The sequence below is a fragment of the Panthera tigris genome, chromosome A1 (genome assembly GCF_018350195.1).
Source record: "Panthera tigris isolate Pti1 chromosome A1, P.tigris_Pti1_mat1.1, whole genome shotgun sequence".
In the NCBI taxonomy this organism is placed as follows: domain Eukaryota; kingdom Metazoa; phylum Chordata; class Mammalia; order Carnivora; family Felidae; genus Panthera; species Panthera tigris.
Window position 1 is genome coordinate 94,121,735 of NC_056660.1, and position 514,229 is coordinate 94,635,963.

The following is a 514,229-nucleotide window of genomic DNA, read 5'->3' on the forward strand; positions in this document are numbered from 1 at the left end:
AGCACTAGTTACAGGAACTCTTGGTTCCAAAGAGCAGTGACTCCTTTTGACATGACCATGGCCTTCAACATCAGCTCCATTGAAAAATAGCTTTCTGGGGGCTCCCGGGTGGCTCAGTCAGTTAAGCGTCCAACTTTGGCTCAGGTCATGATCTCTCAGTTTGGGGGTTCGAGCCCCGCCTTGGGCTCTGTGCTGACAGCTCAGAGCCTGGACCCTGCTTCAGATTCTGCGTCTCCTCTCTCTGCTCCTCCCCTGTTCATTCTCTGTCTCTCTCTCTCTCTTTCTCAAAAATAAATAAACATTAAAAAAAATTAAAAAAAAAAAAGAAAAATAGCTTTCTGTTTCTGGCTCTTCCATCCTGGGCAGGAGGGACTTAGGGAGAAGTAGTAGAGATTCCAGAAGAGGCTAGATTCCTGGCCCACAACAGCTGGTTTTCATTAATTTTGTTTTAGATTTTCTTTTTCCATTCTGCTTTATTTTCTTCTTGTATTAAGGACTTACCTGTTGTATGTCTCACTATCTTCAAACTCATAATATTAGAGGAATGGATATTTTATCAAAGCACCTGCCTGTGGATTCAATTTGTGATTTAGTTCTCTCTTACCCAGAGAGAAAAGTGCCAGAACATCAATCCAGTCACGAGGGTAGCTTATGTGTGGCATTTGGGGATCAAGCAGGGTGGCATCCTATAGACTTGAGGTATAGCTCCTTGGAGTAACTGCCTGTGCTGGAGAGTGGAGAGTCCTTTGGTGAACGTCAGGGCATTCTTTCAGAAACCCCTGGAAGGAAACTCCTCGATCTTAGGGCTGAATTAACCCTTGAGGAGAAGCTGTTTTCGATCTGGCCTGCCAAAGCCTAAAAACGAGCATCAGCGGCACCAAGCTGCGAGTTAACTGTCTGCCAGAACAAAGTCACAGCTCTCTGCAAGTCTGGATCTTCCCTGAGGCCGACACCGAATGCCAAGATGAGATTAAACGTGCAAGGATTTTACGAGGGGAAATGCCTGTGGGGAAGGAAATAGGCAGAAAGCCAGGCAAGAACGGAGTGTCATCAGACCTCAGTGTAAATCTAACCCCAAGTAAAGAGAGAGGGGGAGACATTGGATGGAAGCGCTCTGACCTGCCCTGAAGTTTATGGCAAGGTTGACAAAGCTGCTGGGGAGTCCTTGAGCCCAGAGATTTCCACCAGAGAGTTCTGTGTCTCCCTGCCTCGCTCAGCGGGGATCAACCCATAGGAGGCATGGCCACCTTTCGGTGATGGCTTTGTAAGCACAGCAGCTGGGGCCCTCCTTCAATTGTATGCCCCGAAGTTCAGCGAGGTGCCTTCTCATGGCTTCCAAAGACCCCCTGTGCAGATCTACTGTTCCACATTGTTTTGGGGAGCAGCCCCTGTCGTGGGCACCCAGGGCATTTTCCTCACCCCCTCCACAGGCTCTGAGCCATGTATCAGGTAGTCTTCCTGTGGTGTCTGCACCTGTTCCCTCTGAGAGCTTCTGAGACCATTGCTTTGCAATGCCAGTGGGCGCTTTCATTAGTATGGTTAGGAGCTGGAAGTCTGGCTCACACGTACCCATCCCAATATTTCTATAATCAGGGGCTTTTGGATTCCTTCCACTGCAGCAATGGTTCTCAACACGAGGACCCACCTGAGGACTTTTAAAAACACAAATGCTTGGGTCCCACCTCAGACTAATTACAAAAATATCTGTGGGCATGCGGGCCTCAGAGTCATTTTTAGTTTGAAAACGTTGAGGTGATTCTTTTTTTAAAACGTTTTTTTTTTTTTCAACGTTTTTAATTTATTTTTGGGACAGAGAGAGACAGAGCATGAACGGGGGAGGGGCAGAGAGAGAGGGAGACACAGGATCCGAAGCAAACTCCAGGCTCTGAGCTGTCAGCACAGAGCCTGACGCGGGGCTCACACTCATGAACTGTGAGATCATGACCTGAGCTGAAGTCGGACACTTAACCAGCTAGCCACCCAGGCGCCCAACTTTGAGGTGATTCTAATGCACACCCAGGGTTGGAACCACTGCTCTAATTCTGGCACATCAGGCTCACTGACTGTAGGTTAGTCAGTGAGTTAAACGGCTGAGTATAGGATCCAATTAATTCCAGTCCAGATCTCCAAGCTAACATATTAAATATGGAGTCTTCAATGAGTTCACCAATATCAAGAAATTTGACCTGATTCAATCTTATGCAGTAAAACCTTGGTTTGTGCTTATAATTTGTTCTGGAAACACGCTTGTAATCCAAAGCACTTGTATATCAAAGGGAATTTCCTCATAAGAAATAATGGGAACTCAGATAAGTGGTTCCACAACCCCAAAATATTCATATAAAAAGGATTACAATACTGTAATATAATACAAAATAATAAAGTATTGTATGCTGTAATAAAATACAAGATATAAAGAAAAATAAACAGATTAACCTGCACTTACCTTTGAAAACCTTCGTGGCTGGTGTGAGAAAGACAAAAGAGACAAGGGTTATTATGTAGAATGACTTTCACTATCACTAACGGATGTCGACTACAGTACAGTATTAATAGACTCTTGTCATCTACTGTATTTAATGTAACTGGCAGTAAGACAGAAAAGGAAAGGGTCTATATCTGCAGGCAGCCTGACTTATACGGAAGCAAAGCATTCCTAAACTTACTCTTATAGGGAAAAGCAAAGAACTGTCCATAGGTGCTTTGAAGTGACAAAAAATACATTAGTTCCAGTTGTGGGCACCTTGCAACGTTCTGAAAAATCGCTGATTTCTGCCAACCACTGTGGCCTGCGACCAAGCATCCAAACATGAGAGACCATCACCCACAATCCCACAGAAATAGAGAGAGAGAGAGAGAGAGAGAGAGAGAGAGAGAGAGAGAAGAACCATTGGGTCAGATGTGATCATGTAATGTTAGGCATCACGTACTACTCATATTGCAAGACATTGCTCGTTTATCAAGTTAAAATGTATTAGAAATGTTTGTTCATCTTGCAGAACACTTGCAGAACAAGTTACTTGCAATCCAAGGTTTTACTGTGTTTGGTGTAACACCCTTAGAATCTATTCCCATATATGCTCCCCAAGCTTCTGGGGGAATTGGAAGAACCCAGATGTGCAGGCTCTCTTCCTGGAGAAGGAATAGAGCACTTCTTCTTCTGGGCTATTTTAGGGTCTCATTTTAAGCCTTAGGGCAATGAGAAGTGAGTGAGTGAAGCCTGAGAATAAGTATCTCTTTATAAGGCACCTGCTCCAGATGAGGCACAAAGGTATTTCTGCAAGAAGACACTGTTTCCTCAGACAGAGTGGAGGGTTGCTTCCCCTGGTAAAGAAGGGTCTGAGGGAACTGATGGCTTGAAATTCTCAGCTTTGTTTTTGTCCAAATATCCTCATGCCCCTTCTCAGCCTCCTACTCTTTTCCAAACGGTGCCCTTACCTTAGCATTTATAGACCTGGTGGGGTTGCCCATTTAACTGATGTAGCAACCAGGGCCCTAATCCAAACTATGCTGGTCTCCCATATGACCATAAGATGGTCACAGGATATGAGATGAGATAAGGGACTTCTTTAAAGTAACTGTAGAAGTTTTCTGAATGTTCACTTATACCTTGGAATGGGAATTTAAAGCCTTATACTTATCTTTCACTTTTTGGCTCTCCCTGGGGCATTCAGAAGAAGCCATAATAATCCATAACCCTCATAATCACCAGCTCAGTCAACAGCTCAGTCCTACAGCCTCTCCATCTCTCAATGCCTTGCTTTCTCCCTGTAACCCATCCTGTGCTGCCATTGGTGAAGATCTGGGTAAGCACCATCCCATAAAGGAGGATATTCATGTGCTCTTGAAATATGTGAGCTGCCCAATCCCATAGTCACATTTCGAGAGTCTGTTTCCTGGGACGTATATTCCTGATTAGATGATTGTATCAGGTCCCAACAGAAAACACATTGCACAATCCAAGGATTTAACTGGAGGGAATTTAGCAAAGCGGCTGTTTCTGGAGTTGCGGACATGATAAAGGGAAGCAAAAAGGAATCATCACACACCCAGGGATTAGCAACCGCGAGAAGTCGTTACCACACTTGGACCCCAAGTGGCAAGAGGAAATGGTTGTACCAGTCCCTGGAGAGAGCTGGATTGTGCAAGAGAACCCCTCCACAGGAGCTGAGACTACAGACAGGCTCAGCGCCTGCCAGAATCATAGAGCTGAGTGAGGTCCAGAAGGAGTCAGGGGGAAGAAGTACCTCAACCTCTCTCTGCCTTTTGATCTCTTGATGACACCTCCCACTGGTCAAACTCATCTGGACTCAGAGGTCAAGAGAGGCTGGCTGATGCAGTTAGCAAAGATCAGCCTCCTACAGCAGAGCACAAGGCAAAAATTGAATTAGGTGATGGGAAACTGAGAATAATTTTCCCGAGATACCAATCTGTGTCCAAAAAGCTGCTGCAGGAGCGAAACAGATCATTTTGAAATCTCTGCTGATCGTAGCCTTTGCTACCTATGAATTTATCTTTGGCCACCGATGAGATGCTTCCAGGATATGGGAATTAAAATAAATATTTTATCATTCTTGATCTTATTTTGATACTGTCCCTCCACGGAGAAGCTTCTTAGTGAGGTCGTAATAGAACCAGGAAGGAAAATGAGATGATCTAACTCTTAGCCTACTGTTCGGTTCTCTATCTTAACTCCAGAACATTCCCTGTCTTGCTTTTGTATGGTGAACCTGACTGACACAAATGCTGAAGCTTCACTTGATGCTGGCTAAGAGCCTTCTGGCCTCTGAGCAGGCTGAGTGAGATGCCGATTATAGGGCAGGGCTCAGTAAAACTCTCGCCTTCTCAGGGTATAGGAAATGGGGTGGAGTGGTGGTGATTTCAGACAGAACCCTGGAGAAGTGAAGATGTAGTTGGCAGCTCTGAGCCTCATTTTGGGGGTAAACTTCGTTGCTTTCCTATGGCTCATAAACTGTGTGACAAACGATAACCACACTGTGAGTGATTTCTGTGCATTCTTAGATAAAAATAACGTTTGGCATTACATAGCATTTTTTCTGAAGTTTAGCTTCGTGGCAGCTTCCTCTTTGTAAGCATTTTATGTAAATCCTGAGGCAAGAATGACCGCACTAAACTGTTTTTTTTTTTCCCAAGCATGGCAAAACAGCTAATTGTCTTCAATATCTGTTTGTTCCTTCTTTTAATAATATAAATCTTTCCATAGGATTATAGAGACAAATCTCGTTTTCCTTAGAGCTAGATAGATACAGCCATATGATTTCCTAATCGTTGGAATATGAACAAAAAAGACATGTGCAACCCATCTGTGTCCTAAAAGAAAACACTAGCCCTCCACTTTCTCTCTCTTCCCTCCATGGGGCTGGGTTGCAGCTGTATCGGTGGGCCGGTGCTGAGCGCGTGCACAAGGACGACCCGCTTGGGGGACAGGTGATGTCATGGCCAAGAGCCACCTGCTCATCTTGGATCCTCCACTTAGCTCTGGACGATCCGGTGAAAAAGTAAACTTCTGTTTTGCTGGAGCCACTACTCTTTTGTGATCCCTTTGTTACAGCAGCTTAGCCGAACCCTTAACTAACGCTTCAGGCTCGTCTGGAAATAACAGATGACAACTGGCCATTTTGCGCAAACGTGTCTGAGAAGTTCTCCTGTGATCCTTGACTTCCCATCTCAGTAAACAGGTGTCCAAACACAGTATTTTATTGAAAAGCACCTTTATTGGATTTTATGTAATTAAATGGCTAGCTGGAAGAAAGGAAAAGAATTGAGCAGAAATTAAAAAAAAATATTTTTTTTAATGTTTATTTACTTTTGAGGAAGAGAGAGACAGACCGAGTGTGAGTGGGGGAGGAGCAGAGACAGGGTGAGACAGAATCTGAAGCAGGCTCCAGGCTCCAGACTGTCAGCACAGAACCTGAAGGGGGGCTCGAACTCATGAACCATGAGATAATGACCTGAGCCAAAGTCAGGTGCCCCTACTGAGCCACCCAGGTGCCCCTGAGCACAAGTTTGAATGTATATTTTTTAACAGATTGGTTTTCTCCTTCATGTGTTTTTCTTCCTCTCCTTTTTTTTTCTAGTGACAGTTTTCCCTACTTCTAGTTCCCACGCCAGACTGTGTTCAAGATACTCCACAGAAAAAAACATTCATGACATCATTTTTCTCTTCTTTACAGTTCGTTCTCAATTATTATATATGAACTGCCAAAGTCAGGCAGCATATTTTCCCATTTAGGAGAGAGGGTTGATTTACACAGTCGATCTTTATTTTAAATACATTAACTTAGTGAAAGTACCAAAGATATATACCATATGACAGAGTAAGAGAACTTAACTCTTTGGGTAACTAACTGTTTGGGTCCCATCGTTCATTCCACAAACATTTATTGAACATATTAGGCTGTGAGGGTGCTGTGCTCAGTGTTTCATTAACACTCAGTTCGTGCCTTCTGTGCCAAACGCCTTTCGCGGATGGTAGGGAAGAGAACTATTTGCACGTGTGTCTAGTGTAAGACTGCTAAGTGATGGGGGGAGAGGCCCTCTGTAAAACAGCCTTTCAAGAGAGCACCTGGTACACCCTTCCCGGCTTGCCACTACAATACCCAATCAGCTAGAACTCCACTATCCACTCCTTAGATCAGACACAGTGGTGCCGGTGGTAGTGGGGCAGAGAGTGGAGACTATTTCGAGCTCGAGGAACACAGCCCTGACTGAGAGCCACCGTCACCATCTGTAAGTGTGTGAGACTCTTGATTTCACTCTCTACTTGGTCAAATATCTTTCTGAATACAAAGCCTGGATACTGTCCTTACCTGAGTCTCGATACTGAGTAGATTTTGTCTTTTTGTGCAGCTGTGCTGTGGGAAGAAAACACTTGATGAAGTCTCCAAGAAATACAGAGAAAAATGACTTAAGAAAAAAATAAGGAGGGGGGCTCCTGGGTGGCTCAGTCGGTTAAGGGTGTGACTTTTGATTTCTGCTCAGGTCATGATATCATGATGAGATCCAGCCAGCCATGGGCCCTGTGCTGACAGCTGGGAGCCTGCTTGGGATTCTCCCTCTGCCTCCTTTCTCTGCCCCTCCCCCACTCGTGCCTACGCGCACATGCACGCTCTCAAAATAAAGACACAGTTTTTGGGGTACCTGGGTCGCTCAGCTGGTTGGGCCTCTGACTTCAGCTCAGGTCATGATCTCACAGTTGGTGAGTTCCAGCCCCACGTCAGGCTCTGTGCTGACAGCTGGGAGCCTGGGGCCTGCTTTGGATGCTCTGTCTCCCTCTCTCTGCCCTTCCCCAGCTCGCACTCTCTCTCTTTGTCTTTCAAAAGTCAATAAACATTAAAAAAATTTAAAAACAAATAAACATTTTGAAAAAAATCAATGAAAGAGTCTTGCTCTTAAAACACAATGGCAATAATTTTTGAATTATGAAGATAAAAAAATTCTGTGTATATACTGACCAACGTGTGACAGAATTTTATGTATTTATTTAATTTACTTATTTTTAAAAATGGAACGCTTCACGAATTTGCTCACCGTCCTTGCTGCAGGGGCCATGCTAATTTTAGTATATGTGGTTGCCGAAGCGAGCACATGTCACAGAATTTTAAACAGGACTTGTTCTATCGTGTGCTAGTGTGGGTGGTCCAAGAAGCTCCAAGATGGGATTAGATGTGGAAAGGATTTGCTGGGGGAACTAAGTGCGAGGGAAAGGTCATGGAGCCAGGGCAGGTGGGTCAGCCTTCGGGCTGTGATGCTGTTGTGACTTTCTCCGTTGGAGGGAGGGAAGAGGAGGGCTGGATAAGAAGCATCTCAGACTATAGCGCTGGGTTAAGAAAGTTTCTGGCAGACCAACGGGAAGTTTTTCAGCTAAACTTGTCCATCAGCCGAGAGTCCTTCCTAGGGCCTTCATTAACATCCCTGCTAGGCTCAGTCATTCATTGGCCCGGAGGAGCCCAAGGAGGCGTGGCCTCAGCATAGACAGGAAATGGCGGAGGGGGGTGGGGTTCACAGCAGCAGCTGGAACTGTCAATCAATTGCATTTTCTCTCCAGCCTGAAGGATACACTTTCATGGTCACCGCATGCAATCAGCCAAAATCCTAAACCTGAGGACCATAGATGGTAAATATTGACTCCTTTACAGTTTAGACACACGTAAGCAGGACTTGGTAACTGACAGCGGAAGTAGTCTAGAGACTGGTACCCCAACCAAGCTCTATAAGGAAAGGCTACAATTTGGAATTTCCAAAGAAAATAGTTGAAAGGAAATTTCTCTCTTCCTGGAAGGCTACTATTCTCTCTTCAGTTATCTCTATCCTGCTTTAATATCAGGTATGTGACATATATATCCAGCAAAGGACTCATATCAAAAAAATATGTAGTCAATAAGAAAAAGACCACCGATGGAAGAACATGCAACACCCTTGAATAAGTCCTCCACAAATGAGGAACTCCAAAGACCTAATGATTATGTGAAAAAGTCCTTAGCTTCACTGTAAATCAAAGAGGTGAAAACTGAAACCACACACCAAAGCAGCTAAAAATCACAAGATGGGTAATATTACATATTAGCAAAGTTATGGAAGACTGGGAACTCTTCCACACAGCTGCTGAGAGTGTGCCTTAGTACCACCAGTAGCTTTGCAACCTCTACTTAAGTTGAAGGTACACACATATTGTATAGTTTAATAATTTCATGCCTAGATATATACTCAACAAAAATACATACCAGAATACATATATACAAGAGTACTTATAGCATCATTTTTCATAATAGGTCCTTATTAAAAATAACTCAAATATCTATCGACAATAGAATGGACAAATCATGGAATATACATACAATGGAATACTGTAAACTCCATTAAAAATTAAGAATAAATCAAAAGTTGGGGCACCTGGGTGGCTCAGTCAGTTAAGCACCAGACTTCAGCTCAGGTCATGATCTCACGGTCTGTGGGTTGGAGTCCCACCTCAGGCTCTGTGCTGACAGCTCAGAGCCTGGAGTCTGCTTCAGATTCTGTGTCTCCCTCTCCCTCTGTCCCTCCCTTTCTTGCACTCTGTCTCTCTCTCCCAAAAATGAATAAACACTAAAAAAAAAAAAAAAAAAAAAAAAGAGGAACTCAAAAGTTAAATGCATTATCATGCGTAAATCTGACAAACATAATGTTGAACCAAAAAAGCCAGACATCAAAGAGTAATATTAATGTTCTTTTCTATATAAAGTCTAAAAATAGTAAAAACTAATAATATATAAGGGTTAGAGATGCACATATAGATGGTAAGATAACACAGAAAACAAAGTGACTATTGTAAAACTAAGAAGACAGGAGTTTTAGGGGGAAGGGGGATTTACCATCAGGAGGGAATTGTAACAAGGTTTCTAGGGGATGCTGGTAATGTTTTCTTTCTTTTTTCTTTTAATTTTTAATGTTTATTTATTTTTGAGAGAGAGAGTGCGAGTGGGGAAAGAGCAGGGAGACACACAATCTGAAGCAGGCTCTAGTCTCTCAGCTGTTAGCACAGAACCCGATGTGGGGCTCAAACTCACAGACCGCGAGATCATGATCTGAGCTAAAGTCGGACACTTAACCAACTGAGCCACCCAGGTACCCCACTTTCTTTTTTCGTATTTCTTCTGGTCTTTTTTTTTTTTTTAATGTTTATTTATTTTGAGAGAGAGAGAGAGGGAACGCAACTGGAAGAGGGGCAGAGAGAGAGGGAGACAGAGAATCCCAAGCAGGCTCTGCACTGTCAGCGGCCATGTGGGGTTCGATCTCACAAACCATGAGATCATGACCCGAGCCACAATCATTTGGGGAGCCTGGGTGGCTCAGTCGGTTAAGCATCCGATTTCAGCTCAGGTCATGATCTCACAATTCGGTTCATGCTTGGGTTCAAGCCCCGCATTGGTCTTTGTACTGACAGCTCAGAGCCTGGAGCCTGCTTCGGATTCTGTGTCTTCTTCTCTCTCTGTCCCTCCCCTGCTTGCTCTCTCTCTCTCTCTCTCTCTCCCTCTCTCTCTCTCAAAAATAAATAAGCATTAAAAGAAAACCTTAAAAAAAAAAGAGTTGGATGGCTAACCGACTGAGCTACCCAGGTGCCCCTGGTCCTTTTTTTTTTTTTAATTTTTTTTTGAGAGAGATAGAGAGAGAGGCACTGAGTGGGGGAGGGGGCAGAGGGAAAGAGAGAGAATCTTAAGCAGGCTACACGCTCAACTCAGAGCCTGACTTGGGGCTTGATCCTATGACCCTAGGATCATGACCTGAGCCAATATTAAGAATTGGGCCCTCAACTGACTGAGCCACTCAGGCACCCCTCTTCTAATCTTTTATTCCAACATAGTATTTATTTTTTCCAAAAAGATTCTTATTTTTTCCCCTAGAAGCTCAACTGTTACATTTCCAAAGCAACACATACAATTGTAAACAAGCATTCATGGACTAAAACACCCAGACAGTGACAACAACTCTTAACCTAATGCTGTCTGCATATTCTTGAATTTTATTGAGTAATAGATCTTGATCACTATTAATAATAAAATCTTACTATTATGCTTAGATTTACAGTCTGTTTTTAATGGTATATATATATAATGTATATATATCATATATATGTGTGTACATGATATATATATCATATATATCTATCTCTATATATATCATAAGCTTTACCATTTTAACCATTTCTCAGTGTATAATTCAATGGCATTAAATACATTCACACTGTTGTGTAAACATTACCACTATCTATACCTGAAGCTTTTTCATCAATCCCAACAAAAACTTTTTACCCATTAAACAATAATTTTCCCTTTCCCCTCCCCCCAGGTCCTGGTAACCTCTAACCTGCCTTCTGTCTCTGTGTGTTTGCCTCTTCCAGGTAACATCATATAACCTCACACGATCACACAATATTTACTTTTCTGTGTCAGCTTACTTTCCTAAGCATGCTTTCAAATCCCATCCATGTAGCATAAATCAACCTTTCAATCCTTTTCATGGCAGAATAATATTCCATTGTATGTATATACCACATTGTGTTTATACACTCATCTGTTGCTGGACATTTGGGTTTCCACCTTTTGGGTGTTGTGAGAAATGTTGCTATGAATGTTGGTATACAAATGTCTTTTTGATTCCCTGTTTTCAATTATTATGGATATATATACATAGGAGTAGGATATGCTTGGTCATATGGAAGTTCTGTGTTTAATCTTTTGAGAAACCACCAAACTGTTTTCCACAGAGGCTGCATCATTTTACGTTCCCACCAGCAATGCATGATAGTTTTTCCACATCCTTGCCAATACTTAGTTTACTTTTTTTTTTTTAATTGTAGCAATCCTAATGGGTATGAGATTGTATCTCACTGTGGTTTTAATTTGCATTCCCTAATAAGTAATGATGTGAGGCATCTTTTTATGTGCTTATTTGACTGCTTGCCTGTCTTCTCTGGAGAATTGTCGATTCAAGTCATTTTCCCATTTTTGAATTGGGTTGTTTGTTTTTTGTTGTTGAATTGTAGGAGTTGTTTCTATATTAACAAAATAACATATTAGTATTATTGTAGTATATCAATATTATATTAATTAATAATTACATTATAATATAACTATTAATATATAACATAATTATATTAACGTTAATTACTATGCTCATATTCATAAATATAATTATTAATATATACTATATTATATTACATATAAGGTATGTTAATACCTTATCAGATATATAATATACAAATATTCTCATTCTTTAGGTTCTTTTGTTTTCTTGATAGTATCTTTTGAAGCACAAAAGTACTTAATTTTGATAATGTCCAACTTAAGTTTCTTTTACTCTCTGTGTCTTTGATGTCACATTCATGAAGTCATCACCAAATCCCATGTCATAAATACTTTCTCCAATGTTTTCTTCTACAAGTTTTAGGTTTTTAGCTTTTACGTTTAGGTCTTTGATCCACTTTGAGTTTATTATTTTTAGATGGTGTGAAGTAAGGTTCCAGTTTCATTCTTTTGTGTATGGATATCCAGTTTTCCTAGCACCATCTGTTGAAAAGACTGTCCTTCCCCCATTGAACAGTCTCAGCATACTTGTGAAAAGTCAACTGACCAGGAGCACATGGGTAGCTCAGTTGGTTAAGCATCTGACTCTTGATTTCGGCTCAGGTCATGATCTCACGGTTGTGAGATGGAGCCCCACGTCAGGTTCTGCTCTGGGTGTGGAGCCTGCTTAAGAATCTCTCTCTTCCTCTCCTTCTGCCCCTCCCCAACGTTCTCTATCTCTCTCTAAAGAAATACAATTGTAATCAACTGACCATATACAAAACTTTATTTCTGGGCTATTTTATTCTGTTGATCTATATATTTATCCCCATGCCAGTGCCACACTGTTTTAATTACTTTAGCTTTATATTGAATTTCAAAGTCAAGAAGTGTCTGTCCATCAACTTTCTAAAGATTACATTGGCTATTTGGGGCCATTGTAAATCATATGAATTTGAGTACTGGCTTTTCTATTTCAGTGAAATAGGCTGTTGGGATTTTGATAGGGATTGTGTTGAATCTGTATGTCATTTTGTGTGACATTAACATCTTAACAATGTTAAGTTTTCCTATTGATGAATATGGGATATGTTTCCATTTATTTAGATTTTCTTTAAATCATTTCAGCAATGTTTTATCATTTTCATCATATAAGTCTTTCACTTTCTTGTTTCGATTTATTCCTAAGTATTTGATTCTTTTAGATGCTATTTTAAACAGAATTGCTTTCCCAATTTCACTTTCAGACTGTTCATTGCTGGCATATAGAAACAGAACTGATTTTTGTGTGTTGATCTTATATCCTGCATCTTTGCTGAGTTCATTTTTTAGCTACAATACCTTTCATGTGAATTCTTTGGGATTTTCTGTACATAGGATCATGTCTTCTGCAAACAGAGGTAATTTTATCTCTTTCTTTCCAATTTGGGTTGCTTTTATTTATTTTTTTCTTGTCTAATAGCTCTGGCTAGAACTTGCAGTACAATGTTGAATAGCAGCAATAAAGGCAAACATGCTTGTCTTGTTCCTGATCTTGGGGGGGGGGGGTAGTATTCAGTCTTTCACTGTTGAATATGTTATCAGTTGTGGGCTTTTCATAAATATTCTTTATCATGTTGAGTAACTTTCCTTCTATTCCTAGTGTCTGAGAAGTTTTATCAATATAAGTTTTTATAAATAAAAGGTTGTATTCTGTGAAATGCTTTTTTTCTGTATCAATTGAGATGATCATGCTCTATTAATGTGTTGATGCATTTTCTTGTGTTGAACCACCCTTCCATTTGAGGTACAAATTCCACTTGGTCATGATGAATAATCCTTTTAACTCTCCTGGATTTTATTTGCTAATATTTTCTGAGAATTTTGCAACTATATTCATAAAGATTTTTCTTTAATGTTTATGTGTTTATTTTGAAAGAGAGGACAGAGTATAAGCAGGAGAGGGGCAGAGAGAGAGGGAGACACAGAATCTGAAGTGGGCTCCAGGCTCTGAGCTGTCAGCATAGATGCAGGGCTTGAACTCACGGACCATGAGATCATGTCCTGAACCAAAGTTGGAAGCTTAACTGACTGAGCCACCCCGGAGCCCCTCAATTTCTTTACTTGTTGTAGTCTGTTGAGATTTTTGATCTCTTTTTGAGTCAGCTTAAGTAATTTGTGTATTTCAGAAAATTTGTCCATTTCTTTGAGTTAACTAATTTGCTGGCATATAATTGCTTATATTTTCTGTCATATTCCTCTTGATCTCTGTAAAGCTGATAGTAATGTCTCCACTTTAATTTCTGATTTCATTTTTTTATGTCTTCTGTCTTTTTTTTTCTGTCAGTCTAACCAATGGTTTGTCAATTTTGTTGATCTTCTCCGGGAACCATATTTATTTCCATTGATTTTCTCTATTATTTTTCTATTCTCTATTTTCTTTGTCTCCACTCTAGTCTTTATTATTTCCTATTTTCAACTTTAGTTTGCTAAATTTAGGTTACTGATTTGAGATCTTTATTCTTTTTTAATGTAGACATTTATACATTTATAGCTATCAACTTCCCTCTGAGCATTGACCCATTAGTTGTTTGAGATTTGTGTTGTTTAATTTCCACATATTTGTGAATTTTTCAATTTTCTTTCTGTTATTTATTTCTGACTTCATCTTGCTATGTTCAGAAAAGATGCTTTGAATAATGTCTTTCTTTTAAATTAATTGAGAATTGTTTTCTGGCCTAACATATGGCCTATCCATGGAGAAATCTCAGGTGTGCTTGAAAAGAATGGGTATTCTGCTGTTGTTTGGGTGGAATGTTGTGTATAGACTGTTAGGCCTAGGTGGTTTCTTGTATTGTTCAAGTCTTCTAATTCCTTACTTATTACCCAGCTGATTGATCTATCCATTATTGAAAGTGGGATGCTGAAGTCTCCAACTATTATTGTAGAATATTATTGTGGAACTGTCTAGTTCTCCCTTAGACTTTGTTCATTTTTGCTTTATGTATTTTGAGGATATGTTATAGATGTGTATAAATGTTTATAATTCTTACATCTTACTGTATTGAACCTCTTACTGGTATGTAATATCCTTTTTCTTTTGTAACATTTTTTGATTAAAAGTCTATTTTGTCTGATATTAGTATAGCCAGCTCAGTTCTCTTTTGGTCACTATAAGCATGGAATATTGTTTTCCCTTCTTTCACATTGAACACATGTCTTTGGATCTAAAATGAGTCTCTTGTAGACAACAGATAACTAAGTCATGTTTAGAAAAAAATCATTCTGCCAATCTCTGTCTTTTGGTTGCAGAGTTTAATTCATTTACATTTAAAGAAAATTACTATGAGGAGGGATTTAGTTCTGCCATTTTGCTATACGTTTCCTATATGTCTTGTAATTTTTTTCCATTTCCCCCATTAGTGCCTTCTTTTGTGTTTAGTTGATATTTGATTGAAATATTTTGATTCCTTTCTTATTTCATTATGTATATAATCTAAAGATCTTCTTTGTAATTTCCAGGGGGATTATATTTAACATTCTAAAGTCATACCAACCTAATTTGAATTTATACAAACTAACTTCAGTAACATACAAAGACTCTGCTCCCATACAGTTCAATCCCCCCTTCCGGTTAATGATGGCACAGACTACATCTTTATACATCGTGTGTTCAATAACATAAATTAATATTTGTCTTTATGCCTTTGTCTTTTTTTAAAAATGTTTATTTATTTTTGAGAGAGATGGAGTACTAGCGGAGGAGAGGCAGTGAGAGGTGGCCAGAGGATCTGAAGCAGGCTCTGTGCTGACAGCAGCGAGCCCACTGTGGGGCTTGAACTCAAGAACTCTGAGATCATGACCTGAACCGGAGTCAAATGCTCAACTGATTGAGCCACCCAGGCACCTCTATGCCTTGTCTTTTAAATCACATAGAGAATTAAAAAATGGACTTACAAACCAAAAATTACAATACTACTAGCTTTTATAATTGCCGATCTGTTTACCTTTCTCAGAGATCTTTATTTCTTCTTTGAGTGGTTCCAAACACCTTCAGCTTTTGTTTATCTGGGAATGTCTTATGTCTCCCTCATTTTTGAAGAACAGTTTTGCTGGATATAGAATTATCAGTTGATAGGGATTTTTTTTCTGGCACTTTGAACAGATCAACCTTCTCATCTCCAAGATTTCTGATGAACAGTCAGCTGGTAGTCTTAATGGGAGTCTCTTGTATGTGAAAAATCACATCTGCCTTGCTGCTTGCAGGATTCTCTCTTTGTCCTTGGCTGTCGACAGTTTGAGTATAATGTGTCTTGGTATGCATTTCTTTGAATTTATCCTACTTGCAATTTGTTGAGCTTTGTTAGATTTGTAGATTTGATTCTTGCAAAAAATTGGGGGAATTTTTGGACATTATTTCTTCAAGTCATGTGTCTGCTCCCTTCTCTTGCTATTTTCCTTCTGGAACTTCTACAATCTGTACACTAGTCAGCTTGATGGTATCCCACAGTTCTGTTAAGCCCTCTTCATTTTTCTTTGTTCTTTTTTCCTTTATGTTACTCAGACTGAATAATCTCATTTAGCCTATCTTCAATCTCATTGATTATTTCTCCTTTCCGATAAAAAACAAACAAACAAACAAAAAAAAAACCAAAAAAAAAACTGCTGTTAAGGCCCTTTAGTGATTTTTAAATTTTCAGTTAATGCACTTTCAGCTCTAGAATTTCTATTTGATTCATTTTCTTAGGTCTTAATCTTTTTATTGATATTTTTCATTTGATGAGATATTATTCCCCTACTTCCCTTTAGCTCTTTAGACATGGTTTCTTTTGGTTCATTCAACCTTATTTAAAATAGCTAATTCAAAGTCTTTGTCTAATAAACCCAATCCAATGTTTGAAAGTCCTTAGGGACACTTTCTATTGATGACTTTTCTCTGTGTATGGGCATACATTTGTGTTTCCTTGTATGTCTCATAATTTTTTGTTGCTGTGGGAAACACAATATGTTAAATAATTTGACAAGTCTAAGATCTCTTGCCCTTTCAGGACTTGTTGTTGCTGATTATGGTTGTAGTTATTTGTATGCTTAGAGGCTTTTCTGAACGAATTCAGTAAAGTCTGTATTCTTTGTTTTGGTGGCTACTTATGTCTTTGCTCATTAGCTTAGAGGTCAGCTAATGGTGAGACAGAGAGTCCCCTGAATACCTGGAACCAGTAAATCTCCCATTTTTTAAGATTTTTAAAAATGTTTTTATTTATTTTTGAGAGAGAGAGAGAGAGAGTGTGAGCAGGAGGGGCACAGAGAGAGTGGGGGACAGAGGATCTGAAGCGGGCTCTGCACTGACAACAGAGAGCCCAATGTGGGGCTTGAACCCATGAACTGTGAAATCATGACCTGAGCTGAAGTCAGACACTCAACCCGCTGAGCCACCCAGGCCCCCTAAATCTCCCAGGTTTTGCCAAGGGGCTCTGTGTAGGTGTTGAGGTATCCCTTCAACATTCAACCAGGCAGTCGAACTCTGTCTTAGGCTTGACATCCAGTTTGAGCAATGCCTCAAGATAAGCTGGATGTGCTTAGGGCTTTCTTGGGTCTTTTCCAAGCATGTGGGTAGCCTTAGTCGTGTGCACGGCCCATAGCAGGCATATGGCCTTTTAGTTTTTCAGGAATCTGTTGGAGCTTTTCAAAGCCCCCTCTAGATATATAATTCCTGAACGTTTCCTTTTAAACTTTCTGACAAGCTTAATGTTTGCTTCAATTGTTTGCCCGCCTCAGGCAGTTGCAAAATTAAACAATTGCCTATGGTTATTTTCAACCAGTGCCCCTTAGGAAAGGCTGTTCACACAGACTGAACTGTGAATCAGGTCAAATAAAGATAACCTTGAGAGCAGTCTTCCAGGGAACCCCCCGGTAGTTCAAATATGACAATTCTCTGAGAATGAGGCTTTCAAGGGTCTTTAAAGGGACTATATGCTCCTTCCAGTGGTGGCCAGGCTACTGATTTGCACCATGATAGCAGGCTGTTGATTTTTAAGGCTACTGCAGAGCTGAGAAGAAGGAAATGAGAATAAAGCAAGTTAGAATGTTATAAAGCTCAGGTTTGTTTCTTTTTAACTGAGATTGGGCTGTTTGTTTATTTTTGAACAAACACTCTCCAGATTGCTCCAAGATTTTGGCTATTTCCCAGAGTTCTGAAATAGTTAATTCAGACCATTTTTTTCCAGCATTCACCTTGCTTTCACGGAGGAGAGGATTTTCAATGCTCCTTCCTCTGCCTTAATTCTGGTTATTTGGTTTCTGACTCTTGATCAATTTATTATGTGTTGACTCAGGTCTGAAATTCTCCCTGGAGACCCCTAGTGTTAGTTTTGTTACTGGTAGTTTGCAGTTGGATTTATGGGTCTGATATACCTGGCTTGATTATTTAAAAGGGGTTCTCTAAGAGTTTCTCCTTTGAGCTTTCTGTAAACAAGGTTCCTCTCACAGACCTTGGTGGACTGAGCTGGTGACACAGCAGGGACCGTTTATGCAAATAAGGGCCCTTGGGGAGCTGGCACTGGTGATGTCTCTCTGACCTCCTATACTTGTCTGTAATCTCTGTTGCTGCACTGTATCCTTTGCCTTTGTTTTCCAGAGAGAGAGAGACAGAGAGAGGAGCGTGAGTGGGGAGGGGCAGAGAGAGAGACACAGAACCAGAAGCAGGCTCCAGGCTCTGAGCTGTCAGCACAGAGTATGACGCATTGCTCGAACCCACGGACCGTGAGATCATGACCTAAGCTGAAGTCGGACGCTTAAACGACTGAGCCACCCAGGCGCCCCTCCTGTGCCTTTAAATACAAGCCTATGTGAAGATACTCTGTGGAGTCTGGTGAATCCTTCCAAATAACCAAACTAGGAAAATCTCTGCAATAGTATAGCCATACAATGCAGCTGTAGAAATGAATGTGAAAGATATCTGTGGAGTGATATGGAAAGATCCCCAGAATATAATGTTAAATGAAAATGCAAGGTGCAGAGTGCACTTTACTACACTATTTCTTATGTAAGAAAGGGGAGAGATACAAGAGTATGCAATTGTATAAGGAAACACAGAGAAGATACACATAAAAACTATGGAAGCAGTGGAAGCAACATATCTCAACATAACTGTCCATACTGTTTTGATTGTTGAGCCTTATGACTATATTACCCATTCAAAAAAATCAGATTTTCAAAGTAAATGAAGAAAAATGAAAAGAAAAATTGAGTCATATGGCCCAAGGGAAATAATAAAGTATCACAGAAGTTCATAATAAGTACCAAGATATAAAGATGGAAGAATAGGGGCACCCGGGTGGCTCAGTCGGTTAAGCTTTGGACTCTTGGTTTCAGCTCAGGTCAGGATCTCGCTGTTCATGAGTTTGACCCCTGCGATGGGCTGATAATGTAGAGCCTGCCTGGGATTCTCTCTCTCTCCCTCTCTGTCTGTCCCTCCCCCGTGTGTGCTCTCTCAATAAATAAATAAAGCTTTTAAAATTTTTTTTAAAGATGCAAGAATAATAGACATGTCAAAGCATAAGCATAAACAAAAGTAAATAGGTACAAAGATGCAAAGGTGAAGTCCCATTTGGACAGTATATAAAAGCCTGGACCTCTACCCACTAGATGCCAATAGAACTCGCTCCCCCAATCCCCCACCCCCGCCCACCCTTCAAAGCTGTGACAATCGAAAGTCTCCAAAAATTGTCAAATGTCCAGGAGAGAGTCAGCAAAAGCACCTCCAGTTGAGAATCACTGCTTTTAGCTGGTCTGAATAGTGAGTGGATTTTCTGAGCATCTCCTTAAGTTATTTGTTTGTTTTTAGGGGCACCTCGGTGGTTCGGTCTGTTAAGCATGGGTCTCTTGATCTCAGCTCAGGTCCTGATCTCAGGGTCATGAATTCAAGCCCCGCCTTGGGGCTTGGTGCTGGTCGTGACGCCTACTTGAAAAAAAAAAAAAAAAAAAAGAATTTTGTTAAAATTTTTAGTGAATGTATTCCTGGCAAATGGTCTATTTCCCAGAACTATTCTTTCCCTGAAGTGTCAGAAATTTCATGTAATAATATTCTCCAGTTTTTAAGTAATTGACATAAGCATGACTCAGCTAGTGTGTTATTTAGCAACTTTTGAGTGACATGAACGATTTCTCAGAATCATTTGGTGCCATTTTATTACTTTGAGTCTGTGTGGTGGCCAATTTCTATTTGTTTAATGACAAACTGAGGGGAGGAACACCTCTAATATGAATTTGAAGTAACTCAGTTAATGACTCCTTTTATCTCTTTAACATTTCCTTGGGAGTCTGGAATCCTTCAAGAAATTGTCCTGTGGGTGGTGAGGACAATTATTAGCTCTACATCTGGGACACCCCACTAGCTCAGTAGCGCACAGTTCCAACAGAAGGAGCTGTTTCTCCCTCAGCTCTACCCAGGACCTTCTGGAAGGTGGCCACCCCACCATTATTTTCAAATATGATCGTTTAGGGGCGCCTGGGTGGCTCAGTCAGTTAAGTGTCCGACTTCGGCTCAGGTCATGAGCTCACAGTCTGTGAGTTAGAGCCCCGCCTCCGGCTCTGTGCTGACCGCTCAGAGCCTGGAGCCTGTTTCAGATTCTGTGTCTCCCTCTCTCTGACCCTCCCCCATTCATGCTCTGTCTCTCTCTCTCTCAAAAATAAATAAACGTTAAAAAAAATAAAAAAAAATATGATCATTTCATTGCTGAAGAAAGCAGGTCAAACCTGTAATCAGGACACGGGTCTGTCTACAGATTACAGCACAACCATCTGTGTGAGCTTGGTGTCGAAGTTTCCTTCTTCCGCCCTGTCCAGTTCCGGAAGTTTATTTTTAACGTGATTAATCATTGGGAAGGTCAATTTGCCAGGGGAATCACCTTGGTTTACCCCACCTCTGAACTCAGGTGGAGGGGTTTCCTCCTTGGATGGGACCTAGCAGGAGCGTGAAGACTGTTTTCTGGCAGAGATGGAAAATTTCTCTGAGTTCTGAAAGTCTGAAGATGGGATGCGCTCAAGTAAATCTTCAGCCAGCAAGAGAATTTTTAACCACCCTCTCGCCTCCCCCAGTGCCTCCGGAGTACGCGCAACCCCATTCGCAATGCACGCGAGCGCGTGCTTGCAGACTCGGAGCTCCGCTCCCAGGCCGGGGAACTCTCCCTGCAGCACGGGCTAAATAGCAAACAGATGCCCAGCAAGCCAAAGATCTCACCGACTGGGGCACCGCCTGGGACACGGGTCCCGCCCCGGCAGTTTCCGAGTGGAAAGGCTGGCCGCACTACTATGGCTTGAAACGGACCGGTTTGGAAATCAGAACATCCCCTTTCCCATGGACGACCCCTCTCCACCTCGCAGCCCCGGAGGAACTCCCCTTGCCTTTCGGTCGGCCCCTCCTCCAGCCCCGCCTCGCCAGCTCGGAAAGGCTCGGGGACTCCTGGCCTTGTCTCCATCTTCGCACTCTCTGCCTGGGCTGCGTGAGTCCGGAGCGTATTCAGGAGGCGAATGTAGGGCCAACGGTTTGGCTCCGGGAGTTAGTTCTGATGGCGTGGATGTCCTTCTGAGGGTCATTTCAGAGTGCGTCTCTAAAAGTTCTGATCCTTAAGCCCCTCACCCAACCCCTAGCCCTCGCTTCCCCAGCTGGTGGCCAGCAGGTGTGCTGTCCGCAGACCGTCCGGCAGTCAAGGAGCAGCGTGGGCCCTGCACTTGTCTCTTTTCCGACAACACCTGAGACCGCACTGGGGCGCATCTAACAAATCCCATGAATCCAAACATCCTCGTCGGAAGTGTCTAAGTTCGAGTGTGGTCCGACCGTCCCTTTCGCGCGTCGACTCTGGAAGCCTCTTGTGCGAGGTCTTTTCCTTTGGACCCAAAGGGGCGCGTGCTGCGGTGCGCGGGATCCGCCTCTTCCCCAGGCTCCGGCGGGGCGGGGGTGGGTGGGCAGGGACCTGGATCTGATTAGCTGGGAGGGGGAAGCCGTGGTCCCAACCGTTCGCTCCTGTCTCCTCAGCTCCTCGCGGAGGAGGAGGCGGGACGGTACAGAGAAGAAGAGCGAAGGGGGTCCCATCACTGAGCACCCGGGCCACGATTTGAGCCGCCGAGGTCTCCCGGCTGTCGCCCGGCCCTCGCCCCGGCCCCAGCCATGGGGCCCCCTTCCAGCTCTGGCTTCTACGTGAGCCGCGCGGTAGCCCTGCTGCTGGCCGCGCTGGCCGCCGCGCTCCTGCTGGCGCTGGCGGTGCTCGCCGCCCTGTACGGCCGCTGCGCGCGCGTCCAGCCGTCCGACCTCCATCACAGCGGGGTCCCGGACGCCGCGTCCTCGCCGCGCGGCACGCAGGAGGAGCAGCTGCCCACCTGGCCGCCCCGCCCCACTCGTGAACCGGCGGGTACGGCCACCCCGGGCCACTGGCGACCCCCGGGCCCCTGGGACCAGCTGCGCCTGCCGCCCTGGCTCGTGCCGCTGCACTATGAGCTGGAGCTGTGGCCCCGGCTGCGTCCGAACGAGTTCCAGTCTCCGACGTTGAGCTTCACCGGCCGCGTGAACATCACCGTGCGCTGCACCGCGGCCACCGCGCGGCTGCTGCTGCACAGCCTCTTCCTGGACTGCGAGAGCGCCGAGGTGCGGGGTCCTCTGTCCTCTGGCCCCCGAGACGGCGCGGTGGGTCGCGTGCCCGTGGACGACGTGTGGTTCGCTTTCGACATGCAGTATATGGTCCTGGAGCTCGGCGCGACCCTGCAGCCCGGGAGCCGGTATGAGCTGCAGCTCAGTTTCTCGGGCCTGGTGTACCGGGACCTCAGGGAGGGGCTCTTCTTCAGCATCTACACGGACCAAGGCGAGCGCAGGTAAGGACAGGCGGGCCCCGGTCCCCCGCTCTAGCTGGGAGTCCCGCTGCTACCTGCGTCCCAGTGCGCGTCTCCTGCGCTTCCCCGCAAAGCCCCCACCCCTCGCGACGCTTGCTTGCAGAGCCAAAAGGCGAGCGCCTCCACCCCCCGCTGCCCTGCAGAGACCCTGCTTGTCATAAAGCCTCTCGGACCGTGGTCCTGCCTCTGGCCAGTTTTCAGCCCCATCCCTGCCCGTCCAGTTTGTTTCTGTCCTTGCTTTTCTAAGGTCGCTACTACCCTAGAGGTTGATCGAAGGCTTCAGAAAGCCCCGCTTCTGCTCTAACCCCGGAGGGCTTGTTTCACCACAGGGGGCAAATAAATCCCTTGCTATTCAGTTTGGTCCGCGGGCCGGCGGTCGCTGTAATATCTGGGAGCTCGTCCGAAATGCAGATCTCCCCCCGCCCCACCTCGATCAAAGGGATCAGACTCTGCGTTTTAACGAGACCACCGGGGGGATTTCTGGGGGTTAGAGGTGGAGAAGCCTGGGGCTGCCGCACCCACACGCTCGCCGAAGTTCCCTCCCCCAGCGCCCCTCCGCGCTCAGCTCCCTGCTCTGCCTTTCCCCTGGGCGCTCCGTAGATGCTACTCTTGCAACAGGCAGACTCACGTCGGTGCTCTTCTCATTTTTTATTTCTTTTGCTGAGGGTTCTCCCAAATTTAAGAATCCCCTTTAATTCATCCCCCCCCACCCCCTGCCTGGGGAAGGCGCCTTGTTTTGGGGATGAGCAGCAGCACCCCCACCCCTCCCAAGCTTTTTGAACAGCTCTCGGGACGCTGCTTCCGCTGGGCGTGGGGGTGGGGGTGGGGGTGGGGGGAGTACTAACAGCGGTGACAAGAGACCTCCCCTCTGAGTTTGCAAGCTCACGCCGCTTACATGTGTTCTCTTTACACTCATTTGGGATAATGTCTTCCACACGGAATGTTTCCAGCGCAAGAATTGCCTCTTCCACGCCCTGAGATCACGCTACTGAACTCAGGAGAGCGCTGGGGAAATCGTTTCTGCGGAAGACACCAGAAAGGTCTTTCTCTAGGCTGGCGAGCTTCTTCACTCACGCACTGGTGGGGCATTTGCGGTTTACACAACTGCATGTACTTTGCCTTTTATTATTAGAGAAAATGTTCTCAGATGTTCTCTGGGGGAGAGGAACCTAGTAAATTACCCCCTAAATCATCTCCTGCCCTGTTTTCAAAACGCCAGGGGTTTTAAAATAAGTTTAATAAGCTGCCTTAGCGGATGTGTAATCTGTAACTTTTGTTTTTAAGGACTGTATGCTTGGTTTGTTTGTTTGTTTGTTTTCTTTCAAAAATGCACCAGTGCTTGAAAAAGAGTTTTGGAAACTTTCTCATTGGGATGATGTGTCACAGGACTTACGGACACCAGAAACCTTTTAAAGTGACTGTATGTGTATTTCAGAATGCAAGATTTTTAGAGGAAACACACACACACACACAAGGGACCACTGCACATACACCTGACAGTATTTTCTGCTGTCAGCCAGTAAATCTTCATCTGCTAACCCATCTTTTCCTTTTTCCTAATAAGGCCACGGCCTGGATGAACTGCCCTAGAAATATGGGAAACGAAAGGCCCCTTTCCATCTTTCCATCGTGTGGCCAACTTGAGTGGTAACTAGAAACCATATTTTGAGAACATGAAAATTCAAACAAGCAGAAATCCTAATCAAGTCCCACAGATGTTCGTAGACCGATGTAGAGTTCCAAAACTGTGGCATCTTGAAGGGGCTGTTGCTCAGGAGTTGTTCTCCTGGGTCTCTGCTTTGCAAACCGCAAGGGAAAGCAAACGGCCAGTGGAGCAGTAAGCCAAGGTCGCAAAGAACTTGGACAAAATGATGACTTATGGTGAAGCAGATTTTGGAAGCCCGGCAGGCCCGAGTCTGAGCTGTGTGCCTTGAGTCGGTCTCTTCATGTCTCTGAGCTCATTGCCTCATTCACGGAATGGAGCTGAGTGTCAGCTTTTAGGGCGTTGTGAGAATGAGAGAGAGGTCGGTGCCAGGCACACAGTCCATGCAGTGGCAGCTACTGTCGTTAGCTCACAGTGTAACTGTTAGGGGCAGCTTCTTGTCACCTAAGCTAGAAACCTGCCACGTTCTGGGTAGATCTGAGTCGAAGAAGAAGAGGGCCCCCACCTGGGGCACAAACTGCCTAATCCCAGCTGGGGTTTCTAATCCCAGCTGCCAGTGGTTGAACATGTTTGCCTCTCTTGTTTGGTGACCCCGTATCACAGTCTGGACAGGCTGAAGCCTTTAAATAATTTTACTACTCAACACTAAGGGAAGAGAAAAAGAAAACCCTTCCAGAAAGTGCAAAGAGCATCGCCGTCTCACACTTCTAAGGCTTGGGTGAAGATTTTCTGGCTTAAGAGGTTGCTGGGGAAGCTTCTCTGCCTTTCTGCACGTGGCAGGTGCCATCCCATGTCTGCATGTAGGAGCCATCCACCGAGTGCCTTAGATGTGTGCTTCTGTGTGTGAGTGTGTGGTGCTCTCCTCATTCCATGTGCCAAAAGTTGAGAGCAAACTCCAAATGTTAATGTTCCTTGAAGCGGTGTTTCCCAGACTTGATTCTCTGGCATGTCGCTACCCAAGGTTTTGCCCTATTCACACACCTCTGGCCATATTTTTTTACTTAAAAAAATCGCTCAGTTTAAACAAAAATAATAAGTAGATTCATTAAAAAGCAACGCTACATTATTATCATAAGTCAGAAACCATTTGGAATTTATAGTCATGCAACTGACCAATACAATGAAAAACAATGTCACTGAGTTCTCCCTGCTTTTATTGTCTGCTGAAGAATCCGATGCCTCTGAATCCACGGGCTGCTCTCTCTTTCTTAAAAAGGGAAATTGGAACTAGGTGTTCAAGAGAAATAATACCAAACCAAGGTTTTTCTTTTGATCTTACCAGAATGATTCATAAAATTTGAAAAAGACTGACGTTCTCGTGTGTGAGTCAGATCTCTATAATAGTGTGTGAGGGTTACCCCAAATCCTTGCCCATCTACACGTGAGGAAATCCTGAATTAGAGCAGTGGTTCACAAACTTTTAAAGTATATTAGAGGGGCGCCCAGGTGGCTCAGTTGGTTGAGTGTTGGACTTTGGCTCAGGTCATGATCTCGAAGTTCATGAATTCAAGCCCCGCGTTGGGCTCTGTGCTGACAGCTCAGAGCCTGGAGCCTGCTTCCGATTCTGTGTCTCCCTGTCTCTCTGCCTCATCCCCCTCTTGTACTCTGTCTCTCTCTCAAAATAAATAAACATTAAAAAAAAAATAAAAAAAAATTATAAGAATAAAGCATATTTAAAAAATAAATAAAGTATATTAGAGTCACCAGAGGAGTTTATGAAACAGAGTCCTGGGGCACACCTTCAGAAATTCCAGATCCGTACACATGTTCAGAGCAACATTAGTCAAAACGGCCACCAGGTGGAAGCAATGCATGCCCATCAATGGATGGATGGATGAACAAAAGGCGGTATATACGTAAAAGGGAGTATTATTCCACCTTAAAAAGGAAGGAGATTCTGACCTATGCTACAGCATAGATGAACCTTGAGGGCATTGTATAAGTGCCTAGAGTAGTTAAATTCAGAGACGGAAAGTAGAATGTAGGTTGCTAGGAGCTGGCAGGGGCAGGGAGAAGTTGTTACATGGGGACATTTTGGTTGTTTCCAGGTTTGCCTATTACAAACAAAGCTTCCATGAGCAATTTTGTATACGTTTTTGGACAAACACAAGTTTTCATCTTTCTGGAATCAACACCCAGATTCCGCGATTGGTGGGTCATACTGTTGTTTCACATGTAGTTTTCAAGAAACTGCTAACTTGCTTCCCACAGTGTACCATTTACATTCCCACCAACAATGTATGAATGATAGTTTCTCTGCCGCTTAGCCACCATTTGCTTTTACCACTGTTTTTATTTTTTATTTTTTATTTTAGCTGTCATGATGAGTATGTAGTGATACCTCATTGTGGTTTTAATTTGCATTTCCCCAACGGCTCATGATATTCAGCTTTTTCTCATGCTTACTTGGCATCTGTATATCACCTTTGATGAAATGTCTCCTCATGTCTTTTGCCCATTTTCTAATTGAATTGTTTGTTTGTTTACTTTTGAGTTCTGAGAGTTCTTTATACATTCTAGATCTGAGTCTGTTGTGAGATATGTGGTTTACAAATGGGTTCTCCTGGTCTGTAGCTTGTTTTTTTCATCTTAATAAGGTCTTCCAGGAACACCTGGCTGGCTCAGTTATAAAAGGATGCAACTCTTTGTTTATTCTTGAGAGAGAGAGCACTCGAGCAGAGGAGGAGCAGACGGAGGGGAACACAGGATCCGAAGTAGGCTCTGTGCTGACAGCAGAGAACTCATGAACTGTGAGATCATGACCTGGGCCCAAGTCAAACACTTAGTCAACTGAGCCACCTACGTGCCCCTAAAAAAGGATGCAACTCTTAATCTCGGGGCCGTGAGCCCCATGTTGGATGTAGAGATTACTTAAATAAATAAAACTTTAAAATAATAGTAATGATAATAATCATCTCCAGGGAGCAAAAATTTTTCATTAAATGAAGTCCGATTTATCAGTTATTTCTTTATTTCTTTATTATTATTTTTTTCCGATTTATCAATTGTTTAAATAGACCAGGCTTTTGTATCATGGCTAAGGATGCTTTCTTAAAAAGGCTTTTGTTTTAGAGCAATTTTAGGTTTACAACAAAATTGGAGGTACGGAGATTTCCCATATAGCCCCTGCACCTACACCTACATGGCCTCCCCCATTATCAATACCACCCACCAGAATGATATATTTTTTTTAACCAAAGGTGAAGCTATATTGGCATACCATAATCACCCAGAGTCCATAGTTTACCGTAGGGTTCACTCTTGCTGTCATGCATTTATCTGTTTGGACAAGTGTGTAATGACATATATCGTTATAATATCATACAGAGTACTTTAACTGACCTAAAAATTCTCTGTTATCTGCCTGTTCATCCCTTGCTCCCATCACTGATCTTCTTGTCTTCATCATATTGCCTTTTCTAGAATGTCTTATATTTGGAATCATATTATGCAATATGCATTTGAGATTCCTTCATGTCTCTTCATGTCTTGATAGTTCATTTCTTTTCAGCACTGAATAATATTCTATTGTCTGGGTATACCATTGTTTATTTATGCATTCACCTACTGAAAACTATCTTCGTTGCTTCAGGTTTTGGTGATTCTGAAAAAGTTGCTCTCAACTCTTTGTGCAGATTCTTGTGTAGACAAAAACTTTCGGGTGATTTTCTTTAGTTAAATACCAATGAGCATAATTGCTGAGTCATATGATAAGACTGTGCTTAGTTGTACAAGAAGCCACGAAACTGTCTTTCAAAGTGGCTGCACCGTTTTATGTTCCCACCAACAATGGATGAGAGTGCTTGTTACTCCATATCCTCACCAGCATTTGGTGGTGTCAGCGTTCTGGATTTTGGCCATTCTAATAAGTCGATAGTGGTATCTCGTTGTTGTTTTAATTTGCATTTCCCTGATGACGTATGATGTGGAGCACCTTTTAATGTGCTTATTTGTCATGTGTATAATTTCTTCGGTGAGTTGTTTGTTGGGGTTTTGGCCCATTTTTAAATTGAGTTGTTTGTTTTCTTATTGTGTGTTGTAAGAGTTCTTTGCATATTTTAGGTAACCATCCTTTATCAGATATGTCTTTTGCAAATATATTCTCCTGGTCTGTGGCTTGTCTTCTCATTCTCTTTATATGTCTTTTGCAGAGCAGAAGTTTTTAATTAAAATTTTTTATTATGTTTATTTATTTATTTTGAGAGAGAGAGAGAGAGAGAACCCAAGTGGGGGAGGGCCGAGAGAAGGAAAGACAAAATCCCAGGCAGACACTGCACCACCAGTGCAGAGCCTGATGCAGGGCTCAAACCCACAAACCGTGAGATCGTGACCTGAGCAGAGATCAAGAGCTTAACTGACTGTGTTACCTGGGCACCCCAGAAGTCTTTAATTTTAAAGAAATCCCCCTTATCCATTATTTCTGTCATGGATCATGTCTTTAGTGTAGTATCTAAAAAGACATCAGCATACTCAAGGTCATATAGGTTTTCTCCTGTGTTACCTTGTAGGAGTTTTGTGTTTTTGCATTTACATTTTAAAGTGGCCCATTGTGAGTTAATTTGACCCTTTATGAGCTTAATTTTTGTGAAGGGTGTAAGGTTTTGTGTCTACATTCAATTTTTTTGCATGTGAATGTCTAGTATTCCAGAAACATTTGTTGAAGAGACTGTCACTGCTCCATTGCATTGCCTTTGCTCCTTTGTCAAAGATCAGTTGGCTGTATTTGGGTTTATTTCTGGGCTATTCTGTTCATTGATCCATTTGTCTGTTCTTTCAGCAATATCACACTCTAGATTACCGTAGCTTTCTGGTAAGTCTTAAAGTCAGATAGTGTCAATCTTCCAACATTGTTCTTCTCCTTCAATATTGTGTTGGCTATTCCGGGTCTTTTACCTCTCCATATACATTTTAGAATTGGCTTATTGATATTCACAAGTTTAGCTTGCTAGGATTTTCGTTGTGATTGCATTGAATCTATAGACTAATTTGGTAAGAACTGACATCTTGATAATATGAGTCATCCTATCTATGAACATGGAATCTTTCCCCATTTATTTAGTTCTTTTTAAAATTTCATTCTTCAAAGCTTTCTATTTTTCCTTGTATAGATCTTGCATATATTTTGTTAGATACCTAAGTATTTCATTTTTTGGGGGAGTACTAATATAAATGGCATTCTGTTTTTAATTTCAAATTTCACTTAATTGTTGGCAGGTAGGAAAGCAATTGGCTTTTGTGTATTAGTCTTGTATACTGCAACCTTGCTATAATTGCTTATGAGTTTCAGGAGTTTCTTTGTCAATTCTTTTGGAGTTTCTACATAGACAGTCATGTCATCTATGACTAAAGACTGTTTTGTTTCTTCCCTCCCAATCTATATACCATTTATTTCCTTTTCCCAACTTACTGCATTAGTAAGGACTTCCAGCACAATGATGAAGAATGGTGAGAGGGCACATCCTTGCCTTGTACTTGACCTGAATGGGAAAGCCTTCAGCTCTCACCAGTAAGTGTGAAGTTAGCTGTAGATTTTTTGCAATCTTTAATTCAGGATGAGTAAGTTCCCTTCTGTTCCCATTTTACTGAGAGTGTTTTTTTTTTAAACCATGAATGGATGTTGGATTTTGGCAAATGCTTGTCCTGCATCTATTAATCAGATCATGTGATTTTTTTTTCTTATTTACTCTCTTGATATGATAGATTACATTAATTATTTTTCAAATGTTGAACCAGTCTTGTATACCTGAGATAAATCCCACTTGGTTGTGGTATACAATTCTTTTTATACATTGTTGTATTCAATTTGCTAATATTTTGTTAAGAATTTTTGCATCTGTGTTCATGAGAGATGTTGGTCAATAATTTTCATTTTTTGTAATGTGTTTGTTTTGATATTGGGGTAATGCTGTCCTCACAGGATGTGTTAGGAAGTATTTGCTTCTATCCTCTGAAAGAAATTGTAGAGAATTGTTATCATTTCTTCCTTAAATATTTGGTAGAATTCACCAGTGAACCCATCTGGGCCTGGTGCTTTCTTTTTTGGAAGGTTATTAATTATTGATTCAATTTTTAAAATAGATATAGGCTTATTCAGATTGTGTCTTCCTATGTGTTTTGGAAGATTATGTCTTTTAGGGAATTGGTCCATTTCATCTAGGTTACCAAATCTATGAACATAGAGCTGTTCATAGTACTTATTATCCTTTTAGTGTTCATGGGATCTGTACGGATGTCTCCCTTTTCATTTCTGATCTTGCTTTTTTTTTAATGTTTACTTATTTTTGAGAGAGAGAGACAGAGTGTGAGCAGGGGAGGAGCAGGGTGGGGGGGGGGGAGACACAAAATCCAAAGCAAACTCCAGGCTCTGAGGTGTCAGCACAACACAGGGCTCAAACCACGAACCATGAGATCATGGCCTGAGCCAAAGTTGGATGTTTAATGGACTGAGCCACCCAGGCACCACTCTGATTTTGGTATTAATATAGTTGAATTAATATTTATCATGTGCATTATTGTTTTTTTTAATTGCCATTGCTCTTTGCTCCTATTTTTGTCTTCTACTCCTATTCTCCCTTTCTTTACTATGTTCAATCTGCCAGTCCATGAACATAGTATGTATGTACATTGTTTAGATCTTTGATTTATTTCATAAGCATTTTATTGTTTTCACCATACAAGTCCCATACTCTACCCATGGGTAGAGTGCTTTGGGTTTCCTAATCCAAGGTCAAATTGGGCAATTCAAACCGTATCTAACCCCTAAGCACTTAATTTTATTTGAACAATTGTAAATGGTATTGTATTTTTAATTTGAGTCTTCATATGATTGTTGCTACTCTCTAGAAATACTGAATTTTGTATGTTTGTTTTGATATCCTATGACTTGCTCATCTCACTTACTAGGTCTAGGAATTTTTTTTTGTAGATTCCTTGGGCTATTATACACAAAGATTTGAGAAGTATTCATGTATCAGTCTGTGTATGAATTCTTTGTGTGAATTCCTTTTTTTTTTTTCAGTAAATAACTAGTGGAGTGGATGACTGGAAAATACAGTAGGTAGGTGTTTAATTTCTTAAAAAATTATAAAATTATTTTCCAAATATTTTTACTATTTTACATTTTCATCAATACTATAGGAGAATTCTAGTTGTTTATCTTCATCAACACTTGGTATTGCCAGCAGACTTTCTCATTTTAGCCATTCGAATAGGTGACTCTCACTGCAGTTTTAATTTGTATTTCCCTAATAACTAATAATGTGCATCATTTCCTGTACTTATTTGTCATCCACGTATCTTAGCAAAATGTCTGTTAAAATCTTTTGTCCATTTTTGTTGTTTTGTTATTGTTGAATTTTTAAAGGGTCTTTTCTCAAACATATAATTTGCAAATATTTTCTCAGTCTGTGGTTTGTGTTTTTATTTTCTTAATAGCATCTTTGAAAGCAAAAGTTTTCCATCTTGATAAAGTCCAATTTATCATTTTTTTCTTTTATGTATCAGCCTTTTAGCATTGTATCTAAAAAAGCATTGTCTACACAAAGTTCACAAAAAATTTCTCCTATGCCTTTTATTACAAGTTGCATAGTTTTAGGTTTTGTAGGTACACCTATGATCCATTTTGAGGTAATTTTTAAAAATGTTTATTTTTGAGAGAGAGAGAGAGAGAGAGAGAGCACAAGTGGAGGCCAGAAAGAGAGAGGGGAACAGAGGGTCTGAAGTGGACTCTGTGCTGACAGCAAGAGGGCCAATGCAGGGCTTGAACCCACGAGCCATGAGATCATGACCTGAGCCAGAGTTGGACACTTAACTGACTGAGCACTCAGGCACCCCTGAGTTAGTTTTGGTATATGATATGAGATATGGATTGAAGGTCATTTTTAAATTTTTTGCATACAGATATTGAATGGTTTTGATACGATTTGCCGAAGAGTCTACTGTTTCTTCTTTGAATTGTCTCTATACCTTGTAAAACATCAATTGTCCATATGTAGGAGGGTGTATTTTTGAATTTCCTCTTCTACTTCATTGGTTTATTTGTATATCTTTATGCCAATTCCACAGTGTCTTGATTGCTAAAGCTTTATAATAAATCTTGAAACCTGATAATATTTATCACCAACTTTGTTTTCTTTTTAAAAGTTGTTTAGGCTATTCTAGATCCTTTGTGTTTTCATATGAATTTTAGAATTAGCTTGTCATTTTCTACCAACAAAAACATCTGCTGAAATCTTGGTTGAGATTGTGCTGAATCTATAAAGCAATGGGGGAGAATTCAAATTTTAAAATATTGAGTCTTCTAACCCATGAATATGATATATCTCCCTATTTATTTGTGGTCCTCTTCAATGTCCCTTGGCAAGGTTTTATAGCTTTAACTGTACATATCTCGCACATGCCTTATCAAATTTTCCCTATTTTATATTTTAAACATATTATAAATGGTATTTAAAAAAATTCCAATTTCCAATTGTTTGTTGTTAGTTAATTTTTGTGTATTGATTTTCTATGCTGTCACCTTACTAAACTCACTTCTTAGCTTTAGCAGCTTTTTTGTTAATTCCTGTTTTGACTTTGTTAAATTAACATGTTACATAGCCTTGGGGTGTTAGATAGTGAGCCAAGGTTCAACGAAAGACCGCAAAGGAATTGAAATGGAGAAGTTTATTATTCCTAGGCTCTGGAGGAAGTACTTGGCACACCATGAGGGGTCACATGGGGAGATCAAGGCAAGGTATAGGTAGAACAACAGGAGCTGGGGCACCTGCCTTTATTAGGGTTCATGGCCAGAGTGCTTTGGGGTTCTTAGTCCATGGCCAGATTGTGTAATTCAACTGAAAAAGAGTGAGGTTTTGTTAAGCTTTGCAGGGATGGCCCTGCAGGTGGGGAAGGCTTTATCACAAGGTATATCAGGAGTCACATCAGGAGCTTGTATTTACCTGTGACTCTGCAGGCTGTTGTCTAGAGCATGTACTTGTATGAGGCTAATGTCAGGTTAAGGCCCCTAAAGGCTGCTTGGCCAAACAATATGGATGCCAAAGCAACAATACCATGGAGTAGCTTAGCTAAACTGAGAATTCCATTAAATTTTCTGTATCAGTGATTATATAGTCTTGAATAAAGAGAGTTTTACTTTTTGGTTACTTTAAGTGCCTTTTATGTCTTTCCCTTGCTTTACTTCCATGGTTAGAGCCTCAATACAATGTTGGATAAAAGTAGTTAAGTACAGATATCCTTGTTTTGTTCCTTATCATAAGCTGAAAGCATTCAGTCTTGCACTGCTAAGTATGAATTTTTCCTGTAGTTTTTCTTCTTTCTCTTCTTCTTCCACCTCCTCTTCCCCTTCTCCTTCTCCTCTTCCTTCTTCATCGTGTTCTCTTTATAGATTCCCTATATCAGATTGAGGAAGTTCCCTTCTGTTTCTAGTTTTCTGAGAGTTTTTATCAGATTGGGTGCCAGGTTTTGTCAAATGCTTTATCTGCATCTATTGAGATGATCATATGGTTCTTCTTTTTTTAGCCTGTTAATATGGCAAATTACATTACTTGATTTTCTAATGATAAATTAACATTGCATTTGCAAGGTATATACTACTTGGTTGTGATGTATTATCCTTTTTATATTTTGTTGCATTTGATTTACTAAAATTTTGGTTTTAATTTTTGCATCCCTGTTCATGGGGTTTCTTTTTCTTTGCCTTGTTTTGGTATCAGAGTAACGCTGCCTTCAAAGAATACATTTAGAAGTTTCTTTGATTTTGGGGGAAGAATTTATATGGAATTGGCATTGATTATTGCTTAAATTTTTGGTTGAATTTCACTAATGAAGCCACCTGGGCCTCAAGGGTTTTTTTGTTTGTTTGTTTTTGTGGGATGGTTTTAAACTACAAATTAAATTTTTTTAATGAATAGAGGGCTATTCAGGTTATCTATTTCCTCATAAGCAAGCTTTGGTGGTTTGGGTCTTTCAAGGAATTTGCCCATTTAGTCAAAGTTGTCAAATTTAAGTATAATTAATGTTCAAAATATTCCCTTATTATTTTAATATCTGTAGAATCTGTAGTGATGTCACTTCTCTCACCCCTGACATTGGTCATTTGTGTCTTCTCTCTTTTGGGAGCTGGTTGTGAAATCACCTCTGCTACTTACTAGTTGTCTAACCAGTGGCATATACTACGGGGTGTTCAGCTTTTTGTAAGGTAAAAGTCTCTTCCACTTCCAATGTCTCTTCCACTTTTGACAGACAATAAGTTTGATCAGTGTGCCTTGAGATTTATCTACTTTGTTAATCTGTTTCAATGATTTTCTCTACTGTTTTTTTGTTTTTCACTGCAATGCTTTATGTATTATTCTTTATTATTTCCTTTCTTCTTCTTACTTTGGGCTTCCTTTCCTTTTCTTTTTCTATTTTCTTAAGGTGGGTGCAAGGTAAGTGATTTAAGGTATTTTTTTCTTCTCTAACATAAATATTTAGTGCTATAAAATTTCTAGTAACTACTGCATTAGTGGCATGCCACAAATATTGTCATGTTGCTTTTAAAATTTTCATCCAGTTCCACATACTTTGCAATTTCCCTTTTGATTTCTTCTTTGAACCATGGGTTATGTAGAACTGTGCTATTTAGTTTCCAAATATTTGGGCATTTTCTCATTTTTTATTGCGTGCCTGACATTTCAAAGTTTATGTTGCTCAATGCCACATTTTGTTACATTGCTTTAATGAATGCTGGTCTTTTTTGGATAGGTGTACAAGTTATTTGGTGACCTTGATCCTTGTTTGATCCCCCATGTCTTGTGTTTAAGTTCTTTGAGAATGGATCTAAAGTCATCTAAAGTCACTAAAGGGGCACATAGGTGGATCAGTTGGTTAAGCATCTGACTCTTGATTTTGGCTCAGGTCATGATCTCATGGCTTGTGGGTTCAAGCCCCATGTTGGGGTCCATGCTGGCAGTTGGAGCCTGCTTGGGATTCTCTCTCTCCCTCTCTCTCTCTCTCTGCTCCTCCCCGACTTTCACTCCCCCCCCCACCAAGATAAATAAATAAATTAAAAAAAATTAAAGTTGCTTTTACTCCAAGGCTACTTTAGTTCACTGCTCAGGCATTACCTTCCTGGTCTCTGTTGAAAATCCATTTATTCTAGCAATTTCTGTACTCTGGCTTGTGGGAATTGGAACAATTCCTAGCATTGTGTGAGCTCCAGGAATTGTTCACCTTTCCTCTCCATGGTAGCTGTTCTTTCTTTGCTTGACCTCTTAAAGTACAGGTTAATATTTGACCAAAGGCTCGGGGTGAGGAGGGGTTATGTGGACTCTGTGCAGATTTCTGGATTTCTGCCCTGAAGATTCTAGCTATCTAGGTCTCCCTGAGCATCAGTCATAGCCTCCTCAATTCAACGAGACCACTGCACTCTGTTTTTGTTCCCTTTCCTTGTGCTGCAGTTGAGAAATTACATCCAGGTAGGCGAGGTGATTATGGAGTTCACATCTTTTGTTTCTCTTCTCTTGGAAATCACAGTCCAGTGCTTCCTGTTACCTAATGTCTGAAAACAGTTGTTTCATATATTTCATCAGAATTTTTAGTTGTTTTCAGCAGAAGGCTAATTCTAGCCTGTGGTACTACAGAAGTCTCATCATCTCTAGATTTGGTAATGTTATTAAGTATAAAGTTAATCCTCAGTTCTTCCTCATGATATCTTGGTCTGCTCATAGTTTCTATTACATGGTGTTCTACGAAGCACCTAAAAGGATCCCAGGAGAGGGAGCTAGCTGGAAAGGACCCCAGGTTGGGAAGCTGGAGCCTTCGTTCCGGTACTACCCCCGACCCCTGCCACTTACTAGTTGTCTAACCAGTTATATAAATTCCCCGGGGTGCCAGCTTCCACATCTATAAATCGAGATGGGACTTTCCAAGGTCTCTTTCACTTTGGAAATTCCGTGAAAGAAAGAATTTGTAATCCCATTGTTGTTCAAAGTGTCCTTTAAGAATACTCGTTGCATTTCCAATCATGCCATGTCCTGTATAAATATAAGGCAGAACAGGGAGGTATTCAGGGGAATGAGAGTAGGAAAATTAAGAGATGAGGGCAGCTCACTAGTGTGAAATGGCTGGAGAAAATTAGGATTTTTATCTGGGACCTGTTAAGGGGAGAACCGCGTGATTAAAATCCATCAGCATGTGCAGGTGTAGAAAGAATGAACAGAGAACTGGAAAAGACGTCCTTCCAGTTGCTGTTTATGCTAGGAAATCTGGCACCAGCCTCAGAGAATGACACACAAGAGAGAAATTTGAGCAATATTAGGAAAGAATTTAGAAGTATCCAAACAAGGTCAGTGAACTCAAATACCGAGCACATGATCTCACTGGTGTCACAGATAAAAGAGGTCATTTCGTTATCCTATAGAGGTGTTGAGCCCACATGTCTCACGAGGCCCAGCTGTCTTCTCTGGGAGATGGTTTTGCTCATCCAAGATTCAGATCCTGTATCTTTTGCAAGCAAGTGTAACCAGCCTATCGAAAAGGCACACCTCCCAGTTCAGCAACTGTGTTTCTCCCACTGTGCTTTTACAATTTAGTCTCAGAGATCATCTTTCCTGCTCCTGCTTAAATACTCTAACAGCCCCATAATTTACTGTTCATTCTTAGGTGACAGATGAGCTACATTCCCTAAGTCACAAACACTGTCCAGATACAAAAATTTGAGCATCCAATCCTGTGTCAAAGCTTTTGAAAGCTTTGAACTGAGTTAGCTGTTAAATCTCCCTTTCTCTCCCTCCACCCTCCCTCCCTCAAGCTTGGGTGGGCTTTCGGGTTAGAAGCCTGCAGTCGGTCAGGGGTAGTGGTGCTTCCTTCCCTTTCTCCACCTCAGGGTTCTAGCCCCCCCCCCCCACCCGCCTTTATCTTGAGAGCTGCTTCTACACCCCGACCAGATCCGGTGGGTCTGGGGGAGACATGGAGAGGTGACACGTAGGGCAGTTCTCACCTGAGCCAGCACTCTTGCTGTTTGTCCTGACTCTGGCCTAGCATATACCTTTTTCCCTTGAGATGTCATTTTCTCACTGTTTCCCTTTCTACTACAATGTTCTTGACCCTGCAGAATGCTGCCTCTAGTTCTCCATTCTGGTGGTCACTAGTGACCCCTTCCTCAGCCCCTAGACACGGAGGAGTGCATCTCCAAGCTCTTCTAGTTTCATGCAGGTGGGCCCTGTTGGACAGAACCCAAGTCAGTCCCCGTCCTGGCTCAGTCCGAGTCTCAGGGCCCACAGCTGTTCCAAGGAACACTCCTAATCCCTGGCTTGGGGCTCACGTGGGTCCCAAGGCAAGAGTATTCTTCTGGTTCCACCTCCAACGCCTTTCCTTTTGCCTTTTACATTCCCACTGGTGGGAGTTCAACTCCGACCGGGGTCAGTTTCGGCTTTCCCAGCAGTAAGCTGGGTACCAGGCTCTGAGTCTCTCTGCTTCTGCTCTCTGAGGGATCTTCTCCCCCATGGCTCACCCCAGTTAGGGGGTTTCCTTCCTCCCAGAACCCTGAGATCAAGAAGCTTGGCTAACCCGCACCACCTCCTCCCCCCCACCTAGAAATCTCTCCTCTCATCTCTGGCCTCCGTTGCCTGACCTTCCTTCCATGTGTTTTTGGTGGAGCCCAGAGGCCCCAGAAGGGCCCCAGGTCCTCAAGGCCGTCTACTCCGAAAACTTTCATAAGGTGGTTTGGCACCTGTCTCTGGGATTGCACGTCTATTGTGTTTTGTTGCCTGGTGGAAACTTCAGCTTTAAGATCCTATGACACAAGTAATAAACAAACATGATTCATGGGCCAATCCTTGAACCACAGTCCAGTGGTGTAATATGCGTCTTTACTAAAACATTTTGATTTCTGAGGGTGTTGTTGTGTAAAAACAACTTGGGGAGACGAGCTTTCCGGTCTTATTTAACCCTTGACCAGTTATGTCATGTAGCACTTGTTAGCTAGAGCTGTAGGCAGAGTTCATACAATGACTTGGAATGAATGAGTGGATATTTTTTATATGGCAGTAGATGGATCCCAAAGGATATCATGTGGTCTTGACCCCTAAGCCCTCTTCTAGCACAAGAAAGTGGTGAGCCCATGATTCCCTGGCCACACAAGAGGGCAGGAGAGTGGCTTTGCAATACTGAGCTGCTACGGGACAAATTGTCCCAAATTAACTCCCTCACCAACTGACCGCGCTAAACCCAGACTTGTCAGGCACCATAATAGCATGTTTCGGCGAGGTTTGAAGGGAGCAGAGGGTGGATGGTTCTATTTTCTGAGGTCAAGATATCTTTACAGGGTTGCTTGAATCCAAAGCAGAGAGAGAGAGAGAGAAGGGAAATAAATACCAGTGTTGAGTTCCCAGATGTGGCATAACCAGATCGTGTGTGTTGCTGGCTGGCCCTGACCTTTGCAGTTAGGACTGCGAGCCAGAAGGGCTGTGTGTTGTAGGGACTTTTTTCCCTTTTTGTTTGTTTGTATAAAACCAGGGAGGGAAATAGTTGAGTAAAATCCAAGAGTCTCTTCTATTTCACCTCTCAAGAGGCCTGAATCATGGAATAGGAAGGCACTTGCTTGCTATTTGCTTAAAGTGGTGACTCTCTGAGCTGATGTCTCTTAGCCTTTTTGAACCTGTAGCCCCCTTTGAGAAGGTTAAAACTTTCCCACTTCCTTGAAGAGTCTGATTTTCTCTCTTGACCTTGCAGCTTCCTTGAGAGGCCTATGATTTGTGAGGTCATGGCAGTGGAGATGTTACCAAGCTTTATGTTTTATAGTTTCTATTACAAAAACAATAGGCATGTGGTGGCTTTCCAGATGGATAAGCATGTTTTATAAAATTGGCTGTGCTTTTTCACTCTACATTATACTTTTTCAGGCTAATTTATTACCATTAGTACAAAATGGCCTACAATTCCAGGGGGGTCACAGGCCTCATGGAGGCCAGGCATGAACTTCCAAGGGGGCTGTTTCTCCCAACCCTAGATGACTCAGTCATGGTCACCTCAGGGGCTCCTTTTTCAATTCTGTTGGATGTCTTTATCCCTGTTAGAATCCATTTTGGGGGGCACCTCAGTAGCTTAGTTTGTTAGGTGTCCCAGCTCTTGGTTTCTGCTCAGGTCATGATCTCATGGTTCGTGAGATCAAGCACGATATCAGGCTCTGCACTGACAGCGTGGATTCTCTCTCTCTGACCCTACACCACTCATGCTCGCTCTCTCTCTCAAAATAAATTAATTAATATTAAAATTTTTTTAATGTTTATTTTTGAGAGTGAGCTCAAGTGAGAGAAGGGCAGAGAGAGAGGGAAACACAGAATCTGAAGCAGGCTCCGGACTCTGAGCTGTCAGCACAGAGCCCCATGGGGAGCCCGAATTCACGAACCACAAGATCATAACCTGAGCTGAAGTCAGACGCTTAACCGACTGAGCCACCCAGGCGCCCCATCTCCTTGAATTCTATAGTTCATCTACGTGGAGAGCAGTTTGTGAGGTTGCAAGGAATATAGCAGAATTCAGAGGTGGTTTGTTGATACATTCAGCTAGTAATAATGTGAAAGCTCAAACAGCAATAAAAGGTTGGTAGTGCCATTGCTTTCTGGATGGGGAAACTGAGGCTCGGCAGGAATGTGGGATCTGTCCAGGATTACTCAGCTAGCAGGAGATGGAACAGAGTCCTGCAGACAAAGTGGCTGGTATCAGAGTTCACAGGCCACCTTCCAGTCCATGCAAGCAAGAGCAACATACAGTGGGAAGCTGCAAGTAGGGAAGGCTTGTTGAAAATTACACTTTGGTCACGGTGAGGTGATGAACACATCCAGTTAGCTGACTGTGGGTGGCTTTTGAACGTGCTGATCGTTGCCTGTGAATTTTCATGTGAGTAGAGGCCTTATCGTGGTAGAGGAGGGATCCCAGAGGTGGGTGGTGGTGATGGAGGGACCATACTCTCTTGTGGCACCCTGTTGAATTCCCCTGTTACTTATCTAAGAGCTGGGCCTGAAGTAAGAGTAAATGCTTCAGGGACACTAAGTCTCAGGGTCTTAGGAGAAAAAAAAAGAATTAGCATCCACAGTTGTCCTCCCAAAACAGGTTCCCAAGTCTCTAAGTCTGTCTGTCTTTCTTTCAGAAAGAGAGAGAGAAAGTGAGCTAGGAGGGGAGGGGCAGGGAGAGAGGGAGACAGAGGATCTGAAGAGGGCTCCATGCTGACAGCAGAGAGACCAGTGTGGGTCTCGAACTTGTGCACTGTGAGATCATGACCTAAGCCAAAGGCAGACGCTTAATTGAATGAGCCGCTCAGGAACCCCCCACCCCCACCCCAAACCCCACCCCCACCCCAGGTGACTGAGTCTTAGTGATTCCACAGGTTTATTCTGAGGAGAGTTGTTAGCTAGGCCCCATGTCCTGTCAGACTTAGGCCCCATTGACACAGAATGAACCTGACCATCTCCTCATTTGCTCAGGACACTCTTGACCCTAAACTATTCTCCATAAATCACCAGTGCACTGTGAGATAATGCCACTTTTTAAAAAATTTTCCATGGAGATGGGGGGAAGGAGCAGAAGGGATTTGATAAATCTACCCACCTGGAAACAAAAATTATCTTTTCCACTTGACACGCACCTGTATTGTTTACCCCCAAGGGGCTGCAAAATAAAACATTTTCTAAGTTTTCAACCCAGAAGAACAGGTGAGCAAAAGATAAAAATGTGGACATTCTTGGGGTGCCTGGGTGGCTCAGTCACTTAAGCATCTGACTTCAGCTCAGGTCATGGTCTCACGGTTCGTGAATTTGAGCCCCACATCAGGCTCTGCACTCACAGCGTGGAGCCTGCCTGGGATTCTCTCTCCTTCTCTCTCTCTCTCTCTCTCTCTCTCTCTGCCCTTCCCCAATTTGCGCTTTCTCTCTCTCTCTTAAAATAAATAAATAAACTTTAAGAAAATGTTTAAAAAAATGCATTCTTCAGCACACACTGCTTACACTTTGGTGGAAGATGAAAGGAATAGTCCGTTCCCCAAAAAGAAATCCTAGCTTAAAAAAATACTTGGTTCTCAAAAGCCTGCCATTGCACATTTGCTATATTTGTTCCTATTTTGTTCGCAGAAGGTTTTAAAGGCATATGATGTAATGAAGTAAATAGTATTTTGTGGTTGAAAATTAAATAGGTCTTTTGTATTTTAGGTCTTACAAGAATTGCAAGGTGCGGTGAGCCTCGGGAGTGTGTGTGTTTTAACTGGAAGGCAGTGCGGAAGATGAGGGGAAATGTTCTAGCTCCTTCCTGAATATAATTACAAGCCATCATCCCTCAATATTTTTGTGTGTGTGTCCACTAACTTGAAATAAAAATAAATAGGGTTTTTCCCCCCCAAATGTGTTACAGGGCCCTGTTAGCATCTCAGATGGAGCCAACATTTGCCAGGAGTGTTTTTCCTTGTTTTGATGAGCCAGCTCTAAAGGCAACCTTTAATATTACAATTATTCATCATCCAAGCTATGGGGCCCTTTCCAATATGCCAAAGCTAGGTAAGTAAGATTTCCTGTCATGATATGTGTGAATATGTTAATTACAATAGTGTGCGTATATATGGACCTACAGATATATGTGTATACTCGCACATACATATATATTTAACTCTTTAATAGCTTTTATAGCAATGGCTTTTCTAGGCTGTGTGTTGGTAGCGTATTATAATTAGGGAGAGCAGTCACATGGGGTACGTATCAGCACCCACATTTTAGAGATGGCAAGTCCTGATTCTTTTTGCACAGGAATCTGGGACACCATTTCGTTCTACTTTGGTAGCCTGTCTGCCCACTAGTTTGGGCTTCAACATTGATCGTTAGTGATAAGCTCGTGGACTTAGGCTGAATCTGGTACACAGATGTGTTTCATTTGGCTTGCGTGATTTTTTTTTCCTTCTGATTGAACTTTTAAAAATCCAGAGATTTCTCATAAACATCAAGATTTTTACTCCCTTGTAAACTTAGAAGATCTAACAACGCAGGGCCTGCAGCTCCTTTGTGACAGCAATAGTTACAGCTCACGAGAGACTGTCCCCTGCAGACGCCTCCCCCCCAGACTTGCCATGGTCCCCACCACTGCCCTGTTAATGTTTGCCAGCCCGATTCACATCAAATACCTGCCCTCGGCTTGGAAGGCCCAGCTTGCCTCTACTGAAGATCTTGCTGAAACCTAGCAATGGCAAAATTATCCTTCTATGACCTGTCATAGGCTCTAGATTAAGCATCATGAGAGGTGGCCTGGTCAATGAAACAGTAGAAGTAGATGGAAAAGATGAGAGATGGGTGGTGGGCGTCACTTGAGGTGCCCATGGATTAGGTCCTCAGTCAAGACCGTGTTATTTAAGATACTGATTCGGAGCAAAGAGGCTGTCCTTAGACCTTCCTAATGCGGTTTGTTTTTAAATGTCTATTTATTTATTTTGAGAGAGAGAGAGACAGAGAGCACAAGTGGGGCAAGGGCAGAGAGAGAGAGAAGAGAATCCCAAGCAGGCTCCACCCAATCAGCGCAGAGCCAGATGTAGTGCTCAATCTCACTAACCATGAGATCGTGACTTGAGATGAAATCCAGAGTCAGATGCTTAACCTACTGAGCCACCCAGGTGCCCGTTGTTTGTTTGTTTTTAATTGAAGTACAGTTGACGTACAAGATTACATTGGTTGCAAGTGTATACCATAGTGATTCAACAATTATGTATTATGCAATGCTCACCATACAAAGTTAGGACTTTTATTTTTTTAATCTTTATTTTTGAGAGAGAGAGAGAGAGAGAGAGAAACACACATTCAGGGGAGGGGTGGGGAGGGGTGGGGGAGACACAGAATCTAAAGCAGGCTCCAGGCTCTGAGCTGTCAGCACAGAGCCCGACGCAGGGCTTGAACTCACAGACCGCGAGATCATGACCTGAGCCCAAGTCGGACGCTCAACTGACTGAGCCACCCAGGCGCCCCTAAAGTTAGGACTGTTAATGACAGACTTCTCTATGCTGTACATTCTTTCCCCGTGGAATTGGTTTTATAACCTAGAAGTTTGTAGCTCTTAATCTCCTTTACCCATTTTGCTCATCTCCCTAGCCCCCTCCCCATTGGCAACCACCATTTTATTCTCTGTATTCTGAGTCTGTGCTTTTTTGTTGTTGTTGTTCATGTGTTTTACCTTTTAAATTTCACATGTCAGTGAAATTGTATGGTGTTTGTCTTTCCCTGACTTATTTCACTTAATATGGTTTTGACAGGCTTAGGGGTGCAGAAATCCACACTGCTAGACTATGGGTGACAGTCAACTCCACACATTGTTTCAAAGGTAGCTATTACTGCTTAGGTTTAACAGTGATTTGGACTAAAACCAATTTCCGTAGGTCAGTCTGAAAAAAGAGACGTGAATGGAAGCGTGTGGACTGTTACCACCTTTTCCACCACTCCCCACATGCCAACTTATTTAGTCGCGTTGGCCATATGTGACTATGACCACGTCAGCAGAACTGAAAGGGGCCAAGAGGTGAGTGAGGAAGATTCTGCAGGTAAGGGTGCCTTCATACTGGCCACAGGTGGTTCATCCATTCTCTCTGCATCCAGGGGTTATGCCTACATTTCCCATCGTCACCTCCTGGTGGCCCCTCTGACTTTTTCCAAGCCCTGTTGAAACCCTTAGGGTGGCTTTGCAGATGGGACGCCACCATTCTCCCTTTTGGCTCTGTGGAAAGGCTGCACTCAAGGTAGGTTCTGGGCCCCCTCTTCCTGGGCTGTTGGCACCTTTCAGAACACAGGGGAGCTGCCAAACTAGCACCTCGAAGCTCAGGTTTACCTGTTGTGTAGCCGATGCCATTCATGAAGTGGGGGTGATAATCCAAGTGTCTGGCAGTCTGGGCACCAACCGACCAGAAGGGACACCAGCTGGGAACAACTGTAATGGCAGACAGAGTGCCTGCAGGGTGGATACCTGTAGGTAGGTATGGCCCCATCGAGAAGGAGCCCCGCTGGATTCCTCAACTCTGAGACACCCGGCACCTCCCCACAGTTGTACGAAGTGGGCGCTTTGTCCTGAAATACCCAGTCTTCACCCAGTTACAGCCTCATCACATAATAATCCTCTCGGAATGGGGCACCTGGGTGGCTCAGTCGGGTACACGTCTGACTCTTGATCTCAGCCCAGGTCGCGATCTCACGGTTCACGTGTTCGAGCCCCACGCTGGGCTCCGTGCTGGCAGCACAGAGCCTGCTTGGGATCCTCTCTCTCTCTCCCCCCCCCACCGCCTCTCTCTGCCCCCCCCCCCAACATAAATAAATAAATAAACTTCAAAAAATAATAATTCTTTAGGAAAATGTCAGGGCTGCTGTGACAAGTACTTTACATGCTGGTTCACTGCCCCTTCTGCAGTGTGGAGGGAAGGCCGATTCCGTAGGCTGGGGTCTTGCTTGCCAGATGGACTTCACAGAGCTGAGGAAAATCAGGCCCCCACAGTCCCATCTGAGACTCTCTCCTGGGCCCGCCCCAGATCTCCCAGGCTTGTCCCGCTGACTTGTGGAGATAACGAAGCTGTGCATGAGCCAAGTCTGTCGCCAGGGGGAGAATCACCCAGAGCTGCTCCTCTGGAGGACGCATTAATAACAACGTGTTAGACGGAGACCACAGCTTATCTTCCTCAACTGTTGGCTCCAGCCTGAAGAATCACTGGTAGATCCTTGATATCCACAGATGGAACACAGGCCACGCCGAACACAGCCAGAAATTGTGGGCACGACTTAGTGTGTTAATCTCTCTTAATGTTTATTTTTTAAAAAAAAAAGTTTTTTTTTAACGTTTATTTATTTTTGAGACAGAGAGAGGCAGAGCATGAACGGGGGAGGGTCAGAGAGAGGGAGACACAGAATCTGAAACAGACTCCGGGGTCTGAGCTGTCAGCACAGAGCCTGACGCGGGGCTTGAACTCACGGACCGCGAGATCGTGACCTGAGCCGAAGTCGGATGCTTAACCGACCGAGCCACCCAGGCGCCCCAATGTTTATTTATTTTTGAGAGAGAGAGAGACAGACAGACAGACAGACAGTGTGAGCAGGGGAGGAGTAGAGAGAGACAGAGACACAGAATTCGAAACAGGCTCCAGGCTCTGAGCTGTCAGCACAGAGCCCGACGCGGGGCTCGAACTCACAGACCGCGAGATCATGACCTGAGCCGAAGTCGGCCGCTTAACCGACTGAGCCACCCAGGCGCCCCTGTTGTTGTTTTTTGAGAGAGAGAGAGAGAGAGAGAGAGAGAGAGAGAGAGAGAGAGAGAGAGGCAGAGTGTGAGTGGGGGAGGGTCAGAGAGAGAGGGAGACACAGAATCCGAAACAGGCTCCAGGCTCTGAGCTGTCAGCACGGAGCCTGACGCGGGGCTTGAACTCACAGACCGCAAGATCGTGACCTGAGCCGAAGTCGGACGCTTAACCGACCAAGCCACCCAGGCGCCCCAATGTTTATTTATTTTTGAGAGAGAGAGAGAGAGAGAGACAGACAGACAGACAGACAGACAGTGTGAGCAGGGGAGGAGTAGAGAGAGACAGAGACACAGAATCTGAAACAGGCTCCAGGCTCTGAGCTGTCAGCACAGAGCCCGACACGGGGCTCAAACTCACAAACCGTGAGATTGTGACCTGAGCCGAAGTCGGACGCCTAACCAAGAGAGCCACCCAGGAGCCCCCTTGGGCACTATTTAGAAGCGCGTGCTTTGTGCCTGGCATGAAGGAGCCGAGCCCCGGAGCTCACGAGTGACCCGAGGTGGTGTGTCAGTATCCATATCTCAAGTGGCTTGCCCATCTCAATGCTGCCATACTGCAACCACGTCTTACAAAAGGGACAGGTCTGTTTCTTGGTGAAGGACAGCCCTGAAAAGAAAACCAGCTGCCGTTGGAAGCAGAGAGGAAATGGAACATGCCTGAGGAGGTCATGTTCTTAGCCAGAAAATTGAAATTTGGGATGAATTTATCAGCGGAATGCTGCATTTGGCGATGGCTCAGCTCTGCAAAGGGAAGGAGTCCACCATAGTCTACAGGGGAGCCAGAATGTACTCTTGGAATAGTGTCCAGAGTATATGAAGAGTTGCTTATTAAGTAAGAGATAAAAATTTAGTAAAACTGAAAATGCAGTTAAATCCTTGTTGACATCAGGATAAACGTGGAAACGTAACTAAGGATGGAAATCATATATATATATATATATATATATATATATATATGTATATTATATATATTAAGTTTATGTATTTTTGAGAGAGACAGAGAGAGAGAGAGAGGAGGATGAGTGGGGGAGGGACAGAGAGAGAGGGAAACACAGAATCTGAAGCAGGCTCCAGGCTCTGAGCTGTCAGCACACAGCCCACGCAGGGCTTGAACCCACGAACCGTGAGATCATGACCTGAGCTGAAGTCAGATGCCCAACAGACTGAGCCACCTGAAAATCACATACTTTGAACAGAGCTTAGCACACACGGGCATGTGTAAAGGTACTCCTCTCTCAGGCGGTAAGGTCCACTGTGTTCATGGAGAACCACAAGAATACACTGGTGGACTAGCCGTGGTGTTGAAAGAACTTTGTGGCTGCATCTCCAAAGTGTTCCTCACTATTTTGTGTTCCTGGCGGCCCTGCTGGGGGCTCCCTGCCCCTTCCCACACAGCTTGAAATCTCCATCCTTTGCCTCCCCTTTGGCTTATAAAATGGTAGTTTATGAGAGGGGCTTTGGAAACGTTGAGTTAAATATACAAAGGCTTGATTATTTTCCCATAGGTTACAGTGGAAATGCACACATCTTGAATGTGGGGAGTGGGGACTATTCTTTCCACTCAGTAGCTTAGGCTTTGGTTCAGCAATCTTCCCCTTGCCTCTGGAGTTAGAAATGAGGGGGGCGGGGGGAAGGTGGGTAGGTGTAGCACAGGGGCAGGGCTGAATCCTGGGGCCTCCTTCCGAGATAAGGAGACCTCTGCAGCACGGGGGAGGCCGAGGAGAACGAGGTAGGAGGCCTCAAAAACAGGTGGTTGCATTTTGTGAAAGGGGAACATTCCTGAAGACCTCACGTAATGCAATGTTCACATAATTCAAGACAAATTTTCCAGCAGAAATAAAAGTGAAGTTAAGGTGGATGTGTTCTTGGGCTGCAGCCATCTGCAAATATCGTTGCCCTGCTTCTCATTTTCCTAGCATTCTCTCTAATGTTTTGCAGAGAACCCTTTCTCAAAGCGACTGTGTTCACATCAGGACAATTGCCCTCATGCCCTCATTGCTAACTTTTGTAACAAGGTTACTGAGTTTCACACATGTTCTGCGGCATGAATGTTAGTGACTCCATTAAAAAGTGCTCCGATGGTGGTGGTGTGGGATAGAAAGTGATTTCATATTAAAATAATAATGAACAGTATAACAAGAGCAAATTAGCCACTGAGTCACGCAAATAAATTCCCGAGTCCCCAAACAACAACACAGTTACATTGAACTAACAAAACGTGGCAAGGCTTTCTCTTTACCTGCTACAGAGGAAGGGGTCATAAACAGAATAGAATTCCCTTGTTCAACAACTGTAAAATCATAAGACTTGTGATGCACTTCTTTAAATTAGGGGAATTAACCTTATTGAAAAACTTTGAAAACAAGATCACACTGTTAATGATCTTAGCTTGAAAACATTAACAAACCGTTTTAAATTTGCACAACTCAGGTGTGTTTCATAATGTACCATATTGTGTGAGCCCTGCTAACTGCACAGTTCTGTTTTGGAACATTGGAAACATGTCCTAAAAAGGGAAGCAGGGGTCTGAGATAACTTCTTACTCTAAGATAGAGTCTACATTTTCTGTAGGGGTAGATACCATCCCAGAGATTATTTCTGAATTCCAAAAGTTACACATGTTATTGTGAAAAACAAAACAAAACAAAACACGACTAAATAACACCCTTTCCAGAGAATCACAGCTCACATCTTAGTGACTAGCCTTCTGGACTTTCTCCAGAGCATGTACACATTTACAGCTGACCTTGAAGAACACAAATTTGAACTGAGTGGGTCCGTGTACACACAGATTTAAAAAAAAAATTTTTTTTTAGCACTTTATTTTTGACAAAGCGCAAGCGGGGGAGGGGCAGAGAGAAAGACATACACAGAATCCGAATCAGGCTCCAGGCTCCGAGTTGTCAGCACAGAGCCCAACATGGGCCTTGAACTCACGAACTGTGAGATCATGACCTTAGCCGAAGTTGGATGTTTAACCAACTGAGCCACCCAGGCACCCCAACTTCCTCATGATTTTTGAAAATAACATTTGCTTTTTCTTTTTACTACCTTTATTGTAAGTTTACAATATATGATACATATATAAAATATGCATTAATCTACTGTTTACATTATCGGTAAAGGCTTCCCGTCAACAGTAGGCTGTTAGCAGTTAGGTTTTTGGGGAGTCACAAGTTACAGTTATATGCAGATTTTTGACTGCACGGGGTCAGCACTCTTAACCTCCATGCTGTTCAGGATTCGTCAACTATCAACATTTCGTCGTGTAGCTTCTTCTGGAAAGGTAAGTCTTTGACTCGAGAGCATCAGAAAATTGGCCCATGCAGGCTGCCTCTTTCCAAAGTTCACTACCGCTTTCCCTAATCACTGCTTAATTGTTTTTGATTTAGATACGCATCTGGGCCCGGAAAGATGCCATCGCAAATGGAAACGCAGCCTTTGCTTTGAACATCACAGGTCCTATCTTCTCTTTTCTGGAAGATTTGTTTAATATTAGTTACCCTCTTCCTAAAACAGGTGAGCCATCTTCTGTTCCAATGCCATTGGTTTCCTATTGTTGGGGCCCTGGGTTAAGGTCAAGGGCACACAGACGAGCCTCCCCTGACCCATTGTTACCACTTAGCCTCTGTCAGAGGCAGCCCTGCGGACGTCCCATCCGTAAGTGTGACACCTTCCCAAACACAGAGAGGCCTATCGGCTATTTCTCCATACACTGCCCAGTGCCCGCAGGTGTTCTCAGCATTTAGATTCCTCCTGGGTGTTCGATGCCAGCCTCTCCCCCTACAGAGGCTGCCGTCCCTCCTGCATTCTGTCCTTTCCTCTCCTAGTGCGTGTGTGTGACAACACAGTTCTGGGTCCTTTTAGCAAGCCTATGTGAGTTACTCCATGTCCCATGAATAAGGTTGGTGGTGGTTTATGGGGGGTAGCGTTTGTATGTCTGTTTGTTTTTTAATATTCTTTAGCTGTGAGTCATTGGATTAGGACGTGGGGGTCCTTTTCTGTCATACAAACTTGGAATCACGTGTGAACCCTATACGGTCCTTGAGGAAATATAGAGACATTTTGTTACTCCTAGATCTGTACAGTATGCCCTTAAAATTGTGTTGAGCCCCTCCGCTCAGAAAGCTGTCCGGCGTTTTCTCTGTCTCTGGTATCGTGTCAATGTATCTTGTTCCTCTGACCTGTTCTGCAAAGTCTTGGAAAAAGTGTGCTCTGCCTTTTTCACCATTAGCTCGGCTGATGGTGGAAGAGGGTAGGAAGTAATTGTCCAGGAGCTCAAGCCTCCTGAACACCGGCGAGCCAGGGGTCTAGGCAGCTTGAGCCTTCTGGCTGGGGAGGAACGGGGAGCAAACCAGGCTTGGCCCATTCAGGGATTCCGGAAGTGATACCTCTCCTTCTGGGAGTTGGAGGCATCAGAAGCCTGGGCTTGGAGACATCTGTGACTGGAGGCTGTCACGGTGACACTTGTCTAGGCAAGGAAAGTTCCATTTGTCTTTATTTACATAAACAATGGTCCAGAGTCACCCTCCGTTCCCTGTTCCGTAAAGCACCTCCTCCCTCCGGTTAGTCTCCTCATTATTGTCCCCACCCCTTCCCTGCTGGCCCCCTCGAGCCCGTCTTGCAACACTGAGGCACGGGGGATCTTTCCACAGCAAAACGTGACAACCATGTTACTGTAATATTACATATTGCTGTCCTCTTTAAAACCTCTCTGTGGCTTCCTGTTGCCCTGAGGATAAAGTCCAAACCCTGTGCCCTGTCTTTACAACAGTGCATCTCTGGCCAAACTCTCAGGGCTTTTGGCAACTCCTCAGAGTTGGAAGGATGCCCTAGCATCCGCTCTGTCCCCTCTCTACCTTCCTCTTCTCCTCTCCCTCAGGCTCTTGCACATGGACTTTGTACATCCTGCAATGCAGTCTCTCCAGCTTGTTACTTTGTATGTTTCTGAACCCAGTGCCTCCTCCTCCAGGAAGCTTTCCCTGATTCCCTTTTCCTCATGCTTCCACAGCATCCTATGCACCCCTCCATTTGAGCTCTTGACTTAACTACAACTTAATTGTTTCTCTTATTAGATCAAGAGTAACTTGGGTTCAGGATCCGGCTTGTCTTTTTCTTTGTGCACACAGAGCCTACTGAGACTTCTTCTTCTAGAATGGTAGACAGTAACTTTTTTTTTCTTTTTTAATGTTTATTTTGGGGGGGGGGAGAGAGAGAGAGAGAGAGAGAGAGAGAGAATGAATGAGAATCCAAAGCAGGCTCCAGGCTGTGAGCTGTCAGCACGGAGCCCAACGCGGGGCTCAAATCCACAAACCATGAGATCATGACCTGAGCCCAAGTTGGATGCTTAAGCGACTGAGCCACCTAGGCGCCTCTGCGTTGTTAGAAGATTTGAAAGAAGTGGCATGATGCTTTTAAGAATAAATGTGGACATTTAAAGATTTATAGAGTTTTAGAATAGCAACTTCTCTTCTAAGTTTTAATTGTGCTTTTAACTTAAAAAAATTTTTTTTGACGTTTATTCATTTTTGAGACAGAGAGAGACAGAGCACGAATGGGGGAAGGTCAGAGAGAGAGGGAGACACAGAATCTGAAAAGGCTCCAGACTCCGAGCTGTCAGCACAGAGCCTGACGTGGGGCTCGAACTCACGGATCGCGAGATCGTGACCTGAGCCGAAGTCGGACGCCCAACCGACTGAGCCACCCAGGCGCCCCTGTGCTTTTAACTTTAAATAACAGAGTCCAAACTATATATACTACACATCCACACATGATTTGTATTTTTTGTAGCAATGAAACTCAGGTACAATATAAATCATAAAACAGTGAAATAATGACCATAATCAGTGAGAATCTATGGAGCAAATACTGGTTACCTATTACTTTTCTAGGTGCTTTTTTTTTAAAGATTTTTTTTGGAATGTTTCTATTTATTTTTAAGGAGAGAGAGAGAGACAGCATGAGTGGGAGAGGAACAGAGAGAGAGAGGGAGACACAGAATTCGAAGCAGGCTCCAGGCTCTAGCTGTCAGCACAGAGCCTGATGTGGGGCTCGAACCCACAAAGTGTGAGATCATGACCTGATCCGAAGTCGGACGCTTAACTGACTGAGCCACTCAGGCTCCCCTCTAGGTGCTTTTTGAACACAAAAGAAGTAAGTGGCTGGGGCTCTCTGTTTAAGTAGCTGAGTTGGGGTGATACTTTCAATATGTAGAAACAAAAGCAACAGATCACCAAGTAAGGGATAATGTACTGGCTTAAGTAAAAGTCTTAAAAGAAAGAGGGTTAAGAAGTGGTAATGGGAGTAGCCTACATATATAAAGAACACCTACAAATAAATAAGAAAATACAGTAGAAAAAAATAAAAGATACCTGGATAGATGTTACAAAGAAAAAGGAACACATGTAGCTAATACACTTATGAAGGGATATTGAACCTCATTAGTAACTGAGAAACGAATGTCCAAGGCCATGGTGAGGCCCCATTTTATACCTACTCACTTATCAAAAAGGAGGCATGTGACAAACGCCAAATGTTAGAAAATGGAAGGGAGTATCAATTGCTACAACACCTTTGAAACATATTTATCATCTTGCAGTGTTGATCATTAGAATACCTTAAGACCCAGGGGCGCCTGGGTGGCTCAGTCGGTTAAGTGTCCGACTTCAGCTCAGGTGATGATCTTGTGGTTTTTGAGTTCGAGCTCTGCATCAGGCTCTGTGCTGACAGCTCAGTGTCTGGAGCCTGCTTTGGATTCTTTGTCCCCCTCTCTCTGCGCCTCCCCTGCTCACACTCTGTCTTTCTCTCTCTGTCTCAAAAATAAGTAAATGTTAAAAAATATTTTTTAGTTAAAAAAAGAATATCTTAAAACCCAATAATTCCATTTCTAAATAGATCTCCAAGAGGAATTTGATCACTTGTGTACCAGAAGACAAGTGCAAGAATGTTCATAGCTACAGTTCTTATAATAGCCCCAGACTGAAGGCAACCAAAATGGTCATTGACAGGCAAATGGATAGATAAATTACAGTTCATTCACACAATGAAAAACTCTGTAGCATTGAAAGTGAAACACTTTTTCTAAAGTTAAAAAAAAATGAACTTGCTGATAGTAATTTAACTTCTGGAAGAATACACTGAAGGGTGAGTTGAGAGGCAGCACAAAGAAAGATGTAAGTCAGTGGTTCTCAAACTTTAGCATGCATTGGAACCACCTGAAAGCCTTGTTAAAACACAGATTGTTGCTGCTGTCCCAAGAATTTCTGATTCATTAGGTCTGCAGTTGGTCCCAGAATTTCCATTTCTAGTAAGTTCCCAGATGGTGCTGATGATGTTGGTCTGGGGGGAGTGGATCACAGTATGAGTTATTACTAATATTCTCCATTAGGAGTTGGCAAACTATCAAATATGGCCCACTGCCTTTTTCTCTACGGCCCACGAATTAAGAGTGGTCTTTACATTTTTAAATGAGTTTAAAAAATCAAAAGAAGACTATTTTGTTGACACATGACAGTTAAATGAAATTCCAATTCTAAGGTCTGTAAGTAAAGAGCCAAAGTTGGGTGCTTAACCAACTGAACCGCCAAGGTGCCCCTGCTTGTTTATTTTTAATGGAAATGGAACCATAGTTTGAGACTGTTCTTTGACTTTTTTTTTTGGTTTGTTTTAAAAGGTTGTTACTGTATGTAGCAACATGGTCCAGGTAGCTATTCTTTTGTATCGTCATTTTTATTTTATTTTTTGAGAGAGAGAGAGTGTGTGTGTGTGTGTGTGTGTGTGTGCGCGCACATGCACACGAGTAGGGGAGAGGGACCAAGGAAGAGGGAGAGAGAGAATCTTAAGCAGGCTCCGTGCTCAGCACAGAGCCCAAGGTAGGGCTCGGACTGGGGAACTCTGAGATCCTGACCTGAGCCTAGGAGTCAGACACTTAACCTACTGAGCCACCCAGGTGCCCCTCTATTGTCATTTTAAACACAGAGAATGCTTACACATTGATTTGACAAAATAACTTATTTAATCCTCTGTGGTTGAACATTTGGACTAATTCTACACCTCCCCTCCCCCACCCATTTTGGGCCAGTTTAGAAACACTAAAGAGGGGCGCCTGGGTGGCTCAGTCAGTTGAGCATCCGACTTCGGCTCAGGTCATGATCTCACGGTTTGTGAGTTCGAGCCCCGGATGAGAGCCTGGAGCCTGCTTCGGATTCTGTGTCTTCCTCTCTCTCTCTGCCCCTCCCCCACTCATGCTCTGTCTCTGTCTCAGAAATAAATAGACATTAAAAAAAAAAATTAAAAAAAAAAAGAAACACTAAAGAAAACATAAGGAGTGTATACAAATATCCGTGCTGTTTGCCCTAAATTCCAAAAGTTAAATGACTTAGCCAAAGCGTAGGAACATTTTTAAAAATTATAAAGCATTTTGCTGGATTGTCCTGGAAAGATTGTAGCAGTTCACACCCTTATCAACAGGCATTATGTCAGTTCTCCTTTACCTAATTATTAATACTAATACAGTACTAATTATTAATCTTCTCACACCTTTGAAAGATTAAGTTATATCATTGTTTTAATTTTTGTTTCTGATAATTAATGAAGTTGAATGTTTCAGGTAAGATTTTTGACTATTTTAATTGTTTAGTGAACTGTTCACATTTTTTAAAATTTTAATTTGTTAGGTTTTTTTTTTAATATTGAAAAAAAACACTGTCTAGTTGTTTGTGCTATATGCTGCAAATATTTTTCCCAGTTTGTGGCTTGCCTTTCATATTTGTTTATGGTGTCTTTTGGTGAACTAAAATATTTCATTGTAACTAGACTATTTTTTAGAGCAGTTGCAGGTTTATCGGAAAATTACACACAAAGCATAGGGTTTTCTCATTTACCTCCTCTCCTCCCCCCGTCCCCAGTTTATCCTACTGTAAATATCTTCCATTAGAGTGGCACATTTGTTACAATTGATGAACCAATATTGATACGATATCATTAATTAAAGCCCGTAGTTTACATTAGGTTTCACTCTTGGTGCTGGACATTCTATGAGTTTTGACAAATGTATATTGACACGTGTCCAAAATTACAGTATCCTACAGAATAGTTTCACTGTCATAAAAATCCCCTGTGCTCTACATATGCATCCCCCACTTCTGCCCAGAGTCCTGATAACCACACATCTTTTTCCTGTCTCTCTGGTTTTACCTTTTCTGTAAGTAAAACCTTGGATTGCGAGTAACTTGTTCCAGAGTTCCAGAGGATGAGCAAACATTTCTAATAAATTTTAACTTGATCAACGAGCAGTGTTCTGTAATATGAGTAGTACGTGATGCTGAACGTCACATGGTCACTACTGAGCCAATGGTTCCTGAAATTCACTTGGATGCACGAGTGCTTTGGATTACAAATGTGTTTCTGGAATGAATTATGCTCGCAAACCAAGGTTTTGCTGTAGTTGGAATGGTACCATTGTATAGCTTTTCCCAGCTAGCGTCTTTTGCTTAGCAATCTGTGTGTAAATTTCCTCTGTGATCTCTCATAGCTGGATAGCTCATTTCTTTTTACTGATGAATGATGCTCTATGGTATGGATGGATATACTGAAGTTTGTTTATACGTTCGCCTTTTGAAATCCATCTTGGTTGCTTCTGATTTTTCCCAGTTACCAATAAATCTGCTGTAAACATTCATTTGCTATTTTTTTGTGGACTTAAGTCTTCAACTCACGTGGGTGAAGGACTTTGGAGCTCAATTGCTAGACTATATGGTCAGCTTTTATTTAGTTTTATAAGAAACGACCGAACTGTCTTCCAAAGCGTCTATGCCATTTTGCCTTCCCGCCAGCAATGAGGGAGAGTTCTGTTGTTCCGTATCTTCTCCAGCATTTGTTGGTGTGTTTTGGATTTAAACCATCCTAATAGTTGTGTCGTAGTATCCCGTTGTTTTAATTTGTAATTTTCTGATGACCTATGATGTTGGGCATCTTTTAATATGCCTATTTCCTTTTTGCCTATCTTATGTCATAAAGTGTCTCTTCAGATGGGTTGTTTCCCAAGTTTGAAAAGTTTATTTTTTATAGTTATGTTTTGAGAGTTCTCTGTGCAGATTCCTTATCAAAAGTATGTGATTTTCAGATAATCAAAGCAATTTGTTTTCTGGATTCTGTCTTTGGTATTAGTCTTCTCTCCCCTCAGATGAAAAATACTCACTTGCATTTTCTTTCAGTAATTTTATGATTTCATTTTGACATACTTATATCTGGAAATCTCAGACTTTTTGGAAGAGATGATTTCATTTTTCCCTCCATTTAAATCCACTTAGATATAATTGCCTTGCCTACTTTTGACAACAGTGCAATGGAAAACTGGGGACTATTGATATTCGATGAGTCATTATTGTTGATGCAACCAAATGATCAAGTAACAGACAAAAAGGCTGTGATCTCCTTCATTCTCTCCCACGAGATTGGACATCAGGCATGTGGTAAAATGTTCTTTCTTATTTCACATGAAGATATTCTCCAGCTGCTCTACCAAGGATAGCAAAAACCAAACCAAAACAAAACAAAAAACTGTATGGTACACCAGATTACTTTAATTCATTCATTCATTCATTTAATGTTTATTTATTTTGAGAGGGAGGGAGAGAGAGAAAGCAGGGGAGGGGCAGAGAGAGAGAGAGAGAGAGAGAGAGAGAGAGAGAATCCCAAGCAGGCTCCATGCTGTCAGCTCAGAGCCAGATGCAGGGCTGGAACCAACAAACCCTGAGATCATGACCTGAGCTGAAATCAACAGTTGGATGCTCAACGTACTGAGCCACCCAGGTGCCCCTATGGTACACCAGATTTTAAAAAATCATTCAAAAAGTGGGACAGTGAAGGAAGGATCTGTGTAATCAGATCTTGTGTGGATTTGAACTATTGGTGATGGATCATAGAGATGAGACCTTACAGGCCATTCAGAGGTCAACTATTCATATCCAAAGGTAGACTTTGCTCCACAGAGCCCTGTTCAAGGGAAGTAAGTCAACCAGAGGGATGATAATTTGTTTTCATTCCATCTTAAAATAAGGGATATTCAAAAAGGTCACTGAAAGATATCCACATTTCTTTCATCAGTACATCATTATAGACTTTGTTTTGTTTTGTTTTTTGAAGAGAGGTTCAAGGGGTGTCAGCAATGTTAATGTCAGTGGGATGAGTAGTTATCAATCCTCAAGCTGCATACCCAAAATCAGTGTAAACAAGGAGTTAGTTCTTTAGATCTGTGCCTTCACGCCGTGATTTTAGAAGCTTTGCTGTGTGTTTAATGGAGGTTCTCACACCTGCTTTTTGACCTCCACTCCATTCATACCAGTTTGTCAAGAAAGAAATGATCTAAGCTATGAAATTGTTATCTTCTTGCTATGTGGATCTATAAGAAGTTTTGGGAAAGAGTGATTTACTAGGATAGAATAACCCCTTGTTGAGTAGTCAAAACAAACCTTGACAAGTTTTGATCAGTCCCCCCCAAAATGACATTTTTTTATGATTGCTCAAGCGACACATTGTTTTGGAAGACAGGCTGATGACTATTAGTATAACACAGCTGTTATAAGAACTTGACTAAATACTAGGGTATGGATTAGTTGGTTTTAGAAATTATTCTGTTCTTCTTTCCTGATTCTATGCATTGTCCATTTGGCACTTTCTTTCTGTTAAGGTCAAATAGACAATAATTACAGCTGGACCACTTTGTAGAACATATGAGCGATTTGTCTATGGCACAGCTCAAAACATGTTCTTGAAACATAATTGCTTCCAGAAAAATCCTGATGTAGTCTATTTGTAGGATGCTATAATTAGTAGGTGTTAAGTGAACATTCCAAACTTCTGCTTTATTTAACTTAATGTAACTTTTGGGGAAGTGGACAGTTTAGGAAATGATACTCTAGCTTACCTCATCTTTGAACATGACAGTTTTTTTTTTTAATGTTTATTTACTTTTGAGAGAGAGCGAGCGTGAACGAGGGAGGGGCTGAGAGAGAGGGAGACACAGAATCTGAGGCAGGTTCCAGGCTCTGAGCTGTCAGCACAGAGCCTGACATGGGGCTCGAACTTGGGAACCATGAGATCACGACCTGAGCCGCAGTCGAACACTTAACCGACTGAGCATCTAGGTGCCCCTGAACTTGACAGTTTTAAAACAAATTGCTTTCAGTCATTTGGATGTGAAGTAATTATTTCAGAGAAATGCACGACTGCCATCTCTTCATGTTAAAGAAACAACCTGCTTTTTGGAGTCCTATTTTCAAGTTTGATTATTGAAGGCAAATAAAGTTTAATTGTGTCTTTGACCTTACATTTATTTAACATGCAATTACAGTAAATATTACTTAAGTCAAATTTAAGAAAGCTCTTTTTTCTCCCATCTCCAAAAGTGGTTTGGAAATCTGGTTACCATGAATTGGTGGAATGATATCTGGCTCAAAGAAGGTTTTGCATCTTATTTTGAATTTGGAGTCATTAACTACTTCAATCCTAAATTCCGAAGAGTAAGTGTGTCTGTTAAATTTACTTATATTTTTTCCTCCTAATTATAAAAGTAATGCATTTCATTGTTTCGAGTGTGTGAAATACAGAAAAGTATAGGGAATGTTAAATTATCTGTAATACCAGAGGTGATCAGTGTTCTCTTTTTTGTGATTTCTTTTTCCAGGATTTTACTCATTATAAATATTCGTAAAAGTGGGAATTACTTTTTTTACACAGAAACATGTAATGCCTTCTGTACTACCTATTGTATCAAGAGAGTTTCCACAAATCATTATATCATTTTTGAAAACAGGAATTTTTTAAATATGGAATTTATTGTCAAATTGGTTTCCATACAGCACCCAGTGCTCATCCCAACAGGTGCCCTCCTCAATGCCCATCACCCACTTTCCCCTCCCTCCCACCCCCCATCAACCCTCCGTGAAAACAGGATTTTTAAGGGTTGCCTAATATTTTATTATGTCACCTTATGAGATATATACATATTTTATTCCCCTACTCTCAGATTTTAGGTCATTTTCACTTATTCCTACCTAGACTAAATTCTAAAGCCGCTGTAATTAGTAGTCTCTGACTTTAATGGTAAGTAATATCATTAAATAAAATAGAATAATATGGATAATATAATATTTTATAGTATTTATAAAATATATATGTAATATATAATATGTAATGTTACAATATTTATAATATTATATTATTGTGAAATTATATATCAGCTATGTTGCTGATAGCATATGGAATAGTATGGATAATATAATATTTTATGGTATTTATAAAATATATATAATATATAATATGTAATGTTATATTTATAATATGTTATTATATTATTAAATTATATATCAGCTGTGTTGCTGATAGCATATATGTTATAGTTGATAGTATTTTGACATTTTCAATGAATAGTAGTATGAAAATATAACTTCATGAATATGCAAATCTGGTGATTTCAACTATAAGTTGTACTTCTGGTCGTTTAAGTAGATTAATTAGGTACTGCTTTTAGAATGTCATGATAAAGCCGAATTGATTTTACTTGACTTTGATCTTTAAATGTTTAGATGTAATATCATCCTTTGCCATGTCCCTCATTTTTTTATAGCAGCCTGGGGTCCTTGCTTCCCCTCTATCCCTGCCTCCCTTTATCTTTGTTTCTTTCTTTTCATTTTTTAAAATGTTTATTTACTTTTGAGAGAGAGTGCGTGAGTGGGGGGGGGAGGGGAGGAGCAAAGAGAGAGGGGGACAGAGGATCCCAACGGGGCTCTATGGGGACAGCAGCAAACCTGACGTGGGGCTCAAACTCACGAACCCATAAGATCATGACCTGAGCCAAAGTCTGCTGCTCAACCAACCGAGCCACCCAGGCACCCCTGCCTTTACCTTTCAGATGCTCAGGGTTGCTTATCCCGCTGCTCTTTGCTGTCCTGTCCCTCATCCCTTCCCCCCAGTGTTTCCAAGCTTGGTTTTTGGCCTCTTTTCTTCTTTCCCCATCCTCACTCAGTATACTGATATTTGAAAGGCTGATTAATCTCCACTGGCCAGGTCATTATTACAGGCTAAATGTACTCACTTTGAAGGAGATTCTAAGCTTATGTTTTTCCTATTACATTGGCAATAAAATTTCTCTTTTTTTAATGAGAGGATGGAGACGGTAGGTAGATGATATTCTGGTTTTTTTTGCTGATAATTTGGCAGAATAAAACATTGGAAAACCTAACTTGGCCCCATGGAAACTTTATTTAACCCCCCCCCCTTTTTTTTAACCTATTCATGAATTCAGTTTGTGGGAAGCACTGATGTAGCAGCCTCTTTTTTTTTTAAAGTTTATTTATTTATTTTGAGAGGGAGAGAGTGAGCATGGGGGAGGGGCAGGCGGAGATGGAGAGAGAGAATCCCAAGCAGGCTCCACGCCATCAGCACAGAGCCCAACGCGGGGTTCCATCCCACAAACCGTGAGACAATGACCCAAGACGAAATTAAGAGTCGGATGCCCAACTGACTGAGCCACCCAGGCACCCCGCAATACCCTGGTTCCATGCAACCCACCGTATGCTTTGTGGACTTCCTATAAATCGCCCACCACCCCGCAGTCCAGCTGCCCTGAGGTGCCCCTGCCCCCCTTCCCCTGGGTTGGACATCATTATGTAGATAAGGAAACTAAAATACTGGATGGTCAAGTGACTTGCCCAAGTCATTTGCATGATTGAGACAGAAGTGTGATTATAACCCAGTTGTCTGGGCCCAGTCTGATGACGAAGGTGATGACAATAATAATGGCAATAATACTGCGTTTCCTATACACCAAGCGCTTAGGACTTATGTCCCAGGTAGTGTGAGTTTCGTACGTGCCTCATCTTACTCAGTTCTCAAAACGATCATAGGAGTCTAGTTGTCATTTTGTCCATTTTCCAGTAGAGGGAAGTGGCTTGGGAGCATTAAGTAAGTTGTTCAAGGTCTCATGGCTACTAGATGTCAGAGATGAGGTTCAGTCCCAGGTTTCTCTGACTCCGAGCCCATGCCTTCACCCCACTGTGCTCTGCAGAGAAAATTCAGAGTGTTCTTGTCCTCTAAGAGCTAATGGGATGTGTGTGTGTGAGAGAGTTCATTATATGACTCTTTCCATTTAGATAAACTTTATATATGTAAACATCAGTTGTCTTCAAAAGTCCTTTCAATATACTCTATACCTACAAAATTGTTTATATCTCTCTTTGAGAAGCTAGAATCTATGCATGGTTTATGTCATCCATAAACGTTTATGAAAGCATTTGGTTGTATCCCAAATTAACCCTGCTTGGATTCAATAAGAAAAGAAGTTCCATTCCTGCGAAACAATTAGATTCATCCTTTATTTTCTTAGCTGAATGGAATATATCATTGCCATCAATCAATTACCCCTTAATGCAATTGAAATGGCTAAGGTATTATCATATCTGGGAAAATTTGATGAAAATATATTACTGGTGTTTTTGAAGCAAATATGATAAGATTAGCTTCTTTTTGTAGCATTTAGTTACTTGTTTTAATCGTTGCTTTAAAATTTTTTTTTAATGTTTATTTATTTTTGAGAGAGACAGAGTGTGAGTGGGGGAGGGACAGAGAGAAAGGAAGACAGAATCTGGAGCAGGCTTCAGGCTCTGAGCAAGCTGTCAGCACAGAGCCTGACACAGGGCCTGAACCAACAAACTGCGAGATCATGACCTGAGCCAAAGTCAGGCACTAAACCAACTGAGCCACCCAGGTGCCTCAGAAAAATTTTTAAATGTTTACTTATTTTTGAAGGAGAGAGTGAGCATGAGTGGGGGAGGGACAGAGAGAGAGGGAGACATAGACTCTGAAACAGGCTCTAGGCTCCGAGCTGTCAGCACAGAGCCTGATCGCAGGGCTCGAACTCAAGAGCTGTGAGACCATGACCTGAGCTGAAGTCAGACACTCAACCAACTGAGCCACCCAGGCGCCCCATAAGCCTTGCTTTCTTAATACCTCTTTTCTGAATCTACATTTCTCAGTGTTTGTGAAGCTGACTGAATATAACTCTGGGCAAAAGAGCGTGAGATCCTGGCGCTTGAGGAATCTCCCGTGAGCTTTGCGTTTTAAAAGCTTAAAGCCTTATTTCAATGATCTTTGAGAGATCAAGAACTTTGGCCTCCTTTTAATCTGGTCATTAAATTGACATTGGGGAAGAGAATCACAGAACCATATGCCGAATCAGATTCCCGTTTTTTTCTTTCTTGGTCTCATTTCAGCTGAAAGCCATTAAAACATGTTATGAATGGGTCATGGTCCCAGATTCAGAAAACATCAGGCACCGGTTGGTTTCTTGGTCCCTGAAGCCCCAGCTCTGATGCTGCCACCCACTGACTTTTCTGTCTCTCTTTCTCTGGCTTAAGGAAGCAACAGACTTGGCGGAGGGAAAGGAACATAGGAGCCTTGCAGACAGTCACGTCTTAACTCTGTTTTTACAATCATTGTAAGCTGCCCACCTCTAAGCTTTAGTTCCTCATTGGTAAAGTAAGTTTCATGCAGTCACACAACAAATTATTGAGGATCTACGAGGCAGCATCGTGACAACTACCGTTTATGGAGTGTCGTATCCATTATCTGACTCAGTCCTCAGCGAACTCTACAGAAATCATAATAGTGACAATTTTGATAAGTAATTGTGAGTGAGTAACCCTCACTGAGCATGTTCTGTTTGCCAGGCACTGTGCTACGAACTTTATGTAAATTGATTTAGTCCTGATAATAATCCCATGAGGACAGTTTTCTTCCCTCCATTTCTAGATGGAGAAACCAGAGTTTCAGAGAGATAAAGTTGGTTGCCTTTTATGAGTAACACAGTTCCAAAGAGGGTAAGGTAGGATTCACACCCAGGCAGCTCAATTCCAAATCCTGTTTTTCTTTTTTTCTTTTTTTCTTTTTTTCAGTTTATTTTTGTATTTTGAGAGACAGAGAGAATGAATGGGATGGGGCAAAGAGAGAGGGGGGAGAGAGAGAATCCCAAGAAACTCTGTGCTGCCAGCACAGAGCCCGACTCAAGGCTCGAACCCACCAACCATGAGATCATGACCTGAGCTGAAATCAAGAGTTGGATGCTTAACCGACTGAGCTATCCAGGTGCCCCCAAAGCCTGTGCTTTTAACCACAGTGATAGTCCATGCAAATTGATTATAATAAATACTGTTGTGTTTCTTAGGATAAAAATAGATTTAATAGTAGTAGATCTTTTTCTCTATAATCTCACAGCTACCAGAAGAAAGTAATGGTGAGTATACACACTCCCTGTCTCCAGTCACTGTATGTAGTGGCTAGATATGAATTTCTAAAAGTCTAACATTTTTGTCAAGTGTTTTCCTCCAGCAGACTGGAACAGGCTGGAACAAGCATTAATTTGTGGGAGGCCCAGAGGAGAATCGACCTCAAGGATATTGAGGAAGAGGTGTTTGCCCCATTCATCACAGTTAACTTGTATGATTATAATGACACCTAGAAGATGATATAAGATCTTACACCAGGCAGGCAGAAGAGACAATCCATTCGGGGGTCAAGGGTGGGGTTCACAAAATCTGGAAAAGTCTATGTATAAAGGTGTTGTTAAAACATTGTTCATAACAACAGAAAGCTGGAAGCAACTTCGATGCCTAATAGGAAAACGATGAAGTCAGTTATGGTTCATTCATCGACTCAACAATGGGCCATTCTGCAACTCTGCATTTATTTATTTATTTTTATTATTATTTTTTTAATGTTTAGTTTTGAGAGAGAGAGAGAGACACAGAGCATGAGCACGGGAGGGGCAGAGAGAAAGGGAGACACAGAATCCGAAGCAGGCTCCAGGCTCCGAGCTGTCAGCACAGAGCTCGATGTGGGGCTGAAACCCACAAACCCCGAAATCATGACCTGAGCAAAAGTTGGACGCTTAACCGACTGAGCCACCCAGGTGCCCCTGAATTCACACATGTTTGATTGTGATCAGATCCACAAGGCATCCTTATTCACATTAAAGTTTGAGATGCACTGGTCTAAATGACAGGCTTTCTCATTTCTAGCAGAGCAGAATTTGATAATCACAGAATCAGTGGTGTTAGTAAATGAAAAAGGAGAGAGTTGGTTAGAACATTGGCTAATGGAAGCAGGCAGAAATTGAAGGAGTCAGCTTGGGGACCCCAGAGATAGCCGTTGGGGAGTTGAGGCTTCTTGTGGATTACTAGGGGGCTCGCCCAGCTCTGTGGGGTCTGAGCCAGCTGTCTCTGTCTCTTCTTAACCACTATCCTTTCTTCAGCTTTGCTGTCCCACGCACCTTTCTGGCTGTACCTTGGTTTTCCTTTTATTTTTCCTTCCAAAAAGAAATGCCCTTTGTCATGTGTCTGAGAGAAGTCTATTTGTTTTTAATAAAATTATTTAAGTTTATTTATTTTAAGAGAAAGAGAGTGTGGAGGAAGGGCAGAGAGAGAGGCAGAGAGAGAGTCCCAGGCAGGCTCCATGTTATTAGCATGGAGCGTGATGCGGGGCTCAAACAAACGAACTGCGAGATCATGACCTGAGCTGAAACCAAGAGTCGGATGCTTAACTGACTGAACCACTCAGGCGCCCCTATTTTTTTTTTTTTTTTTTGCAGAGTTCTGTACTTCTCATTAAAATATAATAAGTTGTCGTCTCATAATGCATGATCTGTAAGCCGTACTCTCCAGTCTGTGGATTTATTTCCAATTACAAATTCTGACATCATCGTTGGATTTGTAAATCTGGCCTGGTTTTGGTTTGCAAATGTTCATATAAGAGAGGTTGATCCATTTTAAGGGGTTACTAATAAAATAACCAATAAAATTCTAGAGAATTAAAACCACCTAAAGATGCTATTCTCTGGTAGGTCCTGTCTGTATGGCCAGGGATCTGCTTTGGGGGAATGTAGATAAGCTCTCTTGGAAAACACATCAACTTTGTAATGGGTTTGGTGTTTGTTTGTTTGTTTGTTTTCATTGAAATAAAAAGGGCTATTCAAGGGGAAGGAAAGTAGCTTAGAATTTTGTTATTCAAGGATTCCTAACTTATTTGGCATACGACAGCTCATAGAGCACATCGGAATGATTTTTGTCCCCTCTTCTGTGTCAGTTTTTGAAAGTATTTTTTGTAAGTATTTTGAAAGCATTTGGATTTTGTGTTTCTGTGAAACCTGAGAAGTTAATGCTGCTCACTCTTTTCCTTTTAGAATGAAGTCTTTTTTTCTAACATTTTACATCATGTCCTCAGTGAAGATCACGCCCTGGTGTCTAGAGCTGTGTCCTTGAAGGTGGAAAATTTCACAGAAACCAGTGAAATAAATGAACTCTTTGACTTATTTACTTACAACAAGGTAAAATTAGTTACATATTTTCTTTTGTTTTGCACTCTCGCATGAAGGTGCATAAAGTGGATTCTAAGAATAATAGATTAATAGGATACTAGAAAACTTTTGATACAAATAACTGTGATTTTATTCAGTGGGTGCATTTCAGAAGAGGTGGATAAATCAATTCTCATCTAGCAAACATTAATCAAGCCCATTTTAGGTGCTCAGTACCATCCATCATTATAAAAACACTGAGACAACTTGCTGCTTTTAAGGAGAACCCTTCTGTTTGGTGGAAATTTATTCTTACCATGTAAATATCTCAGCTTAAAACATGTTGTGTATCCTGAATTCTTTTTTTAAAATTTTTTTAATCTTTATGTATTTTTGAGAGAGAGAGAGAAAGAGGGAATGAGCAGGGGAGGGGCAGAGAGGGAGGGAGACACAGGATCCAAAGCAGGCTCCAGGCTCCAAGCTGTCAGCACAGAGCCCGCCATGGGGCTCGAACTCACAAACCGTAGATCATAACCTGAACCGACGTCGGGTGCTTAGCCAACTGAGCCACCCAGATGCCCCCTGAATTCCTTATATGTAGGACATTTGTTCACTTTTTACCTAGTAATTAATGACAGTCTACTATTTTATCAGCAATTTGGGCATAACCCAAACATTCAACTCAAGTCCACAAAGCAATGAGGAGAAAAGCCCAGAATATTGCTCATCAGAATGGCATGTGTTGGCTTTATATATTGAATTTGTTCAAATGATGGACTGTTTCTTATGTCTTAGGGAGCATCTTTGGCCCGAATGCTTTCTAGCTTTCTGAATGAGAATGTATTTATCAGTGCACTCAAGGTGAGTTTGCAAAATTGTTGTTACTTGGCAGGAAGTAGACTTACATGGTTTAGGCATGTTATTTATTTTAACCTTCGCTTTTCCATTCTTCTATTTTTTAGTCATATTTGAAGACATTTTCTTACTCAAATGCTGAGCAAGATGATTTATGGAGGCATTTTCAAATGGTAATTGTCCTACTTCCTGACTCATGTTGAATGAATGAATGAATGAATGAATGAATACACTAAGGATTCATTCACATATAGAGTTCAATAGGGTTCTGAATTTGGCCCCGAAGATCACCCACTGGGAATCACTGCATAGATGAGGAACAGAATAGCCAGGTAGTTTCTTTTAGGCAGAAGATTTTGATGGTAAATATCTGCTCTTGTGATGATTTTCTAAAACAGGTCGTAGACGACCAGAGTAAAATTCTTTTGCCAGCACCAGTAAAAAGCATAATGGACCGTTGGACACACCAGAGTGGTTTTCCAGTCATCACCTTAAATGTATCTACTGGTGCCATGAAACAGGAACCATTTTATCTTGGAAAGGTTAAAAATCAGACTCTCCTAACCCACAAGTAGGTACATTTGCTTCTCTGTACTCACCTTCCTTGGGGGTAGAGCTCTCTGATCAAATGGAAAGCAGCCTGTGGGTGAGGAAGCATATAATTCCAGCTGGGTACACACTCTTCTGCAGAGAGGCTCTGGGATGGCAACTTCATGGTCCATGCAGGGTGTTGTTCCTGGGGTGCTGGGATGAGGCAGAGCCCCTGATGTCCTAAGCAAGGCCAGAGACCTGCACTGAAGGGTTCAAGGCAGTGCCCCTCCCCTGGCATTTAGGATGACACCAGCAGCCAGTGCTTTGGGGGTTATGCATTTTATTCGTCCTTCAGACAGAAGGAATGCATTTACTCAGGATTCTGGGTGAGAGACAAGAAAGTAGAACCATGCATGGCCTCATGTTAGTTGAGAGAAAAGAGGATCCTGCAGCACAGCTGTCTTCTTTTCCCTAGAAACAGAATCGAACGGTCACTGTATCCTTGAGAAATCATTCTGTGCATGTCCGCACGTACACGTACGTGTGTATTTATCGCCATGCCTATAATATTAGAATGAGGGCCTTTAGATTCCCTGACACCTGGGTTTATATATCAACTTCCCCGAAATTCAAACCTTAGGTAAGTCTAATTTTAAAAATCTCTTGAGTTGCGGTTGCCTTAGCTATAAAGTAAATGTGACAGCGTATATCCCAGGGGACTGTTGTTAAAATGAAATGAAAAAATGAGTATAAGGCAGCCTAGCGCCCATCTCTTCCCCTATTTCCCTTCCCTTCCCTCTCTTAACTTGTTAGAGAATGTTCCAGGGTGTTTGATAAAGTTCTGATATTCACTTCTCACTGTGGTGAGTTAGGGGTACACACGAGGGAGTAATTTTCAAACAGCATCACTGTGGTATGCAGGCCATCGTCTTCTTCCTCTAAAACCCCAGGAGAAAGAAAGAGGAGAACTGAAGTTCCCTCACCATGCTGCTATTCTGTGACTTGCTTTTTTTTTTTTAAGCTTTTATTTTAATTCCACTTTGTTAACGTCCCGTGTTGTATTAGTTGTGAACCTACAATACAGTGATTTCAACACTCCCATCCATCACCCTGTGCTCATCAAGGCTCCGTGACTTTTGAGAAGATGTGTGCCTTAGCAATTAGATCAACAACACACCCTCGTTCGAAGTCTTTTGAGAAACCAGGCTTGTGAGCGTTTGAGCCAGATGGCAAGTCTTGCCCAAACTCCGAGGAGTGTGACTCTTCAAATGACTAATGTCCTCCTCGTGGTCATCAGCTTCCTCCAGGTCACGTCTACCAATGTGGGAAGAATGTCGGCATTCAGTAAATATGAATAATCTGGCTGATCCGTGCTGAACACTTTTCAGATGGGGAGAAAGCTTGAGGCAGAAAAGCATTTTGAAATGTTTGTCAAGCTTTTTCTTCTTAAATTACTCTTGGCCTCTCTTGGCACGGATGAATTTGGGTCTGTCTACAGCATTTGGACAACCCCCCCAGTGAGGCCAAGTAGCTGTAATTTAATATAAACAGGCCTTGAGAGTTTCAGATACAAAAAAAAAAAGAAAGTTTCAGATACAAGATAGTCTTAGTAGCTACTTTAAGTTGTAAGAAAAAGTAAAGAAGAAATAAAAGAGTAAACAGATGGTCAAAGCAAAACTGGCTTATAAAAACAACATTGAATGGGGTCGCCTGGGTAGCCTAGTCGTTTAAGCGTCCAGCTTCGGCTCAGGTCATGATCTCACAGTTCAGGGGTTCCAACCCCGAGTCGGGCTCTGTGCTGACAGCTGGGAGCCTGGAGCCTGCTTGGGATTCTATGTCTCCTCTCTCTGCCCCTCCCCTGCTCGTGTGCTCACGCTGTCTGTCTGTCTCTCTCTCTCTCTCTCTCTCTCTCTCTCTCTCTCTCTCAGAAATAAATGAGCATTGAAACAAAAATTAAATAAATAATTAAATTAAATAAAAACCACATTGAATAATCCTAAGAGCAAACCCTTGCAGATCCAGAGAAAATGACCAAAGAATTCGGGTTCTGTCTGTTATTTTATGATCTCATTTAATATTGGCTCAGAGTTTATATCTTATCTGTGAGAATAAACTGAAATTTTTTTTCTTTTTCCAAATAAGCGACACATGGATTGTACCTATTCTCTGGATAAAAAATGGAATCACACAGTCTCTAGTTTGGCTAGATAAAAGCAGCAGTAAGTAACACATTTTTAAAATATTTTCACATACATGCATGAATATATATCACCCACACACACATATATCAAGGAAGGGAATAAAATGTTGAAGCATATAGCTTTTGAAAAGCTGTCTTGCTTTAAAGTAAAATGTTATATCATTCTGGTTGAACACAGAGCCATAAAGAAAAGTTTTAAATCAAAGCCATTACTTGTGAAAAAATACATATGGTAAGATCAGTATATGTTTTAGAATTCCTTTCTCTTTTTTTTGTTGGATTTACTGGGTTTACTATTTAGGATTAAGAGGATATAGTATAAACAATTACGGGAATATTTTTTAGATGGACCATTTCATACTTTTCCCATATTCCTTTGTAGAAATATTCCCTGAAATGCAAGTTTCAGATTCTGATCACGACTGGGTGATTCTAAATTTGAATATGACTGGATATTACAGAGTTAACTATGATAACGTAGGTTGGAAAAAGCTAAAACAACAGCTTGAAAAAGATCCTAAGGTAAGATTATTTTATGCCTGTTATTAAATAACATTAATATTGCACTCTGGAGTCTTCTTTTTTTTTTTTTTTCTTTAAAGTTATCTATTTTGAGAGACAGAGAGAAAGCATGGGAAGGGCAGAGAGACAGGGAGAGAGAGAGAATCTCTCTGCAGTGACAGTACAGAGCCTGACCTGGGGCTCAAACTCACAAACCATGAGATCGTGACCTGAGCTGAAATCAAGAGTCAGAGGCTTAACCGACTGAGCCCCTCGGACGCCCCTAGAGTTAAGCGTTCATAAACCTGTCTGGTGGGAGGAACTCTACCCTCGCTGCCACCTCTCACACCATGCCATACAGGACTTTTTCTCCCTCATTCTTAGAAAGGGGAGGTTTGGGTTGAACGTATTATTTTTGAACATTAATATCATTTTTCTACAACAATTTTACGTTTCTAGGTGAAAATCAGAATACATTTTCCTATTAACTATTAGTTTTGTGATCTTAGACAAGTTACTTAAATGCTCCGTTTCCATATCTTCACTTTAAAATAGGAATAACAGGGGCACCTGGCTGGCTCCATCGGGAGAGCATGTAACTCTTGATCTCAGGGTTGTGAGTTCAAGACATACATTGGGTGTAGAGACTCCTTAAAAAAAAAATTGAAAAAAATAAAATGGGAACAATATATTTCTGTTATTTATCACAAGGATTAGAGACAACGTAGGTAAACATATGTTTAAAAATTTTAAGCCCTTAATGGGTACTCAGTATATGCTAGAAAGTGTTAATTCTTAAAAAATTATATTCCTGGGGTGCCTGGATGGCCCAGCTGGTTAAGCATCTGACTCTTGGTTTCAACTCAGGTCATGATCTCATGGTTCGTGAGATCCATGGGCTCTGCGCTGACAGCACGGAGCCTGCTTGGGATTCTCTCTCTCTTTCTCTCTCTCTCTCTGCCCCTCCCCTGCTTGCTCGCTCTCTCTCTCTCTCAAAATAAATAAACTTAAAAAAATGTGTGTGTGTGTGTATGTATATGTATGTGTGTGTATGTATATGTGTGTGTGTGTGTGTGTGTGTGTATATATATATATATATATATATATATATATATATATATATTCCTACTCTCCCTCAGGGAAGTTAATTCACAAAATATCAATAGAATCTAACACCACTTTATCACAAAATAGAAGTCATTATGGAATATATAAATATTAAAACGTTGGCTAGGTCTAATCAGTCAGATTTTAATTGGTTCCATGAAACCAAATCTCCATTGGTGCAGATGGATGCCGCCGTAGGGGTCTGCGGAGTTGGCTCTGCTGTGAAACCGTGGGCGGTTCGTTGAGATGGCCTTGTTCAAGCTAGAGTGTTGACTGGAAGATATCTTTGGTGTCTCTGTCTTCGAAAGCTCTCTGAGACACAGAGCAGAAGACAAAGTACAGTATATTGGTGGGGGTTCTGCATCAGGTAGACTGTGTTCATCGATCACCAGATGTGCAACCTTGGGCTTTCTTATCTGGCGAGTCATGCCTCAGTTTTCCCATCTGTATTATGACGTTTGAATAGACCAACCTTAAAGGGTTGGGAAGATCAGATAAGGTGATATATGCATTATGTTTAACAGAGGCCAGACACAAGCCAGGCCTTCAGAACATAGTAAGTTTTAAAAATTATTATAGGGCTTTTGAATAAGACCACACAATCCACTCATAAGAAAATTTTACTTTTTTAAAATTTGTTTTAACATTTATTTATTTTTGAGAGAGAGAAAGAATGATTGCGAGCAGGGTGGACGAGCAGAGAGAGAGGGAGACACAGAATCTGAAGCAGGCTCCAGGCTCCGAGCTGTCAGCACAGAGCTGGATGTTGGGCTCGAACTCACAACCACGAGATCATGACCTGAGCCGAAGTTGGAGGCTTAACCGACTGAGCCACCCAGGCGCCCCATAAAATTTTATTTTTAAATCGTTTTCAAGGGTGCCTAGTTAGCTCCATGGTCTATGTGTTTGACTCTTGATTTCAGCTCAGGTCATGATCTCTCAGGCGTGGGATCGAGCCCCATGTCGGATTCCACGATGGGTGTGGAACCTGCTTAAGATTCTCATTCTCTCTCCCTCTCTCTCTCTCCCTCCCTCCGCCCCTCCCCCGCTAATTCTCTCTTCCCACCCCACTCCTCCTCCACTCATTCCCCCCCCTCAAAAAAAATCTTCCAGAGTAGCTACATCCTTATTGATTTCTAAGGGCACTTTAAGCTACGGAGACAAGGTCATCCCAGTCTAGCAATGATTTCTTGAAACCATTGTAGGCTTACTTTTTGAAAAACTGAGGTCAGTTATTTCTACTCTGTAATTGGGGACCAAATGAAACAGCATGTCTGCCATTAATATTAATTTAGAAAACTGAAGTGTTGTTACTGCCAGAAAAGAAATGAGAGTGCTACCAGGGAAAGATTGAAGTCTGGCTTGCTAAGAAGTTCAAAGATATGTTGTAAAGATTGATTTTTCTGGGACCAAACTTGTGAAAATGTGCGAGGTGTGGAAGGAATTCTATAGGAGGCTTTGGGCCCCCTCAGGCCACTCAAGCTGTGACAGAGTCCTGTGGCCGGGCAATGCCACGGAGCTCAAACAGAAGCCTAAGCAGTTAGATTGGCAGTCGACCCTGCCTTTTCTGATTCAAAGGGCTCTGTTGGTGGATTGGGTCAAATTAGGAAAATCTTGAGAAGACAGGATCTTGCTTACCAGATACTGTATTCGATACTGTATTATCAACATGATGCTAAATAATATTTGCGTAAGGCTTCCTGTGCCTAAAAGCTTCCTGGCAACAACTTGGACATTATAATACAATTTAATGTACACTTTCTGTTTTGGAGAGCCTTTTAAACATGGCCTCCTGTTTAATTTTCTAACATGCCGTTTTTCGGGGAGTATTTTGGCAAAACGCTCGACCAGCTGAAAGCCTGATGATTGATGTCCAGAGGGATCATTTAGCAAAACCAGATGCATAATAAATAAATCATGGGGACTATCCTTAGTAATTAGCATTTCTCGGCACACGAGCCAATTCACGTGAAAGTGCTTTGTAAGCAACGCTGATTCTGAAATGCTGTTACTATTTTGGAAATTATTTTGGTACTAAAAACATGTTCTCATCTCTTTCTGCACATATTTGGGTCTCATTTGCAGGCCATCCCTGTTATTCACAGACTGCAGATGATCGATGATGCCTTTTCCTTGTCAAAGTGAGTATATTCTCTTCACTCGTGGTTTTGTTTTGTTTTGTTTTAACATTTATTTATTGTTGAGAGACGGAGAGAGAGACAGAGCACAAGCAGGGGAGGGGCAGAGAGAGAGGGAGACACAGAATCCGAAGCAGGCTCCAGGCTCTGAGCCATCAGCCCAGAGCCCGACGCAGGGCTCAGACTCGTGAACCACGGGATCATGACCTGAGCTGAAGTCGGACGCTTAACCCACTGAGCCTCTCAGTCACCCCTCTTCACTCATGGTTTTAAAAGTGTACCTTGAGAACTTTATAAAAATAAACAAATAACCAGATCAGTATGACATGAACTTGGTTCTTCACTGTATACAGGGCCCAGCTTATTAGGATTAGGATCAAATTCCATGGATACAGTGGAATTTTATAACATAAAAGTTGCTGGGGTATGCAACAGCGTGGATGTACTTTGAGGCCATCGTGCTAATGAAATAAGCCAGTCACAGAAAGGCAAGCAGCTTGTGATTCCATTTATAGGAGCTACTTAAAGTAGTTAGAAGCATAGAGACAGAAAAGGGGAGGGTAGTTTCCCTGGGGGCCACGGGGAGGAAGAATGAAGAGTTGGTGTTTAATGAGGAAGGAGTTTCGTTTCTACAAGATGAAGTGCAACTTGCCATTAAAAAATTTTTTTTTAGTGTTTATTTGAGAGAGAGAGTGAGAGAGAAAGAAAGAGAGTGAGAGAGGGGCAGAGAGAAAGGAAGACACAGCATCTGAAGCAGGCTCCAGGCTATGAGCTGTCGGCACAGACCTGGACATGGGGCTCCAACTCACAAGCCATGAGATCATGACCTGAGCCGAAGTTGGACGCCTAACTGACTGGACTACCCAGGCGCCCGTAATTCAACATTTTAAAATGAACCCCTTAAAGGAGAAATTTTAGAAGGATGCAGTAGAGAAGATAGAAATTGAAAAGGTCACAGAATTTAAATATTTATCATAAATATTTATAGGATTATCACAAAAAGTGTAAGAATCATTATTTTTTAAATTTCCAGTAAGAATAGAATCTCAGGTAAAAATACAAGTGATTCAGGCTTAGCACTTGTAAAGGCCATTAAATATTAAAACGGATAAATGTAGGAAGAGCGTAGATGCATTGGTATTTTTCTGTGATACTGTAAATTGAGGAAATAGCTAACATACCCCCCCAAAAAAAGAATTGCCTGAAATAAATACACAATCAACTGAGATTTTGAAATGAGTTTTGTTGCCCTAGGCTGATGGCCATAGGTATAATTTTAATGAGATATGGCCTATATTTTAGTATCTTACAGAATTACATTTTACCTTTATCGCATTTATTCAATATAAGATGTGCTAAGTATTTCAACAGGTAGATTAATATGTGCTCAGAATTTAAATTTTCAGACAATAAAATTAAGGAGTATACATGATAAGTTATCCAGTGTGTTCTCTCTTTCTTTGGCCTGTCCTATTGCTTAAATGGATATCTATTTATTTTGTCCTTCATGCCTTTACCACTTTCCCCTCTGACCTATGGCACATGCCCTTGCCCGCTGCCTCGCCGACACCTCTCTCTGGGACATCCGTGACTTTGAGACTTTTGACCACATCCTCTGGGAAACTTCTCTTTTGTCTTCCCGAGACTGGGATATGCAAACCCGGTTCTCCTCCTATAGCTCACGTTTCTCCTGCTGCCATGAGCATCCTTAAGACCAATCACAGTTATGGGACACCTGGGTGGCTCAGTCAGTTAAGCGTCCGACTCTTGATTTTGGCTCAGGTCATGATCTCAGGTTTGTGAGTTTGAGCCCCGCATCAGGCTCTGTGCTGACAGCACGAAGCCTGCTTGGGATTCTCTCTCTCCTTCTCTCTCTGCCCCTCCCCCGCTCTCTCCCTCTCTTCTCTCCCTCTCTTCCTCTCTCTCTTTCTCTCTCAATCAATAAACTTAAAAAAAAAGACCAATCATGGTTCTTTTCTCTCACCTTTCTCTTCTGGTTTCCATGATCGTTTTTATTCTGTGCACGTCCAGTGCCCAGCAGATACAAGGTGATCAGGAAAGCCTTGTGAAAGGATCACGACTCCGCCTGTCCCCTCCTGTTTTCTGTTTATCCTGTGGTCATTTACACTCAGGATTTCGGCCGCTGCACTTTATTTCTGTTTCTGAGTTGCTCCTGTTACCAATTTCTCTCTGTCGAAGTACCACTCTACTTCCCATGGCCCAAACTTGAAGAATCAGAGATATCCCGGACTCCTCTCTCTCTCTCTCTCTCTCTCCCTCTCTCTCCATCTGCCATCTAGCCACCCTGTCTTATCTGTTTGTTCCTGAGGATGTCTTCTGGATTCTCCCCTGACTTACCAGCTCCACTGCTTCCATGCTAAGCCAAGTACACGTCTTCTTTCACTTAGCCGGTTACGTGAGCCTTAGCCTTCATTCAGTTCCTTTCAATACCATTCTGTCTCCTTCGGCACCGTAGCAATAAAGTTTGTCGGCAACAACTTCCTGATGTTACCCCAATTGTTGAAACACCTTCTCGCCACACGTAAACTCTTGGTCCTGACATTCAAGGTTCCCTGCAGCTTTCATCCACCTGGTATACTAGCCCTCCCCCTCTTGACTCCCCACAAAAGAAATTCTGTGTCTCAGTTGTGTGGTCTGCCCATCACACCAATTCCTGCTTTATCTTCTTTGTCATATGCTGCCTTCCTCTTTCTCTCCAACCATTTCCATCCTATCCATCCTTCATTGCCCGTCTCAAGTTCCTCTCCAGGAAGCCTTCCTTGACTTTTCCATCACATGCCTGTGTTTTCCTCCTCTGCTACTTGATTCTGGGACTCATTAACAGCTTCTTCTGCAAAAGTCTCAGCTAGCTCTTGACTGAAATAGTAAGTTCCCCACTGGTAGACAGTTGTGTCCTACATACCAGTTTGTGTTCCCACAAGTAGCTGGCAGAGCATTAGAGAATGACTTCTAATTAATACTTGCTGAATGAAAATTATACTCTCGTAAGAACGCATACTAAATGCGCAAGTATTCTTTTGCCCGATGAGCCGTCCAACATTTGGCCTGGATTTTCCCATAGCCTCCTAGAATTTGGGCACTTGAATGTACCAAATTGCAGTGGAGGGCCTGTCGGCATGGGTTGGCTTCCATTTATCAGTGAGATGGACCCTCGACCCTCTAACTTCTTCATCTCACATACCTTGTTGAAATCAGGCATCGAAGCGTGGAACAAATGTGGAAAGTGTGCACATTATTTAGCAAGTGGAGGTTTTTTTGAGTGTGTATCTTTTTGAACCAAACAGAAACAATTATGTTGAGATTGAAACAGCCCTTGATTTAACCAAGTACCTTGCTGAAGAAGATGAAATCATAGTATGGTATGCAGTCTTGGTGAACCTGGTAACCAAGGATCTTGTTTTTGATGTGAACAACTATGATATGTACCCATTATTAAAGGTAATTTCCTTCTTTGTTATGGGGTTTGGAAAAAAATCCTCTCTTCCTCTTTCTGTATCTAGACAGCATCTGTGAAACACATCTTTCTGGAAGTAATAGTCTATTCGTTCCATATATACGTTGGTTTTCTTAGGGACGGCTGGTTATTCTTAGAAGAAAACACTTTAGTCATAGACCTGATCTAGGAGTTGAATGTGAGAGAACTTTGGAAAGGCCTTTAATTCTTGGTGAAGTAAAAGGTGCCCTAAGAATCCAGGAGTGGATGGATATGGTATGCCTTTTCTCTTACAACAACTATCTTCCCAAAAGATTGTTAGTCAAACAGAAAGGCTTTTTCCTTAATGTTTATTTTTGAGAGAGAGAGAGCACATGCATGTGAGTGGGGGAGGGGCAGAGGCAGAGGGGGACAGAGGATCCAAAGTAGGCTCCCCAGTGACAGCAGAGAACCCAATGCAGGGCTCAAACTGGCGAACCAAACTCACGAACCATGAGGTCATGGCCTAAGCCAAGGTCAGAAGCTCCACCGACTGAGCCATCCATGCGCCCCTAAACAGAAAGACTTCAAAAGCCCCATACTCATAATTGAAATACTCTGATTTACAGGACTAGCACTTAACCAGAGAGGTATGTTCCAGAAAAAAAAAAGTGCAGGTTTTGAAGCTGCTTTTGATGTTGGCAAGCGAGAGAGGGAAATTGGAATTAATGAGGCAATGACACAACATCATAACTGAAACAATATAAAAGGAGGAAAGTTCCATTATTAGATCTTAAACAGTGATCAGAAGAAAGATGGCCCAGGGAAGACCAAAGCAACAGTTGGGGAGCAACCGTTTGGAGAGGTAGGGACCAGAAACAAACCAGAAAGTTGCCACGTGATAATGCCAAGCGAGCTTCTGGGGGAGGCTGAGGGCAAGATCACAAATACCTCAGGGGCCCAGGCTTTGCTTCTTCTGCTGTCCAAAGTGCTGGTGGGAAGGTCCTTGAATGTGGGCATGGTGACCAAGGAAAGAAGTCACTTAACTGTTCATGGCATCAAAGTGGCTTGTTGATAATATCTGATGCCTGGTTCTGGGTAAAGAAGTAAAAATTAGTATTTGTTTTTAAAAAATTTCAGTGAATAACATCTACTTTGTTCTTAGGGATGTCTTATAAGTGGGTAACTTTTTTTAATGTTTATCTTATTTTTTGAGAGAGAGAGAGAGACTGAGCATGAGCAGGGGAGATGCAGAGAGAGAGGAAGACACAGAATCCGAAGCAGGCTCCAGGCTCTGAGCTGTCAGCACAGAGCCCAACATGGGGCTCAAACTCACATGTGAGATAACGACCTGAGCCAAAGTCGGATGCTTAACTGACTGAGCCACCCAGGCTCCCTCAATGGATAACTTTTATAATCTTATTATTCATCAGCTGATAGAGCAGTTGAAGAAACTTTATTTCAGACTCAGGGCTTAAAATGGTCCAAACCATAAATCAGTTCTTATTTTCTTGGAGGTATAAATACTAAGCATGGAGATGTTAAGGTAGAAAGTTTAGTAGCTTAATATTTTTTACATTTCTTTCTCTATGTTCCAGGTGATATTAAGTGGTAATAATACCTAACATTTATTGAGTTCCTACGTGCCAGGCAATGCATTCACATACGTAATATTGTTTTGTCGTCCCAAAACTGTGCTATTGGTATTCTTGTCAATTCCATTTTCCCAATCAGGAAACTGATGTAGAGAGGTTACAAAATAAACCAGTTATACGTATAGTAACAAATAAAGATAACTTCTGAAGACATATCTGTCACTTCTCTACTAATGTCTTTTCGGACAAAGAGAAATATGATGCAAATCCAGTGTTGCAAGCCAAAATTAATAGTAGGTTTTTCCTTATTGTTTATAGAAGTATCTGTTAAAGAGACTTGTCTCAATATGGAATATGTATTCAACTGTAATTCGTGAAAACGTGGCAGCATTACAAGATGACTATTTAGCCCTGTAAGTATTTTTGGAGCAGTGATAATTCAATAACAAGATTTGTATGAATAGATAGGCTCCCAGATTCATATTAAAAAGATCTGGACACCTATGATTTCACTGAGAGATTGTGTATGCAATTTGAGAACAGTAGCTCTGGGACTGGTGAGCTACATGTATCCTAATAGGAAATAATAGTTTGGGATCTTAATTTATTTGCAAAGCACATGCATGTAGACACAGAAATTTATAGCTCTAGACTCTCAATTCTGAGGCTGCTGAAATATCCAAGCCATTTACTTGTGAACATGTGTAAGTATTGCAAATGGTTTTCCTATCATTGGTGTGGTGAGAGGAGTAAGCAGGTTGTCCTGATGGTCTGAGAAGGAGGAGTGAAAGAAAAAATAGGGCTGTGGTACCCCCGGCCTCCCTGTGACCCAAGGTTTGTAGGGGAGTTAGGGGCTTCTAGATTTAGAGAGGGAATTTGTTATCTACAGTGGTACAGGAATTGTGTTTACAGCTCTGGTCAACACCAAGCTGAAATCAATGAGGCCAAGTAAGTAATACAAAATACACAAAATGTGATTACTCACTCTCAGGAGTATCCTTCTGAGAGGGGAGACATTTCAGTGCTGGGGCATGTGACTGGAAGGACATGGGGTTGACCAAACATGTAAAGGGAAGATGGCGAGGACTAGCTGGGATAGTTAAGTGGGCAGGCCAGTTGGGTGAATGAAGAGGAAGGCAAAAGTGTGTTCACACAGGCAGCACAGACCTTAACGCGCCATAACCTTGGTTCTCCTCAACTAGACAGAAGTGACCATCCAGGGCCAGTTGTCTTCAGAGTGACTTGGGGAGTTGGTGTACTTGTAGGGAATTCTGTCTTTTGGCAGCCAACTTGGGATGGGTAGGGAGATGGTGTGAGTGTGTAAACGAATGCTCAGAACCATCACTCCGAGGTCCTTCAGCCTTGGACATTCTTCTTGTCAGAAAGTCAGGCCAGGCTGGGTTGAAACAGGAGGGTGAAGCAACCAGATTTGGCCCTTGCATTTTCTGTAAATTTATGGCCACTTGGTGTTCCGTTACCTCTGACTCCAAGTCAGAGAGTAGGGAGTATAGAGAGACGTACCTCAAAGGCATTGCTTATCTGGATTTATGATTACCCTTCGCCATATTCTTTTGAACTATTTTTGTTTTGAACCATAATGTGTGGTCCTGCTCAGCTATCAAAACAAAACAAAACAAGATTCTCTGGTCTTTTTCTGGATGCGAACATAATAGCCAAACAGAGTAGAGGACAAAACAGAAATTCAAGCAAGGGAAAGCATATTGTCCAAAGGGAGAAAGAAACCATTCCCTCTCCTTTCCGTGTAGAGAGAAAAAAACTTTATTTTTAAGGTATTAGATCAAATACTCCAAAGCCTTCTTTTTTTTTTTTTCTATCCATAAGGCAAATTATTGTAAAAGGGAGGAAAAAATAAATTGATAACAGATGTGGAGTGTGTACTCCCACGTATGTTTGCGGGAGGTGAGAGATGGCAATAATTTATTCCCAACTTTCAAAAAATACCAATCTTGGGAGTTTATTTGGTGCCTGAAAGCCTCTCAGCAAATATTTCTCTGAGCCCTAAATAAGTTTGCCATCCACAAAAGCTATTTTTTTTTTTAACAAACCTGGTATTATTGGAAGGATATTTTAAAATACCCATCCATTTATGAAACACACATAGTTGGAGGCAGGGAGAAAAAATGAATATAGTAAACGGAGCAAAATAAAATGTTTTTCTTTGTGCTTTCTTTTAAGCGTGGCCCTGGAAAAACTTTTTGAAACTGCGTGTTGGTTGGGACTGGAAGACTGTCTTCAGCTGTCAAGAGAACTCTTCAAACACTGGACAAACCATCCAGGGAATGAGTAAGAGTAGTATCAGATTGCCCTTGTTTTCGTCCTGTTTCAACACCAATAATGTCTCTCCCTTTTTGATGTTTTCTTTCTGGGAGTGATTGTTTTATTTTTGTTTGGGTAGTCTGTGTCTCCTATTTTTTTCAAGTATCTTTTGTTTTTGTTTTTGTTTTTTTTCCCCCTGTCGATTTGCCTTAGGGTTATGAGTTCGAGCCCCACGTTGGGTGTGGAGATTACTAAAAAAAAAAAAAAAAAAAAAAAAAAAAAAAAAAAGATATGAGCCCAAGCTCAATTATCAGCATATGTTGATTGAACTATTATAATTTCCTTCTTTCTTAAACCTCTTTAGTTTCTAAGCTAATCTGATGATTTCTTCTCAGTTAACTTTCTAGATCCCTGCTTTTGATCTTTATATCTGAGATCTCCATGTTTTTTTCTAGGTACATCCTTCTAAATATATAACAGCATAGATTCCACATATGGATGAAATCATATGATATTTGTCTTTCTCTGACTTATTTTGCTTAGCGTAATACCCTCTAGCTCCATCCACATTGTTGCAAAGGGCTAGATTTCATTCTTTCTGATCGCTCAGTAATATTCCATTGTATATATATACCACAACGTCTCTATCCATTCATCAGTCGATGGACACTGGCTTCTCTCCATAATTTGGCTATTGTTGATAGTGCTGCTATACACACTGGGGTGCATATGCCCCTTCAGATCAGCATTTTTGTGTCCTTTGGATACATTGGCTATTGTTGATAAAGGAACAAAACAGATGAATGTAGGAGAAGGGAAGGAAAAATAAAGTAAGAAAAAACAGGGAGGCAAGCTATAAGAGACTCCTTTTTTTATGTTTATTTATTTTTGAGAGAGCAAGTGAGTGGGGGAGGGTCAGAGAGAGAGAGAAAGACAGAGGATCTGAAGCGGGCTCCGCACTGACAGCAGCGAGCCCAATGTGGGGCTCGAACTTACGAACCATGAGATCATGACCTGAACTGAAGTCAGGCACTCAACCTACTGAGCCACCCAGGCTCCTAAGAGACTCTTAGCAACAGAGAACAAACTGAGGGTTGCTGGAGGAGAGGTGGGTGGAAGATGGGCCAGACGGATGATGGGCATTAAGGAGGACACTTGTTGGGATGAGCACTGGGTATCGTATGGAAGTGATGAGTCACTGAATTCTACTCCTGAAACCAATACTACACTACATATTAACTAACTTGAATTTAAATTTTTTTTAACGTTTATTTATTTTTGAAACAGAGAGAGAGCATAAATGGGGGAGGGTCAGAGAGAGAGGGAGACACAGAATCTGAAACAGGCTCCAGGCTCTGAGCTGTCAGCACAGAGCCCGACATGGGGCTCGAACTCACAGACTGCAAGACCATGACCTGAGCCGAAGTTGGGCGCTCAACTGACTGAGCCACCCAGGCGCCCTGCTAACTAACTTGAATTTAAAGTGAAACATACATATGTATGTGTGTGTGTGTGTGTGTGTGTGTGTGTGTATGTGTGTGTGTGTGTGTGTATTTAACAACCTAAATAAACATATAAATTGACTATTATGAGAAATAGCATTGCACCTTCTACCTTACAGAATACCTTATCCGATTAAAAGTGTAGTTTTATGTTATGGCGTTGCCTTTGGAAGTGATGAAGAATGGGACTTTTTGTTAAATATGTACTCTAATAAAACAAAGGAAGAAGAAAGGATTCAACTCACTTATGCGATGAGCTGCAGTAAAGACCCATGGATACTTCACAGGTAATCTGGCCAAAGTTCTCAGCAGAAAGGGCGGGGTGGGTGGCTGGGTGGCCACTGGGTGGCTCAGTCAGTTAAGCATCTCACTTCGGCTCAGGTCATGATCTCGTGGCTCATGAGTTCGAGGCCTGCATCGGGCTTTCTGTTGTCAGCATGGAGCCTGCTTCGGATCCTCTGTCCTCTTCTCTCGGCCCCTCTCCTGTTCTCTCTCTGTTTCAAAAATAAACAAACATTAAAAATATTTAAAAAATAAAAAGATCCTAGCAGAAGAATGCAATTCATAAACCAAGGGGAGAGAAATAGACCATGTGCTCATATAGGAGTTAAAATAATACCTATTTGTGTGCTGACTCAGAACCCTAAGGGATCTTATGTCCATTTGTTGAAATCCACTCTTTATATTGGATAATGTTTGCATATTTCTTTTCTGCACATGCATTTTTGCAGATATCTGGAGTATGCCGTCACGGCAGCTCCATTCACTTTTAACGAAACAAATATAATGGAAGTTGTGGCGGAATCTGAAGTAGGCCGGTACATTGTGAAGGACTTTTTAATCAACAATTGGCAAGCTGTGAGTGAAAGGTAAGGAGCTAATAGGCAACCTCTCTTTCATACAGGTCACTGGTTTGGGGCTAGAAGCTCAGCTTTAGCCCGTCGAGGTCCCAAAAGTCCTTTGCCTGGATCAGGAAAGTGATGATTTTGCTTGCATTCAGTCTCACTTGTGGAAGAGAAGGTCGCTTATCCCCAGTGTTGGCTTTCTATGTGAAAATGGATTTGCATAGGATACTTACCTACCTCAGTTTCCCCACTGTGCCCACTAAGAAGATTGTCATCAGAGACACAGAGTAGAGCAGGTCATGTGCTTTGGTTTGAGTGCACACCACCCATTCATTTATTTTGTGAAGCAGACCGCTACATTTCAAGAAACACCAACGCTCATCGCTTCCTCGCGTCTTATTTGTTATAATATTCCCTTTACATATCTGGGCTCCGTATTCTTGAATTTTTCATATTTCTCACCTTTTGAGATGAAATCTGCTTGCTTCATAGCCCCCTGTTGGGTGAAGTAAATGCTGATGGGCAAAAATAAGACAGCATGCTGGGGTACCTGGGTGGCTCAGTCGGTTGAGTATCTGACTTTGGCTCAGGTCATAATCTCATGGTTTGTGGGTTTGAGCCCCACATGGGGATCTGTGCTGACAATTTGGAGCCTGCTTCAGATTCTTCCCCTCTCTCTCTCTGCCTCTCCCCTGCTCATGCTCTGTCTCTCTCTCTCAAAAATAAATAAATGTTAAAAAATTAAAAAAAGAAATCAGCATGCCCTTGATGGCTGGTCTTTCTAGAACATTACTTAATCATATCTGATTAATCACATCACTGAAAGCCTAGAATAATGTCTTACAAGTGCTCACATACTCTAGAGTTAGCAAATACAAAGTGGCCAGCAGTCCAGGTCCAAACACCTGTAAAGGTGGAAGATGCTTTTTTGCGAATAAATTTATCCTTGTTGGACAGAAAGTATATTTAGAATATAAATGTTTAAAGAATGTGAATATAGCTCTCTTAAGGAACAAAATCATGGAAAGTTTTTCTTTTGTAAACACTTATTGAATTCCTTTACAATACCAAAATATTGTGCTTTTAAATGGGAAATTTGCAACACACAGGGGCGGCTGGGTGGCTCAGTCGGTTGAGCATCCGACTTTGGGTTCGTGGGTTCAAGCCTCACATTGGGCTCTGTGCTGACAGTGTGAAGCCTACTTCAGATCTTCTGTCTCCCTCTCTCTCTGCACCCCTCCAAATAAATAAACATTAAAAAACAGAAGTTTACAACATGGAGGTAGAGACTTATTTGCACAGCATTTTTCTGGTCATCAGTGGAATGCATTTAGCATAGTCACATACTAAGAAAATTGACCTTACATCCAGTTTTATATTTTCTAAGTTCATTGCTTTGGAGGGTCTTTGGAATTCCTTAAATTTTCTCAGATTCCTAAGACTTTGGCAGTAAAGGGTATCCTTCCCTTCTTGCTTCAGTCATTAAAAATAATACCCTCCTTCCTAGGCCCTACTGGGAATTTGGGAGTTAGGATATAAATCAGAATTATTGACATTGGTCCCCTTGTTCCCTGAGATTTCAGAGATCCCAGCCTCACAGGGGTGTTTCTTCGTTTCTGTTCTCTCTCCCTGGAGTTTGTAACAACAGTGCTGTCTCCACTTGGCTTTGCCTGGCCTGGGAGGTCACCTGTCCTCTTGCTGCTGTGGGGCACTCGCTTTGGCTACAGCCCTTGACTGTTTTCTTCCCACGCTTCCTACCAAACAGTATAGTAGCAGTTTGGGCATGAAAATGTTGAGAGAGCAGCTCCTTTAAGAAATATGTTTTGATTCACCAGAGGTCCCAACTTGTCATCACCACTGGCTGTTGATTCCTCCGATCCTTCCCGTGCACTTTTGGGTCCCGAGGAAGACAGAGGTTCACAGTTATGAACCAGGCTTAGTATTTAGCTGTGCCTGGCACCTAGTATGTCCTTGCAAGTGCTGAGGATTGAATTTATTATCATTGTGGCTCATAGTGACATGGTGCCTGGCGTTCAGGCAGGTGATCCCAGCCACAAGGTTGGAAATCGCCTATAGTAGCTAAGGAACCTAAAGACCTCAAGCCCACCCACCCATCCCCCCTTCAAAATCAAAATCTTCCCGGCGCCTGAGTAGTTCAGTCGGTTAAGTGTCTGACTTTGGCTCAGGTCATGATGTCATGGTTCATGAGTTCGAGCCCTGTGTCGTGCTCTCTGCTGTCAGCACGGAGCCTAGAGCCCACTTCGGATCCTCTGTCCCCCTCTCTCCCTGCTCCTTGCCCCCTCTCAAAAATAAACATTAAAAAAAAATGAAAATAAATAAGTAAAATCAGAATCTGCCAAAACAGGGCAGAAATCTGCACCTTTCACTAGCTCCCCGGGCAACTCTGGTATAGTTTAACCTGGAACCATTTGGCACCTGAGCAAAATATTATCTGAGGCTGCATTGCTCAATATGATAGCCACTAGCTAACATATAGATATTTGAATTTACATTTGAACTGATAAGTAATGAAATAAAATTTGAAATTCGGTTCTGTAGTTGCACTGGCCCTGTTCTAAGAGTGTGATATGGCCAAGCAGCCGTCACGTTGGACAGCTCCGATGTAGAACATTGTCCTCACCACAGAGAGTTCGGCTGGAAAGCACTGCTCCTGGGGGTAATGAGCCCCTCAATTCATTTTTTCCTCTCTTCTTCATGCAGGGCACATGTGCCAACCAAGCCCCCAAAATGCCTTTGACCAACCCGTGGGGAAGACTCCTCTCAATTTAAGTGACTTGAAGTGTATTTTAACTTTTATTCCTCAGAAGAACCCTTTTTCTGTAGTTAGAGAATGAGAACATGTTGGTAACACTCTCTGAAAAGTCCACCGTGTAGCAATTTATTTAAGTGATGTGCATAACAATATTAAATGGAGAGAATGCCTCCCCTTTCTTTTTAACTCTAAATGGGTCTTATTAACCTCAAGGAGCTCCTAGAATTATAAATGTATAAACTTTTTTTTAAGTTTATTTATCTTTTGAGGGAGGGAGGGAGGGAGGGAGGGAGAGAGAGAGAGAGAGAGAGAGCACGCGCATGAGTGGGGTAAGGGCAGAAAGAGGGAGAGAGAATCCCAAGCAGGCTCCACACTGTCAGCACAGAGCCCCATGTGGCACTCGAACTCATGGCCCTTAAGATCATGACCTGAGCCGAGATCAAGAGTCGGACGCTTAACTAACTGAGCCACCCAGGTGCCCGTAAATGTATGAACTTTTAATCCATGGCTTGAATATTTTTATCTCTTATCGACAAAATGTCATGCCCATAAAACAGATACCTATTTACAATAAATTCATCTCAGCCCCCTCCTCTCATAGAGTCTGCTACACAATGTCTTTCAGACTCAAATAAGTTTGCTTTCTACATCAAGTACATTTATTTTTATTTATTTTTTCTTTATTTCATATTAATTGTAATGTTCATCAGTCTTGCTGGATTTTGCCAATAATTTGGTTTCAATAAACGGTGATAACATTTATGGATTCGTAGAAGGAAGTAAAGTTCAAATTAATAATTAAACTATCATAAACACTAAACATGAAACAAGAATGCTTACTCAATTCTTTGTACATCAGAGCAATTAATCATCACGTATTTCAACAGTTACATTTCAAGGGCGTCTGGGTTGCTCAGTCAGTTAAGCGGCCAACTTCACCTCAGGTCATGATCTCATGGTTTGTGGGTTCAAGCCCCGCGTCGGGCTCTGTGCTGACAGCTCGGAGCCTGGAGCCTGCTTCGGATTCTGTGTCTCCCTCTCTCTCTGCCCTTCCCCTGCTCGCACTCTGTCTCTCTCTCTCTCTCAAAAATAAATAAACATTTAAAAAAAAATTAAGAGTTATATTTGACAAGAAGACTAGCATGTTACCTGTCTCCATACAATGATAAAGACAGCACGAAAGGATAAATAAAAAAAATGCCTCTGACAAATTAAATTTTACCTTAATTATGTGAGAAAGACTTATTCTGAGTTTGCTGAAACGTGACTGATGACTAGCAAGTTAGCTTTGAAATCAGTGTTTCTCCAGTATGTTCCACCGAGCATTGTTCATGGAAGACGTTGCTCAGACTTCTGTGAGCAAGAAAGACCGTCAGTTTGGGAACTGTCTGTTCGAATCTCTGCTTTTTGCAAATTCACAGTCTATGCTAGCATTATAAAGACCCCAAGAAGCCCCACGGAAGGAAATCTCGAGTTTTCCACACCCTTTTTCCTGCATCTTATAGCCATAACTGTATATGTAATGTTCATAGAGTGTCATTTTGCCAGGAGAGAAGTTCTGGGAGAGAAACAGATAACAACAAACTGAGTTCTCTGACCCTCTCCTCTGGAGCTGTAACTAAAACAACAACTGTTTATTGTTTACTTGTTAACATTTCAGCCTTGGTTTCCTCTTACATAGAACGAAAGGTATTTGATCGATTCCAAGGTTCCTTCTCGTAGTGAGAAAGTTCTAGTTTCTCAGGGCACAGTTAGTTTAAGCTCTTGTCAGGAATACGAGGTGACGAGGACATGGTATCTGACAAATGCTGGAGAGGAGAGCTGCGGAAGGTTTGGGGGAACCCAAAGAGAAGAATGGCATTTGTGTGGGATTTGAACAAGCAGTTGGGAAAAATTACCTTCTGCACGGAGGAGAGGACACCAGAAAATGCCTCAGGGCAGGACTGAGTGTCTGACTTGGGACCTGTCACAGTAAGTGGGCCAGGAAGCCTCCTCTGAAACTGTATTTTGGAATATTTGTACGAAGGAAAAGAGCTTTGGTTTGGTCCTGCCCCTCCCTCCCATGTTTAGGGCACTGGTCTGGTTGCTGCAGGGTATTTGAGTTCATTGTTGGGCCGGAGATGATCTTTTGAGTCCTGATGGCAATGAGGGAGCCTCCACTGACCACAAAGACATCTTGCAGGCTGCAGAAAAATGCTCTCGGGCCATTAGCTACAGATAGATCTTATGGAAGAACGTGTGGATATAGACATGAGGCAGTAGTGTTTGTAGGCATTATTCCTGGAGGCGGTAGAAACCCTCTCTGTGCCCTGGCATCCTGGTCAAGTGCTTCTGGCTTTCTTACAACGATGTAGACCTTGCAGCCTCTGTGAAAACCCTAGCTTTGCATGAATACAGAACGCAGGGTGTGATCAGTTTCAAATTCAACTGATCCCAAAGGAAATCTTACTCCGTTCTTCACCTAGCACTCGACTTCTTCTTCAAATACTGTTGTTACATGGGCTGAAGTCCTCAGCGTGAAAGCTGGTACACGTTCCTACTCTGTCTCTGTTGTGTTTCATCATGGGGAGTACGGAGCTGAAGAGAGAAATGGAGAACAAGCAAATGGAGATAAGTTAGGCGTTATGGAGTGGGGCACCCGAGCTCTGAACAGCCTATTCCCACTGCCAGTCATTGGATCAGGCTGGATGCCTTGGTGCCCCCATGCTTGTCCAGTGGCCACGCTTGCCTCAGGAAATCAGACATGGCAGGGGAAGGTTGAGGAGGGAGAATTCGAAAGGAGAGAGACAGGAGGCGATCCAGACGAGAGGGGCCCAAATCCCTGTGCACACCCTACCACAGAATGTTACCAATTTTTTTATTTTTCAGTTTATTTATTTTTGAGAGGAGTGGGGGTGGGCAGACAGAGAGGAAGGGAGAGAGAATCCCAAGCAGGCTCAATGCTGTCAGCGCAGAGCCCCTAACATGGGGCTCGAACACACAAACTGAGATGGTGACCTGAGCTGAAATCAAGGGTCAGATGCTCAGCTCAACAGACAGAGCCACCCAGGCTCCCTTGAATGTTACCAGTTTTTTAAAACGGTAACTAAACTGACACACATCGGCTCTGGTCGTTCCGTTCATGAGCACGTTCCGTTCATGAGCACGTATCGGACAACTGGCAGGATAAACTATTTGTAATGTTTATAGTTTTGCTCAGTAAGGTTTCAGAGATGGCTCTCTCAACAAGAGGGACAGATCATCTGTGGCAGAAAGACCTCCTCTTGGAATTTGCAAGAATAGTAAGGGATAAAACGTGCCGGGTACTCTGATGGGTGCTTCAATACATAGCATCTCATTTCATCTCTAGAACAATGCTTCGAACTACATGTCAGTCCCCATCTTTTTTAAGTTATAAACTGCTCAAGATAATTTCAAACCTAGCCCTGCCTCTCAGGGTAGTCTTCTTCCTCTGGTAGAAAATCACACTGGTAGGGCCCTAGGTAGCTTTCCCCCTTTTTTTTTTTTTTTTAAGTTTGGAACTCAGGTTTGTTTTGGCTTTTTTTGTTTGTTTTTTTTTGTTGTTGTTGTTTTTGCAAATATTGCCAAATTTCTTGAGTTGTTTTACAAGCTTTTAATACTTGACCAATAAAAATGGAGAACTAAGGGGTCGCCTGAGTGGCTTAGTCAGTTGAGCATCTGACTTCGGCTCAGGCCATGATCTCATAGTTGGTGAGTTCAAGACCCGCCTCGGGCTCCGTGCTGACAGCTCGGAGCCCGGAGCCTTTTTTGGATTCTGTGTCTCCCTCTCTCTCTGCCCCTCCCTGACTGGTGCTCTGTCTCTCGTTCTCTCTCAAAAATAAATAAACATTTAAAAAATTAAAAAAAAAAATGGAAAACTAAGAAGCGTGTCCTCTTTTCCTATAGAAACAAATTTGTTTATATGTAGACTATGTCTCCTTCGCTTTCGTCAGGAAGACACAGCTTAAGTTACAGCTGAAAACTTAAAAAAGAATGAAAGCATTGTTTTCTCTCACTGTTGTTTGGATATTATGCCAACGTGAAGTCTTGCAATTTTTAGTGTCAAGTATACATTTTTGAAGTAAGTCAGTCGTGTGTATTAACCGTCAACTATCAATAAAACAGTGTCACTGCAACCCTCTTTTGTTCAGTCCAAAGCATTAACCCTATTTTAATTTTCTTTCTTCTTTAATGCATCCAAAAGTCTTTATTTACCTTTTAAACTTCAGCAAGGCTTTGGGCAGGTATGTATCTGCTGTATTTCCATAACAATGTTTCCTGGGGTTTTATTGCAGAAGATCCCTGTTGGCTACTCAAGGACACTAAACTAGAGGGGAAGTTACAGTCACTGTGCCTCTTTGAGGGAACAGAAGTACTTAGCCCTTCTGCGATCACCAACATCTTGAGAATCTCCAAAGACATGGATCATTTCTCCAAAAACAATATACAAATTCAAAATTTTAAATAAGCTTTCAGGGTAGTTTAGCCAGAGTTTCCGAAAGTGATCCCATATTAATAACTGTTTGTTAAGGGGCATAATTTTGCATATTTACTTACCCCCTTATAGATTATGTTAATTTGAAGTGTGTGACCACTATTCTAACCACTTCATTTAAAAAGATAAAAACAGTTGTTGTTTTTAGGAGCTTTTTATATGTAACTAAAAGTTTTAGAACTACGTGTACACAAATCGATATTTAACTGTAATGTTTCCTTAGTGCTGATAAAATTCTCTATATAATAGATTCCCTCTTAAATGATGACCCTAACCTTATTCATACATGATTTTGCTTAGATTCAGGAGATAGGAATCAATAGGGGCTGTACGCTTAGCATTTACCTGCTATATAAAGTATAGCTTTATCTTGCAAAACATTTTCCACGTCTGATTAGCATCTTGTTGCTTTGTAGGTATGGAACACAATCGCTGGTTAATCTAATGTACATAATAGGGAGAACCATAAGCACAGATTTACAGATCACAGAGGTAAGTACTTTAGATATTGTGAATTGTAACAATAATTCAGGAGCCATTTTTAACGTAATTTGGAATTGCTAAAATTAAAAACCACAGGCTTGGGGCGCCTGAGTGGCTCAGTGGGTTAAGCATCCGACTTCAGTTCAGGTGGTGCTCACGGTTTGTGAGTTTAAGACCTGCGTCAGGTTCTGTGCTGACAGCTCAGAGCCTGGCGCCTGTGTTGGATTCTGTATCCCCTTCTCTCTCTGCCCCTCCCCTGCTCACACTCTGTCTATTTCAAAAGAATAAATAAACATTAAAAATAGATTAAAAACAACAGGCTTATTTGAATTATTATATTCCCTGCTCCTACCGGTGTTATTTTCACTGTATGCAGGAAATTACTTTTAATTCTCTCTTGCTGCTGAAATAGAGACCATTCGTGTTCGCAGAGGACTGGACTCCATCCTTCCTCACCTAACTTACTGCAGGGGACTCTGGCCAGGGCCCTGTACCCCAGGCTGGTCTTCCGTGCCTCCTAGCCCTCATGCTGCTGCCACACCTTGCCCAGCTGTCAAAGCTTCAGTAGCTCATTGCAGCTCTAGAAGAGATTTTTTTTTCATCTTTTAATTAGCATCCTTTATAACCTGGCCCCCATCTGCCTCTCTGGCTTCATTTTTGCCCACCTCACCGCCGAGCATCGGGGAACAAGAGAGACAGACACTTCCAAATATTTTCCCTCTAGTTGGACTGTACCACATACAGGTTTTCTTAAATTTGCATGTTGTTCCACATTTTCCAGATTTTGGAAACACTCTGCCTTCTGATCTGGGTGACTTCCCCATGCCTGGCCTTGGCTGGATAAATCTCGTTACCCTTTAAGACCCTGCTCCAAACACCTGTTCCAGGAATTTTTCCATGAACTGATTTATACCTTCTCCTCAATCATCCTATGAATATCTGTACCCTGGCTGTGACTACATTATACTGTAATTGGGGTGTAAATATGTCTACTCCCTGAGGCTATAATGAGCTCCCTGAGGACAGAGACCACATTTTAGTCCTATCTGTATTCTAGAAACTAACAATGGGGCTTGTCATTTCCAGGCTCTGCTTTCTCCTGGGCTGATTTTCTTCTTAGGCAGGCTTTCTCTACGTGGAGGCAAACATAGCTCCAGGCTTATGTCAGCCCTAGCACTGTCACTTGCAGGAAAAGAGGTCCTTGCTCACCTAATGTCAAGTTCCAGCCCCATAGAATGACCCTGCTTGGTCCTACGTGGGTCGCATGCACCAATCACTGTGTCCGGTGGGGCGGGGGCGGGGGGGCAGTGAAATACTCCAATGGCCTCGCCTGGGTCATGTGCCCACCTTTGGAGCCAGCCTCACTCAAACCTCAGGCCCTGGGATAGGAGAGGAATAGTTCTAGAAAGAAAATGGGATCCTTTAACCAGAAAGTAAACTAAGGGGCCAAAGCAAATAACTATTAAAAAAAGAAATCACACACACACACACTGTAAAACAAGGGTAATATATAAATACAACCTCCACACACCCAGTAGCATAGGTAAAATTAGAAAGATTTATAATACCACATACTGACAGAGAAGTGAAGCAACCAGAACTCTCTTTTTCTGCTGGTGAGAATGGAACATGGTACAACTATTTGGGAAAATAGTTTGGAAAATAGGCAGTATTTTATTTTATTGAAAAAAATTTTAATGTTTACTCATTTTTGAGAGAGAGAGAGAGAGAGAGAGAGAGTGTGTGTGTGTGTGTGTGAGTAGGGGAGGGGCAGAGAGAGAGGGAGACACAGAAATAGAAGCAGGCTCCAGGCTCCGAGCTGTCAGCACAGAGCCCGACGCTGGGCTTGAACCCACAGCCGTAAGATCATGACCTGAGCTGAAGTTGGACGCTTCACCCAGGCTCCCCAAGGCAGTATTTTAAAATGTCACTAGACACAGAGTGACCTATTTATTCCACTTTTAGGTTTTTTTACTCAAGAGACATTAAAGCCTACATCCACACAGTCTTCTACATGAATATTCATAGCAGCTTCATTCTCATTAGCCGAAAAATGGAAACCATCCAAACATCCATCGATAGGTGAATTGATAAAGAAAATGTAATATATCCACACCAGGGAATACTACCCTGCAATTAAAAAAAAAAAAGAAAGAAAGAATAGGTTTGTGTAATGGCCTGGATAGATCTCAAGATGATGGTGCTGAGTTTAAAACACACACGCACATTCTAAAAAACGCAAATATAATCTCTAGTGATAAAAGGCAGATCAATGGCTGCCTGGGACAGAGGGAGGGTTGCAAAGTGCCTGAAGGAATTTGTGGGTATTGGAAATGTACTGTGTTTTGAACGTGTCTATGTGTTTCACGGGTGTATATAGTCATCACAACTCATTTGTATGCTTTAGTGAGTATAATTTATTGTCCATTGATTTCATTTCAATAGACTTAATTTTTTTTTTTTTAATGCCTGAGTACAAATTAAACACCATGGCCTGGGACCATATTCCTAAGAACAGAAGGGGCCTGTGTAAATAAGAAAGGAAACTCAATCGCCTCTTGGCCTTTTGGCTCAGATCAAGCGTAGTATCTGTTCTTATCAGTTTTATAACTGATACATCCTCTCTCCGAGGGCAATATATTAAATGGATTTGGGGAGCAGGGAGATGGCCTAGGAGCTTGGTCCGTCCCCTCCATGCATCGAGCTGGTTAAAAAAACGAGAAGAAAGAAAAAATCAACCTCTCTGCCCCAGCAAATACACCAATACACATGTAAGTCATAAAGGCCTGAGGTTTGATCGTGAGACAAAAAAAAAAAAAAAGAGAGAGAGAGAAGAGAGAGAGAGAAGCAGTGAGCTGTGTAGTTGTTAAGAGAGAGGAAGAACACTAATTCCTGAAGGAATGATCTCTGTTTGCATTTGGCCTGCCTGAGACTGAGCTGTCAGGACGTGATTTACCAGGGACTCCCTGGACAAGAGAGTGAAGGGCACACCCAGAAATGCTGGAAGGAGTGCTCCCACAGTGATGGCGCGTTTGTGCGAGTATCTTCCTTTTTTTTTTTTTTTTTTTAATGTTTATTTATTTTTGAGAGAGAGTGCAAACGCAAGCAGGGGAGGGGCAGACAGAGAGGGAGACCCAGAATCTGAAGCAGGCTCCAGGCTGTGAGCTGTCAGCACAGAGCCCGACTCGGGGCTGGACCCTGTCTATGAGATATAGTTAGACACTCAACCGGCTGAGCCACCCAGGAGCCCCAGTGTGCTGGTATCGTCTAAAGGGCATCAGTTCATCTTTGTGTCTACAGAACCCAGCAAAGATTTTTTGTTGTTTAATGAATGAAGTGTGTATAAATTTAGCTGTCCTCAAAGTTCCAAAACTGTACTCACTGATAGTTGATTTTTATTAATGCAAAAGTATGTTTCGCAGGGGTTCAATTCTTGCAGTTTTGAAAACAAGTTAAATTAGCTACTACGAATAGCCTTGCCAAAAAGTAGTCATCTCCAAGGGTCCTGCCGTAATCTATCTGTTCACAGGATCATATGGAGAATAATGACAAGAATAAAAGTGAAAAGTCGCACGAGTCTCTTCTCCCTCTAGCGTAGCACAGGTTCTATACACTCTCCACTATTTCTTGCTCAGGGCTTCATACTGCACCCTCCAGAGCCTGGCCTCATGCTCTCCAGCACACATGAAGCCCACCTACAGTCCCACAGACCCCCCCCCCCACCCGCCACGCACTACAGGTTCCCACAGCAGGCAGGTGGCTCCCACTGTGGCTCCCATGGCAGGCAGGTGTGGGAGAGGCCGGGAGGTCTGTTCCTGGTTCCTTCACCTGCTCTTTCCTCCAAACTGACTTTTCTTTGACCTTGTAATTAGGCTTGATGGCCTATTTCTGCTCAATTTCAAGTACATTAGTGTTTAAGTGACATTTTGTGAGCGGGGGATGGGTACACAGTCATCTGGGATGTTCTAAATTCTAATCCAGTGACACAGAAATAGACTTTTGGAATATAACTTATTAGTTCATTGGGGTCTGGCTGATGCCGAATATTGAGGTAGATGTTTCCATAAATAAATGCCCCAGCTGACCCAGTGAAGGAATCTAGCCAGTGGACAAAGCTACTATCTCAATATTTTTTTTTAATGTTTGTTTATTTTTGAGAGACAGTGCAAGCAGGGGAAGGATAGCGATAGGGGGACAGAGGATTTGAAGCAGGCTGTGTGCTGACAGCAATGAGCCTGATGTGGCACTCGAACTCACAAACTGTGGGATCATGACCTGAGCCAAAGTTGGACGCTCAACCAACTGAACCACCCAGGTGGCCCGTTTCAATATTCTTTTTTAAAATAACTTAAAAAGTTTTTTTTAAGTATTTATTTATTTTTGAGAGAGAGACAGACAGAGGGTGAGTAGGGAGGGGCAGAGAGAGAGAGAGAGAGAGAGAGGGAGACACAGAATCCAAAGCAGGCTCCAGGCTCTAACCTGTCTGCCTAGAGCCTGATGTGGGACTCAAATTCAGGAACCATGAAATCATGACCTGAGCTGAAGTTGGACGCCTAACCTACTGAGCCACCCAGGCCCCCCCGCCCCCGCCACCATCTCAGTATTCTTAAATAAAGGATACACTTGTAAAGGCACAGATGTAAGGTGCCAGCTTTGAGCTTGAGGAGTTGCAAAGTTTCTTTTGAGATAAGAGAAGATCTCACTGTATCTCTGCCCACACATTTTGTATAATCCCCGATACGCATTCAGTAGGTCATTATCAAGCACCTACTGTGTGCCCCCGGGGGAATAGAGCAGTGAACAAAATAGATGAAGTTCCCATTCCACAGATGGAATCCGCACCTGATTCTTCAGGGTAGGTGTGCGGTCTCCCCAGGAGCACGCCATCTAGAGGCCGGCCTTCCCACCCGCCCCTGCCCACACCGGCCATTTGCAAGCCTGTTGTTACTGAGCATGAACTTGGCCTTCTTCTGGCTAAACGAGACCTGAGTTTGCACTGACCGGCCTTCCCTTTGTCCTTCAAGCTGCAGCAGTTTTTCGGCAACATGTTGGAAGAGCACCAGAAGCTCACAGTTCGTGCCAAATTACAGACAATAAAGAACAAAAATGTGGAAAACAAAAAGCGCAATGCCAGGATGACAGCGTGGCTACGGAAAAACACGTAACTGAGCGGCGGCCACTTCCGGCACCCCTCTAGGCCCGTCATAATGTACTTTGTGCAGAGTTTTGTCCTCCAATACTTTGTGAGTCTGGAAAACCTCATGTTCTGTCATTCGTGTGTCCGTCACATTTGCTCCTGGGAGTCCTTCCCTTCCTTCCCATATTGTCACGTTCGGCCCTCAGGCTCAGTGATGGCTGAGGGTTTTGCCAGTGCTGCTCCGTTCCGGGGGGAGATTTCATGTTGGGCTACAAAACCACAGAATTTACTTTAACTGCCTTGTGAAAACAAATTCACCTTAGAAGAGTCTTGCTTGTTCTGTTGTGAAAGTCAGTGGGATGTTAAATCCTTGGCCAACAGCGCACATTCTTTTCTGAGGGAAATACGGATTTGCAATACTCTGGGGTTTATTTAGTGCAGTATTTAAAAGTGTAATGAGCAAATAACACAGCAGTGTAAAGGAACAGAAACCAGAAAAACTAATAGTCCCTAGAACGCAGAAAAGCCAAGGAAAGCAAATTTTAAAAAGAAGAAATAGGTCATTTTATGAGCCATGTTAAGTGCCCTAAAGGCAAGCGATGTGTCTGCCTGTTTCTCTCTCCCCACAGTGCCCGTTGCCTGTGTCACAGTTTACAGGCTACCGAGCCTTTATTGTGTCACGAAAACAGCCAGGATCGAAGGATCCACAAAGTGCCCTTGGGATTGCTGTCGTGGAGGCCGGAATGAGAGGAAGGCTTTGCTCTGAAGCTGGAGACTGCGTACCCACCTGTGGGCCAGACGCTCATTTGGCCAAAGTCTCTGTGCAAAAATAATGCTGTCAACAGACAGTAGCAATTAGGGGCAGATCTTCAGCCCCAGGGAAGTGGCCAAATACAGAGAAATAGAGCTAAAAGGCCAACATGCTAACCAGAGCATAATCTTTACAGCCAAGCCCTCAGGGGACTAAGTTTGAAACGCGGTTTCATCTGGCCAAATCGAACCTGTTTGTAGTTTGGAGAACTTTAAAGGCGTTCATCAGTTACGTTGTATGGAATTAGCTTAGTTTCATTACACAGGATTAAATCGGGACCGCTAAAGCAAGGCATCCTGCTCTAGACTTTGTGTGATTTAATTCTGTGTTTTCACGCTGATTTTGTTTTTGTTGAATGGGGGTAAAACCACAGATCTCTGATCTACCTCAGAGTGATGTAAACATTAAGAAATATGCCAGTTAAATGCCTTAAAGATGTTGTATAAACTCAAGGCAACGTGATCTCAAGTTTTCCCCTCTTGCTGGAGTAAGTCAATGTAGTCGCAAGTGAAGAAGCAGAACCAAAGTTTGGTTTTGTATTTGTCTCACACAAAGAGGCTCCCTGAGTGAGTGGATGTGGCCATGAAAACCAACCAAAGCACCACCCACCCCCCAGACTTGACCATGGGTCATAGGTCAGAGTCGTCTTCTCCAAATTTACAAATTTAAAACGGGGGTGCCTGGGTGGCTCAGTTGGTTAAGTGTCCGACTTTGCCTCGGGTCGTGATCTCACGGTCCCTGGTTTCGAGCCGTGTGTTGGGCTCTGTGCTGACAGCTCAGAGCCTGGAGCCTGCTTCAGATCCGGTGTCTCCCCCTCTCTCTGCCCCTTCTCCACTCATGCTCTGTCTCTCTCTCTCAAAAATAAAGATGAAAAAAAATTAAAAGAAAAAGAAATTTTAAATGTAAGCAATAGAATATCACCGTGCATCCAAGTCATTATGTGTGAGATATCTCCCGGTATTTTCTAGACCATCCGTTCTCTATTTCCTATATTTCCTCTGATGACGGTCCCCATTTCCAATAACCATGTCACCTGTGTCTTTTCTTCCACGTTCCTCTTCCTCCTCTTCCTCTCCCTCCTTATCCCTCTTGGGCTCCCTTCTCCCTTTCCAGCAACCTCTGCCTGCCTTCTGCCTGGCTGTCTGCACCTCCTGTGACCTTGGTCTTGCTACCCCGCTGTGCTCTCCATCCAAGTGTGCTGGATGTCAGGCTCTGACACTGGTCACCAGGTGTGGGTGACACCGCCGAGGACTGCCTGATCCCACCAGAGGAGTGCCCAAGTGCCACTCTCTAGCTATCTGTTGAAAGTCAAAATCCAGTTACATCTTAGCTTTTGTAGTAAATAAAAAGCACTTGAAGAGCTTATGGGGCACCTGGGTGGCTCAGTCGGTTAAGTGTCCGACTTCGGCTCAGGTCATGATCTCACTCACGGTTTGTGGGTTTGAGCCCCGCATCAGGGTCTGTGCTGACAGCTCAGAGCTTGGAGCCTGCTTCAGATTCTGTGTCTCCCTCTGTCTCTGCCCCTCCCCTGCTCACACTCTGTCTCTCTCAAAAATAAATAAACACTAAATTTTTTTTTTTAAAAAGAGCTTATCAAATGCCCACCTGATTGGTTAATAGTCCTTCCTCTGAATATGAAAAAGAATTCTGAGTAATATACATTTGTCTTACCTGGATGAAGACAGTTATTCCAGATAGGCATTGCATTTTATTATATTGTACTTACCCTCGGTATAAAGTGAAGTAATTATTGAGTCACTACTGAGATAGCAAGAAGTCAGGGAGGGATACTGATGTAGATTTGTGTAAAGGGCATAAATACTCCATTCACCAATAACCCAGCTTACCTATTAGTGCCCCACCTATAAAACACTTCTCCAAGCCATCCAGTTTACCCAGTTTGCTCTGTACTGTTCACCTTATAAAAAAAAAAATTTATAAGATGTACAATGTGGTCGTGACTGTTTTCCATTTGGTAACTAGAAATGAAAAGTTTTCCTTACAATCTTCTGCTTCTTTCCTGATCAACCCACTCAGTGACTTCCCATCGCTGACTTTAAAGGAAACAACAGATGCCTTGGTCTTGAGGACTGGAGATCATCTGTAATTTAGAGCTCTGGGGTCAAGCTGTACTGCAGTTTATTCTGAGGAATGAATGAAGGAGAGAAATGAGCTTTATTTTGTTTTTAATTTTTTTAGTGTTTATTTATTTTTGAGAGAGAGAGACACAGAGCATGAGCAGGGGAGGAGCAGAGAGAGGCAGACACAGAATCTGAAGCAGGCTCCTGGCTCCGAGCTGTCAGCACAGAGCCCGATGCGTGGCTCGAATTCACAAACTGCAAGATCATGACCTGAGCCAAAGTCAGAGGCTTAACCAACTGAGCCACCAGGCTCCCTGAGATGAGCTTTAAAAGGGAAGCCTGCTCGATTGCTTTTTCTGTTTGCTTCAACAAATGCTATCTTTTTTCCATCCAAACTCTAGCAGGATTAACATGGCCAGAGCAAAGCCTTAATGGGGTTCACAGTAAGTAGAACTGCCTCCCTCACGTGGAGGAGCAGGAATCAGCATTCGAGACCATGTAAATATTGCTTTTGGCCCGCTCTTCTCTGGAATCCAACAACATTCAGCAAAGATATTCCTTACAACACACATATCTAAGAGTCATGTGGACTTTTCCTCTTCTCCTCCTTCATAAACAGGTTGGTCCTTAAGGTGAGGCAGAGCAAGGCAGGCCTCTTTATGAGGGGGAGTCAGGGGTGGGGCCGGGGAGACCCATGACCTGGAGTGGGTGGGGGAGTTTGGGTGGGCGATGGGGGAGTCTGTACAGTGGGGAGCAGCTTGGTACAGGATGGCAGAGCCCAGGAAGGTGAGTAGGACATGCACACGGGGCAGGGAGGGGGCTTACAACATGGAGAGTCCGAGCCAAAGAGGGTAAGGTGGACATCTAGCAGGGGTCCACCTAGCATGGGCAGTCGGAGCCCAAACAGGGTGAGAATGGGGAGTCCAAGCCCTAGTGGAGTGAAGGGGACTTTCAGAGCCAGGGCAGTGACTCAGCATGAGGTAAGGGAGCCTGAGGATGGTGAGGAGGGCATCACGTGGGGTGGGGGGAGGACAGTGATGGGAGCTTGGTGACCACAGATGAGTGAATCATATCCAAAGATACATAAATGATAATAGGACCCAGGTTTCTCACGGTTGGAGAAGAGCATAGCAAACATTCAAAAAGGGAAACCTAGAAGGGACCTTTTGTCGTTGGATTGGAGTTGGAGGTATGGATGTGAACAGTCCTCACAGTTTTCAGTATATGGATACAGTCCTGCATAGACATGTAAATGTGTGTAGACGCATCTTGCCCCTTCTGTAGATGAACAGATGTGTAGGTACAGATATGTATACAGATACGGATATAGATATACATGTCAACATCAATCCTACCTTCTCAGCAGAGAGGGCCTGGGAGCAGCCACACCCTACCAACAACAAACACAGCTAGTGCCCAGATCTTGGCTTCTAAACACCATGGTCTACTATGCAAACCAGGGCTCCACAGAGAAATGGCTGATTTCAGGGCTTTCATGGGAAAGGGACAATTTGAGACGGAACGTCTTTTTGTACCGAAAGACAAGGAAGTGTTCAAAGAATGATGGGAACATTGATACTTAAGCCAGCTTGAAGCACCTCCCTTTTCGTCCAATCTGGGAAAATTTGAGCATCATAATAAAGACAGCAAGTAACCAAATAGGGACTCATGAATCTATAGTTCTCTGTCTAATGAATAATTGAAATGTTGATGAGGAAAAGGATATATACACAATTTCAAGGTGACTTACCATAAAACACGAATAAATTACAAAGGGAAAGTGAGTAATTTACAATTATCACCTGGCAGACAACCCCTCACTCCACCCGTGAATGTGAACATCATCCCAGTGGAATTAATTTAAAAAAAAATTGCTCCGTTTAAAAAGCCGAGATGACACTTTTGTTATATCCTTGACAAACCTCCATGACATGAATCTAACCATGAGGAAACATCGGACAAACCCAAATTAAGGTACATGCCAGAAAGCAGTCTTCAAAAGCCTCAAGGTCACAGAAGTAAAGGAAAGACAGAAGATAGAGGACCATCTTAGACTGAAGGGAATTAAAGATACATGACAACAAAGTGTAATGTGATTCTGAACTGGATCCTTTTGCTATGAAGAACATTACTGGGACAACTGGAAATATTTGAATGGAGTCTGAGGATTAGATACTAGAAATGTATCCACATTAATTTTCTGACTCTGACAGGTGTGTTGTATTAGGTAGAAAATATCCCTGGTTGTAGGAAATACACATCAAGGGGTGAATGGGGCATCCAGTGACAACTTACTCTTAACGATTCAGGAAAAAATATTTTTGTATTGTAATTCTAATTTTTCTATAAATGTGTGATTAAATTTAAAAATAAATGTTATTTTTTAGTAAAACTGTAATATATTTTTCTTTCAAACCATTTTTGTCTTTCAGGCGTGGTAACAGCCACTCACAGTCCTCAAGTTTATCTGTTAAACATTTCAGTTAACACAAAGGAAAAACTTAAGTTGTCCCAAGAAACCTAATGTCTTGTTTCAGCCAATATTTTCCTAGAGGAAATTTTAGTCCTAGAGGGACTAAAAACTTAAAATAAAAAATTATTGGGCACCAGTGTGACTCAGTTGGTTGGGTGTCTGACTCTTAGTTTCAGGTCAGTGTGATCCCAGGGTCTTGGGATCAAGCCCTGTGTCGGGCTCGGTGATGAGCATGGAGCCTGCTTGGATTCTCTCTCTCTCTCTCTCTCTCTCTCTCTCTCTCTCTCTCTCTCTCTCCGTCTCTCTCCCCCTCCCTCTTTCTGAAAAAGTGTTATTCAAGGGGTGCCTGGGTCATTCAGTTGGTTAAGCATCTGACTTTGGCTCAGGTCATGATCTCACGGTTCATTGAGCCCCGCATTGGGCTAGGTGCTGTCAGCATGGAACCTGCTTCAGATCCTCTGTCCCCTCCTCTCTTTGTCCTTCCCTCTCTCTCTCTCTCTCTCTCTCAAAAATAAACATTACAAAAAAAAAAAAAAAAAAAGAATGGCCCCTCAACACTAGCATCTCTTACATGGGATCAACACAGTCTGATAATTTCACCAATTCATGCGAACCAGTCCTTAGTGAGGCCGTGGGTCTGAGGCCTCATTTAGGAGATTGTCCTAAGAATGCCCCGTGACAGAGGATAGGTATGGTTTCTTCCAGAAGGCGTTTCTTGGACTTCCAACAGTGAGCAGAAGGCTTTCCGAATCACCAGTGCCAGATGGTGGCTTCAGTCTTAGGAGCTTCCGTGAAAGCTAGGCGGGGGGGGGGGGGGGGGGGGGGACAGATTTCTTCCATAAGGTTGGTGTTCTCCCTGCCCCCGCACCAACACACCCCCTGATTTTACAGAAAATACACTCTTTTTATAAATAGGTACAGAGTGGGGCGCCTGGGTGGCTCAGGCAGTTAAGCATCCGACTTCGGTTCAGGTCATGATCTCACAGTCCGTGAGTTCGAGCCCCGAGTCGGGCTCCATGCTGACAGCTCAGAGCCTAGAGCCTGCTTCTGATTCTGTGTCTCCCTCTCTTGCCCCTTCCCCATTCATGCTCTGGTTTTCTCTGTCTCTCAAAAATGAGTAAACATTAAAAAGTGAAAAAATAAAAACACTTAAAAATTTTTTTAATTAAAAAAAAAGAGCTTATTTTAGAACTCCCTTTGAAGATCTCTGGTTCAATGACTAGGACTTGAGCTGGTCATTTGCTTCCTGTAAGTGCCCAGCACACTCACAAATGGCCATGTTGTCCCACCTCCTCCCGGTGACAGTGGCTAAACAGCAGCCGCTGGGGCCTTGAAGGTGCTTGTTCGCTAAGTACCCCCTTGTAATTAACCTGATCGCAGGGCGGTGTCAGCGCTGCGTCCAAGGCCAGGGGCGTGATCAGAATCCCACCTTGAGAGTCTATTTTCTGGGAGTCTGCTGCCGTCCCTCAGGCCTCAGTCAGGAAAACAGAAACCAGATCTGCTTTTTTTGGACTGAGAGAACTTACCATAAAAAAAAAAAATAAATAAAATGGTATAGAGGAGCCCGGGGGGGGGGGGGGGGGGGCTCAGTTGGTGAGTGTCTCACTTTTGATTTTGGCTCAGGTCATGGTCCCAGAGTCATGGGATCCGTTCTCTGAAGAGAATTGCTTTCTCTTTTTCTTCATTTTTTTAAACGTTTATTCATTTTTGAAAGACAGAGGGGTGAGTGGGGGAGGGGCAGAGAGAGAGGGAGACACAGAATCCGAAGCAGGCTCCAGGCTCTGAGCTGTCAGCACAGAGTCTGATATGGGGCTTGAACCCACCAACCGTGAGATCATGACCTGGTCGGAAGTGGGACGCTTAACCGGCTGAGCCACCCAGGTGCCCCTCCGAAGAGAATTTCTTAAGAGATTAAGATCCTCTCTCTCTCTCCCCATGCCCCTCTCCCCTTCTCATGCTGTCCCTCGCCCTAAAATAAAAAATAAACTGGTGCATCTGGGTGGCCCAGTCGGTTGGGCGTTTGACTTCAACTCAGGTCATGATCTCAAGGTTCGTGAGTTCGAGCCCCACGTGGGGCTGTCTGCTGACAGCGCAGAGCCGGCTTCAGATCCTGTCCCCTCCCCCACTGGTGCATGCGTGTTCACTCTCTCTCAAAAATAAATCTTTAAAAATAAAATAGTAAATCAATAAATAGTATATAAGAAACTGAAGGGTTAAAAGAGTAACAATGAGATAACCTCAAGGGAGGTGAAAAAACCTGCAAGAAACGGCTAGCACGTCCCGGGCAGGAGTAACAAGGGGAAGAGGTGAGCTTATGCAGAACCTAGAGGCAGGTGCTGCTGCCTCAGAAGCTCAGAGAAAGGGCAGGCAGGGCGGGGACCCAGACCTTGAGGATGGGGCCTCTGGCACTCTGAGGCGACACACCAGGCTCGGTCTAGGAGACCAGGGGGAATATCCCAGGAACTGGAATCCAACAACCACCCTCAGGAGAAAGGGTCATTGCTGGGGTGATGATGGCAGAGCCGGAAGCAAAGAGGAAGGAGCAAGCCCCTTCGCCCCACCCCAGCTTTTCCGTGAGCCTCAGCGCCCCCTGCTGGCAGGGCTGGCACAGCCCAGATTCGGTTTGCAGAGCCGGGTCCTGCCCTCGCTACAGCAGAGAACAAGGTGGATTTGGGACTGAGAGACGGTGGCCTCCTTACCAACTCAGGTCAGTGTAATTGTTCCAATTTCAACACACGGGGCAACAGACGCAGAAGCCAGAATTTAACACATGCTGTGTACTGCCAAACCTCATTTACTGTGGCATTTTCTTTGATCTATCAATTCAGGACACGGTGAAGATGCTCTTATAGGAATCACACACACTTACTATGGGCCAGAACTAGAGAGTGGGCCAGCTTTTTTTTTTTTTTCAAGTTTATTTATTTTGAGAGAGACACAGACAGCACAGTGTGGGAGGGGCAGAGAGAGAGAGAGAGAGAGAGAGACAGAGAATCCCAAGCAGGCTCCAGGCTCTGAGCTGTCAGCGCAGAGCCGATGCAGGGTTCGAACTTACCAACAGCAAGATCATGCATGACCCGAGCTGAAACCAGGAGTCAGATGGTTAACCGAGGCATCCAGCTGCCCCTCAAGTAAGCAGCTCTTGGAAAAACAGGCAATGCTTCATGCAGGCACAGCCTTCAGAACAAAAGAAAACTTTCTAAGAATGATTTGTATAAGAACATTAGATTTGGACCTGTATTGAAAAGAAACTTTAGGGTAAATGCATTTAAAGAGGTTATTGGATCTACTTTGCAAACACTATTTACATAGATTTTTAAGGAATGGCCAAAGTTCTAAAATAACTAGCTTCACGTTGTCAAATCATTAATTGCTATGGTTTATAATTACATTTAAAACCTATGGATTATATAGAAAGTATAGCCTAAGGATACTTTATTGATAGAAATAAACTTTATTCATGTAAATGTGACTCACAGATATGCTTATGCTACTCCTGAAAGCTAGCTTTAGTGGTAACACTCCATTCCTACTGGTTTCATAAACCACATATGGCCATAAAAAGGATTTAAGTGAGGGACGCCTGGGTGGCTCAGTCGGTTAAGCGTCCGACTTCGGCTCAGGTCATGATGCTCAGGTCATGATCTCATGGCTCGTGGGTTTGACCCGCGTCGGGCTCTGTGCTGACAGCTCGGAGCCTGGAGCCTGCTTCAGATTCTGTGTCTGCCTCTCCCCTGCTTGCACTCTCTCTCTCAAAAATACATAAATGTTAAAAAAATTTTTTTAAAGGCTTTAAGTGACTTCAAAGTTAAAAATCCCAGAAATTTAATTTAATATGAATTCCAAATGCAGATGTCAAATTTGTGAAAAAGTGCTGAATTTATTGGTGCATTTTGACTGTCCTTAGTGATTTTTTCCTTTGAAAGCAATTAATGATTTTCATCTTTTTATGTATTTTTTTCCATTTGAAATTGGAAACTCTCTTCCTCTGAGCAATCCTTTTCCTTGGTAACTTGAAAGTAATGCAAAGTGCATTATTGATTTTCTCTAGCATTTCTTGGAAGTATGCTATGGATTCTATAGATGTTGATTAAGCACCTCCAATTCCTTGATTATGTCGGCCACCAATGGGGGGCAGGGGAGGACTCAGGCAAAGGGAAGCCCAAAAGGATTCTTGTTCCCAAACTCCATTTCACTTGAGATACCTCTGGTTTTGTGGGTTTCACGCGTTGGGGTTGATTTAGAGGAAAATCTAAAAAATGACGTTTGAAAACTGATGGACTCCGTGATCTCCAAAGCCCTTTCCAGGTGCGACATCACATAGACATCTAGCTTGTTTGCTCCTCAAGAAACTTCTAGACAAATCATGTTGTTCTGCAGCCTCTGTAGGTCCCACACATGCCCTGCTCAGACGCCCGTCGCTTACCTCTGACATAACTCACCTATGGCTGTAGAAGAGGTCAAACAAATGATATTTGGTGGGCATGAAAATTCTGGAGCAGCAGTCCATTTACTGATGCTTGGCCGGTAAGAAACGTGCCCTCCACATGGCGTTCCTGAAGATTTTCTCTCTGGATTGAGGTTTTGCGCCATCTGCTGGGCATATTTATTTTGCACATACTCTGAGAAATTGCGTTTATTCTCAGACCTAGGTTTCAAAATATTTATTACTAATTTTAAAAACTGTAAAATAGATGGTTAGTCTAGGAAACATGTAAGTGTAGGGGATAATGAAGGGTAAAACAAAAATACAAAGATACCTACTATTCTTAATGACAGTTCCTTGTACATGCACACAGGAATATGTTGTCTTTTGGTTTTGGCTTGTGTTTTTTTAATTTTAATTTTAATTTAGAGAGGGAGAGAGAAAGAAAGAGAGAGAGAGACCAGGGTAAAGGGGCAGAGGAGGAGAGTGAGAGAATCCTAAGGAGGAATCCCCAGCCCTGGGATCGTGACCTGAGTCGAAATCGAGAGTGGGACCCTCAACTGACTGAGCCACCCAGGCGCCCCTTGTGGTTTTTTTTAAACACAAATTTGAGATCAACACTGCATTAGTTTAGGTTGTGTCAGTAGTAAAAGGAGAAGACACATTGCAGATCTAAGATTCATGGGGAGGGACGGTTGTGTAATTTACTTTTGCTACGCAAGGCAGGAATCTTATGTTCCAATTTAACAGGCAGGCAGGATAGAGGTAGGGTTAGGGGACTGGGTGAGATCCTAGAAGAGTGCCCTACAGTGCTCAGAATCACAGGAAACAGATCCCCAAGTTACTATTTCCAGTGGTAAATGTGGCATCCCGCTTTTCTCTTAGTGGATATGTCGTGAGCCCCAATGTGCTAGTCACTGAGACACGTGTTCTAGAACCAGGAGGCCTTATAGATGCTGCTTTGAAGTGAGAGAAGGCCAGGAGGGGACGTAAGTGTGTACAGAAGCAACTATAAATACAGACTTGGAAACACGGAAGCAGGGAGCTTATCCTAATTGGGCAAAGGGACTGTGTGGAACACATAAGTGGGTCCTGAAGGTGGGAACGTTCCTTGCATTTAGGAATGGCTAATGGAAGTCAGGTTTGAGGGAAGGCTGCGGTGACAGTGAGCTGGGAAAGTAGATGTAGGTCATGTCACGGATGGCCTGAAATACGGGCCAAGGATCACACAGCATCACTAAGGTGTTGGAAGGGGAAAACGACACAATGGAATCCATTTTAGGAGAATGTCACTGTGGTCGTGATGTGTGAGGACGTGAAGGACTGAAGGCAGAGACACCAGGTTCGAGTCAGAAGATGGCTTTGTAGGTATGGGAGGTATTAAACAGACATGAAAAATCACTATTCGGCGGACCTAGGAACAGAGCGCGGTCAGAAAACCACAGTCCACGAATAATGACTGCTAAATAAAGCAAAATTTGGACCCAGTTGTGAAAGAAATCGGACAGCAAACTTGGCCCTGTGGATCTTTAACGATATGCAGCCTTCCAATTTACATCATGCACGCTGACGGAAACCGGAAATCCTTGAAACTGCAAGCCTCAGGCTTCCAGAGCAACCCTGGGGCCTGAGAGACATCCTGGAAAGACAGAAAATGGAACAGAATGGGGACATGCACAGACAAGCCACCTTGCTACTGGAGTGGTAGGGGGTGGGGGTGGGGCAGCCAGCCCTGCACGTCCTGGCCTCCATCAGTGAAAGGACCAGAGGGCCTTCCAGGCTTGATTGTAAGCCAAGAGCACATGTGGAGGCTTACACCCAGAGCAGGGGGTTGGTGGGAAACTTTCCAAGTCAACATATCTCTGCTCTCCCCGGTTCACCTCCCCAGTCCCTTTTCCCATTATCTGTCATCAAATAGCTGTCCCAGAAAGCCTGGCCTCCATGCATGGTCTCCAGACAATCAGAGAAAATCAGCCTGGAACCTTTCCAAAGGCACTGGGGTAAACATCACAAATAACTGATAAAGAATGCATAAGAAAACAAATATACCAGAAAGCAGAAGAAAATACCAAGAAACTTCTCCATGGAATAAAATATTAGGAAAATATTTCTTCTTTGAAACAAGAGTTCAAATTGTAGATAGGACTCAAATATGGTAAAAGGAGACAAGTAAATCGAGCAGACAGAAGCAGACCTAATGAGATTTATATCCACAAATGCTCATATTAGAAGAAAAAAAGGAATAGGGGTGTCTGGTGGCTTAGTCATTTAAGTGTCCAACTTCAGCTCAGGTCATGATCCCACAGTTCACGGGTTCAAGCCCCGCATTGGGCTCTGTGCTGACGGGTCAGAGCTTTGAGCCTGTTTCAGATTTTGTGTCTTTCTTTCTCTCTGCCCACCCCCTCAAAAATAAATAAACATTAAAAAATGTTTTTTAAAAGAAAAAAAAAGGAATAAAAACTAATGAGCTGAGCATTCATCTTAAGACAAAAGAAAAATAACACGAAAAGAGACCCAAATATATGAAATGGAAAAAAAAAAATATATATATAGATAAGAATGAATGAATGAATGGAAGGAAGAGAAAGAAAGAAAGAAAAAGAAAGAAAGAAAGAGGGAATGGAAGAAAGAAAGAAAGAAAGAAAGAAAGAAAGAAAGAAAAAGAGCTTTTTTTGATAGGATGAGAAATGTCTAAGAGAGAAGGCACAGATAGCATTAGGAATAAAAAGGGAAACATAACTACAGATACTTCTGACAGAAAACATAATGATGTTTTGAACAAATTTATGTCAATAACATTGAAAACTTGGAAAAAATGGTTAAGCTCCTAGAAAAATGTGATTTACCAAAATACCTCTAGGGGAAAAAAATACACCCTGTAGATTCTCATCTGAAATGTTCTTTCTTTCTTTTCTTTCTTTCTTTCTTTCTTTCTTTCTTTCTTTCTTTCTTTCTTTCTCTTTCTGTCTTTCTGTCTTTCTTTTTAATGTTTATTTATTTATTTAGAAAGAGAGAGAGAGAGAGAGAGAGACTGTGTGTGTGCACAGGAGTGGGGAAGGGCAGAGGAAGAGAAATAGAATCTTAAGCAGGCTTCATGTGCAGTGTGGAGCCGGACGCGGGGCTCCATCCCATGACTGTCAGATTATGTGAGATCGTGAACTGATCCGAAATCAAGAGTCAGCCGCTAACCCCCTGAGTCACCCAGGCGCCCCTGGAATGTGCTTTCTTAACATTCAAGTATGTATATATTTCTTCCTGTTAACAAATACATTTCCACAGCATCATTTTAAGGGCTACATTGTATTACATAATTTTGTTTAATAAAGAAGTCGTTAAATTTTTGCTCTCCCAACTTAGCAACTCTATAATCTAGCAATTAAAACAAGATGCTAAATTTTTGCAAAGGGCTTTATCTTTCCTTAGAAGAAGTCCCTCAGAGTTAATTGCTGGGTCAAAGATGCCTCTTTAAAGATTTTTTACACACCACCTGTCTATAGTTTTTTTAAGGCATGATGGGAAGTCACTTCTAGAAGACAGAACAACAGAAACAAATTGAGGTACAGCAAATACAAAACGTGTCCTGAGATTGGGAAGTAGTTCATGAAGAAACAAATGTTACTATGACATTAGTAACTGAAAATAGCACAGCAATATTTACTTAATAGTTATGCTAATAGCAATAGTAAATATACAGTAATAATAATCAGTGTCATAGTAATAATAGTAAAACAATTCAATCTTTTTTAAAAAAATTTTTAACGTTTATTAATTTTTGAGAGACAGCAACAGAGCACGAGTGGGGGAGGGGCAGAGAGAGAGAGACACGCACACACAGAATCCGAAGCAGGCTGCAGGCTCTGAGCTGTCAGCACAGAGCTCGACGCGGGGCTCGAACCCACAAACCAGGAGATCGTGGGCTGAGTAGAAGTCAGATGCTGAACTAAGCCACCCAGGCGCCCCAAACAATTCAGTCTTTTTCAAAAGAAAGCAGTTTGCCTGCACACCATAGAAACTTTTACTGATCTTTGTTCAGGTTACAAATTGTGTGAAATCAGTTTGACTAGTTTTCCAGAACAGAGATGCTGGAGCTCTCAAAACTACATACCTCTGCTGACGCTCTTCTCCCTTGCCTCATTCATGTCATCTGCCAGCAGCCACTCTATTGTTGTCTGGGAAAGGCATTTAGTAGAGTCTATAAATACACAGATGCTATCTCCATGCACTTGTGGCTCAGCCTTACCGTAGCCTGGACCACGCCTCCACCTGCCAGCAGACCCTTCTGAAAGATGTAGACTTCCCCTACCTATAGCTCTTGCTTAGAGCAGCTCCATCCACCTGGAATGCCCTTCCCACTGTCTCTCTACCTAGTTTCTCCGTTCTTTTTTCAAAATGAACTCAACTGGCACCTCTTCTCGGGAGCCCTCCTTGATATCCCTTTCCAGGGAAAGCCACTAGTCTCTCTACCCCATCCCCTGGCCCTGGCAGTGTCCTGAGCAATTATGATGCATATGTTGTATCTGTTTGATTTACATATCGCCTTCTAGACTTAGGAGCTCTTTAGAGAGAGAACCATGTGTTACTTGTCTTGTTATCTTTCACACAGTTCCTGGAAGGTAACAGGTATGTAATCAATGCCTGCTGAGTGAATGGTTGGAAAAGCAGATGCCCCTGGACGCCTCTGGAGCTGGAGCCACGGCTCCTGGCTCGGGTTATCAGCTCCATGCACCATCGGACTTCCATGGAGATTCCCCGCTAGGAAGCCTGCCTTTTCAAAAGTACAACTCATTACAGTTTCATAGTGTAAAAGCACCTTAATCAAACACTAGCCACAGTGAACCCACAGCAATAGTGCCCAGACAATGAAGATTATTCTCAGTTGGATTCTTTCATTAGACTGTTAATAAGCCCAGCGCGAGCTTGTCCAGTAGCTGACGAGGACGCTAACACATTTAGGAAGATAAAACTAGAAACTTACCTACCACAGATTTCCTCCCTAGATGCTTACCGCTCTCGGAGCCAGTGACTTTTTGATTATTTCATAAGCAACACCTTACACCATACTGAATTTATTGAAATTGTTTGACTACAAGTAACAGATTGTCTCAGATCTCTTTCTTCCTTTTTTTTTTTATTGTTTATTTATTTATTTTGAGAGAGAGAAAGAGAGTGGGGGGGGGGCGGGGGGGGGGGCAGAGAGAAAAAGGAAGAGAGAATCCCAAGCAGGTACAGTGCTGTCAGCACAGAACCCAACACAGGGCTTGAACTCATGAAACCGTGAGATCATGACCTGAGCTGAAATCAAGAGCCAGTCACCTAGGCACCCCACAGATCCCTTTCTTTCCTACATGAAGGGTAGTAATACTTCCTTACCCGGAGAGTAGATATTCTATCACACTCTGTTATTTTCATTAAATAATACAGTCTATAGATCACTCTGTATCGCATCATAGGGATCTTTCCTACTCTCTTCTCATGTTTATGGTACACATGGATATACCATACTTTATTCAACCACTTGCCCATATATGGGCATTCCAATATTTTGCAATAATAAGTGTTATCACGATAAATAAGCTTATAGAGCCATGTTCCCTGTATCGTCCAGTGTATATTACACATTAATATTCAACTAGCTACAAACTGATAAAATAAGTTAATACAGCTCTCCAACACAAAGATTTTTACTCTCCAGGAATTAGTAAGTGAACCGAAGAGTGTTTTAGTACGTGAATCCTTCATTTGAAAAAGCAACCAATTTTAAATATTGTCCAGAAAACCTGAAGACATCTGAAGATGAAAGAAATCATAGTTTCTTAGCAAAAGCTATGTAGAAAATGCAATACATTTGCATTTTCCATTCCATTCCAAATATTCCATTCCAAAAAATGGAATAGCAAATTTAGTGAGGTATTATTAATTTTTATTCCATCTTTTAAGATTATATTTTAATCTTTGTGAAAACATGATGTAAAACTCTTCTGAAGATTTGCCAGTTAAACCATGAGTTTGAACAGCTAATAGATTTTGCTTGAGAAAATTGGAAATAGTACAGGATAATTATTTTGTATGATTTATTTTCTTTTTTCAATTGAAGCAATAAGAGGAAGTAATAATCTTCAATCCCCTGGCACACTGTTCTTTCTTAGCACTTTAATTTTTTTTTTTTTTTTTTTAAGTTTTCAGTTGGAACTTTTGGTTGGTGAAAATCCTCATTCTTTAGACGGCTTTCCTCCATCTGGTTTTAAGAGGATTCCTGTCCTTGCGTTTGGCCCTTGATGTGATCATACCTTCTGTGTTCATCTTGTGTGGTAAAATCAGGGACGAGTACCTTTTCCTGTGGAATGTGTAAGAACAGAGCCAAATGCTGGCCAAAGAATGTATATTTGTAAGATGTGATTGTGGGAAAGCCTGGTGGGATTTTTAGCTGCTTTGAGGTTTTTGGATCTTTCATCAGCGAGATGGGATTGGCAATCCTTAAATGGCAAGATGGCAACATTTTTATATGCAAAATTTCCTGTGTGATCTCAAAAATATAGCAGTTGCTTAGCGGATATAAAGTTTAGATCAAATATACTTAATTCTGGCACCACCGTAAAGTATTGTATCATTGCCAGATGGATTGCAAGCTCTTATAACTGAAGATTTTGTTTCTTTTCCCTTGTTCTTTGTAGCAAAAGTAATTAGGAATAAAATGGTGGTTTTTTACCCTCTAATTCACAAATGAACGGGGTGGGTATGAACCTGCCAGTGAAGCGGTTTTAATGACTCACAGCACAATATCAGAGTCCTGGTGGCAGAGGACAATCGTTAGAGGGCTGTAATTTAGAGATTAATATATACCTTAGGCACGACTTGTAAACATGACCTGGCTTTCTCTTGGGACCACACAATTTTTTCCCTAAATGGTTTTTAGCTTAAATGTATATATGTTTAAATTTTGATATGCAAGGTTTACTGTGTAATCTGAAAGATACAGCAGTTTGCTTAAAGGATGTAAAGTTTAAATCAAATGTACTTAATCCTGGCACAACCTTAAGGTTTTGTAGCATTGCCAGATGGGTTATAACCTTTTCTAAGTGAAGATTTTGTTTCCTCTCCTGTTCTTCTTAAGAACACTATATATATACTTTATATATATATATATATATATATATATATATATATACTGTACTATGTATACTGTAATATATACTATATAAATAACAATGTATAGATAATATATAATATATACAAATTATACATAATATGAATAATATATAAAATATGATTATCATATTATAAGATATTATAATACATGAATATATGAATCATAATATATCACATAATGTAAATAATGCAAATAATAAAAATAAGAATATATAAATAATATATAATTTTACAGTGGTAATATAATACTATAATATTAATGTAGTTATACATTACATAATATAATTATAAATTGTATGATAAAATAATTAAATTATATAATAATATAGTTATAAATTACATAATAATACAATATAAACTATACTTTATAGATACTATATATGTGTGTGTGTGTGTATATAAAGTATCTCTACTTTAGAGATACTATGTGGGGGTGTGTATGCTGTTTACACTGAAATATAAATACAGCCTGGGAGCAACTGGGGTTAACATTTGTTGAACATTTGCAGTCAACATAGGAGACTCAATAGTAAAGTCAAAACTTAAGCTTGAGACTCACTGCTTCGGGGCGATGGGAGATGGTGAGCAGATTTGCCTTCATTCCCTGATGTCGTATGATTTTAGAACAGGGTCTCGGTGGAAGAGAAAGTCAAGGATCACTCTCCACCCCTGACACCCACCCCCCTTCCCATTTGCCACCTCTGCTCCTCTCCACCATTATTAAAAAAGCGTTCAACTGTAGGAGGACCTTAGAGGCCTTGTGTCTTTTTCCCTGGAGGGCTCTACGGTTTCTCAGCAAAACAAAGGAAACAAGGAAGAACATTTTCTCTTGTTTCCACTATTCCTTCCTTCTTTTTCATCCAACTGAAAGGTATGTGCTCTTTCTCTTTACCCCCCATCGCTGGGCTTGATGCGTCGACTCTCCTTAGGAAGGAGAGAGCGAGGGAGAGTGGGAGGTCAGTCATTTCAAGGATGCTCCTTTTCTGAGGATGCACATAAACTTGATTCCCTCTGAGGCTGGTAGAGAGAGACAAGGCTAAAGCAGGCCACCAGATATTGACTCTGAATAAATATTGCGATACTAATGTGTTGTCGTTAAGAGTGGAAGAAAATTGGGGTCCTGTTGTTACAGTGTGGACTGAAATAAAAACGGCAGCAAAGAAATGCATAGAAAAGAAACTTACGGGGGTCTGGAGTGAAGAACCTCCATCCCTAAAAGGTGGGATGAGTAGTTGGAAGTATATCTGTCAGGACAATGCTGTGGTAGGGAGGAAGAATTTCCTCTGCCCTTCAAGATTTTTCTCACTGGACTTAGAATCAAATTGACAGGAGACAGATTAACAGGAGAAAATCAGATTGAATAGTGTACATACGGGGAATCTACATGGACATGGACATTTCAAAGACAGTAAGGCAACAGGACACTTACGCGAACTAAGAAGGGGCTAGGGGTCTGAAGATAGGAACAGGAGGAAAACTCAGCAGGAAGGTGAAAGGGGATGTTTGAAAAACAGAGGTGCCCTCTTATGTAGATACATTTCTTAGGTAAAGGGGAGTCTCTGTTATTGGCTCTCATCCTGGTGCAAGCAGGCAGTTGAGGGGGGAGTGTGTGTAAAGAGCTTTTCCTGAGTCTGCTGGGTTTTGATTGCGTTTCACTTGCAATAATGTTCATGCCAAAGGTCCCCCTACAGCGGAAAATGGCCTAATCTTCTGGCATCATTAAAGAGTTGTCTTCCTTCTTTCCTTTCCATTGATGGGGCAGGCTAAACACACAGCTTTCTGTTTTTTGTAGTCTTTGAAATTGCAAGGAAGAATGAAAATGTGTAATTCAGGAGATCCAGGTTATAACTAAGGTGTGACTGGAGAGGCCCTTGTGGCTGCGGATCTTTAAGTGACCCAGATATGCTTTTCAGGAGGTTTAGTTACAGAGTGATGCCCGGTTACCACATTCTGGCAATGGCATTAACACCCCTGTGGTCACATTGTCAATTTCTGGTGACCGTCCCTTCAAATTACTTTAAAAGCATGATGTTTGTTTTCACATTATTTTATATTGAGCCACAGAAGGGTGTGTGTATGTGTGTGTGATGTATATTTTATATTATTTATATATCTTTATAAAATATATATATTATAGTATATATATAGTTATATACTATATATTTATAAAAATATATATATTTACAGCAATATATATATAAGATATATATAACTAGGATACATACTTATATTTTGTAAATAAAGTTGTTTCTAAAGTGTCCACATTGTTTATCTAAAAAACACCCCCAAAGGCTTGGATCCAAGTTACTATGAATACTTTTGGACAAATGGCAGTCGAGGTTTTGTTAGAGGTTATTGTGCAGTTTTGTGGCTTTGAAACCAGCTGACTCAGCTGGGAGGGAGCAGCAGGGGAATGGCTTAATTGATCACCAGCACAGTGTTTCTCTTTACCAGGGTGTCCCTGGTGGGATCTGCGTCACCTGTCAATTACCTCAGTGACTTATCATTTTAGCAGGTATGGGAAACTAAGGCTGGAGACAGAATGAGATCAAAATAGCTCGAATCTCTACTGTGAGTCGCAGCTTTTAATGAAAACCTTTCGATCCATTCACTACCACACTATGCATTTGAATGTTCTCTATGGATGTCTATGTGTGTGTCTTTTCTAAATATTTTCTGAGGAGTGTCTTCCAGATAGTTCTCAGATTACACAGCTTTATCAGCTCCTGAATAAAAGCAGAGGTCAACTTTTGGGCTAGAGTATAAACTGAACATTTTTCTTGCTTTGCTAATTTGCTAGTGTCATTCGGGATGAAAAGTAGGAAAAATAGGGGCACCTGAGTGGCTCCGTTGGTTGAGCATCTGACTTTAGCTCAGGTCATGATGTCGCAGTTTGTGAGTTCGAGCCCCACATGGGATTCTCTGCGGTCAGCGTAGAGTGTGTTTCAGATCCTCTGTTCCCCTCTTTCTGCCCCTTCCCCCACACTCAAAAATAAATAAACATTGAAAGAAAAAAAGAAAAAAATGTACTTCTTCCACCTTATGCAAGATATAATTAGCCCTTGGGGCACCTGAGTGGCTCAGTCAGTAACCACCTGACTCTTGATCTCAGCTCAGGTCTTGATCTTAGGGTCGTGAGTTCAAGCCCTGTGTTAGCCTCCTCGCTAGGCATGAAGCCTATTTAAAAAACAAAACACAAAAGGATATAATAAGCCCTCAAAAATTCAACTCTATGGTGCTGGGGGCATCCTAAAAATAAGTGTGAATGATTCAAGTGTGAGCCATTTTCCTGCATTCCCCTCTATGACCAGTGCCCCAGAGTGACCAGGAAGATGATCTGGACCTGGGCTGCTTCTAGGGTGACATAGTTCCCAAGGCCTCCATAGAGCCAGCAACTTGCCAGGTGATATGATTCTGAGGTTTCAAGGTAAACAATTTATCCATGGTGGCTCCTATCCTAAGCCAACTACTTCATTTGATGTTCAATAGAAGAAACAATGATTTATCCTGATGCTGGTGAAATGTCTGGCTGTATAAAGCTATTCTCTATGTAGCATTTTCTGAAGGCGTTTTCAAGGTAACTTTGCCTACACATGACTTTCTTCTTTTTTCTAAGTAATCTGTGCCCCCAACATGGGGCTTGAACCCACGACCCTGAGACCAAGAGTTATAGGCTCTACTATCTAAGCCAGCCTGGCACCCCACTGGCTTTCTTCTTTTATGCTGACTTCTGAATCCCATCCTGAAATCAGATGTGGCTCATGTGCCTCAGGTGGAAGTCTTTTCCCAGCACACCCTTTGAGATGTGAGGGCAAACTTGAGGTTATCTAAAGTGCATCCTCCCTCAGTCCTTCTCCATACCTTCTTTTGAAAAGGACAACAATATCCCCTCCCTCTGCAATGTCCTGTGTAGAAATGGTGGTCATCATTAAAACAAATACATATTTTTAAGTTTATTTATTTATTTTGAGAGAGAGAGAGAGAAAGTGTGCGTGAGTAGAGGAGGGGCAGAGAAAGAGCATCCCAAGCAGGTTCCACGCTGTCAGCATGGAACCCAACAAGAGGCTTGATCTTGAGGTTCTCGAGATCATGCCCCGAGCCAAAATCAAGAGTCAGAGGCTTGACCAACCGAGCCACCCAGGTGCCCATAAAACAAATCTTAAAGCTGTGTAACATCCTGAGAAAAGCTTAGTTTTGGGGGCCAAAGAGATCTGGGTTTCAGACTCATGTAGCCTACTTGTACCTGTGGGGCCAAAAGGATCTTTCTGGGCCTCAGTTTGGTCATCTGAAAGATAGACATAACATCTAGTTCACAGTCGTGGAATTGAATGAAGTAGTCTAAGTGCCTGGCGCTTAGTAGGTCTCTAATAATTGGCATCCACTAGCCTAATATTCAGGGGGTACGTATCGAGCAGTAGGCACTAGGTAAAGAAAGGTGTAAGACCACTTCCAGAGCTGAAGACCCAGTAGAACTCCAGTTTTCTCCAGGTCCTCAATCACAGTGAATTAGAGCTTATGCCAGCATGTCTATCAGTGAACTGCCTTCTCCAGGAAGACCGTCTTGCTATGAAGAAAAATGTCCGCTAAACTACCCAGTGTTCTGGGGGCGCACCTGGGTGGCTCGGTCGGTTCAGCATCCAACTCTTGATTTTAGCTTGGGTCATGATCTCACAGTTCGTGAGTTCGAACCTTGCATCGGACTCTGCACTCGTGGACTGTGCAGAGCCTGCTTGGGATTTTCTGTCTCCCTCTCTCTCTCATTTAAAAATTAAAAATAAATTGAGTCAGTTGATTTCCATTCGGGCTCAAAGCCCCATCCTCGGCCACACCTGGAGGACCCCTGCTCTGGGAGTCTCTGCTCCCTTGGGAGCCTCTTCTTTTTGGGCTAGATCATATTTTGGGTCTTTCATATGCAAGCTGATGTAATGTGAGGACTGAACACAGAGTTTGTTAAATCGATGTTCTCTTTGCGTTCCATTAAGTGTGATAGCCTAGGACATACCACATTGCTTCCATCCCAGACTCTTCTACAGCCTGGAGCTGTTGTTTTTCAACTCCAGGATCAGCAGAGGTGGTGGCAGTGGGTCTTCCTGCCTCTGTGCAAGGGTTTTAAATCTGACTTTTGTGTCCTAGACCCCTTTCGGCCAACAGGGTTAGATCTATGGACAATTTCCCAGAATGTTCGTTTGTTTAGGATGAATTTTTATGTTTTTTTTAAATTATATTTAAAAATTTTGTTGTTGTTGTTATTTACATAATCTCAACATCCAGCGTGGTGCTCGAACTCACAACCCCAAGATCAAGAGTACCATGTTCCTCTGAGCCAGCCAGGTGCCCCTAGAATGATGTTTTTAATCATATGAAATAAGATCTGTGAGGTTACAAAGGAAAGCAATTACACTGAAAGACACTTATCCAAATGTTAAAAACAATTTGTGATAGCAGTATATGTGTTTCATTATTCACCTATCAAATACATTCTAGCAGTGGGCCAAGAACTACCATCATTTTAAAGAAGGGGTAAGTGTAAATAACATTTGGACGGGTCGACAGCAATTTTAACGGGTGATGAAAACATCTGTGTTTTCAGTGGCAAGAAAGTCACAAGTACTGCTAACACTATTATTATTTGTTGGTTGCCTTGTAATAGAAGGAAATGCCAGAATTTCAGTTAGAGGTTAGTGGGAATAAATATGTACTGTATTCTTTACTCATGCAAGGTCAAGAGCCCCTGCCCTGGGAAAACCAAGCAGGGGGGAAAAAAAGGGGGAATTCTGAACACTTTTATTACTTTTCCTGGGACAGATATTTTGGGCTTATAATAGAATCCAATTAAACTTCAGTCCCCAGGGATATTGTATCATAATTTCCTTTTGCTTTATTTGTAATATGAAGAAGCAAGTCCCCCTACCCCCACCCCCAATCTATTTGTGGAAAAGTGTATTTCACAAAGCACTTAAATAAAAGGCTCTCAGGCAGAGGATTTACATAAGATACTCATTTCTCTCATTGCGGTTACACGGATGCCTTTTCAGGAAAAATTCTAGCTTGCAAGGATAATCATGAGCTCGTATTTATTCCCATGAGGAGGAAAACTTGTTACATGAAGAGGGTAGAGGGTTTAGGGTCCCTTGGTGGGGGGTGGGGGGTTTGGGGAGGAGAGATTTTCTTCAGGAAGCACCAAAGAGATCCCAAGCCTGCAGGGACTAGAGAGATCAGGGGAGGTTTCTGGAGCCTTCTTGGAGCAGAGACCAGAGTTCAAAGGTCAAGTGCCGAGTTAGGTGGGAGGTGAGAGGTGTGTTTGTTACTGGGAATGGTGAGATCAGGCAGGCTCAGCCCTGAATGGGGGTGTGCGGGGAGTCGAGTGTAGACATGGGTGAGTTGGGGGTAGTTGGGACCGACCTTCTCTGCTATGGTGGGCTTGTGGGGTGTTATTGTGGGAACTCATCAAAGTCTTATAATAGGAATGAGATAAAGAAATATCAGATTTAGGAAAATATTATCACAACCACAATGGTTTGGATGAATTGAGGGTGGGAAGAAAATACAGACAGTAGTTTTAGGATCAGATGGCAAGACTGGTTGGAGAAAACTAACACCTACTTGTTGTTGTTTAAGGGGAGTTTAAGGGGAAGATTCACCTGCAGGGCTCATTAATGATACAGATTACCAGGATTCTGCTTTGCAAATTGCAAGCCCAGTAGGTCTGGAATTTGAAAGTGTAACTGGGGGCCAGGGGTGCAAGAGCCAAACAGATGAGGTTCTGCTGCTCACAGTTCACAAAATCCAATGGCAGAGAGAGGAGGGATGGTGAAACAGGAAAGGAATTTATTTCAGCAAGGCCAACACCAGAAAGATCTCAAAGATTGTCTCCAAAATGCTAGAAATACTTGTAGGTTTATATAAGGGAAATGTGGGACAGAGGTGGGTGGGTCTCCACAGGTGGGCAGTGCAGGTCAGGTGTATCTTTGTCTTGGGATCAGTCACTTGGGGTCTTGCTGGCTCAGGCCAGTCCTAATTGCTTGAGCCGGTAGTTGGGTTCCCGTAGGGTCTGCTTTGCTCTCAGGGTCTTTTGCCAGAGTTAAGAGGTAAGCTGGAGATTTCACTCACATGTGGAATTTAAGAAATAAAACAGATGAACATAAGGGAGGGAAAAAAGAAGAGAGAGAGAGAGAGAGAGAGAGAGAGAGAGAAGCAAACCGTAAGAGAGTCTTAACTATACAGAACAAACTGAGGGTTGATGGAGGAACGGGGGGGGGGAGGGGGGGGGATGGGCTAAATGGGTGACGGCCACTAAGGACAATACTTGTTGGGATGAGCACTGGGTGTTATATGTAAGTGATGAATCACTAAATTCTACTCCTGAAACCAATACTACACCATATGCTAACGAACTGGAGTTTAAACAAAAATTTCAGAGGTGCCTGGTGGCTTCGTTGGCTAAGGGTCCAACTTCGGCTCAGGTCATGATCTCACAGTTTGTGAGTTTAAGCCTGGTGTCGGGCTCTGTGCCAACAGCTCGGAGCCTGGAGCCTGCTTCAGATGCTGTGACTCCCTGTCTCCTCTGTCTCTCCCTTGTTTGTGCACTCTCTCTCTCTCTCTCTCTCAAAAATAAATACACATTAAAACAATTTTTTTAAATAAACAAAACTTTGCGAAAAAAGATAAGCTGGAAAGATCTTAATTAGGAAGTAGAGATGGAGGTCAGAATGGAAGTAGTTCTAAGTCCTCCTTCTTCAGGAAATTTACAATTTTTAAAATAGCTCCGTGTGATTTTATCTTCAGATGAATTGGAAAATACTCTGCGAGTGTTTGGCTGATCACAAGTGACACTGCATGTGAGACTGTCAAAGGAAAAATTGCACGGGACACAGGTAAACAGGCAAGACTTGGTTCAAGACCGTGATGACAGGGGAGAGAAGCCAGAACTCAGTGTGAACTCAGCGTGACCCAAAAGGCAGAAGGAAACAACTGGAGGGCTTGACAGAGGCTGATCCAGGAGATGTGTCGAGCATGTTGAGTTTGCAAATGGTTTTCTCCGTGATTAAGCCACCTGTGTTTGCTAATTGGCACCCACCAATTAGCAAGTTAGGCTCTACCTTCCCACAGAGACTGGCAAACGCAAACACAGGTGCCATCTTCCTGGCTGATTACATTTCAAAGGGATGCCTCCTAATCTTTGAGCAAGACATTCCTGGGTTGTAAAACTGGCTGGAGGCTCCGAGAAGATTTACATGTCAATGGGACAGAGAAAGAATTTATAACGATGAGTTTTCTGAAGTAAAAACTCTGGGAAAAAGGAGGTCAGTTTCAAGAGTCAGGAAGAAGCCTGGGCTGGGGTTTCGTCAAGCTGACGCAAACGTTAAAGCTGTCCTGATCAAAGGTAAGTACCATTAATACTAAGGCCGCTATCTGTAGGGTGGATTCCACCTGATAGAGAATGAAAAGGAAAATCAATTGTTAGGGAAAGAAAACTCAACTTCCTGACCTACTATGGGGAACTGGAGAGTGCGGGATACAGAAGAGTGGACGGTCTATGACTTAGACCTGGGAGAATGCAAATACGCGGATAGATCCAGCTGGCAAGCAGCAAGCCTGTGGTGCCAAACGCCCCAGGGACCTTGGTAAAGCATAAGTCAGGCTTCTTCGGTAGAAACAGCACCCTTGTAGACAGTCCCAGCAGTGGATGAGAGGTAAGACAACCCGCAGGGCTGTGGGAGTCGCCTCTGGAGCTTGGTCCTTTCTGAGAGAGAACACTGCAGAGCAGCCTGGGATATGCAATTTGCGATTAGCATCCCGTGTTGACCTCACCTGAGTCACGCATCCATAAACGGCACCCTGTGTATACAACCAAGTATTTCAGAGCAAATTGCAGGCATGTTAGCAGCTGGGTTTTATGGACACCGGATGCCTTCCCTTTTGCCCATGTTGTACTAGAAATGTGTCAGAAAACTTGAGTGAGGAAGCCAGGGCTTTTAGAGCACCCTGAGGAACTATCTGCACAAAGAGGTGACACTGAACCCACAAGAGCGGATGGGATTTTCACAATGTTACTGAGGACATATGACATTCACGTGTCTTACTTTTTGTCAAGGGATTATGTGTAATGGGGGAACAATGGGGGTCTAAGAATGCAGACTCTTAAAGAGAAGTGGGGTGCCTAGGTGGCTCACTGGGTTTAGCGTCCGACTCTTGGTTTTGGCTCAGGTCATGATCTCACGGTTCCTGAGTTCGAGCCCCACATCAGGCTCTGTGCTGACAGCAAGGAGCCTGCTTAAGATTCTCTCTCCCTCTCTCCTTCTCTCTCTCTGCCCCTCCTCTGCTCACGCTCTCTTGCTCACTCTCAAAAATAAAATAAACATTTAAAAAGAGAGTGAGAGAGAGAGAAGTGGATGGTCCCAGGGTGGTCTGCTCCAGCAAAGTCTGTGATGCTAAGAATGGTTAGAAGTTAGGTGTGATTTGTTCATGGAACTCCCGGCAGATAAAAGCATTGGTCAGGTGGTCTGGGGGGAGGCAGATATGGGATTTTGGAGTGAGGGGTAAAAAAAGAAGCCAGGAGAGTAGATGGCTTTTGCAGGAAACCTGGCTTTGAAAGAAAGAAGGATGTAGTGAGAGAGCCAGAAAGTCCCAGGATTAGGTTACCGGAGATATATCATACTAATGTGTTCTCTTTCAGTCCCAGTTCCTTCGTTTAGTGATTGGAAATGAATGAACAATCAGAGAAGAGTGTCATGCAAGAGGGACACACAGGTCAAAGCTCTCCTGAGAAAGACTGTCAGATCGGACAAAAGCAGCTGGTATGGCAAGTGGATATTAGGGTTTCATGGTATTTGGAGAGGTCTCAGCTCGGGGATCTCGGAGGTGAGCCTGGTCTTGGGTGGAAGGTGGGTCCCATCAGGATTTCACAGGAAGGTTCTCTGCTCCTCCATATGGGTGGGGCTTTTCCCCCATTTCTTTCTGCTCTCTGAGGGGCTGGTCTCACTTCACGTACCTCCTCTCTGCCACTCACCTCCCTTGATTTACAACCCAATGTTCTGTGCAATAAAATCCTGCCCCTTGGAGAAAAATATTTGCAGAGACTATAGTCCAGTGTTTTTATTTAACAAGCCCTAAGGTTTTTTTTTTGCCCCCTATTACCTGCTGGTCATGATTCTAAAACTTGGTACATATTAATTCATCAAACTTGTATCACAGGGTACTATCGTGACCCCGTTTTGCAAAGGGAATCAGTGAGGCTTAGAGAAGTGGGAGCTTGTTCAGTGCACACCCCTGACAAGTGGCCAAGGTTTGAACTTGCGTCTCGTGTCTGTGTTCTTACACTTTTGTCATGGAACTGACAATGACAGTAAACGATATGAAGTTGTCTTTATTTCACAGCCATACCTAAATACAGAATTGTTTCATACAGTCTAGTTTGTAAAACAAACCCATACACACACACCAAAATGAAAATTTAAAGAAACATGGGGCACCTGGGTGGCTCAGTGGGTTAAGCATCCAACTTTGGCTCAGGTCATGATCTCGTGGTTTGTGTATTCAAGCCCTATGGCAGGCTGTGCACTGACCGTGTTGTGTCTGCTTGGGATTCTCTCTCTCTCTCTCTCTCTCTCTCTCTCTCTCTCTACCTCTCCCTTTCCCTCTCCCTCTCCCTCTCCCTCTTTCTCTGCTCTTCCCCTGCTTGTGCTCTCTCCTTTCTCTCAAAGTAGTAAATAAATAAACTTAAAAAATAACCCAGAAAATTTAAAGGAACATATTTATATTATTTTAGACAAACTGGACTATTATTATAAGCTAAATCAACTGCAGACAAGGCTGAAGTTGTTACTGACTTGTTACGTTGAAATCCACACTTTGAAAGTTTCCCTTTTGTTTCCAGGTGTGGTATTTCATCTCTGTATGACAGCCTGTGTGTTTTGGGGCCAATGAGATTATATTCTTCTGAAATCCTTCAGAATAGCATTCCCTTCCCTAGTGACCTATGTGCCACATTTTTGAAATAAGGTGTCAGGATTTATTGAAGAAGCATCTTTGTTCCTTGTCTTTCTCAATTGGGCTCCATTTCTTTTCCATCTGTAAATGTCCCCAGATGGAGTCTTTTGAAAATCTCCACTAACACTCTAGAAAGCCATGCGAGGAAGATTTTCTTCCTTAAATCTGGCTCTTACTGAGAGTGGATCCTTCAGGTGGGTGCACACTGCCTTGAAGTGATCCAACAACATGATTGTTGTGAAACATATTCCAGAACACGGGGTGGGGGGAGGGGAGGATGGGGCTGTGTGCACTTTGGGGTCCCATTGTGGTTTGAGACCCTTCACCTTGAGTTTCTGCAGCCAAGAGTTGCAGAAGGGCTCTCTTCCCTTTTTCTCTCCCTCCATAAAATGCTAATTCTGACTTTCATCCCCATCAGATTTGAGAAGCCAACTGGTATTTTCCAGGTGTAAAAGGAATTCTGTTCCTGCTGGGTTGTTTTCTATGGTTTTCCTTTTTTAATTATATGAGTTTTTTACTGTGGATTTCTTCATTCAGAAAGAATGACCTAACGTGAGGAAATTTACACGTGAGGACATTTATATCATCTTTAGAGACTGAATCAAATAAAACTGTTTCTTTCTCTAGGTAAAACATCTGTGCTTTCATGATATTATGGCGGAAGTTTATTTTGATACAACATAAAACAACTCTCAAATTCTTACTACTAATACATTTTATTTGTTTCGTAGCAACAGATAGAGCGGCAGTTAAAATGCTTGGCATTTCAAAACCCTGGACCACAGGTAGCGGACTTTAATCCTGAAACAAGGCAGCAGAAAAAGAAAGCTCGGATGTCAAAGATGAATGAGTATTTTTCTGTAAAATACAAGTAAGATCATGATTTATTGTATTTGATTTGCAGGATTGTAACATGCCTGAATTCTCCCGGACAAAGCAAAGATTGCCTCTTCTTTATGTTTTAAAAATATCTTTTCTTGGGGCGCCTGGGTGGCTCAGTCGGTTGAGCATCCGACTTCAGCTCAGGTCACGATCTCACGGTCCGTGAGTTCGAGCCCCGCGTCAGGCTCTGGGCTGATGGCTCAGAGCCTGGAGCCTGCTTCTGATTCTGTGTCTCCCTCTCTCTCTGCCCCTCCCCCATTCATGCTCTGTCTCTCTCTCTGTCTCAAAAATAAATAAACATTAAAAAAAATTAAAAAAAATATCTTTTCTCAAGTGCAGTATTGCCCCACGTATTTGGAAGTTAGCAACTTCAAGAAATAGACAATAATCCCAGACTAGTAATCAGTTTTTTAAAGGTACCAGAAACCCTTGGATTAGAGTAATAGCTTTAGTAAGAAAGATGATTAAAAGTAAGAAAGATGTAGGGTCCAGCTTTGGCTCAGGTCATGGTCTCACGGTTGGGGGGTTCAAGCCCCGTGTCAGGCCTTGTGCTGACGGATCGGAGCCTGGAGCCTGCTTCGGATTCTGTGTCTCCCTCTCCCTCTCTCTCAAAAATAAACATTAAAAATTTTTTGAAAACTTAAAAATTTATGCCCATTAAAATACGCCTTAAAAATAGTGAAAGACAAACCACAGGATAGGAGAAGTTATTTATACTTTGGAAGGTCAGTATCCAGAGTTTATATAAGTCAATAAGAAAAAGATAAACATCTAAAGAGAGAAATGAACCAAACAATGAAGAAAAGGCTAATGAACATTCAGGATACAGAACCTCATCAGTATAGCAGAGAGGTTCCAGAGAGAGGCAGCATTTAGTCTGACAATACCAATGTTGATGAATTTTGTTTTTTTATGTTAAATCTTTTTTAACATTTATTTATGTTTGAGAGATAGAGCACGAGTGCGGGAGGGGCAGAGAGAGAAGGAAACACGGAATCCTAAGGAGGCTCTAGGCTCTGAGTGCTGGGCTCGAACCCACAAACCGTGAAATCATGACCTGAGCTGAAGTCGGACGCTTAACCAACTGAGCCACCCAGGGCCCCTTAATTTTTTTTAATGTTTATTTATTTTTGAGAGAGAGAGACAGAGAGTGATCGGGGAAGGGGCAGAGAGAGAGAGAGAGAGAGAGAGAGGGAATCTGAAGCAGGTTCCAGACTCTGAGCTGTCAGCACGGAGCCCAACATGGGGGTCAAACTCACGAGCCACGAGATCAGGACCAGAGCCGAAGTCGGACACCAAAGCGACTGAGCCACCCAGGCGCCCCAGATGCCCAATGTGGGGCTTGAAGTCACGACCCCAAGATCAAGAATTGCATACTGTACCGACTGAGCCAACTCAAGACCCCAAGGGATTGTTATTACTTAAAGCTGTGGTTCCTCTTGGAGGGCCGGGTTGAGGGATGCTGTGGGCGGGCCATGGAGAAGACCTCAGTGCCATAATACTCTTTTATCAAGCTGGGCAGTGGGCAAGTGGAGATTTGGTTTATTCTTCTTCTTTACCTGTGCATTTATGTTTTGCACACTTTATTTTTTAAGTTCATTTATTTATTTAAAAGTAATCCCATTGGGCGCCTGGGTGGCTCAGTCAGTTAAGCATCCGAGTTTTGATTTTAGCTCAGGTCATGATCTCACGGTTCGTGCAATCAAGCCCCACGTCAGACTCTGTGCTGAGTGTGGAGCCTTCTTGAGATTCTCTTTCTCCCTGTCTCTCTCTGTCCTGCCCTGGCTCGCGCATGTGCTTGCGTGCTCTCAAAAAATAAATATATAAACATTTAAAATAATCTTTGCCACCCAACATGGTGCTCAAACTCATGACCCCAAGATCAAGAGCTCTTCTAACTGAGCCAGCCTGGCACCCCTGTTTTGCACACTTTTGTATGTCTGATATTTGAGAGTTTTATAAAAGAAAGCATCAGATGAACAGGAAACTATAAAATCTGTGTGTTGGTATCAGAGTTAAGGCAAAGGAATATTTTTGGGTTAAGGCAAGGTGACAAGGACAAGATCTGGTATGTGCTCTCTGGTGGCTTCATGACCACGGTTTCCATATTGGATTTTTTTTTATTAATTTATTTTTTAATGTTTAGTTTTGAAAGAGAGAGAGAGAGAGAGAGAGAGAGCATGAGTAGGGGAGGGGCAAAGAGAGAAGGGAGACACAGAATCTGAAGCAGGCTCCAGGCTCTGAGCTATTAGCACAGAGCTCAATATGGGACTTGAACCCACGGACCGTGAGATCATGACCTGAGCCAAAGTCAGACTCTTAACTGACTGAGCCACCCAGGCGCCCCCATATTAGATTTTAAATCTCCTGGTCTGCTGGCACCTGAATTTCCTGGTGGACATGGGAGGGGGTGGTCTGTGCATCCCACAGACAAAGCACTCCAGATGTAAATCCTCTTTGGAAGGTATTCCCGATAAAGTGAGAAAACCGGGCAGCAAGTTTCCATAGTGATCCCCAGCCTCCCCTGCTTTGTTAGGAGAGGGAGGAAGAAGAAACAGCGTTACTCAGCTGAACCGGAAGAGAGGAGATTCTGTGCCTGTTTCAGGATAAAGGGAGCAGAAAAGTGGACAGTCTCACCACACCAGCTTAGGGCCAGCCCTTGTTAATTTTTTACTTCCAATTGTTAATAAGGGATACAAGCTATATAGAGGCACTTTTGTCACACTGAGGCTTTCACGCGGCTCACTTTTGAAGGGTTTATTTCAGAAGGGCTCTGTTTGGAGAGGGTGGCAGAATTCTTGTGGAAGCTTTTGCCTCCTGGACGTGTTGCAGGGGCTGACAGAGAAAGTGTGGGCACTTAGAGCAGGGTGTGGGCTCCGCTGCTTGCCTCGGGTACAGAACTAATTGCCTTCACTTAGCTCATGATGGATCCTACCACCTTGATCACCTGCTCTCTCTCCTTCCACTGGGTAAGAAACAAAATCAGAAAGGAAGGGAAGCAAGGGTACCTGGAGACTGTTAGGTAGCAAAGGACTGTTAGTGCGTGTGTGTGTCTTTCTTCTTAATGATGATGGCGTAGTAATGCACAGTTCTAATATTTATCTCGAGTTATTAAAAATATAACTGTATTCACTGTAGTGCTTTAAAAAAAAGTTTATATATTTTGACAGAGAGTGCATGTGCATGCACAAGTGGGAGAGGGGCAGGCAGAGAGAGGGGGAGACAGAGAGAGAATCCCACGCAGGCTCTACGCTGTCAACCCAGAGCCCGACGCGGGGCTCGAACTCACCAACTGTGAGATCATGGCCTGAGCAGAAACCAAGAGTCAGATGCTCAACCGACTGAGCCACCCAGGTGCCCCTCCCTCTAGTGTTTTTGTTTTTTTTTTTTTATAGAAAGAAAAAAAGAGTGCAATTTTTCAGGGAAAACTTCATCAAGGATGATTACAGTTTTGAAGAAAAATTGGGGGCATTCATAGGAAGAAGCTTTTATTCAGCTGTTCTTTCTCATTTGCTTCGGTGGAATATTCTGTTCCCCGGCATGCTGGGAAAACAAAGTGACTAGCCTGGCCGTGTTGGGAATCCGTGGCATGTTGGCTGAATTTCCCCAAACACCACTGCCATATCACATTCTGGAGCGTGGCTGGGTAATCTTGAGGATGACATTTGCTCAGAATAGACGGGCTGTATTTATGAAGTGAGCTGCATAGTCCTTCATTCTCCGTGCTGAGGAAACCGGGACTGTCGTCTGCTTTCTCGGCAGGGTCAGGAAGAAGTACGACAAAAGTGGCCGGCTGATCTGTAACGACGCCGATCTGTGTGATTGCCTGGAGAAGAATTGTCTGGGCTGCTTCTACCCTTGTCCCAAGTGCAACTCCAACAAGTGTGGGCCCGAGTGCCGGTGCAACCGTCGGTGGGTCTATGATGCCATTGTCACCGAATCTGGGGAGGTGGTCAGCACACTGCCATACCCCGTTCCTGACTAGGAGCTGTTCCCTGGGAACAGCTTTGTTTCTTCTTTCTGTTTCTTCTTGACAGTGAAGCCAACCTCTTTCTCATGGGTGGATTTTAGGGCTTGGGGGAAATGCTGAGAGAAGATGCTGAAGGTTCATGTTCTCTGAAACTGTAGAACAATGTAGAATGGGCAGTCGCTCCAATGCCTTCACTCGTGACCAAAGGGTGACAGTGCATGGTCTCAGCATCGCCTCCCCCGAACACCTCCGTCTCTGCCCTCAAGTCAAAAATGTCTTTCGTCTTTACTGGTACCTGAGAAGATGTAGTTTTAAGATGTTCAGAACTCTGTAGCTGAGAGCTCTCCTTACAGAGAACATACAATCATAAGTTTGTAAGAGCTAGCTACCCTTGCAACCTTACACACCACAAGTTCCAAGTCCGACTCACTTCTTGAATTAAAAATACACCCCCACACTCTGTGACTTTGCACTGTATTGTCTTGTTTTTTATATGTTGATAACATTAAAATTAAATTTGGTAATACCTGGCAGTATTTTTATGAAAAATTTGTATTTTATTTGCAAACTTGAGAAATTGGGATGACGGTATCCTACACGCCAGTGGTTGACTTTTTCTTTGCAATTCAGGATCAGTATTTCAAGATTCTTTTCAAAAGGAGGAAACAAGTTATGTAAAAGTGTGTTGTTGTAGGTTAGTTGACTAAGTAGACGTGATTTTTTTCAATTCTGATACATTGTAGAAGGTTATACAGACCTTTGAGCTGAGCCTTCTTTGGATTTGCTTTTATTTTTTTAATTAATTCCTTTTTATTTGGGAGAAAGAGCATGGGTGGGGGAGGGGCAGAGGGAAAAAGAGAAAAAGAGGAAGAGAGAGAATCTCAAGCAGGTTCCAAGCTCAGCATGGAGCCCAAGGCGGGGCTCCATCCCGTGAACCATGAGATCATGACCTGAACTGAAATCAAGAGTCAGATGCTTAACTGACTGAGCCACCCAGGCGCCCCTGGGTCTGCTTTTGTAACAGAATCCTCTGCTTTTGTAACAGAATCCTGTTTACCCTAAGTCAGGGGTCTCATACTTCAGAGTGCAACAGAACCACTTGGAAGACATTTACATCATTGATTTTGCTGTCCCCCACCAAGAGTTTTGGATGCCTTAGGTCTGGGGCAGGGCTCAAGAATTCGCATTTCCAAGGTGATGCTGCTAGTGTGTGCATTTCACCTGTAGAACCATTAATTCAAGTTATATGAACAATATAATATATGGAAGCCTTTAAATAGAGTAATGTATAATTTTTTAAAAAAAGATTTAGTATCGGGGCGCCTGGGTGGCTCAGTCGGTTGTGTCCAACTTCAGCTCAGGTCATGATCTCGCGGTCTGTGAGTTTGAGCCCCGCATCGGGCTCTGTGCTGACAGCTCGGAGCCTGGAGCCTGCTTCAGATTCTGTGTCTCCCTCTCTCTCTGCCCCTCTCCCACTCACACTCTGTCTCTATCTCTCAAAAATAAATAAATGTAAAAAAAAATTAGTATTTGATTTTAGAATAAACTTGAAATGTTATAAACAAGAGTTTTCAGGGTTTATTTTTCCTTCTTTATCAGTGTCCCAAGCACATGTGCCAGGGAAGGTTCCGAATGATTCTCGACTTGTTACTTGACAGTATGTTTTGGGACTAAATTAACAAAAATCCTAAAAGTTATGCTATGACTATGGTATTCCTGTGTACGTGGCCTGAGAACTTACTCTGTTTTCCACATAATTTCCTGGGTTTTCCAGATTCAACTCCCTTTTACTGAGCCTCTACTTAACATTTGTGAGCCACACGTGATGCTAAGTGCATCCACTTCATCACCTTGAACCGTCACCATCCTGTGAAGAAGGCGTGAAACCCAGTGACCCAGGTCTGATCCTTTGAAATGCTCACCAGCCACCTGCCAGTCAAAGGAGTGGGGGGAGCTGTTTTGTCTGTTTATATTTTGTTTTGTTTTGAGAATATTGTTTTGCAAATGGCTGACCAAATGGATTATTTTATTATTGATTTTAGAATCATATGGTTTTAAATTTGAAAAGGAATCTTCTATGTTGTCCAGCTAGTGAATTGTTCAACAAATAACCAAGAGGTTGTCCTGTGCTGGGGAACTGGGCTAGGCAGAGATCCAGCTGTGAGCATAGGCCAGTGGGTTCCCGTCTTCAAGGGGATTTTGGACTAAAACCTGTCTTGCTGTTGTTTTATTTTTACGAGCGAGGAAATTTAGCCCCAATGAGATCAAATGACTCAGTTAAGGACACACAGAAGACCTGGCCACTCTTGGTATTTTTGAACCCCAGTAGTAGGTCAGTCTTCTTTCCATGAAACCAAGCATTTCCCTGGTTTGCCTGATCATGAAATTCCTTCAAATGCTTTTAATAATACTCATTCTGAGCCCTACCCTAAACCTCAGGAATCAGAGCCTCCAAGGAGGGGGCCTGGAAATCCATACTTTTTTTTCCTCCAGCACCCCAGGTAAGTCTTAATGATCAAGTAAGTTTGAGAAACACTGCCGTATTGCTAGCTGTCCTATTTTCATGTTAATAAATAAATAAATAAATAAGGCAGGGAAGCTGGGTAGCTCAGTTGGTTAAGCATCTTTGGCTCATGTCATGATCTCATGGTTTGTGGGTTCAAGCCCTGCTTTGGGCTCTCTGCTGTCAGCACAGAGCCTGCTTCAGATCCTCTGTCCCTCTCTCTCCCTATGCCCACCTCGCTGTCTCTCTCTTTCTCCCCCAAAAATAAACATTAAAAATAAAATAAGGCAAATTAACCTTAAAGTGTCTTTACCTTTGGTCTCTTCTTATCATTGAGTCTTAAACATTAGATGAGATAATCTGATTTAACTGGTTTGGGGGCGCCTGGGTGGCTCAGTCAGTTGAGCATCCGATTTCTGCTCAGGTCATGATCTGATGGCTCCTGAGTTCGAGCCCCACATCGGGTTCTGTGCTGACAACTCAGATCCTGGAGCCTGCTTCAGATTCTGTGTCTCCCTCTGTCTCTCTCTGCCATTCCCTGCCTTGTGCTCTGTCTCTCTCTCTCTCTCTCAAAAATAAATAAACATTAAACAAAAATTTTTTAATTAAAATAAAATGTATTGATTTAAAAAGTATGTTGGTAAATCATGTTGGTAAGTTCTCCAAGTAAAGCAAAAAATAAAGTAAAGAATTTGAATGATTACTAAGCAGACCCTTCCTACTGCTTTTATAGAAACCTAGCGAAACATTTGATGAAGTGCTTTTTTAGAAACCACATTATTTCATCTTGATCTAATGCCATTTCTATGCATTTTTTAAAAGGCTCCTGCACTAAATGATTATGGCAAAAATAAATCTAGGGGAATTGTCAGAAATTTATTTTGCAAGTGTCTAATTTTTATCACAAAATGAACAAAGCTCTTTAGTGATCTGAACTAAATTCAGATTAGCCAAGAAATGTAGCTGTCCTGTCTGATGACACGAACCAAGGAAATTGTCTTGTCATTGTAACAGGATTTTCCTCTTTCTTGCTTGGCTATCTTTCAATTCTGGCATATGTCTTCATGAATATGTATAGAAGTTGTAGATATCACAGATCGTTCTTCCATAATGCCTTGGAAACTGAAACGTATGAGTGGGTCTGCGGTGCTTGGCCATAGAGGTTATTTGCTGCATGCACCCAGGGGATTCCTTTCCCATAGTCTACACTGCCAACCACACCTCCTACAGTTAGTTGTTCAGCAAAGTGGCCCTGTAGGCAGGTGCCATTGGATATGTGGATTTCTCTATCTCTCTTTTTTAAGTTTATTTATTTTGAGAGAGAGACAGAGCGCCTGCAGGGGAAGGGCAGAGAGAGGGGGACAGAGGATCTGAAGCAGGCTCTGTACTGTCAGCACAGAGCCCTATGTGGGGCTCAAACTCACAAACTTATGAGATTATGACCTGAGCAGAAGTTGGACACTTAACTGGTTGAGCCATCCAGGCACCCCTGATGTGTGGATTTCTCAATTGCTTGCATTTATTGACACTTTTAATATGTGCCAGGCATTGAGTGCTTTAGCTTACCCCGTAGATAAAATCCTTTTATCTTATTTCTTTTCCTTCCTTCTTCCTGGTGTCTACAACAGAAGTCAGTTTTCAGGAGCATTCAGGAGAGTGGCCCATATTTATGATCCAGGCTAAGCAGTTTTACTCTGTGTTTCTTTTTCAGAATCTCTATATTTTAATCCTGTATTTGGAATATTCTTTTTCCAATTGACAGATTTCCTAAAATTCTGCCTATTTCTATGGTACTTTTCCTTCATCCTATAGAAGGCAATGGGCTTATCATCACTAGTCATGCCTAACAAACAGTGGATTTTGTGTTTACAGTTTGTAGTTTTAGCTGTTTTACACTTTATATGATTGTGTTCTTGGTTTTTTTTTTTTAATGTTTATTTATTTTTAAGAGAGAGACAGAGCACGAGCAGGGAAGGGAAGAGAGAGGGGGACACAGGATCTGAAGTAGGCTCCAGGCTCTGAGCTGTCAGCACAGAGCCCGATGCAGGGGTCAAACCCATGAACCATGAGATTATGACCTGAGCTGAAGTAGAATGCCCAACTGACCTAACCACCCAGGCACCCCTGTCTGTGTTCTTTTTAAATTCGCCAATGTTTAGGTCATATATAATAAATTCAAAGAGATCAAGGACTGGGTTTAAATGGTTTTCTTCAATAGTGCTTTCAACAGCCCTTCATGCTTAATAGATCCATTCATTCATTTATTTATTTGTTCATTAACCAAGCACCTCTTACTTGCCAGACACTTTATTAAGCACTAGGGATACAAGGTGTAAGAAAGAAAGAAAAAACCCTAGGCTATATGAAGTAAAAAGGAACCCCCATCATCATTCCTCCTGTCTGAGGCCCCTATCCACCTGCCTGCTTATCTCCTGCTTTCAGAGACATCTTATGTTTGTTGTATATGTAATGTCCAGCCTTTTTAGCTGTACTTAGAGGAATAGAAAAAGTGTATCCACCCCAACTTTCTATAAGCTGAAGTTCCTTGTTTGGGTTTTGATATCAAGGTAATGCTGGCTTCACATAAGAAGTGGGAACTCCTTGGAACACCTGGGTAGCTCAGTTGGTTAAGTGTCCGACTTCGGCTCAGGTCATGATCTCACGGTTCGTGGGTTCGAGTCCCACATTGGGCTCTGTGCTGACAGCTCAGAGCCTGGAGCCTGCTTCGGATTCTGTGTCTCCCTCTCTCTCTGTCCCTCCCCTACTCAAGCTCTGTCTCTCTTTGTCTCTCAAAAATAAACATTGAAAAAAAAAAAAAGAAGTGGGAACTCCTTTCTTCTATGGAAGGCTTTGTTTCAGATAACATTTTTCTTCCTCAAATACTTGCTGGAATTTGGCAGTAAAGCCATTTGGGCCTCAAGGTTTGTTTTTTAACCCATTTTATTTAAATTTTCAAATTTGTGAACATTACATCACACAAAATAAACTCATCATTTTACCTATAAAATATTTTCTGCTAATTTTAACTGTAAACTACGAAAAGGAGAGTACAAACCAGTATCCTTTTAATAAATTCCTTTCCCCTCTTAAATTAGCCCGAATTGGGTTCTGTTGTTTATAAACCAAACACCCTAACTAGTGGAGGTACCACCCAGAAAATGGAGAGACATTTATAACTGCAGCAAATTCCTTTTCAACAAAGTTTTTTTGAGATTCGTGTTCCTTTTCTTTTTTAAGGTATACCTAAGGCCTGATTTAGGAGGTCTGAGTTAGAGGCTCTCCAGGTTCTTTTCAACACATCTGTTTCCAGTATGAACCGGTATGCTCCTGCAATGGCAATTGAAAACGTGTTGTTATACAACTCACAGAATGTGTCAGCTGAAATAGAATACAAATTACCTACTTTTCAGGAGTTATTGCAAGCAAGTCCCAGAGACAGAAGAGAGAAAGAGAGAGAGGAAGGAAGGAGGGTGGGGGAATGCTTCTCTTTAGAACTGCTTGAGATTCAGAATCTCCTTCCAGCTTTAAAATTTTCTATAGAGCACTTGGCAGCAGAGTAGCATTAAATTATATGATTTCTATGATTTTTGCATATATTTTTGGAAAATGAGGCTCATTTGCATTTTGCAGTTTTTAATAACCCATTTTCCTAAAAGGTTTGTAGAGAAGAAAAAAAATTACATGTATGGTTTTGGCTCCCTCTGCTGGCCATTCTTGGGCACTTTAAGTCTACACAAGAGACTCCATCGCTGAAATAGATTTGGGATTCTTTTCCCCTGAAAGTTCAATTCAACATTTAGTTTAACGTCTCCAAATTTATGACAGCTCTTTAGGTTTGGTAAATATATTTTTATTTTGCTACTCTTTTTTCTTTTTGCTTCAGAACTATCCCTGAAAACAGGAGGCATTTAGCAGAAAAATAGTTTAGAAAATATTTCAGATAAAATGCGTAACTCACATGTCTCTCAAGCTGTCGGTGGTGAAGGTACCCAATGGACTGATATGTGTTTTGTTTTGTTTTTTTAACTTTCTTTGTTGTTTTTCCACGATCAGCATGTAGGCATGTTTATGACAGTTGGGGTTTTGCAACTACAAAGAGCTGGGGCTAATTGAAGCCGAAAAAGGGTCCATCCCATGTAAGGAAATGTACAAGAGCTGGCCTTGGGAAGAACAGATGCCCAGGCAGCTCTGTGGGGCTGGGTAGCATTGTCCTCCAGGACCAATTGCCAGGTGAGCTGGGGGAGAGGCAGGTTGTTAGGTGTCCCAGTAGCTAATTAATGCAACAAACAAGCCAAAGAGGAAGACGTAAGGTTTTGTTTTTTTTTTTTTTAATTTTTTTTAAATGTTTATTTCTGAGACAGAGAGAGACAGAGCATGAGTGGGGGAGGGACAGAGAGAGAGGGAGACACAGAATCAGAAGCAGGTTCCAGGCTCTGAGCCATCAGCACAGAGCTTGATGCGGGGCTTGAGCTCACGAACGGCGAGATCATGACCTTGAGCTCAGGAACCTTGAGATCATGACCTGAGCCGAAGTCCGATGCTCAACCGACTGAGCCACCCAGGCACCCCAGAAGACGTAAGCTTTTAATCACTGCCTCCCTTTAGAGGGAGACTGAAACCAGACAAAGCATGACTCCCCCTGTTCCATTTTCCTAATGGTTGAGTTCAGGTGGATCTGGGCAATTGCTGCCAACGAGCCCTGAACAAAGGCTTCTGCAGTTTCACACACCCTGTGTTGGGGTCAATAAGCTGGGGGGGGGGGGAGGTCAGGTCTAGGATAATGGCTACTGTAGTCAGTAATGGCTGGAAAAGTAATGGCTACTGTAGTCAGAGGGGGGAAAGGTGTCTTTCAGATTCCCTTCTCCTCTCTGTAAGGAGCCCCTTCCCGAAGTGCCTAAAGAAGATGTGTGTGTACCCAAAGCCTCAGACATAGAGACCAAGGAGTGAAGACACTTGGCCAGAAATTGAGATGTGCCAAGAACATGTGCCAAAGGCGCCCAAGTCCTCGACTGTGACTCCCTCAAATTCAATGCACTGGCTGCACACCCTGCTGCCATGGGGCGGGCAACCTCCCTCCCGAAGTCTGCCAGGGAAAGCTTTTGAAATTGCCTGTGGTCAGGCTGAAAGATCACACATAGGTTTTTAAGTAGGAGCCGGATTCCTCCTCATTGTTGGGGTGAATCGGCTCCTGGGGTCAATCACTGGAGTTTTAGAGTCCCTGGAGAAAGTCGTTGAGTGGTCCCGAGGCGGATCAGAACCTACCCTTCACAGACTAAAGATCCCAAGAAGACAGCATGGAGAGGGAAAAGGGGATTTACCCAAATAAGATCGGGAGCTGTTGCAAAACTGAGAAACGAAAAGTTAGGTGGGTCAGCTCACTGCCCATGTACAACCCCTGCTCTGGTCTCTCCATTCTTAGAAAAAGCAAAGCAAAACCAGTTGTAGAAAAGATATCTCTTGAGGCGCCTGGGTGGCTCAGTGGGTTAAGCATCCGACTTTAGCTCAGGTCATGATCTTGAGGTTTGTGGGTTCGAGCCCCGCATCAGGCCCTGCGCTACTAACTCAGAGCCTGGACCCTGCTTTGGATTCTGTGTTTCCCCTTTCTCTGCCCCTCCCCTGCTTGCACTCTGTCTCCCTCTCAACAATAAATAAACATAAAAAAAAACAAAATATTAAAATAAAAGGTCTCTCTTTAAGTTGATGTCTATTGCTGACCCCTCCCTTTATCTGAACAGCCAGGCTTCTAGAAATAATATTCAAACATTGCCGTATCCATCTTTTTTTTTTTTTTTTTTTTAGCTTTTAAGTAAATTCTACCCACAACGTGGGGCTCGGACCCACAACTCTGAGATCAAGAGTAACATGCTCTACCAACTAAGCCAGCCAGGCGCCCTTCAGTGTATCCACTTCTCTGTCACTTATTTCTTCATTTGTCAACTCACTATGTTCTTTGCATTGCCGCCCCTGCCCCACCTCTCCCACTCCAGTCCTCCACCCCATGCAACCCAAACTTCCCTTGCCAAGATCCCCAACGACCCCACTGTGGTTAAAGCCCAAGAACCTTTACATCATTGTGTTGGTTGACCTCCTCTTGGTGTTTGATGCTGCTGGCCACACTCTTTGTTTTTGAAACCATCTCAACCCTTGATTGTACCTCTCTCTTCCCTGACGGTTCCTTCTCAGCCTTTCCTGTTATGCATTCATCACAACGTTTCTGTCGTGAGTCCTTGTGAAAGTAAAGCTCCTTGATACCCTCAGCCTTTCTGGATCTCTCAGCAGGACAGTGGCTGAGAGCCAGGTCTTGAGTTAGCACAAGGTGTTCAGGTCCTGGCTCTACCCACCACCGACGAGTGAGTGACTGTGGGAAAGTTATGCAAATCCTCTAAGGTTTGTGAATTTCCTTACCCACTCCAGTGGACCTGCCCACAGGACTGTCATGACGTACAATGAAATAATGTTCTTCAAACAATGCTGGGCACAAGCATAGCTTGATAAAGTGTGGCTCTCATAGTGTATTCAGAGCATCCACAGTGGCCTGTGTTCACCTCAATCACGACACTTTTTTCCGCCTTATATCTTTTTTTTTTTAATTTCTTTTTAAAAAAAATTTTTTTAATGTTTATTTTTGAGAGAGACAGAGACAAAGTGTGAGCAGGAGAGGGGCAGGGAGAGAGGGAGACACAGAATCCGAAGAAGGTTTGAGGCTCCAAGCTGTCAGCACAGAGCCTGACACGGGGCTCAAACTCACGAGCTGGGAGATCATGACCTGAGCTGAAGTCGAACGCTCAACTGACTGAGCCACCCAGGCAGGCGCCCCTTTAATTTCATATTGGTTTGTAAATTCCTTGAGTGGGCGGACTGTGTTTTTAAAATCTCAGATCTTAATCTGGAGTATTTTTTACAATTACTAAACCTATACTGATACATCACTATTAACTCAAATGCGTACTTTATTCGGGTTTATTAGCTTTTGCTGATGTCCTTTTTCTGTTTGAGACTGTATCACAAAGGAGAAACTTCTCCAGTGTAGACAGAGAACCAAGGATGGGTTGTTAGAACAATGAGGTTGGGTGACATGTCACACAAATTCTGTGAATGACCTGGGGCTCTCTTGAGACCAGTTAGGACCTCTCTGGCTATTTGACTTGTTAGAAGGATCACTTTATCTTCAGTGATGCGGCACTGACTGGTTCTGAAGAAAACTAACTATGCCCCTCTCATCAATTTAGGAACATAAACAGACGCTAAAGGGAAAACCTCTTAAAATCCTGTGTAAACAAAAGAAAAGCAGTTATACCGAAGAGAGAAATGATCAGCATTCTTTTTAAATGCAATAGTCTTCATAATTTATTGTGAGCTTTCCTTTCCCCATACACACACACAAAAACCATCCTTAAGTGAATTTTGATGATGATTGATGAATTAAAATTATTTACAAATTACCCTGAGAAATAATGTTAGTATTTGGGTCACTCAAAGTAATGTTATTGATATGTAACCTCTTTTAGTACCTAATGTACCTAATGTAAAAAAAAAAACCTGGGCACACAGTAATTCATTTATTTTCATTATGTTTTGAATCAAGACTTTACTGTTACTGTAAAAATAACACATCCTCATTATCAGAAAGTTCAGCAATACAAAGAAGTACACAGTAAACGGTGAAAAATTATAGAAAATATTTTTATCTTTATTTTAAGTTTTTTAGCTTTATTTATTTTGAGAGAGAGAGAAAGAGAGAGCACAAGCCAGGGAGGAGCAGAGAATGAAGAAGAGAGAGGATTCCAAGCAGGTTCCGCCCTGTCAGCTCAGAGTCCAGTGCAGGGCTCGAACTCATGAACCGTGAACTCATGACCTGAGCCAAAATCAGATGTCAGATGCTTAACCGACTGAGCCACCCATGCGCCCCCCAAATTATAGAAAATCTTACCCACCAGAAATATTGTGAACATTTGCCAAAGTGAATTCCAGTAATCTCTGTACGCATATTTATATCTAAATCTCAGTTTATATAGGATACATGCAATCTACATATAGACAAATAGAAATGATTTTATTCAAGTGGATAAGAGAAGGAAAAGAAACTGAAGAAATTATTTTAGGTAGTTGTTTCTTCAACAAAGAAAGGTTTGTGTGTTCCTAAAATACTCCTCTAAAGCAGGGGTCTCAAACTCAAGTGGCTTTGGGCATAGACTATAAGTCACAAAGCAAGCTATAATTGTTAAATTGCTTAGTATTGTTTTCAAAATAAAAATCTCTCGGATTACATTGCCTATGTCCTCACTGAGTTGGTCACACAAATTGAGCAAAATACCTCCACAGTCCGTGGCCCAGTATCTAGATTGTTACCCTTGCGACAATTAAGAATAGACTAAGAAGTCCTAGTCAATTTATTGCCTGAGTGATGTATTACATCCCATTTCATATGGGGTGTCTGGGTGGCTCAGTCCACTGAGCGTCTGACTTTGGCTCAGGTCATAATCTCACAGCCCTTGTGAGTTCAAGCCCCACGTCGGGCTCTCTGCTGACGGCTCAGAGCCTGGAGCCTGCTTCGGATTGTGTCTCCCTCGCTCTCTGCCCCTCCCCCACCCATGCTCTGTCTCTCGTTGTCTCTCGAAAATGAATAAACGTCAAAAAAAAAAATTTTAAGATAGGGTGAAGTATGTAGAGAGTTTAATTAAACCTTAGTTCTACAATGGATTTAACATTCACTACATGCCAAAGGACCCCCATTCCTGACTCGTTTGTTTTCATTAATCTCTTGGTTGGCTTGTTTTTAACTCTCAGTTTCCCCAGAAGGAACATGTAAAAATTACAAATGCAATCCCGTTTGAGCATATGGGAACTTTGGTTAATAATTGCATAGCATATTGGCTGGATTTAGGCATTTTTCTCAAAACTTTGTTGCCAGTGAAGAAGTCTGAGGCTGGTTGATTCTTTTTCCTCTATTTTTTTTTTTTTTTTCATTTGGATACCCAAAGAATTGTCTCTTTATCCTTGGAGGTTGAGAACTTGACCAGAATTTGCCCCAGCCTCACCATTTTATATCAGGCTCTTCAGAACACAATATGTTCTTCCATCAAATGACATATACAGGGTTTCCAATGTTATAGAGAAAGTGTCTTCTGGTGTATGTGTGTTGTGATCTTCCCATAGGCATGAGGCAGCCTCACCCACCCCCAGCTGGAACTGGGTTTGGTGCAGAGCCTGATGAAGGTACACGCATGCCAATAAGGTGTGAAACGGTTAATTACTCACATAATGAGGCTTTCTTTTATATGTATATGTATATTTTTAAATGTTTTATTTATTTATTTTTGAGAGAGGGGGCTGGGTAGGGACAGAGAGAGAGAGACAGAGGGTCAGAAGCAGGCTCCAGGCTCTGAGCTGTCAGCACAGAGCCTGATGCAGGGCTGGAGCTCATGAACTGTGAGATCCTGACCTGAGTTGAACTCGGATGCTTAACCGGCTGAGCCACCCACTGACAGTGAGGAGCCTAAGTGGGATGTCTCCCCCTCTCTACTGTCCCAACTCACTCTCATTCTCTCTCTCAAAATAAAAATAAATAAATAAATAAAACCTAAAAAAATATGGGGCACCTGGGTGGCTCAGTCGGTTAAGCATCTGACTTCGGCTCAGGTCATAATCTTGTGGTCCGTGAGCTCGAGCTGTGCTGACAGCTCAGAGCCTGGAGTCTGCTTCAGATTCTGTGTCTCCCTCTCTCTGTGTTAAAAATAAATGAATATTAAAAAAAAAAAAAACTTAAAAGAAAACTTAAAAAAATAAAAGAAATCGAATTTGCAATTGTGTTTAGTCTGTTTGTCTCAGTGTCTAATTTACGTATTAGTTAGGAAATGGCATACTTTTGGTCCTCGGTCTCTTTCTTTTGTTTCACAATGCCTTCTATGCCGATTTGGATGTTTTCTCAAGTTGTCTCTTAGTTTTCGTTCCATCAAGTTTATTTCCTTATTAAGTTCTATCTTGAACATTCACATGGGATTTGCTGCTGCCTCTTTGGTCATTATTTTATTCCAGATTCCATTATTTTATTCCATTATTTTATTTTCATCTGCTTTTTTTTTTTTTTTTTTTTTTTTTTTTTGCATACAGTGCGCCTCTTTTTCGTATATTTCTTTCTGTAGGATGATCGCGTTCTTGCCGCATCCCTTTTTCTCATCCAATTTGTGTGGGTCATGGACAGCTCTGCCCAGACCTCTGATGTGGTGCCAGAATTTTCCAGTGCCTGTGCCTGCCACTGTGAGATCTGTTTGTTTTTCCATTCAGGATGCCAGCTTGATGGCTCAGTGTTGCCTTCTGTTTGTCTACAAAAAGCTTAAGGGGAAGTTGGGGCCGAGGGTAACAGTTTTTTGTTTTTTTGTTTCTTTTTTCTTTTTTTTTTTTTTTGGTGGGTGTGACTTTCAGTTTCTCAACTTGGAGATTTTATTCACTGTCCTGTAGCAGGATTCACTCCACTTTTATTTTTTAAGTTTATTTATTTATTTTGAGAGAGAGAGCACAAACAGAGGAGGGGCAGAGAGAGAGGGAGAGAGAGAATCTCAAGCAGGCTCTGCTATGTCAGCTCGGACCCTGATGTGGGGCTCGAACTCACGACCTCATGAGACCATGACCTGAGCAGAAATCAAGAGTCAGATGCTTAACTGATACCCAGGCATCCCAGATTCACTCCACTTTTAGGGGGCAAGTTCAGTCCCTGAGCAGGGACTAAAATTAAAATTTTTTTATGTTTATTTATTTTTGAGACAGAGAGATACAGAGCATGAACAGGGGGAGGGCAGAGAAAGAGGGAGACACAGAATCCACAGCAGGCTCCAGGCTCTGAGCTGTCAGCACAGAGCCCAACGTGGGGCTTGAACTTGCGAACTGTGAGATCATGACCTGAGCTGAAGTTGGGGGCTTAACTGACTGAGCCATCCAGGCGCACCTGGGATGCCCCAGGCTTTAGATCAGCCCTTCATTAACTGTGGCACCCCAGACCCTCTGATCCCTCCTGAGCCCTGACGTTCACTTTTTTCATTCTTTCATTTCCCCTTCCTGTAGTGGAAGGACTGGGGTGCCTGTGGGCTTCAGCCAGTGTTAACAGTGGGGGAAGGGAAGGCTATTTTCACTGCAGCTGCAATGTAACCTCCCCCTGGCTTTTGTCTATGGGTATCTTTGCTTCTTGTTTTCTCTTTTCAGATTTCCAACTCCTTCATCACTTGGGGAGTTAGATATAGTTTTGTTTTTTTCTGCCTTACCGCTCTATGCTCTTCTTTCCCCTTGGCCCAGAGGCAATAAACATGTGACTCCTGGAGGCTCCTCCCCTGAGTGCTGGATCAGCCCTCAGACGCTTAAAGCCTCCACAGATCTCCCAAGCCTTCCCCTTGGCTGTCTATTTCTCTCCCATTCTGCTCCCTTCTAAACCGGGGAATACATACATTGGTGAATTCTCATGGCTTTGTGGACACCTTTCTTCAGCACTGTTTCAGCAGGTGGGGGATCACCTTTCAAGTCCATCTTGACAGGGGCAGATGCTTTGTTTCTTTTCCTGGCAGACACTTCTTCAAGTGTGTTATTAAGTCAGGCTTCTTTGCTCGTTTGCTGTTGGGTGGGGTTTTCTTTTCCTGTTGCGTGTTTGAGGTGTCTACTGCCTTTATTTCCTTTACTAGTCACTGGGTCAAAGGGATGTGTACCAGCACCACACGCAATATGTCTATGGGGGAACTGCCATCAGCTTCTCTTCCTACTGGGTTCGCTGGTGGAAATTACTGAAGAATCCATTAAATCTTTCACATGTCCTGTGTGTAAATATCAGTCCTGTTAATGACATAGGCCTCTGGGAAGTAGAATGGAGAAAAGCAAGTGCCAATTAAAACAGAGGGGTGGGGGCGCCTGGGCAGCTCAGTGGGTTGAGCACCAGACTTCAGCTCAGGTGATGATCTCATGGTTCCTGAGTTTGAGCCCTGTGTTGGGCTCTGTGCTGACAGCATGGAGCCCGATATGGATCATCTGTTTCCCTCTCTCTCTGCCCCTCCCATGCTTTCTGTATCTCAAAAATAAATAAACATCAAAAGAAATTTAAAAATGGATTAGAAAGGGATCTGTTCCTGTATCACAAAGTATATTTTTTGTTACATTTTAATAGACATTTCCCTCTCATACCATCCCCCACCCTCCATTTGGTTAATACTGTGTTTTGTTTTGTTTTGTTTTCTGGGCAAATGTGGCCTGCAACTTTGATGCTATTCCTTTTCTCTTTTCTTTTCTTCTCTTTTTTTTTCTTTTTTTCCCCTAAGCTTCTTTCTTCCTTTTCACATCACAGCCTGGCATGCAAATAAATACTCAGAGAATAGATTATGTTCCTGCGTTCCTTGTTCCTGATGGATCTCACCTCAATCAGGCACATTCACATAACCACCTCATAAATAAAAATATCCAATTTTGAAACTCCATTCCCCGGAGAATCTCTGGAGAAGCTGTGGAACAGACTGTTGCATGTTTCCCGTCTAGAAGGCGTTCTTCAGTTCTACTCCTATTGATCCACTCACAGTCATAAAGCAAGTGCTGACTACTGAGCTAAAAACGGGGCTAGCAACTGTGACCGCGTGGTGGTGTGGAGAGGGGGTGGTGTGTTCCTTGTGGTGCTGAGGAGGAGGAAAACTGGGCCAATGGCTTCTGCAAGCAAATGCAGCTGAATATGAATTTTGTATTTGATAGGACATGAGTGGCAGGTAGTTTTAGCCCTCTGCCTATGTGATTCTAAGCTACCTTTGAAAGTTCACCCGAGACATTCAACATGAATTGTAGGACCACAGACACTCACAGGGTTAAGGACCTGGGCCAGATGCTTAGCTAACCCACTGCCAGAATAATCTGGGTGTGTAATAAAATGCCCATACCCCCAATCTGACCATATATATCAAGAGCTTCCTTGCAAGGTTGTTTCAGCTGAACTCGGTTCCTGGGGCTCAGATACTAGTCTGTTGGGTGAGTAGGTGTTACCTTTCCTCCAAAGATAACCATTTGCATTGGTAGCTGGAATACTGAGGTGTGGATTTGGGCTGGGCTTGTAGGTGTACCCAGGGTTTACTTAAGGGTTGGAGGAGACTTTTGGAGGGGAGGGAAAGGCTCAGAACCATTGAGTGCCAAAGATATAAATCATGCCTAGCAGGTAGAGAGTGGGTGTAGACTATATTGCAGGAAATGGCCATGGGGCCCGGGAGATGGAACTCACCCAGAGGGTGGGACTTCAAACCGGACAAAGGTCACACCCAGAAGGAAGTGTTAGCTCTCAGGACACAGAGGACCTTGCTCCAACCTGTGCTGTTATAGACTTTGGTAAAACAACTAGGCATATGTGAAATAAAAAGGCTGCATCACCAAAGAGCTAAAACATTCAAGGCTTAAGCAACTCTTGTGTTGAAATTCCACTCAAGGAGTTAAATGGTCTCTGAGTTATGCACCCCCCTCACCCCCAGATATGCTCAACCTTACTGCATCCCAGGCTTCAGTGTATTGTTCAACTTCCCTGACAAAGTGGCTGCTGGGAACTCTGAACTGTTCCCATGGTCTTAAAGCCCTTGCCATTTGCTGCCACCCTTGGCAGGGTAGGGGGTGGGAGAGGACACATCTGGATTAGGTATGGGCATGAGCTCACTTCTTTTACAGTTTTTGGGACTTGGATCGTACTCTACCAAACTCATGGAGGCTCTGGATTTTCCAATGATGCCTAAAGGCAACAGGTGACATACCTCGGGAGGACAGGGGAGGTATGAGCCATGGCACAAATTGTGACCAGCAAGAGACAGAAGATTGGAAAGAGTCTGCAGACAAATTTGTTTTCCCCTCACTCCCACCTCCTGGCGGTTCTAAGACACAGTAACTCAAAATAGTGTGTCTGGAAATATCCCACAGTACCGAGAAATAAACTGGGTTTTAAATCTATTGTAATGCCCCCGATTTCGAATCTGAGAGACCACCAAGGAGCGGATACCGATGCAAACGCACGAGGGTTTATTTGCAAGCTCGAGCTTGGGCCCAAGTATACCCAACACAGCGGAGCAGAGACTTGGACCCCTAGGTTAAGAGGCATAGCAGTTTTATAGGGGCCAGTGGCCAATGAGATTGTAACACACACAGAAAGTTGCATAGTCATGTCAGTCCACACGCAGGTGGCCAATTGAATTACAATTTACCCTATAGTAACTGTTTGAACTAGCCTATCACTCTGGTCAGAATTGGTGCGCAAGTTTGGCAGGCAAAAAGCGGGGTTTAAGAATTGGCACGCAAGTTTGGGGGGCAAAAGGCGGGGTTTCCATTCTTTGGCGGTTAGGGGTTCCGAATTCCTATATGAGCCGGTTTCCAGTAAGGGTGTGCTCAGTGGCTTGACTAGGGTGGGGGAGTGTCTTAAGGAATAAGTAGGTCATGTGGGGGTTATACATGAGATGGTGGGTGTAGCACAAAATGGAGTTAGTCTTGCTCTGCTTGTCCAGGGGTAGGGGATTTTTGTTAAATTCCTTGGGTCCCACACTATAACCAACTGGATAACATGCCACCTTGTATAACATACATACACACACACACACACACACACACACAATGTTAGATTTGGTGAAAGTTACAGTGAAGACAACGATATGGAAGAAATAAAATTGGGGGCATTCAGCATGTTTAGTAGTCACAACAGATCAAGGGCAGCCATTCTGGGCTCCGGATCCATCATAAAGTTGGGATGACACGTTCGAGGGTTAGGGGTAAAGTGTGGTCATGGAACTGTGTCTCCAGAAGGTACATATCCTGTTCTCTAGCAGGTGGTAACAGGTAGCCAAGTATAAGGGCTTTTTCATGGAAATATATATGTCTACACTCTAGAGACCACAGAAACATTTTGGGTGAGAGTTTCATGTAAGAGGTGAAATTATTTTCTGCATCAAGCCTTTATAGCAATGAGTGCCAATAAGAAGTGATCACCCCGTCAGTGAAAATGATGAGAATTACCAGAGATTTTTTTGGTACAACCTTAGAAGTCTGTGCTTTGTGTTATAAAGGAGGGGAGAATGCTTCTTGCACATATACATCACATTGTTAAATTCTTATCACAGCTCAGGGGAGCAGACATTATTCTCATCCCCATTTTACAGATCAGAAATAAGAAATTTAAGTGAGGAAAAGTGCTCTGTTCCAAGTTACATGGATTCAGGGCTCAAACCACCCTGATGCCCTTTTGCTCAAAATCCCAGCTATGGTTTTGAAGGAAACAGGGAGGTAAACTTCACTAGAGAGTCAAAAATGCTGGTTAATGGCTCTACTTTAGGTAATGAATGGAGACAAAAGGGAAATTATTCAGAAGTCGAGGGAATTGGGACCCTTCTAAAATTATGCCAGGTAAAGTAATCTGTGTTTGTATCAGAGACCTATAATTTATGTAAATCCACATACCTCTTTTTCAGATACTGCATAAATTGGGGAGCGTGTGGCGTGTTGTGGAATTAAATGTATTTGTATGTGTTCGACACACTGTATAATTGACTCAATTATCCATGTGGGGATTATTCACTTTTAATTTGCAATCTGGCTTCTCCCTTCAGTTAGGATGTTTTTGGGCTGCTCTAGGAATGCCAACTAATTTAAATAATAATTTAAGTAAAACATAATTAGGTAAGAAAATTACATTCAATCTTTTGCCAGCTCCTGAAGATTCTACAGCTGAAATGGAACTCTAATTCACTCCCTGCTTTTTTTTTTTTTTCCATTCTCCAATGCTATTTTACTACCACAGGATTTTAATGCTTTCCATAGATTATTGCAATAGTTCCCTGTTTGACTTTCCTGCTTACCTCTTTCCAATCCAATCACCATTCTGCTGACAGTAATCTTCAAAAGACGAAAAACAACACACAGGCACGCACACACACACACACACGTAATCAATAGCATCTCTCATCACAAAAATTTCTTTACTGGAAAACATTAATGACTCCCTATTTCTCACTAGCTCAAGCGCACACACCATAATCTATCATTCAAGACTTCATGCCACCTGCAACAGGAAGTTTTCCTCATCCTAATGCTCTACCTCCCATGCTTTATCATTCTTCCCACCTCTGAATCCCTTTAACACACCACGTGTTTTTCTCTAAGGCGACAAAGGTAATCACGAACCCATGTTGTATCCCTGCTCTACTGTGAGATTCTAAAGAGCAGCCTCTGCGGGGATGCGTCTCTCCTATTAAGCAGTACCTAGCTCAGTGCGGCACCCCAAAGGGGCACAATAAAACTTGTCCCTTTGAATTGCTGGCAAGCCTTGAGGGCAGGGATTTTGGTCTTTTGCATCCCAAGTGCCTAGCATAGTGCCTGCTTACAGGGTCTGGTGCTCAGTAACTACTACGGTACATACTACATACGAAGGTACATACTACAAGCTCTGTGGGGTGCCCTACAGAGTTCCAGGCAGGCAGATACTGGAAGGGCTGATCGCACAGTACCTAGGCTGGTGGCGCAGACTTCTACTGCGGGATGTTGTGTGACACCCCCCACTGGTTTGGGGAAGAGTGTTCCCCTTCCTGCCCCCACGCAGCACAGGCCAGACACTGGCTGGGATGGGGTGCTCACTCTTCGTTAAAAAAACCGTGTATGTACATGTACACACACCTAAATATATGTTTATACACACCTACTCCATAAAAATACACATGCATATCCAAATTTGAACTGTGCATGCCTACTCATACTTGGATTCTTTTGATAAGCATAGTACAGTGCCATAATGTATTTTCCTAGTAACATTTTCATTTCTCTAGCTTGCTTTAGCTTATTTTATTGTAATAACGCAGTACGTAAAAAATATACAAAATACAAGCAAGGACTATGTTACCAGTAAGGCATCTGGCCAACAGTAGACTATTAGTACTGAAGTTTTGGGGACATCAAAAGTTATACGTGGAATTTTGACTTTTGGGGGAGAGGCACCCTTAACCTCCAGGTGTTCAAGGGTCAAATGTGCATATATAACAAGTAAATAGATAAATATAAATAAGTTAATATGCGAACAGGGTTAAGGCAGAACACTGCCGGTTGGGAGGGTGGCTGCGACCCTCCCTTGGCCTGGAGGACCGCAGGAGAAGACACAGACCTCGAACCTGAGGGGCTTGGGCCTTCCGGCGTTCCGTAGACCCGCCGCCATTGGCTGAGCTGGAGACAGCTGACAGGCGGCGGCTGGGCGTGGGAGCTTGAAACATGGCGGCCACCACGGCGCTGATCCTGCCCGAGAGCCCCAGGTAGTCGCCAGAGGTGGCATGGATGGGACCGACGCAGGGACTCCCTTGTTAGCTGTCGCCTTTGGCTCCGAAGCGGGGCGGGCCCTGGGCTGGAGATACCGCGGTGCGGTCCTGCAGGAGTGCGGGGGACTGTGGGTGTCTCGCCTTCTCGGTGGTTCACTTACGTGGGGTTACAATGCGCCTGGCAGTTGGGGTCAGTAGGACAGTGTGTGATGTGTGTCACCGTTCCCAGAGTGTGGGATCAGAAGTACCCAAGTCTGCCTGGAGTAGTGCTGAAGCACGTGGAGAGCTAAACAGTTTCTGTTTTCAACTCTCCTTCAGGCCTGATTACGAGAAAGGTTCCCATTAGTGCTGGAAGGTCTTTAATCCCTAACACGTGCCATTACCCCTTTTCAATCAAGATGGACTAGGCCTCGTTTTGGGCTAGTAAGGTGCCTAAGCAGAATTTGGTAACATTGCTTTTGATTTCATTTTAAAATTTATTTTTAGCTCATTTCTACTTATGGTAGGGAAGCTCGGTTGTCCAGGGTGGTGATATAAAGTTCTGTCTTAATATACAATTATTGAAGTAGAAATGACTCCCATTTCATGAAAAACAAGTAATAGTGCAGGTAGTGATGCGGAAAAAGTTGGACAGTAACAATTTCCTTGCGCCTGAATTGGGCAGGAATCTTGACGAAGAGAGTTGTCATTTTAAAGTTTTTTCCCTTCTTCCCGGATTCCTTGAGTTCTGACAGCCAGTTGTTCTCCTCATATCAGTGTCCTGCTTAAGAGCCGCCACGTCACTAAGCCATATCCAGTATGATGCAGAATTGTTCTTATCACATAATTTAAAGTTGATGATTACAGGAGAAGTAGGGTTTTAAAACAACTGTGTGTTGTTACCCTAAATGATTTCATATGTCATATATACGTTGTTTTATCGCATTATCTGCCATGCAGTATTCTTTGCTTTGTATTTTGGTGTAACTGCCACTTTGCTCCTTCTCTTTCCATAGTTCCATTGTGGGTTAAGTGGATATTAAATATTTACTGCTGAGTGATTAATGGCATTCCCCACAGAGTGCAAGCTTCCCCTAGTTGTCTGCCTTGCCCAAAAGAAAGAGAAACTTTTCCAAATGGACTTTTTCAACACAAATACTTTTTGGGAGGCATCTGTTTGGAAATGTCCTGCCTCTTTTGCTGGCCATCATCTGTTTTTCTTTATAGCAATCAGAGTTGTTGAAATGGAAACTTAAAGACAACTGCAGTTGTAGACAAGCATGCTTATAGCAAGTACAGTTCCACCTGGAAAACTCATTTTAAAATTTTGTTTTACACTTATTTAGCATGAAAAAAGCAGTGTCGCTGATAAATGCAATAGACATAGGAAGATTTCCACGATTGCTCACCCGAATTCTTCAAAAACTTCATCTGAAGGTTTGTATTTTTGCATTTCTGTAGTTTATAGTACTTTTCTTGTGATTGCACTGAAACTCTTTTGTTTGTATTTGAAAAACTTTTTGTGACGTATAGTGTTCTCCAGTGTGTCCTAGGGAACACAGGCTCTGTACAAAATTTTGTAATGTCCCAAAAGTTTGGGAAACTCTGTCTTCATTAAAGTTAATCTTTTTTTATTATGTAAATTTTCAGAGTGTATATATATATATATATTTTTTTTTTCAGAGTATATTTTATGATAGTGTTTACAGTAAATATTTAAGGGTGAATATGATGTGCAAAACTTTTCAAACAAGTTTGACCTTGCAACTGATGTCTCATGGTATATATTTTGGGACTCAGGTTCCGTGTAACATGCTTTGGGAATATTCTGATTTCATTCTTCCTCTTAAAAATAATGCTTTTGGGGCTCCTGGGTGGCTAAGTTGGTTAAGCATCCAACTTCAGAGCTCAGGTCATGATCTCACGGTTCATGAGTTCGAGCCCCGTCAGGCTCTGTGTTGACAGCTCAGAGCCTGGAGCCTGCTTCAGATTCTGTGTCTCCCTCTCTCTCTGCTCCAACCCCTCTCATGCTCTCTCTGTCTGTCAAAAAATAAATAAACATTAAAAATTTTTTAAAAAATGCTGTAGTTTTCTTATCACCCCAGTATTTAATCTTTCCTTTAATCTTTCCCTTTCACTTATTTCAAGGGTGTGGTTATTTTGGACACATTAATGTTTAGTGATTCACTGCTTGGTCACCAACATAAGTTAACTTCTTTTTCAGGTTATAAAAATTTAATTCCATCCAACACATGTTTATGGAGCATCTAGTAACTGCTCTTCCTGGTGGTACATGGCATCACCATTAAATGAGAATTAAATGGACTTTTTTTTTTAAATTAGTTTTTATTTTATTTTTATTTTTATTTTTTTAAATTTTTTTAAATGTTTATTTATTTTTGACAGAGAGAGAGAGAGAGAGAGAGAGAGAGACAGAGCATGAGTGGAGGAGGGGCAGAGAGAGAGACACACACAGAATCCGAAGCAGGCTCCATCCAGGCTCTGAGCTGTCAGCACAGAGCGTGACACGGGGCTCGAACTCACAGACCATGAGATCATGACCTGAGCCAAAGTCAGACGCTCAACCCCAAATTAGTTTTTATTTTAAATTCCAGTTAACATACAGTGCGATACTAGTTTTAGGTGTAGAATATAGTGATACAGCACTTCCATACTTCACCTGGAGAACCTGGACCCTCTTCTCTTATTTTTCCTCAGAAGCCAGCTCACTTCTGAGTCCCTTCTCCCTCTTAAGTGTCTCTCAAATCCAAGTTCTCTTCATAGTCTTAGTTCAGATCCTTATTATCCCTGCCTTAGACTGCAGTAACTGCCTCCAAACTGATACCTCTACCTGAAGTCTACTCCCTCCTATCACTTCTTCATAATGCTAGTCCATTTATCTCTACAAATATTTTTTTCTAAAAAAAAAAAAAAAAAAAAAAAGAATTCAGTGTATCTTTACAGTGTTTGAAGCCGTCATTGACTTCCCATTGCCTCATGGAAAAAAGTTCAAAATCTTTAGAATTGTATTGTAATCACGTTATAACAACATTATAATATGGCCACAGGCTTTATTTTCCCATTTTGCAAGTGCTCCAGTCACACCGGGCTGTGCACTTTTACCGGAATATGCCATGAACTTTTCCAACTCTGTTTCCATGCATATACTCTTTCCCTTACCTGCAATGTCTTTTTTTCCCCCTTTTTTTTGAGTAGACTGGATGTCTCAAGGATCTTGCTGTCTCACTCTCAGCACTTTGTTTTCTGTGCTTCTAAAACACTTGGTTCATTGTCATCTCATTTTAGTCCTGCAGTGTAAGTATTTGTTTTATGGTGCCAGGGTCTTTCGCTGACCTTGAAGATCTTGAGCATCATGTCTTACTTATCTTTATATTTTCCATGCCTAATACACTTATATGGTCTGCGTTCAGTAGCTGTTCTTGCAGTTAATTCTTATCCTTGCATGGGAAACACAAAGCAAATGCAGGTCCTCTAAATTCCGGGCTATAAGGAATTTGTGATGTAGATGGAGAGACAAGAGGAGCCAGCAGAGTAATATAATAGCAGCCACATTCTGAAGTATTTGTGATTCAGTTATGTTCCTCCCTCTGGTAGTGTTCTAATGACTTTGTGGTGTTAATTCATCTGATCCTTACAGCAACTTTAGGAAGTAGGTACTATTGTCACCCTTATTTCATCCAAGAAGAAACTGAGATAGACACCAGTTAAATAATTTGTGCACGGACACACACCTAGCTAGTAAGCTCCCTGGTTCCAGAATCCATCCCTTCAATCCATCCCTGTTTATTACAATCAACCTCAGGAAAGAGTACAAAACAGTATATAAGTTAGTACAAAAGTGAATGATGTAAGCAATCAGTCCAGAAGTTCTGCTGTGATTTCCCGAGCTGGTAGCTGTCTTCTCAAACTTACAAAACAGTGTGGGACAAAAAACTCTCAAACGAATCTTTTGTTCTTTATGATGAGGGAGGATAGGAAATTTGTAGGAAAACGGTGATATGTAGTTTGTCTTTGATCCTCTCAGTCATTTCTGGGGTTGTGAATAAGTTAGCGTCTATCTTAGAGTAAGTGGGTGGCCAGAGCATTCTATAGAGATGCTTGGATGCTATGCCATCAGTGGCAGGGGAGTGAACATGAGGAGGTCTGGTCATTGACAGCTGAAGCAGTTGAGAACAGAAACATATGCAGGTGATAACTTTGCCAGCTAAGATAGAAAGCAAAGGTGCATTTTTTTTTTTTTTTTTTTTTTTTCCTGGACAGTTTCAGGCAGTGTTCTTCTAGAGGGGTTCCTATTGTGATAAGAGTTTGTAGCAAGTAAAGTTTGCAGTGACATTCAGGATCTGCCAGATTTCTTTTTGTGTTCTTGGTCTGTTAAGTTGGACTTTGCCTTGAGACAAGCAGAGCTCTTAGAACAGTGAAACCTGATGCGGGTGCATAGGTGAAGAATTTTAGGGATTGGGTTGCTCTTCTAAATGTCATCAGCTTCACACTCATTTTTTTATGGGCTTTGTCCAGACTGGTTCCTTGGAATCCCTAGTTGGAATAAACATAGGGAGAAGCCTTAAGCATGGAATATGGGTGTGCTTAAGCATGGGTTTGGGAGTCCTCTTTGAACTGGTCATCTTTCTGGCTCATCCTAGCATATAGAAATACATGGGAAGTTTTGGGGGGTTATTACTAATGCCCGGGAACTAAATGTATTGTGCAGAATGGTCCCACAAGGTTTGTCCCATCCAGCATGCTAATGGAGTCTGCATTGGGAAACACTGATAGAAGTCAGATTAGGGACTTAGAAAGAACAATTTATGGCCTCTGAGTTTAAAAGAAAAAAAAAATAGCTGTCACAACTCATGTAATTAAAAAAGCTCACATACTTTGCTCCACTGGAGAGACTTGTAGGCCATCACACAAAGCCTGTTGGTCCAGCTATGCTGTATGTCTAATTCTGAGAGATCAGTTCTTTGGATACCTGGCTGTGGCAAACTAGAAACAGCAAACTGGGGGGTGAAGATGCTGCTGTGATGGGCGTGGAGGCAGTTTCAAGAATTGACTTATAAAAATCAGACACAAGAAATGTAAATGTCCAGAAATCTGAGGGTTGGTTATTTACTTACTTACTTACTTACTTATTTATTTATTTATTTATTTTTTCCTGAAGTGAAAAATCATTAGTGTATCTTAGGAGTTCCTTGCAATACTGTTCATAGAATTCTGATGCTCATCATTGTGACGGACTCATCATAAGAAATTAGTTTAAACCAATATACTTTGTTTACAAAAGTCTAGAATGGGTGTGATACATTTTAGAAAGATTGCTTTCATAAGTTGGAAAAAGAATTCTTGTATTTGATAGATTCACTTGTGGAACCTCTGTATTTCCTCATTATGACAGATAGAGAAGTCTCAGTATGTTAACATAAAGGACAATCACAAATGTGAATCTCAGCCTATAGAAATGCCTAAGAATTTTTCTTGGCTATTATAACGTATGGAGGGTGCCACTAGCATTTAATGCCTGGGACTTTAAGGGTCCTGTGTGCAGGAGAGGCCTGCGCAAAGGAGAATTGGCCCCACTGATCTAGATAAAAAAGAAAAGGGCAGTTCATCTCTGAAAATACATTTATTTTGTAGTTAATATAAGATGGTATAAGTTAATATAGGATGTGTAAGGTCTTCTTACACATGGGTTTATTGGGTAAGAATGATATATATACACTTTGAATTATAATATTTGGAAAATAGTAGTACTGTGTGTTCTTCCATTGAGGTTTTGTGCGTAAGACAGTGAATGTGAGTCAGAGCTTGGGCTCTGGACAGCAGGCCTCTCTGTTTCTGAATCCATACTCTGAGGTTGTTTTTGTTTTTGAGAGTGAGCGAGCACATGAGCAGAGGATAGGGGCAGAGAGGGAGAGAGACAATCTCAGGCAGGCTCCATGCTCAGCACAGAGCCTGACCAGGGGCTCTGTGTCATGACCATGAGATCATTGACCTGACCCAAAATCGAGAGTCGGACACTTAACCGCCTGGGTCACCCAGATGTCCCCCCCATGCTCTGAGTATTTAAAGCCTAATTGCTTTCATAATTATTTACCTAATATACTATCTTCATAGAGTAGAAGACATATTTAATTTTTTAAGGAATGTGACCTGATTGCAACTACTGAGGTTACTCACCATGCATGTTAAGAGAATGAATTCTTCAAAAAAGATAAAAAAGAAAAAGACAATTCGGAAAAATGGATTTTTTTTTTTTTTGCTTTTTTTGTGGCTTTCTAGTTCAAAATTCTTAGAGTGCTTAAATTAAGCATCTTGATAACAAATTTTAGATTTCACAAATAGTTTATGAGTAAGTTTTTGTGTTAAGAAATTTACATAGTGTGGACAACCTGAAATGCCCCCTTGGTTAACTCTGCCTCTCCTTTCATCTTCGTTCTCTCCTTTATTTATTGTTGAATTACAAATTACCCCCAAACTTAGCACCTTAAAACAAGAGTAAACATTTATTATACTCGCAGTTCGTGTATGTCAAGAATGTAGGAGAGGCTTGACTGCTTGTTTCTGGCTTGGCTGCGTGGTTCTGGCTTGGGGTTCTCATGAAGTTGCTGCCAGATGTTGTTGGGGCTGCTGTTAATCTGAAGGTTTGGCCGAGGTTGGAGGATTTCCTTCCAATATGATTACCTGGTGGGAGGCCTCATTTCCTTGCTGCACAGGCCTTTCCTCCCAACATGGAGGTTGGCTTCTTCCAGAACCAGTGACCCAAGAGAGGGAGGTGCTGTCCTTTTTGTGACCTCGCATTTGATGTCACAGAGCTTCACTTTTACTATATTATCCTTGTTAGAAGTAAGTCATTCTGTCTGGATCACATTCAAGGGAAAGAAACGAGGCTCCATCCTTTGAAGGGAAGAGTGCTAAAGAATTTTGAGATATAATAAAACCACCACACCTCCCCAGAGGTAGCCTTGTTACCAATTTGGTTTTTATTCTAGATTCTTCATGTGTTAATACAGACGTGCATACACATGTGCATACACATACACATAGAAATGTGCAGTTTGTGTTTTTACGCAAGTGGCATTGTACTGTATATATTGCCCTGTTGTTTACCTTTTCTTGCTTGCCACTTTTTTAAGAGACCTTTCCACATCACTTCATATAGCACTGCCTTATATTCTTCATGTGTTGTTTTTCCTTTCTGCTTGTGTATGTGTATTTATGGCATATGTTCTTTAAATATATAGAAAAAATTAATACCCACTTTCCATTCTATTTATTAAAAAAACTTTTTTTAATGTTTATTTTTGAGAGACAGAGACAGAGCGTAAACAGGGGAGGGGCAGAGAGAGAGGGAGACACAGAATCCGAAGCAGGCGCCAGGCTCTGAGCTGTCAGCACAGGGCCCGACATGGGCTTTGAACTCATGAGCTGTGAGATCCTGACTTGGGCCAAGGTCAGACGCTTAACTGACTGAGCCACCCAGGCACCCTGTCACTTTCCATCTTAAAATTTAAGTTTCGGGGCACCTGGGTGGCTCAGTCGGTTAAGCGGCCGACTTTGGCCCAGGTCATGATCTTGCGGTCCATGAGTTCGAGCCCTGCATCGGGCTCTGTGCTGACAGCTCAGAGCCTGGAGCCTGTTTCAGATTCTGTGTCTCCCTCTCTCTGACCCTCCCCCGTTCATGCTCTGTCTCTCTCTGTCTCAAAAATAAATAAACGTTACAAAAAAATTAAAAAAAAAAATTTAAGTTTCTTGGACATTTGTTCTCTAATTTTATAAACCTAGGCCTTAATTTTTTCCCATTGAGAGGATAAAAAAGAATGTATCTTGTTTACCTTCTCTTTTACTCCTAGATATGTGTGGGTTGCTTTTGGTAGACAGAAATAAGTTAAATTGCTGCTTTTTGGGAGCAAATAGAGGTACTTCATGCTTAATATTTATTTGACCCAAGGTTGCTTTTGGAGCAGGGTATTGAATATGTGTTTGGAACTTTTTTTAAAGCTGTATTCTCTATTTGCTCCCATATTTTAGACTCCATCTTATTTTAAGGTTGCATTCCTGATGTACCTGTGGATGGGGGAAAGTAAATATTCCCTTAGCCCCCTTCACTCCAAACCACTTTATTTTTTTAAATATTTATTTATTTGTTTTAAACATTTCTTTAAAAAAAATTTTTTTTTTTAAGAGAGAGAGCTAGTATGTGAGTGGGGGAGAGGGGCAGAGAGAGAGAGAGAGAGAGAGAGAGAGAGAGAAAGAATCCTAAGCAGGCTTCCATACTCAGCATGGAGCCTGACACAGTGCTTGGTCCCCTGACCCTGGGATCATGACCTAAGCTGAAATCAAGAGTTGGGTGCTCAACTGACTGAGCCAACCAGGCATTCCTTATTTTTTTTTTAAGTTTACTTACTTGTTTTGAGAGAGGGAGAGAGAATGAGTCAGGAGCAGAGAGAGAGTCAGAGAGAGAATCCCAAGCAGACTCTGTGCTGTCAGTATGGAGCCTGACACGGGGGCTTGATCTTACAAACTGTAAGATCACGGCCTGAGCCAAAATCCAGAGTCGGATGCTCAACCAATTGAACTACCCAGGTGCCCCCCCAAACCACTTTATTTAAAAAAAAAATTTTTTTTTGCATCTTTATTTTTAAGAGAGAGAGAGCGCGTGCGCAAGAGCGGGGGAGGGGTAGAGAGAGAGGAAGATACAGAATCTGAGGCAGGCTCTAAGCTCTGAGTTGTCAGCACAGATCCCGACGAGGGGCTCGAACTCACAGATTGTGAGATCATGACATGAGCAGAAGTCACACGCCCAACCAGCTGAGCCATCCAGGTGCCCCTCCCCAAACCACTTTATTAATATAATGCCCTTGGAAATCTTGAGAATGTCTCTCTCTCTCTCTCTCTCTCTCTTTTTTTTTGTTTGCTGTATTTTTTAAACAAATTTCCCTTCCTTGTACATATTGGGGACACTGAAAGTTTATTTTTGTACCTCCTCAATCACTATTATTATTTTGTGAAAACAGCTTATTTAGCATGTGTTCCAAGGCATCAGATTGACTGACTTGGTTAAATTATAAGTATCCATTGAATTTATTTGTTATTTATTTATTTATTTTTTTAATGTTTTATTTTATTTTTGAGAGAGAGAGACAGAATGAGTGGGGTAGGAGCAGAGAGAGGGGGAGACACAGAATCCGAAGCAGGCTCCAGGCTCCGAGCTGTCAGCACAGAGCCCATCGCGGGGCTCGAACCCACATACTGTAAGATCATGACCTGAGTCGAAGTTGGACGCTTAACCGACTGAGCCACCCAAGCGCCCCAATATCCACTGAATTTAATACAACATGTGGTTCTGATTATATACATGTAATACCATTACCTTCCTCACATTGATGAAATCTGGTACTCTAGGTCATTATTTCAAGAAGACATATGGTAGTCACAGAAATTCTGAAACTTTTAAGTCAAAGTGTTGCTCTTGAGGTAAGTAATTGGCATTTTGGCTAAATTTGGCTCATGATTTTCTCAGTCATAAAACAGGTAGTAGAGACTGGAAGTTCTGGTGAGTAGCCTCCAAAAGTACGCTAGCTTAAAGCTCTAATGCAGCTTTGGTTGAACAGCCAGGTAGGTGTACGTCATCGTAAGCTGTCAAGGGAGGGCTTGTGAACTTCTGAATTTTCTCCCTATTGCTGTTCAGGAGAGGCAGCCATAGGGAGAGTTGTTTTTAGTATATGTGGATAATATAGGTTATTTATTTTATTTTATATCTTATATTATTTTCTTTTAATTCATTTATTTTTAAAGGAGTTCTTTTTATTTTAAAGTTGTTCAAGTGGTACACATTTTTCCTACATAATAAACTAATGTCTTTAGATCAAGGAGATTATTTTGGATACAAAAGAAAGAAGACTTCTCAGAGGTTCTATTCAGATGGCTGTCTTCTTTCACGTATTGGTCATAAAATTAATGTGTATAATGTGTGAGTTTTGGAAAATATGTATGAAAATGATAAAAAAGACTTAATTTCTTGCTTTATGTATGCTCTTATAATAACTCACATTTTTGCAGACCTCATCAAAATGAAAATTACATGAATGAGTATTTGTATTTGTATGTCTAACTAGAGTACCGTATACTTGAGGACATGAACTGCCTTTCTCTGTAGCACATAATAGATACTCAGTAAATATATTTGAATGAGGAAGGTGGACATTACTGTCAATTATTATTAACATTTTGGGGTTTTACCTTCTAGTATTGTTTTTTCTAAACATCCATTGCTTTTGGTAAATACTGGTAGTTTCCACCTCCTATAAATCATAGAACTTAAAGTAATGTTTTTTTTTAATTTATTTAAAATGAGCTTCATTTGGCATGATCCAGATAATGAATTGTACTATGATTTTGAGTTGTTGAAATTTACAAACACAGCAGATTCTTCCGCTTTTTCTTAACATTTCTCACCCATGTGTGAATAAAGGAATCTTCAGATACTCTTCTGTGGAGTATCTAAGTTTTGAATACCTGCATGTGTGCTAATAGCTTGCTTTTTGTGTTGTAGGCTGAGAACAGTTTCAGTGAGGAAGAAGAAGAAAAGCTTCAGGCTGCATTTTCTCTAGAGAAACAAGATCTTCACCTAGTTCTTGAAACAATATCATTCATTTTAGAACAGGTATTTTTATTGCCCCAAACCTCCTAAACATGCTTTCTTTACTGCATATCTGTATTGCTATGATAGCTATCAATTTTTTTTATTTACGTACTTTTTAATTAAAAAAAATTTTTTTAAGTTTATATTGAGAGAGAAAGCACACGCATGATTGCGAGCTAGGGGGAGGGGTAGAGAGAGCCTTTGCAGGCTGTCAGCACAAAGCCCGATGTGGGGCTCAAACCCATGAACCGTGAGATCATGACCTGGGCTTAAATCAAGAGTTGGACACTTAACCCACTGAGCCACCCAGGGGCGCCTATCGCTTTTTATTTTTTCAAAAAAAGTATACGGTTGGAAGCTGTGAATATATTGTACTTGAGAATTTGAAGGTAGTAAAAATATTTGAATGTATGATTTTTTCCTACGGTATTGCAGTCTACAAAACAATCTAAATGTTAAGTAGCATGAGTAAAGTATTTAACAACGTGAATCAGGGCTTCATTGACTTGAGACAGGTATAAAACATTTTAATTCATTGTTACTGGGTTTATAATTTGGAGAAGTGAGCGCATTTTATTTAAGAAATTTAAGAAATGATTTCAGGGGGATTTATTTGACTAGGATGATAAAACATTTAGAAAAGACATAGTTGTCAAAGGACTTTTTGTCATACAACTTCTTCCTATTAAACTGCCCTTTTGCATCCCTTTTTCAGCCATTAAATGTGGTTCAAGTCCCATCTCCTCTCACTGTAGCTTTGACCCCTTGCACTTGGCAGTTTTGCCCTAATTTGGATTCCTTTTATCCTTGGCTCATCCGAGTGGAGCACATTGTTAGTCTTTGATTATTTCATGTGTGTCAGCCTTCATTAGGTTTTGAATTTGTGAGGGACCTGTCATATTTTTAATTCACCTTCTATAAACCTAGCACATTGCTGGACTTAAAATAGATTTCAATAAATTCCTGTTGGGTGACTTCATAGAATACTTGTGAAATAAAGTTTAAATAGTACTGTAGCTTCATAGGCATTTTAGTGAACAGATATGGTTAGGAAGACAAGTACCCAGGCGTCTACTACACACAGCCTTATGCAGATTACAGGTCAGAAACAGGACTATGGCTCTGAACCCTGGTGAACCTCCAGTAGAAGGAGGGATAATCAAGGAGGACCCAGCAACATGGACTTCATGAGAAAGTCGTTCCAGAATAATGTTAAGAACTAGAACAGATATTATTAAAAATGTTTTATTCTCACATGTTTACAATATTTTATTATTGTAAACTATTATTGTATGTTTACAATATTTATTACGTATGTTTACAATGTTTTATTATGTATTACCTAGGAAGTTGGGTAGACGAAGGTGGTTTTGAGAAAGCGCTTCCTGGAAAAAGTTTGTTTGTTGGGAAATGAGACCGTTGTACGTTTCTTTGAAATAGTTCAGTGAAATGAGGAAATGATAGCTTATTTTATTTGCTTACATTATTTATTTATTTAAGTAATCTCTACACCCAGTGTGGGGCTCACGGTCATGACCCTGAGGTCAAAAGTTGCAGGCTCCTCCGACTCACCCAGCCAGGCACCCCAGAAATGATACTTTAAATAGAGTATCACTTACATAGCTAACGTAAAGAAGACATTTTTCCGTTAAGTGGATTTAGGATTACTTAAGACACAGGCAAAAGTGGGAAAATGTAGCCTGAATAGTTTAAATTAGGCCATTTAACCCTGTGTCTCCCTGTTGTGTATATTATTATTGGTAAATAGATATAAAACACTTACGGGATGCCTGGGTGACTCAGTCGGTTAAGTGTCCGACTTCAACCCAGGTCATGATCTCGCGGTTTGTGGGTTCGAGCCCTGCATCGGGCTCTGTGCCAACAGCTCAGAGCCTGGAGCCTGCTTTGGATTCTGTGTTTCCCCTCTCTCTGCCCCTCCCCTGCTCATGCTCGCTCTCTCAGTCTCTCTCAAAGAATAAACATTAAAAAAAAATACATAAAACATTTCTGATAGAAATAGGAAATTTTTTGTTGATTTAAATCATTTAAAAATAATTTTGTATTTGAGTATAATTCAAGGGATCTGAGTATCAGGGACAGAGGTAATGTTTGCCCTCTCGTAACTAGGCGGTGTATCACAGCGTGAAGCCAGCGGCTCTGCAGCAGCAGTTAGAGAGCCTTCATCTCAGACAAGACAAAGCGGAAGCGTTCGGCAATGCTTGGTCTTCTATGGGTCAAGAAACAGTTGAAAAATTCAGACAGAGGATTCTTGCTCCCCACAAGGTATAGGGTTATACTACCCCATGATATTTTCCAGTAAGAATGGCAAAAATGGTTGTACTGGAAGGGTTTTCAAGGTGATCATGTTTGTACAGAGGCAGTCTGGCAAAAGAAAGAATATATACACTAGGCCTTAAGGTTATTTCCATACGTATTGGACACCACGATGTGATTTAATTTTACTTACGGTTTAAAATATGTCTTCAGAATAGGAATGAGTCAGTCTGTTTTCCCTTTTTTTTTTTTTTTTTTTATCTTGGGCAGAGTGGGCTATTCTTGTTAACGGTGTACCTGTGTATAAGTCTTACGATATGTTTACTGAATCACGTAATTGTGTGTGTCTGTATTAGTGCCTAGCAGAATGTACTTGGTATGTGTGGAATAGCAAATAGCGAAAAAGGGAGCACTTTGGGACAAATACAAAATAACAGCAGTGTTTCAAAACTGCTGGGGGACCTTTAGTCACTGTTAATAGAGGTTAAGTTGATCATACAGATTTTGACCTTTTTTCTAATAGTAGGTTGTATTACATCACTGATTTTCAGATTTACAGCCCGCTGTATTCCTGGGATCAGTCTCATGGGTTGTTGTGTATCATGCTTTTTATATGTTGCTGTTTGATTTGCTTATGTTTTGTTAAAAAATTTTCCATCTGTGTTCATGAGGGCTCTTGGTCTATATAGGTTTCTCGTGATGTCTTTGGTGGTATCAGAGTGCAACTGACATTGGAAAGTGAGCTGGGAAGTGTTCTCACCTCCTCTTCCATTTTCTGTAAGAATTTGTGAAGGATTGGTATCATTTTACACTTTGCCAGCATTATATGAGAGTTCTAGTACCTTGTCAGCACTTGGTATTGTCACTTTTTTAAAAAAATATTTTTTAAAAAATATTTTTGAGAGAGACAGAGAGAGAACGAGTGGGGGAGGAGCAGAGAGAGAGGGAGAGACAAAATCTGAAGCAGGCTTCAGGCTCTGAGCTGTCAGCACAGAGCCCAATGCGGGGCTTGAACTCATGAACCGTGAGATCATGACCTGAGTCAAAGTCAGACGTATAACCGACTGAGCCACCCAGGTGCCTCACATTTTTTTTTTTTTTTTTTTTAATGTTTATTTCTTAGGGAGAAAGGGAGAGTACAAGCAGGGGAGGGGCTGAGGAGGAGGGGAACAGAGAATTGGAAGCAGGCTCCGTGCTAATAGCAGAAAGCCCGATGCTGGGCTTGAATTCACGAGCTGTGAGCCCATGGGCTGAGCTGAAGTCAGACACTCAACCAACTGAGCCACCCAGGCGCTCCATTGTCACTTGTTTTTATCAAAACTATTCTGTTAGGTTTCTTGTGGTGTTTTGTATTTTTAATTTGCGTTTTCCTAATAACAAATTATATGATCTCTTTATTTGCTTACTTGTCTCCATATATCTTCATTGATAGAATATTTGTTCACATCTTTTGCCTAATTGTATTTCCACATTGTGAAAGATAAGGAAGTTCCATTATAGGAATTTAAAGGACAGTCTCAGGAGTAAATCCCAGCATATGGAAATGCACGGGAATTTTTTTGTTCTGGGTTTTTCAAATGTGTGGAGGGTGTTTGTTTTCTTTCAGCTTTTGTGAGGTTTTTATATATTATTCTAGGCGTGTGTCCTTTCTCACCTATGATTTACGGGAAAGCTTTTTATTCTAATGAAGTTTGATTTATCAGTTATTTTCTTTTATCGATCCTTTTGGTTTTGTATCTAAGAATTTGTGGGCTAATGCAGTATCACAAAGATTTTATTTTCTTCTGTTTTATAGGTTTATTTTTTCCATTTAGCTCTAAAATCTATTTTGAGTTAATTTGGTATAAGGCTCAGATTAAATTTCCTTTTTTCTGCGTATAGATGTTCATTTTAGATGTTCATTTATACACGTCCAGCATAACTTACTGATAACATCTTTTTGTCCCTGAAGTGCCTCACCCTTTTGTCAAAAATCATTTGACATGTTTGTGTGGGTCTTTCTCTGGACTCTCTGTTTAGACCATTGATCTTTCTATCTTTATGCTAATATGATACCTTAATTTCTGTAGCTTTGTAGTAAACTTTAAAAGTCAAGTATTGTGAGTCTGCTAACTTTGCGGGTTTTTTTTTCCCCATAATTGTTTTGGATATTCTAACTTCTTTGACTTTTTATATAAATTTAAAAACCAGCTTTGCTAGTTTTAAAAATCCTGCTGGGATTTTTGATTATGTTTAACTTACAGATCACTTAATAGAGAAATGACTTCTTAGCAGTACTGAGTATACCTCTCTATTTAGGTCCTCTTTGATTTCTTATGTCACTTTTGTTCATTTTTCAGCCTACACATCCTTCATATGTTTTGTTAGATTTATGCCTGAGTATTTTGTGTTTTTGGAGTTGTTGTAATGGTACTGTTTTTGAAATTTTGGTTTTTAGTTGTTTCTTGCTAGTATATAGAGTTGATTTTTGTATATCGACCTTGTATTCTGTGACCTTGGTAAATTCCTTAATTAGTTACAGCAGTTTTTTTGTGTGGATTTTTTGTGATTTTCTTTATGGATAGTTACATTGTCCATGAATAGAGACTGTTTTGTTTCTTCTTTTCCAGTCTGTTCAGCTTTTATTTTTTTTCTTGCCCTATTGCACTGAGTTGGACTTTTTTTTTTTAACGTTTATTTATTATTGAGAGACACAGAGAGACAGAGCATGAGCATGGGAGGGGCAGAGAGAGAAGGAGACACAGAATCTGAAGCAGGCTCCAGGCTCTGAGCTGTTAACACAGAGCCTAACGTGGGGCTCGAACTCACAAACTGCGAGATCATGACCTGAGCTGAAGTTGGACGCTTAACTGACTGAGCCACCCAGGTGTCCCTGAGTAGGACTTTTAATATGATTTTTTTTTTTTATTTTTATTTTTATTTTTTATTTTTTTTTTAAATTTTTTTTTTTCAACGTTTCTTATTTATTTTTGGGACAGAGAGAGACAGAACATGAACGGGGGAGGGGCAGAGAGAGAGGGAGACACAGAATCGGAAACAGGCTCCAGGCTCCGAGCCATCAGCCCAGAGCCTGACGCGGGGCTCGAACTCAGCCCAGAGCCTGACGCGGGGCTCGAACTCACGGACCGCGAGATCGTGACCTGGCTGAAGTCGGACGCTCAACCGACTGCGCCACCCAGGCGCCCCTAATATGATTTAAATAGGACTCAGAAGTCCAAACATCCTGCCTGCTTCCAATTTTATCTATCTATCTTTTTAAGATGTTTATTTTTAAGCCATTTCTGTGCTCACCCTAGGGCTCAAACTCACAACCCCGAGATCCAGAGTTGCATGCTCCACCAACACACCAGGCGCCCTGCTAATACATTATTTTAATACCTTAAACAATTAATACAGTGGTAGCAAACTTCCTTTTTTGTGCAAGTATAGTTGACACACAATGTTATATTAACTTCAGATGTACAACATGGTGACTCTCCAAGTCTGTATGTTATGCTATGCTTACTACAAGTATAGCCCCATTTTGTCATTATACACTGCTGCTACATTACCACTGACTTTATTTCCTGTGCTTGTATGCCCATAACTTATTCCATAACTGGAAGTCTGCATCTCCCACCCCCCTTCACTCATTTTGCCCATCCCCTATCCCTGTTTCTCTCTGGCAGCCATCTGTGTAGCCTCTGTATTTATGGGTCTGTTTCTGCTTTTTGTTTGTTTATTCATTCTTTTGCTTTTTAGATTCTACATGTAAGTGAAATCCTATGGTAATCGTCTTCTGTTGGAGTTATTGGACTTGGTATAATACTCTCTAGGTCTATTCGTGTTGTTGAAAATGGTAACATCTCATTCTTTTTAATGCTCGGTACTATCCCATTGTGTATATATAGCACATGTGTCTCGATTCATCTATCGATGGACACTTGGGTTCTTCCATATCTTGGCTGTTGTAAATAGTGCCACAATAGACATAGGGGTGCGTATATATTTTCAAATTAGTGTTTTCATTTTCGTTGGGTAATTATCCAAAGAATTACTGAATCACATGGTATTTCTACTTAAAAAAATTTTTTTGAAGAAGCTCTACACCCAATGCAGGGCTTGAACTCATGACCCTGAGATCAAGAGTCACTTGCTCTACCAACTGAGCCAGCCAGGTTCCCCTCTGTTATTAAGTGTTGGAGGAACCTCCATGCTCTTTTCCACAGTGGCTGCACCAATTTACATCCCCACCAGTAGTGCACAAGCATTCCTTTTTCTCCACATCCTCGCCCTGTTCCTGTCTCCTTGATTCTCACCATTTTGACAGGTATAAGGTGATATCTCATGGTGGTTTTGATTTGCATTTCCCTGAGGATGAGTCACATTGAACATCTTCTCATGTATCTGTTGGCCACATGTATGTCTTCTTTGGAAAAAGATCTGTTCAGTTGACCAGTTTTTAATCAGATTGTGTTTTTGGAGTTGAGTTTTATAAGTTCTTTATTTTGGATATTTACCCCTTATCCGATACATCATTTGTGAATATCTTCTCCCATTCGGTCGGTTGTCTTTTCGTTTTGTTCATTGTTTCCTTTGCTGTGCAAAAACATTTTCTTTTGGTGTGGTCCCGGTAGTTTATTTTTGCTTTTGTTTCCCTTGCCTGAGGTGACATATCTAAAAAAATGTTGTGATGGTCCATGTCATATTTGCTGCCTATGTTTTCTTCCAGAAGTTTTATGGTTTCATGTTTCACCTTTAGGTCTTTAATGCATGTTGGGTCATTTGTATGTGTGGTGTTAGAAAGCGGTCCGGTTTCTTTATTTTGCATGAAGGTGTGCAGTTTGCTTAGTACTGTTTATTGAAGACACTATTTCCCATTGCATATTCTTGCCTCCTTTGTCTCAGATTAATTGACCATATAAGCACGGGTTTATTTCTGGGCTCTATTCTGTCCCATTGATCTCTGTGTCTGTTATTGTGCCCGTACCATACTGTTTTGGTTACCACGGCTTGGTAATATATCTTGAAATCTGGAATTGGGATACCTCCAGCTTTGTTCTTCTTTCTTGAGATCATAGCAAGCATTTCTTGTGTTTATTGAGGGCCACATACTCTGCTGGGTGCTTTGTATCTTGTAAAACCTGCTTATAGTTATAGCTTATATTTAAAATACAACTGAGGTTTAGAAGGATTAAATAATTGGTTCAGGGTCGTGTAGCTGAGTAAGTTTGACACAGTAGTCACCCTTGTAAGCCATTATACTATACTTCTACCTAGGTGTTACCTACACAGTTTTTCCGTGAAGAGTGGTTGACATAGTTTTGTGTGTAAGTAGGATATCTTTGGAAAGGAAGAAAATAAAACCTCATACATAAAGTGTAAGTTTATCACCCCAATCAGTTGGTCTTTTGGTAAAACTGTCCTGAGAATCAGATGTATTTTTTAAGCCTTGTTTTTCATTTTTTTAAAATATTTATTTAATGGGGCATGTGAGTGGCTCAGTCGGTTGAGCATCTGCCTTCAGCTCATGTCATGATCTCACGGTTCGTGAGTTTGAGCTCCGCGTGGGGCTCTGTGCTCACAGCTCAGGGCCTGGAGCCTGCTTTAGATTCTCATTCTCTCTGTCTCTCTCTTTCTCTCTCTCCCTGTCTCCGTCTCTCTCTCTGCCCCTCCCCCACTCACACTCTGTGTCTCTCTCTCTCTCCCCTTCAAAAATAAATAAATGTTAAAAAAAATTTAAATACTTATTTTTGAGACAGGGTGTGGAAGCAGGGGTGTGGGCAGAAAGAGAGGGAGAGAGAGAATCCCATGCAGGCTCTGCGTTGTCATCGCAGAGCCTGATGTGGGGCTCGATCTCACCAACCATGAGGTCATGACCTGAGCTGAAATCAAGAGTTGGATGTTTAACTGACTGAGCCACCCAGGTGCCCCTTAAGCCTTGCTCCTTTTAAGTCATGCTACCTCTGGCAGCGATAATGCTGTCTTCCTTTTTGGCTCTGATATTTATTTCGGCTATGTGTGAAAATAGATCCTGTCCATGGCAGAGACTTGTTATGTAATGAACAAAAGGTATATTTACAGTGCTGCTTTTGGTAATTTAGGGGCTCACGTGCATAAACTCTCTGTGCAGTGCTGGCAGAACATCTGTGGGTAATAATTCTAAGTTCAAAGAGTCAGGTTCCATTAAATAATAAGTTGTAAAATCGAAGGTGCTTATTTTTGATTTAATTTTTTAAAACACCTCCTTTTGTCTTATATTATTTAGATCCAATAAGAGAGAGGGAGATTGAAAATTAATCTTAATGGTAGCCTTTTGCTGGATATGATTGAACAGATTTTTAAATTTTATCCTATTTCACTTTTTTTTTTTAATATGCTTTATTTTAATCTTTTCGGAGACTTGAGACTGAAATGTCACCATGACTTATTTGAATTTCGTATTCTTCCCTCTTTTATCACCATTGCCTCTGTCAGCATTGTCCTCCTAACAGGGTCTTCTCTCGATTTTTGTTACAATGCCTGTGCTACAACATGTATTAAATTGCGAATTTCCTTTCAGACAGAACTTGAATGCTATACTTCATTTTACTCCTTAAAGTCTGCTAGGAGTTCCCGTACATATATTCCTACTATATAAATGTAAAAACTTATATGTCAGATGCTATTGACTTGTCTATTTTCTGAGACCTGAAAGTGGCAAAATGGGGATTTATTACAGGGAATCACACTCGTAAGCCATTATGCTGTATTACCGTAACCTAGATGTTAGCTGCACAATTGATACTAGAGAATATAAAGGCTATTTTTCTAAAATAATTTTACATTCCAAATTAACTTTGCTCCTCAGTTAGTAACAGATGTGATGATGAGAAATATATGTAAGGCATATTTTAAGCACTCTGAGTAGCCAGCTCCTTTTCTTAAAATGCACTTATATGTTAGGGAATTCTTAAATACATATTTGACACTTAACGTTTGTTTCCAATGTTTGAAGTAGGTTTATTTATTTACGTTTTTAATATATATATTTTTAATGTTTATTTATTTTTGAGAGAGACAGAATGTGAGCAGGGGAGGGGCAAAGAGATATAAGGAGACCCAGAATCTGAAGCAGGCTCCAGGCTCTGAGCTGTCAGCACAGAGCCCAACGTGGGGCTCAAACCCACAGACTGTGAGATCATGACCTGAGCCAAAATCGGACGCTTCACCAACTGAGCCACCCAGGTGACCCTGTTTGAAATAGGTTTAATGGGAATTTCTCTCACTGAGAATGTTCTTTACCAATTACTTGGCGAATTTATTCATAGTATTTACTCACTGCATTGTACTCTAGTGAAATTTCATCCTATCTTGCAGGTTCTTGAGAAGTCTCTGTTTAAAGTTGGATAGCCACTGTTTCTGAGGTTGTAGTGTTCCTATAACATTCTTACAAATGTATCCCCTTTTAGCCTTTAGAGTACAATTTACTTTATCGTTAAGTGCAACAGCTAATTGTTTGAATTACTATTAAAAATACCTGTTTTTTATATGGAGTGTAAGAAATTAGACATTTGGACTTGATACTTGCAAAATTTACTGTATTATTTTGCTTTAGTATTTTCTTTGACATCCTTGTTTCATTTCTTTTGGAATCCTAAGGATGGATAAATAGCTTTATATAAAGAGGGCAGAAAGAGCACACTTCATGCAGCTAAATCTTGAGATTTTTAAGAGTTCAGTCTGATGAGTTTCAGAAATTATACACACCCATTTAATCATTATCCATAACAAAATAAAGAATTTCATCACCTGGAAAATGCCTAATGTTGGTTCCTCCGTTCCCACCTTTGCTTTCCATCACCAGCGATTGGTTCTGTCTGTTCTTGGATATAACGTAAATGGACTCAGAAAAATGTGTCTGACTAATTTCTCTCAACGTGATATATTTTTTGGATTCATTTATGTTGTTACTTGGATCAGTCATTTTTCTATTGCAGAGTAGTATTTCATAGTATAAAAATACCACCTTTTGTCTCTCCATCCCCATGTTGATGGACATTTAGGTTGTCTCTAGTTTCTAGCTATTATGAATTAAGACTGTTGTGAACATTTGTGTACAAGTCTTTTTGTGGACATATATTTTAATTTTTCTGGGATCCATACTGAGGAAGGGTTTGCTGGCCCCCTGGAGCGAGATCTGAGAGTTTCTATTTAAGTTTGAGCCAGCCTGTGCTGGGTGGTTTGGGGAAACTCATATAAATGTGAATCTATCACCTTGTGTGGTTCCCGTCTTAAATGAGTTGAATTCCATTAACTTCTACCTGCTTTTAGCCATTCTCCAATGCCTTCAAATCATTGTTTGGAAGATATTTTGTATAGTGGTTATAATTTTATTTGTAAAGAGGGTAATGTAATATAAACTGTTTCCTACCATTACCAGATTAGGAGCTCTAAAAGTGATTTTTTTGGGGGGTCTGGGTGGCTCAGTCGGTTGAGCATCCGACTTCAGCTCAGGTATGATCTTACAGTTTGTGGGTTTGAGCCCCGCTTCGGGCTCTGTGCTGACAGCTCAGAGCCTGGAACCTGCTTTGGGTTCTGTGTCTCCCCTTTTCTCTGCTCCTCCCCTGCTCACATTCTGTCTCTCTCACTCTCAAAAATAAATAAAACATTAAAAAAAATTTGTTTAAAAAGTGATTTTTTAAAATTCTAAGTCTTATTCTATCTCTCCTTTACTCCAAATCCACCAAAGACTTTCAATGTTTCTTATAATAGAAGTCAAATTTCTTAGGATTCCCCATGATCTATAACCTCCTTAGTCCGCTACCTTATCTTGTTGACCTTCTCCTTTTAACATCCTTCACCTGGCTGACTTTGGTCACCTCTGATCTCTTTACTTCAAAAGCCCTTCTCCTGGAGATTCATATGACTGGCTTCCTTTTTCGACTCTTTTGTTCTAATGCATCTTTGTCATTGAATCTTGCCCTGATCATCATCATGAAAAGTGGCCACATTTCTGTGGTACTTTTTTACTTCATTTTTTTTTTAACATAACATTTAGTCTTATCCAGCACATTATATATTTCACTTGTTTATTTTTAAAATTCTCTGTCTCTGTTACTAAACTGTGAGTCCACAAGGGTATTTGTTCACTATTGTATTTCCATTGCCCTAGCCCTTGGAAGATAGTGGGTTGTCAATAAATAATTGTTGGATGAATAAATGCACAATATCTCTGCTTTACAAGTTGTACTATTTTGAAGTGCAGTCTTTTAGGTTTTCTTTTTTTTTTATTAAAAAAATTTTTTTTGGTAACATTTATTATTGAGAGACAGAGAGAGACAGAGCATGAGTATGGTGGGGGGGCCAGCAGAGAGAGGAGGAGACACAGAATCCAAAACAGGCTCCAGGCTCTGAGCTGTTAGCACAGAGCCCAACACGGGGCTCGCACCCACAAACCGCGAGATAATGACCTGAGCCGAAGTTGGACGCTTAACCTACTGAACCACCCAGGCGCCCCATTAGATTTTCTTACAAAGAAGGGTATTTGTACTGATTAGTGGAGAAAGACCAAATAAGAAGGGGGTATGGATATATTTTTTATTTCCTAGTATTCTTTTTTTTTTTTTTTAAGTTTATTTATTTATTTTAAGTGATCTTTACACCCAACATGGGGCTCTAACTCACCACTCTGAGATCAAGAGTCACACGCTCTTCTGACTGAGCCAGCCAGGCGCCTCTCTCCTAGTATTCTTCTGTTTTTATTTTGGTTGTACTTCAAACCTTTTGTGGTTCATTTATTTCATGACTCTTGAGGTTTGCTGGAATACTTGATTCAACCATTTACATTTTTTCCTTTTTAAAACTGGAAATATAGAAAGAATTGCTGTAGCTTGAAACCGAAATTCTCCCAGAAAACAAGGTGATGTCATTAGCTGTATTGCAGCAATCAATTAAAAGAGCTGTAGATCTAAGAGCTCCTTAATCAGTCTTATTTGAAACAGAAATGTGTTCTCTGCTTTATAAATAATTGCACAAAACCAGAACCATTAACAAATTAAATAAAGATTTTACTAATGCCAAAAATTGTGCTGTTAGCAAAATTACTCTTATGTGCCTAGCATTCAGAAATTGCTAAATAGAGTTGATGTACTTTTTGAGAGTGTTGCCAATTGTGAGAGCATTAGTTGAATGACATTTCAGTGTCCTCAACCTTGTGCTATCTTTTTCATAAATTCTTGGTATGCAGACGTGGCAAACAGTTTGAAGGATGGTTCATTGGTGTTTTCCCTCCTTTTCAGCTTGGATGTAAAGACCATGATTAGGTGTTTTGGCCAAGTCTGTGAGTCAAGGAGTATAATTAAGTTCCATGCCATCCTAGCGGTGAGACTAGGTTGGCTTTTGTGACATCTAAACTTAAGGATATAGATTAGGGAGTATCCCTAAGTTGTGATACTTACAGTAAAGCATTTGTACCTCTTATTATGATTTGGTGTGGCAGCAGCATTAACGAAGGGCATTGGCTTAGTCACTTTGGGAGTTTTGATGTTGTCTGGAGATTGCCTAATGTGTAGCCTTTATGATTTATGTAGTATGTTTTATGGAGGTTGGCAGTCATCTGGGTGGAGGATAGAGCCAGTATTAATTCAAGAAGTTTATCTGTTTGCATCTTTGTGATATATGCTAATATACTCACATCAGTGTAATATGGATGTCATATTACATAGCAGTCGTTTCCAAGATCCTGACATTGATTATACCTAACAGATGTCACAATGGAGGATTCTTTCTCTAGGATGCAAGCAGTAGTGAGTGTGGCTTGGTCCTTGGAAACTTATTGCCTCCTGTTCTTGCCCATGATTAGAGGGTGGCAGAGAGGGTGATGGGAGTGGGTGGCTGAAGATGTTCTCCCATTTGCAGCTGTCATTCTTCTGTTAAAACCTTTAGTGTGTTGTTTTTTGTGTTTTTTTTTAAAGTTTATTTATTTTTGAGAGAGAGAGAGAGAGAGTGAGCTTGGGCGGGGCAGAGAGAGAGAACTGTGAGATCATGACCTGAGCCAGAATCAGGAGTCAGACGCTTTACTGCTTCATCGAGCCACGCAGGTGTCCTGGTGTATTGTATCTTTAAATTTTTTTTTTAAATTTTTTTAATGTTTATTTATTTTTTTACACAGAGAGAGACAGAGCATGAGCAGGGGAGGGGCAGAGAGAGAGAGAGAGAGAGAGAGAGAGAAAGAGAGAGAGGGAGACACAGAATCCAAAGCAGGCTCCAGGCTCTGAGCTGTCAGCACAGAACCCGCAGGGCTCAAACCCACAGACTGCAAGATCATGGCCTGAGCTGAAGTTGGACACCTAACCAGCTGAGCCACCCAGGCGCCTCCAGTATATTGTATCTTTTAAAAAACAATGTTAGTTGAGTTATAATTTACATAGTGTAAACTGTATCCTTTTAAATTGTACAGTTTGATGAATTTTGGTGCATGTACACCCATGAGATCACTACTGCAATCAACACACAGAGCATTTTCGTCACCTTCAAAAGTTGCCTCATGCCCCTTGGAAGTCCCTTTTCCCCCTAATCTTGGCCCTAGGAAACCACTGATACACTTTCTGTCACTGTAAACTGCATAGCAGTGTATGAATAGAATTAATACAGATGTTCTTTTTTCCTGTCCGCCTTCTTCATCTGAGTCAGATTTTGATGTTCATCCATAGTGTTGTGTGTATTAGTAGTTTGTGCTTTCTTACTGCAGCGTAGTGTTCTGTCTTGTGGATATATCAGTTTGTCCAGCCACCTGCTCATGCATGGGTCTTTGGGCCATTTCTGGTTTTGGGCTATTTTAAATAAATCTGTCAATATTCATATATACATCTTTGTTTGGACATATATTTTCATTTCTCTTGGATAAATACTCAGGAGTGGATTGATTGGTTAAGTGTTAATATCAAACGGTTTTCCAAAGTGGTTCTCCTATTTTATATTCCAGCCAGTAATTTTTTTTCACATAGTGGTCAACACCTGGTATTGCCAATCTTTAAAAAAAAAATTGTTAAGTTTATTTATTTTGAGAGAGCGAGAGTACATGCATGTGAGTTGGGGAGGGGCGGAGGGAAAGAGAGAGTCCCAAGCAGGCTCCGTGCTGTCAGCATAGAGCTGGATACAGGGCCCCATCCCACAAACCATGAGATCAGGACCTGAGCCGCAATCAAGAGTCATACGCTTCACTGATGGAGCCACCCAGGTGCCTCCTAAATTTTAGTCCTTCTAGTAGCTGCAAGGATAGTGAACCTAAAGATGTTGAGCACCTTTTATGTGTTTTTTGGCCATTTGTGTGTCTTCTGTGAATTATCTGTTCACATCTTTGCCCATTTTTGTATAGACTTGTCTGTTTATTCCTGAGTGGTAAGAATCCTATTTGATCAGTCTGTGGCTTGCCTTTCCTTTTTCTTAATGGTGACATTTGAAGAACAGAAGTTTTGGAGCACCTGGGTGACTCTGCTGGTTGAGCGTCCAACTTTAGCTCAGGTCATGATCTCACAGCCCATGAGTTCACGCCCCCCTGTCGGGCTCTGTGCTGACAGCTCAGAGCCTGGGGCCTGCTTCAGATTCTGTGTCTCCATCTCTGTCTGCCCCTCCCCCACTCGAACTCTGTCACACTCTCTCTCAAAAACAAATAAACATTAAAAATAAATAAATGAAGAACAGAAGTTTTAATTTTGATGAAGTCCAGTTTATAATTTTTTTCTTTTATGGTTAATGCTTTTAATGTTCTACCTAAAACCTCTTTGCCTATCCCAAGATAACAAAGGTTTTCTTTTGTGTTTTCTTCCAGAGGTTTGATGGTTATAGCACTTACATTTAGCTCTCTGATCCATTTTGAGTTCATTTTTGTGTTGGGTGTTAAGTAGGGGTTGTTGTTCATTTCCTTCCTGTGTAGATACCTAGTTATTCTGGCATCATTTGCCCTGGCATCTTGGTCGGAAGTCAGCTAATGTGTCTATATTTCTATTCTTTTGCCAGTGGCACATTGTCTTTATTGCTGTGGCTTTGGATTAAGTCCTTTTTTAAAAAACGTTGTTATTTTTTTTCAAGTTTAGTTATTTATTTTGACAGCGGGAGCATGAAGGAGGGGGAGGAGAGGAGGACAACAGGAGAGAGAGAGAGAGCGAGAGAGCAAAAATGAATGAATCTCAAGCAGGCTTGGCATTGTCAGTGTGGAGCCCGATACAGGGCTTGAACTCACCAACCATGAGATCATGACCTGAGCCGAAATAAGAGTGAGACATTAACTGACTGAGCCACCCAGACACCCCTATACTAAGTCGTAAAGTTAGGTAGTGTAGTTCTTCCAAATTAAAACACACAGACACACACAGACACACACACACACACACACACACCAAACTGCTTTGGCTCTTTCAGATCATTTCCATTCCATTTAAATTTTATCTATCTATCTATCTGTCTACCTATTTATTTATTTATTTATTTATTTATTTATTTATTTATTTAAGAGAGCGTGAGTGGAGGAGAGGGCAGAAGGAAAGAGAGAGAGAGAAACTTAAGCAGGCTCCACACTTAGCGCAGAGCCAGACACGGGGCTTGGTCTCACCACTGTGAGATCATGACCTGAGGCGAAATCAAGAGTTGGATGCTCAGCTGACTGAGCCACCCAGGCGCCCCTCCATTCCATTTAAATTTTAAAATCAGCTTGTCAGTTTCTATGAAAAAGTACCTGCTGGGAATTTAATTGGATTGTTCTCAATCCGTAGATCCCTTTTGGAAGAATTGACCTTCTAACAATGTTAAACTTTTAAATTCATGAACATGGTGTATCTCTACCGATACCTTCTTTAATTTATTCCAGTAATGTGTGTAGATTTTCAAGGATCAGGATATACACAGATTTTGTTAAAGTTATCCCTATGCTGTTGACTGAATGTGTCTTCCCAAAATTCTTATGTTCAAACTTAACCTTCACGGTGATGATAGGAGGTGGGGTCTTTGGGAGGTGATTAGTTCATGGGGGCACAACCCTAATGAATGGGAATAATGCCCTCATAAAAGAGGCCAGAGAGAACTGCGTTACCCCATCTGCCTTGTGAGAACACAAAGAGAAGTCGCAGCCTGGAAGGGGGCCCTCACCCAACCATGCTGGCACTCTGATCTTGAACTTCCAGCCTCCAGAACTGTGAGAAATGTTTACTATTAAGCCACAGTCTGTTGTATTTTGTTATAGCAGCCCAAACTGACTAAGGCACTATGTATTTTCATGGTTTGGGTTGCTAGTATAAATGGGATTGCATTTTTTTATATTCCCTATTTGTTTCTACTGTCTTGAACTAATACTGATTTTTCACATTAATCTTGTGTGCCATAGCTTTCCTAAAATCACCCACTAGTTTTAGTAGCTTTTTAGCAGATAACTTGAAAGTTTCTGCATATATGATGATATGTTACATCATAATTGTTTTTGTATAGTTTGTCTTCATCACTAGACTGAGAGCTTTGGGGACAGATTGTAAATTTATACGTTTTTATGCCACCAGCACCTACGATGGTATAAAAGTCAGATCCACACTCCCTTGGTTTTTCCCCTTTCTGGCTGCCTTTTTGGTCATGTTTCCTGCTTTCGTGGCCGTGACTCATTTCCACACTTTTGCATATAGCTAGGACTCAGTCCCTGGTTCTCTTCTATTTTCTTTTGTCCCTTCCCTGGCAATTTCACGTAGGCCTCGGGGTTTAAATGCTATTTTATAATTTTTTTTTCCTCTAGCCTGCGCTCGCCTACTTGATAAATTTATTGGATGTCTAATAAGCATCTCAAACTGAACATTAAAAAAAAACAAACAAAAAACTGATCCTTGGAACATTCCTCTTGGAATTGTTCCTGTAGTTTTCCATTTCAGCTAATGGTAATTTTGTTATTTTTGTTTTTGTTTTTCTCCATTTGTACAAGCCGGTCTTTATATCATTTTTTGCTAAAAATGAATAGAAAACTAGGATGAAAGTCTGATTCTCTTGGTAAGAAGTGTGGGTTTCATAAACTTAATGGAATTTACATAAAGATAGGAATCATTAGTACCCTGAAAGTACCAAGCTTTTCTCAGATTGGATACTTGGGTTTGGGCTGATATTTGTGTATAGAATACTTAGGAAAGCCACATGTATATAAAATGCTGGAAATTGAAGATTTGTCTTAATCTAAGGTATTACTTATTTTTAGCCATTGGGTGAAGGGGCTTTGTTATATTTTGTCCTAACTGCTCTGGTTAGGACAAAAGTAGACCCACTTGCGTTTCTTGTGTTGAACTACTTGGGAATTACTTGGTAACTTAGTCACCATTTATAATAGTATTCTCTTTGCAAATTTGTTCTGTGTTCCTAATGAGACGTTTTAGAATGCAACTTTGTAAGTAGGGCACAAACAGCTTAAAAGTGGGGGGGGGGGGGGTAAAATTTGGGATCTCCTGGAGGGCCTCCAAAGGACAGACTGTTTAAAATGTTTGCTGATTTGATTAATGGATCTATTTGAGCTGATGATACGTCCGTTATTCATAGTCTCTATTATTTTCTTTCCAAAGAAAAGGTCAAAATTTGAGGAATAATCATCTGTACTCTTACTGGTATATAGAATGTTTCCAGTCAAATGTACTTCTAAATTGGTGGTGTTGTCTTGTGTCCTTGGGCAAATTCTGTACCTGTTTTGCCTGAGGAAATGTCTCCCTACATTATAATGGAAATACTGGAAACTTTTCTGTTTTAGACGAATGTAAAATTACTCTGACTCTATCATTTTAAACAAAGATTAATTGCATACACATACATACAGTCATGCTATTATTGAGAGATTGTAAGTATGACCTTTTAAATATTCAGAAATTGATTTTCCCAGCAGGTATTGCTTTCTTGGTGATACATGTTTATAATGAGAAATACTTCAAGGAGCTAACCTTATTAAACAGATTACATGGAATTGAAAAATTCCCTTCTCTGTGTGGAAGATGTAGAAGTTCTTACCTCATGCTTCATTTTTATACATCTAATTTTTGGAAACAAAGAATATGGAACAGCCAATTAGAATTATAGGGACCTTGTTGAGCAGTAGGTTTGCTTTAAGTGCTATAATCATATACCTAAGAATGAGGTGTAAAGATGAATTTGGCAAAATTTCTGTGATTATTTACATTTATTAATCTTTCTCCTCTTCTTCATGCCATTCCTCTTTTAAGTGAATTAGCCTTTTGATAATGATACATACACATGCAGTGGTAGGAAGTAATACAGAGAGATCCCTTATACCCATCCCCCAGTTTCCCCTAGTGATAACATCTTGCATAACTCTAGTACAATATCTCAGCCAGGACATTAGCATTCATCCAGTCAAGATACAGAACGTTGCCATCACCACAAGGTTCTTTTATGACCCTTTATGGCCTGATGATTCTCTTCCCATTCATGCCTGCCGTGCCATACCCTTCAGGCAGCCACCAATTTCTTCTATAATTTCTATGTAGAACTTCTTCTGTAAAATCTGTATTTTACAGAAAAACTTCTGTGATTTCAAGAAGTATAATGTAAATGGAATCATACAGGATGTAACGTTCTGGGATTGACTTTTTTTCCCACTTGCCATAATTCTCTGGATATCCGTTCTGGTTTAACAACCAGAATTGGTTGTTATAATTAATACCTAATGAGGTATTAATAGTCCATTCCTTTTTATTGCTATATAGTATTCCATGGTATGTATATAAAACAGATTGCTTAAGCATTTAGCTTTTGGAAGATATCTACATTGCTTTCAGTTTTTGTCTGTTATAGCTGAAGTTGTCATAGACATTTGTGTATAGGTTTTTACATCAGCATAAATATTTATTTCTCTAGAATAAATACTCATAAGTGAAGTTGCTGGGTGGTAGGATAGTTATAGATTTAGTGTTTTATTTTTTAAGGACTTTATTTTTTATTTTTTTAATGTTTATTCTTGAGAGAGAGAGAGACAGAGCATAAGCAGGGGAGAAGCAGAGAGAGAGGGAGAGACAGAATTCAAAGCAGGCTCCAGGCTCCGTGCTGTCAGCACAGAGCCCATCACGGGGCTGGAACCCAGGAACCATGGGGATAATGACCTGAGCCAAAGTTGGACGCTGAACCGACTGAGCCATCCAGGTGTCCCAATTTAGTTTTTTTCTAGCTTTTTTTTTTTAAGTTATTTATTTTGGGAGAGGGAGAGAGAGAGCTCAGGCATGCATGCATGAGCAGGGGAAGGGCAGAGAGAGGCAGAGAGAATCCCAAGCAGACCAGCATGGAGCCTGACATGGGGCTTGATCTTACAAACTGAGATCACGACCTGAGCCAAAAGCAAGAGTCGCTTAGCCAACTGAGCTGCCCAGGCACTCCTGTATATTTAGTTTTGTAAGAATCTCTCAAACCATTTCCCAGAGTAGTTAAATCATTTCGTATTCTCATCAGCAATGTATGAGGGATCCACGTTCTCTGCATCCTTGCCAGCATTTGGAGTTGTCACCATTTTTTATTGTAATTGTTCTGATAGGTATGCAGTGATACCTCATTGTGGCTTTTATTTGCATTTCTTGGATAACTAATGATGTCGAACAGTTTTTCTTGTATTTATTTGCCATCTGTAGATCCTCTTCAGTGAAATGTCTCTTTATGCCTTTTGCACATTTTCTAATTGGATTACTTCTTTTTAAAAAAAAAAAAAAACTATTAAGTTTTGAGAGTTATTTGTGTATTTTAGATACTAATCCTTTCAAGTACATGGTTTGCAGATGCTGTCTTCCAGTCTGTGCTTTGACTTCTCATCCTCTTAATTAGGATCCTTTGGAGAGCAAAAATTTTTCATTTTGTTGAAGACCAATTAATCAGTTTTTCTTATAATGGATTTTGCTTTTGGTGTCATGTCTCAACTGTTTCCCTTACCCTAGACCATTTAAGCACTCGTGGCTTAGTTTTGTTTTTATTTCCCTAAAAATTTGTGGTTTTGAATTTTTTATTTATGCCCATGGACATTTTTGAATTAATTTGTGTATAAGATACATGAGTTGGTTGAGGTTAACTTTTTTGCCTGTGGTTCTTGAGATTCTTAGGTCATTGATGTGAGATTTTTCTTCTTTTCAAATGTAAGTATTTGGTAGTTTTTTTTAATTTTATTTTTTAATGTTTACTTATTTTGAGAAAGGACAGAGTGCACGTGGGGGAGGGGCAGAGAGAGAGGGAGATACAGAATCTGAAGCAGGTTCCAGGCTCTGAGCTGTCAGCACAGAGCCCAACGCAGGGCTTGAACTCACGAGCTGTGAGATCATGACCTGAGCTGAAGGCAGGTGCTCAATTGACTGAGCCACCTAGGCGTCTGGAAGTATTTGGTACTTTTAAATTTTCTCCTCAGCATTGCCTTAGCTATATCCCACAAATTTTGATATTTTATGTTTTTTATTTTTAAGTTGTTCACTGTGTATTTTGATTTTTCTTGAGACTCATGGATTATTTAAAATTATGTTGTTGAGTTTCCAGATTTTCCTCTTTCTGTTACTGATTTCTAGTTTAGTGCCATTGTGGTGAGAAAACACATTCTGTATGATTTCAGCTCTTTTTATTTGTTAAGGCATATGTTTTATGGCCCGGAATATGGTCTGTCTTGGTGTATGTTTTGTAGGTGTTTGCAAAGAATGTTTATTCTGCTGTTGTTGAGTGAAGCGTTCTATAAATATCAATTAGATTCTTTTGGTTGATGTTGAATTCATATATAGTCTGGCTGATGTTCTGTCCAGCTACTCTATCAGTTGTTGAGAAACAAGTGTTGAAGTCTAACTATACGTGTGGATTTATCTAGTTCTTTTAGTTCCATCCATTTTTACTTGACATATATTGCAGTTCTAAGACCTTTAGTATTGTTTTCATACTTTTATTGTTATTTAATGTCCTCCTCTGTCTCAGATAATTTTATAGCCTTCCCTGCTTTGTTTTGATCAATGTTTGCATGATATATCTTTTTCCACCATTTAACTTTCAAACTGCCTATGTCATTATATTACAAGTGTTTTTCTCTAGTCTGCATGTACTTGTCTCATTTTAAAAAAGGGAGATGTAATTGGCTTATAACATTATATCTGTTTCAGGGGTATGTGATGCAGTATTTGTGTGCATTGTGAAGTAATCACTATAGTAACTCTACTTAACATCCATCACCATGCACAGCGATTGTGTGTGTGTGTGTGTGTGTGTGTGTGTGTGTGTGTGTGTGATGAGAACTTTTAAGATTTACTCTCTCAGCAACTTTCAAACACACGACACAGTAGTATTGACGACAGTCACCATTCTGTACCTTATACCTCCAGCAAATATATATATATATATATATATATATATATATATATATATATATATATTTGCTTTTGTTACATTTGCTTTTGATGTCAGATCCAAAAAGTCATCACCAAGAGTGATGCCAAGGAGCTTACCATCCATGTTTTTTTCTAGGAGTTTTAGGTTCCAGTCTCTAATTTATTTTGAGTTAGTTTTTGTGTATGGAACAAGATCGTGGTCCAGTTTCATTGTTTTGAATGTGGCTGTTCAGTTTTCCCAACACCATTTATTGAAGAGATTGTCCTTTCCCCATTGGTATTTTTGGCTTCTTTGTTGTAGATTAATTGACCACACATGTGTGGGCTTATTTCTGGGCTTTCTATTGTGTTCCACTGATGTATGTATGTGTTTGTTTCTATGCCAGTGTCATGTTTTTTATTTCTACAGCTTTGTACTGTAGTTTGAAATCAGGAAGCATGATGCCTGCAGCTTTGTTCTATCTCAAGATAGTTTTGGCTATTAGGGATCTTTTGTAGTGCCATACAAATTTTAGGATTGTTTGCTCTATTTCTGTGAAGAATACCATTGGCATTCTGATAGGAAATGCACTGAATTTGTAGATTGCTTTGGGTAGTATGGACATTTTAGCAATACTGATTCTTCCAATCTATGAGCATGGGATATTTTTCCATATATCTGTGTCTTCATTTGCTTTCATTAGTCTCTTGTGACTTTCAGTGTACAGGTCTTTCACCTCCTTGGTTAAATTTATTCCTAGGTATTTTATTCTTTTGACACAATTGTAAATGGGATTGTCTTCTTAACTTCTTTCTGATAGTTTATTATTAGTGTAGAAAAATGTAGTAAATATGTTGATTTTTGTATCACACAGCTTTACTGACCTCATTTATTAAAATTTCAAGAGTTATTTGGTGGCTTCACTAGGATTTTGTATATATAAAATCTTGTCATATTGAGGAGGGCACCTTTTGGGATGAGCACTGGGTGTTGTATGGAAACCAATTTGACAATGCATTTCATATATTGAAAATAAATAAATAAATAAATGAACATTAAAAAATAAAAAAAATAAAATCTTGTCATCAGAGTGACACATTTACATGTTTCTGTTGGATTTGGATGCCTTTTATTTATTTATTTTTTTTCTTGCTGAATTGCTTTGGCTAAGGCTTTGAATATTTTGTTGAAGAAAAGTGGGAAGAGTGGCCATCCTTGTCTTGTTCTTGATCTTAGAGGAAAAACATTAAACTTTTCACCATTTAGTATGATGCTAGCTGTGGGCTTGTCATATCTGTCCTTTATTATGTTGAGGTATGTTCCCTCTGTACCCAGTCCTTGGGGAGTTTTTTTTTTTGCTTCTTTTTTTTTTTTTTTTAAATCATAAATGGATGCTTAATTTTGTCAAATGCTTTTTCTGCATCTGTTGAAATGATCGTATGATTTTTATCTTTCATTTTGTTAATGCAGTGTAGCACATTGATTCATTTGTGGGTATTGAACTATCCTTGCATCCCTGGAAAAATCCCACTTGATCATGGCATATGGTTCTTTTAATGTATGGCTGAATTTGGTTTGCTAATACTTTGTTGAGGACTTTTGCACCAATGTTTATCAAGATATTGGCCTGATTTTTTTTTTTTTTTTCTTGTGGCACCCTTGTCTGGTTTTCATGGTGATAATGCTGGCCTTATAAAATGAGTTTGGAAGTGTTCTCATCTTTTATTTTTGGAAGACTTAGAGAAGGATTGATATTAATTCTTCTTTAAATATTTGGTAGATTTCACCAGTGAACCCATCTGGTCCTGGACTTTTGTTTGTTTGGAATTTTTTTTTTTTTTTTTAACGTTTTTATTTATTTTTGAGACAGAGAGAGACAGAGCATGAATGGGGGAGGGGCAGAGAGAGAGGGAGACACAGAATCGGAAGCAGGCTCCAGGCTCTGAGCCATCAGCCCAGAGCCCGATGCGGGGCTCGAACTCACGGACTGTGAGATCGTGACCTGAGCTGAAGTCGGACGCTTAACCGACTGAGCCACCCAGGCGCCCCTGTTTGGAATTTTTTGATTAGTGATTCAGTCACCTTATGAGGAATTGGTCTATTAAAAAAAAATCGAATTGGTGTGTTCAGATTTTCTCTGTTTTTTTTTTTTTTTTTTTTTTTTTTTTTTTTTAATGTCTAATTCAGTCTTGGTAGGTTGTATGTTCCTAGGGATTTATACATTTCTTGTAGGTTACAATATGTTGACATTTAATTTGTTCATAGTATTCTTTTATGGTCTTTTGCATTTCTGTGGTATCAGTTGTAATGTTTCTCTTTAATTTCTGATATTATTTATTTGATTCTTACCCCCAGCCCTTTTTTGGTGAGTCTTGCTAAAGGTTTGTCAATTTTGGTTTATCTTTAAAAAAAAAAAATCTAGCTCTTAGGGGGTGCCTGGGTAGGTCAGTAAGTTAAGGGTCTGACTTCTGCTCAGGTCATGATCTCATGGTCCACGGTTCGAGTCCCGTGTCAGGCTGTGTGCTGACATTCAGTGCCTGGAACCTGCTTCAGATTCTGTATCTCCCTCTCTCTCTGCCCCTCCCCGGCTTTTGCCACTCTCTCTTTCTCTCAAAAATGAGTAAACATTAAAAAAAAATAATAATAAAAGACAAGAAATTGTAAAAAAAAATAACTAGCTCTTAGTTTGATCTTTCTTTTTAATGTTTTATTTTATTTTGAGAGAGCACAAGCAGGGGAAGGGCAAAGAGAGAGGGATAGAGATCTGAAGCAGGCTCTGTGCTGACAGCAGTGAGCCTGATGTGGGGCTTGAACTCTCGAACTGTTAGGTTATGACCCAAGCTGAAGTTCGACACTAAACCAACTGAGTCACCCAGGTGCCCCTGATTGATCTTTTTTTAAGTTGTCTTTTTAGTTTCTATCTCATTTATTTATTATTTAAAAAAAATTTTTTTTTTAATGCTTATTTGTTATTTAGAGACAGAACGTGAGCAGGGGAGGGGCAGAGAGAGAGGGAGACACAGAATGGGAAGCAGGCTCCAGGCTCTGAGCTGTCAGCACAGAGCCCGACGCGGGGCTCGAACTCACAAACTGTGAGATCATGACCTGAGCCGAAGTCGGTTGCTTAACCGACTGAGCCACCCCAGGTGCCCCTCATTTATTTCTAATATTCATTTTTTCCATCTTTTTACTTTGAGTTTTGTTTATTCTTTTTCTAGTGTAAAGTTCTTTGAGGTAAGTTTTGTTCATTCTTTTTCTAGTGTAAAGTTCTTTGAGGTGTAAAGGTAGGTTGTTTATTTGAGATCTTTTTTGTTTCTTGATGTAAGTAAGCATTTGATACGAACTTTTCTTTTCAAACTGGTTTTGTGGCATCCCATAAATTTTGTTATGTTGTATTTTCAATTTGTCTCAAAGTAGTTTTTTTATTTCTCTTTGATTTCTTCTTTGACCCATGTGTGCTAACATTGTATTATGTTTTGGTTCTCTAAAGTCTATGTGCTTTTGTTCCTTATAGAGCCCTTAGAGAGTTGTTCTTTGTATTTTGTTGAGAGTTTGTAGGTGTTGTTCATGGAAAGATTGTTTTTATTTTCTTTTTTTTAGATGCACAGCCCTTGATACCAGAAGTCACTGTTTCTTAAATTGGGAGCTTCATAGAATTAATCAGATTTAGAGAGGAAAAAAAAATCATTGAAGTCAGAAGTGGTTAAGAAAAAATTTGTAGAGCAGGCATTTAGCTAAGCTTTACAAATAGGTTTATGTTCTTAAATTAAGCATTGAGTCAACTTCCTAATTTTTGTATTTTCATTAGAGTAAATAGAGGTATATAGTTTCTGTAATGAGCCATACATAAATGAAATTTCTGCTTATGGTATTTTCTAGTTATAAAATAAATGGTGGATTGTAGCAACAGAATATAGATAGTGTTTTCTATTTTAGCAGTTACAGCTCTAATTGTATGTATTTTCATGATTTATTATGATAAATAATAAAATGTTTCATGAATACCTATGCACATAGTTCCTGAAACTCATTCAGGGTTTCTGAGCAGTATTTTCCTAGCTATAGATAGCCTGAAATATTAGGGTTTATTGGGTAATGAAATCAATTTAGAGGGTTTTCAAATAGCATTTTCAAAATGAAACGTAATAAAGCTTATTAAAGAACTCGGCTCTGGGTAAAAATTGTTCTGTGTAACTTTAGTATATCGGTTTGCACCGTAAAAGTATTTCTTACTGTGTTGTATGGTTCAAACAGTGGCTTCTGTTTTAGAGTGCCCCAGTAGTTAAAATCTGGTATAAAACTTTACCTTTTCTTTTTTGCCACTTAAAAGGGTTAATATAATCACAATTTTGGCTGAGTTTTGTGTGTGTTTGGAATGGTGGTTTAGAAAGCAATTATGAGAATTTAAGTTTATCTTGAGGTTGTTAAATTAGAGAATAAAGTCGTTTTATACACACACACACGTGTATGTATTTGTTTTTGAAGTTATTATACTTTGGACTGACATCTTAGTAACATTGTCAGGTAAGAAGTAATGTTAGTGAGATGTGTAAGAACTACCATTTAAACAGTTTAGCTTGTGTTGAAAAACATTAAAAGTATCAGTGGCTTGGGGTGCCTGGGTGACTCAGTCCGTCCATTAAGCATCCAACTCTTGGTCTGAGCTCAGGTCTTGATCTCAGTGTTGTGAGTTCAAGCCCCGTGTTGGGTTCTGTGCTAGATGTGAAGCCTACTTAAAAAAAAAAAAGAAAGAAAGAAAGAAATCAGTGGCTTATTTTTCTTGTGTTTTATGTTATTTTGATGATGCTTAAATTTAGGATGTTGAGGGGGCCTGGGTGGCCCAGTCACTGGAGTGTCCGACTTCGGCTCAGATCACCATCTCACGGAATGTGAATATGAGCCCACATCTGACTCGCTGCTGTCAGTGCAGAGCCTGCTTGGGATCCTTGGTCCCCCTCTCACTCTACCTCTCTCTCACTAGTGCTCTCTCTCTCTCAAAAATAAGTAAAACATTAAAAAAAAATCTAGGATGTTGATTAAGGCCTAAGGACCCTCGGATGTAAATCTGAGCATAAAATTAAAAAACAAATGTTAAAATATTTCCTGGTATTTTAATATACAGATTCTGCTGTACACAAGGCAGAGTTTTATTTTAAATAGAAGCAAATGTAGTTGAGCTCATGTAAGTCAAAATCCTTCACTAGATTTTCTTGTTTTATATGTAATTAAAATATTGATGACTGTTGTATTTGTTTCTTAGTTATGAGTCTCAAAGGAATAATTCAGTACAATACTATATGATTTTCACCTACGCAAAGGGATTTTACTTTTTCTTATTTATATTACTGCTGCCTATTAGAGACATGGCAAATAATATAATAATATGTTGTAAGCAGTGTAAGGAATTGCTTCTTTCTTGGCTTTTCTTTGTTTTTTTAGGACATTTATGTTTCTGAAGTGTATGTTTCACTTATTTTTCATGATGTTCCTTCATTTTATTTTTCTTTTGTTTCTTCATAATCAAATTGAGGTTATGATTTTTTTTTTTTTTTTTTTTTTTTTTGTCTAGAAAGCTACATAAATAATGTGGTCTTTGCAGGGTTTCGCACCTAGGGCTACATGATGGGTTTTTTTTGCCACTTTTTGATGATGTTAATTTTGTTCTTTGGTTAAGATCTTTGTTTTCTTCACCGCACAATTGCTTGTTTTCTTCTGTAGCTAACCAGCAGTTGTGGGTGGAAACTTTGTGACTTTGCATTCCAAATTAAACTTTCCCCTCCTAGATTTAGTATCCATTGATGATTCTTAGTTGAATCGATTTCTTATAACTTGTGATTTTGATTTTTATGTAATTTGAAACTTAGTGAAAAGAAGAATTGAAATAATAACATAAGGACGTTTACATACTCTTTGCTACAGTTCACCAGTTATTTACATTATATATATTTAATTTGTAAAAAGGGTGTAATAAGAGTCCTTATCTCAAGTAGTATTGATTTTCATTGCCTCTGAGTTTCACTGAAAAGTGTGTTTTCTTGTTACTATTCTGTGTAATTGTAAAGTATTCTTTTATAATTCTCCTTATTCTTTCTATATTCCCTCTCCATTTTAAGGCTTCTGAATACTGGTCATTTTCTACGAAATTTTACGTGTAGTTGTGTGATGTGCATATACATAATATGAACTTAGCAATTCTTTGTACTTTTTAAATTACTCTTTAACGTGGGTGTGGGACAAATATTTTCACATCACAAAGTTCTGTAGATAAGGTTCAGGAATTTAAGAAAGGCAACCTATCAACTCTTTTAGTCATGACTCTTAAACATTACCTTTCCTAGCAAAGGGCACCTGGATGGCTCTGTTGGTTAAGCATTCATTTAGCTCAGATCATGATCCCGGGGTCATGGTATTGAGCCCCACATTGGGCTTCATGCTGAGCATAGAGCCCACTTAAGATTCTCTCTCTCCCTCTGCCTCTCTCCCTCGCTAGTGCTCTCTCTTTCTCCCTCTTAAAAAAAATTACCTTCCCTTGGGAGTATTCTTTGACTCATTTCAGTTCAATACAACAGATAGATATAGAGTGCCTACAGTATTTAAAAGATAGTGTAGAAGAAACCAGGTAATCGAAATGCCTTATATTTACAATGTTTTGCAGTTTTCAAAACACCTTTGAATATGCATTTTCTTTAAAAAAAATTTTTTTTTAACGTTTTATTTATTTTTGAGAGAGAGAGAGAAAGAGTGAGTGAGTGAGCAAGCAGGGGAGGGGCAGAGAGAGAGGGAGGCAGAGAATCCCAAGCAGGCTCCAGGCTCTGAGCTGTCAGCACAGAGCCCGACCTGGGGCTAGAGCTCACAAACTGTGAGATCATGACCTGAGCCAAAGTTGGATGCTTAACTGACTGAGCCACCCTCTGAGTATGCATTTTCTTAATTGTCATTACCATAACTCAGCAAAGTAGATAGTTCAGATAGATTTATTCTCATTGTATATGAAGAAACTGAAGTCTTGAAAGATTGTGACTTAACCAGGGTCCCATAGCTAGGGAGTGACAGCTTAAGCATGAACCAAAGCATAAGCTCAGTGCTCTTTTAAATTCTCCTTCACCACCTGTATATAGTGACTGTATATTTATAGTGACTATAAATTAACATATTAATTTATTATGCAAATTTACTGACCACAACAGAGGTATTTTTTAATTTTTTCACTTAATATTTATCTTAAGTGCTTCAAGGGCAGGGATAGGATCAGTAAAATAAGATCAAGACAGTGTCTTGTAAGTTAATATGAGTACCTTCCAGATACTTTCAACTAAGACAGTGATGTGTAATCAGCTCAATTGGTTAAGCATTTGACTCTTGGTTTCAACTGAGGTCATGATTTCACACTTGGTGAGTTGGAGTCCTGGGTCAGGCTCTGTGCTGACAATGTGGAGCCTTCTTGGGATTCTCTGTCTCTTTCTCTCCCTGCCCCTCTCTTGCCTGTGCGCTCTCACTCTCTCAAAACAAATAAGTAAACATTTAAAAAAAAAGATAGTGATGTGTATCAGAATGCTTGGATATATGAGAGTGGTTATGACATGCTTTTTCTTGTTTTGCTGGTGGGTCTGTTGAATGTGACTATTAAAAATAGTGGTGGGCAGGTAAAGGAAACAAAAGCAAAAGTGAACTATCAGAACTTCATCAAAATAAAAAGCTCCCCTCTGGGACACAGCAAAGGCGGTCATAAGAGGAAAATATATAGCAATCGAGGCCTTCCTAAAGAAGGAAGAAAGGTCTCAGATACACAAGCTAACCGTACACCTTATAGAGCTGGAAAAAGAACAGAAAAGAAAACCCCAAACCAGCAGGAGACAGGAGATAATAAAGATTAGAGCAGAAATCAATGCTATCGAAACCAAAAAAACAGCAGAACAAATCAATGAAACCAGAAGCTGGTTCTTGAAAGAATTAACAAAATTGATAAACCACTAGCCAGTTTGATCAAAAAGAAAAAGGAAAGGACCCAACTAAATAAAATCAAGAATGAAAGAGGAGAGATCACAACCAACACAGCTGAAATAAAAACTGCCAGAGTCCAGCTCCAGCAGGTCCAGGGGTTCCCAAAAGATGGACAGCATCGGTGAAAATAAAACCAAACTAAAATAAAAAACTAAAACTAAAATAAAAATGGACACAGACAACAACAGTGTGTTGAACTGGCCGATTTATTGTAGCAAATGTGGCATTATATTTGTTAGTGATTTTTTTGTAGTATATGTCATCTATGGTTTTCTAACATTACCTAATCTTGAAAATGTTCCTATGTGTAATCAACCTTTAAGAAATAACATGGCGATTTTCTTGTAATGTTCCCTCATACCCTTTGATTATTGATTAATTTCCTACATTATTTCATTATGCATCTGTGTTTATCTATAATCTATAAAGCATTTGCTTTGCTGTTCTCATGAAAGGCCCCTTATCTCTTAACACCTCAAGTCCCAGGTGCCAGGAAGGGGCCGAAAGGACCTTAGAAACCCATGCCTCACACATTCTCAGAAAGACAATGCACCTAGGAATTAATGAACCATTCTGTACCTTAACCGACTAGGTTCAGTCATCATCTGGAATGCCTTTTGGGGGCCGGGTAGGCCTAGGGGTTGAAGTCACCTGTGCTCATAGATACACTCCTTAGTTGCCGGAGTGGGGCTCTCAAATCCATATGTCTCTCCTTTGTCGGCCTCCTTAGCTGGCAAGTGTATGAGGCTATCCTTCCTGTAAGTAGAGGAGTCTCCATAGGGGATGGCAAGGGCTAGATGTAAGGCCGCACAGTTTCTTGCGGAAACTTATTTTCTTTCCTAATGGTTCTTTTCCCAGGGGGCCTGTCGAGGGCAATTCCCCAATCGACTGAGACAATACCCTAGGTAGTCTTACGGCCAAATTACCTAAAAGCGGGAGTCCAAGAAGCTTCACTTTCGGTGGGTCGCCTTGCAGTCACCAATCCGTCCGCAGCCCGGGCCTTGCCATCAGGCTGGGATAGCTCGGCTTCCAGCAAAAAACAATAATAAGAGAATATTATGAGCGATTATATACCAATAAAATGGGCAATCTGGAAGAAATGGAAAAATTCCTAGAAGCATATACACTACTGAAACTGAAACAGGAAGAAATAGAAAATTTGAACAGACCCATAACCAGTAAAGAAATTGAATTAGTAATCAAAAATCTCCCAAAAAACAAGACTCCAGGGCCAGATGGCTTTCCAGGGGAATTCTACCAGACATTTATGGAAGAGTTAACACCTATTCTCTTGATGCTGTTCCAAAAAATAGAAATGGAAGGAAAACTTCCAAACTCTTTCTATGAGGCCAGCATTACGTTGATTCCAAAACCAGACAGAGACCCTACTAAAAAGGAGAACTATAGACCAATTTCCTTGATGAACATGGATGCAGAACTCCTCAACAAGATATTAGCCAACCAGATCCTACAATACATTAAAAAAATTATTCACCATGACCAAGTGGTATTTATACCTGGGATGCAGGGTTGGTTCAGTATCTGCAAAACAACTTGATTCATCGCATCAATAAAAGAAAGGACAAGAACCATATGATCCTCTCAATAGATGCAGAGAAAGCACTTGACAAAATACAGCATCTTTCTTGATAAAAACCTTCAAGAAAGTAGAGATAGAAGGAGCATACCTCAAGATAATAAAAGCCATATATGAATGACCCAATGCTAATATCATCCTCAATGGGGAAAAACTGAGAGCTTTCCCCCTAAGGTCAGGAACAAGACAGGGATGTCCACTCTTGCCACTGTTATTCAACCTAGTATTGGAAGTCTTAGCCTCTGCAATCAGTCAACACAAAGAAATAAAAGGCATCCAAGTCGTCCAGGAGGAGGTCAAACTTTCACTCTTCGCAGATGACATGATACTCTATATGGAAAACCTAAAAGATTCCATCAGAAAACTGCTAGAACTGATTCATGAATTCAGCAAAGTTGCGAGATATAAAATCAATGCACAGAAATCGGTTGCATTCCTATTCACTAACAATGAAGCAACAGAAAGAGAAGGAATCAATCCCATTTACAATTGCACCAAAAACCATACAATACCTAGGAATAAATCTAACTAAAGAAGTTAAAATTTTATACACTGAAAACTATGGAAAGCTTATGAAAGAAATTGAAGAAGACACAAAAAAATGGTAAAAGATTCCATGCTCTTAGATAGAAGTGAAAAATATTGTTAAAATATTGATACTACTCAAGGCAATCTACATATTCAATGCAATCTCTATCAAAATAACACCAACGTTCTTCACAGAGCTAGAACAAATAATCCGAAAATTTGTATGGAACCAGAAAAGACCCTGAATAGCCAAAGCAATCTTGAAAAAGAAAACCAAAGCAGGAGGCATCACAATCTCGGACTTCAAGCTATACTACAAAGCTGTAATCAGCAAGACAGTATGGTACTGGCACAACAACAGACACTCAGATCAATGGAACAGAATAGAGAACCCAGAAACGGACCCACAAATGTATGGGCAACTAATCTTTGACAAAGCAAGAAAGAATATCCAATGGAATAAAGACAGTCACTTCAGCAAGTGGTGCTGGGAAAACTGGACAGCAACATGCAGAAGAATGAACCTGGACCACTTTCTTACCCCATACACAAAACTAAACTCAAAATGGATGAAAGTCCTCAAAGTAAGCCATAAAAGGAAGCCATAAAAATCCTTGAGGAGAAAGCAGTCAAAAACCTCTTTGATCTTGGCCGCAGCAACTTCTTACTCAACATGTCTCCAGAGGGAAGGAAACAAAAGCAAAAATGAACTACTGGGACCTCATCAAAATAAAAAGCTTCTGCACAGCGAAGGAAACAGTTAGCAAAACTAAAAGGCAACCAACAGAATAGGAGAAGATATTTGCAAATGGCACATCAGATAAAGAGTATCCAAAATCTGTAAAGAACTTTTCTTTTTTTTTTTTAAGTTTTTTTTTTTTAATGTTTATTTATTTTTGAGACAGAGCCAGCATGAATGGGGGAGGGGCAGAGAGAGAGGGAGACACAGGATCGGAAGCAGGCTCCAGGCTCTGAGCCATCAGCCCAGAGCCCGACGCGGGGCTCGAACTCACGAACCATGAGATCGTGACCTGAGCTGAAGTCGGACACTCAACCGACTGAGCCACCCAGGCGCCCCTATAAAGAACTTTTCAAACTCAACACCCAAAAAGCAAATAATCCAGTGTAGAAATGGGCAAAAGGCATGAATAGACACTTCTCCAAAGAAGACATCCAGATGGCCAACCGACACATAAAAAATGCTCCACATCACTCATCATCAGGGAAATACAAATCAAAACCACAATGAGATACCACCTTACTCCTGTCAGAATGGCTAAAACTAACAACTCAGGCAACAACAGATGTTGGTGAGGATGCGGAGAAAGAGGATCTCTTTTGCATTGTTGGTGGGAATGCAAGCTGGTGCAGCCACTCTGGAAAACAGTATGGAGGTTCCTCAAAAAAATTAAAAACAGAACTACCCTACGACCCAGCAATTTCATTACTAGGTATTTATCCAAGGGATACAGGTGTGCTGTTTCGAAGGGACACATGCACCCCAATGTTTATAGCAGCACTAGCCACAATAGCCCAAAGTAGGGAGCCTAAATATCTATTGACTAATGAATGGATAAAGAAGATGTGGTATATATTACACGATGAAATATTACTCAGCCATCAAAAAGAGTGAAATCTTTCCATTTGCCACAATATGGATGGAGCTAGAGTATTAAGCTAAGTGAAGTAAATAGAGAAAGACAAATATCATAGGATTTCACTCATGTAATTTAAGAAACAAAACAGATGAACATATGGGAGGTGGGGGAAAAGAGGCAAACAAACCGCAAGAGGCTTTTAATGATGGAGAACAAATTGGGGGGTATTGATGGAGGGAGGAGAGTGGGGATGGGTTAGATGGGTGATGGGTCTTCAGGAGGGTACTTGTGATGAGCACTGAGTGTTGTGTTGTATTTAAGTGATGAATTTCTGAATTCTGCTCCTGAAACCAAATGCCCTGTGTGCAAAACCAAACTAACTGGAGTCTAAATAAAAATTTGAAAAAAAAATTGTGGTGGGCTGGTATTAGAGACTACACTTACTAAGGTCACTGTTCAAGATCAGTATGTTAAAGATCCTTAACACACACCATTACACTGATTTTTTTATTTAGGTGTTGTGGATTATGTCCGTGTGACATCTTCCCTCTTTTTACCCATAACCTCTCAAAGGTTCAGTGCCAGAAAGAACAGAAATACATCTTTATTTTCTCATCGCATCCTCTCTTGAATAGATAATACTTCCATTGCTCTCTTTCCAATTTGGCTTCGAGTCACTGCTGTGATTCTGCTGTTGAACAGTCTTTTAAGTCAGAAGTTAGTATTCTGGTTAAGTAAAAAAAAAAAAAAAAAAAAATTGTGAGACTGCCCATCTTACCAGTGTAGCTAAGGTAGTTTTTACTAAATCAGTTATTAGGGCCATGTTGTGAGAGGCATGTGACAATTGCATTTCACACATCTTTCCTAAATAGTGTTTCTCGAATTTATTGGAAATTTAATACTCCTGGTACTGAGGTTCTGAGGTTAGCGAAACCAATCATGTCTCAAGTTCAGTAAAACCACATTTGTGCTATTTAATATTTTAAAAGAAAACTTAAACAGTTTTAGTCTGTCTTTACTATTTTTGCCTTACCTGATTGAATTTTGCTCTTGTGTTAATTAATAAGTTCATAGGAAATGTTCTAATTAGTTTCTGTCATAACTGGGAACCATAATAAGTTAGAGTACTTTGGAAAGCATGATAACACCTGCTCACTAGTAAATATCAATTCTTGGTCTGGCTCTTTTCCAGTCTCGCTAACTGTGTCTAAATGTGTGAACCTCTTACCATCTGCGTGCTTCAATTTTCCTCTAAATTAAAAAAAAAAAAAAGTCTTACCTGTATTCTATGCAGTTCAGAGTTTTGAAAGACAACGAGAGGTCATTAAAGTGTAAAATCCCTAACTGTTGAGAAAACCATTGGCTTTAAAATATACTGTTGTGAAATAGTAATATGCTATTTAAAGACCATGGACTCTTTTACTGTACTTTGTTGCTTAGTCTAAGACCTCTATTTTCAAAATGCAGTGTATTTGAAGACGAGTTTTACTGTTGAATTTGACAGGCCTGGCACAAGGCCAATCTCATGAGCCCAAAGGGAGAGTTTGCAGAAAACGCAGGTTGAAGGAGCCATAGAATTGACTTTCCATGAAGTCTAGGCTTATCCATGTTCATTCCTACGGGTGGGAGATTTGCTGAAAGTTGACTGTTTTCTTCCTTCCATACCATCTGATTCCAATCTGTACTTGTCTTTTATAGCTAGAGACGGTCGGATGGCAGCTTAACCTTCAGATGGCTCACTCTGCCCAAGCGAAACTAAAATCTCCTCAAGCCGTGTTACAGCTGGGAGTGAGTGGTGAAGATTCAAAGGTAAGAAATGGTACCTCAGTGAAATGCTGCATTTTGTTTACCAGGTAGGTCTTGTAGTTTATTGTGAGCAGAGTCTCTGCCCCCTGGATTGAAATTTTAAACACAATTAAATTAAAATTCAACAAGGATTAACAAATGGCTAGATCTTTGTGACAGGTTTTGAGAATCAGAGTTACTTATCCCTTTGTTATTCATTTGAAGAAATGTCTTGCACGAGCATTTCATAACCTCTTCTTTTAAATTCTGCAGTGGGAAAACTTGGTAACAGCCATATAAAATTAAGATTTTAATGATTTAGATATTTGTGGATATTTGTAGGTGTTTTGTGTTTTAAGATGCTTACATATAGTAGAAGGAATTTTGTTGTCTAGCCAATGCCTGCATTACCAAGATGATGTGAATTGTGTTTGTGTGTGTGTAACATTAGCGTGCATGAGTTTAAATCCCAGCTGTTGCAAAATGGAATTTTGGATTCGTTTATACTGCGCGATGATTTCTTTTTTAGCGTTAATTTCAGGAAGCTTGATTTGGAATTTTTTTTTTTTTTTTTTACTGTAGCGTATAGAGAAATATATATTTAAGATAGCAGTGAAAGATATTTGTTATCTTTTTATTGTAATCGATTATCTTTTTAAGATGGATAAAGGGGAGTGACTTTTTCCCCCTAAATAAAGGAGACTGCTTCTTTTTAACACAGAGAGGTGAAAATCAGGTAGGAAGATCTGAGGAAAGAGAGGTAACTATGACTGGATGTAATCAGAGAATAATTGGAGAAATGTTATTGTTTATAATGGGCATTGAAGGATGAGAGCAGTATTACTTCTTTGTTAGAACTTTCATCATGTGTTATATATCATGCGCATTTTTATCTTCCATGGTAATGGGGACCAGTACGTAGCCCAGGTTAACAAGTCTATAAAATTTTAGGCAATTGAGTTGGGACTCACTGTATATAATTTATTAATTCATTCAGTGTTTCAAAAGTATTGCATTTCACACATTTTAAGTTGGTGAATACAGTATAAATAACAATAATTTATAAAATAATATAAGTTTAGTAGTTAAGAGTTGAAGTGACTGGTATATTATATATGCTCTACAATTTAGAAGTGGTGTAGCTTTGGGCAAGTCACTTCATCTTTATGAGTATCAGCTTCTTCATCTGTAAACCGGGGATAACATTACCTGTTGCACGGGGTTACCCAGTGTATGGAGTGCTTATTTAGTCCGATGCCTAGTGTTAGGTAAATGCTTAAAAAAAGCAGGCTGCTGCCATTTTCATCATCGTCGGCAATAAAACTTATTTTTGGCTAATGAATAAATAAATGCCTTTGTTTTAAACCAAAGCTGACAGTGAATTTATTTCCTGATGAAATTAATCATTTCCTTTTCCTTGCCCCCTTCCGCCTTGTTAGTTCTCGATCTTCTTTTTCATATCTGTGCTTACTGAGACCTCGGGAGGGGAAGGGCAGCCTGGAAAGCCTGATGTTTTCTTACAGTGAACTAGGGAAGGCATTCCTTTAGGTTTGGGATAACAGTCTGGAACTCACTAGTTCCAGTGTAGACTGGAACTATTCTGAGTGAAGACACACACGCGTACGTATGTACAGATGTACGTACACACATTCGTATGTTCTCCAAGTGTCTGTACACCTTCACTGTTGTATTTCTCTAGACTGTCATATGTTAAGTCTGAACAGGTAAATGGAATTGATAGGCTGGAAGGAAACTGTTGTGACCGTATATGGGGTGTACTTTGAGCATCATTGTGTAGGCAGTGGTGGACCTTGGGATGCCTGAGTCCTCCCGGCTCCTTTATCATGTCTTCAAAATACGTTTATGTCAGTTCTATGTTGAGACAGTAGGAATGAATGAGTAATACTTCTAGTAAAAGAGTCATGTTTTTAATCCATGTTACTCAGAAAATCTCTACAGATGTGAAATCCAGCTCACTGGGAGATAGAACCTGGAGTACATTTGTATCTCCCTGTGTGTTGCTATTTTGAAGTTTTGAACGAGCGTTTGGTTATCCATGTAACTTGTAGAGCTGGAGAACCATTTGCATCGACAAACAGACGATGCAAAGAAGAGCAGCGGCCTACAAAGGAAAAGGATATTTTCTTTTTTTTTTTTTTAAGTTTATTTATTTTGAGAGAGAGAGACAGAGCATGAGCAGGGGAAGGGCAGAGAGGGGGGAGACACAGAATCCCAAGCAGGCTCTGGGATCTGACCTGTCGGCACACAGCACGATGCAGGGCTCAAACCCATGAGCCGTGAGATCATGACCTGAGCCAAGATCAAGAGTCGGATGCCCAACCAGCTGAGCCACCCGAGCACCCTGATACTTTCATTTTGGTGCAGACTTAAGTGCACCTCTTTCCCTTGTATTGCCTCTCTTGCCTATGGCATTGTGTGGATTTGACCTGTTTCTCATATCTGCTAAAGAAGACACACGTAATGGAGCGTATCACAGCTGTCAGCCTGGACAGACACCTGCCATCTCCAAGTGCTGTGTGTCCCAGCTCCAAGGAGCAGTTAACCACCACACCTCTGTTCTCTCAGTGAACTGCTGTTGGGAAGATTTACTTTTTCTTCTTTTCATATTCTCCCTCTCTCTTTTTGTGATCTGGTACTTTGTTCTTTGTACTCGTGTGAGACTTTGGGAATTCTTGACAGGTGGGAATATTAGATGAAAGGAACAGGAATATGGAACATGTTTTAAAAACCATGTTTGTTAAAAGAAAGGAGAACTTTTTCTAAAAAATTTTTAAGTTTGTTTATTTGAGAGAGAGAGAGAGAGAGAGAGAAAGCAGGGGAGGGGCAGAGAGAAAATCCCAAGCAGGCTCTGTGCTGATAGTACAGAGTCTGATGTGGGGCTCGAACTCACAAACTGTGAGATCATAACCTGAGGCGAAACCAAGAGTCAGACGCTTAACCAACTGAGCCACCCAGGCGCCCAAGAAGGGAGAAGTTTTATTGAAAATGATGACAAGTTATCACTGGTTAGTGTATGATGGAAAGTATCATAGAATGCAGAGTTGCCATATTATGAAATTGGCATTTGTTTAAAAAGCAGAAAGCATGAAATAAAATTCTTTTAAGTGTGTATGTTAAAGGGTATTTTTCCTGAAAGTATTCATGTATTAAAATAATTCTGAGAGGGGTACCTGGGTGGCTCAGTCAGTTCAACATTTGACTCTTGATTTTGGCTCAGGTCATGATCTCACGGTTTGTGAGATCGAGCCCCATGTTGGGCTCTGTGCTGACAGAGTGGAGCCTGCTTGGGGTTCTCTGTCTCTTCTTTCTCTCTTCCTACCCTGCTCTCTCTCTCAAAATAAATAAACTTAAAAAAAATTCTGAGAGGGTTAGTCAGTGAACATTATGAGAGACTCTTTTGATGGTGTTTACTTTTGAGCTGCTGAGCCGAAAACTTCCTGCAGTTCATCAAAGTGTGTGGTTTCTAAAAGTCTTTCTTCTCATTCACTTCCAACATACACATGAAAAGCGTAGCCTGCAGTGAAGTTCTAATTGCTATCACATTAGATAGCACTGTTGCACTCGTGTCCTTTCTCTTGGAACGTTCCTGTCTCATGGCTTTCCTGTTTTGCTACTAATTTTATCATGAAAACTGGGCGATTGTAGCTTCTCTTGCAGTATTTTGATTTATATATTCTAGTTGTTTGCAATTAATTGTCTTAGTGTTTGTCTACTGCATTTAGCAAAGTAAGATTATTTTCCTGTTCTGAGATACATCAAAAAGAGGGTTTTTTGTTTTTTGTTTTTGGTTTATTTCATTAGAGGGCAGTAGAGCTCTGCTTACCTAACCTCTGGCACTTACAGTGTTATTTGAAATAACATTCAAAATAATTTGTGAAGTCAGTAGTTGTGGGAAATGCTAAGTGTTCACATTTCTAATCTGTATATAACAATAGAGTTCTTTTGTTTCCATCAACAAAATTAATGCCTATTAATCAGATATGTACAGAACAAATAAATGAAATCATCATGATTTCATTGTTTGTTAGTTTCTCTGTGATTATTTGCCAAAATGAAGTTTATTAAAAAGCCTTCAACACTATTGACTATTTTTGTAACATTCTGTCGCTTGTATTAATTTCTTTGTGAGAAAAGAGAACACAGTAATCCCAAGATAGTTGAATGGCTCTAGTATAACTACTTCCAGGCTAATCATAGTTGGCATTTCTTTATTTATAGAGAATAGCAATTTCATACTTAACAAATGTTGGTAATTTTGAATATTCCAAGCACCTTAACTTTAAATATCCTAAAAACACTAAAATACTTAAATTTTGCTCTTGGTTGTGCATTATTATGTTTTCCCCAGTAACTTTGCACTTCTGAGACAATCACGTTTTGTTAGTACAGTGACTCTAAAATTTTTTGGTACATCTTTTAAGAAAGAATCTTGGTATTTCATTCGTTTCTTCTTTTGAAACAACTGGGATAAAATCGCCGTGGGAGGGAACTGTCATTTACCTTAAGGTTAAGTTGGATTATGCTCAGGTTGCACAAGGTACTTTGTGGTGGGTAATTACAATTTCAAGTGAATTTAGGACTTTAAGTACTAATTTGTTGAGTTAGAGATCTTCATTCTTATTTCCAAAATGGGTGACAAATTCTATTTAGAGTGACGAAAAAGGAGGGAAAGCCCTGTTTTAGTGCTTATTCTGTGCTAGACATGGTATCTCCTCCTTTACTTCTGGGGTGCCTGGGTGGCTCAGTCAGTGTAGCTCAGGTCATGGTCTCACGGTCCGAGTGAGTTCGAGCCCTGCGTGGGCTCTGTGCTGACAGCTCGGAGCCTGGAGCCTGCTTCAGAGTCTGTGTCTCCCTCTCTCTCTGCCTCTCTCCTGCTCACACTCTGTTTCTTTCTGTCTCTCAAAAATAAATAAACATTAAAAAAAATTTTTTTTTTTTAGATAAAATACTTCTTTCACGGTTACCTGGGTGGCTCAGTTGGCTAAACATCCAACCTAGGTCATGATCTCACGGTTCGTGGGTTTGAGCCCCACATCATGCTCTGCACTGACAGCATGGAGCCCTCTTGGGATTCTCTCTTCTTTTCTCTCTGATCCATCCCCGCACCTGCATGCACTTTCTCTCTCACATGCTCTCTCGCTCTCTCAAAATAAATAAATAAACTTAAAAAAAAAAAATAAAGCTGTCATCATATTGAAAAAATGAAAATAAAAGATTTCTTTCTTTTATGAATGAATTGTTATTGTTATTATACTGTTATTGTCATTATCTTGTTATTATCCCTATTTTATAGGAAGATGGAGAAATGGAAACACATAGAGATTAACCCCGAGGTTATACAACCAAAAACAAGTAGAACTAGGATTTGAAACCAGACAGTTTAACTTCAGAGCACTGTACTTTATTCATTGCTGAGATACTGCCTCTTTTTGCTTGTTTAATGACTTAGCAGTTGATCCCGTAATGTATGTATGTTTGAAGTTGCTGAACGTGTTCTAATACGCACTGTTGTATCTTGTTGGTTGTTGTTCTCCATACAGTGATAGGCATATGGATTCTCAATTTCCTTTTGCTTTTCTCTGATTAAGTTGAAATAATTTTACACCTAAAGTCAATGAGAGACACTAATAAATACTTTTACATAGTAAATAAAGTTTTATGTTTTGATGTTACCTCAGTTAGTTCACTAAAGACTGTGTTTATTGACACACTTTACTATAACAGCTATATGGCATCATGGATGTTGATACCTTATGAACAAAGAAATAGGCTATATCATTGAAAAGAAAACATCCTTAGATCTGTTTATGACAGATTCCTTAGTAAGAGAAAAATACGTCTTTGTTCAAATTATGAACTCTTGTATTAGAAATGTGAAGTATTCTGATCTCCCTAAAAGTGATGGTTGTAATGACTGATTTTGAAGGGCCTTCAGATTTCTCGAGCTGCTCTCACAAGCAGGTCTGAATTTTACAAATACTGTATTTTTACTAATCTAATCTGTATAAATAAATATATTTCAGTATATTTCCCTTGATAATTTAAGTTTATTTTTCTCTTTAACAAAAATTTTTTTTAAATGTTTATATTTGAGAGAGAGAGAGAGAGGGACAGAATGCAAGTGGGTGAGGGGCAGAGAAGGAGGGAGGCATAGAATCTGAAGCAGGCTCCAGGCTCCCAAGCTGTTATGATAGTACAGAGCCCACAAGGGGCTTGAACTCACAGATCACGAGATCATGACCTGAGTTGAAGTCAGATGCTTAACCGACTGAGCCACCCATGCGCCCCTATTTTTCTCTTTTTTAAAAGTTGTGCATCTATTATGGACATTTTTAAAAATATAGGAAAAAAAAGACAAAACCGTACCCACAACACTGTTATGTTTTGCTATAGGACTTTCTAGTTGTTTTTTACTTTGCATCTCTTAACTTGTAAATGATTAAAAAAAAATAATGATGTTTGCATTTGGTTTAGGAAAAAATTGAGATTTTATTATTACTGTTCAGTACTTGATATGGTTATGAGAAGATAATCTCATTCATTAACCAGAATTTTTTTCCATTTTGATAAGTAGCAATTACTGCTTTTTCTAGAACGTGGTCTCCTGTGATCTGAAGAAACATTCAGTAAAGTCTTGGGCTTTTTACTCACTGATTTTGATGAGAAATTTTATAAAATGAGCTTTGCTTCCAGCAGTTCTGTATTAAGATACTAATTTTCATTTGTGCCATTTGGGATGGTTATTTAGGGTTCAGAAAATTTTGAAGACAGGTCAGTGGTTTTTCTTCTCAAATGAAATGATTGATAAGTATCGTCTTTTTAAAAATTGTGGTTCTTGGGGCACCTGGGTGGTTCAGTCGGTTGAGTGCCTTTGTTTTTTTTCTTTAAAGTTTATTTATTATTTTGAGAGAGAGAGAGATACAGTGTGAGTGGGGTAGAGGCACAGACAGAGGGGAGAGAGAGAATCCAAAGCAGGCTCCATGCTGTCCGTACAGAGCTTCACGTGGGGCTCGAACTCATGAGTCGTGAGATCATGACCTGAGCCGAAATCAAGAGTCAAATGTGTAACCAACCTAACCACCCAGGCAACCTGAGTGTCTGAGTCTTGATTTTAGCTCAGGTCATGATCTCACTGTTGTGAGATCAAGCACCATGTCAGGCTCTGTGATGGGTGTGGAGCCTCCTTCAGATTCCCTTTCCCTATCCCTTTGCCCCTTCCTTGTGCAGATGCGCTCTCTCGCGCACGCGCTCTCTCTCTCTCTCTCTCTCTCTCTCAAAAAACAGGAAGTAAATAATTATGGTTTTTTTCATTAGTTAGGTTATGTATGTTTATTGTAGAAAACTTGTAGAAAATTATAGAAATTGTAGAAAATTCCAGAGATATAAAGAAAATCTCAGAGGTTTACCCCCAAGATGCAGCCAATCTATTTGACCTATTTTATTTCCGTGTTTATTCTACGGATACTTTCTTCTGAGAGTGTGATTCTATGACGTTTTTGATTTTATGTTCTGCTTTTGTCCTGTAACTCTGTAAAACTTTTTCCATATTGCTTCCAACTCACCATGCGTGTATTTTAAATGACTGTATTGTACTTTGGCTACGAAATACTATGGTTTTCTCCCAGTTCCTCCATTGTCAAATAATGGGTTTGTTTCCAGTATTTTCCTGTTATATTGTGACAAACATATTTGTGTATATATACATAGTAGGTGCTTAATAAACATGTACTGACTGACTGACTGACTGAATAAAGCCTCCTTAGTATATAGGATTATTCCCCGGGAGTATAATTAGTGGGTAAAAGGGTATAAACTAAAAAGAGGTCTTGCTATAGTTTGGTAAATGGCTTTCCGTAATTATTTTGGAAACATGCTCAGAAACTCAAGGGGTGCATTCAGAGGATTTAAGAGCTTCTGGAGAAAGGTGTGACATTACTATCTCACATATAGGCTCTTTCGTAACTGGTTAATTAAGTACTTTGGATAATTGTAGGAGATCAGTTAAAAGCTCAAATACTTTTGTGATATTAGAGAATCGTCCATTTTATAATTTCTTTATTCCATTAGTGTACGTATAAGCTTTCATTATGTGTGTTTTGGTTTATTATAGAACGTGCAGAAGCAATCTGATCAAATACTCTGGCAGTTATAGAAAATAGAAATAGCCCTTATTTGTGAGATAATTGCCCAGATACTCTGAGAACAAAGCCTGGTCCTTTGCAATCTAATTTATTTAAGTATTCCTAAGGCTGTGTGGCTCTAGTTTTCTTGTTTTTAACTTTGTTTTGTATCCTTTTTCAGTGTGATCAGTTTCTCAATGACTTTGTCCTTCAAGGGGTCATGTTTTCTACATAAGAACAATACAAAATGTTTTTCCTCAATTTAGTGCGTATTTTGGTTTTGTAATCAATTTGACTTTCTAAAAGCCCTTATGTATTCAAGTCATATGTGTACATTTTCATGATATCACAGTGAATCTCTTGGTCTCTGTGTGAGAGCGTATGTGTGTGTGCAAGCTTTTTTCAAATTTCAGGCTCCCTAATGGAAACTCTGCATTTAACCATAAGAAGACTTTATAAGCTTAAAAAAAAAAAAATACTGTTTGGATACTATCTTTGAGGAGTAAAAACAAACAGAATATTAATACACAATTAGAGTGTGATAGTATTTAGTATTCATGTGGGGAAAGTGATAGAAGAGTCTTGGAGAAGAAAATCCTTTCTAAAAATAATCCAGAAAGTTCATGCATTTCAGACTTAAAATATCATCTTTTCACTAACATTCTTTTAAAAAATTCTGTGGGATTCCAAAGTAGGTAAACAAACAGTATCACCCTTAGTTGTCTTTCCTAGCTTGGAGCCTTTTTAACTTTTTATATCCAGAGGCAATTGATAATTGTGGAATTCCCCAGACATAATAGAATATATTTAGAAGTACCTCTAAATTTTGTTTGATGTATTTTTATGGATTAGAAATGACATTAATGTAAACCAGTGGTTTAAGTATTTTGATATGAAAGTGTTTACACTGCATTAGACAACTGAACAAATAAAATGCTGTTTCAGAAATTAAATAAGCAGTAACTTTTTGAATAGCTCAGATTCTGTTCAAGAAGTACTTATTAAGGGGCACCTGGTGGCTCAGTCGGTTAGGCGTCTGACTTCGGCTCAGGTCATGATCTCACGGTTCGTGAGTTCGAGCCCCACGTCGGGTTCTGTGCTGACAGCTCGGAGCCTGGAGGCTGCTTCAGATTCTGTGTCTCCCCCTCTCTCTCTGCCCCTCCCCTGTTTGTGCTTTGCCTCTCAAAAATGAATAAATGTTAAAAAAAAATTGAAAAAAAAGTATTTATTAAACATTTTGTATGTAAGAGACACTAGGCAAAATGTTAATGATATGAGAAGGTCTTATTTTCTATCATGGAGTTTACGGTCTAGCAAGCCAGTAAATATAAGTTTAGTGACTGTTACAAAAGAGGGAATATATGGAGCCCCAGAGACTGACAGCAAGTAGTTAGAGACTGTGACAGGCAGGGGAGTTTCTGGTGAGAGAAAGAGCACATGAAAAAGGATGGAGGCTTGTCTCTTGAGCCTGTTGAGTATGAGGTAGCTGTAATATCCAAGTGGAGATTGGTTGGCAATCTGGGGCTTGAGAGAAAATTATAGACTAGAAACTGAGATTTGGAAATCATCGAGGGTTAGATTGTAGTTTCAGTCATGAGAATGGTGGAGATCAGTCACTTAGGGAGAAAATATAGAAATTTATGAGCTCAGGATACTGGGAGGTGGGGGGGAGCTCAGTTGATTTAGCATCCGACTTCAGCTCGGGTCAGGATCTCGTGGTTTGTGAGTTTGAGCCATGCGTCAGGCACACTGCTGTCAACACAGAGCCTGCTTCAGATTCTCTTTGCCCATCTCTCTCTTCCCCTCCCCTGCTCATGCTCTCTCTCTCCTATGAGCTCCTAAATTTAAAAGGCAAGTAGAGTTGGAGGAGCTTATGACAGCGAATAGGAAGGAGCAGTCTGAGATGAAAGGAAGAACATTTCTTGGAAAGTGAATTATGTCACACATTCCTAAGAGGTAATAGAGAAGAAAAAAGTAAATTAACTAATTTAATCCTCAGAGCTGTGAATTAGGTCCTGATATTTTCCCTGGTTTGCTCAGTGGTTAAATATCAGTGCCTAGATTGAGTACTAGAAAGTGAGAGAGTCAAGATTTGAATCCAGGTCCGTGTGACTCAACAGCCTCAACCTCTAATCACTATACAGGGATAAAAAAGTGAATTCAGTGACATGGAGATCACTGGTGATCATTGTCTAGGGGCAGGAGGAGCTGTTTTAAGATGGCGGGTAGTACTGAATGCTGTTGAGAGGTCAGGAAAGAGAATAGGCATGTGAGTGTTGTATTTGGTTAGATGGACCTCTCTGATAACCTTGACAGTGGTCATCTCGGTTACAACTGAGAGGAAAAAGAAACCTGCTTGGATTAAACTGAGGAGAGAATGTGAGGGCACAAAGTGGAAGCCACCAGATAAGTTAACTCTTTCAAGAAGCCTGGAGGTAGGATGGTCCCTGTAGGGAGTGTGGATTTAATGACTGCAGATGTTAGAGGAGGCTTGTATGCCGATGCCCCAGATCCATGGAGAGAGAAATTGATAACGCAGCACAGAGAGGGATATAATTTTCTTGAGAAAGTGAGAAGTTGCAAGATCCAGAGTGCAAATGGAAGGGTTGGACTGTGAAAGAAGTGAGAACATGGCATTTGTTGTAATAGGAAATAAGAGTATGGGGTTAGGTATGTAGTTTTGAGTGTTGGAAGAGAAATTTGTGTCTGATTCCTGCTTTTTTCTCCAGGCAGCTGAGGGAGTGGGTAGGTTTAAGAGGTTTGAGAAACAGAGGAGAAAGTATGAAATAGTATTTTGTATACTGGGAAAATGAACAAACTCGGGATTTTAGTCTGCTTCACTGTGTTGAACAGTGCTGATTGCCCATTTGCAATTTGTGGCCATAAATTTAAAATGGGAACTGTTGGAAGGTTGTACATTTTTCTTGATCCATTTTTAGCTGCAGAGGTAGAGCAGGTGGGTAATTGGATTTAATCAGGGTTTCATCTTTGCCTGGGGTATCAGATGAAGGGAGAAAGGGAGAAAGGATGGCCTGTGTGTAAAAGGGAGCGATTCTAAATTGAGTCAGGTAGAGAGACAGCATAATGTGTGTTGGGGGTAGGTTGTTGGAGAAGAAATGGCTGGAGACAGAAATGGAACCCCGAGCCACAGCCTCCCTAGAGTAGGTTGTGGTGTAGAGGGCCCTCAGATAGGTCCAGGATCACTTGGGGAGTTTTTAATTTGAATCTTCAGACTTCTTTGGCTTGGTCTGGTGTATGGCAAGCATGTCCTTTAAGAGAGAGAAGTAGATAAAAGTAAAACCTATCGTCTGATCTTGTCGGAACGTTTAGCCCTGCATCAGCTTGGAAACTGAAGTGGTCCAGATATATGAAGATCGGTTCCATATCTAAGAGCTCTTAACGTGTGGCCACTGGCTACGCCTTGGTCTGTTGCTTCCTTGGCTGACGATATACCCAACAGCTGCTGGAAAATACTGGAGTAGTTCACAATGAGCCCTCTGTATTAACGATACTACAGCCAGAAATCAGTTAAAATGTGTAAAATGTAAATGTTTTATGTCTCAACTGAATTTATTAACTTTTGAACACCATTGGTGATTTTCTGAATTGCTTTTCTAAATCTAGTACTCTAATTTGGGAATAGTACTATAAATTTTAGATTCAAGAAACAGTAAAGTTGGCTAGGCTAAGTTTTCTCGCAAGTAAATTGCAGTGTTGAATATTGAATCAGTTCTGATAATTTTGGCAAAAAAAAAAAAATTGACAAATTTCTCTCCTGGCCTAATTTATGTGAGATTTTAAGCATTTTTGCTGTTATGTCACCATGTGAGTGCTTAAATGTATCTTTAATAGATTATGTAAATTGTGTTTCTTTAAAATTTTTTCATTCCTTTTTCTGAGAAGCATTTGGAGAAAATTAAACTTATATGAAGAAGACTCACTTTGTTATATAATATATTTCTCTCCTCAGAACAAATTTTTGGGCACTTTTGACTGTATTTATGGTATTGGGGAAAGTAAAGATTTTTCTTTATATTGGTGTTTTTGGTTGTTTGTTTTTGTTGTTGTTTTAACTTTTCTACTATCCTTAATACTTATCCCGAATTATGTAATCTTTAAAAAACATCTCATGTCTGTATATAAAGCGCTTTAATGATTTTAATCAGATCCTCAAGTCTTGGGTCACCTGCCCTCTTATCTGGAAGTGTGGCCGTCCCAAGATTCCTGGTCATTGCGAGTCTGTGGCCGTTTACATGTTTGTGTGTAGCATCTGCTCAGTGTCACAGGTTCTGTGTTTCCGGTCTGTATTTGGGTGACATGTCTGAGGGTCTGAAGGCAGCTGTTCAGTTAGTGCACAGACTGTAGTCACTTTCAGTCACCTTATGCAATGGGGAGTGGAATTCACACGCAGTGGGAACATACCACAGCGAGGGCTTTTAGATGAAATAAGGGGTAGCAAGTCGGGCCGGTGGAGCAATGCTGTCCTTGTCTTACCACTTACCCCACCTCTTGCTACTAGCAGAAACAAGAGACAGAATAGAATCTCATTTTTGCACATCTTGGTAACTTGTTTCAGAAAAGTTTTGATCCTAATTAATGAAGTGACCGACTATATACCATTTTTACAATGTCATATTTTGTTTTTAAAACTTGTTTTGTGGGGCGACTGGGTGGCTTAGTCAGTTAAGCGTTGGACTCCTGATATCCGCTCAGGTCATGATCTCACGGTTCATGAGTTCGAGCTCTGCGCTGGGGTAGATAGAGCCTGCTTAAGATTCTTTCTCTCTTTGCCCCTCCTCCCCCCCTTCAAAATAAATAAACTTAAAAAAAATAAATTGTTATTTTTTGGAGTTTATATACATAAAATTTGCTGATACTCAGTAAATATCATAACATCAGTGAAATGCTATATGTTTGTTGTAGTGGTTGTGGTTAGTTAACAAAAAAAACATAGCTGACAAATTATTCAGGGTGAAGATAAAATGTAATAATAAGTGAATGTGTAAAAAGAGGTTCCTTTTTTTTTTTTTAATTTAGTTTGAGAGAGTGTGCATATTCACATTTGAGCAGGGCACGGGCAGAGAGAGAGAGAAAGAGAGAATCCTAAGCAGACTCTGCACTGTCAGCACAGAGCTCTATCTACTTGGGGTTCAATCTCACGAACCATGAGATCATGACCTGAATGAAAATCATGAGTCAGACGCTTAACCAGCTGAGCCACCTAGGCATCCCATGATAATAATTTTGAATGAGATATTTTAATTGATATATGGCTTTCTGAGTATATGTATTATAAACTAGTTGTTTCCCACCATAGAGCATTACATTGTAAATACCTTTCAACCTTTCAATGTCAATAAATGAAATTTTAACCAGCAATATCACTTTAAATGGCTGCAGAGTATTGTGTTGTTTATATATTCCATCTTCTTTTTCTTTTCTTTTTCTTTGGGGGGGGTAAACATGGTTTATTTTTCAAGTAATCCTTCAGCAATGCCTTTCCTTTTGAAGCCATATTTAAGCCTTTTGGTAGACACGAACATTATTGCCAGTTAAAATAAGGGAAGTAGATCTTAGAAATGATTCCATGTGTTAGAATTCTAGTAACTGCCAGAGTAATGAGTTTTTATTGCAGGGTAAGCTGTCTTTCCACGGTTTATCATGTTTGGACATTTAGTCCAGAACATCCTTTTTTTTTTTTTTTTTATTATACTTATTTTTTATTTTATTTTTTAAGTTTTCATTTAAATTCAACTTAATGTACAGCGTAATATTAGTTCCAGGCGTACAATATAGTGATTCACCTCTTCCATACATCACCCAGTGCTCATCACAGCAAGTGCCCTCCTTAGTCCCCATCACCTATTTCACCCATCCCCCACTCCCCTCCCCTCTGGTAACCGTCAGGTTGTTCTCTAGAGTTGAGTCTGTTTCTTGGTTTGCCTCTCTCCTTTTTCTCTCAATGATTGTGTGTTTTGTTTCTTAAATTCCACATCTGAGTGAATTATATGGTATTTGTCTTTCTCCCACTGACTTATTTTACTTAGCATAATACTGTCTAGCTCCATCCACGTTGTTGCAAATGGCAAGATTGCTTTTTTTTTTGATGGGTAATATTCCATTGTGTGTGTATATATACATATATACATATATATGTGTATATATACCTGTGTGTGCATGTGTGTATATATATATGTATATATACACATATATATATGTATATATACACATACACAAATTGCATCTTTTTTATCCATTCATCAGTTGATGGACATGTGAGCTATTTCCATGATTTGGCTATAGTATATAATGCTGCTGTAAACATGGAGGTGCATGTTGGAATGGCTTTTAAATTTGTATGTGTGTGTTCATTAATTCATGAGGTTCTCAAACAGTGTTTGCTTCCTTCTTTCGTCTCTTCCTCCCTTTCTCTTCCCCCCTTCTTCCTTTCTTCTTTATAATGGAGGAGAAAGCAGTTTCTTTCAGAGCTATCCCATTTTATCTCCAGGAATTCCAGCCCGACCATCTTATTAACAGGGTAATTTTATCCATGCTTAAAATCCTGCCACTTCCTTGATAAGGACAATGTAATAAATACTCCAAAATAACCCAGCAGTAAAACAAAGAGAGTTACTCAGGTACAACTTTATTTATGAAATGAGCAAAAGCTTATGGAATACACCAGCAAAAAGAGATCTTAGATGGATATGGCAATGAATTCTTAGGGTAGATATCAAAAACACAAACAGCAAAGGAAAGAAGATAAATTAGACTTCCTTGAAATGAAAAACTTTTGTGCATTGAAGGACTGTGAAGAAAATGAAAAGATGACCTAAAGAATGGAAGAAAATGTTTGCACATTATATATCTGCTAAGGGATTTGTTTCTCATATATTTGACGAACTCCTGCAACTCAACAATAAAAACAACTCCACTAAAAAATGGGCAAAGGACTTGGATAGACATTTCTCCAAAGAAGATGTACAAATGGCCAAAAAGCCCGTGAAAAGATAATGCATCATTAGGCATTAGGGGAATGCAAATCAAAACTACAAGGAGATATCACTTCACACTCATTGGGGTGGCTATAATTACAAAGAGAGAGGAAGGAAGGAAGGAGGGAAGGAAGGAAGAAAGAAAAAGACAGTAAATAGGTGTTGGTAAGGATGGGGAGATATTAGGACCCTTGTAATTGCTGTAGGGAATATAAAATTGGTGAGCCCCAATACTTTGTCAGTTCCTCAGAAATTCAAACATAGTATTATCATATGACTCTGCAGCCCCACTGCTAGAAATATATCAGGAAGGACTCAAGTCAGTAAATGTACATGTGTGTGGAGAGCAGTATTAGTCACAGTAGCCAGAAGGTCCCAGATGTCCCATCAGTGGATGCATGGAGAAACAATGTCTGTAAATACATACAAAGGAATATTATTGAACCATAAGAAGGAATGAAGTACGATACATGCCTCAGTGTGGATGAACCTCAGAAACATTCGCTTAGTGAGTGAAACCAGACCCAAAAGGTCACATATTGTGTGATTCCCTTTGTGTAAAATATCCAGGTTAGGCAAATCCATAGAAGCAGCAATCAGATCAGAAGCTGCCAGAGCCTGGGGGAGGGAAGGAAGGTAGAGGAGTGACAGCTTAAAGGTTAGGAGTTTCTTTTTGAGGTGAGGGAATGTTCTGGAATCAGAGAGTGGTAATATATTGTGAATGTATCAGGAACCACTGAATTGTATACTTTAAAGTGATTAAAATGGTAAATTTGATAGACACCAGGAAAGAGAATAAGGGAAACTGACTTTAGGAATAATTCAAACTTCTTCCTAAGTTTATTGATGAGGAAAGTCAGGCCCAGTGAGATTAAATGATTTGTCAGTTATTTTTTGCACAGCCGGATGAGATCCTTGTCTGACAGAATGGAGGGGACCGTGGATTTAAAGTGACAAAACTGGGGCGCCTCAGTGGCTCGGTTAAGCATCCGACCCTTGACTTCAGCTCAGGCCATGATCTCACGATTCATAGGATCACGCCCTGTGTTGGGCTCTGTGCTGACAGCCCGGAGCCTGCTTGGGATTCTCTCTCTCCCTCTGCCCCGTCCCCTTCTCATGCTCTTTCTTTTCTCAAAATAAATAAACATTTTTTTTTAAAGGTAAAATGATAAAACTGAGTTTAAATTCTTAGAATGTGGGCAAGAATCTGAATTTACAGCAAACTTCCCTTTTTGAAAATGTGTCTAGTAATACCTCTCTTAGGATTATTGTTGATAGAACTCATTGAGATAATGTCAGCAAAATGCCTATTAGAGGGAGTCCCACATAGTAGGTACTTGATGTTAATTGGATCTGAATTTGCAATGCTGTAGTCTAACCTTGTGTTAGGAACATAAGTTTTTCTGGAAAATTTTTTTAGGAATATATTATCTTGGAAGTACTTGAGTGCTGGCTTCATAGCTTATATGATAGTTTGCTCTTTAAAAAATACTGTGCAGCATTACAGTATTCTAGCTTCTAAGCAGGCTCTTAGAATTGAGATTGAATTGTCTGTAGCCATCGTTTTTAACAAATCACTGTTGCATTTCTCTTATTTAGTAGAAAGGATTCCCAAATGAATATGGAGGAAGGATACTACTTCCTTAATTGCTAATACTGCATTGTAGGCTACTTGAACTCGCTGTGGGACCTTTTTTTTTTTTTTTTTTAACCCGCAGTGACCTTTCATAGAGTGTGTGCTCTGAGAGACCAAATTGGCATGGCAGTGTGCCAATTATAAGTGTAATTTTCTGTGATATTAAATCATCTTTGCTTTTATTTGATCATTCTCAATGACAGTACTTTCTATTTACTTAGTAGCTTTCAGCAGGGCTCAAAACTCTGCAAATATTGAGCCTCAAAACACTCCTTTGAAGCAGGCATACTGTAATCATCCATATTTGTTAGGAGAGGAGGAGGATGTTACCACTTCATTGTTAATACTGTAATAAGAGAAGAAATAGTCTATTAAAAATCGGTTGCTAATTAGAGGATGGTTTTCTTTGAAAATGAGAACCAAGGGTGCCTGGATGGCTCAGTCGGTTAAGTGTCTGACGTTGGCTCAGGTAACGATCTCACTGTTTATGGGTTCAAGTCCCGCATTGGGCTTTCTGCTGTTGCCATGGAGTCCACTTTAGATCCTCTGTCTCTCTCACTCTCTGCCCCTTCCCTGCTCATGCTCTCCCTTTCTCAAAAATCAACAAACATTTAAATGAATAATAAATAAATAAAGTAAAATAAAATAAAAAAGAAAATGGAAACCAAGTTTTTCTGCCTCATGTAGATGATGCTCAGGATTTCCATCCTCATTTTAATTTGCCTATTTTCTCTACTTTTCAACCGATTGTAATGTGTATTGACTTCTTCAGATTCTCAAGGACAAGAAGAAAGTTGCAAGCGTGTACCTAAAGTAGTGTAACTGAATTATATCAGTTGTCAAGTCTTTTTGTTCTAGACAGATCAGTAGAGTAATTTATATATTTTTTTAGCTTTGAGGGTGAGTACTGTGTAGTCAGTTGTAAGTTACATGACAGTCACCTCCTCAGGTATTTTAGGTTGGCATGGCAATGACTAATAATACCACTGGCATGTGCTTCTCATTGATGGTATGCATTTTATGAATAAAGTACTGCCTAATCCAGTATCTTTTGGCTGTTTGTTTCTTGAGCGTTGATCTTTGGAGATGGGGAGATATCCTATAGGTTAAGATACAGAACAAGCTTAAAAATGCGGTTTAAAATGGGGCCTACTTAATGATAATTCCCGAAAAAAGAGAAAACATTTCTTGTAAGGAAATTTAGTTTGTTGTTTTTGTTTGTTTTTTAAAAATTTTTTAGTTAACATACAGTGTAATTTTGGTTTCAGGAGAATTCAGTGATTTATCACTTACATACAACACCCAGTGCTCATCACAAGTGTCCTCAATACCCATCACCTATCTAGCCCATCCCCCACCAACCACCCTACATCAACCCTCAGTTCTCTGTTGTTAAGTGTCTCTTGTGGTTTGTTTCCCTCTCTTCTCTTCCCCCCCCTTCTCGCATGTTCGTCTGTTTTGTTTGTTAAATTCCACATATGAGTGAAATCATAGGGTGTTTGTCTTTTTCTGATGGACTTACTTTGCATAGCATGGTATGTTCTAGCTCCATCCACATCACTGCAAATGGCAAGATTTCATTCTTTTTGATGGCTGAGTAATATTCCATTTTACATTTATATATAACACATCTTCTTTATTCATTCATCAGTCATTGGACATTTGGACTCTCTCCATAGTTTGGCTATTGTTGGTAATGCTTCTGTAAACATTGGGGTGCATGTACCCCTTCAAATATGTGTTTTTGTATCTTTCGGGTAAATACCTAGTAGTGGAGTTGCTGGGATGTAGGGTAGTTCCGTTTTTAGTTTTTTGAGGAACCTCCACACTGCTTTCCAGAGTGGCTGCGCTGGTTTGCATTCCCACAAGCAGTGCAAAAGAGTTCCCCTTTCTCCGCATCCTCGCCAGCATCTGTTGTTTCTTGTGTTGCTAATTTAATGTTAGCCATTCTGACAGGTGTGAGGTGGTATCTCATCGTGGTTTTGATTTGTATTTCCCAAATGATGAGTGACGTTGAGCATCTTGTCACGTGTCTGTTAGCCGTCTGGATGTCTTCTTTGGAAAAGTGTCTTTTCGTGTCTTCTGCCCAGGGAATTTGGTTTATGCTAAGAAGCAAATCCATAAGTTGCCTTGCGGTCGGTTAATATGGGCCAGGGCCCGTTTGGAGGTTGAAGGGACGTCTCATTTCTTCTTCATACTATATACAATTTGCAGTTGTCTGAGATATCTCGTTGTCTCCACTTCTCTCCTGCTGAACTCTGGCCAGCCTGGGTGGGTGGGGCGGGTTGAAGCTGAATCTTAGCAGCTGCAGTGCAGACAGTAACTGCTATACAGATTCTACCACATTCCAGCAAGCAGGAGGATAACGGTAATTTTATTGACCACTTAATATATGCCAGGTATTCTTTGTGCTTTGATGCTTTGTCTCATTGGACCCTTGGACTTAATAAACAGTGAGTCACTTTTTATTATTTGCCCAGGAGGACTGAAAATAATTTACAATTTAATAAAGTAGCCACCGTTCTAACATAATGATTACTTTGCCTCCTGCTTTTAGTGTGGTTCATGGTTAGTGCCTATTCTCACAGTCTATATTTTTGTTTTTTAACGTTTACTTATTTTTGAGAGAAACAGAGCGTGAGTAGGGGAGGGGCAGAGAGAGAGGGAGACACAGAATCCGAAGCAGGCTCCGGGCTCCGAGCTGTCAGTACAGAGCCCCATGCGGGGCTCGAACCCACAAACCGTGAGATCATGACCTGACCCAAAGTGAGATTCTTAACCGACTGAGCCGCACAGGCACCCCTAGCAGTCTTTATGGTTTTATCGTTGCTCTTAAACATTTTGTTTTGATGGCCATGAAAATCTCCTGAGGGTAGGTGATTTATTTCCATTTGCCAAGTATGAGGAGTCAAAGACTGACCTTGATAGAGATGAGGCTGAGAATTGTTCCTGTTCTTTTTGGCAGGGCTGTCTGGGTGATCAAGTACTTATAGTACTAGGGCATCAGAGAATTTCTGGTAGGAAAATAGTCTGCACTGAATTTTTCTCAAGCATATCTCCACAGCTGTAGAGCAAGTAGGGAATAGGTCAGCTGAGATACCGACTGAGCCTTTGAGCCCTCGGGCAGCCAGGCAGGGTCTCCCGGCACTGGTGTTTTCCGATCACCCAGCCGCTAGCTGACTTGTGGACTAAACACACTGTAAAGTACAAACATTATCATTTGCTGTCAGTGCCAGGATGGGAGTTAGGCTGAGGAAACAGAATTTCCCTCAAAAATGGTAGGAAGTAGAAATTGTAAAATATTTTGTCTTTTTTTAAAAAACCGAATTCACTGTCTCATCTTCTGTTTAATTACTGGGAGGATATTGTATTCAGAGCTTGAAATCTACAGTTAGCAGTTTATTGTTAGTGATCTCAGAAGTTAGCAGTAGTGATTTGCAGAAAAATATAAGCATTTCCTGAATGCTGTGTCTACTGGCTGATGGTGTGGATTGACTGAGGGCAAATTTGACCTGTTTTCTGAGGATGCCTTTCACCCCCATTATTCTCTTGGGGGAAGTTTGGTTTACTAGCAGTTTTAGGTAATTTTTGAAGCTCTGACATAAAAATTCTTTTAGATAGTGAAGATGAGCTACTTCATCACTGATTGACAAACAGCAAGTTGACCCAAATCAGTTTTGAAGTGGATTCACAGACCACCTTAATTATTGCCACATTCTCATTTCTGCCAGCCTCTCCCACAAACCCTCATAGTTTTGTTTTTGCACCTTAATGTTAAAAAGCATCATGATCTCTTTTTTTCTTTTACGTACAGTGTCACCTCATCTAATGGGGAAACAGGTTTTAGAGTCTAAGGTCATGCAGGTGATGATGATCTCATGGAGAACACACTTTTTTTTTTTTTAATGTTTACTTATTTATGGGAGACAGAGAGAGACAGTGTGAGTGGGAGAGGGGCAGAGAGAGAGGGAGACCCAGAATCCAAAGCAGGCTCCAGGCTCTGAGCTGTCAGCACAGAGCCTGACACAGGTCGAACCCACGAACAGTGATATCATGACCTGAGCCGAAGTCGGATGCTTAACCAGCTGAGCCCCCCAGGCGCCCCTTAGGCAGAGGGAATCCCTTACGAGCACATGGCATTGGACCCCAGCATCACATTCCTGTAAGGACATGTCAGCCATTTTACTGTCCTTTGGCAGTTTGTTTGAACAGTTCAGTGTTTCTTTAGTTGAACATTTAGAGAGCACGTATGTCCTTTAGCACTGGAATCGCTGTTCGCCCACATGAGACCTCAGCTTGCATTGACTGGTGATACTGAGGGTGGACATTTTCCACCTCACTCCAGGACTTAAACTCGTTCAGGCGAATGGTGGGCCTAACTGCCTGCATTATTTGATTCTGTCTTTGTTTGCAAAGGGTATACTTGAGGTCATATCAGGGAATCATAGTTGAATTCACAGATTCAGTATCTTGTCACTCCATTGTGTCACCTGATACTTGTTCTGTACGTGCTTTGTCCCTCATATGTTTCACTTATTTATGCCTTCAGGTTCTTATTTCTGAGAATTTAAAAGTACTTACTGTGTTCATTAAGAAAGTCCCCTGCCTGTTACCAATCTCCTACTGATGTATAGGATTAGAGCCTGTTAGGAGAGAGAAAAGGCTTTAAATATAAGCTCACTGGAATTCTGTATTTGTTGTCTAAATATATTCTTTAAAAACCTTGCACATAAACATTCTGTGTGCCCAGTGAAAAGAGGAAGGGATAAGATAGTGAAGGTGATAGTTGCTAATTTTTAAATTGACAGGGCAGAGTGTATCTTGACCTAATTAGTGCCAGTTTGAAGAATACTAACTCTGATATGATTCTCTGTTTTCCTCCAAATATATTGAGCTGGGTTCTAATTGCTACCCACCAAGCAATTTTAATTGGATTTAGATTCAGATATGGCTGTCTCCCATGGTTTCCACTCTTGTAGACTCGACTTAGGCCGCTTTATACAGTAGGGGTTTGCCTTTATTTATATTAATAACATTAAACACCTATTTTTCTTCATTCTAGGCCATTAAAACCTATCACAGTCTTTAGTGTAAGAAGAATTCTAAAAGTCAATTATCGTAACATTAAGACCTGAAAATTTTGAGAGCTGTAACATTTAATTTATTATATTTTAAAAGGTTTGGTTGAAGATTACTATTTGTGGGTTTTTTTGTTTTTTTTCCACATTAGTATTGTTGCAGAGAGGGTTTAGACTCTATTACTAAATAGCTGTGTGTCCTGAGACAAAGCATTTGATGCTTTGCCTCTCTGATCTTGGTGCTATCCTATCCAAAATAAAGGGCTCAGATTAAGTGATTTCTCCCATCCAGCTCATAAATAAGTCCGTATTAGATTTTGACAGACAATGGAGAGTGAGGTTGATGAATTTCAAGCTGGCGTTGGCGTTGGCATTCAGTGAAAACAACACAGGCTTCAGAAGCACACAGTTAGCCTCTTAGGAAGAATCTCAAGCGGGTTACGTATCTGCTTTGGGCTCAAATTCTAATCTGAAAATTTGGATAATAAGAGCTACCCAACAAGATTTGTCTGAGAACTAAATATGATAGGAAACGCAAAAGTGTCTATTACAGTACAGTTTAGTTCATGGATATCTTTATCCCTTAAAGATAAGGTGAGGACAAGGCAAATTGAAATGCCTCACCCTTTATAAGGCTGTTACCGAGTTTTGCCAAAAGTGGAACTGGCTGTTAAAGTAGAGGCATAAAGAAGACAATTCTTTGAATCTTTAAATATTCTCTCTAATATCTTTAGGATAAATTACTTTTGATAGCAGTTGGAAGAACATATTTAAGGGAAGTTTAGGTCTGTCACAAGACGTTACTGAATTTTCTTCTTTAGCACTAGTAACCTTCTTTTCTTTTCCTGGAGCATTGGAACTTAAATCAGAAATGAATACTAAGTAAACTTTCAGGCAAAAAGCTGGGCCCAGTTCTGTTGCTTTTATAGTGACTTTGGACTCATCACTTAACAGCTATGTACCTCTTTAGAGATAATGCCAATTTTAGGGATACTAGAATATACGCACTATCTTGAATATTTAAAGGAAACTAGCAAGTATCAAAGAATATGGACCATCAGAATATTTTGGAGGAATGGCCTCCAAGGAGGCCTATACAAGGAGTAAGTAAAAGCCTATAAATTTGTCAGTGTTTTCTGTTAGTACCTCATTGGTAAGAAATCTTAATGCGGTAGACTCTGTTTTGAATTTGTGGCTCTTGGGGCACCTGGATGGCCCAGTCAGTTAAGCGACTGGCTTCAACTCAGGTCATGATCTCATGGTTCGTGAGTTCAGGCCCCACATTGGGCTTTGTGCTGACAGCTCAGTGCCTGGAGCCTGTTTCAGATTTTGTGTCTCCCTCTGTCTGTCCCTCCCCCACTCAGGCTTAGTTTCTCTCTGTCTCTCAGAAAAAAATACACATTAACATTTTTTTTTTTTTGAATTTGTGGCTCTATAGTTGGTATCTTTTAAAAATTACTGGATATTTAATTATAATCTAGTTGGCATGTAGCCTTGAACTGAGTGTATGGGGTAATGATAGTGTACCTTTACGCACTGATTTGTTAAATAAATTATTGATAGACCAGGTGTGGTAGTGGTATTTGTTTGAACTTAGGCTTTGGTTTGTTATTTTCTGTTAGGATTGCAAAATCTTAACTTTTATCACTGGAGTTGGGCTAACCATTTGGGCTTATTGTGTTAGCTGTTTGAATCAACTGGAAAAAGCCACTAAGAATCTACCTTGATATTTGACTATACAAAAAGCTGTATGCTTAAGGGAAACCCTATCCCTTTGCTTACAACACATGAGAGAGCATAACTTTGAATGTTTGATGAATGGCAGGAGCTAGGACTATATCTGCTCAATTTTAAAATAAAAGAAGTTAGAAGTAGGTAAGAGTATAACTTATTATGGAAAAATGTATAGAAGATAAAAATTAGGGAAATTATCAGCATTCCAATTTCACATTTGTGATGAAGATCTCAGAAGTTAAATGGAGTGTCTTAAATTTTGAATTTCTAGCCAGAGAAAAGTCATTTTTTATGAATACTTTAAAAAAAATTTTTTTTTAAATGTTTTTGTTTATTATTGAAAGGGAGAAAGACAGAGCATGAGTGGGGGAGGAGCAGAGAGAGAGGGAGACACAGAATTTGAAGCAGGCTCCAGGCTCTAAGCTGTCAGCACAGAGCCCGATGCGAGCTCGAGCCCACCAACAGTGAGATCATGACCTGAGCCGAAGTCGGTTGCTTAACCAACTGAGCCACCCAGGCGCCCCATGAAAACTTCTTTACAAAAAATAGCCACTGACTTGGTTCTTAAATATTTAGACTAAGTCCTGTAGAAATTTCATCTGAAATGGATCTAGCAGCATGCAGTATTCATAATTATAAAATCAGCATGCTGTTTGGATCTTCTAAAACTGGTTCAGGAAATTTACTTAGTACAGTTTTACCCAAATGTGTAAGCGACCTTGAGATTTTTTTTTTCTTTTTTCTTTTAAATTTTTATTTTAATTCTAATTAGTTAACATACATTGTTACATTAGTTTCAGATGTACAGTATAGTGATGCCACATACATCATCACCCTGTGCTCATCGTGACTAGTGCGCTCCTTAATCCCCAGGAATTTTTTTTATGTTTCGTTTTTTTATAATTTTTTTAATGTTTATTTATTTTGAGAGAGAGAGAGAGTGAGAGAGACAGATTGTAAGTGGGGGAGGGACAGAGAGGGAGACACAGAATCCGAAGCAGGCTCCAGGCACCCAGCTGGCAGCACAGAGCCCAGTGTGGGGCTCCAACTCACTAACTGTGAGATCATGACCTGAGCCAAAGTCAGACCTTAACCGAGCCACCCACCTGCCTCTGGAGCTTTTTCTTTTCTTTCTTTCTTTTTTTTTTTTTTAACAATACCATTCACAGTGGTGTCCTGTCAACGAAGCTTCAGTGAAACTGAAGCAAAAAAATTTTTTTAATGTTTGTTAGTTTTTGAGAGAAAGAAAGACAGCATGAGTGGGGGAGAGGCAGAGAGGGAGACACAGAATCCGAAACAGGCCACAGCCTTGAGCTGTCAGCACAGAGCCTGACGTGGGGCTCGAACTCATGAACCGTGAGATCATGACCTGAGCTGAAGTTGGCACTTAACCAACCGAACCATTCAGGCACCCCTGAAGCTAATTTAAAATTCCTTAAGATTGGCGCTTGGTCAAGAGAAACTCTTTCACCTACCATTTCCCTCCATTGAAAATAACATAAGCAGAGAAGTAGATTTAAAAAAAAATATTATGGGTGAGTTTGTTTTCATTAAAGCCAGGAAAGTAAACTTATAACAAATTCCATTGTTGATATAAACAAAATATTTACATCTAAAATGTTAGGAGTCTCAGCTTTTCAGTTAATGTTCTGGAAAAATATTAACCATTAAAATATACATTCAAATAATGTGAATGGAACACACAATTTTTTGCCTCAGGTTCCAAGCACTTTATCAAATAACGAATAGAACTTTATAGTAGCATTACTACTGTTTCTCCTCTCCTAGCCTTTTGCTGCTGCTGCCATGCATTTTTCTTACATATGTTTTAAACCTCACACTATATGACGGTATTGGTTTAAACAGATCAATTATCTTTTAAATAAATTTAATTAAAGATCCAAGTCAGTTGACCTAAGGGAGATTATCAGGATGGGCCTGACTCGTCTGACTCATTATTTTTATTTATTTTTTTAAAATATGTTTTAGGGACGCCTGGGTGGCTCATTCGGTTAAGCATCTGACTTCGGCTCAGGTCATGATCTCACTGTTGGTGGGCTCGAGCTCGCATCGGGCTCTGTGCTGACAGCTCAGAGCCTGGAGCCTGCTTCGGATTCTGTGTCTCCCTCTCTCTCTGCCCCACCCCCACTCGTGCTCTGTCTCTCACTCTTGCTCTCTCTCTCTCTCTCTCTCTCTCTCTCAGCATGTGTGAGCAGGGGAGGGACAGGCAGAGAGGGGGAAAGAGGATCCCCAGAAAAGGACTCAGTACTGCCAGCACAGAGCCCAATGCAGGGCTCGAACTCAGGAACCGTGAAGTCATGACCTGAGCTAAAGTCGGACGTTCAGCCGACTGAGCCACCCAGGTGCCCCCAGGTATACTGTTTAAAAGCACAAGGTTTGGGGGTGCCTGGGTAGCTCAGTTGGTTGAGCGTCCGACTTTGGCTCAGGTCATGATCTCATGGTTCGTGAGTTTGAGCCCTGCATTGGGCTCTGTGCTGACAGCTTGGAGCCGGGAGTCTGCTTCGATTTCTGTGTCTCCCTCTCTCTCTGCCCCTCCCCCGCTCATGCTCGCTCTCGCTCTCTCTCTCTCTCTCTCTCTCTCTGTCAAAAATAAATAAACATTTAAAACATTAAAAAAAAAAACCGCAAAGTTTTCACTGGCTAGTAGCAGAAGAGGAAGTCAGGAAGCTTCACAGCAAGAGACTCCACGTGTTGCCAGTTTGAAGATGGAGAAATTAGTGAGACAGAATGAGGGCAGCCCCTAGGAGAAGAGAGTGTTCTCTGGTTGATGGCAAGGAAGTGGAGAACACAGACCATTAGCTGCAGGAACTAGATTCTGATTCTAGCTGCATCAATCTGAGTAAGCTTGGAAGCAGTTGCTTCCCCAGAACCCCAGATAGGAGCCCAGCGTGAGTGACACCTGATTACATACCCTCATGAGAAACACAGAGGAGACGCCAGCCAAGCCTGACTGAAATTCTTACCTACGGAAATGTGAGCTACTCATTGGACGTTGCCTTAAACCACTAAGTTTCTGGTAGATAACAGTAAAAAACCAATATACCTTTGTAAGACTTTTTAGCAGTCTGAACGTTTCTAGGAGGCTCTGTTAGATCTTTCTGAAGTCTTCACATAGGACCTTCCAGTCCCACTCTAGATTTGACCTTTGCCTGGAAGCTGTTTCCTTCTTTGAGAATCATCTTATCAGCTGGAGGTGCTTGTTACCTCAGGGTTGTATTGTTAAATCCCGCATGTCCCTGCCCCTCCAGAGTTAACAGTGTATTCTTTAGCTCATCTCTTTTTCTTTTCATATGTCATCATCATAGACAGTGAGAAGAAGCCCAGTGGGCACATTCAGTCATTGACTTCATTAGGAACATGTCCTATTTTCAAGTGTTCTGCCAACAACAGTATTTCTAAACTTCCTTCCAAAATAAAACCAGCATCCCTGCGACCTTTGCCAGGTCTTTTAAGCTTCCACTAACACTCTCTTCACTCCCTTTTAGGCTTTAATATTCTCCACCTGGTTTCAATGCCAGTAGCAGCTAAATTCCACACGCTAGTGGCCTAAGGCAGAAGTGCATGGCCTTTTTATGACCCAGCCCCAGAAGTCCCATAGCATAATTTCTTTTTATTTTATTTTATTTTTTTAACATTTATTCATTTTTGAGAGACAGCATAAGCAGGGGAGGGGCAGAGAGGGAGACACAGAATCTGAAGCAGGCTCCAGGCTTGGAGCTGTCAGCACAGATCGTGACGCAGGGCTGGAACCACCAACCGTGACATCATCACCTGAGCCTAAGTCAGACGCTTAACTGACTGAGGCACCCAGGCTCTCCCTCCCCCCATAGGATAATTTCTATGTGACTCTTGGTTGAAGCAATCACAAAGGTCTACCAAGTTCAAGGAGGAGAGATATTGACCCTACCTATCTATGGGACAAGTCTTAAAGTCATATTGTAAGAGAAGGATAAGAGATATTGTGTCTATATTTGGAGAATTAAATTGACCACAGATCTCAAAATGTTAGCTTGTATTTTAAAATTGCATATTGTCTGCTTTGTAGTGCTCTTTCAAAATAAAACGGTACTAATCTTCTAGCCCATTTCACAATTACAGATTCATCGGAAAATGAGTTTTATTTATAATAGTGTTACAGCATATCCCGTACTAACATCAGCCAACTGGTACATTCTGAAAATTTAATTAAAGGTATTAGGTGCCAGTTCAAGCAGATTTTTTTTTTCTTTTTTCTTGTTTAATGAGTTTATATTTTTTATTTGAGAGAGAGAGAGGGAGAATGACTGGGGGCAGGGGCAGGGGGTAGGAGGGATAGAGAGAGAGAGATAGTGGAGCTTGATCTCACCACCGAGAGACCATGACCTGAGTTGATAATCAAGAATCAGATGCTCAACTGCCTGAGCAGTTGCCGAGGTGCCCCAGTCTTTGTTTGTTTGTTTGTTTGTTTTTTAAAGAAAAGTATTCTCTGAAGTCAATCCGTCTGTAACTCTTTTATACTTGGGTTACAGATTTCAAAAATTATTCAACAGTAGAATATGAATTGGGCAGATAGGAGTTAATGTGTGTTTTTTTCAGTATGTTTTTGTGTATATTTGTTTTATAGTGGTTAAGAGAAAGTTCTAATTGAAGGTAGGTAGTTTAGTATATTATTGTTTTGTACCATACATGTCTCTTATCACACAGGTCAAGTTGATACACAACTGGGATACGGTTTTGAAGCCTTGAGTGGGGTCTTACCTTGTGGGGTCTGCCATCTCTGGTCTTTGCCTGGCACAAAGGTCTTGTGTTTTCAGCTGTCAGGGCACAAGGAGGGAATTCTGCTCAAGTGTTTCTCCTCAAGTAAAATTTCACAAGAACTTCTGTAGAGCAACTAGATAAATGACGGAAGAAGCCATTTTATAACTATCAGGAATTTCTGAATTGCTATAGAACAGAGATCTCAATAAAGTATTATTGAAAGCAAATGGTGCTTCTGATGAGACACAGTGACCGGTTCCCCTCGTAATACGGTACCTGCTAGATTTTATCATGATGGAGCAAACACCGGGAATCCTTTCTACCCCTTTATTCTTAAGCAGGCTGACAGAATATATCACTGTTGTTTTGATTACATGTATTAAATAAAATCTCAGCAAAGCATCTCATTTTAGGAAATGGCTGTGTTCTGTGGTGCTCGCCAACCTAGACATGTTCTTAGTTCTCTTACTACCTGAGTCTGACCTGTAGCATCACTTATTCACATCTCTTACACATGCCAAATTATATGTATACAGAAAAATGCATAAAACATAGATGTCCAGTTATTCACAAGGGTAACATCTGTGTAACTACCACCCAGATCAAGGTCTAAAATAGTGCCAGCATGCCAGAAGTCTTGGCTTCTTCCAAATAAATTCCCCCCATGCAAATCTACCTTCTATGATACTATTTCTTGTTTTTCTTTATGCTTTTATCCCCTAATCATGTATCTCTAAACACTACAGTTTAGCTTTGATGGTTTCATTTTTGACCTTATCTAACACAAATTATATTGACTATGCTCTTTTGTTTCTGGATTCTTCAGTGTTATGTTTGTGGTATTCATCCATGTAATATACAGCTGTAGTTTGTTCATTTGCTGTGTTGTATGGTGTTTTATGATATGAGTCAGCCATGTTTTACTTAGGCATTTGGGTTGTTTCTGTGTTTTTTTTTTTTTATTTAAACTTAAAAAAAATAAGTTCTTTTATTTTGAGGGAGACAGTGAGCACAAGTAGGGGAGGGGCAGAGAGAGAACGTGAGAGAGAATCCCAAGCAGGCTCCACACTGTCAGCGCAGAGCCTAACGCGGGGTTCGGACACATGAACTGTGACATCATGACCTGAGTGGAAATCAAGGGTCGGAGGCTTAACTGACTGAGCCACCCAGGTGCCCCTGGTTGTTTCCAGTTTTTAACTAATATATATACTGCTGCTGTCAGCATTCTTGTACGTGTGCCTCCTGTTACATGTGATCACCCATTTCTGTTTGGGTAGATGCCTGTGAGTGGAATTGCTGGGTTTTATGATAGGCCCAAAGCCATACTTTAAGTTCTTTCGGAGACATGCCTCTTCCAGTAGACTTACTTTGGGGGCATTCGCCTGCTGTGAGGCAACTCCTTTAAGCCTAGAAAGCTTAGCTGAGAGGGTCTGGTAGACCCCTCCATAATTCTTTTAGGTTAACAAAGGGTTTTATGTCTGGTCCCTTGATTTGGATCTACAGCCCTTGATGGTATTGTATTTGGTGAATGTTAGCCAGCTGAGAGACTGGAGATGAGAAACCGTCTTATTTTCCAGCCCAGCAAGGCTTGGCCCCTCTTTACGCCTCCTAAATTTTCCTTATAAAGCGATCACTTTTTTCTTTAGGTTGTGTCTTTCTTGCCATCATTAGCTTATCTTGCACGGCCAGGGACAATGAGCCGACTTTGAACATTTGCCTAGAGATCTCCGGCAAATCCAGATGTCCATCGAGTAACTTCTTCATCTTCTGAGTATTCTCGGTGACACGATTTTGCCACTTGTTTTGTTACTACAGGCACAGGCTCCTAAAATTTACAGCCTCCAGTGCAAGCTGTGTTCCCCTTTTCCAGCTTTTGCTAACAGTTTGCTCTCCATTTTTCAAGGCTTGTTAGGCCACTGTTCAGTTCCAAAGCCAGTATTACATATATAATACACATATATAATCATATATATCATCATGGCTGTAATTCACTTTGGGTACCGTTAGCTCTTGCTGTATCACAAACTACTTCAAGATTCAGTGGTTGAAAACACTCACCGTTTATTATTGGTCACGAGTGTGCGAGTGGGCGGCGTAGTTTGCTCTCTGGGCTTGCCTGAGCCCAGTTGGCATCGCTCATGTGCCGGCAGTTGGCTGGGGGCGGGCGAGTTTTGGATGGCTTTACTTGCCGCGGTGACTGGGGTGCTCGGGCTTCAGGTCTTTCATCACTGAGCAGCTTAGCCTGGGCTTGTTCACCAGGTTCAGAGGGGAAACACGAAACGACACCAGGCTTCCTGAGGCCTCAGTGCGGAACACGCGCACTGTTGTTTTCGTCACATTCTGTTGGCCAGAGTAAGTCACAAAGTAGGGAAATCGATTCTAATTAGTTCTCAGAGGTGCTGCAGAATCACATTTCAGAGGTAATGTCTTGTAGCAAAGGGTGAAGAATTGGGGTTGTTCTTACAATCTGCTCAAGGATGTGTGTGTTTAATTTGGAAGTAGTTTCACGGAATACACTCACACGGGCAGTGTGTAAGAACGTGTGATTGTTTGACATTGTTCCCAGAACTTGGCAGTAAGTCTTTTTAGTTTGTAGCCTTTTTGGTGAATGTGGTTTTTACTATCATGGTTTTAATATTTATTTTGTAAATTGCTGATCAGATGGATTGCCTTTACCACCCTCCCTGCTTTTTTTAATTGGTCATTTGAATGTCTGCTTCTCTTAAGGAGGAAGGGAGGAGTGCCCCCAAAGAATGAGTTTACATCCCTGGGACACCCCAGGATCCTGAACTATAAATCGTCCCTTGGTTGTTGGCTCTCTAGTGCCTTCAAGGAAATGTTTCTTTAATTTTTGCTTTCAATTCTTTTTTGTCAAGTTTTTCTACTTAATCCTTAGGGGGAGAGCTGGGCTTGGTCTCCCATTCCTGGAAGTAGATAATTCATTCCTGTCTTTGTAGTTTGGCTTTCATGAATCTGGCAGATTTGGGCATGTGCGTCTAAAGCTTTAAGGATTAATCTACGTTATGGAAAAACCTTTGTAAATGAAGTGTCATTTGCCTTGCAAACAATTATTATTTCTCCCCCCCAGGTCTGACTAATTTGTTGGCAAACAGTTTTGTCGTGCTTTGACATGGAACAGGTGCTAACATCTTTTGCAGTCTTGTCGCCGGAATAGAGGTCACCATGTTCATTAATTAAGTCCAGGAAATTTTATTTTCTCCTGTGGCTAATCATTTATATTTGACAAGAATCTGTCATCTGTGCTTCTAGTCTCCCTGCTTCTACCTTTGTTCTCTGTAGCTTATTTTTCACACAGCAGTCGTAATTTTCAAACATAGTTCAGATTATGTCATTTCTCTGCTCACTGTACGCTTTGTCCTTCCCCTTATAACTGAGATTAAAACCCAAAGGCCTTAGCATTGCCTGTAAGGTCCTCCATGAGATGATTTCATGCTGTCTGTTTAACTTCATCTCTTACCTTTTTCCCTCCCTGTCTTCTAACCTGTTTTTTCCAGAGCACTTCCAACATGCGTCTGCCTCAGGGCCTTTGCACTCTCTGTATCCTCTTCTAGAATGCTTCTTCCCTTGACAGCCACATGGATTGCTGTTTCCCTTCTGCTAGGTCTCTGCTCAAATATCTTCCAGAGAGAAGCCTTCCCTGAACACTTTATATATAGTTACTCTCTGTTCCTCTTACTCTACTTTTCTTCATGGAACTGTCATCCCCTGACATACTATTACTTAGTATGTTTATTTGTGTATTTGCTGTTCCCCTATCCTAGAAAGTAAACTTCCTGAGAGCAGGAACATGCCTAAAACAGTGCCTGGCACGTGAGCTCTTCAGTTATTACTGTATTTTTAAAGAATGAATGTGTGGCTATTGCAGTATTTTTATTTCACACTTACAGACTGTTCTAAAAGGCTGAGCTCGATAGTTAAGTTGAACAACAGTAAAACCAATAGAGACCTTTCTGACCTAGTAGAAGAGCAGCTTTGAGCCCTGAGCACATCTGACCATGGTGATAATGTTAGCTGTCTCTTCATGCAGTGACAGGGATGACAAGGGCATTCATTGCCTTTCTGATTTTATAAACTAATAAACCCTAGGGGCTTATTTGGGTTGGCTGGATGGCTCAGTTGGTTGAGCGTCTGACTTCGACTCAGGTCATAATCTCACGGTCCGTGTATTTGAGCCCTGCGTTGGCCTCTGTGCTGACAGCTCAAAGCCTGGATCTTGCTTCAGATTCTGTGTCTCCCTCTCTCTCTGCTCCTCCCCAACTTGTGCTCTGTCTTTCTCTTTCTCTCTGTCTCTGTCTCAAAAATAAGCATTAAAATATTAAAAAAACTAATAAACCCTGAATTAGGAATTGGTTATAAAGTGAAATACTTTTTCTACATCTTAATCTGTAGGAGAATTTAAAATCAATATAATTATTTTAATTAAGCATGTATTACTAAGGAAGCTGGCTATATTGACAAATATTTTGTTGAATAAAGTATATCTATTTTATTCTATTTAAGTTTGTTTATTTACCTAGAGATAGAAAGACAGAGCAGGAGGGGCGGAGAGAGGGAGAGAGAAAGAATCCCGAGCAGACTCAGCAATGGCAGCGCAGAACCCGACCCAGGCTCGAACTCACGAACTGTGAGATCATGACCTGAGCCAAAATCAAGAGTCTGACGCTTAACCGACTGAGCCACCCAGGAGCCCTTGAAATATGTCTATTGTAATGGCAAATAGGGAACTCAGATTTGGCCTTTTAACATTTTGTTAATAAATGGATTTGGGTATGGACTTAAAAAGTTTAATAAAGTTAAAATTTTAAAATAGTGATTTCAACTGTGATTTCAAAGTCATCAGGGGATAGTTTTCTAGCTTTGTGCCTATACCTACCTTCTCTTGTCCTTCCACCAATGAAAACTCTTTCAGGATAGTCACACAAGTATTTGTTGTGTTCTTTGTTAGATACACTTGTTTGAGTACCACTGGTCTAAGCTAAGACTGTAATAATCATGGCTGGAATAAGGCTAAGTCTGTGTCACATGGACAACAGTGCCCACGTACTGGGTGTTTAGTATGTGCCAGTGCTTCAAATTTATTATTTAATTTACTCTTCTCAATGGTTCTGTCAAACATAGACTATTATCTCTATTCTAGAAAAGAAGAAACAAAGCAGAATCATACAGCTAGTAAATAACTGAGTTGAGATCTGAATACAGGTCTGCCTCACTCTGACGTAATAAAGCATGCAGCGAATAAGTCTTCTGATTTAGAGACCAAGTTATTTCAACAGTTGTTTTTGTGTGGGAAAAGGGGAAAAGATGTTGGGAGTGAGGATGTGACGTGTGGAAAACATACTGATGATGTTAAGCAATTATTTATGTCAATTTGAACTAGAGAAGAAAATCAAGAATCAAATTTTGCTTTAGAATAAAAAAACTTGAAGATGGTGATAAAATTCTAGCTTATATTTTAGGTGAACACACAAGTGTATATTTCTCTTAATAAAATGCATAGTGTTAATAAAGTATCGAAATTCATTCAAAACCTCTTAGGTGCCATGCTCTGTGATAGGTACTGCATGGCTAAAAATGGGTGTGAAGTTTTTTCCTCTAGACAGACTCTCATTGATGTGAGAAAGGCTCAGAAACAGTGCAGTTAAGTGGGAAATATGTTAAGCACCTAAAATAGTGCCTGACATACGAGATGCTTATAAATGGCAATGAATTATGGAGGTTTATTCAAAGTGCAGTGTGAGCACATATATGTGTGGGCTTGATCTTTTCTAGATCCATAGGGAAGACTCCACAGAGGAGCGAGCGCACATTTGAATTAGGCCTTCAAAAGTGAGTGATCAAAGGAATGGACAGCATATAGAATGAATAATGAAATTCAGTAAGATTGAATCCTAAATATGTAGCCCAGAAAAATGCTTAATTCACCCTCCTTGTAGTTTTTTTTTTTAATTAAGCAGTTAGAAAGCATTTTATTTTCAATATTGAGTAGATTGTTCTGATAACATCATATTATGACTTTAAGGGTGTCAGTGACAAAATCAACAATATTCATTTTATTATTTAATCTTTGGGCAGTGTCAGTACATAACCTAACTGCACCATGTGAAACGTAGGGCATCAGGATACTGTTTCATCCTTAAAAGAGAGAATTTGCCAATTACGTTGGCCTTATAAGAAGTATTTCATAAAAGCAGGAACTTTATTTCAAAGTGACCATTTAGAAGCTTTAGGCATCCAGTCTCCATTCTGAAGACTTTTGAAAATCAATCGGGATGGAATAGTAGAGCGGCAGGCGCCTATGAGGTACCTCGTGTGGTGCCCGATACACTAGATGTTTATAAATAGTCATGAATTGGAGAGGTCAGTTCCAAGTTCAGTTGCAGCAAACAGCAGGTGATTTTCTGTCTGTGTGCCTCCCTTCCTAGACCCTTGATCCCATCCTTTGCCTGGCAAGTCAGTGAAATTACAAATAAATATAGTGCTTGAAAAAAGGTAAATATTTAGGTTTCCTTTTAGAAAATGCTATCAAAACATGAGTATTTATAATTTGTTGTGAGATGCTTGTATTAGTGACAAAGATATAAATTAAGGGGCTTAATCAAATAATTAGGCAAATTATTTTTTTCATTGGTTAAGTATTAAGTGAGAAATGTTATAGAAACACATTTATCTGCTTTTTGAATAATATCACACATATATAGTGATTTTCCTTCTACCTTCGTAAACACTCTTAAGGTTGGTAGTATTCCTATCAGAATACAGTGTCAGCCATTCCATGACATGTGGAACTTTAAGGGAATAATTAGTAAGAGTGAGTTGTTCAGACTGCTGAGATATCCAGAAATGTCCAGAGTTCTCATGCCAGCGGAGAAGCATTGGAATACAATCTGAAATTCCCTGTGTTTATAGTTTAAATATGGAAGAGACTGTAGTGACTATTTATTTGATGCATGCACTCAGAATTGATGTCTTTTGCTAGTGGTCACTGTCTTGAGGACAGACTGTGATTTTTTTTTTAATTTTTTTTAAGTTTATTCATTTTTGAGAGAGAGAGGCAGAGTGTGAGTGGGGGAGAGGCGGAGGGAGAGGGAGATACAGAATGGGAAGCAGGCTCCAGGCCCTGAGCAGTCAGCACAGAGCCGGACGCGGGGCTTGAACTCACAAACCTGAGATCATGACCTGGGCCGAAGTTGGACGCTTAACCAACTGAGCCACCCAGGTGCCCCAGACTATGAAATTTTTTAAATATAAATTTATTCTGAAAATTTAGCTCAAATTCACTTATTATTTGCATCTTTTTCTGGCTTGGCAGTGAGATAATAAATTCATTGTATACCCATCCTCAAAGAATAACAGCATTCTAATGTCAGATGCTGCATCAAAACATGAGAAAGACACAGCCCTGGCTCTTTTTAATTAAATGTGATAGGTAAGGCTGAGAAGACAGGAGAGCAGCTGCAGATGGATGGGTCTCTCAGGTACAAGGTAATAGATTTAGTCTTTTTAACTGCTCTTTTGATTGCATCAGGTGCAGAGATTTGATTTGAAGGAAAAACCTCAGGAAGCCCCGCTCTCTGTAACAGTACTGAAAATGTTCACTTACTGGTATCAGGAGCTTCTTTACCTTCTTTTTAAGCCTCTGATGATTTTCTTTGTCCGCAGAACCTTGGCACATCTAACTTTGAAAGAGCCCGTGGCTTTAGTCAACGCAACATGCATTCTTTATGTTTATTTATTTTTGAGAGACACAGAGACAGAGTGCAAGTGGGGAGGGGCAGAGAGAGGGAGACCCGGAATCCGAAGCAGCTTCCAGGCTCTGAGCCATCAGCACAGAGCCCGACACAGGGCTTGAACCCACAAACCCCGAGATCATGACCTGAGCCGAAGTTGGATGCTTAACCGACTGAGCCACCCGGGCACCCCAGCGCAACACACATTCTTACCACCACTATACTGAAAATAGGAAGAGTCTGTAGGACAATGTTTTAGCTTCTGTGTTTTACTCCTCTTGTACTTGTTCTCATCCTGCAGTTGGAGGCCCTGTGCTGTTCTGTGGTAAAAATTGCAAAACAAAAAATCAAAAACAAAAACAAAACACAAATAAAAACAAGCCTTCCAAAGAACGAGCAGTTGACAACCTTTTTATATGGTTGTTTTATAAGGCTGTCAAACTTGTTTCTTATTTTGAGATTGTCTTTCTGTTCTGTTTCATCACATTATCCTTTTGTTTTAGGAAGTAATGGTGATAGTAGATAGGAGGACTTGTAAAAATATATGTTATTTCTTAGAAAATAAAATGTTGCCAGTGTTGTGAGGTCCACCAGTATTGTGTGTGTGTGTGTGTGTGTGTGTGTGTGTGTGTATTGTACTGGCCTGTGAGATACAATTATGGGAACAAATGTAACATCCTGTGTTACCTACATTCAAATAAAGTAACACGGAATGGAATGGAATGGAAACTGCTGATGTAATGGAAAGATCCTAGGCTTTTGATTCAGCATATATGTAGTTTCAATGCTTTCTCTGATGTGGTGCTCATCTTTCTCATCTCTAAAATGTATGTGAATACTTGTCTCCTGGGGTTGTTGTGAGGATTGACCGAGATGATGTAGGTATGATGGCACAGTGCCAAGTGCATGAGGGGTGTGGAATAATTTTAGTTTGTTCTCTTCTTTCTTCTTAGCAGTAGCTGGGGGTGGAGGGAATTCAGGTAAAGTTACCATCCAAATGGAATGTAAACCCAAGAGGAAAAAAAATGAAGAAAGCAAAGGGCCTTGGCAGTCCACAGTTTGATGAACGTCTTAATAAAGGCACATGGATGGCATAGTGCCTTGTACATACTCAGAACTGTATTGATTTTAAATTATTTGAAAATGTTGGATAAGGGAGTTAATGATTGAACTACAAAACAAAGAAAAATACATCAAATTTAGAGAAACATTGAGGTTTGACATTTTATTATTATAGTAAAAGAAATCTGGCAATGAACAAAATACCATTTTTACACTGATAAGTCATTTTAGTAAAGTATTAAAAGTACATTTTTCCAATCTTATTATTTATACTTATAGCTATAATTTGTAACAATCCAAATATGTATTCTTTATTTTTCTGAAATATTTTTACACATTATGTCCTTAATGCTTCTATGTATGTACTGTGCGTATCAATATTAATAATAAATGAAAAAAGGCTGAAGGCAAGATGGTTAAGTGACTAGTATAGTTGTCATGGTTAGTCAGTGATAATCAGAACCAGATCCTTTTTTAAAAAAAATTTTTTTTTAAATGTTTATTTTAATAATGAGAGAGAGGGAGACAGAGCAGGAGTGGGGGAGGGGCAGAACGAGGGAGGCACAGAATCTGAAGCAGGTTGCAGCCTCTGAGTTGCCACCACAGAGCCTGATGTGGGGCTCGAACCCATGAACTGTGAGATCATGTCCTGAGTAGAAGTCAGGCGCTTAACCAACTGAGCCACCCAGACACCCCTCCTTTTTTTTTTTTTTTTTTTTTAAAAGTTTATTTATTTTGAGAGAGAGGGAGAGTGCTTGCAAACACAACTGGGGAAGGGACAGAGAGAGAGGGAGAGAGAGAATCTGAGGCAGGTTTTCCACTATCAGTGCAGAGCCTAATGTGGGACTTGAACTCACAAACCATGAGATCATGACCTGAGCCAAAGTCAGAAGCTTAACCGAGCCACGCAGGTGCCCCCAGAACCAGATCTTAAAGTTATCTTTGTTTCTGTTGCTTTTGTTTATGACAGAGATAACTTTATTAGGACCTGGTGCATTTTCAGCTTTTTACTTTTCTCTTGTGTTTCCGATGAATCATTTTAATCCTTATTCTTATAAATTGACAGTTTTATAAAGAGAATGATTTCCCCAAGGTCACATTATCGATCTTATAATTCTGAAACAGAATAGATCTGTCTAATCACTAAACTCCTCTGCTTGCCCTGATCTACAGTGGCAACAATCGTTGCCATGACAATTGAATAAAAACAGCCAAAGAAAATCTTTCTTGGTGTAGACATTTGGAATAGATGTCCCAGATACTTTTTCCATGTTTATGAGCTACTGAAGTTTTAGGGTTTACATATTTTAGAGAAACTTTTTCAAACTGCTTTAAACGTCCAAAGGTTTCCATGTAAAGCAAATTCAATTGTACCAAACATATACAAGTCAACTCTCACTTAGTGAAATATATATATACATATATATATAATGTATATATGGTGTCATCTATATCCTATATATGATATGTGGGTGGGGGGGGGGTTAAAATTTTACCTGGTCACAGGCTATAACCTTTGGTAGCTATTGTCTCTGTAATTAGGTTCCCAGATATCAGGCTAGGCTGTGATCTAACCAAGTAGTTTTTGGTAAATTTCTTTGCTGTAAGAAAGAATGTATGTTTTAGAGCTGAAAGGTCACCAAGCCCCACACCAGCTGGGTGGATGATGTATATTCATCATTTTAGATAATCGAACTTGGTTAATTTCGAGCTAATTGTGGTTGAAGACTTTAAAGTGGGGATAGCCCCACAATACAATGTGCACCCTGTTGCGAATGAACAGAGTGTGTACTGTCTTTGTGACAGAGTGTGACAACTTTGTGAGATGAAGTTGAGAAACAGAAGTCTTTTGGAAGAGAAACTGGTACATGTCCCCATCACTGTTTGGTTATCACACAGAGACACCTTGTAGGGTCTACTTTGGAGCAATAATTTTGTAGCTATTTTAGGTATAGGACTTTGCCTTCAAATAGATAAGATATTCAAATTGGTATTCAGACCCTCCCCCAACTCTTTATGTGTGTATGTTTGACAAAAATGGAGCAAGTCTTGTTAAGTGAGCTGGAGTGAGGGAACCAGGCATTGTTAGAAATTTGGCCAACTCACACTTCCCCCTCAATTCCTGGAAATCTTTCTACCACCTTGAGGGCTCCTTACCACTTTCTTAGAGATTTAAATAAGAAAAGAGGAATCTTTCAACTTAAAGAATAAGCTAAAGGGAAATAATTATTTACCTTAGTGGAAATGTTTACCTCGATTAAATAGATATATGTGAATATTTACAGTATCAAAATATAAAACACATTTGTTAGTATCTTTTATATGGGTGCACTTAGATCTTTTAAGGCATTTTACTAAAATTTATTTATTTATTTTATTTTCTTAATTTTTTTTTAAATGTTTACTTATTTTTGAGACAGAGGAAGACAGAGCGCAAGTGGGGGAGGGGCAGGGAGAGAGGGAGACACACAGAATTTGAAACAGGCTCCAGGCTCTGAGCTGTCAGCACAGAGCCTTATGTGGGGCTCGAACCCACGAACCGTGAGATCATGACCTGAGCCGAAGTCAGATGCCCAACCGAATGAGCCACCCAGGCACCCCCTAAAATTTATTTTTAAAATGGTATTGACTTTTTCTTCTTGAAAAGATCTTAAAATTATAATTTTAAAAACTCAAAAACCTACATGAGGAAGGTATTTTGGTTATTTTGTGAATGGCTTATAGTTTATGGTTGGATTTATTTTGTGGAATTAAATTCTTGAATTAGTATGAGATTGCTTTTTTGTTGTTATAATATAAAGTATTGATATTTTAAATAGTATTGATATTTAAGTATTGATATTTAAAATATCAAGTAGTGATATTTTACTTTTACTCTTTTTAGTATAGAACACTGTTGTATTGGGGCACCTGGGTGGCTCAGTCAGTTGGGCATCCGACTTTGGTTCAGGTCATGATCTCACAGTTCGTGAGTTCTAGACCCCGCATCAGTCTCTTTGCTGGCAGCTCAGAGCCTGGAGCCTGCTTTGGATTCTGTGTCTCCCTCTGTCTCTGCCCCTCCCCCACTAACACTCTGTCTCTCAAAAATGAATAAATGTTAAAAAAAAATATTTTTAAAGAAGACTGTTGTGTTAAAAGATAGATGTTGCATCTATTTTAATTTAAAAATTAAATGATGTGCAAAGAAAACCCAAATTCCATTCGAATGAAATTTATAAGTTTTTGGTTTTGCCTTGCATATGAGTAAGCAAACATAGTTTCTTCCTTCCTTTGTTGAAATTACTAATTTATAGCTACATGGGATTACTTTATATTTTTATATATTGGTTTATAACGACATTAAGATTAGTTTGTGTAGCTATTTTCCCCACCCAATAGACACTAACTCTGGATTAGTCTCTAATTTGAATTACTGGTTAACTTTCCCCGATTTCAGTGTAAGTGTGGATAACTGATGGTTGTTTGTACAAAGCTTTGGATAGATCTGTGGTGAAATGTTCCTTAGTTTGGAATAAGTCCTCCAAGTGAGCATGTCTTTGTTTTCAAATCTTCATGCTATTACTGCTAATGAAATAAAAATGTTAAGCTAAAATAGAACCTGTCTAGCTTTTGAAACATGAACTATAAAAGCTAGCTGTCATGTTTTGCAAATAACTGCATATATCTCTTTATTTATAGTATAGTATAGTAATTTTTTAAAGTAGGTTCCATGCCCAGCATGGAGCCCAGCACAGGGCTTGAACTCACAACCCTGAGATTCAGAGCTGAGCTGAGAGCAAGAGTTGGACGCTTAACCGACTGAGCCACCCAGACACTCCATTTTTTTAGTTTATTTTTTTATTGAGATTTAATTGACATACAAAATTATGTTTAGTTTTGGGTGTATATTGTAATGATTCAACATTTGTATAACTGGGAAATGAGTATAATGAGTCTAGTCACCATTTGTCAGCATAAAAGTTACAAAATACATGTGTATGTATATATTTTATAGCTTCATAGCTTTCAGTATATGAACATTAGCTTATATAATGTTCGTATACTGAAAGCTATGAAGCTATAAAATATGTACATACATATATATATGTGTATATATATATATATTGTGTTTGTGAGAGCACATGAGCAAATGAGTGAGCTTTCAGTATCTGCTCTCCCAGCAGCTTAAACTATGCACCACAGTCCCATTGTCACCATGACCTATTCATCTTACAGCTGGAAGTGTGTACCCCCTCATCCCCTTCACCCATTTTGCCCATCTTCCCAATCTCCTCTCTGGCACTAACCACTCTATTCTCTGTATCCATGAGTTTTGTTTTGTTCGTTCGTTGATTTGTTTGTTTTTCCATGTATAAGTTAGATCCTGTGGTATTTGTCTTCCTTTGTCTGACTTGTTTCTCTTAGTAAAAACTTTCAGGGTCTTTCCATAATTGCTGCAAATAGCAAGATTTCTTTCTTTTTTTTTTTTTTTTTTTTAAGGCTGAGTATATCCCATTGTGTGTGTGTATCAATATCTATCTATACATATTCTCACACACACACACACACACACACACACACGCACACACACACACACTGCGTCTTCTTTATTCATTCATCCATCAGTGGGCACTTAGGTTTTTTTCCCTATCTTGGCTATATGAATACTGCTGTAATGAAATGAACATAGGGGTGCATATATCTTTTCACTTGGTGTTTTCATTTTCTTTGGATAAATACCCAGAAGTGGAACTGCTAGGATCATATGGAAGTTATATTTTAAATATTTTGAGCAGCTTCCATACTGTTTTCATTGTGGCTGTACCAATTTATATTCCCAACAGTGCACAAGTGTTCCCTTTTCTCCACATCTTGCTCAGCAGCTGTTGTTTCTTATCTTTTTCATAATGCCATTCTAACAGGCATGAAGTGATATCTACAGTAAGACTACAATAGGATTTGATTTGCATTTCCCTGGTGATTTACTAATGTGGAACCTGTTTAGTGTACCTGTTGGCCATCTGTATGTTGTCTTTGGAAAAATGTCTGTTCAGATCCTCTGCCCATTTTTTAATCATATTGTGTTTTTGTTTTTGTTTTTTTTGCTGTTTAGTTGTATGAGTTTTTTTATGTATTTTGGATGTTAACCCCTTATTGGATATATGATGTGTACATATTTTCTCCAATGCAAGAGGTTCTCTTTTCATTTTGTTGATAGGTTCCTTCCCTGTGCAGAGGCTTTTTAGTTTGGAATAGTCTCACTTGTTTATTTTTGCTTTTGTTGCCTTTGCTTTTGGAGTCATATCTCCAAGACCTCTCCAAGACTGATGTCAAGGAGTTTACTACCTGTTTTCTTCTATGAGTCTTATGGTTTCAGGTTTTACATTCAAGTGTTTAATCCATTTTAAGTTAATTTTTGTGTATGGTATAAGATAGTAGTCTAGTTTCATTCTTTTGCACATGGCTGTTCAGTTTTTCCAGCACCATTTATTAAAGAGTCCTTTCCCCATTTTATATTCTTACCCTCTTTGTCTGACTGTATATATGTGGGTTTATTTCTGGACTCTTGCCTGTTTTATCTGTGTTTCTGTTTTTATGCCCATACTATACTATTTTGATTACTATAGCTTTGAAATTAGTGAACCTGAAACCTGTATCCTTGTTCTCCTTTCTCAAGATTGCTTTGGCTATTTGGGACCTTTTTTTGTTCCATACAAATTGCAGGATTGTTCTTTTTCTGAGAAAAAAGTGATGGGATTTTGATGAGAATTACATTGAATCTGTAGATTGCTTTGGGTAATATGGACAATTTTAGCAATATTAGTTCTTCCCATCTGTGAGCACAGATACCAGTTTGTGTCTGTCTCAGTTTCTTTTATGAGTATCTTTTTTTTTTAACATTTATTTTTTTTGAGAGAGAGAGAGAGAGAGTAAATGCAAGTGAGGGAGGGGCAGAGAGAGAGAGGGAAAGAGAGAATCCCAAGCGGGGCTCAAACTCACAAAACTCAAGATCATTACCTGAGCCAAAATCAAGAGTTGGACACTTAACCAACTGATCCACTCAGATGCTCCTCTTTCAGGAGTGTCTTACAGTTTTTAGTGTAAGGTCTTTCACTTCCTCAGTTAAAGGTATTCCTAGGTATTTTTAATGCAATTATGAATGGGATTATTTTCTTAATTTCTCTTTCTGAGAGTCCATTGTTACTGTATAGAAATCCATTGTTACTGTATGTTTTTGTACTCTGAAACTTATTGAAATGGTTTGTTAGGTCTTACAGTTTTTTTGTAGAGTTTCTAGGGTTTTCTGTATATAAAACCATGTTATTCTCCAATAGTGACAATTTTACTTACTTCTTTCTGATTTGGATGCCTTTTCTTTTTCTTGTCTGATTACTGTGGCTAGGATTTCCAGTACTATGTTGAATAAAAGTGGGCATCCTTGTCTCTCCTGATCTTAGGGGAAAAGCTTATAGCTTTTCACCAATGAGTAAGGTGTCAGCTGTAGGTCAGTTGTAAATGTCCTTATTTATATTGAGGTACATTAACCCTTTATCCACTCTTTTGAAAGTTTTTATCATAACGGATGTTGAATTTTGTCAAATGCTTTTTCTTCTTTTGTTGAGATGATCATATGATTTTAATTCTTTTTGTAATGTGGTATACCACATTGAGTTTGATGTTTATCGAACCATCCATGAAACCTTGGAATAAATTATGTGATCATGGTGTATTTTAATGTATTGTTGAATTTGGTTTGTGGAGGATTTTTGTGGAGGATTTTTGCATCAATGTTCCTCAGGGGTATTGTCCTATAATTTTCTTTTTTTGTCTCTGCTTTCGGTATCAAGGTAATGCTGACCTCATAAAATGATTCTGGAAGCATTCCTTCTTCAATTTTTTGAAAAGGATAGATATTCAATTTTCTTTAAATGTTTATTAGTTATTAGTAAATTCAACAATTTAGCCATCTAGTCCTGAATTTTTGTTTGTTAGGCAATTTTTATTACTGATTTAATCTCTTTATCAGTAATTGATTTATTCAGATTTTCTATTTCTTTATATTTCATTCTTGGAAGATTGTACATTTCTAGGAACCTGTCCATTGGTCAGTTTGTTGGCATATAATTGTACATGCTAGTCTCTTATGATCCTTTATATTTGTATGGTATCACTTAAAACTTTTAGTCATTCATTTCTGATTTTATTTATTTGACCTGTCTCTTTTTCTTGATGAGGCTAGATAAACATTTGTCAATTTTGTTTATCTTTTCAAAGAACCAGCTCTTAGTTTCATTGATCTTTTCTTTTGTCTTTTTAGTGTATATTTCATTTATTTTTGTTCTGGTCTTTCTTTCTTTCTTTCTACTAATTTTGGTTTTTGTTTGTTCTTTTTCTAGTTTCTTAAGGTATAACTTTGTGTTGTTAGAGATCTTATATTGAGGTAGGCGTATGTTACTATGAACTGCCTTCTGAGACCTGCTTTTGCTGTGTTACAGAGATTTTGGTAAGCTGTAATACTGTTTTCATTTGTCTCAAGGTGTTTATTATTTTTCTTTTCTTTGTTGACCATTGATTGTTCAGTAGCATGTTGTTTAGCTTCCTTGTATCTGTATTTTCTCCAGTTTCTGTCTTATAATTTTTTATAGTTTCATACCATTGTGGTCAGAAAAGATGTCTGCTCTAATTTCAGTCTTCTTAAGTTTATTGAGATTTGTTTTGTGGGCAAACACATGATCTATCCTGGAGAATGTTCTATACATGTGAAAAGAATTTGTATTCTGCTGCTTTTGGATGGCATGTTCTGTAAATATCTATTAAGTCCATTGGGTCTAATGTGTCATTTAAGGTCAATGTTTCCATATTGATTTTCTGTCTGAATGATTTATTCATTGATCTAAGTTTGATATTAAAGTCCTCTATTATTATTGCTATCTTTTTCTCCCTTTAGGTCTTTAATTTTTGCTTTATCTATTTAGGTGCTCCTAAATTGGGTATGTACATATTTACAAATGTTATATCCTCTTGTTAGATTGACCCCTGTATCATTATGTAATGCCCTTCTTTGTCTCTTGTTACACTCTTAAAATTTTATTTTAGAGAGAGTATGAATGGGGGAGAGGGGCAGAGGGAGAGAGAGAGAGAATCTTAAGCATACCCATGTTCAGGACAGAGCCTGACACAGGGCTTGAGCCCATGACCCTGCGATCATGACTTGAACTGAAATCGAGTTTGGATGCTCACCTGACTGAGCCACCCAAGCGTTCCTACACTCTTTGTTTTAAAGTCTATTTTGCCTGATACAAATAATGCTACCTCACCTTTCTTTTGGTTTCCATTTGCATGAAATACTTTTTTCATACCTTTACTTTCAGTTTGTTGGGTCCTTCTTACATCCAACTGCCTCTTATAGGCAGTGTATAAATAAATGGGTCATTTAATTGGAGAATAATTCAGTCCGTTTACATTTAAAGTAATTATTGTTAGGTGTTGCTTTGTTAATTGTTTTCTGTTTTGTAGTTCTTTTGTTTCTTTGTTTTGTTCTTTTACTTGGGGTTTGATGACTTTCTTTATGCTTAGATTTCTTTGTTATTAATTTTTTGTATATCTCCTGTAGGTTTTTGCTTTGTAGTTACCATGAAGCTCATATGTAACAGCCTGTATATAAAACCGTCTATTTTAAGTGATAACAACTTATGTTTGAACACCTTCCTCTATATTTTTATCCCAACCCACATTTTATGTTTTTAATGCACATTTTACATCTTTTTATTTTGTGTATCCCTTAAGTGATGTTGTTATAGTTATCTTTGGTACTTCTGTTTTTTAACTTTCATACTAGCTTTATAAGTGATTAATCCACTACCTCTACTATATATTTACCTTTCCCAGTGATATTTATGTTTTCATATATTTTCTTGTTACTAATTAACACTTTTTCTTTCCAGTTTAAAGAAGTCCCTTTAACATTTCTTGTGAGGCTAGTTTAGTGGTAATGAACTCTTTTAGCTTTTGCTTGTTTGAAACATTCCTTATCTCTACTTCAGTTCTGAGTGATAATTTTGCCAGGTGAAGTATTCTTGGTTGGAAGTTTTTTCCATTCAGCACTTGGAATATATTTTGCCACTCCCTTCTGGCCTGCAATGTTTTGCTGAAAAATCTGCTTATAGTCTTATAGGGGTTTCCATGTATGTAACAAGTTGTTCTTTTTTTGCTCTTCTAAGATTCTTTCTGTATCTTTAGCTTTTGACATTTTTCCAAAATTTATTTATTTTTGAGAGAGAGAGGGTGTGGGGAGGGGCAAAGACAGAGGGAGACAGAGGATCTGAAGCAGGCTCTGTGCTGACAGCAGAGAGCCCAATGTGGGGCTCAAACTCATGAACCATGAGATCATGACCTGAGCTGAAGTTGGACATGTAACTGACTGAGCCACCCAGTTGCCCCTAACTTTTTACATTTTAATTATAATGTACTTTTGGTACTTTTGGGTTCATCTTTTTTGAAACTCTCTGGGCTTCCTTGATCTAGATGTCTGTTTCTGTTGCCAGGTTATGGAAGTTTTCAGCCATTATTTTATGTTATGTTATGTTATGTTGTTTTGTTTTTTATTTTTTTAAATTTATTTATCTTTGAGAGAGACAGAGATAGAGCATGAGCGCAAGAGTGGCAGAGAGAGAGGGAGACACAGAATCTGAAGCAGGCTCCAGGCTCCAAGCTGTCAGCACAGAGCCTGACACTGGGCCTGAACCCACGAACTGTGAGATCATGACCTGAGCCAAAGTCAGATGCTTAATGGACTGAGCCACTCAGGTGCTCCAGTTTTCAGCCATTATTACTTCAAATTAGTTTTCTGCCTCTTTTTCTTCCCCTTCTTCTTCTGGGACCCCTAATATATGAATGTTACTCTGCTTGATTTGCAGTTGGTCCTTTAAGCTATCTTCAGTTTTTCAAATTCATTTTTCTTTGTGCTACAGTTTGGTTGAGTTCTACTACCCTGTCTACCAGATTACTGATCCTTTCTTCTGCTTCATCTACTCTGCTGTTGCATCTCTTTATATTTCTCATCTCATTTATTGTATTCTTCAGCTCTGACTTCTGTTTGATATTTTCTTATATTTTATTTCTCTTTGTTGGAGTTCTCACTGTGGTCATCCCTTCTTGCCCCAATTTTGGTGAGTGTCTTTATGACTATTTGAACACTCTAGCAGGTAAATTGCTTATCTCTGTTTCTTTAAAATTTTTGTCTGAAGTTTTATGTTGTTCTTTGGTTTGGAGCATATTCTTTTTTCTCATTTTGCTTGACTCTTTTTTTTTTTTTTCCTATGTATGGGGTGAAACTGCTACTTCTCCAAGTCTTGAAGAAGGGGCCTTACATAGGAAGTGAGCCTTATCTTTCAACCTTGCCCTAGCTCTCTCACCTTAGGCTAAGTGGGCTGATTCATTCTTGATAGGTCCAGTTGTTGAGTGTGTGCCAAGATCTGTCATTGTTCCAAAGTAAGGGATTTAAGTCAGCACCTAGTTTTAGGCTGATTAGAAGCCAGACCCTGAGGCAATTGCTTTTAAAGTATGCAAATATATATAATCTTGTGGGACTGCAGGTGTAATCTCTGCTGGTCTCCAGATCAGGCAATCTGGAAATGTCCTCTAGGTGACAGTTGCAAAAAACTGGGGCTTTAGATGAACATATGTGCTCCTTTTGAGGAAGTATGGAAGCTGTAGCAAGTTCAAGGAAGAGCACAAAGATGGTGTTCCCTGTCCTACATTCCCTAAAATCACCTTTGTAGCCTCTAGATGTGTGGCAAACCTGAAATCTGCCCCTCAGGCCGGATAAATAAATAGGCCTTTTTCATGGGAAGAGTGGGGGTGTGATAGCCTGCCTAGAATGGTCTCTGATTGGTACAGTCCCTTGGTGCCCAGGAATATAATCTGTCCTGCCACCAGAGCCAGGTGATCAAAGAGCATCCCTTGTGTGGACTGCTTGCTCCCACTGGCTTTACTGAGTCAGTGAGAGAGTGCAGGGCCAGGGTGTGCCCTCCATCGTTTGTGGGGCAGCAGTACATAGGGCCACGGTACAGCTATAAGCTTTAGAGTGGACTGTGTGGGAGAACGAGGCTGGGGTGTGCCCCCAGTGCTATCAGGGGAGAGAGAGAGAGCACAAAAATGGCATCTGCTAGCACCTCCATACCTGGAGAAAGTCCCAACAGGCCCCTGCCCCTCAAGCAGATGCTTTAAGGTTAGCAAATGAACCTCCCTATATAGTCAAGGTACTTTTCAAACTGCTGCTTTTGTGCTGGTCCCTAAGGTGAGTGAGTCTGTGTGTGAGCCCCGGTTCCCTATAATCCTTTGGGTCTTCTAGATGTAACCCTATTGGTTTTCAAAGCCGGATGTTTTGGGGGCTCATTTCTCCATTGTAGGTCCCAAGGGTTTGAGTTGCCTAATGTGGGGCATGAACCCCTCACTCCTCAGGGAAAAGCTCCAGAATTGTGAGATCCGTGCTGATTTTGGGTCAGCATTTCAGGGGTGGGATTTTTGGCAAGACTCAGTCTCTGCCTCTCCTACCTGTCTCAGTGTGGCCCTTTTATTGTTTTTTTCATGAAAAACCAGTTCGGCTAGTTGAGATTTTTCAGAGAGAATTGTTCCATATGTACTTGTAGATTTGGTGTGTTTGTGAGAGGAGGTGAGTTTAGGATTATCCTGTGCTGCCATCTTGGACCGCCCCCTCCACATATATCTTTATTACAAAGAAATTTATGAGTTACTTCATTCATTCACTCATTTATTTTAATGTATATTTTTGAGAGAGAGAGTGCACATAAGCAGGGGAAAGGCTTATGTGAGAGAGGGAGACAGAGGATGTGTCCTCTAGGTGACAGTGGGCTCTTTGCTGACAGCAGAAAGCCTGATGCCAGGCTTGAACCCATGAACTGTGAAATCATTACCTGAGCTGAAGTCGGACAGATAACTGACTGAGCCACCCAGACTCCCTATGGGTTACTTCATTTATATACTCATAATATATAAAGTAGTAAAAAGAAGATTGTGATTCTGGGCTGTACTGCTTGCTAAGACTCACTTCCATAATTTTGGGGGGAAAATGTTTAGATCTTTCTCAGGAGAGATTTTGTTGTACTGATCAAATAGGGTATTTTACACACAGCCCCTTAATAAGCTGTAATGTGCTCTTGGCAAAATAGAACAAACGGTGGTTATAGGTCTGAACCTTGGAATCTGTTTAAAGTCCTTAGAGTGTAGTAAAGCACACCTAAAGACTTGGAAATGAAGAAAACACTTCACCCTGTGAGAGTTGTCTTGTCCATACACGCAATGAATCATGGCCAAGATAGGAAAAGTCGCTGATACAGTCAGTATTTATCTCAGTCAATAGCTTATAGCTTTTCCAATTTATTAACATATGCAAAGAAAGTGTGCGGCCCTTTGAAGTTGCTAAGGTGGCCTTGTGCTGTTGAAGGCCAAAGAGAGCCTCTGAGACAAGGACCATAATTGGCAGGGCGTAAAGAAAGGAAATTTAACTCAGAAAAGTCTGAATGATCAGGTTCTCTTGTTGAGGGCATACCTTTGTGAGAAGGATATTTCAAGCCGTGAAAACATCATACCCTTTAAACTTCCCTGGTTTTGCCTCTCGGCTCCAAGTACAGTTCTATTCAGGAATGCAGGTGACCGTGTTCTATTTTTAGTAATTGTACTTTCTTATCATAAAGTCATAATTTAGCCATTCTTCTAGCTCCTGCATCCATAGTGTATTATTAGTCTGCTCTGGCTGCCATAACAAAATACTACCAACTGGGTGCCTTAAACAACAAACATGTATCCTCACAGTTCAGAAGCTGGGCAGTTCAGGATCAAGGTGTCAGCACATTGTTGGTGAGGTGAGGGCTCTCTTCCTGGTTTGTAGATGACTGCTTTCCCACTGTGTCCTTGTTTGACCTTTCCTCAGTGTTTGCACTCAGAGAGAGCAAGTGAGTTGTCTGTTATCTCTTCTTAGAAGGACACTGATTGTATCATAGTAGCCTCATTGTGTTGTGTTGCGTGTTGTGGCCTCATTTGACCTTAATTACTTCCTTAGAGGCCCTATTCAAATAACAGCCCCGTGTGAATTTGGGGGAGCACACATTGTGTATGTGCCCCTGCCAGATGCCCCCCACCCCGGCCCACTTTTTTGATCAAATGAGGTCTGGGGGACTTGCATTACCATGAGTATACTGACTGCAATAGCGTATTCTCTAAGCTTGTTCTTTGCTCTTTGGGAGCTATTTTTCATCCCTTCATCTACAGATAGCTCTGTGGACTTGAGTCTGTTTCTCTCTCTAAAATAGTGGTAAGCATTGTTCCACAGAGTGGTTACTGGTCATGATTCTTGAAGGGAAAATATTTTAAGAACTGGAAAGTCAGAAGCAAAGAGGAGTTATTTTCATCAAGGCGTTCAGTGTTCCTTTATTCGCAAAGCTTAACGAGTTGAACCCAAATCGTCTAATTCCAAGTTTAGGATTCTGTGCGTGGCCAGACATGCTCATTTTCCCAGGATTATTGTAATTCTGTACGGGCAGGTACTCTGGGGAAAGTCCCACAAAGTTTACTGGCACCACCTTGTGCAGTACACCCAAATACTGTGGTTTGCTTTGTGAATTAGCACGTCTAAACTCAGCTGCTGGTGGCTGGTGCCCCAAATAAAAGATTTTGCTTTGTGATATGTCTAGAGCTTATAGAAGAATAACCCAAGACTGGAAAAATACTTCTCTTAGCCCAGCCACTTTGCATATTACATATTGATAAGTTTGAAAATGTTAAGGAAACATCCTGTATTGCCTTACCAACTGGTATTTTTATAGAGAGAAAAATCTGATTTAAGTTAATATCTAAGGCTCAAGGGAGGTGGGGAGAAAAGGAGAGAAAAGCTTTGGATCATTACAGGACTGGGAAGGGTATAAATTCTCCCTCCTTGGAGCTACCAAGGGGGTAAGGAGAGGGAGAAAGAGAAAGAAAAAACTCTATGGTGATGCTAATTGTATTCTTTTCCCCCCTCTATATTTGCTACCCCAGATTAAGAGGCACCTTTAGTTTTGATTCCACAAAAGATTTTCCTCAGACTTGGAGCATTTGTTCAGACTAGCTATTGCTGTATGCTATCTATCCTAGGTAGGAGATATTTAAGGGCTTTTTCTTTACTCCTACAGAATTTTAATCTCCTACCATAAGAAACAGAGCTGAGTTCCCAACTGGAGAAAGGAATTTACTTAAAGTGTTCTGTTACGAAGCCATCCTGCCACTAGGGTGTCTCCTTCTGTAGCCACAGCCCTGGGCCTGGCTAGAAACCATGGAGCACAGGGCTACCGGGACCAGTGCCCTGGAGTCCTGACTATGCATGTATGTAGATTGAAGTTAAAAATACTAACTTATGCCATCCATTTGAATACATGAGGTTTTGGGGCTTGAACTCTCTGTGCTTTTAACTTTTTGAAAGCATGTTTAATGTTTCAGTGTTGTTAGGCTTGTAAAACTTTGCGTAATACACAGATGAATTAGTATGAGAAGACATCTTTAATAATTTTATTAATATTATCAAACCTTTGTATTCGGCTCTTGTAAAATTTGTAAGATTTAAATTGCCTAAAATTATGTCCGTATTGCAGTCTTCATTAGTGTTTATAATAATGGAGATTATTACATACAACTTTCTGTTTTGTATTCCTGTTTTCTTTTAATATAAAATGAAAATATTTAGGAAATCAATGAGTTAAGGTCAAGACAAAGCCATATAATCTTAATTCATCTAACAGCTGTCTCTTGTTCCCTGTTTTTTTGGTCATTTTTAAAGTAGTTTACAAATGAGAAAAGCTTTGGCATTAAATTTTCTTTCTTAGAAATGAATTTTTAAGTGATACTTCCTTCAGCAACCATATTTCAACATTACTTCTGTGAGTGTAGTAATTTTCAATTTTCCTGTTGTATATACCTTTCAAATGCTACATGAGGCTAGTTAAGGAAGTTAATATCAGAGTAGGAGAATAAACTTTAGAATTTCCTGACTTTTAAAATTGTAACTTTTTCCTTTGATGGGCTGGATCATGCAATTTAATTTATATAGTAAGTATAGATGTATTTTCTTTTCAATATATGAAATTTATTGTCAAATTGTTTTCCATACAACACCCAGTGCTCATCCCAAAAGGTGCCCTCCTCAATACTCATCACCCACCCTCCCCTCCCTCCCACCCCCCCATCAGCCCTCAGTTTGTTCTCAGTTTTTAAGAGTCTCTTAGGCTTTGGCTCTCTCCCACAGTATAGATGTATTTATATTCAAAGAGGTAGTGGTTATTTTCAGCCATCGCACTGTGAATAGCTTTTAAAAAAAAGACTAATTTGCATTGTAGATAATGAAGTACTTGGTGTTTGCCCTTCACTTTTGATAGCTTTCAGTTTTCACCTCTCTGGCTATGACCAGAAGTCATTCCAAAAGTTGCAGTCAGATTTTTTGTAGAGGAGTTACAGTTGAATAATTACCCACCTTCTGTACGTATATTTGTACAAATACCAATAGAATTGTATGTGCTATCTGAAGAAGCCAATGCAGTGGGTATTTATTTCCTTGTTGAAGTATTTTTCAACTGTTCCTCTTCCCAATAAGGATAGTCAGATTGCTAGTAAGAGGGATTCATTCATTCATTTATTCATTCAACAAACATGTGTTGAAAGCCTACCATGTGCCAAGCACTTCCAGGTATTGAGGATATATTAGCAATCAAAGCAAAGTCCCTGTCCTCTTAGATATTTCATTCCAGTGGGTAGAGAAAGAACATACAGGGATTGGATAAGTGTATACTCTGTGAGGTAGTTATAAATGCTGTGATGAAAGTCTATGTAGAATAGGGAGATATGGAGTAATAATGGGGTGCTGTTTGGGGTACGGTGGTCAGGGAAGGCCATGCTCTCTGATAAGATAATATCTAACTGGAGACCCATAAGAGGTATGTGTATCTCAAGGAAGAACAATCTAGTAGGTAGGAACAAGTGCAAGTGCAAAGGCCCTGTGATGGACGTGTGCTTGCAGTAAGTATTCCCAGGATAGTAAAATGACTGTGGCAGGGGTAGAATGTGTGGGGGAAAAAGAGTTTCAGTTGTTTGGTGAGGGTAAAAATAGGGGTCAGAGGACATGGAATCCCGTAATGACTTATATAGGCCCTGGTAAAAACTTTTTCTCCCAGTGGAGGATATGGAGCCAAAGAGAGGCAGGATCTGAATGAAAGTCCACAAGGATCGCTGTGGTAGAGCAGAATGACTGATTGGTAGGTTAGTGCAATAATTCAGTCAAGAGATGATAGTGGTTTATGGGGCCCCTGGGTGGCTCAGTTGACTGAGCATCCAGCTCTTGATTTTGGCTCAGGTCGTGATCTCACAGTTCCTGGGATTAAGCCCCCGAGCCCAGCTCTGTGCTGGGTGTGGAGCCTGCTTGAGATTTTCTCTCCCTCTCCCCAGCTCATGGACATGCACGCGCACGCTCTCTCTCTCTCTCTCTTTAAAAAACAAAAAACAAAAAAAGGTGATCGTGGTTTAGACCAGAATGAAAGTGCTACAGGAGGTGGAAGGGGGATTCTGGAATACTTAGAAGGTAAAGGTGGTAGGATTTGTTGGTTAGAGATAATGTGTGAGAGAAAGTGAGTGATTAAGAACGACTCCAGAATTTACCTGGAAAATTTACATCTCTCTCACTTGCCTCTTGCTACCTTTACTATGTTTACAGAAACCTTTTCTTCCTCATTCTGGTGATCCCCCACCTTGTAGCCCCTGTGTCTTAATGTTTATCAAAACTAGCAACCTTCCTGTAAGTCTGTTGATGTGGCCCATCTTAACTTTTCTGTAAGAAAATGGCCAAATTCTGAATGTTCACCAGATCTTTGGAATTCTTTTAAGCCATTTAAAATAGAAGGTTAACTTCTTTCTTTGAAATAATTGTATTTTATGGCAGATAGGATAAAATAGAGCCTGCTGATTAGAAGCTGTGGGGAACTAGTTTGCTGGGGAGCAAGTCTCTTTTGCTCTTTCGGCCTCTAAGAGCAATGTCTCCTCCTTCAGCATTCTCCTCACGTGGCACCATTCAGAGAGGACTTCTCTCACCACTCCACTTAAAGCGCTGCCCCTGGGGTACCCAGGTGGCTCAGTCAGTTAAGCATCCGGCTCTTGATTTCAGCTCAAGACTCTTGGGTTCCGGCTCAGGTCACGATCTCACAGTTTGCGGGATCAAGCCCCACGTCGGGCTCTGTGCTGACAGCATGGAGCCTGCTTGGGATTCTCTCTCTCTCTCTCTCTCTCTCTCTCTCTCTCTCTCTCTCTCTCTCTCCCCCCCCCCCTTCTGTCTGCCTCTTCTCTGCTCACATGTGCGTTCTTTCTCTCTCACTCTCTGTCAACATAAATAAACTTTAAAAAAAAATAAAGCACTCCTCCCTTTCTTTCTATCGCCTTACCTTGTTTTGTTTGTCTCTCCTGGATTTATCATCATCTGTCATTGTTCCTTGTTTTTGTCTCTGTGTCACCCCACTGAAATATAAACTCCATAAGGGTAGTGGCATTGCTTTTTCTTCTGTTGTAGTGCCAGAGTCTAACACGGTACTTAACATGTAGTAGTTACTCAGTAAGTGACTGCACATGAATCGAATGAATGAATAGTTTTAAGCATATGTCCTTATGTGAAAGTATAGCACAGGATGGCACAGAATTGGTGTTTATTAAGTGGCCACATGCGAAGAAAAACAGATACTCTTGTGCATTGCCAGGGAGAATATAAAATGGCACAGCTGCTGTGGAAAATGATATCGCGATGCCTCAAAAATTAAACATAGAATTACCCTACGGTCCAGCAATTCCCCTTCTATGTATGTGTTCAGAAGAAGTGAAAGGAGGAGCACAAACATGTTTGTTCACCCATGTTCATATCAGCATTATTCATGGTAGCTAAAAGGTGGAAGCAGCCCACATTCTCACTGACAGATGAATGGATAAAAATACAGGAATGCCTAGGTGGCTCAGTAGGTTAAGCGTCCGACTTCGAATCAGGTCATGATCTCATGGTTTGTGGGTTCGAGCTCCGTGTCGGGCTCTGTGCTGACAGCTCGGAGCCTGGAGCCTGCTTCAGATTCTGTGTCTCCCTCTCTCTCTACCCCTCTCCTGCTTACGCTCTGTCTCTCAAAAATAAATAAATGTTAAAATTTTTTAAAAATATGGTAAATATATATAAAATGGGATTTTATTCTGCCTTAAAAAGGAATGAAATTCTGATATGTGCTACAACATGAAGACGTTTTGCTAACTAAAATAAGCCAGTCACAAAAGGACAAATACTTTATGATGCCACCTATATGAGGTACCTAGAGTAGCGAAATTCATAGGGACAGAAAGCAGAAGGGTGGTTGCTAGGGATTGGGGGGAGGGGAGAATGGGAAATTAGTGTTCGTGGGTACAGAGTTTCCAAGTTGGAGAAGATGAAGAAGTTCTGGAGATGGATGGTGGTGATGGTTACGTAATTATGCGAATGTACTTAATGCCACTTAATGGACACTTCAGTATGTTTAAGATGGTACCTTTTATGCTATGTCTATTGTACTACAATTTAAAAAAGAAAAAACAGAAAAATGGACCTGAAAGCAGGGTATTCTGAGTTTGAATTTCACCTTAGCCTTCTCAGTTTTCTGGGCTTTTTCATGGTTCCGCTTTAGGCTTTAACAAACAGAACCTGAAGTATTTACTAACATTCACTGTGTTGGGATCTTACCAGTACTCTTGTGAGGACTTTAATTTTGTATTTCCTCATTTCTAGGTACTTAAACTCAATTTTATTGTGGTTCTTTTCTGTAATTTTAAACATGTTTTTATGTATCTCAAATTCTTATTCTAAAGCCTTAAATCCTGTTTCCTGATGTTTAAGTCCTATCAGGTTGTACCCTTAATAGATGGTTTACTTTCATTTTCTCATTTTATTATTTATGAAAAAAAGATTTCCTAGTTATTAGTTCTCATGTTCTTCCTTCCCAAGTAGTAAGTTACTTTTTACTGTTGCTGTCAGAGCTTTCTATGTCTAATCAGGAAACAGAAACCACACAGTGATTTTATTTTAATTTTTTAAATGTTTATTTATTATTGAGAGAAAGAGAGAGAGCGCACAAGTGGGGGAAGGGCAGAGAGAGAAGGAGACACAGAATCCAAAGCAGGCTCCAGGCTCTGAGCTGTCAGCACAGAGCCCAATGCGGGTTTCGAACCCACGGGCTGTGGGATCATCACCTGAGCTGGAGTTGGACACTTAACCAACAGAGCCACCCAGGTGCCCCAGAAACTACACAGTGATTTAAACAGGAGAAGCTTAATATAGAGCTATTAGGCTACAATAGGCGAATAACTGTAAGATGTAAAAGAGAATGGTAATAGACACCCTAGGGCTGGAGGAGAGTGTTCAAGGAAGGAACACCTCCAAACAGGGGATCCGTATCCAGAGCTGGAGTTCAGACCTTTCTGGAGAAGATGTGATTGTAGCCTCTCGGGCGGTGGAGAAGTTTGCTGCGTTGCTGGGGCCAGTGTTGGTCCCTGGGCACTAGGCAAGCAGGAAACAACCCTGTGGGGCATAGTCGAGCTGAGGCTGCTGGGTGGTCATGCTGGGCGCCACTGATTGGGAGCATGGGGCCCGGAGTGCAGGCTACAGCAAGGGGGTCAGGGATCGTACGCATAGAGCACTGATGGAGACAGAGAATCTGGAAGGGGCTGATGGCATTGGGTGTAGCAGAAAGAAGCTGGCATGTTTGGAATGGTGTGTGAGAAAGGACAGGAGGAGATTCAAGAGAAAGCTTTTTTGTTTTTTTCCCTCCTCTAATCCTCATGTGTTTAAAATGCATACCAGTAGCGTAAATGCTGCTTCTATTAATATATTCCTCTCAACCTCATTGCTTTAGCTTAGGCTTTCATCATCCCCATCCCAGGGGGCTACATTAATCTCCCAGTTTGTCTTTCTGCCCTCGGAATCTTTCTCTTTCATCTAGTATTAAAAATAAAGGGGCACTTGTGGGGGCTCAGCTGGCTAAGCATCCAACTCTTGATATTGGCTCAGGTAGTGATCTCATGGTTATAGATTGAGCCCCATGTCAGGCTCCATGCTGGATGTAGAGCCTGCCTGGGGTTCTCTCTCTGTCTCTGTCTCTGTCTCTGTCTCTCTGTCCCTCTCCCTCTTTCGCTCCCTCCATCCCTCCCTCTCAAAAAATAAAAAAATAAAGATCTGACATGACATTTTGCTACTTAAAATTCTATCGTGACCCTCACCTCCACCCCCCACTGCTGAGTAACTCCAAGCTCCTCTGGTGGCATACAAGGCCCTGTAGGTTGGACGTCTGCCTTCCACCAGCCACCTTAGACACTTTCTGTATTGAATTTCTCTAAGATCCGCAGACATGATTTTCCTCCCTGCATATTTTGTCCCCTCCGGTGTCCCTTACTTACCTTGACATCTGGAAAATACCTTCTCATCCTTTAAGTCTTCAATGTCACCTATTCTATCCCTGTTTGCCCAAGTCTTCCTCAGTGCCAGGTGACCACGTTACTTTCAGCCTGTTTCTGTTTGTTGATGTATGTCTCATCCCACAGTGGAACTGAGTTGTTGTTGTTGTTGTTGTTTTTACATTATGTCTTAGTCTGTTCCGGCTGCTATAACAAAACTACAGACCGATGGCTTATAAACAGCAGAACTGTATTGCTCGTAGTCTGGAGGCTGAAGCAAGATTAGGGTGCCAGCACGATGGGGTGAAGGCTGTCTTCTGACTCTCAGACTTCTCATTGCACCCTCACATGGTGGAAATGGCTAGGGATCTCTCTGGATCTTCTTTGGTCAAGGCATTAATCCCACTGATGAGGCTTCCATCCTTGTGAATTAAGTACCTTCCAAAGACCCCATCTACTAATACCGTCACATTCAGGGCTGAGGATTTCAGCATGTGAATTCGGTGGGGGAGGAGGGACACACACTTTCAGGCCATGGCACCCTATTCATCTTTTCACCTTGGTACTTAATGTACCACACGGCCTGTAGTAGGGCTCAGATGTTTGTTACGTGAATGAATGAAGCACATCCACGCATACTTCGCTTCAAATAGTTTTTCACTCACGTAACATGGTCATCTGCCGTAACTTGAAAAAATAGACTTCAGAAGGATAAACGCTATGTTTGAGAATTATTGGGATTCTGTGTGTTTATACCTGTGTAAGAAATAATACTCTAATTTCTATACTGCTGTTTTCCTAATCCTTCAATATATATTGCCGTGGGATTGGTAGAGCAAGTTAGAGCTAAAAAAAGCAAGGTAAAAGTGAGCCCAAATCAAGGAGACAGATACTTAAGAGCCCCTTATACGTACCATAGTATTACATCTGTGACTCTGGGTACTCTTTCACATCTCAGATTCTGTGATTACTTTGTAAGATTTAGGCTTTACACAAAAGTTATTTAAATGTTTTCCTAAAGTGGGTGGTTATGTTAAATATTTAAATATAAAGTTGTTGTAAAATTGTCACATTACATAAAATACAATAAGGCTGTATAATATACAGTGAACACTATGCTGTACTCCTTGACGATACCAAAAAATGCATCTTTTTATATGTCTGCACGTGCACACTTTTACTCACAAAAACGTATGTGTGCCTATTTATAATTTCTAAAATCGGCACATAAATTTATAATTTGAAAAATTGGTACATGAATATAATATTGGTGGTGATGTCCCTTTTTTGAGTTCCGGTATCTGAAAAAACTACCATTCTAATTCCTAAAAAGCACGTAAAATTTTAGTGCCAGGAAATACATCCTCTTTGGCAAACTTTGTTTTCTAGCCTATGTAAGGCCTTTTGAGGTTGGTTCTGCTTTTCCTAGTAGCCTTAAGGAAAATTGATTTGATAAGATTTTAACAAAAGATTTGATGCCCTGACATATCCTCAAGAGTGGTTACCTGTGAAAACAGCTGCTAGAATATATTCATAGAAACTGTCTTCCATTCCTAAGAGTTAGAAAAATATAATAAGGTATGCCTTAATTATCCAGTTGCATTAGGTTTGGTTATTCTATAATGCACCTGGACCAGGGACATATGGATTCCAGACACTTTTTGTTAAAGGGATACAAAGTAAGCATGGCTTTGTTTTTGTTTTTGTTTTTAAGTAGGCTCCACACCCAAAGTGGGGCTTGAACTCATGACCCTGAGATCAAGATTTGCACACTCTACTGACCACGCACAGGGCCAGCCAGGTGCCTCCAAAGTAAACATGTTTTAAACCTAATTCGTAAACGTAATTCTGGGCCCATATTTATCCAAGTAATTTTATGATCCCATAACCAAAATAAAATAGCTGAAAGGGAACTAGTATGAAAAGAACAGTATTTTACTGTAGAGGTTGCCAAACGAGCTCTGCTAGAGTTTGCCACTCTTGCCACAGAATAATTTTCTGAAATACTGATTATAACTATTAGCAAATACATACTATGGCTTTCCTAAAAAAGAAATTCTCACTTTATCATTTGCTACTTATGTTAATTGAAGAAAACAAAAGGAAGGGAAGATTTAAAAAGCGAAACAAGTTGCCCCCCCATATCCTAATTTCATGATTTTGAAAATCATGACATTATTTTAAGGTTTTATTATTTAAAAGGGTATTTCTTTATCTTGCTTGATATAAACAGAGGAGTTGTCACAGTTAATCAGTCACAGATATTTATTAAGGATCCTCATATCAAACAGTGTGCTATGTCTTGTTGAGTTTGCAGAAACATATAATACATAACTTTTATCCTCAGGAAGTTTATAACCTAGTAAAGAAGATTAAACATAGATAAAACATTTTATGTACGATTAAGTGTTGAATGAAATATTAAGGCACTAAATATGGTAGGAGTTAAAGAATTTTCAAACCAAAGGAGATTTTAGAGATAATCTCATTCCGTTTCTCGTTATACTGATGAGGAAGCAGAAGTCTGGAGGAGATGTTACCTCAGAAATCTGCCCAGAGTCCCACTGGATAATGTCAGAACCAGAGGTAGAACCCAGGCTTCTTGACTGTAGCCTTTTTGTAGTACTTTCTGTTTATAAGCACCTATGAACATGTATGGGTGGGCTTGATTCAAGACCCAAGGAAGAAGTGAGTTCTTGAAGGGTAGGGTTAGATTCTGGGGAGAAGAGCTGCTGTTTCCTGATGGAGAGAGGTCAGAAGGCTTGGGGAAGAATGGAGGGAATAGCCTAATGAGGGTAGAAGGCACATAGTAGGGACTGTTACTAACCTGGGGTTGGATAAGGAGCCCTTGCAAGCCAGGTAGATTTTTATGTTCTTGGTACTGGGGTGCTTTTATAGATCTCTCAAATGGACTCACTTGATAAAAATTATGTTTTGGGAAGATCAGTCTGTGATGGTGACCTTGAAAGATGGAAGTAAGATCACTCAAGGGCAAGGTGGGTTGGGTTATCAGGTTGTTGTAGTAGGAATAAAGTAGAAAATTAAAACCCACAAGGCATTTCTAGGAGAGGAAAACAATAGCCACAGATTGTAGTTTTATAAAGAGAATGAAGGGTAGAAGAGTGTAGAAGAATGGTATTTCCATGGACAGAAATAAAATAACTTGGATGAAGACCAACGTGTATTGAGTATTTTTGTGAAAACTTAAAATCAAGTTGTAAATGAAGGATTTTGGAAATCATCTGTGCTGAGTTGGGGGATAAATACTATATCATACAACTAAATGTATCCATTGGGGATTTGGAAACATAACAGTGAAGTGAAAGGGCCAAAATAGAGATTTTAGAATCTTGTCGATATGACTGTGTTGGAATTGTCAGGAGATACGAGTGCACTAAAGAAACGGGCGCAAGAGAGGAGATGGTCTTGGCAATGTTACCTACAACTGTAGGGGAGAGGGTGAAGAAGAGGAGCTAAAAGAGGAGACAGAAAAGAATGAATTAAAAATGTCAGAGTGCTGAGCACTAGTTAAGAGCACCATGGGCCTCAGGCCCACACAGACCTACAGTGAAGGTCATCGTCTGTCTCCACTTTGCTTTGTTACAGTCATCTTCTTTTAAGACTCGATTTTCCTCCTATGTGAAAGGCAATAGTAATAGTACCCCCATTTTAGGTAGGGGTTACTGCAAGCATTGAATAAAGCCAGGAAAAGTGCTTAGCTAGCTCAGGGCTTGCCACACAGATACAGTCAGTAAATCTTAGAAGATAAATAGGGCCATGGAAGAGGTCATTTTCATGACAGTGCCTCTGAAAAGCAGAAAGAGAAACTAACATCTGAAAGGTGGGTTTTGGGCAAAGCATCGTTGGAATAGAGTCATGATGCCGTAATTTGGCGCATATTCATGTGCTGGTTGTACGGTGGCGAGTCAGCTTTGAAGTAGAATCATATACATTCCCATTCTAAGAATGAGAACTGAGAAAGCTTTTCCTGTTGGTCTTGATGTTAAAAGAATTACTACTGAGTGCTAATGAAGACTTACTGTAAATGTATTAACATGTTTTTTTAATGTTCTTTTTTATTTTTGAGAGAGAGAGAGAGACAGAGCACCAGCAGGAGAGGGGCAGAGAGAGAGGGAGACACAGAATCCGAGGCAGGCTCCAGGCTCTGAGCTGTCAGCACAGAGCCTGATGAGGTGATCGAACCCATGAACCGTGAGATCATGACCTGAGCCGAAGTCGGACGCTCAACCGACTGAGCCACCCAATTGCCCCTAAATGTATTAACATTTAACCTAAAATAGGATTTAGGTTTTAATTGAAGTTTCCCATATCTTTGGATAGTCAATAATGAGATGTGTGCATTTTAATTTAGAGTTAATAATCAGTTGTACCTGTTGTGTACACTTGGAGACTGTTAGGTTATCTCTGCATTTTTCGTTTATACATATAAACAGCTTTGAATGGAAGGCTACTTACATTCAAGTTTATAAAAACCACTATGGATATGGTTTAAATCGAACAGCAGTAATATAGCTGAATCTGTAGTTGTCACTGCTTCTTTGTTTAGCATGCATTGTTAACACATTCACCAGTTCCCTTTTCTAGTAAAGTTATCCATTTACCTTTTGTTTAGATCCTAGGCCACCGGGATAGAGGAAAATATAAGAAAAGGGCATTTTTTCCAGTTCAATTTTTTTCCTATATTATTCTTTGAATAATGGATTTACTTTTTCATATAAGATGCTAGTGGTGCCTCACATCGTTAATAATACTTTCCTAAGTGAAAGTAAAGCTTATTGTAATATTTCCTTCCTTCCTTCCTTCTCTTTCTTCCTTCTCCTTTTTACCTTTCTTTCTTTCTTTCTTTCTTTCTTTCTTTCTTTCTTTCCTTCCTTCCCTCTCTCTGTCTTTCTTTCTTTTGAGGCAGGGGGAAGGTAGGGGCAGAGAGAGAGAGAGAGAGAGAGAGAGAGAGAGAGAGAGAGAGAAAATCTTAAGCAGTGTCCACACCCAGCACAGAGCCCCACTGGGGGCTTGATCTCATGACCATGAGATCATGACCTGAGCCCAAGTCAAGAGTCAGATGCTTAACCGACTGAGCCACCCAGGTACCCATTGAATTTTCTATTAGCAATTCTTTCATAAATTTTTGAGAAATCATTAGCTTTTATGTTTGTGGCCTCAATCTTAAAGTTCATTTGAAAAATGTAGTCAAACTAAAATTTAAAAAAGAGAACAATTTTCCGGGTTAAAAAAATGAGTTTTTAAAGCTGTTTTCATAAAATCAGTTCTTTTAACTCAGGGACATTTAGGGAGATTTTGTATATTGTAGTATCCTGTCACCCCATGACTACATTTTTATACTTGTCATATTAAAAACTTTTTTTGTTATCATTTTGAGGAGAAAATGGAGAGATATTTGTTGATAAATCTTTATTATTCTTGTCATGCATCTATTTTAATCACAAATTATTTTACTTTTACTATATTTCTCTGTTGGATATATTGAGATCTTTGGAAATGTAGTAGTATGTGGATGTATGGTGTATGGATATTCAGTATGTGACTTCTAAAGCTGATTTTTATGCTATGAGATGTTTGTTTATCAGTGTCCTTATTATAGACCATGATTATGCTTTCTATATGCCATCTTCTGCAATTGTGTGAAATAGCAATATAAAGTAAATTAAAAGTAAGCTAGTGATTTGTAACTAATTTGTAAGATATTAGAAGTCAGAGTAGTTTAACCTCCGTACAGGCTGTATTATTTCTGAGTCACAGATTTAAAAAGCATAAAGCATAGTTAATCATGAAACTCCACATAAAGTAATAGGAAAATGATAAGAGGGAGTCTGTTCAGTTGAAGTCAACATTGTTAGAGGACCGCCATTTTGAAAGAGCACTGTGGTCCTGGTACTGCTGGTCCAAGGTAGACCTACCTGAAGGCATCAAGATGAGAATGAAAAGGAAGATTTTCTTTCTTTTTTATTTTTTTTTAATGTTTAATTATTTTTGAGAGAGAGAGAGAGAGAGAGAGAGAGAGAGAGAGAGAGAATATGAGCGGGGGAGGGGCAGAGAGGGAGACACAGAATCGGAAGCAGGCTCCAGGCTCTGAGCTCTAAGCACAGAGCCCGATGCGGGGCTGGAACCCACAAGCCGTGAGATCATGACCTGAGCCTAAATTGGACGCATAACCGACTGAGCCACCCAGGCGCCCCAAGAAGGAAGATTTTCTAATGTAAGAAAGTTATTTTTAACTTCTGGCTTCCCTGGTCTTGTCTACCACAGTTGTATGTATTATAAAACTGACCAGCATCTCAGCATTTCTTTATCTAAACTTGCCGATGTATTTATTCAGTTTTTCAATAAATATTTACTAAACATTTAATATGTGCCAGGCATGTTTTGAGCAGGGGAGAAAGAATAAGACCGATGTAGCTCCTACCCTCATGGAGGTCACATTCTCCTGGGGGGCACATAGGGGCAAAAACAGGTAAATAGGCAAATGATGTATTTGCTGGGTGAAGTATGTCATATGAAGGACACACACAAGGGGAAGAAGATTGAGAAGATCGGAGAGTAAACTGTGTCAGCTGTGGCGGAAGAGATGCCATGAAGTTGAAACCCTAAAGAGAAGGAACTAGGTCTTTTAGGAGGGAGGAACAGGGGCCGGCGCCTGGGTGGCTCGGTCGGTTGGGTGTTGTTGGACTTCCTCTTAGGTCATGATCTTGTGGTTCATGGGTTCGAGCCCCGAGTCAGGCTCTGTGCTGCCAGCTCACAGCTTAGAGCCTGCTTTGGATTCTGTGTCTCCTTCTCTGTCTGCCTCTCCCCTGCTGGTGATCTGTCTCTGTCTCTCAAAAATAAATAAACATTAAAAAAATAATAATAAAAAACCTTAAAAAAGGACAGAGGAACATTACTTCAATAGGGATAATTAAATGGCCATAGACCCTGAGGCAAGATTAAAATTCTTTATTCTTATAACTGGAAGTGGGCTAGCTTGCTTATAAATTTGGGGTTGGGAGCCCCGAGGGAGGTGAGGGAAAAGGAGAGAAATTAAGGGCAATCCTTAGGTTTCTAGCTTATGTAAATGGATGAATGGCAGCATTGTTTATGGGAATGGGGAAGGGTTGTGTGTTTAGGATCAAGTGGGGCTCAGCTTTGTTTTGAGAATTTGGTCCAAGAAGTGGTCAGTTGAGGGGATTAAAATTGTTACTATATTAAGGTAAAATTGTATAGAGAAGAAACTTTAATTATCGCTGAGAAACTTAGGAGATCCCTCAAATGTTAATAAAATTTAGGAAGCCAAAGCAGTATTCTAGGGAAGCACCAAGGCTATCAAAGGATTTAGCAAAAAGCAATCTGTTTGGGGGGATTTGATGTACTTTGACCCCCCAGAAAGATTAAAAAGTTAGAAACTCAAGTAAAAAAGTGTTAAAGTGGAAAAAGGTAGATTGTCCAGAAGGCACATGAAAATGATAAATTAAAATACATAATCATCAAGAGGTTGTTGGTGAGAGAGGCCATTGGCTCATCAGATAATACAGAAAATAATTACGATAGACACAGAACATCTAACGCTATGGTTGAAATACGAGATGTTAATGTTCATGGGATATACTAAAGAGATGATGCCAGAATTGAAAGAAAAAGAAATTTCTAGAGGATCTAAAACCTAAAGATTTTAGCAAACTCCTTGAGAATAAACTTTCAATGCCTGAGTAGTTTTTAAAACTCCAGGTTTAGCTAGCTCATGGCTGAGAATTTCAATGACTACTTAGAATATGAACTCATTAAAATGAAAGTCAGTCTTGTTTTTATTTTTAATGTGATATTTCCCAGTTCTTTAAGTCCTTATTTAGAAGGACTTAAATGATTCATATCCTTACAAAAGTGAATGATAGGCCTTCTTGAAATTAATAAGGGTGAAGACTTGCTGAGTAGCATTCAGTTTAAACTTGGGACTTTCTTGCGAAAGAAAGCTTTGTTCTGAGAGAACCCTACTCTACGTCAGAAAGAAACAGACCATTTCTGTTTTGTTTCCCAATACGTGTGCTCACCATACTGGACACAGTGCTGGACGCATAGTAAGCTTTTAGTAAATACTTGTTGGATGAATATGAATTTTACAGTTTGGGGTTTTGTGGGAAGCTGATACCCTACAAAGCAGTTCAGTTGCGGTGCCTGAGGCGAAGTCTCTCCTATTACCGCATTCAGGTATTATGCTGTAGCAAGGCTGTCACGGAAATAGTGCTGATGGTCAGAAATGGGGTAGGACATTTTTAAGATGATGTGTTCCCATGCATCACAGAGAATACTGGTTATTTTAAGCCACCATAAATTCCTCTTAGAATTTTTGTGGATTGTAATTATTTTGATCAGTATCTTCTTTAAAGTTAATAATTTATGGTTGACTGTGTTGTTCCTAAATTCCAAGTAGTAAAAGATTGAGTTCATGGTGCTTTTGAGAACAAATACTATCAATGACTATTGAAAGAAGTTTTATGGATGATAGATGACCTATCCCAGGACCTCATTTTACTTGGATTCATTTCTAAAAGTCCAGTAGATATGCTTATTACTGTAGTCACATGTGGAAAAATGACACACATCTCTGCTCCATAGTTCTCTGTATTTTTTTTTCTAGCAGATCATTTCTTTTGTATTCACTCCCTAATTTTGGATCCATACTTTATTTATGCTAATTATGTGTCTGACCTTCCTTCTTCCTCTTTCTTTCTTTCTTCTTTCTTTCTTTCTTTCTTTCTTTCTCTCTGTTTCTTCTTTCCCTCTCTCTCTTTCTTTGTTTCTTCTTTCTTTCCCTTTCTTTCTTTCTTTCTTTCTTTCTTTCTTTCTTTTCTCTCTCTCTCCCCCTCCCTCCCTCCCTGTCTCCCTTCTTCCCTTTCTCCCCTTCCCTTCCCTTCCCTTCCCTTCCCTTCCCTTCCCTTCCCTTCCCTTCCCTTCCCTTCCCTTCCCTTCCTTTCCCTTCCCTTCCCTCCTCCTCTTCTTTTTTCTTGACTACAATAAACTTTCTTCTAGAATAATATGAATTGACTTGGGCTCCCTTTGTCATGCTCCTGTAATTCAGTGTTTATATTCTCAAATATTTGTCTCCACAACCTCTGTTCCTTTTATGTAGACACATTTTAGTGGTTGCAGACTCTTCTCCACCAGCCTTTCTGGATCACAGTAGTGGTTTACCCTGACCACAAGGATGGAACCTCATCAATCATGGAGATACAGAATTAGGTCATAGTGAACATTAAAGAAGCAACATCACCTTTTACTCTGGCACCCGTGGGGAGGATCATTATTTACCAAAAGAAAACAGATTGAGCGGAGGTCTATTAGAGTGACTATGTTATGTGCCATTACTGAAAAACAGTTATGCAATAAATTCTCAAGGGTTGAGCTGTTTTCAATGTTATGTATGAGAGCACACTTTATGGGCTTATAGCTGGGAATTTTATATATACGTGGTGATAGAGGAACAGTGTAACATTTATAAACTTGGAGGCAAGGTAATGTGATGGCTTTGGGGTCTTTGGGATGAAATGCTTCGAATCCTGACCCTCTTCACTTACTAGCTTTATAACTGTGTGGAGGTTACTTTGACCTCTCCGGCCTCAGCCTCCTATTGTGCAAAATGGAAATAATATGATTTCCTGGCAAGAATTTTGTGAGAATCGAATGCAGTTACACACAGAAAATGCCAAATGAAACGTTTGGCACATGTAGATTTTTCCCCCAAAGAAAAATAGATTCTGCTGCTAAATATAGAAGGGGAGAGATAAAAAAAAAAAAAAAAGTTTCTGCATGATTCGCTAGAGCTTTGTGCCCATAAACCTCTAGACTGTCTCAGCCTTAAGGGGTCCACTATGATCTTAGCATGGATGTGTGTTTGAGAAAGGCATGGAATTTTTTTATGTTTTTGTTTGCCTTGAACAAAAGGTCCACTTGTGCTCTGAGGTTGTAGGTGGCTGCTGGATAGAAGGATACGTATGGGAAGGAGGAGGTCGTGCAAGGGCAATTTAACAGGCCCCAGTCTACCTTCTGGCAGAGCAGCTCTTACCTCTCCATTTTACCTTTTGTATTTTCATGGAAGGCATTGAATGAACAAAAGGGTCTGTGTTTTTCAGAAAAGTTTGCACAACCCAAAGCAGGCTCAGGTACCCCATTCCTGGACTTCCCTTTCCCTCAGGTCTCACTCTGCTTTTCCCTCAGCCTTTTAAAGTTTGTGGGAAAGGGTGGGGCAGGGAAGGATGTCCACTTCCAGGCTGTGTTATTGGTGGAGTTCTCAGCCAACAAAGCATGGAAAGGCAAGTGTCCTGTGCACAGAGGAGGGCATTCCTGGTGGAAACGTTCCTTGGCCTCTTTACCTCTATAGTTGATCACTCACACAGAGCCACCTTTTGAGCCGTTATCAGAAATTTTGATTTAACTTTGAAGTAACAGCTACTGATGACTTCTTCTCTGCCTTTAGTTGACCCTTCTGGATTTTCCTTCTTTATCCATCTTGGACTCTTGTGTTCTCCAGCTCTTTCCCTACTACCCTTCCCTGCATCCGCCCATGAGAACTCTGACTCTGGGTGAATCTGTCTGTGTGTGCTCTGCCATCCAGCGCTGTTGGAGAAGATAACACACACATTGGGTGCATTCATTGCTTGTAGTTTTCTGAGCTCTGGCTTCTGTCTCTTCCAGTTCTCTGAGTGGCCCCTCTGCCTTCTGTGCTCAGTGTCTTCTTCTCTGTTGGCCTCTCACTGACAACATGTAAATAAGCATGCTCAAAGGAGCCCAAGCATCACATGAAAATAACAGATGAGCCCATCCACTGCTTGAGGTACAGCCCTCTCTTGCCTCACAGACTTTTAATGTTTATTTGTTTTTGAGACACACACACACACACACACACACACACACACACAGTACAGTGGGGGAGGGGCAGAGAGAGACAGAATCTGAAGCAGACTCCAGGCTCGGAGCTGTCAGCACAGAGCCCAATGTGGGGCTCGAACCCACGAACTGGGAGATCATGACCTGGGCTGAAGTCGGATGCTTAACCGACTGAGCCACCCAGTCGCCCCATCATGAATTTTTATTTAAAATCCATTGTTTATTTTCATGGTCCACGCAGTTTCTCCTCCTATAATCCAAACTGCTTGTGTAAATGTGTTTCACTTGCCTGCTTACTAATGTCCAGCAGCTTGTGTTCCCGCAGGAGGGAGTCTCATATGTGCTGCCTTATGTTCACGCCCTTCTGCTCCTCCTTTCCGCTCAGGCACACTGCCTTCATTTCCTCATGTATACTTACTTTTTTACTTATACTAGGTTTTTACAGATTCTATTCCTTCTTCCTGGAAAACAATAATCAGACTTTCTGTTAGGTCATCTCCTGAGAGAAGTTTTTCCCTGACCCGACCTGGCCAGGCTTGGTCCTCCTGCTTTATAACCCCCTCTTCATATCACTTGTCACATTTGTGGCTATCCTTTTACTGCCTTTCTTCCTATGTCTTTCAATGTGGCTTCTAGAGAATTGGCATCTCGTTGGTCATGAGAGCTGGTACTCGTAAGGAGTCCAAGGAATATATGTTTAAGAAATGACTGAGTAGGGGTGCCTGGGTGGCTCAGTCAGTTGAGTGTCTGACTGTTGATTTCGGCTCAGGTCATGATCCCAGGGTCATGAGATCGAGTCCAGCGTCAGACTCCACACTGAACGTGGAGCCTGCTCGAGATTCTTTCTCTGTCTCTCTCTCCCTCCCCTGCTCGCATGCACTCTTGCTCTCTAAGATTAAAAAAAAGAAAGAAACGACTGATTAAAGGAACAGCTTTATCTCTCCCTAGCTCTGTGTCTTTGGCCTTGGGAGAACTTCTTTTTCCTTGGTAGAGTAAAAAGTTTTAAGTGGAGGTGAAACTGTTAGTTTCTCTACTGGAGTTTATGACTACAGTGTAGTCAATTGTACATAATAGCTGCAGAGTATACATACTTTTTCCTTATGGGTTTCTGCTTTTTGCTCTTTTAAAAAAACTAGAGGGGCACCTGGGTGGCTCGGTTGGTTGAGCCTCTAAGTCAGGCTCAGCTCTGGTCTTGATCTCAGGGTCTTGAGTTCAAGCTCCATGTCAGGCTCTGCACCAACGGTGCGGATCCTGCTTGGAATTCTCTCTCTCCCTCTCTCTGCCCCACCCCTTCTCAAAAAAAAATAAACATTAAAAAATTAGAAGACAAAAGTAACCTTTATATTATTTGCACAGCTACTTTATTGGTGTAAAAAAAAAAAAATCCCCTGTCAACCTATCTACGTATGAATATGACAAAGAACCGTGACACTATTTGGGCTCTACTATAAAGTAGATTACATGATCTCTTAATTACTTCATGTATTCACATTTACATGTAAATATGTTCCTAGCGTATTTCAATTCAAACTCACAACATAAATGGAGAAATGACTGTAGTTTATATTTAACTGAGCTGAGAAAACATATTGTGGTAATTAAACTTTTTTTTTTTTTAAACAAAAGCTTTTTTTATAAATAAAATAGCTGGCTTCCAAGTACTTGTACTTTAATGAAAACAACTGTATGTTGTAAGCCAAATTTTCCTCTTAAATACTTCCTTTATATCTTATGCTGTATTTTCTCTAAATTATAGTTCTGTGTTTGGGGTTGAATTCTAAGAGAGTAATAATGGACTCTACCCTGCAGCCACAAAAGCAGTTTGGTAATACAGGAGCCAGGTGACACCTTTTCCCCTCCAAGTGTGTAGATCCGTGGTGTGGACGGGGATCTGCAATTATTCTGTCAGTGGACAGCAGAGTAGTGACCCCGTTCATTTCCACTGGCCATAATGGAAAGCGGCTTAGATGCACACTGGTACTGACCGCTTGACCAGTTACACTCAAGGTGGAGAAGGAAATAACCTGTACGTGACCTGCCATAACCCACCTCAGAAGCCAAACTCTGATTGCATTCCAGGTCTATCAATTGCATGGTTAAGCCCACCTGACTTAAGTAAAGCATGTTGTACTGGCAGGGTAAATTAGGGAAGGGGGCAGGAAATGGGAGTTTATAGAATTCTTTCTGTTGGAATTAGAGCTAAATAGTTGATTCAGAATAATCCGTGTGCTTACTTTCTACCAATAATTGTGTGATTTGGGAAATTACCTTTGTTGTGTTCCTTTTTAATGACGATCTATCAATCATATGGTGCCGCATAATTACTTAAATTCTGCTTTTAGGAGAATAATAAATTACATTTATTCAAGGCTCATTGTAAGTTAGGATTTATTCTAGTTGCTGTGGTCCTGCCTCCCACTGAGTGGAGGCACTGATGCCAGCAGTGATGGCTCTAGCACTTTCAGCAGGTGCTTCCTAGTGTGACCCGTCCTTCGCATGATTTTGGTCACAGCTCTGGCTTCCTGGTGCCCCTTAGTTCCAGCTTGTTTCCCACTTCTGTTTCTTCACCATCATCCTTTTGTGTCCCTTTCTGCTTAAGTTCTCTGCAACCAAGAACTCTAACTGGTACAATGATTTTTGGCAAAAATCAATCTCTATTTGGAAATCTATCCCCCTTTTTAATTTTTTTTGGCAGCCATAGCTGTCAAAACCTTGTATTTCAGGTAACATAGTACAAGGGAATTTGAAGGGTAGAAAATAGAAGTTTAAATGCTTTGAGTCGTGGTATCAGAAGGAAACAGTAATGAAAGTCTAATAATGAATTACAATTTTCAAAGAAGTATTCCTAGTTTTCAGCACACTAGAAAACTTACAGAATTTTTTTGTAGATGTTATTGTCTGTTCACGTAATTTTTTTAAATGTTTATTTTGAGAGAGAGGGAGAGAGAATCCCAAGCAGGCCTCCTGTGAGCACAGAGCCCAACACGGGGCTCGAACTCATGAACCGTGACATCATGACCTGAGCCAAAATCAAAGAGTCCTAACACTTAACCGACTAAGCCATCCAGGTGCCCCTGTTCACATAATTTTTATTATGAAAAGATGTAATTTGTAATAGGCATGTATTCTTGATATCCTGAAAAACATCCTTTCAGTTTTCCTTTGAAGAATCCACCCTTTCCCTGCTCTTGGGGTCAGGTCACACTGACCAACCATCTCAGAGATGGTGTATGTGACTGATGTTAATCAGCAGCAAGCACCTTGCACCTCCTTGGACACATTAATTGGTCCAGGTTGAGTAAGTATAGTATATATCAGTATGCAGCGCCTTCAAGGTCTACTATAGACTCACATATCACAGGGAGCCTGAGGAGGAGACCAACATCTCAGGAAGTAGAACTAAGAGAATGGAGAGAGAGAAACTGAGTCCTGATTATATATTTTGAAGCCTAAATCCATTATTTCTGAAGCTATCCCTATTCCTCCACTTTTTAAAAAAATTTTCTTATTTATTTATTTTGAATAAAAATAATATTCAAGAGGGAGGGAGGGAAGGAGGGAGGAAGGGAGAGAGAGAGAGAAAGAAAGAGAAAGCACACACACAAACAGGGGAGAGGCAGAGAAGGAGACACAGAATCCCAAGCAGGCTCCATGCCATCAGTGCAGAGCCCAGTGTGGGACTTGAACTCATGAACTGTGAGATGGTAACCTGAGCCAAGATCAAGAGTTGGATGCTTAACTGACTGAGCCACCCAGGCGCCCCTCCTACGCTTTTAATCCTGTGAGACAACGTTACTACCTTTTTGCTTTTGCCAGTTGGGTTAGGTTTTTTGCCACTGGCAATCAAGAGTTCTAGTTCCTTTGGAATGTGAATGCTGCATCATCTTGAGTTTTTTCATGATACATTGCAACAACATTTAAGACTAACTTTTAATTTATATCTTAATTACATACTGTTTTCATATATGAAATATTAATAAGGAAAAGCAGCTAAGACTTGAAGGTGACGTATGAATCCAGAAAGAGATGAGCAGGAAAATTCAAACCTTCAATTCTGTAAACACTTTGAAGTAGCTGCATTTTTACTTTCTATATGATTTAAATCTCTGAAACATGAATTTGGGAAATGCAAACTTAAAAAGAATAGGTAGGTCATGTAAAATGTGTATTTAAAAGAATAAAATTAAAACAAACATATTACAGACAGTTGCTGGATTATTTACAGACATCTGATCTGTAATAAGCGTTTCCCTACATTTTATACTGTCTTGTTGCCTTATTATATAACTGTCTATGGTTTGACATTGTACCATTGTGATTTTCTATCAGACATCATCACGGAAAATAGGACTTCATGAAACAGAGTCATACTACTTTCAGATTTTGTACATAGATAGATATCCTAAGTAGGGACGCCTGAGTAGCTCTGTCAGTTAAGCGTCTGACTTTGGCTCGGGTCACAATCTCACAGTTCATGAGTTTGAGCCTAGCCTCAGGCTCTGCACTTACAGCGCAGAACCTGCTTCGAATCTCCCCCACTCACACATGTGCACAAAATAAATAAACATTAAAATTATCTATAAATATTGCCCTTAACTGCCCCAAACTCATTCTAGATCCCTGTATTTTCACCCTTCACTAGTCATCTTGAGCTGAAATTGAAACTGCTTTTCTTCATTTACCTTCTTGGTTCCCACATCCTCGGGCACTGGAGTGGAGGAAGAAAAGAACTAATAAATGAAGGCATTCCCCAGGGAGGATGACCTCAAGAGCAAACCCTCAGAAGCCTGTTAGTAAGGATTCTTTTGGGTGCTAGCATCCTGTTGTGAGCTAACTTACGTGAAGTTAGTCACCGGGTCAGGTAGCAGCTCTGAAACACGAAGACGCGAATCTCTAACCTCAGTCATGGCAGGATTCAGGGGCTCAGGCAGTGTCATCACAGCTTTGGGTCTGCATCCTTCAGCACTGCCTTCTTCTTGTCGGCTTTGTCTCCGGCAGGTACCGTCCACGGACGGCACGCACCCAGATGTATATCATTCTCACAGTCCCAGATTTCAGATAAGTGTGAATGACTGTTGTTTTTCCAAGTGGCAATTAAAAATCTCTAGGAAAAAAAAAAAGGCACTGACCCTCCTTGGTCCTTGTCACCAGGATTGGGGGGAGGCCACAGGATTGATAGTATCGCACTGAACTGGCCTAGTGATATTTCCAAAAAAGCAACAATGCCAGTGAGGAAAGTACACGTGTCCTCTTCAAGAGGGCCAATCTCCTTCTCACAGCAAGCTGTTCTCTTACTTTTGCTTCACTATCTACTGTACCGTTCTTGACTTCAGTGAAGTTGCCTCCTTTTTAAAAGATGAAAATTCTGCTCCTGGTAGGATTTAGTTTAGTTATGCTCAGTGTCAATTAGATCAGAATACTTTCTTCTGATTTATGGCCGGAATCACCTGTGTTGAAGGACTGGGGATTTGGGCCGTGGAAAGTAAAGTATGTATTTTGAAGCACAGCCACGTGGCCAAGGGGTAGACAAAGTGGACCTTGGAAGCCATGTGGACCTGGGTATGACTTTTCCACTCCCCAGCTGTATGACTTGAGGCAGGTCACGTCATTCTTCAAAGCTTGATTTTTTTTTTAACCTGTAAGATAAAAACGATACCTATCTCATACAGTGAAAATATGAAAATTAGTGGTAAACTACGTAAGGCGTTTGTCGCAATGCCTAGCACATAATGGATGACCAGTAAGGGATTGCTGACACTACTCCGCCTACCGACAACAGTAATAATCAACGTTTGTCCACTGCCATCCCTGTTTCTAGACAGTCCCCAACTACCTAGAATCAAGAGTTCACAATGGTTCCGTAGTTCAGCCCTGGTAAGGTCCACGTTGAATTTTACCAGAATCTGGAAGCCTAAGTGCTGTTCATGACATTGGGTCCATGGAGATATTTTTCTTCCACATGAAGAAAATATATTTTTGTAGTAGAACTCCTTCTTGAGTGGAGTTAGCCTCCATTTGCTGTGTCTTTAAATTGTATCCCATTGTACTTTTATGAGGGGCAGGCAGTCCAACGAATAAGCGTCAGAATCTGTTTAATGAATGCATAAAGTATATTCACGGAGGCTTTTGACTGCTGTATAAGAACTTGTATCGTGATCGTGTGGCTTGCTTTGGGGGCTGCTTAACTGGGAGGCTTGATCGAGCTACACGTGAAATTTCAAGGTTTTTCATTTTGTCTGTGTATTCAGATGTTTAGCATTTCACGTTAAAAGTCCTGTCAAAACTTGTGGCCCTTTATAGTAGTGGGCTGGTGGACTCAGTATGAGGAAGTGTGGTTATGGTAAGCAGGCAAGGAATTCTCCTGGAGACTCTCTTATCGTTGTGAACCCGGATCTCTATGAAAGCTGCACAGATATGCCAGGATACATGTACACAGCCAAATAGCAGGTGGTCGAGTGAATCTGTTGTCCCTGGTTTTATCAATAATATACAGTGCAGATGGATATTTTTTAAGGGTTTAAATAAAATAACTTTAAATTTTTTTAAAGTTAGCTAACATACAGGGTGTACAGTGTGCTCTTGGCTTCAGGAGTAGATTCCCATGATTCAGATGGATATTTTTAAAGGCTATTTGTATTCAGAGAATTTAGAGTAATTGTACTTATGCATATCTGCAAAAGTTATTTTCCACTTTCAACTGCTTTGTTGTCAGTGAGAGAAAAATCGTGGATGAATAATCTTACACACACAGAGCCATAAGGGTGACTTTCTAGTATAAAAATCTTAATAGCCAAATCTGTTAATACTCCCTATGCCTGTGCTGGTTAATGTAGGTGATTATCCCATGAGGTTAAGGTGTCAGAGTTACAAAATTGATATTGTACTGGTTTCATTTAAGAAATAAAGTTAAGGGCGCCTGGGTGGCTCAGTTGGTTGAGCATCCAACTCTTGGTTTCAGCTCAGGTCATGATTTCACAATTCGTGAGTTCGAGCCCCGTGTCAGGCTCTGTGCTAACAGTGCAGAGCCTACTTGGGGTTCTCTCTCTCTCTCTCCCTCTCTCTTCCCCTCCCATGCTTTCTCTTTCTCTCTCAAATTAAATAAACTTAAAAAAAAGAAAGTACACTGTTTATGGCTATAAATTGTGTACAGCGTGCTGTTTTCAAACATCCCTCATGCTGTTATTAGTCACAGAAATATGTATGTGTATATGAATGGCTCATTCTAGTCTAATGTAATGATTGGGGAAATAGCTAATACGGTATATTCTGAATTATGTGCCTGGGTAGCATATTATTAATTTTCAAATTTACCAAGAAGGCACTAAAAACCTAACAAATAATGGATATTGGTTTTGTGTGACAGATGATTTTCTAAATAAAGCTTAGAAGCGTTGCTATACCTGTATTCCTGTCTTCCAATATGTACATGAGTAACATCTTGATGTTGAGTGTTTTCCCTTTATAGATTGTTAGTAAATTTGTATCAGAAGTATATAATCAAGAAAGGGTAATTGTTTCTGCCAAATATCTATCTTTTTTTATCTTTTCTGCAGTAAACACTTCTGGCATTTTTTAATGTGAGGATGTCTTTCACATTTCACATAATGTAGTTTACAATGATAGGATCTTCATCATGTTCAGTTTTGGAAGAGACCATAAAGGTCATTTCATTCATTCCCCCGTCCATTTGATGGTAATGTGCTTTGTAGGTTTACTATGAAATTAACACCTTGGGTAACATTTTTTTTATACTTTCTCTAATGTCCTTGACTTTTCTTGTAAACAGTTTTGTTTTTTCCCTTTCTTGCCAATGAGAATTATAAGTACAGCCGAGGACAGAATTTTATTTTTATAGAAATAGAGCATCTGTGGAAGAATTCCGCTACTTTAGCTACCTTTATGAAAGTGCAGTGAAGTCTCAGTTACCATATCGGCCCCCATGGAGGTGGCCAGTTACCGTTTGAGCAGAATTCATTTCAGATATGGAAGCATGGGGAGCATGTTGCACGACCTGCCTACGTTAAGTGTGGAGCTAGAGGTAGAGGTAGACTTGAAGCCTACTAGCCCGGTTCTCAAGTCAGTTCAGAGCCAGAGCGATAGGTGCTTTCTTTCCTCGTGGTTATCATGTGGAAGGCTTGAAACCAAAGATGTAAAGCGAGTTGCCCCACATCGTGTCCCCCTCCCCTCACAGACATAGTCTCGGTGAATTTTGGTCATTTTTTTCCCACTGCATATGTACACACCCCACACGCAGTTTTGATTAGCTCTAGAAAAACTTGAGCCTTAAGGCAAGTTATCTTCAGAAATGTCCATTGCTCCCCTTGAAGGGAAAGACTTCAATTATTAGTTACAGTTGGAGAAAGAAGAGGAAACCTAGAGGGGGCACTTTAATTGTCAAGTACAATTTGATTTCATCCTTGCTATATATTGGAGATGTGTGCTTTCCAGTAGATGTTCACCTGTGATTGCCAGTGTCTTGCCTTTACCTGATGCTATAAAGGATTCCTAATACTATACTGACATTGGTTTGGTTGCTGTGGAAATCATTGTAATGTCATAAGCTGATACCCTGACAATACTGTAGCATTAAAGGAAGGGAATAAGAAGTTGCTGTTTGGTTTGGAGTCTATAAAGCAGATTCCTGGAAGGTCTTTGATTTATCAAAGTTATATAGCCTGTGAATGCCAGAAGAGGGACTAGAACCTAAATTTTTGCACTCTCAATCCAATTTTCTTTCTCCCGTGCTAAACTCTGCTTTTCTGAAAAGGAATATGCGGGGTGCCTGGGTGGCTCAGTCGGTTGAACATCCAATTCTTGGTTTCGGCTCGGGTCATGATCTTCGCGGTTTGTTGAGATCGAGCCCTGCATCTTGCTCTGTGATGACAGTGCCTGTTTGGGATTCTCTGCCTCTCTCTATTTCTGCCCCTCCCCTGCTCGTGCACTCCCTCTCTTTCTTTCTCAAAAATAAATAATACACTTAAAAAAAAATAAAAGGAATACAAACTGGTTCATATAGGGAAATGTTACACTGAGGCTTAAGTTAGTGTTTCTGATCCTATACTCATTTAGGTGTTTTCTGTTCTTCTCCTCTTCTCTGTACCTTCTTCTTTGATTTTCCTTTTGAACCTGTTTCCTCTGCTGAATAGTTACATATAAATGGCAAGTATTTGTACTGTTTTGAGGAAAAAATAATGTCTAATAATGTAACCCTTTCTTATATCATAGGCAGAAGGAGAACTGGAACACAAATCTGTCTTTCCTTTTGCTCACTGGAATTTACAGAATACATGAAAATCAATTGTAATATGCAAACAAAAGCATCATGCAGTCACAGCTTATATGCTTAATAAGAATTCAGCAAGATAATTAAATTGCAAAGTTTAGCATCATTGTACTTCGTTTTCCCATGAATATTTGAACTTACTTATAACGGATATCTGCGTGTGAACTTGTTATTTACTGTGGAGGTCGGAATATAGGATACTAAAGAAGACATTCAAGTAGAACTTGATTTGCCTTATGAGCTCCCAGATTCCCACAGCAATTTTAGGCAACACATGCTGCTTTACTGGAAGAGTAACTAGAGGATAGAGTCTGATCACTCTCTACCTCCCCTGGTAAGCCTTCTGTTTGTTTTGTGAATTTAGTAGCTAAAGGTGCATGATAAAACTTACCATCTCTGTTGGATGCTGCTAAATCAGACAGTAATAAAATGGCTCCCAGGCTCCAGCAGCTCTTCTTTTTATTCCATTAAACATCGATTTCCTAGATGGTCATACATATGGTTGTCTAAAACCTTACTCGGAAAGTGCTAAAATCCACGACGTCCATTTTAAACTCCAAGTGCAAGGGAGGAGGGAGCTTCCTCATTAAGTGTACACGTTCTTCCAACAAATGCAAGAAAACAGTATTTTTGGTAGAAATTTATCATTACTTTTCTGACCATCATATGATTTGCCTGGCGATATAAAACAATTCCCTGCAGTCCCTCCCATTTAATTGCTGGAGCAGAAAAGTACATTAAATCTTAATTAGCCATACTACCTATGGTAGCATCTGGTGTTATTGAGTTTTCGCCGGCATCTAGAAGCGGCACGGTAATCATTCCTTACCTGGAGGAAGATTCCACCATTCTGTTTCATTTGGTAGTTTTTCTCGTCTTTCTTTCATTACATGATTTGTTGAACAAAAAGTGTATATTCAGGTACATGATTCATTACAAAGATATACACATGCATGCATACACATGTGCATACATACAGACATGTTCACAACATATATGTTGTGTTGTGTGTGTGTATATATATATATGTGTGTGTGTGTGTGTGTGTGTATTGTATATATATGCATATGTGTTTGTGTGTGTGTGTGTGTGTGTGTGTGTGTGTTCCTGTCTAAATAGTATAGCATTGTATACCTTGGTAAAACATAAAATAACAACCAAAAAATAAGGTTGTGATGGCTTCTTTTAAAGAAACCTAAGACATGACATCAGTTTCTTGAGCACCTTCACAACACAGATGTTAGGAAAAGTTGAGGATTATTAATATGGTTTAGACATTTTGGTTTTTCCTTTTCTTTCTGCATCCTCTCAGTTACATATTTGCTTCCTGTTATTCGCAGTGTTCCTTATTTGTCTGAAACACTTTGCATTCCACCTCCACTGCTTCTTTTCTCTCCTTTGTTAGTTTGCATGCATTACTGACATGCTAGAATCTGAAAGTGAAAAGGAAATTCAGAAACAAAGCTGAATAAAATCTCATCATTCTTAATTCTGAAGATGGTTGCCTGAAATTATTAGCTCATTGCTGACTTGTCTTCAAGTCAAGCATTCAGCATATCAGCTCCTAGGTGGTTCAAAATTAGTTGATAGTCGCAGTATATGCCTGTGTATTGTGCACTATTCCTGAAGGAGATTTCCGCAGTTGATCGTGAATTTTGGGCCAGCTGAACTTTTAAACTTGCTAATCCATTTGTTCCACTGAGTAGTCTTAGAGTTGAAATAGCAGTTTCCACTTCACTTATGCGTAGGTGAACCTGTGCACACATTTATCATTGATTTCCAGCCCTGAAACTATGTAGAAGTTAGAAGAGTTTGCTTGCTTATATTTAAAGGAGACCATTTTGAGGGTGTTTTCCTGAAAATATGATTGGTGAAATAAAAATTAAAATTCATATTTACTTTATGGGAAATAAACTATCAGACACAAACCTCTGTTGCCGATACTTGAGTTAGATACATTCCAACCAAGGCAGGTTCTTCTTCTGTCTGACTTTCCTTTGAGAAGCAGGGACACTCCATGATGTTGGGCTGACAGGCATGAGGAAGCAATCAGCGCTCCCCTTCTTTCTTCCTTCCAAAATATTATGAATGGAAATGTTGTGTTCAGATAACTGCAACACTATGATATAGCTTTTTTCTTCCCCTATTTTAGTGAACCTTTTTAATTTTTTAAGAATTAAGGTGAGTGGGGACCCCTGGGTGGCTCAGTTGGTTGAGTGTCCAACTTTGGCTCAAGTCATCATCTCACAGTTCGTGAGTTTGAGCCCCACATGGGGCTCACTGCTATCTGCATAGAGCCTGCTTTGGATGTTCCGTCCCCCTCTCTCTTCCTCCCCCGTCTCTCTCAAAAATAAATAAGCTTTAAAAAGAAAGAATTAAGGTTAGTGAACTTGAAGAGACCATCTGAAGTACTTTTTATTTTATTGAATTGAATTGAATTGAATTGGGTAGATTTCTCTGTTAATAAAATTGTTGCCTTACTATGTGCATTGCATTATATGTTAAAATCTGGAATACTTTTGGTCCTTTTACTCCTATAATGTTGAAATAATAATTTAATTTCTAGGTATTATAAATGTCTAATAGCTGTGTTTTGAATTGATATGAATTACATTATGTTTTCTTACTAATAGTTGAGATGAATCTATATAACCAAGTCTGGGCCCACTGAAATGAGTAATCTCCAGTATAGTAGTAGGAGTAGAGATTTCTTGAACGGCTGGATTCTTCTTGTTGGTCCTTCAAGAGATTGCATAAAGATAAGACAGGTGCTCCATCTCACTCGTCAGATTTTCTGAATGAATTTCAGAACATTGCCTTATCAGAGAGGGGTGAAAATCTCTCTCTCTTTCTCTCTCTCTTTTTTTTTATATCACACTCACCACCTCCGGTATTGTTTTTCATTCTTTCTTTTGGCCTGGCTAATGAGCCAGGCATTGTTCAAAGCTCTACCAATAAGTGACCATAATAGTTCTTCATGAAGTTGCGATTTAGTAGATATGGTATGTAAGAATGTAGATTCCAAAGTCACACTACCTTGGTTTTACTCTTGGTTGCACCACTAGTGATCGGACGGGTCACCTAACCATCTGTGTCAGGTTCCTCCCTTCTACAATGAATATCACAACTCTGTATTAAATGAGATAAAGCAGAGCTTAAATGAGATAACACCGATCACACTGAAGTTAGGAAAGGGAACATCTGGGCTCCTATCTTTAACTCACAAAAGTGAGTCGACCAGCCTTATTCAATTTATAATCATTTTATTTCACTTTGGGAGCCTTTTCCCAGCTCTCCTGTAATGTTGGGAGTATACTCTGTTCACCTTTCCTTGTTTATTTCAAAAGCTCCTTATTTAACGTCTCCTGGCTGGACATTGCCATACATGTAACACCCAGGACTCCCTGTTACACACACTGTGTAGTCATGGGCAGTTACTCCTTCCTTGTACATGTTGCTAATGGGGATTATTCATTTATTTACTTGAGTGAGACTGTATGGTGTCTTTTCAGTTGTGTATTATTTGTCTCTTATTGTAAGCCCTTAGAAGGGAAGAGACCATAGCAGTCTACACGGTAGGCATTTAATAATGGAAATAAGTAAAAACAATTTCCATTTTCAATAGAAGTGAGCATAAGCTTTTTCTCACCAGGCCGTTTATGTGGTTAAGAACAAACAGGGCTGTCAGAACTGTCCTATTATCTTACGCTTTAGATTCAGAGGCATACCTGTTTCTATTGAACCTTGTGTAGAAGGAGTTGCCTTTTTTTCCCCCTTAAAGCGTTTACAGTTCTCACTGTATTTGTGGGATGCACGTGCAATTTCTCCATTGTAGCTCATTTGTTAGATTAAACATTGGGAGTGTCTGTTTTATTGTGAGTGGGAAGTTTCTAGATTTTTACTTTTGTTTTGCTTTTTTATTTTTCTGCGAGATTCTTACTCTCTTTTCACAATTATTAGCATACACACATTTGATTCCTTTCCCATAGCCATTCACTTTTTCCCGTCTTGCTCTAATGCCTTTCACAGCTATACAAGTAGATTAATAAATATTCTTCTTTCTTCTTCTAATTTTATGTGGAATGTTTCATTTTTCTTTTGTAATCTTCCTTTCTTTACAGAAACAAGAATCAACTGTAACACTTCCTGGATAAGTACATACCAAGGCTTTGTAAACCTGGCATTTGAAATTTTTATTGTTCGAGAGAAAAGGTTGTGTGAACTGACCACCAACCACATAGGCTGCCATTTTGGTGCAACAAATCTGTCTGGATTTCCAGATAGTATTTCTTGGCATAATAAAAGCAAAGCTACAGACTACTCTGTATGATTTTTAGTTCTAAAGAAGTAACGTGAAAGTATTGCTGTTCTTATCTTGTAGCGCAAAAGTAAGCTAGAAGAGTTAGACTTGTTATTTGTCTATTCATATTGTTAGGTTAGTGGTACTGGCTCGCATGTGGTGGTATCACTAAACTTAAACCAAATTACCTGCCTCCTTGTTGAATTACCGTAAGTCAAAATCAAAACACTAAGGAAAAAGTCAACACTAAAAATAGAATAGTAATTGGTAGTAGTGACCTAAAAGGCGATAATCAGATTATGTATGTATATACACACACAAACACACGTATATACAGACATATTCGTGTGTTTATTTGTTTCACTTATAAATCTTTTTCTCCAGGAAGAATAATAATTCTTTGTTTACAAAGTAACTATCGACTGATTGTTGGGATGACAACAGAGGAAGATTTGAAATACAGTCTAAGTATTATTATAGAGAACATACTCTGTACTCTGAGGACTGCCTAATAAATTAGTGTGCATCTGTTGACAGGTAATAGATCATTCTACAAACTTGTTAGTAGATATTGTTATTCATCCAGTCAAACATTCACGAATAGTCTGTCATAATCAGTGTATTCACACCCCACATCCAGTCCATCACAAATCATGTTGTCTCCACTTTCAGAATATGTATATGTTAAATGTCACTGCTCCCTACCTTTATCACTACTTCCTTCCTTTGGAACCTTATTTCACCTTTTTAGAGACACCTTCCCTGTGCATTTTATCTAAAATAAGACCCCATTCCCCACTTCCACATTCTTCCTCTTTATCCTGTTTAATTGTTTTCCATAGCATTTCTACTTTTTGATATTCTTTTTGTTTTTTAGCTTACATATTAGCTTTGTTTAATTGTTGGTCTTCCCATTAGAATGTAGGTACCATGAGGGTGAGGGATTTGTCCTTGTTATTAATCTGATGGTCTCCAAATGTACAACAATGCCTGGCCTACCGTAGGTATTCAGGAAAGTGAATATAGGAGGAGTGATTGCTGCAGAGATCCAGGAACGTGGTGCTGGCCGTTTTCACCAGCATCAAGCACAGTGCCTTCACACATTTTCATTTTTAAAAATCAGAGAATGAGTGAATGAATGCAGAAATTAGACTTTGGTATTCCACTTTGGGAACTATTTGGGAACTATTTGTTATTGTTGTCTAAAATGGAACATACATATGCCATGTATCCTGGAAATCCCACTTCTAGGTGTATCCCAACTGAAGTACAGAACTGATCACCAAGAGACATGAACGGTGTTGCTCATGGCAATACTCTTCATGAGGGCCGCAATGTAGAAACTACCCAAATGCCCATGAACAGTAGAATGGATAGATTGTGGTATGGTGATACAATGAAATACTATACACCAATTACAGTATAAATACTATGGCTATATTTAACACCATGGGTAAATCACCCAACTACAATGTTGAGTGAAAGAAGCCAAAGGCAAAAGAATATGTATTCTATAATTTTACTTCTTTGAAGTTCAAATCTGTGTTGTTAGATGTCAGGATAGTATTTACCTTAGAAGGCATAGCACTGGAAGGGGACATGAAGAGAAATTTTCGGGTTCTCCAATGTTTTATACCTTAAAAATACGTTTTGTATTTAAAGACATTACCACACAACAATCCTAGCCTTAGAAGAACTAACTTAATGAAAGAGCAACAAACCAACATTGGGCTGAGTAAAATAAGTGATGTATAAAATGCTTTCAGTAAGCAGAAGCTGGAATCATTAATTTTATTGAGGTATGTGTAAAAAGATGACATTATAAGGACTTTTAATGTCTTTAATATTGCCCTTTGTTGTAAGTGCCAAACGTTTATATAGTATAAAACTTAAAAGTACTTTTCTTTTTAATTAATAGAATCCTCAAAACCAGGTAAGTTTGTGATGAATACACCAAGCACTTTTTAACAGATATTGTGCCTAAGTAAAGGCAGAACTAGAACACTTTATAAGAGGGAGAAATTAGATTTCCAGACTTAAAAGTTCAATTTTTAAATCTTTTAAATGACAGCACTCCAAAATGACTGTGGAAATATGTAAACACCATCACAATGCATTGTCAGCACTAAGAAAAATAAAATTTTATATCAGCAATGAATTTCACCGATGAGGCAGTGGAGTGATAAACCAAACACGGATGAGATAGCATTTGACATACCCATCAAATTGGCAAAAATGCGGAGGCCTGGTATTGCCAGATATTTATATAGGGAAATGAGAATTCTTTATACATTTCTGGTGGCAAAGGAAATTGGTGTAGGCACTTAATTTTTTTTACGTTTATTTATTTTTGAGAGAGAAAGTGAGTGAGAGTGAGCATGAGTGGGAGAGGGGCAGAGAGAGAGGGAGACACAGAATCCGAAGCAGGCTCCAGGCTCTAAGCTGTCAGCACAGAGCCACATGCGGGGCTTAAACCCATGAGCTGTGAGATCGTGACGTGAGCCAAAGTTGGATGCTTAACTGACTGAGCCACCCAGGCACCCTGGTGTAAGCACTTTAAAAAGCAGTTACCTAGGAGTTTTGGAGTTGCACAAACCCTATCAGCCTGAAGTTCACAACTCCGTGTGTCAATACCAGAAAGCATTGTACATGTATAGGATGATCATTACATCTGTAATAGTGACAAAGTGAAACAATGTGAACGCCTATTCTAAGCTGATAATTAAAGAGGTCTCTGTACCGTGAGATAGAACAAAGTGGAAGAATTCGACTTCTGTGTTACCTTCAGAGATAAATTTCAACAAACAGTGCTGATTTTTTTTTAAGCAAGTTGCAAGATGAAGTGTACGGTTTGGCAACAATTTTGTCAAATTTTAAAACAGAACAACAGTATTCTTTTTTAAATATGGTGAAAGTAGCAAGTCTGAAACACTCTCATCGCTCAGTAGTATCCCTACAGAGAATATGGTATGGTTCCTTTCTTCTGCAAGGATTTGACTAGAGATTTAGGGGAAGAAAAGTAAAGCATATAAGTTAATGTTATTTGAAATTGCAGTCAGCAGAATTTCAGTTTGTTACCTGATATATTACCATGAGATCATGTTAAATAAAAGAATTTGGTAATTATTTAGCTTGCTGTCTTTACTCATTAGTAAGTCACATTAATTTGTTGAAATTATTTTCATGTTTATTTTTGAGAGAGACAGAGACAGAGACAGGGACAGGGACAGAGTGCGAGCAGGGGCGGAGGGAGTGGGCAGAGAGAGAGGGAGACACAGAAGCCGAAGCAGGCTCCAGGCTCCCAGCTGTCTGCACATAGCCCGACGCAGGGCTTGAACTCACAGATGGAGAGATCATGACCTGAGCTGACCTCAGACACTTAACCAGCTGAGCCACCCAGGCGTCCCGACTCGTGGAATTTCTAGTAAGGTCCAAATCGCATATATAGACATTTTTATTTTTCAATTACTTCTTCAAATATATGCAGAATTTTAAATACATGGATTTTGAAGAGCAAAAAAAGTTTAATACATCTCTGTTTTAAACTACATTTTGGGGGCACCTGGGTGGCTCAGTCAGTTAAGCGTCCAACTCCTGATTTGGGCTCGGATCATGATCTCACAGTTGGTGAGTTCAAGCCCTACGTCGCGTTCCGCGCTGACACTGTGGAGCCAGCTTAGGATTCTCTCCCTCTCTCTCTGCCCCTCCTGGGCTTTTCCTCTCACTCTCTCACAAAATAAGTGAAATCAACTTTAAAAATAAATAAATTACATTTTACCCATACATACACTCAACAACTCACAAAATAATTATACAGTGATATTAAAGATTATATTATACAGTGATGTTTAAAACTTGAAATATACATAAGAGACAACAATGTGGAGCAGCTAAGAGAACAGACATGGATCAGGAAGAACTGCCTTTGAATTCCAGCCCTGTCAAGTTAACTGAACTTCCTCTGGTTTTCTCACACCTTGGTAAATTGAGATACCTCCTGCTTCATTGTGTTGATTAAACGAGAATCTATGTAAACAGCTAAGGTCAGGGCCTCATACCTAGCATACTTAGTAAACCATCAGTATATTAATTCTAACTTCTTTCTCCTGAAAAGCAATCTGAGAAATATCATTTGGATTTCCATCCCAGCCCTCAAAAGTTGACTTGATCCATCATTTAACTCAGAGTAATGTAAACAGTACCTAGAGTGAAGCAACCATCTGTAGCAGTGGTTTGATGAGAAAATACAGTCAGAGTTCCTATTTGAAAAACCAGAAACACTCTCTCCTATAAAGTTCTAGGAATAGAAGCAGTAATCGTCTTTACAGGCACCCTTACATCTTTTAATAAATCCACATATCTAAGCCAGTGGTGGTGGCTCTGGTTGCCTGGGGCTGGAGCTTTTTGTGGGGGCACTAGAAGGGAATTGAAGGTTGGAAGTGAGGTTCCCGGGGCTCCCGGGTGGCTCAGTTGGCTGAGCGTCCAACTTCAGCGCAGGTCATGATCTCACAGTTCGTGAGTTTGAGCCCCACTTCAGACTCTGTGCTGACGGCTCAGAGCCTAGAGCCTGCTTCGGATTCTGTGTCTCCCTCTCTCTCTGCCCCTCCCACACTCACATTCTGTTTCTCTCTCTCTGTCTCTCAAAAATAAATAAAACATTAAAAAAAAAAAGGAAAGAAATGAGGTTCCATTAAGAGACGCTGAAACACCATGCACGTGTGGGGTGAAAGCATGTTGGCTGGGGAGATGGGTAAAGGAGGGTGTCAAGTGTAGGCCAGGGTGATAGATGAAACAGAACTTCTGATCAGACAAACAAACATGCCAACTATACACTATTTCAAGAAATTATCTTGGCATTTCATTGAAATCAGATAATGAATCCATCATATTTTATGATCCCAACCTTGTTTATTTTAAGAAAACTAACCGGATGTCTCATGGTTTGTCTTCATATGACGTAAGTTAGTGCAGACATTGAAGGAGATTATCAGCAAACCCATGTTAGAACTTTAATGGTTCTAGGAATTGGAGAACATAGTAAATGTATCTGTCACTTCTAACTACTTGTTTTAGGGTGTCCATAGTAAAACTTTAGCCATGTGGTTCTTTGTGGTCAATATTTTTAGAAATAAACATAGTGGATAATATTGAATGCTCATAGAAGATTGAGTAGGTTTTTGTTTTTTTGGTTTTTTTTACGTCTCTAAACTGCACAATGACTAGGAAGGATCTTGCACAAAATAGGGATTTAATAAATATGTTAATGAATGACTGTCTATGGAGATAATATACTTTTATTTATTTATTTTTATTGGTTATCTTTTATAAGCCTGCTTTCATTTAGAGAATCATTGTGTTGTAACTGTCGAGGCGCCTTAGGATATGAAAGCACAGGTACTCTTTTTATTATGAGAAATTCAAAGACCTTCAGAAGATATTAATGACTGCCACTAAAACACCTCTTGATAATGATTCTACTAATGATGAGTCATAAAGCTGCCAGAGTCAAACTGAGATGTGAATGCCAGCCTCCCCCCAACTAGCTGGGGGCTTCCTCCTTCACATCGGTCTCTGAACTTTGTTTTAGTGTAATTCAAATGTGTGCTCCAGCAAAATGACAAATTATCGCAGGACCTGGACCTTTGGGTTGCCATGAAAATGGTCATTGAGTATCAAGAGTCTGTGTAAGGGTACGGGTTCTATGTTCAGAAGGTCTGTGAAGCTCCTAAAATTATCTGCTACGTTTTGTGTCTATTTGCATACCCTTATACCCTTTTTTTTGTTTGTTTTTCTGAGAAGAGGCCTGTAGCATTTACAAGGACTATCAAGTCTGTAAATCCAGAAAGGGTAAGGACCAATGCGTTCCTCACCTCTTCAGAGGTCTTTTACATTGAATAAACATTTGCCATCTCATTTCCTTGATAGGCAGCATATACATCTGGAGAAATGAAGATACCGTGTGAGTTTATTTATCAGTGTCATTTTCATTTTACATTTTGTGGCCTTTTCATAATTTACTGGTATTTCTTTTTTATGTGAATTCATATCTAATGCAAATGCAATGTCAATGAATGTGATGGATAAAATGTGAATGATGTTTTATGTAGTTTTATTATGTGTGGTCAGCATTGTCTTACAAAGATGTAAGTATATAAAGAAAGTTTACTTACATTAAAGAGAGTACCTCAGAATATTTTAAGCACTATAGCTAGCTAGCATTGATGCATTATGGTCAAGTTCATTTCATTGAGAGGAATACAATAGAAATAATATTGAGCCAAGCCTTGTTATATCTAACTTTTATAAAATGGGGCAATTAAAAAGATGTTGGTGACGGTTTTATTCAGTGTTTTGCTTATGTATATAGTATTTAGTTTAAATATAAATGGCTTTTGCCCTTATTCTCATCTGTTTATCTTTGATATCTTAATATTGCCTAATTATTTGTAGATGAATGCAGAGCTTTTTATTTTTTCCTTGAAGATTTCCTTTGTGAGGAAAATTTGGGTATAAATATCGGGGGATATACTGAGTGCCGTGAAGAAAAACGTTTTTTTTTTACTTCTTCCTATCAGGGTTAAAATGGAAAAGCTCCTGTTGAGGTTGCTGTCCTGTGGGAAAGGAAAAGCCTTATCATTTACAGAATTTAATATCAAGGGACAGTTGTTCTGAAGTAAGACATCCCAGACCATTACAGCACTGATACTTCTTTTCTCCAGTTAGATTAGAAGTTTAATCCTAAAAGAACACATTGTCCAATATTTTTGGATTCGGTGTTTTTGCAGACAAAAGAAGCACTTTAACGTTAAGGAAATCTTTTTTCCTTTGATATGTATTTTTAACCATGACCTACAGTTTTTGTTATTGGAAAAAGACTAGGTAGCAAACTGATCGGAAGATTTCACATTCGGGAGAAAATTTGAATTTCTCCAGAGGTTTTATTTGTAATATTTCCTATTGTGTTTCTGTTAATTCAGATTATTTTACTCACTGCTCAATTGTCTGCATTACAAAGATGAGATTAAAGCTGATCACCCAGATTACGTACAGTGTGTATATGTGTACAACCTTTACATGAACCAGAAAGGTTTTTTTGTGCTTTTAGTGGAAACATAAGACAAATCTGATATTCTCATAGAAACAATTTTTAGAGCATTCAGTTATATTTTTGAAGAAGACCCATATTTTCACCACAATTACTATAAGCAACACAGTTAATCAGCAGTAAATTTTATCACGTTTAGCACGGAACTTTCAAAACTGGGTATAAATTAAACATACCAGCATGGAATTATAATTTTGTTCAAGTTTCTATTATCTTTTTTAATTCCTGCACTACCAACACAAAGGTGAAAACTTTTAAATTAGGATTGTAGGATTCACAAAGATTTAGGGAGGAAGAGGTTTTAATAGAGTGTTTTAAAGATACTTTTGAGTAAACACATTGATTAAATAGCCATTAAGAAACAATGACATATATTTTTACAAAAGACATTTTTTATTAATTCTGAAAATAATAGATGACCATTATAGAAGATTTAGAAAATACAGAGAGTATAAAGAAGGAAGAAAATTCCCCCCCGGTTCCACCACCCCTAATCAACCACTCTTAACGGTAAACTTCTTACAAATATTCCCTACTGTGTAGATGGGGGTTGTTTATAAGTTTACACAATAGAAACAGGTTTGCCTTGCATAGTTTCTGAGGATACATACTAATGAAAACAGAACACAATTTTCTAAATAAGCTGACCCAACTTAGTAAACATAATTAACAGGTCTTTATTTGGACCTTTAGGAACAGTACATGGGCTGGCTGTAGGAGTTTCCCTGATCCAGGTCTGGCATAAATTTGGGGGAAGCAGGAAAAGTGGAGCCAAATACCTAGGAAGCAGTCTCTTATAAGACAGGGTAGAAAAAAAAGGGAGAACCCTTTAGGGCCCGTCGTGGGTGGTAGAGTAATAAAGAGCTCAAAAAAACCTTGCACTTAGTTTTTTATCATTGGAATGTTTTTTTTTTTAATGTTTATTTATTTTTGAGAGAGAAAAAGAGACCGAGCACAAGCAGGGGAGGGGCAGAGAGAGAGGGAGACACAGAATCCGAAGCAGGCTCCAGGCTCTGAGCTGTCAGCACAGAGACCCACATGGGCCTCAGTCTCATGAACCATGAGATCGTGACCTGAGCCGAAGTCGGACGCTTAAGTGGCTGAGTCACCCAGGTGCCCCTATCATTAGAACATTTTAACTAGCCTTGACTGGGGCTTTGACTCCTCCCCCACATGAACCTTCTTTAGAGAGTGTTATGGACTCCCGTTATTTCCCCAAAATTCATATGTTGAAGCCGTAGCCCCTAATGCAATTGTATTTGGAGATAGGTCCTTTAAAGAGGTAATTAAGGTTAATTGAGGTCATAAGCGTGGGTTCCTGATCCAGTATGACTAGTGTCCTTTTAAGAAGAGGAAGAGAGATCAGGGATACATGTGCACAGAAGAGGCCTTGTGAAGACAAAGCGAGAAGGCGGCGACCTGCAAGCCAAGGAAAAGAGGCCTCAGGAGAAACCCACCCTGCTGGTATCTGATCTTCAATTTCTTCCAGAACTGTGAAAGTAAATTTCTGTTGTTTAAGCCACCCAGTCTGTGGTATTTGGTATGGCAGCTCTAGCAAACTAATATTTGAGAAAAACGTTTTGTGTTTGTTTGTTTTTTTAAAGGAAAAGTGTGGTAGGTAGAATAATGTCTCCCCCAAAATATCAGGTATTAATCCCTGGACCTTGTGCATATTATCTAATAAGGAAAAGCATCTCTGCAGATTTGATGAAGTTAAGGATCTTGAGATGGAGAGATTATTCTGGAGTATCCGGGTAGGCTCTAAACGTAATCACAGATTCCTTTTGAGAGGCAGAGGGAGATTTGACAGACGTACATAGGAGAAGTTGATGGGATCCCTAGGGTAGAGACTGGAGTGACATGGCCTCAAGTCAAGAAATACTGAAGGAGATTCCCAGAGGGTACAGTCCTGTGACAACTAAGGGTTTGGCCCAGTGCATCTGTTTGCAGACTTTGTGAGTGAATACATTTGTGTTGTTTCAGCCATCAAGTTTGTGGTCGTTTGCTACCGCAGCTGTAGCACACTAAACACAATCTACCGACTAAATCTACCAAGTCCTGTTGGGCATCTATCCATGCCGTCTTAGGGTTTTGTATCCTACGCTGTTGGCTTTTGTTTTATGAAATGATGAATTATATTGATGATTTTTCTATCATTGAACCATCATGTTATTCTTGTAAAAGCTCTGCTTAATTTTGGTATTTTAATTTGTTCTTAATACCCCAGTGGATTTGATAATAATTTGATCATGGTTTCGCATTTTTTTTTTTTCTTACCGTATGAAGGAATGAAATTGGTCTCTAGTTTTCCTTATTTATACTGTCTTTGTCAGGGTTTGGTCATAAGGTTATGTCAGATTTGTTTACCTATGTAGCCGGAGCCCAGATTACGCCAACTTTGAAAACCGGTCATCAAAGCTGAACCTTCCTATGATAGACATTTGGGAGCTGTTGTTGGTTATTCTTTTATATGTATATAGTTTATTTTGAGAGACAGAGAGAGAGAGAGAGAATGAGCGCAGAAGGGGGAGAGAGAGAGAGAAAATCCCAAATAGGCTGTGGGCTATCAGCGCACAGCCCAATGTGGGGCTCAATCTCATGAACCGTGAGATCATGACCTGATCTGAAATTAAGAGTCAAATGCATAACCAACCAAGCCACCCAGCACCCCTTGTTGGTTCTTAAGCAGTAGAGAGACCTCATAAAAAGGGCAGGAGTTAGATACTAAGCCATAAGAGTGCATCCAGCGTCATCTATAATTACCTATAGAGCATTATCAGGTATTATAGTATCAGGTAACAAGTCCAGGTATTGAATTTCTCAGACATACTGCACTCCATCCATGTTCTTGAGGAGCGAAGACTTATGTGCATTATGGGGCATTCAGTCAGAAAGCAAACTCTAAGGCACTGGAAAATGTCCTAGTGGGTGATGAAGAGTTGACCATACTTATCTTTGCCTCGTGATCCTTTCATTCCATTCTGTTCTTGCCTGGATGAGGTAGGCATCATAGAATCATAAACTTCGGGAAAGTTGGGGGATGATAAGGAAGGATTGGTATAGATCACAGTTTCTCAGCTGATGGCCTTAGACTCTGTTGAGAGAAGGAAGAAGAGGGTTATTGCTAAGGATCCACTGACATATATGTAACCCAAGCAGTATCTGAGCACTGAAAAATAAAACGGCACACATTTGTTACTTCAGATTTTCACGTATACTCATTTATTTCATAACCCGTCTTAATCACCAAATGAACAATTAGGTTTTTGAATTTGTGGAACATCTAGTCGTTCATGTTTTTAAGCAACAAGTAATAAGAGCTTATACTTCTTGTCCCATGGGAATATGTCAAGTGTCTTGTTTTTGTGTTTTTAAAGCGACCGTCTTCTAAATAAACACCAGTCCCTTCATCTTACTGCTGAGGATATTCATGGTGATACAGTCCCTCGTGTTCACACTCCCAGTCAGTCACAGACTCCTGGTAGGAGCCTGTGTTCTCCAGATCCCTTAGAAAGGCTATGAAAAAGACTTCTGAGATTTACAGTACAAATTACTGATGTTTAACTTTGAAAAAGTATAGATACCTGCATCTCTAGACATACGTATACGCAGCACAGGCTACGTATAGATCGAAATGTATACTGTCACTTTTTGAAAGTTACAGGACAGCTTCTGTTTTTATAAAATTATTCTTAAATAAAAACTTTTTTTTTTTTTGTACTTTCAATTTAGTGAGCTATGTGCGAGGTGGCTCTCCCGGTTGTTTTGGACATTAGGTTTCAGTTTCAGCCACTGTTCTTTGTTTAAATGGGTTGTAAGTCAAGAAGGAAGTAGAGGTTGATTTTTGGAGTCCTTTATCTTCTGAGATTTTTTTTCTTTCCAGAGGAAGAATAACTAGATAGATAAATAGATAGATGGGAGGACAGACAGACAGTTCAACCAGGAAACAAAAACAAATAAACCTGCACAGCAGGTTTGTGAGAAGATGTACTGAGTCCCTTCATACGCGTATGTCCTTCGGTGAGCGCACGGGTGTAGGGATACCTAGTACACCAGCCAGCATTGCTAAGTATGTGAATATATTGCAACTAGACATGGGATCGAGGGTGGAAAACTTATGAATGCTCCCTGGGGTGTTAAGGAGTTGGGGAGGACACAGAATACAATCAAGAAGAAATTGTGATGTCTTACTGTCTAGGGATAATTGAGCTCCATTTAAGCCTGCTACTGTGTTTTCATGAAAATGTTCCCCAAGTTGAAAAGAATAAATAGTAAGGCAGTTTACGTGGATCTTAAGAAAAGTAGGTTTTGACTGTTGGAATTAAATTTTAATTAAAGTTTAATTTGGAAATCCACTTATCCTGAAATCTCTCTTGGTGAAAACATGGAAACTTGTACTTTGGATTAGAATTATTAGAAAACATGGAAACTTGTAATATGGTTAACAATTATGGTTTCTGTACCTATTAGACTATCAAACTCTTATATTCCAAAGGGTTTTACATTGACTCATTGACTCATCTAGTTAAATGGGAATGTGGTTTTAAAAGTAGAACAGAATCTCCTTGTAATCGTAAATTGACACAGCGTTTTATGAGCAATTTTAACATTCTTTTCAGAAACATGAGGTTGGACAGAAAGATAACCTTACAAGAAATTACCTCAGTTATTCATTTGGCCTTTTTGTTCACAAAAGAAACTAGAATTCAAAAGAAAACAACATTTAGACTTTCTTTTAATGTTATGGTTATTTTAATTGATTGGTGTTTACAGACTGCTATTAAGTAGACTATATAAAATATTTAATAGTATTTTGTGTTATTTTAGTTTTCTTTGTCCGTGCTTGTTATTTCTTTCAAGTTGACGTCTTTTACTGTATTTTTGCTGTCCACCTGTAAATTATATACTGAACGTCTTTACAGGAGTCAGATATATTCTATATTAAATGATTTTTTTCTTTATTTAAAAAAAACAAGAGAAAGGGTGAAGAAGTGAAATCTAGGAGCTACTTTGGAAATGTCACTGTATTTCTACTTATTCACTAATGGCGAATGTAAAATAAGTTAAATTTATATACCAGGGGAAAAGGTTTTTACTACAAGATAATATGTGAAGTGAGAAATGATGAATATGGTTATTCATATTTTGTCTGAATGCCATTTATTTATTTATTTATTTATTTATTTATTTATTTATATTTTAGAGAGAGAGTGCGTGAGCAGGGGAAGGGGGACTGGGGCAGAGGGAGAAAGAGTAAGAATCCTAAGCAGGCTCCATGCCCAGCCCCGAGCCCAACTCGGGACTCGATCCCATGACCCTGGGATCATGACCTGAGCCGTAATCAAGAGTCAGTCTTAACCGACTGAGCCACCCAGGCTCTTGATTTCAGCTCAGGTCATGATCTGATGGTTCATGAGATCAAGCCCTACAATCAGGTTCTGTGCTGACAGCATGGAACCTGCTTGGGATCCTCTCTCTCCTTCTCTCTGCCCCTTCCCTGTTTGTACTCTCTCTCTCTCAAAATAAAAAAACTTAAAGTTTTTTTTCTATATTTTCTTCCTGAAATTTTATAGTTTTATAGAGGAAAGGATAGTCTTTCAACAAGGGGTGTTGGGACAATTAGATAGCTGTATGGTCTATTCTTTATTTCATATAATTCCCTGGTGGTACCTTTGTCTAAAATCAGTTCATCATAAATGGAAGGGTTTATTTCTGGACTCTCTGTTACGCTGCATTGATTTAAATGTTCATCTTTAGACCAATACCACATCATCTTGATTGCTGTAGCTTTATAGCAGGTTTTTGAAATTGCATTAAATAATTCCTTCTTCCTTTCTCAAAATTATTTTGCCTACTTTACATTCTTTGCATTTCCATATGTATATTAAGATCAGTTTGGTAGCTTTCAGTGAATAGATGTTATGCTTTTGTTGCTAAATTTATTGCGAAGGATTTTATTTTCTTAGAAGCTCTTATGAGTTGAATTATTTTCTCAATTTCACTTTTGAATTGTTGCTGGTACACAGAGATACAATTTACACGGGCCTTGTAACCCATGACTTTCCTCAATGGTTTCTCAGTTCGAGTAGTTTTTGGAGGGGGCAAATCTCTCAGGTTTTTCTACATACAAGGGTCATGTTATCTGAGAATACAAACACTTTACTTGTTTTCAAATGTGTTTGCTTTCCATTTTTCTCTCTTCGGTATTTCACATTCCAAAACTACCTGTACATTGTTGAGTAAAAGTGATGGCAGCGTCTTTATGTAGTTTGTTTGCATTTTAATCTAGTGTTTTATCACTGCTGTCTCTGGCATTTTGTGTGACCACTTCAGTCATGACCAGAACGTGAACTTAATTGATTTTAATAGTGCATATTAGAAAAAGAAAAGAAAAGAAAGAAAGAAACCTCCAAATGTTCAGTCAGATTTAAGTGAAGTTTTTTGATTAACTTAACCTCAGCTCTTCCATTTCCATGTTGATAGTTAATACCTTTTTTTTTTTTTAAGGGCTAGCATATTTCTATTTTAGCTGATGGGCTCTCCGCAGCTTCTATCAGTTTGTGTGTTTGTGCATTTAATAGTACAGCTAAAGCCTCTATTGACTCCTCACCACTGTCAGATTTCTAGGCATTTGGGTGGAAAATAGTTTGGCATTGGTCGTGGTGGTTATTGGAGAACTGAGAATTAAAAGGCAAGGCAAATATTTTTATTCTCAAAGGAAAATTTTCGGTCCTGCTGTGTTGTTGAACACTTTGTTCTCTTGTAAACTAACCCATTTTTAGGTTTTCTGCGATGACTAGCATTGTAACCATGAATTTACATGGCCAGAATTTATTGACTGTTCCCAGGTTAAATCAGTAAACAGTAATGTTATGTTATTGTCCTTTGATGTGGGAGTGTTTTCTCTAAGAAGAGCCAGACTTTTGTTTCTCCAGCTTTTCCAACATATTACCTCTATTGTTAGTTATTTTGATATAGTTCCATGAACTTACTGAGTTTCACAGCTGGAAGGAGAGAACAAATGATTAGAACTGCAATCTGCTTACTTAATTGATGAAAAAAACTCAAGTGCAACCAGTTAAAATACTTCAAGTGGGTTAATACTAATGGGCAGTGTCAGAACTAGCTCTTGAACCTTGCTTCCCCACCTGTTCTGGTATACCTAAGTTGACTTCCTCCTCAGAAAACTTAGAATGGTGTGACTTCCAAGAAGCTTTCATGTCCTGGGGCACCTGGGTGGCTCAGTCAGTTAAGCGTCCGACTCTTGCTTTCGGCTCAGGTCACAATCTCATGGTTGCATGAGTTCAAGCTCCGTGTCAGGCTCTGCGCTGACATCACAGAGTCTGCTTGGGATACTCTCTCCTCCCCCCCCCCCCCCCCCCCCCCGCTCTCTCTCTCTTGCCCTCCCCACATTCATGCTGTCTCTCTTTCAGAAATAAATAAATAAATAACCTTAAAAAAAAAAAGCTTTCGTGTCTCTTTCAAGAAACCATCCCGCCTCAAAATCATACAGTTTTCTTTCTATATCTATATTTGATTAGCACATACAGCTTCTTTTGTTTCTTCAGTTATCAGAGTCTCCATAAGCTGCAAAATACATATTTTTAAAATTTACTTGGAATGAAACATCAGTAAGTATGTGGTTGTGATTTTTTTCTAAAAACTGTAGAAGAAATTTGTTCCAACCTGAAACTAATTTTAATTTCATTTTAATTATAGAGCATGCTTGTTTTATGCACATTATCTACTAAATGGAAAAGAGATCTGGAGATGGGCAGATCAACAAAAAGAATCAGCCTGGGCACATTGTATAATACCCTGTCTAGTGTTGTAACATAAGGTTGGGATATTGGAATGTCTCGAATAACGGCAGAGATTCCTGCTGTCTCTCTCTCTTTCCCTTCCTACTTCCCTCCCTCCCTTCCTTCTTTCTTTAACTAGTCCTGTCCTAAATCATAGCTCTTTTTTTAAAAGGCCCTTTGAGTACACTGGGACTTGGATGTTTGGTGTACTGTTACCTTAAGTTTACTCAAGGCGGAAACTTAGGACTCAGTCCTCAATTCCTCTCTTGCGTTCCCCCTATCCGTGTTTCAGCCATATTGCTTATCTCTTCAAATTATATCTTGAATCCACTTTTCCTCCCATATATCTGTTGCCACCTATTCCAAAGTGTCATTGTTCTTTGACTTTCCAGATTCCCACTTTCCTCTCTAATCCATTGTTACACAGTTTACAGTTGACCTTCTTAAAATGTTATTTGGATAACCTCACTCCCTGCGTAAACCACTTTCCAGTAACTCTCCATTGTACTTAGTATAACATCTAGACTCTTTTTTGCTTATGATACCTTTTCCAGTGGGCCCAACTCTCTTGCTCTCCCACCTAATCTCGTTCATTGACCAATCATACTGATATCCTTGTAGTTCCTTACATGCTGGTATTTTTCTGCTGCACTTGAATCACAATGCTTTTTCATCTGCCCAGAACTCTTTTTCCAGCTTAGCACACAGCTAACTCGTTCCCTCTGCTTTCTTAACTCAAATAGATGTCCTTAGAAAGGTGTACCATGAACACCATACCCATCCTGGTCCATTGTTACCTTCATTTTTACCTGTTATTATGGCTTGCAGTTCTTTTTGCCTGTTTCCTTGTATTTTCGTTTTTCTAAAATTTAAACTTCATGAGGGTAGGAGATCCTAAACACACTGTCTGGTCCATAGTAAGCATTCAGTTTTTACCAACTGCTTGAATGAAAGTTAGAGTGTTTTTGGACAAGTAGCTCAGCTTAAGCTAAAATGTCTGTAGGGGGGAAGAAAAGAACCTGTAAAATGTAATTGATTTTATCTAATCTTGCATTTTAAATGTGGCCATAAATTTATTTTGTGACTGTTAAATACAGCATTCAGTATGTAACATTAGACTGTAAATGTGTCTTAAAAATTTAAGTGCCACTGTTCCAGACTATTTATCAACTGAAATTATGTCCTGCTTAAAGATTTATCATTTTTAAATGATTGTACATAAAATAGCATGACCATTTTGTATTCAGTCTTCTCATTTGTGACATTTCCTGTCATGTATGCTTACCATTTATTGCTTATTTTGAGGAATTTATATAGTTTGTTTCCTGTGGAGCGCATACCAAGAGTTTTATAATTCGAGTGGTAAACATTTTCTGACTTTCACTTTTTATAAATTTTTTTTTTTTCAACGTTTTTAATTTATTTTTGGGACAGAGAGAGACAGAGCATGAACGGGGGAGGGGCAGAGAGAGAGGGAGACACAGAATCAGAAACAGGCTCCAGGCTCTGAGCCATCAGCCCAGAGCCTGACGCGGGGCTCGAACTCACGGACCGCGAGATCGTGACCTGGCTGAAGTCGGACGCTTAACCGACTGCGCCACCCAGGCGCCCCTGACTTTCACTTTTTAGAAGCCAAGCGGTAGTTGGGTCCGAAGTGGAGCACAGAGAGTTGGGCATATTCACATGGTTAGGTTGTGGGGAAGATCCAAGTTGTAGGACCCACATTCCCATTTGTGAGCTGCAGAAGGCTGAGTTCCTAAGGTTCGAGGGGAAACTGGAGATCAGCCTGACAAGATTTCAGTCACCTTCATTCTTAGCCTCACTGCAAGCTCCTTGAGTTGGAGGAAATTCATCTTCTGCCCTTATCCTAAGGAGCAGTGATTTCTCGGTATGGATGAAACACCTGGAGAATTCCGGCATATTGGAGAAACACTTTAAGTACTACACAGCCCTACTCAGAATACTTAAACTCTACCCCTCTCCTGGTCACCTTCAACGGGGAGACTGGGATCATGGTTCACGGCCGTGGCCATGTTGCTGCTTCTAGCCTTAGGTAATGATACTCCCAGAGTTCCACTCTGTGGACTCTCAGTCAGGCCACCAAACAGAATATGCTTCTGGAGCAGAGGTCTTACCAAAACATCCCTCAGCTCCTATCACCCCTTACCTTCCACGGAACCTCGGACAAATTCTAAGCTCAGTTCCATTATCAAGCGAGGTTAAATCATAGCATCACCTTCCTCCTAACATCATTGTGAGAATTCAGTGAGTTAATGCATAGTAAAGTGTTTTTCACGGCAGCTGGCACTAGGTAGATATCATTGGTTGTGGCTGTCATCATCGTGGTTAAGGAAATCCACCACCACCCACCCCCCACCCCCCCCCGCCACAACAGCACCATTAGAGATCCTATAAAGAGTGTCAGGGGGAAGACTACTTTTTTAAGTATTCTAGAATTAGAAGTCTGTTCTGGGGTATGTACTCTTACCCTGACCTCCACTCTTTGCAAAATGATTCCCTCTCCCTCATGACATCTGTCAGAATAGAACATTTTCAGAGGCTCCAGGCACACCATTCTGGGAGTCAGTGTCCAGTCACATTAATGGGAATAGCCCTGTGATCTTTGTTCATGTCCTACCTGTCACCTACCCCAGATTTTTCTGGTAGCCCCCCAGGACGGTGTCACTAGTGCACACAGGCTCCACATGTTCCCCTACTCTTGTCTTGTCATGGATTTGCAGGAGCATAGACCCTTGCCACCACCTCTGTAATGCCTGCCCTGGGGGGCTCTTCCTCATTAAGATGCTGTCTGTTAATGTCTATTGGAGCTTCCAAAATGGCATTGCGTTCACTTTAATAAATGCCGCTGTGCTTGGACTCCAGGTCTCACAGAATCCTTCCTGAAAACAACTTTTGTCTATAGGCCTAGCCCTAGTTTTTCCTCCCTTACCTGTCCTCGTCTGCCACCAGGTGTTGTTAGGCTTCCGCTCTGTGTGCGGGGCAGGCCGTACGTCCACTTGGGGATGTCCCTATTCTCCCATCCCATCCCACCACGGACATCCAGATACCTCTGGGTCCCAGCATGACTTCAGCCACACTGAAATTCCATACTTATTCATCAAAATTGCAGTGATGATTTATTATACCATACCCCTCATATACTATTAGGAGTTTATCATATAGGCAAGTTGCTAATCTTGACAGTTGAAGACATGAAACACTTGTCAGACTTCATCTAACTTCTCTTTGATTTTGCACAAATTCACGTTATTTCTGTGTTCAAAGCCCAAGGTGTTGGGAAATGTGCCTCTTCTGCTCACTCTGCCTGACTCTGTCTCACTCTCTTTGGCCTTTCTACTTTATGAGGCTGGTAAGCAGCACCCATTTCTATCAGTACGACAGGTTCACCCTTCTTGACATAAGTCAGAGTTGATCGTTTAAAATGAATTCTGGGGCACCTGGGTGGCACAGTCAGTTAAGCGTTCGACTCTTGGTTTTGGTTCAGGTCATGATCTCATGGTTCATGAGTTCAAACCCCACATCGGGCTCTGCACTGATGTTGCAGAGCCTGCTTGGGATTCTGTGTCGACTTCTCTCTGACCCTCCCCCACTTGTGCTCTCTCTCCCTCTTTCTCAAAATAAATAAACTTAAAAAAAAATTTTTTTTTTAAATAATCCTTACTTTAATACTAGATTCAGGCCGCAGACACATTCTTTTCTCTTACCTAGCTAGCTTCCCCCTTGACGGAGCCTCGCATTTGCCATCAACAAGGCTTGGGTTTCTTGGAGCAGACAGTATTATTCCCACCAGTAATTCTAATACCTTTGTGGTAAATTGGTTGCAGTTACCCCTCCTCTGCCTTTTCCTTCCATCAGTTCCTTTGAGGACCTCTTCCACTTTGCTTTCTCTATCTTTCACGGTATCTTTGAACGACTCCTTGATTTTACATCTGTAACGTGGTGCTACCCGCAGAGGCTTTTTACATGTATACTTCCTAATCATTTAACCTAGAATAGTACTGTCCTTGAAATTCCACATTTATGCCCTGTCTCAGATGCCTCCCAGCGCCAGTCCGCTGTTACCTGCGGGGAACAGGGAAGACGGCCAGAAATCCTAAGCCCACCCACTTAGGTGATTTCATTCTTCTTATCTTCATTTCCCAAGGTATTGGCTTCAGGATTTTTTTTTTTTTTTTTAGCTAGTGTTATTACAGGGCTTAGTTTTCTGACTTGATTGATGATACCAAGCGTTCACAGCTTTTCAGTTTCTCCATTTAGAAGCAAGGAATTTAAAAAAGTCACTATCGATGCCTTTTATCATGAAAAAGACAAGTAGAAGGAATTAGTCTCTCTCACCCAGGGATGTCAGTGTGTGTATACCACTGGGAACCAGACAGCATGTCTAGGTAAAATCACTTATCACAGTGCAGCTACTTTTTCACTATGGTAATTTCAGCTGAACCGGGTCATGTTAGAAATGTCAACAAGGCAAGAGAGGGAATAAAATGTCATCGGAATAATGCACATATGCTTACGTTTCAGTAGAGCTTAACATCTTTTATAGGAATCAGGATTAGAAGGGTGTTTTGTTTTCTCATTGTGGTGATAAATGTGAATACAGTCACTGTCACTGTGACTCCTAGGTGTTCATTTTGGCCTTGTTCCTGCTTTCCTTAAATTAGAAGAAAAAAAAAATCTCAATTTTTCCAGTGGAAGTTGGTGCAGATAGGAGTTTTTCAGCTAAATAGGTAATAGTCATTGTACTGGCTTGATTTAAAAACACACTTTCCATTCACCTTTAAAAAGTGGGTTAGGAGAAATAAAACAGCGTAGTGTGAGCCCCAAAACCACCATTTTGATACTAACATCATTTATATTCTAGGCCAGAGTTTTAAAATTGGAAAAATAAAATACAATTTTTTTCATTATTGTTGATTTTGCATGACACAAACTAGAGGTTAATTTTAATTTAAATCACTTTAGGCAAAGTAATTAATGTAAGGAAATAACACACGTATCATGTTCATATATAGTCATTTCTTATTTCAAGTAAGAGAATTAGAGATAAAAAGGTATAATAAAATAGATTTGTCAAAAAGCCTTAAATAGGCTACTGGGGTTTTTTTTCCTTCAAATTTTCAATTAAATCTGAAGAGATGATATAATCCTGCTCTGACTTTAAATGAATGTTTTCATGGCTGCATAAATTTGTCATGAGTTGTAGGATTGTAAATGACAATTAAGCCTGGATTCTGATCCTTTTCCTTTCGAGCTTATTAAAATAGGACCTTTTGGGACCATTGCGACTATTTCCTTGATAGTTTCATGTTCTAATTTAACCCTGATTATAAACAAGTTTTAACTACTTCGTAGTTCAGTTTAATCTTTCTGCATTGGCAAAGAAAAATTTCTTCACCGTAAGTAAATAAGCATTGAAACATGGGCTTCTATTTGGAACATTAACTTACTATGAGAATCGTATTTTTTATTTTGACTCCCAGCTTATGATAGGATTAAGGTCAATTATTTTATCTCTCTCTTTTTTAAAGTTTATTTACTTATCTTGAGGGAGACAGAAAGTGCACAAGTGTGCAAGGGTGGGGCAGAAAGAGAGAAAGAGAGAGAGAGAATCTCAAGCAGGCTCCACACTGTCAGCACAGGGCTCTAACTCAAGAACAGTGAGATCATGAGCTGAGCCGAAATCAAGAGTCAGATGCTTCCCTGGCTGAGCCACCCAGGAACCCTGATGATTTTATTTCTTTATAAAATAGTGTAAAGTAAATATCTGCCTATAGACATTATAATTCATATTACCTTCACATTTGGTCATACACATGCCTGTACATAGAGAACACTTACAATTTATCTACTTTAAAAATAATTATTTCCCTTTGTACTGTTTTTTAATTCCCACTTAGAGAATGAAAGATACAGGCAGTGGTTGTATATTTAAGACTGATCATTTGTGTTGAGACAGGTGCAGGCTTAATAATGACTAAGTCTGGTAAAGATATTTTGGGTTCAATCTCTAGGTGACAAGGTACTCTCGTGTAATAAAACTCACCACTTGAACTGGCATTGATTGTCATTGTTGTGGATAATCCTGGCAGGAGCAGCATTGATTGAATAAATGTAAAGATTGAAGTTGCCTTCTTCTCTAACGGCGGTCACAGAAGCAGGACGAAGTATAAAAGCTGACAGCACCACAGCATTAAATCCATTCAGCTGTACTTCAGAGAACAGAAATGACAGCGATTAAGGGCGCTGTTCGCTTCAACAGGCAGTTACTGAGTAGTCCTGTGGCCCAACACTGTGTTAGCTGCTAACAGATAAAGAAAGGAGAAGACAGTGTGATTTTTCTCTAAAGAAGTTGATCATCTAATTTGGGAGACAGACCATCCATATATGAAACAGCTGGAGAACAAAGTACAACAATATATATACTCTAGTGTAGCTTTGTGCCACAAAGGATGTGCCACTTGCCATCCGTCTGGCAAGTGAGAAGATATTTTTGTATCATGTGAAATTCTGTGTGGTGCCACGGAGTCACACAGCCCGGGTTATTTGAGACTTTCGATTACTTAAAAAGTCATTTAAAAGATGTTTATTTGAAATACATTTAGCTCAACCTAAACACCAGTTAGATACATGATCACTTCATACGTGAGACAGTCAATAAATTCAAGAATCTTTTACTCCCTTTTAATGGCTCAGTCTATTGAATATAAACTTTATTAGGTTTTATCCAGGATTCTCTCTTTTCCTGTGATATCCTAAAGTTTCATTTAGTTTTTTCATTTCAGTAAGTCTTCAGTGTATTCTAAACATAGTTTATTTTTCCAGTGGCCAGGTATTCTGAAGGGTTTATTAGAAAGTAAGCCTCAAAGAGGACAGTCACCTGCTTGGCTTTGTGTAAGGAGGCCATGCGGTCAAGCATCCTGACTACCTTCTGTTTTTCTTATTGTTTTCTCCATTGCTTCTAAATGGTAATGGTGTAGGAGATTTTGATTGTTTTATTATTATTATTATTAGAAGAACAATTAACATGAGATCTACTCTCAACAAATTTTGAGTTATAATCCAATTTTGTTAACTGTAAATAGGCACAGTGTTGTACAGCAGACCTTTAGAACTTAATTGTGTTACATAACAAAACTTTATGCTTATTGTTTAGCAGCTTTCTCTCTGTTTCCGTGTGTGTTTTAGAGACTCATCTAAGTGGAATCATGCAGTATCTGTTCTTCTGTGACTGGCTTACTTCACTCGGCATAATGTCCTCAAAGTTCACCTGTGTTGTTGCATTTGAGAGCATTGCCTCTTTTTTTCTTTTTTTCCTTTTATAAGGCTGAAAAATATTCCATTCCAGTCCACATATACCACATTTTCATTATCCATTCTTCTGTTGATGGACATTTGAGGTTGTTCTGACATCTTGGCTTTTGTGAGTAATGCTTCAGTGAACATTAATGCAGATATATCTCTTCAAGATCCGATTTCAGTTCTTCTGGGTAAATACCCACAAGTGCAATATGGTATTTCCATTTGTCTTTTAATTTTTGAGGAACGTCCATACTGTTTTCCATAGAAGTGGCATCATTTTACATTCCCACCAGTGGGGTACAAGAGTTCCAGTTTGCATTTCCCTGATGACTGGTGATGTTGAACATCTTTTCATATACCTGTTGGCCATTTGTATGTCTTTTGTGGATAACTTTTCAGTTCCTTTGCCTATTTTAAAAAATATTTGGTTTTTTGCTATTGAGTTGGAAATGTACCTTTTGTATTTTGGCTATTAACCCTTTATCACATATATGTTTTTGCACGTATTTCCTCCCATTCCATAAGCTCGTAGCTTGGAGTGGTTCAAATCTAAAATAAACACTCTCGAAATGGTTTTGCCAACTCTTAGAGTCTCTCAGAAATTCTACAATTAAGTCGAGCTGATGCCACAAGCTACTGGTGGTTGGTATTAGTGCTGTCATTTTGGCTAAATGTCATTGACATGAAATACAGTCATTAATCTGGTTAACAACTCACTAATTATTCACCTGGAATTTTTGGTGTCACAGTTTTTCATAGAGCTTTTTAATGTCAGCTAGTTTATTTTTGGCTATTATACTAAAGTGCTTAAACACCAGGATGTTGGGAGACTAACACTGTCGGGCAAATAGGAAGTCTTATATTTTAGTATGATCTGTTTTCTTCAGAGTCATGATTTCCTTAATCAAGGTATCTCAGTTTTCACTTCTGTGGGTGATATTTCCTGGCCATGAATAATACAAGAAATTCTCCAGTTCAACAGAGTGAAATTTGAAGGTTTTGTTTTTGGTAACCAGGCTTTCCCTGAAAACCTGTTTCAAATGCAGATTGAGACAGTGTGGTTTCGGCCTTCTTCTGACTGTAGTGTGGTGGTGTTAAAAGCACTGAGGTCACATCTAGGACATTACATGTTACAGAATGTAGTAACCACAACTGCACTTTTCTCTATTCATGGTGTGGTCAGTATTTATCATAATTTAAAAATATGACCATTTTTTTCTTTTTATCCGTTAGTAGTCCTTCTTGGATGTCACTGGCACTTCAGGTAATGGCCTTAATTTCTGTCCAGAGCATTATTTTATAAACATAAGGGAGGAGATTCATGGAAACATTTTTAAAAAACAAACATTTTCATTAGCATTTGAAAAGTCAAATGATTTTATTAATGCAACACCAGACAAGTTCCTTCACCTCAATCGGAATTTGATCTGTTTGTCCAAGTTCACCTCAAATGTACTTCCTTTTTTAAGCCTCTCCATTCTTTTCTCTCTGCTCCATTCTGTTTTCTCTTTGGCCTCCTGAGTTTTACTTTCTCTTCCTGTATTCCTTTCTCCATTTGTCCACCTTTTCCCGTGTTAACCTCTTCCGTTTCCTCTCCCGTGTTGCTTGCATTTTGCATTCACGTGTATTCACTTCCTTTCTCATAGTTAATGTGCCTCCTTCATGTGCCATTGTGTCTTCTCCTCATTGAGTTTAATAAAGGATACACTCTGTCATTCTCTTCTCTGCCTGGCTTTGCTTATGTTCATTTTTCTGTGACAAAGTTGAAGGGTGGATGGAAGAGTTTGGATGGGGTGAAATAGAGGTTCATTGAAAAAAAATATTTGTTATAGGGGCACCTGGGTGGCTCAGTCAGTTAGCGTCCACTTTGGCTCAGGTCATGATCTCACCATTGGGGAGTTTGAGCCCCGCCTCAGGCCCTGTGCTGACAGCTTGGAGCCTGGAGCCTGCTTCAGATTCTGTGTCTCCCCATCTCTCCGCCCCTCCCCTGTGTGCTCGCTCTCTCTCTGTCTCTCTTTAAGTTGCACTAAACCAAAAAATATAAACATTAAAAAACAAAGTTAAAATATTTGTTGTTAACTTTAATTAACAAATATTGTGACAGTTGTTAGTTAACTAGGAGTGGGTAAATAACACGATGATCCTTGAGTGAAAAGTTAAGTTAGTATAGCAGTTGTGGTTGAAAGCCATGACTTAAACTGAGTAAAGATTCGTGACTGACGTTAGAAGTAAGCTTTACTGTTCCCATTCCTTTAATTAAGGAGACAGTAGTTAAGAACACTGATCTCTTTAGTGGAAGATATTTATTTTTTAAAAATCAACTTGTTGATGCAATATGTTACTAGAGGGTGCCTTGAACTACTCTAAGTTTGAAACAAAGCCAAAAAAACAAAAACTTGGACAGCTAAATGCCAAGGCTTCAAAGCACTTTGGGATCCTCCAAATGGTGGGTCCAAACAAGGGAAGGCATTCAACAGATCCGTATTTGAAAATGACCTTTGTGATTACTGCTTTAAGTATGACCCAGTGGTACTTTGTCAGAGCTAAGTTAAATCTCCATCACGGTCTTGGTCCTGTGCTTTGTTGGGCCCTTTTCCTGGGAATTTGTTACATATAAGGGGTATGGGTCTGGGTTTTCGTATTGTTGCCCATAGAAATGGGTTTCTATACCTTAAGTAGAATTGATATTACTTGCTTCACTGTGAACTCCTGGAGAACCTACACATGAAAAAAAGATTCTTACCAACTGTTAGATTAATGTTGAAATACACTACTAATCCTGTTACAGCATAGAGGGTACTTGCTTATGAGGTTCTTGGCACAGAACCTTGAGGTTTGTTAAATAAAACTTCATGGGAATATAGCCTGGTTTCTAACCATTAACAGATGTAACATTTAGGGAAACATTTTTAAATTGCAGTAAACCAGTTAAAAGTGGTCAGGACAATCATCAAAGATGTGAAAGTTGCCCAGTCTAGATTCATTGAAAACTCCTGCCTTTTAGCCTATTAATCATGAAAATGTTCTGTTCTTAATTATCATGTGCTCCAGAAAATTTGGGCAGTTTTTCTGTGTCACCAATGCTGTGAACAACCAGGCTGACGATTTCCTGATAATGTTTTATTATGGTGGTCGCAAGCCATTCTGGAAATAGCATTTGAAGAAATGTCTTGCTCAGAAGCATCATTTCTTCCAGGAAATAGCCTTTCATATTGGCCTAAAAAAGTTCAAGGATATGGCTTCCTGTTGGAGCTCTGGGGCGTTACCATTTTCAGACCTGGTTTGTATGCAACTGTGAGCCTTATTGATTTCCAGATAATATGAATTTATTCAAAACAGGAGATTGTAACATTGTACAACCAGATTGTTTTTAGTTTTATTAAAATTACTTGGATTATAACTAAGAAAATTGCTTTGAAACAACAGTGATATTATCTTCTGGCCCCTGAGCTTTGCTGTCATTGACTACCGAAAAGTCCACCATTGGCCTAACTCTAATTGATAGTACAGATCAGGAAACGTAAGATTTAACAACAGTGTTGACTTTGGAGGAAATGCAGGATGTATTTATTGCATTTAAAAAAATAAATATAACCAACTGAACTTTGCTAAGTAATAATTTGGCCACTTAATAAAAAGCCCATTAGAGACGATGATTACTTATGATGGAAATCTTTTCAAAGAGTACTTCAGCTTACAGATCTTGCATATAATTTTGTTTGTTTGTTTGTTTGTTTGTTTGTTTTGGCATCCCTCAATTTAGAATAAAGGCATGGTGTGGTACAGTTCTTTTTCAAAATTTCCGGGCTATGATAGAAATAAGTTAAATATAAATCACATAATTTTTATAACTGGAACACTAAATCTGTTTTAATAATAATACTAATGAAAGAGGAAATGTGCCATTTATTTTAAGTGTGTTTTGTTTTGTTTTGGAGGGAGAGAGTACTCACATGGGAGGGACAGAGATGGAGGTTGAGAGAGAATCCCAAGCAGGCTCCATGCTGTCAGCGCAGAGCCCGAAGCGGGGGGCCCAACTGCATGAATTGTGAGATCATGACCTGAGCTGAAATCAAGTCAGTTGCTAATTAAGCGACCCGTGTGTCTCAGGAAATGTGTGATATAACCACACGTTTTACCCTACAAAGACTTGCCATTCATTCAAACTGAGAAGTCTCTATGTTAGCCTACAAAATCCTAAATGATATGGTCCGCTCAAGGTTTCCTCTCTGATCTTATTATCCAGTCTTCTCTCTCCGTCACTCAGTTCCCTGCAGCCACACTAACCCTCTTACTGCTCCTCACACATGCCAGGGACTTCCTGCTTTATGGTCTATCACTTTCTAACCTACTGTATAATATTTTTACTTTTTAAGAACATAATGTGTGAAATAAAACACCGAAGGCTGTTCAAAGATCATGGATGGGCACAAATAATGTATGTGCACTACAGAAAGGAAGTTAAGGGAATAATAATAATAAAAAAAAATCACAAGACCTGAAGGTAGCTATTAATTTTCAGATGGAAGGGCTAAACAAGTATTAAGCAGAATAAATGAATTAAAATACTGCCATGTAAATACATACTCTTGGAGTTTCAACATGCCAAAGATAAAGAAGAAAATCCTAAGAGATACCAAAGAAGAAAAAAAAAAAGTTACCAACAAAAGAACAGGAATCAAACTGTTAAACTCATCAGCAACCCTAAATTCCAAGGCGCAATGGAGAAAAGGTCATTAGGGCTCTATACGAGACTGGTTTTGTTTTTAATATTTGTTTTTGAGAGACAGAGTGTGAGCCGGGAAGGGGCAGAGAGAAAGGGAGACAGAATCCGAAGCAGGCTCCAGGCTCTGAGCTGTCAGCACAGAGCCCGACACGGGGCTCGGGCTCATGAACCTCAAGATCATGACCTGAGCCAAAGTCTGTTGCTTAACCGACCGAGCCACCCAGGCGTCCCAATATACGAGGCTGGTTTTGAAGCTAGAAACATATATGCACAGCCACACTATCCATGAAATGTGAACACAAATAAAGATAATTCCAACAGGCAAAAACTCTGAAAGTGCATCTCCAATAAAATGACAGGAGGTGAAGAGATGAGAGCTGAGTAACAGGGATTCTAGCCTCAGGAGTGTAATAGGAAAGTCAGATGCCCGAGATACTTACGTGGCAGCTTCGCAGCTATCGGAGAAGGCAACCGACTCAAATTGGGACTCAACCTCTGACAAACACACAACAGTCCCACAATTAACAGCCAAAGGGAATTACAGTGTTTATAATTCTGAATCCAGAAGGACCACAGAGACTCCTCAAAGGAATTAAAAAGTATTTACTCTCTCCATTTAATGTATATTTTTAAATGAGCTTATTGTTAGCCCACACTCTCTCTTCTTAATTGTGTCTGTGTTTTTGTTTGTTTGTTTGTTTGTTTAACAGAAAAAGTAAATGAGTAGATTCTGGCACATTCACAACTGGAAAAAATAAAGGGTGAAATAATGTATAAAAAGCACAGCTCTGAAATCATATCACACAAGTGATTGATTTCTGTGTCCTGTTACAAATGGTACCTTCAAGGTTGAAGTTCATTGGTAGGGTATAGACAGTTGGATAGACAGGGTGAGGGTTTTCTAGCAAGATGAAAAGTCTCAGACCCCACACAGACTGCTGTGACCCAGACTCTTTTCTGGGTGGCTGATTAGTAGAGCTGTTACCCTTTTCCCCTTTTCCCCCAGCCGCCACTCCCGCCCCTGGCTCCTTGTCAGCTCCTTCCTGTGCTCCATCAGCCATTTATACTTTAAGGGATCTCTGCACAAAAGGGACTCTGAGACCCTTTTAAAATCAGCTCTTTTAACCTTACAGATGAAATTATCCTATTGGGTGTGTTTTTAGAACTCATACTATTTTTTTAGCCAGTTCATAACTCGATCTGTGTTTAAATTATTTACAGATGAGTACAGTTCCAGCCAAATTGCCCTATTTAAATGCATCATTACTGGACACTTCAATAGTTTGTCCATTGAACACTTGATATTTTTTTTACCTCATTCCAACTGTGTTTGCCTAAGCAGTCTCTGTCATTCTCTATTCACCCCTATTGCTGTATGAAAGAAACAGTTTTACCCATCTTCAAGGCCATATGCATTAGATTATTGCCACCATGAGAATTTCTATGTGAAGTATTTCCCTGCTTTGATGACCCTGTTTTAATGGTTGTTGCAGAATTGAAGTTGTTTCCTTTTCAATGCTACCCATTCCTTTGTTTCTAGAACAGTCTTTCAAATGCCTTGAGAGTGTCTGTTGGTAAGCAGAGCTGTCCAGATGACATTCTCTGTGTTTCCCTGGCAGTATTTCTCTGAGGGATTCACTGTGTGCTGCTGCCTGTGCCTTTTCTGGTTACTCCTGCCTCCACTGTCACACTGGCATCCTCAGCAGATTTCAGACCCATCTTCCCAACCCCAGTGCCAGGGGAAGCTGTGGCCTCGCCTCACGTCCTTCCTTACTGCCCGTAGGGATCCTGACCGGTCAGCCTTGTTAACTTCACTCCATCGTCCTATTTTCGTTTATTACTCTTCACCTGTTGTGTTAATGTGAAACCTCCATTTTCTAGTTGCCCAGGATTCTTTTCAGTTTTTTTTCTTTTTAATTTATTTATTTGAGAGAAACAGAGACAGCGTGAGTGGAGGAAGGGCAGAGAGAGAGAGAGAGAGTGAGAGAGAGAGAGAGAGAGAGAGAGAGAATCCCAAGCAGGCTCCGCGCTGTCAGTGCAGAGCCGGAAGCGGGGCTTGAACTCACAAAACTGCTGTGTCATGACATGAGCAGAAACCAAGAGCCGGCTGCTTAATGGACTGAGCCACCAGGCACCCTGCTGAGGATTCTTTTATAACCCTTAAAACCCAAAATATTTTGAATTTTGGATTTCTGTACAAATCCCTCAATTGGCTTCCCATCTAAAAATAGCCAAAATCCTAACAGTGGAATCCTAACAATGTCTCTTCCCGAATCCTCGAATGATTTCTCTCTTGGTTACTGTGTCCCAGTCATAATGTCTCCTTGTTGTTTCTTAAAAAGAATTTTTTATTTATTTGTGAAGAGAGAGAGAGAGAGACAGAGCATGAGCGGGGGAGGGGCAGAGGCAGAGAGGGAGACACAGAATCTGAAACAGGCTCCAGGCTCTGGGCTGTTGGCACAGAGCTTGATGCAGGGCTCGAACTCAGGAAGGGTGAGATCGTGACCTGAACCGAAGTCAGAGGATTAACCGATTAACCGACTGAGCCACCCAGGTGCCCCTCCTTGTTCTTTCTTAAAAGGCATCATGTACACTTTCTCCTCAGGGACTTTAGTAGTTGGCTGATTTCTTTGTCTGGAATGTTCTATTCCCAGATAAGCTCATGGTGCATTCCTCTGCTTCTGTGTCAAGTCTTTACTCAAATGTCACCTTACCAGTGAAGCCTTCCCTGTCTCCTGTAGGAACTAATAATTCATCATATTTTCAGGGGTTTTTTGATGTTTCTTAAGTTTTTGAGACAACGTGAGTGGGGGAGGGGCAGAGAGAAAGGGAGACATAATCTGAAGCAGGCTCCACGCTGTCTGAGCAGAGCCCTGGGCGGGGCTCGAACTCACGAACTGTGAGATCATGAATGACCTGAGTCAAAATCAAGAGTTGGAAACTTAAATGATTGAACCACCAGGCACCCCCATCATATTTTTAGCATACCTCCTACCTCACGGCTTCAGAGAAGCTATATATTTTACTTATTTAAGTAAACTATATTTTACTTGTTTGTTTATTGTCTGTTAGCCTCCCCTGGAATGCGTAGTTCACCAGAGCAGGGAACTTTAGTTTTATAAACTTTTCTGAGCACCTAGAATAGTGCCTGACACATCATAAATAAATATTTGTTGAATTAATGAATATAATAAATGCTACGATGCTCCATATTTTACACGGGCATACATTTTGGCTAGAATTGACCAGTCTCTTGCAGTATGAGCATGGAATTAGAATCACATTACTGGAGTTTAAATAGGCTTCATGTGACTTTGCATACATGTACTTAGTTTGCATCTGTGTCTCAGGCCTCAGAGGTTGCCTGAGGATTAAATGAGTTAATATATAGCAATTTTAATAGTGTCTGGCACATATAAGTGCTTTATAATTTTATGCCTAAGAAAATATTCAACCTCATCACATTTGGTTTTGTCATTTTTTTTTTTTTTTTGTAGGTGATTAAGCATTGTTATTTCTGAGTATTTATGCTAAGGTACTTTTGAGCAGAGTACTGGTCCTGATACCATGGATTGAATTTTATTCTAACTCATTTGTTCATCTTTTTTTCCTTAGGATGACTTTGATACTTCAGCATAAAAAACTTTATTTAGGGGCACCTGGGTGTCTCAGTCCCGCGTTGGGCTCTGTGCTGACAGCTCAGAGCCTGGAAACTGCTTGGGATTCTGTCTCCTTGTATCTCTGCCCCTTCCCCACTCGTGCTCTTTGTCTTTCTGTCTCTTGAAAATAATAAGTAAAAATGTTAAAAAAAATTTTTTTAATTAAAAAACTAAAAAAAAAACCCTTTCTTTAGGACAGAGATATTTAACTTGTATGTCCCAACAATGTCACATCAACCCACTTCTAGCCCCCCCCACCCCCGGCCCCCGGCCTTGTAACATCTTTAAAGCCTTCCGTCTCCAATGAGAGCTGCCACTTTGGTTCAGCCCAGTTTGGTTCAAAGCATTATGCCAATGGATGCCTCACAAAAGGCAGCGTATATGCTGTGGGTAACAAAACAAATATGCAAATATAACTCCGACTTCCTAAACAGATACAGTATGCAATCCTGGCTTGCTCTTAGGGGCAAACCCTTGAGAATGTACAAGTGAAGTTTGTGGCTCTCCAGCAACTAGAAAAAATTCACCTCAGTATGAAGTGGCTCTTGAGCTTGACACAGTGGAGTACAACTAATTCAGATAACTTCTCGGCCTTGGAGGGAGCGTGAAGTACTGTTGTTCCCTTCAGAAGTAGTTGTTTTCATACGGATCTTAAATAGTTCTTTGCAACTTGACTTTGATGTTAAACACATTTCATTTTTATCCCTCTTCATCTGTTCGTTTCTGGATTAGATTGAAGGAATTGCTCAGGTCTTCGTGTTCAACTGTTACTTCCCTGTTGGTTTCTTTGAAGACTTGTAAGTTTCCGGTGACAAGTTCTACAAAAATTAAAATAAGAAAATACACTTGCTCCTGGTGATTTTTTTTTTTTTTTTTAATGAGAACATTTTAGCTGTTATGCTGAAATAGCTTCCTCTTTCCCTCTCATCAGGATTTTGTGAAAAGTCAGAAGAACAATTGGCCCATTGTTTAAGAAAATAATAAGTTCATCTTCAGACTAAAGTTCTAAAGTTAGCCTTTGGTGTTCCTGTGTCTTAATGAAGTATAACACCTGTAGCTCTGTGAGTTACTAGAAAATGAATATGCCTGTGTAACCACCACGCATTGAAGAAAGAAAACATTACCTGCATCTTCCAGAAGCCCTCTTACCGATTCCTAACCACTCTCCCTCCTTTCCTCCCTGAAGTTAACCCCTCTCCCTACTATTCTAATATGCTGGATTAGTTTTGTTTGTTTTACAAACTTCTTATAAACTGAATCAGTTGGAATGTACTGTTTTGCCTCTAGGTCCTTTTGCGTAACTTTGTATGTATGAGCTTTCTCCATATTTTGTGTGGCCCTACTTTATGTCCCTGGCTGCATAGTATTTCATGTAGTATGACCACAGCATATTCAACCATTTTTCATATTGATGCAAATCTCAGTTCGTACTGTGTTTGAAACACACATGCGTGCCTTTCTGTTGAGTCTATACTTAGATATAAAGCGTAGGATCAGGGGCGCCTGGGTGGCTCAGTGGGTTGAGCGTCCGACTTCGGCTCAGGTCATGATCTCACGGTCCGTGAGTTCGAGCCCCATGTTGGGCTCTGTGCTGACAGCGCAGAGCCTGGAGCCTGCTTCAGATTCTATCTCCCTCTCTCTCTGCCCCTCCCCCACTCATGGTCTGTCTCTCTCTCTCTCTCTCTCTCTCTCTGTCAAAAATAAACAAACATTGGGGCGCCTGGGTGGCGCAGTCGGTTAAGCGTCCGACTTCAGCCAGGTCACGATCTCGCGGTCCGTGAGTTCGAGCCCCGCATCAGGCTCTGGGCTGATGGCTCGGAGCCTGCAGCCTGTTTCCGATTCTGTGTCTCCCTCTCTCTCTGCCCCTCCCCCGTTCATGCTCTGTCTCTCTCTGTCCCAAAAATAAATTTAAAAAAAAAAAAAAAAAAAAAAAAAAAAAGAAAAATAAACAAACATTAAAAAAATAAAATGAAAAATAAAGTATTGGATCAGAGGCTCAATTTTGGTGGATAATCAAGTTTCCCAGAGTGGCTCTACCAATTCGCTTCCCACCAGCTGTGTAGAGCTGTGATTGCTACATATCTTTAAATCTCGGTATTGTTGTGTTTTTAATTTCTGGTGAGTTTGTAGACAGGTGTCACACTGGACTTGTAGTTTTCATTTCCTTGATTATTAGTGAGTTGAACATTTTTGACATGTGTATTGACTATTTAGATATTCACTGATATAGAGTACCTTCTCAAATCTCTTGTCCATTTATCTACCAGGTTGTCTTGTTTTTCATATTGAGTTGTTGATATTTTAGATACAAGCCCTTTGTTAATTGTATATATTGAAATTTTCTTTTTCCACTCCATGCCTTGCTTTTAAACTGTCTTAAGGTATCTTTTGAAGAAAGGAAATTTTAAATTTTGCTGTGGTACAACTTATCTCATTTATTTCTCAACATTTTCTTTTATGGTTTCTACTTTCTGTGTCCTATGTAAGAAATGATTCTATTCTAATGTCATGAAATTTTCTTCAATGTTATTGGAGGAATTTTTTTTTTTTTTTTTACTCCAGCCTTCCCCGATTGTATGCCCTGTCAACAAAAATGTAGGAATATGCATAGTGTATATACATATCATTTATTTATATGTATCATATATATACTATGTATACGGTATACCCATTTTTACATAAAATTTAAAAAGCTAGAAAATAAGAAAATAATTAAATATAGATATGTCTTTTTTCCCACACCCTGATATTATATTAAATATTTCCTGATTTATACAGAACACACTTTATGTCAGTCTTTTTAGAATCAAATAATATTGTCAAGTAAGTTATTTAAACTGTCACGTAGGAGGGGGTCCCCCTCTACTTGCTAGATGGAATACTGCCCAATTCATGAATCACTTAAGAAAGCCAACTGGATCTTCTAAATAAATAAGTAAGTAAGTAAGTAGTGTCATGTAGGAAACCTCACTCATTGAAAGTCCAGGCAGAAAGTTTTATTTGGAAATCTGCTTGATAACATTTTGAAGAAATAGTCTATAAGACAAGTTATTCCCCAGATTTTTACAAATTCTAATTTGGGAAGGGACATGGTCTTAAGTTATTTAGGCCTAGGATAGCCACTCAGCAAATACTTGATTTTTTTTCCCAAAATGTAGTTTTAATCATTTTATTTCCCTACTTTGAATCCTCAAATGATTCACCATACAGGTCCTTGCATCATACATTTGTCTGAAGGTTTTCTTATGTTTATGAGATTTGCTCGGAAAGACTAAAGACTTGAACTAACCATGAAATGTTAAGAAAAAAACATGGCAGTTTTCTTTTCCCTTTTTTAAATAGCTGAGCTGAGACTTTTGTATTTTAAAGAATGTTTCTATTTTCCAATATGTAAATTTGTGGTTTATGATGACTTGAGTCACTAAGCACAATAAATGTCATCTGGTTCTTTCTCTCCTTTTCACAAAGCTTCTTATGTGGGATCAGTAGTCCCAAAGTTAGACCTTTTACAAATGGTGCTTTGGGATAAAAGCACATTTAGATTATCTGTTTTGTGCAGGAATTGACATAGTTTAAAAGAAATCTTCTCTGAGCTCAAAACAAACTCAGATTTGTCTGTTTATTTGACCTTCTAATCTATTCATATCTTGGGCAACTTATTTTGGAATCTTTACCCAAAAAAATGTAGAAAATAGAGGTTATTTCTGGCTCTTAAGTTATTATCGTTTTAGTGTTAAGAGTATTCCCTTGTATCAAAAATAAAATCCTCTTTTTCTTTAATCTGTATGTGAGGGTAAGGTCAAAAGAAAAACAATTTAAAGAATATTTTAGTATTAGTTAGGTTTCAAAACAATCAAGAAGGAAATAGGTTTCCTGGAATTATTTAAGCATCTGGTTTTCCAATAACCTCCACTATGTAGCCATTAGTTTTTAGAGGTGATTACATAATTATCAGAAAATTTGAATTCCAATGAAATGGAGTTTTAATGCATTTGGACTAGAGTAAAACGTTTTAGATATGGATATAAGGAGTGAAAAACAAAGGCGCAAGTCTGCTGTTGGCGGAACTCATTGTACTTAGAGCAACTGCTAAAGTGTATGTATTCCAGTGACATGTGTACATAGTCTGAAGGTTGATAAATTATGTATGTTAGCATCATAGGATCAGAGTTAGTATTATGATATTCATAGGAGCTTACCAATTGCAGAATAAGAAATTAGAAATCACTAAGATAAAATAAAAGCTGTTGCAAAAACATTATAAATGTTTCCCAGAATATCAGAGATTAGAGGAAACAAATTTCAAACCAGACCTCAATGCGTCTAACCATTTCTAGGCCACATAATCTGTTTAAATCCAAAAGAGAGGTACCATGCAAGGCCACTACATTAGATTCCCCTATCATGACTGATGAAAACTCTCTTAGCACTCCGAGATGCTTTTGACCAAAAGATTATCAAAGTTTTTTCCTTCAGATTGCTGAGTTCCAAACCTATCTTGGGGTACCCAGTGAACTCTGCCAGGTGTAAACTGAGATATCATTATCCACTACTTGTCACCATAAACTCGTGCTCTTTGTCATGTATTATGTTTCTTAACTGAATAAAGAATCAAACACTGAGTATTTTTCCTTAGACTCTGCTGCCGTGTGCTCACATCAGAATATTCATTAAATAGTCATCCCTCTGTGACCTTGAATTCCCCTTAAATAAAAGTTTAGACTCTCTCTAAAAAATAAATAAACATTAAAAAAAGATTGGGGGTGCCTGGGTGGCGCATTGTTTGAGGGTCCAACTTTGGCTCAGGCCGTGATCTCACAGTTTGTGAGTTGGAGTCCCACGTCGGGCTCTGTGCTGACAGCTCAGAGCCTGGAGCCTGCTTCAGACTCTGTGTCTCCCTCTCTCTCTGCCCTTCCCCCACTCACACTCTGTCTCTGTCTCTCTTTAAAAAAATAAACATTAAAAAAAAAGTTTAGAGTGCATAGGTTGACTTCAGTGTAGCTTTTGGGCAACCCTGAAGTTTCACTTCTGATGAACTACAGGGCAACCCTGTAAAGGAATAATCAGAGAAAGTACAATGTGAAAGTTAGAAAAAGTGATGGGGATTAAGGAGTACACTTGTTGTGATGATGGTGACGTATGGAAGTTAGTGTTGAGTCACCATATTGAATACCTGAAACTAACACACACTGTGTGTGTGTTAACTATACTGGAATTACAGTAAACTTAAAAATCGAAAGCAAGTTAGGAAACGTAAACTGGATGACAGAGGAAGAGTAAGATTTTTGCACTGAAGACTTGGAAAGGTCGAGGAAAACGTGAGAGAGTAAAGCTGGTCTGTGCCAGGCGTTCCAGATCCTACACAGGCATCAGAACAATTGTGTTTCGGTTGATGTAATTTTTTATTTTGTTTGTTTTAATGCATCTATCTTGGCCTAAAGATTTACAGAGTCTTTGGGAGTGGCCCTGAGCAAAGAAAATAGTCTTCCCTGTTGGTTCTGTTAGAACCCGAGCTGAAAAGCACTGTGGCCTGGCTGTGCAGATAATCTTTTATTCTTTACTTTCCCACCAGTCTTTAAAAATAACACTAAAGTAGGGGCGCTTGGATGGGCTCAGTCAGTTGAGCTTCTGGCTCTTGATTTTAGCTCAGGTCGTGATCTCATGGTTATTGAGTTTGAGCCCCGTGTCAGGCTCTTCGCTGGCAGTGCAGGACCTGCTTGACATTCTTCTCCCCCACCCCCACTCTCTCTCTGTACGTTATTAGAGTTTTATGCTGTGTTACATGTTAGTGATCCTGTCTTTAGCAGTTTTTATTGTTTTTAGTGTAAGAAAACACATTTATTGAACTATGTTGTCAGTTCACTTCAAAGCATGGTTAGCAGCGTATTCTTCCTTTAAAGTCAAAATTTGTATCACATGCTGTCTTTACCTTGGTCTGTTCAGGACTGTTAGGGTTTGGGCTACTTCAAACATATAAATGATTACAAGTAGATATTTCCTTTTTATTGAAATATCTTTTACTTTATAACAGTAGTTAGGTAAGTTCCCAAACATTATTCTAGTGATTGTTGCAAATCAGCATTGAGATCTTTCATCTGTAAGACACGTGAGTAAAGTAAATACGCCACAGCAGACCACACCGTGCTTTTTCTGGTGCTTATTTGTCTTCATGTAGGATCTTTATTCCAAACACATTTGTCTTGGGGCACCTGGGTGGCTCATTCGGCTGAGCATTAAACTCTTGATTTCAACTCAAATCATGATCTCAAGGTTCATGGGATCGAGCCCCTCATTGGGCTCTGTGCCAGGCGTGGATCCTGTTTAAGATTCTCTCTCTCCCTCTAAAATAAAAAAAATTAAAAACAAATTTTTTAAAGTAATTTTTCTTTCTAATGGTACTAAAGCGTTAATAAATAAAGGACTGAGATTGTGAAACCAAGTAGTGAATTTAGCACCAAGAAGACATTGTGGCGGTCAGTATATTCCCTTTTCCCACCGCCACCTTGGCCCTCCTCTTCCACTACATTAAATTTGAATTCTGAAAGATTAAGAGATAATGCCAGCATGGCAGAGATGTTCTGTGGGTTTATATCACATAAAACTACACTGTTTGGTAATTTTTCAGAATGTTTTTCTACAGCTTATTAAAATCTTAAAACTAGCATATAATATGGTGCAGACTTTAAGCTGCCTTTATAGGGCTTGTGCTTCTTGTTATCCTTCTGTTTCGCTGGGAATTCTTGGCCAGAGATCAGTTCCGCATCTGCTTTTATGAACCAGCAATGAGACAATGGCAGTAATGTCATAAATCAACATAATGATTCAATTAATTGTGATTCACATAAGTCACTTAACAATCATATTTGTTATTCAGTGGTGTGTTTGTCATAAAATTAGTGTCTGTTTCTAGAATTTTTAAGGATTATGTTATTGCTATTTTTTCTAATTTGGTTTTATGAATAATGGTAAACTCTATTCCCCCAGACTTTCATTATTATTGTCATTGATCCTTTTGACTCATTGCCTTCTTTTGGGGAAAAAACAAGATTTTTATTTTCGTTATCTTGCAACTAATTGATAATCATTCATTTGCTGAGATAATTGGAAAAAATATATTTTATCTTTTAGTTTGTAAAGACACCCTTGAACTTGAAGCAGAAGCTGAATCTTCTTGAGATTCACTGGAGGGATTGGGTTTTCTTCAGTAAGCATTGGGTGTAGCAAGAGTAATTTGTTATCATTCAGGTATGAAAATAACTGCTGATTTCCCATCAATTTATGTTAAATTGAAATGCTGTAGAGTTTTAAAATGTGTTTAGAACTGAGAAAGGTTAGCCGTGCTACAAGTTAGCAGATAAGATTTTTATACACAGTTCTAGGCACTAGATGGAAGTAGGCTGGTTAAAATTTTTGAAAAGTAGGGGCACCTCGATGACTCAGTTGATTAAGCACCCAACTCTTGATTTCTTCTCAGGTCACGATCTCACGGTCCATGAGATCGAGCCCCACATTGTGCTGACAGCTTGAAGCCTGCTTGGCTTTCTTTCTCCCTCTCTCTCTGCCCCTCCCCTGCTCGCTCTCTCTCTCTCTCTCTCTCTCTCTCTCTCTCCCTCTCTCTCCCTCTCAAAATAAATAGCAAAAAAAAATTTTTTGACAAGTAGTCCCAGCCAGTGTGGGATAGAGGCCTGAGCAGAAGGGTGGACTTCTTGCCCCTTCTGAGACTTCACGAAAATAGACACACACAGAGGCACATAAAGGAGTAGATCCATGCAGCAAAGAAAACCAGAGAGGCTCACTAGTGCTTGCAGCTTTTCAAATAGTGAGAGAAGAGAGGAATGAGCTGATGACTGAAACAAGCCATGAGGGGCCGCAGAGACGAGAAGAAACCCCACCCTCCGGCCGAACCCAAAGGAGCCTCAGCACTGACAGTCTGTGGGTATGAGGAAGGGCAGGAGGACGATGTAGAGCTGAAAACAGGAGGATTCATGGCAGGTCTGTCCAGGAAACCAGGACAGTCAGCGCCCCTACCCACGTCCACATCCCCAGGCCGAAGCCAGAGCCTCGTCCCAGGAGAAAGGGAGCAAACCAGGTGGGAAGGGGAAAGGTTTCTTTTGTGCACCTTGGCACTGCACAGATAGGCCTGCATTATTCCGGCCTTTGAGGGCTTGGAGCCTGGCAGGCGGCTTCCTATCTGCTGTCCACGGCTCCTGCCTAACATGGAGCTTGCCTGCGTCCGGGTGCACCTGTGCGCACAGAGCTCCTACTCACCGCCACCAATCAGGCCGAACGACAGAGGAAACTTATTTTCATTATCATGCGGGTCTGTTGTTTCCGAAGCCATCATATTACTACAAGTGCTGGCTTTTGTGTTCTGTTATCTTAATTTCTATCGTTCGTTGAGTTTTTCTTCCCAGTCGTACAGATTGTTCACACATTGCAGCAGACTCTCTTTTCAAGAGTAATTTCACTTTTGGTGGCCCAGCCTTAGGGCCAGAGACTACTTTTCTACCAGAAACTACTTTTCCCCTCTGAAGACGTTTTTATTTGCTCATCTATTGATGGGAATCGATCTAGGAACAGTTAGTCTTTACATTTCATAATCTTAGTTTGAATTTAATGATGGCATGAGTTGGCACTGATATTTAATAGTGTATGTATATGCTAACTGCAAATTCACATTTATTTAGACTCTTGGGTTGTATTCTTTTTTTGCCTGTAAGAGATATAAAATGCTTTATTAAAACATTGAGAAATGTTGATCTCATTAAGTGGCAGAGAAGAACATATTTCTTGTCTTTAAAACATTTACTAATGCGAATTGAGTTGCAATGTTCAGAAACGCTGCAGTTAGACCCAATCTTAATTTTTCTCATTTTCCTAAATTTTCATGGATATGCATATGGAGCTATTTTTGTCTTCATTCTCAGCTAAATAAATTAGCCCAAATATGCATGACTGAAATTACCTTCTATAAAAATGTTCAAAAGCATCTGAAAAATATCCCAAGGGTGGCAAGTCCATAATATTTTCCTGTATTAACATGCTGTGCCTGGCTTCTGGATGGATATTTGATCAGAAGAAAAGAATCTTTGAAAGTTAACCGTAGTGCTGTAAAGTCCAAGATGATCTTGTATCACTGAATGAGACTGAACTGAGAAGCTGGGGGAAAATTCACATGGTAGTTTCCAACTTCTCTTCATTTTGGAGTTACTGTATATGAAGAACACTGTTATATCTGTTCCTAAAGGTCAGTAAGTATGGACAAGATGATGCTGAAGTATAATTTGAGTATGGGTTTTAATCTGTAATAGACTTTTATGTTTCTTATTCTGAGCGCTACAGAAATTACTAGTTCCATGTGTGTATATGACAGTTGAGATCCAAAGAGCCTTGATTAATGATCCTTGGATTTGTGTTTCAAGAAGCCAGAGGATGGGGATCATCTCCCCTCTGTGTCATATTGACATTCAAAACAAGATACAAACAAGTCTTCCAAATCTTATAAAGACCCTTTCTAGATATTTTAAGTATATAGCTTATTGTTTACTGAGTAGTGTTTAAAAAAACTTTTTTAACTGAGTAAATTTTGAAGACTTTATTAGTTTTCTTCCTCGTCATTCGTGAATCAGGCAGCATCTCATCTAACAGAAACGAGCTCCAAAGAGCTGCACAAAGATTTTTATAGGTGGGAGGAGCCAGGACAAGAAAGTTACTAGCAAGAAGTCTGTTGTTTCTGGTTAACTTCCTATAGGGGATGACGGGGGTCCGTCAGGCAGATGATCTCACTAGTACTCACCAATAGTTGCAGATTGACTGGTTTAGGATTCCACTTCTGAGAGAGGTTGAAACTAATTAAGTTAGGTGTTACCTCTAGTTTTCCTGACATGAACTTAGCACAAGTGACTCCATTTTGAACCTGTTGTCTGTCTGTCTCTCTCTCTCTCTCTCTCTCTCTCTCTCAACAATAAGAAGTTAGACTTCTTTTGTTTTTCTTCTATTTTATATTTTAAACCTATATTACCCATATCCAGATGCCCTGTGCTATAGAAACATTTATTTACTTTCATCTGAGATTTATGAAAGGAGATTGTGCAGAAGGCATTTTAGTACAACAATGAAGATGAAACAGCTTTTGACACTGGTTTGCTCTAAATGAGAACATTGTACATTGAAGGCTCATTTAGACCCTCAAAATTAACTTCCATGAGCATTCTTAGCAGAGGGCCCTCTCTCTGAAATCATGGTGCTAGTTTAGGACTTGCTATTCTTTTTAGTAAATACCTGTTATTTTCAAAATTATGTATATTTCTCAGAAATAAAAATAAGATGTTAAACTTGTTTACTGAACAAAAGAAGGCTGTTATGGTGGGTTCAGGTCAATTTTAATTAGAATGTAAGCATTACATAATTTGGATATTCTCATGTCTGGACTGCTTTTATACAGTGTAACTCCAAAATCAAGATTTTGTGGTCAAGAGAGGAAGACCACAATGGAGTAGGTGGACCCTACACTCACCTCATCCCGCAAACACAACTAGATAACTATCAAATCATCTTAACTACCCCAGGAATCAACCTGAAGACTGACAGAAGAAACTCCACAACTGAAGACAGAGAAGAGGCCACACTGAAGAAAGAGTAAGAGATACAACTGGCCTTTCTAACACAGAGAAGAATGCAGACACTTAGACAAAATGCCAAGACAGAATAATTGATCCCAATCAACATAAGGCCATGGCCTTAGATCTAAGAAAAACATATGCCAGTAACATGCCTGGTGGAGAATTTAAAGCAACAATCATAAGGCTACTCACTGGGCATGAGATAAGAATAGAAGACATCAGTGAAACCCTTACCACAGAGATAAAAAAGGTTAAAAAAAAAGTCAGGAATGAAGAGTGCAATAGACAAGATTGGAAACAGGATTGATGCAATGAACAGCAGGCTAGAAGAAGCAGAAGAATGAAGTAGTGACCCAGAAGTCAAAATAATGGAAAATAATGAAGCTGAACCAAAGAGAAGAATTATGCAGCACAAGAATAGACTTGGGAACTAAGTGATTCCATCAAAAGTAATAACATTTGTATCATAGAAATCCCAGAAGAAGAAGAGAGAGAAAAGGGGGCAGAAAATTTATTTGAAGAAATAATAGCTAAAACTTCCCTCATCTGGGGAAGGAAACAGACACCCAGATCCAGGAGGCACAGACAACTCCCATCAAAATCAATAAAAGCAGACAACACCAAGACATACTGTAATTAAATTTATAAAATATAGTGATAAAGAAAAAATATTAAAAGCAGACTAGGGTGCCTAGGTAGCTCAGTTGGTTAAGTGTCCAACTCTTGATCTCAGCTCAGGTCATGATCTCAGAGTTCATGGGATCAAACCCCACATTGGGCTCTATGCTGCAAGCGTGGAGCCTGGTTGGGATTCTCTCTCCCTTGTCTCTGTCTCTCTGCCCCTCCCACACTCATGTGCATATTCTCTCTCTCTCTCTCTCTCTCTCTCTCTCTCTCTCTCTCTCTCAAAATAAGTAAATAAACTTAAGTAAATAAATAAAAGCAGAAAAACCAAAGAAGTCCTTAACTTACAAGGGAAAACCCATAAGGTCTAACTGCAGACTTCTCAACAGAAACTTTGCAGGCCAAAAGGGAATGGCATGATATATTTAAAGTGCTGAATGGGAAGAATCTGCAGCAAGAATGCTTTATCCAGCAAGGCTATCATTCAGAATAGAAAGAGAGATATTTCCCCAGACAACAAAAGCTAAGGAGCTCATGACCACTAAACCAGCCCTGCAAGGAATATTAAAGGGGATTCTTTGAGTGGAAAGGAGACACCCAAAGTGACAAAGACAGGAAAGCATCAGAGAAAATCTCCAGAAATGACAAAACAAGTAATAAAATGGCAATAAATACATATCTGTCATTTATTACTTTGAATGTAAATGCACTAAATGCTCCAATCAAAAGACATAACGGTGTCAGAATGGATGGAAAAAGGAGACCCCATCTATATGCTGCCTATAAGAGATTCATTTTAGACCTAAAGACACCTGCAGATTGAAAGTAAGGGGATGGAAAAACATTTATCATGCAAATAGATGTCAAGAGAAGTAAGAGTAGCAATACCTATATCAAACAAACTAGACTTTAAAACAAAGAATGTAACAAGAGACCAAGGAGGGCACTATATAATCCTAAAATGGACAATCCAATAAGAAGATCAAAAAATTATAAATATTTATGCACCTATGGGATCACCCAAATATATAAAACAATAACAAACATAAAGGAACTAATTAATAATAATACAGTAATAGTAGAGGACTGTAACACCCTGCTTACATCAATGGACAGATTGTCTAAACAGAAAATGAACAAGGAAATAGTGGCTTTGCATGATACACTGGAAAAGATGGACTTAGCAAATATATTCAGAACATTCCATTCTAAAACAGAGTGCACATTCTTTACAAGTGCACAGGGAACATTCCCTAGAAAGATCACAATACTAGGTCACAAAATAGGCCTCGACAAATCCAGCAAGATTAAAGTCATACCACACATCTTTTCTGAACACAGTGCCTTGAAACTGGAAATCAACCACAAGAAAAAATCTGGTAAGACCACAGATACATAGAGGTTAAACAAGATGCTACTAAAGAATGAATGGGTCAATCAGGAAACTAGAGAAGAAATTAAAAAAAAAAAAAAAAAAGCAAACAAATGAAAATGGAAACACAACAAACAGTCCAAAACCTTTGGGATGCAGCAAAAGTGGTCCTAAGAGGGAAGTTTATAGCAATACTGGCCAACCTCAGGAAGCAAGAAAAATCTCAAACTAATCATACACGTAATGGAGCTATAATAAGAAACATCAAATGAAGCCTAAAGCCTGCATAAGGAAGGAAATAATAATGATTAGAGCAGAAATAAATGATAAACTGAAAAAAAAAAAAAAAACCAATAGAGTAGACAAATGAAACCGGAAGGTGATTCCTTGCAAAAATTAATAAAACTAATGAAAATCTAGCCAGACTTATCAAAAAGAAAAGAGGGGTGTCTGGGTGGCTCAGTCAGTTGGGTATCTGACTCCAGCTCGGTCATGATCTCGGGGTTTGTGAGTTCGAGCCCCATGTCAGACTCTGTGCTGACAGCTCAAAACCTGGAGCCTGCTTTAGATTCTGTGTTTCCATCTTTCTCTGCCCCTTCCCTGCTCACACACTGTCTCCTTCTGTCTCAAAAATAAAAATAAACGTTAAAAAATGTAAAAAGAGAGAGAAAAGAGAAAGTACCCAAATAAATAAAATCACAAATGGGAGAGGAGAAATAACAACTAACACCACAGAAATATAGTTATAAGAGAATATTTTGAAAACCTATTTGCCAACAAATTGGACAAACTAGAAGAAATGGATAAGTTTTTCAAAACATATCAACTACCAAAACTGAAACAAGAAGAAATAGAATACTTGAACAGACCAATAACCAGCAAAGAAATTTAATCAGTTATCAATAAACTCCCAAAAAACAGAAGTCCAGGACTAAATGGCTGCACAGCTGAATTCTATCAAACATCTCAAGAAGAGTTAATATCTATTCTCTCAAAATATTCCAAAAAATAGAAATGGAAGGAAAACTTGCAATTCATGCTGTGGGGCCAGCATTAATTACCCTGATACCAAAGCCAGATAAAGAGACCACTGAAAAAGAGAACTACAGGCCAATATCCCTGATAAACAACAGATATAAAAATTCTCAATAGAATACTAGCAAACCGAATCCAACAATACATTAAAAAAGCCATTCACCAGGGGCACATGTGTGGCTCCGTCCGTTAAACGTTCGACTTCAGCTCAGGTTATGATCTCGCAGTCCGTGGGTTCGAGCCCCGTGTTGGGCTCTGTGCTGACAGCTCAGAGCCTGGAGCCTGCTTCAGATTCTGTGTCTCCCTCTCTCTGCTCCTCCTCTGTCGCGCTCTCTCTCTCTCTCTCTCTCTCTCTCTCTCTCTCTTTCTCAGTCTCAAAAATAAACATTAAAAACTTAAAAAAAAATCATTCACCACGATGTATTTATTCCTGGGTTGCAAGGGTGTTTCAGTATTCACAGATCAGTCAACATGATACGCCACATTAATAAAAGAAAGGATAAGAACCATATGATTATTTCAATAGATGCAGGAAAAGAGTTTGACAGAGTACAACATCTATTCATGATAAAAACCCTCAACAAAGTAGGTTTACAGGGGGACATACATCAGCATAATAAAGTTCACATATTAAAAAAAAAAAAAAAAAGCCCACAGCTAATATCATCCTAAATGGGGAAAAACTGAGAGCTTTTCCTCTACAGTCAGGAACAAGACAAGGATATCCACTCTTACCACTGTTGTTCAACATAGTACTCAAAGCCCTCGCCACGGTAATCAGAAAACAAGAATACAAGTTATCGAAATTGGCAAGGAAGAAGTAAAACTCACTCTTTGCAGATGTCATGATACTCTGTATAGGAAACGCAAAAGACTCCACCAAAACTGCCAGAACTGATAGAAGAATTCAGTAAAGCTGAAGGATAATCAAGGTACAGAAATCTGCTGCGTTTCTATGTGCAAATTTTGAAGCAGCAGAAAGAGAAATCAAGGAATCGATCCTATTTACAATTTCACAAAAACTGTCAGATACCTGGTAATAAACCTAACCAAAGAGGTGAAAGTCCTGTATCCTGAAAACTATAAAACACTGATGAAAGCAATTGAAGAAGACACAAAGAAATGGAAAGACATTCCATGCTCATGGATTGGAAAAACAAATATTGTTAAAATGCATATAGTACCCAAAGCAGTCTACACATTTAATGTAATCCCTATCAAAATAGCAACAGCATTTTTCACAGAGCTAAAACAAACAATCCAAAAATTTGTATGGAACCACAAAAGACCCTGAATAGCTAAAGCAATCTTGGAAAAGCAAAGCAAAGCTGGAGGCATCACAATTCTGTGCTTCAAGTTACGTTACAAAGCTGTAGTAATAAAAACAAATAGTACTGGCACAAAAATAGACACAAAGATCAATGGAACAGAATAGAAAACATAGAAATGAACCTGTAACTATATGGTCAGTTAATTTTTGAAAAGCAGGAGAGAATATCCAGTGGGAAAAAGTCTCTTCAGTGAATGGTGTTGGTAAAACTGGAAAGCAACAGGCGAAAGAATGAAACAGGACTGCTTTTTTACACCATACACAAAAATAAATTCAAAATTATTAAAGATCTAAATGTGAGACCTAAAACCATAAAAACCCTAGAGGAGAACACAGGCAACAACTTCTTTGACATCAACCACAGTGGCTTCTTTCTAGATACATTTTTAGAGGCAAGGAAAACAAAAGCAAAAATAAACTATTGGGATGTCATCAAAATAAAAAACAAAGGAAATGATCGGCAAAACTGAAAGGCAACCTACAGAATGAGAAAAGATGTTTGCAAGTGACATATCTGATAAAGTGTTAGTATCCAAAATCGATAAAGAACTTATCAAACTCAACACCCAAAAAACAAATAATCCAATTTAAAAATGGGCAGAAGACATGCATAGACATTTTTTCCAAAGACCTACAGATGACCAGTATACACACGAAAAGATGTTCAACATCATTCATCATCAAACAAATACAAATCAAAACTACAATCAGCTATCACCTCACACCTGCCAGAATGGTTAAAAGCAACAACACAAGAATCAACAGGTTTTGGTGAGGATATGGAGAAAGGGGAACTCTCTTGCACTGTCGGTGGGAATGCAAACTGATACAGCCAGTCTGGAAAACAGTATGGAGAATCCTAAATAAGTTAAAAATAGGCCTATGCTACAGTCCAGCAATTGTGATACTAGATATTTGCCCAAGAATGCAAAAATACTAATTCAAGAGGTTACGTGCACCCTGATGTTTATAGCAGCATTACATACAATAGTCAAATTATGGAAACATCTCAAGTGTCCATTGACTGATGAATGGATAAGCAAGATGTGTACACACACACACACACACACACACACACACACAGAGACAATGGAATATTACTCCGCCATAAAAAAGAATGACATCTTGCCATTTGTAGTGAAATGGATGGAGCTAGACATTTTTATGCTAAGCAAAATGTCAGAGAAAAATAAATACCATATGATTTAACTCACATATGGAATTTAAGAAATGAAACAAAGGGGGAAAAAAAAGAGACAGAAGCAAACCAAGAAACAGACTCTTAACTATAGAGAACAAACTGATTGTTACCAAACTGGAGGAAGGTGGAGGGATGTGTTAAATAGGTGATGGGGATTAGGGAGTGCACTTGTTGTGATGAGCACAGGGTGTTGTTTGGATGTGTTGAATTACTCTATTGTATAACTGAAACTTATATTGCACTGTATGTTAACTAACTGGAATTTAAATAAAAACTTAAAAAAAATAAAATGTATGAAACCTAAAAAAAAAAAAAAGTTTCTGTGGTCATCTGAACTTTGGGGGAAGTATATTCCAAGAATTAATACTGAACCATTCCAAATCACAATTCCATACATCTGATCATTGTTTGGTTCCACTCCATACATTCAGTGCCATATATTATCATTTTTGTCTAATTAGTTTTAAAGAGGGCTCAGTAGCTCCAGGAACAGTATAATGGTGATGTTTACGTACCAGTAAGGATGTATTGCTGCTTACATATGGGTATATCTGGAGTTAAGCAAACTCATTTTAACTATAAAAGCACAGAAATTGAATCTTTTTTTTCGTTGTTTGGCATTTCTTTGTATAACTGCTTAAAAGGGATATTTTGAGGCTATCCAAAAGCTTTTCTCTTACTGAATGTTGGTGTTCTTTTAGAATAGTATCTAGACTTTTTCGTATAGATTATTTCCTCCCTGGTTTCATTAAAGTACTTTTGTACTTTAATTTTAGATTGTTATTTCTTTTTAACTTTATCAATAATTATTTAAATTTAGTTTCATTGCTTTTGGACGTTACATTTTTATTTTACATCTTCCTCATTGATTTTGTTTTGTTTTGCTTTGTTTTACTAGAATTGACCACTTAGTAATTCTTTTATTTTTATTTTTTTATTTTAAGTTTATTTATTTAAAAAATTTTTTTTGATGTTTATTTATTTTTAAGAGAGAGACAGAGTGCAAGTGGGGGAGGGGCAGAGAGAGAGGGAGACACAGAACCCACAGCAGGCTCCAGACTCTGAGCTGTCTGTCAGCACAGAGCCCGACGGGGCTCTAACCCATGAACCATGAGATCATGACCTGAGCCGAAGTCAGATGTTTAAGAAACTGAGCCACCCAGGTGCTCCTATTTATTTATTTTTGAGAGAGAGAAAGGGAGAGAGAGAATCCCAAAAAGTTCCATGCCGTCAACTCAGAGCCTGATGTGGGGCTTGAACTCACAAACCGTAAGATCATGACCTGAGCCAAAATCAAGAGTCAGATGCTTAACTGACTGAGCCACCCAGGTGGCCCAGCAATTCTTTAGATTATATCTGAAGGTGTAAGCTAGCCTGAGTTTTTGCATGACTTTAAGTGTGCATTTATTTAATCTCTCACTTGACTGCTTACTAGACTTAACAATTCTGCACTGAAGAATTGTGAAGACATTGCTGTAGTGACTTTCATTATCTGATTTTGTTAAAAAGAATTCTGATATCCATACAATTTTCATACCTTTGTAAATAACCTGTTGCCCTCTCTTTCTGTCTCTTCCCCTCCTCGCTACCCTCCCCCCCCATAAGATTTTGCAATCTGTGTCCAGAGTTCTGCTGTTACACAAACATGTGATTAAGTATCAGTTTTTATTATTAGCATTCTCCTTTAGGTGACTCCACCCACTCTTGTCTGAAAGCCCAAATCTATTCTTAGCCAAGTGAAAATTTTTTTTCTTTTATTTCTGTGATTACTTTTTCATCCACTTCTTTCTCTCTTATCCTTCCGTTAGGTGGCTACTGGAGCTTCTAAATCTGCCTTCCATTTCTCTTATGTTTTTCTCATTTTGCAATGGATTGTGGAGACTCTGTTGTCCTCGTCTAAACTCAAAAATTTGATCTTTAGATGGGTCCTTTACATTTTCAGTCCCTTTTTTAGGCTTTGTTTTGTCATTTTATCATGTTTTTAGCTGAGTGGGACTTTTTCAAAAGAGTCTTTTTTATTGAAGCATAGTTGACATTCAGTGTTCTTTCTGTTAGTTGCATGTGCACAACATTGTGTTTCAACAATTCCATACATTGTGCAGTGCTTACCACAGTGAGTGTAGCTGTCATCTGTCACCATACAAAGTTATTACAATATTATTAACGGTATTCCTTATGGGTTATAGGATAAAAAGAACAATTTTTTATCCCTATGACTTATTCTGTACCTGGAAGTTTGTATCTCTCTCTCTTTTTTTTAATGTTTTATTTATTTATTTTGAGGGAATGGGGGAGGAACAGAGAGAGAGGGAGAGACAATCTCAAGCAAGCTCCACGCTGTCAGCACAGACCCCAACATGGGGCTCGATCCCACAAACCTTGAGATCGTGACCTGAGCTGACTGACATCAAGAATTGGACGCTTAACCGACTGAGCCACCAAGGCGCCCCGGAAGTTGGTACCTCTTACTCCCTTTCACCTAATTCAACAATACATTTAAAGGATTATTCAGCAACATCAAGTGGGATTTATTCCAGGAATACAAGAATGATCCAGGATCTGTAACTCGGTTCACATGGTACACCACATTAACAAAATGAAGGGCAAAACTCATATGATCATCTCAGTAGATGCAGAAGCATTTGACAAACTTCAACATCTGTTCAATGATTAAAAACTGTCAACAGAGTGGATGTAGAAAGAATGTCCTCAACATAATAAAGGACTTACATAGCAGACTCACTGCTAACATCATACTCAATGGGGAAAAACTGAAAGCTATTCCTACAAAATAAACATGCCCCTCTTACCACTTTTATTCTAGTACTAGAAGTCCTAGCCACAGCAGTCAGACAAGGAAAAGAAATATAAACATCCAAATAGGTAAGAAAGAAGTAAAAGTACCACTATTTGGAGATGGCATGAAACTATATATATAGAAGACCCTAACGACCACCTTGAAAACTATTAGAACCAATAAATGAATTCAGTAAAGTTGCAGGATGCAAAACTAAAATACATTACATTTCTGCCTTGTACTTCTGTACAGTAATAATAAAGTAGAAGTAAGAGAAATTAAGAAAACAATCCCATTGGCAGTTGCATCAACAAGAATAAAATACCTAGGAGTAAATTTAACTGAGGAGGTGGCAGACCTGTACTCTGAAAACTGTAAGGTATTGATGAAAGAACTTGAAGATCACTCACACACACACACACACACACACACACACACACACACACACACAAATGCAAAGATTTACCATGCTCACAGATTGGAAGAATTAATATTGTTAAAATGTCTATAGATTACTTTGGATTAGATTTAACATAGATTTAATGAGATCCTATCAAAATACCAAGAGCTTGTCCCTTTTTTTTTTGTCATTGATGTGTTTTCATTTCACTTAAGAATGTCTCTTTTTTTTTTTTTTTTTTTATAATTTTGTAGAGAGTCATGAGCAGGGGAGAGGGGTAGGGGTAGGAAGAGAGAGAGAGAGAGAAGGAGAGGGAGAGAGAGAGAGATGAGCCTGGGGTCATGACTCAGAGCCAATATCAAGAAGTCAGACGCTCAACCAACTGAGCCATCCAGGTGCCCCTATTTCTTTAGTTTCAATGTGATGACTTTCTTGCTAATTTCTCCTCAAGTGATTGTGATTCTTGGTTGCTTGTATGTCTAGTTGAAACTCAAGGTAGAACAGTTTTGGTGGTTGTAGGGTATTTACTCCTCAGTCCAAATGGGAATCTGTTCCTCTTCATTTTGGGGGATAAGAAGATTCTTACTACAGAAGCCTTCAGCCAGTGACTTACAGGGCTGGGTGTGCCTTGTTGCAGGAATATGGCATCTGGGCTTGAGACTTCCTTCCCATAAGTGACCTGACACCTTGCTCTGGTCTTCTAATCCCGCTTTGCATTCTGGAACTCTGCACGGTCACGAAGCACATGTGAGACATTATGCTCCTCCTTTTATTATTTACTGATCAGGAGCTTTGTTTTTGTGAGCTTCTGTAATGGCTTCTCCTTTGCCTATTTTTATTCCAGTTTTCTCTGATTTGGTGTTTTTCCCTTTAATCAAATCTCCTCTGCTTTTTAGCTTATAGAACTTCCTCTCATTTTCTGTTCTGCAATGGTATGCTTTCTTGTTTTCCTAAACTATTAATGTTTATTTTTTAATACATTCTGTGTGGAATTTCAGGGAAACTGAAAGAGGTAAATGTGTCCTCATTTGCCATCGTGATTCATTTTCTCTCAAAAATAAAATGTAAAAAAGTACAGACTTTGAAATTAAGAGAAACTGGGAAAATGATGAAACCATTTAATGGAGGCTTATCAACATATTTTAAAGGGAGGAAAATGTTAGGAATGTTTATAGTACGTAATGAATCTATAAAAGCTATTTAATGAATCTATAAAAGCTATTTATTTAGCATTAACCTTCTTCGTGAGTTCATTCCCCGCCACCCCCCACCCCGCCCCTGGAAAGCAGATTTAAAGTCGACTTCTGAGATTTGAGTCATTTCTTGGGCATTATTATTAGTCATCCTATTTAAGAAAAAGTTGTTTAAGTGGGTTTTTTTTTTAATGTTTTATTTATTTCAAGAGAGAACGTGTGTGAAGGAGGGGCAGAGAGAGAGAGAGGGAGTCCCAAGCAGGTCCCACACTGCCAATCCGGAGTCTGATGCAGGTCTCGATCCCACAAACCATGAGATCATGACCTGAGCCGAAATTAAGAGTGAGTTGCCCAACCACCTGAGCCACCCAGATGCCCCAATTAAGTGGTATTTTTAGTCCAAGGTAACATGGGTTATTTTGATATATTCAGTATTCTCTGTTGACCCAATTTATTAAGTAGGCATGCAATTTTCAAAAGTAGCATGGTGTATCAACATTTTGATCAGTACATTTTAACTATCAACATTAAGAGAAGTAAACACATACTTTAGTGGGCATTATAAAAGAATTTCACTGTCTTTTTCTAGACACAATTCAGTAGAAAGAGAAAGTCAGGGATTATATTAATAGTCATGCAAAGCAGCGGCTGATCTGTGCAAGTAAATTAATTATCTGCTAAAACGGACAGATTGATTTCTTTATAACCTCATTGTAATTAATTACATTTCTGGAAAAATGAATGCAATTTAATATTAGACCCCAGGCTTGAATTTGTCATATTTTTCATAATTGTTTTCTGAAATAAAGTTTGCTAATAAGTGTTTAGAGGAGAAAAAGTAAAGAGTTTAGTTTACACTGTACAGTACTGATTTATTTATGGTATAAGTATTATATACTTTCCCATGAAACTCTTCAGAGATAGGAGAACATGAAACAACATGAAAGTTAGGAATTATTAACAAATCAGTCCGAGTGGTTTTGTATATGAATGGCCTCATGGAGACTTACAAAATTTGATTTCATTTTTCTTTTACTTTTTCTACCAAAACCAATTTCTGCTTTAGAGACCTCAGTCGCCCATGGAAATTTGTTGCTTTTCTTTTAAAAGTGCACCTGCATCCAAAACTGATTAAAAACATATTTAAAAAGAAAACTGCCATAATGAATTACATTTCTCAGTACTACCTAATTTGCCAATATGACTAGTTTTGATTAAAAAGAAGTTGATTATAATGTTCAAAACTGTTTATTGAACAGAAAATCTGGATGCAATCAGAAATCAGAGATGTACCCGTGGAGATACCGAATCTGAAAAATCTTGATGTGACAATTGCTATTTCCTTTTTAAGTTTGGCTAATCTTGCCATGGTAATACTAAGTAGTTCTACAAGTATTTGGAGGATTTTCTTGGTTTTGGGGAGAGTGGGGGGGGGCAGTGTGGAGGGAGGTGATGTTTCTTAGTTTTTAGTAAAGTTAGAGTGATGTTAATATGTACTCTTCTTATATCTTAGTAAAATTCTTTTATCAAGTTGATTAGTACAGCCTGCAGCTGGGTCCTTTCAAAGATATGTTACCATGAAAAAAAAAATTATCTTACTATGTATAGTTTTCATTTCAGTGCATTTATTTGACATCTTTGTGGTTTTTATTGACCAAAACACCTGACTGTTGCCTCTTCTTTATTTTCATCCCTTTTTTAATTTTTATTTTGCAGCCTTTTGCATACGTACAGATCTGTGGCTTTTTCATTCCTGTCAACCTGCACTGAGTTTTAGATTCCCTTCATTTTATCTTCACTTATCAATTCTAGTTGTTCTGGTTTAAGATTTACCAGCAGATTCCATGTGCCTGTTCTGTGTCTTCCAGATCTCTCGTCAACCCCTGGTATTACTAGCCAGCCATTTGTAGAGTTTGGGCGTCAGAAATATTGTTTCCCTTAGTTTTTAATAATATTAACGAATACTTATTGAGCACTTACTTTGTGTCATTTGCTCTTCCAAGACCTTAAATGACATAAGATCTTCACTACAGTCCTCAGCTAAGTTAATTACAGATAAGGAGTGTGAGGCACGGAGAGATGAATTACTTTCTGTGAAGTTTCACCACCCAGTAACTGGAGGACCCAGGATTCAGACACAGGCAGTCTGACCCCAGAGCCAGTGCTTTTAACTTCTCAGAGCTCTGCTGCTTTTTAAATCAGTGTTTCCTCTCATCATTTTCTGTTTGAGTCTACGTTTTTACATTTTTCGTTTGACCCACACTTACCTGTCATGTTAAAAATTTCTACATCCCTCAAAACTGTCCAAATATCGGGTAGTGTAATTTGCAACAGAGTGGAAGCTTGAGGACATGTTATGGACGAATTTCTTTTTGTTGCCCCTTGGAATGAAATTTAAAGGAGAACAATCATCACAGTGTTCAGAGTTAGACCTAAGAGGATTTATAGGTGGCGTACATATGCGTTTTTATTTTATCCATAAATCTTTATTTCTTAATTGCCAATACTGTAACAAGACGTTATAATGCCTGGATTTTATCGTTCGCGATTAAGGTATGATTTTCTTAGAGTTGAAGAGTGAATCCAGGCCCAGTTTTTTCATTGTTCATTATATGGAAATGTATGATTCTATTCATTAGAAACAGATTACTGCCTAAGTATTGGTTGTGAGGTCCAAATGTATGCGTTCCCAAGTCTTTCATTCTAAAGTGAGTCAAAGATAAAAATGCTTCTGCATTTGGTTCTTTGCATTTTGTACCCGCACAACAAAAACAATTTTTCAGAACTTTGTTCCTCATTTCCAAAACAATCTGAGGTGTAAGTTGGGCCCATTTGGACAATATTTGGCAATATTTCTATGTCAAATATTTTACAGTCTTGCACTTAAAGCAGCCAGTGTATTATAAGGCATGTTACTACCTTTTTAAAAACGAATATAAGGCCCACATGGGTGGCTCAAGTCAGTCAAGCGTCCAACTCTTGATCTCAGCTCAGGTCTTAATCTCAGTGTCATGAGTTCAAACCCTATGTTGGGTTCCATGCTGGGCGTGACGCTTACTTAAAAAAAAAAAAAGAAAGTATAAAATTCAAAAATGGTGCTCTGGAAATTGTCTCTTTAGTCTCTGTAATAGAAACAGTTAATGTAGCAAAGAAAAAAAAACTTGAATTTTGATATCTGGTTGTCATGACTGAAAATTTCTATGGTTTTACGGTTTTTCACAGATAAACTTTTATTTAGACACACATGCATTTTAGAAAATGCATAGTTCATACTGTGCTCTTCGAGGACTTTCCTTGAACATGTGTTAAATGCTCAAATGTATTTGAATTGCAGCAAACCATACTTACCGGAAAGATTAAGAACTAAAGAGAGCTGGACGTGATCCAGAGTGTGAACCTGGTTTTTCAAATGCCAGCACTTAAGAGCCTTTCACTACTAGTGTGGCCCCTAAATCAGGCCAGACTGTTCCAGGCTCTGCCTGCCTCTTGCCAGATCGGCTGCATCTGGCTGTACTTTCTTGGGTGTACGTTTCCCCCGGTGATTACAATGCAGGACATGGTGCTGTGGGGATGAAACAAATCTTGCAGATTTGTTCAGTAGTAATTCAGGTCAAATTGTGAATGTATGAAGGAAGCCATAATACTGTTTAATATTCTAGTTCATCCCCTTCAGTAGTTAGAAAATGTACTGCGTGGTGCAGGTTCAGCTACTCAAGATATCCCTTCACCAAAATCTAACTGCCATTTTGCAACACTTCACAGCACCTACCGCCACCCGTACCCCCACCACAGTGCTCAGCATGTGAAGGCTGGATTTTCGACAAGTCTTAGTTTCTTCTCTTATCAGAAGAGAAAAGTGCATCAACCACAGTGTCACATAAAACACAAACCTAAATTGAAAATAGAAGCATCCAGTTTCAAGACCTACTTGTTGACATAACAGACACAGCATTGTGAGCTCCATTATGACCCTGCATTGTATTGCTGATTTCTCGCTTGCCTGTCTTAGCATGTATTTTTCCTAATTAGGAGCGTGATGGGGAGAAATCCCATTTCTGTCAGGTTTTGCAAAACACCTTGAACTCTTTGAAAGGTAGGTGTCATCTCCATGAAAAATATGGTCAGTTCTTTCAGTCTGAGACATCATTTGATTTATCTGCCTTGCCATCAAGAATAATACAGTACTTGTTTAAAACAAGTCTATGTTTGTTTCAAGTACAAGTCTGTCCTGGAGTACAAGTCTGTACCGTATGGCTGTATAGTACTTACCACGAGTAAGTTCAAGTAAGATGTCTCGGATACTGACTATATTTGGAATAGTTGGCATTTCATTTTGCTTGCACGTTATTCATGAAAAAGAGCAGTGAAAATGTTTCTGATACCGATATTATGGCTTCCCCTCTGGATTAGGTCACCGGTGGAAATGAACTCCATAGACTCAGCCTATTGAAGTCATTTTTGTCTACTTCACAAAACAGTAACCTAGTTCTGCATTGTTTGGTGGTCTGTGTTCAAGAGACATTACATATAAAAATAGCTGGAAGTTGCAATTAAAATTTAAAAAAATTTTTTTAATGTTTATATACTTTTGAGAGAGACAGACATGAGCTGGGGAGGGGCACACAGAATCCAAAACAGGGTCCGAGCTGTGAGCACAGAGCCCAATTCAGGGCTCGAACTCACAGACTGCAAGATCATGACCTGTGCTGAAGTCGGACACTTAACTGACTGAGCCACCTAGGCATCCCCGGAAGTTGCAATTTTAATAAGAAGTAGTGTCATGTGGGAAAGGAAGCCTTCACTCCCCATGTTCTCTGCCTAGATCGGTATTCTACATACTGGCTTTTTTTCATTCTTTGCCCAAAGCCAGGATTTTTTGTGCAGTTCTGATAATGCCGTTGAAACCGGTGACCTTCATTTTACATGTAAAGGGTCTCTCAGACCACATGTAGGTATGAAAATAGCTTTCAGAATTGTAACCATATTTAGATTATGTCCAAGCAGTGATTTTACACCCTTTCCAAAAAGTAATATATTTGGACAACATTTATATAACTATGTGTGTTTAATTATTTATTTACTGCTTATTTAAAATGTTACATTGGAGGGAGATTTTGTTTTTTACTTTCCCTACTCAGTATTTTACACATGGCTTTATTTTCCATTCGATTTAAGAAGCTAAAAAAAAAAATTCTATTCAACTTAGCAAGCATATATGAAACGTCTGTTACATTCAAGGCTCTGGGCTGAGTACACGTGGAGCATAAAATATGCCGATGACTTACGAAGACTGGTTTAAAACACAAGCAGTTTGACACAGGAGGCCACACTCTTAACCACTGTGCCATACTAAAATGAAGACAAGACCCTACCCAACAGAAGCTTTCATCCTGCTAGAAAGGGGATGATATATTCGGGGGGAAAAAAAATCAGTACTGGGTAGAATTTTTCTGGTGCTACATTACTACCTCAAGTATGGAAGATATTGGAGCTCAGAGGGAGAGATGCATTCCTTTTGGGAGGTGGGGGAAGGCCTCATAGATGAGGTGTTTGGGCTAACCCTTGAAGAATGGCAGGACTTTGCCATACGGTAGTTAGAGGAGTATATTCTCATTGAAGGAGGCACTGGGAACAAAGGCATTGTTTGGAGAAAACGCAAGTGTTCATGGGTAGTAATTAGCAAGTTTGTATAATAACATCCTTGGGGAAGTAAGAGGAAGAAGATAATTCAACCTGAGTTGTGGAAGGACTGAAGTGGTAACCTGAGGAATCTGGACTTCTGCCCATAATGGAGAATCTTCACAAGACCTAAACCCTAGAGAAAGAAGTCCGTGGTCAGAGTTAGATGAAATGAAGTGGGAAGAGGAGAGTGGCCCAGGAACTTTTTAAAACTTGGGCAGAGAGCATAGATAGAAATTGCATCACATACTTAAAATATATTTTACTCTGTAACTAAATGAAAACGAGAGTGGCCAAAGTTAGTTTGAATATATAGAATAGGAAAATCTTTGTGCTCAACAGATCCTTGAATATAACACACATGTTTTTATTTAAAATTGGAAACTTTACATCATTTTGGAGGTGTTAGAAAATTATAGATCCAAATTGTAGATTATCTTAAAATTGAATCGCTACATTTTTCTTCTTTAACTGTAGGAGAATTGTTCAATGGAAGAGAATTATCCAAACTAGAATCTCACCACGGTGCTACACATTAACATCACTTTCCTGTAAAGATATTATAAAATATTTTATATATTTTAATGTTTTATGTCTAATTTTAAAAGACACTGTCTGTAGCTGAGCTAATAGGTTTGGTGTTAATGCAACAAAAATAAACCTACCTTCTAAAGAACTACTCTTGGGGTGCCTGGATGGCTCAGTTAGCCTCTGACTCTTGATATCGGCTCAGGTCATGATCTCGACTCATGAGATCAAGCCCCACATGATTCTCTTTCCCTCTGTCTCTGCCCCTCCCCTATTTGCATTCTTTTTCTCTCTCAAAAAAAAAAAAAAAAAAAAAAATAGTAGTAGTAGTAAAGAATTACTCTCAGTATACTTTTTACTTTAAATCTCTTCCTGTAACTTGCTGATATTTAAAGTATAACATTAAAGAGACTACTCGTATTACAAGCCATCATCCATTTATCAAATTAAAATTTATTAGAAATGTTTGCCCATCTTGTGGAACACTTGCAGAACAAGTTACTCTCAATCCAAGGTTTTGCTGTATTTTGGTTCTACAGCTTGCAAGTCATCTTGGTTTGCACATATATAGGTTTTTTTTTTTCCCTTTAATGTTTATTTTTGTGAGAGACAGAACATGAGTGGAAGAGGGGTGGAGAGAGAGGGAGACACAGAATCTCAAGCAGGCTCCAGGCTCCAAGCTGTCGATGCAGGGCTCAAACTCACAAACTGTGAGATCATGACCTGTGCCGAAGTCAGACACTTAACCATATCAGAGCCACCCAGGTGCCCCACACACATATAGGTTTTTATTTTTATTTTTTCAAAATTTTTTTAAGTTTATTTATTTTTGACAGAGAGAGAGGCAGAGAATGAGCAGGGGAGAGGCAGAGAGAGATGGAGACACAGACTCGGAAGCAGGCTCCAGGCTCTGAGTTGTCAGCACAGAGCCTGACGCGGGGCTCAAACTCACAAACTGCGAGGTCATGACCTGAGCTGAAGTCAGATGCTCAACCAACTGAGCCACCCAGGTGCCCCACATATAGGTTTTTAAAGAAAATTAACTTCTAACCACTTCTGATCTATGCCTTGCCAGTCTTCATTTTCTACATTTTGTTAGAAGAATAAGGGGTAGAAGAGGGAGAATTCCTGAGCATTTTTAACCCTATTTCTGAATATTCAAATCCCATCCTGAAACACGAAGTCTGACTTCACCTTTTGTGCAAATTTGAAATGAAGGTAAAAAGAGATATTAACTGCCGTTTTGTTGTTTCCTTCTTATTTTCAACTTTTCAATCTAAGACTAATAAATGGATACCATTTTAAAAGAAGAATTCTTGGGGTGTCTGGGTGGCCTAGTCAGTTGGGCGTCCAACTTTGGCTCAGGTCATGATCTCACGGTCTGTGAGTTTGAGCCCCGCATCGGGCTCTGTGCTGACAGCTCGGAGCCTGCTTCGGATTCTGTGTCCCACTCTTTCTCTGCCCCTCCCTCACTCCTGTTCTGTCTCTCAATCTCTCTCTCAACAATAAAGAATTTTTTTTAAATTAAAAAAAAAGAATTCTTATCTTAGTGTAGTTAATAATTATATTTTTACATTTTTAAGTCTTTTGTTCATTGTCTCCTATTTCCTACTTTATATCTTAATCTCCAGTAAATCTTCATCCTACTAAAGGGAAAGAAATCTGATGGATGGTGTCAGACTTTAACTGTATATTTACTCTTTCGACAGGCAAAATAGTAAATATGAGATAAATATGAGTGTTGGGAATACATGAATATCTGCCAAATCAGTCCCTATAATTTTAATATTTTAAATATTTTGTAATTTAAAAGGAAAAGATAGACTAGGACCAGTTTATGGAAAGTTTGGAGCTCTAAGGCAAAAGAGGTAGAACTTTGACGTTAACGGTGGCGATACTGACCATTGTTAGTTGAAGAGCAGTCTATTGAAGTGGCACGTAGAAAACTGGATTTGGCCTCAGTATTTAGAATGATCTAGAGAATGATGAAACTGGAGAGATGGATTTTTTTTTTTTTTTTAATTCTAGAGAGAGCATTCGCATGTGGGGCAGAGGGGCAGAGGGAGAGAGAGAATCCCAAGCAGGCTCCATGCTCGGCACAGAGCCCGACACAGAGCTCAATCCCCCTGGGATCACGACCTGAGCTGAAGTCAAGAGTGGGACACTCAACCGACTGACTGAGCCACCTAGGTGCCCCCTGAAGAGATGGAAGTTAAGAAAATTCAGCATTCTGGGTTTTGTTAAATAAGTTCTTAGACCAGGTGGTGGCATAGAGAATAGAGAGGAAAGGGGAAGGAATGCTCCTTCTATTTTTGGTAAGCGTTCTGGAATGAATGTTCGAGTATATTACCAATTCTGCTTAATGCATTTTGTATACTGCCTCTCTCAGATCTGGCTATTAATGCTTTGAATATAAGCCCTCTCCGTGAACTGGGTTAACATTTCCAAACCAAGACCAGGCCAAGATCATGACCAGTAATATGGTCATCCATGTGGAAGATGATCTTCTAAGAACATCAGTTAGCTCTGTTACCAGCAATACAGATTTCAAATTAAGTCTGGCCCGTCTGCATGGAGCCTGTCTATTTGGCAGAGCTCTGATTTGCAACACAGTCTTTGGCTGCTTCTACAGGTTTCTGCAGACTTTTGCTTAAGCCAGTCTCTTTATAAATGTCTAAAAGAGAAATCTTTATTTCACCCCACCTTAAGTACCCATTGCTTCACACAAACATTCTATATTTTTACAAAATCACTGACTTTTTCCAGTTCTGTGCCACAAATGAGTAATTGTTTCACAGCTATTTGGGTAAATCCCACCAACCTTATCAATTTTCCATTTATTAACTCAGATCTGATTTGAAAGTAAAAATTACTTGTAATCGCTTTGGGGTTAAACAGACCTAACCTCTTCCAATACTGTATTCCAGTCATCTGTGGAATAATGTACATCTAAATTCCCTCTTCCATTAATCTGTGATTTTGAAGCAGCCCTATGTGACCTGTAATCAAAAAGTGGTATTTGATAGATGCTCTTACCATTCTGTCATTTTTTTCCCCCATCAGGATAGGAAATGCCTTTGAAACCCTTGTTTATTTTCCAGCACTATAAAAAAAAAAATCCGTAAAGTAATTTCAACTTTAAAATTATTGAGAACTTCTTAATTGGATATTTAAAGTTTTATTTTTATTAACTTGGCCTAGGTCACAAAACTCATTAATATTAATGACTAAACTAGCGAGGCATTAAGGCTCTCTAATCATCAACAGATACAAAGCATTAAACCAAATTGTGTAGCTTTATTATGTTATGAGTCATTCCAGGCAGAGACCACATAGGACAAGCAAAAGCTGAACAATTCCGTTTTAATGCTTCTGACCCAAACCTTTGGTTTCTTACTTCTATTTGTAGACACACTGGAGCTTTAGCACTGAAACACTTGAACGAAGTTCTTATGGACTTCATATGAGTACACGGCTCGTTAAAATAAAACACTTGGAACTAATCATTCAAAAAAGCATTTGTGAGTAGTAAACTTTAGAAAAGAGATAAAACGAGCCAGCATTTACTTTTTAAAGAGTATCAATTTGTAAATTACATTTGTGTTCTCTTAAGGAAGTGTGCATGAGATCAGATTTTACTCATGTTTGAGAAATTACATAAATAGGAGCCACTAAGGGATGTAGCCTACATATTTGGAAGGTGTGATCTAACAGCCTCTGCACCTGTCACCAGCCTTTGCTGTAAAACAGCAATACATCGGATTGTGGTAAAGAGAGTCGGACGTTGTCAGCCTTGAGATGAGTAGAGATTACTCTGTTTTCAGTACAGCTGAATTGTCCCCTTGCCTATAAACAACCAGGCCTTTAAAACTGGCAGCAGTGACTGTACCATGGAATGTGGATGATGATTGGGTCATTTTTGGTTAATAGAACTAATGATTTGAGACATTTGTCTACAAGGGGTTGGCAGACTTTGTTCTGCAAAGGGCCAAATAGTAAATATTTTAGGCTTGTAACCCAAAAGCAGCCGTAGACAGTACCGAAACAAGTGAGCGGAGCTGTGTTCCAATAAACCTTTATTTATAAAAACTGATGGCAAGCCAGATTTGGCCTGTGGACTAGAGTTTATCAAGCCCTGGTGTCACTAACCTTCTCTTTGTCATTTAATCTGAAATAAAAAGTTACCAATACTTGTGTCACTTGGTTCTTGGGAGCCTTTGACATTTGAATTATTCTTTCCTTCTTAAAACTCTTTCCTTAGGGTCCATGATAACACTTTCTAGGTTGTTTTTTATTCTTTTTTTTTTTTTATCCTACCTCTCAAGGCATTCCTCATTTCTTTTGTGTTTACAAAGTTCCACTTGCTTATACCATTGCTTAAATATTGGTGTGCATGAGGGATCTGTTTAAAATTTATATCATTTCCAGAATAGGCAAATATACAGGCACAGAGAGCAGATTGCTTGTTGCCTAGGACTAGGGTTAGGAGGGTGGGTGGATAATATCTAAAGGGTATGGGGTTTCTTTGGAGGTGGTGAAAATGCTTTAAAATTAATTGTGCTTATAGTTGTACAACTCTGTGAATACTCTCAAAACCACCAAATTACACACTTTACAGGGACAAGTTGTGTGGTATATTAATATCTCCATAAAGTTAAAAAAATATTAAATTCTTCAATGTTATTATTTTCCCTAGATTGAAAATAAAACCCATGTTCCACCTTTTCCTCAAGTACCATAGCACAGAGTGAACTGTCTGCCAGAATTCTCTGTGTTGAGCTCATAGTAGCTAAGGCCAGACACAGTAGTATGCCCCATTAATGTGTAGTAATTATAGTGTCTACATTTGCCCATATCAGTGCCTCACTTAAACACACTATTTTGGGGGCGCCGGGGTGGCTCAGTCAGTTGAGCGTCTGACTTCAGCTCAGGTCATGATCTCACAATTCATGAATTCGAGCCCTGCGTCCAACTCCATGCTGACAGCTCAGAGCCTAGAGCCTGCTTTGGATTTTGTGTCTCCCTCTCTCTTTGCGCCTCCCCTGCTCGTGCTCTCTCTCTCCCTCTCTCTCTCTCTCTCTCTCTAAAATAAACATTAAAAAAAAGTTTTGTAAATACAGTTTTTACTGGCTATGTAATGTTCCATCGAATGGCAATGAATTTCTTTGAAATTAATCTTCTTTCAACCTTCCTGTTTCTTAGAGTAGATTTCTTGGAAGAGTATTTACTGGATCAAAGAGCATCAGCTTTTAAATTTTTTTTTTAATGTTTATTTTTGAGAGGAGACACAGACAGAGTGAGAGCAGAGGAGGGGCAGAGAGAGAGGGAGACATAGAATCCGAAGCAGGCTCCATGATCTGAGCTGTCAGCACAGAGCCCGACGTGGGGCTCGAACCCATGAACCATGAGATCATGACCTGAGCCAAAGTCGGATGCTCAACAGACTGAGCCAGCCAGGCGTCCCGAGCATGAACTTTTTAAAAAAAACTAATCTGTACAAACAGATACTGCACCCTTATTCACAAGCTCCGGATATACTCAGGATTATATAAAAGTAATAACTCATTAGGACCATTTCATTTTTGGACTGTGCATTGTTAGTTAATTTCATGATTCCAAGAGGATTCTGCAAATCGTAATCAGGTAATTAGGTTAGCAGGGAACTAATGTGGGTGGAAAAATGAGCTCAGTCTTCATCTGTCACCATTACAAGTTAAAAATTTGTAATGGAACATGATTACAAGATAACAGTTTCTAATAGACAGTTACTGCCTTAACTCCACGATGAAATTTGTTATTGTTCCCCGCCAGTCTCTAGGACTTAGGATCCCTAAGGGTTGAGAATAGAATCCGGGGTGTCCTCTGATTATGCTGCAGATTTGCAAACGGTGCCTTTCTGGGTGCCCGTTACATGATACATTCAGCGCCCTTCAGAACATGAAGCAAATGCTGAATTTACCCTTGTGTTTATTTTCCAGAAACAGAGCCTCCAGGTAGCCAATAAGAAGTATAAATTGTAACTAAATTGTGAAATTAATACTCATTTAGATGCACATAGTGGTCTTCTTTTCCTTGAAGACTGATGTGATGGCACAAGACAGAAAAAAATGAAACCAACATATGTTTTTAATTACCTTTTTCTTAACACTGTGAATTATATTAGGTTATTTAATTTAGGATGCAGAATGCATGGTAGCTCTTGAAAGTACACACACATCATCCAAATTTCTGTCTCTGAATACAATAAAGTGATTTTATGAACAAAGGAGAAACCCCAATTTGGGCATTGAGCTTATAGTCTTTAGAAACCACGCACTGGGAACATGATTTCAATTTAGTGTCTAGTTTACCCGGAATCCCTCAACTGGGGTACTAACACATGTTTTGAGAAGTTAAGTAATGCAGCCATTCTAAATCTGTAATGATAATGCTTCAGTAATCAGATAAGTGCTTATAATTAGAATAAAGAGTAATTTCCAGAAAAAGATAGCATCACCTATAATATTTATTACAGAGAAATGCTCCATTTTTTTTTTTTTTTTAGCTGTCAGTGCTCTTAACATAATTTCTCACTACATTTAAGGAGCTTCTTGTAATCATATTCAAAACCTCTTATCTTGCTGATTATATTCAGCAACCATAGCTAAATATTTCAGTACCAGAGCTGAAAATCATAATGACATATCAGCATACACATAATAAATTACAGTTAATGAATGCTCTAAGAGGTGCATTGTGATTGGCTCCAAGTTTGTGATCTGCTCATGCATAGCACATTGTAATTTTTTTTAATGTTTATTTTTTAAAAGAGACAGAGTGCAAGGGGGGAGAGGGGCAGAGAGACAGAGACAGAATCCGAAGCAGGCTCTAGGCTCTGAGCTATTAGCCCAGAGCTGAATATGGGGCTTGAACCCATGAACTGTGAGATCATGACCTGAGCCAAAGTCAGATGCTTAACCATCTGAGCCACCCAGGAGCCCAGAATGTTGTAATTTTTCAGGGGATAGAAAATATGGTCATGAGATGACTGCCATGCACACTGTTTGTCTACACAAGAATGAAGTAATATTTTAGCCAGAATGCAAAGGGCCCATACAGAAAACAGGTTAAATGTCCTCACAGCTGAAATAGTTACCTCTGATTAAACATTTTGTGACAATATGGCATGGACACTTTGACACCACTTATCTCTTAAATAAAGGTTTCTGGTTAAAAATGGTTTATTGTTCTCTTGACAGCCAAAATTTGTGGTTTTAGCTAAATATGTGCAAAACCTCATATCTTCTGATTTCACCAGCTCAGGCAGGACCCTTCAAGTGTGAAAAGCCATTTTTCAAGCTAACTAGGAAATCAGTAGCAAAATTACTGTACTTTGTAGCACACATACATGCTGAATAAACAAGACTTAGGAGACCAACAAGACTACTGTCATCACTAGGGCAAATATTATAGTATAATTGGAAAATATTGTCATCATTTAGGCAAAATCCAATTATTTTGATACTCTCTATATAGTATTTTCCCCCATGGGGGAAAAAGTAAATTTAAATTTACCAGCTACCTGGGTGCCTGGGTGGCTCAGTCGGTTAAGCATCCAACTTCAGCTCTAGTCATGATCCCGCAGGTTGTGAGTTCAAGCCCTGTGTCAGGCTCTGTGCTGACAGCTTGGAGCCTGAAGCCTGCTTCGGATTCTGTGTCTCCCTCTCTGTCTCTGTCTCTGTCCCTATCCCACTCATGCTCTGTATCTCTGTCTCTCTCTCTCAAAAATAAAGAATAATTTTTTTTTTTTTTTTTTTAATGTACCAGCTACCTTTTCTTAAAATTGAGCTCAAGGGGCGCCTGGGTGGCTCAGTCGGTTAAGCATCCGACTTCAGCTCAGGTCACGGTCTCACTGTCCGTGAGTTCGAGCCCCGCATCGGGCTCTGTGCTTACTGCTCAGAACCTGGAGCCTGTTTCAGATTCTGTGTCTCCCTCTCTCTCTGACCCTCCCCCGTTCATGCTCTGTCTCTCCCTGTCTCAAAAATAAATAAAACGTTAAAAAAAAAAAATTAAAAAAAAAAAATTGAGCTCAATAAACATCTGTGGTACCGGGTACTGGTGATCAATCCCAAGCTAGGCTATTGGTCTACAATAAAGAAAGCATAGCCCTGCCCTTGAAGTTCCTCCCATCTATAGTACAAAGGTAGGCAATTCCATACAGTGTATTAGGGAAGGGCAGTGACTGACATATGCACAAGGAGCTATTAGGTCAACTGAATTGAGAGTTAAAGGATCTGGAGGTGCCTGAGTGGCTCAATCAGTTAAGTGTCCAGCTCTTGATTTTTGGCTCAGGTCACGATCCCATGGTTTGTGAGTTCGATCTCCACATCTGAGCACAGAGCCTGCTTGGGATTCTCTGTTTCCCTCTCTCTCAGCCCTCCCTCATTCTCTGTCTCTGTCTCTGTCTCTGTCTCTCTCTCAAAATAAATAAACTTAAAAAAAAAAAGGACTCAAAGATCTAGACAAATGCATGTGTGTGCTCTGTGCATGCACAAGAGCTGTGGAGAGTGCTGCTGAGAGAACGCAGGGAACAGCATGAACAGAGACTCAAAGGGCATTGTGGAAAGCCTGCTAGGACTGCAGGTGTGCACAGTGCACTCAGAGGGTGCTAGAACTCGAGGCTGTAGGCAGCGTTGGGGGCAAGATTTTGGAAGTCTTGACTGCCACGCTGACAAGCATGAAATTTGCTTTTGTTGTGTATGTACTGACTGTATTCTTAAATGGACAAGTGTCTTTGTCAAGCTGCATTTTTTCAAAGACGGCAAAAAGGAAAGTTCAAATTTGGTTGACTTAACCCCAGGAAATAAATGCCTTTTGTAACTTGTGTTCCATCTCTTTGCTGAAGTTGTCCTTTTATGACTTTTATCAAACCTTGATCAAAGCTCAGGGTTTCCACTTTGCCTACTACCCTCCTCCAGCAACAGGACCATCCATGCCCAGGAGGTGTCGGGGGCCTACTGGACTGGGCAGTAGTTTTCATGAAGAGCCTTTGGAATCACAGGGGTCAGTGGAGCAACAGGAATCAGGGAATCAGCTCCATATTCAGGTGCAAGTGATTATTTGTCTTCCTCTGTCTCTGAGTCATGTACTTTATCCATTGGGCTGACATATTTTTGTGTGTTTGGAATTAGAATTTTGAGCACGGTGGAGTGCTGTGTTAACTTCTATGAAATACTTCCAGTGTTTTTTTTTTTAAGTTTATTTTATTTTTTTTTAATGTTTTTATTTATTTTTGAGACAGAGAGAGACAGAACATGAGCGGGGAAGGGGCAGAGAGAGAGGGAGACACAGAATCTGAAGCAGGCTGCAGGCTCTGAGCTGTCAGCACAGAGCCGGACTCGGGGCTCGAACTCACGGACTGTGGGATCATGACCTGAGCCGAAGTCGGCCGCTTAACCAACTGAGCCACCCAGGCGCCCCTTAAGTTTATTTTTGAGAGAGAGAGAGAGACACAGAATCTGAAGCAGGCTCCAGGCTCTGAGCTGTCAGTGCAGAGCCCGATGCAGGGCTCGAACTCAGGAACTGTGAGATCATGACCTGAGCCCAAGTGGGATGCTTAACTGACTGAGCCACCCAGGCGCTCCTCTTTTTTTTTTCTTCTTCTTTTAATTAATTTAACCAAGACAAACATTACCTTATGTAGCCATATTTATCAAAATATGTACTCTCAGAACAGCTTTTATGTATTTCTGTGTAGAATTAGACAGGGGACATAAATGTGCAAATTCATGGAGAGAAATGTTTTCTTTAAATTAGCTTGAAGGTGCAGTTTTATCTTGAGTTATCATAATAGTAAAGCAGAAAGAACAGCGATTGGTCTCACCATAATATACTGCGTATTAGTTCATCTTTGTGGGACCTGCTGCCTCATTTCGTGAACAAAAGGGTTGAGCTAGGTTATTGCCAAAGCTCTTTCTTACTACCATTTTCTGATTCTCAGTTCACTAGCTTAATTTGCTTATGTCGGGTACACCTTCCAACATCGTCAAGCCATAGAACTGAAAAGAACCTTGGGAGGTCCCATAGTCAAGCTGCTTCAAAGAAGAGTAGAAATTTGCTCTCCCTCCACCTACAGCAAGCTTTTGCTTGCCCCTTCTGAAGCTGGCACCCTCTGAATCAGAGCCCATTGTAACATCTGTTACCCCCTTTGGTTGCCAGGATTGATTTCACGGATCTGACAGATGGGCAGAGGATCCCCTTCTCCCTTCTCTCCTATATACCTTCTTCCTGTAGTTGGGAGCTTAGCTGTAAAGGGCAACCAGCCTGCTTAGAGAACGACCTTTCTTTGGTTAAGGGTATACACGTTCCTGTTTACCTTTGTATTGGCACTCTCTAATGTTTATTGAATGATGGAATATTACAGGTGACGGAAATGGCTAATGCCTGTATGTATCGGTAGAATTTCATGGGTTTTTTTTTTCTTTTGGTGGTGAGAGCTTAAATTACACCCCAGGGTTTTTTGAACAATAATAGTGAAGTTAGTCAACAAGTAATAATAGAGATACTAGAATATATTCACAATTAACATATTGTATATTGTTATGTAGAACATAAACTGTAGATATATTTGTTAAATAAATGGTGTCTAATGATTTATGTGCTATAAACCCATTGAGCATTCAGTAGAACTTGAAATACTTATATATTATCTTTGCCCTTCATTTCTGTAACTGAAAAGGAGAAAACTTCCTCTTGAAATACCTAGAAAAGTATTTTTAGATCAGTCAGAACATGAGATTAGTAGTTTTTCTTTTCCTGGCATTCCTTATTCCTGATTTTCTAGGTGAAAAGCTAATTGTATCATTTCTAATTCTGATATCCAACTTAAGTATAAAAGCTAAGCACTGTAAATGTGGTTTAACTCTTATCCAGTTTATATCTGTATTATTTAGAGGCTATTTTTACTTGGGTAATTTGTACAGAGGCTAATGCACTTCTCTCTTGGAAAATGTATAGGTGTTCCTAATTCCTAACTAATGGGAAGGCAGAGGATATTTTTACTGTCAGCTTTCATCAAGTTAGACCTCTCTGAAGGCCTCGCTACATTTTATTTCCATGGGAATTTTGCTAATGGGTATGTGCAACGTTACCCAGGTACTTGTAGACAGGATTACAAATTAAAAATGAAAAGGAATGGGCAAACAAATACATTTTTCTTCTCTTTTAAGAAATTGGCAGAATTTTAATCTTTGCACTTCAATTTTCACTTTGCGGTGTTTTTCAGATAGGACGCAGAAAGTCTAAGTTTGGTTTTAATGCAGGAGACCAGCTTAGGCAACATAAGTAATGAATTTCCTAAGTGGGTGCTTGGCTGTAATCTTATATGTATAAGGCGGAAGAAAGAGAGTAAATCTTCTAGTCTGTGTGTGTTTACTTAACAATATTAGTGACTTTAATGGGTTTTACTGGAAAATGCAATATTGAAGGCATATTTAAAAAAAAAGCTATCCAGTTTTATTGCCTGTATACTAACTCACTAAATTATTTTGATCCACATAATAATCCATGTAATAATAAATGTATGCCCACCATACATTTCCACATACCACGCAAAACACATTTGTGGACCTGTTGGTACTTACTGTTTCTGGAACATCCACCTACCCTAAATGTTGCAATTCCATAGATTTCAGCCCCAGGCTTGCCTCTCTTCTCATACAGCATTCTTATCTTGGGCGGTCACATCTACTCTTGCTGGGGTTTTTTGTTTTGTTTTTTAAGTAGGCTTCATGCCCAGCATAGGGCTTGAAGTCACAACCCTGAGATCCAGAGTCACACGCTTTACCAACTGAGCCAGCTGGGCATCCTGCAGTCTTGCAGTTTTAAATATCAATATATAATATGGAAATATCAAATGTACGTCTCTTACCTAAGTCTCTTTTTTGGCTTCGTAGACTTATTTCATTTATTTTCAGGGAAGTCTCACAGACATATCAAGCTAATTGTGTCCTAAACTGCCCCTTTGATGCTCTCCTTCTTCAGATCTTCTCTAGAGTTTCCTTATCTCCACCGCCTCTGTCCACTTTCTCTTGCCAGAAACCTGAGAGTCATTCTGACTATTGTTCCTTCACACACACACCTCCGTTCAAATCTGTCACCAAGTACTGTCTCTTCTACCTCTAATCCACATCTCAAGTTTTTCTACTTTTCTTTATCACCATTGCCATCACATTAGGTCAAATTACTGTCTTTTGCCGGGACTAATGCAGTAGCCTCCTCATTGGTTTCTCACATCCAGTTTGGCCATCTGCATTTAGAAATAAAAGCCATGGAGCGCCTGAGTGACTCAGTCAGTTAAGCGTCCAACTCTTGTTTTTGGCTCAGGTCATGGTCCCACAGCTTGTGAGTTCGAGCCCCGCATTGGGTTCTGCACTGACAGTGTAGAGCCTACTTGGGATTCTCTTTCTCTCTATCTCCTTCTTCAGATCTTCTCGCTGCCTCCCCCCCCCCCTTATAGATAAACAAACAAACTTTAAAAAATGAAAAAAGAAAAGAAAAGCCAAGGCAGGGGAGTGAGGGGAATAGAAGTCAAGGGCACTTGTTAATATGTAGATGTAATCATATAATTTTTATACTTAAAACTCTCCAGTGGCTTTCCATTGTTCTTAGAGGACAGATCTTCTCTTCTGTCCATCCCCAAAGAGGTGTTGGGGCTTATCTTAGTTTGGTAGGACCTCCATAACAGAGTACATCTGACTGGGTAGCTTAAAAAACAAATTTATGTACTCACAGCCTGGAGATGAGAAGTTTTGAGATCACCATGTCATTAGGATTGGTTTCTTCTAAGGCCCGTATCTTTGGCTGGTAGGTGGCATCTTCCCCCAGTGTCTTCACATGGTTGTCCCTCTGTGTGTGTGTCTGGGTCCTAATTTCCTGCTCTTACAAGGATACCAGTCGTGTTGGACTGGGCTCCCATCCACATGACCTCATTTTACCTTAATTACCTCTGTAAGACGCTAACACTATACACAATTACATTTTGAGGTACTGGGGGTTAGGATTTCAATGTGAATTGGGGTGAGACACAATTCAGCCCACAACAGGGCCTAAACTGATGGTCAATGGAGGAGTAAACATGTACAGAATGTACTACTCTGAGTAATGTCTCTATGTTCCTTATGGTCTTACCTCCACTCCTATCTTTTCATCGAAATCTTAACTGTCATTAGGTCAACATATTACCTTAAAATACTGTTGAAAAGATACCAGAAACATTGGTGCACAAGTATCTGTTTGAGTTCCTCTTTTCATTCCTTTCAGGTGGATGCCCAGGAGTGGAATTGCTGGGTCATATGGAAATTCTTTCTTTTAACTTTTTCAGGAATGGCCAGTGCTTTCCACAGCTGCTGCACCATTCTGTATTCTCACTAGCAATGTATGTGGATTCCAATTTCCCTATGTCCTCACCAACACTTGTTCTCCACCCCCCCTCCCCATTTAAAAAAAAATAACAGTAAAACCTTGGTTTGCGAGCACAGTGCATTTCGGAAACATGGTTGTAATCCATAGTGCTCATATCAAAGCGAATTTCAAAAACCGTTGGCTCAGCTGTGATCATGTGACATTCAGCATCACATACTACTTGTATTGTGAGACGTCAGTCATTTATCAAATTAAAAAATTTATCAGAAATGTTTGCTCGTCTTGTGGAACACTCGCAGGACAAGTTACTCCCAATCCAAGGTTTTACCGTATATCCTCCTTACTAAGTGTGAAGAGCTGTCTCATTGCAGTTCTGATTTGCATTTCCCTAATGACTTAGGATGTTGAATATCTTTTCATGTGCTTACTTAACCATTTGCATATCTTTTTTGAAGAAATGTCTGTTCCAGTCCTTTGCCTTTTTAAAATTGGGCTTGGGGCGCCTGGGTCACTCAGTCAATTAAGCATCCGACTTCAGCTCAGGTCATGATCTCTGGGTTTGTGGGTTTGAGCCCCACGTCAGGCTCTGTGCTGAGAGCTTAGAGCCTGGAATCTGCTTCAGATTCTGTCTCTCCCTCTCTCTCTGCCCCTCTCCCACTTGCACTCTGTCTCTGTCTCTCTCTCAAAAATAAACAAACATTAAAAAAAATTTAATTGGGCTTGTCTTTTTGTTGAATTATAAGAGCTCTTTATATATTCTTGGTATTAGACTCTTATTAGTGATTTGCGGTATTATCTTCCATTCTGTGAATTGTCTTTTTTCTTCCTCACTTCTTTTAAATCTTAACTCAGATGTCACCATTTCAGTGAGACCTTTTCCGACCACCTACCACTGAATCTCCTCCTACCTCCAAACACACATTCTCTATCCTTGCTTTTTCTTCCTAGCACTTAACACCAACAGACATTTCTACATGTATGTATATGGATTGTTACCGTTATTTTTATCACAAATCTTGTTTGTTTTCTGTCTTCATCAACTAGAAAGTGGGACATTTTTGTCTCTGTCGCTCAATATGTAAATGTATATGTAGTGCCTAGAACAACCCTTGTAGGCTTTTAATTCGTATTTGTTGAGTAAGAATGAATGAATGAATTTTACACCTAGCAATGCCATTTTTTTTTTAACTGGGAAAATATAGCACACATACAGAAAAAGAGTACAGTGATTTGTCATAAGAAAAAAAAAGCACCTTTTACCCACCACCAAGATTGAGAAATATATACATTATTGCCATTATGTCAGAATGGCCTCCCCTCAATTATGACCTCCTTTCTCCAGTCACCCAGAGGTGATCACTATTCAGATACTTCTGGTAACATCTTTGTTGCTTTGTTACTTTATAGCTTGGATGGTTGTACCACCCAATCGTTTGTCTCTGAAACCTTTTTTACTATTGTTTTTTAAATCCCCACATAAATGAAACCAATCAATGTGTCTTCTGTGCCTTCCTCTGACTTTTAACATTATGTTTGAGAGTCATGCATGCTGTCGTATTTAGCTCTAGTTTATTTTCATGTCTGCATTGTTGCTGTACTACAGTTGATTTATACATTCTTCTGTTGAAAGAAACTCGTTATTTCCATTTTTTGGTTCTTTTGAATATTGGTGTTATCAGTGTTCTCATACCTGTTTCATGGTGTCCAAATGTGCACATTTCTATTGAGCACAACACTCATACTTAGGTGTAAATTTGGATGTAATGGGGCATGAGTATACTCAGCTTTAGTAAATTATACCAAAGAAGTTTTCACAATAATTATACAGATTTCCACTCCTTCCAGCAGTATGGTTACTAATATGTGTTACTGTGGTTTTGGCTCTTTGGACCTCAGCTTTTGCGAAGTGACTGATCAAGTCTCTTGTCTTTTTTTTTCTTCTTTCTTTTTTCTTGTCTTCTTTTGTTTTTGTTGTTGTTTTTTTTAAATCAGAGCAAGACTGTCAAGCCAGGGCACTCTTGAGCAGCCTGGAGGTACCCCTCTCTGCAGGGAAACTTCCGGGAAACCTACCAAGAGGAGGACTGTCTGTAATTGTTAGTTTCTTTCCCACTTGTATTCCCCCCCAGAGCCAGGTTTCCAGGGCAGCACATTAGCTGGAGTCCCTTTTAAGAATCTCATCTGGCATCATGATAGTTTGTCTCTGTGGCTCATTATGTAAATGTATATGTAGTGCCTAGAACTGATAGTTTCTTTCTTCACTGCAGCCTAACACTGCCACCCAGGTGGCTTTCTTTTTTGCCTTAATGAGGTATAATTGACACAACTCTGTGTTAGTTTTGGATGTACAACGCAATGATTGGGTACATGTTCTTGTCCACTTTTCAATGGTGTTTTGCCTCTTTTTTCATTAATTTGTAGTAATTTTTGTATATTCTTGATAGAGTCTCTGTGGCTTACATTTTAGTCTTTTGATGTGTCCTGATGAATGGAAGTTTCAGATTTTAATATATTTTCATTTATTAGTCATTTTCTTTAGAGTTGGTATATCTGCTCACAGCTTACTTGTGAACTAACACATATCTTCATGTCTTTTTAAAGGAGTCTCTATATATGCCAAGATTATGGAGAAGTTTGCATGTATTTTCTTTTAGCTTTTTTGTCTTGACTTACCATTTAGAAGTACAGTCCATCTGGAAGGAGGAGACCACATGAATAAAAACCGGCAGGAAAGTGTAGGATATTGGGGAGAGAATGAGTACAATAGTTTGGTTAGAGCACAGAGGTCTTTTGGTGGGCAGGGGTGGAGGGTGGTGGCGAGAGGGCCTTGTGGGAAATAAAACCAGAAAGGTGGATCCGAGGGGTGCTTGGGTGGCTCAGTCAGTTAAGTGTCTGACTCTTGATTTTGGCTCAGGTCATGATCTTATGGTCATGAGATCGAGCCCTTTATCAGGCTCTGGGCTGGCAGTGCGGAGCCTGCTTGGGATTCTCTCTCCCCCTCTCTCTCTGCCTTTCCACCACTGATGCATGCACGTGCTGCCTCTCAAAATAAATAAACATTAAAAAAAAAAGATCTAGGAGGATTGTGTAGAATAAGAAAAACGTTATTCTGCTTTTTTGTCACATGAGCAAGTATCATTTATAATAGCCTGCAAAGGGGGCGCCTGGGTGGCTGAGCCTGGGTGGCTGAGTTCGAGACCCTCATCGGGCTCTGTGTTGACAGCTCAGAGCCTGGAGCCTACTTCTGCTTCTGTGTCTCCCTCTCTCTCTGCCCCTAACCCACTCACATTCTGTCTTTGTCTCTCTCAAAAATAAGTAAACATTAAAAAAAATTTTTTTACAATAGCCTGCAAAACATCTTGAGTACTGGTACTTTTGTCTCAAAAAAGGGACCATTCAGTAGTGTGGATGACTCCGTACAAATCACCCACCCTCTCTCCTCCCAACCAAACAGTAGCAACAAAGCAAACTAACACACACACACACACACACACACACACACACACACACACACCTATCTTATTTACCGACTTCACTTTTATGTTTGAAAAATTCTTCATTTATGTGGAAGGGAATGTATAATAATATCTTCACCTAGTTGGCTATCATAAATTACTTCCCTTTTTTTCCTCGTGACATTTACCTATTGATACTGTTCTCTGTATTTTGTGTCACATTAAGAAACAGTCCTGAATAGGCCTTAATTTCCAGCTCTGACTCTTCTAGTTCATTGCCCATTGTTACATGGTTGTTTTCCTTAGGTGGCTTTCTTACCACAGTGTGCCTCTGTGCCCTCATCTGTTAAAGGGTCATATTGTATGACATGCCCACCTCCTTGGACTGTTTTAAAGTTAATGCGAGGTAATGTAGGTGAAAGTGTTTTGAAATGTTACCAGTGTCAAGACTTTGAGAATGTATATAACCACATGAGTCTGTTCTTTATTTGTGTGAGAAAAACAACTACAATGCTTTCAATTTAAAATCACATTTATGGGGCGTCTGGGTGGCTCAGTCAGTTGAGCATCCAACTCTTGGTTTTGGCTTGGGTCTTGATCCCAGGGTCGTGGAATTGAGCCCAGTGTCAAGCCACACTGAGTATGGAGCCTGCTTGGAATTTTCTCTCTCCCTCTGCACCTCTCCCCTGCTCATGTGTACTCTTTCTGTCTGTCTCTCTCTCCCTCAAATTAATTAATTAATTAAATAAATAAATAAATAAATAAAATCACATTTATGGAATTAAGTGTTATCCATATTAACAGGAAAAGGGAATGATATAAAAACATACAACCAAACAATTTTTGTGGGACGTATGTGGTCCATCTCTATGAAGAGTTTTCCTGGGAGTTACCCATTACAGCTAAAGCCCTAGGGTGAATTTTCTTTTTCTTTTCTTTTTCTTAAAATATAGTTGATGTGCAATACTATATTATAGTTAACCCTTGAACAATATGAGTTTGAACTGTGCCGGTCCACTTATGTACAGATTTTTCTTCTTAAATATAGTATAGCACTGTAAATGTGTTTTCTCTTCCTTGTGATTTCCTTAACGTTTCCTTTTTTGTAGCTTACTTTATGGCACATACATATAGTATATAAAGTAAAAGCAGTATATAGCTCATGTAACTTACAGAATATACATTAATGAACTTCCGGTCAACAGTGGGCTATTAGTAGTTAAGTTTTGACAGAGTCAAATGTTACATATGGATTTTCCACTACATGGGGGGCCAGCACCCCTAACCCCCATGTTGATCAAGGGTCAACTATAGTTTCAGTTATGCAACATTAGTGATCCCCTTTTTGTACATTACAAAGTGATCACCATGATAAATCGAGCTACCATCTGTCACCATACATAATTAGTACATATTATTAACTATATTCCCTATGCTGTACATAGTATTCCTGTGTCTTACTTATTTTATAAATGAAAGTTTTTTGTACCTTTTAATCCCCTTTCCCTGTTTCACCTACCCCTCCCCGCTCTGCCCACTGGCGATCACCAGATTGTCCTCTGTATCTATGAGTCTCTTTCTGTTCTGTTTGTTCGTTTGTTTTAGTTTTTGTATTCCACTTATAAGTGAAATTACATGCTATTTGTCTTTCTGTTCTTTCTGTCTTATTTCACTTACCATAATACCCTCTAGGCCCATCCATGTTTTCAAAAAAGGCAAGATTTCATTGTTTTTTATGAGTAATATTCCCTGGTGAATATATATACACCATATCTTCTCCATTCATCTGTTGATGGATATTTAGGTTGCTTCCATATCTTGGCTATTATAAATAATGTTCAGTGAACATAGGTGTGAATGTATCTCTTCAGATTGGTGATTTGTTTTTTGTTGGGTTGTTTTTTTTGTGTGTGTGTGTGTTTTTTTTTTTTTTTTTCCGTAAACATCCAGAATTGGATTTACTAGACCATAGCAAATGGTGGGTCTATTTTTAATTTTTTGAGGAAACTTCATACTGTTTTCTGTTGTGGCTGCACCAATTTATATTTCCACCAACAGTGCATGAGGGTTGCCTTTCCTCCTCATCCTCACCAACACTTGTTGTTTCTTGTCTTTTTGTTAATGGCCATTCTGACAAGTCGTGAGGTGGTATTTCATTGTGGTTTTGATTTGCATTTCCCTAATGACTAGTGATGTTGAGCATCTTTTCATGCATCTGTAGGCCATCTGGAGAAATGTCTATTCTGTTCCTCTGCCCATTTTTTAATCATAATGTTTGGGGTTTTGCTGGTGGTTGTGTGAGTTTTTTTATATGTTTTGGTTATTAACCCATTGTCAGTTATATCATTTGCAGTATCTCCTCTCACTCAGTAGCTTGCTTTTTGTTGTTGTTGTTGATGGTTTCCCTGACCATACAAAATCTTTGTAGTTTGATGTGGTCCCATTTGCCTACTTTTGCTCTTCCTGCCCTTGCATGGGGAGACAGAGCCAAAATAATAATGCTCAGACTGATTTCTAAGAGCTTACTGCCTGTGTTTTCTCCTGGTAGTTTTATGATTTTCAGCCTTAATATTTAAGTCTTTAGTCTGTTTGGAGTTTATTTTTGTATATGGTGTAGGAAGGTGGTCCAGTTTTATTCTTTAACATGAAGTTGTCCTGGTTCCCCAACACCATTTATTGAAGAGACTGTCTTTCCTCTGTTGTGTGCCCTTGACTCCTTTTTTGAAGACTAATTGACTGTACAAGCATAGTATTTCTGGCCTCTCCGTTCTGTTCTGTTTATGTATGTGTCTGCTTACGTGCCACTGCCATGCTGGGTTGATGACTACAGCTTTGTACTATATCTTGATATCTGGGATTGTGATACCTCTAGTTCCATTCTTCTTATTCAAGATTGCTTTAAGTTATTTGGGGTCTTTTTTGGTTCCATACAAACTTTAGGATTGTTTGTTCTGTTTCTGTGAAAGGTGCCATTGATATTTTGATAGGAATTGCATTGAACCTGCAGATTTCAATGATGTTATTTCTTCCAATCCATGAGCAAGAACAGCTTTACATTTATTTGTGTCATTTCCAATTTCTTTCATCAATGTGTTGTAGTTCTTAGAGTACAGGTCTTTTACCTCCTTGATTAGATTTATTACTAGGTATTTTATTCCTTTTGAAGCAATTGTGAATAGTATTGTTTTTTAAATTTCTCTTTCTGTTATTTTGTTGTATTATTTTTTTTTATTACTATTTATTGTTGAGAGTGATAGAGCACAAGCAGGGGAGGGGCAGAGAGAGAGAGAGAGCCATAGAATCTGAAGTAGGTCCCAGGCTCTGAGCTGTCAGCACAGAGCCCAATGCAGGGCTTGAACTCACAAACTGTGAGATCATGTCCTGTGCCAAAGTTGGATGCTTAACCAACTGAGCCACCCAGGTGCCCCTCTGATATTTTGTTGTAATTGTATAGATTACAATTTATATATATTACGTAAGTTATACAATTACATTTATGTATATTGTATATACAGACTTATATATGTTAATTTTGTATCCTTCAACTTTATTGAATTTATTACCTCTAATAGTTTTTTGGTGGAGTCTTTTATTAAGGTTCTATATATTTAGTATCATGTCATCTGCTAATAGTGACAGTTTTACGTCTTCTTTTTCAATTTGGATGCTTTTTATTCCTTTTTCTTGTACAAATACTTTGGCTAGAACTTCTAATGCTGTGTTGAATAAAAGTGGCTAGAGTGGCATCCTTGGCTTTTACTGATCTTAAGAGGAAAAGCTATCAGCTTTTCACCACTGAGTAAGATGTTTACTGTGGGTCTATCATAGGTACATTCCCTCTGTATCCACTCTGTTGGGACTTTTTATCATACATATATGTTGAATTTTATCTAATACATCTCCTGTACCTATTGAGATGATCATATGATTTTTATCCTTCTTTGTTAGTGTGGTGTACCACACTGATTAATTGGTGATGTTCAACCATCTTTGCATTCTGGGAATAAGTTCTACCTGACCATGGTGTGTGACCCTTTTAATGTATGGTTAAAATCAGTTGCTAATATGTTGTTGAGGATTTTTGTATCAATGTTCCTCAGGGATAATGGCCTGTAGTGTTCTTTTTTTATGGTGGCTTTGTCTGATTTTAGTATGTGGGTAATGCTGGCCTCACAGAAGCATTATCTGGAAGCATTCCTTCTTCCTTTTCTTGGAATAGTTTGAGAAGGGTAGGTATTAACTCTTCTTTAAATATTTGGTAGAATTCACCTGTGAAGCTATCAGGTCCTGGACTTTTGTTTCTAGGGAGGTTTTTTTGTTTTGTTTGTTTTTTTACTGATTGAATTTCAATACTAGTCATGAGTCAACATTTTCTATTTCTTCTGGACTGAGTCTTGGAAGATTGTATGTTTCTAGGAATTTACCCATTTGTTCTAGGTTATCCCATTTTTTGGCGTATAATTGTTTGTAGTAGTGTCTTATGTATTTCTGCAGAATTGGTTGTAATTTCTCCCCTTTCCTTTCTGATTTTATTTGGGCCCTCTCTTTTTTTTTTTTTTCTTGAGGAGTCTGGCTAAAAGTTTAACAATTTTGCTTGTCTTTTCAAAGAACTAGCTCTTAGTTTCATTGATTTTTTTTTTGTCTCTATTTCATGTATTTCCACTTTGATATTTATTATTTTCTTCCTTCTACTAACTTTGGGTTTTGCTTGTTCTCTTTCTAGTTCCTTTAGGTGTAAGGTTAGATTGTTTGTCTTAAATTTTTTCTTGTTTCTTAGGATGGGTATGTATTGCCATAAACTTCCCTCTTAAAGTACTTTTCCTGTGTCCCATAGATTTTGAACTGTTGTGTTCCCATCTTTATTTGTCTCATGGTATTTATTTATTCTTTCTCTGTTGTCTCATTGTTTGTTTATTATCATGTTGTTTAGCCACCACATGTTTGTGGTTTTTCCAGTTCTCTTCTTGTCATTGATTTTATTTTCATACCATTATGGTAGGAAGAGATGCTTGATATGATTTCAGTCTTCTTAAATTTATTAAGACTTGTTTTGTGACCTAATATGTAACCTTTCCTACAGCATGTTCCATGTGCACTTCAGAAGAATATGTATTCTGTTTTTGGGTAGAATGTTTTATATGTCATTTAAGTCCATCTGATGTAATGTGTTGTTTAAGGCCAGTGTTTCTTATTGATTTTCTGTCTAGATGATCTATCCATCGAAGTAAGTGGGTTGCTAAAGTCCCCTACTATTATTGTATTACTGTCATTTTCTTCCTTTATGTCTGAATTTACTTCTTTTTTTTTTTTTCCACCAAATCTAGTAAATGTTACCCATGAGCTATCCTGGATAATAGCAGTATCCATTGATAGGCCTGTTAAACACACAAGCAATGAAAAGCCCTTCCAGAAATAATTTGTAGTACTTACCTAGTTATTATATTCCTCTGGAAGACAGTATAAACTGTTAGAATTAGAATAATTTAAAAAAATGATAACTTAAAATATAGTTTGCCTTATATGTAAATATCTTTTGTATCTAATTACTGGAAGAGTGGGGATATAATGTTCTCATAAACTTTTTCCTAAACATTTGACTATGTAAAAAGTGAGGCACAGTACTATCTAAAGATGTGTGTATATATATGCACACATATGAAAAATACACATGTGTGATTTAGAGGTATGTAGTTCAAGTTTAAAATACTTACCGTATATGATTGACAAGATGACAGTGCATTGTGATTATTTGCCACTGTAGTTTTATGTCACAAAGATATTTCTCTTCTTATTTACTATGACATAACAGGCTACTTTTTATTATCCAGACTATCTTTCTGACTCTTTAGGGGGAAAAAAATAGGACCAAATAGTCAAGTCTCATTATCTATTGACAGTGATAGACAGGAAGCACATGGATATTTAAACCCATTGTCAAATACAGCCTATAAAACTACGGTAGCCAGGATTTTCTACATAGTCCTTCTGAAAGCCTGTTGTTAGAGTTGCTACTGTTAGCTGAGATGGCGTGTTTGAATTTCAGTTTCATTTTCTCTTCTTGCCTTAACAAAGATATTAATGAACCATGAGTTGAGTCAAAGTCTTGGAGTGTTTACAGAACTAGACAATCCAAGCACAAGCACCCCTGAAATACCAATAATTGGACTGACATTTAACTTAATGCATTTCTTACATTTTTGTTGGGTCTGGACTGCCACTGATTTGTGACTGGACATGAAACTAAAGAGAAGTTGTTTGAAAACATGCTTCCTTAGTGAAAAGAATCTTCCATACATTCTCTGCAGAATGAGCAGTGCAGGTAGAGAGTTGATTGTGGTTTGATAAAGCACATTTGTGACTTTCTAATTATATTCTCAAATAAAGCTCAGAGAGTGTGTTTTCCTCTGAAAAAATGTCACGGTCCAAGGAAAGATTTGACCACTCCTGTTCCTAATATGTGCGGGACCTAAAGCATGAGTAAAAATGGAGGCCATGGGCCATATACCGAAATTTCATGTCGTAAATAAAGCTCTCAAACTATTAAATAGATGCGACCTATGCTCTTTTTGTGATAATATACCTTCAGTAATGTCCCAGAAGGAAAGATTTGAATTTAGAATTCTTGGACTCCATGAAGTTCATGTCAGAGCATGACATTATGGAATTGAGTTTTCGCCAGCCCCCCTTTCCTTTTTGTCCTACACAACTAAATTCCATCATGCTCCCCCTAAAACAACTGCCCTTGGCCACCCCTTGGGTAAACATAGCTTCTCAAATTCTAAGGATAATCTCTATACACATAGATATGCAACACTTAAAACCATTCCTATATTCTCCAGAATTCTCCTGGTCTTCCCTAAATCATTGCAGGTTGAATGGGAAATGATAATGATAATGGCTACCAGTGATTATACCTACCAGACATCAGTATAAGTTCTTTGCATATTTTATCTCAGGTATCAGCATTTTCCCTTCTTGGGGCTAAGTATTTCAATAATATACATATCTCCCCGAATGTATACATATATGTATACATACATACACATACTCACGTGTGTGTGTGTGTGTATGTACACACATTATTTTATCTATTGTTATTTCAAGAAGTATGTTTCCAAAGTTGCCTTCCTTCCCTTTCCTCAGTGTAACATTTTAGAAAAACACTACCTTGAAATAAAGCAAAATTCAGGAAACAAGAACCTAGCTTGACCACTACCTGTAAGTATCCATACAGCAAATCACTTGTTCACATACTGATTCAGTCTTCAGTCCCTCCTAACATTTGGATTGTGGAGAGAGGAATGACTTGCCTTGATTTTCCATAGGGTAAACTGAGGCCTGCCCTCTCCCTTTAACTGCTGGAAAGAAATACAGCACTGCTAGATAATGCTGATCTCAACCTTTGGGGTTTAGTGATGTGTGGCAGTTAGCCTACTACTTTTTTTTTTTTTTTTTTTTTAATCATCTAAAGGATGAGGCTTTAAAGCAGCTTTGTGTCCTTATTCATTTTAAAGTTTAACTATTTTAGTAGGTGTTACAAGAGAAAAGGAAGAAGTGTGGAATTTGATCCTCTGTGCCTTGGCTTTTTTTTTTTTAATTTTTTTTTTTTAACATTTATTTATTTTGAGACAGAGACAGAGCATGAACGGGGGAGGGGCAGAGAGAGAGGGAGACACAGAATCGGAAGCAGGCTCCAGGCTCTGAGCCATCAGCCCAGAGCCTGACACGGGGCTCAAACTCATGGACCGAGAGATCGTGACCTGAGCTGAAGTCGGACGCTCAACCGACTGAGCCACCCAGGTGCCTTGGTGCCTTGGCTTTTTTGAAAAAGAAAATGCCGTATCTGAAGATAGCCCCATCGACTCTCCTGGGGTGTGCTGGAGTGAACTTGTTTTGAAAATGCTGGCTTTGTCAACAGAAATGGAAATCCTTAAAACCGGGATGCCTCGGTGGCTCACTCGGTTGAGCCTCTGACTCTTGGTTTTGGCTCAGATCATGGTCTCATGCTTTGCGAGCTTGAGCCCTGCATCAGGTTCTGCGCTGGCAGCACAGAGCCTGCTTGGGATTCTCTTTCTCTCCTTCTCTCTGCCCCTACCCTGCTTGCGCTGTCTCTGTCTCTTTCAAAATAAATAAATAAGTAAATAAACTTAAAAAAAGAAATCAGGAAAAAAAAAACCAACAGATAAAACAAAGGGAAAAAAAGTAGCCATAGAAACGGAGAAGTAGAATTAAGAGAATGTTGGAAATGATCACAAGCGATTAAGTACATGAATTAATGTCGTTTTCAACATTTGTCCAGTTCTTCAGTTCCTGGTGCCTGTTTTTGGTTGTTTTTTTTTTTTAATGTTATTTGTTTTTGAGAGAGAGAGAGAGAGAAAGAGCACAAGCAGGGAGGGGCAGAGAGAGAGGGAGACATAGAATCTGAAGCAGGCTCCAAGCTGTCAGCATAGAGCCCGACACGGGGCTCGAACCCTTGAACAGTGAGATCAAGACCTGAGCTGAAGTCAGTCACTTAGCTAACTGAGCCACCCAGGTGCCTTCCCTGGTGCCAGTCTGGTCAGAGCGGGTAGCACGTTCTTGGCTTTCTCTCCTTATTAACTTTCACTTCCCAAAGGCACCTTGAGTAAAGAGACAAATCATAAGAGACTCTTAAGTACAGAGAACAAAATAAGCGTTGTTGCAGAGGAGGTGGGGGATGAGCTAAATGCGTGATGGGCATTAAACGGGCACTTTTTGCAATGAGCACGGGGTGTCATATGTAAGAGAGGAATCACTGGGTTCTGCTCCTGAAACCAAGACTACACTGTTTGTTAACTAACTTGAATTTAAATTAAAAACAAATAAAAATAAAGACATGTTTAGCCAATCTTCAGAAACCACTCAAAGTGATGCCTCAGTTTACAAAATGAACCAAAAGTAGGTTGGGGTGGGCTGGATTACCGCTGCGCTTTGCTGTACCATCACACGTACGTGCACAGTATTCCTTGGTGCCCACAGCACCCAGGAAGGTTCCCCATCACGTCTGGAGCAAAAGGAAGGAGCGTGTTTCAGTCTCTGCTTTGAAGCTGTCATGTTAATTGTGAACTTTTGCTGAGTCCGTACATTAGGAAAGGTAACCATCTCAGCATGATAAGATCATAACTGCTAGATTAATGCGTAGAGGCAGCAGCTGTGCTGACGGGAGGCATTAATGCCTTAGATGAGTTCAATCAGACGTGCCGCCTCCAATGTCTTTGTGTGATGGTATTTACTCGATTTCAAATGGACTGCTGAGAAAAATGAAATGCAATCTCCATGTATCTCGGTCTAGAAAAAAAAAAAAGATAATGAAATTGTTCTCTTGCCGGCTTATATTTTATTAACCTCTGTGGAGTCAACTTTAAAGAACAGATGTCCCTCTAGAGTTGAAACCTTTTGCTAAAAGTGGAGCATTATTAAGTGCAGCTGTGAGTTCTAGGAACAGTGGGGTTGAGTAGAGCAGGTGAGTGTTTTGTTTTGTTTTTTTTTAAACCACTCAGAGAATAATAGGGCATCTTCTGGGGCCAGCCAGAGAGAGAAAGAAAAAAGAATGCAATGCAAATTGCGTACAACTGAATTCTTTCTTCTTTCTTGTTCTTCCTTGCAGAGCGTGGAGAAAGTTCTTGTGGAATTCAGTCACCAGGAGTTGTTTGATTTCTATAACAAGGTCTGTATTTTTCAAATAATTTCTGCTGTGTGGGGTTTTGCATAATGTTTCCTTCATTTTTATGAATCCTTATTTTTAAATGCCCTATTATGGCGCTAAGTTCTTTAAACATCCCTTGTAAACACCTTATGTTTCACAGCAGGAAGCTTTGCAGAGATGGAGAGAATCTGACAGCCTAAATCAGGAAGAAAGTGGAAATGGTTTTAATTAAAGCAATAGGATTATTACTTTAACGTAAAGCATTAAGGAATGAACTATGTGGTACCTAGCCACACTGGCACTTTATAATTTAACATTAAATATTTTAATTCTGGGCCCAAGGAAAAAGGGAGGTGCCAAGCCTGTAAAGATTTAACTTTGAGTGCATGTTATGTTTCTTTACAAATATTGACTTTGTAATCCAGGGAAATGTACTCCCCCTCCTCCTCTTCCCTACCTTCAAAAATCTTATGTAGTGATCACTTAAATTAAAACAGCTGAGTATATTTAAAACTGTATTTAGCCCTTTTTTTTTAGTGTATTTTTTTTATTTTTGAGAGAGAGAGAGAGAGAGAGAACGAGTGGAGGGGCAAAGAGAGAGAGGGAGACACAGAATCTGAAGCAGTCTCCAGGCTCCGAGCCATCAGCACAGAGCCTTATGTGGGGCTCAAACTCATGAACTGTGGGATCATGACCTGAGCCAAGTTGGATGCTCAACAGACTGAGCCACCCAGGTGCCCCAGGTTTTTTTTTTTTTAATGTCTAGTTATTTTTGAGAGAAAGAGCGAGCACGCACAAATGGGGGCAGAGAGAGAGGAAGACACAGAATCTGAAGCGGGCTCCAGGCTCCAAGCCATCAGCCCAGAGCCTGACGCGGGGCTCAAACTCACAAACTGTGAGGCCATGACCTGAGCCAAGTCGGATGCTTAACTGACTAAGCCACCCAGACACCCCAAACCATGTTTAGAAATCCTCCTTTACAAATTTGCAAACTTAAATTGCAGGCGTGAATTGTAATATCTTCACATAAGAAGAAAACTTTTCTGCGTGCTTCATCTGTTGCTGTGTAAATGGATTTAATATGCACGGTTGCCACTGCCATTCTTTCCCTTCTATTTGCAAGTTTCTGAACAAACCTTCATAGCATTTCTCTGCTTTCAGCAACTTGTTCTCTTGTTTTATCTTTATAAATAGCTGGAGACCATACAAGCACAGCTGGATTCCCTGACGTGATGTTCTCGAAGACTGGTTACCCCATCACACTCTTGCCACCTCATCATTCCGCCCTGAAGATAGACTGCCAGGTTGTGTTTTCAGAAGGATTCAGTAGCTTTCTTCTTGTAAATTACCCGGCTTATCACTTCTGAGAGAAATAACCGCCAAGGGAGATCACTGTTTCCAGAGCTTCTAGGACACATCCCCTCGTTCTTTGAACCAGCAGCAAACAGTTGTTAAGAATACTTTTGCTTTAAAGGAAACAGCAATAGGGGTGCTTGGGTGGCTCATTTGGTTAAGCCTCCGATTTCTGCTCAGGTCATGATCTCACAGTTTGGGAGTTCGAGCCCTGCGTCGGGCTCTCTGCTGACAGCTCAGAGCCTGGAGCCTGCTTTGGGATTCTGTGTTTCCCTCTCTCTCTGCCACTCCCCTGCTCATGCTCTGTCCGTCTCTCTCAAAAATAAATAAAAACATTTTTTAAATTTTAAGGGAAAAAAAATAAAGGAAACAGCAGTAAATACCATACTGTTTTTATTGTCTTGTTTTTGCTTTATTGCCTGACCTGTTTATTTTTTACATTTTTGATGACACCTTTATGTATCAAGGAGGGTTCGTGGATAGTCCATGGATGCAAAGTATAATGTGTACCTCGGAATACAGAACGCGGCTATTTATATTAACAAAAGCAAGAACAGAACCAAATGCAATCAGATACTTCCTTTTTCCTTGAATATAATGAGTATGTTTGGTTGGGAAGTAACATAGGAAAGAAATTTAAACTAGAGCTGGTAGTGGTACATCAGTTGATTCCAGTGTGAGCTTCTCTGTGCACTTTAACTTTTTCTCTGAGTGTAATGATTTAATAATAGTCTAGGTTTTTGTGCTCTTTTCTTTGTACTGCAAGTTAATAATGATTCACTTCATAGTATGGAAGACAGATTCAGATCGTAAGTAAAAATAATTGTAGTGAGTGTGAAATATGGGTATCCTTAAAATTTTGAAACAGATACCTTTGACACTTTATTTCTGTAAATATGTTAATTAATTTTAGTCAATAAAATTTTTATGTTTTAGAATTAGTTGAAGTCCACAGTGTTTTATGCTTTGACTATATATAAATGTGAGTATGGTTGCCTATAAAAGCAATACTATCAGTTGGATTTTTTATGAAATGAAATATCTGTTCTGTGTTGTTTCCAGAGAGACAGACAGAGGGAGAGGAGGAGAGGAGAAAATGATAGAGACTTAGAGATATTTGAGTCAAGCATGACTTTCTGTATAATTATTTTTTTAAGTTTATTTATTTATTTTGAGAGAGAGCATGAGCGGGGGAGGGGCAGAGAGAAAGGGAGAGAGAGAATCCCAAGCAGGCTCCATGCTGTCAGCTTGGAACTCGTTGTGGGACTCAAACTCACGAACCATGAGATCATGACCTGAGCCGAAGTCAAGAGCCGGACATTTAACTGACTGAGCCACCCAAGTGCCCGTAAGCACAACTTTGTTCATATGAAGGAATTTGATTTCAGAAATGTCCTGTGGCTAAACAAACAGAGCCATCAGGATTAAATGCATCTGCATAATACAAGTGTTAAAGGTCTTTCAAATAAATGTTCAGTATATGGAATTTATGCCTTTATTTATGTGTGCTATAATGTTGCTTAGAATTGGGAGTTTGGATTATGTCAGAAAGTAATTTATAGTTGCTGTCCATAGTTGATTAATTTGAAAAGTTTTTTTAACTTTAACTTCCATTGATAAGATATCAGGAAGACATATTTATAATATAATGGCCTTTATTTCCGTATCCAGCTTATGGGAGCCGCCTTATTTTTTTATGCTGTGTTCTGCTACTTCCAGAGGGAACTACCTGACTGCTTAAACATTTTGGTAAATATTCTTTCAGACTTCTTATATGCAACAAAACATACATCATCTCAAGTTAAATTTGTTAGGCCTTCCTGACAGTGACCATATGGCTAGGTAGAAGTTTTCATTGGTTTAATGGCCAATTTAACTCCCAGTCTAGGTACCTAAATTAAATGTGACATTCCAAAATGAAATTCTCGATTAGTAGCTCATTTTACGCTCCCTAAAAGACCTGCTTTTATGCTCTCTAAAGAGTATATCTAAACCTGTACAAAAATGTGGTATGTAGTTTTCTCTCCATGAGTCTTGTACAAGAAAGTCTGACCAAAGGCATTGAAGAAAGGACACGTAGAAGGTGTAATTCCAACTGAGAAGATAATTTCTTCCTGAAATATATTTTCAAAATAATTTTTAACGTTTATTTATTTGAGAGAGAGAGAAAGAGAGAGACAGAATCTGAAGCAGGCTCCAGGCTCCAAGCTGTCAGCACACAACCCAGTATGGGGCTCGAACCCACGAACTGCGAGATATGACCTGAGCCGAAGTCAGATGCTTCACCGACTGAACTACCCAGGCGCCCCTTCCTGAAATGTATTTAATTGCGGATCCTTTCATTCCTTAAGGTACCACCATCGTTACGATACACAGGTCAAAGAAAATATCATTCCCAAGCAATATTAAATACATGCTACCCAAATAAGATGGGTGTAAGGACAAATGGGAACTGAAACCTCTTAGCATTCTTGTGTGAGTGCTTGGCATGAGTATTGAATACAAATAGAAAGGAACCAATTGCTAGAAAGGAACCAACGTGATATTTTTACACCTACTGCAAATAATATCTGAAGTTCTCCAGTCATAATTTGTGATTATTTTGAATTAGGAAAAACCAAAAATAATAAAGAGGTAACATAAAATTATAGAATCTTATCATCCAGAATGGCTGTTAAAATGACATTTTGGTAGATTTTATTGAAATGAGTTTTTTTCCTACCCTTATATCTTTCTCGTTCCTTTTTTCTCTTTTTTCTTCCTTTCCTAATACATTGGAATAATGCCATAAATACCATTTCGTACTTTGCTTTGCTTATGTAACATTCTACAAGAGCATTTTTCCTGTCCTTTATCTAAAACATAATTTTAATGTATATTAAATAGCCCACCATGTGCATGAGCTATACTTTCTCTAGTTAGCCAATCTGTTGTTGGACATTTAGACTATTTCCAGTTTTTTAACATACTAAAGAACTCATTGGTGCATATTTTTATATCTGTAACCCCAACACTACATCTGTCATTATATTAGCATAGGTTACTAGGGGTGGGATTATGTAAAAAGTATATAGATATATTTTCCAGTTTTATTATAAAATTATATATTATTATAAAAATAGTAATTTCCCATAGTCAGTGTATTATGGGATGGGTCTGGAATCTGAATTTTTTATTTTTCTGGGACTCTCTTTCCACAAAGCCCTTCTGGCTCTGACCAGTCTTTTGCTCTGACTCTATTCTATGAATTTCTCCCTCTTACCTTAAAGAACGTCTTCTACACCTTATTCACTATTCCAGGGCTCAACAAACTATGTTCCACCCACCACTTGTTTTTATCAAGTTTTATTGGAACAAAGCTCTAGTGGACAGGCTCCCAGTGACCCCTGCCTTTTGGTATTCACATTTCACTATAATCCTCTGTCCTTGAGTGTGAACACCACCTGTTACAGGCTCCTAACCACTCAAATATGGCAAAGAAATGGTATGTCACCCCCAGGATGGTTATGTTATGTAAAATTCTGTCATGCTACCAAACTCACTGTAGAGATTTTCTCCTTTCTCGGCTTTGAAGAAACAAGCTGCCGTGTTGTGAGAGGGGCTGTCGACAGAGCCACGTGGCAGGGAACTGTGGGTGACCTCTAGGAGCTGACCAGTAGCCAACAAGAAGTCAAGGCCCAAGGCCCTCAGCCCTACAGCTGCAAGGAAATAAATCTACAGACAACCTGAGTGCACTAGGAAGTGGATTCTTCCCCAGTCAAGCCTGTGGATGAGAACACAGTCCTAACTGACCGTGGTTGCAGCCTTGTGAGAGTCTACACGAAGGACCCAGAGTCCTGACCCATGATAATTGTGAGGTAATAAATGTGTGTTTATTTAAACTTCTAACTGTAGGGGACGCCTGGATGGCTCAGTCAGTTAAGCATCTGACTTTAGCTCAGGTCATGATCTCACGGTTCATGAGTTCGAGCCCCACATCAGGCTCTGTGCTGACAGCTTGGAGCCGGGAACCTGTTTTGGATTCTGTCTCCCTCTCTCTCTGCCCCTCCACCGCCCTCTCAAAACTAAATAAACATTAAAAATTTTTTAATTAGGGGTGCCTGGGTGGCTCAGTTGGTTAAGTGTCTGACTTCAGCTCAGGTCATGATGTGACAGTCTGTGAGTTCGAGCCCCGTGTCAGGTTCTGTGCTGATGGCTCAGAGGCTGGAGCCAGCTTCGGATTCTGTGTCTCCCTCTCTCTCTGCCCCTCCCCTGCTCATGCTCTGTCTCTCTCTGTCTCAAAAATAAATAAAAACATTATTAAAAAAAAAAACAAGATTTAAAAAAAAAATTTAATTAATCTATAAATAAATGAATAAACATCTAACTGTATAGTAATTTGTTAGAGTGTATTGGATGGCTAAAACAACAGCCGTGCTCTTTTGTTTACATGGAATCGTGTCATCTCTGACTGCTTTTGCACTATAGAAGCAGAGATGAGCAGTCACAAAAGACTACCTGACCCAGAAAGCCTAAAACATTTACTACACAGCTCTTTGTAGGAAAAATTTGCAGACTCGTGCCTTCTGCCGTGCTTCCCCGGTGCATCCCTAGAGGAATACAGCAGTTGCCATGGGCTACGTAAATCTCTAAGGTGGATCTGGTGTATGGTTTCGTAGCATCACTGTAATTTTTGTCAGCCACGTGGCCATCAATTGGAAATTACATTTTCCATCCTCTGCAGCTACTGTAGCCATGTGACTAGGTCTCACCAATGAAATGTGAGTGGAAATGACACTTGTCTCCAGTTTTCTTTGCCCTTTCTAGGGCTAAAAACATAGATTTGCAGCTGGGTCAGCTTTGGCTGAGCAGACGAGGATAATGCCGTCAGGAGTAGGGAACAACAAGGTAGAAAGAAGCTGGGCCCCTCAATGTCCTGTCGAGCACTGCTGCTGATACGCCCTTGACAAGCTGCCATCTGTATACCGTCACATGAGAAGTTAAACATCTTTGTTTGAGCCACTGTGTTGGGGAACTTTTTAATACAGCCGCTTAACCTCGAGCCTAACTAATATGGGGGTAACCTGATTTTAATTAGCCAGTTATATAGAGAATTTTTTAAAAGATTTATTTTTTTTAATGTGAAATTTATTGTCAAATTGGTTTCCATACAACACCCAGTGCTCATCCCGACAGGTGCCCTCGTCAATACCCATCACCCACTTTCCCCTGCCTCCCACCCCCCATCAACCCTCAGTTTGTTCTCAGTTTTTAAGAGTCTCTTATGGTTTGGCTCCCTCCCTCTCTAACTTTTCTTTTCCCCTCCTGCTCCCCCATGGTCTTCTGTTAAGTTTCTCAGGATCCACATAAGAGCAAAAACATATGGTATCTGTCTTTCTCTGTATGACTTATTTCACTTAGCATAACACTCTTCAGTTCCATCCACGTTGCTACAAAAGGCCATATAGTTCATTCTTTCTCATTGCCAAGTAGTATTCCATTGTAGATATAAGCCACAATTTCTTTATCCATTCATCAGTTGATGGACATTTAAGCTCTTTCCATAATTTGGCTATTGTTGAAAGTGCTGTTATAAACATTGGAGTACAAGGGCCCCTATGCATCAGCACTCCTATATCCCTTGGGTAAATTTCTAGCAGTGCTATTGCTGGGTCATAGGACGCACAAAAGTATGGCCAACTAATGTTTGACAAAGCAGGAAAGAATATCCAATGGAAAAAATGCAGTCTTTTTAACAAATGGTGCTGGGAGAACTGGACAGCAACATGCAGAAGAATGAAACTAGACCACTTTCTTACACATTCACAAAAATAAACTCAAAATGGATAAAGGACTTGAATGTGAGACAGGAAACCATCAAAACCCTAGAGGAGAAAGCAGGAAAAAACCTCTCTGACCTCAGCCGCAGCAATTTCTTACTTGACACATCTCCAAAGGCAAGGAAATTAAAAGCAAAAATGAACTCTTGGGACCTCATGAAGATAAAAAGCTTCTGCACTGCAAAGGAAACAGTCAACAAAACTAAAAGGCAATTGACGAAATGGGAAAAGGTATTTGCAAATGACATATCGGACAAAGGGCTAGTATCCAAAATCTATAAAGAACTCACCAAACTCCACACCCGAAAAACAAATAATCCAGTGAAGAAATGGGCAGAAAACATGAATAGACACTTCTCTCAAGAAGACATCCAGATGGCCAACAGGCACATGAAAAGATGCTCAACGTCGCTCCTCATCAGGGAAATACAAATCAAAACCACACTGAGATACCACCTCACACCGGTCAGAGTGGCTAAAATGAACAAATCAGGAGACTGTAGATACTGGAGAGGATGTGGACTAATGGGAACCCTCTTGCACTGTTGGTGGGAATGCAAACTGGTGCAGCCGCTCTGGAAAACAGTGCGGAGGTTGCTCAAAAAAGATTTATTTATTTTTGAGAGAACGCAAGCAGGTTAGGGGCAGAGAGAGAGGGAGACAGAGGATCTGAAGCAGGCTCTACGCTGACAGCAGCGAGCCCAGTGCAGGGGCTCGAACTCACGAACCGTGAAACCGTGGCCTGAGCCGAAGTCAGATGCTCAACTGACTGAGCCACCCAGGCACCCTGACAACATTTATATTTTTAAAGAGACATGAATATTTTGTGGCATATAGTTGAGAATACATATACATGTTAAGGAGAAAATGAGAAGCTTTAAAAATATTTGTGCTGGCAGTCTACAGGCTAAACACATGAGGCTACTGAGAAGATATATTCACCCCCCTCCCCCAGTGTGGCTCCTTGGGGGAAAAGTTTGAGAAGCCTATGGATATGTATTGTAAATTTCCCCCAAAGCCTTCCCATAATCCTTTTTTCCCTGTTGAAGAAGAGGGCCAGGACAATTCTGACTTGTTCTGGCTCATTAGTCAGAAGCTGCTCAGGAATTAGAATGTGAGTTTCAGATGAGTCCATTTTGCTTCTCTGAAACTTTGGTTTTTGTCATCATTATGCAAATAGTTCTACTCGATACAACAGCCCCGTTGAATGCTAAAATTAGGAACACATTAATTTGAAGGATTTTATAGTAAAGCTTAATGGCATTTATAATTTTAGAGAATTTCAAGGATTTGATCACTGCTCCCTCCCTGCCTCCCCGCCGCCAAACATGTACTTTTGAGGCTTTTAATAGTCCTCTGCTTTTCTCTGAGGTGTGAGGTTGTGCTCGGTGATCGAAGGCCTATGATTTAAATCCAAGCAATGGCAGTTTTCACAGCCTGCTTTGTTTATTTGAAATGGAAAGTTTTTTCTTTCAAAAGAAATAGCCGGCAAAGAGAGGACAGTTGAAGCAGGTCCGTCTAAAAATCTAGAAGATGCCACAGGATTAGTGAAACTGGCAGGAAAAATAATGAATACGTAATCAGGTTCCCTTAGTAAAAACCCAGAGTTCAGTCATTTTTAGCATCTTTTAATGAGAATCTGAGAATCTCATTTTCTAAATGACTTGGGTTTTTTAAAGTATTTTTTCTTCCGAGGAATGTAGGTAAAGGACAGAAGGGGAAAGAAAGACATTAATAGTACATTTACCAGTTGCATTTATTTCTGGAACTGAGTTTTGAAGAACACAATACATCCCACCTGAACTGTTTAAGGAAAAGTCAATAACAAGGTTTTTCTCGTCTGTAATAAATGTAGATTCGCCCAGAGGCACAGAGCTGCGTGGTTTCTCAAGGTCTTTCCCCATGCCGCCTTGCTCCCGATGATGCCAGATTTCCTTTTCTGCTGTCTCTAGTCTGCGTTTCACATTCTTCCTACAGGTTCACTTCACACTCTTCTTCCAGGCTACTCACGGACAAAGCTGTCCCCAGAACCAGGTGGCTGTATCACTGCCACCTTGGATGCCTCAGCATCCCTCCCCACCCACAAATGGGGCTATGCTCTGGCAGCAGAACACAGTAATTTTCCAAGCGATCGGAGAGAGTGGTGACTCATCCATCCCAGGCCATGTGCTCTACTTTGCAAGTCCAGCCTCTCACCCTGTTAACACACTGATGTAAGTAATCCTGTGGACATCAGGGTCCTTAAGAAGTATTGGCTGAGGGGGTTAACAGAGTACATAGTTTTCCTCCCCACGCCTCTCTTATTTTCACAGTACCATCTGAATTCTTTAAAACAAACAAAACCAGGGCACCTGCGTAGCTCAGTCAAGTGTCCGACTTCTGCTTGGGTCGTGATCTCTTGGTTCATGGGTTCAACCCCCGCATCAGGCTCTGTGCTGACAGCTCAGAGCCTGGAGCCTGCTTCAGATTCTGTGTCTCCCTCTCTCTCTGCCCCTCTCCTGCTCACACTCTCTCTCTCTCTCTCTCTCTTTCTCTCAAAAATAAATAAAAAAAGATTTTAAACAAAACCATCATAACTCTCAGATTTACAAGAGTACCTTTCAAACTGATTTGGCAATATGTTAGTCATCCCACCAGGGAATGGCCACATCTCTTCTGGGGAGGATCTCTGGAAAGTCACTGAGCCTTCATTCATCGAGCAGAAAATGTACCTGCACAGAGTAACAGCCAGCTAACCTGCTAGACACCCAGCTTTCTCCCATCCAGAGTGTTAAAATAAAGCAAGATCTCCCACTGCTCTGAGATATGTGATAGTCATGAAGTTGACCCAGACAGGTTTTTGGTGCCGATGTCCTGAAGACTGGAAAACAATTACATTCCTACCAAATTCAGAGATGATTTATGTAGCAGGGTCAAATGAGGTGCTCCGGAAAGACATCAGCAACCCTCTTACATAGAGGTGTATGTAAAGTATATATAGACTTTGTGAGCTCATCATCCAGATTTTAATTTCCTGTCAAAGAGTCTACCTTGATTAATGACACACACATACACATACTGCCTACAAAGAGGCTTTCCTCACTGGTGTGGGGCGATTCAGTGACAAGGTTTTAGAAAGAGGTCTCCACTTACATGGCACAGATTGTTTCAGGTCATCCCAAATACACAGGCGGGGCAAAAATTCGAAAATGTTCACCTAGATAAGGCAGGACGCAAACAAGGTGCAGAGAACCATGAAGAAAGCTGTTTAGTAACATTTAAAAAAATTTTTTTTATATTTATTTACTTTTGAGAGAGAGAGTGTGTGTGTGTGTGTGTGTGTGAGCAGGGGAGGAGCAGAGAGAGAGGGAGACACAGAATCCAAAGCAGGCTCCAGGCTCCGAGATGGTCAGTACAGAGCCTGACGTGAGGCTCAAACTCACAAACCATGAGATCATGACCTGAGCCAAAGTCAGACGCATAACTGACTGAGCCACCCAGGTGCCCCTGTTCAGTAACATTTTAATTAAAAATCTCCCTATGCAGCCAACTGTGTTTTTAGATGTAGAGTCCAGGGTGAGGGATGATTTTCTTCTTGAGTGATGATTTATAACATCCAGCTTTTCTACCTCATGGCCAAAAGTCCTCTCACTGTCCAAGTTTCGGTGTTTCTTACTGCGTCATATGTTCTGCACTGCATGTGGTCTCAAGTGATTAGAGTAGTAATAAAAAGCAAGTTTGGATGCATCAACCTTCTGGACTTGCAGATTACCCAGAGCATGTGTGCCTCATTCAGCAGGCTCGGAGAACTTTGGGAACAGTTGCCTTCACTAGGAATGCTCTTAACCTCCCTTTGTGTGTTTGGGTCAGTGACCTTACTAAGTTCTGCCTGGCAGGCTTAGATGTGTTGATAGGTGCCCTGAGCTGTTGGACCAGGAGAGTGTAACCACCATCTGTAGGGTTATTCCTTCAGGCACTCTCTGAGAATCTGCCCAAGTGTGCTGATCTTAGAGTGCTATGATTCTCCTCTACTGGCTTCCAGGAACCACTCTCCCATTCCTGATTTTCCTGGGTCATTTTCCTGGGGTTCATGGTATTCCCTTAAATGCATTTATACTTTTGGATCCCTTTTCTAGGTTACACTTTCAGTTAAATTTACAATCTGGATAATCTCAAAGACATTTTAAAATTACTTCCTTTTTTTTTTTAACAAAAATCCTCACTAGAGTTTCTATGGTTTTAATTTTTTTTTAATGTTTATTTTTGAGAGAGAGAACACAAGCTGGGGAGGGGTAAAGAAAGAGAGAGAGAGGGAATCAGAGAGGGAATCACAAGTAGGCTCTGTGCTGCCAGCAGAGAGCGCTATGCAGGGCTTGAACTCAAGAACCATGAGATCATGACCTGAGCCGAAGTCGGACACTTAACCAACTGAGCCACCCAGGCATCCCAATAGTATTTCTATTAAAAAGTTCAAATATTCTTAAATGCTAATAAGCGTCATTCTACTTTAGCCCTATTTCTGCCTTCTCATTCTGCACAATTTTATATGTCTGTCTGTATTTTTTTAATTCCAGTATGGTTAGCATACAGTGCTATATCTGTTTGAAGTATACACTATAGTTATTCAATACTTCCATACATCACTCGGTGCTCATCGCAGCAAGTAAGCTTCTTAATCCCCATCACCTATTTCCCCCGCTCCCCACCCCCTTCCCTCTGGTAACCATCAGTTTGTTCTCTATAGTTAAGAGTCTGTTTCTTGGTTTGTCTCTCTCTGTCTTTTTTTTTCCTTTGCTCATCTGTTTTGTTTCTTAAATTCCACTTATGCATGAAATCATACGGTATTTATCTTTCTCTGACTGCATCATACTTCCTAGCTCCATCCATGTCATGGCAAATGGCAAGATCTCATTCTTTTCATGGCTGAATAATATTTGTGTGTGTGTGTGTGTATACTACACCTTTATCCATTTATCTATTGATGGACCCTTGGGATGTTCCATAATTTGGCTATTGTAAATAATGCTGCAATAAACATAGGAGTGCATGTGTCCCTTTGACTTAGTGTTTTTGTATTTAATTTCGGGGTAAGTACCTAGTATTTATCTAGTTGTACAATTACTGGGTTGTAGGGTAGTTCTATTTTTAACTTTTTGAGGAACCTCCATACTGTTTTCCAGACTGGCTGTACAAGTTTGCATTCCGACCAACAGTGCAAGAGTGTTCCTTTTGCCTCCACATCCTTGCCGATACTTGTTATTTCTTACGTTTTTGACTTTAGCCATTCTGACAGGTGTGAGATTATATCTCTTTGTAGTTCTGACTTGCATTTCCCTGATGATGAGTGATATTGAGCATCTTTTCATGCATCTGTTGGCCATCTGTATGTCTTCTTTGAAGAAATGTCTTTTCATGTTTCCTGCCCATTTTTAATTGGATTATTTGTTGTGGGGGGTGTTGAGTTGTATTCTTTATATATTTTGGATACTAACCCTTTATCAGATATGTCATTTGCAAATATCTTCTCCCATTCCATAAGTTGCCTTTTAGTTTTATTAGTTGTTCCATTCATTTGCACAAGTTTATTTTAATGTAGTCCCAGTGGTTATATTTACTTTTTTTTCCCTTGTCTTGGGAGACCTATCTAGAAAAATGTTGCTATGACTGATGCCAGAGACCTTACTGCCTATGCTCTCTTGTAGGATTTTTATGGTTTCAGATCTCATATTTAGATCTTTAGTCCATTTTGAGTTTATTGTTGTGTATAGCATAAGAAAGTGGTCCAGTTTCATTCTTTTGCAATCTGCTGTCCAGTTTTCCCTACACCATTTGTTGAGGAGATGTTTTTCCCCCCCATTGGATATTCTTTCCTGCTTTGTCAAAGATTAACTGACCATGTAAGTGTGGATTTATTTCTGGTTTTTCTATTCTCTTGCATTGATCTTTTGTCTATTTATGTGTCAGTACCATAGTATTTTGATTACTATAGCTTTGTAATATAACTTGAAGTCTGAAATTGTGATGCCTCCAGCTTTGCTTTTCTTTTTCAAGATTGCTTTGGCTATTTGGGGTCTTTTGTGGTTCCATATAAACTTTAAGATTGTTCTAGCTCTGTGAAAAATGCTATTGGTATTTTAAGGGATTTCATTAAATGTATAGATTGCTTTGTGTACTATATGCATTTTAACAATATTTGTTCTTCTGATATGTGAGCATGGAATGTCTTTCCATTTCTTCGTGTCTTCTTCAGTTCTGTCATAAATGTTTTATAGTTTTCAGAGTACAGGTCTTTCGCCTCGGTTAGGTTTATTCCTAGGTATCTTATTATTTTTAGTGCAATTATATATGGTATTGTTTTCTTAATTTCTCTTTCTGCTGCTTCACTATTAGTATATGGAAATGAAATAGATTTCGGGGCGCCTGGGTGGCTCAGTCTGTTAAGCGTCCGACCTTGGCTCCGGTCATGATCTTGTGGTCCCTGAGTTCGAGCCCCATGTCGGGCTCTGTGCTGACAGCTCAGAGCCTGGAGCCCGCTTCGGATTCTGTGTCTCCCTCTTTCTCTCTCCTCCCCCCGCCTCATGCTCTGTCTCTCTCTTCTCAAAAATAAATAAACGTTAAAAAAAAATAAAAAAAAAAAAAGAAATGGAATAGATTTCTTCACAGTGATTTTGTATCCTGCACTTTTACTGAATTCACTTGTCAGTTGTAGTAATTTTTTGGTAGAGTCTTTCAGGTTTTCTGTATGTCAGTTAATTGCTATATTTAGCTGTTATTTAGTTAATTGCTATATTTAGTGTGTTCTATGCTGGGACATCCAGGTTACAAAAGTGTCTACTTGAAAAGGTGGGGCCTCAAAAAGTCTAATTTTCTTTCTGTGGAATCCTATCTTTGAGAAGAGAGTAATTGCCCTATAATTAAATAATTACTCCCTATTTCATCAGCTAAGACTAAATATGTATTCTACATTTTACTAAAGAATCATATATTTTATTATTTCACAAGCTTCTCTGTACAAGTTTTAAATAGAACATTTATTGTGCAGAGAGGGTGAATGTTTTATAGGGGAAAACTATTTCTAGTTCTCTACTTACTTTCCCATTGTCCCTATTAACTGTGTCTCTTTCTCTCTCTCTCTCTCTCTCTCTCTCTCTCTCTCTCTCTCTCTCTCGCTTTCCAGTGTCTCTTAAGGGAAAATGATTTGCCATTCCATTTGATCAATTATAAGATATTGGTTGTCATCATACTATACATAGAAAACTCTAAAGGCTCCACTAAAAAACTCCTAGAAGAAATAAATTGATTCAGTAAAGTTGCAGAATATAAAGTTAATAGCCAGACATTGGTAGTGTTTCTATACACTAATAACAAAAGTAGCAGAAAGAGAAATTAAGAAAACAATTCCATTTATAATTGTACCAAAAATAATAAGATACCTAGGACTAAATTTAACCAAGGAGGCGAAAGAACCCTACTCTGAAAACTATAAAACATTGATGACAGAATTTGAAGAAGACACAAACAGAAAGATATTCCATGTTTGTGGATTGGAAGGGTTCATAATTGTACAGTGTCCAGACTACTACCCAAATCGATCTATAGGTTTGATGTAATCCCTACCAAAATACCAACAGCATATTTCACAGAACTAGAAAAAAATAATCCTAAAATTTATATAGAACCACAAAAGACCCAGAATAGCCAAAGCAGTCTTGAGAAAGAAAAACAAAATTGGTGGTATCACAATTCGAGATTTGAAGATATACTACAAAGCTGTAGTAATCAAAGCAGTATGGTACTGGCACAAACATAGACACATAGATCAATGGAACAGAATAGATCCCAGAAATAAACCCATGCTTATATGGTCAATTACTCTGTGTCAAGGGAGGCAAGAATATACAGTGGGAAAAACAGTTTCTTCAACAAATGGTGTTGGGAAAACTGGACAGCTCCCTGCAAAGGAATGAAACATTCTTACACCATACACAAAAATAAACCAAAATGGCTTAAGACCTAAATGTGAGACCTGAAACCACAAAACTCCTGGAAGAGAAAATAGGCAATAATTTCTCTGACATCAGCCATAGCAGTATTTTTCTATATATGTCTCCTGAAACAAGGGAAACAAAAGCAAAAATAAACTGTTGAGACACATAAAAATAAAAAGCTTTTGTATGGTGAAGAAAACCATCAAGAAAAGAGGCAAGCTACTAAATGGAAGAAGATAGTTGCAAATGATATATCTGATAATGGGTCAATATCCAAAATATATATAAAGAGCTTATATAACTAAATACCAAAATCACAGTCTGGTTAAAAAATGAGCAGAAGACCTGAATAGACATTTTCCCAAAGAAGACATCCAGATGGCCAACAGACACATGAAAAGATGCTCAACATCACTTATTATCAGGGAAATGCAAGTCAAAATGACCATAAAATATCACCTTACACCTGTCAGAATGGCTAAAATAAAAAAAGACAAGAAGTTAACAAGTGTTGGTGAGGATTTGGAGAAAAAGGACTTGTGCTCTTGTGCACTTTGGAGAAAAGGACTTGTGCACTGTTGGTAGGAATGCAAATTGATGTATCCACTGTGGAAAACAGTAGGGAGGTTCCTCGAAAAATTAAAATAAAAATACTGTATTCAATAATTCCATTACTGGATATTTATCCAAAGAAAACAGAAACACTAATTCAAAAACGTATTTGCACCCCTATGTCTATTGCAGCATTACTTACAACAGCCAAGAAAGAGAAACAACCCAAGTGTCCGATCAATAGATGAATGGGTAAAGAAGGTGTAGAACAATGGAATATTGCTCAGCATTAAAAAGGATGAAATTGCGCCATTTGTGCCAGCATGGATGGACCTAGAAGGTATCAGTCTAAGTAAATATGTCAGGCTGAGAAAGACAAATACCAGATGACTCCACGCGTATGCAGAATCCAGGAAAAAAAAAAAAAGCAGAATCAGACCTATAAATACAGAGAACAAATGAATGGTTGCCAGAGGGGAGAAGGGCTGGGGGATGGGCAAAATGAGCGAAGGGGAGTGGGAGATACAGGCTTCCTATTATGGAATGGATAAGTCACGGTAATAAAAGGCACAGCATAGGGAGCACAGCGGTATTGTAAAGGCATTGTGTGGTGACAGATGGTGACTACACTTGTGAGCGTAACGTAACGTATAAAGAAGTTGAACACCATGTTGTACACCTGAAACTAACATAAAATTGTGTGTCAACAGTACCGAAATCAAGTTTTTTCTAAAAATTAAAAAAAGGAAACACTGTTGGCCATGTTTACCAGCGAACAGAGTAATGTAAAGAGACCATGTCTGTGCATGGTAATCCTCTCCTGGTACTCTTGCACTCCTTGCTTTCAGTTCATGGGTTGGAATTATCAGTGGAACCAGGAATCCCTCGGGGCCTAGCCATCTTTCTCTACCTTAGTAAAATGCTGTTGTTTTAGTTACATGCCATATAGTTGGCAGGAGCTAGTGATACTGTAGAATTTGAGGTGAAGCAGAGTGTATAGGGGAGGGGGGGGGGGCGTTCTTAAGTCTTAAGAGTGAGCCATGTGCTCTGATCCAACTATATGAAGCTCAGAAGAGTAATAATAAAGTCTCACTCTGCTTCCCATTTGCTATCAGTTTTTCTGTATGCAGCTCCCTTGGGAACATCAAAAGTTGAGGAGTGATTGACAGGACAAGATTTGGGCACTTGGAGTTCTCTATTCAAGTGCCATTGAATGCAATCACAATTTTCTCTGTGTCCCTTGTAGCTTTTCTTAACAGATCTTTTCAGTGGTAAACATGTTAGAGGGCTATGGACAAAAATATCAAAGGCATCGTTTATACCTTTCAATTCTCAAGTAGACACTGAGTAAGAGAAGTCTTTAAAATCAATGACTGATTCTCAAGGCAGAAGACCAGCTTGACACTCTTAACCCTCCATTCTAAATAAACAAAATACCCCCTTCTCTGAAAACAGGGGAAACATTGCTGAGTCCCTTTCAATTGGCTACCCACCTGCCACAACAGAGCAGTGAGACCAGTTCCCTACAGGGAGGAAATGGACCTCACCCTCACCTTCCTCTACACTTCTGAGAACTTGAACTTCAACCTCTCCCTTCACTTCCCTAGGAAGCCAAGGAGGATTGTAACTCTGGTAGCCTGATGTGATTCTGTCTTTTTACCATTTGCTGAATTTGTGGAAGGAAAAGAACAACTGAAAACAGTGCTCCCTCTCTTTCCAGACTAAGTGTTGATAGTGTAGCACAGCCAAAGAGGAAACCGAGAAAAAGAGTGGATGAGATATCAACCGACTGATCAGGTTACCTTTGTGTGGTACAGAAGACCAACCCACTTCAGGGCCACCTCTGTGCCTCCTTTTCTAAATGTGTTCCCTTATCTGCAAGTAGATCTCATTCACATTATATGAAACTCACAGGATTTGCTTCAGGCAGGGGAATGAATGAATGAAAGACTTCTTCCATATGTTAGTTTCACCCTGCAGCATTGAACCCACCCTCCTGTGTATCAAAAGCAGAGCAAACTGATTCTGCAATGCCAAGTTGTTTCTGCCTCAGACAATTAACCAGCACCATGCCGAAATCTATCTAAGGGCTTACTGGTTGAACTTCATCCACAAAATGTGTCCTAGGCTGGGCAAAACACACACACACACACACACACACACACACACACACACACACAACACCCAAATTCTAATTGCATCAGTGATGTTTAGTTTTAAAAAGCATTCAATGCTTCAGTTTCCTGCAGGGATCTCTGAAATGTCCCAGGATATGTTTGAGACTAATTAAACGTGCTTGCCTTTTTCTACTTCTCCTTCAGGACTGCCTTTATGGGAGAGGAGAGCCAAATGGCAGGAGGTTTCTCTCCTAGACCAATCAGCATGTCCACAGGTTTTGCCCCCTCCAGCCACAGCTTGCTTCCAGCTCTCTCCCTACCTGAATCAACAGCAGTGCCAGGACGAGCAGGGTGGAGGCTGCGGATGCCCAGGAACTTACCCTTCATACAGAGTGAGACTCTTCTGACCGAGAGCTGTATCCACGATGCCCAGACAGAACCACGGTGTATTGTGCTGTGAGATTTCTGCTGCAAAAATTCAATAAGTTGTTTTGCATATATACCCATATTTCTTCATTGATTTAATAAAAGGTGGGGGGAGGGGCACCTGAGTGGCTCAGTCAGTTAAGTGGCTGACTCTTGATCTCACCTCAGGTCGTGATCTCACAGTTCATGAGTTCAAGCCCCCCATCAGGTTCTGAGCTGATATCACAGAGCCTACTTGGAATTATGTCTCTCCTTCTCTGCCCCTCCCCTGCTTGTGTGCTTGCTTGCTCACTCTCTCTCAAAATAAATAAACTTAAAAAAAAAAAAAAAGGAAGGGAGGGAGTAATAAGAATAAGGAATGGACAAAGATTTTTGTCTGTTTTTTAAAGACATATATTTAAGGAACAATTGATTTTGATAGCCTCGTGATTATCACACTCAAATAGGATACTGTACAAGACCTTAGCTGGGCAACTCTGTTTGCTCATTTATTCATAAATGAATAACGTATAAATGAATACGTTATTCACCCACTTCGTAATCGGTCAGCAAGTGAGGTCCTACTGGAACTCCTGTTTTGCTTGAGTATCAGGATCTACAATGAAGGCATCACCCCAGGTCCCCAGGAAGAGGCTGGTCAGGAGGCTAGGAGGCTCTCCTCAGCAATGCCTCCGGCAGCTTTCTGGTGGTAGGAAGAAAGGTGGGGAAACATGAGAGAGATTCACTTGCAAGGAGCCGACCCCTTCGTGGGTCAGATACAGCATGGCCTGCAGCTTCCACACCTCAGTTAATCAGACTCTGGGGCGCCTGGGTGACTCAGTCAGTTAAGCGTCTGACTATTGGTTTCCTCACAGTTCATGGGTTTGAGCCCTGCGTCAGGCTCCCTGCTGACAGTGTGGAGCCTGCTTGGGATTCTGTCTGTCTCTCTCTCTCTCTCTCTCTCTCTCTCTCTCTCTCTGAAGTGAGTCTGTTGGGATTCTGTCTCTCTCTCTCTCTACCCCTCCCCTGCTTGCTCTCTACCTTTCTCTCTCAAGAATAAATGAATAAACATTAAAAAAAAAATCCTTAAAAGAGATTCTCAATAAATAAGTGAAACATATAGTTCTGGTAACAAAGACCAATTAACCACCTGCTTCGTGCCTAGAGCGCTAGCTGCCAGCAATTCAAAATACATAAGACAGGGTCTCAGGGTCTCATCGCCGAGGCCTTAACACCAGGTGGCACATCACCCAGCTTGTTGGGGCAGCAAATGTAACACTGAGCACAGCTAACATGGCAGGGACCCGCCGGAAATGTGTACCACTTTACGCTCTACAGAGCCCTTTCACGCTGCTTATTGGAGCCTCACAGTATTGGAGCCTCACAGCCAAGACACCCAAGTTTCAGGTGCACTCAGAAGGTCTGACCCCCACCCCCCAGCGTAGGGCCCTTTTGATAGCAATTCTGCCTCTCAGCTCTGAATGTCCTCTTCAATAGCTGCTCCGAAAATAATGGTTGGAATCCCTTTAACGTCTTCTTTACAGTGATCACAGGTTAAGCTTTCTTGGTGGAGGCCGCTGGAGGAACAGAGCAGGAGGAAGAGGCTTCTCCTGTGGGTTCTGCCAGCGGCCCCATCAGTCACACCTGTGAACGTGAAGACATCTGGTGGCGCTCTGCCCCAGCCAGAGGCCCAGGGTACTCAGTCCCCTAGTGACCCTGCAGTGCTGCCCTCACACTTCCCCACGGTTCTTTCAACACAGACACTGCATGCGGTAGGTCCTCTGCCCAGACTGTGACCTTCAGCCTCTCCACATGCCCACTCACGCGAGCCATGGCTCCCTCTGCTCATACGCCCCTTCCCCCTCAGGTCTGCCCTCGCCACATGGACACCAGGTGTGTCATGCCTCCTCGAAACATCTGGTCACTGGCTGTGGCTTACCTACCTCTCAGAAGGTTGCTTCCTGCTCTCCCAGGAACTGTGGACCAGCTCTGGCCTGGCCCATCCCACACACTTCTCTTCCATCCGACAGACTTCAACTCTACCTTCTTCAACCAGGTACGGGACTTTGGGTACTCTCTCTCAGCCCTATGGTACCCTATAAAGCTCTCTTTTATAGTTACTGTTTTGTCATTAGGTAATAATTCTTTATGTTAAGCTTCCCTTATTTAAATAGTTGTATAGTGTCTGTCTCCTGATTGGACCCTGACTGATGTCCTAACTGTTGGTGTGGAGTCGCAGACAAAGCAAAGGACGTGGAGTTTCTTACGGGCAGGGATCTTTTCGTATGTCTTTGACCAGTGCAAGCATTTCCTACTTTGATGCCTGGTACATAGAAGGTCCTGAATAAGGACTGAGTAACGGAGCATAATTTAAATTAATTTTTACACTCCTGTTTGATTGGAAGTGATAGCAGCCCACAGAGAAAGCCAGTGTGCAGGAAGGAGTCAGGAATTCATTTATGTATGTGATTTTTCATTCATTTGTTCAGTAAAGTTGATCGTTGTTTATTTTTTGTTTAGATGATCTGTCCATTGCTGTGAGTGGAGAGTTAAAGTCCCCTACTATTATTGTATTATTTCGATGAGTTCCTTTATGTTTGTTATTGTTTTATATATTTGGGTTCTTTCATGTTGGGTGCCTAAATATTTACAATTGTTAGGTCTTCTTGCACTAGTGAAGTTGATCAAATGCCAGGTGGGAGCAACAGCATTGGCCTTCCACTGGGAGGCCAAGTAAATTGTTGTTACTAGAAGACAAGCTAAAGGAGCATTCTGGATACAACATGGAAAGATTCAGAAGGAGCTAGGGAAATTCCAAGTGTGGTCTAACCACTTGTGAGGTTCAGAGAAAATAAGTGACTTATCTAAGGTCATTTGGCCTCTAATGGGCAGCACCAGGAATAGAAAGCTAGTCTCATGGGGTGCCTGGGTGGCTCAGTCGGTTAAGCATCCAACTTTGGCTCAGGTCATGATCTCGCGGTTTGTGGGTTCAAGCCCCACGTCGGGCTCTGTGCTAACAGCTCAGAGCCTGGAGCCTGCTTCGGATTCTGTGTCTCCCTCTCTCCCTGCCCCTCCCCTGCTTGTGCTCTGTCTCTCTTTGCCTCTCAACAATAAATAAATGTTAAATTTTTTTTTAATAAAAATAAAAAGAAGAAAGCTAGTCTCATGATCCTCAGTCCAAATCATTACCGTTAATTACATTGTATTGCTTCTTCAAGTTGGGCAGAAAGAGGTGGTGATAGAAACTGCCATCTCCGAAAGTGGGGGAAAATACCCCAAAACATAGTTATCCCTTACCTAGTATTCAAAAGAGTCTTTTGGGGAATCCAAGAAATTCCTCTGCCAATGCTATTACCTTTGGGAAATCAGTTAGAAGTCTGTCAAATATGTTGAATTTTGGGGCACCTGGGTGGCTCAGTCAGTTAAGTGTCCGACTTCAGACCAGGTCATGATCTCACAGTCTGTGAGTTCCAGCCCCGCGTTGGGCTCTGTGCTGACAGCTCAGAGCCTGGAGCCTGCTTCGGATTCTGTGTCTCCCTCTTTCTCTGCCCCTCCCCCCTTCACGCTCTGTCTCTGTTTCTGAAAAATGAATATACCTTGAACAAAAATTTATTTTAAATATATGTTGAACTTTGGGTTTCATGATCATTAAGGTAATTGAGCACTTGTTAACTCCCAGCATCCCAGGCTTGTGGGGCAAAGCACAGTCCTCCCTGCCCTACCCTCCTCAAAGCATCACTGGTGACCCCACACCCTCACATAACTCCCCTCTATCACTCGTCTCTAATGTCTGTGGCTTCATCGTGCTCATAATTTTCCTTTATCATGTTGGTTTACTTAGCAGGACATTTTGCTATTTCCGATCAGATGTTTCCCAGGGAGCCGAGGCCCATCTTACTTAATGGAAGAGAGCCAACACAGCCTGTTCCACACACTTCTCTGCAGCTTTCCCAAAAGCATGACTTCTAGCTTGAATCCTACAATAAACGTATGGGCATATGTGACACACTGTGTGTCGTTAATTTCTCATCAACAGATGGGTCACAATATGAGCCAAGGGGGAGTGTGGATGTAGCAAGAGCTGTGTGTGCTAAGTCAAGCCATGTTTAGAATGTCTTTGTTGGCTGTCATTGGGAAGAAGCCCATGCTGATTAATTGATTTGGGATGTGCATACGCTTCTATGGCGGGAAGCAAGAGGCACTGGGTGCAGAGAAAATAAGCCTGCCTGGGAGTGGCCTGGGAGAGGCCAGATGCTCCACAAGGGGTTCCGGTAAAACGAGAGCTGCACTTTGCAGGCTGGCCCTGACTGGAGATGCACCTTATTTGAGGGTTGCAGGTGCATGGACATAAAATCTCTCACTGGGAAATCTGCTCCAGTGAGGATGGCTCTGTTGACCTGGCCCAGTGAAGTCAATGAAGAAGGACGCTGCTAGGATTTGGAAAGGCTTAGGCTGTGCACTCCCTGGCCGGGGCTTGCTCTAAGAGCCAGTACTGAGGCACTTCCTGGCCTGATGGTTTTCTTTGAAGCCACTGCGTGGCTCCCTCCCCCAGCCCCCTCTCTCAGTCTTTGCATTGGTACCATTCTAAGATCTGAGGTTTCCTCTGGAAATATGCTTCTTTTACCCATGTCTTACTCGTCCATCCAAGAGGCACTGTGCTAGACTCTGGGAGTACAGCAGCTCTAGCTGGTTAGCTACCACCTCGTCACACTCTCCTAGCACCTAGCATAGGGTGCTGTAAACAGAGACATTCAGAATAGTGGACTCCTAGAGCTGGGATGTCACTGTGTTTGAAGGAAAGCAGTCCCAAGGCGTTGGCAGACCTTGTTCCATTACCATGCATCACCCAGATGCACAAGCCCCGGCTGTCTCTCTGCAAACTAAACAAAACAAAACAAAACAAAAACTGGGGTGCCTGGGTGGCTCCGTCGGTGAAGCATCCAACTCGATCTCAGCTCAGGTCATCATCTCACCGTTTGTGAGTTTGAGCCCCACGTCGGGCTCTGTGCTGACAGTGCAGAGCCTGCTGGGGATTTTCTCTCTCCCTCTCTCTGCCCCCCCCCCCACTGCCACCACCACTCTCTCTGTCATTCTGTCAAAATAAATAAACTTTAAAAAATAACGAAGACAGACACCAAAACCTAGAATTTATTTTTTATTTTTACTTACATATGTTGAGATTCAGTTTACATACAAAGAAGTATACTCATTTTTATTTATACATTTCACTAAGTTTTGACACACATATAGATGGAATCACGTAATCACCATCACAGTTAAGATACAGAACATTTTCACCTCCTAAGAGATCCCATGTATTCCTTTGCACTCAGTATCTTCCAGCTGTGGCCCCAGGCAACCACTGATTTATTTCCTGTCTTTGTAGATTGGTTTTGCCTATCCTAGAATCTTATGTAAATGGGAACTATACAGTGTGTATACTATGGCTTCATTTGTTCACCATATTTTTAAGACGTATTTATATGCAATATTTGTTCCTTTTTATAGCTGAAGAATATGCCATAGAATGCTTAGGCCGCAAAACGTTTATCTGTTTGTCAGTTGATGGGTCCTTGGATTATTTCCAGTTTGGGGTCTATTATGAGTTAAGCCGATCTGAACATTTGTGTCTGTCTTTCGTTTTGATTTTTCTTATGGAAATGCCTGGGAAGTAATGAGTTGTATGGAAAATATTTAACTTCTAAGAAGTTGCCAAACTGTTTTCCAAAGTAGTTGTAGCACGTTATGTTCCCACCATTCATCTATGAAGGCTCTTACTGATTCACATCGTCCGACACTTGGTATTGTCAGTCTTTCCAATTTTAGCTTTTCTAGATGGGGGTAGTGGTTTTAATTTGCACTTCCGTGATGACTAATGCTATTGAGCAATTTCTCTGTGCTTCTTGGCCATCCATATATCTTGAGAACTGTCCTTTCACATATATTGCTTTTTTTTTTTTATCATGCTGATTGTCTTCTTAATGTTGATTTATAACAGTTCTTTATATTTTCTGGAAATAACTCCACTATCAGTTATATTTACTGTATATATTTTTCCTTGTCAGTGGCTTGCCTTGTAAAAGCAGAGTGTTTAATTTTGAAAAAGTCTACTCTTAGCAATTCTTTTCTGTTGTGGTTCATGCTCTCCGTGTCCTAAGAAATCTTTTCCTTCCTCACATTCACACACATTTTTTTTTCCTGTATTTGCTTTTAAACATAAAAGCTAAAACTATAATTCATTTTATTTTTTTATTTTTATTTTTTTTTTCAAAAAAAATTTTTTTTAATGTTTATTTATTTCTGAGACAGAGAGAGACAGAGCATGAGTGGGGGAGGGGCAGAGAGAGAGGGAGACACAGAATCCTAAGCAGGCTCTGGGCTCCGAGCTGCCAGCACACAGCCTGATATGGGGCTCTAACCCACAAACTGTGAGATCATGACCTGAGCCAAAGTCAGTCGCTCAACCTACTGAGCCACCCAGGTGCCCCAAATTATAATTCATTTTAAAGTAATTTATGGAGCGCCTAGGTGGCTCACTTGGTTAGGTGTCCGACTTCGGCTCAGGTCATGATCTCCTGGTTCATGGGTTCGAGGCCCGTGTCGGGCTCTGTGCTGACAGTTCAGAGCCTGGAGCCTGCTTCCAAGTCTGTGTCTCCCTCCCTCTTTCTCTGCCCCTCCCTGCTCACACTCTGTCTCTTGGAAATAAATTTTAAAATGTTTTAAAGAAGTAAAGTAATTTTGATAAAGGGTGTGAGGTAAAGGCCAAGGTCCATTTTTTTTTTTTTCTAAATAGATAACCAGTTAGCTGGCATTGTCATTGAAAAGAGCATCTTTTCCTGAATCATCTTGGTACCTTTGTCAGTATCATTTGACCATTGGTTATGAGGGTCTATTTTGGACTCCTTACATGGTCCCATATCCTTACACTGAACCTACACTATTTAATAACTTTAGCTATATAGTGATCATGAAGTAAACTTCATTATAATTTTTCAAGATTGATTAGGATATTCTAGATCCTTTGTATTTCTTTCTAAATTTTAGAATTAACTTCTCAGTTGGAAAGGAAAAAAAAAAGCCTATGTAATTTTGACTGAGACTGCATTTAACCTATAGATCAATTTGGAAAGAATTCACATCTTAACAGTGAATTTCCAGTTGTTTAATTATTTAATTTCTCTCAACAATGTTTTGTCATTTTCAGTGCCCAAGTCTTATACTTGTTTTTTATTACGTTTATCTCGTGGGGTTTCCGTTTTTAATGCTATGTAAAATGGCATTTTTTATATTTTACCTTCTAATTGTTCACTGCTAGTATCTAAAAATACAACTGACATTTGTGTTTTAATCTTGTTTCCTGTGAACTTGATAAACTCATTTCTTAATTCTGGTAGCTTTTTGAGGGTCCCTTTGGATTTTCTTCCCCTGGGATCATGCAGTCTGAGGAAAATGATGATTTTACTTCTTCGTTTCTTACATCTATGCAATTTTTTTCTCATTGCACTAAGAGGGCCCCTCGGGATAGTATTAAATCGAAGTGATGAGAACAAATAATATTGCTGTGTTCCCTATCTTAGAAGGAAAGCAAGGCTTTTTGTTGTTGTTGTTGTAATTCTAGTTAGTTAACATACAGTATTATATTAGTTTCAGGTGTACAGTATAGTGATTCAGCACTTGCATACATCATCCAGGGCTTATCACAAGTGCCCTCCTTAATCCCCATCACAAGTCTTTTTTAAGTTTTTGGGGTATGTCTCCATGAGACTGAGAAAGTTCTTAGATTGCGGGGACTTTTTATCATGATGGAGTGTTGGATTTTGACAAGAGGAAAATGTTTTTGTTGTTCCCTTATTCTATTAATATGATGGATGACACAGACTGATTTTTGAATATTCAACCACACTTATATTCCTGGGACTCAATCCAAATTTATCACTATATATTGTGCTGGATTATCATTTTTTTTTTAGTGTTGTTAGACTTGACCATAAAGCCATGTGAGTTTCATTTGTGGCAAACGATTTAATGACACACTTAGTTACTTTATGTTTTTGAATTGTCTTTAAGTCAACTTTGCTCATTTCTTTCTTTAAAGGACTTGTCCATTTCCTCCAAACTGTTGACTTGATGGCCATAATGTTATTCGTAAGAATTCCTTGGCAGGTGTTCAATATCTGTAGGGTCTGCAGTGGATATTCAGCTTTTATTTCTAACACTGGTAATTTATGTCATCTCGTCTTTTTCTTGATATGAATATGATATCATCTGAAGATATTCAGATCATATTCATATTCATATCTCATATCATATCATTTCATCTGAAGATGAAAGCTTATCAACTTTATAGATCTTTTTAAAAACCCCGCTTTTAATTAATATATTTTCTCTATTATTTTTCTGTTTTCAATCTCATTGATTTCTACACTAATATTTATTAGTATTCTTCTTTTCTCTACCTCTTCAGATATAATCTATTTGTCTTTCTCTTGGTCCTTAAGATGAAAGGTTAGGTTAGCCCTTGTAGATGCTGTTTCATAATACATAAGCATATAATACTATATATTTCTCTATAAGCACTGCATTAACTGTGTCTCACAAATTTGACACATTTTGTTTTGATTTTCATTCAATTTAAATTTTTCACATTTTCCTTAGGAATTCCTTTTTCACCTCTGGATTATTCAGGAGTGTAATGTTTAATTTTTCATACATTTGGGGCTTCCCCCCCAATTTTTTTTGTTATTATTTTTTAGCTGAATTCTGGCATGGGCCACAAATATTCTTTGGATGTTTTCTATTCTTGTATAAGTATATAAAAATCTGATAGGCCACAAAACTTGTGGCCAATCTCCAAGATTGGCGATCTTGGAGAATATTCTGCATTTGAGAAGAATGTGCATTTTTCATTACTGGATGGAATGTCCTATAAATGTCCTATAAATGTCATATAGGACAAGTTGGCTGATAGTTGTTTAGATCAGATACTCTTATGATTTCTGCATACTTGTTCTCTCAGTTACCAAGGGAGGAGTGTTGAAGTCTCCAACTACAATTGTGGATTTGCATATTTCTTCCCTCAGGTCTATCAGTTTTTACCTTATTTGTTTTGAAAACTCTGAGGTTAAGCACGTACACATTTAGGATTGTTGTGTCATCTTGAAGAATTGACCCCTTTATCATCATGTAGACCTCCTCTTTATCTCTGATTTCATTCCTTGTTGCAAAGTCTACTTCATCTGAAATTGAAATAGCAAATATAATCCAGGTTTTTTGTTGTTTAATGTTTATCATATGTCTTTCTCCATTGTTTACTTTTAATGTATCTGTATCTTTATATTTAAAGTGGGTTTCTTGAGGTCATAAGTTTGGTATGCTTTTCCACCCACCCCCGCATCTGACATTCTCTGTCCTTTAGCTAATGTTTTCAGAGGACTCATATTTATTGTGATCACTGATGTTGTTGGATTAAAATAATTTGTTCTTTATTTCTTTTTCTTCTGCATTTAACTTCTTCTTCTCTGTATTTAACTGTGCGTTTTTTTTATTCCATTTTATCTGCTCTATTGACTTATTTATGTAGAATTTTAATGGTTTTCCTTGGGTTTACAGTACACATTAAAATTTTTTTTTTCATGTTTATTTATTTTTGAAAGAGATAGAGAGACAGAGAATGAATGGTGGAAGGGCTGAGAGAGACAGAGACACAATCTGAAGCTGGCTCCAGGCTCTGAGCTGTCAGCACAGAGTCTGATACAGGGCTTGAACCCACCAGCCATGAGATCATGACCTGAGCCAAAGTCTGACACTTAACCTACTGAGCCACCCAGGCGTCCTACAATATATACTTTTTTCATGTTTGTTTATTTTTGAGAGAGAGAGAGAGAGAGAGAGCATGTTCATGAGTAGAGGAGGAGCCAAGAGAGAAACAGGGAGAGAATCCCAAGCATACTCTGCACTGTCAGTGCAGACCCTGACAAAGGGCTTGAATTCACAAACCGTGAGATCATAACCTGAGCCAAAATCAAGTCAGATGCTTACCCAACTGAACCACCCAGGCACCTCTACAATATACATTTTTAAAGTAATCTGAATCTACAGTCAAATCATATAGTAATTTATGTGTGGTTTAAGGACCTTCTAACATACCAGCAATGCCTCCCATTCATCATTTGTGCTATTGTTATTATATGTTTTACTTCTAGATAAGATGTAAGTATATAATACATTGTTCCTATTTTGCTCTAAATTGTCAGTTGTCTTGTAGAACAGTTTAAAATTAAGCAAGGTCAAATATTTCATTTTCTCTTCATTTTTTTGTATAAAAGTAAATTTCTGACCTCTGTCATCTTTATTCTCCCTGAAGAACTTGATGGAACATTTTTTTGTAGAAGGCAGTGAATTCCCTCAGTTCCCCAGTTTTTGTTTTGTCTGAGAGAATCTTTATTTCTCCTCCATGTAAAAGGATATTTCCACTTCATATAGCATTCTAGGTTGACAGTGTTTTTCTTTCAGCCCATTTAAGATCTCTCTTCCTTGTCTTCTTGCTTGGATGGCTACTGATAAGATATTGACTCTAATTTTTATACTTGTTCTCTTATTGATAATGTGTCTTTTTTTTTTTCTGACTGCCTTCAAGATTTTCTTTTTGTCTTTGGTTCTCAGCAGTGTGTTGTGATATGTTTACCTAGGTTTTTTGGGTTGTTTTTGTTTTAATCCTTCTTGGTGTTCTCTGAGTTTCTTGGATCTGGGTTTGGTGTCTGTCATTAATTTTGGAAATTTTCCAGCCATTGTTTCTTCAAGTATTTATTTGAGTCCATTCTCTACTTTCCTAGGGATTCTAATTTTGCACATGTCAGGCCATTTGATAGTGTTCCACATCTCTTTGATGTGTTTTCTAATTCTTTTTTTTTTCTAATCTCTTTCCTTTTTGCTTTCAATTTGCATAAATTCTACTGACTCTTCTTCAAGTTCACTGACATTTTTTTTTTCTCCATCGTCTGTGTTATTTGTACTGATGAGCCTATTAGAGGCATTCTTTATCTCTTTACTGTGTTTTTTATTTCCTACGCTTCCATTTATTCTTTCTTATGGTTTGCATTTCTCTGTTGAAATAACCTATCTGACTTTGTATATTGTTTACCTTTTTCATTATAGCATTTAATATTGTTAATCATAACTGTTTTCAGTATCCTGTGTGATAGTTCCAACATCCGTGTCATAGTTGAGTCTGTCTCTGATCATTACTTTATCTCTTGTACAGTGTGAAGGTTCATCACGTGTCTGTGATGAATGAAACATTGCCGAATTTTTTATTTGCCTCAGGTTTCAGTAGAGCTCAGAATGACACTATTGCTGATCTTATCTTTATTTAAAATTTTGATATTTTCTTCATTGTGAAAACACTGTATTACTTTTGAATTTTTGAATATTGCATTAAATATTATATATCTTGATTGCAGCTTCCCCTTAAATTTTGTTACTGAGGTCAGTGCCTCACTTGGCTACCCTAGTGCAGGACTTCTGTTTTCTATATCTGAAGCTAAAAACATTGAAATTTTAATAAATTACATTGAAATGAGTAACCCTAATGTCTACGCAGAGGGATTTTAGGATGAAAGGCCTTCTGGAATTTTCTATTTTAGACAAAAAGCAGTAAAGCATACGCTTCACCTGAGCACTTAGCCTGGGGAGATGTGTCTCACTGACTTTTGACAGAAGGGGTTTAGGTAGCTGTACTCATGGCCTCACAGAGGTTTATTCCACTCTATAGAAGTCAGGGGCTCCCATAACCTAGCAGGGAAAACTGAGGTAGGTGCAGCCTAATAGTTCTAAAGATTATTAGCTCTCATCTGAATGCCAAAAGGATTCTGGGGCTTTTTCTCTGTAAGAAAAAGTAACCAGTGCTGACCAGGTCCTGCTGTTGAGGAGGACCAATACATAAAAGAACCACCACCTTGTAACCAAGTGACAGTGTCTGGGGCTTAAAAAGGTACCACTTTAAGAGAAAGTGTTTATCCTAACACCTTCCCAGCCCCCTCCAGTGAGGGAAGCCAGGAGGAAGAAATGGGACTTCAGTATCTACTTTCCATGACCTTCATGAGGTCACCAGGCCCTACCTGTATTGTAGGACTCACACAGAGGGGTCGGAAGGCCCTTGTGACTATGTTCTCCCAACCTCAGGAGGTCACATTTTGAACAGGAACATATGCAGCCACTTACGTGGCTGTTTTCCTTTAGCTGTGACTCTCACTGTGCTCTTACCCCCACCCCATCCCCACCCCCCACACACCCACACATACACTATAATTCTTTGCATGAGAAAATAGAAAATATAAATAATAATAAAATTTTTTTCTGTGTCAGTGCTGGTGAGGTAACTGAAAACTGAGCCACCTCCTTAGAGACCCAGGGAGTGCATCCCAGGACAAAAAGGCCAAAAGTCTGCTCATAACTGGATCAAGCATTCCATAAATGTTGTGGCTCTAGGTACTGTTCTAGATAAAATCACTCTCCCCTCCCTCTCGCCTCTCAGGGTCAAATGGCAAGACACTTTGGGTCCAAAACACAGGCTGCATGATTAGACGTTTTAGGAAGCATATTAAGATTTCCTTTCTATTGAAGTGTCATTCTTCATCATTCAAAGCTTTAAGTTACTGGGGCAAGCTTTCTAAAGCCTGATGAATCTTTCCTGTGCTTCAGACCTGATGACTATGCCCAGGGGAGTGGTGACGCCAGTGGTGGACAAATAGGCACAAAGCTTAGACTTTTCCTAGCAATTAGGTAAGCTATTATAAAGCATTTTCTAGAAACTTCTAAAAAGAATCAGGATATGTTTTCAGAAATAGGTAGTTTTGGGGGTGCCTGGGTGGTTTAGTTGGTGAAGCATCTGACTCTTGGTTTCAGCTCAGGTCATGATCTCATGGTTTGTGAGATTGAGCTCTGTACTGGTGGCATGGAGCCTCCCTGGGATTCTCTCTCTCCTTCTCTCTCTTCCCTTCCCCTGCTCCCTCTCTCTGTGTCTCTCTCTCACTCTCTCAAGTAAATAAATAAAATTAAAAAAATTTTTTAAAGAAAAAGATAGTGTTCCCTGGGAAGAGCATGCTAGAGCAAAATTCAATATAGCCCCCAGGGAAATGTTAAGAACTCTTTTGACCACACATGACTGTTAACATACGTTACTTACCTCAGTGCCTCCTAAACTTTTTCTCACGTGATCTTATGCACAGAAAATACTTGCTCAGCACATTGGAGTAGATCATAGAGGAGTTTTGAACCCTTAAGTAGACTGCTTGCAGCCTGAAAAATTGGAAAGATGTTTGTGTCAGTGGGAAAGAGCTATATCCGTGAAAATATAGGGAGTTTACACCTCAGTGAAATACATAGGGATCTGGTTAGTGGTCAGGTACCTACCAAACAAGTTGATGAACCTTAGGTCCTGTTACGTTGAAGAGGGCACATCATGCTTGGTGGGCTCATTTGGATTCTACAGGCAGAATTTTTCTTGTTGGAGTGGCAGCTTTGCCCATTTAGCAATAACCTGATTAAGATCTTTTGATGATCTAGTAAGTGAAAATATTTTGCTAGCCTACTAAGTAATCGAAAATAAAATTCCACTTTATGAAGACAGAATTAGTTTGCTAAAATTAAAAGTTTCTAGATTTTCATATTTCAAAAATCGCAATAAGTTCATTAAAGGTGAATCCATCAGTATCCCTCTCTTTGTCTGTCTGTCCCTCTTTCTCCCCTGAGCACATGTTTTTTTCTGCTTAATGAATAATCTAGCCTTCACTTGCCAGGGGATTTTTATTCACTTAGTGTTTTCTTTATTTTTGAGAGAGCGAGCAAGAGAGCGAGCAGGAGAGAACAAGTGCAGGCGGAGCAGGGGCAGAGAGAGAAGGAGACAGAAGATCTGAAGCAGAGCTGGAACTCACGCATTATGAGATCATGACCTGAGCCAAAGCCAGATGCTCAACCGACTGAGCCACCCAGGCACACCAACCATGTGATGTTTAAAAAGCTGCAAGGTTCGAGTAGGTCCTAAGGAAAGAAAGGGCACTCCAGTGAGTCTAGAAACCAGCGCTAGTGACCCAGCAGATTCCAAGAGCTTTTGGTATCTGTAGCAACTTGAATGTCATATAAAGTCGGCGTGGCCAGTAAGACTCTGGAGCAAAAAGCCTTTGACAGGCAACTGCTCTCCTTTTAGATGTAGCTGTCGGCTCTTTGCTTGGCTCTGGTGAATGTTGGACATGCGGCGCTAAGCGACCATATGATCCAAACCACCCCAGCATGAATGCTATCTTCTCTCCCTGTCTGTAATGATGAGCCAGCTAAGAAGCATTCCATTATGGGGTAGAAGTAATGTTTATGAGACCAGCTACCTGAGGGGGAGAATTTTAAATTCAGGTGTAATTACAGATGGTTGTGCCTGAAATGTTGGCAGCTGGAAACACTGGAAAGTTCAGCGGCAGTATCCTGGTCCCACTCAAGGTGCCTTGAAAGATGGAAAGGCAGGAAAATCTTCCCAGTAGGCAGAACTTCTTGGTCAGTACATATTATTGTCCATTTGTTGGAAAGTAAATGTGGCCTGAGCCCAGGAACACAGTCAGTGCTGATTCCAGCAAGAATCTACACAAGGATTGGGGCACCTGGGTGGCTCAGTCGGTTAGGCGGCTGACTTCGGCTCAGGTCATGATCTCACGGTCCGTGAGTTCAAGCCCCGCGTCGGGCTCTGTGCTGACAGCTCAGAGCCCGGAGCCTGTTTCAGATTCTGTGTCTCCCTCTCTCTCTGACCCTCCCCCGTTCATGCTCTGTCTCTCTCTGTCTCAAAAATAAATAAACGTTAAAAAAAAAAAAAAAGAATCTACACAAGGATCAAAAACAATTGGTGTTCCTACTTTATATGTGTGAAGTATATGAAGGTCCTGGTAGCCACATAGCCACTGTCTATCTAGATAGATAGACAGCCTGAGGGACTCCTAGACAGGATTTAGAGGTTTTACCCTTTACAGGTGACAGGTAGCGGGAAAAAATATGTCCTTGGAGAATTGGGGTGACATCACTGAATTTTTCTCCAAAAATCGCAAATGAATTTTAGGTCCACTCCACAAGCATTTATTAAAGCAAGCACTTACCTGGTTCAGACACTGTGCTTACTACTGGAGATCTGGCAGGACCCAAATAATGATGCGTGTCCCAGGATTCAGTGGGATAGCTCCCTCCCACAGTCTGGGAACTGAAATTCAAATATTTGTTTCGAGGAGCCCAGATATCTGCTTCACATTTATGTACTGCTGGGGTAAGAGATTGGCTTGTTCATAAATACAGAAAGCCAGATGGTGGTGAAACACAGTAGGGGGTTGAGAAATGAGGAATGAATTAATGACTAAAACTATTCCTAAGCCCTCTTTCCCCAAATAGTGGCAGCTAAAGCCATAAAACAGTCCCAATGGGCTCCTGCTAATGATGAGATCCTGTGATAATCCCAAAAGCCCCACTTGAGGCATGATTCTGAGCCCATTCTGACTTTAAGAGGTGAAACATAGAGGATCATACTAATTAATAATCAAGCTGCATACTGTTAGGCCTGTGGTGGGTGGTGGCTTCCTTCTGAATCTAGTTCTTTAAGTTTTAGCTACAGGCTCCTTCCAGCTCTCCCCAGCGTATATGAGGCATTAATCAGTCAAAGACTTGGGCTAAATTAACACACAGAATTACAATGGGATTCTCTCTGGCTTTCTCCTTTCTAACATGCCCCCTTTTTCTTCTTTGATGGCTATCCTTGTCCCAGGCTTCTTTCTCTGCTTCTGACAGACAATAAGCTGGTGGATTTTCCTACCAAAGCATTAGTGACCTGACATTGTTGCCACCACATCTGTGGCTCCCTTCAGGGTAGTGACAAAAACAAGACGCTCATTCTGTGCTGATCACTTTTCTAAATTTCAGCTCCCTTCCATAATTAGCCTGTGTTTTTCTTTTTCTTTTTTATTTTTTTTAATTTTTTTTAACGTTTTATTTATTTTTGAGAGAAGGAGAGACAGAGCGTGAACAGGGGAGGGTCAGAGAGAGGGAGACACAGAATCTGAAGCAGGCTCCAGGCTCTGAGCTGTCAGCACAGAGCCCGACGCAGGGTTCGAACTCACGGGCCGCGAGATCATGACCTGAGCCGAAGTCGGCCGCTTAACCGACTGAGCCACCCAGGCGCCCCAGCCTGTGTTTTTCAATCTCCAGAGTCTTAAGGTAATTTTTCCCCATTTTGAATTTTTTTTTCTAGGGGTTATAGCTGTTATTTGAAGGAGCATAGGTTTTTGTTTTTTTGTTTTTTTTTTTTTAGGAGTACACTCCTTCTAAACCAGAAGCAGAACCTCAATCATATTTTGCAGGTTTAGGATGTCAGTTTGACTCTTTTTATTTTTGTTTATTTATTTATTTATTGTTTCAGGTTTTTAAATTCTAGTTAGTTAACATATAGTGTTCTCTTGGTTTTAGTAGAATTTAGTGATTCATCACTTACATATAACACCCAGTGCTCACTGTTGTATTGATTCTTTTTAAATATAGATACAAGTTCTCTGTTGCAGTGATTCACTTTTTCCATTCAGAAGTTCTATCCATTTTTCTGTTTTATTTTTCTGTGAATCTTATTTATTTTCAAGACCTTGTCTGCAAACTTTTCCTCTCTGGTTCATTTCTCAGTCTGCTTTTACTAACTGTTTTATCTCTTGATTATTAGTTTCTTTCCTCCTTAACTTTAGTTTTATTTTGTTGTCCACTGGACATTGTGGATTTTTAAACTTTTTAGAGGCTTCAAATTATGTTTTCTTTCACGAGAGTTGATCCTCCATTTCCTTTATGAGGCTTACAGAGTGGGGAGTGATGACTTAGTCAGAGACTCAGCTAAGAAAATGCTTAGCTGCAATTTTTGTCAAGTCTCAGTCTACCTCTGGTTCATCCCTGCTCTAGGGTATAGTCGTCCAAGTCTGTCCTGACGTGGCCACTAGGTACACCCATCTTGGTAACAATTCTGCAACTCTAGCCTTTGTCTTCTCATCACTGTGAGACTACCCCAAAGCCCATTCTGCTTTTCACAGATTTTCTACTTAGCTTTTTAAAGCTCACAGTCGGTGTAGCTTCAGAATTTGGCAGGTGTTTTTAGGGAAAAAACTGGAAGTGTAGTGAGGTCACGCAGGTTTCTAGCCCTGTGAGATGGCTAAAAAATTCTGATTTTTCTCATTCTGCTTTTTGGCCAAAATCAACAAATGCCTGAGGAGATAAAGTGGCTATACAGGATCAGTTCACTTCTCTTCATTTTGTCTCCAGAACGTTGGTCTCTGCTATCCCCTCAGATATCTCTATACAAATGACTTCTAGAAAGAAAAATGGTGTGGCTTTTTGTTACGGGGTTTATCTGTTATCAGTGGGAGCCTTAGTATGTCATAAGCCAGAAGCCAGTCTACGGGAAAAAGTGATAGATGTATAAATAAAACAAGAGAAACCTAAACAGACCAGTTATGATAATATGCCACGAACAAAGGAATATGATTCACTCTGACCTCTGTACTCACTCTCCACAGCCAAAACGAGAAACAAAACACAGAGAAAGAGAGAACAGTTTCAAAAACATACCATCCAGTCTCATGCCCTACATTAACACAGGCTATTCCCCTGCTGGAAATACCCTAATTCACAACCAAGACACGAGGACAGGTAAAAACAATAAGACTTCACATTTTGGCCATAATGGTAAAGGATGAGTCCGTCTGGGAAGATTTGTCTTTGAAAAGGGGAGCTCCATCTGGGTCCATTTTGCTTCTCTTGACCACCATTTCAGCAAGGAAAGGGGGAGAGGCATATTTCTTCTCAGAGAGGGGGGCTCCCCTGGGTTCCACAACTGACGATACATCACATGTGCTGAGCCCCTGCTCTGTCCAGCAGTGCACTAGACACTGTAAACTCAGGGGTAAAATGAAGTCCAAATCTCTGCTCCGGAGGAGCTCCCAGTGTCTCGTCACAGCTTTTTCTGCATGTTTGAGAGCCTCGCTAGCAGTTGCTAAGGGACAAGCTTTAGTAATGTGCTCAATGAGATGTCTTTTGTTTCTCCTTCCTGCCTGTATCTTCTGCCAACTTTATATCTCTCCAATTAATGCCAAACCAGGCAGAAAGTTGTAAGCCAAAGAAATGAGAAAGGCTTGTGCTTCTCATAGCTTGAAACTGACCCCATAGTCCACTCTCCTCTGCTAAACACATTAATGCCATTCTCAAAGCTTTGCCACTGGGTTGAAAATGGAAAAAAAAAAATCTTTTATAGGGATTTTTATATCAACCAGATCCAATCATGCCTGGGTCCTTTTTTGATAAGGCAAATGGGGAGATTACTATCTAATGATCTCTAGCCAGTAATAGTTAAACTCTGAATTTGGATTTGAATAAAACGTTAACACTCCTGGCATGCAAAGATTATAGAAATGTAAATTGTATCATAAGAAACAGTCCCCATTGCATAGCTTAAAAAATACCAAATTCTACTTGCAATTATTGCCAGAGACTTAAAAATTAAGTTTGCTTCCCTGGAGAAGTTTAACTTTCAGAATGGTTACTTCCATTATCTACCCATCCAAAATTATTCAGTTGATTTAATCCCCTCAAAATTAGGGGATTTTCACCATGGGATTTAGCCAGGGGATTTTTTCCAGCCCTGCTGATACCAACATTTAAAGTGATTATGTATAATCTATTTCCTTTCCACTATTTCATCTCAGAAAATACGATTTCCCCAATTTTTCTCTCTTCAGCAGAAAAGAAATCAGGACTGGGTATGCTATCAGAATTCAGCCCTATGCCATTTATTGGACAGAATGGCTTTAAGAATTGCTGCTGAGATCTCTCTGGCAATGGATTGTCTTTCCAAAATCCTGATATGTTCCAGCCAGAGCAGTTCACAGGTCAGAAAAGAGCAGGGTGTTGGGTTGTTGACATAAGAAGGGTTGGATAACCCAGGAAACATTTGGAGATACTGTCAAACGTCTTTGTAATAATATATCCCCTGTGAGCGTTTCTGTTTGGAGTAATAGGAGGCAAGGAGAAGGAATGGGCATTGTTGTTTCATTCAGTGTCAAGGGGTGGTGGGAATTGACACAACTACGTTATAGAGGTTAAAGTCAAAGCTGTAGTCATCAAAGCATAGAGCGCGCAATAGATTTTACATAACTTTAAAAGCAGCATCGTTTATGGTAGTCAAGTACTAATACCCTTCACCAGGTATTCCCTGCTTTATGTAGAGCAAGGGCCAGAGAGCTGATGTTGGCTATCAGGCAATTTAGATATGGTCGAAAACAGCTTGTTTTTTAATAATAAAGTCTAAATCTTTAAGACATAAATATTTTGGACAACATTTATCAGAAACAACTTTTGGTCCCTTTAGTCTTTGAAAAAATGTGAAGTTGAGAGCAAGAACATGGTACAAGATTCCTGCATCTCCCTCCATCCCCAAGAAACATAGATACAGCTGTTTCTACTTCTGTCCATGAAGGATTAATTGCTATAGAAGCATGCATAGGCATCTTTTGAGTCTTTGGTTGGTTACCAGTCTGAGCATACTCTGTTTGTTCAAGGAATTAAAGGGAAACATGAACATAATGAGTACCAAAGTGGAAAACATCCCACAAAGTTGGACAAGAGCAACTTCCAATGTAGTATAATTATGGGAAAACTATAAAATAAACAATTACCAGGGTTCACACAGGACCAGGAATTGTTTGCCTAATGTGTAGCCAGAGCAAAGAGGCACTGTTGAGTTGAAGAACATTCAGTAGAGACATCAGAAGAGCAAGTCTTAGAAGTGGGGAATAAGGGCTCCTCTAGGCCCTTTTATAAAGAGTTTTTAAAAAATACTTCAAAGGGGTCAAATTTAATGTGAAAGTAACTGCCTGCCGGAAAATGTTGAACTCTCTTTAAAGGAATGCAACAAAACTCAGCATTCACCGGTGTTAAACTGACAATGTCTGGGCAACCACTAAAAATTACTATACACGTAGGGGCGCCTGGGTGACTCAGTTGGTTCAGCGTCTGACTCTTGATTTCAGCTTGGTTCATGATCCCATGGTTTATGAGACTGAGCCCCATGTTGGGCTCTACACTGACAGCACCAAGCCTGTTTGGGATTCTCTTGCTCTCTATCTGCCCCTCCTCTACTCATGTATGCACACGCTGTCTCTCAAATAAATAAACTCAAAAAAATTACATATAAAGAAACAAGACAGTCCACATTGGGAGAAAAATCATCAATAAAGATGAACTCAAAATAATAGAGATAATTGAATTAGTAGGATGTTAAATGGCTATGATAAATATGTTCTGTTTATTCAAGTAATTAAAGAAAAACATGGACATAACGAGAAGGGAAGTGGAAGAAATAAAGAATTAAATGCAACTTCAGACAATGAAAAATACAATATCTGAAATGAAAAACATGCTGAGTAGGTTTTAGAGCAGATTAGACACTGCAAAAGGGAAGATCAGCATACTTGGAGTTTTAGAATATAAATCCAAAGACAGAAAAATGTATCCAAAGTGAAATAGAGAAAAAATTTTGAAAAAAAAGTGAACAGAGTGTCCACAAGCTGCATGGCAATATTAAACAGTCAAACGTATGCGTAATTGCAGTCCCAGAAGGAGAGGAAGTGGCAGGAAGCAGAAAAAAAAATTTGAAGAAGTGACCAATGTTTTTTCAAATTCGGCAAAACATGAAACCCATAGATCCAAGAAACTCAATGAGCATGAAACTGAAAAAACATAACAAAAACATACCAAAGCACATGATAATCAAATTGCTGAAAGCCAATAATAAAGGGTGTGTCTTAAAAGACACCCAGCCTTCTGGTTTGGTATGTAAGGCTTTTGGAAGCCGTCACTGAGTCCTAATAAGTAAAAAGCTGAACTAACTGAAAAATCAACAACTCTTCTTAGATCTGTCAGAGAAGTGAGGTCATAGGGCAACCCCCTGCCCCCCACATCAGAGAGAAAGACAGGTTCAGAGAATCACAGTGTACTGGAGCAGAAACCCATGCGCACAAAGCTCTGTGGGAACCATTACCAGGTAGAATACCTGAACTGTAAATGATGAATTGCCGAAGGCTCAGTGTGGATGAGTTGGAGAGTTCAAAACTCCAGAGGGACTAGTCAGAGAGGAGCCTTCACACTTCAGCTGTTTCACCACCAGGAGCCCTACCAGGAGTTCTCATGGTGAATATTGGAGGAATAAATCCCTCAAGCTTATGTGGTATGAGGAGGGGAGGGACACATTTTTGAAATGTGCCGGGACATTCTGTTCTTAACCAGGCCTACACTTGAGAAAAAACTATTTTATCAGAGCTTCATCTAATGGGGTTTTCCTAGAGCCTAAACAAGTTGGGGGAAGGGAAGTACCCAACTCCAGTCCCCTCTAGCCATCCTGTCCCACCCAAGAGGGAAAAACATTGAGAAACTCTTGTGAAGTTCAGTGTCATAGGCACGGGCTCACTAAAAGACTGAGACCTAATTGTAGAACAGAACGCTTCCCCTTTCCTCATTCCCTACCACCACATAACTAAAGACCTATTTACCACAGTTTCTTTTACCCAATATAGCATATGAGACTTTCACCAAAAAGTTACAAGGCTTATAAAGGCAAAAAATAGTTTGAAGAGACAAAGCAAGAGGTGGAATCAGACTGAGACATGGCAGAGATGTTGGAATTATCGGGTTGGAAATTTAAAGCAACTATGATTGGGGCACCAGGGTGGCTCAGTTGGTTAAGTGTACAACTCTTGATCTCAGCTTAGGTCACGCTTTCACAATCATGGGATCGAGCCCCACATCAGGCTTTGCACTGGGTGTGGAACTCTGCTTGAGGTTCTCTCTCTCCCTCATCCTCTGCCTCTTCCCCTCACCCCCTCCAAAAAATAACTATGATGAATACATTAAGGGCTCTAACAGAAAAAATAGACAACATGCAAGAATAGATGGGTAATATAAGCAGCGAGGTAGAAATTCTAAGAAGCAAAAAGAAATGCTGGAATTAAAAATCACAGTAATGGAGAGGCACCTGAGTGGCTCACTCAGTTGAGCCTCTGACTGCAGCTCAGGTCATGATCTCACCATCCGTGAATTTGAGCCCCACGTCAGGCTCTGCACTGACGGCTCGGAGCCTGGAGCCTGCTTCGGATTCTGTGTCTCCCTCTCTCTCTGCCCCTCCCCCACTTGTGCTCTGTCTCTCTCTATCAAAAATAAATAAATGTAATTTAAAAAAAATTTTTAAATTCACAGCAATGAAAATGAAGAATGCCTAGTAGTAGGCATTAATAGACTGGATACAGCTGAACAGATCATCTCTGAGCTTGAAGACGAGAGAATAAAAACGTTAAGAATGAAAAACCAGGGTAAAAAAAAAAAGCCTGTAAAAAATGGAACAGAAGGACGCCTGGGTGGCTCAGTTGGTTAGTCCAACTTTGGCTCAGGTCATGATCATGCAGTTCATGGGTTTGAGCCCTACACTGGGCTCTGTGCTGACAGCTCAGAGCCTGGAGCCTGCTTGGGATTCTGTGTCTCCTCCACTCTGCCCCTCCCCCACTCACATTCTGTCTCTCTCTCTCAAAAATAAATAAACATTAAAAAAAACTTTTTTTTTAAATGGAATGGAATATCCAACAATATCCAACAGCATTGTTGGATATTGCTGCATTACTGCATTACAGCAATAATGATTGAGAATTTCCTCCAGATCAATGTCAGACACCAAGCCACAGATCCAAAACTCAGAAACACAGAGCAAGATAAATGCAAAAATTAAAAAAAAAAAAGCATAAAAAGGAAAAACTATAGCTACACATATCATATTAAACCTACAGAATTTTCAAAAAGTAAGAAAAATTCTTGAAGGGGGGGAAAGCTTACCTAAAAAGGAACAAAGATAACAGTTGCACCCACCTTACCCTTAGAAGCCACACAAGCAAGAGAGTGGAGAGAAATATTTGAAGTGTTGAGAGAGAAAGACAAAAATAAAATCACCACACCAATTTAGAATTCTGTGTGCTGTGAAAGTATCTTCAAAAGAGAAAAGGAAAGACTTTCTCAGACAACCAAAAATTAAGGGAATTTGTTGGCAGTGGATCTCCCTTGCAAGAAATGTTAAAATACGTTCTTCAGAGAGAAGGAAAATGGTTTGGTCAGAAACTTGAATCTACACAAAGAAAGAAAGAACATTAAAAAGGAATAAATGAACGTTAGGGAGCATAAAAATAGGGGCACCTGGGTGGCTTGGTTAAGTGTCCGACTTTGGCTCAGGTCATGATCTCACGGTACGTAAGTTTGAGCCCTGCATTGAGCTTTGTGCTGACAGCTCGGAGCCTGGAGCCTGCTTCAGATTCTGTTGTCTCTCTCTCTGCCCCTCCTCCACTCGTGCTCTGTCTCTGTCTCTCAAAAATAAATAAACATTAAAAAAAACTTTTTAAGCATAAAAATAATACATTACATCTAGAGAAATAAAGCTAAATGTGACAGCAGCCTTCTCAAGAACATGTGAAAATGACATCTTTAAAGTGCAAGAAGAGGGGCACCTGGCTGGCTCAGTTGATAGAGCATGTGACAATTTTTTTTTTTTCAAAATTTTATTTCAGTTCTAGTTAGTTAACATACAGTGTAATATTGATTTCAGGAGTAGAATTGAGTGATTCATCAGTTACATATAGCACCCAGTGCTCGTCCCAAGTGCCTTTCTTAATACCCATCAGCCATGTAGCCCATACCCCACCTCCTCCCTCCATCAACCCTCAGTTTGTTCTTAACATTTAACCATCTCTTATAGTTTGCCTCCCAATTTTTTTCCCTTTGCCTATGTTCATCAGTCTGTTTCTTAAATTCCACATATGAGTGAAATAATATGATATTTGCCTTTCTCTGACCGATTTTGCTTAGCACAATACACTGTAGCCCCATCTACATCATTGTGAATGGCAAGATTTCATTCTTTTTGATGGCTGTGTAATATTCAATTGTATATATTTTATAATTATTATATTATTTATATTATTTTATATGTCATATTACTTATAAATATATTATTTATATTTATTACATATAATAATATCATTAATATATTATTTCTAATTACACACACACACACACACACACACACGTACCACATCTAATTTACCCATTCATCAGTTGATGGATGTTTGGGCTCTCTCCACAGTTTGGCCATTATTTGTAATTTTGCTATAAACATTGGGGTACATGTGCCTATTCGATCTTGTATTTTTGTATCCTTTGGGCAAATACTTAGTAGTGCAATTTTTGGGTCTTAGGGTAGTTCTATTTTTTTTTTAATGTTTATTTATTTTTGAGGGAGACAGAGCATGAACAGGGGAAGGGCAGAGAGACAGGGAGACACAGAATCTGAAGCAGGCTCCAGGCTCCAAGCTGTCATCCCAGAGCCCGACGTGGGGCTCGAACCCACAAACTGCGAGATCATGACCTGAGCCGAGGTCAGACACTTAACCGACTGAGCCACTGAGGTGCCCCTTGGGGTAGTTCTATTTTTAACTTTTTGAGGAACCTCCATACTGTTTTCCAGAGTGGCTACACCAGTTTGCATTCCTACCAAGAGTGTAAAATGGTTCCCCTTTTTCCACATCCTCACCAACTTCTTGTTTCCTGTGTTAATTTTAGCCATTCTTACAGGTTGACAGTCCCATTGTGGGTTTTTGTTTTTGTTTATTGTTTTTATTTTGAGAGAGAGGGAGCATGAACTGGGGAAAGCCAGAGAGAAAGGGAGAGAGAGAATCCCAAGTAGGCTCTGGGCTGTCCACATGTAGCCGGACCCAGGACTCCATCCCATGATGGTGAGATCATGATGTGAGCCAAAATCAAGAGTCTGACGCTTAACCGACTGAGCCAACCAGGTGTCCTGCATTGTGGTTTTGATTTGTATTTCCCTGATGATGAGTGATGTTGAGTATCTTTTCCTGTGCCTGTTAGCCATCTGTAGGTCTTCTTTGGAGAAATGTCTATTCATGTCTTCTGCCCATTTCTTAACTGGACTATTTGTTTTTGGGGTGTTGAGTTTGATTCGTCTTTTATAGGTTTTGGATGCTAACCCTTTATTAGATACGTGTTTTGCAAATACCTTCTCTCATTCCATAGACTTTTAGTTTTGTTGATTGTTTCCTTTGCCGTACAGAAGCTTTTTATCTTGATGAAGCCCCAGTAGGTCATGTTTGCTTTTGTTTCCCTGGCCTCCGGCAACATGTCTAGTAAGAAGCTGCTGCAGCCAAGGTCAAAGAGGTTGATGCCTGTGTTTTCCTCTAGGGGTGTGATGGTTTCCAGTCTCGCATTGAGGTCTTTCCTCCATTTTGAGTTTAGTTTTGTGCCTGGGGTAAGAAAGTGGTCCAGGTTCATTCTTCATGTCGCTGTCCCAGCTCCACTTGCTGAAGAGACTGTCTTTATTCCATTGGATATTCTCTCCTGCTTTGTTGAAGATGAGTTGACCATATAGTTGTGGGTCCATTTCTGGGTTTCCTCTTCTGTTGCATTGATCTATGTGTCTGTTTTTGTGCCACTACCATACTTTCTTGATGACTACAGCTTTGTAATATAGCTTGAAATCCAGAATCTTGATACCTCCAGCTTTGCTTTTCTTTTTCAGGATTGCTTTGGCTATTCAGGGTCTTTTGTGGTTCCATACAAATTTTAAGATTGTTTGTTCTAGCTCTGTGAAAAGTGCTGGCGACTCTTGATCTCAGTGTTGTATTGGAGCCCCAAATGGGCATGGAGCCTACTTTAAGATGAATGAATGAATGAATGAATGAACGAATAAACAGAGGAGAAGAGGGAGAGAGCTAAACCTAAGTTTTTTTCTTGCTGGAAGTCCAGTTGTTAATAATTTACCAACACAGAATGCCAGAGCATTCTGTTCTTACCAAGGGCTGCACTTAAACAGGGAAAACAAGCCCTTTCATACTATTATTGTTTTGAATATAAAGCAGCACAATCTCCATGTGGGATTTTGTTAATACAGTAAAACCTTGGTTTGTCAGCATAATTCGTTCCGGAAACATGCTTGTAATCCAAAGCACTACTATACCAAAGTGAATTTCCCCATAAGAAATAATGGAAACTGAGACGATTCGCTCCACAACCCAAGAATATTCATATAAAAATGATTACAATACTGTAACATAATACAAAATAATAAAGAAAATATAAAATATAAAGAAAAATAAATCAACCTACACTTACCTTTGAAAACCTTCGTGGCTGGTGTGAGGGAGACAAGAAAGAGGGGGGTTATTGTGGAGATTTACTTTTCATGATCACTAACGGAATCACTGCTATCTATTGGCTCAATGGAATCTTTTTTTTTTTTCATACAACTTTAACAAGTAACCTGTCCAATGACCTAGAATGAAGCAAAGCATTCCTAAGCTTGCTCTTGGGTGGAAAAGCAAAGGACTGCCCATAGTGCTTTGAAGTGACAAAAAATACACTAGTTCCAGTTGTGGGCACCTTCCAACCATCTGAAAAATCACTGATCTCTGCCAAACACCACAGCCTGAGACCAAGCATCTGAGCGTGGGAGACCATCACCCACAATCCTGCAGTGAGAGAGAGAAGAACCATTGGCTCAGTTGTGATCACGTGACATTCGGCATCATGTACTACTTGTATTGCAAGACATCGTTCGTTTGTCAAGTTAAAATGTGTTAGAAATGTTTGTTCATCTTGCAGAACACTCGCAGAGTGTTCTGCTTCTAAGAACATGGTCTGCATATTTCTGTACACATTTGAAATGGTATTCTTTTCTTTTCTTTTCTTTTCTTTTCTTTTCTTTTCTTTTCTTTTCTTTTCTTTTTTCTTCTCTTTGGTAATCACACAAATGTCCATCAATAGACAACTGGTTTAAAAATTGGTAATACAGGGATGCCTGGAGGGCTCAGTCCGTTAAGCGTCAGACTCTTGATTTTCGGCACAGGCCACGATCTCACAGTTTGTGGGATTGAGCCCCACGTTGGCTCTTGCACTGACAGCATGGAGCATGCTTGGGATTCTCTCTCTCCCCCACCTTTCTCTGCCTCTCCCCACCTGTCAAAATAAATAAATAAACTTAAGAAATTGTAGGTTATTTTATACAGTGAATGCCAGGCAGCTGTTAAAATAGATGAGAGCATCCTTCATGTGCTAACGTGAAATGAGGTCTATGCAATAAGTATCATGTATCTTTCTCTAAAGCAGTGTGGTGACATGTAGCAGATTTTTTTTTAAGTTTTTAATGTAGCAATTACAGTTTGGGGTATATATCTTGAGAAAATTAAGCAGAAGTAAAAACAAAGATTTATATACAAGATGGTCATCATGGTGTTACTTAGAACAGTGAAAGATTAGAGATAGGTATTTGCTGACATGGAAAGAGTTCAATAAATTTAGTTCAGCCATACAAATGAAGGAATAGCCCTTAAAAATAATGTGTTGAAGCGATGCAAAGTGTCATACCTATTATAACCCTAATTTTGCTAAAAACCTATGTGTACACATTCACATGCTCACATCGTATTACGTACAAACACAAGAACAAATACACAACACGTTAAGAGGATTATTTCTGGATAACTCAGTATCCTGGAATTGTGCGCTCTCTTCTTGATAAGATTTTCCATATCTTCTGGATCACATATATTTTATAAATTTTCTATGATTGGCATGTATTTTTTTTAAGTCAGCTTAAAGGGTGTTTAGAAAAATTCAAATCTTTAATGCCTTACAACATTTTAAACATAAAGAAATCCTTTGCATCCTATTGTACGGTTCCCCCCACAGTCACTGTGTGTTGTTACCAAATAAAGCATGTGGAGCTATAAAGCATCTCATCCATAAAAATGAAGACAGAAATACAAATATACCCACTCTTACCCAAATTTTGTTGTGAAAATTAGGGCTTCCAGAAGGAGAAGAGTCCTGTGGTCAAATAAAGAGATATTGGGGCTCCTGGGTGGCTCAGTCAGCTAAGCATCCAAGTTCGGTTCAGGTCATGATCTCCCGGTTGATGGGTTCGAGCCCCACGTTAGACAGCTCGGAGCCTGGAGCCTGCTTCAGACTCTGTGTCTCCCTCTCTCTCTGCCTCTCCCCTGCTCACACTCTGTCTCTCTCTGTCAAAAATAAATAAATGTTTAAAAAAATGAAAAATATATTAAAGCAACATTTCATATCTTCCTCATGGAGATATGTAATTCATATCACCATATAACATGTCAGAGCGATCCTGTAGTAAGGAATATTGTTTGACTGTTTAGTTTATAGTTTCTTTTTCTTCCTCCTCCCCGCCCCCCCCCCCCCCCCCCCGCCACCAACTATCTAAATGTGACCTAGTGTTCCAAAGAACAGAGTTTAGAACATGATAAGCTCAGGACCTTTGAGACTCCTTTCTCCAATCTCTAACATTTTTTTGGCACTGTGGCATTGGCTTGCTCTAATATCGGTGACAGCCAAGTGTAACTCTCTTGTCTCCCCCAAGTCAGGAAATCACACCTGGTCACTTCATTGTCCTGACACCCCCACCCAGCCACAGGGTTTACCTGCACATTATCACTCCTGTTCATCAGCTTATCAGAAGGAAAGGACCAGAAAATATTTGGACTCCTGTTAAAACACCGTGCATTGTGTTTCTGCTGGGATGAAAAATGATTAGCATATAGTTTTTTCCATTTTCTAGCATTTCCATTGCCTTCCATGGAAGAAGGATCTTGTTTTTCAGTTTCCTCTGCTCAGTTTTTTCTCTCTCCTTTGCCCTCCAAGGAAATCTGCCATTTTTAGAGGTACTCTCTGAGCTTCAGTTGCAGATTTGGAAGAAAAGGGGAAAGATAAGGGGTAACAGGCAAACTGTAGGGAGGAAATTTGAGAGAGAAATACAAGGGGGAAGGATATGGAATATATGAGAGAAGTAGAATGAAGAGAGAAGTGGAATTTTAAGAATTGTTCTTTTGGGGGTCGCCTGGGTGGCTGGGTCGGTTAAGCGTCTGACTTCGGCTCAGGTCATGATCTCGCGGTCTGTGAGTTCAAGCCCCACGTCGGGCTCTGTGCTGACAGCTCAGAGCCTGGAGCCTGCTTTGGATTCTGTGTCTCCGTCTCTCTCTGCCCCCCCCCAACTCATTCCCCCCCCCATAAATAAGCAAATAAAAACTTTTTTTTTAAATGATATAGAAAGAAATGTGTGAGGAAGGAAACAAGGAAGGAAGGAAGGGAGGAAGGAGAGTTACCTTGAAAATTCTGTTCCAGTCTCTAGACTGAAGTTGTTTGACCATAATAACACAGCTCTTAGATGGGTTGTGGATTCACCTTCCGTAATGCAACAGGTTTCAATCTGCATTCTCTAAAGCCCGCCCACTGTTAAGTAGAAGACTTTACAGGCTTGGAAAAAACTGCTGAGATACTGCCAGTCATTCAGTTTCTATGATTAGAGAGGTGAGAGGAAGTGAGCAGATTCTGGAGCATAAAGAGAGAAAATACTTGGAGCCTTGAAATTAATATCTTTGTCACTCAGGTAACTGCATCCTAACCAGAAAATGTGGTTTGAGAGACTCTGAATAATCCTGCATCCTAAAGGCCGCTTTCTGTCCTGAAAGGAAATGTAACCAGCATGATGAACTTTCCACGGGACAAACTAATGAAAGGGGGGAAAGCAGAGCAAAGTCAAGGCTGAACAGAGGAAATGCAGTACATAGGGATCCAGATAGCCCGCCAGACAGTCACAGTTCAGAAGCACAGTTTGGAAAGAAATGCAGAGTATAATGCTCAGAGCATCAAAGAAGGGAAATATTAACAAAACTCAGGGCTAAAAAGCATGCTGGCAATGAATTGGCACTTTTATTAAATTGATGTGATGGAGGGACTGTGAACTGGCAAAACTTTCTGGAGGGCAATTTGGCAATATGTATCAAAATCTAAAATTTTCAATGTATACACTCTTTGTGTGTGTGTGTGTGTGTGTGTGTGTGTGAGAGAGAGAGAGAGAGAGAGAGAGAGTCTTAAGCAGCCTCCACTCTTAAAGCCGAGCCTGACATGGGGCTTGACGCAGAGCTCAACATGGAGCTAGACATGGGGGTAGTACCCTGGGACCATGACCTGAGCTTAAATCAAGAGTCGGATTCTCAACTAACTAACCATCCAGGTGACCCTAAACATGTATAGTATTGACATGGCAGTTCTCTTTGCAGGTATTTATTCTGAGGACATAGGTAAATAAGTACATAAAGATGTATGGCAAGGAATTTTTTTAACTTATTTTTATATAATAGCAAAACAGACTTTGAATAATTTAATAATCCATGAGTATGTGGCTTGATTTAATACATTAAGTGGAATACAGTGAAATGCTATGTACTCACAGCTCTTACAAGCATAGGCCTCAGGGATGCCCGGGTGGCTTAGTCAGTTAAGCTCTTGATTTCAGTTTAGGTCATGATCTCACAGTTCACGGGTTCAAGCCCCACCTCAGACTTCACACTAGCAGTGCGGAGCCTATTTGGGATTCTCTCTTCTTCTCTCTCCCTGCCCCTCCTTCCCTCCCTCTCTGCCCCTCCCAAACTCGCAAAATAAATAAATAAACTTAAAAAAAATTAAGCAGAGTCTTGGGAGTCAGTCTGTCAGAACTCAAATCTGGCCCTACCACTTATCACCTGTGTGATTCTGATCACATTATTTAATATCTTTTTTGCCTATTTTTCCTAATCGAGAAAATGTTTTAAAATCTCTACAATAGCTTCATAACCTATTAAAATTTATTTCAGAAAGTTGTTCCAAAGATTAAATGAATTAATTACATTGAAAGTCCATGCATGTAGTAAGTCCTCAGTAAGTGTTAGATGTGGTTCTTATCCAAGCATTATAAATGGTGAGATCTATATTAACATGGAAAATGATCCTATTGGGCAAAAGTTACTAGCTAGTAACATAGGTTTATATAGAATAATGTTGATGTATGCATACAAAGAATTTTGAAAAGAAGTTTACTATAACTTTAATAATATACCTCTGATAATGGTATCTCAGATTACTTTTATAATTTATGCTTTGACATTTGTTATTAACATGTGATATAATAATAACTCCTGAAATGCTTAGGTAGGAAATTTCGATTAGCTTTTCTTCTTGGAAAAATCAAAACTCCAGATGAAATATAAAAATTACAATTAAAAAAATTTTTTAAGTTTATTTATTTATTTTGAGAGACAGAACAAAATCGGGGAGGGTCAGAGAGAGGGCCAAAGAAAGAGATTCCCAGGCAGGCTCTGCACTGTCAGCACAGAGCCAGAGCGGGATTCAGACCCACCAAACCGTGGGTCATGACCTGAGCTGAAATCAAGAGTCAGATACTGAACCGACTGAGCCCCCCAGGCACCCCAAAATTACAATTTTAAAGTGCTATGGAGCCTAGTTGTTAGGGAAGAATTACCAAGGCAAAATCTTGGAAATGTGAGTTACTCACTGAAAGCAACTTTTACTCTGAGGGCATTAGCTACTATGGAAGAAACAACTGCTGTCTGAGCTGTAGTTGTGAGGACCTCTTTTGTGACAGGGGAAACAGAAATTAAAGCCAAGGATTTGCAGCTCAAGATGTAAGTCTGATACCCATTCTTCCATATACCTATTAAGCTGGTACCTGGTTGGTTTCATCCTCAAAATGATGAATCAAAAGTGATTCCTTCTTTATTCAGTTTCTCTTCATTCCTCCTCATCCTTCCCTTTCCCCTCCTCCTTCTCCTCCTTTTCTTCCTTTTCTTTTTCTCCCCTCCTCCTCCTTCTCTTCCTCCTCCTTCTTCCTCTCCCTCCCTCCCTCCCCCCCCCAGCCTTGCAGCCTGAGTTAACATCACCTTGGTCCAAAACAACTTCCAGCCCTGAACTTGGATTAAGGTGATCCCAGACTGGTGATGAGCAAAGAAAACAAAAGTCCTTTCTGAAGGAAGGTAACTTTATCTTTGTTAGCTTTGAATTATTTCTAAAAACATCTTACTTTTAAGTACAGTGGCCAGCATGCATTCAAGGAAAACTAAACATACAAGGAAATAAGACACTTTGAGCAAGAACCAGCTCAAAGATATAACATAAACAGATTTTAAAAGATCAGAATTATCATATACAGACTATAAAACTCTTACTAAGGTCAATTTTATCAGCAAAAAATTGGAAAGTATGAAAAGTGATATAGCAGATGTTTAAAAAAAAGCCAAATAGAATGTCTAGAATTAAAAATGATATAATTTAAATTAAGAATTCAGTAAATCAGATTATTAGCACATTAGATCAGACTGAAGAGAGAATTAGTAAATTGGAAAATAGATCAAAAGAAATTCTCTCAACCACAGCACAGAAAGAACAAAAAACAAATTAATTAAAGAAAGGAAAAATACAGGAGAGGATGAGAAACACAAGTGATAGTGTAAGAAGACTTAAAATAAGTGTAAAAACAGTTCCAAAAGAAGAGGGAAAGAATGGAATAGAGGCAAATTAAAAGAGATGATTGCTGATAAATTTCTAGAACTAAAACCACAGATTTAAGGGACCCGCCATATGCCAAACAGTGTAAACAGAGAGAAATGCACCCCTTCACAATGACGCACAGAAAACCAAACCAAAGAGAAAATCACAAAACAGGTACAGAAAAAAAGGTTATCAACAAAGGAATAGCTACTAGAGTGACAGCTGGCTTCTCAACAATTACATGGAAGCTAGTGACCAGTAAAGTGATGAGGTCCATATGTTGAAAGAATAAAATTCTACCAGCATAGAATCCTATACCCACGCAAATAGTCTTCAAGAGTAAGAAGAAATAGGGGCACCTGGGTGGCCCAGTCGGGTGGGTGTCCAACTTTGGCTCAGGTCATGCTCTCATGGCTCGTGGGTTTGGGCTCCACATAGGGCTCTGTGCTTACAGCTGGGAGCTTGGAGCCTCCTTCGGATTCTGTGTCTCCCTCTCTGTGCCCCTCCCCTGCTCGTGCTCTCTCTCTGTCTCTCTGTCTCTCTCTCAAAAATAAGTAAACATTAAAAAAATTTTTTTTAAGAGTAAGAAGAAATAAAATATACAAACATAAAATCTAGAATCATAACAAAAAGATGGAGAGATTTTTCTATTGATAGACTCACACCAAAGAAAATTCTAAAGCATGTACTTTAGGCAGGAAGATAGTGATTCCAGATGGAACATGTAAAATGGAAGGAATAAAGTGAGAATAAAATGGAAAAAATGCAGGTAAGCCTAAATGAACTTTGATTGTATAAACAGTGATAATAATTTGTGGGACGGGTGGATTTATTTATTTATTTATTTTGAGAGAGAGATAGAGAGAGCGCAAGCATATGCATGATAAGGAGGAGGGACAGAGAGAAAGGGAGAGAGAGAATCCCAAGCAGCTCCTCACTCAAGTGTGGAGCCCAACTTGGGGCTTGATCCCATGACCACGAGGTCATGACCTGAGCCGAAATTAAGAGTCAGATGCTTAACCGACTGAGCCACCCAGGTATCCCTGTGGGGGGTTTTATAATACAACTTTAAAATACAACTCTGTGTGTGTGTGTGTGTGTGTGTGTGTGTGTGTGTATTTGTGTGTCTGCACATATAATGAACAACTGGAGATTTTAAAACATTCTTGTCTTGGGCTCTGGAACAATGTGATACGAATGTCACCTGTGAGTGTGAGAAGAATAGTCACAGGAAAGTTGTCTGAGGGACACTTTGGGCCATAGCAATCTTAAGCAGTGTATTTTGAGAAAGATTCTGGTTAAGGAAGGTATAGTGGGCATCATTTTTTTTGGTCTGTAATCACTCTTCTTTTCATCTTGAAACAACACCCCCCCCCTTTTCTTTGGAGGAATTTACCTTCCATTCCTTCCACATCCTTTTATCGGTACTTTCAATCATAATACCCAATAGTCATGGAAATGGGCACAAAACCTGATTGTCTTGATTACCGTGTATCTACTCTGTTCGGGCTGCTATAAAATACCACAGACTGGATGGCTTATAAACAATAGAAATTCATGTCTCACAATTCTAGAGGCTGGAAGTCTGAGATCAGGGTGCTGGCGGGGGCAAGTAAGAGCACTCTTCCAGGCTGCAGACTTCTCGTTGTGTCCTCACGTGGTGGGAAGAGCTAGGGATCTCTCTGGATCCTCTTTGATAAGGCAACAATCCTCCTTCATGAACTAACCACCTCCCAAAGTCGCCATCTACTAATACCATCACTTTGGGGGGTTAGAATTTCAACATGTGAACTGGGGAGAAGGGGACTCAAACATGCAGACCCTAGCACGAGGCCAGGTCACTCAGAATCCTTGTCTAGGATTGTGTGTGTGTGCACATACACTGTAGAAAGAGATTAATCCCTCTCTCATGACAGGCTGTATGTTGTGCGAGTGGCTCATGGCCAGTTTCCAACCAGGTGAAGGAAGCTAACCTTAGGAAAATGGACTGGACACCAGAGGAGGTTGGAGAGGAGATTGGAAACGGAAGAACCTGGAAGTAGTCAGGTCCTTTGTTGCATTAGTCCTGAGGCTTGACTCCTTCCTTTCCTTTCCCTTCTCTTCAAAATATTTACCTTTTTGCTGTACCCAGTTCCATTCCAAATTTTTCAAGCAAGTACAGAGGGGAGCAGCAGGGCAAGCAAGAAGACTGTGTCTGAGGGCATGGTTGGGCTATTAAAAGTAAGCTGCATAGGGGCACCTGGGTGGCTCAGTCAGTTAAGCAGCCAGCTTCGGTTCAGGTCGTGATCTCATGATTTGTGAGGTCGAGCCCCACAATGGGCTCCATGCTGATCGCTCAGAGCCTGGAGCCTGCTTCAGATTCTGTGTCTCCCCCTCTCTCTGCCCCTCCTCTGCTTGTGCTCTGTCTCTCTCTCTCTCTCTCTCTCTCTCTCTCTCTCTCAAGAATAAACATTAAAAAAAAATTTCTTTTTTTAAGTAAGCTGCCTAACAGAGCAGAAGCCACGGAGGGGAGGCAGGCGATGTTCTTAACCACAAAGGGGACAAAATTGTTCAGCAACTGACTGGAGTTGGTTGGAGGCCCATTGCTGGGTCACTGGGTTTTGTCTTGTTATGTTTGGGCCGGGGGGACGGTGCCACCTACATTTCATGGGTGGGGGCAGGAGAAACAGGGACCTGTGGACATTACACAGAACTTTCAATGCTGAAGCCACAAGTGATCTGTGGATAGTTAGGGAGAAGCAAGCGATCTGGATTTTAAAACATAAGGTTTTCTGAGATGATTCCTTGAAAAGTGTAAATAAGTTCAGAAGCTGTGAATTATTAGTTACTAAAGTCTTGTTAGATACCCATGTTTACTCACTTCTTAGAGGTTAAAATTAGGATGCACTGGTGCTCCTGGGTGGCTCAGTTGGTTGAGCATCCAACTCATGGTTTCGGCTCAGGTCCCGATCTCATGATTTGTGGGATCAAGCCCTGCATTGGGCTCCACAGTGATAGCATGGAGCCTGCTTAGGATTCTCTTTCTCCCTCTCTCTCTGCCCCTTCCCCACTTGTGCATGCACACACACACTCTGTCTCTCTCTCAAAATAAATACATAACTTTAAAAACTAACATGCATTTCTGCTACCATTGTTAGGAAGAGTTGGCCTGTCTAGAGAATGTTGCACTAGTTGGGAGTAAAGGAGAGCTAAATGTCACGTTGGCCCCATGTTCTCTTGGTGGCAGCCGCTCAGTCTGCAGGCGTATTGCCCGTGTCGGGGATCTGATAGGGACTTTGCTCACAGACTTAACTGCTGAGACATGGTATTCATGTCTTGGCTTTGTCACTTAATTGTTTCTCCCCTCATACATGTAACCCTCTGCCTCCCCCTGCCAGTTTAGGGTGGTATTATATTGTAGTTTTCAAGAACAAAGACGTCCCGCCTTCCAGACGGTTTCTGTTGAGGAGTATTTCCTTGTAACACATGCTGCTGTCCTACGTGTTGTCAGATACATGTTCTACTACAGGTAACACTCAACAAGATGTAGACAGAATTAAAGGCCAGGTCACAAACCATCCTGGAGGGCCAGATGGGAGACTGGCTGTATGGAGGCCATCAGGAAGAGAGGCTATATTTCATGCCTCAGGGCTCACCTTTTCCTCACCCAGGAGGAGGGACCAGAACAGGCTCCACTCACCAGTGGACTGGAAATGTCTGAAATACCGCCATCCTGGGTGCCCGGTGGGTAGCGTCCTGGGTAGTATCGTACTGGCAGGCAGCTGGGTTCTTTGTGGTTAGCAACTGGATTGGAAGGGCTGGCTTAGGCTGGGTTGAAAAGTAATCCTACTGGAGGTTCCAAAATTTGAGGTCTCTCTCTCTCTCTCTCTCTCGTGCTTGTGAAGAACCAAAAACCTGTTGTCTGAGGCATGACTATGTCTTTTTGTTTTTGTTTTTGTTTTTAATCCTCCAAGTGGTTGTCCTTATCTAAGCGAGTGAATAAGTGATCCAAATAAGTCTAGTAGCCAAGAGATCTCCTCTCCACCCTGCATTTTATGAAATCCATATAGCTCTGTGGACCTTCCTGTACATGGCTCCATCACTCTGGGTTTGAAGCCCCAAGGATCAGAGTTCGAAATGTCTACCTGCCTTATCTCTCTTCTCACAGATCCACGGCAGACCAGAGGAGTTCAGTCTCCACAACGTTTACCGAGGGCCTGCTAGGTGCCAGGCCTTGGGGCAGACACAGAAGACATGATCCCGGACAAGACAGGCTGGCTCCTCCAGCAGCTTTTGTTCTGAAACAGGTAGTAGGCTTGAAAGAGGTTTGGTAAAATTCTGCTTTGAGCCCCAGAATAACTTAAGCAAGCCCCAAATACAAATATGACTGCTTTACCCGGTTTGGGGTGAGTGACACAGGTGGAGAGGCCGAGACTGTCTCTCATCCAGGGTCTGCCCTTTTCTCCACCCCATTGGCCTCCAGGACGGACATGCACAGATAGAAAATAAATCAAGGGGCACCTGGGTGGCTCAGTCAGTTAAGCGTCCGACGTCAGCTCAGGTCATGATCTCGCGGTTCATGAGTTCGAGCCCCACATTGGGCTCTGTGCTGACAGCTCAGAGCCTGGAGCCTGCTTCTGATTCTGTGTCTCCCTCTCTGCCCCTCCCCTACTCACACTCTGTCTCTCTCTCTCTCCCTCTCTCAAAAATAAATAAACATTTAAAAAATTTTTTAAAAAAAGTCAAGACAGAGCCCCAGAGTTACTGCTCATCCAAAAAACCAACTCACATTTCCCCGCAGATTTATCCTGCTGGTTTTTCTTTTCCGTCGTCTGGTAGATCTGAAGCCCAGCTTGGGTCTCAGACCTCTTGATGCCATAGGCTTCCTGGAAAACAGACGTGTCTCTCCTGCGTACTGTCCTGTCCAGTTTTTCGCAGAAAAAGATTATGCTCTGACCTTTCTGCCATTGTGCGGGACATATTTTGTTCCTATGTCCTGAGTGGTGGCTTTTGGGTGGTTCAGGGTGGGTCGGAGCGGGGAGATGCTGTCGAGCTGTCTACTGGAGTGTGGCTGGAGCAGCTCACTCACGGCTGTGGGTGCCGAGGAGCTGGAGAGAGACAACTGCAGGTGGAAGGAAGGGCCGAGTGTGTGGGGTCCGGGGGATGGGGAGCCGGCAGGGACTGTGTTTCGGCACAGGGGGCTCGGGCCCTGAAGGAGCAGCACAGTAGGTCTGGCCAGACCCCGCAAACTTGGTCTGTGAACTCAAGCCATAGAGAAAGGGGATCGGCCCCCCTTGAGCCGGGCCCTGCGTATACTTTATGCCGCCTAATCCTCACAGAAACCCTGGTCGTGGAGCGCTACAGGCAGCTGAAGCGGAATAGATTAAGTCTCGAGTTCGTGAGACCACACAGAAGATGCTAGCCTCAAATTCTGACAGGCCTGCTGATGGCAGAGATTGTGCTCTCCGCCACCCGTGCCCGATGGGGAAGGGCCCCTGCTCACGTGCCATTCAGAACAATACCAGCGGTGGTGTCCTAGGACACGGGGGACAAAGGCTCGACTCCCTGCCGCCTTTCTGTCATTCAGGAGCTGGTCTCTGGCTGCCAATTTGTATTGACTCCTCTCCCTGTGTTCTGGGGGGCAGTTGACTGTAGCCAGCCCATTCATTCCACCCTGGGACCGCCGCAGGACCATATAGATGCATAGAGACTGGTGAAAAAGCTGTATTTCTAGGTTGAAGTTCATTGTTACACTGTTAAATTAAATCACAAGATAGAAGATTCCAGATTCCAGCCGCGTGGCTCCCCCCTGCAGCTCTCCCTGTGAGTGCGTGAGGCCCACATCTCTGGCCAGCTCTGAGGAGAGGTTCACGGAGGACGCCAGTCCCACCGAGGGGTGGGGGGCATCAGACCTGTGGACAGAGGTGGTGACCTCTGGGCCACCCATGAGGTCAGCCACACCCCTGGGCTGTCCAGGCCAGTTCCTGGGACTTAGCCATGACACAGCCTCCTGCAAGAATTCCGGGACGCCTGCCTTTCCAGGTGGAATTTCCCACTTCCTTCTGGCATTCTTTCTATTTTAATGTTTATTTATTTTTGAGAGACAGAGACTGAGTGTGAGCAGAGGAGGGGCAGAGAGAGAGGGAGACACGGAATCTGAAAAAGGCTCCAGGCTCTGAGCTCTCAGCACAGAGCCCGACTCAGGGTTCGAACTCGTGAACTGTGAGACCATGACCTGAGCTGAAGTCAGACGCTTAACTGACTGAGCGACCCAGGAGCCCCCTTTCTGGCATTATTTATGCAATAAAGGACATGGGGACTGGGTAGAGTCAACACAGCCCTGCAAGGGGTGGAGGGCTCAGGGCTGGCTCAGGTACCATGCAAGGCTCTGGAGATGGAAAAGAAACAGAGCTGGGTGCTCATTTCCACCACGTAGACGCCCTATGGCTGATGCCTCCTTTGGGCTGGTTTGGTTTGTCAAAATAGAACCTTCCTCTGCTAATAAGCTAGCAGAGCTCATGAGCTGGTTCCACCAACGCTCAGCTACATGTTTCTCAACTGTTGGTTTTTCGTGGCCTCACACCTCTCCGCTCCACATTTATTCTGCCGGTTCCCTCCTCTCTCTCCCACCTCCTGATTTCCCAAGCTTCCTCCTAATAAGCTCGGCACAAAGCTGCTGCCATGTATTAAGTTCCCACCAGGTGCCAGGTATGTATTCACCACCATATGTGCCCAAATCTCACTTAATCTTCCTGGCAAACTTAGGTGTCCCTCTTCAGTTTACCAATGAGAAAACATGCCCAGAGAGGTTCAGTAACTTGCTGGGCATTGCACAGCTTCTCATAAGCGGTGGAAACTGGGATTTGAGCTTCTGTCTGATGCCAGAGGCTGTGCTCCCGGCACTGCCTCCCTGCCCTGTACCGCTCTGGGGATGGCACGTGGGTGGGGGGAGGGCTAAGAGTGTACCACTCTGAGCGGGGGTAAGAGGCCATTCTGCACATCGCACTTCCGGATCTGTGATGTTGGTAGCGGACACCTGAACCTCGCATTCGGCTGCTGCTCCCGGGAACTGGCAGGATCACGCTACCTGGGGCTCTGGGTGTTTGCTGTTGGCAGAAGCTCCTCCAGGGCTGCCTGATGCTCTGAGCAGGCCATCAAGGAGCCCTCGCCCCGCTCCCCGGGGCAGCAGCTGTTATTCTCAGCCCAGTGATCTGAGCAGGGCCTCCCAGAGAAAAGAGTTATTGCAAACCTGGCCTTAACCCCTCCCTCTTCCAGTGACTGCCGCTCCTGGCCCTGGCTGGAAGTCTAGATTGCAAGATAAGGAAGGAGCGGGGCCAATTTTCTGGTGGCTTCTTGGCATCGAGCTCTCGTGTTTTTGCAGCAGCCACAGGCCCTACCTACATCCTTCCTGGAGACGCGAGGGTGGAACAAAAGCAAACCCCCCTCTCCCCACTTCCCAGCCCCTGGCGTGGAGGCTGTCTTGATCTGCTAGGCACAGAGCCTCCTTTTGCCTGGCGGGGGCTTCTGTATGGCCCCCATTAGAAAAGCATGGTTTTTGAGGGGCTCCTGGAAATGTGTTGCAGGTGGGCTCCCGGACGCTTGGCTTTGCGGCTGCCTCTTCGGCTCTGTTTGCTTTGCCTAATTGTGTTTTCTCTGCTGATTTGCCTGAGTAAAGTTTTTCTTCCCCCCTTTGTGCGAGGTCTCCATGGTGCATCTGGTACCCATTTGGCTGGGGAGGGGGCAGAAGCAGGGTGGTTAATTGAATGCTTGGCACGCGGCTGCGAGAAGCAAACTGAGAAGAGAAGCAAGTCCTGGGAGAGCTTGGGGAATGCGGTTGGCCAGAGCCTTTGTACAAGGCGCAGACTCCACAGCATCCGTCCTTCCGCTTGGTTTCTGTCCAGAGACAGCGCCGCAAGAATCTGAAGGAAGGACTTTGGGGGCGATTCTGACACTAGCTTGCGACTCCTGCTTTGGCATATGCCCATCTCTCCTGCACAGAGCCCAGGGCTTCTCAGCAGGTGGCCCTGCCTGCAGGAAGTGGGGGTGGGGTGGGGTGAGGATGCGGGGCTGGGAAAGATACCTGGGTCTCTATTCTTGCCTCCGTCTAGCTTGCGGTGGGGCCTCGAGTTCCGCAGCAGGAATCTTGGCTCTGGACTGCGGTCTGCTGTGGGGACGCCGCACAGAAGCAAAAGTGAAGCAGCACCACTTCAAGCCCCGGCTGTGGCAGGGGCGCCCTTTCCCTGTTCACCTGCCTGCCTGTCTGGGCCTCTTTGAGAGGTCAAAAAGACCCCGGGCTTCAGAGTCACACAATTTGGGTTTCAGGGGCGCCTGGGGGGCTCAGTCAGTTAAGCGTCAGACTCTTGATTTCGGCTCAGGTGACGATCTCACGGTTCGTGCAATCGAGCCCTGGATCAGGCAATGCCCTGGGACAAGCTTGGATCGGGTTTGGGACTCTCTCTCTCTCTCTCTCTCTCTCTCTCTCTGCCCCTCCCCTGCATGTGCGCATGTGCTCCCTGTCTCTCAAAAATAAATAAATAAACTTAAAAAAAAAAAAGTGTGGGTTTCAAATTGCGGTTCCTACTTCATGCATGCCGTTCAGTGAATGCCTATTCATTTTGGAGCCTCTATTTCCCCGTCTGTAAAATGGGACCAATTATACTGTTGGGAAGAGTAAATGAAATGGTTCAAAATATACATCAGCTCTGTACCTCTTTCACGACTATACATATCACTTCAATCCGCACAACCATAGTAGGAGGGTAGTGTCTTCATTACCATCGCCATCCCTGTTTTATGGAGGACGAAATTGAGGCAGAGACAAGCCAAGTGACTTGTGCATGGTCTCCCGGCCAGGCAAGGAGTGTGGCCTGGAGCAGGTGCACCCGGGCTGGACCACGGCTGGTGGGGGGAGGCACACTCTGGACACGAGCCCTTTCTCTCGTTACCTCAGACCTGCTGGAGCCGCTCAGGAAAGGACAGTGATGTGGGACCAGCAGACAGAGTACGGGAATGGGATCTGAGGAGAGGAGGCTGGGTCAGGGGGACATGCCAGGCAGGGAGCCTGAGGCCTGGGGAGCTGGGGTCGGCCAGGGCTGTTCCGGCTGCCCCCACCCAGGCCACAGCTTCTCCATGCCGGGTGTTCTCAAAATCCACACTGTCTGTTTGTGGCCCTGATGCTTCTGATCATGGGTCAGCCCTGGTGGCCTGCTGCTTCTTCTCCCAACATATCCAGATTTGCAGCTTCTGCATCTGATTGCTCTTCCTCAGCCTCTGGGTACCTGTAAGAGGGGCCGGTGTGCCCCCAGCACCTCGCCGCCTCCCTGCCTCTCCTGCGAGAGAGGTCAGTCTCTGATTTGGGTCCTGCCTGCACCTGTCCCTGCCCCAGCCTGCAAGCTGTCATTACCGCAGTATCACTCCTCCCGGCACAGACCAGGGTTTCCTCGAGGAAGGAGGTGGCCTTGAAGCTGGTTTGCTGTGCCTCTGGACCTTACCCAACCCTGCGAAGGGTGACCTGCTTGGGTGTTGTGGATGGGGCCCTTCTGGGAAGGGAGTGCCCTGAAGGAGAAAGGTGCCTGCCTTCCCTGGATGGACTTGAAGGACTCCCACTTACCGCTCTACCGGAGATGTGCCGCTCCTACAAGAACAGTGGGGAGAGAAGAGAGAGTGCCATGGGGAAGAGCATGGGGGGAGGGGGGAGACCCCAAGGGGCATGCCGAGTGGCTGGCCATGTCTCCGTGCTCGATTCCGTGCGTGTTTTACACACATCTGATCGGGTCGAGCTCTCTGGGCCCTGCAGGGTATGTTCTCACCTGTCACCTGACTGACCTCACCCCCCAGGTTGGAGGCACAGGGCTGACGGGAACGGCTGTGGGATCCATCCTGTGGGCGAGATCCGGCTTGGTGAGCTGGCTTCCTGTTCTGATCAGTTTCCCCCCGATGGAAATGGGGACCACAATGCCACCTCTCACGTGAAAACAAGGCACCTAGGCTGCCTGGCACACGATATGTATTCGAGAGAAGACAGGTCCTTCTTTGTGAGGTTAACAGAGAAGGTCTTTGGCATTATGTCCCACTCATGTGGAAGACTTTTGGAGCTGACCTTCTCGGCTTCTAACAACTCTTTATCTCTGTACCTCTGACCTTCTTCCCAGGTCCAGTGCCCTCACACCCCTCATGCTGCCCTGGGAACCAGTGGGGTGAGCAGCCAGCCAGCCTACAAGAGCAGGGAAATCTGTGTTTGCACCCAAGAGACCTACATGAGTGGCTTTCAATGCTTTCCTGTCCAATAACTACGTACATGGGCAGTTCAGCACCCATGACCGGATGTAAACGCAAGGCCTTGAGAGGCAGACCTCTCAGGGGACAAAGATCATTGACTCTGCATACAGCAATCAACTTAGACCTGCTCAGTGCTGGCTGAGGTGGAGGGCAGTGGAGAATGGGTGGTAGAAATGGACAGTATCGGCTATGGCCTTGAGATTAGCTGGAGCGGGGGGACTGGAGCTCATATCACTCACTCTCTTGCATGAAGTCCTGGCAGAAGTCGCAGCTTTGGGTAAAGACTCAGTTGGACTTGGAGAGTCTGTGACAGATGTGAAGGGTGAAAGGGGCTTCCCTTGTGCCTCAGTTCAATTCTCCTCTCAGGGAGACACTCCCTACTTTACAGACTGTTGGAGGGACCGTTCTGGACTGGCTTCAAAGCAGCTCAGCCCAAGAGCAATGTGACAGTGTCTGGCCCCGGGCGTTCTAGAAGCTGCTGTGTGGCATTCACCCTGGGATGGCCTGGAGATGCGGGGAAGTTCTTGCAAGAGGCCCCCACTGAGCAATGGGAGACAGGAGCCTGGAGGTAAATGCTCACCCATTCCATTCCCTGAGTGGAAAAATCTGAGCTACAGCCCCTCAGGCTCTTCAGAAGGTCCCTGAGATTGGTCATCCATCACCCATAACTCATCCATCACCCATAGATCATGGGTGCTGAACTGCCCATCTACCAGAGGTCATCCATCGCCTTTCCCACTTTTCCTGTTTCACTCTTCAGGTCCTCTCTCTGGATCTCTGGGATCACTTCCCATATAAACTACCTTCAGATAGACCTGTGTCTCAGGCACAGCTTTTAGGGGAACTCACATGAAGCCAGCCATGTATAAAGCTTAAAGAGGGAGGAGAAGGGGCAGAACAATCTTTTCACAGAGTAGGATTGTAAAACCACCAAGCGTGCTGGGGTCCTATTTGGGGTGTGCAGTGATGTGTTGAAAGTAAACCCTCCAGCCACTTTATATCTTCTGTCACAACTTCGAGCCTCTCAGCTGTGGTCACAAACTATACGGGTAGGGATTTAATCTTGAATGGGCTTTTGCCAGATGAATTTGATGAAAAGAAAAAGGCATGGAAATGAGAGAATACACAAAGCAGTCACTATAATGAAACATCATGGAATTAAGCAGAACAAGGAGGCAAGTGAGGATATGAGGAGATATATATATATATATCACATATGTTAATATATCCTTATATATACAATCCCATTATATATAAATAATCTTTGCATTTATACACACATATATGTTATCTTTGCATATACAGTAAAACCTTGGATTGCGAGTAACTTGGTAACTTGTTCTGCAGGTGTTCCATAAGACGAGCAGACACTTCTAATAAATTTTAACTTGATAAGCGAGCCATGTCTTGCAATAAGAGTAGTACGTGACACCACATGTCACATGATCACAACTGAGCTAAGGGCTCTTGAAATTCACTTTGATATATGAGTGCTTTGGATTACAAGCATGTCTCTGGAACGAATTATGTTTGCAAACCAAAGTTTCACTGTATTTTGTATCTTTATAAAGAAAGACACAAAGGTGGTAAAATCATGGATTGAGACCAGAGAGAACTGATACTGGGGTTTAGAACACAAGCATGAGAGTGTGGCTGGGGCGCTGGGGAGTAGAAATGAAAGATTGTTGGAGGTGAGAAGGTCATAGAGTTCAGGGAGCAAGGTGTGGAATGGACCACTATTCTTCAAGGTTGTTAAGTCACCAAGAATGGTGTCAGGAATAAACATGGAGAGCCAGATGCTGGAGTCATTAATGAACGAAGGAGAGTAAGTTGGTAGATAACAGTGGCAGGTAGTAAAGTGTGCCCTGAATTTTGAAGGATGGGAGTTTTGAAGGAGGAGTGAAGAGAACTGAATTACAGGTACAATGGGACAGCTATCCCACCCTTGAGCCTTGATGAAGCCCAAATAACCTCCACTTGAGAGTCTGCGGATGAGGTGGCATTTGCAGAGCACAGCCAACTTTCCATTAGGGCAAGATAGGAAGACACCTTACAACAAAAGACACGGCACAGATAGAGGCATTTGCTGCTGATGACAGATCCTGTGTGTCAGGATGAATAGTACATAAAAGTTGGGAACATGGACAAGGAGTAAGAAACAGAGACAACACTTGCCTTGTAGGATTATTGTCAATTGGAGAGATAAGTTTATATAAGTGGCCAGTAGCCTTCTGGTGAAGGTGATGAGGATGATGGTGATGATGGTGATGATGGTGGTCATGGTGATGGTGGTGATGATGGTGGTCATGGTGATGATGGTGGTCATGGTGGTCATGGTGATGATGGTGGTCATGGTGGTCATGGTGATGATGGTGATGATGGTCATGATGGTGGTCATGGTGATGATGGTGATGATGGTGGCCATGGTGGTCATGGTGATGATGGTGGTCATGGTGGTCATGGTGATGATGGTGGTCATGGTGGTCATGGTGATGATGGTGATGATGGTGGTCATGGTGATGATGGTGATGATAGTGGTCATGGTGATGATGGTGATGATGGTGGTGATGATGGTGATGATGGTGGCGATGATGGTGATGATGGTGGTCATGGTGATGGTGGTGATGATGGTGGTGATCATGGTGATCATGGTGATCATGGTGGTGATCATGGTGATCATGGTGATGACATTAATGGTGGTGATGGTGATGATAATGATCTCAAGAAGAGCAAGAGCTAAAGATGAATTATAGGTAGAGTCAGGAGAAGCACAGTCTAGGAATCAAGTGTCCTTGAGTCTCATCCTGGCTCTGCTATCTACTAGCTGTATGGCCTAGAACAAATCAATCACCTTTCCTCTCTGGACCATGGTTGCTTCATCTATAAAATGACAGGGTTGGATAACATCAGTGGCTGTCAACTCGGAAGTAGCAGAGCGGTCATACATACAATAGAGGTGATAATTCCCTTAGATACTTTTTCAAAATGTATATTTGCTTCCCCCAAGTTCCCCTAACCCCTACCCCACCATCCCAAGAGGTCAAATCTTCTTCTCTGGGGTTAAGGACCCTGAACAGGCATTTTTAAAAAGTCCTCCAGGTGATTTAATAAATGCTCCCCTCACCCCCAGCCCTGTTTTCTTTCTTTAGGGAATTGCTGTGCCAAGAAGCTGGTCTTTCCTTTCTCACATGTCATTGCCCAGAAAGTGATAGTGGGAAAGATGTGGTTTGTCAGGCAGAGCTGGGCCAGAGCATTTATCAAAAGGACCAGATGCCCTGAGCTCTGCCCTTGGTGGGCAGATGGCCAGAGAGTAGGCAGGGTTATTTTTATAGCTTTGTTCTTTGGGCATTTCCCCATTGAAATGCATAAGAATGAGAACTGAATCAGCACAGGTCAGTTTTGTTGCTATTGTTTTTGGGTTTTTGGCGATTATCAGACCACACTGTGCTGTAGGCCAGCCTAGGCATTGACTAACTTTGAGCAGGGCGGCCAGTCATCAGGGGGAAACCTAGGAAGTCCACACACAGTGGTGGTAGTGAACCCAGCACACCACACACAGGCCTATGTCAAGCCCCCTTGTATCCTCAATACCTAGAAATACACTCAGCACATAGTAGGGATGCAACAAATACTTGTCAAACTGAAATATAAGGGAAGGCAGCAATAGATCAAAAGGATAGCAGTTTGGGGGCACCTGGGTGGCTCAGCCAGTTAAGTGTCTGATTTCAGCTCAGGTCGTGATCTCACAGTTTATGCGTTCGAGGCCCGCGTCAGGCTCTGTGCTGACAGCTCAGAGCCTGAAGCCTGCTTCGGATTCTGTGTCTCCCTCTCTCTTTGCCCCTAACCCACTTGCATTCTGTCTTTGTCTCTCTCAAAAACAAACATTAAAAAAATTTTTTTTAAATAAATAAACATTAATTTTTTTTTTTAAAGGATAGCAGTTTAGGGGAATGCATTCATTTTCAACTGCAGGAGAAAGAATGGCTCCAGAGAACTACAACGTTATGCTGAGCCAAATTAGCAGTGAAATTGAAGAGCAGGATAAAATGACTGACACGCAAGGATTCAGCCCCCACAGATCCTCTCTGAGAAGATACACTTGAGTGTTTCTAGCAAGAAGAAAAGCGACCCTAAGAAAGTGATCGAGTCACAGGAAGGTGGTAAGCCAATAAACCTATAAGCTTAATTGTTAAATCTTAAAAGATTTTGATAGCGTGATGTGAAAAATAATGAATAGAACTAAACAAAAACTAAAATCCCAAATGATTTCAATGTGGTGGGTTTGGGACACAGAAGAAATTGAAAGCAGGCTAATATTGGAATTACATCAAATCAATAGATAACTTTTCAGGGGAAGTATAGAGATATTGACAAATACCTGAGATACATAGAAAGATATATGCTTAAGTGTGTTTGAAGTGTAAGGATAATCACCAGAAAAAATAGAAATAGGGTATATAACGTCTAAACTATTGGAGGAAAAAAAAATTCAAAGAATTCAAAATCCATTGAAACAGATGGTTTAAAAAAGGAAAACTAACAAAGATATTTTTAAAGTGGATACATGGTAAACATTATAATAAGGCTGGGGGCACCTGGGTGGCTCGGTTAAGCATCCAACTTCAGCTCAGGTCATGATCTCGTAGTTCGTGGGGTCAAGCCCTGCGTTGGGCTGTGCTGACAGCTCAGAGACTGGATCTTGTTTCGGATTCTGTGTCTCCCTCTCTCTCTGCCCCTCCCCCGTTCACACTCTGTCTCTCTCAAAAATGAATAAACATTAAAAAATTTTTTTAAACATTAAATAAGGCTTTAGAAATATATCTAGTCATATTAGTCATCACAATGTATGTAAATGGGCTAAATTTCTCCTATTAAAAGACAGAGACTCACTAACTGGGGAAAATAAAATCCACTGTGGGCCATGATGTGAAAAAGTTGGAAAGCTTAGTTCTGGAGTATATACCCAGGAGTAAAATTTCTGAGTCAAAGAGTATATATTACTAGATATTGCCTCATTGCTCTCCAAATTAATTATATTAATTTATTTTTAGAGTAGCATTAGAGTTCCCATTGCCAAATATTGATATTGTTAGACTTTAAAATTTTTGCCACTATATCAGGTACATGTTATCTCATTGTTACTATATTTTGTGTGTTACCTTACTTACTAATGAGGTTGGGAATCTTTACATGTGTCTTTTTTTGGCAATTCCAATTGATTATTGTGAATGGCTTGTTCCTGTCATCTGTCCACACATTTATACATTTTGCCTTGTTCTTATTGATTTGTAGAATTTCTTTATAAATTTGCAACCTTTTATCAGCCATATGCATTGCAATATCTTGTCCTTGTCTTTGATTTGTCTTTTCAATTTATTTATGGTATTTTGAACTATACACGTTAAAATTTTTTTTAAGTTTTATTTATTTAAGTAATCTCTATAGTCTACATGGGGCTCAAACTCATGACTCCAGGATCAAGAGTCACATTCTCCTCTGACTGAGCCAGCCAGGTGCCCCTGAACTATACAAGTTTAAATTTTAATGCAATAAAATTTTATGAACTATACTTACTGTGACTTGTTTAAGAAATTATTTTGTATTCTAAAGTCATAACCACATTCTCCTCGACCCAAATACTACTTCCTTAGGAAAGTCTTCTCCAGTCCCTCAAAATAGATGATGTTTCATTATATACTCTTATGATACTGTTTTCTTTCATTGCACTTATCCCAGCGTAATTATACATTTATATATGCAATTGACAAAAAGTCTGACTCCTCTATTGCAAGGTAAGCCCCAGGAGGTCTCAGACCATGTCTTATATTCTCTCTTTCATTGTAATATCTCCAGGGCTTACCATAGTTTCTGTCATATAATAGGTAACATTTATTAAGTCCTTATTATATGCAAGCATTATTCTAGGACTTCACATGTACTTATTTAATAGGTATGACAGATACATAGACAGATACTATACTGTCCACATCTTAAAGATATAGAAACTGGGGCACAGAGAGGCTACGTGACATATTCACTGTCACACAACTAGTCGATACCAGAGTCAGAATTCATGCCCGAGGGTTCTAGCTCCACACCCTTTCCTCTCAACTGTTAATGTATGTTCCTCAAAGGGTAGGAACTCAGCAAATGTTTACCGGATGAAATGAGTGGAAAAAGCCACAATTTTAGCATAGTTCTCTCAGAAATAGAAATATCATTTAAAAAAAAAAAACGAAAACTGGTATATTTGAATAAGACACTACAAGCTGTATAGGTTATTTTTAACAGAATAACATATATTCTTTCAAATACTTATGGAGCAGTAACAAAAATGCACTATCTACTATGATTCAAAGGAAATCTCAGCAAATATTAAGTAGTTGAATGTATTTAAATAAATTTACTAGCCAAATGCAATAATAGTATAAATTAACTACAAAAGGAGGGGGGAAGGGAAACACTTTATGTTGTTGTTGGTGTTCTTCTAAGTATAATTTACATAGTTAAAGTATTCAGTTGTGGAGCTCACAGAATTTTGATGTCCACCCCTCAGTAATCATCCAGCTGAAGATCTAGAACATTTCCATCACCCCAAAAAGATTCCTCCTGCCCCTTTCTGGTCATGCCCCCACCCAGAGACAATCACTGTTCTTGAACTTTATGTAAATGGTTCACATAGCAGATACTCTTTTGTATCTGGCTTCTTCCACTCAGCATGTTTTTGAGATGCATCCCTGTTGTTTGTGGTACATACGAACTGTTCATCTCTTATTTACTTACTCATTTTTTAAGTAGTATGTCTCTGTGCAGATATATTACTGTGTGGTAATCCAGACTTCAGTGTGGGGTTATTGCACCTGCATAAAGCTAATAGAAACATTTAAAAAAATTTTTTTTAATGTTTATTTATTTTTGAGACAGAGACAGATCACGACTGGGGGAGGGGCAGAGAGAAGGAGACACAGAATCCGAAGCAGACTCCGGGCTCTGGGCTGTCAGCGCAGAGCCCAATGAGGGGCTTGAACTCACAACCCATGAGACCGTGACCTGAGCCACAGTCAGACGCTCAACCGACTGAGCCACCCAGACGCCCCGAAACATTTTTGTACAAGGACTTTTCTGAATATGTGCCTTCATTTATTTGGGGCATGTACCTAGTAACAGAATCTCGGGCTTATCGGGTTGAGGTAAATTTCATTTCATTAGAAACTGCCACCAAACTGCCACTCTTTTCCAAAGTGGTTATGCCATTTTATACTTTTGTCAGCCACATACGAGAGTTTTTCTCCTCTTTCTCACCAATATTTGATATTTTAACATCATTTATTCATTCATTCATTCATTTATTCATTTATTCATTCATTTATTCATTCATTCAATGTTTATTTTTTGAGAGAGAGAGAGACAGAGCATGAGCAGGGGAGAGGCAGAGAGTGAGGGAGACAGAGAATCCCAAGCAGGCTCCGCACTGCCATCACAGAGCCAAACATGGGACTCAATCCCATGAACCCGTGAGATCATGACCTAAGCTTAAGTTGGACACTCACCCGACTGAGCCACCCAGGCGCCCTTGATATTTTCACATCTTTTAAATGGCAACCATTTGGTGGATGGCAAATGGTATCTCATTGTAGTTTGAATTTGCATTTCCCTGAAGACTGCTAATGTTGACTACCTTTTCACATGTTTTTTTAGCCATTCATATATCTTCTTGATGAGTTGCCTGTTCCAATGTTTATTCATTTTGTAATGAGCTGTCTTTTCTGTATTGATGTGTAGGAGTTCTTTATATAGTCTAGATACAATTACCGGGACATTTTAACACAGACTTTTAAATGACTCCTAGATTGAAGAGAAAATCTTACTGAAATTACAAACAAGTTAGGAATAAACAAGAATGTGAGCACAGCATTAAAGAAAAAATTTGTGGGATGCATGCAAAATAATAGAGAACATTTTACAGTTTGAAATAGTCTAATTAGATAATGAGGAGGGGTTTTTGTTTTTTGTTTTTTTACTAAACTTATGAATCAAGAAGCTAGATAACAAATTGTAAGGTAATCCCCCCAAAAGTAGGAGAGAATAAACATGATAAAATGCAGCAGTTAATGGAGTAAATGCAAAAAAAAAGAAAAATGATCAAAGCTTTGATCGAGGCCAATTATTAATAAGGAGAAAATTGATGAAACATCAGAAATAAGAAAGGGTGTATATTCTGTTAGAGGATTTAAAACATAAAAACATACCATGCTCAACTTTTAAAATAAATGTGCAAATGTGGATTTTAAAATGGTGATTTCCTGGCAAATATAAATTCTAAAATTGACTAAAGAGGTATAGTTATAGAAACATTTAAAAGTTAGGCAAAGTTAATCATAAAGCTCCGATCACCAAGAAACAGATAATTTGGGGGGTCTAGTACTTCTTTCTGAACCTAGAATAAACTTGGAAGCTTCTCATCTATGAGGCTTGTGTAACCATATAACAAGACTAAACAAAGATATCGAGGGGAAAGAAAATATAGATCAAATTTATGAACAAGGACACCAAAATCCTAAATAAACAGTAGTAAATTAAATCCATCTGTGTCCTAAAAGAATAATACGTCTTAACAAAGCAGGGCTTATCCCTGGAATGCCAGGATATTTCAACATGAAGAAATCTATTAATGTAATTCATTTGATCAAGAATTACGAGAAAAGTCATAACGTCATCTCAATAGATTCAGAAAAACTGTTTTAATGAGCTCAACAAAGACCCATTTGTGATGTAAAAAAGAAAAACACTTAACAAAACAGAATTAAAATAAAACAGCCTCATTTTCATAAAGGAAAGAAACCCCTCTACAAACCTCATCTTCAGCAGTGAGTCACCTGTTTGAAATCAGAAACAAAGACGAACACTGTTATTATTCAACATCCGAGCTAATGGAATAAAACGGTATAAAATAACAAAATGTATTAGTATTGAAAAAGGAGAGACAAAACTGTTTTTACTTGCAGACTGTATAATTGTCTATTTGGAAAATCCTTCTCAATCAACCGCAAAATGATCTGAACTAGTAAGAGAATTTTAGTAAGTTGGCCAGATACTACACCCCATTCATAAGCAATTGCAATATTGGGAATGCTAAACTAAAAAATGTATAAGGACTAAACGGGTGGGGGGCGGGGAACCAGAAACATTTCTCATAGATTGCAAAAACCTTAGGAAGTTTTGGGAATTATTTGGGGACCAATCTGGGTGAAACGTGTCCACATTGTAACACTTGACTGATGACTACCCATGACCATGACCATGGGTTTACTTTCTCTCATGGAGATTTCCTGAAATTTAAATCCCCGATTCCATGCACCTGTCAAACAAAATGAGATCTTATTTTAGCCCCTTACCCTGATGACCCCAAGCTGTGGGTTTATTTGTCTGCTCTTCAATTTGGTGTGTAGGTTTTGCAGAACGGAAAGCTAATGCCCAGAATGACCTCTGGCCATTGACTGACTTGCTCGGTTGGAGCAAGTCATACAATCGTTGTGGCTTCTAGAAAGAAAGAAAGTGGGTTGGAGGGATGAAGGCTGGTGTTGGGGCAGCAGGCAAAGACTGGAATTTGGTAACAACAGTGATCATGGAGTTAATGTTATCGAAGAAGAAAGGAAGGGGGGTTGAGAGGAATATCTGGGTATGCTGGGATATTTTCTGTCTTTTGAGTCAGGCTGGCATCAACAATGGCAGCTTTCAAGCTCTTGTGGGTTTATAGGCATGGACCACATATTTGAAACTGGCTTGCACACTCATCACGGCGTAATCCTCATGTCCCACCTGGGGTCCACAAGACATCAGGATGCACCTTGAGGGTCAGTTTTCACAAGGGCTTTAGAGCTTGAGGGAGAAACGGTGAAAAAGACTTAGATGTTTAAGGGTCTTGGAACACTGATAATCAAGTAGCCTAAGTAAAGACAGGAGACGAATACCCGCCCCAAACTTTGGGAAATACAGGTGACGGCATAGAAAGGTTTCCCAAGGAGTTTGCAGCTTTTCTTGAGGCAAGGGGCAGTCATATAAACCTATACCTTCTGAGGGCTAGGGTGCCCTGAAAAAAAATCAGGGCAAACTAAAACAATTGACCAACTTCACTCCTGATTCTAAAGAGAAATGATCAAACACATGGTCACAGGGTCGTTTCTCCGTGCTTGTTTCATCATCCTTTGGTTTGTCCAGAGAATGTAGAGGGTGTACCTATCAGGTTCCAGTCCCGGAAACACAGTGTAGGCTGCTGATTCTAGAAATAAGGTCCCATCAGGAATAGTTACAGCTGCATCGGGGACCTGCCTCTTTTCTCAACCACCTTTGTCTGCACGGATAATGGAGACTGTGTGGCTAGGTGATTTCCAGCTGCAGACGTGAGTCTAGGACAGCACTGGCTGATCATTGCCCCTCTCTCAACTCTACTACCCTGGAGAGCAAAGCAGACAGCCTACTCCAGGCCCATTTTGACATTTGGCAGATAACAGAGGCAGTAGCAGGAGCGAGGGAGGTAGTTTTCTGGTTTTAGGATAAGAGCAACAGAATGTCCTATTTGGCCAAACTTGAGAGAAGCTGGCCAGTTCTGGAGCAGGTGGGCTGTTCATTTTTCTCCTTTACAAGGAACTGAGGTTTTGTGTTCCCTTCTGCAAATCCCACCTCCCCACACCTGGTCAGGTGTAGCCAACAGTCCTGCCTGACACCCAGGCAACGTTCTTTTGGGACAAAGGCAAGCCAGGCGTGATCTCTGCTCCACGTCAGGTTTTGCGTCTGATCTCAAGTTCAAGATCTCAAGTCTCATCTCTGCTTAGCTCTGCCTTCAGTCAAGTTAGGATAATGACATGCATTGTCTTTCCTTGAAGGTACCTTGCATCCTATGGGGACGGAGACTGAATACTTCAGTTTCAAAACAGGACGAGGTTCATGTGACAGAAGGAAGCGCCCATGAATCAGCTGTCCAGACTCCTTTTAGGTGAACCAGAACCCCCACAGCCACAGCCTCTCAAGTGGAGATTTTAAAGCAGTAACGTCCAAGCGCTCAGACAGGTATTTTAAGGCCACAATTTAAAATTATAATCTTATTAAAAAACCAACAGGTTTGGCTGTGATGAGATTTTTTTTTATTTTTTTATTTTTTATTTATTTATTTTTTTTGCATTCGACCCTCAATGTTCCTGCTTCACCTTCTCCTTGGAATATAAATTGTCAGACTGTTCATGGGTTTTGACATAAGGTTCATTTGGCTCCAGCCACTCTGAAAAAAGGGAGATTTTTTTTTGTGTGTGTTTGGTTGTTTTTTTTAAAAAAATTTTGTTTCTTTTGCTTTTAAATTCTACATTCTCTAGGACATGTACTTGAGTGGCATTCAGTATACATATTTGCAAGACTTAAAAATGAAATATCCCCTAATGCAAAGGAAGGCCACAAGCTGACATTCCCTGAGTTTGCCAAATTTTGTTCCAGAGGTTGGTGACCTTCTGTTTCAAAACAGGAAAGAAGTGAAATCGTGGGGAGTCACCTACACACAGGCTTTGCCAGATAATTATTCAGCTGACAGTTCAGGGAGCTTAACAAACTCTGCTCTGTGGTCTCTGAAGACTGAATTCGTTATGCCTTAAACAAGAAAAAAAAATTCCCATTGGGATTTTCAGATCTTAGTGCTTTCTTTAAATATGTGGTTTACCTGTTTAAGGACTTGGCAAAGAAAATAAAAAATGCCTTTCTTAACAGTTACATCTCAGGCTTTAATTATTCCTATTTTTGATCTTGTAGCTGTAGCTCTAGAATTAAATAGTCCTCCTTTAATGTGGGTAGGCGCTTAAAAAAAAGCCTTTCAACTTGTAGTCTTAAAAAAAAATTTTTTTTTTTCTTGCATGAACAGCTTGGGTGGGGAGAGAATTAAAGTGCCAGCTATGGCCTTTTTGTTTTACTGGGAAGCTGATGGGCAATGATTTGGAAATGCCCGGGGTATACGTTGTGCCACCCGGATGGGGGGGTGTGAGCAGGGTGTAGAGTCTGGTTCAAAGCGGAGGTAGCTCCCTCCCCGCCCCCACCCCACCCTCCTCCCCCTGTGTCTTTGGCCAGCACTTTCTGGGAAGATGACTTTGTCCCCGAGCTGCTATCAGGGCTGTGAGGATTGGGGTCTGGGTAGGGAGAGGATGTGGGGTAGGGTTTGGGAACATTATTTCCACCACTTTTACCCAAGTGGCCAAAAAAGACAGGTTTACCTGTGAGAATTCTTCATTAATTCTACTCCTCTTGTTGTTGAAGATTTTATTGTTTAATTTTTTTTAAGGTTTATTTATTTTTGAGAGAGAGAGACAGAGTGTAAGCCAGGGAGGGGCAGATAGAGGGAGACACAGAATCTGAAGCAGGCTCCAGGTTCTGAGCCGTCAGTACAGAGCCTGACGCAGGGCTCGAACTCACGGACCACGAGATCATGACCTGAGCCGGAGTCAGACGCTTAAACAACTGAGCCACCCAGGTGCCCCTTGTTGTTGAAGACATTAAAAAGATGGCTCTTCAGGATAAATATTCAGAAGAACCAAACCATCCCACATTTAGGGAGAGCGAGAATAGGCATAACTGCCTTTTTCTTCCCCATCTCGCGCCATGGTGTGGGGTTAAGCATGACAGTGGTGGGGTTGATGTGTTTGGGTAGTTTGAGTTTTTTTAAAAAAATTATCTATGTCTTTTTGTAAAATATAGATCTCTATTTCTCTCTATGTAACTGGGGAGGGTGGATCTACAGAAATAAACAGAAAGTTCCGGAAGAAGAGGAACCATCCCAAGAACAGGAAGGACTGAGCTGCCCTAGGATCATGATAAACAAAGAAGAGTCCAACTGTGTTTTGCAACACAATGGATTAACTCAGCGTCCTGGTGGAGAGCTGACTGGACAGTCTCTGCTCCCTTCCTCCTGTGAGATGATACCTCCTCACAACGCCACTAATTACGAGATGTCACTGACGCATAAGAACACAATAACAAGAAGCCAGCAGTAATACAGTGTTTAGACTCTGACAATCACTTTACCTGCATAAACTCACTCAGTCCTCAGGACAGCTGTATAAAAGGAGGAACTATTATTACCTTTTTTTTTTTTTTTTTAACAGGTGCAGAACAGGAGACACAGAGAGATTGGGTAACTTGGCTAATGTCGCATATGTAGGAAGCAGCATTGAAATTCAGGTAGTGTGAGACCAGGGTCCTTGCTATGAATGACCGAACGTTGAATAGTAAAAACGAAACAAAGAAACAGTGAAGGCCAGGTTGGAAATGCTGTGACCAAGACTTGACGGGACATCAGATGGGGGAGCAGGGCAGAGTTCCACTGGAGGACTCAGAGATCCTCAGGAGAAGGACAGGAGGAGGAGGAGGCTTTTCTGTGTATCTTATCAGAGCCACAACCCGGAGTCATGATGTCCCTACCACATTCCAGCTGGATGTGGACTCTGTCTAGGGGCTGGCGATCTTTAGTAGGAATCAGGTGCTGAAGGTCCCCGTTCTGTTGCCTCCAGCCTGCTCCCCCCTCCCCCCCAGGTGCGGGGGAGGGTGACTACCTGTGGGAGATGGGGGAGTGCTCCCCCTGCCGGTGGCGGATTTGCCGGCTCAGGGCTGTACTGGCGCAGTCCAAGTAGGTAGACTTGCCGCAATTTGGGAGTCCAGTCCGGCGGGCGATGAGCTAGCTGCCTGCTTTTGGTTGCCAGTTGATGGAGAGATACCAAATGGTTAATGCAGTTGCCTACCAGCCATCAACGGGTCTGGGAGAGAAGCTGAGTAGACTCGGCACCGACAAATACTGAGCTGTAGAACGCTGTCTCCACCATGACCCTAGGAAGGGATCATTGCCAGGCTTTTACCTTCTCCTCCTCATAAAGAAGGAAGTGTGGTCTTGGAGAAGTCCGACTTGTCCACAGCTGGCAAATGGCAGAGGCAGAATGAGTGAACCCCTGACCGCGCCCTTGATCCCCTTGGTTCAGCCTCGGGTGCCACACTAAGACTCTGGGTATTATTCCTCTTTTTATGAAATGATGCAACTTCTTCCTTTCTAATCGAGCCTGGGTGCGTTTGAATGCCCAAACCTCAACTAAAAGTTATGGAACTCTAACGAACATAGGTGCAACTGAAATTATCGAGGCTGGAAGGAGGGTGACAAAAATGACTAATTTCTCACCTTTATCTACAGAAAGCAGAGGTGGCACTTCTGGACTGAGTGAAGTCACAGGTGCAAAAATCAGAGCTGTTGGCTCAGACCCAATGAACCACTTCATGCTCCCCACAAATCGGAAGGTTCATCAGCCCCCGTTCCTTCTCCTAGATGAGACATGGAGGTCATATCAAATTTAACTCCTGTGATGCCCTGTCTTCAGGAGACTTTGGGCGAACACAGAAGGGTTTGGGGGATCCTTGGGACACAACAAAACATGAGCTACATGCTACTAAACACTTCCTACACACCACGTACTTGGCATAAACTCTCTCACTGAATTGGTGCACCAACCTTATGAAGTCCAGACTGTTTTTAAGCCCATTTTACAGATGAGGAGATTAAAGCCTTAGTAGATGAAGTCACTTGTCCCAACTTTGTGGCCCCAGAGCCCAAGGCAGTAACCATTAGGAATATTCTCTCTCCCAGTCTGATTACAGTAGATAGATCACACGCACCTGTTGCAATGGGTTGATTTTTGGGGTCTGAGAGGAAACCCGGTTCTACCCTATTTTACAGGTCCCTGACCCCTTGGCCAGTGAGGCTGTGGGAGTCCTGAAGAGGGAGGTCACCCAGCTCTAAGAGGAAGGAAGCATCTCATCCTTTTCCCACACAAAACCTCCCATTGCCTCACCTCCAAATGGATTTGGAAGAACTTCTGGATTTGACCTGGGATGAAGGGTCTGAGAGACACTAAAAGGGGTCTTCATGGCTACATAATCTCAGTTCTGGTCAGGGAGTTCCCAGTGTGGGAGGAATATATCTTTAAATGCCAAATCTGAGTGATGGACTAGAACCTTCAAGATCTTTCTATATCAAGAAAAGGAGTTTGTGAACTACAACTAGGACTACATATGGAGGATGATTATCCCAGGTGGAGTTTCCCTCAGAGGGCAAAACTGTAATACAGAGCTTGGGATTTGCTCAAAGGTATCTTCCTCCATCACTTGCCTTGAGTTGAGGGCTCAAAATAAGACAGCCTCTAAATTTACTCTCCACATGATGGAGCAGGTTTTGGAAGTGAGGTCATCTTTGAAGATAGGCCATTTTAGACATTAATACAGTCTCTCCATTTTGCAGCCAAGGAAAATGGGACCAAGCTTTCTCAAAGTCGTTCCCTGACTGGCAAGGCTGAGGCCGGAACCCATGTCTCTTGACCAAACGAGTCCAAATCCCAAGACCTGTTTCTGTCCAATGGCTCACTGATGCCTTTGAGTACTTGAGGCTTTTGTCTAGCTTGGCATGTGGACAAATCCTCCCTCAAGATCCCTCTTCTCCAGAAGAAAATGTGATATTCAGGCTGGTATAATCTTAAACACTTACGTTTAGGATCTCATAGGTGGACATTTAAACATCCAATTCCCTGCTTCCATGAGAACAAAATAGAAACTTGTTGCAAATCTGCCCAAAATACTTGTGATCACACCCATGTCTTTGTCAGTAGAGGTTGATGAGCAAGCCAAACATTTTCACACGAGTCAAGATCCTGCAACATCTCAAGGTCCTGGTCCTAGAGATCTCTAATGTGTAGCTGCTGAGACATAACCTAGTCGGACATTTTTTATTTGTATTTTTATTGTTTTTGGTTTATGTTTATAAAAGTAACAGTTAAATGTCTGGTTAATTGAGAAGTTATGGTTAGCTGACTTCTGGTTATCTGAGGTTTTTTAAATATTATATAACCTGCTCTACCTGGGTCTTCCCAGCCTCCTCAAACAGGCTGTAATGAATATGTAATGGCATAGAAGCTTCTCGACACTTGTTAAAATACTGTGCATTCTTCCTCTCCTAGAGCGTGTTCATTATAGATACAACAGGAAAAAAGATAAAACGCCTGAGTGACTGACACCCAGTTTGGAATGTGAATCTCTCATCTTGGGTCAGTGTCCACAAGGCTCAAGGAACCAGGCAGAATAGGGCTTTGACCTCTTAGGCCACATGTGCTGGGGGTGCCAATGTTGCTGGTCTTTCCCAGACTGGGGACATGAAAGCTGCCTGCCGTGACTTCAGTTTTTCACGTCTCCAAAGGGACAGCCCTCCTAGCAGGAGAGATCAGACTCCCCTCTCTCTCCCTCTGAGGCAGTCAGGTTACTCAATAATCTGTATAAATTACAGATTATAATATACAATATAATATACAATAATCTGTATACATTACAGCCAATGCCTTTGGCTGCCTGATCACCTTCCCTGGATCTGGTGATCGCCTTGTAGATCAGAATTCTTTTTCCTCCTTCCTTTAATCAAATAGAACAGCAACAATTAAATGTGTTCTTTTAAAAAAATTTTTTTGAGAGAGAGACGAGAGAGTGAGAGCAGGGGAGGGGGAGACAGAGGGGGAGACAGAGAATCCCAAGTCGGCCCTGTGTAGTCAGCACACAGAGCCCGACGTGGGGCTCGAACTCACAAAACTGTGAGATTATGATGTGAGCCAAAATTAAGAATCAGATGCTTAACCAACTGAGCCCCCAGGTGCCCCTTAAATGTGTACTTAATATAATCACCCTTTCTTTTTTGGACCCTGGGAAAGCTAGTCTCCTCAGGGTGTCTGTTGTTCTGTTTTCCAGGTTTATCTTCAGGGAAGGGATACAGACTTCTTGAAGCTAGCCAAAGGGAAGGGGAATTAATGTTAAGGTATATGTGCAACAATGAGGAAGTCCAAAACCTAGGACAGAAAACCGAGGTACAGAAGGGTCATCTGGAAATGGAACAGAAGGATTCAAGGGGGCTTCTGTGGGGTCCTCCTCAAATACTGCACCATCAGGACAAAATACCTACCTGCTGTGTCTCTTTCTTGCTCACTCACAACCATCAGTGGCTCCTTGTGTTTGCCCACTGCCCCAACTCACCCTTACCTTTGGCTTCTTTAGTTCTAAATTTACTTCATGACTCTTCAGAAACGATTTCTCCTCCCAATGGGAAATTCTCTTATTCATGGCTCAGCTTCAAGGGAGAAAGAGAGAGAGAGAGAGAGACAGAGAGAGAGAGAGACAGAGAGAGACAGAGAAAATGTAATAGGTTCAATGTTTCCTCCTCCACTTACATAGTTATTTTCTTAGAAACCATATGGCTCCTAAGTCACTGTAAAGGTTCCATTGGTTCTTTTTATGGGTTAGGCCCCAGCCCCTGACTCGATGAGCTGCGTGGGAGGGATCTAGATGGAGAAGCAGCAAGGGCTTTACATGGGTCAGTTTCCCTTTGAACAGAGTATCCACCAGGATGACCAGCATTTGAGAGTCTTTTTAGAGGAACCATAATCTATCCATAAATGGTTGCTTCCATGGAAGACTTGGTTCCACCGGAGACTGGAAAAAAAATGGGAGAAAGTGAGATGTGTATCTGTGGCTCACAGTCCAACGCACATTTTTCAATTGGAGGACAGAGCTGTGGGCGACCTGGCTATTTCCGAGTGGAATGGAAGAGACACACCCACAGCCACCGCGCCTACTCTGTGCCCGAAGCTTCATGTCCCACTCCGGAATCAAGACCGTGCCTTTGCGCACACCGTCACAAGGGGGCAGGACAATATGGGGGCTTTGGGAAGGTGCGAGGATGCCCCACAGTCACGATGGGTGTTCTCCTGTTGCCCCTCTCGTTGGCCTGAGCCGAGCAGCTGGCAACAGCTCTTGCCCTTTCAGACAGAAATGCCTACAGAGATGCTATTGTTTCCCTTAGGTGACAAATGCCACAGGCCTGGGCCGGCCAAGCCATCCTGGAGCCCAGCTGCTTCCGCACTGCCACCACATGAGAAGGGTGCTTTGTTTTAATTGTCACATTTGTTGTTTGAAAGGATGCTCTTCAACCACGGAATTCTCGGGTGACCTTTCCGTAGGAATCACATGCAAATGTCCCAGTGGAAGGTCATGATTGGTCTGCAAAGGTCATCTCCATTCGTCTAGACGGTTGTCTTCACAAAAGAAGGAAGTTCAGGTAAGGAGCCCAGAACCAGAGAGCACCAGAGGAGAAAGGTCATCTGGTCTACCCTGTTGTGTCGGCTGGGCCCCACCTGCAGGTGGCACATCCGTTTGCTTCTGGCCTCCCACGGTTCACCTTGGCCTAGAATAGCCCTGCTGGCTTAGACGCCATCCCAAAGCTTCCCCAAACAGGTGATCTTTGAACAGACGTTATGCATCCTCCAATTGCCCAGAGATAAGCCGTGTGCAGGAGGAATCTCTCTTCTGAGCAACTGAGGCTCTGTTGATAGGTTCTTTTCTTTTTCTTAATGTTTATTTTTGAGAGAGAGAGCCAGAGCGTGAGCAGGGGAGGGGCAGAGAGAGAGGGAGACACAGAATCCGAAGCAGACTCCAGGCTCCGAGCTGTCAGCACAGAGCCCGACACGGGGCTCGAACCCAAAAGCTGCAAGAACATGACCTGAGCCAAAGTCAGACACTGACTGAGCCACCCAGGTTGATAGGTTCTTGAAGGGTTTGTTGCGGGGACAACTTATTAATGATTCACTCTCCAAACAACACTATTTGAGTAACTGCCCTTTCTGAACCAAACAAAACAAAACACCCAGCATCTCTCTGGAAGTTCAGCTGAGATGAATTTGTCCCTATTACCACAGAGCAATCTCCTAACCCCTCATCCCCCATGTCAGGCTGGCAACCAGAGAGGAATGGATTTTAAGTGAGACACACTCAGATGGAAGCTGCCAGAGAGAAAGGCCTGCGCGTGGATTTCTGCGTGTGGGGAAAGGATTTCTTGCCCCTCTGCCCCGTCACTCTCACTGAAATCAGACTGTTCCTTTTCCTTCTGGGTGGAGGCCCTGGAGAAAACATAATTAACCCTGGGCGGGGAGTCACCCAGGGCAGGGGTGGGAGACAGGGAGGACAGGGAGGGCAGGGAGCATGCAGCCACAGACTGTGAGCTGGGCATGAAGGCTAGCAGAGAAGGTTCGAGAGGCATGAGGGGATTGCCGGGCAGGAGCGTGAGGTTCTAATGAGTCATGTCAGCTGTTGACTGGGGATTCACAACAGCTGCGTGTGCGAGCTGAGGCACAGTCCTTGGGGAAGCAGGTGGCGGTGATGTGAGGGACGGCCTGCCCCGACCTGCCTCCATTAGCTGTAATTATGCTTGTGACTTCTGCTGGGGGGCAGCCGGGAGCCAGCGGGGGCCTGTGGAGACCACCAGAGACCCGCATTTTTAGCCCGTGGTCAGTCAGCTGTAAAACTGGGCCACATTTGGCAACAACAGAAGGAGCGTGAGGCCCGAAGCAATTTTTCTTTGAAATCAGCTTCTAAATTGCAGGGAGCCCAAGTAAATTGACACATTTACTAGCTTGAGCTCCTTCCCCGTTCCTGCTTCCTTGCCTCAGCCAGCCTCTGCTCACCGGAGCAGTTCTGGGCCTGGGGATGGGGGGGAGGGAGCGCTGCCCTGCCTGGGGGGCGGCGGTGATTTCTCTGTGCGCACATTTTCATTACTGACGCTGATGAGTGCTTTTCAACTTACAAACTGAAAATGCTCCCCCCCCCACACAAAAGAAACCTGGAATCTGCAGGAGGAAACCCCCCCCATTAAATGAAAAGCAAAGATGGGGTGCCTGGGTGGTTCAGTCGGTTAAACGTCCGATTTCAGCTCAGCTCATGATCTCACAGTTCGTGGGTTTGAGCCCCATGTCAGGCTCTGTGCTGACAGCTCAGAGCCTGGAGCCTGCTTCGGATTCTGTGTCTTCCTCTCTCTCTGCCCCTTTCCTGCTCGTGTCCTGTCTTTTTCTCAAAAATGAATAAACTTTAAAAAAAAAAAATGAAAAGGAAACAACTACCCAGTGCCCATTGCACAGCAAATGCGAGTCGCACCGCGATGGAGGCCCTCTTGCCCATCCAGCCTCCTGGGTAGAGAAAGCCACTTTCTTAGCCGATGTCTCTTATAATGTAGCCAGCTCGAATCCTGGGGGGTTTGCTTCCCTAATCAGAACTGAAATTACATGACAGAAGAAGGGCCTCATGAGTGTAACACTGGATAGGTTGCCAGCATCTACTGCAACATCTGTGTCACGGAGCCTGGAACTGCAGGGCCAGGTGGGCAGCCTTGAAGCGGTGGGTGAGGAATGTGGAGTTGAGAGACCTCATGTTCTAAGACTCAGGTTCCTCATTCTTCAGTGGGAATAAGAGTAACTACGTGAGGGCGCCTGGGTGGCCCAGTCAGTTCAGCATCTGACTCTTGATCTCGGCTCAGGTCATGACCTCACGGTTTGTGCATTTGAGCCCCGCGTCGGGTGGGCCCGAGCCCGTCTTTGGGCTCCTTGTTCTCTCTCCCTTTCTCTCTCCCTCCGTCTGCCCCTCACTCACTTGCACGCTCTCTCAGAAGTATAAAATAAATACAGTAAATACCATACGATAATAACTACCTGCGGGTTAGTTTGGGATTATGTGGTCACGCACCAGCCCCAGCACACTGTAAGCGCCCCGAGCGTCAGGTATTCTTTGTCATCACTGAAGATCATCAGGCTCACCTTTTGCATTCGCGGCGATGGGGGAGCTCAGGCAGCGGGGGGATCACATCCTAGCATCTTCCTCGCCGTGAGCCTTGACTTTCTGCCTCCCGTTCTCTGCACAGATAGCTCACTGGGGTGGGGGTCGGGGGGACCTTCCCTGCCCCCAGTGAGCCTTTTGAACTCTGGCTTGTGCTCCTCAGCGGTTGTCCTCCTCCTCCTCCTCCTCTCCATCCGTCTTCACGCACTGGTGGAAGTCCTCCGACTCTGGGAAACCTCCCTGAAGTCCCCGTAGGGATTCCTCCTCGCCTCTTACCAGTGTGACACTGTGAAGTCAGTCAGCTTCAGATGAACGTATGTCACCTCTTAAGCCAGCGGGCACGAGTGGCCTTCTCTGCTTTTCTTTGCATTTTCTTCAGGACTCAGCCCAGGATCTGGCTCAACGCAAGTTCTCCGCAGATGCCCGCTTAATTTCTGGACTGCCGTAGAAGTACAGAGTGGGTTGAAAACTTGCAGAAGGATCAGAGTTTGTGGGGATGGTCTCTGGACTTGACCAAGCACCTTCTAGTGGCAGTGAACGATGGGGTTCTTGAGCAAACAGCTAAGAAAGAATTCTTGAGATGTCTTTGGAGCAAAAAGATGATTTTATTAAAGCACGGGGACAGGACCTGTGGGCAGAGAGAGCTGCACCGGGGTTGTGAGGAGTGACTGACTATGTACCTTTAAGTTTCTGGGGGTGAGGGAGAGCATTAAGTCTCTACAGAGTTTGAAAGCAAGGCTTTCAAGACCTTGAGGGGCTAGCTGCTGTTAAGATAAGGTTACTTTTAGTCTTTAATGAAACAGAAACATGAAGGAAGTAAGACGGCCATGAATTGCTTGAGCAAGGTCACTCTCTGCATGTTTCAGGCTGCAAGCTGTAGGGAGATTTAATTTCAGCTACATTTCTCTTGCCTGTGTTTCCCTCATCAGCGAACACAACACACAAGGGTGAGAATGAATGTACCGCGCTGGGATTGCTGTTTCTTCCACAGGTGGGGGTGAGGAACACGGAAGTTCACCCCCCTCTTGCGTTGGCAAGCTCTGAACGTGGCCCAGGGTGGCAGGTTCTGCCAAGTCCTGGACCCAGTGTGCACACAGCTCTCGGCACAGGGAACCCACTTCTCCCGCGGGTCACCCGCGGCGTTAAGGTGATGAGAGACAGAAGCAGGTTCCATTTCCCCTCCTGGTTCCAGATGTCATGTGACCCTCCCCTCACTCCTGCAGGCTCTAGTTCATTCTTGCTGTCACCTGCCTCCGGCTTTCTTCTCCACGGATGGCTGACCTATAGTAACTGCACCTGGAGGTGAGACATAGAAGCAACAGCCTGCAGGGACTGCATGGCCAGCATAGCCTGCGGTCTCCATTGCAGAAGGTCTAGCCCCCGTAAACGCTACAAATCCTTCCTTGGTAAATTACCCCCAGAGGTTCTCCTTCTCTGATCAGACCCCACCTGATCCAGTGGGTATAGCTGATCACACATGCAGACCCTCACAATTGCAGGTACAGTGGTAGCCACGCCTCGCATCTAAGAGTTCACGTGCAACGAGGCAGCATGGACCCTGCCAATCCCCATCTCAGAGGCTGTGGCGCCCACCACGCCTTTTCTCTCCCGGGCTGTTGAGGTTGGGACTGGGGTTGACGCAGAGGTGGTGGGACTCATGCACGTGACCACAACTGGAGGAAGAGCGTGCTCAAAGGGAAGTGGACAGGATGAAGGTTGCCATGCAAAAGCTTGCCGTGACTGGTGGCGAGAGGGGCAATGCTTTCATTTTGGGGCAGCAGGTTGTTGCCTGGTGTCTGTGAACTGGTAGTGGGGAGGGATCCCAGGGAATCCCATGCTGCAGATTCTGAGGGATGCATTTGCCTTCAAAGCAGCAACAGCAGCTGTACCCGGTCCTTGAATGGTGCTGTGCAGGGGCCAGCTGGGGCCGCAAGCGTTTACATAGGAGTGGCCCCTTGGGAGGCAGCACTGGAGAGTGGGGCCGATCACAGCCCTCCAGTGCAGCTAGGCTGCATGGATCCGAGGCAGGCTGAAAAAAGGAAAAACATCCAAAATGGAAGTAAAATATGCAACCATGTATATGTTCACAGGAGGAAAACATAGGGACGGGGAGAAAGGAGAGAAGTGGAAACAGTGAACCTCCCAAGACGCCCTGTTACGGAGAGATAAAATGAAACCTCCTGTCTGTCACCAGAATGCCATAATTTTATCATTCTTCCCACGCAATGCTGTGCTATTTTGGGTTCTGGGGTTCCCCCCCACCTCTGTGTGCCCAGGATGTCTGAGAAACAAACGTGTAAGAAAATGTTTTATTCTCCCCAGCAAGGGATGGAGAATTCATTACAGGAAGCGCATCTCTGAGCTGCCTCCTCCGTGTCATCGTGCTCTGCCCTGCAGAAGATTTCGTCTGCGAGCAGAAGCCTAATGAATTTGCCCACTGTGGTCCTGTGCCCAGAAACTGAAATCCTGTTGCGCTTCACTGGTGGGATCCTTTTCCTCAGCCACGGAGCCAAGCAGAACGGAAAAGATGGCCAGCCTCCCTTTTGCAAAGACAATGTGTCTCCCCTCCCCCTTACACACCATGCCAGTGATTTCTACATTCTGCTGGGTCTAATTTCCTTTGTAAAAGGAAAAAGGAAAAAAAAAAAACCACAACAAGACAAAACAAAACAAAAGAAAGAAACTTGGAACTCTTTTGAGGACAAGGAAGGAGAAGCTGGAGGAAGGGGAAGCATTTGATGTCACCTGATTACCATCTGTTCACCAAGTTAGATATTACATCAAAGGAACAATCGAGAGCCTGTATAAACCAGGACAGTGATGGTTGTCCTTGTACGTGTTGTGCCTCCCTTCTTGGCCTTTTCAGCCAGGCTTCCTCTGTCTCAGGATGGCTATGGCCTTCATCACCTGTGCACCTCTTCCCACTCTGGATGAGGTCAGAGCTGCAGGCTGGGCCCCGGGAAGGTCCTGGGCGGGGTCCCCTCCACACCTCTGTGGTCGGGGCAAGCTTTCCTTGGTGGAGGTCACTCTGCCCAGAGCCCGGAGGCTGGGACAGCCCTGTACAGAGCTCACCAGAGGCTGTGTTGTTTCCAGAATGGTATTTTCAGCAGCAGAGCAAGCCAGGAAACTTAAGGAAAGAAGCTGCCATTCATCTCCAGCAGGACACAGGACAGGGCAATAGACTGGTCACCAGCCAGCCCGAACAGCCATCTGCTAAGATCAAGTCATTTCTCCTTGGAACACGATGACACTTCAGCCTAAAAAGGGAACTGAGCCAGTTTGGGACCTCGGCTTGGGCCCGTTCCAGCTCTGATAATAAAAAGTTATGTTTTCCTCAGAAGGGTCCGTAGTGACAGGGAAAGGACTACTGCCAGGTGCCCTCAGACCTCCCCGTTTCTCCTTGCACCCCCAGACAGATGCTCTTACATCCTGCCATTTATATGCTATTCTGTGAAAGAGTCAGACCAAAGTGAGCCCTACAGTGCTTGGAAGATTTATTTTGCAATATAAAATGCACCTCCTCTCTGTAAGCCACACGACTCTCCTTTAACTCTTTACCTGGATGTTTCGCCATTTCTGTGCAAGCTGGGTGTTTCTCTGTGGCTTCTAAGACCGCATCATGTCTACCCAGAGATCTCTGATCGGTCCACTTTTTCCAAGTTCATCCATTCTTAAAGTTGAGCACAAATGCTATCTCCTCTATGAGGCCTTGGCTGAGATCCCAGAGTTCCTGCTTCCCACCCAAGGTGATCTTCTTTCTAGATTCCCCTAGAATTCCCCTGTTTATTGCAGACTAAATTTTAAGGATCCCATTCATTTCTGCATCACTTAATGGTTGTCTAGGTACATAGTACAGTGGTTAAGTATGTGGATTCTGGAGGTAGATTTTCTGGGTGCACAGCTGGGCTTACGTATTCACTGTGTGACTTGGGGCAAATTATTTAACCTGTCTATGTACCAGTTTGTAAGATGAGGATAATAACTAACTATCACGTATGACTGTTGTACAAATTAAATGAGCAAATCTCTGCTGAGTGTGTAGAACTGGGACTAGCAAGGCCCAGCAAAGTTGGTTGTGTTTATTAATATGATTTATTATTATTTTTTCCTTTAAGTTTCCTGATGGCAGGGGTCCATCTTGTCTAACTTTCTACTCTACCACAGTGTTTTGCATATTGATACATGTTTATTTACTTTGCGTATCGATGCACCTTTATTTATAAATAAATAGATGTCCAATGAATAAATAAGACTCGCGTTCCTTACAAGCTGGTCTCATTTTCCTCCATTAGTTGAGTTACAGGAGACTTGAAAACTGATATAGACTTTAAATGATATTATTAACACACCTCTTAAATATAATACATCAGATGATCATCCTTTCTATCTCAGCTTGCCATCTCATCACTGCCCAGAGGCAGTATAGAAACCCTCTTGGTGGCATTGTGTGGAGGTGGCATAAAGCCAGTCCTGACCCTCTGTGAGTCCATAGTTCAAGTCAAGCCTTCTAGCAATAGATAAATAATAAATCACTGCTGGCCTAGGTCTCTCTCTCATAGTGCCTGGCATCTGGCAATACTGTTTGACCCACCATGTAGAGACGGGCCCACTGAGGCCAGATGTGGGTCCTAGAAGTAGAAGTTAGCGATTCATACACACCCCCAGGTCTGGGAAGGGCTTTGGAGAAGCCATGGAATTTTTGTCATAGACCTGGTATGACCCCTCAAATTTTGGGAGTTGTCTCCACACAAGTATTGCTGTCCATAGTTCTGAAGATCATTTGTAAAAGGACCTGGTTGTTTCTGCTAAGCCTGGGTTCTGCTTGTTCCTGTTCTAGCTCTCTTTGGAATTCTTGAGCAGGTGAGAAAAAATATGGGGATGGGAAAGAGGGGGGAGAGAGAGAGAGAGAGAGAGAGAGAGAATATGAATTAATTACCAAGGAGAAAAAGGAGAGATTTCAATTTCAACACCTTTTCCCACTGTTGTTAACCATGAATGAGACAACCGTGGATCCCATCCAAAATATCTGTCACCCGAGGGAGGGTGAGGAACATGTGCACCCAGGGAAGACAAGGTATGTAAGTGTTGGCCCTGGGGAAGGCCAGTCTTCTGGGAGAGAGAAGGTGCACCAGCCAGGTGGGTGTGGATGATGAGAGTATCATGGCAGCCAAGTGATAGGAAGCATTCACAGCTCTTCTTTTCTTTCTTAATGAAAAACTCGCAATTTTTACACTGTGGCAGAGCAAATAGAACTGTGACTTACGATTCACGATTGATATTGTTTGACACTTTTCTCATGTCCCTTCTGGCTCGGAGCTTTACTGTGCTCAGCTTCACGGAGAGAAGACGCAGAGGCATGGAGAACCACAGTGCCCACTCTGTCCTTGAAGTCGTGTTTACAGCAGATGTTTCTTTCTTTATTTAAATTCATCCCCTGGACCTAAAAGCCTTCTCTGAGCAGAGTGGGAGTCCCCAGTTGCTTGCAGAACTAAGCGGGAAAGACCAGGTAGGCTCAGAGATCTGACTGGTCCAGGAAGGAGAGGGTGTCTTGAATAAATGACGGCGTCAAAATCCTGCCCAGTGATAGCTTAGACATGATTGTAAGGCAGTGTAAATTTCTGTATTTTGTGATGTAGTTGACCTCGGTTTATAAGCACAAGAAAACCTAGTGCGAACCCTGCCCCCAGCCCCGCAGGGATGTCTGTCTGGGGAGGGGCGGATCCAAGTAGACCCCAAAGCAGTGGTGAGCCACCCCAGGGGCTTCATTGAGTCCCTTTCAAACCAGTAAATACGGCAGTTTTCTGTTGAAAGCAAATATGATTACAGTGGTTTAAATCATTTAAGGCCAAATAAAATCTTTGCGGAGTCGGCTGAGGTGTTAAGCACGAATGTCTTGTGAGCAATTAAAATTTCAGTCCAGATCACAGCAGGAGCGGAGCTGCAGGGAAGGCAACGCACCTGCCTTGCGCATGCGCAGTGGGGGAGGCTCCTTCCCGAGATTTCCGGGGAAGAGGAGGCCGCTCCCCCTTGATTTCCCTCCCTGCGCGGGACAGTGGGAAGGGAATTGTGTCAGGAACTGAGCTGCGTGGCACCTTGAATGTTCCATGCAGAGAGAACCGCCCTTGGCCAGGCCTTGGCTCCCAGGCTGGAAAGTCAAGGTTGAGGTGTGCTCAGTTTGTACCGGGAGCTGCCCTCCCACAAACTGGAGGCTGTAGATTATGAGGTAGGGGTGCCAAATCCCATGCCACGGCCTGAGGTCATCCCATGCAATATTCCCTCTGAAGACCCTAAAGCTCTTCATCCAACTAGGGGGGAGGGTAAGAGGCCCCTTCCTTGCCTGAGTACCCTGAGTACTATCACAGAGGACCCACTTTCTGCTTAGCTGAGGCACACCACACAGCCTAGAGGAGCCCCCAGAGCCCCTAGGACCACCTTGCCCCTAGCCCCTAACATAATCCTCAGGGGGCATCAGACAGCCATTTAAAGAGCAACCAACCTGTTTCTTATTGGATGACAGACTCAGTGCAAAATGTCGGGGGGGGGGGGTGGCGGGGCAGGGAGGGCATCTGGCATATCAGCCTACATTTTAAAGGACTCGAGCCTTAGACCTAGCAAACCCACTTTCCAGGCATCTATGATATACAGATAGACCTGTGTGTATGTTCCATGTGTGCAGAAGGCTGTTCACTATGGCATTACAGTAGCCAAAGAGTAAAATCAAGTATTTATGAATAGGGAACAGGTAAGACATATGATGGTCCGCCACAAAGTGGAATACCATGCCACTATAAACAAAAATGGCAAATCTGCATGAACTGATACAGAAAGATCTCTAGGACATATTGTAAACGGAAAGAAGCAAGGCACAGGACAGTTTGTATCCTATACTGCTTTCTAGAACAGTGTTTCTCAAATTTTTCATCATCATCACCCCCCCCCCCAAGAAACCTTTAAAGACATCCCTCCCCCGTGAAATGTTGATATCATGTATATCTGTCTATATGCGGCGTGTCTAATGTATATTTGTGATTTACACATAAAAAAGGGAAGAACTTTTCACTTCCCAAAATCAATTTTCACCCCCTTGGGGGTGGTATCACCCCAACTGAGGAAGCCTCTTCGATAAGAAAGTGAGAAAATATATTATGAAACAAATTGGAAGGCTACTTAAGAAACTGAGAACACTAGTTGCCTATAAGGAAGGGAGCCGATGGGGAGATGGGCACAAAGGTGTGATCAAGATTGCCCCACATAGGGGTGCCTGGCTGGTTCAGTGGGTAGAGTGTGGGGCTCTTGGTCTTGGGGGTAGTGAGTCTGAGCACCCCCGGGGTTGAAAGATGACTTACGACTTAAAAAAAATAAATGTAAGTTAGAGGCGCCTGGGTGACTCAATCAGTTAAGCATCTGACCCTTGGCTTAGGCTCAGGTCGTAAGTTGGAGCCTCACATGGGGCTCTGTGCTGACAGCACAGAACCTGCTTGGAATTCGCCCTCTCTCCCTCTCTCTCTCTTTCCCTCTCCCCCTGCCACTCCCCCACTCGTGCTTTCTCTCTCAAGAAAAATAAACTTAAAAAAATAAATATAAGTTAAAAAGATTTCCCCTTGTAGTCTCTCTTCTATTATTCTTGTCTCTGAACTTTGCAAATGTATTATTGCCTGTTGGAAACCATTAAATTGAAAGGCTGTCTACACTGTTCCCTAAACCAAGGGGGTCCCTGCCCAGGCTGGAGGCACCACCCGGGGGACCCCCACTCCTCAAGAAGAGTCTTTTGTCCTCTCAGGTTTATTTTTCAGTGCAAAAAAGATTGCAGTTTCGAAGATTGCAGCTTCTACTTTAAAAGCAGCAGTCTGGGGGTGCCTGGGTGGCTTAGTCGAATAAGCGCCCAACGTCCACTCGGGTCATGATCTCGTGGTCTGTGGATTTGAATCCCGTGTTAGCCTCTGTGCTGACAGCTCAGAGCCTGGAGCCTGCTTCGGATTCTGTGTCTCCCTCTCTCTTGCTACTCCCAGGTCGTGCTCTGTCTCTCTCAAAAATAAATAAAAATAAGCACTAAAAAACAAAAAAAATTTTTTTAAAGTAGCAGTCTGTTTCAAATCCCAGGGAAGAGGTTTCCAGGGAGTATTGGGCAAGCAGGCGGCAGCCTTTCTAAGAGAGAGAGAGAGAGAGCAAGCAAAATGAAGGAGGAAATCACCCGTGCCCTCTCTTCCTCCCTTGGCGAACACAGTCTGTCTCAGGGCCCTGCTGGGGAGAGGTGACAGAGCAGAGATCCATGGTCCAGGAGTTCAACCAGAGCCGGGCTGGGTCAGCTTCCTCCAAAGGAGTGTGTTTCCTCCTTCCACGGGCGGGGGGGGGGGGGGGGGGGGGGGCCCTCCCAAGGAGGAAAGGCCATGCTGAAGGTTGATTAGTGGATCAGCAATTCCATTGTGGGATTAACAGAACAAAACAAAAACAAAACACAACGTTGGGCTCGCAGTTCAGTGTGTCAGCAACTTTAATTTGATTGTGTAACGAGGCACGATGGTAACATCTGCATGATCGCGCCCTAACCTTCGCTTAAATATCAAACACTGCGGTGTCTCATTTGGTACAAACGCCTGCCTTTGAATGAGTTCTGTTTGGTAAATGCCCCAAAAAGTCACCTAGGGAGGAGGCAGTTAGTACATTGGGGTCAAGTCCTGGCTGTGCCCCAAAGTCTGTAGAATGGGTATAATAATACTCAGTTTCCCCATCTGTAGAATGGGTATAATAATACTCATCTACATGATGATGCTGTTGTGAAGAGTGAGTGATTTGATAGAAGAAATGCTTCCTAAGAGGATGATATCTTCGTAGTGGGCCTTGTTACTTCTAGGAGAGGGAGGAAAGGAGGGAAGGAGTCTTGCTTTTCAGAGTAGAGGCACTCGAGTAGAGGGCACTCGGCAGCTTGCTGAGCTGAATTGAAATGCCTCTGCCTTATTTGAGGGTGATTCTTGGAACAGACATCTCCCTTCTGGAATGTAGATTCATGCCTCAACGTTTTCAGAATGTGGAAGCCACTTGTGAGCATATGATTTGGCTCTCCAGGGCACTATGTGCAAAACGGCAGCCTCCAAGGCTGGGTGTTCTGCCCTGTTGCCAGTATTTCCCTTTTGGGCCTCCGGGTTGTCACTGAAGTTTCGTGTCCTCTCCTCTTGCCACCTCTGATTGTTGCTCTTTGAAATACATGCTGGGAAGTACAACTTCGGGAAGGCAAGCAACATTTCCCTCTGCTAAGCCACACAGATGCTGGGCTCTGGGCTGTAAACCTTAGGATGCTTCTCTCAGAATTGCCTGGTTCCTCAGGACATTCTCTACCATAATAAATTACCACTGCACCGTCCATCCTACTAACTGGGGCTCTAACAGAAGAATCTGACCTTTACAGTTTTAAAGTTATTTATTTAAAAAAATTTTTTTTAATGTTTATTTATTTTTGAGAGAGAGAGAGAGAGAGAGACAGAGCACAAGTGGGGAAGGGTCAGAGACAGAGGGAGACACAGAATCTGAAGCAGGCTCCACGTTCTTAGCTGTATGCACAGAGCCCAACACAGGGCTCAAACCCACTAACCATGAGATTATGACCTGAGCTGAAGTCACTTAACCAACTGAGCTACCCAGGTGCCCCTAAAGTTATTTATTTATTATTTAAGGTCTTTATTGAGGCACCTGGGTGGCTCAGTAGGTTGATCATCAGGCTCTTGATTTTGGCTTAGGTCATGACCTCATGGTTCGACGCTTCAAGGTACCGCTTGGGCTCTGTGCTGGCAGCATGGAGCCTACCTGGAATTCTCTCTCTCTCTCTCTCTCTCTCTCTCTCTCTCTCTCTCTCTCTGCCCTTCCCTGACTCTCTCTCTCAAAATAAATAAATAAACTTAGAAAACAAAGAAGTTGTACCTTTAAGATCTTTATTAACAAGTGTTTGCTGTTTGTTGATCCTTTTGAAAAAGCAAGTCGGAAACTATTATTATAGATTAAAAATGAGGTTCCTAGAAATTTCAATTTGACCACATAGGAAAAAAACCTCTAAAGGTGTGTTGAGAAAAACCAGGTTTTAAAACACACATGCACGCATGCACACACACACATTTGTCATGACCAAAAAGAGACTAGGTAAAAATAATAGAAACCCCATCCTGCATAGCTAATGCAGATAGTTTGGGTATCTGATCAATGGGCAAAAATCAAGCACTTAAGGCCCTCAGCTCCAATCTTTTGTTCATTTCTTATTGCTGGAATTTCATATTCGTTCTTGTTGGATGCCTCAACCAGCCGGTGGTAGAGACGGTCAGTGAGCATTTACTCAGCCCTGCACTGCTCATGCTGGAGCAAAGTCTCAGCCGGTGGGTCCGCTGCTTTGGTCTCTGTGCTATCCAGTGGTTTCCAGTTTTCTGAGCCTCTGTGTGGGAAATTGAAGTTTTGTGGGTACTAACCTTGAGGGACCTGCTGACCTTGGGTCTCATCTCCTTGATTCCCCTTACCTTCTTCATTGCCATCCTCTCTAGGCCGTCTTTGATAAGAAGGGACCCCTGGGAAGTCGTGGTCTATAACCCCGATACACATTCTGTCTTTATGGCCTACCTTCTTCTCCTGCACCCCGCTTGTCAGCCCCCTCCACCTTTTCTCCCCCAACAGAAGGGCTGGGATCCTGGGGTCCACGCCCACAGTCTGTGCTCAGCAGGAAGCTGGGAGCCTACGCGCAGTATGGGAGTGCCGGGACTGTTGGCCCTGATCTTGGGGAGCCCTCCAAGAGCCATCCCCTCTCTTTTCACCCTACTCTCATCGCTTTGGTAGCTCCGGTGGTGATTGTGTGGAGGACCCGGCCGATCTTGGATAGTCTATAATGCCTCTGGTGAGCTGTGTCACCGCCTTGCACTGGAACCCCACCAGGGTGCGTGACCTTTGCTGCCCCTGTACCCTTTTCTCCTGCAACAAGATCAAATTCCAGTCTCTCCACCAACTACACCGAGAAAGTTCTTCCTGGGGCTTTTCTTCTTTATGGCAGCCTTGGTGTACAAAATACGTCTTCCTCAGTGTCCTTTTTGTTTATTGAAACCATATTCGTTTCTCACAAGGAACCATTTTATTGTTCCCCAAAGCTTCATTGCAATGACCCTGACCCAGCAGGCAGAGGTCGTGGATGTGAGTCCTCTGCCGCTGCTCCCTGTGCTTGGCATTGACCTTGCGGACGAGGGCGAGGCAGGGACTGCTGCGCGATGGCAATTAGGCTGGTGCCGTGCTGGAGCTGCACAGGGCTCTCTGAGCTTCCTTCTTTTTAAATTAAAGGAGAAAAAGATGCTTGTTGTGGAAAACAGTTATAAAACAAACATAAAGCATATGCAGAAGAAGGCAATAGACGTTACATATAATCCTACTACTTAGAAATAAGGAGTATTAACATCTAGGCATATAGACATCTATGTATATATGCATATGTGTGTGCAGGTATCCCTATATATACATATAGATAGAAAGAAAAACAAATACGGATGAATATCTATGCATGTGTGTGTGTATATTTGTGTGTGTGTGTGTGTGCGTATTTAGGTTGGATAGTTTTGTTTGTTTTTACTTTTATGCACAAATGGCATACACACCGCACAGGGTCGCGTGATCTGCTTGATGCCTTCTAGAAAATTTGCTAATATATCGCAACCAACCCTCAAAATCAATAAACACATTTCTTATACATTGTCCCTGACTCTCCATTTAAGAAGTTATTTTAGTTTTTGACCACGATAAGCTCGAGGTACTGAAAATCCTTGCACAGGATTTTGTTCAAATTCTGAATTCTTTCTTGAGGCTACGTGTTAAAAGGCAGACTTCCTTGCTGAATTGAAGGTTTGCACGTCGTGCCAAATATAAGCAGCTGTTCTTACCAGCTGTGCGTGTCCTTCTTTTGCATCATGCTTAATATTGTCCTTTGCCCACTTTTTCAAAAAAGATATTGGTTATTTTCCTATCTATTGATAAGATTCCTTTCTTCTTAATAGACATTAGTTGCCCACCCTAGTGCTTAGCATTGGCTGCCCTGTCTTTTTTTGTTGTTACTGTCAATTTTTTAAGTTTATTTATTTTGAGAGAGAGAGAGAGAGTGCAAGCGAGGGAGGGGCAGAGAGAGAGAATCACAAGCAGGCTCCAACCTATCAGCGCAGAGCCTAACATGGGGCTCCATCTCACAAACCGGGGGATCATGACCTGAGCCAAAATCAAGAGTCGGACGCTCAACTGCTCAGCCAACTAAGTCAGGCGCCCCAGCATTGGGTGCCCTTTCTGACACCTGTGTATTCTGCTAAGTACCACTAACAAATCGATTTTGTTCAACTCCGTTCAAACACACGCTGAACTAAAAAGCCAGATATTTCCCCATCACGTTATCCAAAGTGTTATCCGTGTTGTTTACTGGGTTCTGCTGCCCCACTGCCACCCAATCAGAATTTCATTTCTTCCATCAACTAAAGCAAGGTCATTCCTGCCCCTAAAGCTCCAGGAAAATTGTCCCTGTTTCTCAAGTTGTAGTTCAGACATCACCAACTCCAGGAAGCTTCCCTGATTTCTCTTTCATTGTAATCCCTTGACCCTTCCTTTGAACTCTTGAAGAACTTGCTGTCTCTACACATTTAGCAGTTCAACTTGATATTCTTTTGTATTATTAGTATATATGTGCATATAGATACATGTATGCCTATACATATTCCATTGATCAATGAAGGACCCAGTATTTCTCATTCTCCTTCTAAATGTTCTTTAAAGACTAGGGCAGAGATGACGAGTTGTTAATGATTGGCTGATTGATTAAGAAAGAAAGACCATGAGCAATATTTCTGTGCTTAAAAGCAACACTAGAATGCATAAAAATATTGAAGGTCACCAGTAATGATGGACTTTCCCCTCTGTGTAAGTGGGGATACGTGGTACCCTGGTAAACCAGAGAGTGATACATTCAAAGAGGAGGTTGAATAAGCTGTTCTACTTGCTATCCAGTTTAGCTCCATATTGTGTGTGTTTCCCAAGGAATCATATGAAACTGGGTAACTCAGTGTTTGTCTGTAATACTTGGGATGTGCTATAGGTGTGGTCTCTTGCCAGACAGTTTGCCATCTCACCAGATAGGAGCCCTCATGGGGTTCCCAGGGGAATAAATAATCCAGTAGCAAAATAACCCTTTCTCTTGCTGATATGGACCCCCTCTGGAGTGCAAAACTGTGGTGGCTTATTATGATAATGAAGCCTCTGACTTTTGGCTCTCACTTCCTGAGAAGGGGTGAGGGGAGGAAGGAAAGAAGAGGAAAAGGTGAAAGAAGGTCCCTACCCTGGAATAAAAGAGGAATCTCTAGGAGCACCTGGGTGGCTCAGTCGGTTGAGCATCCCACTTTGGCTCAGGTCATGATCTTGTGGTTTGTGGGTTCAAGCCCTGCTCTGGGCTCTGTGTTGACAGCTTGGAACCTGGAGCCTGCTTCGGATTCTGTGTCCCCCTCTCCCTCTGCCCCTCCCCTGCTTGTGTTCTGTCTCTATGTCTCAAAAATAAACATTAAAAAAATTTTTTTTGAAAAGTGGAATCTCTACAGAGTTTGGAGGACTGGAGGTGGCCTCAAGTAGGGAGGCCCCTCCTTTAGAAGGAGGTCCCCACCCCAGAGGTCCAAATCCTAAGTCTGATTCTGCAGATGGGGGCTCTGAGCAGTCTTTTTTTTTAATGTTTTATTTATCTTTGAGGGAGACAGCATGATGGGAGAGGGGCAGAGAGAGAAGGTTGGGGGGTAGGACAGAGGATCTGAAGCAGGCTCTGCACTGAGAGCAGAGAGCTCTGTGCGGGTTTCCATCCCACCACCCTTGAGATCATGACCTGAGCCAAAGTCAGACGTTCAGCTGACTGAGCCGCCTGGGTGCCCCGGGCGCTGACCAATCTTAACCTTTTCAATCTTCAGCTTCAGTCCATACAATGGGGAAGAGCTGGTGTCTCTGGTATTTCACAGACACAAGGCAGAACAGGACTGAGGCTTTGCAATGATGTCAATAACTATTACTTCGGTACAGTAATTCTTTGGCGAAACTCTTAACAGTTCATTGTTTTCAGAGGGGCTCCAAATGCCCAAAGGCTATCATTCTTCCCCTGTGGCCACATGAGGCAACGGTGGGCGCCATCCCGCCAACTCGTGTTTCAGATTCCACAGCGGACAAGGATGGGTGCCTTGTTCCAGACTAGAAACGGTGCCCGCGGAGGGGCCAGAATTATTTGCTCAGATTGGCAGATTGCACTTTCCAGAAAGAGGAAACCTCTTCTTCTAGAGCAGGCTGCTCTGGATGGCAGTAAGGCGGTGCCCTGCCAGGCTCTGGGGCATCGCCCGGTGGGCTTGGAGGGAGCAGGGCAGCCCAGGGCTGGCCGCGTGGTGCCCTTGCAGGAGCACTTGCCTACCCACGGGAGAGACGGAGCGGCGTAGGCGCCTGGCGGAGCCTGCCCCACCAAAAACTACTGTCTGAACATTTCAACCCACCGTTGTAAACGGGACATTTCATATACAGATGCAGATGTCCTGCCTCTCTTGAAAGATCAGCCTATCCGACGGCGGTGGCTTCAGACTCCCGTTGTCTGATGGCAACAAGAGAGTTTGCTCTCCTGTTTGCTTCTGCCTCCGCTTGGCCTCTCTGGCACTACCCATGCCCGTCAGATTGCCAGGCTGATCAAGGTCAGGAGGGCCTCTGCTGCCCCACTCCCCACACCCCCCTTGAGATGGAGCTGGGAGCAAGGTGCACTGTTAAAAAGAGAAGGGCAACTGGTGGAAGATGTTGTTTCCTACACTTCCCCTTTGCTCCGCAGAAGCAGTGGACAAACAACCGACCGGCCACAGTGAGGATGCGCTGAACTGCCCAGGAGGGAGGATGCTGTGCTAGGAGGGAGAAGACTGGCTTTCCTGAGCTTTGTGCTAAGGGCATGGACCTGAGCCTTTTCTTAGGAGCCAGGCTCTTCCAGGTTTGCATTCCCAAGTGGAGGGGCCGCACAGCCCGGATGCTGAGGGGTCTCTGGGCTTTCACAGGAGCCCAGCATCCAGCGCCCTCCTCCCCTCCCCCCACTGGTTTTGCCAGACCTCAGGACTTCTGCAGAGAGGAGAGGCACTCCCTGGCCAGGTGACTTTCGCATTTGTTGCCTGCACCACCGCCCCTGGCTTCTGAAACTGTTTGTGTGGTTGCTGTTGCTTGTGTTCTTGCACTGGAAATATGTAGCATCTAGACACTTCCTTGGGATGTTTTCAGCTAGCTCTTTACCATCCTGGATTCCGCCTGTTGCCTTGTTTCTTCTGGCTAGCGGGGGCTGCTGCCCGGCCCCTTCTGTTAGTTCTTGTTTACCTCCAGGTGGTATTCTTCCTTTCAAGACAGGATTCTGTAGCTCGCTCAGCTCAGGGCGAGCTGTTAACATTCTTTTCCTGGGGCTAGTCAGCTTGCAGAGCCAGAGAGGCTTTGGAGTCTCTCTGCAGATTGCACTCTGCCCGCACCAGGTCCCCTGCGGGCATCCAGTGGTAACTGAGTATCAGTTTCCATGGTTCTAGAAACCTGCTCTCTTGGGGGCGCCTGGGTGGCTCAGTCGGTGAAGCGTCGGACTTCGAATCAGGTCATGATCTTGCAGTTTGTGGGTTTGAGCCCGACTGGGCTGGCGGCTCAGGACCTAGAGCCTGCTTCAGGTTCTGTGTCACTCCTTCCCTGTTTATGTGCTCGCTCTCTCTCTCTGAAAAATAAATAAATAGACTTTAAAAGAAAGAAAGAAACTTGCTTTATGAGGGAGAAGCAGGGCTGGGAAGGATGAGGCTGAGGCCAAGTTTCTGCAGATCTAAGTACTAATTCCAGAGCCACACCTTGGACCCTGTCTGCCACTCATGCTCTAGGCAGACGAAACCACTCATGGAAGTCTGGGAACAAAGGGTCCCGGTTCTCAGAGAGGAAGAACAGAGGAGTCTTATCTTCCTACAGCAACAGTCCTTATGGGATCATGGATGTCTCAAGACACAAGGAGGCTCCGGGCCCTGTAGCATCCCAATAGAGGCTGGTTGGGAACCAATAGGGACTCTTCCTGCCATGTGCAGTATAGACTAGATGCAGACAAGTTCAAGTTCACAGACCCACTGACATTCAGCCAAAGGCCTGTTGGGAGTCTGGAGCCCAGGAAAAATTTCGGATTGGAACTTTCATTGGAAGGATTGGAACTTTCATTGGAAGGCAGCCCAAAGCCCTGAAGAGCTATTATCCACCTGCGAGCCAAGAGGAAGGCAGAGGCCATTTTCAGGATAAGGTAGAGACAACTCCTCCCTCCCTTCCATCAATATTTCTTTTCTTTTCTTTTCTTTTTAAATTTTTAATGTTAATTTTTGAGAGAGAGAGAGCATGGGGGGGGGCGCAGAGAGAGAGGGGGACACAGAATCCGAAGCAGGCTCCAGGCTTCGAGCTTTCAGCATACAGTCCGAGGCGAGGTTCGAACTCATGAACCGTGAGATCATGACCTGAGCCAAAGTCAGAGGCTTAACTGACTGAGCGACCCAGGCTCCACCCTCCATCAATGGGTGATGGCCACCCTCCATCAATATTTCCTTACACTGGAAATTCAAACCAAAAGTTTGTCATTTGCTAGGTACGTGGCACCTTCTCTGCTGGCCCTAGACTCTTGTCCTGGGCCGTGGCTTTGTGCACAGCTCCTGCCAGAGAGGATTCAGCAAAGCTGAGAGGGCAGGCTCTGATCCACCAAGACTTATGAATTGAAAAAGAAATCTGGCAGCACTCACTCTGGGTTTGGCCTGGGGGTCCCCCTATACCCTGGAAGCTGGGGTCTTTGAATGGATTTATCCTGCAGACGGTGGGGAGACATGGGCCCCCTCTGCCAGCAGAGAACGGAAGGCTTCCTGGCGTCCACCTGGATACATTTCTTTTGCTGTGGCAGGACAATGTCGTGGCCCCAGAGCAAATCCCTCAGCATTACTGGTGGTGGCTTTGGCTCTGAGCTCTCTATCAGGGCAAGCGCCTGGCTGTGGGTGCGGGGCCCTGGCCGGTGAGGGCAGACACAGTGCAGGCAGCCGGTGGCAGCTGCAGTCAGGGAAGGGCCTCTGCAGGCCTAGCCCTGGCCTCTGGGCTTACATGCTATGCTTGATGGCCAAGGGGAAGGACAGCTAAGTCCAGTCCCACGTACTTAGGACCTGAAGATGGCCTCAGGCAAAAGAGGAGGGCCTGAGAAGTTTCCCCTCTACCCTTCCAGCTGCTGACTGACCACACCCTTTAAAGGCACAGCCCTCCCATTATGGCCCAGCTGTGCCAATTCTGCAGTTTTTAGGAAGAGCTCTTTTGTTTTTAAATTTTTAATGTTTATTTATTTTTGAAAGAGAGAGAGACAGGGACAGAGACAGAGTGTGAGTGGGGGAGGGGCAGAGGGAGAGGGAGACACAGAATCGGAAGCAGGCTCCATGATCTGAGCTGTCAGCACAAAACCCGATGCGGGGCTCAAACCCATGAACCACGAGATCATTACCTGAGCTGAAGTCGGATGCTCAACTGGCTGAGCCACCCAGGCGCCCCAGGAAGAGCTCTTATTTTGCAGGGCTTTGTTTTTTTTCTAACCCCTATGGGGGTTGTTAATATAGTCCTTACCTCAGTGTTGAAAACGTGCTTTTGGGCACCTGGGTGTCTCAGTCGGTTATGCCTCCAACTTCACCTCAGGTCGTGATCTCGCAGTTCATGGGTTCGAGCCCTGAATCGGGTTCTGGCATCGGGCTCTGTACTGACAGCTCAGTGCCTAGAACCTGCTTCGTGTTCTCTCTCTCTGCCCTCCCCCATTCTCTCTCTCTCTCTCTCTCTCTCAACAATAAATGAAACATTTTTAAAAAAGAAAACATGCTTTCACATTTGAGCTGCAAAACGGTCCTGGGATGTGAGTAGACTTCGTACTGGTATGTGCATACTCCTCCCCATCCTCACACCCTCCTTTACAGACGCACCCTCCAAGATTCTGAGAAAGGGGGGAATTGGCCCCTTTACCTATGAGGTAAAGGCTGTGACTTCTGGGGAGCCCTGTGTTGGGAATCAGAAGGACCTGGATTCAAATCAAAGCCCCGCCACTGGCTTGCGAGTTCGCATCTTTTAGTTTTTTTAGACCATTCTGAGCCTGAGCTTCCTTATAAAAGGTATAAAAAGGGAATTATATAATGTATGGGGTTGATAGGAACAAGAAATGAGAGCACAGGGGAGGCGTTCGGTCATCGTGGAAATCCTGGCTGTAGTCTGTTGAAAGCCCAGGCGCCATGTTTGGTTTTTATTTGCTCACATACCACTCGCGTAGAGCCACCTCTTCATGGCCATATTCTGTCAGCGATGACCCCAAGTGAGACTGAGGTGCTATTGCCGGGACATTTCCCAGCGTCCTCACACGGAAACGACCGGGTTTCATTATTTTGTCCCTACATTATCTTAAATAGTGCGAACCCAAGGGGCCCTTTCCATCCTCATTCCCTGGGCAAAGCACTTGGTGCTCATTTCCAGGATCTCCTTGGTGACTCTCAGGTATTGGTTGGCGGATCATTGTACTACCAAGGCAGACAGAGCAGAGCTGAGGATTTCACATTTCCAAAATACACATCATTTCTTTTCACACAGAACTTTCCATTATAGGCCCTTACAAACCCATTCTGTGGGTTTCCAGCTGTCAGTTCTACCTCTCACACACCCACTGGCACTGGCTAATGTTGGCTACTTGACCGTACAAACGTGCTCACGTCTAAACACAATCCATAGTGTCCACTAGAGGACGCTCTTTCCTCCTGCCTTCCATGGCCTTCCTCACCCACAGACCACCTTCCAGGAAAGAATGCCCGACACCAAGACATGTCTCCTCCCACAGCTGGAAGGCAACATCTCTCTTTCCCTCAGAAACTCCCAGCACTTGTCTGTGTCTCTCACATACCGACTTATCCCAAAATATTCATTTAATCTAATCTTCCTGGTTTACCACCTCTTTTCATAGAGGGACTTTGATTCATCTTTGTAGACCCATGATACCAAACATTGTGCCTTTCATATATTTTCAGGTGAATTAGCAAATTACATAGACACATTAAAACCTTTAAGGACGGAAGAAAATGGTGGAACTAGCTTGAATTATTGAAAAGTGAGAATATATTTGATGCTATGTAGTCCTATTATTTTCAAATATATACCTTCAACTAGGCTAATCCAGTCTTTCTTCATTCATATCATTAGGGAACCTATGTCAATGAATAATTAAGTTATGACTGATATTATATCAATTATTTACATGTACTTGATGTTTCTGAAATACTTCTCAAGTCTTTGGAAAGAGTTTTTTCTCCTCCTCAGTATTTTACCCATTTCTACCTTGACATCTAGTTTATTAATTTATTGTTCATAGCTCATGCATAAATATATTTCAGCCCAACCTCTGTCTGAAGGACCAAAATACAGTCTGGGAGAATCACCAGTCCTGGGAGATGTGCCATGAAAACGATCTATTTTGTCATCCAATAATTTTAGGAAATACTGCCATCCTATTTCTAACTTTTTTTTTATGTTTATTTATTCATTTGTTTATTTATTTATTTTGAGAGAGAGCGTGAGCAGGGGAGCAGCAGAGAGAGAGGGTGGGAGAGAGAATCCCAAGTAGGCTCTGCTGTCAGCACAGAGCCCGACATGGGACTCAATCCCATGAACCGTGAGGTCATGACCTGAGTCAAAGTCAGACACGTAACTGACTGAGCCACCCAGGCGCCCCATCCAGTAACCATTTCTTGGAGCCTCCAGTGGGTATCCGAAACCCAGACAAGTTGCTAGGAATACACAGGAGACTAGGAGACTGTCTCTACCCTGCCCTGAAGACATTATCTGAAAACAAATCCTGACAAGGCAGAGTGAGGACAGCAGTGGTCGTTTGCAAGCAGCTCATGGAAATAACCCCTCTGTCTTCGGCATCCACCACTAGGAGGGAGCAGGGTCACTTCCGAAGTCCCCAGTCTGTGCCACCTCCCCCATGGTGGGGCACAGACAGAGGTCTCCTCCGAAGCTCAGCCTCCCCCTGCCTAGCTCCTGCCACAGACAAATCTGAGAGGGTTTCGCACCCTCCCTCCCCACCATTTCCACTGGGTGATTTTAGGTTCAATCACGTGTGCTGTTGCCAATAGTCAACTGGTTGGTGCCTGAAAATGGCAATTTCAGATGGTTCAACTCCACACTTCTTTCTCCCTTGGTGCCTCTGTGAGCTTCCTTTGGAGTAAGGGCCAAAGAGGCGTTTGCACAGGAGGAAGCAAAAGGATTGTCGCATGTGGGGACCCTGTCACTCCACCTGTCTCAATCCCTATTGCCCCCAGCTCTGATCTCCATCTGTGGTTACCTCTTTTTTTTTTTAGTTTTTTTTTTTTTTTAACATTTATTTATTTTTGAGAGACAGAGCATGAGCAGGGGAGGGGCAGAAAGAGAGGGAGACACAGAATCCAAAGCAGTCTCCAGGCTCTGAGCTGTCAGCACACAGCCTGACGTGGGGCTCCAACTCATGGACTATGAGATCATGACCTGAGCCGAAGTCGGAGGCTTAACCCACTGAGCCTCCCAGGTGCGCTATAGTTACCTCTTGATACTCAAGCTCATCGGCTCATGGCTACAACTGGCTACTTCCTAGACAGACCCCAGGGCACACTCCACCCTCTCCCCTGAGATACAACCCTACGTATGTCTCAGCTGGAGAGGCCTTGCAGAAGATCTTGCGTGAGGGCTGTGCCCCACCTGTGATGGCCCCTCACCCCTCACCCCGGAGTGCGAATGGACTTATATGCCCACTTCCACTTCGGGTCACACAGCTGCGACCCCTGCCCCTCTTCACCCTCAAGGGTACCGTCTTCCTCTCTGTACAACTCCCCCAGAGCAATGACTGTCAGGCTGAGGGCAGATCTCTTTGTAAAGACAGAAAACTGAGGCACTGAGAAGTGAAACAGCCATCTGGCCGAGTGGTCAAGGCCCTTGCTCAAAGCCAAGGCCCAAAAAAATATCAATCTGACTTAAAAAAAAAATAAATACAGGGGCATCCAGGTAGCCCAGTCAGTTAAGCATCTGAGTTCGGCTCAGGTCATGATCTCTCTGTCTGTGGTTCAAGCCCCTCATTGGGCTCTGTGCTGACAGCTTGGTGCCTGGAACCTGCCTCGGATTTTGTGTCTCCCTCTCCCTCTGCCCCACCCCTGCTCTCTCTCTCTCAAAAATATTTAAAAATATATATATTTTTAACAAAAACAGAGAATTAATTAAAAACCAATTCTCTCGGTGGGTATGGCCTGGTGATCATGTTATCGTGTGTCTGATGCATGCAATGTCATGTGTGGGGTCCCAGGGGACAAAGGGAGTCTGGACAAGGGGAGTCGACCCAGGGGAGGGGTCGAGTTCCATAACCAAGGGGAGAAATCACGTTGGATGCATCAGGATACATTTTTGGCTTCGGTGACCCAAGGAATAAAACATTCTCATGTATGTTGTGGTCACATTTTATGCAACGGGTGCTTTTTTGAAGACCTTGCATAATTCAAGACAAACTTTCCCATGGCAATAAATGTAGAGTCAGGGGGATGTGTTCCAGGAGAGCATAAATCTGTAATTATTACGTTGTCTCTTGGTTTGAAAGCTCTGTCCCCCCCACTCCCCGTAGCATTATCTTTAATATTTTGCAGAGCCTTTTCCTATATTAATAGCGTGTCAGAGTGTGTGAACGGGTTTCACTGTGGCATTTTACCACATCTAACTTCCCTTGCACAGATTTCGATTTAGGGGAACTTTTTATCAGCCTTAGCACGAACATCCCCATTCAGGGATCTTTTAGGTGACAGTAAATGACATCAGTGAAGATAAATATTGGCAAAATCATCACCAGGATGCTAACAAACTCTCTGATATATGTAAATAATAAGAAGATTCACGGATTACAGATGCTGAGAAAAGATGGCAGGCATTTCTGTGGCCTGGCGTGTGGGAAAAGTAGAAATGGTTCCCAGGACCTCCCCTGATCTTGAAATTATGCAATTCGTAAAATTTTTTTTTAACATTTATTCATTTTTGAAAGACAGAGAGGCAGAGTGCGGGTGGGGAAGGAGCAGAGATCGAAGCAGGCTCCGGGCTCTGAGCTGTCAGCACGGAGCCCAACGCAAGGGCTCGAACCCATGAACCGTGAGATCATGACCTGAGCCGAAGTCGGACGCTTGACCAAATGAGCCATCCAGGCACCTGAAATTATGAAATTCCTGATGGCTTTTTTAAAAAAAAAATTTGGAGTATTCACGTTAATTCTAATTTTGTGTATCGCATGAGACTGTTAAGTGAGTACTATTTTATATCACATGGTTCAGATTGGCTTTGTGTGCATCGTGGTGACGAAATGGGATCCCATGTGCCTGATGACCTAGAGCTGGAGATCTTGGGCAGAGACTGGGGGGAGGGAGAGGGGGGTGGGGTGGCCTGCAGGGTAGTCTGGACCCAGGAGACAGCAGGCAGCAGTAAGTGGGTGAGTGTGCCTCCCTGCCTGGTGGTCTCCTCTACCTTCACGGAAATGAAAACTCACTACTTGCCTCTTCTACACCCACAGGCAAATGCCCCAGGGGGATACTCAGGTATGTGAATTCCCTGACCGGTTCTACAGCAGTGGTTTCCTTTCTTTTCTTTTCTTTCTCTTTCTTCTTTTGTCTTTCTTTATTTCTCTTTCCTTTCTTCTTTTGTCCTTCTTTCTTTCCTTTCTTCTTTTGTTTTTTCTTTCTTTCTCTTTCTTCTTTTGTCTTTCTTTCTCTTTCCTTTCTTCTTTTGTTTTTCTGTCTTTCTCTTTCTTCTTTTGTCTTTCTTTCTTTCTTTATTTCTCTTTCCTTTCTTCTTTTGTTTTTCTTTCTTTCTCTTTCTTCTTTTGTCTTTCTTTCTTTCTTTCTCTTTCCTTTCTTCTTTTGTCTTTCTTTCTCTTTCCTTTCTTCTTTTGTTTTTCTTTCTTTCTTTCTTTCTTTCTCTTTCTTCTTTTGTCTTTCTTTCTTTCTCTTTCTTCTTTTGTCTTTCTTTCTCTTTCTTCTTTTGTTTTTCTTTCTTTCTCTTTCCTTTCTTCTTTTGTCTTTCTTTCTCTTTCCTTTCTTCTTTTGTTTTTCTTTCTTTCTTTCTCTTTCTTTTGTCTTTCTTTCTTTCTTTCCTTCTTTTGTTTTTCTTTCTTTCTCTTTCTTCTTTTGTCTTTCTTTCTTTCTTTTTTTCTCTTTCTTCTTTTGTTTTTCTTTCTTTCTTTCTCTTCTTTTGTCTTTCTTTCTTTCTTTCTTTCTTTCTTTCTTTCTTTCTTTCTTGTTTATTTACTTATTTTGGAGAGAGACACAGAGAGAGAGGGAGCAGGGTAGGGGCAGAGAGAGAGGGAGAAAGAGAATCCCAAGCAGGGTGCCACGCTGTCAGCACAGAGCCCGATGAGGGGCTCAAACTCACGGGTTGTGAGACCGTGACCTGAGCCCAAACCGCTTAACCAACTGAGCCACCCAGACACTCTAGAGCAGTGGTTTTCAAAGTGTGGTCCCTCATCAACCACATCCATGCCACCTGGGGTCTCGTTGCAGTGTGGATTCGGATCCAATCTATGGCACCAGGAAGGGGCCCGAGTTTCTGCATTCTATAGTAAGCTCCCATGGGATGCCGATGCTGGTGGTCCGAGGACCACATTTTTAGTAGTAAGACTGTAGGGTGTCTTTACAGGCCTTTTGCTTCCATATCTCTTCACCCACTTTTACAGGTGCATAACACCTCCCACCCTTCTTATACAACCCGAGGAATGGTTAAACAGCCCAAGTGACAGTATCAGTGATGAATTCTTCCGTAGGATACAATGAACGGGGAGTTGTGAAAAAACTCTCCCTTCTGGTGTTGGAGAGAGGATGAGGGTCCTAACTCTGACCTGGGGAGCCTGGGGAAGCCAGAAGCACTTTGAGGACTCGATCGGTCTGCATAAGGCCTCGTGAGCATCAGCCACTGCCCGTGAGGGTGTCTCAGGTTTCGTGCTGCTGTTGTTATTTAATACGCCTGATCTCATAGAAAGGAGCTTTGTTTGGTGGGGGTGGAGAGCTAATGGAGGCATCAAGGTATATGATACAGCCCTTGCCCTCCAGGAATGTAATACAGCTTTTAACTGTTTCCAGAACAAGGCCTCAGCAGCCCAACGCTGGGCAGAAACCACTGCGATTCGTTTTCAAGTTTCTCAGTACTTGTTCATTCTGGATAGAGAAGTTGAAAATCATAGAGGGGGAGCTGCTGTACTTCTCCAGAAGCTACAGGTCCACGACGTGTCAGAATACATTCAGCCTCTTGGGGAAATGACAGGACAAGTAATTTTCAACGTGCAATTCATCTCGGCGTGCCCACATGCAAAGACCGGCGGGCAATATGCAATCACTGTGCGTGGGATTACTGAGATTTCTTTCTCTTCTTTAAACATTCCTTTTACTGTGGTTTGAATGATGTGTGTACAATAAGACATTCATTTTAGGAGGCCTGAGAGACTCTGAACCATTTCTATTGTGCATTGTATTGGTAAGGATAGAATAGGGTCATTATTCCAGTACAGTCAGGAGAGCGGGAAGTGATTAAACCTTTTGATAAGAAGATAAATGATAGGAAATCCATCTGAAAGCCCGCACTGCCCCAAGTCTGAGTTTCCACACTGAGCTCGCACAAAGACGTCCTTCTGTGCAGGGCGCCCTGGGCGGCCTCATCCCTGCCAGCTGTGGTCCCACATGGGCTGTGACCCTCTTTAAAGACCCACACCTGGGGCAGCAGGGTGGCCTGAAAGCGGAGGACCCCAGGCGCGGTCAGGCCCTGGGTTCTGTGCTCCTATAATAGGATTCTGTGTCAGATGGATGGACACACGGATGGACGGGCAGATAGCAGTTTCTCAAGCTTTAAAGTGACCGTGATAGAGCACTTGGCTCTACCCCAGACATCAGGTGATAGACCAAATGATAGCATAAGTCACTTACCACCCTAAGGTATAAGCGCCCCTTGAGGGCAAGGTCCGGGAAGCCCACCGTTCTCAGGAATTTTGCACGCACACAGTGACTCATTTGAACATACCTTGACCACCTACAATCTGACTGCGCCAGACGCCGTACCTCTCCCAGCTACCTCTCGCTGCGTCCCAGGTCGTAGCAGAAGAAGGTCTGCTCTTCCAATCCTGAGTTTAGTAGCCACGAAGCAGGGGGTCGAGAGGAGATTATAGAAATGCTGATCTGCCGTATTAGGGCTCACCTATCCCCCTCCCTGCTTTCTGCCCTTCAGGTACAGCACTGCATCCTTAGAACTCGTGGCTGGTCCACTACCAGCACATGTCCACTCATGTCTTTGAAACTCCTGAAGTTTTGTGAAGCAGGGATACGGATTTTTGAATCGCCTGGGTGGCTCATTCAGTCGAGTATCTGGCTCTTGATTTCGGCTCAGGTCATGATCTCCGGGTCGTGGGTTTGAGCCCCAAGTTGGGCTCCATGCTGAGCGTGAAGCCTGCTTACGATTCTCTCTCCCTCCCTCTGCCTCTCTCCCCACTCGTGATCTCTCTCACTCTCTCTCTCTCTCTCTCTTTCTCAAATTAAAAAAAAGAAAATCAAATTGGGTGCACCTGGGTGGCTCAGTGGGTTGTGTCCAACTCCTGGTTTCGGCTCAGGTCATGATTTCACGGTTTGTGAGTTCAAGTTCCACATCAGGCTCTGCACTGGGAGTCTCTCTCTCTGCCCCTCCCCTGCTCATGCTCTCTTTCTGTCTCAAAATGAATAATAAGACTTAAAAAAATTTAAAAACAATTCAAATGGTCATTTCTCTGGAGAAAAAAAATGTTTTTTATTAAATGTCCAAGTGAATAAAAGCAAACCCCCAAACTTTACATTTGTCACCCTGTTTAGACTCTTGTCCTCTTGTCTGACAAACGGACAACTTCGTCACCTCCACAAACCATATTCTGCTCTCTCCTTTTGGAATTAATCATGACAGGTTGACAGCACTCCAGAGAACGTTGGAGAATACACTGGACTCTGTTGCCTGCTTACTCTTATGTGCCGCTCATGAGAAAGCGTCAGCGCTCTATAATCCTGAATCAGGAGTTTATCAAATTAGAGCTTTCTCCGATGTCAGACTCGATTAGTGCACCAATTATTATCTCGAACAATACTGATAAAATGAGGCCAATGATTGCATTTGCTGTCTCATATATGAAATGATTGTGTTTACATGGGTTTATTTTCAGCAGGTCCTTTATCTAGGCGTGCGGGAGAAATTGAGTTTCTAGACTGCACACTTACCTCTTAACACTGGCTGATAAAATATAAAAAGAGGGACAGCAATAAGCAAAGGTCTTTGGGTTAGGAATCAAAAGATGTGAGTTTGAATCCTGGCTTTGCCGTTTACTTAGTGGCTCTGGGTTCAGAGTGGATACCTCTTTGTGTCCCAAAGGAGTCGAGTCTGAGGTTTTGCCAAGCCACCTCCATTCCTGGGGTACCCCATCGAATCCTTGGGAGATGGTCATTGTAGACGTGCAGCTGGCCCTGGGCATATTGGCTCTGCCACCAGGCTGTTTTGGCAAGCCCCTGCCTGTAGGCTTCTTGAGGCGTGAGTCTGACCCAGCCTCTGTCCCCAGCATACCCCCAGGGGACACAGGTCAGACTTGCCAAGTGATTCTTCGGAAGCCTATCTCAGCTGGGTTGAAAGGAGGGAAGTCTTGCCTCTCCTTCTGGACCCCAGAGTAGGAGGGAGGACCTGTAGGGGGCTCAGTGTGCCCTCATCTGTCTTTAAAGAAAGTCTGGAATCTTCCCAGCCCCAACCTTTTGAATCCACCAGGGAGATTATGGCGAGAAAAGAAATCTGCACAGTGGCCTGCCTGCACAAATGACCCAGCACCCCACTTACGACGGGGCCTTTCTTGGCTCCTGGCGTTCACTGATACTTCTCAGCTTCTGGAGCTTTAACCAAGACTAAGTCATACTGAGTCCCATTTTACCAACCTACTCTGTGCCTTGGGGTCCATGTCAGAATTTTCTGGTTCTACTGCTCAGTGCGGGTGGGATCTTCTCCCTCGAGGAGTCTCCCATCTCACCTTTGGAATTGTCTCCAAATCATCCCTGTGTCCAGGAGCCAATACGTCTGAGCCACACATAGTGGCCCCAGGAGTGACAGGTGCTTTCCTTTCCGGGGAGCATTCCCTCAGACACCTCGCTGCTGAAGCTCCCTTGGGACGATTTCAGTCGTACACGGTGGGCCTTGCAGCCACTCTTCCAGGTAACTTGCATGATTATTTAGATTCTAGCATAAATTGTTGGTCTCCACACCTTTGTGAGTTAGCCTCCGGAAAGGAGGCTCTGCGAGGTTAAGAACTCACCCAGGGTCTCGCAGCAGAACCGTAGCAAGAACCTGGGAGTGTGACCACCAGTCCATTACTCTGGCCTCTAGACCTCGTGAGTTCCTTCGTCAGCTCATTATCCTCCCTTACAGTCCCTTCTCCCGTTCTGCACACGGCAGCCGAGATGTCTGTAGATTCATATTCAACAGAATGCAGACATTTCCAGAATTCATTTCCATTTCCATTTCCGGCGCTGAGGAGGTGTTAACTTCAGAGCACTTCGCTGATCATTTTTCCTCTAGCAGCAATAATTGTTTTGAAGAACTTGACACACATTTCACCAGGGCTCAGTGCTACTGAGCTGCCAGGGAGCAGCGAGGAACTGAATTCCAAGAGCCGCGTTTGCATTGTGGTGTGCCCTGAGAGGGAGCCCGACACCCCGGTGCTATTAACAATAATGATAGGTGTGCGCTAAGCTCTTCCTCGTTGCCAGAAATATATTTCATCCTTTGGGGATCTGTTCTGATCCTTGGCCCTTCTGCGCGCACAGCCTCCGCCGCATTTGCTCTGTAATTTATGAAAGGCGTGTGTTGCAGCTGGGTGCCTCAGAAAATTTAAAATAATTTAAAAGCGTTCAACACCGTCTTTAAATTAAAGCTCCCCAAATCCCTTGGCTGACGAGTATAATTAAACTCAGACCCACACAGGTGAGTCTTTTAAGACATCCGAGGGATCAGGAGGCCTGGACTGGGTCTCAAGCAGAAGTAATCCCGCAGATGGGAGGGAGAAAAGGTTCATCCTGAAGGCAGCATGGCGTGCTTAAGGCAGATGACGGGGTTTATCGATCAGTTTGGGAGAGCGCCATGATGCCAAGATGTCCTACGTGCTTAACAGACATCATCTTAATCATCTTACTCCACCCGTCAAGGAGGATGGATTTTGCTGCCCGTTCAACACACTGGCTAGCAAGGTCAAGGCTGGTCTGACCGTAGGATTCTCAGCAGAACAGGAAGGCACCAGACTTGCTCCCAGTTGCCGGGTCAGGCTCGCTCAACCAAGGGAGGCTTGCGCACGTGGAGCCTTTGAGGTTGGGACCCGAGTAATCCGCTAAAACAACAACAACAGCACTTCCCACCTCACTTTAGATTTTTATTTTCTGGGACAGTTGTTTTTACACCTGAAGCCCTAGAAACCTTGGGCGCTGTGCAAAGCACCAATTTTGGAATCAGAGGGACCGGGTTCGAGGCTTGGATCTCCCTCTCCCTGGTGAGTGGCCTGCACAAGTCACATTACCTTTCAGCGTCAGCTTCCTCATCCGTAAGGGGCAGAGGGATCACTGTTCATTCTGCAAAAGCTGTCTTGACAATTCAACAGAGCTGGACGCAGTTTGAGGTTATCAGGGTTGGCCTACTGCCGTGGTACAGGCTGGTAAGTCCCCAAGATGCTGGGTCCTTGGCACATTTCCCCAGGCTGCTGGATCATCCCAACCTTCGCCTTATTTCCAAATCTGGAAGCAAGGGTGCATCCATAGATTCCAGGTAAATATGTCTTTGTGCTCCAAGATAGTCGGAGTTGGGATTCTAGAGAAACAAATCAATTTATTTTTTAAAAGATTTTTATTGTCATTAATTTCTTTTTGAAAGTTTATTTTGAGAAAGAGTGTATTTGCACGCATGAAAGAGGGGTAGAGAGAGAAGAGAGAGGGAATCCCAAACAGGTTCCAGGCTGTCAGAGCAGAGTTCAACATGGGGCTCGAGCCCACAAACCCTAAGATTATGACCTGAGCCAAATTCAAGAGTTGGATGCTTGATGGACTGAACTACCCAGGCGCGCCTGAAGATTTTTATTTATGTACTTTTTATGATTTTTTAGTGTTTATTTTTGAGAGCAAAAGAGAGACAGAGCGTGAGCGGGGGAATAGCAGAGAGAGAGGGAGACACAGATTCTGAAGCAGGCTCCAGGCTCTGAGCTGTCAGCACAGAGCCCGACACAGGGCTAGAACTCATGAACCTTGAGATCACAACCTGAGCCGAAGTCAGACACTTAACCGACTGAGCCACCCAGGTGCCCCAAGATTTTTATTTTTAAGTAATCTCTACACCTAGCTTGGGGCTTGAACTCACAACCCCAAGATCAAGAGTCACATGCTCTACTAACCAAGACAGCCAGGTGCTCTGATCACTCAATTTAGGTACCAGAGAAAAAGATGACCTTAGGACCTGAATGATCGAGATAATGGCTTTAATTGTGTACTTGGTGGGACTGGACGCCCCCATTCCAGGGGCCCCTAGAGATGTGCAAATATGTTATCATGTTACATGTATTGTATAATAATTAATAGTAATAAATGACTGTAATTTATTTTATAATATATACTTATATTTATAACATTATATAATTATATATGATAATTATATTTAATTTTAAATACATAAAAATTTCATTACATGTTTTAATACTGATTACATGTGGAAATAGTACTTTGGACATATCGAAGTAATTGTTAAAATTTATTTTGTTGGCTTCTTTTAACTTTTTCATAGCACGTCTACTAGAAAATTATTTAAAAAATCCCCTGTGTTGGTTGTATTACATCCGTACTGCCCTTGAGGCTCTTTCGTGTCTTGCAAGTAAGTGGTAGTTGCACAGCAAGGTTGGCTCAAACAAGGGGCTTGATTATCTCGATTCACATGTCACTGCTCGGAAGCCTCAGAATCCAAACCCCAGGGTGGCCACAGCTCAGAATGCCTGGATCTGGAAAACACTCCTGGGTCCTCGGTGGCTCCAAGGCCTCCAGCAGTGGGGTCAGAAGTGCCCTTCAACCTGCACTGTGGTTCCACACTTCTTGTCGCTGGGCCTTTTCTTTCCTCCTACAGCCAGTGGGGAGGTTTTATGGATTTCTTGTTAAATTCATGAGAGAAAAGGGATCAAACTGACCTTCCTACTGTGATTCTTCTCCCTCAGCATTCTTTGCAGAGGCCAGCAGCACCCCACCGTTGCTTGGATTCTGGACAGAGCACCCAGGAGGTGTAGGTGATGCATTCACGAGGCGAGAGAGCCCCTGGTATGGGCTGAGTTTTGTTCCCCCAAAATTTGTATGTGGATGTCCTAAACACCAGTACCTTGGAATGTGGAGGCTGGGCTTTTAAAGAAGTAATTAAATTAAAATGAGGTCATGAGCTGGGCCCCAATCCACAATGGTCAGTGACCTTATAAAAGCAGAGCTTAGAACATAGACACAGACAGGGAAGGACATGAGATGAATGGGGAGAAGACAGCCACTTACAAGCCAAGGAGAGCAGTCTCAGAAGCTAACAGTGCCGACGTTTTGTTTTTGTTTTTTTAAAAGTTATTGATTTCCTTTGAGAGAGTGAGAGAGAGAGCACAAGTGGGGGAAGAACAGAGAGACAGAGAGAGAGAGAGAGAGAGAGGATCCCAAGCAGGCTCATCAACATGGAGCCCAGTGTGGGGCTTGATCCCACGAACCATGAGATCATGACCTGAGCTGAGACCAAGTATCAGACGCTTAACCGTCTGAGCCACCCAGGGAGGCCACTTGATCTCAGACTGGTTTTCAGAATGGTGAGGAGATCAATTTCTATTGTTCACCGCACCCAGTCTGCCGTACTCTTCTGTGGCAGCAAACGAACGCCCCCCCCAAAGATGAAATTTCATGACAGAAAGCCGGATCGTCCAGCTGTCTGCGCCTCCCCAAAGCTGTGGCCAGAAACACAGGCCGCATGGGGAGCTCTCCCCTCACACTTGCTCTGGTGCCACTTCAGCCAGCCGCTCCTTTCTGCTCTGTTAGCTCCTGGAGGACGAGGTCCGGTTTCCACACCTGCTGTTTACACTGCCCTTCCCTCCTGAGTTCGCAGCAAGAATACAAGGCCTTGCCCTGGCTTCTCAGCAGCTGAGAGGCAGCCATTTTTGCTTTGAAAGTCACAAACCCGGGCAAGAGCCGCAGGCTCTTGGGTGGAACAGGCCCCAAAAGGGCAGGTGGCAAGGGCGCCAAGTGCCAAGAGGAAGCTTAGTCGTCATCTGAGGCCTTGAAACTTTTCATGTGACTCAGCAAGGCTGTGTAGACGCAACTGTATCAATTATGCATCATAAATAAGTCATTTAAATGCACAATGTGCTAATTGAGTATTACTCTAATTCATAGCAATATGGAGTAATTGCAAACCCCACCCCATCCTTCTTCAAAATGCAGACGCCAGCAGCATGGACTGCCCTTGAGAGGCCTTGCTGTTGGGGGGACATGCCCAGAGTATATTAACGGGAGGCAGGAGAGAAATGCGGGGTGCTAAGGCTCTTTCGTGCATTTCTGTCTCTGTCTTTGCCCATCCTCCTCTGGTTGCAGAAATCTGGATGGGGCAACCCCCATTCCTCCTCTCTGCTGGCTTCTTGAGGCCAAGGATGGGACGGCTCTTTTGCTCCTGGCAGAATGTGACAGACACCCCTCACCAGCCCTGGCCTCTGAAGGGCACACCTGGCCCCGGGACCCAGAACCAAGAGCCCCGAATCGTCTTGAAATGTGCCAGGAGCCTTGTTATATTGGAAGAAAATGTCTTAGAAGGAACAAGAGTTACAGAGTAATTTAGTTTTTAGCTAAAGGAGGATGGCGATGCTTCTAGATTAGATTCACTCGCAACGGTTATCTCCAAGGGGTGAGGTCACTGGTGGCTTTTCAGTTGGCTGCTCTGTCTATTGGTATTGGCATATATTCATTTTTCTTTTTTTTTTAAGTTTATTTATTTATCTTTTGGGGGTGGGGGTGGTGGGCAGAGAGAGAAGGAGAGAAAGAGAGAGAGAGAGAGAGAGAGAGAGAGAGAGAATCCCAAGCAGGCTCTGCACGGCCAGCACAGAGTCCGACACGGGGCTCGAATCCACCAACCATGAGATCATGACCTGAGAGGAATCCAAGAGTCAGATGCTTAACCAACTGAGTTAACCCAGGCAACCCCTCATTTTTCTAAAAATAATAAAAGAGACAAAACCTACAAGCGTCTCCTTTCTACCCTTGAATCAGATGCCCTGCACCATGGCTGTAGCTGACGCATCCATCCCAACTGCACAGTCTGGACGGCGTCCAAGCCATGTGACCAGCCAATGGTCAAGCTCATCACTTGGAGTCTGGATGCCAAGCAGGCCTGTGGACTGGAGAGAAAGCCCATAGGAGGCAAAATCCAAAACGCATCCTCTGGTAAGGGAGGGGCCCCTGGGCAGAGCAGGCTGGGAAGCACAGCCTTGGCCACTGGCCTCAGCCCAGCTCTCTCTGCCCTTGCCTGACCTGTCTCCTCCATGAGGTCCCCCTTCCTTGTGGCCAGATGGCGTCAAGGAGCTGGTTTCCCTGAGAGCACAGCAAAGCGTTCGTTCCTGTCTCTAAGGGGAGTATAGCTGTAGCTTTCTGCCTACAAAAACCACAGCCAAGCATCCCGCCATCTCTGCACCCCCCCCACCCCGCCCCCCTCCTGGCAGCCACCAACTCCCCTTCCTCCCACGGGCTTGTGCATTTGAGGGAGGGAAGGAGGAGGGAACAAGGGAATGAACAGTCAGCTTTTGCCCAACTGTCAGCCAAGGGCTCTACATCAACTAATCTCGCTGAATTGTCACAAGAACTCTGGGAGACTGGCGTGCTAATGGACTTTTAAAAATGAGGAAACCAGAGCCAAGGATAGAAGAAGTAAGTCAACTAACATCATGTAGCCGGGAAACGAGACAGACAAGGTCTGAATCTGGGTTTTCTGACTTTGGCATTCAGGCTGAGGCTTTACTTCCGGTGCATCCCTCGGGGTGACAACTAGTTCTAAGACTTCACGTCTGTGATTTTTTTTCCTAAGATTTACTTCTGTGATCTGAGAGGCTCTTTTGCCTGGCTTTGCAATAGGTATAGATATAGAGACGTAGACATATATGGTCCCCTGAGCGTTAATCCCTCAAGAGTGACTGCAGGGTGTCTGCACCTGGGCTGGAGAATTGTGGATAAAACAGGTCGTGTGGCTTTGCCATTCTTCCTGTGACTAGACAGGGACCTCCCTGAGTGTGGAAAGTGTCAACCACCCTGCACTGACCCTCCAGTCTCTCCCACTCTGGACATCTAGCACTGCTCTCCCCTGAAGCAGAAGTTAAAAAGCGTTGAACCGGAGTCAATACAAAGTAGTGAACAGATGAGACTTTGATGTTATTTTCTTTTTTATTTGACCATATTCCCTATGCTGCACGTTTTATCCTGGTGGCTTTTCTTTTTAAATGTTTATGTATTTATTTTGAGAGAGAGAGAGAGAGAGAGAGAGAGCAGGGGAGGGGCAGAGGGAGAGGAGGAGAGAGACTCCCAAGCAGGCTCTGCACTGGAAGCAAATAGCCCATTGTGGGGCTTGATCTCATGAACCATGAGATCATGACCTAAGCAGAAATGGGGTCAGATGCTTAACCTACTGAGCCACCCAGGTGCCCTGACTTTCTCATTGCATAGCTGGGAGCCCAGACTTTCTACTCCTCTTTACCCATTTTGCCCATCGACCCTGCCCCGACCAGCAACCATCACTGTGTTCTCTGTATTTATGGGTATGTTTCTGCTTCTTTGTTTCTTCATTTGTTTGCGCTGTTCTTCTTATTTATTTAAAATTTTTTTTAATGTTTATTTATTTTTGAGAGAGAGGGGCAGAGCAAAAGCAGGAGAGGGGCAGAGAGAGAGGGAGACACAGAATCCAAAGCAGGATCCAGGCTTCAAGCTGTCAGCACAGAGCCTGACTCAGGGATCGAATTCATGAACCACAAGATCACAACCTGAGTCGAATTCGGACGCTTAACCGACTGAGCCACCCAGGCGCCCCTGTGTTTTGTTTTTAGATTCCACATATGAGGAAACCATATGGTATTTGTCTTTCTCCGTTTGACTTACATCGCTTAGCATAATACCTTCTAGGTCTTTCCATGTTACTGCAATGGCACAATCTCATTCTTTTCAATGGCTGAGTAGTATTCCTTTGTGTGTGTGTGTATATCTATCTATCTATCTATCTATCGATAGATAGATATCACATCTCTATCCATTCATCAGTCGATGGACACTTGTGCTGTTTCCATATCTTAGCCATTGTAAACAATGCTGCAATAAGATGAACCTTTTATTCTATGCCTTACCACGAAGCCTATGCAGTATGTGTTTGTTAGAATCACGTAAAACTTACACCACCGCTGTGGTCCATTTAATAATGTGACTCACTGTTCTTTCAGTGCAGTTTAGGAAGTTCTTGTGAGCCCAACTACCCAGGCACTGTTTTAACATAGCCACCTGTGACATTTCTGTGTTCTTCTGAGGGTGGGTGAGACATGGAGGCTAAGCAAAACTGAATAATACTCTGAAGGAATGTGGTCCAGAGAAGCAGACCCCTTTGAAGATGCTAGAGCGATAGCTGAGGGCAGAGTTCACCAAATTCCCTGCCTTTCTCTACCATCTGTATGGTTTTTGTCATTACAATAGATTGCTGAACCATTATTTAAAAAAAATTTTTTTTTAACATTTATTTATCATTGAGAGACAGAGAGAGACAGACTGTGAGCAGGGGAGGGGCAGAGAGAGAGGGGGAGACACAGAATCCGAAGCAGGCTCCAGGCTCCGAGCTGTCAGCACAGAGCCTGATGTGGGGCTCAAACTCTCGAACCGAGAGATCATGACCCCAGCCGAAGTCAGATGCCTAACCAACTGAGCCACCCAGGCACCCCGTTGAGACATTATTTATTTAATATTTTAATTTTACTTGGCCAACTTTGTCAGTATTTTGGTGTCATCTCAGGCAATAATATCTGCGAAATGGCTTACAGCTTGTAAACACCATGACAATTAAAAAAATTTTTTTTTAAATTTCTAGTTAGTTAACATACAGTGTAATATTGGTTTCAGCAGTAGAATTTAGTGATTCATCACTTACATGTACCACCCAGGGCTCATCACAAGTGCCCACCTTAATGCCCATTGCCCATCTAGCCCATTCCCCCCACCCACCTCCCTCTATGAGATATGACAATTTAATTTTTTTATGTTTATTCATTTTTTGAGGGGGGGAAGAGGCAGAGAGAGAGGGAGACACAGAATCCAAAGCAGGCTCCAGGCTCTGAGCTGTCAGCACAGAGCCTGACGCGGGCTCAAATCGACAAACTGTGAGATCATGACCCAAGCTAGAGTCAGATGCTTAACCAACTGAGCCACCCAGGCACCCCTAAATATAAAATCTTAAAAGAAAATAGCATTCGTGTAGCACTATAAGTCATCTGAAGAGCCATACTTTGGTAATTAAGTCCAGGGGGACCAAGAACTGTCTTCTTCTTCTGCATGGCCTTCTCTGTACTCAGAGCTTCGAGAGCTGCAGCCTGCCACCTCCGAGCCTCCCTGGTTTGGTTGGGACAGTGACAGTGCAGACAAGCCCCGTGGTACAACAGGGCAGCCCCTACCCTCTGCGATGGGAGCCGCGTTTCCTGACACAGGCTAGCTGGGGTGATGCTTTACGAACAGTCACCATATTTTCATGATGCCAAAGTGGGATGCACCGTTTGTCCACAGGGTAGGATATTCAAAACTGAGATATTTCCAGAAAATACAGGCATTGAGCTCGCTGTTGTCAAACAGCTTCTAAGGTGGGGGGGGGGGGCGGCCCTTCTCCTGCCCCATCACGGGCCTGGGGACAGCATGTGCCCTTTGCTGCCTCGCTGGGGTTTTATGAGCTGTTTTGAAAGTAGCTAGACATTTTCACAGACTTTACTTCCTTGTACCTTACTGCTTCATGGCCTGAGGTTCTTTGATGAGCATTCGTTGGTGTGGTCGAAACTTGCTGGAGAGAAAGAGGGAGAGAGTGAGCGCAGCCGAGTTGAGGTGGGGACTAGGGGCCTCCCCACTGTGAAGGAAAATAATGTGGAAGCCCAGGAGTCCCCCACCAGGCAGAGAAAGGGGGATAGAAGAGAAAATAAAAGTGGTCCCACTTGGGTGGGGTCTTCATGATATTTACAGAGTAAAGGATTTACCATGTGAGTTTCCTGCCTCGGTCACCCCGGGGAATTTTCTTTGTACGCATTGGTCAGGACTCTTGACTGCAAGTGACAGAAAAGCCAGCTCAGATGGCCTTTGGCACACACAAAATGCGGGGACTCCGGTAGGCTGCAATGCACAGGGCGGGGCTGATTGCAGGAACGGCTGGACTTGAACTTCAGCGTATTCAGGACTCACCTTCTTTGAACTGCAAAGGAGAAAAAAAACGAAGGGCAATGACCAGACATTGAACGTGGTTCAGAAAGATCTCTCCCGGGGTATTTGCACCCAATGGGCAAAATAATGTATAAATTTCCATCACCAAATTGGGACGTGGCCTGTCAGACTTCTATATTAGAAAGATGGGAAATTCTTTTTTTTTTTTTTTTTTTTTTTTTTTTTTTTTTTGAGACAACAATACAACAGTCCTTTGCAGTGATTGAGACTTTTAGAAACACCCTCCCGGCCAGAATCACTGTGGCCAAGGATGTGCCTTCCTGCTTGTGTCCCCAAATTTATCTGACACCACAACCCAAAGATATGGGCCACATAGGAAGCCAAAGAGACTTGGTTTAGTATTTCCTGACCAAGAATCCAGAATAACTCAAACTCACCGCTAGACACGGACATTTGTTTCCTTCCAGAACCTTTAAAATAAAATCGATATTCTTCATGCATCTGTCTGGAGGAAGGGTCTCAGACAACCTCCCAGGGTCATCTTTTGCCCTGAGGCTTGATAAACAACAGCGGTCTGTGACTGCGCCTTCTCCTTGCCCCAATCCTCACCAGCCTGGCTTCTGTGCTGGCTGCTGTTAGCAACTGCCTCCTCTCCCCTGAACACGAGCCAGCTGCTGACTTGGCCGGGAGAACCACGGCTTTGCTGCCATTTACCTTGGAATCATACAAATTAAAGCTGACTTGATGCTCTCCGATGTACCAAGAGCTTTCACTTTTCATACTGTATCTCAATGGATTACCTAATACCCTCTACCAGGAAGGCTGAGATTATGAGCGTTCTCGGTTATCGCTGCATACCCGACCACCTCTACCCTCAAACACAGTGGCTGAAAACACTAACAATTATTGTTTTAACCACGTGGGTTTCCAACTGGGAATGTGCTCTGTTGAGGAAGGCTCATCCCAGCTCCACGAAAGATAAGCAGAGACCATTGGACAGGTGGGCTTCTCCAGGAATGCTTGGGTTTCCTCCGAGTATGGTGGTTGGGCATGAAGAGCACGCATCCAAGAGACACGGAGTGAAAATTTGCCATTTTTTTCTAAAGACCCGAGTCTGGACACTGCCATAGCAGAATTTATATCAAATTCTACTGGTCAGACTGTCACAAAGCCCAGATTGAAGGGGCAGGGACAAAGGATTCTACCTTCCATTGGGGGGAGTGGCAGGGAATCAGGGGGCCATGTTTTACAATCGCCAAACTGAGATGGGATCGTTGAAGCATCAAGAAGTCTCGTGATTTGTGTGAGATCACTTCAGTCGACATCTGTAGAGGTAACCTGTCTAATTTGTTACCACCTTCGCAGAGATTTGCTCTTTATCCATGGACTGGTCCCTGAAGCCCTGTTCATACTCTGGAATCAAGTACCATAGGATTTCCATGGTCTATGTGAGTGGTGCCCCTGGCATGGTGCAATGCCCCCGCGTAAGAGCCCCATTGTGACTTGCTCTCAGGAATTTGGAATTGGTATGCTGGCAGACTGGGACTGTAATAGGTTGGGTTTATGTTCCTTGAGTACAGTGGGGTCAGTCTTGGGATCAGAGAGTGAGGCACGAGAGCAGGGGGCGAGAGCAGGGGGCACCACTGATACATGTTTGACATAGGGGAGGTTATTTCTTTTTCTCTGGGTGTCAGTGTCCCATAAATAAGGACAGTTAATGATGTTAATAATCTGTGTTCTTGTAGTTCAAGGTGGGGCTGGAATATCCAAACGTGGCCTCCTAAAGTACTTTCAGTGTCTTGTCTTGTAATATTTTGATTCCTGTCTTAGCATTGCCAAATGACTGAGAATGGGTAAAAGGTGACTCATTTTGTGATTGATGCACAATCTGAAGCCACTGGTCATCTACTTCAGAGTTGGGTGGCTGAGGCAGAGCTCCCAAGAGCACTGGGATACCTGGGCGATGGGTCACTGCGACCATGGAAAGTTCTAATGAAACAGCGGACCTATGCCGGCTGACTCCATCTTGTTCTGTGTCCTCCACCTTGAGTGATTATGTCCCCGACATGCCCCCTTTCCGGGAAAATCACAGAAACCTCAGACCACACCTCCTCCCCTTGAGTAACCTCCGGCTCACCCGTTCAAACTTCCCAATCAAAACACGCCTGGTGACCTGCGTAACACGACTCTGACCCTTCCGCAGCCAATCGGCTGAGGCCACAGCCATTACCTCACCAACTGTCCCTAGACCCCTATAAAACCTTTGTGCTTTTGAAACTCGCTCTCTCTCCCTGGCATCTCACCACTGCGTCGGTGCAGGTAGGGGATTGAGCTCGAGCTAGCTCGAATAAAGGCTCTTTGCTTTTGCATCGGATTCAGCTCCCTGGTGGTCTTTGGGGATCACGAATTCTGGGCATAACTTTTGGGGGCTCGCCCGGGATCCCCAAGACCCCCGAGGGACCCCTGACCTGGAGAGCCTGACTGGCCAAGGTTAGTGTCTGTTCGTTCCGTCTTTTCTGTGTGAGCTCATTTCTGAAATTCTGGTAGTGCCCGGCGCGGTCTAAGTGGATGCACTGGAGGACCTCGGGCCAGGAGTTTCGGAAGACGTTCCGATCCTCCCTTCTGGAGGGACGTGGAATCCCCTCAAAGGTCTGAGACGAGGCAGGTCGCTCCCGCTGGTCGGCGCGAGGCTGTCGTCTAGCTTTCAGTTTTGCTTCCATGGAGTTGGAAGACTTTCTAGGGGCCCTCTGTTTGTCTGTTTCTGTGTTTCTCTGTTTTGTTCTGTGGACTTACTGGACAGACATTATGGGACAGACTCAGACTACTCCTCTAAGTATTATGATTGATCACTTTAGTCTTACCCAGCCTTCAACACCCCTCTACCTTGCCCTACAGGGGGGGACTGAAGAAGAATTAATTTTTCCTCCCCTGTATAACCCCCCTAGGATGCCGGAAGAACACCATCCTCCCCCTCCGGGGGAGGCAGACGCTCTTCCAAGAGCGGGAGGCGGAAACGCTCCAGTGGGAAGCCTGCCCTTTACCAGACAAAAGGCTCAGAGGGAGCAATCCGTCTCCACCACCGACTCCACTATTCTGCCCCTGTGAGCCACCGGACCCCCAGACGCGGAGGGGAATCAGCCCCATCACTATTGGCCTTTCGCCACTAGTGACCTCCACAACTGGAAATCTCAGAATCCTAAGTTGTCCGAGAAATCGGCAGGACTTATTGATCTATTAGACTCTGTTCTTTTTACCCATCAGCCCACGTGGGACAATTGCCAGCAGCTTTTGCAGGTCCTGTTCACGACTGAGGAAAGAGAAAGAATCCTCAATGAGGCCCGAAAACTAGTTCCGGGTGCAGAGGGGAATCCCACCACCAACCAGGCTCAGATAGATGCCTCCTTCCCCTTAACTAGGCCCCAGTGGGATTTCAAAACGGCAGAAGGTAAGGAGAGGCTCCGGGTCTACCGCCAGACTCTAATGGGGGGTCTCTGAATGGCTGCTAGAAAGCCAACCAATTTGGCCAAGGTAGGAAATGTACAACAGGGAAAAGATGAATCTCTGGCTGCCTTTTTAGAACGGATCATGGAGGCATTCCGTACCTATACCCCCATGGATCCAGAGGCTCCGGAAAGCAAGGCAGCTGTTATCATGGCCTTTGTAAACCAATCGGCCATAGACATTAGGAGAAAATTACAGAAAATAGATAGACTAGGAGAAAAAAGTCTGCAGGACTTACTGGTGGTAGCCGAAAATGTATATAATAACCGGGAGCCTCCTGAGGACAAGCAGGCTCGCGCCATGGCGGCTGCCAGCAGTAAGCAGACTCGAGACCTGGCCAGAATACTACTAGCTACCACTGCTGACTCCCCCGAGGAACGAGACCGCCGTCTCCGGCAGCTGGCAGACGACGCAAGAAAAGGTAAAGGAACCACCAAGGGGGGGAAGCAGAGGCTGCAGAAGGATCAGTGTGCACACTGCAAGGAGATAGGGCATTGGGCCCGAGATTGTCCGAAAAAGGCTGGCAGGAATGGAAGCAAGACTGATCGAGTAAAAGTCCTAGAGCTAGATGAACTAAGTGATTAGGGGAGTCGGGGTTTGGACCCTCTCCCCGAACCCAGGGTAACTCTTAAAGTGGAGGGGACCCCTGTTGACTTCCTCGTCAACACTGGAGCACAACATTCGGTCCTCCGCACCCCACAAGGAAAACTAGCCAGCAAGAAGTCCTCGGTACAAGGGGCAACTGGTATGAGCCAGTATTCATGGACTACCTGAAGAACAGTAGATTTGGGGACGGGCTGGGTATCCCACTCCTTTATGGTAATACCGGAATGCCCCTACCCGCTGTTAAGACGGGACTTACTGACCAAGATTGGAGCTCAGATAACTTTCAGACAAGGGGGGCCTCAGGTCACTGATGGCAAGGGCCACCCCATCCAGGTCCTGACCATGAAACTGGAGGATGAATACTGCCTCCACCAGGAGGCGCTCCCGAGAGAGGATAATATAGACAGATGGCTACAAGAATTTCCCTCGGTTTGGGCAGAGTTGGGGGGGGCGGGGATAGGACTAGCTGCTCACAGGACCCCGGTCCTGGTAGAGCTCAAGCCAGGAGAGAGTCCAGTAAGGATCAAACAATACCCCATGTCTCAGGAGGCCCAGAAGGGGATCCAGCCACACATCCGGAGACTACGAAGCCTAGGGGTACTAGTTCCTTGCCAGTCTGCCTGGAACACCCCCCTAGTGCCGGTCAAAAAGCCTCACACAAATGACTACCGACCAGTACAAGACCTCCGGGAAGTAAATAAGAGGGTCGCGGACATACACCCAACTGTTCCCAACCCATATACTCTCTTGAGCTCCTTGGAGCCTTCCAGGGTCTGGTATACTGTACTAGATTTAAAGGACGCCTTCTTCAGTCTGCCGCTGGCACCCCAGAGCCAACCCTTGTTCGCCTTCGAGTGGCATGATCCAGAGGAGGTATACAGTGGGCAACTCACCTGGACATGGCTGCCTCAGAGATTCAAAAATTCGCCCACCATCTTCGACGAGGCACTACACGAGGACCTGGGTGAGTACAGAAGGGAGCACCCTGGTCTCTCCCTCCTGCAGTAGGTAGATGACATCCTGATTGCTGCCCACACGGCCAAAGACTGTGAGTGAGGGACCCAGGACCTGCTGGCCACCCTGGGAGCCTTAGGGTACCGGGCATCCTCGAAGAAGTCTCAGATATGCAGGGAGAGGGTAAATTACCTGGGATATATCCTGGAGGGCGGACAGCGGCGGTTATCAGATGCCAGAAAAGAAACTGTCCTAAAGATCCCTACTCCCACCTCCCGAAGAGAAGTGAGGGAATTCCTAGGATCAGCCGGCTACTGCTGCCTCTGGGTTCCAGGTTTTGCTGAGATCGCCAGGCCCCTATATGAAGCTACCAAAGAGGGGGAAACATTTAAATGGGCTGAAAAAGAAGAAACTGCCTTTAATCAGTTAAAAAAGGCCCTCCTAAGTGCCCCAGCCCTGGGCCTACCAGACATTACGAAACCCTTCCACCTCTTTGTAGACGAACATAAGGGAATAGCAAAAGGGGTTCTAACTCAAGCCTTAGGCCCCTGGAACTGCCCAGTGGCTTACCTGTCTAAGAAACTAGACCCAGTGGCTGCCCGCTGGCCGCCATGCCTAAGAATTATTGTGGCGACAGCACTCCTAGTCAAGGACGCAGACAAACTGACCCTAGGACAGGAGATCTGGATCATGACCCCACACGCCATTGAAGGGGTCCTGAAACAGCCTCCTGATAGATGGATGAGCAACACAGGTATGACTCATTACCAGAGCCTCCTACTCAACCCTCCACGAGTGAGGTTCCGCCCCAGTGCGGCCCTCAATCCTGCAACCCTGCTGCCCGACCCTGACCTAGGTGCTCCACTACATGACTGTGCGGGAATCCTGGAACAAGTACATGGATTCTGGACGGACCTGACCAACCAGCCCCTCCCCGATGCCAAGGCTACTTGGTTCACTGATGGCAGCAGCTTTGTGCGAGACAGACACAGGTATGCGGGTGCAGCAGTGGTCACCAAAACGGACACCGTATGGGTGGAGGCTCTACCTCCAGGGGCCCAATGGGAAGTCGACTTCACTGAAGTCAAACCAGGAAAGTATGGTTATAAATATCTTTTAGTATTTACAGACACCTTCTCTGGCTGGGTGGAGGCATACCCAACCAAGCATGAAACGGCTCAGACGGTGGCTAAAAAGCTACTAGAAGACACCTTACCCAGGTATGGTTTTCCTGCCATGGTAGGATCAGACAATGCACCAGCTTTTATCTCGCAGGTAACACAGGCAGTAGCCAAGGCTGTGGGGGCAAACTGGAAATTACATGGTGCTTATAGGCCCCAGAGCTCAGGACAGGTAGAAAGAATGAATAAACCCTAAAAGAGACCCTTACCAAATTAACCATGGAGACTGGCAGGGACTGGGTGACTCTCCTACCGTATGCCCTTTACCGGGTTAGGAACACTCCTTACACCTTGGATTTTACTCCCTATGAAATCATGTTTGGCAGGCCACCCCGTTATTCCCAACCTTCGAGCTGAACTTCTTGCTGAGTTTAAAGATCAAGAACTTTTTCTTTCCTTGAGAGGGCTCCAGAGGGCACACGATGACATTTGGCCACACCTCCGTGACATCTACGAGGCCGGCCCGACCCCGACACCTCAGTACAGGCCGGGAGACTGGGTCTACGTCAAGAGGCACCGCTGAGAGACCCTTGAGCCGCGCTGGAAGGGACCCTACATCGTGGTGCTGACAACCCCCACCGCTCTCAAAGTAGACGGCATTGCAACCTGGGTCCATCACACCCATGCTCGATCCAGAAGGACTTCATCACGGGATGGGCCATCAATCGGGACCAACACAACCCTCTCAAGCTCAAGCTACAGCGCATTTGACCCACCTAATATTGGTAACTCTGTTAGCTCTGCTTGTCACTGCTCATGCTGCCGGGAGTCCCCATGCCCCCCAAAACATCACCTGGAAGATCATAGACACTAGCTCGGGGACAATACTTAATCAGACCTTCCAGAGCCACCTCAGGGACACATGGTTCCCAGAATTTTGCGTAGACCTCCAAACTCTGTTCCCCTTGTCACCATACGCCCCCGGATTCCATGCGCAGATGCAGCCGGTCCCATGATTGGGTCCGCAAGCTACATGACAAGGGGGGAATGAAAGAGCGGACCTACGCCGGCCGACTCCATCTTGTTCTGTGTCCTCCACCTTGAGTGACTATGTCCCCGACATGCCCCCTTTCCGGGAAAATCGCAGAAACCTCAGACCACGCCTCCTCCCCTTGAGTAACCTCCTGCTCACCCGTTCAAACTTCCCGATCAAAACATGCCTGGCGACCGGCGTAACAGGACTCCGACCCTTCCCCAGCCAATTGGCTGAGGCCACAGCCATTAGCTCACCAACTGCCCCTAGACCCCTTTGTGCTTTTGAAACTCACTCTCTCTCCCTGGCATCTCACCGCTGCATTGGTGCAGGTAGGGGATTGAGCTTGAGCTAGCTCATCAGACTTGGCTCCCTGGTGGTCTTTGTGGATCACGAATTCTGGGCATAACACTAACAGGGCCAGTCTTACCTTGCAGGGCTGCTGTGCGGGCTAAAGGAAATCATAGCCACAGAGGAACTCATCAACCATGGACACCTCATGACCTTGGTTTTGCTATATTCCAGTGGTTCTTAACTGGGATGATTTTGCCCCCAGGGCACAATTGGTAGTGTCTGGAGACATTTTTGGTTGTCACAAGTGGGGAAGGGGTGGTACTGGCATCTAGTGGGCAGTGGTGAGGCCACTTACAATGCACAGAACAGCCCCCCACCCTCCCCAATAAAGGATTATCCAGCCCAAAATATCAATAGTTTCCAGGTTGAGAAATCCTGCTATATCCTACCACCCCCCCCCACCCACCCCAAAGAGAAAATTTGAATTTACCATTTACAGTGACTCAGAGTTTATATTACAGCTCAAGTTTGTAATACTGGGGCTTTTCTTTCTGGGTCATGACTTTGTCATCTTGAAGAAAACCCAAATATGCCTCTTGTGTTAATGTCATACGCACACACTTTCACGTGTGACTTCCGGTCCTCTCATTTGACTACACGCGGTGTGCCTGTTCTGTCCCCATGTCAGCTCATGTGGGAAACTCACTCTCTGTCTCAGTATCCACTGCAGTATGAGGGTGTGTGTATTCATGCCATACCCACTAGACAATTTGTGCATGCGTGCAGGACAGTATCGTGTGTGTGTGTGTGTGTGTGTGTGTTTGTCTTTCAGAGGGGATTGGGATAGAATAAGAGATCTATAAGGTAACAATATCCCAGTCCTTAGTTTTTCACCTGCCGTGCTAATGGGCCACATGTAACCATAAGAGTTGCAACAATGGGTGTCTGAAAAGTAGAGAGTGAGCAGGTGCCATTCATTAGAGGGAGCTATGAGAGAATGATATTTTAAAAATGGAATGTTCTCTGGGGCTCCTGGGTGGCTCAGTCAGTTAGGCATCTGACTTCAGCTCAGGTCATGATCTCGCAGTCTGTGAGTTTGAGCCCAGCATTGGGCTCTGTGCTGACAGCTCAGAGCCTGGAGCCTGCTTTGGATTCTGTGTCTCCCTCTCTCTCTCTGCCCCTCCCTCGCTCATGCTCTGTCTCTCACTCTGCCAAAAATAAATAAACATTAAAAATTTTTTTTTTAATAAAAAAATAAAAATGGAATGTTCTGGGGGTGCCTGGGTGGCTCAGTCGGTTAAGGGTCCGATTATTATTCTCATTTCATGGTCATCATCTTGCAGTGTCTGAGTTTGAGCCCCAAAATGGGCTCTGCACTCTTGGTGCGGGATTCTCTGTCTCTGCCTCTCCCCTCTCATTTGCATGCTCTCTCTCTCTGTCTCTCAAAATAAATAACTCAACTAAAAAAAATGGAATGTTCTGCAAAAAAAAAAAAAAAGTGCCAAGAAAAGTATCTTTCAAAATTTTTTTGACCATAACCTTCAGGGGAAAAAAAAAATCTGCTATCACAGCCCCGTATACCTCTCAATACATATAATTCAAACAAAAGTTGCATGAGAAAAATACCCCCTTATTACGTGGAAGGCTGTCAGGTATTTTCTTTTCTATTTTATTTGGCAAAAATGCTGCAAGTCCCCTGAAACTAACTTTGTGACTCACCAGTGGCTCTGACCTGCATTTGAAAACGGTGAGGGGGCGGCGCTAGACTGCGAGACCCGCCCACGGGAGGTGGGCGTGGGTAAGGAAGGTTGAGTGAGGCTGCCGGAGTTGACAGAGGTGGCACCTGTAAGGCCCAGGTACCACATGATCCTTCACGGTGGTATCCCCGGTCCCTAGCAGAACAGGGAAAGGTTGTAATGCAGGAGGCCAAATCAGCAGTGAATACAAGGGCGTCACCGGGGCGTCAAGGGATGGCTGAAGAGGGGGAGAGAGCGTGGGCACGTTGGGACAAACCTCAGAGGGAGAGTTTTTCTCTGAGTGGAAGCATATTGGTGGTAGAGAAGAATCACAGTCATCCTTCTGGGCCCATGAACTCATGGCTCGAAATGCTGCACGGCTGCGTCCATGAATTTGTTCTTTTGCAAAGCATGTATTCAGCGCCAACTAAGTGAATACAGCGGCCACACACTTCCGTGTCCCGTTGCGTTCTTCCTAAGAGCATCCAAGTGCATCTTAAACTTGATGCTAAGGGCTTGACAGCTACACCTGGGGCCCTGGTAACATGCTCTGCTTTCTCTCATACTTGACCATCTGCACTAACATGCAGGGAGCCAAATGCCAGACAGCAACAAAAAAAGGGTACAAATGCGAACTCGTTCTAGAGGACTTGAAAATGGTTCTTGATCCCATTATAACATAGATTTGAAGGCAAGGTTGCCTCAGATGGGCTTGAATGCCCGAAAGAGCCCTGGGAATAAGCAAGCAGCCAATCTACAGCCTAATGACAGAGGACTCGGGTCATTGGACTCCAATTATTGCTTCAGGCATAATGTCCCTGCTTCAAGCCCTCTGGGAGAAGCCTGGGTTTGAAAAGATCACAGTTTATTTACCTCTTTCTGGCTCAATATCCATCTGTAGTTCTCAAAGAGCAAGAGGCAGCTAAAGACGCTGCTATCTCTGCCTCTTGGCAGAGTCTGGAGTCCGTTGGACCTATGTGCAAATTCTGGCTTGGTTGCTCACCAGCTTTCCCACCTAGATATCTAGATGTCAGTTTTCCATTTTTTTTTTTTTTAAGAGAGAGAGAGAGGGGTGGGGTGTGGAGAGGGAGAGACAGAATCCCAAGCAGGCTCCACACTCAGCATGGAGCCAGACACGGGACTCGATCCCATGACTCTGGGATCATGACCTGAGCTGAAATCCAGGGCTGGACATTTAACTGACTGAGCCACCCAGGTGTGCCCCATTTTTAATAAAGGGTTCTTGTGAACATTAAAAAAATTTTTTTTAACATTTATTCATTTTTGAGAGACAAAGACAGAGTGCAAGCAGGGGTGGGGCAGAGAGAGAGGGAGACACAGAACCTGAAGCAGGCTCCAGGCTCTGAGCTGTCAGCACAGAGCCAGATGCAGGGCTCGAACTCACAAACCACGAGATCATGACCTGAGCCGAAGTCAGACACTTAACTGACTGAGCCACCCAGGTGCCCCTGTTCTTGTGAACATTAAATAGAATTTTGAGCCTGAAACACACAGCCAAGTACCTGGCTCAAAGCCAATCCCTAAAAATCTTATTTCTTTTGCCATCTTTCCCTTTTTCCTGCCTCCCTATGGTCAGTGGCTGATTACTTTCAATTCTTCACCCTTTTCTGTGTACCATTTGCTACAGAACGTTGGTATTCCTTCCATGAGAGGCAAGAATATATTTTTCTGCCCCACTGATCGTGGGCCGGGTTACTTGATTTGGGCTTGGCCAGGTGAGTTGCTTCGGCCATTGGGATATTAGCAGATACAACATGAATGGAGGCTTGAAATGTGTTTTTATGGGTGAGCTTATGCACTTACTGTCCCAATTTTTACCATGAGAACAACATGCCCCACAGAGCTGCTGAACCAGGAAGAGTCCGGTGGTGAAGGAGCTTGGAGTCCAGTCCAACTGAGCCCTGCCTAGATCAGCTCAACCCCAGCCGATCTGCAGACGCACCAGGGAGAAATAAATGTTGATGCTCGTGTGCCTTTGAGTTGACGTTGCATTGCCCTAGCAATAGTTAATGGACCTTACAGTTAATGGACCTTACAGTTTCCACACTCCATAGTAAATGCGTCATATATTAAATAGCCCAGACACCTAACTGTTCCGGGGCAGGATGATGTGAATCGTGGCACGTAGAAGGGACCGGAGCTTTTGTCTCCTGCTAAACCCAAAAAACATTTTGTGGTGTCACGTGCTGAAACTCCCCTCCATCTTTATTTGTGATTGGGGGTTTGATAGCAAAGCGAGACTCTTTGGAGGTGGCGCTATTTCCTGCCAGGTAATAATGCCAGAATTCTCGTCGCTTTGAGCAGGGTCAAACGATTGGTAATAGAAAAAGGTAAGCATGCTTTGTATGAAACAGGATCGTATTGATTTCGGAAGGACACGAGAATTCTTCTTGGGTGAGGTTGTTTGCTCTCAGGTGATCATAAGGTAGCTTGAGCTATCAGTGGTGCGGAAACTCAAGGGATTCCGGTCACAGAGCTCCAGGAGACTGCCTTCACAATGGCCCTGCTGATTCATCTGGGGGGGGGGGGGCGGGGGGCGTTGTACCCAAGCAGATGGGGGGGGGAGCTACAGAAGTGTCCTGAGATAGAGCAGGTGAGGTCATTTACACTCTGAGTATCAGTGAGCTGGTGGAGTGATTTTCATGGGGTTTTGGAGCCGCGGGGGTTTGGAGCCAACGACCAAGAAAGAATTCCTGAAGACGTCTTTGGTGCAAAAGGTGACTTTATTAAAGCACGGACACAGGACCCATGGGCAGAAAGAGCTGCACTGGGGTTGTGAAGAGTGACTATTTAAGATGGAGTTGGGGAAGGTAAGGTCAAAGGGAGGTCTCCAGAGGGACTTTGATATGCTAAAGAGGACTCCTAAAATACCTGAGGCCTTGCTTTTGTCCCGCTAAGGTTGTTTTCCCTCTAGTAAGGCATTAACATTAGGATGGGAGGGGGGGTCCTAGAGAAAGGTTCTACTCTGTATTGGCCTCAAGTATTTGTCAATGGGTTGCAGGTTATAAAGAAGTGAATTTTACCTGCCATTTCCTTCTTGCCTTTGTTCCCCACATCAACTATGGGGGGGGGAGGGCGGTGATATTAGGGGCTCCAGAAAACTCAGTCTGTAGGTTTCTGGAGATTAGGCTATAGTTAAGATTGCCTTTTTTTCTTGTAATTTACTAAGATATTTGCAAATTGATGGAGACTCCTGTCCTGCAGGACTGTGATCTCTATCATTTAACCATTGGTGTTCTGTCCTTTCCTTTGTCCTTGGGCAGTTGGGAGTGCCTGAGCAATATCACACATGTCCCACTTGGAGGAGGGGGGCGGGGTGATAGCTTGTGTTTTGGCCTCAGCTTGCTCATCAGTTTGACGGGAATCCCAGCCATGCTCCACCTGCCAACCCAGGTAGTAAGTACGTCCAGCACCATCGAGAGAGCCGGGAGAGCTTACTTTTTCTAATTCCCCCCAGGAGCACAGCATAAACTGGCCACTGCTCTAGGCCAGAACCAAGCACCTGTGTCGGACATCCCTGCAGGCCAAACTCTGGGGTATTGTTCTTCACCACCGAGGGAACAAAGTTAGTTAAATAAAGCCATTTCTTCCGGCTCCTCTGCCGTAGGACACCTTCCTGAACTTTCAGTAAAGTGCCCTGCGGAGTTCAGAGTGGGCTCCTTCTGAGGAGGATGCGGGGTGGTCCTTCCAAAGAGGAAGCACCTGTTTCCTGGTCACCTGGCAGCGACCTGACCTTCCGCAGCTGAGTGCTAGAAGGAGCCAATTGCAGACCACAGACAATTCCTCTGGCGAGGAGGACCCTGAAGCGTTTTTCTCTGCTCACCAGGGGCACACTCCCCCCGCCCAACCCCATTAGGTAATGAGGGACATCCATGGTGGGACAGAAAGCAGGGAGTGTCCTGACACACCCTGGTTACAATTCTCTTCCATTTCAAAAGCAAAAGTCATTTTCAGCTTTTAATTTTGTGCCCAGGGCTCTGCGCTTCCTCATTTTCTCTTTCCTGTTTGTAAAACACTCAGGATAGATCCAAGTGTGGTGGGGTCTGATGCTTACGCAATCTGGAGGGACTGTTTTATGAAAAATAAAATGTAAAAGAACCTTACAGATGTAGGTATAAAAGTGAAACGTTATTTACTATGAGAATAGAAGGAGTTGGTATCAGTACCCGGTCCTGAAGTTTGAGCTTTCCTAGCTTCAGGAAGGGGACTTCTTCTTCTCCTTCTCCTTCTTCTTCTCCTTCTCCTCCTCCTTCTTCTTCTTCTTCTTCAAGATTTATTTTTGAGAGAGAGGGCACAAGCGGGGAAGAGGCAGAGAGAGTGGGGACAGAAGATCTCAAGCAGGCTCTCTGCTAACAGCTCAGAGACCAATGTGGCTCGATCTCACAAGCCATGAGATTGAGAAGTAGGAAGTTCAATCACCCAGGTGCCCCTAGCTTTCGGGTACTTATGCCTCTGGCCACAGTTGGTTCAGTTGCATCCCCCTTTTGTCCAGAACAGGGAGAGGAGCCGGGAGCCAGAGACTCCTCAGAGGGGACGAGGGGAAAGCTCCTCCCTGAGCTTCCTGTGGGGAAGGCCCTTAGTTCACCCTTCACTGTTCACAGCCAGGCCAACATGGCCGCTGGCCACTTTCTGTGGGGTTGCCCTCACAGGAAACCAGCAAGGCCATGGCAGAGCTACTTGGGCGGATTCAACCCTCCTGACCACAGAAAGAGTTGGGTACTCCTGCTGAGGATCTCTGCAGGCGTGTGTCAAGTGTTACCCTCAGCCCTTTGATCATCCCTCCAGGGGGAGCCTATGGGTAGAACAACAGGGAGGCTCTCTCATGTGCTGGAAAATCTACCACCACTTCCTGTTTTCTCAGGGAGCACACCCAAACCTCCCAAAGACCACGTGGTCTAAAGTAATGTCTTCCAAGTCTTCCTTTTCTTAAAATGTGAAGTTTATTTATTTATTTTGAGAGAACAAGTGAGAGCATGAGCGGGGGAAGGGCAGAGAGAGAGAGAGAGAGAGAGAGCGAGAGAATCTCGAGCAGGCTCTGCACTGTCAGCGCGGAGTCCAGTGAGGTGCTCGAACCCACAAACCATGCAATCATGACCTGGACTGAAACCACGAGTCGGATGCTTAAACAACTGAGCCCACAGGTGTCCCCAATTTACCATTTTTTTGAGGTAAGAAATGGTAATTAGGGCTTTTTGCCCTACAAATGCATCTAAGGGAGAATGAAAAATGAGGTAGGAGGGATAGAGTAGGTACTTTACTGGATAGTTTTTTAGGCCTTAGAAAGGACAAGAGAGAGAGGAACCAGACTAGGTGTGGAGATCTAGATCTCCAGAATTAATGCACGGCGCTTTTTTTTTTTTTTTTTTGCATTTATTTATTTATTAATTATTAATGAATTTTGGATCAATTGTTTTCTACTGCTTTCCTTTACTTCGCTCAAGGAAAGCCAGCTCGTCCCATTTAAGGTCCTGTGACCACCCCTTATTTATGACAGATAAGGTCATCCTGAGCAGTAGTCCTGTCAAGGAGGCATGAAATGAAGTTCTGCAAAGGGATTCGGGGCGCCGTTACCAGGAATAAACGGGGAAAGGGTGCGGGAGGCACACACACCAAATGCATGCTCTAGCGGCAGAAGCAGCTTCTTGTTCAATCATAGAATCACACTCATATGTGGAATTTAAGAAACAAAACAGGTGAACATAGGGGAAGGGAAGGAAAAAAGATAAAAACTGAGAGGGAGGCAAACCATAAGAGACTCTTGAATACAAAGAACAAACTGAGGGTTGGTGGAGGGGTGTTGGGTGGGGGGGATGGGCCAGATGGTTGATGGGCATTAAGAAAGGCACTTGGGATGAGCACTGGGTGTTCTATGTAAGTGTTGAATCGCTAAATTCTACTCCTAAAACCATTATTACACTATATGTTAACTAACTTGGATTTAAACTGAAAAGAAGGAGAAAAGAATGCAGCATTGCACATTTTTCTAAGGGTACCCGTTTATGCATATAATTGTTGTAAAACTATGTAACAGACCAAAGTCATAAAAGTGTGTGTATATGTGCTTGGGGAAAAGACAGCCATTTGCTATTAGCATTGAGACTTAGAGGGGTCTTTCGTTTAATCTGGCACTTGTGTGTAGCTTGTGTTACAAGGAATTTGAACTAATTTAAAGATTGAAGGAGGAAAAAAAGGTCTAGGTCAACTTCATTTAATAAAGAATAAAACTCGGGGCACCTGGGTGACTCAGTTGGTTAAGCGTCTGACTTCGGCTCAGGTCATGATCTCACGGTCCATGAGTTCCAGCCCCACATCGGGTTCTGTGCTGACCGAGTCACAGGCTGGAGCTTGCTTTGGATTCTGTGTCTCAGTCTCTCTGCCCCTCCCGTGATCACACTCTGTCTCTCTTTCTCTCCCTCTCTAAAAAATAAATGTTAAAAAAAAATTTTTTTAAATAAAAAGACTGGAAAAATGCAAATTAGCACAAATGTAGCTCAGATTTGTCATAGATTTAAAATGTACTATTTAGGGGCGCCTGCGTGGCTTAGTCGGTTGAGCATCCGACTTCAGCTCAGGTCATGATCTCACAATTTGTGGGTTCAAACCCGATGTCAGGCTCTGCGCTGACAGCTCAGAGCCTGGAGCCTGCTTCAGATTCTGTGTCTCCCTCTCTTTCTACCCCTTCCCAACTCACAATCTGTCTGTCTCCCCAAAATAAATAAACGTTAAAAAAATTTTTTAATGTACTATTTAACATACCCTCCATGTTTATTACTTCTCTTTTACTCATATACACAATCCTATATATAACCTTATGAAAACTTAGGAAGGATCATCATTCCCTAAAATAAAGCATTCAGTTGTGCCATATTGAATGTTGAACACATTCTGGTGGTGACTGTTGGTTTCATAATTGTCATGGCCACTATGGGTCAGTTATCAATAAATGTCTTTAATTTCCATGGCAAAAAACCCCCCAAAAATCTGCCATCAGAAGGGGCTTTCACAGCTGGGTGACTTCACCACTAGATTTAATAATGGAGTTCAGGACGTGAGGCAATGGAGCACCAGCTGGTGTGACGGAAGGTGGGGCTTCAGGAAAGGTCTGGAACATGGAAAGTGGTAACAGGAAAACCTGGGTGAAGGATCCAGGAGAAAGAAGAATCTGAGCCCTAGAGAGACAGAGAGAACATAGGAAGTTGGTGCCAAGTGAGATGGGAGGGCCAGGAAGAGGAGGATGGACCATGACCAGAAAATGTGTCACATCCACCAGCTTGTCTAGGGAGCACAAAATCTTTCAGTTTGAAGTTTCTTCTCTAAGCGCTATTCCTTCCTTTGTAGCCTTTTTCAAAACCGGATCTTGGTATCCCAGTCCAAATGGGGTCAGAGAATAAAGGAGGCAAGCTCCAAGGAGAGAACGGTTTTATCTCTACTAGCGGAGTCAGAAGCTCTGAGGAACATGTATCTCTGCAAGGGATTCTGGGAGATCTGAAGTGTTGAATGGTCATAGGCAAAGTTGGCCAGAGACATAGTTGTGGGGGAGTCATAAAAGCCATGGGAGACTATCAAAGATTGGTTCTCAGAGCTGAGAGAACATGAATTAAAAAATAAATAAATAAAGAGCAGAGAGAAAATAAATCCCTTCTAAATTTTGAAAAGGTAAATAAATGTATGACATCATTCAGCCCTGTTAGGGAGGACTTCCTGTATGACGTCCCGATTAATTCTCAGGATCTATCCGCCAGGGTCTTGATAGTCATAGAATGAGAGTAGGTTGGCTGCTTTGCAGCCCACACCTGCTTTCTGGTATCCTAAATCGCTTGTATGTTCGAACTATGGAACTATGTCCTTTTTCTGACCAGATGCTTCAGGTTCAGAACACATGGAATGAACACATCCTAGGCTGGCGAAGCGGGTCAAGGACCATGGGCCCTGAACGGGAGGCTGCTGACACTTGTCAGGGAGGAAGAGGGTAACTGGTGATTGTCAGAGGCAGAGCGGAGGTGAGCGGTCCCCTCTTCCTCCCCATAGAGAGCAGGAAGAGCAGTGCTCTCTGGCTTCTTGCTTCTTCCCAGCCTCCTAGGCTTTCCTTCTCCCCAATATTTGGAACAGGTGCATTTCTGGGGCACCTGGGTGGCTCGGTCGGTTAAGCATCGACTCTTGGTTTCTGCTCAGGTCATGATCCCAGGGGTGTGGGATCCAGCCCTGTGTGGAGCTCTTCACCAAGCATGGAGCCTGCTTAAGATTCTCTCTAACCCCCAGTCTCTCGGGGGAAAAAAAGGTAAATAAATAACAGATATATTTCCTGCCCCAGTTCCCCACAAACCACTGGGCTTTGCCTGGAACCACTGTTCTTAGTCTCTGTCCATTCTGGGCTCATTCAGCTGTGCTGCCCTTAGCTTTATATCCCATTAGAAACCTGCAGTACTAATGGGAACAAGGCAATTTTTTTTTTTTTGTTCTTTTAACTACAGAGAAGCAGAAAGTACCTATGTGTCCTTCACCAAGGAATATATTTTTAGATGGCTTCCAAATGCATCTTTTCTTTTTTTTTTTTCTTCCCAAACTCCTAGGTTTATTCTTGGAAGCAGCCCCCCGCTGCTGACTTTACTTCTCTTCTTGGCTGTGCCTAAGAGGATTGCTGGGCCAGAGTTCCTTGTTATCTGTTTTATGATGAGGAAGGACACACAGTTCTGCTTTGCAAAAGAACATTGAACTTGTCTGAAATGCCCTTGTTTCAACTCTTAGTCATTACAGGTGAGGGTTTGTTGACTGAATTTAAAGTTTTATTTGTATGTATTTATTTATTTTTAAAAGTGTATTTATTTTGAGAGAGAGAGAGAGAGCACATGCATGTGTGGGGGTAGGGGGGAGAGAGAGACAGAGAATCCTAAGCAGATTCCACGCTGTCAGCACAGAGCCCGATGCGGGGCTCGAACTCATGAACCGCGAGGTCATGACCTGAGCCAAAATCAAGCACTCACACAACTGAGCCACCCAGGCACCCAAGTTGATCAAGTTTGGACTCTCTATAAGTTTTATGAATACGGATTTAAGGATCTTCAGCAAATGCACAAAACCCACAATGTGAGCTCATCACTCCCTGCTTAAACATCTTGGATGGTTCTCACACCAAAGCCCAGATTCTTTAGCCCTTCATGATTTAACTACAGCCACATTGTCAAGCTCCCACTTGTTGCATCATGACCATGCACACACTGTATGCCTTCCACCTGGCATCCTTCTGCCGACACTGGCTACCCGCTTCTGCACTCTCTCTACCCATACGAGGCCCTCAGCTGGGAGCTCACCTCTGCCCCATCCTGGGCTTCCAGGCACTGGCATCCCTCCCAAGTGAAGTTGGTGGCTCCCTTCTGTGCTGCCATGTTTGAGGTTATCCTTTACTGGACACCCAGCAAGGCACGTTCCATCTGTTGGCTCACATCTCCCTTTCTTGAGTGTGAGCTCCCCGAAGGAAGGCACCAAGTCCTCATTCTTAATTTAATTTTCTTTTTTTTAAGTTTATTTATTGATTTTGAGAGAGAAAGAGTGTGAGGGAGGGGCAGAGGGAGAGAGAGAATCCCAGGCAGGCTCCATCCTGCTGGTGTAGAACCTGAGGCAGGGCTCGATGTCACAAACCGTGAGAATATGGCTTGAGCTGATAATCAAGAGTCGGATGAGTAAACGACTGAGCCACCCAGGTGGTCCCTTCCTCTTAATTTTAAATCCTCATTACAAAGTCTGGCCAGATCAGGTGCCCAGCACGTATTTGATGAGTAAAATGAACAATTCTCCAACTCTTACCTTAGATAACAGAAAATTAGTGCTTTTTAAATGGACATACATCCCTGTGGCAGCCGGATGTTTGGGGAGGGACTCACCTATTGTCCTCCCCTTGCCTAGCTCTCTTCTGGCCAAAGAGGCCATATTTCTAGGGTGGTGGCTAATGCCTCTCCTGGTGATCTGTTTCCTTTTACTAGCTAAGGGGAACTACATGCCATTGTGTATTCTTTCTTTCTTCTTTCCCTCTTGGATGATGGGAAGTGGGCGCTAAGCCATTGCTTTCCTGTATAATTACTCTATAATTGTTCTATCCCTTCCCCTGTTGCCTCTTGTCCTTCTTGGCTCTTGTCCTCTGACCTTAGTTTTAGAGTTTGTATGGTTCTTTCAGAGCTGAGCTTTTCATTGAAAAGTCACATCCCTTTGGAAGCAGGTGGAGTATAAATAATAAATAAGAGAGGAACATATGATACGATGCTCTTCTGATGCTTCATAATGGCCTTGCCTGCTAATGCGGAAGGTTTGTCCCCCTGTTTGGGGGTGTGTGCCCCCCAAGGTACACACTCTGGATCCTTGGTCACCCTTGGTCACACAGGAAAAGAGGTCTATCACTGTTCATATCGTGGCTAGCTGGACCTGAGGAGAGAGTCCCTTGGCTATATTACTCTGCAGAGCATCTCTCATAAATTTCAGAGGAAGGGTTCTATGCATGCCGTGAATTCATCTTTCCTGTGAACTGTCCACCTTGACTTGCCTGTCAGGTGCTTTGTAGGAGATTCTGAAAAGGTGGGGAGATTTGAAACTGTTATGGGCAGAGTGATCACTTTTTATAGCATCTCTGGACACACACACACACACACACGCACACAGTTTATATACAGCTTCAAGGGGGTCAGGAACTCCAGTTTATTTTATTATTTTATTTTATTTTATTTTATTTTATTTTATTTTATTTATATGAAATTTATCGTCAAATTGGTTTCCATACAATACCCAGTGCTCATCCCAACAGGTACCCTCCTCAATGCCCATCACCCACTTTCCCTTCCCTCCCACCCCCATCAACCTTCAGTTTGTTCTCAGTATTTAAGAGTCTCTTATGGTTTGCCTCCTCCCATCTGTAACTTCTTCCCCCCCTTCCCCCCCAGTTTTCTGTTGAGTTTCTCAGGATCCACATAAGAGTGAAAACATATGGTATCTGTCTTTCTCTGCCTGACTTACTTCACTTAGCATAACACTCTCCAGTTCCATCCACGTTGCTACAAATGGCCAGATTTCATTCTTTCTCATTGCCAAGTAGTATTCCATTGTATATATAAACCACATCTTCTTTATCCATTCGTCAGTTGATGGACATTTAGGGTCTTTCCATAATTTGGCTATTGTTGAAAGTGCTGCTATAAACATTGGGGTACAAGTGCCTCTATGCATCAGCACTCCTGTATCCCTTGGGTAAATTCCTAGCAGTGCTATTGCTGGGTCATAGGGTAGATCTATTTTTAATTTTTGGAGGAACCTCCACACTGTTTTCCAGAGCGGCTGCACCAGTCTGCATTCCCACCAACAGTGCAAGAGGGTTCCCCTTTCTCCACATCCTCGCAAGTGTCTATAGTCTCCTGATTTGTTCATTTTAGCCACTCTGACTGGCCTGAGGTGGTATCTCAGTGTGGTTTGGATTTGTATTTCCCTCATGAAGGAACTCCAGTTTAAAAACCCATTCTCAGGACTCCTAATTTTGGCTCAGGTCATGATCTCACAGTTCATGACTTCAAGCCCTATATCAGGCTCCACGCTGATGGTGCAGAGCCTGCACGGGATTCTCTCTATGCCCCTTCCCCTCTCGTTCTGTCTCTTTCTCTCTCAAGAAACAAATTATATATATATATATATATATATATACACACATATACACATATATACACACATATATATACACATATACATATACACATATCTATATACACATATATACACATATATATAGTTTGTTTCATATGTATATGTATATATATATATATATATATATATATGAATATATGTTTATATAATTTGATTTTGGCTCAGGTCATGATCTCACTGTCTGTGAGATCGAGCCCTGAATTGGGCTCTGTGCGGAGCATGGAGACTGCTTCAGAGTCTCTCTCTCTCTCTGCCCCTCACCGTCTCTCAAAACAGTAAAAATAAAAACCCATTCTCTACAGGATGGCATAAACAGGATGTTCCAGGTTGGGGATGACTACGTATTAATCGGGGCTACCTCATATGTGGGTGAATAAATATGTGAAAAATGCCAAGTTAATGTGAAAAACAGAGCAATGCAGTGGGTTTTCTGTTCCTGCTTTAAACTGTCATAACTAAAAAAAGCATAGTACTGACACAAATACATACGCTGATCCATGGAAGAGAATAAGGAGAGGGATCCAAGTCAATTCAGAAAGAACATTTGATAAAGGCGATGGTGTCACTCAGGGTCGCATCACAGGAGGGGAACCACCGTCAAGGACATGGAACAGCAGTTCTCAGTAGAGGTGACCTGGCCCCAAGGGACATTTCGCAACCTGTGGACACATGTTTTAGAAGCACAACTAAGGGGCAGGTCCACTAGTATGTAATCGGTTGAGGTCCCAATGCTGCTAAACTTCCTACAATGCACAGGACAGCCTCCCATAACAGAATTACCCAACCCCGATGTTAACAGCAATGAGACCGAGAAACCCTGATACAAAGGATTGATTATAGAACCTCAAGCAACAATGGGAGCTGGGCCCTGAGTCACCAGAGGGCAGCCAGGAAGAAAAACGGATGTGGAGCTGGTGAGAAAAAGGACAAACTTGGGTAAACCAGGGAGGATAAGCTGGAATCCACGAGAAACAACTGGAACCTGTGAGTGTGTCTCGCCACCTTGATGTCGCAGGTGACCTGCTGGAGAAGCTGGTGCTCGGTGCCAATGACCTACGTGTGCATCCGGCCCAGGACTCAGAGAGGCCGTGGAAGCCCCAGTGCTGGTTGACGCCCCAAGCCAACCACATGTGAGAACACCTTGCCCTCTACAATGACCTTCAAAACCCAAGAGCCGCCGTGTTACCTCCACCTTGTAATTTTTTCTCATAGTCATCCCTAACCCAGAACCGTATGGGAAGGAATTTGGCGAAGTTGAGTTCTAGCTTAGCTGAGTTGACAGAGTTCAAAGTCATCACGGTGATACCGTAACAGTGGAGAGGGCTGCCTCACTTAATACATAGGGTTATAACAAGTTGCACCTATTTGAAAGACAAGAAGCTTCAAGCCTTGCCTAGTGCGTGTATAAAATTAAATTAAGAAAATGGAGAAAATCCATGGAAAAAAGAGAAAACATCCTCTTTTTCGTTTTCTAAGCAAATGAAGAGTTGCTTAGCTTTTCTCACATTCATGAACATGGACACGAAAAACAGACTTTTTGCCTACAAGATTAACGAAACTTAAAATGATGGAGGCCATCGGGGTGCCTGGGTTAAGACGGTTAAGCGCCCCACTCTTGATTTTGGCTCAGGTCATGATCTCACAGTTCGTGGAATTGATCCCTGAGTTGGACTCTGAGCTGACAGCACAGAGCCTACTTGGGATTCTCTCACTGCCTCTCTCTCTGCCCCTCCCCTGCTCACACTCACTCTCTCTCAAAATAAATAAATAAACTTGCAAAAAAAAAGATGGAGTGCTTCCAAGGGTGGTTAGGGTAGGGGGAGAAGGGTAATCACATTCGTCGTCGGTTATTGTGGATGAAATATGCTCCTCCACAAATTCTTATGTTACAACCTTACCGCTCTGTGAGATGGTGTTAGGAGGTGGAACCTTTGGGGAGCACTTCGGGTTAGATGGGTCATGAGGGTGGAGCCTTCACCAGTGCAGTTAATGCCTTTATGAGAGCCACAAGAGACCCTGTATCCTTTCTCTGCTTTCCGCCATGTGAGATTTCAACAAGAAGTATCCTGTCACCCTGATCTTAGACTTCCGGTCTATAGAACTGTTGTTTATGAACCACCCAGTTTATGGTATTTTGGTCTGAGCGGACTAAGACATTGCTGTCACTATGGGGACACCAGGGTGACTTAGTTGGTCAAGTATCTGATTTTGTCTCAGGTCGTGCACGACCTCATGGTTCGTGAGTTCGAGCCCCGAGTTGGACTCTGTGCTGACAGCTCCGAGCCTGGAGCCTGCTTTGGATTCTGTGTCTCCCTCTCTCTGCCCCTCCCCACTCATGCTGTCTCTCTCTCTCAAAAATAAACATTAAAAATTTTATATATTAAAAAAAGACATTGGTATCACTATGAATCAAAGGAGCATTTTTGACTGATTTTCAGACACATGGGCATCGAAATACATGTACCTTTTTGTCATACTGATCCAACTTCTTGGAATGGAATGAATAAAAATAATGTCAGGTTTCTCTTTTTCTTTTTTAAAATTTTATTTGTTTTCAAATTAGCTAACTTACAGTGTAGTCTTGGCTTCAGTAGATTCCAGTGATCCATCACCTACGTATGATACCCAGTGCTCATCCCAACAAGTGCCCTCCTCAATGCCCACCACCCATGTTCCCCTCTCCCCCACCCCCCCATCCACCCTCAATTTGTTCTCTGTATTTAAGAGTCTCTTATGGTTTGCCTCCCTCTTTGTTTTTATCTTCTTTTTCCTACCCTTCCCCTATGATCATCTGCTGAGTTTCTCAAATTTCACATATGAGTGAAATCATATGATATCTGTCTTTCTCTCACTGACTTATTTCACTGAGCATAATAATGTCAGTTTTTAAAGCTATAGATTCAAGTTTATGAATCACATCCTTGCTAACACGGAGACAACAAAATACATCATGCTACGTATTTGGGATATTTGTACCATTATGGAGACCAATACCACTCTTCATTGGGTGTCTGGTTAGTGCAAATAATGTGGTTAGCAATATACGGTTAATGGAAATTAGAGAGGTTCCATATTGGAAAAAATCCTGCAAAAGAAAATGGGTGGGGGGGGCAAATGTTTAATAATGAACAGTGGTTGCAGTGTGTGTGTGTGTGTGTGTGTGTGTGTGTGTACAAGAGGATCAAGCCACCCAGGGTAAAAACAATAGTATGTGTAGATACTGATTGTGTAATGTGTACTTCCTTCAGAGACCTTACTATTTCAAGAAATGTGTCTATCCTAGATGTAAAGACTTGGGGTACCTACACATTCTTACGGGAGCCATTTTCTATGGGATCTTTATTTATGTATGCTGGGGGTTTTTTCTCATGGAACCATCCCTCGATGCTACCCTATGTCCAAACATAAGCACCATCCTCCCTCTTACAGCTAATTCCTGCTCATCTTTCAGGCTTCGGGGCTACCTCCTTCAAGGTCTTCTTGGAGCCCCCTCCAGTCTCACAGTCTGGGGAGGGCGTCCCTCCTCTGGCTTCTCAATGGGCCACACGTGTCCAGTCGTAGCACTTGCCCTACCTACCTCCACACTGATCTCGTGATTTGCTCACAACATGCAACCTGATGTGCAATCCATGTGTGCTGGCTAAATTAATTTCAGATTTCCTGATAGGTACTTTGGGAAAATATGTTGTGTGTATGCGTGTGTGTGGCCTTGAGAATAACGCCACAATTCCTATGAGCCTAACATTAAAACAACCAGGGTGAGGAAAGTCTATATTATGACGGCTCTGTTCCTACCCACTGCCTTCAAGCGCCCCGCTCCTCACCTTGTCTGATGACAATGCATGCATTGAGATTTTTCCTCCTCACCTGGCTGGTGTTCTGATATTCTGAGGAAGATATATTTTAATTTTAACATTAAAGAGTAAAAATATATTGGGCACCACTTGACTCCCATCAGCCACGTGGAATGTCATGTTTGTGTCAACACGTTCAGGGCCCAGAGACTGCTTATAGAGCTGTCACGTGGCCTAATGCTCTCACACATGGCGTGGAGATGTCAGAGCCAGCTCAGTGAATTTGTATTTATAGCCGGAATGGACCTTCCGAAAAGCTGAGAAAACTCCTGCACTGCCTACATGTGTGTGAATCCTCAGGGCCATGTGAACACCACAGGAAAGGGCCTCTGTCCTTTGCTCCCCCTGTGACCCTCTACGTGGCCAGGCAAGATGGCGAAATGGCCGCCATTTCTTGAGAGCCAGTGTGTACCAGCACTTTTCTTCAGTGATCTAATTTAATGATCTCCAAAAAAAACTTATCTTTTTTTTGGATGTTTATTTATTTATTTTGAGAGTGAGCGAGCAGGGGAGGGGAGGGAGAGAGGGAGAGAGAGAATCCCAAGCAGGCTCCGCATTGTTGGCACAGAGTCCAACGTGGGGCTCAAACCCACAAACTGTGAGATCATGACCTGAGCCAAAACCAAGAGTTGGATGCTTAACTGACTGAGCCACCCAGGCGCCCCAAAGCTTATCTTTTTTTTAAATGAGGAATTGGGAGCTCAGGAAGATTAAGAAAGAAAGATTTGGGTTTTCTCCCCAACCTCCCAGCTGAAAAGTGGTAATTCTTGAACCTCCAAATCAGACTGTGCTCCCTCCTTCTATCCTTAGATGGCACTTGAGAAATTCTCCAGAGGACAGGGCAATGCCTCATCTGCATGGAGTCTCATTGGAGCACAGGGTGGCTTCCTGGCCTCCCCTGGTGTCAGCCACCCCAGCTATAGACTCCAACCCCTGAGCTCCAATCCCAAATCCGAAGGCTGAGCCTCAGAAAGGCTGGTCAATCTCTGCCAAGTATTTATTGATTGATTGATTATTTAAAACAATTTTTTAATGTTTGTTTATTTTTGAGAGAGACAGAGCGCAGGTGGGGGAGGGACAGAGAGAGGGAGGGAGACACAGAATCTAGACACCGATGGAGCACAGAGCCTGACACGCTTCTCGAACTCACCAACCGCAAGATCATGACCTGAGCCAAAGTCGGATGCTTTAACGGACTGAGCCACCTAGGCGCCCCTTTGTCAAATATTTAAATAGAGAATTTATGTACTTTGAAAGTTACCTTTCTGGAGTGGCTGCTTTAGACTCATGTGTAGATGGTCAGAGAGCAGCAGTCTCTGGGACTAGGCCAAGACAGGGCACTAGAGGCCAAGGGGCTCCAGAGAGAAACAGAGAGCACCCTGTTTCTTGACTTTCTAAGTTTTGGGTTCTAAGCCCTCATGAGGCCCAAAGAACTCTTACAGTCAGCATTTGAGATAACCCCATATCCTGATAATGAACTCTGATTTTACTCAATTGAATCCTGACTATGTGTCATGTTATTTTGGTCCCCAAGTTGTACCCTATATCCAGAAGGTTCAGTGCCCCCTGGTTCACCACTGCTGGGTGCAAACTGCCATTAATCACCATGGCTTCCAGAAGATTGCCAAGGGTGATTTAGCTGAATGATGCAGTCTATAGTCCCACTTGTGGTAGACTCAGTACAGTGGCTCCTACAATGGCCTCTACTTCCTGTCTCACTTCCTCATGTGCTAGTATGTGCCTTTCCCCTCAGACTACACTCATCCCGGCCCTTAGGGGATATGGATGTTTTACTGTCGCCGTATTCAGGGTAGCTTTTGGCTCTGAAGACTGAGCCTCGGCTTTCAAGGGTGCATCCTGGTGACTATCCAACTGTTAAGGCATGAGTGCTAACTATGGAGGACATCTTTCTCTTTAAGATTCTGGGGAAAGTCTTTGATCTAGGTTGGGTCACCTGTCCACCTCTTGTTTAGGGGAGAAGAAGCAACCTTCATTTATGGCCCCCATCAAGATCATGACGAAGGGGACACCACTCTTCAAAAGGGAAATAGGGTGCTGTTATTAAAAAAAAAAAAAAAAAAAAGCAAGGAAACATGGCCTCCACATGTCCACTGGTACCTGAGACTTTGATGTGTACCTTTGGCTCGTGCTCACCTGTTTCCTTATTATACCGAGGCAAGTGGGAAGGGTTGCTTTCTTCTTTCTCCACTTATGCTGCAGCTGCTTTTAAAGTTGGATTTCCCACCTTCAAATGAGATTCCCTGTATTCATAGAACTCCAACTCAACCTGCATTTAAAAAATAAATGTGTAGGCTGGCATTGTAGGGTCCCTTCAGGGCCTACCATGTCCTTTAGCACGAGCTGGATCCCATGAAGCCCTGAGGGTACCTACTGTGTGTGTCAACCTTCTTTTGTTGCTTTGGCATTTCTCTCTCTCTTTTTTTTTTTTTTTTAAGAAATATCTTGCCTGGATTTAAAAAACAAATTTTTTTTCAATGTTTATTTATTTTTGAGACAGAGGGAGACAGAACACAATGGGCAGAGAGAGAGGGAGACACAGAATCTGAAACAGGCTCCAGGCTCTGAGTGGTCAGCACAGAGCCTGACGCGGGGCTGAAACTCACGGACCGTGAGATCATGACCCAAGCCAAAGTTGGACGCTTAACCGACTGAGCCACCCAGGCGCCCCTAGATTTTTTTTTAAGTCTATTTATTTATTTTTGAGTGAGAGAGAGTGGAGGAGGGGCAGAGAGACAGGGAGGGAGACAATCCCAAGCAGGCTCCACACTGTCAGTGTGGAGCCTGCCGTGGGGCTCAAAGCCACGAACTGTGAGATCATGACCTGAGCTGAAATCAAGAGGCAGACGCTTAACCGCCTGAGCTGCCCAGGTGTCCCTCATGGTTTTTTAAAATCTTCGTGAAAGGTCTTCAAGTTCTGGGTGTCCCTCTCTTCCTGGGCAACTGTCGCATCCCAAAAGGCAGCTATTAAATGTGTTTTGGTGACCCTAAAGGCTTGTAGGCTCAAAGATCCTGAATGAGAAACAATGGTATTGTCTTCAGCTTGAAGAGGTTTGCTCCCAGAATGTCATGGTCACCCAGACTCAGTGATGGTGACGAAAGGCAGATGTATGTGGTCTGCTGGTGCTGAGAGACAGTCCATCACCAGCGGTCTCCCTGGCTGTGCACCTCTTCCAGACCCTCCCCAGGTCTTTGCACAGAGGTGGGGAAAGAGCCACGAGTGAGGACCTTCGCAGGAGGTCGCAGCCCCCTCCCCACCTTGCGCCCACAGACACATCCCAAGCCTCTTTAAGCCAGCATTATGATTTCCATCTCCAATTGTTGAATAAGTGCAACTTGAAGCTTAGATGCCTTATTTATTTGAAAATCAAATTTAACTCCTTCCCACACAGCCCAGATGTTCCCTCACTTTGCCTATTTTGATTTCCTCTTGATGGGAGTGATGACTGATGGAAATTAGGGCCCGTGGAGGTGTCCTTGCAAAACAGCCTCATGCTCCTTGAAGGATTCCTGACCTGCAGACTCCCCATCTCTTCGTCCACAGCTTCCCTGCCACCTCTAGACCCTGGTGATCTTGCGCCTGAACTTGGGAGATGTGTAAGCCTGCTAATTCAGGCATCCTCCAGCAGCCTGCATATGCCAGCACATCACAGAGACGGATGGAGAGCCAGAGTAAAAATAAACCTAAAATAAATGGTATTTGAAGACCTTGAAACAGATTAATTTAGATGTGGTTTGAAAAGGAGTGGGTTGGCTTTTTTTTTTTTTTTTCTTTAATGTCTTAGCTGGGATTTGGGGATTTTTTTTTTTTTTAATGATAGAGCAAAAAGTTCAAATTCTATCCCTTTAATTTCTTACTCTAAATTGCCGCAGAGTGTAATGAAGGCTCAACTTGGCTCAAATATTTTTCCTTTGTGCAGATCGGGCACTCAATTAATGAGAGGACACTCCCGCTGCTGGGTACAAGAAAGATTGTTCTCTTCTAGCTCCCACTGCAGAGAGGGGGAGAGGCAGATATTAAACACCGTTCAAAAAAAAAATTAAATAAGTAAAGTGGAGTCCTGGTCCTTGAACTACCTCTAAGAGATATCATATTACATTTTTTTCAGGGTTTCCTAGGAAACCAGTTCAGTGTAAAAACGTATTCTTTGTCTTCTGCTCTTTGCAAAATTGTTTGAACCATCATATCTCATAAAAGGTTGCTTCACAGGCAATTTGAACAGCATTTAAAAAAAAAAAGCGCTTAATCTGCAGTTTGCTGCCCCAATGACGGCGCTACACCTTTATCGGGGGCTTGAATGCTTGATTGTATTTGCTGTAAACGGATAAGATTATGCCATTATTTCTGAAGTGTCTGTGAAATCAAATCTTGTTGTCTTTTTTGCCTTCAAATCATGAGTCTTTCCCCCCCCTCCAACACACCCAAGTTGCACTAAAATATCTCCTAAAATAGTTTTAGGAGGTTCTTATCAGCACTTACACAGCAGAGCATCAGCAAAGGGAGAAATAAACCTCTCTCTCTCTCCCTCTCTCTCTCTCCTCTGTCTGATATTCAGCACGCATGGGCTTGGTCTCCAGAGCTGATGTGCTTATGTGTCCCCAATGTCACCACCAGCTCAGAGTCCCCTAATGCTTGCTCTGCCATCATGATTTATATTACGTTACATATATTACATTACATGCATAAATTTCTATCATTACATAGTCAGTTGTTATCGTTGTGCAAACGATGAAGATTCTTGAAGGTGCGGTGGAGTGGGGAATCTCATGAGGGTCAAGGATTTAGGGAATTGGAAAGTTTGATTGCTTTTAATACTTGAGATTTCAGCTCCTAACTTTATGTCCTATGTGAAAAACCCTCGGAAAACAGGACGAGCGTCGCCAAGTACTGACGTGGGCGTGCACGTATGGACGATCCGTGGGGTGGGCTGCATGTTGTCTGGGTTATTGGAAGTGTCCCTAAGGGATTAGTGTGATTCCCATCCCTGGTGTCATTAATCACCTAGCTCCCTACAGGGTTGGCTATCTCTTGGTTTCCAATAGGCTTTCTTTGTCATGTTAAAAGAAAGAAAAGAAAAGAAAAGAAAAGAAAAGAAAAGAAAAGAAAAGAAAAGAAAGCATTCCCTAGCTCACCTCCCTTAATAAGACACAGGATGACTAAAAGCACTGGCTATGGGTTCCACCCAAATGTACACCCTGGGTCTGCCAATTACTAGCTCAGTGAATGTGGGAACGTTCTTTAACCTCTCCATGCCTCAGATGCCTTACCTTTCCAAAAGAAGGAACAAAGGGTAGGATTCTCATAAGGATTGAGGGGGCTAATGCTGGGGAAACACATAACCCAGTACTTGGCATCCGGTGGTGAGCGTGGGATTCATGCTATGGCTATTATGACGGCCACGGCAATTCCTTAGCAATAATCTGTATGGATGCGAGTGGAGACTCACCCCTTACCATCTTATGTCTGATGATAACTTAGTTTAGCAAATGATTTGTGGTGCACCTACAACTTATCCAGCTCAGTGTGGACTATGGACTTATAAAGGTAAAAATAAATAAATAAATCGGGGTGCCTGGGTGGCTCCGTCGGTTGAGCGTCTGACTTCGGCTCAGGTCATGATCTCATGGCTTGTGAGTTCAAGCCCCACTTCGGGCTCTGTGCTGACTGACGGCTCAGAGCTTGGAGCCTGCTTCGGATTCTGTGTCTCTCTCTCTCTCTGCCCCTCCCCCAATCACACTCTGTCTCCCTCTGTCTCTCAAAAATGAATAAACGTTAAAAAAAATTTTAAGGTAAAAACAAACAAACAAACAAACAAATAAAAATACAGTTCCTGCCCTTGATATGCTAACAGGTGAATGGAGAAGCATATCTTTCCAATACATGGTGCTACACATTCGAGATCTTTATGCTTTGGAGGGGAGGAGGGAAGGGGAGCCCAATACTGCCTGGGAGCTCAGGGTAAGCTTGGTAGAGACAGGTGGTGATGTAGCATGTGCAGTGGCTGATTAAAATTTATTTTTGTAAAATGTGTATGTGCACCTATGCACACATGCACACATATATGACATGTATGTACTATGCAATAAGATTTAGGTGTTCTTCTGTGTACAGAATGTGGCAGATTGCTGACTTCCTGCAGTATGCATTTCCGCTCCATTTTTCATTTTTGGTTTTTTTAAAAATTATTTTAGAGAGAGCATGCAAGTCAGGGAGGGTGGCAGAGGGAGAGGGAAAGACAATCTTAACCAGGCTCCACGCTCAGCACGGAGCCAGACACGGGGCTCGAGCCCACCAAGTGTGAGATCATCACTTGAACTAAAATCAAGAGTCGGACCCGCAACTGACTGAGCCACCCAGTCGCCCCTCCTTCCTATTTTTAAAGCACTATGTGTTCCCAAGTGTTAGCAGGTCACAAGGCACTAAAGTCTACACTCCCCAGCCTCCCTTGCTGCCTGATGTAGTCACAGCTGTGAGTGTACTTGTGTTCCTAGGATGTGAACTAAGGTATTCTGTGCCACTACGGAATAGCCCCTAAAAATGGCTGGGTATGCTCCACCCACTCTTTCCTTTGCCTTCCCTGTTGTTGGAGAAGTTGGCACGAAGAGAAATGTCTTGATCAGAAGATTAAAGCCACACGTGGAAGATTACAGAGCTGCCCCACCAGTGATGGATCCCGTGCTGTGGGGCTGTTGCTTAAGAGTGAAACAAATTTCTATCTTTTGTTCAGCTGCCTTGTTCTGGCAGTACTTTGTTGCAGAAGTTAAGTCTGTATGTGACAGAGTATGGTATCAGGCAGTGAATTAGGAACTGGGTTACCCACTTCTTGCCATCAAATCTGTTGCCAACGAGCAGTGTGTTTTTGAGCAATGTCTCAAAATGATTTATTCATCTCCAAAAAGAGGGGCTTTCAGCACCATGAGATAATGGCTATCACTTACATTTTTGGTATGATGCTTTACTCTTTTTTTTTTCTTAAAATCTTTTAATGTTTATTCTTGAAACAGAGACAGAGTGTGAGCAGGGGAGGAGCAGGGAGAGAGGGAGGCACAGAATCTGAAGCAGGCTCCAGGCTCCGAGCTGTCAGCACAGAGCCTGAGGTGGGGCTCGAACTTGGGAACCGTGAGACCATGACCTGAGCCGAAGTTGGACGCTTAACCGACTGAGCCACCGAGGTGCCCTGCTTTATTCTTACAACAAAGTAGTTTCTCTGTCTCTCTGTTTAAAGTTTATTTATTTATTTTGAGAAAGAGAGAGCTAGCACAAGCAGGGGAAGGGCAGAGAGAGAGAGAGAGAGAGAGAACACCAAATAGGATCCACGTGGTCAGAGCAGAGCCCCTCGCGGGGCTTGGACTCACAAACCCTGAGATCATGGCCTGAACTGAAATCAAGAGTCACTTAACCAACGGAGCCACCCAGGCGCCCGTGTCACAAAGTAATTTTTCTCTTAAAAGAAATGTCTCAAGTCTCTGGCCAGGAGATGGGACAAGGCTTGGGGCTAAGCAAGCAGTTACTTCCATCCAGGTTTACCGCAGCTGAGATTCTGAGGTTGGAATGGCCCTGGGACCAGGCAGGGCAGCAATGTAGGTGTGTGCAGGGAAAAGGGCCGTGAGAATCGGCTCAAAGAGCAAGTCAGCAAGCAGATGGGCAATCCAAGGCCTCCAGCCATCCTGTACTGGTGGCCAGGAGCCTCCTGGACAAAGGGGGTGAGGGACCTTATAGTTTTGTTCTTTGTAGTGCATTCTGGGTCCAGTCTGGGGTCCAGAGAGTCCTGCCCAGAGGCACCAGTTCAGGCTAAGCAGATAGGACTTCCCAGATAGCACAGGAGGCCCAACTGAGTGATGGTAAGTTCTGTTCTCCCCAGACCAGCCATGGGGGAATGGCAGAGGACGGCCCTGAGGTGTTCAGAGCCCCCCAGGCCTCCGTGCAGGCATCCTGTGGCACAGATGGCTATATGTGTGACAAAGAGCCAGAACTCTATCCGGCCAAGCAGGGCTTTTGTTTAACCAGGTCTGGCTGGCTGCTTTTGTTGGCAGATAAGGAGTATTTAGGGGAGAGAGAAAAGAGACATTTTCATTATCAGCAGGATGGGGGACTCAGAGTCATTTATTTAATCTGAAGATTTCGAGGACTGGGATCTTGTGTGTGAATGCCAAGTTGGAGAAGAAGGACATGGTGGGATTTGGAGTTTTTCAGGCGCCGGTAAAACATTCACCTCAGTTGACTTTTACACACTCCTGTGGGGTAGGCAGGACAGCCATGATTTAAATCGATTTTGCAGCTGGAGAAGGTGAATTGTGGAGAGTTTGAAAGACCTCCCCGCAGTCACAGAGGCCAGCTCAGACTAGAAGCCAGGCCCACAGACTCACCACGGGTGTGCTTTCTAAGCGACTTTGTCTTGGGAGAAGCTGAAACTCCCAGTTGCCAGATTAGGGATGACTGTTCTAAGAGCCTCTGGGGACTGGCCTCTGTGGGGGCTGGTCTCGGGGCACCTCACCCTCACGACGCCACCACCACTGAGCCCTGGTCCGTCCCTGGCCCAGGCCTGTCTGCTGTTCTGGCCAAGTAATTAGAGAGGACCTTTTTGGGTCACTCTCTCCGGAGGACAGAAAGAGCCCTTTGGTTTCTGGATTAGAAAGCTCCCCAGATTGAATGACGAGGAGAAGTTTTTGATCTCGCTATTACAGTCACCTAATTAAAACGAAATGCAGATGGTCCAACACCTAGTAATTTTCACCTCACGTACTTTGGATCCAAATACAGCCCTTCCCTACTGACTTACACTGTTTAAATTACAAAGTCAGAAGGAAATATGACTGTTTACCTATTTCTATTCATACATATAAGTCTAACACGTTCTTTCTTCTTCCCAAGCAGGAAATGTGATCACAGATCTTCACCCTGGAAACAAAGAGGGATGAATCTTTGGTTCTTAAATAAAACACCAGTAAGAATTTAAATCAGCCAACACCTATGTCAAACTTCAGTAGACAATTCTGTTTCCTGTACACACAAAAAATGTATCCTTTCCCAGGAATGGAGAAGGGAGGTGTTCAGAAGAACTTTAGCATTTGATGTTGTCCTGGAATGCATCCTTTGGAGTAGAAAACTTCCTTCACAAAGTCAATCGGTTATTGACGGGCACCCTTCAGATCAGGGAGTATCAGTTGTTTCAAAGGTTGCTACCTTTACTGAGTACATAATTAGATGGATATCACTGTGTAACAACTGTAATTACATATATATCTTGTACCAGTGCTACCAAAGTTGGTGGCAACAGCCCTGGTCTTTACTAAAAAGCATTAAAAAAATTTTTTTTAATGTCTATTTATTTTTGAGAGAGAGACAGAGTGTGAGCAGGGGAGGGGCAGAGAGAGAGAGAGAGAGAGAGAGAGAATCTGAAGTAGGCTCCAGGCTCCGAGCCATCAGCACAGAGCCCGACACGGGGCTCAGACTCACAGATCGTGAGATCATGACCTGAGCTGAAGATACTTAACCGACTGAGCCATCCAGGTGCCCCAAAAGCATTTCTATGTATTGGGAAAATGCTTTATGGGAACAGGGCTTCAAATGGCAAACAAACGAATACAAAGCAGAAAGAGAACAGTGCAGTTCTAAGAAGAATGGCCTTTTCCCCCTCCCTCTGAGTGAAATTGCCTAAGGCTATCCGTCATGGTGGCTAATGGAAGATGCCGGCTTCTTCTGAGGGCAGAAGAAGCTAGTTGCGTGTAGTACCTGGCTGGGCCACACTTTTCCCAGGGCAGGAGGGAGGCCAGGCGTCCCACTGCAGAGAGGTGGTCCTGCCTCTGCTGCATCCTGTGCATTCACACCAAGTAGCTTATTCATTCCAGGAGGGCTAGTCTGTGGCCAGAGCAACATGGCATATGGGCAGTGATATGGAGGAGGAAGATAGGTACTGAGGTAGAGGCCACTGCTACCTTCTGTCTCCTTCTGGGTGATTTTTTAAAATGTTTCATTTATTTATATTTTTGAGAGAGACAGAGAGAGAGCACAGGTGGGGGAGGGGCAGAGAGAGAGAATGAAATGCACGATATGAAGCAGGCTCCAGGCTTGGAGCTGTCAGCACAGAGCACAACACAGGGCTCGAACTCATGAACTCTGAGATCGTGACCTGAGCCGAAGTTGGACGCTTAACTGACTGAGCCACGCAGGCACCTCTAGTTCTCAACCAAATGGTCCCATCGTTGACATCAGAGAGGAAGTCGCTTTGTTGACCTGGTACCCATAGTGCCGAAGTGGTCAATGGTGCCAACGTGAAGAGCAAGAGTGATATTTCTTACTCGTCAATTACTTTCTATGAAGCGAAGGGGGAGCAAATTCTTTACCCTGGTAGGTGTAGGGCCTTTCTTCTCTGTTACCAATTAACCCTGCGCTCTCTTAAGCTCCTCGAACTTCTCTTGTGATCCGTGTGGCTTGAGTAGGATGAAGAATCTGTAAAAGCTGGCCTTTCATCCCCTTTTTTTCCCACTGAGGGTCTCTGTCACTGCCCCGGAGGTGGCAGGGTGCGTCTCCAGAAGGGAGGTCACTGACTTTGGCTTCAGCTCTCTCTTTTCCTGCTTTGTTGACAGTTCGTAATAACACTGCTGGCATCAGGACTTTGCAGACGCAGGAAGGAAGAGATGTGTTCTTTAATGATGGAAAAATCTTAGAGCACAATGCCCTTAAAATAGAACGTGTATGCCTAGCCTTTATTTCGGAGGCTTTATTGTTGTAACCGTGTCTCCTGGGAAATGCTGTGGGTGGCTTTTCCCCTTTGGTGAAGCGGAGTGATTGTGTAACCTGAGGTGTCCCCAAGGGGGCCGAGAGGGTGATGTCAACACACAGGTTTATGAAACATGACTCCATTTTCATGTCTATCGGTGATCCAATAGATTCCTTCTCTCCAAATTCCCCTCCCTGTAAAATGAGGATGCCTCAGACATGATGCTGTTATGAGGATCAAAGAATACCATGGACAAGGTTAGGTCTCCAAACTGTAAAATGCCACCAATGTAAACTGTCATTGTTACTGACCATTTCTCTTGTTGAAATTCATGCTTGTGCCCTCTGTGTGCAAAATGTTCCGCATCCACACCAGAGAACTGATACTAAGTTTGTCAAGATCGGCTCCCTTCCTTACCAACCCTGTAAATGTGGTTGAAGGCAGTTGTCATGCTGAACAGGAGAAAACAGAGCTTTGGGCTCTCACACAGATTTTACATCATCCAGTGCATCCTAGGAACCCCCTGGGAATCCCGCCTGAACCTCTTTCTTGTTGGTCTCCTGGCGTTTGGTGTTGTGTCCAATGTCACCTTCATCTGTTTTTTTTTTTTTTTTTTGGCTGAAAATCATCAATGAAAAATGCTTCTCATTTCATGGTTACCTATTTTTCTCCTTCATTAGCATCCCCTTATTTGGACCATTATTGCAGCCCATTAACAGGACCAATGACTTGTTCTGGGGATGATCTTAATGATTCCCGACGGAGTCTACTATGTGAAAGTGATTAGAAGAATCAAAAAGTTGCTAGTCATGGGAGTCATTGTCCACAGGGCTGAAAGGGACCCATGTCCAGGCTCCTCTGCAAAGTCTTGGCTTCCATTCCTGAGACTACGGTTTATGACACTTCATTTAAAAAATTGTTTTAAAAAATGTTTATTTTTGAGAGATACAGAGACAGAATGCGAGCGGGGAAAGGGCAGAGAGAGAAGGAGACACAGAATCCAAAGCAGGCTGAGCTGTCAGCACAGAGCCTGGCGCGGGGCTCGAACCCATGAACTGTGAGATCATGACCTGAGCCGAAGTCGGACGCCTAACCGACTGAGCCACCCAAGAACCCCTGTGACACTTCAATTTTAACTAGAAAGTGCTGAGGTGAAGCCCACATTGTACCAGGAAATGGGATGAAAGAAATTCCAACGGGTCCACCTTTAGCAAACACGGGTTCTGACCTCCGTGACATTTTTGGTATTAGACTCTGGAGGAAAAAAGCCTCATGGTAGCATTTGTGGGCACATGTGTGTGTGGATGTGTTTGCAGAGGAGGGATGGGGAACTCCCCACCACTCAGCTGCCTCTCTTGATTTGCTCAAATTTCATTTCCATTTGCTAGAGAGACATCTGCCCATTTTTCTGCCCAGCCACATTTAATGCACATCAGTGCAGCCTAGCCCTCTGTTGAGGTCAACCGCCCCCACCCCCAGGCGTCCCGGGGGGGTTAGAGCTAAAGATACACAATACTCTAAATGGAATATTGAAGATCCCCATCTGTCTGGCGGTCCCGATCAATAAATGTGAGCCCTTCCTTCCCAATTCTGTGCAAGAGACATG

The 514,229-nt window shown here is 41.6% G+C and overlaps 4 protein-coding genes, 1 long non-coding RNA gene, 1 other non-coding gene and 1 pseudogene across 8 annotated transcripts; 5 read left to right on the plus strand and 2 right to left on the minus strand.

Moving 5' to 3' along the window:
• Window positions 1–21,705: 21,705 nt before the first annotated feature.
• On the plus strand, window positions 21,706–99,779 carry LVRN (laeverin). Its single transcript, XM_042982616.1, has 21 exons — window positions 21,706–22,403; window positions 41,467–41,609; window positions 43,466–43,605; window positions 48,756–48,882; window positions 55,674–55,828; window positions 57,771–57,884; window positions 64,598–64,741; window positions 65,507–65,572; window positions 65,674–65,739; window positions 65,965–66,137; window positions 68,240–68,316; window positions 68,680–68,819; window positions 71,991–72,046; window positions 75,349–75,502; window positions 77,390–77,484; window positions 79,268–79,375; window positions 80,970–81,137; window positions 81,582–81,719; window positions 89,380–89,455; window positions 94,471–94,689; window positions 97,880–99,779. Exons 1-20 carry the CDS (start codon window positions 21,706–21,708, stop codon window positions 94,609–94,611), a joined length of 2,979 nt encoding a protein of 992 aa, XP_042838550.1. The 3' UTR covers window positions 94,612–94,689; window positions 97,880–99,779.
• LOC122232420 lies at window positions 91,997–92,189 on the plus strand. Its single transcript, XR_006209765.1, has one exon. It is a non-coding gene; the product is annotated as a U2 spliceosomal RNA (small nuclear RNA).
• A 21,445-nt stretch (window positions 99,780–121,224) lies between the features above and the next one.
• On the plus strand, window positions 121,225–127,513 carry ARL14EPL (ADP ribosylation factor like GTPase 14 effector protein like). Its single transcript, XM_007086831.3, has 3 exons — window positions 121,225–121,317; window positions 123,241–123,380; window positions 127,154–127,513. The coding sequence occupies exons 1-3, from the start codon at window positions 121,225–121,227 to the stop codon at window positions 127,374–127,376; spliced, it is 456 nt and encodes a 151-aa protein (XP_007086893.1). The 3' UTR covers window positions 127,377–127,513.
• A 19,548-nt stretch (window positions 127,514–147,061) lies between these two features.
• COMMD10 (COMM domain containing 10) lies at window positions 147,062–360,418 on the plus strand. Of its 3 annotated transcripts, XM_007086832.2 has the most exons (7): window positions 147,062–147,137; window positions 148,466–148,556; window positions 157,690–157,800; window positions 159,907–160,062; window positions 192,778–192,888; window positions 358,824–358,883; window positions 360,057–360,418. In XM_007086832.2, the coding sequence occupies exons 1-7, from the start codon at window positions 147,097–147,099 to the stop codon at window positions 360,093–360,095; spliced, it is 609 nt and encodes a 202-aa protein (XP_007086894.1). In that variant the 5' UTR covers window positions 147,062–147,096; the 3' UTR covers window positions 360,096–360,418. The 3 variants fall into 3 exon arrangements, with proteins under 3 accessions (XP_007086894.1, XP_042838553.1, XP_042838551.1); XM_042982619.1 differs by lacking the exons at window positions 358,824–358,883; window positions 360,057–360,418 and adding an exon at window positions 274,774–274,972; XM_042982617.1 differs by lacking the exons at window positions 358,824–358,883; window positions 360,057–360,418 and adding an exon at window positions 221,153–221,482.
• LOC122237529 lies at window positions 150,892–153,916 on the minus strand. The gene is made up of 2 exons (XR_006216136.1): window positions 153,650–153,916; window positions 150,892–151,673 (listed from the first exon to the last, which is right to left on the minus strand). It is a non-coding gene; the product is annotated as an uncharacterized LOC122237529 (long non-coding RNA).
• A 14,443-nt stretch (window positions 360,419–374,861) lies between the features above and the next one.
• On the plus strand, window positions 374,862–414,055 carry LOC102965809. Its single transcript, XM_042956234.1, has 5 exons — window positions 374,862–374,893; window positions 376,875–377,126; window positions 378,943–379,131; window positions 413,722–413,883; window positions 414,037–414,055. Exons 1-5 carry the CDS (start codon window positions 374,877–374,879, stop codon window positions 414,053–414,055), a joined length of 639 nt encoding a protein of 212 aa, XP_042812168.1. The 5' UTR covers window positions 374,862–374,876.
• Window positions 414,056–450,848: 36,793 nt separating this feature from the next.
• LOC122230473 lies at window positions 450,849–451,726 on the minus strand (annotated as a pseudogene).
• Window positions 451,727–514,229: the final 62,503 nt, after the last annotated feature.

Coding starts and splice junctions, on each gene's coding strand:
- COMMD10 (XM_007086832.2), top strand. CDS start 147,097: ATGGCGGCCACCACGGCGCTGATCCTGCCCGAGAGCCCCAG. Junction 160,063..192,777: donor GGATTCTTGCTCCCCACAAG/GTATAGGGTTAT, acceptor TGTCTTTTATAG/CTAGAGACGGTCGGATGGCA. Junction 358,884..360,056: donor TGTTTGATTTCTATAACAAG/GTCTGTATTTTT, acceptor CTTTATAAATAG/CTGGAGACCATACAAGCACA.
- LOC102965809 (XM_042956234.1), top strand. Junction 377,127..378,942: donor GAACCACGGTGTATTGTGCT/GTGAGATTTCTG, acceptor CTTCCCCCTCAG/GTCTGCCCTCGCCACATGGA. Junction 379,132..413,721: donor ACTCTACCTTCTTCAACCAG/GTACGGGACTTT, acceptor CTCTTCTCACAG/ATCCACGGCAGACCAGAGGA.
- LVRN (XM_042982616.1), top strand. CDS start 21,706: ATGGGGCCCCCTTCCAGCTCTGGCTTCTACGTGAGCCGCGCGGTAGCC. Junction 41,610..43,465: donor TTCCAATATGCCAAAGCTAG/GTAAGTAAGATT, acceptor CAATTTCCGTAG/GTCAGTCTGAAAAAAGAGAC. Junction 77,485..79,267: donor CAAGATGACTATTTAGCCCT/GTAAGTATTTTT, acceptor CTTTCTTTTAAG/CGTGGCCCTGGAAAAACTTT.
- ARL14EPL (XM_007086831.3), top strand. CDS start 121,225: ATGAATGAACAATCAGAGAAGAGTGTCATGCAAGAGGGACACACAGGT. Junction 121,318..123,240: donor AGATCGGACAAAAGCAGCTG/GTATGGCAAGTG, acceptor TTTGTTTCGTAG/CAACAGATAGAGCGGCAGTT. Junction 123,381..127,153: donor TATTTTTCTGTAAAATACAA/GTAAGATCATGA, acceptor CTTTCTCGGCAG/GGTCAGGAAGAAGTACGACA.